The following is a 558492-nucleotide window of genomic DNA, read 5'->3' as shown; positions in this document are numbered from 1 at the left end:
ACTTGTGAACACAACTAGTTTCATAGTTTCTCCAGGCAGCTGTCTGTACCAATACATCTGCACTGTAAAATCTAACTTGTTGTTTCAACTTAAAAATATCAGGTACAGGGCTGCCTTAAAATTTTAAGTTAAGTCAAGAAATAGAGTTTGTTCTTATAACACAACCAATTGTTATCTTAATGAAAAATCACATGTTGTCTAAACTTTTGTCTTAGTTTAGTTGACTGAGATTTGTTAGTCAGTTCAACTCCTTTAATTGTCATCTTTACTTGGGAAAACCTTTTCAGCTAAATTAAAATAATCTATTGTTTAAACTCTTGTCCTAGTTCAGTTGACTTGGGTTTTTTAGTTAATTCAAATACTTTAGTAGTTCTTTTAACTTAGGAATCTATTTTAGCTTAACTAACATAATCTGTTAGCTAAGTTGATTTAAGTTTATTAATTAACTGAGCTCCTTAAGGTGGCTGAGTGAACTTGTAAATCAGTTTCATTTTAATTATCAGAGTTGATTGACTGGATGTAAAGAAAAATGTGTATTAAACATCTTAAGTTTTTTTTTTTTTTTTTTTTTTTTTTTTTTTAGCTTTCTAACATCCATTTCAGCAAAACTACCTGTTAGGTGTATCTTAGATCTCAGGTTTAAATATCTACATTCCTTTAAATTAATTTTCTGTTGTTTACAGAAAAAAATAAAAACCCCACAGATTCCATTAAAGTCTATCTGATCATTTCAGGCAGAAAGTTTGTTTTAAGAACATGACAAGACAATTACTAATGAGCACCCAACATTCACCATTTATTGTGCCATCTTAGTCATCTGAGAAACAGAAAAATCAGTGACGTAGCTCATCAGGCTCACAATCCATCAAAACTCAAAGGCTGCTCCTGTGAAACAATAAATTTGAACTTGGTCTTGAGCCCAGTTTGGGTGAAGATTAAATTCTGACCAATACTCTAGGAGCAGTAGTGATTCTTGTGAAGTAACAACATAAAGTCTGCATTAATGTAATGTATCAACGGGACACTTGCTATTTTAGAAAAGTTATTCTTTACATTTGCAAAATTTTTGAACTTCATTGTGCTCAGTCACACCTGTTAGCATAAAACTTGAAATATTAAAATAGTACAAAACCTTTGATAAGTGACAGTAAAGATCAGTTTATAACAACTAAGACATCAAACTCTTGTATTTGTCTTCGCTTACAATTGCAACAAATTCCACAGAACCAATATCTCTGAAAATGAGCGCATGCTTCTGAAACATTTGATAATATGGATATTTCAGAAACATCAGTTTGAGTCTGCTCAATTGCAAAACAAAGGAAAAACTACTGACTTGCATGAGATAAGCATCTGCAAAGTCCACCATTATATTGTTGTTCACATAAGTTTCTTAAACCATGAACAAATGAGTAATTGTCTAATCTGGAATATAAAGTGCAGTCATTTAGTGACATACAAAAGTGAGAATGAGAACTTGCAAGAATAAAAAACAAACAGTAAAATAAAACTGTCCTTAACACCAAGGCAATTGTATGCTGTGAGCATACAATTACAGTTCTGCATGGCTTTCTGCAAGAGTCTGTTTCTTAGACCATGCACTAGTGAGATGCACTGCCTTCCACCAATGTTCATTAGGATGTTCTGAATGACTTCAAAGATGTCCTTAAGTTCCTTTGGATAGTCTATGTTGAGGGCAAAAAGAAGGCCCATCAGCATGGAAATGGCACTTGAGACATCCCTCAGATTAGACAGGATTACTGCCGCCTCAAGGACAACCAACACATCGATGATGTCTTCTTCTTTCACCATCGCAATGCCAACTTTCATCCTCTTAGAAAACGTGTCTTCAATACCTGTCGGCTATAAAAGACAAAAAAAAAATAATAAAATTACACAATTACACTTACACAATATCCCTTGTGCTTAAGAAATCATGTCTTTCCAAAGAAGAGCCATACTGATGCTTTGGATGATGGAGATTGGCTTTGGGTAACACTTATTAGTTGTTAAAGTTTTTTTCAGAATGAGATATGCACCCCATGTTACAAATCCATTTCTTGCTTTAAACAAAGACCATGTTCATAAATAACTGAGCATGTCTTCAATTGCAGAATTCAAACAAAATTTTCAATTTAAATGGTAAATGGCCTGTATTTGTATAGCGCCTTACTAGTCCCCTAAGGACTCCAAAGCGCTTTACACATTCAGTCATTCACACACATGGGTGGATGACTGAAACTCAAGAGTTGACAGTTCGTCTTATAATCGGAAGGTTGCCGGTTCGAGCCCCGGCTCCGACAGTTTCAGTCGTTGTGTCCTTGGGCAAGACACTTCACCTGTTGCCTACTGGTGGTGGTCAGTGGGCCCGGTGGTGCCAGTGTCCGGCAGCCTCGCCTCTGTCAGTGCCCCCCAGGGCGGCTGTGGCTGCAATGTAGCTTGCCATCACCAGTGTGTGAATTTAAATCTACTTATGCTAAATATTGGCTGTGCTCTAAACCAAATCTGGCTGAGAATACATGATGAAATGTGCAAACTGCAGGATCAGATTATGGCTCCATAGACAATGTTTCTTTAATCAGTTTATTGATTAAAGTTTATTTTTCCCCTATATTAACAGCATGAAAAAGAGCATATAGACATGGCTGAACAGGTTGCATAATTGGCACTGAATATCAACATCCACCTTTACCCAGCTGCCCAATGACTCTCGGCCAGTAACCTTTAATTGCTTACCCAGTCTACACAGTCTCTTTTCCAGGGTCCAGGACATTTCACCAAAGTATTGCCCCCACAGCTGTAGCAGCCACTGCAGCCCCTTAAATATCCTAATATCTCTGCCATTACAATATACAATGTGAGAAATCAAACGTAAAGCTGAAGTGAACAGTACAGCAGCGAAATGTCAAAGACCCTGGTGAAGACATGAATAAACACAAGACACTAATAATATCAACGCTAGCTTGCCAGTTAGTTTCTCTGAAACCTAGACCAACTTCAGTGTCAAAGATCTTGTAATAATACATTTGGTGAGGAAAAAGTACACATATTATCATGTGGCATCTATTGTTTCATAGATGCCACATGTTTCATTTAAAATCCACTGTGGTGCTGTCATTATTAAATTTACTAAAAGAAACAATGCTAACCTTCACAGTCTTGAAAGTGTGTGAGGGATCTTCCTTTAGAAAAGGAAGGTGAGGTCCTCTCTCTCTTCCTTTGTGTAGGGCTCTGGTCAAAGAAGTCAAAAAGAAAACAAAAACACTCTTTAAACAGTGTTTATGAAGCATGTAGACAGCTCCAAATTCACAGCTTTTTGATGCATAATTCCATCAATATATGATTATCATTGGAGATTTTGAATCAGGCTTATCAGGACATTCAAGTAGAATATGATATCCAACCTACCACCAATATACACAGATTCTGTAAAAGTTACCACACTAAATGTCCAGTTGTGAAATATGATGACTGACTTTACTTATCAGCTTTCTTTCAATGAGTTCATCAGTTGAACTGGATAACCTAAAACTTAAACAAAGGAGAACATTTCGCAGTTGAACACTTACATCATCATTGAAGCATTTTATGAGCCTAGTCAGCCCTCCTATGCCGCTCTTGATTTTGTACAGCTCCACGAACCTCTCCATAATGGTCAAGCACAGCAAAAGGAACCCTTTCAGGTCAACAGATGTAAGACGGGCAAATTCTGCTTCAACCTGAGCAATAGAAGAAGAGGGTGGAGAGTACAGGCAGAATGAAAAAAGATTCTTTGAGACCCAAATTTAAGCAAACAGTCATCTGAGGCCCATTAGAGAAAACACAAACACACAAAAGCAAACAAACAAAAAGATGCACTTTACCTGCCGCTCAGCAAACAAGGAAGTTCAGAGAACATTAAGCTCTGTCTTGAAATCTTTTAAAGTAGAATGATTGTGAAAATGACTTATGTGATATAAAACTTTAGTAAACGCGTGCGATTAAAAGAACACTGAGTAAAAGGACAAGTAACAATTTCCTTATTCCTCAGATGTTTACCTTGATGAGCAATACTGTTTTAGTCCAACTGCCTCATTAAAGTTACACAACAGGCTTTTTACATTAAAGCCAGCAAATCCATTACATACTCCTTTTAGATCTGAAATACTGTGCACATTCTGTGTATATGTAGTGGACAGCAATTTACCCAAAAGAGCGCAAAGTTTGCAAGTCCACCTCATTTAAATGACAAAGACAGATGTGATCATCTAGACCTGTGAAAATAAATTAATGACAAACTTGCAGTTATGGATGTTATTACAACCACAAGAACCTAAACAGTCTGCTCCATTGCTTTTGTTAATGAATCATTTGTTGGCAACACGTCTGAATATTTAGTTTATGCCACCTGCATGTGATCATCAATAGTGCCATATTACTTCTTAAGAAGTACCCTGACACTACAATCTTTATATCATTTGTTCTACAGAGCTATTAAGTTACAATATAATCTGTGGTGTTTCCAGTATGACAAAATGCACAAATTGTAACTTACCATTTGACTCCACTGACAAAAATATATCCCCAGCATCAAGTTTGGCTTCACAGACCTAAAATAAGTAAAATAAAAATATGTTATAATTATATTGTTTTTGCCATTTATTCATGTTTGCTAATTTTCTGACATATAAACAATATTAGTTTTGTTACAATACAGAGAATGCAGTTTAATTAAAAGGTAAATTATTCCAAAAAAAAAACAAAAAACTTCTGCAGTATACCATGCCAAAAATCAGTGTCTCTGATGCCAATTATTTTATCACTACAGCTCTTTTAGTATGGAAACTCACACAATCTAGTCATACTGATCACAAGAGTTCAAAAATAAGTCAAAATAGTGAGCTGTTGTTAAGCATAAAGCATTTCAGAGTAACAAATAACTGCACAATAGAATTAAAGCAAAAAAAAAATAAACACACTGGAGGACTATCTGATAAAAACTAATATAATGCTGGTTTGTAGACCATATTTTGTCTCAGTCCTCAGTGCACTCTTGCAGCTTAGCATGCAGCAGTTAATAACAACTTAAGTGATTACATAGGGGTAAACAGATGACAACAAGCATCGGAGTCCTGCCAAAAAGTTCTTTTTGAACCCAGTCAGTTATTGGAAATATTGCCAAAATGAACTTCCACCAAAATACAACAGCCTGTGAACTTGAAAGAAATTTACAAGTACAGAGACAATATGAAATAAGCTTCAAATCAAAATCAAATCAAATCACCTTTATTGTCACATCACATGTGCAGGTACACTGGTACAGTACATGCGAGTGAAATTCTTGTGTGCAAGCTTCACAAGCAACAGAGTTGTGCAAAATACAATAACGTGCAACAAGCAAAATATAAAAATGGTTAATCTAAAAAGTAATAAATATATGTACCATATATAAAGGTATATACATTACTGAATGTGTGTACTAAATATGTTTTTCTACGTGTGTGTGTGTGTGTGTGTGTGTGTGTGTGTGTGTGAGTGTGTATATACATGTTTTACAAATGAAATAGAGTAAACAATAAAATAAGATATATAAAATATAAAATATACAGAGGTAGGTATGTGCAAAACAGTGGCATTAATGTACAGTATGGAGTGCATAATGTTGAAGTTCCAGTAGTGAGGGTGAGGTGTCTATGACGTGTTCAGCAGTCTGATGGCCTGGTGGAAAAAGCTGTCTCTCAGTCTGCTGGTTCGGGACCGGATGCTGCAGAACCTCCTTCCTGATGGAAGTAGTCTGAAGAGTTTATGGCTGGGGTGACTGGAGTCCTTGATGATCCTCCCGCTTTCCTCAGGCACCGCTTCCTGTAGATGTCTTGGAGGAGGGAAGCTCACCTCAATTATCCGTTCAGCACACCGCACTACTCTCTGGAGAGCTTTGCGGTTGTAAGCGGTGGTGTTGCCATACCAGGTGGTGATGCATCCAGTGAGGATGCTCTCAAGGGCACAGCGATAGAAGGTCCTGAGGATGCGGGGCTCATGCCGAATCTTTTCAGTCTCCTGAGAAAGAAGAGGCGCTGCTGCGCCTTCTTCACTGTCTTGTTTATGTGTACTGACCACGTAAGATCCTCAGCCAGATGTACACCAAGGAAGCGGAAGCTGCTCACTCTCTCCACAGCGGCGCCGTTGATGGTGATGGGGTGTGTACTCCTCTGCACCTCCGGAAGTCCACTATCAGCTCCTTTGTCTTTGCGACGTTGAGGGTGAGATGGTTGTCTTGACACCAGTGGGTCAGGGCGCTGACCTCCTCCCTGTAGGCTGTCTCATCACCGTTGGTGATAAGACCCACCACTGTAGTGTCGTCCGCAAACTTCACAATGATGTTGGAGTTGTTAGTGGCCAGGCAGTCGTGAGGTGTAGAGTGAGTACAGGAGAGGGCTCAGTACACACCCCTGTGGAGCACCAGTGTTCAGTGTGATGGGGATGAGGTGGTGCTGCCCAGTCTGACCACTTGGCGTCTGTCAGACAGGAAGTTAAGGATCCAGCTGCAGAGGGAGCTGCTCAGTCCTAGATCCTGCAGTTTCCTGTCCAGCTTCGAGGGAACGATGGTGTTGAATGCTGAGCTGTAATCTACAAACAGCATTCTCACATACGTGTCTCTCTTCTCCAGGTGTGACAGGGCAGCATGGAGTGTCAGGGCTATGGCGTCATCAGTGGACCTGTTGTGGCGGTATGCGAACTGTAGAGGGTCCAGTGAGTCGGGTAGTGCGGAGCAGATGAAGTCCCTGACCAGCTTCTCGAAGCATTTGCTCACGATGGGGGTCAGGGCTACAGGTCGCCAGTCGTTCAATGATGAGATGGTGGAGGATTTGGGTACAGGGACGATGGTGGCCATTTTGAAGCAGGCTGGGACTACAGACAGAGAGAGGGAAAGGTTGAAGATATGTGTAAACACTCCAGCCAGCTGAGCCGCGCATGACTTGAGGACGCGGCCGGGAATCCCGTCCGGACCAGTAGCTTTGCGTGGGTTCACTCTCCTGAAGTACCTCCGCACATCCTCCTCAGACACAGTGTGCGCACTGACGTCATCCGCGGTGCGCACACCGTCCGGTCTCCTGGTGTTCGCTGTGTCGAATCTAGCGTAGAATACGTTTAGATCCTCACACAGAGGGCCGTGGTCTGCGGTGTGCTGGTTTTCCTCTAAAGTCTGTGATCGTGTTTAGTCCCTGCCACATACCCGAGGGTTGTCAAACTGTTGCTCCACCCTGTCCCTGTACTCACGTTTGGCTGCTTTGATCGTCTTCCGGAGTTGGTAATGTGCGTGTTTGTAGTCCGATGTGTTCGCGGAGGCAAAAGCGGTGCTCCGTGCCGCTAGCGCCGTGCGAACATCTCCGTTAATCCAGGGTTTTTGATTTGGGAAGGATTTAACTGTTCCGGATGGGACGACATCTTCCACGCATTTTCTGATAAATCCACAGACTGAGTCTGTGTATTCATCGATGTCTTTAGCAGCCACGTGAAACATTTCCCAGTCCGCGTGATCAAAACAGTCCCGCAGCGTAGACTCCGATTGGTCCGACCAACGATGCACCGCCCTCAGGGTTGGAGCTTCCTGTTTCAGCTTCTGCCTGTAGGCGGGTAGAAGCAGGATGGAGCGGTGATCTGATTGGCCGAATGGGGCGCGGGGAGGGCTTTGTACGCATCCCGGAAAGAGGTGTAGCAGTGGTCAAGAAGCCGGTCTCCACGAGTGTTGAAATGGATGTGTTGGTGGAGTTTTGGTGAGACTTTCTTCAGGTTACCCTTATTAAAGTCCCCGGTCGTGATAAACGCCGCCTCTGGGTGTGCGGTTTCCTCACTGCTGATCGCGCTGTACAGTTCCCTGAGTGCTCGGTCAGTGTCGGCTTGTGGGGAAATGTAAACAGCCGTAATAATCACTGCTGTAAATTCCTCGGTAGCCAGAATGGCCGGCACTTAACCATCAGGTACTCCAGGTCCGGTGAGCAGAAGGATTTGACCGGGTGCACGTTCGCATAATCACACCAGCTGTTGTTGATCATGAAACACACACCACCGCCTCTGCTTTTCCCAGTAAGCTCCTGTGACCTGTCCGCGCGGTGCACAGAGAACCCCGGTAGTTGTACTGCGGAGTCCGGTACCTTGTCCGATAGCCAGGTTTCTGTGAGGCAGATCACGCAGCAGTCCCGCATCTCTCGCTGGAATGAGATCCGTGCCCGAAGCTCGCACAGCTTGTTCTCCAGAGACTGCACATTAGCCAGTAATAAGCTGGGTAACGGTGGTCTGTTAGTGCGCCGTCTCAGTCGAACCAGAACGCCAGATCTTCTCCCTCTGCGTCAGCTTTATTAATTAGCTGAGTTAGCTTGCTAATATCGCAACAGTGGTTGAGTGCACAACCTTAAAGCTAGCGGCACAATACTTGTGATTTGGTCAGTGCCACATTAAACCCATAAAAAAGGCCATGTGTCAGTTTATTAGGTCAAGTTTGGTCATGACACACAAGCTGGACCTTGTCGGCTAAAGTTACATTAGCTAAAGCAAACATTTCGGTAAAAGAGAAAAATACACATCATGCAATAAATTCAAAACATGTTCCAACTTTTGTAGCTCTCTTTCCTTATAGTTATAACCTATGTTACTCACCTTGAAAGCATATTCCAAAGAAGACGATTAGAAAACGTCCAAGTAAAGTGAGCATGTCGTTAACCGCCAATTCCCCATGATGCACCTCGGTAGCAGTCACGTGAGGCAGTTTTGAATCCTGCTGTGCTCAACTTACCCACATTGTCAACTTCACATAAGTTGCTGATTTAGCTGGACATGAGTTTTCAAGTTAGCTTTTTTTGGTGTAATTGGGACGTTTTTAACTTATAATTCTATGTTATAACAACAACTTCAGTCATCTATCGTCAAACTGATATAAAATAATATGTTGAAATAACAAACATCTAGAATTACATTTTACAGTGTGGTTGTGAAAAATATCCTTTGTGTGGCTGCAGTTTATTGTTGCATCCTTGCCCTGTTTTTTCCAAATCATGGATGTCTGGTTGACATCACTCCCATCACCTGTGAGTTTAACAAAAGCAACCTTTTATATGTAGCACAGTTTTACATTGAAACACTCTGAACAAAACAAAACATGAAAATATTGCTAAACCCGTAAATCACCTGAAGTCCACTTTAAAATGAAGCATAATCCGAGGCTGAGCCATTTGATGAAAACAATTTCCATGTTCTACTTGAGAGAAGGTGTCAGCATGTGCAGAGCTGCAGGTGAGACTGTCACTACAGTGTGAAGTGATATCGTGAGCTGTTCTATACATATCTGCACTTTCAGTCTAACTGCAAATGGGAAGCAAGTGGCACTCAGTGTCCCCCTACAGTCCATCAGTGCCATCGGCATTGGCTGTGATTTCAAACTGTAACACTGACAAACTGTTGTCATCTTGTGCATTGACATAATAGATGTTTCTCTACTCAGACTGAAAAGAAGCTTCTAATTTTTATATTTTGTCAGCAGGTATCTACTTCATTGCTTAAACTAGCTGTGGAAAACACTGTTGTCATTTGACAATCTGTGGGTGTGAATATTTCATTTGTTGAGGTCTGTCTCCACCTACTGGAGTAAGGGTACTGTAAATGGAGCACAAGCCATGTGGAGTTAGATTCTGGCACTCATCCTTATATAGAAACTGACTCGGTGTGCCGCTGAAATACTGAATACTCTAAATGTGACCTTAGTCAAACTCACCTCTCATCCATAGCAGAAGCATCAAACAATAGAGGTGAATGTGTTTGATCATGTCTGCGTTGTAGTATTTTTTGAAACACGAATAAATAACGGTATGAATTTATATGCTATGAAGAGTTGCAGGTGGGAGTGTCACTGCTCTGTGTGGAGCTCTGTGATCCTGTTGTCTGTGGTGTCACCATTCACATGATGGATCAACTTTCAGTTGTGAGTATTTGTGATCCTTGACATCCCCCTACAGTTCATGATCTGGAGTTTTTGTACGGGTGTTGAGTGTGGCTGTATCACTGTGCTCACTGACAGCACAGAAATACAAGCCTTGATCTCGTGGCACCAAATTCTTCACTATCAGTGTCCCACTCAGAGCATCAGACTTGGTGGCTGAGAATTTTTCATCCCTGAAGTCTGGTTCAAAGTCAGGTTTGGAGTTTGCAATAGTAAACACCATTTGTTTCATTAGTTCTCCAGGCAGCTGTCTGTACCAGTACATCTGGTAATAGCTACTGCCATAGGTATGACTGCATTCTATAGATACATTATCACCCTGGTTTTTCCACAGCATGGCGGTCTGCCTGACTTCCCCCCCATCAGTTAGACCTGTGTGTAACGATAGAAGCGATCATGATCAGTTGTTCATTTCTACTAAGCATTAAATATTTTTTGTTATCCTAAATCTCTTAAAACAAAATGACAGGGAATTAAAATAAATTGTTTAAAAACATAAAATGGTTTAAGTTGAATTTGTATGATAAAGTTTATTGGGAATTACCTGATACCCACAGCAATAAGAATAAAAATATGAGGAGACGTCGTTTGCTCATGATGAAGATGTCCACGTTCTGTTTGGCATGACCAGTTTGAGACAGTTGTATGAAGAGTTGGAGGTGGGAGTGTTGCTCAATGAACTTTTAAGTATATGTGACGCTGCTGGTCCGCCCACAGGTAATCATTTCCATAACATTTGATGACTGAGGAAGATGGATTTTGGCACATGGTGCATTTTTTTGATTGTTTTTTGAAATTTTCTCTGCCTGCCTGAAATTCTTGACAAGGAAACTGGTCCAGCTTGATTATAGGAATTGCATATCAGTATTTTATCAGTGAATATAATTAATTTGTTGCTGCTTTCACCAATTAAAGGAAATCTTAAGGATTAAATTGAGCCTCAAATGTGACTTCAAAGGGGATCAAACTTGTTCAATTAGTCAGTCATTTTTTCAATGTCTAGATTTAGTTGCAGACTGGCTGCAGGTGTTCAGATATGAATCTGTCAGAGACATTAGGAGAGGTTTTTGTATTGACTTCAGTGGAATCTGTAGTACTGTGCTGACTAGCAGCACAGAAATACACAGCACTGTCAGTCACTGACACATTAGAAATGGTCAGGTTTGAATGTTTTTGGCCATCTCCATCAAAGCTGATTTTCCCTTTCACATCAACCTCAATGTTTGGATATTTCAGATTTAGGTATCCCAGAAGTTGTAGGACTCCTTTTTCATCTTGCTTGTACCAGAGAATGACCTGATAACCTGGTATGCTGTGTGAACATTTGATTTCACTTTGAACAGATTCACCAATTCTCTTAATGATGGATGGAGGTGTTTGGTTGGCACTTTTTGTGTCAGATGCACCTGTGGAAAAGCAAACAAGAGTTTAAATACAGAAACTTTGCATTATATTGTTATCATTATTGTTCATTTTCCTACCTGTAATTTCTGACAAGAGAAGGAAACAAAGTACAGTGAAAACAGCAGTCATGTTAAACAGTGTAAGCCAGCTATCCTTTCAGTATAGTTGGTTCATCACTTGTGGTTAAAGATAGGTTGTGGTTACCAGATGATGAACATGGGAGGTGTCAGCAGTTGTCTACGTCATTGCTTTAAGAGCAGAATCTTCATACTGCAGTCTGTGAAAGTGATTATTGTTGAAGTCTGTCTCCATCTGCTGGAGTAAGGGTACTGCAAATGGTGTGGAGCTGGGTCTCAGCACTTATTCTTTCTAAAGAAAATAACTGTGGTTGTGTGGCTGATTATTAATCAAGCATAACAAATTCCTTTTTTTCAATTTCAGTGTGACTGAATCTAAAACTGTTAACATGACCAGAACACTTTACTATGATACAGCAGAACATTTACAGCAATTTGTGACACTTGCCAATTATTTCTTTATCGTACACTAATGCTGTACAGAGGAGCACAAATATCTCATGCACCTTTCTTTGTACTATACAGTTAAAAGCTCCCAAGGCAGTTTTAATCATCTCTATAAAGTCAGAATATAAAGATAAAAAGCTTCAGCTGCATGTATTGTGTGGTGGGTACCACAGTAGAGGAGATTAGTAGGTAAAACTTTGCACTGACAGTGTACTGGGGTTTTTGTTCAGCTACTGGGTGCATCTGTATCACTGTGTTTGCTCACAGCACAGAAATACAAGCCTTTGTCTGTAGGCACCAGATCCTTCACTGTGAACGTCCCAGTGTAAGCGTCAGGCTTGGTGGCTGCAAATTTCTCCCTGCTGAAATTTCCAAAATCATGATCAGGTTTTGCTGTACTTGTGAAAACAACTAGTTTCATAGTTTCTCCAGGCAGCTGTCTGTACCAATACATCTGGTTGTGAGAGAAATCCTTTGTGTGGCTGCAGTTTATTGTTGCATCTTCGCCCTGTTTTTTCCAAATCATGGAGGTCTGGTTGACATCACTCCCATCACCTGTGAGTTTAACAAAACATGTTACCACACGCCAACTTTTTTAAGTAGCACAGTTTTGCATTGACACACTCACTTGAAGTCCACTTTAAGATGAAGCATAATCCGAGGATGAGCCATTTAATGAAAACAATTTCCATGTTCTACCTTAGAGAAGGTGTCAGCATGTGAAGAGCTGCAGGTGAGACTGTCACTACAGTGTGTGATGTGATCCCATGAGTTGCTCTATACATATCAACACTTTCAGTCTAGCTGCAGGTGGGAACCACGTGGCACTCGGTGTCCCCCTACAGTCCATTAGTGCATTTGCTGTGATTTCAAACTGTAACACTGACAAACTGTTTGTCGTCTTGTGCAGTGACATAATAGATGTTTCTCTACTCAGAATGAAAAAAAGCTTCTAATTTTTATATTTTTCTGTATGTTATCATTGTAGTTTCATGAAAACAAGGTGAATGAAAGCAATTAGTCTTGTAAAAGAATGAAACATGCTCCTTTTTTTGTGCTCTTTAAAGTTTTCTAACTCTAAATTAAATGGTTACACAAAGTAACACAGCTGCAAATGTTTGTATTTCTTTTCTCAGACTACAGTGTCGATCAAGAGTGTGGCGGAAAGTGATGCTTTGTGACAGAAGTTTCAATATATACATTACTAAACAAATGTAGAAGTGCATGAATCTCTATGAACTGTTATCCTATACTGTTTTAGTTTTTTACAGAAAAAACAAGTAATGCAAAAGGTCCTGAAATACTGAATACTCTAAATGGGAACTTAGTCACCTCTCATCCATAGCAGAAGCATCAAACAATAGAGGTGAATGTGTTTGATCATGTCTGCGTTGTAGTAGTTTTTGAAACACGAATAAATAGCTGTATGAATTTATATTGCTATGAAGAGTTGCAGGTGGGAGTGTCACTGCTCTGTGTGGAGCTCTGTCATCCTGTTATCTGTGGTGTCACCTTTCACATGAGTCAACTTTCAGTTGTGAGTATTTGTGGTCCTTGACATCCCCCTACAGTTCATGATCTGAGGTTTTTGTACGGGTGTTGAGTGTGGCTGTATCACTGTGCTCACTGACAGCACAGAAATACAAGCCTTGATCTCCTGGCACCAAATTCTTCACTATCAGTGTCCCACTCAGAGCGTCACGCTTGGTGGCTGAGAATTTGTCATCCCTGAAGTCTGGTTCAAAGTCAGGTTCAGTGCTTGGAGTAGTAAAGACCATTTGTTTCATTAGTTCTCCAGGTAGCTGTCTGTACCAGTACATTTGGAAATAGCCACCACCCATGGTATGACTGCAGTGTATAGTTGCATTATCATTCTGGTTTTTCCAGAGCATGGAGGTCTGGTTGACATCACTCCCGTCAGTTAAACCTGTTTGTATATGTACAAGTTGTCATGTAAATGTATTCATTTCTACTATGTTTTTTTAATGCTGAATCTCTTAAAACAAAATGACAAGCAATTAAAATAAATTATTGTAAAACATGAAATACATTTAGTTGAATTTGTATTATAAATAATTTATTTTGCATTTACCTGACACCCACATCAAATAGTTAAGAAATATGAGGAGGTATAGTTTGTTCATGATGAAGATGTCCACGTTCTGTTGGGCACCACCTGTTTCAGATAGTTGTGTGAAGAGTTGGAGGTGGCGCTAAATTGTCATCCTTAAATGTAGATGTTAGTAAGTCCCCCTGCTGGTCATCATTTTCATTAAAAATAACAGATGTAGCCTGAGAAAGACCAAACTGTGAAACTCTTGACACTTGGCTGCGTTTATGCTCTTATCCTTTGTTATCACTATAGCTTCATGAAAATAAGCTGAGTGGAAGTTCCTATTCTTTGTTTAAAAAAAAAAATACTTGGTTCCTGCTCCTCTGTTTTGTGCTTTTTATGTTTCTAAGACGTTTCTAGCTGTAATTCCAACAGTTACATAAAGTAACACAGCTGTCGATGTTTGTGTCTTTTCTCAGACCACGGTGTGAGTCGAGAGAAAAATGATGCTTCTGTGACAGACATCTAATAAAAACAATTTTCTCTTAAAGATGTGGAACAAGTGCATGAATATGAGTGGACGACTATCCTATCCTGTTTTCATCATTCTTCACAGAAAAAAGCAAGTAATGGGAAATCTTTATCTGCACTTCGTAAACATTGTCATCAGGTTAATCTTGGCCTTTTTATGAAAACGGTGGTATCATGTTCTCAGGACATTTTGTGTTTGTACATTTAGTAAATCAGTCTATCCATAGGCAAATGAGAACATATCGTTTACAGGGTCAACAAGCTTTTGCTCTGTGTTGTCAGTCATTAGAATCTGATTTGAGTGGACGAGTAAAACATTTTTCTGTCTGCCTGGTGTTTTTAAACTCAAACCTTTCCTCTCATCTTCTGGTTCCACAGCCTCTTTTGTATCTTTCCAGTTACATTAAACCATGTTGGATGATGTCTTCATGCTTAGAGCTGTGGTTGCTTTGCAGGTATCTTTCAAGTTTACAGAGTTCAGAGATGAGCAAGATTTCCCACACCAATAATGAACTGTAAGGCTGAACCAGAGGAAAGTCAAATTCAAGGAACCATTGTTTGCTGTTCCAAAGCCACGATCGATATTAGCTATAGATTTGAATGTAACTAGGTTACATTCTAGTTACTAAATATACTAATATTTATTATCCTTAGTGTGGCGGTTGTTTGTTACTTTGTCACCTCATCTTTGTACAGCATAGAGGTTTGTGTGACTTCATTAGTATCATTCTATTTATTATCTTCACTAAAACACATGCATGTAGTATGTATTCATGAGATTAATAATGAAATATCTCATTAGAAGATGTGAAAATCTAACCACATTCATACTAAAATACTAAACGCTCTAAATGAGATGTTAGTCCAAGTCACCTTTCATCCATAGCAGAAGTATCAAACAGCTGAACTGACCATGTCTCATAATGTACATGTTGTAATAGTTATAGACACATGAACAATTAATTTATATGCTGTAAAGAGTTGCAGGTGGGAGTGTTACTGCTCTGTGTGTAGCTCTATGATCCTGTTATCTGTGGTGTCACCATTCACATGTTGAATCAACTTTCAGTTGTGAGTATTTGTGATCCTTGACATCCCCCTACAGTTCATGATCTGAGGTTTTTGTACGGGTGTTGAGTGTGGCTGTATCACTGTGCATACTAACAGCACAGAAATACAAGCCTTGATCTCCTGGCACCAAATTCTTCACTATCAGTGTCCCACTGTCAGTGTCAGGCTTGGTGGCTGAGAATTTTTCATCCCTGAAGTCTGGTTCAAAGTCAGGTTTGGAGCTTGCAGTAGTTAACACCATTTGTTTCATTAGTTCTCCAGGCAGCTGTCTGTACCAGTACATCTGGTAATAGCTACTGCCATAGGTATGACTGCATTCTATAGATACATTATCACCCTGGTTTTTCCACAGCATGGCAGTCTGCCTGACTTCCCCCCCATCAGTTAGACCTGTGTGTAACGATAGAAGCGATCATGATCAGTTGTTCATTTCTACTAAGCATTAAATATTTTTTGTTATCCTAAATCTCTTAAAACAAAATGACAGGCAATTAAAATAAATTGATTCAAAACATAAAATGGTTTAAGTTGAATTTGTATTATAAAGCTTATTGGGAATTACCTGATACCCACAGCAATAAGAATGAAAATATGAGGAGACGTCGTTTGCTCATGATGAAGATGTCCACGTTCTGTTTGGCATGACCAGTTTGAGACAGTTGTATGAAGAGTTGGAGGTGGGAGTGTTGCGCAATGAAACTGTCACTCCAGATGTAGATGCAAGTATATGTGACGCTGCTGGTCCGCCCACAGGTCATCATTTCCATTAACAACAACATATGATGACTGAGGAAGATGGATTTTAGAACATGTTGTATTTTTTTGATTGTTTTTTGAAATTTTCTCTGCCTGCCTGAAATTCTTGACAAGGAAACTGGTCCAGCTTGATTATAGGAATTGCATGTCAGTATTTTATCAGTGAACATAATTAATTTGTTGCTGCTTTCACCAATTAAAGGAAATCTTAAGGATTAAATTGAGCCTCAAATGTGACTTCAAAGGGGATCAAACTTGATCGGTTAGTCAGTCATTTTTTTCAATGTCTAGATTTGGTTGCAGACTGGCTGCAGGTGTTCAGATATGAATCTGTCAGAGACATTAGGAGAGGTTTTTGTATTGACTTCAGTGGAATCTGTAGTACTGTGCTGACTAGCAGCACAGAAATACACAGCACTGTCAGTCACTGACACATTAGAAATGGTCAGGTTTGAATGTTTTTGGCCATCTCCATCAAAGCTGATTTTCCCTTTCACATCAACCTCAATGTTTGGATATTCCAGATTTAGGTATCCCAGAAGTTGTAGGACTCCTTTTTCATCTTGCTTGTACCAGAGAATGACATCATAACTTGGTATGCTGTGTGAACATTTGATTTCACTTTGAACAGATTCACCAATTCTCTTAATGATGGATGGAGGTGTTTGGTTGGCACTTTTTGTGTCAGATGCACCTGTGGAAAAGCAAAATGACATTAAATACAGAAATCTTTAACAATACATTATATTTTTTATCATTAGTATTGTTGTTTTCCCTACCCGTCATTTCTGGCAAGTGAAGAAAACAAAATATAGAGACCACAGCAATCATGTCAAACAATTTAAGCCAACTGTCCTTTCAGGTATTATCAGTTCAACAGCTGTGGATGAGAATAAATCGCTGGTAACAGATAACCTGAGGAGGTGTCTGCAGTTGTTTGTGTCATTGCACGTCATAGCTGAGCAGCAGAATCTTCATAAGACAGTCTGTGAACGTGATGATTTCATTTATTGAACTCTGTCTCCACCTAGTGGAGTAAATGGAGTGTAGGCTATGTGGAGTTGGATGCTGTGGCTCAGACTTTAACAGGCTCACAGTGTGGCTGATTATTAATTTAGCTAAATCGATTCATTTTATTTAGTTACAGTTAGCTGGATCTAAAACGGTAAACATGACTGGAAGTGAGCACTTTAATTATTACACGGTAAAACATTTACAGTAATTCTGAGTACTTTTTATTTTCTCTATCATACATTTCAGTCACAAATGTCATGTGCTGCCAAGAATATTTTTGATCATCTCTATAAAGTCAGAATATAAAACTTAACTGTCACAGATAAAAAGCTGCAGGTGCATGTATTGTGTGGTGGGTACCACAGTAGAGGAGATTAGTAGGTAAGACTTTGCAGACAGTGTACTGGGGTTTTCGTTCAGCTACTGGGTGCATCTGTATCACTGTGTTTGCTCACAGCACAGAAATACAAGCCTTTGTCTGTAGGCTCCAGATCCTTCACTGTGAACGTCCCAGTGTAAGCGTCAGGCTTGGTGGCTGCGAATTTCTCCCTGCTGAAATTTCCAAAATCATGATCAGGTTTTGCTGTACTTGTGAACACAACGAGCTTCATAGTTTCTCCAGGCAGCTGTCTGTACCAATACATCTGAGAATAGTCTACACTCTTGGTATGTCTGCAGTTTATTGTTCCGTCTTCACCCTGTTTTTTCCAGATCGTGGAGTTTTGGGTGACATCACTCCCATCACCTACAAGTTTAACAGAAGATGTTACCACACACAACATTTTATATGTAGCACAGTGTTTCACTCAAACAAAAAAAAACATTCACAAAAACTGCAAAAACAGTAAAAATGTTGGTCAGACTGCAAATTACCTGAATCCCACTTTAAAATGAAGAATAATCCGAGGATGACTTTTTTGAGAACTGTATTCATGTTCTGTTGGACAAAAGGTGTCAGCATCATATATACTGTAGGTACAGAGATATGTAAAGCTGCTGGTGAGACTGTCCCTCTAGAGTATATTGTCCCAGGTTCTGAGGAACTGCTCTATACATAACGAGATTTTCAGTCCGACTGCAGATGTAATATAATTGGTACTCTGGTTCCCCCTACAGTCCATCAAAGCCATCAACATTAACTGTTAACTAAATAAATAAATAGATCTGAGCTCTGGGCTTAATCATTTTACTTATTTTATCATTTGATATTCATAAAAATAAATTAAACTAATGTCTTGTAATTAAAAAATAAATAAATACTGTCTGCTGTTACTTTTTTATGTTGCTATGGGTTTTCTAGCTGTGAAATAAAAGTTTACACAGCAGTCCTTCTGTGTTTTACTCAAATCACAGTGACTAAATAGCATCAGCTGAAAGGGTGGTGAAGGTATTTTTAATAATATCCTCAAGCTAAACAAATGCATGGCTTCATGGATTCATTCTTCCTTTTTTGTTTTTGTCAGGATGGGTTCTCAGAGAAAATTACTTGATATTGTGGTTCTTTTACAAGTTTTTTTTAATACACTCATTTATTATAACAATACAGGATTGTTGTTGTTTTTTTTTATTTACTAAAGCTACACATAGCAGTGTGAAAACTGTTTCCTGTCTCCCTTTCACCGTGCTGTCCACTTGATCAGTTGTCTCCTCTTTGCTGCACCACTAACTAAAGCCACTGAAGTCGTAGATTAATAACTAAAAGAGACTTTTTGGTCCAGTAGATGGCGCTGTTTACATATTTTTACACAAAGTGTTGGAAAATGGAATGAAATCCTGAATGTTGTTTTCTAAACACCCTGCTCACTTGATCTGCCTTTTTTATGAAAAAAAGAAATCATATTCTCTGTGGACTTTGCTTGTGTGTCTAAAAAGAAAAAACAAGCTGTCCATAGACAAATGAGAACATATCCTTTACAAGCTGGCTGAGTTCTGGCTCTGTTTTTGAGTTATTAGAAACTGACTTTGAATAGACAAGTACAGCATTATTCATTTCCATTTTATTCTGACCCCCTGCTGTTTTAAAACCCAAACTTGTCCTCTAATCTCCTGGTCTCACTCCCTCTGCGGTTACTGCGAGTCAAAGTAGATCGTGTTGGATCACATATTTATCCTCAGAGCTGTGGTTGGTTTTCAGGCATATTACAAATATACACAATTCAGAGACATGTGAGATTTCGCACACAAATAATGAATTGTAAGGCTGCACCGCTGAGAATCCAAAGGCTCCATAGGAGATCAGGTACAGATGGTGCCTTAAACTAGGCTGAACATTTAAAAGTACAATTTTTAGATGTGCAAAAACATCTAACTGGATCACCACAAAACCATTTTTAGGAATTACAATAATCTCATTTGCTACCTGATATTGAGTTACGATATAATTAGCATATTTATAGAAATAACAAGAGGACAAGAAGTTACAGGAACTCTGTTAAACATTTTGGACATGCTGGAAGTGTTCTAACTTTCTTGTTTGCCAGGCAGTGTGTCACGGTACGCTTGTGTGTTAAAATTAAAAAAAGAGGCTTGGTTGATGGTGTGGAAATAAATCCAGCGTTTTTACAAGCTATAAACTATGCAAAGAATGTGTTGCAAACTTTTTCCACTATTCCCACAATCTCCCCCTAGTGCTTTTACAAAATAACAACACAATGGCCACAAAATGCCTCATAACATGCAGGATAAATATAAACTATAATCTACTTTTAATATCATCATTTCTTTACTGTCATGTTTTTAGTGTCATTTTGCTGGAGAGCCTAAAGAAGTAAGGTAAAAGTAAGAGTCAGTATATTCTACCTAATGGAATTAAATTTTGGTGCTCTGAGTTTTAATAATTATCATTTTTGAGTATTAAAATGTCGTTGCATAAATAAACAAACAAACAAATTTGTGCGTGCTTTGAATAACAGCAATTGCATTGATAAGATGGTTTGGGGTTTGTGTTTTTTTTCTTGTTTTGTGTTAAAGAGAGTAAGATTTGTTATTTAAAAGTCATTTTTCAATGCTGTGAGCACCAGATTTTTACTCAAAACAGTTTTGTAGCATATTTTTTGTTGCTGTAAATTGAATTGACTCGTTACACGCTGCTTATTGACCAGCATCAATCAAAACTGACACGTTGCTCAGGTGAAAGTGTTGAATCCAGTCTTATTGTGCAACGGGATGCCCTCTGCTCCTCTGAACTCCTCTGCGATGTCATCAAATGTACGACCCTTTGTTTCCGGGAGGTGAATCCAGGTGAAGGTGAAGGCGAGCAGAGCCACGATCATAAAAAGGAGGTAGACATAAGCACCACAGATTTTCTGTGTGAGAGAGACAGACAAGAATCCTTTATTTAAATGTTTTTATTTGACCTCTGCTTACCTAGGAATGGTCACTTAAGATGGGAATCTCATACCACAAGAGCAAAACAATGTTAAAAAGAGAAGGAAAGAAAGCAAACACAAAAGGTATTGATTTGGTTCACTGGTCTTAATTTCAGGTTGGCTGCCATTTCTGCTGCACTATAGGGAACAGATGCTTCCTTTGTTAACTGTAATTTAATTACTTATTACATTATTTCAAGCTGGATTTAAAGGATTTAGCAATAGATTTATATGTTTTTCTATAGATACATATGTGCAGTATAACAGATGGAGCAGATTTATAGCCTGTATTTAACAGCTATTTCTCTGAGGTGTAAGCAAACTCACAAAAGCAAACAAGAAATCCACCTTTAAAGTTTCCCCTGAAGTCTTGCTTGGTCATACAGCATGCAGGCCAACGGTATAAATGTTACGCACCAGTAATGGAGGAAAGAGAAGTGCCAGAACAAACTTCCCTCCCCAGTTGAGCAGGCTACTGAAAGCCATGGCTATAGGTCTGCCAGACTGGTCGAACAGCTCGGCAGCAATGAACCAGGAGATCGGACCTGGGCCCAGCTCATAGGCTGAAGTCAGGCAGAAAACCAGCAGCACTTGTAGGCTTCTGAGTTCTGGAACCAGATGCTGTACAGTAAAATAATAAATTGGAAGGATGGTTGGAGGTTAGACTTTGAGTTTGGGGATTTTGTTATATGTAGAAAATTCTGTTGGGTTAAGATGCAGATGGTTTCTTTCTCTCTAAATTAGACAGTTTTCAGTATAAAATTGTTTAAACTTGAAGCTTCCTTTTTAAACATCCTCCCAGCTCTATGCCACGGTTTGTTTTCATTTTATCCATTTAATCATGTCATAAGATCAGGTTCCACAGTTTGCAGAAGTTGGATATACATTCAAAACCAGCACATAACTTTTTTCTGCACAAATGGAAACAACCACACATAGATGATTTTACCAGGACAGAATCGACTACGGTCATGATTAAGTTGCACACTGCTATGGAGATGAAACCAGTCAGGAGCAACCTCCTCCTCCCTGCCCTCTCCATCAGGAAGAACTGGAGAGGAAAAAACAACACACTGGAATTAAAATGCAACACTATCCCTTTTGTGGTTCATGCTGTTAAACTATTCATGAAGAAATAATGACAAAACTTCATGCTTTCTGTGACAAAATCAACAAAATAGGGCACAGCTGATTTACTGACTATATTGAGCAACCTATTAAATATTGTAAATAATATTGTTTCACATTAAAAAAACACACTGAACTGCAATATAAAGGATCAGCACTTAGTTTGTACTCACTGCTACCAAAGTGAACGTCAGATTGACGGCCCCAACACCCAGTGTGAGATATTTGGCCTGGTCAAACTTGGCCTGAAACATTTTGGTGGAATAGTTGATTATCTGGAAGAAAAGCACAGGAATTTAGTTTAGTTTAGTGAGTAACTGAGAAATATTTCAGTGTTTTTTTAGGAGTTGAGATATTGCCTCAAACTCTTCTCAGGGTTACAGCAAGTGCGCAAAACTGAAAAAGAAATGAAGCCAATGTAGAAATGCCAAGTACTCCTTGAGGCAGCCTCCAAAAGTGAGTAAATCCTGTTAAGCCTCCTTTGTCAAAGTAGCCAACTTTACACAGAAATATGTTTACAACCTGTTACAAAAAACAACATAAATAAATAAATCTTCCAAATAATATGTCCTGCTGTGTGATACATCCTGTCCACATGTGTGCTCAAGCTTTGGTAAGTGAAACTTTAGTGTTATTAGTATGCTCTTGACAGTTTGTAGTTGAGGAGGTGGAATGTATTGTCAACTCGGCTCTTCCAGTTTGAAGTGTCCTTGGGTAAGATGGTTAGTAACTTGCTAGAAATAAGTTCGCACGCCACCGTCTAAATATGATCACTTCACCACGTTCAGGTTCCTTTATTGATACCCTCAGATTTTTTTTTGCAGGCAACCAGACATCTCAAACAGACACTGGACAGTATTCACATACACATGGTAAAAAAAAGAGAGACTGCTCCAGGCTTCACTAAAAACACAGTTTCAATCCCTCAGACTAAAAAATTCTACAAAAAGTCACAAAAAACCCACTATAACTATAATTTAGGGACTGCAAACTTGAATCCAGAGGATGGGTGTCTTCATGTAAGATGGAACTGGTCAGTCTCTGCAGCTGTCAGGTATACAGAGACTGGTAAATCGCAGTTTAACCCCATCAGTTTCCCTGATCAATTCATATTTTGCGTCAGTTTGTTCGTGTCTTTCAGAGTTAGGTTACCATCGCGTGACACCAAGGAAAAAGGTAAAACTAAAGCAAAAGTTGAGGCCAAGAGCTTTTACTTGATCTGTTTCAACACATAGAAAACGAGAAATTTATATCAGAGAAATATTTTTCAGATTAAGAGGATTTTATCACTGACCGCATTGAATCCAGAGAGCTGGCTTCCCAGGCTAACAATCAGGACAATAATGATTGGCTGCCTGTAGCTGCGTTTCTTGAAGAAATCCTGGATGGTGACACGACTCTGTGTGTGAGCAGCTTCCTCTTTCATTTCTTCCAGCTCAGCAAATACCTTTTCTGCTCTGCCTCTCAGCCTCAGCAGGGCTGCAGGATTAAAGAAACAACTTTCAACATATTCTAAGGGGCTATTTAGGTGAAATGAATCGACAAAGCTGGGATACTAAACCGTAGTAAACCATTTTTACATTTTAACTTCTGAAACGAACTTGAGAAATGTCATAAAGATGAATTCATCTCTTTTAATATAGCATAATACAAAACAGTAATCTCTTTAGAGAGATGATGATTTATTAAATTATATGAGCAGTAAGTCCAGTGAGTGGAACCTACCACTTTTTGCCTTGCTTTCTTCTTGCTGGTTGATGAGCAGATAGCGGGGACTCTCAGGACAGAAGGGTAGGATCACATACTGTGTGAGGGCCGGGATGAGAGACAGGGACAGCATCATGGCCCAGTCATGATCTGTGCCCAACACTATCTCCAGACCAGCCACCTGCAACGCACAAGCAGCTAGTTTGATGTCATATCCATGTATCGTATAAATCCTAATTTATGTATTATGGGATTTTGATGAACTTTGCTTCTTAATGCATCTCCTTACACAGACCAGTGAGAAGGAAGTTAAATGTAAATTAAAGCTCAACTCACCATACCCACCAGGATGCCTGCAGCGAGGGACACCTGGTTCAGTGTAGCAAATGCTCCTCTGAGGTTGGTGGGGGAAACTTCCTGGATATAGAGGGGGTTAAGGCTCATCACCAGGCCACAGAACAGACCAAAAACCAGTCGCCCTAGGATGAGGACCTCAAATGACTCGCTGGCTTTGGAGGCAAACATCAAACATGCTCCGACCACAGACAAACCGTTAACTATCAGGATGGAGTTACGCCTGGAGGGGAACAAGTAAATTTATAAGGAGAGGGGGGGGAAAGCAAGCGCTGTTAGAAACTTTACAAAAGTTAGCTTGGTTTTCTTACCTGCCATAAGAATCTGCCAGATATTTGACTCCCAGCGAGCCCAGTAAGGCTCCAAAATCTTTAATGCTGACAGAGAGTGACCACAGAAGAGTAAGACTGTGATCTGAGATTGATTGGTTGTGTCTGGCTCTCCAGGTATTGTTGAAAAACTCTTCGATAATCTAAACAACAATGCCAAAGTGACACAGTTTGTACTGGTAACTCAATTAGATGCAATGACATATTTATTTTTCACACACACACATAAAAAGGGTTTACAAAGACGTATTTTTATTCCTCTTTTTTTCATGGATGACTAATGTAGTGTTCAAAATCATTCATATGTTGCTTCTTTTGTAACAGAAAAACTTCCTCCACAAGAACTATTTCATGAATTATTGTTTTGGGGTTTTTGAGTGGGTAGAACGTCTGCTTCATTTTTGTAAAGAACAGTATACCTGTGAAAATGGAAAACCATTCCAAAAAAGGGAGCCAAATCCAAAGCTGAGACCGAGAGTTACCTTATTTAGTGTTTTATTGAGCCTCTGTAATATTTGTTTGACAGGCAGCATGCTTTCCAGCATTCCCCTCTGCATAACTGTTATATCTGGACAATGTAGGCCTTTTATGGAATATCAGCCAGACTAGAATCTCTACTTTTTGATGTCTGGACTTATGTTTTGTTGCAGTTTTATACTTGCAAAAATAATTCTATTGTTTAATACAGATTGTTTGGTATAGATTTTAATTTACACATCACACTTGTAATATAATTTGAAACATTGTAAATGTGTGTGTGCTGTCCCTCAGATGCTGCTAGCTCTGTTCACCTTTGCTGGAGCGTTGATGTTGCCAGTGTGGTAGCCAATCTGCAGGGAGCCGATCACCGCTCCCAGGATGGACGTCACAAGCGTGGCTGTCAGATGGCTCTGCCGCAGAAACAGAATTGAGGTTAGCACCATTTATTTTTTATCTTATAATTCATAGCTAATAAGAGAATGCTACCTCTTAAAGCAACATAAAAAGCTTTATATGGTTCTTAACTAGGTCATTTTTAACCCTTTACATTCTTATTTGTTTTCTTATTTTTGATTGACTACAATCATCATAAATATCAAAAGTAGTTATGGTTGTCATTAAGCAGATAGAAGACAAATACTCAATCCATTGCTGATTTCTAACCTTATGACCTCAATTCATTGATTAACATTCCTGATCCCTCCCATGATTCCAGCAACCAGGCCAATCATATGACTACTTGTAAAAGTCCAGCTTGGCAAGAACAACAAGGGTTTGGCGCACTGGCAACATGTCCAGAGCTTTAGTCAAGTAAGTGATACTGCCTCGCTATGTTCATTCTGCCTCATTCACTCATTCATAGAAAAGCATTGATTCAAACAAACCTCCTGAGATGCCATTTGATTGTCTGAGATGGTGTATCACTCCCTCGGGATGTATGTGCATTTATTTTTCTTCTGGTTTTATTATCTGTAAAAACCAGATAGTAGAAAAAAAATGTCTAGCAGTTGTACTTTAGGAAGCATTAGTGGTAGTATAGGAGTTTGACATAAAATGATAAGAAAAAGACTTGGCTTACAACCAGAGACACTGACATTTTTTTCTGCAGTGCTAATTTCATATAAATATATCAAATACAGTGTATATCAGTGAGTTAAAGTTTTTAAACCACAGTGCATTTCCCCTATAGCATCACAAAACACAACATTTCATGTTTCATCAGATAAAAATGAAGCAAGTATATGAAACTATATACTTACTGCATACAAATATTTTTGCTTGTCTTTTTGCATGCTTACCTGTGTTACTGCATCAACCAGACTACTTGATTTGTCCCGAAACAAAGTTGGAAGACCATATCTATATTAACACTTTCATCTATATAAGATTGTCCTCACCACTGTTCCTGAGTGTCCTACGTTGATCGCTTCTTCATCCCTGAGTTTTAGATATGACTGTGTATCTAAACCAACTACCAGCTGAAACTACACACACACACACATTGTACCAGTGACCACAGTGACGAAGTCACACCTAGCTGGTGAATTTGAGGTATATCTGATAAAATGGCAGCAGTGGGCCTCCTCTGGTTCTCATGAATCAGCTGATCAACATCCTGAGTTCCCACTGACTCCGGGTCTGCAGCACTCAAACCTCAAATTGCTTTGAAGACAGCAAAACTGCTCCCAGTTAAGGTTTTAAGAGGAACAGTTTGGTGCTTTGAGTAGGCACTAATTAAACCATATGTTTGAGCTGTGTGTGTGTGTTGAACTGTGAATAACTTTGTATATGTCCTTTGTTCAAGTTCACTTAAAATGAAACTTAAAAGTACCTGATGATCATGTGTCTCTAAATGTATTTCAAGCAAGCCTGCCACTGAGATATTTCCCAGAGCCGTCAAAATAAACTCAGTTAAATGTGAAAATTGACTAAACAGTTATAATTACACAAACAGTGAAATGTATTTTGCGACTAATGCCACAGTTTATAATCGCATTTATCAAAGATGGAAAAAGTGAAGTACTTTGTTATAGTGTAGCAAGCTAAAGTTTATCAAAGCCTAAATGTCCGTGTTATCACGAGGTCGTACTGCATTCTTTGCAGGGTTTCCCATGCTTTGGCTGATATGTTCTTCGGGCACCTGGTAGCATTTTCTGTCTTGGAATCCCTCAAGTGACACACATCTGTGCATGGTAGTTTGTTTTTTTCAGGCTGGAGTCTGTTGGAAGTATAAATCTGTATTCTTGTATGGTTTGCCCTTATAAAACAAATTGCTGTAGAGAATTTAATTGAAACAACAAAGATTAACAGCAACGGGAGGATAACTAATTGGAAATTGAGGGTAAAGAACTGCTGCTGCAGAGGTGGCATGTGGATGGAAACAACAACACCCATCACACAATGCTGTCACAATTTAGGGCCTAAGGGCTTTTACTGATAATACTGCAATGAAGTACATGCATGTATGTGTACTTTCACTCCTCTTCCTCCTTCTATCAGAAGAATACTAGCACGGAAATGCAAGTTTAATCTCAAAATGTTAGTATGTTTGCTGACGTGATAACTTTTTCCTGGAGTTTTCCTGTGCTGCCTTTTAATTTTTTGTGTATTTAACAAAGAAACAGCTCTAAAATGGTCCCTATTCATCTACGTGCGCACATTACAGCGTTACCCAAAACTTTAAAGATGGCAGTCAAAGACAGAAACTATGCAAAGGGGGAACCCGTAAAACAATAACACGTTTCTAGTTGATTTTGGTATAATTAGGTGTTGTAGGTGATATGAACTCATCTCCAGTGTTCACCTTTGAAGTTATACTGTTCCTGAAAGCCTAATTTCATTATTCCGTTGCTTTTTTTTTTCAGTCAGTGAATTGCTCAATTCTTTTTGCTACATCCTGTTTCTTTACATGGATCGTTAATGTTTAATCCAATCCAGTTTTATTGAATAACTATTGCACAATCGAGTATGTGCTTATATCTGTGCTCTGCGCTAGAATTCACTAAAGACAGATGTTTGAATATGCTATATGTTTGCTCAGAATGTGGATTAAGTGTATCTTTATGATGAAATCATGTAAGCTAAGCACACACCTGTCTCATAAGAAAATCCACAAGGCCCCTAACTGTATTTCATTGCCGAGATGCACAAGCTAAATTAATATAAATGCTGTAAACATTTCCCACACTCAGTGCAAACCACATCATTTGAAAACTATTTTTATCATTAATTTTAAGTTGAATACGTTCACATAAATATTAAATGGCCCCTGGAGTCTGGAGGTGATGAAAAGCAAATAATCTCAGCTACACTGAGTCATATCGGAAATGCTTTATATTAGAGACGGAGCACAATTAAACACCATACACGAAAACAGATCTAGCTTCATATTTAAAACTAGTTCTTGTAAGCCCTAAACTGCTGACTGACATCATAGCTTTGATGTTAAAGTGTTTGATGTTACATTACATGAGATGGCTCATTTCATACAACAAAATGAAATATGTGCTTTCTTCAGAGTGAATAAGAAATATAATCCTTGCCTATGTCCATTTCTTTCAAACTGAAACTTAAAATAATTGGAACAGTTCCTTAAGGGTGTTCTATTTTCAAAGAAAGCCAGTCACAATATCACAAGACTATATTTATCAGTGATATTTATATTTAGAAGTTTCTGAGCACAAACAAGAAAGAGAAGTGTTTGGGGGCATTTTGGAGAGGGGTCAAATGCGTCATCCACCTGCAAGATCTTTTCTGTTCTGTGCAGCTGAGTTCTTAATCAGCGTGTGGATACGCCCGTCTGGAATATGACCTTTGACCCCTGAGCCCTGGCCTCCTGACAGGCAACCCCTTGACCTTGCAGTCAAGCAGCTGGGCAGGTGCTGCGCAGGCACACAAGGGCACAACTGGTGAGCGGTTTGCGCCATCATCCCCCCACCGCTAATGTTTTGCTATCGCCGAAGCTAATGGCTCGCTCTCTAAATTACCTGTAATGGTGGTTTTGATCTGTTTCTAAGCATTTCAGTGTGCACAGAGTTGGATAAAAATGCGCAAATTTACTCATCACTACTAAAACATGTGGGAAATATTAGATGGTGGCTAATTGTATTGGACAGCTACTTCTTGGACTAATTTCTTCCACACATGATGCCTGTAAATAGACAGCGAGGAAAAAGGTTGAGTCATTAGATGATTACTGAAATTGTTTTAGAATGCATTCCTATCAACTGAATTATCAGCTTTGCTGTAAAACCATCACTTGGGGAAAATGTCAGTAATTCAAGTTGATGTCTTTAACTCCAAGTCCAGAATCAAAAGATTCCATCTATGCACTTTCTGAGCTGCTTATCCTGAATTAGATAAGTGATTAAAAAAAAAGATTCTGTCACTCAATTAGTGTTTAAAGAATTTTAAAAAACTACTTGCTCCTTTAAGGAAGTTAGATAACACAAAGTTGTAAAACTCCTAAACATTATTCTGCTCCTATTCTGCCCACGTCACTTTCAAAAATCCAAATTCCAGCTTTCACCTATGAAACCCCTCCAGCAACCTGCCTCCCCTTCACCCCACTTTCAACAAAGGAGAAAGAACACACACACTAACACACACACGCACATACATCCCTAAGCAGCTGCGTCATTATAAAACTCTTTTGAACTTCACACTGGAAGTCAAATGCCACATGTGTCAGTACAAGACAGATGTACTGCAGCTGCCTCTTGGCTCCAATTTCATCTGTGATACCAGCCCTCTCCACTGCCTGTCTCCCCCTTACCCATTTCCAAACCACTACCACCCCCTCCTTCACCAGCAACCTCACCACAAGCCCTCTTCCTCCCATCATGCACTGATAAAATCACCAGCACCTTTGAAGTATCATCACTAAATCAGCGCACACAAATAATTGTGCATAATAGGTTTCCACATTCAAACATGGGGACAATTAATTTTAGTCCTTTTTTAACATCGACGGGAAATTCCACTACAAATTTCTCATGGGATCTTTTATTTTTTTCAACCATTAAAAACACAAAAACTACACAAGTCTGCAGAGAAATTCAGTAAAAACATTATCTTTATTAAAATATTTCAGTTCATGAAATTCAGTTGGCTTGCTTGATGCAGAATCATAAGTAAAAACTTCTTGTGCAGACACTGGATTTAATTTGTCAAACTCAAACCTGCAGTGAGCAATCTTCACCATTTGGGGTCAATATTGAACTCCTTCGCCCTCCTTTCAGAAAATTTGTCTTCTGTTAACAGCTCTAAATCTGGAGTTTTTCCATTTTTTTTTTAAGAATCATTATCAAGCTTTTTAAAATACCTATGTTTATATTGTAGTAATATTAAAGTGTGTCTAATCAGCTGGATACTTAGAGAGTGTCACACAGTACCTCTACAGTTTCATTTTCTCAACATGACTCTGTAAGAGATAAAACGTGGTTCAAGTTTTCAAGTGTCTTGTTGCTGAATTCAGTCCTGTCTGTCCATACAACAGTGAGATGTTAAATTCTTCCAAATGTTGGGCACCTCAATGGCTGCTTTAAATTTATGACACACTTAAGGTAGGAAACAGCATGAAGTATCCCAAAGAGTGATACAACCCAGGTGGAAGCTGCTACTGTGTCGTAGCTCATAACCTTTATGAAAATTTTCTGAGCTTTACACTTCACTGATTCATTTTAAAATTAAAAGAAAAAAGGCTTTAGCCTCTTTTGTTTTGCTTGTGTCTACTTTGACACAAGTTTGAAAATGTCAATGATTCTGAGCAGCACCCAAATCCACATGAACCACATGAAAAATAACACATTTCAGTGTTTTCTTTTCCATGGATCTAATTTCCTTTGCTATGAATAAGAAACATTATCAAAACACATTTGGATGGTGAAGTGCAAAAACAAGTGAACAAGAAAAAAAGCTGTCTTTTCTCTACCAAACTGACAAGCTACAAGCCTCCTTCACTACATTTTTCCCATCATGATTTGTAGTGATTACTAGCCTTTTGGGTTGTTTTAGATCTTGCATGTGATTTGCAGCTCTGCAGCGTCTGGAAGCACTTCAGCAGACACACATAAGCCCACTGTGTTCAAACCTGGATTGAAACAGGCACTCAGGAGAGACTGCACAGCCCTCAAAGAAAGGCTGGTTTCTTTTCTGGTTTCTTGGCATAACTATCCAATTCAAATTAGATGCAACTGGACTTGTGATTGTAGTATATTAAGCACCAGATACTGCATAAGTATGGTCCTGACTGTGCGTAGTGATGACGACGGGAATCTTAAAACACAAACTGAAATAGTAAAATAACCTCACCATAGTTAAAATAAACAGTCCTCAGAGCTGACAACGTGCAGTCTCGCCTAAGCATTTCCATGTTGTGAATTAGCTACTGTAACAGCCTAATGTTTGACATGATGTAAACAGAGAGAAAACTATATCTTTTTTACAAGAAGCCAGAATGACAGTGAAGTGAGTGAACAATCATACACCCCCACAGTGACATTTAGTAAAACAAAGCTTATTGTACATATTTACAAAAGGAGCCTTTTTTGTCTCATAATTGTGAGCCATTGCAGGGACTATTGGGGAATACAACTCATACAAAGTATTTAAACCACAACAGCAAAGGCACGATTCTCCGATTGTTCCCAAATGTGAGGATCACATTTTTATTTTTTACACTGCAAAACTAAAAGGATTTTTTTCCCCTTCACTGCTCATAAAATGTTAGCATTTATCAGACACCCGGGGGAGTATTTTTAAAAGACTTACTTCAGTGTCTTACATAAAGTGGAAAAGTTCCACTATGAGTAGTTTTAAGTGTTTGAGACAACAAGACTGACATCAGCTGCTTGAGGTGAGACAGTAATTGTGTTTACGTACACAATACATAGTCTGACATTACTGGGAAGGCTCCAATATTTACTGTATGAACTGGCACGCCGTATCTTGTGAGGTAAATGTGAATATGATCGATGAAATGGGCTGAGATTAACAAGATATTGAGCCATGTGAACTTCTTACTCTATTTACTGGTTAGATTAGTCAACTGTGGAGTCGTTTTTCTCTGATACTAATAATATTTAAAACATCTTTATTGTAATGTAATCTATTTAGAAAACTAAAATCTCCACAAGAGGGTCAAAAATTTGTTCAGTTTGGATCAGTAAACACTAGAAGGCAGAATTAAAGAAAGATCATTACTATAGATGACTGTGTAAAGAACGGATACTAACATTATAATAGTGCAGTTTAACAAAACCTGCACAATTACTTTTAACACTATATAAACTTATACACAAAAGAATGGGATGCATGTATTATAAATGAGTGGCCTCCACTGTGGTAAGGACACATTTAAATTGAAGTTGCATTAGTGAATGCGTCCCATTTGTTGTCTATGTAAACACTAATGCAATCGATTCCGATCACATAGTGTCGGACTTGGAAGTTAAGCATCAATTTGCCAGCTCCTCATTAGTATAAAGTTGAGCTCTATGTGACTTTATACAAATCAGAGGTGCCTGGTGCAATTGCAACTCTGGAGGCTTGGGAAAATGTAACCAAATTGGTAACAAATGAAGACAGATTTTGTCGCAGAGCTTGAAATTTGTTTTTTTCCGGGAAAATATTTTGCGGCTCTTTTTGCAAACAGTGTGTTTGTTTTGGTATGAAATCATTTGTACAATTCTACCTGGTTTTAGAAGAGCATCTATCAAATTATCTGTCATTACAAGGTCTAGTAGCTCGCCCATCTAACATGAAGCTTCACAATAACCCAGTTCTAAAAACACCTGTGTGGACATTTATGCTAAAATGCAACCCACAACTTTATAAGCTGTATTTTAGAGTTGTTTGTCTCATGTGGTTGCATTCCTGAAATCTTTCGTTACTTCATATTTAACACTGTTTGTTCATATTCCAACCTTTGTGTAAACATGCTGAAATGTCTTCCACTGGGTGCAACAGTGTAAAGTTGCATGAACATGCTGTGTGAAATCTTTTACTCGCAGTTGTTTTGCATGTTTAATTTGTCATAATCTTTTACTATTTGTTCTATTATTATATTTCTGTTTTTTACAAACCCATTTCCAAAAAAAGTTGGAACACTGTGTAAAATGTAAATTTAAAAAAAATGATTCCACTGATTTGCAAATATCATAAACCCATATTTTATTTAAAATAGAACACTGAAAACATATCATATGTTTAAACTGAGACATCTCATGAAAAATACTGGCTCAAAAGTAAGTGGTACCAAAAAGACAGCTTGTGGAAAATTTCACAACTAATCAGGTATTCTTGGAGTTTCTCAGAAGTAAAGATAGGCAGAGATCCACCAACCTGCAAAAATGTGCATCTCCAAATTATGGAACAATATTAGAATAATGTTCCTTTTAAAAGTGATTGAACGTAAAGATTTTAAATGTCATATCATCTACAGTAGATATGATCTTGTGATAATATCACAAGTTTCACAAAAAGTCTCTGTGCGCAAAGGATAAGACTGAAAATCACTATTGTATGTCCGTGATGGCTGGGACCTCTAGTGGCACTGCATTAAAAACAAACATTAAAAGCAGGCATTATTTTCTTAAATGCATGTTAAAGCTCTATCATGCAATGAAGTAGTTATATGTGAACATGATGCAGAAACAAGCCAAAGCTTATTTAAATTGGACTAAGGCAAAGTGGAAAGCTGTTCTATGGTCAGATGAGTCCAAATTTCAAATTCTGTTTGAGGACCAAGCGCTTAACATTCTCTGAACTAAAGAGGGAAGAGACCATCCGCCTTATTAGTGCTCAGTTCAAAAGCCTGCATCTCTGATGGTATAGGGGTGCATTAGTACCCATGGAACTGGCAGCTTGCACCTCTGGAAAGGCATCATTAGTGTTCAAAGGTAGATGATATCTTTTTCAGGGAAAATCGTGCACATTTCGGCAAAACAATGCTAAACTGCATGATGAATCTTTTATGACAGCATGGCTTCATAGTATAAGAGTCTGGGTGCTGAACTGGCCTGCCTGCAGTCCAGACCTTCCACTAACTGAAAACATTTGGTGCGTTTGGTGAAACAGAAAAAATGACAAAGAAGACCAAAGTCTGCTGAGCAGCTAGAATCCTATATCAGACAAAAATGGGATGGGATTCCTCTCCCAAAAGTCCAACAACTGGATTGGAACAGAGGATTCTACACAGTAGTAAATATGGCCTTGTCTCAATTAATGTGAGATACGTGGCTACCAATAAATTCAAAATGAGCTTTTTCCCAGAAAATGGTACATTTTCATTTGTAAATAAAATATGGGATTATGAGATTTGCAAATCTTTGCATGCTGTTGTATTTACATTTTACACAGCATCCCAACTTTTTGGGATTTGTTGTTGTAAATTCTCTTTTTTGATACTACAGAGTGTTGAAAATAAATTATGAATAGTGAAGAAGAGTGTTTTTGCAATGGTTTGGGGTTGTAGAAAAAGTAATCGGTTAAAAAAAAGTGACATCCATCTAGCTACCACTGTCCGACTCTGGTGCATGCATGACACTTGACAAAAACCAGATATCCAAAATGTTAATGTATTGAGAAGGTTTTGTGCAGGATTCACGCAGCTAATTCTGTGCTGATGAACTGGACTGCATAGACTCAACTCACAGTTTAATTCCAATGCATGCCACTCACATATTTGTTGCTTGTTCACATACACATTTGTTTTAGTTGTTCTAGACTGACTTGTAGAGTGCGTTTTAAATAAGCACCATTCTTTTTTGTATGTGACTCACTGCAAGATCCTCTTTTATAGGTTTCCACTGACCTGTGTGCTGCTTTTTGTAATAAAGGGCCTGTAATTTTAATTCACATGGCAAAAAACGTGTATTAGTACCTTGTGTTATCTGAGGACACACAGAAGGAATTAAAACATCAGACTTAACACAGAGAATTGTGGTAATATACACATACTTGCTCTTCCAGTGGTGAGCCTGTCATCTTTGCAAATATATTCTCATTCTTACCTAGATATTTTCAGTCACTTCAAGAAAGAAAAAAAAACATGTAAAAACAAATAAAATGTCAAACATAGGGAGAAGAAAGTGCAAATATTTTGGCGCCACTTTGTTTTTCTTTTCCATTTTTTTTCTGTTCATTTACAAAACTCAGGAACTTCTTAATTTTTCTGCTCCATCTGTCTATGTCCTGTCAGCAAGCGTGCAGATGCCTTCCCTCTGTGCCCTCTGCTCTCATCTCAGCTTCTTGATCCTTCTCTTCTCACACCAGACGTCCTACTGGAAACATGTGCAGGAGGAAGAAGACAAACGAAATCATTTAATAATGAAAGTGTAGGAAGTAGAAATTTGTTACTACTGATGTGGGCTGTGTTTCTGAGTACAATTAATGCAAACCCTTCAGTGCGCAAACACGTAACAATGCTCTTTGTGCTTTTTTTGTACATGTGAAAGTCTCTGAATGACCATGTGGAAAGCAGATTTGTCCTCAGATTTTTAAAACAAAGCAGATTTTTAGTTTAATTTAATCCGTTATCCATTTTATTTTAATTTGTCAAACTGTAATTGTATCTCTATATTACATCCATCACCAGCATACTGTCTGCTCTCCATCTTTTTGTTTTTTAAGGTAATGTATTAAACTACAAGAGTAATATGTACTGACTCAAAATGTTATCCAGAACGGTAACATCAAATTTCCTGCAATTATGTTAAAGCCAAGCAAAATCTGTAAAGTTGTGCTGTTTTGCAGTTGCATGGGACACTGAACTGAACTGCGCATGCTGCTCACTCATCAATCACATGTGTGGGTGTATATGTTCAGGGGCAAAAAGGGAGTAGAAGAGAAAGATAAAGAAGGAAAGAAAGAAGAACAGGCCTGGGAGAAAAGCAGATGGGTCAAGAGCTTAGATTGCTTGCAGATGGCTGTCAGAATAGAGCCGAGGTCCTCCTGTTAGAGCTCAGGCTGTGTTTCAAGCCGTGTGTCTGGGTGTTCACTTTTATATGCAAGCATTTCTATGCTGAGTTAAGTTTGGTTTAAATTTAGTGCATTAATAATGAAGTTGTATTTCTGTGTATACGTAAATTCTTTCTTTCTGCATATTTTCTGTGCAGTGTTTGCTTGTATGTGTAGACTTTACTGGCCTGCATGAGGTGTTCAAAAGAGCAGCCTGGGGGTGGGGAGCTGCAGGTGCAATATCTGTCAATAAGCTGGATTTCGTTTTTAGCTACGAAAAAGAAGCCCAGCTGATTTCACTCTAGAGGCTTCTGTAGTCTCAGATGATACATTTACAAGCAGTAACTCAGTTCAGACTTTAATGCATCACAATCCTTCCACTGTCCTATAAATCAGCAGTTACATTCCACATGAGCCATCCAGCGGTGGATGTTTTCATCTATACTTTACTATAACTGTACAAAATAAAATATTATAGCCAACTAATCTTGCCATGAGTCTGTTTAATCTAAGTGACTACTGTTTGCAGGTTTAGCTTTGACACTTTTATGTAAATAAATATTGCTTTAGGTCCTGTATGTGACCAGAACAGAATGAATCATCTTATATCCACCCAGGTCGTAAAAAAATAGTTTCTGTGCTTGAAACAGAAATACAAAAAGTCTCTACTGCCTCTTTGCATAGAAGCAATGAGGTTAACGTGATCCCTTGTCAAAAGATAATTGTGATTTCCAATTTGAGCCATTTATATTTGGCAGCATGTTTCTGTTCTGGGACTCCCCCGCCCTTCTATGTGCCTACATAGGAAGCCAGTTGGAGAGAACAGCAATACCCCTGCACAGAACAGGGCATACACCAGTGACAACAGATATGACTGATTAAGTCAGGCACAACATGTAAAAGAGGTTTTGGGGTATAGGGGGTTTCAAAGCTGCTTGCAGATGTGCAACAACTGTGGCTAGACTAAAGCAGTTTAAATGGGGTGCCTAGCATGAGATATTGTCAGTCGCATGTCTAGCTAAGAAATCAGCTATTTTTGGCTGGTAACAAGATCAGATGATCTGCTGGGATTGAAGTTGAGCTTGGCCTTTTTGCCCAGCCTTGAGGAGACTCAGTTCTTAGAGGTTCTGGATGTTGAAGGGCTGTTTTGGTGACACATCTCAGCAACATCACATGAAACTTGAGGACAATGCCTCTGGACTGGCAGACCAGAGTGGTGGTAACCCTTTTTAAGAGGGGGCACCAGAACATGTTCTCTAATTTCAGAGGGTTCCCACAACGCAGCCACCCCAGCAAGGTCTATGCCAATGTACTGCAGAGGAAAATCCATCTCTTAGTAAAAGCTCATATTCAGGAGGAAACATGGTGGTTTGCAATACTGAACCAGCTCTTTACTCTCTCAGAGAGAATGGAAGTTTGCCCAATGAGTCTGCATGTTTTTTGTGAACTTGGACAAGGCATTCGACTGCATCCGTTGGAACATCCTTTGGGTGGTGTTCCGGGAGTAAAGGTTGACTGGCTAGTAGCTACAGTTCATTCAGTCCCTGTATAGTGGTAGCGAGAGCTTAGCTTGCATGGCCTCTACTACAGCTCCCTTTATCACCGATTCCTTATAACTTTAATGGATGGAATTTCTAGGTGGAGCCAAGTGTTGGAGGATCTCTGCTCTGGTAGCCATCTGCAAACCACTTTTTTGCAGATGATGTGGTTCTCCTGGCCTCATCAACCAGCGACCTTCAACTTGCACTAAGGTGGTTTGCCACTAATTATGTAGTGGCTAGGATATGAATCAGGATGTCCAAGTTTCAGACCATTTTTCTTATTCAGAAAAGGGTGGAGTGTTAACTCCAGGTCATCGACAAGTGTGGGGAGAGTGAAGTGGGAGAATGATGGCAGATTGGCGTAGTATCTGTAGTGAGGCGGACACTATTGACTTGAAAAGGGAGCTGAGGGTGAAGCTGTCAGTTTACTGGTCAGTCTATGTTCCTGTCTTTAGGGCCATGGCCATGAGCTCTGGCTAGTAACCAAAAGAATGAGATTGCAAGTACAAGCACCAACAATGAGCTTCCTCATGAGTTATTGGACTCTCCATAAGAGACCTCTGTGATTCAGGTTGGCTCACAGTGGTGCTGCTACATCTCCACATTGAAAAAGAAGCCAAGTAAAGCCTCCTGGATGTTTCCAGGATGCTTCAGGCGTTCTACTGCAAGGAGGCCCTGCGGCAACCCCAGGACACACTCGATAGATTATAGCTTACAGATTATAGCATACAGTTGAGTAAGACGAGGTGGCCTGGGAGAGGGAAGTCTAGTTGTCTCTGCTTTAACTATCGCCGTGACCCAAACATGGATGAATGAATGGGTGGTTTTTCAGACCTAAAATGAAGTATTTGGCTAAAGTTTGGCCTTTCTCACATTAATGGATTTTTAAGTGGTAGTATTCGTTGTCATAAATCCTTTACCTTGGCAACACTAGTGGCATGTTCTACCTGTTGAGGCAGGTCCACAATATTTCCTAAGAGCTTTTTCCACTGAAGTCATGCTGTTCCTCTCTTTAGCTCAGATAAATGTCTCTGTTGTGAGGAGCTGAGCGACAGTTGTACTGATGAATTGGCTTTGCAATTACGAGGCTCCAGAGGAGCGAATGGTCCTCTCCCTCCTCTCTTCCCAGTCACTAAGGACACTGTCTGTGCCATTAACAACACAAAGCTCTCCAGCCTCTCCCTGGACACCTTGGCCCCACTTCTGATAAAGAGCTGAAAGCAGATCCTGTCTAGCAGTGAATCGCCTGGCCTCACCTGGGACTGACCAATAAAGCCACTTGGCTCAAGAGCTGGGAATCATGGTATACCTGTGCATAATGGCAGCAGGGGGGAAATCACTTTGCTAAGACGAGAGATACACTGGCTTGAGTTTACTTTCAGTTAGGTAAAAACAGCCCATTGAATGACTTCTGTAGCACATTCCTGAAGCTAATGATGTAAAGAAGTAATGCTTTCCTGTCAGTATCCTCTCTGATGACCTCTTTAACATCAGTCTAGAAGCCAGAAAGTCAAGCTGATGTCACTGTAATTAAAACACAAGTGGTGTTGGCTCTGAGGGGGCAGGAGTTCTCTAATGGCCCTGTATCCCCAGTGCCAAGGCTGCTCAATAATGCCCTCTTTTCATTCCTGCCAGACGTAGCCAGAACAAACAGGAGAAGAACACAGGAAAGCACTAAGGGAGACAAGAGGAAGAGAGGAGTTTGACAGAAAACAGAAAAAGCATAATTCTGTGTGCTAGACTGTCTCATCTGTTTTTGTTACTCGTCTCGTCTACAAAACAGCACTGAATTATTTATTTGCCTCTGCCAGGTGAAATAAGTTTATGAATACCTCCAGTGATGAGCTCATTAGTTTCCTTCCTAATCTCTGCTTAAAGACTAAAAAAAACATATTTATATGACCACAGGCTTATTTTTAATTAAAAGATTATAATTAATGTAGATGGGATAAAAAAAAAAATCATATTGGTTTTACTTCTGTAAACAAAGTGAAAATAAATCCTTCAGGTTTTGAAACCACCTCCTATCACATTCCCATCATGTGATTCACTCTGGAGTGACTTCAGTTTGCTGTCAATCTGGCAATACATGACGTTCTGCATGATGTACAAACCATCACATTTAGAACTTGTTGATTAGCCTGTTTGTTTTAAGTGTTATAGCAAAAATGAGCAAATCCTCATTCACAAAGCTCGTGCTATTCTTGACAGCAGGTGATGCATACTGCAAACTAAGACCTCTGTAGTCACTCTCACTAGATCCTCAACATCCTTTAACTGTGTATGACCCTGTGAGGTGTTTGTGAGCACTCATACATGCACAAGGCCATGTGTTTGCACTTACTGTAAAATGTGTTTACGTATTTCTAAATGGAATTAAGCCTTTCGGGGGGAAAAAGAACTTTGTTAACCTTGCTCAACTTGTTTAACAGTGAAGCATTCTTGTGTTTTGTTCAGGAGTTATCTGAGCTTCCAGACCTATGGCTTACCAGTTGACTGACTGTAAGAAGAGATTACAGAGAATAAAATCATTGGCCTTGGCTTCATCTGTAATGACGTTTCCACTGTCTTCAGAGGATGGATGCCACTCTTTTCAGGAAATATCTCCCAAGGTATTTAGATATTTTTCCTTTGCTTTTGCCAACATGTCGGGAGGGAGAAACCTCATACAGATGAGCTCCACTCTTCCTCAAATGCTTGAAATCCTTCAGCAAAAAGCACACACTGTAAACGGTAAATATATCAAACAAGAACCCGATGACGATCCGGAGTTGCGACAGTGCCTGATAAGATTTAAGGGCTGACAAAGGCAGCTTCACTTAAAACGATCCAGGCCATTAAGGAACAGCTAGGCATACCTGAACACAATGGCTGTCCCTTAGTCAAGACAGTGAACAATGCCATATGTTCTTACAGACTTCTAGCTTCTCTCTGCAGGCTCTCTGCCCCCTCTTGTCTTTATTTCATACTTCACTTTCTCCACAATCATCAGCAGCTTATAGTGCCTGAGTGGCAGCATTAGGAGCCATATAAAGCTGTCAGGCCATTTACCTTCAGCTCTTAAGCATGAAGGTGATAGATTCAGTGACTGTAGTGAAACAGCTAGACGAGCCTCCTCTGCTCCAGCAGAGGGAGGCTGTTTATCCTGGCAGCCATGCCCAGGGTCCAAGAACCCTGACGTTATGCCCGCTCAGAGCCACTGTTCTGCAGACACCGGAGGGCAGAGCCAGGGTAAACACATGACCTCAGTGTTATGTGGCGTTGAATAGGGCTGGTGGTTAGAGTCAGCAGCACCAGTGGGATCAATCACCACTCACTGAGGGGAATCCCGTTAGAGTGATCAAGAGGAGAAGAAGACAGGAAGATGGAAAAGAGCAGCGAGAAAGATTAAAAGGTCGATTGATGAGTTGGTCATAATTTTTTTTTTGTTGCTGTGACTTACAAAAACATGTAATTAACAACTAGTAGGGCAAAGTAATTGTGTGTTTATAACAAATCACACAGGGAATAGCATGCACTACAACTAGTTTTAACTACGCCAGACTGTCACATTGCACATGTACATATATGTGTTAATGGATTACACAACAAGCCAACTAGAGCTCCTGAAGCAAGAAGCAGAGTTAGTGAAAGCGTATTAGTTTGCCTTACTGAACAAATTTGTCCCTTGCCTTGTCCCTTGGTTGCCACTTGTTGTTGAGCTACCTGCAAAAAAGAGAAACTGTGATTAAACCTAATGGGAGTGGATGTCTTCTTTTTCGGTTTGTTGGGTCCTGTTTTTTTGGTCACACAGGAAATGTTATATTTTAAGTGCATAGGGTAATTTGGCTGTTAATGGTTATTAATGCTTAAAATATAATTTTTTAATATTCAACACCAAGTAAAATTCTACTCTTCACAAATATTTGAACTGCAGCTGCTCTGAGCTCATCATTGTTAGGCTTGTTTGACAAATACTAATAGTCTCTATTAGGAGCAAACTTGTTATTAGTACTTCAGTTTTCCTGCCCAGACTGTGTGTGTCTAGGATTGGTTAATGCATCAGTCTTGTCTAAATATTCATTAGTGGGTGCTGAGTGCATTAGCCTTCTTTGGACTGCGAACTGATTCAACTGTTTGTCACTTGCACTACAGTTACTTCATCTTTTACTTAAAATTACTGTCTTACTGTGACTGACTTCACATTTTTAAGCTATGAAACCATAATTATGTTTATTAAACTATGTAACAATAATGAAATATTAACAACAGATTAAAGCCATAAAACAGTTGCAGATGAGCTCCTAATGCCAACTGGCATCTCTGTCTAGTTGCTGAAGGAGGCCAGTCATGGTCTTACTGCATGACCCTGCTGGCACAGCACTCTCAGCCATTTTGATTTCCTCGTTTTCTCCTCAGCTTCCTTTTTCCTCTCTTACCCTCCTTGCAGACACCCAGGCAGCCTTTCAGCTCCTGCAGGGAAATGGCTCTGTCCTTATTCAGATCACAGTAGTCGGTGAACTTTCGGGCACATTTCTTGGGTTTGGCTTTCTTTTTCAAGTACTTCTTGAAAGGCTTTAGTTCCTTCTTGTTGATGTCTTGACTACCATTGTTATCCAACTGGGCAAAGTACCAGTGCACCACCCTCTCTTCTAAAGTGTGACTGGGGTCAGGCTCCACAAACCTGAGTAGATATAACAGGCAATAGAAACTGAAAAATAAATCTGATGGAAACTCTTCAAAAAGTAATGTGAGGGCAGAAATACTTTTAGGACATTCACCACATCAATAGCCACAACTTGGTCAAATTTACTGTTAAATTACAGTAAAGTACTAGCAGAGAAATTTTCCAGGACTGGGCTCACATTTTGCAGTGTCTACAGTAATCCACAGCTTCTTACTATTAAAAAAAATGATGTACTGTCTGGTTGCTCTTTTATAGTTATGATTATTTTAATGTTTCTATCGTACATTCTATAAAAAGTTTATTAATACAAAATATAACAGGATGTCCTTATCCATGTACCCTGAATTTAATTTCTTGTCTTTGAATTATGGCAAGATAACAACTTTGGTGCACTTTCTCTACTTTTTACTTCTCAAAAGTCCTCTAACAGAAATGCTTCTGTATTCAGCATTTTAACAACCACCCTGAAGATTAAAGCTGGCTGGCCACACAGCAGAAAAACACAGAACACTTATCACCAAAGAAAAATATACTGTGTTATGCCAGAAAAATGTAAAGTAGATAACAGTTGATATTTCCTCAAAGGCATTTACAGTATTTAACGATATGGACACTGTTATTCCAAAATATCGTTCAGATCCATCATACACACATCTTTAGCACCGATGCAAAGTAACTCCTGAAGTTTAGTGTCCAGATCTTCACATTGTGTGTCATAGAAATACTATGCGTTTGCAATTCATGAAACCAGAGGGAAACAAAGTTTTCCACGAACAATCAGTCAATATGTCAGTCTTCTGTGGTATGTGACACTACTTACCTCCCACCACCAGAGGGGGCTGGTGAGTTTATGGCTTGCACCATGTCTGTGGTGAGGGCATCTAACAAGCTTGTAATGAATTCCACTTTCTTGCCCTCAGGGCAGCCTGGTGCAAATAAAAGACAAAAATACACCAAAATTACCTACCACAACTAATTTGAGCCATTAGGCCGCAATGAAGAGCCTCTAAACCTTCAACACCAGTGAACCACTGTGACAGATGTCAAATAGAAAACGTCTGTTACACCGTCAAAGCAAACCTTATATAGAGCTTAGTGACCAAGTAAATCTGTTAAAAGTGACCAGGTGAAAAACATGAACATATGAATATATGCTTTAACAGAGGTGAAATACATTGTTTGGCTGTTTTGTTAGACTTCAAAAACACAGAGCTGAGGCACATGGGTGAGGTGGGGCAGAAGTGTGCTGTGATGAGAGAGCTTTCTTGAGCAGTGCAGACCTGTTAACTTTTATGGCACAATTTTGAACACCTTGGGTAGCTCTTTTTAATTGCCCAGATGTATGGTTTTAAAAGCACGCAAAACCCGTGCAAAATTTTCCTTCCTAATTGTGTCTCTTAAAGGGAAACTTCAAACGCAGCTGCACTGTAAACTAATCTTCCTATTCTGCCTTTTTTTCAGTCTCTTCGTTTTTCTCTCAGGCTTTCTCTGTAGATCCCCTCCTCCCCCTTTCTCTGAGGATTTGTGGCCTCCTCGTCCTATGCGCCATTCACGTCTTTTCTTTCCTTTTGTGTTGGCTCAGGACGGTCTGTGGGAGGCGGGTTGATGCCCCGCCAGGTGAATCCAATTAGCATTTCCTACAGCATGACAAGCTTGAAGAATCTCTACCTCGCTGTGCTTTAATCCAAGTGTTAAATTGGGTGTTATGAAGCGCAAACTGTTATGTTGTATGTAGCTTATGAGGCAAGGTGGTTCAGGATGTCTGCCAGCATAAAAAAAGCTGCGGGCGCATGAAAGCTGCCACAAATATGAATGTTGCAGGTGTAAACATAAAGAAGGGCATTTACCCTTGAGAGACTCCAAATGAGACCCCCCCCCCCAAAAAAAAAAAAAAAAAATCTTTTTGGCTCTTAACACCTTAAATGAAGTTAAATACTAGTGGATGTTGAAAAATATATGCAGCAATACTAGTATATCTGTGACAGGCCAGCTTCAGAAGTCAGGCTTTACCTACAGAGCAGACACTGTAAATACTGCATTGGTGGCATATGTGTGTGGATGTGTTCAACCTTTCAATTTAAAGGCATTTGCTGATTCATGAAAAGTGTCATTTTGCTTTACCGTTTGGTGGTCTTTACCATTATCACATTACAGATTGCGTGGTCCTAAACAATTCAAAGCATAGCCACAGGATTCTAAGGCTTTACTACAGTTGAACTTAATTGATCTCATCCTTTGGTCTTAGAGGAAGAGCTGTTATATGCTCAAAAGGACAGAGGCGATATTGTCACTATGTGTAGTTGGTGAGGCTGAACCTGTAGCCAAATGCTGTTAAGTCTGCCCTCTTAAGCATTCTTTTTTCACCATTGCCTTGATGTGACAGCCATGAAATATCATGCTTTGTTGTGGCGGTTCAGAACATCCCTCTACAGTACATAAAAATATCTACACTCAGCTCCCTGCAGCATCCAACACCACCAGCAGCCCCCCCACATGCCTTGCCACCACACCCCACAACACTAACACCTTCCATAAAACATACCACACATCTGCTGCACAGTCAGGAGTATGCTTGACTCTGTAAACTCACCAGATGGGGAATTAAATAAGAGTTACAATGCAGCCTTAAATGATGGGGAAACAGAGGGGCAACAAAAGTAAGTGAGCAGTAACAAGGGCAAAGGAGTACGAGCCTATGTTACGACCTCTGGCTCAGGGGGCAGTCTGAGTCATACATACTTAAAACTTTCCAGGTTACATTCTTTAACATGGATTTAAAAGCAGAATTCATGTGGATTATTATGTAGGACCTGGGCTTTTTTTCTGCAACAGCCACAAACAGGTATACATTGACAAACCACATCTCTGTATATATAATATTTTTCAGTTGTTATTTGCTTATATCATTCATCTAAATAGCTATAAAGAGCTTTTTTTCCATTACATTTTGGTATAAGTTTCTCTGTTTTAGCAATATTGACTTTAGAAGTTCTCTTGAATATGACGCGCCTTCCTTGTGGTGCTCAAAGTGCCAAAAAATAAATTTAAAAAACTTAAGCAGCAATCTCTCCTTCCAGCAAAGAGACATTGTTGTGAACAGATTCATGTAAAAATCATTTTCTTTCTACCAAACCACACTTGCCAATCCCTTCATGCTACAGAAGCTTCCATTTACCCATGACAAGCGGCCAGTGCCAGTGACAGGGTGAGAGGGTGTAAACATTGATGTTTTCCCCCTCAGCTAAGCTGTGTTGTTGGCTAGAAGCTAGTGTTTTGATATTAAAGTCCACTGACAGTTATTATTTGGAAAGCAAGTTTAATCTCTAAAGCAGCTATAAAAATTCTACAAGATAATAAATGGAAAGTTTCTGTACTCCCACACCCAAATTGGATTGAACTGCAGTGAAAAAGTGAAGTGACCTGGCAGTTCTCTGCCTTGGAATGCTTCTTCTGTGTCCGAGACTCGAGATCGTGCAGCTCCATCGCACTCAGGCGTCTGGTACCTGTTACAAAGAGGCAAGCACATGGCTGCATTAGATAGAAGCCGAAGAGGAAAAGAGTAAATCTGTCTTAGCAAAGTGTGAAAAATTGGAGACATCAAAGGAGTTGATTTCGAAAGATTTGAACAGCTAGAGAAAGAAAAAAAAATCATGACCTGAAACTAAAACCGAACCAAACTAAACAAAAAAAACCACCACAATCCAATTAGTCTTCCATGATCTCATTTGCAACATGTAACAAATGATTCAAATTCTGACTTCTTAAAATTACAACCTCTTGCTTTCTTGTCTTTGATCTGTATGCCCTCTCTTCATCTTAGTTGACCGTGATTAACCTTTCTTTATAGCTTGATAAATAAATTGGATTTGAAGTGCACAGAGCTTTTTTTTCAAAGCCATAACAAACTGTTCAGCATTACGCGTGGCATGACTCGTTTTCTCCTGGCTATTATATCAGTGGTTCATGGATACGATGGAAAATTGAGCACATGTGTTTGATTTGTCTTTTTTTTTTTTTTTTTTTTTAAGCAAAAGCAAGTTATCAACTCTATATTTTTTTACACAGTCTGCACAGCCACTGATCCAAGGTGGGGATATCTGATGGATGACTCTGCACATTGCTGTTTGGAGAAGAGAAACTGGGATGTATGACATGAGTTCTAGTCCAAGTGTATTTTTATGTGAAGGAATAATCACCTCAGGGTTTTCATAAAAGAGCTCTGAAATGCAGATCAGAATTTGCTCTGTCTAAAGTTTCCTGTTGTGCAAGTGATTTATCCTAGGCTGTCAAAAAATAAATAAATAAGTCTTCTGGTATCTTATTGATTTGAAACTAAACTTGAGCTTGTGTATTCAAACAGAAGACCATATCTTTAGATTTGAAAAATGTCTTTACTTCAGCTTGTAAAGCATTAAGCCTCTTGGAGAGAGAGAATGATGATTCCCTTTCAGGAACAAAATCAGTTCATCTCTTCACCAGTGCATGCTTATAGTCCACTCTTTGTCTTTGTCTCGCCACTTGTTTGAAGTTGTAATATTCATCTTCTGATTACAAATCACGAAAACATTTTGCAGAAACAAAACATGAGCAGTGAACAATCATTTTTTTCGAACGTGTTTTTAATTCAGAGATCCCCCAACATGAAGCTTGTGCACAAAAAATACTGTGCTTTCCTCAAAGCAATGTAAACAGTAGCAACTGCACTAAAAACAAAGTCATTCCAGAAACAGAGTGTTTATAGCTAGCTAACCGAAATTCACATCATCTTGGAACTAATTGCTTTGGCAAGTGAACTGGCAAGAGAGCTTGGATCGGAAACTTTTTGGAAAATGTAACTGACCAGTCTGTCAGTGGGTCCACCACTTTAGTCTGACTTACAGCAAAAAGGTGTTATTCTTGAGCTTTTCCTTTGTTGATCCAAGTGAATTATTTTGGGGGATTGATTGCCTCAAATTTTGGAAGCAATATGTGCTTTTCAGGAATGGATTCCAAGATTGGTGATTATGACTCCATAATCATTCATTCTCAGATGCCCTCAAATTAACTACCGTAGAGCACTCCTGTTTAAAATTAGACAGATTATTGTTTTTGACACATTTCACTAGTCCTGTTATTAGCATGTCAGTTATTCATATGACGGCAGACAGACAGACATATCAAATCATTTAAAAAACATCTGTAACTACTATAATAAATGATATTGTTTCTTTACGTGATTTTTCTGATAATATTACCTGGTAGAGGTTCCAGGAATGGGGCGTCCCGTGTCCACCAGAACACACCAACAGTAGCCTGTGGACTGGTGGCACTGGACGGCCTTGTAAAGGCCTCCAGGCCCACATTCGGGGATGAAAATGCCCTCACGTGGATTCTGCAGAGCCTCTTCCAGAGCACTCTGTCTCTCCTGGTCACAAGAGGGAACTTTCTCTAAAAGTATTAGAAAAACACTCAGTACAGGAAAAAAACAGATTTGGGAAACCAAATACAGACAGCACATATACAAAAAATTACTACTACTAAATTAAAATGTGAAATATGTGGAACAGGGTTCTGGAAGTGTTCATTGCAAACCAGATGGTGGCCTCTGGTAACATTTTATGTGGCCTGTGAGCACAAAAAGGGAAAAAATGCATTAATGTGCATTTTATTCTGGACATAAATGACAATTAACAACATAGAGCCTCATGTCCTGACCAGGCAATTTATAAATACCAAACCAGTGAGACTCTGAGTCATGCACTGGCTCTATAAAGAATCAGTCACACAGGCCTAGAGACCTGTAACCATCTCGTAACTACCGGTCATGAGGAAAATTTGTATTCTCCAACCGGTTGCAAATGGTTGCTGAGAATTGCTATGAAATTGATTGCAGTTCTGTTAACTGAGGTCTAGAAACGAGTCAGTGATGCCCATGGTAATCATCAGTCACTAAGGAAAAGTGTGTACTCCATGAGCAGTTGGCAAGGGGTTGCTAGAGTCTGCTGGCAGTCACTAACAGGTTGCTGTGGTTGCTTATAGTTTGCATGGAAAATGCTGACTTGTCTGCAAATATGCAACTTTTACTTTGAAGTCTGTTTCAGGTCTGCATTGCACTTTTTCCAAGTTTCACTACACCTTCAAGAATAAATAACAAGTGTTTCAAGAGAAGTCAACATCTTCCATGTAAACTATAAGCAACCAACTTACCAACCAGTCGCAGACACACTTTTTTTTCGCAACATGTGGCCCTTCCCCTTTCTTGAATTCAGCTGCCATCCGGTTCTCCTGAGAATCAGCCACCTGGTAGTATAAAAGCTAGGGAAGAGCTGCTTGGTCAGTATGTGTTAGGACCAGCCTTGAGAGTATTGAGCTATAGTGGTGTCTTGTCTGAGCTGTGACTGAGAGTTTATCTGGGGGTCATAGCAGCAGATATTACTGGACAGAGGTTTATGTAAGAAAGTAAATGTTCCATTCAGTGATTTGTTCTCCCAGCACCTTTGTGCAAAGTCTGTGTGAGCCCATGTTAAAATACTGCACAGCATGTGGATGCCAGGCATCCTCCCTCCAAGCATGTTCCAGGCAGGCAACTGTCACTGTTTAGTAACAATGTTGTGACTATCTCTCCGTAACCCATTCTTAACTGCAGATTTTTTTTAAATCAAATGGGTCTTCTGTTAAATCGCCAATTTTTGACCACCCCAAAAGTAATGCCATTAGCAGCAAAGTTAAATTAGGGCTTTACCCACCGCAGTCTTACATGTTTCTGCCCAAAAACAGGCCTCAACCCTTGAGAGATGCTCCTGCAGCACCTTGTCTCAGTGCACATCAGTAGATGAAGAATGTATTTATATTCACATCCATTTAATCCATTGCTCACTCTTAAGCCACGTCCAACAGAGCTGCCTGCTGAGATGGTTACCAAGGTGATTAAGTGTGCTTTGGTCGGTGCAAATCCATTCTTCATTTTGCATTCAAGTACGCTATGATGAAGCCTTAAGCAACAATAACAGAGCCACAGTGGCTTTTCTTCAAGGTGGTGACATGTGGTAATGTTTTCACATTAAGGGGCTGACTAGTGCCAAGATAGTGCCTGCAGTCTTAGCTTACTCAGCTTTTGCTACCAAAGAATAACAGCTGTATCACACGGTCCCTGCCTAATTCAGATCAGCATCAGAGGAGTTGAGCAGTGAAAACAGAAATTAGATTTCTGGTCTTTACATAATTTAAGACCATCCAATAAAAAGCGGGTTGTATTCAACCCCTTTACGTTAGCAGCCACAATAGCAAATCACTAGTTGTGAGCACTGCTCTGGGCATTTCAGAATCTGTTGCTGTCGATTTAAACATGTAGACATGGTGAAGTTGACCTGCTTAAGGTCAAACCAAGCATCAGAATGGAGAAGAAAGGTTATGTGAATGTGGCATGATTGTTGGTGCCAGACAGGCTGCTCTGAGCATTTCAGATCTACTGGGATTTTCCCACACAACCATCTCTAGGGTTTGGAGACAATGGTGAGAAAAAGAGAAAATATCCAATGAGCTGCAGTTCTCTGGGAGAAAATGCCTTGTTAATATTAGAGGTTAAAGGTGAATGCCCAACCTGGTTCGAAACGATGGGAAGGAAACAGTAACTCAAATAATGACTTGTTACACCAAAAGTATGGAGAAGAACATCTCTGAACATGCAACACATTGAACATTTTAGTAGATTGGAAGCCACACGGGCTACCCAAAAATCTGACAAAAGAAGACTGAAAAAATATTGCCTGGTCTGATGAGTAATGATTTCTGCTGACCGTCATCTAAAATCCACAGACTTCCTGATTATTGAAGCTAACCATGTCCCTACCTTTGTGAACACTCCAATTATTTCTTGGTTTCTTGTCACCAGAGCTCATTCCAATAGAGAAACCTTGGGGGTTTATTGGATCAGGAGATTCATACCATGGATGTGGTACGAATCATGTCAGTATGGATGAAAATCTCTGAGTAACGTCCCCAGCAACTTGTACAATCTACATTAAAAACAATGAAAGCAGCCCAACCCATTACTAAGAAGTTGTACTTAACAGTATTGACAATAGCTTTGATGTTTTTAAATTACACCTTGTGTAACTCTTTTCTACATGGTAATAGACTCCCTCTCCTCTTCCCTACACCTGTATTTCAAAAGCAAATATAATGATACTATCATGGTCGTTTTTCAAATTCACAATAACACAGAAACCATACAGATAAAGTTGTTTTTTTTCATCTGATGACAGTAAGTGTCCAGATAATATTTGTTAGTGTCTACACAGACCGTTACAATTACCAAAGGTGGACTGCAGTAATAATTCAAGCTAGGGATTTCACTCCATCCAAGGCTGCCCTGCTCCGTAACGCCAAACCAGTATTCTGGAGCCTTAGCAGGAAATAATAATAAAAATCACAGTGCTGATTTAAACGCTGACATTTAAATCATAATGCTGTGCTCAGAGTACAGAATATCATTGTCTGTTACAATGGCTGCCGTGTCCATTTAGTCATAAAGACTTGTCTTTTTATGACTGAGACACATGACAGATCTCCATTGGTCCCTGATCAATCATGGCTGCCATCTTTCACGGGATGCCTGATGTCACTGGATGGAAGTTCAGGAAAAGAGTGTAAACAGCCAATGGTAACCAGATAGTATTACGATACTGGCTGTCTTGTGTTTAATAGTTCCACCTAGCTACTCCAGCATCATTATTCATCTTTTGCTTTGCTTTGTTTCCAGTTTTGCAAAGCTGAGCAGGGGAAAAAGTCTAAACAGCTGGTGGAGCACTCTGTACTCACGTCAGTCAACTTTACAGAAGTGACAGAATTGTTTTGAGTCTTCCACAATTTTTCCAAGATGCAAGTCTTTCTGTGACACTGACTGCTGTACACGATGCTCGCTTTCATCTCCAGCCTAAACAAGTGCCCAGCTTTGTCCACATCAGGCAGTAATCAAGCTGATATCATGAATCTGAACCCAGCAAAACTGAGCTGCTCTTTATAGGTGGCGTTTTGAGAACTGGGTCAAAAACATAGCATATGATTACTTCTGTTTCTTTTTTTAAGGCAGTGACTGTGTGCAAAACGCAATACTCTCTTATCACGATCCACGGTGAAGTTAATAAAGATGGAGATGACGGTGGTGGCAGGTTCAGTAGCAGGCCTGAGACCTAGCTGAGGAGAGTGGGAGGTGGAGAGGTCATATTTCCTGAGCGTGGCTGCCAGCACAGAGCTAAACGTGTCCTTGCACTAAAGAACATTTTTTGTCCTGTAAAGACTCATACTCAAGTGTTCTTAGTGCTGTCCTCGCCAAGGTTCCTTCACATCCAAATTATTTAGCACTGTTTATTATACAGAGGTTATGCTGGCGCCAGGCACTAGGATTCCCAAAAGAAAATTGTTTTTGTACATATAAATGGAAAAAGGCTGAATGCTTGCAATGTAATCCTTTCAGTTTTGTGTGGACATGAAATTCAATCAACGTCGTCCAGGCCTGCCTTGGATATCTGCATTTCTGCTCTATTTATTTTTTGTTTTTGTTTCTTTTTCAATTTTATTTCTCTTCCTTCGACAGGAACTGAAAGACAAGAAACACAAAACCCTCAGAAAACAAATATTGTAGTTTGAAAAAAAAATGAAACCCACACAAGTGGAAGTCAGGAACAGTTGTAACAATGTGATCATTGTTGTCGTGATTTTCTTCAGGGCAAATTGATAATGAACAAAAGATGGCTGTCTGCAGTATCTTTGATAACACGCTTGCCCCATTTTATACGTCTCACTTTGGCCATTGTTACTGAGGCTCCAGCCTTAGCAAAACAATTTTTAATCTCCTTTTTTTCTTTGTTCCTATGCTTGTTGTGACCACCCTCACTTTCTCAGTATTTCCTCCACTCCTCTACATCTTTTTCTTTCTTTTTCTTTTACTCTGCTTCCCTCCATCCTAATTTCTCCCTCTTTAAACCTGCTCTCCCCCCCTCTGATCGCTCTCTTTTTCGCTTCACTTCAATGGCTTTCAGCTGTTGGGTAATCACTGCAACATTGTCTGCCTTCTCTGCAGTTAAGATGGCAGAAATGTTAGTAATAGAGGAACTCTGTGAGGATGTATATAGGTGCATGTGTTTGTCTTTATAACACAACAAAAGGATTGAGATGATAGACCCATTAAAAAGATGGTGTAACTTTTGAACACATCATGGCCGAAACCTGTTGCTGTGCACACTTATTGCCCTTTAAAGTTAAACAAGTGCATCCTGCCCTCATGCATGACATGCAAATGGGATTACAAGAAACAAAAGTCTTTTTAAGACTGCAAATGTTTAATGCTCATTAATGACATGATCGCATTATATCGCTTCAGCATTTTTGTTTTTCTTTTGTTTGCCGCACCACAAGAAGGGAGTGGTGGTTTGTAAGTTTCTGCTTCTCTGCACACTTTTAAAAATGAGCTGCATGACAGAGCGCTTCCCCCTGCTTGCAACATTTGATCAACAGCACGTCAAAGTCTGGCAACACAGCATCTGTTTGAAAAATGGACCTTGCTTTGCTTTGCCTAAGCAAACACATTTCACTAGCACAATCTCCACATCGCTCTAAATCAGAATTATTGAGTGTCCAGAGACAAAGCCTGTAAATGAATAACGCAGTTTATGTGCGTGCGGGAGGTCTGCTCCATGAGGACTCAGGTTATCCCGCTTTGTATTTAAAGACAGGAAGGTTTAAATAAGGATTTTTGTGCCAAATCTTCTCTGCTTAGAAATGATTTTATCCAGAAGTCGATAAAGCAGTTTGTCAGTATAAGGAGCCCTGCCAGCCTCTGCCCTTGTCCTAGAGTCAAGTGGAGAAATCTCCTGGTGGGTAGAGAGATTTATTTGCTGTCTCTTCCCTTTCGCGTGCTGAATTGCCCGAGTGAGTGAGTGTATGTGTATGAATATAATACAACAATATAACACCTTCCTAGTACCCAGTTGGACAGCTTTTGCCTTTAGAACTTCCTTTATTCTTTTTAATTTATTTTTGATCTGTGCTGACTGGACAGCGTCACAAAGTTACTCCAGATTTGTGACCTGCACATCCATGATGTGTATCTCCTGTTCCACCATATGGTGTTGCTCTATTAGAATGACATCTGGTGACCGTGGAGGCCATTTTGAGTACAATAGACTCACTGTCATGTTCAAGAGACCAGTTTGAGATTATTTGAGGTTTGTGACATGGTGTGTTATCCTGCTGGAGGCAGCTTTTGAAGATAGAAGATAGTTTTGAAGATAGATAGATAAAAGTTAGGCTGTGGCATTTAAATGCTCAGTTTGTACTAACGGGCCCCAAGTATCTCAAGAAAACTCCCCCACACCATCACGCCATCACTACCACCCTGAAATGCTGATACAAGCCAGGATGGATCCATACTTTCATGTCTAGCCTCATTACTTGACAGAAATGGCATCCAGTGTGGTCTTTTGCTGCTGTAGTCCATCTGCTTTAAAGACTGATGTATTGTTTGTCCAGAGATGCTCTTTTGCATGCCTTGGTTTTAATGACTGTTTGAGTTACTGTTGCCTTCATATATCAGTTCAAAGCAGCAGGCCAATGTCATTGCTTCGGGTTGTTTTTGCCAGTTCTAAGGGCTAAATACACTAACTTGTTGTTCATTTGATTGGCTGATTAGATATTTGGATTAACAAGCAGTAGAACAGAATGGCCAGTTCGTGTGTATTTGTGCACATTATACAATGTGTGCTTGGTTACGACTTGAATTCTCAAGATTGCAGCCTCGAATGTTAATATTTATAGTATTTTGCATTTTAAAGGTTTACTGGTTATTTTTTTTCTTGGTTAAATGAATATAAAAATTACAAAATTGCTAGAAAATTATAAAGACAGAATGGATCCATGAATGAAGTATGAGAAAGGGCAGTTTTTGCAGTGAAGAAAAATTGGGTTTTAAATCTCTTCAGGATTTTAATGTTTTCGAAACATGTTAAAAAGGAAGAAGGCACAGCATCAAGGATATTAACAAAAGAAAAAGAATGGACTTTTTTTAACTAACCAATCAGAAGAAACACTGTAATTGCGTATGCTGGAGCTAACAAATTACAAATTAGTTATTTAATTTATTGATTTCCTTCTTGAGTTATCACATTCACAAGATTTTCAGAAGACTTGACCTCTGACCTTAACCTTCAGGTTGAGGCTAATGCAATTCAAACTCACCTGAGATTTTTAGTAGATACCCTTATGGGATCAATTTGAAGCCCCTACGTCACCTCATTCTCGAGTTATAGCATTCACAAACTTGGGCGTCCTCGCCACCCACACGTCCAGCTAATGACAACGGCCCGAAAGCCTTTTAAGGCTGACGGGTAAAAGTGATCATTTGTTTTTGTTCCTTTGTTGCCACAAATTCTTGTAGCTAAAAGAATTTGTGACATTGTTCAGGTATTTTTTCCTGTTTCTTTTTTTTTTCTTTTTTTTACCTTACCTTACCTCTACCTTAAAAAGTACCTGCAAACAATGCTACAGCTGCCACTGTTAATGGAAGAGATGCTATCGGTACCAACCTGCTATGCAATGAGGTAAAGTCACTACATTTAGAAGTCCTGCCCTCTCATGTTAAGTTTATTTCAACCCTAAACTGAGTGTAGCTTTTTCACTTATTGTAATATTACTAATACTTAAAGTAAAATATACTTATTTTACTTTATTGTATTTATTTCTGATTAGTTTTTACCTAATTAATTTTTCATACTGTATTATATGTAAGTTAGCCCTTCTACATATTTCATATATGTTTGTTGTGAACTTTGAACTGCTATAACAAAGGAGTTTTCCCACCAAAATAAAGTAAATCTTACATCTTCTTTTCTTTATCTGAAATGTACAGTAAGCTACATGGACAATATAATCAACATGTGCAAAGAATTGTGAATGCTGGTATCTCAAAGTACAAAAGTTATTTTTTTAAATAGGTAACATTGTGACAAGAAATTAATTTATATTGTGGATATTTTGTAACGTAACAAGTATTCTTAAAAGTAACATTACCCAGCACTGGTAACTAGCTCATTAAATTAAAGAATTACAAAAGAGCCAGTGCACTTAAGAATGTAAGCAGAAGAGGTGTACTGGTACAAATTTTCAAGAACAAGGGTGATGTGCAAAGCTGTTGTAGCTATAGAGGGATAACGCTGAAGCTAGGTTAAGATGAGACTTCATGAGTATTGGTGAAAAAGTGTAAAGAAGGTCAAAAGGACGTACAGTGTTCTTGTTGATCTAGAGAAAGCATATGATGCCAAGAGAATGGCAGAGAGGGTGGTGCTGGACATGTACTGCTGGACAGTAAGACAGCGGTGAGGTGTGGGGTGGGAGTGACAGATGGGTTCAGAGTGGGGATGGGATTACACTGGGGATGACACTGCCTGACAGATGAGGTCAGGCAGGAATTTCTTGACTATGATGTTATGATCTGTGGTGAGAGTAGGGAGCAGATGGAAGAGAGCCTGGAGAGGTGGAGGTATTCTCTGGAGAGAAGAGGAATGAAAGAAAGACAGGATACATGTGTGTGACTGAGAGGGAAACGGGTGAAAAAGTGAAGGAGACAATTTTAAATGCCCGGGTTCAACCATCCAAAGCAACGGACGCTGCACAAGAGAGGTGAAGAAGAGAGTGCAGGTGGGGTGGGTGGAGAAGAGTGGAAGGGGTGATTTGTGATAGAAGGATAGCATGAAGTGTAAAAGGGAATTTTTACAAGATGGTAGTGAGACCTGCTATGATGTATTTTTTGGTCGTGGCAAATGACAAAAAGACAGAGGCAGAGCTGGAGAGGGCAGAGCTAAATATACGGGGTGGACAAGATTAGAGAAGACAGACAAACTTAGAGAGGAAAGGTTGAGATGGTTTGGATATGTGCAGACAGGAGGGATGGTGGATATATTGGACAAAGGATGTTTAATATGGAGCTGCTAGGCAGGAGGAAACAAGGAAGACCACAGAGAAGAGATTCATGGATGAAGTGAAGGAGGATATGAAAAGGGCTGGTGTGGCAGAGGAGGATGGTTGGGATAGAATGAGATGGAAGCAGACGATCAGCTGTGGCAACCCCTAAAGGGAGCAGCCAAAAGAAGAGGTTTAAGTACTTTGCTTTCCAACTTTAAATTAGGCACAGGCACACAATCTCCTTTGACAACACACACAAACACACACACGCGGTTTGCAATCACATGCAGATGTAGACACACACACACACATCGCTCATGCCTCAAATGTGATGACATCTCCCCCTCACTCGGCCTTGTCGCTTGTCCTTTGAGGACACCGGATGCTAATTTGAAACAGGAAGCTGGTGTTTCCACAGAAGTTTCAAAGAGCTGTCACAGCGAATACCTCTTAGATAAAATACACCCCTCAATGCTGACCACAGTTTCCCCTTCCACATCACCATCATTCATAATCCCAGGAAACCCCAAGGTACAATCAAGTATTTGTATGCCTCATTGTTTGCAGCGTAGCATGTAAAATAAGATTTTGTGGTAAATGGCAGACAAAAAGGTTTAGGATGAAAGAAGAGTTGTGAGATTACATAGATACATCAACAATATTTAGATGCAAAATACTGTGTGCAAGATGACGGGCAGACAAACTACTGGTGAGATGTGGTGAATTTTTTCTTTTTTCCTTTCAGTATTTTCATGGCAAAAACTACGGGGCTTACAAGTTTGCAAGCTTCCACATCAGTTTTCATGGGTATTTGATTTTCTGAAAGTCTGATTAAATCATAAATGCTTTTTTAAACACTCGTGGAAACATAGCTTAACACACACACAGTAGGTGCCTGATTTGCACGTTTTTCCCACTTTTTCCATCTTTAGGAGATACAGTCTGAATGAAAGATTTATTATTGAAGAAAAACAAGTCTAAACAAAATAGACTGTTTTTAGACTTTCGAAGATTTACGTCAACCCGTATATATCAGCTAACCAATATATCCAACTACTCCTAATACACACATGCTCACACAGGCCACACTTCATTCACTCCTCGACTTGGTACAGCCATCAAACCGCCCAGAGTTTAGTGGACACGTCAAGGCGTAATTAAAAAGGAGACAGAGAAAGCTAAACAAATTACACCAAAGGAATGAAACCACAAAACATAACCCTGGCAGTGTAGGTCTGTCTTCAAGTTAAAACAGATTACATTTCATGGCGAGCTGGTGGTTTTGAAACTGGTTACACCGGAGCCACGTTTATATATACTTTGTGTAGGGTTCTAGCAACGTCTCTGACATAGTTTTCATATCTTCCAAAGGTCAGTATGGCTAATTATTTAGCCTGAGTATGTAAAAAGTGCAGCAGAGAAGAGCTGAATTTATCAGCATCCAACAATGCTATATTTTAAAGGCTTCACGCACACAAACTTCCAAATAATGCATACCCTTAATGCGTTTATTTTAGAGTATATGTGTAGAACAAGCAGAAAAATTTTCTATCACTCACCTGGTTTCCTGGAAGAGGAGCTGTTCTTCTTGTTCTCCTTGTAAACCAGCTGTTTTATCCATAGTGTTGGAGCAGTTATCTCTGCAGCGACAGAATGGCAAGTTCTAGACAAATAGCTTTCACACATTTAGGTGATCTCGAGAAAATTTTACACACAGCTGTGCTTTATTTAACCTCACCAGTAGCTACTTATTTGAAAAGCAACATGCACAGCCAAGCTTTGCCCACAAAACCAAAGCTAAAATTGCATCCAAGATCCCAGTTTTTCCAAAAATATCAAATGTATCATCTGGTATTTTTAACATCTGGCCTTTTCCATTTGATGTAATGGTGCATTCTTAAGACATGGGATGTAAGCACACAAAGGAGCAATGCTGTCAGCTGCCTTTAAACCCATGAGTCATTATAAATATACCGTATGCACACTAATTATCTAAGCGACTGTGGAGGAATTATTGAGGAGGCTTACCATCACCCTCAGGGGGGACATGAGTCTCCATGGTGGGTGTGGGCTTGGAGCCATCATCTGGGTTAAGGGTGAGAAAGAAACGGAAAGAGACTACTATTATTGAGGTTAATACAATCTACTCTCCAGAACTGTTGAATGGTTGGGATTTGCACATGGCCCGGCCAAGACAGACAGACAGACTGAATAATATAGAAAGAAGAGAGAGAGAGAGACAAACACCCACATGTGGTCCTGCTCACATGCATCAATAAATCATCCTCACACCAACATGATCAGCTGCACATTTAGCACACTTACTCACACTCGCAGTGTAAACCACACACCCAGACACTCATACGAGGAGGACACCGCTCCTCAGGACCTGCACAAATGCAGTGCAGATGTAGCATCAGAAAGCTGCATCCACAGTTAATGCAAAGAGGTGAAACTGTGTGTGTCATCATTCTTAATTGTCAAATTATGTTGTAACGTATCGCTAGGATGCCAAGTAGGTCAACTGGTTAGTCCACCCAAAAATGTTTGTTTTTGGTGAGATCTCAAGTTCCTCGAATGCATTAAAATTTGGAAATAATATACTCATGGATGTCCAGGGAATTTACCAAAGTGAATTCGGTGGTCTCATCGTTAGTTTACAATCACGTCACGCTGGAAAATTAGTCCTTCACACCTTGGTTAAGTAGAAGGATATATAACAAAACCAGTTTAAAATGGAATCACACGAGTTTTTACAAAAATAATACGAGGCCATTTATTCTCCCAAGCGGATACGCATCACTCAAGCATCATCCTCGGGGCAAACTTTTATGTGTCTTCAAAGCACATGAAGTACTAGATAATTAACTGTCTCGGACACTAAAATAAAAAAACACTAATAAGCCACAGAAGAATCTTATTGAGCAATATTTTCCTCTTTTTTTTCTTTTTCTTTTCTTTTTAAAACTTTTTTCCTTTTGTAAAATATGCCAGTGTAGAAGGACACTTAAAAAATGTCGTGACTCTCTTGTGTTTGGCACATGCAAAATATGCAGCTCACTTTAACTACTAACCCAAACTACAAGTAATAAAATTGAAGATCACAGTATAAACGTTTATTCTTATTCATTACAGTTAAACACTGGTAAAATATTTGTGTCTCTGCTCGCACACTGAGGGCCAAATAAACTGCTGTCTTTAGTTTTCTTGGTAAATTATTAACTAAATATTTGACTTTCCTCTCTTAAACGCAGTAAATTCTGGCAATGCTAAAGTTCATATGGGTATAACAAAAATACAACACTTTAACTGTTAAGCAAAAACTAGAAACATTTCAAGTCCGTTTTTTTACATTTATAGATGTCATTATAAAGTTTTGCAACTCTGCCTATTAAAGATTCAAGAATGCTTTCTGGAAGTCCCCCTTTGTTATCACCTGAAGACTTTCGAGTTTGCTATTTAGCCCACAATCCCACAAGTGGCAGGTGAGCAAAGCTTTTATTGGTGAAGTGAAAATACTCCTGCATTTCAATTCACTGTGAGCATGTGCACAGTGCACACCTAATCTTTTCCCTCTGCGCAATATAGTAGACCTCCATGCTGTCAGTCAGATCCGATCAGGGCAAATTCAAACCCTGTGAACGATGAGCATGGTCGTGGCTGTCATTTGCTGCCTTTGGATGGAAATTTCTATCAAAAACTGCAGCTTGGTCTCAGGAACCAGAGCCCCAGCTCTCATTCTCCACTATACTCTGCAGTAACATAGAAGTTGATAGTTTGCTCCCTACAAAAGTCTAAAGTCCATGTTTATATACCCCTTGCAGTTAGAGTAGAACTGATTTCTAAAACCCGCAGCTGTATTGAAAGTAATCCAGGGGCACCAAAGAGGGTGACCTTGTAGGGAAAACTGGTAAAATTTAAAGTAGCTAAGTTTTTAGGTAGAGTTGCAAAACTTTAAAGGATCTCATGTAATGCTGTGAATTGAACTGCCTAGAATACTCACCCACATGCGGTATTGTAGCATCTGGAAAATTCCTTGGGAAATAATTCAATCAAAAGCAAACAACAGAGAAACTTTGATTGGAGATAAACACTAATGTTAAGTTCTTAAATCAGATGACATGTCAGTAATGTTAAATAACCTCAGGTCAAACGGACCTATTCGGGTTGAACTGTAAATAAAATGCAGTAGTCATTGGGTCGGTCTCAGTGTAAACCCAGGTGAAACAAAGAATGAGCAGCAGCGTTTTTGTTTTGTTTATTACATATTTCTTGTAATTTACCATATATGAGATGTCTATGTGTAAACCCTGCTAGAGTGTGATAAGCATTTCAAAATAACCTGTAACTTACTGCAATTGTCAAGTGGTGTGAAACAGCATCGGCAGAGAAGCTTTGAGAGACTGCCCACTTTTTCTCAGTTTAAAGAAATTCTTTAAGATCTATTTTCTGTGAGATTTCTGAAGCAAAGCCCGATTTTTAGAGGCTCATTAGAAAGAAGAGAGATGTGCCTAAGCGTCTCCTCAGTGTTTCTTTAATTTCTTGAATTAATTCTATAATGTTTCATATTTTATCATTTCTGAAGGGTGGAAAAAAAGCATAACTGGAGCAAAACCAGTCAAGATTTTGTACAGATTTGTCAAAACTGCTATGGTTAAAGATGAACTGTCACTTGAGGGATGCATTAGACAGTGGTGCATATATTTGAGATCTTATCTGGTTCGTTGAATAAATTCAGCATCATTTGCATCTTATAAAAGGGGGAAAACATCTCTTGGTGTTGTTTTTAGCTTCCCTTTAAATTTAACAGTGAAGGCGAGTGCGTGTAAGTTTGTGTTCTTCACAAATATTGACTTTGCATGGATCACATGGAGTAAAATCAGGTCAAAACACTTTTTGAACTTGTGCTCGTTTACCCTCTGTCATGCACATAGAAACACTAGGGTACATGCACGCATAACAGCAGATCACAACTCACCTTTTCTATCCGTGTTTGGTGGCCCTGGTGGCTTATCAGTTACTGACCCTGTGCAGAGGAAGAAACACAGCGTAAACCAAAGACTAGACAGTAACAGGCAGTAAAGTTACATTTAAAGGATTTGTCTTCAAAACTGTTTTTTGAGCTGGTAAAATTAAAAAAAAATTACCACCTTACAGCAAGTAGATTTGTTTTTATTTCTTTTAAAACAGTTGACACAGGAAACATCAGAAAAACCAGCACTCCTACTGATTACCCTCTGGTGTCTTTTCCTTTGGTTAGGTGGGAGAGTACATATTGTTAGTATTATGCATAATTTTAATACAGACCAACACAAACCTGAATGATCTGCTTCATCTATGGAAATTAAACATGAAAGATTCCAAGTTCTAAATGTCATTCTTGTTTGGTGCATGCAGGTATTTGTTGTCATGCGTGGATGCACGGAGGACCCGGCAAAATTAAACGGTGCAACCAATTACAATAGAAAAGAAAAATGGGAGATTCTTTTTTAAGTTAAAGCAACTAGAAGGAAATTTACTACCTGACAATCCACTTGTCCCAGCATGAGTTCCCATAAATTCACGGAAGTTTCCTGCAAATGTATGCAAGATGATTGATTTGGGTCACAGTAGACAGGGGCATCTGAGCATGTCAAAGGTTATTTGATTGGGAAGGTATAGTAAGGGCAGATGAGCTGGGCGTGTACTGTTAAACTTTAGTATCCGGAGACACCAGTGGGTTTATTGTGCCCAGATTCAGGCGCCGGTGTCATACATACCTTTGCAAGAAACAATGAAGATATCGGATCTTATGCAGGACAGAAAGGAGACAGGTAGAAATTGTGTTGTGCAATAAACTACATTTCAGGATTTTAAAAAGAGTGTATTTAAACACGATTACACAAGAATGCACTTTCCAACCTGTGCTAAGTGTAACTGCTTTTAATTAATCTGGTAATTACACTCAGTGTCAACTTTATTAGTGCATCTTGCTGGTATCTACAGACTGTGAAGCCATTTGAGTGCATTGTCATGTTCAAGAAACCAGTTCAAGATGATTTGAGCTCTGTGACATGTCACATTAATGCTTTGGAAGCAGCCACCAGGAGATGGTTAGACTGTGGCCATAAGGGGATTTATATGGTCAGCAAAAATAATTAAGAGAGGGTGTGGCAGTTAAACTATGCTCAGTTGGTACCAAGGGGCCTGAAGTGAGCCAACAAACTATCCCCAACACCATTACACCACTAGGGAAGAAGGACTCAAGCTTTTATGTTGTTTAGACCAAATTCTGACCCTATTATCTAAATGTCGAAGCAGAAATCAAGCAACACCTTTCCAATCTTCTGTATGAATTACAGTCTGTTTCCTAGCTTTCCAGGCAGACAGGAATGGCACCGAGTGTGGGCTTCTGCTGCTGTGGCACATTTGCTTTAAGGTTTAAGATGTTGTACATTCAGAGATGTTCTTCTGCATACCTTTCCTGTAACAGGAGGTTATCTGAATTACTGCTTTCTTATCAGCTTGAAGCAGTCTGGTCATTCTCTTCTGACCTCTGGCATCAACAAGGCCCAGAGAATTGCCACTGAATGGATATTTGTTCTTTTTCAGACTATTACCTGTAAAGCCGAGAGGTGGTTGTGCCAGCAGTTTCAGAAATCCTCAGACTAGCCCGTCTGCCACAAACAAAATCACCTTTGTGCTTAATTCCGATGCTCCTTTTTAACATCGCCAGTCATTTTGACCATGACTACATGCCTAAATACACTGAATTGCTGCCATGCGAGTACACCGTATGCCTAACAAAATGGCCAATGGGTGTATTTCGTATTTTTGGACTGTCAGAATGTCGTAGTTAAAGATATCATCCAAAGTGACATCTTCACATTGCTTATTTTGTCAAACCAATCATCCAGAACAGATTTATGTCATAAATGAACAGTAAAGCTCCAAATCCTGTAAGTTAAGGAACAGAACAAGCCCATATGATTTGGAGCAAATTCATTTTTTGCACGAAAATAAATTCATTTCAGTCTAATGTCTCTCCCTGAATTGGCTTACAGGGGTGAAGTAAAAAATGTTTTGCAAAAATTGCAAAAGTGATGATGTTTGAGGAAACAGAGCCTCTCGAAAAAAAAGCACAGAATTGTTTGCAGGGTTAAACACAGAAAAGTCACAAAGCTTTCAGGACCACATGTTTTGTGTGGCTGCACAAATTAATTTGCTGTCACTTTCTGTTGTGAAGGGTGAACTGAAAAATGAAGTATATGCGCCATTAAAAAAAACACATCTGGTGCAGAGAACAATAGAGCAAAAAAATTATAATTAGAGCTATTTTGTCATAGCATACCTTCATAATTTGAAAATCAGTAAGGTGAGGTTTTATTGTTGTAACGGATAGATGTAAGTATGATCAATTTGTGAAGTTTTCTTCAAAGGATCAAACAGAAAAATGTGGCACAAGTTAGAGAGACAGAAAAGAGAAAGCACAGCAGATTAGGCAGATAGAGATCGATCAAGGAACTGAAGAGAAAAAGAAAAGAGGAGGTTTGGTTGGGGGTGCTCTGTCTGCTGAGCAGTTTCAGAGGGGCATGCGACCACTTTCACCGCACTTTCCACACAAAATTTGCACCATATGCTCTAGTGGCTTTGCAATCCAGCTCTGGCAAAGATCGCTGTGTATTATCTTCTGAGAGAAAATGATGGTGATTATCATAAAGTGTTCCCATCCAGGATGAGTGTGCAGAGCCCCGTTTGCTCTCTCTCCTCCAGCCTGCTGAGAGCACTTAGAGGAGGGGGGAGAGTTTGAGTGCCGAGAGGCCCCTGCATGTATGGCCATTAGCCTTCTCGTTGACCTTGCACCTGCTGTAAGCCACATGACATTTAATACACATGTGCCCATAGAATGGCTCGACGTTTACAGACAGACCTTTTATAACTGTCATCCAAATGCTGTGTTCACTCTTTATCCTCCATCAGGACTGGCAGGCTTCCTGAACATCATTTATAAGTTTCAATTCTACCTCCGATGTGTCCAGTAGTATCCTAAAATTATATAAAGCCTTTGAAAAAGAATTATTGCCAGATGTTTTTTGAATTATGAAAACTAGTTCACTTCCTAAAATGATTGACTGGCCCCAAACCCCAGTGACTTGGCTTCCAAGCACGCTTGCCTGCAAGATCCAGCAAACATAGCCACCACTATCATGTTAAAAACCTTATTTTTCTGTTTTTCATACCGACAAGGAATTGTTAGGAAACATCCAACCAACTCGGATGTTTTAGTCATGCAAACTGTTAAAAATTACTCAGAAGTAGAGCTGTTCAGGTAACACAAATAATTAACCATCACTCGTATGTGCGGTAATACAGCAGATGTTTTAAGATGATTTGGAAAAACTCCTCATCAACAGGTTACCAGCTTGATTCCTCCCTATTTAGTACCTGAACACACTGGGGTCCTGTTGTGCACAGAGGAGCCACTCACTGGCTTGCCATCACTGGTAACACACCAGCAGTAACCGGTCAGAGTATGGCACTGGACCTGCAGAGGCAAGACACGTGGAAGAGGTAAAACACATGGGAGTGTAAATAAAGAACAGGGGGTGGACCTTTCTGTCCGTGAAGAAAAAGCTAAATTTTGGGGTGATCTGAAGAGGGGGGTACACATGAGACTAATGGAAAGAGAAAGATGAAGCGTGAAAGATTTAAAAGGGAAGGAAAAAGCCACGGATGATCGGATACGGACCTGGGCAAATGTTCCATCTTCATTGCATTCTGGGATGAACATGGACTCTGAAGACTGAGGTCTTCTGGCTTGCTCCAGAGCCTGGTTCCTCTCAACACGACACTTGGACTGTCCTGCATCTGAAACATATTGAAAGGACCTTCTGTTCTCAAACACTGCATACAAACCTCCAGCACTGTTTTTATGTACTGAAGACACATGTTCTGTGTCAGTAACACTCTGCTCACACCTGTAAATACAGACACAGTTTACTGCTGTGCCTTGCTCAGGGGCATGTTTTGACAGGATGGGAAAACAAACATAATTTTTTAACTTTCTTCTCAGTTTTGATTTTTAATCTGACCCTTAAAACACTTCATCAACCTTTCACCGTGTGGTTTTTCACAAATCTGAAAAAAGCTCCATCCATAATAATTTTAAAACCTGCAGGTAGCTCAACTCTAGAGTAGGCAGAGACTTTTTAACAGTCTTCAAAAATACTAAAACAACACATTCCTCAACACTGACCACTGCTAGTGCCAGATGTAGGCTATGGACACTTCATTGTTAGTGCTGAGGAGTGCGTCATGTACTCTACATGGATATTTGGAAATGTCAGTGGAAAATGTTCGTGCAGCACCGATGAGCTTGTCCTGCTCTCAGGGCACAGAGATGGAGGTGGCTTTAAAGGTCAGAGAATGAAGTGGGCTTCACACCAGCTGTTCACTGGTTCAAACTCCCGTCAGCGACTACTGTTTTTATTGCACTCAAAAATCCTGTGGACCTGAGTTCATGTTCAACCGTTCATGTATACACAGTCACACCAGGGAGCTGACCAGTCGACCGCAGTCCTCCACTTTTGACAAATATTTTTCCTGGATAAATAAAAGTTTGAAAAAGTCATCCCTGGACCTGAGTGGAGACAGACATGATGTCTCCTTTAAGTGCAAAAGACTGACAGGGCCAAAATAGGGTGGTGATGTCACTGAGTAGGACAGCCATGCATGAATTCATAAATGAGACTTGTATTGTAGAGAAAATGCAGATAAAATATTGTAGTGAGAGACATGAAAGCAACCCCAAAATCTAACCTGAATACGTCTGATTTATGTAAATGTAAAAAGAAAGTCGAGCCCAGCAGTTGTTTGCAGGTTGTCGTCTCGCGCTTGTCTGTGCTTGTTAGCTGTAACAAAGCCGAAACACAGTGTATGCACACAGACAAATCTCCCTTTGAGAGACTCTGAATGATGACCTCATGCATGATGTGTTGATTTTAAAGTTAAATAATGAATAAGCAGGTCTGCCGGTTGAATCAACCGCAGCTTTGTGCTTGTTGTTGTTTGCGCTTGTTTGTTGTACTTGTTAGCAATTTATAAGCCTCGTATTCAAATTAATCTGTTGTGTTTAATCTGAATCTCACGCACATTTCAACCAGACTTTGCCTGGCTTTGTCGTTGTAAACAAGGATTGGTTCACGAACTGCCTGCCTAAATAAAGCAGCATTTTCATTACAACAGAACAGGCCTGCTGCATCTGCAAAGACTGCGTGAGCTTTGCCCAGCTTTCCTTCCCTTGGCACAACACTGGTATTATGAAACAAAGCCACATATTACCACACAAAGGGAGTCAGATTCACTCCAAAAATGGATTTAGTCGTACTGCTGTTTTTCTAATGGATAGAAGGGGGTCTGGAAAAAAGGGGGCTACAATGCCCGGTTCCAATCTTGACTTTAGACCAATCAATCTCTGCCGTTGCTGGGTGGCTGGCATCCAGGGACTGAGGAAGTGTGTGAGCCTGATCTGTAAAAACTTACACGGCTACACAGAGGCAGAAAATTAAAGACATCTTCTCATTTAGTTCCACTTTTCCCAGACTTTCAGTTGTGGCCACAGGCTGCAGTTACTTAAATATGCTATTTAAGGTTCTAATAAATTGATTTTATGGCTTTTTTTTAGTTTATTTTATTGCTTTTTTTTTAGTGGCCATATTACGTTTTAATGAATTATGAAACTTTTGCATTTTAGGTTGTGTGCAGTGTTTAAAGTGTCACAGTTCTTACCTTTGAGCTCCACATCTCTCCCGTCAGATGTGGCAGTTGGTGCTAGAGCCACTGGCAACACCCAGTTTCTACCTGAATGACAAAAAAGTCACAGAGTCTGTGTGGTTTTGGCTGTTGATGCTCTTTTTTTGTTCTCTTTCAGGTACTATTTAGAGTCGAGTATGATACAAAACCTCTGCACACCTTAATGAGCAATAGGTGTGACAAGGAAAACTTAAACAGAACTCCCACACTCTAGTGAAATTACAATTAATTAAAATATTTCAGTCCGACTTTCTTTGAGCATCAAGTATCAAAAATCTAAAAGTACAAATCCAGCTGTATTGTTTTGACATTCAGACCAATGCAAACTATCTACCATGGCAATGCTATAGTACACCATGTGTTTTTAGGGTGATTTTCATTTTGGTCCATTTCCTCTCCAGCCCTAGATACAGATTAAGAAAATGAGCAATGCATCAGTACAGGTAGGCCAAGTTAACCTCTACTGCAATCCCACAGGTCAGCTAATCTTAGTACAGTGTCAGTTTATCCAACCTACAGTTGCTATGCATCTGCAAGCTGCTTTGCAACCAACCTCCATCCCAGCTCCTCGTCGTCTTTCGATACGGTTGATCACTATATTCTCCTGGCAAGGCTAGAACATGTAGTTGGACTTAAAGGTAATGTCCTTTCATGGTTTAAATCATACTTATCCGAGAGGTCTTTCTCCATCACAATGGGGAAATACTCCTCCTCTTCTGCCCCTTTCCGTTGTGGTGTGCCCCAGGGCTCAATGCCAAGTCCTACGTTATTGTCTTTGTACATGCTGCCCTTGGGACTCATTTTCAAAAAGCATAATATCTCGTTTCACTGCTATGCCGACGACATCCAAATCTACTTCCCCCTGAATCAGGATGTCCAGTCCTCATTAGTGCCTTTGTTCAACTGTCTGCGGGAAGTTAAAGATTGGCTATTACAAAACTCCCTAACTCTAAATGAAAATAAAATGGAAATTATTGTTTTTGATAGTCCCATTCCCCTAGACCAGCTAACTAATACACTGGGGTCCTATGCCAGCCATCTCTCTTATACCGTTAGAAATCTTGGAGTGGTCCTGGACAGCTCACTCAAGTTAGACAAACAAGTTGCCTCAGTTGTGAAAACGAGTTTTTACCAGCTACGTCAAATCTCCAAGGCAAAGCCCTATACAACTTTTACAATACAACTTTATTTGTATAGCACGTTTAAAAGACCAGCGGTAAACCAAAGTGCTTTACAATAAAAACAGGAAAATTAAGACAATAAATAAAAGACTATTAACAAAGTACCACATATGTCATCAGGTTAAGGGCACTAATTTTCAATAGAAGGGAATATAAGAACAAAGTTACTAAGAACAGATATAGCTAAAAGATAAAATACATAAATAAGAAATTGAACCAAATATAAAACAGGGACGCTAACTAGATGGAAAAGCTATGTTGAATAAATGAGTTTTTAAACGGGATTTAAAAGATAAAACGGAGTCTGACGCACAGATAGCGATAGGAAGGTTGTTCCACAGATTCGGCGCAACCAGCACTGGACTATTGCAATTCTCTGTACATGGGCCTCCAATTCTCTCTCCTCCAGGGTTTGCAATTAGTTCAAAATACCGTATCGTTTTTAAAATCCTTTTGTATACTTTTAAAATGTAAAATAACCTGGCGCCAAGTTACCAAACAGACCTTCTCGGCGTGTATAGCCCCAAGAGAGCGCTCAGATCCTCTAACCAACTGCTCTTAGTGCAACAAAGGCCCCGACGAAAGACTAGAGAGGACCGAGCTTTTGCAATTGCCCAAACTCTGGAATAATCTTCCTATCGATGTCCGCATGTCAGATTCCATTATATCGTTTAAATCATGCTTAAAAACTCACCTGTTCCATCTAGCTTTTGAAGCAAATTAGTTTGGACTTCCACCTGGTCTGCAGTTGTGCAATGTAACTGTAACTATAACTGTTTTTAATTGTTTTTAACTGTTTTTGTTGCCTTTGTTGTAATCTGCTTTGCTACCTTGTGTGAAGCACTTTGATGGACACTGTCCCTTTTTAAAATGTGCTATTGAAATAAAATATTGATTGATTAGTGCTGTGTCTGACTTAGTATTGCACTGATGTATGTAAATGCATATAAGACTTTTACTGATAGCTGTGGACTGTTTATGTGTGAGAAATGAATTGTGTAAACAGACATCAGGAAAACATTCATGTAAACATCGTCACTTTTTACATTTATAAAAAACCAGATGAATCCTACATCTCAATTTTCTTGAATGCACCCTGAAAATAGCTCTGTTTATCTGCAAAAAGTTGACCAGAGTTTAGCTCTCACCTCGACACCGGCCTCGATGTGCTAATGTGAGTGTCTTATCTTTGCAGCGCGCCTTCTGCAATTCACAGTTGGTATCATAGCTCCGCCCGTCTGAACCACACACCGGCTTCCCCGTCCGTGAGCAGGTGATCCCACAGTCCCTGTCTCTGTCTCCAATCAGCCACTGCAACGACAAATACAGCAAGATGTTAACGTAACACTAGTGCAATACACATTTAACTCACTTCAGATTTTATATAACGGGACGGTCACATTTTGAGATTAGGGACTTTGGAACTTTTTTGTCATCCCTTGAAAAATTGGTTTGTTCTTACTTTTTGGCTTCTTCTCTTTCTAGCTCCCCTATGTCTGAACAAAGGCAGCATTCAGCTGAATCTGAGGTTATGCCAAACTAACGTACAAATTGGACTCACGGGTCACTTGCCTATTTTGCTCAAAACATTTCTGTGTTTCTCAAACACTTGTCAGCTGCTGCCTTGCTTTTTTTTAGGCCGACGTGACAAGATTGTTTTGCACTGAAGCTTGACCTAGAGGCTAATTTATCTAATTGATCTTTGGCTGAAGACAGGTTCAACCTTGATTAAGTTTCAAAGTAGCCAAACCACACTCTCCAATAGGAATCTGTCTTCCCCTCTCCCAAGATCACTCATGATCTATTAGTGAGTCAATTATACTGTACTGTTGGAACACGGCCTTCTTTCTGACAGCAGTAATGGTCCTTGGCATTACAGCTGCCTCAGATATATTTAAGCTCTAAAGGATTTCAGGGGAGTACAAACTTTGCCAGAAAGATGGAGTTTTGTGTTAGTGAGTGGAGAGAGTAGGTGTGTACTGAGCAGCAACAGAGTCCTCTGCTATGAGAAGTGTCCCAGTTGTGTACCTGAGCCAACTGTTGTTGAAATTATTTTCAGTATTCCAAAATGAAAACACAAGAAGCAACTGTGTCATCTTGCTAGTGATGATTATGCTTTTTTTCATTCTAAACATGTGTTTTATAAAAGGTAAAACAAAAAACAAAAAGAAAAGAAAAATATCCTGCAGATTAAAACTTTTATCAAATGTGTTTCATATCGAAGGTCTCAAAAGTGACTAGAAGAGATCTAGTTGAATCCAACAGAGCATTAAGAGCAGGTACTTTACCAAAAAAAGGACACACTTTTCCAACCTTCACTTGCCAAATCTTATCAGACAATCTGAGGCCATTTTCGAGGTGATCTACATTGAGCTTTCATGCTTCTCTCACTGTAACCCCCCACCCCCTCCTGGCCCCAGTCTCCAACTTCAAAACAAATTTAAAAAAAATATATTTTGAAAAACATTAAAAAATGTTGCTTGGAGACAGATTTTCTCTGAACGTCTAATCAGACAGACATGAGCAAAGTGTAGATTGTAACTAGGCCAAATTTCTGATGTCATGAATGAGCTGGTACACAACTGGATCTCATACACACACCAGACGTTTTCATCAAACATACTCTAAACTCCTCTGTGGCTTTGAATTAGTGTTACTATTGTTATCAAGGAGTGAGAACCCAACACAATCATCATCTCTGAAGACTTTCTGTTATTCTGCCTTTAAAAAAAGAAAAGAAACTGCCAGTACAATCAGACTTGAAATATTTCCTATTGACAACAGCTTCCTAGGAATTTTGACTTATGTATGCCTTAATCTATTCTTGAGGTTGTTTTAGTATACACTAAAGTCTACGCTAAAATAATTTTTCACATGACAATAGCTAGGATGTTCATCTCGTTTCTTTATATTTTGCAAGGGAAATGGGAAATGTGCAGCAATTTATTGACGCATATTGGAAATTCAGTGAACTGCAGATGCATAAACAGATTAACTGTGTAATCTCACTAGTGTTGATGAACACAAAACTAAGGTATGTAGTCATGCCAGCAGCTCTGTAAACCCAAGGTTATATTCACTTTTTTGCCGAAAGTAGTTGTTTTTTAAATTTTATTTTACTTTCTTGTCCACATAGAGTCCTCTCAGGGGATGCATACTTAGCTGGTGCACTTAATGTGTTTTAACTGTGCAGACATGTTTGCCAACTCAAAACACAAAGCAAAGCCTGGAATGCCATTAGGTTTGCATGTCATAAACCACAGTTTGTGACCTAATTGTGGCGCTTGACAAAAAAGGAGTATAAATGAGATATTACAGTAAATCCGGGGGGAATAATTAATGTCCATGCAAATCATTGCAATCAATCAATTTGCTGTGACAGTTAAAAAATAGCCATCCCTTGACACATGCTGGTAAAACCTGAAGCATCACTTCAGCCACAGTGGCAAAATACTCTTGCTACTTGAATTTTATATTCTTTGTCATATTCTGGCTGATATTTCGTTCTCTTTAGTGACCTGGAAAGAAAACAGGATTTTAAACTTGTTATAGCCTGCAGCACAAAGCCAAAACGCGGTGAGTAAAATGAGACGCAGGTCAGAAAATCATCCATTTGCAGTCTCTGTGGTTTTTTTACTTTACAAATACCGAACGATCTTTGCCAGCGCTGACAGCTGTGACAGTCAAAAACATTAATTTTTAAATCTCAGCATTTAAAAAAACACTGAGTCCCAAATTCAAAATGCAAATTATCTGCCAAATGGTGAGTTAATATCACCAGTGTCCAATGCAAATGAACTAGTTTCAAGACTACATGGCTCTTTTTTTATTTATAATAGTGACGACTATTGAGTTTTTCTGGCTTTTTTTTTCTTTTACAACTTTATTTGGAAGATTGGAAAATCATTTTACTCCACTGCAAAATATGCAACTGTGCACAAAAAATCAGCTTTTATTACTAAATGTGACATTAATTAGATTGTTTGGGCATTTTTTTACACTTACTATCATGGAAATAATCCTAAATTTCGATACTTCATTATCTGCAAAGATAATTGGATTTTTCTTGAAATATAAAAAGATACTCGACGTTATTAGCTAGATAAATCAGAAGCCAAAGTAAATGTCCTGAAACTGGAAGGTAACAGATTTAACCCCTTCAAAACACCGTCTTGTATTGAACGTCTGAACGAAGTTTAATGTTGATTCTTCCCATATAGAAGAACCTTAATACAACAAGGTGAAGTAAAATTCAAACAAAGGGATTAATACTTCGGCGAGACACAAGTACAGTTTGCCATGCTGTAAAAATATCCCTAAAACAAGGCAGAGAGTTTAACCTGATTCCAGGCTTGGCACTGAACCGTCACAGAGAAGCTCTTGTCAGATAGTGCAGAGTAAAACTAAATCATGACGTACCTCTTTAGGAGAACGTGCAGACAGGGAGAAAAACGTGGCACATCATTCTAAGTTTTAACTTGCGTGTCTTCCTCTTGGCTTTGGTCAAGGACAGCATTATTCAGTAATTGGGAAAAAAGCATGTATCTGCATTATATCACGTTTTTTTTCCAGACTAACCAGATCATATGACTATTATTCATTATCCAGGTAGAGAGCGACCATGTCAACTTTCTTTTTAAGCATTAGAAGAGGAGAGAGCAGTTACTTGTTTCTTCCACAGGAGAAATGATTAAAAATAGTCAGCTGGCCTGAGCCAAACGACTGTGGATGGAAAGCAGTTTGTCTGTGTGGTGAACTGTTAAACTGGTACATCACCATCCAAAGCAAACCATTTTTAAAAAGTGATTTAGCTCTATCTGACTTCATCTCCAGTGTTATGAGCCAAAGAGTCTGGCCTCTGCCCACAGACTGACCTGTCCTCCCCATCACTGACTCACAAACTTACTCTACCTCCGCTGTCATAATAAAGCATTGAGACGGTATTGTCTGGTAGGTGGAAATAAACACTTCTACCATGTCTCCCACAGTTCTTACTCATACCGTCCCACCCAAACACTCGCCTCTGGTAAAGGTGAAACAGACACTCAAGGAGATCATGAAAAGTTTCCCAATTTATAGTTGAGAGTACTTTTAATAAATGGAAGATTTTTTTTAATAAAGTACTCTAAAAGGGTAGGAAAGCATTACTTAAGCAGTCACTGGAACATTTTACCCATTGTTTAGCTTTCAATGTGACAGCATATAAATTTATCAAGTGTGAGTTATTGTTCTGTATGTTTCAAGTAGTACTCTTGAAATTCTAAGATAAACTAAAAGCACATCACAGAGAGCAATGTTGTGATATGTTCTTTCTCTCTTAGGGCTTTATCTGCATTACAGCGGTGTCTTCACAGTAACCTGTTAAGTAGTTTGTGAAATATATTCCTGGAAAGTTAACGTAAGGTATGTATCAGCACCGATCAGGCCAAACATTTAAATAGCTGACAGGTGATGGTCTCGATGCAGTGTAAGGTCTTGCTCGGAAACCATTAGTCCAGACATTCACTAACCTTAAAAACTCCCCGCATACCGATCTGATCAAGCATCTACTGGATGCACCACAACAGGCCTGCAAACAACGGGACCCAAAGGAAACATCATCAGTTAACTTGCCAGAGTGACTTGAAATGATTGATACCACTCTCTTGTCTCTGTGCCATGAAGCCTCAGCCAGCAGCTGACTCGTTACTGATGAAATCCCTTTGATAAGCTTTGTAATGTGCTTTGCTTCCTTTTAAATTAATATTAATTACCGTTTCACAAAACCCTGAAACACATAACTATATTTGGTAAAGAAATGTTCAAGAGGGCTGTGCAAAAAAAATCTTGACCCAACCCTTATTTTTTTTAATATATTTTGCTAGGAAAATCAGAAATAGGTGCAAAGATTTACTGAAACGTGCAAACTGTTTCAATAAATCTGTACAAAAACAGACATTGAACAACTCTAACAAGCCTCATTTCCTTTTACGCAGTGTTCAGGAATAGTTCTTCAGGCTTCTTGAAGGACATTTCAAAACTCTTCTTTGAATGCTGGCTACCTTTTCTTACATTCTGTCAAGACGTTGAGCTCTGAGCCCTGGAAAAGTCAATCTTCACTGCTAAGTGTTCCACTGTGGTTTTTTTCTATCAAGGTATACTTTTACTGCACTGTCAGTGTGTTTGGGATCATAGTCATGCTGACACTGGTTCATATCATAAAATCTGTGCCTTTTTTATGCTTGAATGATTCACAAGTCAGTTTGTAAGTGGCTTAACAAACTCAAAATACATTATTCTGAAAATTGACTGGACTGGCTGAAAAAGCAGCCAATGTCCAAAGGAAAACTCCAAAAGACTTTCAGACAGCATGGAGCTCTATTGCTCGAGACCACTTTATAAACTTGCAAAAGTGTCTGGCTCCTTGGAAACAAAATATAAAGAAATGAGGGGCAGCTCATTTCTGCAGTACTGCAAATTAAGACAACCACCTGAAAAATATCTAGCTTAAACAGAGAATGATGAGTCAAACCCTTTGGAAAGAAGATCAAATAGTCTGTAGCATGCTGAGCTCTTTCCAATCTAATCTGAATACTCTGCTTTCTTTCACAGTAACATCTCAAACTGAGTCTTAAGGACACTCTGCTTTCGATTCCTCCATATTTGTCTCACTATAAACAATGTGAATGTGCTCCACTGCGAAAAAAAAGCAGTTAATGTTACTTACTTTTTGACTTTAGCACTTGACAAAATTTCAGCCTTCTTAATCTTTCCTTTACTCTCCGGCTTACTATTATCTGAGCTGACCTGAAGTGATAAACCCCACCCATCACACAGCCTAAAGAAGTTAAAAAACAAACATTTAGAGTTATTTTCAGTCACTCCCTGACCCAGGACTGTGTGACAGTGATCAGCTGATACAGTATAAACCATGCTGACAGGACCTGGCACTATCTCCTGAGGAGAAACAGCCCCAACTGTTAGGCCCGTAATGGCTAACACTCCATAATCAAAGCCAAACAAACACATCTACATTAAACAGGCTAACATATAACTGGAGCTGTTAAGGAACAAGCATAAGTCAAAGTAACATTAATTACATAAATCTTAATTACCTAAACATTATAGTGTAACAGGCAACACTCAAGGATTTATAGAGCCACATCCCCAAACAACATAATGGAGTGAAATAATGTAATTTTAACAACCACTCAGGGGCACTTTAATGTCCAAACAGTAGAACTAAAAGAAATGCATATTTTTCCTCTTTGATGGACAGAGAGACAGTTTATAAATCTCATTACATTATGAAGATGCAAGATCCTGCTTTTCCTGATGGACCACCAAAGAGATGAGGTGAAAGATTAGCTGGGGGTAGAACACCAGGGGAGTTACACGATGGTTTGGTACTGATATCTTGACCGGGAAACAATGAGCATTGACATTCTCACATTTAACAAGCCACATTCCGCCAACACACACAAGTACACAAGCTCACACACGCATCGAAGTCAGAATAACACAGATCCCCGAGCCCTCTCTCCACCACTCGTAAAATAAGTGAAATGCAACCCCCATTGTGCAACCATTACTGCATTAGTAAAATGGTCTTTTTTACCATCACTGGCAGCTAGTCTGTTCCACTCCAACCCTCCGCAATGGAAAAAGAAGAAAAATATGATTAGAAAATGATCATTTTTATAAAGAGTAAAAAGTTGGCTATGTGAGACAGAACCAAGGTGGTAGTTAATATGCAGATCACATTTACAGTAAGTGTTTTTAATTTAGTAGAACTAATTTCTTTGGACAGATTAGGAGTATTAAAAAAAGCGATAACACAACATAAACGGTTGATCCCGTTTTCACCTTTATCAGGTAATGCTTTAATGGGGAACAGACTTGCTGAAGTTTTGTTGAACAGCAACTTAGCTGATTTATTTCCCAGATTTATTAGAGCTGGGATGACGTAAATGAACCAAAAGCTGCACAGCACAACATGAGCTGCGTGCTTACTGTATTTTATTTATAGCTCTTATTCTCAGATATGGTATGTGCTTTAGTGAGTGCACCACCAAAATCTTTGGACTCAAAGTGAACAGTTTAAAAACAAAAGATCTAAAAAGAAACAGAGATGTTGTCTTTTTTATTCCTTGGGTTTGTCTTCCTTGTCATAAACTGGCGCCTGCTTTACCCAAATATAACCCAGCTTTCAACAGTTACATCCAGAAATTTGTGGTGTTATGGCTGGAAGCAGCTGGACAGGAAGTTTCACAGATCTTAAACTTCACTTCTTTCTCTACATTTCCATATTGTTTCTCATATTGTTTCATCTTTTTGTAACTTATCAGACCAAGCTGCACTGATTAGTGACCTGAGGACAAAAGACTTTTTTGTTTTTGTTGTTTTTCACAGTACTATCTCCCAAGTATTACAAACCCTCTGAGAGGAAAATATTAACTCATAGATAGCATCATGAAACTTCCCATCTAATTACTCAAATTAAGACAATTATTTCTTGTATAACAAAGTTGTTTTTAAATGCACTATTTCCTAAATATGTGTTAACTTGCACAGATTTTCATTCATAAATATATGTTTATATGTCTTTATATATTTCCTGATATTAATTAGAGAGATTATTTTTCAGTCCAGTTTTTGGGATTTTATTCGGTCACGAATGATTTATGTTTTGCAGGGTCATTATCTTTCTAAATATGTGGTTATCATGTCATGTCATCATGTATGTAGTATTTTTCTAGTCTTACTGACTAGAAAGTACTTCATAGAAGTACTTCATTCACTTTATACAATTTAGTGTCACAAATTAACCTGTTATGCATGTCTTTGGACTACTGGAAGAAAGCTGGAGCACCTGATGGAAACCCAGACCAGGGTTCAAACTCGGGACCTTTCTGGCAATAGTGCTAACCACTGCATTACCATGACACATTATAAGTAAGGCTCAGAATGACACATGATCAAAGGCCTCTGGAAAAACCTTCAGAATTTAAAAAGGTGTAAAACTGGATAGTTTGGTTTATGCAGCCGCTACTAATCTTAAGATTTGTGGTTTCACTTCAGTAAAAGGAAAAAAACAATAGACAACATCTAGTAAGATAAGATACGAAGGCAGTCAAAGCAGAATATGTTCACATTATTTAAAAAAAATAATTAAAACTATTCAAGTTCAACAAATAACAACAAAAAACTGAGTGCTTGTTTTTAAAGGAAAAGAGGTTAAAAATCTAAATGAAATAGTTTATCTTTGAAAACAGACGTCTGCATGACTTGAGGAGCTAATGTTTACCTAGCGAACTTACTGGTATGGCTGCTTGGTTCATCATTATCAGCTGTGGTATCTTTTTAATACCTACTGCAACAATGACTTGTGGTGTTTGTGTGTTATGTGGAAGATTGCATAAAAATTCAGCTTTTTTGTATTTGTTTAACATCCTTAATGAGCTGCCAAGAGAGATAAAGTTTCAAACCTGCAGCCAGGCGTTCCAGTAAGCAAGACGTTGTACTTGAGCCCGATGTTACACTTGGAAGTCACTGCCTGTAATGCTGTTGCTGTTCAAACTGAGAAATATAGCATATCGGTCCATTGAAGACATTTAATACTCATGCGTGCTTTGAAACGTTTACTGCCAACGGTCTGCAGAAAATTTGTAGTGCTGACATTTTTAAAGACATTTCAGTGTGATTAGGCATCATTGACATCAGCTTTCTTATGTGTTTTCCAGAAAATTTCCTGATGTTAATTAAAGATGATATTTTCCAGAGCTGTTTTTGGAGAGCCATTTATTCCGTCACAGAACAGAAGGTGATACGCTGGTTATGTCGCTGTCAAAGCTGCCTTGGTTATTAATACTTGCGAACATAAATATGTTGCAATCATGCACAGAAAACATATTTTGGATGTTTGGCTGTTTAGTCTGTGTAGACCTTGAGCCAGCATAATACAAATACAGCCTCCAATATGGTTGCAATTATACAGCACAGTGGTCCAAATTTCGCCAGCTTCACTGATTCTTTTTCCCTGATTGAAACACACAGTAGTCAATAATCCAAACTCTTTACTTGGAAAAGCCCACGGCCTCTTTTTTTAAACAAAGGATGACCTCAGCTCTTACCCTGATAGCATAAGAGATGTTTAAATCAGATTAACTAACAGCACCGTGCACCTTAACATGAATGACATCACTGCTTATACAGAAAAAGCTTTTGCGTGCACAGATGGATTCATTACAGCCTGGTCCGCATCAGTGCATGTGTGTGAGAGCAAAACAGCGAGAGGGAGATCTGTGTGCCAGCTTCACGCTAACGTGTGATGGGTTCATTATAGCCTCCGGGCATAACAACAACAACAAACAATACAACAACACAGACGCATATATAAAGACATACATGCATGGCCATCTAATGCATCCCTATGTCATTAATCATCAGGTGTTTTGGCATTCCCTCACTGGGAAATAAGTGGATTAGTCAAATGGAGGAAAAGGAGGATGAAAGTGAGCCAACCACAGAGGTAACGAGCCAATGAAAGTTGTCCACCAAAGTCGGAGCTAATTGTGTACGGTTGTGGGCTTTTAACGGGCAGAGGTAATCACTTTTGTCCGATAATTAGCATTTAGTTTTCAGGAAATCTATAAAGTGAATGCCATCTGTCATGCTGTTTGAATTAACACACAGTGTTTTAAAAAAGTGTACAAAATAAAAAGGAATGTATTAAAAGCTACATCATTCTTTTCCCCATTCTTTTTAACTTAACTCTGTCTTGAGAAAGGAAAACCAGCTGACTACATAAAAAGCCTTGAGACACATTAACATTTTCAATTTTTTTTTTCACTTTTTTGGCCTGGAAGCCTCTAAAGAAGGTGGACAATTTTCACACAGGAGGCATCCACAGCAGGAAGAAATGACTGGGCATGAGCTATTATATGCCCTGTTACTGTAGTGGATCTCCATGTTTAGCATGGCCAGAGTTTCATACAATGAGGTCAGTATATGGGCAAAAAATCAGTAAGGTTTCATTGTGGTTAACCTCCTAAGACCCGAACTCTTTCATGGCATTTTTAATTTCTCTTTGCTGTTTTATTTGGTATTTACAATTGAGTAATGATGTGCAAAACTCTTTATTTGGTGTCTGAACACAGCAGCATTTTTCCTGAGTACAAAAACAAAATGAGAAACAACAATTGTGCCCCTTTGAGCAATATGGCTCATTTGAAAGCCATTTGAAAGAGCAAAAGGTAAAGCCACCCTTCACACAGGCCTACAGCGACAATCTGGCAACCACCTGTCACTAGTGGAAAATGTGTATTCCTCGACAAGCTGGCAATAGTTGCTAGAAGTTGCAAAGTGAACTTAGTAGCCAAGATGCATACGGTGCTCCACAGAAAACCTCCTTATAATTGGTTTGGTTGTTAGCAGACATTGATGCCTGAAGGTGAACATGCTCACTTTCTTGTTTTCTATAACACTTAAGTTTGATACACTTAACTTTAAATTTTATTACTGCTTGACTAGTCCTTTCCAAGTGTTCGCATACAAGTGGGTGTCTTCCATGCAAATAAAAGGCTACTGTGGCGACCAAAGTAATCACAAAGTGGGATTTGCACCTTCTTTGCGACCCTTCAGCAACAACTCGCCAACCGGTTACGTACACGTAGTTGCCAAGAATCACCAACTGGTCTCCTAAATGAAACCTAACTGGAAAAGAACTGCAGAGCAATGAGGTAAAGACTGAAAGCAACTTGAATACAAACACTGAATCCAATAACCTTTGCAGGCAGATGAAGTTTCTGCCTCCGCCTAAGAACCAAAACAAAGAAAACCTGCAATTTTACTGTTAACACGTGTTATAAATGGAGAGAGAGTCCTGATTCTCTGTGGGCTCATCATGAGCAACTACGTTCTAATTACTGTTGTTAAGCTATTAATATGAAAATCTAGTTTATCCAGTAAATAAAGAGTTGACGACCACACCATCCTGAAATCAGATTTCCCCTTGATGATGGCCAGGACATAAACACATGATTAATGAATGTTGAAAACATCCTTATTTTTTCTTTTGAAGTGGTATGAAGAAATCCAAATCAAAGTATAAGTAAGGAGGAGGAGGGGGGGACATGTTCTTCCTTTTCGGAAATGGCTCTAAATCTGATTAACAACATTCCTTGTTTGTCACTAATGCTACATCCTGGCTAAAGAACAGTCAGCTGTCTCTGCTGTTCCCAGGAAGTGTGTGTATGTGTGTGTGCCCGTCACCCATTACAATAGGTTCCATGTCGCCATTGCATACTAACGCTGAGACCACACACTCACTTAAATCAAAGGAAACTTAAATATGAGGCAGAGCAGAAGCTAATCTGCTGAACCAGTTTGATAGGGAAGAGGAAGTGTTTCTGCCGTCCTGATAATCAAAAGGATTACAGAGAGCCATAACTCTTTCAACAAGCAGTAGTCCTCTCAAACAAGAGTCTGTGTTTGTCACTATAAGGCCAAATTTACATAGAGCAAGTTCCCATAGTGGGATAGATTGCATAAATGCAAACCAAAATGATCACGAGGATCTGCAAAAGAAAAGCGAGGTTGAATTAAGTAGCAGTGATCCGTGAGTGGAGCACACTGGCCTGATTCTTGGAACAGACTTAAGGCTGCTTTTCATTATGCTGATTAGAACGCCATGAAATTGAGCATGAAATGTATCTGATGATCATGCAGGCATGAGAGGGAATTGACATATGAAAGCAATTTGATTGGTCACTTGTTGAGTCACTATTAAAGCAATCTGTTAGTGTCAGATGGAGCCTAGGTGTGTAGTCACATGAGATCTTGGCTTATGAGTATCGAAATCAGAGGTTTCCATAAAAGTTTGTTTAACCATTTCTAATGGATCATTTTAATCAGGTGGGATTCGTGAATAGTATTACCCAAGGTCATTCTTATGTACGCATGTTTCTAACATAAACATAAAATTTTTTGCTAAACCTTCAAGTGACTGGATAAGATTATTTATATCACCAGAAAAATAATTATTCTCTTGTCTAGCGGTTTATTCTCTTCTGCTAAGACAGCTATCCCAGCTGTCTTTGGGCGAGAGGCAGGGTACGCCCTGGACAGGTAGCCAATCAGAGCTAACAAATAGAGAAGAACAGGTATTCACACTCACACCTATGGGCAATTTAGAATTACCAATTAACTCAACCCCACTAACTATATGTCTTTGGACTGTGGGAGGAAGTCAGAGTACTGTGCAAACATGGTGAGATCATGCAAACTCCACACAGAAAGACCCTGAACTGATGGTGGAATTGAACGCAGAACCTTCTTGTTGTGAGGCTAACCACTGCACCACCGTTTCCCTGCTGTTTTATTTTTATTTTCCTGAAATATTTTTTTCAGGAAAGTTAGATAAGGTCATTTATTTATTTATTTTTTAATCTTAGAGAAAATTATTCGACCATAATTTTCCGCCTCTAATCACTACATTGCAATGTTTTGCAGTGAACTATGGCTAACTCATTCTTGCATAAAAATGATTGAACCTTAATAACTACAACAATATTTTAAAATATCTGTCATTAATAAAGTATGGTAAACATATATACAGCAATTTGGAGTATTCATAAATGTCTTTATGGTGTTGTTTGTTGTTTCACTAAAATATCATATGTCAAAAAAAAATACCTGGCCACCTACACCTTACACCTACAGGAGCTACTCATGCCATGAACCTGCCAGCAAACAGTCTGTGTGCTGATGTTAATTAATTGAGGAGGTTTGGAGGTTGAGTCAGTAGAAGGCTGGAGACTTTTACTTGCTATGCACCTCAGCACTCGGTGACTGCACTCTGTAACTTCACATGATCTGACTCATCATGACTGAGTTGCTGTGGTTAAGAGATATGTGTAAAAATATCACTTAAAGTTGGTTGAAAGTCATAAACTTGTTACGATGGTGGCATAATATTACAGTATAAAAAGTTTGTAAAGGCAGATGGTTAGGTGCTTGATTTTATACTCGTGTGACAATGGGACCAAAAACCCCTGACTTTAAAGAATAAGAAATATGTTCAAGTACTGTTGTCGTTGTAGTGTAGCATGGCTGCTGTGCGACAATACTTGAGAGTTCAAACAACTATAGTTTACAGAAAAGGGACTGATTTGGCCTGGTGCAAGGTAGGTTGAAGTCTCCATGCTCACTGGTAGGTTAGGTAAAGGGTAGCAGGCATCAATTTGAATTTAAGCTGATGCTCTTAAGTATCATTTGCCAAATTCCACTTTTATGGCCCCAGGCTGGAGAGTAACTTTGATGGTATGATACCCCATGTAGCATTTGTTAATAGACTGCAGAATACAGTTAAGTAAATCCACACGAGCCTTAAACCTCAGAGCCAACAAAGAATACGCAATAATTTATTTTAAGGTGAGTTATTTTTCTTTACTCCACCACTAGGGTTCCCCCACCTCCTAGAATCCCCTCTAACCCTTGATTAACACTCGCATAATCATGCAAATGTACTTTACGATACGACAAAAGAACCTCAAACCACAAGCTTCGTCATCAATGACTGTGTGCTGGGATTCTTCCTTTAACTGCCTAATCAGAAACTGCTGTTGAACAGTCAGTACAAAGTTAATCTAAAAGGTTTGTACTTCATGACTTCTCTTCACAGACGACGGTGAAACCAAACTATGACCTTATCACTTTGCCAGGAATCTTTTTTTCCCCTCATAAAGACTAAATGAGGAAATGTGCACTGCACATCTGCGTGATTATGGTCAACAGCTCTTCTTCATATGCATCTCAGTGGTTCATTAAGGAACAGTCCTCACACTCTGGCCTTGATCTCTCTCGCTTATCCATCTGCCACTCATAGCCTTTGTTATGCAGATGTTGTCTCTTCAGTTCTAATTATCACAATGTTTATTTACTATTGACTATTTCTTTAGGCAATTTTCTGTTATTCCCTTTGACATTTTGGGACAATCAAATTCAAATTTTCATTGTTACTAAGCACAGATTTATTATACTCTAAGAGAATAAAAGCAGAAGTAAACAAACTTCTTTTAATCCTGTAAATATTTAAGTTGTGTACATACTAAATTCAATGAATCCACAATTTTGTTTTCACTTTCAGAATGAGATTGGTGTGAATGCATTTTACTGATGAAAAGGCATAGAGATTACAAATGGGCCATAATACAGTCGGAACAATAGATAGTTAAGTTTGCTTTTTGACAACATTTCCCTTATTGGTTGACCCATAAAAGGGCTTTCTTAATAAGGCTTACATGGCTTGTTTGCCTCAGGTATTATCATATTGGCTATTTTGCATTCACCTCACCTCTTTTACCTCTTTATCAGACCTGCTGGGTTTGATAAAGCGAGTGAGTTCTCAGCTGTCCTGAATGATAACAGAATTGCATTTGTTGCCTTTCTTCATCTTTGTTTGATTCTGCTGGTATCCAACCTCTTGCTGACAACTTTGTCGTATATTTATAACCAAATATCTTGTTTGTTAAAGTAGTGAAACAAAAAATGGGCTCTTGACCAGTTTACTTGTCCTGGTATGGGCTGCTCAGCCTACCCACAAAGTTGTAAAAATGTCTCGTTTTATCCCAGGGACTTCGTCTGACTAAATATCTGGATTTGAACTACAGACTCAAAATTGCTGAAAACTAAGTGAGCTTTCCCCAAGAAGGGAGAGTAATCATATTAGCGATTGCATTATAGGAAATATATGATCCAATTTTGAATCTGTTTTTGTAAAATGGTCTCTTGTGAGCTTCACTTATTGTCTTAATGTGTTTAGATTTTATTTCATTATGTTGGTTCTTGTAGATCTCTTCAATTTCCCCATATTCTTTTTTATGTCCTCCAGATAACAGATGTGAACTCATATATATATAAATATAGCATAAACACTGACCAATTTTTAAGTAAATACTGCACTTAAGTTTAGTCACTTCTGTTTTCATGTTTAATTTTTCTTTCACTTAAAACAGGCCCGTTCTTGACCTCCATTCCTTTGTACACTGTAAGCATAATTAAGACTCCACGGCTCACCACACAGGCACCTGCACCCACACGCTGCACGCATCAGCACACTCACACCTGCATGTTTGCTGTGATCTACCTCACACTAATAAAAAGACTTTCCTGCTTTTGAACCAGAGCTCTGCTTTCGCAAGCTGAAGGTATGCAGTGTTCCTGCTTTGCTGCTTAGGCCTGTGTGTTTGTTTTAGTTTTAAGAGTCTTCACTGATGCTGTCACCAAATTATGCAAGCAGACTGCCCATAGCATCCCAAACCTAATCTGAGACTAACAGGTTGATTTGATAAGATGAATTAAAGTTGCATAGCTAAGCCTCTATAAAAGCTAAGCATTTCCTCCCACTGGGAAAACTGATTTCTTAGTTTAAATGTTTTAGGAAATGATCCCTGCAGACCATGTACCTCATGAGACTGATCATTCCTGGTTTTACGGTTTTAAAAACCATGAAATATCTTGTTGCACTCATAAAAAAGGCTAACTCATTGTGAACTTTAATCCTGTCTCTCTATAAAGGAAGCATCGTTTTGTTTTAAGGTTCATAAGAAGCTGTTTTTAAGTCCATTACCATTTTTTTTAATCTAAATAATTCAGACTAATGTTTATTCTACCAAATTTAAGCACTAATTCATTACAACTGATCATCACACATCCTTAGCATCCAGCGGTTTACCACCGACTCACTGTTAAACTATTGAAGGACTCATACAAGAATAAAGAAGCTGTTGGGCTTCCAAACTGCACAGACAGCAGCAACTGCAAAATTAAAAAAAGGCTTTTTAGTCTCTCAATTACTTGTGTTCCTCAGTCTTGAGGATTGTTGTGCTATTGCATCATGGAACCTCAAGAGAAATGAGAAAGGAGCAGGTCTATGCAAGGAAATTAGCTCAGCCGTTCACTCCTGATATCAACGTGGAAAGTGGGGGTGTGAATTATGGTATTACAGCAGCTGTGAGAAATGTTAGAAGTAATCACTGTGGAGTGAGTGGGGGTTTCAGCAGGCTGACTGTTGCTCCTTGGGGCCTAATCCATGCCAGAAGGAGGATGAAGTGGGATGCAGAGGGAGTTTAATTTGATGGGATAAAGCTGATGGAGATGCTCAGATTTTCAGTGTTATCCCTGTTTTTATGAAAAGCTTTTGTCTGTAAAGAATCAAATTTCAGAGGACCAAGAAACCACATTTTCACCCTGGCCACCCTGTATTTTGGAGTTTATTCAATGTGGTTTTGAAGCGATTTACCAAAGCTGAGACTGATAGACTTTCACAGCCTGGCGAGGTACACAAAATCTTTCAGCTAAAGTTACAAAAGGAAGAACTTCATGATAAAAGGGCAGCTCAGATTATCAGCCATCATAATTTCAAAACTCACCTTCGTTTTGATTTTCTGAACACCCTAGCACGTGTAAGTGATGTAGCTAATCAAGGAGGTGCCACCTGAATCAGGCCCAATAATATGCAAAGTAACAAGCACTGCATACAGTTATACTGCAGGAAAGCCACACACTCCACTTTGATCCTCTCATTATTTGAACAGTAGGAAAACAGTTATAAAAGGAGCAACAAAGAAGTGATTAGGCAAAATTCACTGTGGCTCTTTCCAGAGAACAATCTTGACCACAGCATACTGTGTATGGAGGATGGGTGGGGGGGTTCAAAGATGTTGTGAAATAGTTCCAGTATGTGAGAGTATTACATATTCACCCCCTGTGAGTCAGCCCCTCGCCTCTGACCACAAATATTACAGTGCATCTGTGCACTGAAACAATGGTGTTCCCCTTCACTTCGCATCACTTATTTCCCCCTGTGCCAGGACAGGGGGAAATAAGAACCTTGAACAAGCAAAGCAGTGTGTGTGAGAGACTGAAGATAGAAAAAAAGAGAGCGATGGAGAGACATGGCAGTGACAAAAATCTGTTCCAGCTAAAGGAGAGGTCCAGGAGCAGAGATGCTGTGCCCAAGGAAAAGTTGACTAAGCTCAGTGAGTTATCATCGATTTCATGTTTTACAAGTTAGATTTGGCCAAACGCAAAGTTTAAAACCAGCAAATTGGTGGGATTAAGCTTTACAAGCCCAGTTGGAGATTGGGTTTGGAGTGTTCTCCTCTAAACAGTGAATCAGATGAAACTTTAACACCAAAAGCCATATTTCTCGTTTGATTTAAAGTCATCTAATTTCCCCACTCAGCATAAGTTTGAAAAAACCTTGAATCTAACGCCAGCTGTTGAATAAAGGTTGTCTTTCACTCTTCACTCGGGCTCGACAAAAATATATACACTCTCCACAACGCTCTAATGTGATCTGCATCCAGGGCTTCATCTTATCTACTAAAGGCGCATTAAAGAAAGATCTCTGCATATTTCAGGTTTACAAGCAGTCTGTAATTTATCCCATTCATTCTATTAAAGTAGAATCTAATCAGTTTGACACACTTTTACTTTCGTAATTAATGCAAGTATTGTGTTTCAAACTGCTACTTCCATGAAAGTGTGAGGCAGCAGACCCACAGGGATGTACTCACCCGTGACCCAGGCTTCTGTGCCGACACTTGAGGCAGGTAACAGAGGAACAGAGGCGCCATAAAGTAGGAAAAGGTAAAAATGAGGAAACTTGACAATAACATAATTGAGCGTCGGTGAGCGCAGAGCGACGAGCGGCAGGTAGTCTGAGCGCACAGCGTGTCCGTCTGTAACACTGATGATGGACAGGTCCAAACCGAAAAAAATATATAATAGCACGCTCCAAAAAGACTCCTTAACCCTAATTTCCTGTTAATAATTCTCCTGTGTCTACTCCTCCAATAACTATTCACATAGTGCCACGCGTAGGATCGGGAATCAGGACTTGGCGGTCACCATTGTGATTGGTTTTATCCACTGCGGGAGGATCAGCTGTTCATCGCGGCTTCCACAGGTTGAGTCGCGCCTGTATCCATTGCACCTTCATTTAAAAGCAAAGGAGGGAGCAGCCTTCTCTAGCTGGCACTCGGAGGACCCAATAGCAGCGGCCGGTGGCGGGAAAGCCACGCCCACCTCACCCCAAGATTAACTGTTCGCAGAGTAGAAAGATCCGCTCCGGTCAGTTAGGAGAGAGGAGCAGGAGAGGCAGCAGCTGCAGGAACACTCAGTGTATTATCATGAGTCTTTGAGAGCAGAGACAATGGCCGAGCAATTGCGAGGTCAAATTTTAGGTTCTCATCCCCATTCAGAGACATATAATGCTCTATAATAGCCTAGTATCCTGCTGCCGTGACATTTAGCCTGTGTACTTGGGTTTCAATGGAAAACATCTATTGAGTAAAGTCAATAGCTGTCACAAGCACTGCAGGGGGCCAGTCTGTGTTTGTAGATTTGGCTCTGTGTGTGTGTGTGTGTGTGTGTGTGTGTGTGTGTGTGTGTGTGTGTGTGTGTGTGTGTGTGTGTGTGAGTCTTGTTGTGGGTTTTAGTTGGCAGACGATTCATTGTTTGATAGAGCAAAAAAACAACTGTTTGTGTCACTTTATCCTTAATTACATGGTCATAATGTAACACATTTCATAGAATAAATGGGTTTTTTCTGCTGGAGAACGTATTTGGTTTTGGGGGATTTTTTCAAAATAAACTGGTTGTCCTTCTAAGAGCCATTTGGCTAGCATTGGAATTTCTTCATCTTATATGATAATCTGCAAAAACCTCAGTAATTAATGTATATTAACACCATATGTGTTTGCAAGTACTCACAATGTTAAAACTGCAATTTACCAATTTTACAGTAAGACTGAAATTCAGAAGAAAATATAAGGTTAATCAGTATTTTGATAAATAACAAACAATAATCTATGAAAATAAAGAAGTAGTCAATGTCTTAAACTGCAGTGCAAAGCAAAATAACTTCTTACTTCCTAAAAACTAAATGACTTTTGATCTTTTTTATTTTCTGCACTACTTTCCAGACTGACATAATGCATATAATATGTGATGCTGTATAGGTTAACCTAGCTCTGCTTCAACCTTCTACCGCAATCAAACATGAATGCATTAATTCTAATATTGTATTAGTGGCTTGCTGTGCACCACAACATGAATGTAGGGACATTTCTGCATTGTTGCAACCCTTTTGTCACTATATATACATTTGCATTTTTCACATTTAAGTGGAAAGTTTAAGGTTGTTATGAAGCACTTTAATATCGCAGTGTTGTTTCTTTGACAACTATACATGTTCTCAGTACTTTTCCACTTTTCCACCAGCCTGAGCAGGAAAGCACACTTAATGCATTCACAAAACATGCTTCCACACTGTAATCGGCCTCCAACCTCTCAATTTCTGGCTCTCACATCTTCCTCGCCTCCGTGCTGTCCATTTCTCCATCATTTCCTTTCAGATAAATTGTGAGGCCCATTAAGAAGAGAGAAGCAGTGTTTAGTGCAGGTGTCCCGTCACCCTTTACTGGAACGGGTAACCCCACCCCCACCCCAAATCCCCTTCTCTCACTCTTTGTCCCTATAGATATTTTTTAATTGTTGGTTTTGACAGTTCAGCGGCTTTTTGAGTGCCTCAGAGAAGAGCCTTGTAATTAGAGCTATTGAGCTTCTGGAATTGGCACAATTAGGGTCAGCATTAATTATTCCTCTGTGCTCTGGCCAGTTTCTGTAAAGCACTGTTTGCAGAAAGGATGCCAGAGGAGGGTCACTCCAAATGGGAGAGATAAAAATGGATGGGGCAGTTGTACAAAAGGGAGAAAACCCGAGGCCTAAGTGGTCTCAAGATAGTGAATTATCTGGATTCTTGCTTATCGGACCACCATAGAAACTCAGCAAAGCGTCCGTGTAGTATCATTATCAGAGCTGTGAGAGAAGGGATGCGCCTCATTCCAAGCCGTTTCCCACCCCAGAGACTTAACCCAACTACCCCTCCCGCTCTGTGCCAGCCGGTCCACTCATGTCCTTGTGTGGGTGGAGTAATGCTGTGGGAGGTGAGGATGAGGAGCAGAGAGGGTCAACAGGAGTGTCTCTTGGAATGTTAACGAGATCAGTTTATATCTGCTCTTCCCTCTCACTTCAACCCGCCACCCTGAACAATGAAGACAAAGTTTCTGTTGTCATTTGGCCGAACATAAAAGAAAACCTCTGACAACAAAAACAAAAGGAGGAATGAATGGGCATGCTGAAAGAAAATGTACTTCCCAATTACTGCAGTGGCCCTTCCAAAGACGCCCCAGCCGTCGGTCCCCCCACCGGCTTACACCAGCTACATACGGCCGAAAATTAGCGGGTGTGTGCAGACACAGAAACAGACGGAGCAGCACTGAGGCCACCCAGAGATCCGACGGCCTCTGGAGAGGAGCAGGTTTAGCACAGATGTGCAGCAATGATGTCACATTGCCTAAAAGTACAGTTTAGGTGCACACGCAGTTCAGATGTTGTATGATAAATGTTGAGATGAAAACAAGTTGAAGAGAGGCAAAAACTGCTACTTGTCGTTCATTTTTGCATTGCTTTTTTCCAGTTTAATGCTAAATAACTACATTTTTGTCTAAATAAAATCAGCATTTGCATTCGTCGTGTGTTTCAGTAGATTCTCATTGTTCTTCTAATAACAAAATCCATGAAAACCTATTTGTGACTTTCATTCCAGTGTGTAAAAAGTTCCTCCCTTTGTTTATTGTAGCGATATTTCACCCTCACCTGTACAACAATAAAAAGCTGATGTTTAGTTGATTTACCAGTAATTTAGGATAATCTGAGAAGACCTACTATAATTATCGACCAGTCACCCAACAATACAGCAACCAAAACCCGAATCTGTTTCTGGGTTTGGGATTTTTTTCATCCCTGAGGTTCTTCAAGTGCTGAACTTATTCAAATTATTGAAGTATTTGCAACTCCCGTGTTGCTTTGCTACTTGTTTGGGAAGCATTTTTAGTATCTCCTATGTTCCTCTGTGAAGACACGGGGTCTCAGAAGGTTTACTTTACTTCCCACACACCTCCGTACCAATACAATTTTTTTTACGTTAGAGAATATTATTTGACTTTGTTTAGTTTTTAGAAATATATATATATATATATATGTACAGTATTTGCTTTAATAGTACCTTCACTGCAATCAACTTTATAAAAGCTTCCTTGGATGTCACCGTATCAGTAAAAATAAACCAGTTATTTCAAATTTATTAACATGTTAAAAAAGAAAGCATACTTCATGATTAGTATTCTGTGCTTGCTGTTGTAGTTCTATTACTTGTATTTCTGCTCTGAGATGTCGCTACTTTTACACCCACATGTAGTGTCCGAATACTTTTTCTAGCAGTGCATCTGTTTGATGAGTGTGTGATAGCACTTCAAAAGGCAGTACTGTCACACACAACAGAATACAGTTGCAGCACTCAATGAAAGACAGAGAGAATAAGGCGGCTTGTGTGTTGAAGGGAAAAATCGAAGGTCAGATTCAAAGCCTTCTCTTTTTAAAGTGTCATCTGGATTTCATTTCATAAATTCCATATATTTTACATGTACTGGCCGCAATTTTCACTAGCTCCTGAAAACGAGGAGGAGTGTATAGCCCTTGGCTGGCCGGCACTTCTGAACAGCAGAAACCTGGCCTCTTATTACCCTCTTCAAATACACACTTGCACACAAACATACACACACTGAAGCTGATGTAGAAGCATGTCTGGTGATGGAAAAGCATAGCAACAAATAAATAAGCCCACAAAGCCAAATTATCTATGACATTAATCAGAGATGTGAGGGATTTTTACGCAGTGAGAGAGTGAAAGAGAAAGTGGCAGCAGAGAGCCACGGGTGTGAAAAGGCCTATTGAGTCTGGAATGGGGTGTCCCGCACCTGCGCTGTCTATTCACCCCACTGTTTACACACTGTCATCCACAATTAATACCTCCTGGGGACTGGGCTGCTTGCCCTCTACAGGGCCCCCGGACCCATCCAGGGCCCTTATGGATGCCTAATTGAGCATACCGCTCTCCTGATTGAATTAACAGCTATGTCTCTGGGACCTTTTCCCCTTCCACCAAGGAGGGGGACTGTTCCACACCCGCATGAGACCCCTGTACCATCCCACAGAATAGACAGCAGGGAGAGAGGGGGTTGGTGGCTGAATATGGCAAAGGGCTAGAAGCGGGAGTTGAAGCTGTCTAGAAAATGTGGCCCTTTCTGTTGGCAAACCAAGGCTGGAAATGTGAACTGGGGGCAATGAAAGGTCTCAATCTTCACAGGGCCAGTGAGTTCCAGCAGGCATAGAGTACTGTCCATGCACGCACACGCACACACACACACACACACACACACGCACACACACAGACATATTTGAGTGCTTATGCAGCACTAAGTTTCCCAAAATCCATGTAATCAGTTGTGCACTTTGTTTTGCTGTTTGCTGTTATGATCGTTCTTGTTACTTGTATTTTCTTTGCTTGTCTGTCAGTGAGACACAAAAATTTACAATGGCAAGTTTAATGCAAGTTAGTGGTGAGGTAAAGCCCTCCAAAGGAAAACTGGAATTTAAATGTTGGTGCAAATGCTGCTCAGTCAGACAGGGTGCTGTGGTATTGTGTGGCCTTGAGGAATACTGGGGGGAAAAAAAGCTATGTGATTGATATATAAGGTTTTAGTACTGATCTATTATTGCATAAGGAGCAAACCTAATCTACTCTTTGATTGTGTTGATTAAAATACAAAATGTCTTTTTAAAATGATCATTATTATAGGATCCTTATATGATCCTGCAAAACTATGTGAAGAGATTTAAAAAAGAAGAAGAAGAAGAAGAAAAGAAAAATATATTTATAAGTATTAGAATAAGTATATTATGTATTCAATAGCTTCATTGAGCTATGACCTCCAGCTTGCACTGGAGCTCTTTGCAGCTTCCAGACTTAGCGATTCCAAATCTGAGACCTTGTCTCTCAGACAGAAAACAGCAGAGTGTCCACTCTGGGTTGGGAATGAACTGCTTCGCGGCAGACTCTTAACACTCTGGAATGATTATGTCTCTTGGCTGGCTTGGGAACACCTTGGTGCCCCAGCAGGAGAGCTAGAGGAGGTGGCAGGAGAGAGGGAGGTCAGGGCATCTCTGCTTAGACTGTTGACCCAGAAAAGTAGAGGTGGGTGGATGACCAGTATCGGCAGATGAATATATCAGTCATGCTCTAATATGAATCATTTCTAACTGGAAAACTATCTGGGGTTTTACAGGAAAATTGGCAAATAGGAGATCATGACAGAATAACCAGCATTCACTGTGCTTCATTATTGTGGTCATCATTGTGACCCTTCCTGTTTATCTTCTGAAAACATATGAGTTCCCAGGCTGCTAGGTTGGAAAGCACTAAAGTAATCAGTGTAATAATATGTATCCTAAAAATTAAACATTATTGTCCGCATATTACTTTGTTGGCATCAAGCAATAAAAAACAAAAGCAACATACAATCAGAAAGAAACATTTAGTTTAGGATTTGAATTCTAAAATTATCTAAAGCCTTTTAAATATTAGAGCAAGCTTATACGTAAAGTATTTTTAAAAAGAAATCTTTTTTAACGAGTTTAAGAAAAATACATATTACTGCAAGTTTGCCCGATCTAATGTGTTTCTTATTAATTATGTTTGCTGTCTTTGAATAGGAAACACATTAAAATATAAAATGCATCCAAGAAAGCTTAAGTTTGGTTCACTGCACTTGTCTAGACAGCTGTACACACTCACTCCTTGTGTTCAACCCTGAGCAACCACTGGTACAGTAAGCTCCTGGCTCGATGCACTACAATAGTAGTAAAATATAATAATGTGGAAAATCAGAAGCTCTCTGGAGAGGTGGAAATGTACTGAGGCCTTTTTATTTCCAGGTCGGTAAAAGAGTTTGCCATGTCTCTATCCATACTTGTCAAAGTTCTGCACACATGTCCAGCTGAAAATCTGATCTGCCTTTGAAGGGAAATGAAATGGGTGAATTCATTTCAGCTGAGGCTGCTGACTGTCAGAGTCATGTAGCCAAAAGTGTGTAATCTCTCAGTTCCTCTTTCGCTGTAATTTCCTGGCTGGATTTATGTATTGGCTCTGTGTAAAAATAGCCTTCCTTAAGTGGCGTGAACGGGACGTAGATCCTCGTAACGGCACAGATACTGGCTCACCTGTGTTGTTATAACTGAGTTCCTAAATCAATCAGATGCTTTTGAGGATCTGTCTTTCAATAGATCCTCAAAAGCAGAGGAGCTGATACATAATCACTTTCCCAATCAGGATATTTTAAGGAAAATCTTTGAAAAATTCAATATGTTGGTTGTTGCATAGTATTTATGGTATACCACATTAAAGGTCTGGTGGTCTATAAGTTTATTGGTTGCAAAATACTTAAAAATTGATCTAGAATAGGGATTTTGGCATCTCCAGGTCGGATCCTACATGATGTGGTGGAATGCTGGGTTCTCACCACTACATGGGCTGTGTACTGGTCTCCATGACTGCACCAAGCAGCTCACCTCTCGATGAACCCCCCAGTTCAGCTTTGGTGGTGGGGAGCATGCCCTACCAAAAACAAAAACACAAACACAAAATTTCTGCAGAGCATAACCCTGCACCAGTGAACTGTGCAGCAAGCACACCATGCACCGCTCTCCTTTGGCTCCCCTCGCAGACCCCATGCCCCCAGTTAACAAGCCAGCCAGCACGTTCCTTGTTGTCACTTGTTACCCGCTGTCCTCCCGATACAGCTTGCGGGTGGGGCCAATTAAACTCGCACTGTTCCCCACAATGGGTCAGGAGTTTAGTGGGTCATCATCAGAGCTATTTTCACCCAGAGTTATCTAATCCTGAAACTCTGGGCCAAACCAGACCAGTCTATATGCAGAAGAGGGCTTTCAATTAATCAACTGCATTTATTAGTGTGGTTGCATGTGGTGAGTGAAATCAGTCAGACACACACAGAGAAATACTAATTTTTTTCAACTTTGACTATTTGTACTAGATCTGTGAGAACAATAGTTGTTACTACTGATGCCAGTTGTAGTACAGTAAGAAATAATGTTGATCAGTATTAGTATAAAAATGACTTTTATAGGAAGTGAAAGTAGTAGTAAAAAAGGTACAAGCAATAGCAAAATGTAACTGTAGTGGTAGTGTCAAGCAGGGGGGTTACCTGATGCATTAGTTTCCTATTCAACTAAATCTTTACAGTGATGAATATGAGGCTTGTCACTGCATAGTTCACAAATCCCTGCCAGTAATTTATTTCTTCTTCAGTCACAGGCAGAGGCTTTTCATTCATTTGTCAAGATGACAGTGATCTCAAAATCACTGCCATTGCAGTAACCGCTCACTCTTTGCACCTTTGACTCATCTGAAATCTCTTCTATTCAGAGGGTGTTTGGGTGATGTTTTTGTGTTCTGTGTTGTTGTTTTTTTACTGATACCTCTGGAAAGTACTATGTGACTGGTTTCTTGTCTTAAAAAGCACTGTTGTAAACATAATTTACATACTTACCATATTATTAAAGAAGTGAGGGATCATCTTCACACAGGACATAACAAAAGGCTGCCAACGTCCTTCAAGAAGCCTGGAGAACTATTCCTGAAGACTACTTAAATTATGACCTATAACCTGATCACCATTGGTCTTCAACACAGCCTAAAAGAGTTCAGGCTGTAATGTTTATCCAACTGACATTAATGTCTGAGAGTAAACCTTTTCACATCAGACATGATGGCTTCACTGATCAGAACATCAGTGATGGTTCTAAATAATTATCCTATGACACTGTGACACTGAACCAATTCAAGCATACCTCTAGCTGGCACATTAGTTTCATAAGTCAGGTTTTATTTACAATTGTGCTTTTCTTATATGTCTTCTGTAAAAAGAAAAACAAAACATTTAGGCCTAAATTAATTGTGGTCATGCTGTAAACTAGGGTGATTTGTAATTTATTCGATCCAGTGTGTCAGTTTTCAAGTGTAAGTGGCCTAATGGGGTGTTTATTCTGTGATACTAAAATCAAAATCCTCGATAACTCAGTATTACGACTTCTTGAGGTCAGATGACCTCCCTGAGACGCCCCGAGCATAAATCTGCAGTGCTCTTTCGCCCTCTGGTGTCAATTTCGAGTAATTACATGCATTTTGATTTCACACCCAGGAGTGGTGGCAGATGTCAGCTTTAAGAGAAAGTGATGTGACTGGTGATGAGCCAGCCATAGATTAACAAAGACAAATTTTAAAATTCCACGCCTTTTTATTCCATCAGTATTTTGGAAACGTCTCCTACAAAATCACTTCTAGAAATGGAAAATAGACACATTTTGGAAACTGGCTAATATTCTTCTTCAACGGATAAACTGCGTGCGTGGTAGAAAAGCAGGCCTGCAGGAGGATCTTTGCTCGGGGGTAACATTCAGCACCATTACGCCAGCTTAAAAGCTTGTAAGTGGAGTGGACAGGCGCTCGGATAATTGCAGCGTGCACTCAGTATTTTTAGCATATTTGCCACAAGCGGGCGGAGCCAAGGAGGCTGAGATGGAGGGATGCTGAAAAGCAGGTGGCGACCGCTGATGTTTACAGGATGAACTTTAGCGAGGGAAGATGAGAGGAAGCTGGATAGGAGAGCCATCGTAGAGAGCAGATTTCACCGCGGGGACGGTTTTTATCGGTGTTTCTGATTGCGAAGAGTGCACATTTTCAGCGCCCCGGCGCTCAGAGGCTGACCGGCTGGGAAAGGCTCCGTCTGTGTCTGTCGTGTTGCCTGAGATTGCAACGATGTGATGCACCCATCTTCGGGACGACGGCCGAAGCCTTTTGCCTGAAACCTGATATTATGCAGGAGACGAGGCTTTCTGGACGGATTAAAGGGGAACAAAGCACCGGTTTAGAAAACGTTTTGCGACCTGGCAGGTCAGTGCATGCTTGCGCGATGCAATACCGCATTAAATTACAGCCAAATCCACCGGATTTAAACAGCTGTAATGACTGTTGTTGTGCACCAAAGCAATCAGCAATATCTCTTTTGTCATTTATGGATTTTTAACCTTGAACCTGAGCTGTTCGTGTTGACAGTGCGGAGAGGGTTTTTCTGCCAGCATCCTGCTGATATGCAGGAGAAAAGTCTAGGCCTTCACTGTGTGTTACCAGGTGTGATGAGTCCATGTTAGTGAGCATAATAGTGTCCAGTGGTTGTTTACTACTTTCACACTCCATGCTATCCCATTCTTTTTCCAAGTAAGCTTTTACTATCAGGTGCTTAATAATTCATACCCCAGACGTCTGTGCGTTAAAGCATTTGTAGGTTGATTGTGTGATGTAGAGTGAAAAAATATTGCTATGAGTAATCAGATTCTCTCAGCCCAGTAACTCTGCCAAAAATAGATCCCCCGTTAAAGGACTGTGGTGTTTTTCTGTGTTGTGTCTCTTCCCTGAAGGGGGAAAATGTCTCATCTGGTGTAAAATCAGTGAGTGCACGAATATGTGTTCATGCGTGCATGCATGCATCTCTGGACCTGTGTAATGACCCTCCCCCCACAGACTGCATCTCTTAAGCTCTTGTCTCAGTGCTATAATCCTCTAATTGAAACCTCTCCCCACTTTTTCATCTATTTTCTCTCCTGTTTTATTCTCCCCTGCCCCCCCTGCCCTCTCTCTACCTGCAGCCAACTATGGTTGACCCCTCGGAGGCTGAGGAGCAGAATAAGTGTAAAGGCCCGCAATTCGACACGCCAGCTGTGGCCACCGAAGACTCTCGACTGCCAGAAAACACAGATAGCACGACAACAGAGGAAGATGGGGATGCTGGTTTTGAGACGCCACCAACTGGCAGTTCAGAGCCAAGCCCCTGCCACACTGCATCTCCAGCGGCTCCAGAGGTCACCTCTCAGGGCTCAGCACCTCAGCAACCACAGACTGAGACTGACAGAGATGTGTCTCCAAAGCTGCACCTGGATCTGTACAACTTTGACTCACCGGCCGCAGAGGGCAGCCGATACGTTTTAACGAGCCCACGCTCTCTGGAGGCGTGTGCTCGATGCGGGGTCAAGCCTGTGGAGCTGCTGCCTCGCCCGCTCTCTGACTTTGCCCGGGAGGCTCCTGGCCGCTCTATGCGTGTTGCCACAGGCTTGTTTGAAGTCTTTGAGAGGGACAGGCATGCCAAACTCAGGCAGTGCAGGGAAGAGAGGGAAAGGATTGTTAGGGAGGAAAAACGAAGGATTCTTCAGGCAGCGGTCAATAGCAGCAATGGATCTTCTGTGGATAAAATGTCCTCTGGCCTCACCCAGTCTTCTAAGTCTGGGGCAGTGACCTCCAGTTCCACCCTCAATGCTGGAACATCTTCTGGAGCCACAGCATCAGGTCAAGCCTCCAAAACAGGTGCAGCTCTTTTATCCAAAGCACCTGCCTCCACTCTTAGTACCTCCCCTAAATCTTTTCATGCGGCACCAACCACATCCTTAAAATCTGGCTCCACAACCTCTACACCAGCTTCCAAGAGTGGATTTCTAGGATCTGGAAAACATCCTCTGTCCTCATCCCCTGAATTAGTAAAGCCCACACGACCACTTTCATCTGGCCCCCCACCAGTAGTTAGGAAATTGTCTGGTGGCAAATCTTCAAACACTTTTCCTAGACCAACACCGAAACCCCCTTCCTTCCCCAGAGCCAACTCCACCTTGACTTCATCAGTGTCAAAACCTGCAGTTCAGAGCTCTGGGATACCTCTGAACGGTGTGACAGGAGGACCATTTACACAGCACAATGGACATCTTGGATTTCATTCCAAGGTACGAGGAAAAAGCCATTCACTGGAATCTTTACAGCGAAGGATGGATCCCGTCTGCTCTTCAACCTCCACTACTACAACTACGACTACATGCACCTCGTCAGAGTCGGGCGCTTCTTCTTCCTACAGTTGGGATGGTGCACGAGATCACTGGGCTAGAGTCTCCAGTCCTCGAGCTCGCACTATGGCCACTTTCAACTCCCTAATGGGCCGCAGCCTCAGCCTCGGCGACCTGAGCCACTCTCCTCAGACGACACAGAAGGTGGAGCGCATAGTAAAGGAGGTGAAGCGCAGAGGGCTGAAAGCTGTGTCTGAGAGAGACCGCAAGATAGCAGCTTTGATGCTTGCCCGATATCAAGAGGAAGACATCATGAGCCAGACCCGCTATGTGGCTCACCTTCAGTGGGATAGCGAGCGCAGGATGGAGGAGCTGCGTCGCGAGCAGGAGGAGCGAGAGAAACAGCGTGCCGTGCTTCAGTGTCAGAGAGTGTGGCAGACACAGGTGTCGCTGCGTCAGCGAAGACTCAGCCAGCAGGAGCGACAATCAGTAGCAGCCAAAATGCGACAGGTCGAGGAGAGCGAGGAGCGATGGAGGGAGCTTGCAGAACAGCAGGAGCGTAACCGCCTGTTAAAGTTACAGCAGGCAGCACGAGAGGAAAAGCACAAGAAGGCTCTTCAGGAGCAGAACCTGAAGGCTCTGGAGGAGGAGAGGGCTGCCATGCTGGAGCAAGAGAGGCTGCTGCTGAATGAGAAGCTCACCATGGCTGAGCTGAAGAGGCAAGAGAAAGAGCACCAAGCCCAGGAGGAGAGGCGAGGTCTGAACAAAGCAGAGAAGAGACGTCACATCGCCCTGATACAGGAAATCGCCCGTAGAGAGAGAGAGGAGAGGGATGAGGCCAGAAGGGCAGCGGAGGAAAAGCTCAGCCGTTCCCTTGAAAACTACGAACAGATAGTTGAACGTCGAGGGAAGGAGCTGAAAGAGAAGGCCAAGCGCGAGGAGAAGCAGATCCAGAAAGCACGCAAGGCAGCAGAAAAGCGCGAGAGGCAACAGCAGCAGCTGCTGGAGGCTCGCGTAAAGGAAGCAGAGAAACGAGCCCAGCAGGCAGCTTTGGTGGCCGAGGAGAGGGCCAAAGAGAAAGCGCAGCGGGCAGTCCAGAGCCGACAGGAGAAGGAGAGACTCCAGAAGCTCAACAGGCAGCGCGTGGAGGAGGAGGAGAAGCAGAGGCGTCTGGAGCTGCTCCAGTCCATCGAGAGGAAGCTGGAGAAGAGCGAGCAGATCTTCAAGGAGAAGAAGGCAGTGTTAGAGAGCGCCCGATCCGTGGCTAGAGCCTCTTTTCACGTGCGAGACAAAGTGCGGGAGGAGACCAACATGCGTACCTTTGATAAAATGGCCCTGGAAGCTCAGCTCAAAGCTAGTCTTGATGAGAAATAACCATAGCTTTGTTGTGGACTCCTTACTTCTGGTCATGTGCTTGGCTCCTGCCTTCATTATGGCCCCAGTCACTCAACAGCTTTACCTTTCTACCCATAAGCACCTGCAATGTTATTTTTTCCCTCACATATCTTTACCCATCAGCTGATTTTACTACATTTTTCATAATTTTTATTGTCAACGCAAACAAAATAATTTTGTATCGTGGATGTAATGAGACTACAAACTAACAGTAACGCCTGTGAAACACATGCAGTGGACTTCATGAAAGACATGAGAGTTTTAAGACAGCAGCAAACCCCTTCTCTGTCCTTCTCTTTGCCTTCTGCTCCATCGATCTCAGCTACTGGACTGAAAGCTCTGCTGGAATGAAAAGAGTCATTGTTTACCAGTAAGCACAACTCCATGACAACTGCAGAGGCTTTTAAGGGAGCACTCACGTAAGAGAAGAACAAGCATAAGAAAAAGAAAAGGCAGATCGCAGATGATTCTGGACCCTCAGAGCAATTGAGAGATCCTTTTGTACATGCACTGTGACACAGCATGAAAATAAAGCCCTGGGCTGAACACTTAACTGCTGACAATGCAGCAGTGGAGGGTCATGTGCACGATACCCGTGCTGATGAAGCATCGGAGGACATTGAACAAGAGGGAGGAGAAGCAGTGTGCAGTGCATCAGTGTCAGGATTCTCCTGGCCATGCCGATTACAGTAAAATAGTGACGCACTCTGAAAATGCCCTCTCTGCCCACTGATCTGCTCCCACAGCCACCTGGTGACCACGTCAAGGTCAACAGGTACAAGTTTTTATTGCTTCTGCAGCTTATATAATGCCTTCTGTTTTGTTGCAATAAAAAAAAAACACTTGGTCACACTGACTCGACAGCACAGAGGGAAATAAAGACACACGAGTCGACGTGCAAGCCAACAGCAGGTTTTAAAGGCCTTTGGCTGCACTAATCCTGCAATCTCAGATTAAAAAAAGGAGGATGTGCATAGTTTTTGCCCTCAGATGTAGCTGTTGCCATAGTGACAGAAGTCAGGATGAAGCAGCAGGAGGTGAATTACTGAGAAAGGAGAGTGCGTGGGAATTTGAGGGGGCTGTCTGTGGGAAACTGGATCTTTTGGCAGCTCGTTATTTGTGGGGCGTTATAGGAAAACTATTCAGTTCACTTTGTTATGTGTAAAATCTATCTGAGGCAGTGAGAGATTACTGCAGAGTTCCGTCTCTTTATTTATTTAGAAGTCGACCTCTACCTGGAGAGTCAGCTGCTCTCCCTGCACCCAAACTGCAGCCAGGAAGTAGACTGAACTGAGCAATTCAGGCAGTCACATGTTGGATATCTAAAGCCAGAATAAATATGGCCAGCAGAGGACTAACAGGCTTATGGCTGACTGATCCGCAGTGTTCCAAGCATATAATCATAGGGAGGTGATGTGAGGCCGGAGGATGAGACAGCATATCTGTAGGTGCTCATGATGCGATTCAGAAGGTAAAGTTGGCAATCTAAAGTATAGTTACTGTCAAACACAGAGGTTGCTGCAAATCTAGTAATTATTAACAACATAAATGCAGGTATGTCTCATTTCTAAAGAAAAATTAGAAGCCTGCCAGACTTCTCATGGAACACAGAACCTGCACATATGTCAGCCTCTAGTTCAAAGAGATGGCATTAAAAACTGTCTGTTACTGTCCGTGCCAGAGCTGGTGTCGTAACTTGCTGATAAGTGGAGGGAAAAGAATCGGTGGTTAAATGATGTGCATTTATAACTCGCCCTGGAAATATAGGAACTTATGAAAGAGAATATCTGCCCACAGTGCAGTGGTTTACACAGTTGCCTAAAAAGCCAAAGATCCCCAGTTGGATCCCAAGAGGAGACATAAATCCCTTAGGGGTCGTGTCATTTGGTGCATCTGGTATAAAATAACATCTGCCAATTCAAACATGCAGCGTGCCCTGCTGTGACGACCCCTTTTGACTAGAAATAGCTGTTAAAGAGGATATTCATGTTAAGGAGATGGTTCATCACAAAAGTTCAGTTTATTCCTGTAACACCACTTATCTGTCTGGATGGCGTTTATGTGCTATCATATTTTAAATGGTTTGCCCTTTTCTTGAATGTAATAGAACCAGACGGCATTTGCCTTGTGCTGAAAGCACCATAAAAAGCCATTTGAATCAGTGTCTCTTTCCAGAATCACAATACAGTTATTCAGACATTTCCACAACCCTTGTTGTAACCAGTTTCACATAGGCACTATTTTATGTTTGCCGAACTACATTCACCAACCCTATCATTACCTAAATTGTAGTGTGCCTCTAACAGCGAAGAGACGTTCACGCTAATGAGAGGTTTAAAGAATGCAAACATAGCTGACTCCCACCTCAGCTGATCAACTATATGCACACTTTTTTAGTTAGTTTACCTTCTCACAACAACTCTGAGCAACACAAACTGAGTAACATTTATTATATTATTTTTCTATAACATTATCATAGTCAAGAAAAGGCAGGCGCTGCTAAAATCAACCAAGAGTGCATTCTACTGTCCGTCCAGTCAAAATTTCCTTTAGTTGAATCTGTGTTACTTAATGTGAAACGCTCTTTAATTTTACATCTAGCAGCCTGATTCTTCATCAGCAGTGCTGCAGAACCAATGCAGTTTTAAGTAGCTCATTGCTTTTTGTGTTGCTTTGAAGCAACACTTGAACATATATATATCAAATCTATTTAATTGTAACAAGTGAAGATACCATCTTTTCCTATAGACAATTAAATAATCAGTATCTGGTGTGCAAAAGATAACAATACATGTTTTCTTTAAGGTAACACAATGGACTGTCTGAAATGCACATGCATGTTACTAACCAGATTTACTTCATGATACTGAAAACGCAAACAAAATGTCTTTTAAAAAGGTATTTATTACGTGGACTGTGTAGTACAATGCTTGTGTAGACATCCTTGTTTTAGTACAAGTAACGAGTCTTCCTAAATAAAGCAGGGAATAGTATTTCACCATCAATTATATTAAAATAAAGTGCAATAACAACAGAAAAGGACAAATAATCAACCAGTTGCTTGTTGCTGAAGATGGTTCTTTATGGCTGTGTCTTTGGACTCATGTAATTCTGCAAAGTGAATGCAGTCTGAACTAAAATGCCCAAATCTTTCATTGTACTCTGGCTTTAGATTTCTTCCTTATACTTATTTTGAACACTAGCCTTCATTAAACTTCTGTTTTACTGAAGACCAAACTGCACTGCTGATACCCACATTCATCACCGTCTTATTTTTTGTGTTTCAGGTGCTGGTGATGAGCGTGAGCTGGTGATGTAACCCACAAGCCTCCCGACAAAACTGTTCCTCCCACACTGAGCTTTATCAAAGTGTAAAACAAAGCCTCTCCTGGTGGAAATACAGTCTTATCAGATCTTATTTTATAGGTTTTTATTCAGTTTGTACCCGTTAACAGTGCCAACTATTGTGCTGCAGAGAAGAAGAACCTTCCGCCTTTTACCTGCATCAATGAAACAACGTGTGCAAGGTTCAAACACAGCTTTATTAGCATCAAGTCGTGTTTCGTCCAGTATGTTTCCTTCTCATCTTCCCCTTACATGTGGGCTTTGTTTCTGTATCACTTCTGGTGTTGAGTTATTTAACATTTGTACATTATCATAAAATGCTTCCTTTGATGAATTACATTGAGTTGCATTGTCAAGAAAGGATTTTTTCAGATGTAGCAATAATGAAATGGTCGTGGATGATATCGAACACATCTGTCAGTTCATCGTTTCCATCAGTCCTCTAAACTGAAGGTCTGTGCATACAATCAAAAGTGGAAAAATAAAAACAAACATTTTTCAAGTTGGATTTGCGTTGTCTGTGCCATCTGCTTCATTTAGTAACAAGCTTTTTTCAGGAATACAAAATGGTAAAAGTACTAGCAGTTACACAGATACATCTTTAACACAGATATTCATTGGTAGAAGAATCAGAAAAATGTACTTCAAATATTAAACGGTAAGTGTAATTTATATTTTGCATCATTTTTCTTTTGTCTTTTTTTTTTAACCTTTTTAATACGGCAAGGTTTTTTAATTACATATGGTTCCAAAACTAGTGGTCATGTCCCTGCAGGGGGTGGAAAAAATTAATCTGACAGGTCCTGAGAAAACTAATGGTGTGGGAAAGTCTAAGAAATAAGTTCCTACTACATTTTTTTTTTAATTCTGAGCTTTGAACTCAGAGATGTCAGACAATTCTTTCTGTTTGAACCTAAAGCAGTTTTCTCGGTTAAAGTCTCAGTTGAACTCAGGTTAGGTCATTGTCCTACTTTTTTTTCCCCCTCACATGTGCCATACAGACGAAGATCACGTGTGGATTAACAATGATGCTACCTTACTATAGGGTGCAAGAAGCAGGACACAGGACAACAACACACTCCATGTGGATTCCCCTGAGTATCACCCGCAGCTGCTCCCAGATTGGTGCAAACTGCCACGATCAGCGATGACCCAGACTTTGTACTAAGGAGCTGGCGGGGTAAAGACCTTTTAATGTATGTTGTTCGTTAAATGCTTTTCTTCTCACATCCACCTCTTTGGGGAAGTGACTGAAGAAAGATTCAGTGCTATAGTGCATTTGTGGAAATTTACCTATTTGACCTACAACTAAAATTAAACAGCAGGTTTTCTATAAGAGGCCCCAAACCAAAGACACAGGGAACCACTGATTGGCAGTAATTCGTTTTAAAAACTCGTGTTGTTAGTTTAAGCATGAAAAGTAACTAGTTAATACATTGGTTTAAGTTTAGCTTTAAGATACTCACATGTGGCTTAATCAGATCTGAAAGCTTCATGTGGTCATTTTCAGTCAAACGGTTCCAGGAACTGTTGACCATAAGGAACTAAACTCAGCAGCTATTAGGATGTTTCCACTGCAAGAATTCGGAAAATATGGATATTCACACATTCTCTACGTACTTTTTGACATCTATAAAGTGTAGACTGTTTGAAGAAACTAGTGTAGTGACCATGAGTGACTATGACTCTTTTCTGACAGCACTATATAGTAAATAAACTGATCCAATCAACTACACCTAATAAATAGAAATTTCAGACAATAATTAGCCAAGGACCTTTTGGAAATTTAAAATAGGGTTATTACTAATGCTTTCTTGAAGGTTATGCTAAAAATAAATAACAGTAAACCCGAAAAGGAGTAGGAAACGTGGCATTCCTAGTTTAGCTTATGTGATTAGTTCCTTTTGGTCAACAAAAGACATAATTTATGTTAATGAAAAAATTAAAGGTTCTACTCTAAAATAAATCCCCACAGCTCTATACAACAAAACTCTCAGCAGCTGCTTTGGAGTCTCGTTTTTCACCTTGGCGCCTTAGACTCCACAGTCGCTCTTATTTGCCTAATCTTCACAGTTTTCCCTGCTGTAGGAATTTAGTTCCCAGTTTAACTCCACTGGCCCTAGAACTGTTGAGTCAAAAAGACAACAAAGCCATCAGACCATGAGAGAACAGAAAAAGTGCTCTTATATTTACTCTTTTAAATTTTGACTGATCAACTAAAACTTTGTCATGGTTTCAAATAACACCGATTTCTGTGCACATTCATTTACAGTGTCTTAATGGTGGGTTTGGTAACAGCATCTTTGGGTGACTCTGAGACTGAGGTGAAGCTAAGGACCGTTTCTCTTCTTTTACCTCGCTCTATCTCCTCTCAGACGTCTGTTATGTTTGTGGCGTCCTTGCGAGCCATGATCTTGTACACACTCTCTCTGAAGCTGCTGTCCGAGGTCAGGCGTCGGGCGGTCTCCTTCAGCTCCTCGATGCTGCTGCCGTCGGTGTTGGCTACAGCGAACGACTTGGAGTGTTTTACTGTAGCGAGACAATGAAATGTGGAGCTCAGTCAATGCAGTGCTCCATTTGGGACAATGCCATTTCAGAAATGTCTTGCTTTAATCATTTGTCATGAAGACAATGTGTTGCTTCTCTTGATTTTTTATAAATAGTATTAGGCAGAGATCTTGGGTTTTTGGACTGGTAACTGGGGCTCTGAAAAAAGATATTAACTAAACAATTACTCTATGGCAAAACCTAAAATAATTACTATTATTTAACAGTCTGTAACCGTAATACAAGTAGAAACTCCATAAAATGGCATCGGATTTTTGAACACTTTAGAAAGAAAACACTCCATGGAGAGAGCCAAAAGTACCTGAAAGTAGGGACTTGAGAAGCATGTTTCTTTGGTGCGTCATTATGCTATGATGATTATTTCATGATATAACTTACACCAGTGGCGCTTCGAAGCTCGCCTCTGGATTCTGCAGCTCTTAATTCTGCGCGCAGCAGCTTTGTGAAGGTATACTGCATTCTTCATTATGGCTGGGAGCTTTGCCTCAATCTCTGCTGCACAGATACACTCCTCAAAGAACCCTGGATACACACAATCAGATGCATTTGTTATAAAGAGGATGCTCTGCCTTCAAACATGTAACCTCAGACAGGGTCCTGATTTGATGCCTCAGTGGTAGCTTGGAAACTTAACAGAGCCTTTTCCTCTAATGACAGGTTAAAATATGGCATTATGGTACAAAATTACAGAATCATTTCTTGGAGAAAAATCCACTAAATCTTTGTCTACTGGAATATTTATTAAGAAATGATTGATTCCTGTTTTCTGGTGAAAACCAGAAGTGCCAAATTAAATCAGTTTCCATGGCAATAACATGACTATCACTTGTTCTGCGTGTGCATGATCCACCGCCACAGTCAGATTTCTCCAACAACCGACTTAAGCTCTTTGAATTTTTCAGTGCACTTAATGCATCACATATTGACCAGATAACTACACCCAAACGGATAACATCAGTGCATGCACTCACTCCTCAGCTGCGTGACGTCACCCTTCATCTTCTCATCTCTCTCTTTGGTACGCTCCACTGAGTTCAGGCCTTTCTCCAAGTTCTGCAGAGCCTCTTCAGCCTCTTTTAGCCTCCTCTCCAGCTCCATCCGAGACTCTATCTCTGCCTGGGCAAAGGGGGGAATAGAAAGCCAAGTTTATTTAAGACCTATACTGTAGAGGATTATTAGTCCATAGTATCCTGATCAGTTGCTGATGTGTTTTTGATGCGAGTTTGAAAATTGAACTTAAACAGAATAAATATTGATTGATGTTAGCTTTTGTCCAAAAACATCTCTGTAAAACTCAATTATGTAGACATCTATAGTGTTAGGCTATCCCACATGAGGGTATTCTGCATGTGAAACTGCTCATCTGCACTTTACAAATAATCAACTTAAACTGAGGCCTGAGAAAAAGGGATGCAGAAGGAGCCGTCTGTGAGCAGGTGTACTAAGGTGATGAGGCAAAGCAGGCAGAAAACAAATGTAATTTCGTACAGAGAAATTAGACAACAAAGGAGAGTGAGCATCCCCGTCAGTGCAATGCATAACTTAAAGCAGTGGTTCCCAAAGTGTGGGGCCCGCCCCCTAGGGGGGGCGCAGAGCTATTGCAGGGGGGGCGCGGCATGAAAAGGGGAAAAAAACAAAAACAAAAACAACGCTTGGACACTGCTAGCACGGGGCGACCACACAAACGCAAAGCAGGAGATGAAGCATCGCTGAATATGTTTCCAAACCAACTTCATTCTAAGCCAAAGACTAGAAAATATGGTGAAGCATATCTTCCCTTTGGCTTCACCTGCACAAGTGCTGAGGTAGGTCTCCCCTGCAAAATTAGTTTCCCTGCGTCGGGAGCAGCGCTGGGCTGTTCAAATCACGGACAAACAGTATCCCACAGTTGTTTATGTTTTTGAACCCATTTTGTAGAGGGTTTTTTTGAAAAATGTATTGATAGCAATGTTGAACATTATTACACAGGAAAAAAAACAACTACATGTAAAATAATTACACCGTGATGCCTCTGCCTTTCTAAATGCAGGGACAGTAATGGCCTGTATATGTAAGCGTGTAAAACCTGCAGATAGTCAGATTAACAGTAACAGTATTTTCTCTCTATCTGCCATTCTGCAATTCATCTCATGTAAACAATAACGTGGCGCACAGTGTGACGTGAAAAAGGCACATACCTTTGACATTGCGTGACAAACTCTGTATTCCTTGTCCACACGTAAACGCAAAAAAAAGGAGTTTTAAAAATCTCCGTTCTCGGTGATTCGATCGCCGTTTACATCTGCCGAAACAGCTGCGCGTTCAAAAATACCCGTGTAGGTGCGGACGGAGCGTAAAAGAGTTGGTAGTTTATTTTCTTACTACCTGTAATTTATTGCAGATTATTTGTATTTGCTTAATTGTTTAATAAATGTTTGAGGTGTGAAATAAACCGCAATGGAGCAAAATATGGGTGTGTGTGGTTAAAGGATGTGTTTGTGCGTGTGTGTGCGTGTGCGTGCGCGCGTGCAGGCGCGGGGGTGGGGGGGCGCGAACATTTTTCTTGTTAAACAAGGGGGGCCCAGCAAAAAAAGTTTGGGAACCACTGACTTAAAGTCAGGGAGATCAGACTGAGTATGGTGGGTGAGCCAGCTGATTATAGGCAGGATGCAAAAGAAAGAACTGACAGGATGCTGCTATACAGCCACTCGGTAATGTATAATTTGTCAGATGCAAAGCCTTATATTGTGTCATTTCTTTTAGCAACACTTATTTAAAAGTTAGCTTATTTTTCTTATCTTTTTTTTATGTGAATATAAATTTACATTTGCACTTTTGTCTTGTATTTGGATGCAATGTAAAAAAAAAAAAGCATTTGAGTAACTCTGTAGCAGTTCTGATGCAGTTGTTACTCAGCGAGATGCTACACTGTTGTTATAGGTGTTAAAATATGTTATAATATGTTTCCAGCAAGCTATGCTGTAGGGTCTGAAGTGTCACACATCAATACACACAGACTCATCTAAATTCTTTGGAAGTTGTGAGAGAGAAAAAAATTCTACTCAAACTACATTTAAAGACTAAAGTCTGCCGGCGGATTAACGCAGTGATCTTTGAAAAGGTGTTTCATTAACATGCAGGCTGAGAGCTGCTGAGTCACGCTGTGTTACCTTGAGCTCAGCCTCAGTCTGCTGCTTGTCCACACTGAGCTGAGAGAGCGAATGCTGCAGCGTCCGGGCCTGAGACGAGTAGTACTCCCTCTCCTGCTGCAGGACTACAGCCAGCTGCTCATTCTCCCTGAGCCTGAATAAAAGAAACCACACTCAACATTAAACAGGAAGCACACACAAAACCCAACCAACGTAAAGAAAGGGTTTGGTCTGTGGGTTTTTAAACAACACTGCCTGTATGGTGCATGCATCTGTCAGTTTTCTTACTGTCATGCTGTTCACTGAGCTCTACAGGAGACACATGAATGTACACCTCAGGTCATTTCTAGGAAGAACTGGATTTTTTGTTTAAAGAGAATTTTTCCATGAGTATTTAGTATCTGCAATGCTTAAAAATGTATTAACTAGTATTTGAGGTTTTGGATCCCAAAGGTTCAAAATATTCCTTACAGAATAATTATGTTCTATGGTTTCTTTTTGTTTTCTATCTGTGGAATTAAACTGAATTCCTGAATGTCAAATAAAACTGAGAAAATATATACTTTCATCGTGATACGACTATGAAAAGGGCCAGACACTGTATAAATAGACAAGTTTAAATAAGTAAAAATACATCTACAGTTAGCAGACATTGTTGCGAGATCCATTCATGAGCATGCAGGGTTTAAAATCTCACCAGCAGCATCCTTTATACTACTTTTAATGTGATCCAACATATCTGGCGTGATACAACAAGAGAAGCAATGTATGAGAATGTTTTCAGCCTGATTATGTTATATAGTGTTCATATGACAAAAATACTGCTGTCAGTCCAAATATGACCTAGGAAAAATGGCTGAGTAAAGGTCAAGCATTGTAAAAAGCAATGTTATAGGTTGTAGCATTTTGTAACTGAACATTAGTGCTACACAGTCAATAACAGCTGCCTGTAATACTTCACTTACAGCCACCAATCAATCTGCCGGTTCTTTTAGGATCAATACACATTTCCACTAAGAGTTACATCCTGTGTTACATTATTATAGAAGTTCCCTGTCAGACTGTTTTTTGTGATATCCTGGTATGATTCCTCAGTCAAAGAATATCAAAACAGAACATGGTCGTATTGGATGTACCCTCTAAAAAGAATCAGAGAAATAAAAATCCTAAAATATTCCTTGCTGACTTCAACAGTGCTCTGCCAGTAATCGTTTGCTCTTGAGGTTACACTCACTTATCCTCAGCCTGCTCTTTCTCCTTCAGCAGGATCTTCATTTGCTCCTCAATGTGATGCAGGTCCTGCAGCAGGTCACCGTCCTCAGACTCCATGCAGCTTTTTTCTGAGCTCTCCTCCTCCGCCTCCTTCTCCTCCTGCTCCTTTACTCCCAGCAGCTGCAGCGTTCGCTGTTTCTCCTGGGACAGCTCCTGAACAAAAATGAAAAACAGGAGAGATCCAGATTTTGCTTAGTTAAAATGTAGTTGATTTGTGACATATAATTTTTTTTAATTCCCCTATTTAATATTTCATATAAACCAAGTGAAAATCTTTCCATTAAAATCAACTTTGTTTATTGTGTCCAACATACTGTTTTAAACTTGCATGAAGTTATTTTAGCACTAAGAACAACAACAACAAAAACATAACAAGCAGCTGGATAGCGTAGTAGTGAGACTACACGCCTTTGGAGCGGGAGTCGCAAGTTCGAGTCCCGCCTGAGGGTGTCTGTATCCAGTAAAGATCGGTTCGGAAAAAGGGTCTCATGGCCTGCTCTCCCAGTTAGAGATTGATGAGGTACAACACACATGCTACGGCAAGGGGGAGCCAGGACGCCAGGTCAGGGGGGGATATCGTTATCATCCCCCACTTGAGAGTCTTGTTGTTGTTTTAAAGTAGTTAGTTCAGAGTAGAGGTGCTGTAAGTTCAGTGTAAAGTAGCTGAGGCGAAGGTGTAGACCTCTGGACAAGCTGAGGAGAGGGCCCGCTGGGCCCCGGACAAGCAGAATGAATCATGTATGTAGTGTGTCAAGTACATAGGATCAACAGCGATCCAGTCTTCAATTAAATACCTCAAGGGATTTCTGCAGTGTGACCGTTAAGCTGCTCAGCTCTTGTTTTTCACGCTCGACACCTTTCAGGGACTGAGCTGTACCATCCAGATCACTGCAGCCAGCAGAAAACAAACAAACAAACAAACAAACAAACAAACAAATAAACAAATAAATAAATAAAGATAAACCAAACTCCAGACAGACAGTTTAATCAGACACTGCTAGAATATTAGGAGTATGAAAGAAGGCTGAGTGTGTGTGTACAGTTTGATCTGCTCCTGCTCTGCCTTTAGCTCCACGACCACTTCTTCAAACTTCTGTTTCTCTTCCTCCAGGACCTGGTTCAGACGCTCCAGCTCCTAGCGTGGACAAACAAACTGAACTAACTACTAAATCATGAAAAGATAACACTTCTTCTGTGTGATGAAAGTGACTACAAGAATGATATGTATTTTTCATTTTATCGCTTCAACATAAAAATTAAATGATATATAAATCAATACTAATCTCTTTAATCCTTCTAAAGTTCACCTCTCTCTGAGCTCGTTGATGACTAAGCTCCTCAGTCTCTTCCATCAGTTTATCTGGAAGAAAAAATAAATAAATATATTGCTAATACCCTGCCTCCACTTGTAAGACCTTTGAAAGGTAAATTTATTGAGATGACCTTTCTCCTGCTTACCCAGGTATTCTTGCTTCTCTTTGGCCAGCTGCAAGCCCTGAGCCTCCAGACTTTCGATCATCGCTTCCCCCAGCTGTGCATTTTTCCATGTGCTGTTGGGAAGATGCAGTGATTTGAGATAATCAAAGCACTATTAGCAAAATTAAAACATTCAAATGCTTTAAAAAAGCTGCAGAAGACAAAGAAAGCATGTTTTTAACGGCAGAAGAAACGTGTCTTGAAAATAATACTTCTGACGGAAGTAAATGAATTACAGTACTCACACTTTCCCTGACTCCTGGAGCATCTCCATCCACTGGACCTGCTCCTCCTGAGACTCAGCAGCCAGCACTATGGTGCCCTGGGGGCCGGACACACTGTGTTTTACATGTTAGCAGCTAATCAATGATCGTTTCATGCTGTAAAATGAATTTTGGTTGGGCGGTGATGGTAGTGTGTCTCGCTAAAGCTCCAGTCAGTTAACTATGTGCAATTTGTTTGATATGTTTATTTTGTAGAAATTTGTTGTTGCGTGTTGTCTGTGTGCAGCTTTTCTCCGCACGCAGCTTCATAGATGACACGTTTTAGACCTACATGACATTCGTTTGTTAACCACTTGGGGGCAGTAGAAAAAAAACTGTAACCACAACAAAATCTACCTTATTTTAGAGTACTTCATCCTGGCATACGGATTTTTAGCTTAGTTTTTGGTCTCCACCAGCTTATTTTATATTTTGATTTAAACTTGCAATAATTTATAATGTAATGGGAAAAGATTTTTTGTGAAAATGTGAAAGGATCATGTGCTTACAGAGAAATCTTCAAGGTTGATGATGATGGCAAAGGGCATCCCCAAGTCTTCATTTGCCGACACCACACATCCTCCCAGAGGAATGACTCCCTAGGACAGGAAAAGGTTTTGTTCTTTTGGTCATTTGAGTTCATTTGATCTTTCAAAACTAAACTAAAACATCAGAAAACAAGCACATCTTTAACTTCAATTTTGTTATTGTTACCAGAGATGCTGCAGCTGCTCACCTTGGGGTGAATGTTGAAGTACCTGTTGGTCTCAAAGTTTCTCTTCTCACTTTCTGCATAGTAGAGCAAGAAGCTGTCTTTGATGATGAAGAATCTTTGTAACAAGGAAACAATGAAAGCAAGACTGAGTGAGTCCTGTGGGGCTAAAAGGAACCAACGTCTGGCATCGCTAAGTTTTGGTCACTTGATTGACTGAATATGAAAACGTTTTTGCTGATAACCCATTAACACTTTTCTCCACTTGTTTCTCTTTATGCAAGTTTTTCAGTCTTATTGCACACACGTCCATGTTATGTTAACACACTCAGCCTAGGAACTCAATTTTCTTTTACTGCTGCTAGAATATTGTGCAATTCTAACAAGCTTGAAATTAACATGAAAAATATTTGTTGTGATTTATCACTCCAAAAGACCTGTTTCGATTTTCAGTCTGGTTTTCATTTAATTTGGCATGCATCAGCATTTTCTCTTTGTTTTCCTTCCTTAAAAATGGCTTCTTGACAACCACTCTACCACGGAGACCATTTCAGTAAACAGTAGATGGATCAACTGCACGGCAAGAAGCATCTCGCAGGTCCCATGTCAGGTCCTTGCTGGGTTTTTTCCCTATTAAGGATGTGACTGTCAGATAGTACAGATTAAGCTTTAGGCCTACCACGTTCCCTTTTGTCCTCAGTTTGTCCAGTTTTCTCACAGGACATGCTGCGCAACATCTAAACAACATTTCAGGTAGCAGCACTTTGGGAATCGCCTTGTTGCTGTAAAAATAGTTCTTTGCCAGATTGTTTGTCATGTGTAAACTCAGCATTAGTTCATCCTGTGACTTAGGTGTCTTTTTCAATGTTTGAATGATTCATAGGTCAGTGTGAACAAACATCATTTCATCACAATAAAGAAAAACACCCAAAGACCTTCAGAAAGCCTTGTAGTCTCATTCCTTGGAAACAAAATATAAAGAAATTAATAATAACTCAAGACTTTTGCACAATACTGCACTAGTTTAGGGAGTGGCACTCATTGAGGGAAATGACTGACTAAGAGACATATTTATTTTAGAAATTAATCAAAACTGGTCAATAAAATCTTAATGTTTTCTGACATTTAGTTTCTAGTATGAGTACATCCTACTTTTCCAACACTACAAGACCTTCCTGTCGTTAGAAAACTCTTACAACACCTCCAAATGTGTAATACTCGTCCTGACTTTCAGTAGACTATTTAATTTTCACCATAAAAGAAGCTGTGAAATATGCTGGACCATTAACACTTAAGGCGGATAAGTCTTTTACATACATTTCATCCCACTGGTTGGGAGATTTATATTAAACAGCTGGTAATGACAATAAAACCTATTAAACCAAATTTAGCACAGAAATCCAAAGAAGCACTTACTGAAAATTATGGCGACCTTTATGACACAAGCAGCTGGGATAGGTGACAAATAGTGTGCTGCAAATGGACTCCCTGGATCCACCGTATATTGTCGTTTTAACTGTTATGTAAACTAAGAGCATTACCATGACTCAAGATATCAATCCAGGCATTTTGACCAAATTTAAACTGCTCTCAGGATATACTGAAAATGCGGGTGTGCATAAATATTTCCTGTTATTATATAAAGCAATCCTCTAATGGAAAACACGTCAATGGTACAGTTTACAAAATCCTATTGCTGTCTTCTGGGATAAAAAAAAGAAAAGAAGTTTAATCAATAAGCATTCATAAAAGATAATAAATAAAACAATGATTTGTAGGGAAAAATTACTGCAGATGTTTTACCTACAATTTGTAATGCAAATTAAAAGGTTAAATTTCCTCTCAGTATACAAGAATTTTTATTTTACAGCTGTAACAGCCAATAAATGTGTTCTAAATACAACACAGCTAATTCAAACTTTTAGTTCAGACTTTGATACATGACAGAAAATTCGAACCACTTTCTAAACATGATTGTTTTGTCGCTGTCAAGGGGCAGCCGGCAAACTAAAGAAAAAGCTGAGGCATCAAGAGAATTGGTCACATTTAGCTGTAGGATCAAAACAAAACAACAACAACAACCCAGTCACACCTCACCCTCACCTGCGGGACCACTTGGCCGAGGGCCGACCGAACGGCCTCTTCCAGAGCACGCCATGCAGCTGCACTTTGGTGCTGATGTCCAGTAGTTCAGAGTCTGACTGCTCCATTGATGACCAGGGCGAAAACAGAGAGTTCCTGGATGAAGACGAGAACATCCTCTGTGGCTTCCCTCGCCCTGGGAGGTGGGACAAAAATGATCAATAAAATAAAAATAAATAAACAAAGCACAATGCAATCACTCAATAGCAATTAGTCCAACAACACCCGATAAACACACACATACACGCACGCATACACACATAGAGGTGCTGCAGGCACAGCTTCAATACAAAGCAGGAAAAGCAGCAAACAAATCCCAATAACTCAGCAGGGCGGAACGATGCAGCTGCCAATACGCTCATCAGCTGGAGGCAGACTGACTGCACAGCGACGATGAAAACAGGATGAGAGAGGGGGGGGGCAAGAGGAGGGATACTGGAAGGCAATGGGGGAGGGAGAGAAGCTTTAGCAATGAGTTGCTAAATCTGAAGCCGGTCGATATATTCCAGCCAGTAAAAGCTGTTATTCAGATTACAGTATTTGCAGAGAGGAGCGGTTTCCAGTTATTGGCAGGTATGAACTCTCCGGTCTCTCCATCAGTCCATCCTGCACCCCAGCAGCGAGTTAAGAGGAAGGCCATGGCTCCACAACTTTCTACTAAAGAGGATGAAGAGTCAGAGCAGTTGTTGTGTGGCTTTAGTGTCATGGGTATCAGATTAATTTACAGAACATGTGTCCGAGTGGATGGACAGAAGATTATAAAGATACCGATAGTTCAGCCTTGAAATCCAGGACAGAGAAATGCTGTGTAATGTAAGGCAACAGTTGCTGTCTAAACCTCTGTGATTTTGTTCAGGCTCATAAACATGTTACCGACCCATTATGTTTGATAGTTAAATCATCAGACATCAACAATTAAAAAAACTTTAATTTAGTCATCATAAAACACGCTCCTTTACAACTGATTTTTACAATCAAAGTATGGAAATAAGGCAGACTCCTTTAGGAATGATAGGAAAAGAAAAGAAAACCGATTCACACCGACCTCCACCGAAATTAACTATACAACAATCAGCCTGATATCCCCACCCCTTGATTCCAGTCAGCCCCAATCGGAGCCTTTATCTTTAATCATGAAATGCATTTAGATCATTTCAAATCTGAAGGGGATGTGCCTTCAGCCAATTAAACCCCAGTATTTTGGCTGTTCAGGAAAAGATGATGAAGCCTCGTGTTGAAATATTATCACACATTATCATGTGTGAACAAACTACATTCTGAATAAGAAGTTAGAAAGAGATATCTTGCAGCCAACTCTACAGTCTCTCAACTTTTAAGAGGATATTTGTCTATTATAAAGCTTTTTTTCCCCTGTTTTGACTGCAATGTTAATTAAATTCAATCAAGCTACAATAGCAGAACCACAGTTTTTAGTTTTTAACCCCACAAATGATCAAAAACATTTTTAACTTGAGGATAAAAAATAAAAAAAAGAGCCAAATATCTGCTGGATTTAGCTCTTATAAGTAACTGAAGATTGTGCTGAAGTAATCTCGATACATTAGGATATTTTTAACGTTTGACATTTGAAAATATTGAGGCTGCCTACTAGTGTGCCAAGTTGTCAAGCATCACAGTGGAGGGGGACGGTTCCCAGTTCCCTTTAGTACGCACAAACAGTTTCCCAGAAAAAACAAAAGTCATGCAGCTTCTGGTCTGCATGCAATTCCACCCCACCTTCTGTCACAGTCACTCAAAAACAAAACAAACAAAAACAAAGCCTAAAACAACACGGCGTGCTTCTTCTCATACAAGTTAGAATTAATTCACAGGTCATGTGTAAAAGCCTTAAATTTATACATAAATCAAAGACTCCTCAACTCAGTCTGTAGCTTGTTGAGTTGGTACTGTGAAGACGAGTTTGTCGATGTCCAAAAGTTCAACATAGAAAAAAAAGAAACTGTAATTAAGAGTAAGCTCACACGAGAAATCCTGATGATTGTGGAGGGAAGAAGTTGCTTTGTACAGTATACATACATATACAAACACGTGAGCTCTGCTGTGAGCAGGCACAGTGATACAGAAGATATCCAAAATCAGCCTACTTACATTTTATTGATACTGGACAAGAGAAGTAACTGAGGCAGAGCAGCATTCGGGACTCCCTACCTTTCAGATCTTGGTGCGTGAATAACATAATGAGCACCTTTATGATCAAGACAAACCCTCTGTACACATTTCAGACTTGGCTGCACTGCTGGCAAAGAAGTGACCTGGCCTCAAATTCACTTTTTGGTGATTATTGCTATAAGTATAATTACTTAATAGAGAGTTAACCCAAATAAAATGAAACTGTTGGTCATAATTCTCCTCAAACAATCTTTAACAGGTCTGTTCTCCTGTGCCCAAAAAGGTTTTACCCAATTAATGCCCTCGAGCAAGACAAATCCCTCCACCACCTGAAAACACTCTACAACACAGACTTATCCCAAGTTTAAATATAAACTAAAGAAATTTTAAAGAAAAGTTACAGTTGATGTTCAGATGGGAGGCTCGTTGCGTTTGTCGTTATGCAGGACTTAAAGGAAACTGTGTCGCATAAAGAAAGAGTTTGTTACAACTGATTTTTCTAGCGGTGCCAGACTCTCCACTTGCTACACAAACTCACTAGCCACTAGCCACTGTTACAAGGATCTTGCTGGTTAATCTGTCTGATCTACTGTGAAAACATGACCTCCTTTGGCAAGAAGAAAACATCTTGTACAAGCCAGTGTTGTTTTGGGGCCATCCTCAGAGATCTGTTTCAGGCTTGCTAATATGGCACTTAATCAGATCCAGTCCATCAGTATTGTTGCTAATTCATCTACACTCTATACAATTATTTTTAAAAAAGTGAGTTTCACTGCTTTTGAGATATCACAAGTTTAATCAAGACTAAATCTCACTGTGCATCTGCCATCTAGTAAAAGGTCTCTAATGAAATCAGGGCTATTTTTGACTTGGACGAGAACTACAGTATAACGCAACACTGAAAAATCCACAGTGACCTAAATGAACTCATCTAAAAGATCCACCTCTGGCATCTTGGAAAAAAATGATTTCTGGTGGAATTAATGCATACATACAGTAGATGCATTATACTTTGTTGTCAGTGTCAGTAGATAAAATATCATCGTGTGCACTGGTTGTCACTGGAGCAACTCTGATTTTCACTCGTTCCCTGCTTAGAGTTCATTTTCAAGTCATAAGAAGTCCCTGCACAAGATCCATTAATAGACACCAAGCAATAAGACATCTGAATCCACCGTGAATGAAGTCTTTGTTTCAGCTTCTTTCCCCTGTACACCCATCTTAAATCCATCCAGTGCATGGGTCTAATGATGGTGACCGATGGACAGCACCAGCGGAATGAGGCAGCCCAGCACCAGAGCTCCCACCTCCACCTTGCTCAGTCCCTTTCCTCCGTTTCCTCCTGCAGCAGCGTGGCTGTGACCGCCGCCCCCCACCTCAGGCAGAACGTGGACCGTTGCCACGTAGAGAAATGTGCCGGCAGAGAAAAGCATGGCGACACCTGTGGCGTTGACGTCTGACAGTGCTTCTTTGCTGCTCTAAGAGGGGAACAGACAAGAACAGTGTGAACCTTAAAGTTCTCCTTTTCTAGTGACTCCAATGTTGATGAAATAATGTCTTTGTAGTATTTGGGCAGTAGTCTACAAATCACAATACAGACTAGTAAAATGACAGCTGGATATCTCGATCCTCAAAGTACTGTATTGTACCAGACAGTTAACACTGAAAACTAAACATCTAGCAAAATGAAAAAAAGATCAGTGCAAAAATATAATAATTACCTGACTGAGACCTAAAAATGTGAGCATGGCGAGGACTGGCGCTGCCAGGGCAAAGACCAAGAGATGTTTGCGGATACGATTTCTCTCGAGACCGGCATGCATTAGGAAGGATACAAGACCAAATGCTGCTGGCGCCTACAATCAACAAAACAGAAGAGTTCATATAGCAATTTACTGCAGCAACCAACAATCAATTCTTTTACCAATTAATGTGCAAATTAATGCTGAAAAAATCCTCCGTGCATTATAAACTCAGTAGCTGTACTTAAATGTAATTCATTTGCAGGCCTGCAAAAATTAAAGACACCCTTACTGCTTCCTTAGGATTTATGGTGGAGTAGTAATTGATCATCATTAAGTGTAAGCACCTCTATAAATGCAGCTGTTTTGTCAGCGATCAGCAGTGATCTTAAAGAAGCAACTGTTTGTCTGGGAAGGGTTGTAGGTCCATTTTTATACAACAACAAGCAAACATAGTCCATCATCCTTGAGTGACAGTGGTTATTTACAAGAGGAAAACATTCAAGATAGCAGACAATCTTCCTAGATGTAGACATCACAGCAAATTCCTCCCAGGGTCAGACTGTACAATGCCCAGATAGATTGCAAAAAACCCAAGAGCTACATCTGAGACTCTACAGCCCTCAGTTACAATTTTAAATGTTAAACTTTAGTAGAAAAATGGAAGGGTTGCTAACAGAAGGAATCTTCTCTTTAAAAAGAACATGGCAGCCTTGCTTAAGTTACCAAAACTGGATCCGGTCAACCCACAAGACTTCTGGAACAATGTCCTTTAGATAGACAAGACTAAAGTGGAGATGTCTGGCCATAATGCACAGCGCCACGTTGGTTTGGAGAAAACCAAACACAGCATATCAAGAAAAAAAACACAGATCATACAAACTATGAAGAATGGCGGTGGAGAAGTTATGATTTGGGCTTGTTTTGGAGCCACGGGACCTGGATACCTTGCAGTCATTGGTAAACAAATCAAAGTATTCAAGAGTCAAATGTAAGGCCATCTGTCTGACAACTAAAGCTTGGAAGACACTGGAAAATGCAACAGAATGACTGAAAAAAAGAATCAAAGTGTTGCAAAGTCCAGACCTCAACATGGAAAATATCCTCCAAATCTATGAGAGACTGATAAAGTCACACAGAAAATAATTACTTAAGTTATCACATCTAAAGATAGTTCTACAAGCTACTGAATCACTGGGCGTGCTAGTTTTTCACAGGCCTGTGCAAACTTTATTTTTAAGATGCCTGTATACGTATACACACAAACACTGGTACAGTACATGCGAGTGAAATTCTCGCACACAAGAATTTCACTCGCATGTACTGTACCAGTGTACCTGCACATGTGACGTGACAATAAAAGTGATTTGATTTGATTTGAAACAAAAAAAAAATATCAACCACTGACTTTATTATATATGATGTATATTTACCTTATGCAGCATGATAGCTACAAAGACAATGAGCTGAACGCTGGTCTGAGAGGTTGAAGCAGCAGCACCCAATGCAACACCATCAGCTGCAGCCAAAAAAGAAAGGTACAATAACTACTGGAACACTTTTAAAAGCAATGATTCGTCATTAAAACAGCAATAAAATCTGGATTAAACTACTGTAATAAAAAGAAACTATTACTGTTTGAACTGAAAAGTAAACTTTGTGTATAAATTTTCCAAATGAAAACAATTTAAAGCTTAATTAAATTCATTGTATTTTAAAGTAACACAAACTCAGGTACAGAATAAAATTACACCTTTTTCATGAGTTCCACCAAATGTAAATAAATATTTAATATTTATTATTAAATATTAATATAATTAATTGATATAATATAATTTAATATTAAATATTATTTAATATTTATTTTGTGTACAGTAGCATTATCAGAAGATATAAAACCAGACTTACCTGCAGCATGGACCACAAGCCCCAGGGTAGTGGTGATTTTGGAGGAAGCAACTCTTGCTGCCTCTGGATCTAAACCAAACAAACAAACATAAATAAATAAATAAATGAACAAACACAAACACACATACACAACTCAGACAGTTTGTGGCAAGGAAACAATAAAGGGTGAAGAAATTAGTGATCTTGATGGACCACTATCTCCACACTGAGAGCTAAATTGCACCATAACGTTGGCAGACTTTGCTCAAATAAAGAGCTCTAAAATTGTTCAGTGCAGAGTGTGGGTGCATCTGAGAAAACAGAATCGGCAGTTGAGCCATTTGGATGTGTTTTGGGTTTAGTTCAATTTTATTTTTAAAGGAGAATAACACGAGATGAGACTAATGACAAAACTGCTTTTGCATCTTTTCCCTAACCAACTCTGGCTAAGGCTATTTGAATGCTTACCTTCAGTGTTGTGAACATGAGAACTGCCTATCTGGTCCACCAGTAGCATAAAGACAAAGCCTAGAACCAGGGACACTCCAATGTAGGCATGGAGCTGCTCTTGATTGTGCTCATGTTTCCCACTAGCACTAAGAGCTACCTCTGCTTCACCCTTTCCCTCCGACGCTTCTGCAACTGCAGATTGGCCGTGACTGTGGTGCCCACCTGCTGAACGAGAAAATCAGCAGAAAAATGGACTGTTAAAGACACAAATACCTTAATGCATCAGAAACAAAGAGATTTAAAATGAAAATTCCAGAGACCATCACAAATACTGCTGATATGCAAATGACAATAAGTCAGAAACTGATTTCAGAATGTTGTACTTTACTTTCCTCTGTTTAAATAAAATTCATACTGTTACAATCTACACAAGCACATGTACCTATACCATTGGTCTACATGCTCTCTACTTAATTTTCCTCTGGTATATTTTAGTTTAAACTTGTTGCAAGCATGAAGGAATCTGAAGCTTTCATAAACGTCTAACGACTATTTTATAATGCAAAATCTAAAATCTAAAGTGCATAAAATAAGAAGCTGACAGGAAATGAGGAAAAAACAGACACTCAGTAAAGATGCACAGCTTAAAGTTATAATTACCTAGTACTTTCAGTAGAATGATTAACGGGGATGGGGTGGGGGGGATACCCGATGGACAAATCTGGACACCAGTGCATTTGATTGAAAGTGTGTGTGTGTGTGTGTGTGTAACTCTTATTTGTACTTGATGTATGTACCAAGAACTGAAAAGAAGACAATTTGCTTCTCATTTGAAATTTTGATTACTTTTGGAAGTATTTTAACAAATTGTTTTGTCTGACTACCAGCCCATTTCCACAAGAAAGATTACATTTGCATTACACATCAAAGAGAAAAGCAGCAAAATAACATACAGGGAAAACTTTGTGTCCTTTCTCGATAATCAACCAGTTAACTACTTTAACCAATCTACTATTGGATTAGGATAGACGTTTATCACTTATTTAAGTTTATTTGACTATTTCACCAGGGCAGCCTCTGAAACACACTGTACATTAGTGTACAGTGTATTGTAAACCAATAAGACAGTGTATGCCCTGAGCTTTGCAACTCATCCATGTATTGCTCATAGGCTTAAGGAACAAGTATTTCTCAGAGCTGTAGCACATCCCGGCTGATTGTGAAGGGCATTATTACTCGTTTTCTGAGTCATAGACTAAAATAAATAATAAATAAATAATAAGCTTATCGTCAAACGTGCAAAATCCAAAGATATTGCAGCCCGTAAAAAATCATGACTATTTCATTGTCTTACAGTTATTGATACAGTAGTTAATTCTTAATTGTCTGTCCATTCATGATCTGAGCAAACCTTCCACCTCCACCTGTGGAACCCTACCTTCAAGGATTTCTTCGTAAAGTGCGTGGACCCCTTCAGGGATGATCACGGCAAGTGCAGTCCCACAGAGCAGCCCTGCTCCCAGCACAGTGATCAGCTTCAGCTTCTCCTAAACAAAGTCAGAGACCCAGACCTTAAGCACAATACCTCCTTATTGTTTGAAAGTTGAGTCCATTTCATGATAGCTTGGTAGCTAAAGTTAGCTACATGCATACGTATGTCACAAACCTACCTCTGAGAAGTTAACCGCTAAAGGTATCGTCCCGGCCACATAACATCCCACCAGCATCGCAAGGGACAGCAGGCTGATCGAGCTAAAATCGTCCATGACTGCACTTTTCTCTTCGGCTAACGTACTGCTAAGCTATACCATCAAATCCAAACTCCACTCCGCTTTTAGCACGGACTTTTACTCGTTACGGTAAAGTTCAACAACATTAGTTTTTTGCTGTTTAATTCAATACACGTCACGACCCACTTTCGGTACCAGCCCGGTCTGGTGCCAAACATCCACGTTATAACTGGTCAGTGTGTCTCTCTGGCCTCGGTAACGCAGTCAAAGCTAAGCTAACTAGCGTCAGTATTTATATGCCTTTCGATATTAATGAAAAAGGAACCCGGAAACGGTAACGGTCCAGTGCAAACAACTGATACTACGCATATTTTCTGTCAAGTCCAGTTGTCAGAATAATATTGCAACTTCCCGATTCGGTTAGCGTCAACACACCGGCTAATGGAACATCTTCTTGTTTAGAGCCGATCAAAGTGCTTCCGGGTCAGAGTTCAGGCGACCTGCCACGTATCCGTGAGACTCGCTGGAAAAGAGAAGGAAGTAATGTGACAACAAGTCATAAACATAGGAAAAAACAAAAATAAACACCGACAGTAGATTCTGCAAGAGAATTTGCAGCTTTTATTTTTGTGCGATTTTTAAAAATGTATGTATGTATTTATTTTTTGCAAATAATAATACACTAAACCTAAAATATGACTATAAATAAATAATACACTGGAAGAAAATTGTTAATACCTTTTCAGATTTTCAATGTAAAATTTTCAGATTATTTTTATTTTATTTTATTCACTTAATGTATACTTAATATATACATTAAGTTAATTATTTAATTCACTTAATGTATATAATCCTCTATCCATCCTCCTCTATCACATCAGTCCGTCTGCATGTCCTTCTTCACTGCATCCTCGACTCCTCTGTGGTCTTGCTCTTCTCCTGCTGGGTTACTCCATATTCATCATTGTTTTTCCAGTATACCTACTATCCCCCCTCTGTACATGTCCAAACTAACTGCGCCTTGCCTCTCTAACTTTGTAACCATCTCCTTCTCATTGACAGTCCCTTACTTCTGACTTTACATGCTCTTCTCTCCAAACTCACTTCCACCTGCTTCCTGCTTTATACTACAGAGTAGGGAGGATAGGGAACATAATCTGAAAACATCACAGTCCACAGACACTGCTGCTTGACCTAATTTTTTCACCTGCCTATCACTATCGCAAAAAGGACAGGGCTCAATGCTGATCCCTGATGTGACACCTCACTAACGCTCACCCTTTCTCATACATGTCCTACACCACCATCAGGTACTTCTCTGCCACTCCAGTCTTCCTCATGCAATATCACAGTTCCTCTCTGGGAACCCTATCATGTGGTTTGTCTACATAATATGATGATAATAACAGATAACCTATTTGCACCAAAATAAAGTAAAACAAGGTGATGACCAGCAAATATAAGTATGGCTTAATGCCAACAAAGAGCACTGTAGATGTTTCCTTTGAGAAAAGTGATTGAGAAGAATAGAGAAGGTCAGAAGGAGTAAACCAGGTACATACATTTACCACAGTGATCACATCTGTATATGGAAGTGACCCCAATTAAGTTTTTGGTGTTTGAAAAGAATGTCATAATTCAAAAATAACTAATAATAATTATCAACATTCAACAAAAACAGATATTTTGTTTGTTTGTTTTTTTTGTTTTTGTTTTTTTTAAAAAGCATGTTTATTAGTTCACACAATGGAGTAGTGCCTCCAAACAACACCACTAAATTAAAGCAGAATGTGTCCAACACATTGTAGAACAGATGGATGAAATTCCTCCTGAACGGCATTAACAAATAAAAGAATTACAACCAAAGTTTTTTTTCATGCAGCACATTTGTTTCCAAACCCTTTCAGTTCACAATTTTGACTTTCTCACTCACAGTCTCACTCACACACTCACACTCTCACACACACACACACACAAGGCAGCAGCTCATTGCCGATGGAATGGAGTGCCGTGTGGGCATGTTCACAGTCTGCTGGACCGGAAAACTGCAGACAGTAGAACTGAAAGCTCAGGAAGTCAGTCAGAGAGGCGTGTTTACTTATTTGACCAGTCCAATCTTCTTTGCTTCCGTTTCATATATCAGTAACCTCCACATTTTTACTATGAAGACTTCTGCTTCTTCATCAAGAACCTAAAGACAAACAGGTCAGTTAAACATACTATATATTTCAAAGCTGAATGTATTCAATGAGTCAGCATATGTATACAATGTGACTGTCACCAACCATTTTAAAACAGACCAGTCTGGTTCTAAACTGACAGTTTTTCCTTTTTTTGGTTAGTCATCCACTTAATCGACAATGTGTGGTACAGACCATTCAAGGACCGTTCAACTGGGTTTCAGTTTTGGTGAGTGACATTCTAGTATTTATGAACTGAACTTAAGCACTCTGGTTGAAAAATTAGTGCTACTGGTTCTGAGTTTAAAAAGGTAAATACTGTCAACTTAACTTACTCTCTGCTTTTGTTAGCCATGCTAAGTCAACCAACAGATATAAAAAAGGTAACATGCAGATTCAGAGAAAATGGCATTATATTTTAAACTCCTCTACTTTGAAAGAAAAATGACAGCTTCTGTATTTTTGCATAAGGGTAAATTAACAAGAACTAGTTTAACAATAAATATTTTTAGCAATTCTTGTGTAGATGTATTCTGTTATTTAGCATAAGTCTGGGAGGATTGTACAAAGAACCTCAAACAATTAAACCTCTCCCAGAAGATGGATTACATATGTACGATGTTTAAAAACTTAGGATCCAGGCAAAGTTCAACTTACCATAGCAACATCATCAAGAATACCCTGAGGAGTGCTATGCGCCATTACCTGATCAGAAGAGAAAAATATTAACTAGAGTGAACAACAAGCCCAGCATTTCAACACCACAAGCTTAAAGATACAGATAAACTTCAAAGGATAATTACTGACCTTGGAGCAGACAAAATCAACCAACGTAGCTTCCTCCTCTCCAATGTACTCTATAATCTTCTTATTAATCCACGGTCTAATGCGGCGATCCATCAGAGTCTATGGAAAGCAAATCAAAACAAAACATAACCAATAACTAAAATATCAAGCTATGGAAATAAGTGCAATTTCAAAATATGCCGAGCCTTTTACCGAATCAACCATTGCCCAGTCCAAAGGATAGGAGAAGAGCTCTGGCCTGGCAGTGGGGATCTTCTCTATAAGGCTTTTTATGTGTTTCCGTTTCTCCTCTGTGTTAATGCTGCCTTTGGCCCCTGAAATTTCTGCTCCATCGAGCCCCAGACTCTTTTCATCATCACCATAGTCCAGTGGAACCAGTTTCCTTTTGCGAGGCTGCTCATCTGCCTCCTCTTCGTCAAACTTGTTGAAAACACTGTCCACAGTTGCTAATTTCTTTCGCTTTCCTGCGCTGAGCTGACTCGGACTGTTGGTGGCACCTGTAGGAGGAAAAAAAAAAAATCATCAGGAAAGACTATTTACTCTGGGAAAAAGCAGTGCCATTAAACAAACAGATCTGTATGTGTGTTTTGCTTCGTTGCTGTACTCACCTAGCTTGAGGCTGAGGCCAATCTTGGGCCGGTGTTCCTCTGGAGGTTGGACCTCTGGAGTGTTCTCGCCTGGAATGATGATGCCACAGAGAGACTCATTTCCGGGGGTGTTTGGAGTAACGTTTCCACTGGCAGAAGACACAGAGGGAGCAGTGGTGATTGGTCGCATGGCGGGTTTGAGTTGCGGCTTGGCTTCTTGTGAGTCCTCGCCATCGCGGTAATCATCTTCATCTGCCTCTTCCACATCGTCATCTGAATGCTGCGGGGGAACTTGAGGCTCCGGCTCCACAGGCCTTCCGGATCCCCTCTTCTCCCGTTCCTTGTGAGTTTTCTCCTGGTTCACATCCTCCTCAGGTTCAAGTTTCAGAGGTGGCTGTCGTCTGCGCTCTGCTTCCTCCTCCATCTACACAAATATGTAACATATTAAGCAACCTCAGGATATTGTTGTTTACTGGTGGACTGGCATATTATTATTAAATGTACAAAAATCATTACAGAACAAGCGAAAAGAGAAAATGGGGAATTCAGCAGTAATTCTGCAAAACAAACTGAAGCTATCTGTGTCTATCAAATGTCTTTGTCAGAGGTTAGGGAAAGTTCCAGGTGGATTTACTCTCTGTAATTCAGCATCAGGGTCAGGGTGACCCTCAGCGAGAAGTCTTTGTCTAATTTCCTCCAGCTCCTCCTTCTCCCTCTTCCGGTCGCGTTCATCCAACTCGATCTCCTTTTCTCGGTCACGAAGGCGCTTCTGCAATGCGCTGCCCCTAAAAAAAAAAAAAAAAAAAAAATTAGCATTAACGTTAAGTAATGACAAAAAGCATTAAAAGCATTAAAACATTTCAAAATGCAAATTAACATAATCACCTGTAGTATTTTGGGTCGTCCCTGTCATCATCATAGTCTTCAAGGAACTCTTTGAGCCTTTTAGCTTCTTTCATCTGGTTTTATGCACAAAATGAAACAGTAAACAGTAAATCAAACCGTCCGTTTTCACATATCTGAAATAATAAACAGTCTAAAAGTAGTTTTATGCAACGTGGCATGCATTCTGTATACCATTTCACGACGCCTCTCTTCTTCTCGCTCAGCATCTTTGCTATAGTCACGAGCCTTCTTCCTCTCTCGGACCTCCCAGTTTTTCAGGCGCTTTAAGAAGGCACAGAAAAGAAATTCCAATCAGTAATCTGTCAAACATTAACAGTAATTTGCTTATATGCAGTTATTTTAATGTACATTTCATCAGATCAAAATGGGAGAGATGATAAACATACTTCTTGATAAGCTGCTTCCTTATCTCTAAGCCTCCTCTCAAGTCTCCGCCGCTCATACATGTCCTCCTCATCTTCTTCCCGGTCTCGTTTTTTATCGTCTCTAGACCTCTCTCTGTTAAAATAATAATGGGTTACTGATCTGTGAAGTTCAGCTTTATATCAAATTAAGTTAAAATGCGTTCATTTCAAGGGTATTTGCCCATAGCCAGTGCCAACTGCTGAATACATTTCACAACAGTGCTTTCATTAGAGTTATTTGGTAATATGGATATTTTCTACAAATGATTAACTGAACACAACACCCCCCAAAAATCAAAAGTTCCTAAACAGCTTCCAACAAACCTCCTTGGTTTCATTTACAGCTACTAAATGAGTCTTTCATTGTAGCTTAAAAAAAAAAAAAAAAAAATCTTACTAAGCTCTGAAGTGGGGAACAAGATTTCATATCTAGCACATCTTTACATCATGGATAATAAATTATGTTATGCCACATGCATTGATAAGCCAAAACTCATGTGGAGAAACTTATGAGTGGATCTTGAAGTCTATTGTAAGAAACAGCTGGGACCAACAACCTTTTGATTTCTCAAAGTCCAAACAGTTAGAATTAAGAGACGGCCCTTTAGATGAGTCACAACCGTTTGTGTGTGAGCCAGAACAAACCATCTTGCATTAGAACTGACCTCGATCTGCTGCGAGCTTCACTGACATCTCGACTCCTCTCCCTCTCCCGCTCCCGCTCCTTCGTCCTCTCGCGTTCACGATCCCTCTCTCGCTCACGGTCACGATCCCGGTCTCTTTCCCGCTCCTTGTCCCTCTCTCTCTCCCTTTCCTTCTCTTTCTCGCGATCGCGGCGCTCCCTCTCCCGCTCCCGCTCTTTGTCTCTCTCCCTCCTTTCTCTCTCCAGCTCCAGGCGTTCCTTTTCTTTTTTGCCTTTTTCCTCCTCCAATTTCTGCAGGAGCCCACATGGGAAGAGAAAAGGAAACTGCATTACAAGATGCAAAAGATGAAAAAAAGATCATCATACCAAATTACATAAATGTAAACAAGTTATCGGCAAAAAATGGTTTACACTCCCTGTTTCAGAAATGCTCACGTTCTACCATGACTCATTGTTTGGGGAGAGGTTGGCTGCTCCAAGTCAGGAAGTGGTTTCCTCCAGGAAGAGTGGTCCGCAGCTTGAGCAGCTTTAATGTATATACTGCTCATTTCAGGACACACTTATATAAAACCATAAATGACAGTATATTCTTGAAATACCTAACAAACTGGGGATGTCACAGTTTATATGAGGGGTTTCACCAAAGAAATATTTCCAGTGTTATTGTAAACACTTATAGTCTTCTTTACCTGTACAAAGAGATTATTTCTTGTTGTGGCTTCAGTATTTGACCTCCCTTCTTTATCACATTTGTACACAATATATAACAGGCCAACTCAACCTTTGCTGTTACGATGGGCTCTATGGTGATCTGGGATTATTATCTGATATCGAAAGGCAAATAAGTACTGGTCAAACCAGCATCTGGATGTTTTCCAATTCAAAGTGCACTCGTGACTGCAGATAAGGGACAGATTTGACCTTAAATGCATAGGATTTCACTGGAAATGGTGTTTTTCCATATGGCTCATGGTAAGTAAAAAAAAAAAAAACAAAACAAACTGAAGCCAGCTTTAAACCTTTTTTAACTTAAGGTCATGAAGATCTAACTATAAACTTGAGATCTCCACTATATAATGCACTGGTTTTACCTATAGGTGCCAAGTGGATTAAAACAAGCCTAAGCTTAACACGGCAAATGGCGCAACTAAGTAAATTACATAATCGGCCCCCACGTGTTTTCAACATGGTCATCTGAGAAGCATAAAGCAATGCCTGACTGCAGTGTAAGTGATCCCCTAGAGCAGTGTGGGACTTCAGTATGAAGCCAAGCAACTCAATAATAATATGAACACCATTTTATTTATCTGTAAAGGCAATCACAGCTCACTGGTTCTCACAGCCGTCCATTGACAATCTCAGTAAACAAAGTATGACCCGTTTGTCTACATTCTCACTAGGTAACATTTAAATATGTTCCACAGTCTGTTCTGGAGCTACTGGTGCAAAACTTACAGATGATGAACTAGGGTTTCAGCACTTCTCTGCCCCTACACATCCTACAGGCTACATGTGGAAGGAAAAGCAGGTCAAGAGCAAACTCAATATAATCAGGAAAAAAAAAAAAAGTCCAAACGATTCCTGTGAAGCAGTTTCATCTTATTACAACTCATCCACATAAAAAAAACAAAAAAAACATCCACATCAGTTTGTTTTAAAGTCAATGCAAATCAGATACTGCATTTCATTTTGCCACAAAGAAATTAGTGAAGCAGTCTTACCGCCAGGTTGTGGTGTCTGTCTGGTCTCACCAACCCAATAAAAAAAAATTAAAAAATAAACCCTTCAGAGTCAGACCCACAGTTCAAACAGACCTGTGGCTGATTTAAAAAATGTTCCCGCTGGTAGCTTTGTGGATCTGGACTGGTTAACAACATAAACTACCACATGTTAAATGTGGGTCTGACAGCTATTAACTAAAAAAAACAAAAAGCAAAAAAGGACCACAGAGGAGGAAACTACAAAACTGTAATTTAAATAAAGTCCGCTAAAGTCTGTAAAGTCTGCACACCATTTTAGCACGTCTACCTTCGCTCTGAAGGGAGGGCTTTGACAAATACACATTATTTGTTTTGAAACAGTTTTTCCCTAACTACAACTTACCTCCTGTATTAAACTAGTTAGTACTGAGTTTGAAACATACTAGTTGGAAAACAATCTTAAAACATTGCCATGAGCAGGTTCCCAACATACTGTGTGTTTGATGTGGTGTGAGGCTTGTTCCTCTTTGTTGATGGCAGTTTTTTAGCATATAACATCTATTGTCCTCAGTTCCAGTACACAAAGTCACAACTTTTGGGGTTTTGTTAGTAGCCTATAACTTCTTTTAAAAATAGCATACTACTTATAAGAGAACCTTGTTTTAAAAAGCGGCAAAGAAAACAGTTAAATGGTATTCATACTAAAATATCCCTGCAGCTTATTCCTCCTTATTTATGTTTGCATACTTTATTGATGCATTGTCTCATTGTGGCATAAATTTCTATGGGTTAAAAAAAACAAAAACAAAACAGAAACAGCAAAGCAATTACTTACCTTGCAAGTCTTCAGACCGCAGAGTGCTGTGAAGGGGCGCTCCCTGCTTCAGTAATACTACAGGCTGCAGTTCAAACTGCTGCAGTGGTTAGGCTCTTTCAGGCTCTGTGTGTTTTTCAAACACGCTATTTATCATATGAGGACATGCAGAGGTTCACTGAGCTGCCCGACCTTCTTAAACATGACTCACTGTAATCACAACCTGCTAGGAATTTGTCCAGCATCACTTTTTTTTGGACAACCTTAGTGTAAGTCGACTGAGAGCCAGCTGCCCCTCTGCAAACCCTCCAGGAGGGAGCGCCCAAAATGAGTAGAGAAGAAATAAAAGATCATACTTACATCCTATCCTCGCAACTTTTTCCAAAGCTGAGATTCTGAGATTCATCTTGCTCTAGTCACCAAATGAACTCTACCATATTGGTGGGGTTTAATCAATAGATTAGCTTTGGTTGGAATTTCACATTGTGTCCATGCACTCTGTGTGATGAATTTAGCTTGTGAAGAGCGAAATATTTTAGTCTCAATCAGTACTGTGAACAGTGACAACTCATGGCCAGTTTGGAAATACTGACACGTAGTATAAAGTAATCAATCGGTGGCTGAAGTATTAATGGATCATAAATCAACATCAACTATGTTCTGTACCGTTTGAATTCCACTAGCTACTCTAAGAACTTACTGACTACCAAAAGACTTTGTTTGACAGAAAAAGAATAGTCTTAAACTGCAGATCCGTTTTGCGTTAGAGGAATTTCTACTAACAAATGTGGAGGATTTCTTCTTCAAAACCTAAATTACACAGTAACAAGAGCAGTCTGATACATTACCTTGTGTGTGTCCCGGAATTTACTGATCTCTCTGGAAATCAAGTCTCTCTTGTCATCCTCCATCTCCATGGCATTGATATCCTCCTTACACAAAGTGAAGACAGAAAGGAAACAAACACACTAAGCACTCCAAAAAAATTAAAAATACAACAGCTAGAGCCATGCTCCAGCCCCTTCTCCTCCCTGCGTGCATCATGCAAAGACTACCTCCTCTTTCTTCTCTTTCCGCTTCTTGATGCGAGGCTGACTGTCAGGATCCTGTGAGGGAGCATTAAGCTCACTTGCATACTCTCGGATGAGGACATCTATTGCCCCCTTCACAGCCTGGTCTCTGCGCAGGGTTTCTTCATCAAGAACCTCCTCCTCGTCTTCATCCCCGTTTTTCCCGCTGCCACCGACTCCCTGTTGATTAGATCAAGAAAGATTTGGAAACAAGAGAGGTAAGGCTGCCAGCTTGCTAAGTTGCAAGGAAGGAATAAAAGAGGAAGACCTCAGAAGAGGTTTGTGGATTTAATAAAAGAGGAAATGGAGTGGGCTGGTGTGAAAGAGGAGGATGCTAGGAATACGATGAGATGGAGGCAGATGAGCCACTGTGGTGACGTCTAAATGTAGCTTCCAAAAGAAAAGGAATAGTCAAAATAAAAGACAGATGAGCAGCATACCCCATTTGCACTCCTCTTCTTGGCTTTCCACTCATCTAGCTGAGCCTTAGTCTTGGCATCGACCTTCACCAACAGCTTCTTATCACCCAAGAGCAACTCATGCAGGAGTCTGAGGGCTCGCAGTGTGGATTCAGGCTCCTTATACTCACAGAAACCAAAAGCTTGCAGGAGTTAAGATGAAAACAAAGTTAGTTCACAAGGTTTTCAAATTCAGCCACAAAGATATTTGATAACTTTTTTTTCGTTAGAAAAAATGGAGTAAATATATGGGGAAAAACAAGAATCTGACATTCAACTTCAAATGTCCTAATTCTCCAAATCACTGATTGACTGACTTTACCAGAGAAATGACCAAAAACCACATACATAAAATTAACATATGAAAATAGGTCTTTAAGCATGATAAATAAGAGGGTAAGTATGTTTAGCAGGATTTAAAATTCTAGGAGTGTCATCCCGGTGCACCATTCCATGCAAACAACAAAAAAGGTTTAAAATGTACTTTTGTTTTTGTGCTGTTACCTTGAAGTTTCCCAGAGGCACCCTGGACCCTTTTCCAGCTTAGAACAATCCCACATTTCTATATTCAAAGAGAACAGAAAACAGGGATTTTTTTTTTTGTTTAGTAGTCCAGATAATGACAATAATTAACAAGTAAATGATCACATATAAAACACTATTGTTGTATCCCTGTAACAATACTTCCTGGCAATTGGCTATTTGAGAGACTCAAATAATGATCAAATATAATGAAAACCTCACTCCCTTTTACTTTTATTATATGCTGCAGATTTGTATTTGACTAAAACAAGAATAAATGTCTGTCACCTGAAACTCCTGAACCATTGTCATCTTTTAATTATTATGACTGCAATCTCTAAATATTTAAAGTGCTCTCATAAAAAAATAAAGATTTGTCTAGCTGTAGACTGATTTTACACCAAATTGATAATTGTTTCACATGAAAAGATCACTAATGTACATTAACAGGATTATTCCAGTTCAGTAACAGTAAACTTACAGCCAGAAGCTGCCTGACCAACATGTCAGATGCCTTTTCAGAAATGTTCCCCACAAACACAGTGGTGGTGGGACCGCCACCGTCCTCCGTATCCTTGGCTCTGTTCGTGCCAGGCTCTTTCTTCGGAGTCATCGGCTTCTGTGCTACAGCAACTGTGGTTGGAACGAGCACCTGCAAAATAAATTTGAGGTATGCAAATGTCACTCATATTCAGAGAAACACCAAAGAAAACCCCCAAAAAATGCAAATACAACAAGCAAACAATGACAAGCATAGGGGTTTATTCTTTGACAATGTAAGGAGAAAAAAAAAAAGAAGTCCACCAGGCATTATTGTTAATATGTGCAAGCATTGTGTTTTTAATAGTAGGTTATCCAGAATGCTCATGTTTCAAACTCACTGTGGGTGTGGGAGTCACTACACCCATATGAACCGGTATCATAGGAGTCCCTGAAAACAGAAACGAAATACAGCACACTCAGTTAGGTGTTAAGCCAAAAAACAACAGATAACATGCGTAACTGCATGCCAATAACAAAAAAGTGTTCTGCAATTTTAACATTTAATTTTCTGAATATTTAATTTTCTGAATAGTAAATGTTGAGGGAATTTTCCTGTAACATTCCTCTCTCTCTCTGGGGTCTTAAGTTATGTCAGTTTATTGGGCCTTCAGGTATCTTAATTCTCAACAGTTATCTATGTGTACTCATTTTCAAAGATATTCTACTGTCAACCGATGCTTCATCCACATTATGTGGTTGTAGATTTAGATCACCCTGCTGCTTTTCCTTGAATGCAACAGAGCTGCCACTTCACAGTGTGTTCCTTAAAAAGGCTACAGAGCTAGTTTAAAAGCCCACAACTTTTCAATACCTGGTGGGACTGCAGGAGCAAAGCCTGCATACTGTGGAGGGGGGATCCTGGGTGGTAACTGTGGGATACCAATCTGCTGGCGGTTTATCGGAGGAGGATACGACATCCTGAAGACTCCAGAAACCTACAGAGGAAAAAAGATATTTAGCAAATTAGCAAAACATCAGAGGAACATTTCTTTATGTCCTCGGGCTTTTGTTAAGATCATGACAGTAGTATTTTTCACACGGATAGACAAAATGATCGTTAGTATGACCAACTGAACAGATAGGATATCTGCTCAACGTAAAATCAGCCACATTAACTAGCTAAATTAGCTGAGACTGGCTAACGCTACTCTGTGGCCTTGCTGCTAAATATTAGCTGCAGCGGTCAAGCACGGATTTACCTACCTGGTACACCAAGAGTAAAATAAAACCGGAGCCTAATTACGGAGTTAATTGTCCAAATAAAGCCCAGTTAAAGTCAACTAAAAGAAAAGCCGAACGCTAATGATTAGCGTTGTAATTTTCATCGGTGAGCAACGAGAACCACTACGGATACAAATAGCTGGGACCGATTCTTTTCCGAAATGAATCATGGGAAAACATATCCGTCACCCATTTTCTTTGTTGCCCTGTTTTTAGTCTGGCAGGCAGGAAACACACCCACGTGTCCTAAATAAAAAATAACGGGACTTTACAAATGTGCTAAAAAATATGGAGAACAGTTATCTGAACTTTGCCTTCAATGTGGAAAAAAATAGAGAGGGAAAAAATATGACAAAGAGTTCTGAAATATAAAAAGGGGTTGATCGTAGAATTAGAGCCATTAGCGTATAGAACAAATTAAATATACACATTTATTTTATTTTTGTAGTGTTACACTTTGTAAATATTTTCTATGAGAAATGTGGATTACATTGTTACTTACTGAAAATGTAAACTGATACAATCAGAATAACATTTATAATTTGTTGCAAATTACCATACACTATGTGTCTAGTTATATACAGTGCAAAAGCCTTGAGCCATCCTTCATTCCTCTGTATTTTGCTTCTAAGGAGGCAGATTTTATTGTCATTTTTAATAAATAAAAAAGAAAGAAATCCCAAACATAACACAGTTTGACAAGCTTAAACAACAATGATTTACAAAAAAAAAAAATTGGCTGAAAACTTGGCATATCTCTGCATGTTTTGCAGAAAATCTATCTAGAGCAAATGAAACAGATACATAATTCCAGCAAAGACCAGATACAGGACCTGAGAGATGCATCAAGCCCTTCAGTTGATCCATCCACTGTTCACTGAAGCCTCATCAGAAATTATCTCAGTGGAATGGAAGTGGAAGCCGCGTGGGATCAAGAGAACAGAACAAAAGTAGCCGACATCAAAAGAAGAGCTTTGAATGTCTTTCAAGAAACCTGGAGAACTATTCCTGAAGGCAACCTAAAGAAATTACAAGGAATCTTACCTGAGAATGTTCAGCCTGTGTTTAAGAATAAAGGTGGTCATACAACCCCACAAACACGGAAGCACATTAGAATTGTACAAACTCTCTTTTTTTTAACATATATGTTGTATTCCCATGCTTGCACATTTTTCAATAAATTGTTACACTCTTTGTATCATCCAATTATATCTCTTATTACAACCAAATATTATCATTGGTAGAATGTAGTCGTAGATATTTCACCTGCCTTTTTCTCCCCTGCACTGCTAAGGGTTGTAGTCTCTCCCAAACACCTCTCAACTGAAAAAGCAAGTAACCATGGAATTTTTATTTTATTTTATTCAAAATTATCTTTTTAAAAAAGCATTTATTTCTTTTATGAGTGGACACATCATGAATGTGTGCTTTTAGGATGCCCTGTCTGAGTTTCTAAGCTTTAGTTTTGTATACAAGAACAACAAGTCCAACAGATAAAGAGTACAGGAACTCACAAGTGCTGCTGACAACAACAGGCTCCTGTACAGAAGACACAGAAGAAGGAAAAAGCCTGCCCATGAAAATAAGTCGGCAAGGGCCCACCTAGCATTTGTTCCTAATGGTCTGTAACTAATGATACAGTCATTGCTTTACTTACTTCTCATTTTCCTAGTAAAATATGAAGAAACTAGACTTTGGCACAGTACTCAAAGTACAAAGAATTTTCAAGTGCCAGCTTGGGTTTGTCCAATGATTGTCCAAATAGAACCCAGAACACGTTTAAGCTACATCAGGTGAAATACAATACAATCAAAGGTTTTCCCTGGCAAGCCTTACTGAGGGCTAAAAAAAAAAAATCAATATAACTTCTGTATCTCTACTTTTAGACGCTTGGTGGCGCTAAAGTTTTACTTTCGTAAATTTGCAACTACAGGACCCTGTTTTACGAGGACCAGTCTATCTTTGTTATCTAGATTCACTTACCCTGACATCAGGATAAGTGGTCAGCCTAACCAGACACTAGGAAGATGATAAGAGGAGAATCACAGTGGCATGACTGACATGAAACAGCATGTCTCCATGTGATATCACAATAGTACTTTCCCTTTCGTTTCCTTTATCTCCTTTCAAGAGCAAAGTCGTGACTGTAGACTATTTGCTGAGGGAAAACAAACATGTTTCGGTGCCACCCAAGTGTTCATCTTGATCACGAGAAAGTTCCTTTTAATTTGTTTGTGCAATGACAGAGAGGCATTGAACTTTTTTTTATTTCCACTTTCAATTTTACGTTTTACTGAGGATAAGAAAAATATTTAGGATTAGGATTCAACTTTATTGTCATTACACACGTATAAATACAGTTTACATCTAATCAGACGTGCGAGACCAGTAAGTGCAATAGAAGAAGATTATACACAGATACTTTATTTGGTCCCATTTTTAAAAAGTGATAAAAAAGGAGAAGGGGCCCATTCACACTGATTACTGTACCCGCAGCTGAACAGCTGATTTACAAAGGAAGAATAAAGAGTTTTAGAAAAACATGAAGAGGTTACACACGTAATACAAAATGAAAGCAACAAAGCTGCCCCAGATGAACATCCCTGTACAGTACAGTAGCATCAAACTACTACATGAATGCGCTTTGGTCAACAAGACCTGAAAGGAGCTACCGTAATAATAAAATTAAGCTTGTTTAAAACCCATTAAGAAAGCTGTCCATCTATTCGAGATAACAGACAGCGATATTACAACAAGAGAATCTAATGGTTCATAATCGAGTATTTTATTAAATGACAGTTTAGTTTATATTACCCCAGCTCTAGTCTGGGTGTCTACTTCCGCCTACTTCCCAGTCAAGTTTCCAGAGAATTGCCTTGAGCAGGTTCACAGCAGGTTCACAGGTTCACAGCATTAGAGATGAGCAAGAATGAAATCCTCGCCTACTTCCCAGTCAAGTTTCCAGAGAATTGCCTTGGAAGTCCCCCTCAGACATCTGTGTGCGGAAAGTAAAAGGGACTAATAAATTTTTACTAGCGTCTAATTTTATTTGTCGAAAATAGAAAATCACTTGATCCTATGATCCTAAAGCATGTGAACCTGCTCAGGTTCACAGACACCACAGGGTACAGACACCACAGGGTTAATCCCGAACTTACCTTAATATTAACCTCTGTTTCGTAGTACAGTATGTTTATTTTTGTTCACTGCGTCATGCCACAGTCATGCATGTGAGGTGGGCTAATGACGTCAGAAGAAAAACTCGCCTAGAACCGCTCAGTGGGTTAGGATTAGGGTTAGGATTTGCAATTAGGCTTGAAGTTTAGAAATGCACTACTTTGTACCCACAATAGCCCATGTTAATGAATCCGAGCTATCTTTGTGTTGCCTGTGATGTAAATAATTTCACCTGAACGCTGTGCATCGTGCTTGCGAGAAAATCCGAGTACATAAAGATATAGTGGATTCATCTTAGCCTGACAAGACTATAACAACTAATTAACAGTAATAAACCGCAGTTTCACGTTAAGGACAGGAAACAGAGTAAGTCCGCGAAGCATTGTGTCCTCCTTTACTTGTAAAATAAAATTATAATTATAAACTAACTGCAATTCATCAACTAAATAAACATAAATAATAAAACAATCGATCGTTATATTTATTAGAAATCTTTGCTGTTTAAGTCCATTTTACTTTCAGTTAATTCATTGCCTATGATAACTTTTTTTTTGGTTTCGGTAAAACATGAACTTGCACTTGAGATTCTTTTATTGCTTTAGAGTGTGAAATTTCTTGCGCTGGTGAAAGATAAACCCCGTAATTATACACTTACCCAGATAATAACATGTTTTTATGTTGGCCTGAAATCAAGTGGGATATGTTTTGGCCGGAGCTTTAGGACACGCGTGGACAAACACCTCGGTCAAGAGTGTTTAATGTAAACAAGCGGATCATTACACTACGCTGCGTCTGTGGAAATTTCCACTTTGATGACACTGCAGCAGCGCGTCCCAACATTTCACAAAACACCCCTTGGCCCACATTAGTTTGCAGGACACGCCTAAAAGCGAACCCACTTCTTTCCATAGTTGCTATTGGCTACTACGAAGGTGTGTCATTCAACCTGACGTCAGACGCTCTATATATATCAAGACGTGCCTCGGTAAGAAAAGCTCATAACACATTGCAAACGCTTAAAAGAAATTACGCTTTTTTATGGTAGGCGGCAGAGGGTTTTTTTTTTTTATTTTATTTTATGACTGAATTAAGAGGAGTTCTCTTCGTATTCGTTGTCAGAGTCACAGTCTCATAAATATTCAGTAGATTGACGAGTCATAAAGACCGCCTCTCCTGCACCAACGACACATTCAGCATCCTCCGGCGCAACATCTCACTGTGCTTTCGTCAGACTCCGAGTCGGTTTCATTGTGACCGGGGCGACTTTTAATTCCCGAGAATGGCTTTGAGAGGAGCGCTTTCCCGTCTTTTCCACTCTTCCCGTCATTTCAACCATACTTGCCAGCAAAGCAGAGCTCAATCGGTGGCCGTGCTTGGCGCTCCGTTTTCAAAAGGACAAGTAAGATATCGAGGTTTTTTTTTTTTTTTAACATTATCATTAATTTTAAAGAGCCTATCATCTTCAACAGTTTAATAACCCCCATGTTTCCTTCCCTACAGAAGAAGAGAGGTGTGGAGCATGGCCCTAAAGTCATCAGGGATGCGGGGCTCATGGAGAGGCTTTCAAATTTTGGTAAGTGACGAACGAGCGGATAATCGTGGAGCTGCCGGTGGTGCTGCGTTATGTAACTTGTCGGTGGGTGTAACCTGCAGCTTAACCCGGCAGACTTTTAGACAGACATAGCTTCAGCGCTCGGTCGTCAGTCAGTCTGTTACATCACCGGGAGACAGTAAATATAAACAAATGATATGTAACCTAGAAGAGAGATTTGGCGCACATGTTTCGGAGAACAAAGTGATTTACGCGCGAGTCCAGTTTGAGGCTTTCGTCATTAGTTTTACAGGATAAAACGTCGTGTCGGGTGTAAAAGTAAATTTATTTATAGGCTCCCGAATGTATATTTGTGCATGTTTAATGCCATATTAAAGCCAGTCAAAGAGAGAAACCTCGAACATCCTCTCCGATGTTTGATGTTAATCCTCGTCGAAATGTTATTGTATAATGGCTACAAACTCATGCATAGGACGGAAAGACGAGACATTACAGGAGGATATTGTGAAAGCTGTCAACATGGCACGCCGGCGTCTCGCTCTTCTTGTGGGAAATTACACGTATTGCTCAGTCATTCTTGCCCCCAACCCCCCACCGCCGTTCTTGCACATGCTCATAAGAGCCCAGAATGAAGATGACGGTGTTATTTCCATTATGTCGTCACTGCAGAGACAGACATTGTTACTTTTTATGTGGTCCAAATGAAAACTCCTACGCAGTCCGGTGTGAAAAGAAGTAGTACCTTTAACGTGAAAGGGACAGCAGGTGAAAAGAACCCCCTCTGTGCGCATGTCAGCGAGGTGCCATTGTGATTGAAATTCCACTCCAAAGGGGAGGGAATGACCAACAGGAAAGGATTCATGAATAAAGAGAGGAGTGCAGGCCATGATAAGGTCACAGCTATCCCAGGGTACTTAAAGTCTATCTGTGATCCAGACATAGTTAAGTACCTTTGGAGTGATAAGGTTAATGTAGATTAATATTGTGCATGGGACAAACACAATATAAATTATGATGTCCTCCATTAATTATTGTAGTAAAGGTAGTTCAAATTAATCTGTTTTATGCTTAGTAAATATACTGAAAATGCCCAAAGTAATGGCTTGAAATTTCAACTAAAATGAAATGTAAATCTGCTGTTGTGATACTTCTTGGCTCACCAGAATCCCCATTTGCACCACAAACCGCTCCTGCGTCTGTAAATATAACAGAAAAACTAATGAAGGTGTGTGATAATGGCAGCTTAATGCAGGCCTTTAGGTAGTAACTTCCGAACTTCCCTTACCTAACTACCCAGGTAATCCAGTTTGTTCTGTTCCACACATCAGCTCATGAGTCGTAAACATGTTGTGCAAAAGGAAGAGCGCTCCCTTTGTCTCACCCATACATTATACAGTGCGTCACTGGCTTACTTTCATTTTTCTGTATGGCCACTAAGTGGATGTGCACAATTACATATAACCATATCCTCCAAAATACCTTAAACTGTATATACACTCATCAGTTTGTTCTTACTTTGCTGAATCTCAGACTGTTGTAAGTTTGATAGTAAGTTTTTATAAACAACCTTGGTATATATCACAAGGTGGTTTTTAAAAAGTAAAATAAAACCTGAAAATATGTAATCTAATGTAAAATGTTGGCCAGGAATCAATTCCGTGGTGGCCAAATTGGCAGCAATGAAATGAGATCTAGCTGCTATGTCACTAACAGAGGAGGACACTTGAAACCAAACAGTAAGAGAACTAGCTGCCATGTACTCTTACATCTTCACACTCTCTTGGTTTCCTGTCAATTTGTACAAATTGTTTAAATTAAAAATTTATAGATATAATCAAACCAATAATCACTGGCATTTACAAAAATTTAACATGCCTTTACATATGAAAAATAGCGCTAGTAATCTTGCATTTTAAATTTAAAAGCTCATTTCTTTGAAAAATTTATGAATTGTCTTGCAAGAGATGCTCACTGTTGCATCAAACAAGGGCTATTCCTGTCCTGTCTACGAATGGTCATGAACCGCATTGGTCACCCTTGGATCAGCAGAGTAATACTACACTACCATCTAGGCTCATATAGCTGGATGAACCTTAATATGGCGAAACACTTCACTTGTTTACTTCGCAGTCTATATCTAAACTTTTAAGTCTTCTGCAACCACGTAGTTTAAGGCAAACTACAGTCACTGAAACCTGACCCGATGTGGGAAACGAGACTAATGGAAAGTGCTCCGTCACTAGTTCCACTGGCATTGAATGACTCAAACCCATGAGACTGCAAGGTCAGACAAACGCATGTTAAGTCACGGGAGCTACGGATTATGTAGGCTGTCTAACTGACACCTGCACATGGCACGTCTGCTAATTACAAATCCTCAGGTTGTTTGAAACCATCAGGTTACCAGTTCCTTTATTCAGATTTCCTGAGAAAATAGTGTACTCCTGTTCAGTGCGTCATTGTAAACTGTAGCAAGTGTGACAGCGCAAAGTAGTTTAAATGTATGGATGTTTGTTGTTGTGTTTTTAGACTTTTCTGTCCATGACTTTGGGGATCTCAACTTCCAACACCTGGAGGAGGATGAGCCCTACATGGATGTAAAGTTCCCTCGGACTGTGGGTGCAGCAAATAAAAAGCTGTCTGGAGCAGTGAGGAATGCTGTCAGTGCTGGCCACACTCTTCTTATGCTGGGAGGTGATCACAGGTAGGTACAGAACATATTGGCAATACTAGAAGATAGCCTACTCTGTACAACAAGTCCAGTGTTTGGATGTTTTTCCTGTGTATTAATATTATAAATCCATTGCACAGATATCTTTAAAGCTGCTCTACATCTGTTATAGCCTTGCTATTGGATCAGTGAGCGGCCATGCCCAGCATTGTCCTGACCTGTGCCTTATCTGGGTTGATGCTCATGCAGATATCAATACACCCATGACATCCCCTTCAGGAAACCTCCATGGTCAACCTGTGGCATTCATGCTCAAAGAGCTGCAAGACAAGGTGAGGAAAAACATTTAGCTTCACTAAAGATATATTAAAAAAAACACTTATGTACCTACATAAGGGATTCTGTACTTTTAAAAAAAAAAGTATTATTGCTTTTTTTTAGTATCCCGTATGACATATTAAACTACCTCTTTTCACTCACCAGATGCCAGATATCCCTGGGTTCTCCTGGACTAAGCCATTTCTCAGCTCAAGAGATCTGGTGTACATTGGACTGCGGGACGTTGACCCTGGGGAGTAGTAAGTACTTACATTTAAAACGTTTTAGTATACGAAGCTGGGGTGCACTCTGAAAAATAGTTCTTGATGTATTTTAATTTTGTGCATTGCAGCCAATTCCTCAAGAGCCTCGGTATCCAGTATTTCACCATGAGAGATATCGACAGGCTGGGCATCCAAAGGGTCATGGAAGTCACTTTTGACCATCTTCTGGCAAGGTAATATTACCAAATTGTGATTATAATAGATTTTAAAATGATAACGTTTCTAATGTTTTTAATTTTTCAATTTTTAATTGATACAATAAAAATAGTTATAAGTGTTTGAACTGAGATGTTTAATTTTATTACCATCTTGACAGAAAACAACGACCAATACACTTGAGCTTTGACATCGATGCATTCGACCCATCTCTGGCTCCTGCCACAGGAACACCAGTAAATGGAGGTCTGACCTACAGAGAGGGAATCTACATCGCAGAGGAAATTCATAACACAGGTACAGATCACTACAGTTATGGCTTTCATTTCCTTTGGTCTTTTCTAGATTTCTTAAAGGTCTTTGACTGTCTGGTTGTCAAATCTAACTTGTCATCATCTTGGTGTGCAGGTCTGCTGTCAGTCATGGACCTGGTAGAAGTAAATCCTGACCTTGGGGCAAGTCCTGAAGCTGTGGAGGCTACTGCGACGTTAGCAGTTGATGTCATTGCATCATCATTGGGACAAACGAGAGAAGGCGCTCACACATCCATGGACGAAATCCCCCCTGGGAAAAACGACACAGAGCTTCGCCTCTAAAGGCATGAAGCAAAGCTATGGACTTCAACACTGTCATCCCTGACCATTCCACAGATTTAAATACAAGACTGCAAAGACTATATCTATTTGAAAGGTGACAGTTTAAAGCTTTTTTTTTTTTTTTTCAATCTTTTTGCTGCTTGGTCTTTCACTTTGAAAGCTAAATTATGTCGGGATTCATGAAACTACGAAAGGGCTTTGTATAATCTTTGTTCATATTGATAATGCTGAGAAAAGCCTTTGACAGAATTTAGACACCAATACAGCTATTGGGGATACAGCAATACTAACTTATTTTATTATTATTATGTGTAATAACTTATCTGGCTATCTGTGATAGAGCCTCTAGCACTATCAGAGATAGCCTCCACTCCTGCAAACCTCCAATAAGTGGCTAAGAAATGATGGGTAGATGGTTAATCTTAAGTGTACGTTTACACAGCTGCCAAGTATCTATCATGTTTGGTTTATGAGAGAATCAGCTTGCATCAGTGGTACAAAAATATTGAGTATGTATGTACAACTTTGAAGTTCACAGTCTACTGTGGACTGTTTTGTGGCTGTGCCAGTTAGTTAAAACTAGAAGTATCCTATCACTTCTGTGATAGTTGTAGTTACTGTATTTTCTTTAGAGTTTACTTTTGTATTTTTACTGTGAATCAATACATGGACTATAGTGATTTGCACACCACTATTTCAGCATCCCTAGAAAAAGTAATAACTGTTTGTATCATTATGTGTGAACTAAAGTATGGCTTGTTATCTATGTTTAGCTTAATGTGGCCACTGAATGACTATTGTCCTTGTAACAAAGAGCTTCTATTTTGGTCTTCCTTTAATATGATTAAAATTTTTTGTTTGTTTGTACACGTGTCTTATCTCCTCATTATTTTGTGCAAAGTATAACGACACTGTTTCAATCTAACGTGAAACTTTTTAGCTTAGTTTGGTGATCAGAGTAATATATTGCTCAAATTAACTGGTGAATTTACTAAATGAAGAACCAAAGAATAACCCTGAGGAATGTCTACCACATTCATCATCAATTAACCCAAAAGTTGCTGAAATATCACTAAACTCCACAAATATGAACCTCATAATTACTCTTCTATGGTGTACATCCCCCGTATGTGAAATAGAATGATTAAATAGAAATCATTACATTTCCCCATAAAATAGAATGATTTCTGTTATGTTATTAGTTGTATCATGGAAATGAATCATAATTTGAAAACTGTTTTATTTAATTGAATACATTGAAAATGGTTAAAAAAAACTATTTATAACATTCTGAAACTGAGAAATGTTTTTGTTTCTTTAAAAAAAATTTACAGTCATTTTAAACCTCATGCCAGCAACAAATTTCAGAAATGTTTGAAGAGGGAAACAAGACTAGAAAAGCTATTTAATTCTTTAAAAACATAGCACAGGAACAATCAAAACATTTTTTTCAGGTAAGACCTTTCGTATTTCAGCAAGACCATACCCAAACACACCCTGTATGTATCACAGTAACATATGTATCCATACCTACTCGAAAGTGCTAAACGGGCCAGCCTGCAAACCAGATATGTCACACTGAAAATATTTGCCAGCAGCATGTTTTGTTGTTGGAAACATGTGAGCATGGAAAAATTCATTTGCAATGAGCATGAAAATAAAAAAAAATCTAAGTTTTAATATTTTATAAGTTATCTGAGTATTATCTTTCAACTAAATCACTGCATTCTGTTTGCATTTGTATTTTGTGTCCTTTAAATTAGGTTATAAAACCCTAGAATGTTCCGTTTGTGCTTAAGAAGATGGAAAGGATTGAAAGAACTTCAAAGGCGATATTTTAGCACATTAAAATGATATTTCCTTCTTTCTACAATGTTCCTTATCTAACCCTGTCATACACAAGCAGGTCACCAAACTTGTTTGTATACTCTAGAACACACCAGGTGGGCACGATGAAATAGAAAAACATTAAGGCAGGTGTACCGTTTCCCTTAACACCACTGGAAAACACCATATGGTCAGTTATTTGAGAATGAACTCCATGGTAAGAGGTGCTGTTTACCTTTTATTAACCTGATCAGGGCTTCCACAGAGTGTTTTTCTTAACTGTTTTCCTTCCTTAAAAATATCAGATCTGATGCAAACTGAGGTTAAAGATAAACTTTAATGTTGTGAAAGACATCAAATCAGAAACCAAAAACCTATTTATAACAGTGATTTTTGAATTGTACAGTAATTTTGCATGAACTGTATTAAGACATTGCATCAATTTATTTCACTGATATATCTGATTTAAAATTTAAGTCTTTTTTTTAAGCACAAAACCACTTAAACACAGAAAAGAAATTATTTTGTTGTCAGGTGCCGTTTCATCATATTGTAAAAGATGTTCACACATCAGCAGTTGAATTTGAGCAGTTTTGTAACCCAATCTGAGAATTATAGCTTTCTAGAACTGTCAGTCACATTTCACAAGTGCTTTCACCCAGAGAGACATGTGGGCGCAATTAGCTTGTTTTCTGACTCAGCTAAGATGCTACAAAGAATCATCCATGGGATCTGTAACAGCCAGCAGACAAGTCCAGATCATCATCCTGCAGGACATCAATGGCATTGAGTGACAGTGCAAATCTTAGTTCAAAGAGCTTCTGTAGGTTTGGTCCATTAGCAAGTTGGCAAATTGCCATTCACATCAAATAATGGACAGAATCTCCTGTCAGAGTTCACAGATAGCTGAAAACAGCAGGACAGTGTTATTATTGCTACTGGATAGTCAGTAGAGACAGATAGAGTCTGAGTTTGCCCTGGATCCACAACTTAAAGAAGTCTGCTCATTTTCGGAAGAACTTCAGGTAAATCACAGCACCCAGAATGGCCAGTTCCATTAAAATGATGATGCCCAGTAGCAACTTGTTTGTCACCAGCCTGTAAGAAAGAAAATAAGCAACAATAAGATGCTTAAACCCTGCTCAAGTGTTCCAAGAACATTTAAAAGAGACCCTAACCATCAGAATCATGAGACTCACACAAAAAATATTTAATTTGCATTAAAGAAACGAAGGAACTACTGTGGTGTAAGACGTCTTGTAGGGTGCACTTACCGCCTCGACATTGCACGAAGAATTTTTCTACTACGACTCAGATTCTCTCCAGTATTCGCAAGCTACAAAAACAACAAGACAGAAGAGTTTCAACAAACCTACTAATCTCAGATCTCAGGTTTCCTACAGTACTGTGCCAAAGTCTTGAGCAACTGTTCATTTCTTTATAGTTTGGTAGGAAAATAGGAAATATATGCAACGATTTATTGAAATGTGCAAACATGCATGAAAACACAGCACATAAGGTAAAAACAGAGTTTTTATTTAAAATGCTAATGAGCTTGAAAGTTAATATTTAAAGTTTTAGTTAGGTTAAAATTTTTAAGGACTGCACAGGATAGAGAGATATGTCAGGCTGACAGCTAGTAGCTTTTTGGAAATCACATTTTTAGTCCAAAAAATAGTATTTTATGCCTGTTGAACTGTGTTATATTTGGCATTTTTCATATATTTAACTAAAAAATTTGAAACTAATAATGTGTTTTTGTGATAAGTTGTCTGTCACGTGTAGACACATCAATACTGGTTCATCATTTGATTTAGGTGCCTTTTTAAACTTAAACGATTCATAGGTCAGTGACATATAGACATCACAGGTGGCTAAAGACTTTTGCACAGCACAGTACAAGAATACAAGCGTAATAATGATTCTCAGCTCACTCTGTTTCTGGTTCGATCCAGCTGTTCCCTCTGTTCTCCCAACTCCTCGATGATATCTGTGCCAATTTGCTCTGTCTCAGCAGCGATGCGCTGGCTGCGTTCAATACTCTGGCTGGCGTTATTTAGAGCATCCGTACCCTCAAGAAGCAACGCTCTCTGGGACTGCAGGTGCGTCTGCAAAGATGGGGAAAAGCGACAAATGAAACCAAGTTTAAGCAGATTTATTCTGGAAATACACTTACATAGACATTTTGCTGTCATGACAACTTCTGCAATTCCAATGCATGGCTTATAAGATCCACAAGGATCACTAGGAACCAGGGTTGACATTTTTCTCTTACATTTTATTTAATTTAAACAGTTCTTGCTTTTAATTTGTCATTATTTTCTAACTGCAGTATGAATGTTGTTATCCTCTGTCAAATAATACAGTCTGGATATGTAAGTGCTGCTCAAAAATAAGCCCTTATAAGTTGAGAGGATTTCGTGTCAAACTGATGAAGATGTTTTCTTGATTTGTGCGTCTCCTATTTGTATTTTTTTCTTATGTTACAGCACACTGATATTCCTCAGCAAAAAGAGGAAGAAAAAAATACACACCCAGAAAAAGTCTTACCCTACACATGCAGTCTGACATAACAGCAACATCATAAAATAATGTTTTGTGCATCCAAACAGACTAGGGACAGGGCCTGTCACACGTCTGCAACAGCAAACCCAAGCGTCCCAAAGCCCCTCACTCACACTGTGCTGATTTTGTGAAGAGTAGATGCCATGATTTCCTTGCACTGTGTTGTACGAGGAGCCAAAGCCAGGTGCTGAGTTTTTCATGTCCCTCTGAAGCTTGCCGAGGTCTCGCCGGTACATACGCAGTTTTGTGCTCATTGAATTTCGATAGGACAGAGGGGCAATGCGCAGCTCCTCTTCCATTCCTTGTAACTGGAGAAAGACAAGAAAATGTTATTGTTTGAGAAAAAGACAAAAAAGGATCTTACTCCATAGAAACAAGGATATATTATTAATGTATTCACTAGTTTAGGCTTAACCTCCGTAAATCAGAACATTTCAGTGCCGTTTGAATTAATGTACAGTTAAAAATCTATTAAAATAGGGCATACTTACAATACTACAGAGAGCTGTTAACTAAATTTATTGAGAGCTTATTTTATTTTGGTTTTATTCTTATAAACTTGATGGCCAACATATTAGAAACATCCCTTAGATTTTGATAATATAGGTAATAAGGTCGCTTTGGTGAGAGTGACACATTCAATCTAGTCACAAAAGCTTGGAGAAACCCCCCCCAAAAAATGTATAAGCAAATATCCAACCCTGGTGCTAGCACAAGACTCAATCATGTCACTGCATCTTTGTCATGTCACTCACTGTCTCGTTCTTTTCCAGGTTAAACAGGTGTTGGTAACAGGTTTGCACATATGTTGTAGGACACAATTTGGAGTGCATAATTCTAAAATAACTATTTAAAATATGTTGATGTTAAACAATGGAATAACAGTTATAAAAGATTTGTGTCAACAAAATGAAAAAAAAATAAAAGTTTTTTTTTTTTTTTTTTAAACTTCACTGTTTTACTTGAAATGCACTGTGGTTACCAAAAAGACTGGGCAAGAGAAAAATGCCTTTTTGGGGGTAAAATGTACACTAGGTTTCCATTTTGTATTGAACAAGTGTTATTTGCACAACAAATGCATGTATTATTTTGATAATTCACTATTTCTCTGGTGGTAAATTTCTTAAAAAGTTAATTTCAACCTCAATTTAAGAAAAAAAGTGTATTTACATGAAAAAGACATAGCTAGTAGTCAAGTGAACTTTAGCTAGCTGTAATGGGAAAAAGATAAACAGCTCACCACTTCTTCAGCCTCCCCATGTCTCTCATCAAAGGTCCTCACCAGTCTCTTCCTCTCCTCTGCAGGAGTGACAGTACAAGTGTTACTTAAAAAGCACATAACTTATATTCCAAGGCGTAGTTATTTTGCTAATCTCGGCTTTATGAGCAAGTATTTACCTCCGTGAGATTTCTGAGCCTTGTCTGGCATCAGCTTCAGCTCCTCGTACAACGATCGGTACATTTCGTGCAACTTCTCGAATTCCTCCGACGACATTTTGCGTGTCGTTTAAATGTCCTTTCTTGTGATATTAATTTTGTCTTTTATTGTAAAATACAACACTGTTTATGATCACAAGTTTAAGTATGTAGTTTTGCTAGGACTATAATCAGATCCTCGGGATTCTTCCGGATGGTTTTCGACCGACCGTCGTAACTCCGGAACAAAAATCAAACGTACTAAAATGTAATTATTTTTACTGGATATGAAATTTAAAAAACATTTTACAAACACAATTGTGTAGGAATTTAAAACAAAATAGTGAAATGTTGTGGAAAGCGTGTTTTAAAATCACCTGGATAATTATTTAATAATTATTTCATTCAGGCGCTACAGAGACAACGTTAATGGGGCTTTCTGGGAAATGTAGTTTTTAAACCGAGCTACTTGGGAAATGTTTGTTTATTCTGTTATTGAAACTACATGGATTCAGAGTTCCCCTCGTTGAAGATGGAGGAATATCCTCATAGTAAGTGTCTACAACGAATTTTAAAGTACAGATCTATTTTGAATGTATAAATAGCCTGTCTAAATGGGTGATTAATCATGTATTAATGTTTCAGAGAGCAGGGGGAGAGTATTATTTCATGTTTTTTGTTTTGTTTTGTTTTTACCTAAGACATCAAAACATCACTGTCAAAATAATTACAATGTATCTTATTGAAAGTTAAAATGGCACATTATGGACCTGTTGGGATTTATTATATATATTCTTGTATAACAAATACAACTGTTTAACACTGCCCTCACTACTATGTCATAAAAACATCCTCATAAAGGTTTATATGATGGTAGAGACACCTGCTATGGTGTATGGTTTGGAGACAGTCCTGCGAGGTCTGCGAGGCAGGAGGAAACAAAAAAGACCAAAGAACAGGTTCATGCAGAGGGCTGGTGTGACAGAAGAGGAACAGGGGATAGGGTGAGATGGTGGACATCCTCTTCAGGCTGCTGAAGTCATGGACAAAACGGACTCAAGGACAGCTTTTACAACAGGGCAATAGCCCTAAGCAATGCTACCAGCTGACCAAATTTGCTAACAGTGATAATGTGCAATAAACATTCACTCATTCTTTTATTTATTAATTAAGTTATTCATTTTTTTTGCTCATACCTTTCTTCCACTTTTAAAAAACTCCACTTTAAGTTACTGTGTTGTGTTATTACAATGCATCATTGTTTTGCATTTTATTTGAAGGTCCCCTTTAAAGTCCAGCACCACAAAGAGGTAATTACACAAAGATGCCATCTACAGTTGCATAAAACCACAATTTTCCTTGAGCTGACCCAGAGTGGTGAATCTAAAATCGATTTGAATAGATGTGGGTAAAATTTGACCCAGAGCAGCCTCAATTTTTCTGTATTTTAGCAAATTTCATTAAGCTTCCAGCTTAAAAAATGACCTATAGGGGATTTTTACTGCTGTCAAATGGCTAAAATATAATTAAACTGACTTTCTGTGTGTGCTTAAGACGGGGCAGATGAATTACATTTACCAAAAAATTTGAAACATTTGAAACAAGTGACTCTGTCTTTGTCTTTTTGTTGTTAATAATTTCTTAACTAAATTTGGTTAATTTCTTTTTATGACATTTCACTTTAAAACCACTGCGCCCAGCTGCAAACTCGGTGTACCCTGTTACGTAACGTCTCCAGTAGCCGTCTTGTCACGCATCGAACTACAATCCCATGATCCTGTGCGTGGTTCAACCTTCACCCCATCCGTTTGCAGCTCGCACCCCCATTCCTGCTTTGACATCAGCTGTTCCGCCTACACTTCGGTAGCATCCTGCTGGAAGAGGCAGAGGAGCGCAGATCCATAGCATGATGTTCCTTTTATTAATTATCGCGGGCCTCGGAGTGGTGACGCTGCTGGTGATTTTATTTGCACCACAAATAAGGTAAGCGCCCACTTCACGCGCTCAGTCATTAGAATTTAAACGCAGAGTTTAACACTGGATGTCAGGGCAGGTTATTACTTGGTTAACAAGACATTTAGGTGGTGTGTTGTAGTTATTACGATGAGGATCAGTTTGATTAATGAAGCCACATGATCGTTATTTGTGAATGCTTTACGTTAATGGTGATTTCACATGAGGCTGCTGATCAATGAAATAGAAAAATTGAGCTGTGGGAGGGTGTTTTTTTTTCTTGCACAGATGAACCGGGTGTCTTCCGTCTGAGCTGCTCGGGCCTATCAGCAGCCGGAGCGTGGGAGGAGTTATATATGCATGCAACACTCCAAGAGAGCTATTGGTTATGTGGCGGCACTGCTCACTGGCGTGTGTTTCGCACCACTTGCACACTTCACTATCCAAGTTTTTGTGTGAATAATTAACCCGGTTTCACCACAATGCCAGCTTTAACGGGGGCATAGCATGTAGAGACTGCAGAAGGAGCTCCTAGTCATTTAAATGGAGCTGTCTGCTGCATTTGATGATGCAGAATTTGTGTAGTATAAATCAGTCTTGTTTGTGTGCAGAAAATATGCAGCAGGAGGAGTGTGCAAGTCCACAACTCGTCTTGATGGGAAGACGGTCCTCATCACTGGAGCCAACACAGGAATTGGGAAGGAGACTGCCCTGGATCTGGCAATGCGAGGTGCCTCTTTAAATCCATAACCTGCTACTGAGAGAAATCAGCAGTCTCTTAAAGCAATAAGACTGAAATCAGCGTCCTTGTCCCATTTAAAATATACATAATAAAATGGACCATGGTGTGACACAATTAGCTGTTGTGGTCTCAAGGAAATCCTCGCTTTAAATGTAGTCACATAAATACTTGACTTGTTGTATGATTATAATATGGTCAATATGCCATCAGTCTGGGTTTGGAAAAGGTATAAAGTTTTATTTTGGTTTCGTTAAGAAAAAAACAATTCAATCCTATGAGTGGGTCATGACCTCCAACCGTAGCTTCAACCCTAACTTCATGTATTAGGTGCGAGTGAAAGGGATTGATGCATGTCGATTAGAATGATTCGTTTTTTTCTCACCTCATTCCAAATACTCAGGGGAATAAGCTTTACAAAATGTTAAAGAAATACATAAAAAACATTTACATATTCTGAAAGCACAGGATTAGGACTAGGTTTGTCGCTGATGATGACTCACAGTGCCATTAAAATCTTAATAATTTGAGATAGAAGGCAACTGCATTTCTTTAAAGTTTGTGAAGAGGCTTCTTTAGTTCTGAACTGAACAATCATTTTTTTTCACACTGGGTCAGGTCAGTTTAAATTGCTTTTTTCCCCCCTTAATAAATTATATAATAATTTAAAAGCTTTTTTGATGATATTTAAGCGTGACAAATATGCAAAAAAATCTACGGAATCAGGAAGGGGAAAATACTTTTTCCATGGCACTTTATGTTAGAGTGGATTGTTAAATGTTGTCATTTTTATGCTTACCATCTCTACATTGTTTTAACTCTGTGATGAAAGGATTCTTCTGTCCTTCCCCCAGATTCTCGAGGTTCTGAGTGGGGGGCTGTAGTCTTTTATTACAGGCAACATCCTTGTGAAGGTCTTTTTGATGTTTGGTAAAACTTCTTGCCCTTTGTATGGTTTCACTTTGTTATCTATGGTAAACAATACATTGGGTGTGGGGGAGACTACCCTCTTTATGACCAAGGATGTTGCTCCTGCTTTTATGACCCTCTTTGGTCAGGAGGAGGACACGCACGCACACACACACACACACACACACACACACATTCTTATTTACATACAGAAGTTCACACATATACATACAATGCCTTGTCTTAGAACCATGTGGGCGTTGCTTTGCTGGGATGTGTTTTGTGTGAACTGTTTCTCAATAAAAGGCAGCGAGAGGAGGCCATCGTCGGGGTCATTTTCGTGGTGGACACAGACGAGGCCTCCCTCGTCTGTGTAATCGATCGATCGTTGACTGTCTTGTTTTCTTCATGATGAATAAGTCTCTAGAACTAGCAGGGCTTGTGGAAGCACAGACCCAACACTTTATACCTTACAGCATTAAGTTACTCTTTAATGCTTTTTAGTGGATGACATTGTAACAAGTTTAAATCTTTCAACAGTCTCAAATATTTCCTGCGCGTGGGACTTAATAATTACTTGGCCTTTAAAAATAAATTGCATTCTCTAAAAGGTTTTTTGAGTCATCAGTGAAAATGCTTTTCTACATCACTGACTAACAGGTCAGGTCAGCTACATAATTTCCCTAGAGATTAATTCTGATTTTTCCAAACCACACACCAAACCTTTGAGTTCATTTTTTTTGTTAATAGTTTAGTTGCTGCTTCTTTGTCACCTGGTAGGAGCTCGGGTGATCATGGCGTGTCGAGATGTGGAAAAGGGTGAGGAGGCTGCGGCCAGTATACGAGCCAGTTACCCCGAAGCACAAGTGGAGGTCCGGGAGCTCGATTTGGCAGATACGTGCTCTATACGAGCCTTTGCACAGAAATTCCTAAGAGGTGAGCACAGGTTAGCTTTTTAATACTCACATCTACAGAGCCCAAGTGTATGGTTATTAAATAGCTTTTTTGTGTTCTTCTCTTTTTTAGAAGTCAACCAGCTACATATCCTTATAAACAACGCTGGGGTGATGATGTGCCCCTACACGAAAACTGTCGACGGCTTTGAGATGCATATCGGAGTCAATCATTTGGGTACGCCTTTTATCGAACCTTTTATAATCAGTGAATCATTGTAATTATTGTCCAGCATCGCTGTAAATCAATTAGTCTCCAATGTGGGGACAGTTATTTCCAAAATAAAATACACTGAAAGGATGATTGTTACATGTTGCAGGCCACTTCCTGTTGACGTCCCTCCTAATCGGGCTTTTGAAGCGCAGCGCTCCGGCCCGGATTGTGGTGGTCTCCTCTCTGGCACACAACTTCGGCTGGATCCGCTTCCATGACCTTCAGAGCCAGGGCAGCTACAACAGCGGATTAGCATACTGCCAGAGCAAACTGGCAAATGTACTGTTCACCAGAGAGCTGGCTTCCAGACTCAAAGGTACACAAATACAAAACATTGTAACCAGCAACACAAAGTGTGGGAGAAACTATGTGACATTCATATCTGAGAGAGGAATGATGAGCATTTGTGCCAAGGGTGATCACGAGGTGTTCTGAGGCTTCTTAAATGAAAGACTCAACCATAAAATGTGACAACACAGTCTTTCATAAACAAGCTTTTAAAATGGAAGCTTTTAAAGCTTTTAAAGCCAACATGAAAACTTACAGAAGAAATGTTTTTACCTAAAATTTAAGCTGATAAAATTGTGACAAAAAGTTGGTGCATTTCTTTCACAGGAACTAATGTCACAGTGAACTCGGTTCATCCGGGGACGGTAAACTCCGACCTGACCAGACATTCAACTCTGATGACGATATTGTTCACCATCTTCTCCGTGTTCCTGAAAACTCCACGGGAAGGAGCACAGACTAGCATCTACTGTGCCATTGCAGAGGAACTGCACTCTATCTCTGGGAAACACTTCAGGTAGGACACAAAGAAAGACAAAGGAAGTGAAAAATCTGTATAAGCACCAACCTGTAATTTGTTCCTGCTACCAAACTTTCCATCCTGACCACAGAGCATTTGACACCTTAGTCTACACCAGTGACTCCAACATGGTTTGTCATTGTTATTAATTTATCAGCCTGGTTTTACACTTAAAGGAAATGTATTTTTCACTGCTGGGACCTTTTAGATGAATATTATATCACAACATTTGTCAAAGGACCTGAAGCGAGATCGATCAACTGCAGACCAGACAACAAACGACGGAGGCACCAGACAAGTGCAATCAAACGATGAGTTTATTAACACAGGAGAAGAACCATCAGCATATGGCTTCTTTTCCTCTTTTCCTCTGACAAAAATACATTGAATGCTGGTTTTATAGCATAGAAAATTAACGCCCACACATACATGTCAATACAGGTCAAAAATACATTGTTTACAGACAAGAGTACTGATAGGTTTGTAGCTTGAACCCATTCGCTGGAACGTTGAAGACAATTTAATTACACAGCAAGCAAGACACGAGTAGGCAAGTTCTTTATGTTTTACGTGCACGGGAGAGAACCGGACAAACGCCGTTCCTTCGCTTGACCCCAATTGCTCTCGTCCGCTCTCCCGTAACACTGCTCTTTTATTGTGGTTACATGAATATGCATAGGTTCATTAACATATGACATCTTACATGGGTGTACATGTGAACAAAGAATACCCTGTGTGTGTATGTGTGTTTATGTGTGTGTGTGGGGTCAAAGCATGACCCCATAAAGACTTCCCTAAACCTGCTGGCCTATAAGTCCAGCAGTTCATCTAGACCAGGGGTCGGCAACCCGCGGCTCCGGAGCCGCATGCGGCTCTTTAGTCCTTATAGTGCGGCTCCGCGTGGTTTGGGCAAATAAATTAGAAGTATTTAGCTGAAGTGTATTTTATTTATGTTAGTTCTACTGTTGTCTTCCTATCAACTCAGAGCAATTTGGCAGTTCTCCTCTGAGCTTAGTTTGTGACATTTTCACTCGGTGAACCGCTTCTCACTGGATATTCTTTCGTTTTTGGACCATTTACTTTAAACTACAGAGATGGAAAATCCCAGTAGACACCAGTGGTTTCTGAAATATCAACCAGCAACTTTCAGAGTGACTTAAATCACCTGTCTTCCTCATTCTGATGTTCGGTTTAAAATTTATTTCATTTCTGCATCCTTAAATGCATTGAGTTGCTGCCATGTGATTGGACAGCTGTACCTAAAAAATTAGCTGATACTCAAGTTTGCAAAAGTCCACCTGGATAATCCACAACAGTTATAAATTGTTTTGTTGCCTTAGAAAAAATATGTAAAAATGCAAAAATGTTAAGTTTGGAGTAAAAAAGGCAGCAACACCAGAACCTTGTCCGCGCTGTGAAACTGGGTAACGTTGCATAATGGTTTGAAACCTGTACGTCTTGCAACAACTTTTACAAAACTGTAACAAATTTTACAGGGTAGTAGTCTATGATGGGAAGTTTAGAAGACGTTGTCTGATACACAAAACAAGCATGCAAATAAAAAAACAATACCTGGAAGCTGAAAAGGGAAGAAATGGTCAATTCAAACCATGTACCTGAAACCAACTCGGGGGCTGTGGAATGAAATGAAGAAGAAATAACAGTGAACTGAAACAATTTTCCAGAATGTAATATTCACAGTTTCACTTTTAGCAGCCACACAAAACATCTGATGGAAGGCGTTACCGCAAAAGAACATTCCAGAAATTACTTGATTCGTCTGTTAGTTTGTTAGCCTGCTTTGCAAGTGATTGTTCACTGAACATGTGAACACTGAACACGTGAGAAGTACAAATCCTTGTCTGCTATTAGTTTAGTCAGATTGTTTTCGGCTACAATTGTAACATTGATAAGCAGCTAAATGTACTTTATGTAAATTAATGCCAAAACCCTAGTGAATCTAAAGGTTTTCCTTTTTTCCCCTTTGCAGCTTGACTTCTTTTTAAATTTTTTTATTTTAATTATTTATTTTTTTTATTATTCATACCCGATTCAGGGTTGGGGGCTGGGGCCTATTCCGGCTGTCATAAGGCAAGAGTCGGGGTATACCCCTGCCAGGCTGTTGCAGGGCTAACACAGAAAGCCAGACAACCACTCACATTCATACCTACAGGCAATTTAGAGTCACCAATTAGCCTAACTGAACCCTGAAGGCCCCAGTCTGGTGGATTTGAACCCAGTACCTTCTTGCTGTAAGGCACCATTGCGTTGGTTGTGCTTCTTTGCTTTTATTTTTACAACTTTGCACATAAAGATGTTCACTCTCTTTGTAAGCAGACCGAGCACTGGATCCAATGTTTGGATCTGAGTAATTGATACTTCTTATGACTTAAAAAAAAGCTTCTTGGGGAAAAAAAAGATAGTGCTTATACGATTACACAAGGTAAAAGAGATCCTTGTGCCCAGGGTGATGACTCACAGCGTCATAAGTTCTTATGTAATAACCACTCCTCCTCCTTTCATTTCAGTGACTGCGCCCCTGCCTTTGTGGCCCCACAGGGAAGAAGTGCGGAGACGGCGAGGAGACTGTGGGACGTCAGCTGCGAGCTTCTTGGAATCGAGTGGGACTAATTAGGCTTTCGACCGCCATCTATCTCAGCTCTCCAAGGAGTCCTTAACATTAAAGTTTTTCATTGATTTAATTAATTCCATTATTGTTTTGATGTTCTGTACTTTCCTACCTAATAAGCAGTCAGGTAATTTAAGTAAGAGGTACTATAATGTGAAGTTGCTTTTTTGTGTAATAATATATTAATTACATTATAATAACTTGAGTATTTTGGTGCTCTACAACAGCTTCTCAAACCAAAACCACTCAACCATATTATCATGTAAACACAAATACCTTTTTCGACTTTATATTTTTTGTGACACAATGTGAATAGTGTAGGCAAAAAAGCAACTTGATGTGTTGTAGGATACAGTGAGGAGTCAACACAGGGTAAAAGACCAGCATCTTTATCAAGTATTATGTTTTTTCCAAATGATTTTTCCTGAATTCGCAGTTAAATTGCTCGACTTTAGTGCCAGCATTTCTTAACAACTGCAGGGGTTCTTACAGTGTTTCCAGGTTGATTAAAATTTATTAAAGTATCAAACATGCGCGACAGTCTGAGCCAAAATCACTGCTTAAATAGCATAAATGTATTTTGTCATAACTCTACTAGTCGATGTACAAGATAAGATTTTTTTTTTTTTATTATAGACAACGAATAGTTGAGATTACATTCATATTTCCAAAGATTTTTTTGGTTTTGTTTGGTTTTTTTTACCCCCTACTCAGTGCAATCTGCACATTCCTGTAAGAACTAGTTTAAAATTTATAAGGATCTCTTTAATCATGTTTCCTTTGCAGCATTCACATGCAGGTTTGCCAGGAGTTTACATTCTGTGTTTTATACAAGTCAAAACATGCCTTTTACTACACTTACATTCATGTTACCAGTTGAATGTTTACATTTTATGTAAATAAAACTGAAATATTACTAAAAAGTTTGTCATCTTCTTTAGGCTGCTCCCTTTAGGGGTCACCTGCCTCCATCTCACCCTATCCCTAGCATTCCTCATCTGTCGCACCAAGCTTCTCTTCCTTCCATCCAGAAACCATCTCTGTGGTTTTCTTCCAAACTGGGAGGTCCAAGTTCAACATTTGTTGTCCAATCTCCGCAGCCTTGCCTCTCCAGCTTTGTCTTTCATTTTTAATCGTGCGTCTTCGCAATGAAAATTTTCAACTCTGCCACTTCCTTTTAGATCCAAAATTGAGAGAATGAAATGCACGAGTACCTAAGAATTGGTGGACAAAGATGATTTACACAGAACATGCGAGTCAGGTTTCATCACACTGTTACTGTTTAAAAATAAACTAAAAGTGAAAATATAACAGGACTTAATGAAAATGTGGCAACTTTTATAACAAGGCAACTATCCGGGGGCCTCAAATGTCAGAAGTTTTGCAAAACCCCATTCCCCATGTCAGTGCATTCCCCAGAATGCACTGACATGCAAATCATCAAAATCTTATAGCCATTTAAAAATGACTGCAAAGGCAACACACCCAGTTTTGAAACAGAAATGCTCGTTCTTTTTTTAAATAGGCATGCTCACTTTAAATTTGATGTCAGCATAACATAAAAAAAACAAAAAAATCAAAGAGAGTGGAAAAGTTGTGTAACGCTCAAACAAACACACCATTTAAAAACATCCCATAACTGATTTGTTGCAACATGTCATAACACGACTGTGTTTAAAAAGAGGATCTAGGAGCCTCAGACTTTTACCACAGTTTAACAAATTTAGAATAAAGTTTCTCAATATTAAACTATGAATAAATAAATAGCGATTTTATCATATATTGGGCATAATATCACTAGAATTTAAGCGAACTGTGACTTATCTCAGAATTTTATTTAAGAAATCTGTTGTACAAACATGGGTAGGTTGCACATCTGTTGAGGCACTGTTAATGTTGCTATATGCACACACTCCACAGTTGGAGCAACAGTTGCTGGCATCAAATGGCCTGTTTTTAATGCAAAGTATTGCAAGATACTGCCAAATTACAAGTATAAGCTCTGGAGTAAGAGGGTCTGCGTGCGTGGCAAACTGGCATGCCTGCAGCCAAACCCTGCCAACAAACAAATACAACAAAGGAAGCACCAAACCATAAGACACTAAAAAAGCTACAGCATATGATCTCCTCCGTTTTTTTTTTTTTTTTTTGTTTTTTTTTACCTAAGGCGCTTGTTTTTTGTATTTTGATACAGAGTTGCTTTGTTTTTTCTATATTTACATATCCTAATAACTGAAAAATTTTAAATTTAAATTACTGAATGTTGTTCTGTATCATCTATTACATTTATATTTGTTGAACGTTTATTTTTACATGATTTTTAACACATTTTGCTAACTATTTGCCTCAGGAAACAGTGCATAATTCCAGTAAGGCTAAAACCAACAGTGGTTTTCATTATTTATTTATCTCACAATCTTCTTCTTTAATAATAGATTAATTCTTCAGGGAATAACCCAAACTCTAAAATGTCGAAAATAGAAAAAGGCACAGCAGTACAGCGCAGTGTTACATATTTTATTTTATTTGATAAGGGATGGCAAAACAACTTACATTTTTGAACCATTAGTCCCTGCATCATTAAAGCAGTTACATACCTTCAAATTTGTCAAAATATTTGATATTATTATTTATAAAGTGCGGCAGTGATGAGACAACAGTCAGAATTAGGGAGAATGAGAGTGGATCTCAAGTCTAAATTGGCTTGACACACTCACAATAACAGGAAACTGGTTTTAGTCTTCTGACTAGTGCAGCAGAGCGAAGCAAGGCAAACAGACACCACAGTGTCAGATCTAAATGAAGATACACTTCACCACATCACCATGTGATCAGAACAGTTTCAAAGTACACATGAAAGGCAGCTTGAGCAACTTGGGTGATTGTCACATTATCCAAAAATTGCGTTGGTGGTGCTATAAGTACATCACAGTTGCTCTTTTTCTTTCTCCGGGTTGCAGATTTGTGAAATCAGAGGGGGGAAAATGCATATCAAAAGAAAATATCTGGCAACAGTACAATCCCTTTTTCAAACATTGTTCAACTCATCTGTATATGTCAGTCTTTAGGAATTTAAATTGTTGAGACATCTGTCGTTCAGATCTACCGTGAGAGCGAAGCAAAAAGCATAATTTACAATCTGCCGCCCTCGGGATAATTATTACCAAAACACAACACATTAACAAACAAGAGATCTGAATTCAAAGCAAACAAAATGCCCTCCAATATTTCAAAGTAATGTTATTATTATTATTATTATTATTTTTTATCAAAAAGAAACTTACACTGAAAGTTGGCCACAAAATGTGCTTCACATGTACAACACGTAAACATCTTCATTAGGGTTACAAAAACAAGACAGTTTCGAAACATGTAACTTCTTGGCAGATGACACCTCATTATAAGTAAAAAGCTCACTTACACACGGATACCTACAGGTAATAAATTTGTCAGTGGCCTTCTAGTCAATATATTTTCCCTTTAGGCTGAGGTAGGAAACAAATATTAAACATATACAGATTTACTATGAATATGCTTATATTTCAAGGGTGTAACTGTACCTATTAACCACAGTTAGCGGTTCTGTTGTGTAATACTGGTCGCCGCTCAAATGCAGTAACTTTTTTCCCTCACAAATACTGTGCAGATGAACAAAAAAAGCCAGCAAAAATATTTCCAGAGTGGAAATAAAGCACAGTGGTGATCCGTTTGTTTTGCAGTGGCATAAAGGTCACTCAACCAAAGAGTGAAGCTGATATCAGGGTTTTAAAAGGACCCATTTTTTACACGTTTTTCAGATCTGTTCCAGGTTTAACTCGCATTTCCTCTACATTGTGACTCCACTGTCCCATGCCAACTCAATAGCAACACACATTAGAGTGATAGTAAGGGTCTAGTACAATATGAATTCATTGATAATATAAATAATGTCCAACTAAATATGTTGTTTTAGTGTGAAGTATTGATACATTTACACAAAATGCAATGCATCATCTAAAAGTGTATGCTTAAGTCTTAGCAGGGCAAATCTGGAGCCAAAAATCTAATAAGAGGACTCTTTAGTAAAATTGCAAATGTGATAAGCTCTGTATATCAGTTACATAAGTTAATATTTCACCTTCCCAAAAAGTTGAATGCCCTCATTTGTCCTTAATGGGGGCTCATCTGTGTGCTCTCTGTGGAATCCCTTGTTATGCCCACTGTGCCTTTACCTGGTGCGCCCCTGACGCGGTTGAGATGACTTGTTGTGTTCAGCCAGCCACTGGCGGCAGATATTCTGCATTACTGAGTCCTGTGCTCCTTCAGCGGCCTGGAGGACATCCTGGACCAACGGGCCCGCACGGCTTGTCTCCAGCTTCACTGCTAGCAGGTACGCCGGCCTTAGCTTACTGCACATCAGGAAGGCTTTGATCTGTGAAAAAGACCAGCAATGAGATTAGAAGGGAGCTTCCCAAAAAAATTATACTAACTGAGGTCCAAAGATGCTAATAAAGGAGAGAAAAAGCCAAATAACAACAGGCTACAGAGGAAAAAATAAAGCTACATCGATTGTAAGGAAATACAGAGGAATACAGTGAGGGTAGTTTTTTTTTTAAAGCAGCCTCTGGCAAGAAAAGTAATTACAGTGGAAGGCAAAGAAGGGTAGACAAGGCAATTATTACTCTACCTTGCTTTCTGTGTTTTTTATCTCCAGAATGAGACTTTCCAGCTCCTTGGCCTAAACCACATCAGAGAGAATAGTCTTTAGGATGAGTGGACAACATTGTGCCTAAAGTATAGTTAGTATAATGAATATCTCTATCACATGCATCTCCATAGCAATTCTGTCACTGTCACTAACATCAGCTGGTCCTTTCTCTGCACAGGAGATGTAGTTGAGGATGAGGGCGTCACAGTCGTTTTTAGTGGCAGTGCCTGATTCGCCCACACATTTGAGCAGCTGCCGCACGGACGCGTACTGCTTGCGTCGGATGAGCCACTGTCCAGCTCGCACATAGACAGCCTGAGCCTCCAACTGGAAGTCCTGAAGGAGAGGGAGACAACATATATATTTTCAACTTTTAACTGAGAAAAAGACAACATCAGTAATCTAATTCTTCATTTTGCTCAGTTTTTGCTGCTGCTGTACTGTATTTTGTTATTTAAGTTACATTGGAAATCTTACTTCCACCATTTTTGGCTGCCTACACCGAGATAATTAAATTAATTATTGTGCTATCTTAGCTTGACTGGTGATTACTTCCAAAACTTATTTTGGCAAAATATATCAAAGACATCTGCACACAAAAAACTGCTGTGTTTGCAGTCTTGAATTTTGGCCAAAAGCAGTTACTGATCTCAGACATGAACATACCTGTATGACTCTGTAAGCAATGCCAAACCCTTCTTCTATGTTTTTTCCTCCAAGCATCACCTGCAAAAACACATCATAAAACATTGTACTGATTTTATGTAACAAATTATACAAATACATAACATACAAAAACCAGTTCTAACAAAATATTTTGCATTATTTTTAGCTACATACATAGCTATACACACACATTAAGACGCCCTGCGGCAACTGTTGTTGTACAAAAATCTTTTATTAAATATATAATGCTTAATGAGTAACTCAAATATGCTAAATAATGTTTTTTAGATTATTGCTATCAGAAGATTATCACTTTATACATTTCCAAAAAACAACTGCAGCCTAACCTTGCAGGCAACTTCTACTTTCATAGGGCTTCCTCCAAAAAGCGTAGGCAGTGAACTGGGTGCAGAGGGATTGGTCTGCGAGGCCTTGGAGGCTGCTGCATTCTCACAGCGATGGAGAAAACGGGTTACCTCCAGCTGGAGCTCAATCGTATTCATGTGCCTAAAAGAAAAAAAAAAAAAACAGAGGCGAAGATCAAAAGCTTGAAGTAAACATAGTAATAATGAGACATTTTAAATAAAGTTTTCAGTTTTCCTTAATCATTGGTAGTCAAAAGTAGATGTCTATTTCATTAATTGCTATAAAGCTCTTAAATAACCTGGACACATCACTGGATGACATCATCTTCCTGAAAGAATTGGACTGTGACCGTCTCCTCCCAGAACCTCGACCTTGCTGCTCCTGCAGGTATGTCCTTAGGTGCTCTTTGGCTCTGACCAACCAACGCTGTGCAAAATAAAGTTCAAGTTCAGCTTTCCCGTGTAAGAAGAGGAAATAATTTTTTAAAAATATATTCTTATTGCATAACTGTAGAAGAAAAAAATAACAGATACCTGTTTTTCTCCCAGCTGTAGGTATGAACTGGCTCGATGTGTGAAGAATCGAATACAGGTCATGGCTGCACGCACGTGATCCTGTCCAGACAAACACAATTTTAAAGCTTCCCCACCAAGAATCATGAGGACCTAAAGAATAATCCTAAAGAATAAAACGCTTGTGGCCTTCATCAGGGTCATGACCCTTCATCAAGGTCATTACCCTGATGAAGGTCACAAGCCGAAACGTGTTGGTCAGTCAATAAAGGTGTTCCTCTTTCATTTTAAACTCCACCAACACTTAAAATGAAAGAGGAACAACTTTATTGACTGAACAAGGTGTTTCAGCTTGTGGCCTTTACAGTTGTTTATGACCCTGATGAAGGCCACAAGCTGAAATGCTTTGGTCAGTCAATAAAGGTGTTCCTCTTTCATTTTAAGTGTTGCTGGAGTTCCTGCGTTGTGAGTTTTTCATCCTCTCCATGCACCTTGGAAGTAGGTAAAGTGGTCCAGAAATTTTTGCTGTGATTTATAACTTCCAGACTTCTAATTTTTCACCTTTTAATGCAAATTATTGCATCAAAAAGGCTGCAATTCTTTGAGAAGAGAAATGGGCATGTAAACTGTTACTGGAACTGCAGGCCCATTGGGAAAAAAAACTTTACAATTATATAGTACTCATCCTAATCACTAACCTGCTAGGATGACATTTTGAAACATTCATGTGGGAATATAAAGGTTTTTCCCCCCCGTTTGGAATTATAAGTTAGTCAAGTCTCTGACCATCCACCTATCATTTCAGTCTAATTATTATTTTAGTAGTTTATAAGAGATCCTAAAGTGAGCATGAAGAAAAAAGTCCTCGAACCGTCATGAACTGCTGAAACTGGTAGAGAGAGTGATAGTATCCCCGTCGCTGAAGAAACTGGCAGGAAGCAATGAGGTACCGGCTGCATGTCTCCAGGCTGGGGTCCTGCTTTTCCAGTATTCCCTGGAGCTTGCTCAGATGGCCCCGTTCCAGACTGGGCTGCAACACACCCTCTAGAAATACTTCCTCTGGACACTCCTGATCCACAACACAGCAAAAAAAAAAAACAAAAAAAAAAACAAAGAGGAAGAGGAAAAAAAATGACAAACTTGGATAAAACTGAGGCAATGAAACATCCAGCAATAATTTCAGGCAAGTGAAGTCATGTACTAAATGCGATGCTGCTTACTCAAGAAACATTCTATCTTTATGATACAAAGTACTATTACTCAATGTACTTTGTTGACTGTAGGCCAAAATGAAAACGAGCCATCGCTAATAAATCAGTGTCACATAGACCTCATTGCCCACACATTATGGGTAACCTGACATCCCGCATGATATGAGATCTTGGCAACAGATGGATATCAAAGAATAACCGAAGGTGAGTTAGATAATCTCCTGACCACACACAAGCTGCATCACAAAAGAGGACTGAGATTTCTGTTTTTGGCTTGTACCTTGTGCTGTTCACTCCTTTGACTTCTCCAGTAAAGTAAAAATAGCTAAATATTGATCCAAACACGCCAAGGATATGGACACTGTTAATAATTTAAGCCTCACCCTTTTAAGAAGGTATGTCAGAGCCTCCGTTACACAATCATGACGCATATAGAAGCTGATCAGTCCCAGGTGAGTGCCGTATGCATTCAGGTAGTAGAGACACTCCTGGTGGAGAACACTGTTCTGCATCAGCCCCTCCGGTCGCTCCACAGGACTGACCTCACACAGAGCGTCCTCCAGCTCCCGCAGGGATGCCAATATGTCTTCACCATTAGACTGATATATAGAAGAATACAAACAACAACACAAAGGGTTATGCATTTATTGTGTATAAAAGCAGGTACAAAAAACCCAAACTTCTGTGTATTTGTAGTTTGTTCTGATTTAACAAAGGTTTTTTGTGTTTTTTCAGGAAAGGAAAGGAAAGGTGTTCCTGAACTGGGAAAACAGTTTCTTAGGATTACTCAACATTAACATAGGTCTGTCTTTACTTTCTAGATGCAGTAGAATCCGACACGTGTAGTGCTTCACATGCCAGGACTTAGCAGATTCGTCTAGCGTGCAAGAAATGTGCTACATGCCTAAGGTGTTAGGTAGCACAGCTAGTCTAGTCTTTCTGTCTGAGGATAAACTCTGCCTGACACTGGTGTATGCTCTTAAAAATACAGGTTGGTAAAATTATAGTTTATTGCATTATTTTAAAAAGTGAAAAAACTGGAAATGATCAAAAAACGTTTATGGCTATGTTTTTACATTTTTTAATGTTTTCAATTTTCTATTGCTACGTCAGACAGGCATTTGGTGTATCCTAATAAATTTGTGCGTGTGGTAGTGATCTTCCCAAATGACTAGTTTCAAATTCATTTAAAAGGCAGGCACACATAATAGTGTTTATCTTTGTGTGCGCTACTGACTGCAAGAATGTAGCTGCTACTGCATACTTTCTTAACCATGACAGCTTTACAAAAGGACATGTTTAACAAATGTAAAGGTCTTTTAATGCCAGCACAAATTCTTTCTTGTACTTCAGCATTTGCATTCGTGTACAGTTTGACCTTTTAGCTGCATGCAAAGCAATGCACTTATGTTAAAAATGTTAATATGGTTATATATCAAACTTTGAGAAGGAAGTGTTGTGCGATGACCTACTCTATTTGCAGACAGGAAGCATGTTACACATCTGCCCGTTTTTAATATGTTGTGGGCTGGAGGCTAGTGCCACCATGAAAGTATCTACCTACCATAGCCAGAGAGGGCCGCACCATGGTTTCCAGGTGCTGGACAATCTCCTGCAATAATAAGGGACCCGAGTTGAGCTGGTTGCGGTCCACTGGGGGCTTCAGGCAGCGAGCAAACTTCTCCCGTGCCCCTGAAAGATTTCCTGCCTTCAGAGATGCCATTCCCCATGCCTGCCACACACCACCAGGGTCAAGGCCACTCTTGGTTGACACCTGACAACCAAATAATAAAGATGACAAAGGCTTTGTGATTTAATTCTCTGCAACTTGTCATTTCTTTGAAGTTGAACTTTAATTTAACACGAACAAGCCTCTCACCTCCACAGCTAGCTGGTAGTGTTCTGCTTCTAGCAGCTGATTGCGGAGCCGTGTGACAGCAGAGGTCTCCAAAATGTCATCCAGAGAGGGAACATATTTGTAATTGGCTGTCACCAGAATTTTAAGCACATCCACTTTACTGATGTAACTGTTGAAAAAGAGAATAAGAAGCACAGTCAGACACCTGCTTTCATAATATCTTGTATTACTCTTGTGAAATAAAGGGCTATCCACTGAGTGCTGGTAACCATAAACTACTTCAGCATACTTCCTGTGACCTCATCTGTTCTCATTTAATGACAGTGAATCATCTTAAATCCAAACAAATGTGCCTGTACTACTCAATATTTTCAGAGCAAACAAGTCATTGGCCAGGTGTCTTTTATGATGCCAACAATAGCGCTATGGCAACATATCTCACTGTTTTGAAATGGGTGATTAAAAGTTAAGAAAAAGAAAAAAAAAAGAAAAATGCACAGAGCACATGGACACATGTATACATATGCTGTACATGTATAATTCACTTACTATGCTGTTATGCATCTGTGTGTTACTGTGCTGCTCTGCATTAGCTGGTTGGTTTGTTAGCTGTATCAGCTTCATAGGTTTTATCATTTTCTCTGCATGTCTCTGGTTGAGCTGTGGTCATTCTGCCCACACATGCCCTAACCACTAGTCATGAGTTCTTTGGTTTCTGACTTTGCTGCATCTACTTTTGGTTTCTTATTAATCTGAAAGCTAACCAAAGTAAAGTAAAGGCTTAATATATATATATATATATATTATATATATATATATATATCCTCAACTACATTTTGCACAATAACTCACTCTCTTTCTCATCACCCTAATGACTGTACAGTCTGCATAATAACATGCAATTTTCAACTGTTGGTTAATCTAACTTACCCAGGGTTTCATCTTACCTGTCACATAAGGCGAGGTCATGGCTGCGGCCTACTTTAACAAACATTAACTTGGCACTGAACAACAGCCGCCGCATGATGTCAGTGAGCAGGCAGGCATCCACCTCTGGATTGGTCAGTTTACGAGACAAGGAGCGGCAGTGGCTGATGAGCTGATGACCACAGGCGGTTTGGTCACTGTGCAGAGATAAAATGGCCACGCAGAGGTATGCACTGGGAGCCTATGTGTTTTAGGGAAAGAGCATTATTACTTTTAAAGTACTGACTGGGTGAATTCCACTAACTGAAAGCTATTAAAGCAGACAAAGACAGAAATCACACAAAATTGACAGCTAAATTTAGAGCAAAATAAAGCTTTTGCTCTAAAAAAACAAAGTTACCCTCAATACGCTGCTAATGACCAACATGTAAAGTTAAACTGTACACTGGGATGGATGGTGAATATACAAATCCTAACCTGTTCATAGTAGAACTCGCTCCGCAGATTCTGGTTCTGTGCAGGGTTGGTGCTGAGGAGGAACTGTCGATGGACCACTTCAGGCAGATGCAGCATCCCATCGAGGGACTGCTCTGTGACCACAGGGCTACCATCCACTGCTAAAAAAAGAAGAGAATACGTCATCATTAAAGCCTTCATTAATTAGGTATTTAAGAATGGCTGCATGTAAGTGGCTCTGCACTGTTTTAGCAAATTCAACATAATGTAAAACTCTAATATTGCAAAAACTCAGGTGAAAGCACCAAAACACAACATAAAATTATTTAATTTACCTTCAGCAGGTTCCAGCTCATCATCAGTACTGCAAATAGAGACAAATTAATTTTTAAATTATATCCAAACCCTTTCTTTTCCCTGAAGTGCTGATTTTTTTTAATTTCTCGGTTTCTGTAATTCATATGCATTTGGAACTACTAGCTCTGATAAGCGTCTTACTCTGGGTGAAAGTAGGTGTAACACTGATCACAGACTCTGACTTCCTCTCCTGGACACCCGTCAACAGGCATCTTCTTTTCCGAACACGCATTACAAACAAGACGGCCACATCTCCGACAATGATGACGTCTGTTGAACTAAAACCAGAAAAGCAAAGGAAAAATCCCAGCTGAGCATACATGAAAACTGTATTTTTTTAATCTGTTGAGGAGATCCAACATTAACAGTCATGTTTTCTCCATAAAAATGTCATACAGAGGCCAATTATTCTTCACATCAAAGAAATTGAGTGTGAAATGGAAAAGGCAGGATGACAAAGAAATAAAATAATAGAACTGAACTTGAGCAGGTAATTCTCTTTCATTGGTAACTGCATCACTCACCATGGTGAACCTCTCACGCTTGCAAACCATGCACACATGCTGCTGGGTGTCTGGAACCCAGTCTTTGCGGGCTGGGGGTTGATCTGGAGGCTGGAACTGTGCAGGTGAGTGACGTTTTTTCCCTGCTGAACCACGGTCCTTCTCTCTGTCTGTGCTGCTTCCCGAGGCTGTGTGTGTAGGGGTACTGCCTATAATTAAAAGAAACAATCACAATGATTAAAAAACAAAAAAAACTACACTACAGTAATATCATCATTAAACATATCCAAATATCTCACTTCTGGAGGGTGCTGGCGATTCAACTCGACTGGAAGAGAGCGAGCTGTCTTGTGCAGGACACTGTATTAGCGCTTCCTGAAGACTGATTACAGAATCTGGAAAATAAAGTGTCATATATTTAGACACAACCAGTTGGTAAGGTGGATGGTTCTTTACCCATCTAATAAGTTAAATATTTATTACAGGAGTACATAACCAAGACAAGAATACAAACTAGAACTCCACTGAGTCTCACAACAATTCAGTTTAGTTTTCAGCAGTTTATTAAACCTTCGCATTACAAACATTTAACTCAAGTGGCTGCCCATCTCTGATATGTTTGTCTACTTGGCAACCGTATGCTGTAAGATTAGCACTGACCAGACCGAGTCCTCTCTCTGGGGGCGCAGGAGAAGTCGAGAGCCTTGCGGGCGTAGTCTTCCAGAAGCGTATCAATGTCCTCAGTGCTGAAGCCAGCCTCCTGGCCAACCAACAAGCTCCGCAGGGTCCGCACCGCCACATCAGCCCAGTCTACCTTCAGATTCATCAACAGCTGCTCGAGCATGAGCAGGGGATCTGACAGCAAGGGGAAGTAGTCCTGCCTGGCAGCTGGAGGCAGAGTCAGCAACACCTGGAGGAGGATATACACTTACTGAACCCAAAGATAGGAAGCAACTCAATTGGAGAACAATGCAGAACAACTTAAACAGTGTAAAACTAAAACTTTGGGCCAGAGTCATTCAAACCCAGCAATAGTAACATTATTATGATTATTAATAAACAGGCTTAAAACATTTTCAGTGCTACGCAAAAAAATTAATTATTTAATTTTTTAAACAGAATTAAACACAACACCAATCACATGCAGACATCATCTGGTCATTTACAGAATAAACTCAGATTTGGAAAAACAGGACCATCTTTTTAACTGGATTACTTTGTGTTAGAGGAATATTCTCTACATATTAAGATATTTTTCTCATTAATTGAAAGAGCTTATGGTTTCCTGTGAATATATTACAAGTTTAGAATTGAAAAGTTGCAAAACCATTTTCAGTAAACCAAGGTTCACAGAATTACGCAGACTTGTGAAAGTCTCTATTGTAAGAAGGGAAATTTACAAACAGCTAAGGGGAAATTGCAACTGACACAAAGACAATGTGCAGTATTTCAATCATTATTATTATTGTTTTCTGATTATGAATTCAAACACACTATGTGGATACAATATTACTTAAAAGACATTTTTGAAATCAAACAACACATCCAAAAGATGTTTTTTAGAAGATTTTACCCAAGTTATGATTGTTCAATGGTCATTATGCACTTCAAGTCTACTAATTACTAATGCTGTTCATCATTTATTTATCATCTTCATGCTAACATACTAGTGCAAACTTCCCAATTACAAACCTTAGAGCCCAGATGAAGCGCGTGGATGTATTGGCGACGTGCAGGAGACACCTGCCTCTGGAAATGTAGGGTGAGGTAGTCTGCCAGGAAGTGGCATGCATCCAGTCCAGGGCGACGATCGAGGGCACGCTCGCAAACATCTAGACCAGCTGCAAAATCTGAGAGCCCGTCGAGTAACTAAACAAACCATGGGAGGGACAAAGGATATTAAGTGGGAGAGAAGAACACATAGTAATAGAGAACACATAGTAATAGAGGAAAAAGGTTTGAGAGGGTAAATGAGTTCTGAAATGTTAAAAAAAAAATCTTCTAAGATCTTAGAAGACCTTAAAAATAATCATATGCTTTCTCTACTTTATGTTATGTAGAAAAAAAATTGCAAAGCTAATTTGTTTTTTTCCCCATGCAAGAGAGGAGTACACCACAGACACAAGTATATGATGCTGATTTTAAGTTAGTATTACATAAAGAGTTTTCGGGAAAGAAAACTGTGTGTGTTTGAACAGAGCTGAGTTCTGCCAGTTCAAGGATAGATTTGATGACACATGACCACACTCTAACAAATGTTTATACATCTCAAAATGGACTTCAATCTAAATTTCCAAGAAGGTGAACAATCTGGACCTGAAAAGCCTCATTTGTCTGTTCCTTTTCCAGTAGATGAAGCAAATGCTCAGTTTGCAGCTGCAGTCTCAGCTGATCTGATACAGGATACAGCTCTGTCCACTGTGCACAAAGATGAAATTCCTGCAAAAACATAAAAAACAATTATAATTATAAGAATATACATAAACAAGTGCATACTATGGAGAGTAAGGTCTGTGTTAAGTTTTGGTAATAGTAATTTCCTGTCTAATGTTCTGTCAATAAATTGTTCTAACTGAGCTGCACCTACCTTTGCCTCGAGTATCATAGATAACACCCACTCAGAGTTTGTCTTGGATTCATTTCTCAGCTCCTGCCAAGTGCCCCAGGGCAACGAAGGCTGTAAATTCAGCATCTGTGACAAGGACGAGGACCACAAACAGTTGGCAGGATACAATGGAAAGTCAAATAAAGTGCCTGAGTGGTGTATTACATAATACATGCACACCATGCTGAACTCAAGTCATAATATCACTCCAGTAAGAATTTGAGTGACTAAACTACCACCAACTGATTTTCAAAGTTGCACAAGCCTTCTATAAGAAAGTCTACAAGCACACGTCTAAACTGTGTTTCTGCAACTACTTTGTTAGAATATAGATTTTTTTTTCCCAATAACAAAAAAAAAGTAACTAAATTCTGCACTACCTGGTGGTAAAGGTCCAGTTCTTTCTTCTTGAGCTCTAGATCTGTTTTCAGTGAGGTCTCTGTGCTCGGGTCATTAAGGCAAAACTCGAGCAGCTCCAGGCAGGCCAACAGTGGCCACCGCTCCAGAGCCTGGAGGGCAACACGGGCTCGCAGATTAGGGTCCTGTACTCGGAACAGATGACCTATACCTTCATCTCCATCTGAGCAAAAACAACAAGCATTTTAGTTAAAGTTGAAACAAATGGTAGATTAAATTAGTATTTTTTAAAATTTTAAGCTTTTTATGCTACATGATTGTGATTACTAAATTTGACCTCAAGTACTTTATAAAAATTTTTATCGTCTTCGTATTCTGTTGATGCAATTTTAGTTTTGTGTGAGCCACAGATACAAACTTTCTCTACAAGCATAAAAAATACAGAAAATTAATTCCCACCTTCTAAAGCAGCACATGCAAGCAAGCGGTCTCTTAGCGCCCCCTCCTGGCTGCAACTCTGCCCATACAGCTCCAGCAGACTGAGGGCTCGGCTCAGGTCTCTGGAGGCAAGAGCCTTCTGGAAGGCGTCAGCAGCAACACCCTGAGCGGCAACTTCTTGCGGCCCAGACAGCAGGAGACTGATGAGCGGTTTCCCGCAGACAACTGCCCCAAATCCAACGGAGCTTTCCTCATTCTCGCTTAATGACATGCCCAGCACTGGTTCAGCCATGGTGTGAAGGTAAGCCTGGAGAATAGGGAACTCCCTCAGGAGGTTATCAGCTTCACGAGAAATCTGCTCACCATCTAAGACAACTTCTTTACGTCCGCTGCGAAAATATCCAGACCATCCAGAAGATTGTGTCCGGGCAGTTTCTCCTTTACAGGCGCTTAAACATGTCAGTGTGGCCAGTAAAGGGGAGCGTGACTTAAGGAAAGACAGAGCCGATGGTGTGAGAAGAAAAGAATTCAAGGAGGAAGAAGAAGAGGATGATGACGACGAGGGTGGAGATGTGGAGAGGTTAGTGGGTGTAGAAGAATGATCCTCCACTGAGGCGTCAGACTCAGAGCTCACATCAGACTGAGACTCGGCAAGTCCCAGAATTGTCATGTGATCCTGAGCATGGCATTGGAGTAGGTTAGACAACGCAGCAACACCAAACACACCATCTTCTTTCTTGGCCTCATCTGACTCTTTTCCATCATCTGGACAGGAGATCCACAGAGGAAGAGCCTCACAGCATCGCTGAACAATCACTTTTTGGATGCTCAGTCGCAGCCCTTCCTGTTCCAGCAAGGACAGTACTCTGAAAACATAACAGGGTATAAAAAGTCAGCCTGTTGCTGCTAAACCCAAACAATTTCTGTAGTTTTAAGACAAAATTTTCTTACAGGATAATCATATGAGATTTGTTTTTTTGAAAATTTGAAGATGCTTAACTGAAATCTTTATTGTGAGGTAAATAGTTTAGCTGCTCTGTTTACGTTTGTGTATTCTCAAGCAAAGGATAAAGACACTATACAAACTACACACTTATATATATGTGTATATGCTGATGGGGAATAACCACTGTGCATACTTGTCAGGAGATACTTGTCGGTCAAACAGCAGGTGAGAGAGAAGTTGAAATGGGGCTTGAAGCAACACTAGCAGTGGGTTCCCAAGCTTCACTTCAGTGTTCTGGTCTATTAGAAACAGCAAGAGATGCCAAATCAGAGCAAGACCAGGTAGTAGAAGAGAAACACTCTACATTCACAATTTAGACAGGACTTAAAAGCTGTTAACGTCACTCTAAGAATCAGAGATAACAGGTGGTGGAAGTGGGTATCAAGTAGTTATGATTGAGATGTAAAAGTCTTCATTTTACCTTCTGAACTGAGGCTACGCACTAACACAGATGCTAGTGTGTTGATGTAGTCAAAGAAACTGCGGACATAATCTGGTCTGCTAAGGTCTCTATCTGGCTCGAAGGGACAGAGGCTGTCAAGAGAACGAAGTAGCTGCTTCATGCTGGAGCGCACCGGATGAACATCCAGTTCTGACTGCTTCAGACTGGCCTGCTCCACCAGAAGTGCCAGTAGAGCGCTGCCCACACTGCCCTCTGTTATAAGTTAACATGAGAAAACAAAAACAAGAGAATACTTGTTTAGCTTTTTAAAACCAGAGGGGGGTTTAAGTTAAATATTTAAGTTAAACTATTTGATCAAATGTAGCATATGTTAACTGTGCCAACCTGTGTGATCTGTAGCAGCACTCAGATTGTGCAAAGTGTTTTCCAAACGCTGCACCAGACTAAGCCGAGCAGAAATAAATTCTTCACTCAGTGTTGGATAGCAACAGAGCAGTACTTCCTGGATGCAGCAACCAAATGGGCTGGCAAACACCTGGTCTTCCCCAACAGCTTCTACGAAGAAGAGTGAATCAGTAACAAAGACACTATTCTGCACACTCAATTCATTCAGTTAACTCAAGTGTTTAAAAATGTGCATTCACCTGTTTTTATAGAACTTTTATTGGCGGTTGAATGATTTAGGATCTTGTTGATCTGTTGTAATACCATGGGAAATCCACAGATCCCCTCAGAATGAGGCACTTTAAGGTCAACTATTACTCCTGGGGAAGCAGACAGGGATAAACACAAAACACCATTTGCTCTCGTTCCCATCACCATGTCAAAACTAATTCTTCCAGATAGAAATTTGGGCTTCATACCTCGACCCTCCAGGCTGCTGTTGAGTCTGCGTTCAGCTGTGTCCAGCAGCTGTCGAGACGTCTTCCAGAGCTGACAGTGGCAACACGCCAGGTCAAAAGCAGCCATGGCTGCTGGACTGAGCTCCTCCAGCAATGTGTAAAGAAGGCCAGAGGCATCTGAAGAGCAGTGACTTAGCCAGTAGCCTTCCTCCAGTGAGGGCAGTTTGTGAGCAGGGGTGCTGAGGAGACGGTCTGCTATGTCTGAGATGGAGTAGAAAGCCACTCCTGAAGAAAAACATATGCATGAGTCAGTTGTCATGTTGCACAGCTGCCTGTAAGTCTTTGCTGTGCTTTGCTATATTAATCTCTTCTAAAAACCAATATAAAAAGAGGCCAAACTAGAACTGTAAGCAGGTATACCAAGTTAAAATGCACACTGGAACTGAAAAGCAAAATAGGGAGAAAACCTTAGAACAGAAAGTCAAACCTGCAGCAGCAGCACTTCCAATGGCCTGCAGTGTCGATCGGCCACTACTGCCCAGCCGACTCCTCCCTGTGCCTGACCCAGCTGCTGTCCCCAAGCCCTCTGATGAAGATGAGGATGAAGACATGGATTGACTCTCCATCTTTTGCTCCACCTGTGCCAACTCCACCAGGACTTCTTTGTAGCGCTCCATGAACACCAGCTCGCCACAACAGGCAGACGCCTCCAGATCAAACACCACAGACACCTGTCAAGAAGCAAATGTTGTTAACTGGATGGAAAACTCTCTGACAATACTTACAAACGTCGCCAGTAATCAAAAATCAGGTTAATCGAAAAAGTAATTAACTGTAGTTCTGGTAAAGTGTAAATATGGCTAATGACCAACACAAAAGTGAACTTCTAATGTGTTATAAATGATGCTTGTAATCATATAATTAGTATGAGTGAGGTTGGAGTTAATAATAATACAATGCCAATAATTTGAAGAGAGATAACTGCTCTAACAATAAAGAGGAAAATGATTTTTTTTAGCTTTGTTCAAACAAATAAGCAGACTGTTGCATCCAAATTTTATTAGAGACCTGATGAGCTTCCATGAAGTTTCCTCGTCGGACGCAGGACATTAGCAGAGACTCTGGAGGGGACAACATGGCAGGAACCAGCCAACTGTGGGGACCTCCACATGGACAAAACTCCAATTCCACAGAGCCTGTTGTCATTCCTCCTCCACCATCTGACAAAGTATTAATAAATAATAATAAATCAACAACAACAACAGAAAAATTACTTTGAAGACAGAGGCAGACAAACAAAAATACATTTCTCCTACAGCTTTAAGTCTTTAAACAGTGATGTAAAACAGGACTTTAAAGAAGAGCTAGATGTTTTTCCTTACCTGATGTGCTTGTGCTGACTTCTCCATTGTGTTTTTCTGTGGAGGAGTGTCTCTCTATGCTATGCCTTCCTGGTTTCCTTCGCCTCCTCAGGCTTGAACTCTTGTGGGGTCCCAGAGGAGTGACAGTACAGCCTACTGTTGATGTCGTAAGAGGACTTTCTGAACCTGTGGTTAAACCAATGTAACATCAAAGCTCCAAGATTTATGCTGAAGAATTACCTAAGTATTAACATAGTCATATGTACTGTACCCAGTACATATGTCAGTTCCCAGTCAAATATGTTACTTAAACATACAGAAGAATAAAGAAAATAAATTGCTAGCTCACCATTTCCAGTGCCCTGGTTGCTGGTAATAATCTGCAGCCTCCACTGAGCCTCTGCAGTGCGTTTGGTCAACCTCTGCAAGCGTGACCCAAATGACTCAGCAGTCACCGAGCAGCCCAAAGTTGCGGCTGCCTCTGCTTCTCGAGGCAATGCTCTTCCTTCCTCTTGTCCATCCTGCTGACCCACTACACACATTCCCTCCAGTCCTTCCTTCAACAGCTTTAAAAATCCCTCCATGCCAGTCACATCAACCAGAAACCCCTTGCAGCCCTGGATAAAGTGTCCGAGGTCCAGGTGACTAGAGTGGGCTGCTATTGGACTTGAGCATAGCTTCTGCTTCCCCTTTTTTCTCTCCTCAGTGTTATCCATCTGTCCTTTGTTTTCTGAATCTGTATTTTTGTTTCCTGTATTTGGAAAGCAAGTGTCATTCCCTACATTCTGATTTGAGTTTGCATCTTTTTGACTCTGCTGAGCAAAGTCACTGGTGGACAGAAAGAGAAGAGAGAAGATATTTTCCAGGAGCTCCAAGCGGAACATGGCCGGCACTGCCTCCAGATAGAGCTGACACTCAGACAGGTAGTGTTGGAACACCAAATGGCAATCTGAAAAACAACACAACCAAAAAAAGTGAAAACATCAGTAAACGGTAAACCTTGATGGCTTTAATACGTAGGAGTGGAAGTCCTTGTTCTGACTCCCAGCTTGACCTTTAATGTAATTTCCTGGTCTTTCCCCGTGCTTCCTGTCTATATTTCTGTACTTCTAGAAGAAATTTGCCATTAAAACTTGGTTTGTAAACTGTAATGTGACTGATGCACAAGAATGTGTATGTTTTTGCCAAAAGACTGTAATGAGAAAAAAAGAGAGAAGACTTTTCTATCATCTATTATCAAAGTAAAGCTTCACTGTATAAAAACAGCCTTGTTACCTTCTGAGGAAGCTGAGGTTTTATTTTGGTCCTTTTCTGCATCAGAGGGCTGGTACTGCTGCATGGGATCACACTTGGTGCAGTTTGAGTATTTATGTGCATTCACACAGAGTGCATAGATGGCATACTTCATGGCACAGAACCCCTGGAACAAAACTATGTTTCTTTGTACAACAGGGCTGAGAGTGCCAACTGCCCCAGCACCCTCTGCAAGTAACACACATACACACAAATAAAAGAACCACAGACACCTTTAAATGTAAATACTATGCAGCATCAAATTCATTATTTTTTACTCATCTGAACAAAAAAAATGCATAACGCAAACCTGCTTCTGGTAAATTTGGCAGTTGCTGTAATAGATCTAATATCCTGCGTTCTTCAAACTGAGCCAAAGGAGTCAGAGAATGCAAGATATAGAGGGCTGAGTGGTTGTCCAGAGTGTGAAGCTGTGCCAACAATGCCTCCATGGAAATCCCTCTAGAGACACAAAACACAAATATATTAAAAGCTAAAGAGTAACTAGTTAGGAATTAAATGACAGCAAGACTTAAATCTAGAGAAAGCCAGTGCTTACGGATTGTTATTTTTACACCATTCAAGTATTCCAAGCTGAGTTGACAAAAGATTAGAAAACTCTTGTAGAACTGAGTCATTGGCTGCTGCCTGAAAAGGTGAAAACAGAGTATCAGTAAAGTACTTCCACCAAATATCAAAAAGATGGAAAATGTCTTTAGAGGTTGAGGTGCATGTAGATGTCTGGAGAGCTAAATGATTCTGGTTGTGACCTGCTCTTTGTGAAGGATGCTGAGCAGCTTTTGAGCTGAGCTCAGACTGTGACACTGAGTCCATCCCAGCAGCAGCAGCAGACGGGACAAGGGCTGGAACTCCAGCTGCAGCAGGTTTTTCAGCTGACTGAATTCCTCGTGTTTAATGAGGTCAAGTGCAGTAACCTACAGGAAGAACCCAGCTTTATTACATTACTCCATTTTATCACATGCTGTTGGTTTACTAGACCATCAAGATACAGTACGGATTATAATAAAAAAAATACTACCGAAGCAACCCTCTGTGCACTTTTTATTACATCTTGGAGGAATTTATATCTGGTTACTAAACTAGTATTACCAGTTTCCAGTTATTTACATACCAAGACTTGCTCCAGGAAGTGCTTTCCACTACTAAGGCACTCAAAGTAGATGGTCTTCCAAATGGATGGACGGTCTTTGTGGCAACATAAACTGATGGTAAGTTGCTCTGCTTCAGGCAGCTCAACTAACAGGGGAATATAAAAACAGCAAATGAATTCATAACAGAACAAAAATGAATTTTTTTAAGCAAAACATAAAAAATAAAAATAAAAGAAATCCACACAATCCTGACTTTTATAGACTTTAGTAAAATGTTTTTGATTAGATTTAGTGGGTTGAAATACAGCCAATGCAAAAGACAAAAACGATTAAAAACAAAACACCAACACTATTTTAAGTAATAATAAAACCTAAATCACAATAGTCAAAACAGAAACCAACAAAAACAAAGCAAAAAGAAAAGAGGAAATCTTCTTCAGAGCCGGTTAAATCTTCCACAGCTTTACACCCACAGATGCAGAAGTGTGACTGAAAGAGGAAAGAGGTGATGCTAGCATTTCTCTTTGAGCACAATAAAGCAGATGATGTCTGGTTTTTAAACTATAAATATATCATCAGTATCAAAACTATAAAACAAAATGTCAAAGTACCACAAAAACAGCTCATGGGGGAATTGACTTCTAGGAACATGTGCTTGTGCTTCAAAGCTTTTTGTAAAACTAACCATCAAGGAAACTGATTAAAGTTTAATCACATATTCTAGCTAAAACCAGTAGTTTTTTTTGGATTGCATTGGCCATCATACTGATCCTAAGGATCAAGCTAGAATAAGTCTTGATGCATGCTCTATATCAACCCTTAGTGATCCTGTATGTATCAGGAGTATCGAAACAGTTGAGATGCATTTTTTCTAAACACTGCGTCTCCATGGCTTTTAAACCCCCAAAACATGCTGTGCCAAAAAAAATGGTCCACCCCAAGGATAGTTTCAGCTATTGTGCAAATGTACTGTTTATAAGATTGGGGAAACCTGGAGTCAGCTGAGACTGAAGAAGTCACTTGGATGCGTGATGAAACGTTTCTTCCACTTAAAATGCTACGTCCAGATAAACAGAATCAACCTTTTAAGCTAGAATAAGGTTTATAGGACATGGAATGGTTGGCAGAATAATGTAAATTTCCTTAAATGGACTACCTTGTGTGTGAGGTGAGCTCCTCAGCAGATGATCTCTCTGCAGCCTGAGAGCAGTAGAGCAGTATGTCGAGACAAGTGCGTCACATTGAGGGCGAAGCAAGGAGCTGAGGATCCTCTCCTCTTTCAGGGGGCCCACTCTGGCTGCCCACAGTGCTTCACAAAGTGCCTCCAACTGCCCATCGCTTCTACGGGAGCTCCATGGCATCACAGCCAACACAGCGTATATCTCCTCCACCCACTCCTCCACATTCTCTGGCCTTCTCAGTTTCCTTATCAAGTGCTGGATGAATGCATTCTGCAGAGTATGGTCCTCTGTGCATTCCTGGTCAATGGATAAAATTAGGAAAACCGAAATGATTTTTAAAAAATATGATAATTACACTGACACATTTTTCAAGTACTTTTAGTCATACATGGTAACGATATATTTGACTTTACCTGTAAGAAATGTGCTAAAGATTGAGCGAGTCTTGGCTTTTTTTTCTCCAACAGGGTTAACAAACAAGTCTCAACAGTAGCAGCAGTTGTTCTTGAACTCTCCACCACCTTTAGCTCAGACTGTTTATCCAAGAAAGCATGTTGCAACTCCTACAGAAAGATTGTGGTCATATAATTACAGAATAGCAAAAAGTTTTTATTGTCAAATCTAAGCTCAACTCTAGTTGGCAATAAAAAGCAAATTAACCTTGAGAACAGTCTCGGGTATGCCCTCTGACCCCAGTTCCTCCAGAAGTAACAAAAACTCCAGCTCTCTTCTGACATTAGGAGAAACCTAAAGTTAAAGAAAAAGGTTTATATAGGTGTTTTTTCTGCTCTCATACTGTTCAGCTGTGATGTTTTAAATGCCTTTTTACATTACTTACACAAAAAAATATTATCTCTTTTTTTGCAAGAGCAAAAAGGTATTTTTTAATCTTCAATATTAGTTTTTAAAAATATGTCAATAATAAAATAATAACACAACAGAAATTTTTTAAAAAAAATTCACTTTTATTATATATCTTCTGTGACAGTTACCTGTTCTTCTGTCCATTTCTCCAAGACCTGCAGCCAAAACCAAGCCAGTCTATGTGGACTCCCTACTGACTCCCATCTACAAAAAACATTGGCACTCAAACATTTAAAGAAGCTCAAATACAAAATGTCTTCATAGCCTTTATTTCTTATTATAATTCACTTCTGACTCACTTTAAGCTGTAAGGATGGCTGACAATAGCCTTGATTATGTCCCGTAAATTTTCGGAAAGTCCTCCCTCAGAGTTAACCAGCTGTGGCACACAGGCCCTCGCCAGCTCCCATTCTCCATGCTGCAGGCACCTCTTGAAGTACTCAAACAGATCCTGAAGCGATGTCTCGGCTTCACAGCCAAAGGGATGCATGGTCACTTTCCCAGTGACGCTTTCTGCTCAGTAGTCACACCTGAAGACCCAACCTCACTACCAGGTAGCCAAGGAGCACCCTTGAGCTTTCTTTACCTGAAACACACGATGATATTTATTTAAGTTTTTCATAAATATTAATAGTAACAGACTATTTGTTACATAAGCCCCAAAACCCACATCGACTGTTCACTTTTAAAACAGCTTTTGGGTATAATCAGATAATAAACTGTTTATCATAGAGGACTGTGCAAAAGCATTGGGACAACACTCTTATGTATTTCTTCAGATTTTGCTCCCAAGGAGGCAGAATTTCTTGTCATTTTTAACGTGGTCTTGAGGAATAGTTCTCCACGTTTTTTGAAGGTTTTCTAGTGTTTTTTTCTTTGGCTGCCTTTTCACTCATTTTCAGTCCAGTCTTTGTACCTGAATATTTTCACAAGAATGTTTCAGTGTTTGTTTGGTTATAAAGCCACTTCACAAAAGTGGCTGTCAAGAAGCCATTCTTAAGGAAGTGAAACAGAGAGAAAAGGCTGAGGTATGCCAAATTACACACGGACTGGTCTGAAAGTGAGTGGCATCAGGTCTGGTGGAGTGATGAAACCAAATGTGATATTTCTGTTTTAAAATGTGTAATACTACAGAGAAGGCCTGGGGGGAGTTACAAAAGTGAGTGGCTACAGCCATCTGTAAAATGCGCTGCAGCTGCAGCTACTGCTAAAAAGCCAGTGGTTAATTCAGTTAATGCAAAGCCATTATTAATGCAGAAAAATATCATTAGATTTTGAGCCACCATACCACCTGATAAGAAGCAGCTTCATTTTTCAGCATCACAATGATCCCAAACACACTGATAACACACTCTAATGCAGAAAAAGCACACCTGAATAGAAAAAAACAGACCTTGGAAGACCTCCCCTAAGCCCGGAACTTATACATTTTACATACATTTTAAACGGTATCAAAGGAGAAGTGATAACTGTACCGACCCTTTTACATAGCAGATCATGGATGGCAGGACACAAGCAAAAGATAAAAAGAAAGTTTGTTGTGGATCTCGAAATAAGTCTTAAACATTTATGGGGCGCTTACACATTTAATTTCAATAGTAGTCTACTTATCACATTATTACGAAAGTGAATTTATAAGTTCTTCACTGACTCAACCCAAAAGCAGAATTTATACCAAATGTATGAAAAGCTACAAACTGTATTTGAATAAGCTGTACATCTTATTCGCTGTAGAGAGTGAAATGCTTCCCGTCCAAAGTGAAAACTATAACTTCGCTTTACAAAAGTGTTTTCTTCTTTGACAGTTATCCCACTAGTTAGCATTAGCTTTCGTTAGAAATCAATGTGACTGGATGTCGCTTAAAAATGTCGGATAACTTCCGTAACAGTTGGCAGGACCGTATCGTTGCACTCACATTAATTATTAAGAAATAAATTCAGAAAAGTTACTTACTCATTTCTTTGAGCCGTTTTTCGTTCAAACTGGGTGCAAGTTACTCCTACCTACCTACGACTTTCTCTCGGCCTGTTATGCTAGCTGCATACAGGCTGCATAACGACAGTCATGTGATCAAATCAGCTGACTCTCCTACTCCGGTTGAGCAAAGGTTGGTTCGAAGAGGGCGTTACGGATTGTTTTTTAATTGATGCCTTAAAGTGCAGTCGAAAATACAGACTACTTTAAAAAAAAAAAAAAGGGGGGGGTCATAGGGGAGGTATTTGACTTGGAATAATATTTCTAAACCAATCATGTTCTCAGTATTTACGCTTTTTTTCTTTCTTTTTTTTAAAAGAAATAATCCACTTCAAATCTTAGCACTTGTGTGAAATATCAAAAAGCTTTTAACATATGATATGATGCTGTGATTTGGGCCATAAAACACTGCAGTCAAGCAAAAGCCTCAGTGAGTGGAAAAAACTTTGTGATGATTTCTTTTTTCAGTTAATCCCTTTAGGGGTCACCACAGCAGAGCATCTGCCTTCATCTCACTCATATCCATAGCATCCTCCTTTGTCACACCAACCCCCTCCATGTCCTCCCACCCAAAATCCAGGATTTTTTGTTTTCTCTATTTCTAATAATTAGCCTTCTAACGTTCAAATTTCACAATCAGGATGGTATGATTATTATTCTAAATGAAGTGCTTGATTATTGTATCCAAATATAGATTTACTTATCAAAAAGACACAGCAGAGATGATGACAGAGATGTCATCACACCCTTTACAAAACCTGTTTCAGTGCCTTCACACTCTCTGGTACAGACCACTGCAAATCAAAGGGACCTCAGACATCAAAGAGGAAGACAATTTGTGAGATAACAGTCAACACATATAAGAAAAGCTGACTGACCTTTAACCAGATTCCTTCACTATTAAAAAGAGTGAATGTATGAGTGTGCATTCGGCCGCCCCATCCCTTACTCTCTGTCTGCCTCTCCCACTATCATCACTGGGAGCCAGTCTCTATGACAACGTAGTGCAGGCGGGGTTTGCCAGCTGGAGGCAGAGTCAATCCGTCCTCAGTGTGTATCGCCGCTCCAAACCTCCACACTGCATCACGCCCTGAGTGGAATGGAAGAAAAGGACAATAAAGAAAATGTACGTAGCTTCCGTTTTGCTTTTCGTTTTTTTCCGTTCTTTTAAGCAGCTCGTGCATTGTGACATATCTGCATGCAACAATATTATTTCAATTAGAGCACGCGGTAGATATACAAATATAATTTGTGCAGCTGAGTCACTGACTGTTTAAATCCGGGATCAATAAAGCTATTGTTCCGGCCGGCGCAACAGACTGCAACTGACCGCATATTAAGACATCAGCACGGAGCAGGGATTAGGAGACAGCTTTTATACACTTGTATCCTCAGAATAATAAACTCAAAAAAAAAAAAAAAAAAAAAAAAAGGAGAAAAAAGAGCTGTCTTTTGTATCGCTATAGGCCTCATCTGGCTCATCTCTATTGTTTCACAGGGGGAGTATATCGGAGAGATAAAAGGTGGGCTGCGGCCTTCAATGAAACTGGTTGTGATGGGAATTGTTGACAAAAAAGCCAAGAGGTTAGTGCACACCTGTTTTCATTTTAACCGTCTAGGGGGGAAGTGATTACATTACTATTAAGCTACTGTTGCGCACATTTCAGGATTGCCAATGAAATTTTAGAGAGAAAGATGTTCATTTAAAGCAGCTGATGTCTGCAAGTGCTTATGCCAGTCAGCTAGTTCCTGTTTTGGGAAAATGTCTTGGCAGTGCCAATGCATTTCCTAATTAGGGTTAGTCTGTGAAATGTGCGTGGGAGAGGAGCAAATCCCATGAAATCTAAAGAGTCACTGGAATTTCTTTTGGTTGATAACATCGGCTAGCTATTTTTCCTTAGTAATTTAATAGCCTGAGTGCAATAAGAATTAAAATAAATAAATATGACAGCTTTTATAGTAAGATTAAGCACAAAATAAACTGTGACGGACTTTTTTTAATAAGATTTTTCAAAAAAGTTATTTTTGGTTGAAGTATCTTTAAAGAGTTTGAGGCCAAATGCTGTTAAGTTACAGCTTTGTTGTCCATTTAAGGCTATAGATTTTCTTAGCTTCCCTTGGGAATTTATCCAAACAAAGTGCTAATACACTTCATCCTGATAATAAATACCTCATCATCATCGTCATCATTAAAAAAACAAAAACAAAACTGATGCCAAACACACTTACTTTATTGTGCTGGTTCTCAGAGGGTATGGAAATATATTTAAAATGCTTAAATGCTGAAATTTAAATTGTCACTGACGCAAAGTTTTGTTGTTTTTTCCACATGAAAAAACTGATTTGACAGAAATCTATAATTTGGAAAATATACAGTCTCCTGCAGGAACTAACTAGCATGCCTTTTGCCTGTTGTGTAGATAGTCACTATGTTCTGAAATGGTCTAACACTAATCAATACACTATGTAATTCAGGAGTGGGGACTTAATTTTCCCAATGGGTCACATGAAATTGTGACAAGCTAATACTATTTTTTCTCTTTATAAGCTAGTGGTGCCAGTCTCCACAACAATCCCAGTTTCTTATGTGGCCCCTTGGGAAAATGAATCGCCCACTCCAGATGTAATTTGTTATTCAGTTGTCTCCTTCTTACCTCGTTGACTAATACAACTAATTGTAACAGAGACCAGAAGATGTCACTGTTCTGCTGATGACTGAACTACTTCATTTAGAAGAAAATATGACAGAAAATCTGTCACTCCTATCTTTGAACATTGTCTTTGTTTATGTCTGATTTGGCTTTCTGCAGCATTGAGGTGACTCTTTCCACTAAGCCACAGGAAGAGGAAACCGAGGGTGATGTGGGTCTGCAGTTAAAAGTCAACTTTAGAGATAAGGCTGTCCAAAGAAATGCCCGTTTGGACGGAAAATGGGGCTCTTCTGAAAATACCCTCTCCTTCTTTCCCTTTGCACCTGGAGAATCCTTCAAGGTAAAGGTTAAAGAAAAGATTGTTGGGACAAAATTAAGGAAGGTGGTGGACAAAAACAATATTATTGATAACTTTCAATCTGATTTTAGAAAGTTAAACTCCATGGAAACAGCTCTCCTTAAAGTCTTTTGATGGCTACAGATGAAGTGATTGCTCAGTTGTTGTTTTGCTGGACTTTAGTTCAATTGCCTTTGAAACAGCTGATACTAATTCATCAGCTAAGCCACATGGGGAATTCCAGCCCTGCCTTGGAGTGGTTCACATTACTTTGGGTCACAGCGGGAAATTTTTGTTCTGATGTGGCTGCATTTTCATATGGCGTTCCACAAGGATCTTGTTTAAGTCCCTTGTTATTTTCAATTTTTATTAATTGTTTTAACCCCATTTTTTTCATCATCTGTATGAAGATGACATTCAACTGTACCTGTCCTTTAAAGCTTGGATAAGCAATCCATTTGAACTGACCGTCCTAATGCTATGAATAGTTTGATGGCAAGTAATCGTTAGCGAGTTAGCACAGGAAAGAGACAGAGTGTCTAATTCTTGCTTTGGAGAGCATTTTCCCCAAATTATTGAATGTCTGGGTTCATTCCTATCCACTGCAAAGCTAATCCACAAAATCTTGGGTTCAATTTTGAAAAATTGCTAAACTCAGGACCGTTGGCTAAAAATGTAAACTGGAAAATCTTGTTCATGATCTCACCTCCTCCCACTTAGATTATTGTAATGCTCTATTTTCTTGTGTGTCTAAAGCATCTATTAATCACCTCCAATCTGTCCAAAATGCTGCCGCTCACACTCATAAATTCTCGAATATTTCCCTATTCCTAAAGTGTCTACAATGACTTCCGATTAGGTTTAGATATCAGTTTAAAGTTTGATTCTTACTATTATGACTTTACAAAGTGAGACCCCCACTCACATCAATCTACTCCATCCATATTCTCCAAACTGGAGACCCACAGTTGAGGTCTTCCCGTCAGCTGAAAACTAAGGGAGATTGTGCATTCCAAACCTTAGCACCAAAACTGTGGAAAAGCCTATCTTTCTCTGTCCCCACCACTTTGTGGCACCTTTTTTTTTAAAAAAAGCTGAAAATACATCCATTCAGACAGGCAGAGTAATGTTTCTTTGTTTTGTATTGTTTCACTTGATTCAGGCAAGTTTATTTGACCATGTTTTTGATACCCATACGTATAAAGGACTCCATGACAGCTTCTTGTCTTAAAAACCGCTATATAAAGTAACTTTACTTACTAGGTACTTTTATAATCTCTGGATTAAGACTTCAAGAGTTCAATAAGCTTCAACTTCTACAATGTTAAATGTTGTCCAAGTTTAGTCTGTAAAACGGCATCCATGTATTTCATACTGCTGCACCCAAAGGTGAGAGTGAAACATGGTTCACATGTTTACACAGTTTTATCTTCTTTTTTTTTTTTTTAAGTTGTTACCATAACAACATTGAATCTTGGCTGGTAGTAGTGTGTATGATCTGGCAGTTACTTTTACCTTCATTTTGCATAGTCAGCATTTAAAGCTGCATTATAAGCAACTTCTGTTTGTTTTGCTGCCTCAGTAACAAGTTACTGTTTGCCACTGTTTCCCCAGCATGAGAGAGTGCAAGAGGGGATATGACTGATAGAAAGAAATGCCAGTTATGCTTCTGCTCTGAATTTTCTGCATCATAAAACATTTACAAAAGATGTTTGTGCAAGACTTTAAGTCATGATGCATGGTTGTAAAAATGAATGGGAACTGGACGCTAAAGCCAAAAATGGCAACTGTTCACTTGAATAATAATAATAAAAAAAAGTTTTCTAGCTTCCAGGTTTGCTCATGTTGGTGACTTATAAAAAAATACTCCGTGGACCACAGGGCATTTTTCCATTGCAATATTGGATATAGGCTAAATAGGATGGATATTTTAAGAATAACTGGATAGTGGATGTCCTCTAATCTGGTCATGGAGAGGTGTTATATATTTGTAAAAAGCTATATATCTGTAAAAGCTTAAAAACCAAGCATGTTTGCAGTTGAAGGTACTGTAACAACAGTTTTCCACATAGTTTTACAGTGTCTAATGGGATTTTCCCCCCTGTAATATAATGAATGGCAGCTGGGAAAAAATGTCTACAACTGATCCAGCTTTCCAATCCATCAGCGGTTTATACATCCAGGGGTCTTCCTCAGTCCTGCCTTTGCTTACTGTTTCTTGGCACATTACTGCTACCAGCTGTCAGTTAGTATAAAAAGAAGTAACCATCATGTGGCTGCATGCTTGTGCATACAAGATGTACAAAGCAAAATAGGCCCTACTAACAAAAATAATTCTCTGCCTTGCAGATAAAGGCTGATAGCTCTAGTGTGTTTAACTTTTCTGTGAATGTTATTACTCTTATTAGCTTCTCTGATGCAGCATTAGTTTGTGATTCAGGCTCTAGCAATTTGTTTTTTCACATAAACCTACATGCAAAAACTAACTTTGACTGAATCTATATTTTCTTAGATGGAGATCGTTTGTGAACACCAGCAGTTTCGTATTTTGGTGGATGGACAGCCTCTGTGCGGCTTCACTCACCGCCTCTCCCAGCTTGCCTCCCTCACAGCCTTACGAGTTTTTGGCGATCTACAGCTTACCAAGGTGGCCTAACACCAGCGCCTCATACACAGATACCTAACATGAGGATGCCCTGGGACAGTATACTATACAATAAGTAAGATTAGACTAGACTACTACTTTCTAAGTGCATAAATTTCCCCATGAGGGGAATGTTGTGTTTCCATTTTCAGACAAAGTTACACCTGCCTCGTAATCACATGTTAAGACAAAGTGCCTTCACTAAGATTACCTGTCTGGAGACTTGAAGATCTTGACTGAATGTACCAGTCATTGATCTCTCAAATCAAATGAGGGGAAAGTGATTTTAACTAAAGTTAATTAAGTTATAAAAAATGCGATCTGAGCTCTACTATTTTTCCTGAACGAACATTTGTACAAACATGATGTGTTACATCAAAAATGAAGTTTTTGTGATCTAAGAAAAAGAGATTTCAGGCATTTTGTCTTTGATTTCTCTGGGGTTAACCTTTGAAAGCACTTATGTTTACGAGCGCCCGCATCAAGGTGAATGTTTCTGAAACTGAATACCTAACAAAGATTGTCATTCTGTGCAAACGAAGTACTGTAACAGGAATAATAATGTAAAACAAAAAAACCCTCCATTACTGCATGCCAGTGTGACAGTGTGCTTGTGTCCTGATTAAACACAATGGTGGATGGATGTGAGTCTGTCAGACTTTCAGTTTTTACCAACTTTGGCTTTGAAAACACCCGACAGTTTGTGTGCTTCATTTACAACTAGCACTTTTTATGTGAATGTTTCATAATGACTTTAATTCATTGCAATAAATCAAATTTGTTGTTATGTTTTTGATGTCTGGATTTTTTCCAAAACACAGCATCATCTATCCAGCTTCATATATAGTATTCCTGTGGAAACTGCATCATGATTGCTGTGAAAACAAGCATTTAAACGCCGCCACCTCAGCTTGAGTCATTCAAATAAAGGCTTGAGTCAGCTTGCTGAGTGGGAGTGTCTGTCTATGATTCCTGGGAGTGTCTCATGCAGCAAGCCTGAATTAAAGTCATGGCTGTGACAGGTACCTCTTGAGGCTTTTCTAGTCTGTACTTGTATTAAACTTCCCCTTGATGTCATACCCTTTACTTAAGAAAAAGCACCATTGAAAAATAGGCTCACTATTTAGGGATTGCCAGATTAGATTTATGACTTTTTAAGAAAAATTGGCACAACATAGAATGTAATTTAACGCCAATTGCAAGCTCATGTGGGCCAAAGCATGAAGCTATAACTAAAACCAGTTATAATGATGTCCCCTATAACTGTTTCCGAGCAGTATGTGACTATTAAGTTGTGCACCTGGACAAACTGTAAGAATAAAGGACAGGGCTGCCAATGAAAAGGACTGATTAGTCACCTTTTTGATAAAATACACACCTTTGATACAATAAACCTCCACTACACCGGCAGTAACTGTGATTCATACAGGTTTTATGGTCCTGATAGAAAATGATTAAACAGGCTCCGTAAGCACCATGCACTTGCACATGCTTTTAGTTTCTTGTATGTATATAACTCCCTCCAACAGTATGCAATAGGATACATGTGCTCTTTATATGTAGTTTAGTTTATTTCATTAAACGCTGTTTAATAATGTCTAAAGAATTTCTTTAAGGCATCAAAGTCCAAACTTCTTGTTCAGGCAAAAATGTGTTTGTTTTTGACTGATATGTTATCATGTGATGCATGAATAGGTTGTTTTTCAGTGTTGCATCAAGTCTTTTGAAGCCATTCCAGGTGGAGTCAGCGTAATTATTTATTACACAGGTAGTTTAATCCAGTGAATCACAAAGCATGGGGGTTAGGCCTTATTTACTTTAGTCACAAAAGTAAAGCCGAGGCAAACTTGACACTGTTCAAGCAGTTTGTTTTCCTCTTAAAGCCTTGGCTGTTATTCAAATTAAATAATCTGAGATGTTCATGACAGCAAAATGTCTCTCAAAGACCTCTATCAACCTCAAAGTTGATCATGACTTTCACTTTTGTAACTGATTAAATGTCAAAAATGTTCCAAACCCCTCTTTTCATAGTATTTTTTAATTTTAACTTGTATTTAAGATGTTTTAAGAAAGAATCTTCACTTGAAAACCAGTCAAATATAAAAGGACAAAATACAACCCCAGTTTAAAAAAAAAATAGTGGTACTATGTAAGATGTAAATAAAAAACAAAATGTAAAAATGAACAAATCTCATAAACCCATTTTATTCACAATAGAACGGAGAAAACAAATCGAGTCAAATCAAATCAAAATGTAACATCTCAACAAAAATGTTAGCTATTTTCAATTTGATCGCAGCAACAAGTCTCAAAAAACTTTGGACAGGGTCATGTTTACATCTGTGTAGCATCCCTTCTTCATTTAACAACACTTCATAAATGTCTGGTAACTGAGGAGACCAGCTGTTGTTTTCCAGTTTTTCCTCAGTCATTTTAAATGAGCTTTGGCAAGGAAAAGACGATGGGATTTCTGGATCATGTTCACATACGGCTTCTTCTTTACTTGAGTTTTGTTGATTAGTTGCCGCTTCTTTTTAGTACCACTAACTTTTCCAGCCTTTTGTTGCTGCTGTCCAAACTTTTTTGAGACACAATGCTGCCATTTAACACAAAATAAGCTAATATTTGTCATGAAATTGTAGAATGCCTCAGTTTCAACATCTGATATGGTTTGATTTATTGTAAATAAAAGGCGGTTTATTAGATTTGCAGTGCAAAATATTGCATTCTGTTTTTATTTATGTGGCAGAAAATGGAACTGAGAAAAAAAGCCCTGGAAATGTACAGTAAAATTTTTTGTAAATGTACTTTTCACTACTATGTTGTATAAAATTCAGCAAGAGACACAATGTTCATATAATGATTTTTAATTATTTGCATTTTATTAACACGTAAAAAAAGGTTTAACTTAAACCGATACGTGTATCGGTTTAAGCACTGCTACAACTTTCAAAACATTCATATTCATTCATATACTCACAAAGAAAACAATCAAAACAAAAAATATATTTTAGGCACTAATGTACAGAAATGTTATGGAACCAGTAGCTCTGATACTGCTACACATTCTCTGAATATTTAAATTAAATCTTCTTCACCTGCTGAAACGTGTTTTTAACATGAATCAGCACTGTGTTCTTATTGCATCTATCCAGTCCATTTTCTCCTGGTGAGTTGGCGCCTGGATGAAGTAATGTGTGTCTGTCTGAGTTATAATTTTAAACAAGTTGCCTTGAACGTTGCCTTTAACACCTGAATGGGAAGAGAAAATAAAGTTGGTGAAGTGCATCTGCATAGATATATCAAACCTGCTTTGAATGGAGAGACTGGCAAATAAAACAGACAAAAGCTTAAAATGCTTTTTTATTTCACTGAGCTTTTTGATCTTAAATAATATAAAAGATAAGATAAATTTTATTAGGAGAACAGGTCTGTAATTGGATTACACAGAAACTTAGCATTGATATACAGATAGTGGCTAGTAGGAGCATGTTAGCACACTCACGTTTTTAGTCTTCATCTCAAAAAATGACAAAAACTTAAACATAGTCTTATTTAAACTGCATTTCTGATAGTTGTTGGTCCTATTTTGTAATCGTTTGACAAAACTAAACTAGATATTAGAGGGTAACTCACCTGAGGGAACGCCGTTATCCTCTAAAGATGACACAAGGCACCCTCGCAGTGAGAAACCACCAACAGGGCTGATGTCATCCTGCCAAATGACATAAGACAGGAAGTAGATCAGACTGAGTCACTCATGCAGAAGAATTATTGCTAATTATGAGTAGTTACATAGTTTCCAACACATGAAAACAAAACAGTTTGGGCAGTTCAGTTTCTCTTATCAAACATATTAGAATTTTATATCTTTCATTGTTTAGCTGATTTTAATTTTCTATCAGGTATTTTTCTCATTAGCATTGACTTTGCACTCACCTTGGTCGGATCATAATAGTGAAGGAAAGCAGGTTCTGATCGCAAAACAAACAGTCTGACTTTCCAGTTCTTTCTTCTGTGCCCCTGCATTTAAAGATGAATAAAGTTTGACTAATTCGTTCAAACACAGTGCAAACAAATGACCACCTTTAAGTCAAAGTACATGCATATGGTGCAATGCTCATTTTTGAGCTGCTACGACAGTGTTAATAACATTAGTGAATGGTTGATATATTTAGTTTGTTCAGCATATTCTGTGCCCTCTTTCTTAGGAATTATTTAAATGGTCCAGTCACCCAGCGGTGTTTTCACAACCTGACAACTCAAAGTTGTTATTAATGGCTATTAAGTGACCAATAAAGTCACATCAAATTATTTATTAACTATTAAAACTACTATTCATAATTTAGTTTTCTTGTATAAAATTCATAAATATTATTATTTATAGCATCTTAACACATCTTCAATACAGTATTTTTACCTGTTTAAGCAGATATCCTCTTTTTATCACCTTCCCACTTAGCTCCATTGCAGACAGCGATGTCTCTGCTTTCACACTGCCTCTCTTCTTTAAGCTGTCAGGCTGTAATAAATCACAAAACATGTTCTAAACCAAGAAAATGCCAAGTTTTCGTTTACTCTCTCAGATCAATTTGATTCATTAAATAACATTAATAAGCCACACTCAGTGTTTAGAGCCTGCATTATCCAGTGCTACATACAAAGCTGTATAGAGCAGTGGAGTCATCCATGAATTGCTCGCTGAGGCCGGCAGTGCGAAGTGCCTCCACACTCTTCTGACCAACAGTTCGCAGGAAACCCTCCTCCAACAGGGCCGAGGCCAGCGTCACAGCCTCCACACGGGTAAGAACCAGCTGCATGAACACCAGCCAGTCCACCACCGCTGAACCTGTGGGAGGATCACACATGATAGCACATCCATAATATAAGATCAAAACAGCTTTGCAATTAGTGTGAGGCTGAAAAACATTGCAGAAGGTCAAAGGTGCAGCTTGTTTCAAATGCTCACCTGAGAAGCAGTTACTGTAAGTGCTGCCCTGCTCCACATGGTTGCTCAGCTTGATGCCACTGTGCACGTCATACATTGAGTCCAACACCTTGCTTTTAGAAAGAAGACAAAACAAGATTCAGACATTTGGAACAAACTATACTAAATAAACTCAATTAGGAGACAGTGAAAACTCGTTTTTACCTCAGGTTGATGTTGTTCAACTGGGATTCAGCGGGGTCTGGCTGGTCTGTCTTGGACTTGCCATTGGTCGTTTGCAGTTTATTGACTGCAGCAGTGATATCAGCTGCCCACTCATCTCTCTCCTCCCTGGAACAAGCCTCCAAATAGTGATCCACCCCATGTTTTGTCTGGAGCTTCATCACCAACTGTTACAACAACAAAAAGACAGATGTTTGCTTTAATTGGTGCCAAAAAAGAAAAGAAAAAGAAACGAAAACAAACTGTTCTCGGCAGAGGATGGAGATCAGGTCCAGGCAAAAAAGAAACCTGGGGCAATAAATTCTCTCTCTGAGTGTGGCATAAGCCTCACCTGGAGAAACACACCTTCACAGTGGCTTCTAGCTATAAAGAAATGAACAAAGGACTGACTAGAAAATTAAAGAAACAGTACTGGGAACTATGATATAAAAAGTACAATATTATATAAATGAACATTAAACTCTTTGTGCATACCAGAGTAGAAAATCACTCTGCTCTATCTGCACTTAAAGCAGACTTAAATTTACTAAATAACTTCCATGTTTTTAATAGTTCTTATGGTAATTTTATTATTACATTAAAGTTTCCAACTTTATATGATCAATCCACATACATATTATGTCAGAAAGCATATTTTCTAAATCTTTAAATGAAATGTTGCCTTAAAATCTATGTTTATTTTACCTGTTTTGTAATCTTTTGAATTTTTTGCAACTCACTCTTATTTTATTTGTAGAACCCAGTCTACAGTAACCTACCGGCCGATTTTCATACTCCAGGAAAGGACATGTTATCACACAGTCCTTCAGCAGGATTTTCCCTCGCTGGCATGAGTCCTTTTTACCTCCTTCATATTTGTAATACAACAACTTGTCTGGGGTCAACACAAACCAGCGTGCCTTCCAGTTGTGTACAACATGACCCTGTGAAGAGATGATCCAAAGTTGGAGTTAAAGTTATTAATCATGTCTTATGTGACAGAGAGCAACTCAATGAAATCTGTCTTACCCTTTTCACCAGAAATCCTTCTCGAAGAATATTGACTTGCTTGTCTGTATCCATGCTCCTCACTGTGATCTTGACAACTGAGCTTTGCCTGTACACGTAAGCTCAGGCTTTCAATGCAGACGGTAAATGTGTCACCCGGTCTACACCCACATTCACACCCACACACTGAGCTTGCTAAACACAGTGTGAATAATCACATATTCTGCAATTTCTACTCATTACCACATGAGGGTACTCTGACTCACTTAGAAACTGAGAGACGATGTTTTCTAATGACTGTAGTGCAAATGGCATCCACAGATTTCGTTTTCCATCAGTTATAGTATGTGAAAAATTCAGATTTAAGACATGTGACTGTAGGGAACATCCTCCTGACAGACCAGAGAATTTTATCTTATTATGATTTAAAAAAAACACCAGCTGGTGGTCCACCACAGCCCCTCTCCTCTGCCGCAGCTGCGCCCAGTAGGAGTAGAGTTTCATTCAAGTCTCTTTCAGATATTTATTACTGCACAGAGCACATCTACCCAGTTAATGAGACTCCAAGAAACAAGCATTTTTACTCAGACCCCTGCTTTTACAACCATCTGTGGCACTGTCTGCTTCATTTTCCTTTCCTGATTCCTGGTTCTAAGAAAACTGATAGCTTTTGTGGAGCTTTGGAATACATACATTCAAATAAAAATATAGTTTGTGTTTATTTATTTAGACTTCGATGTATTATGGCTGTTGTAGTTCTCTAATGAATCAAAATGCTATATATACACACAATATAATAGACATGAAATACCAGTCACTTTTTAAAAATGATTTATTTAATATTGTATTAACAAGTGAACAAAGTGCCCTTTTCACATTAAACTGGTGAAGATGTTTTAGGAAAGATTTAAGCTAAATATAGACCTGTTTTTTTTTTTTTCCATTGTGACTACTCAAGCTTGTTCTAAACAAGTGGGGACTTTATGAACAGAACATTGGTTTTGAATTGTATTTGTTGTAATAATGCATTTTGTATTAAATGCATTGATATGCAATATTAAACATTTAGTTGAACTTCTGATCATTCTTTGAAAATGTTTTGTTATATTTTACAATTGAACTCAAGCAGTATGAAACCTGTAAAATGCAAACATTTATAACACTTACAGTATTTTAAAGGAATTAAAAGTTAAATATTCGCCATCCATTCACACCAATTGGCAATTTAGAATGACCATGCCTAACCCCATGCCTCTGGACTGAGGGAGGAAGCCAGAGTACCTGGAGAGAAGATGCAAACTCAACACAGAAAGACCCTGGTGTGGTGGAATTAAGCTCAGAAACTTCTTCCTGCGAGGCAACAGTGCTAACTACCATGCTACCACCATGCCACCACATAAACTCAAAGGACTAATAAAAAACTGCCCTAGATCTCTTCTGGCTTGGATAAAGCTTTTTGTAACCCTTCCAGCTGCTCACTTTAGGATTCACCATCATCTTCCTCCATCTTTTACTATCCCTGTCATTCATCTCTGTCACGTTGACTCTCTACATCTCCTCCTTCACCCCATCCATGAATCTCCTCTGTGCTTTTCCTCCTGCCTGGCAGCAACATATTCAACATCTTTGTCCCGTGTATTCACTATCCACTAACCATCTCAGCCTTGACTCGCTAAATTTGTTATCAAAATGCTCAACCTGAGCTGTCCCTCTGATGTTCTCATGTCTAACCTTGTCCATAAACTCCAGCTCCCTTCTTTTTGTCAGTGCAGCCATCTCCACCCACCCCGTCCCGCTTTAACTATCTTCTGTACCTCTCTTATGCACTGCATGCAAGTTATCCCCAGGTGTTAAATCACCAACCTTCACTACCTTGTATCTTCACAATATTTATTAGAATCATAATCAGAATACTTTATTGATCCCTAGGGGAAATTGTTTAAATTAAAAAAAATATATATTTATTATTTATATTATAAATATTTATAAAAAAAAATAATTAAATTACAAGATTTTTGTAATAAAATGAAAAAACTAATAAAAAATAACGTAAATTACGTAATCTACTGTCTTTCTTGCTCAAATCGGTCAGTAGAAGAAGACTGATACCAGAAATCATGATCCTCGCGTACAGATTTTGCACATTCTTATCACATCCATAGTGCGTGTCCAGGGCTTTTATTATGAAAGGTAGGGGCAGGAAATATGTTCTTTTATCGACGAACCGTCATGTTTCCGGTATAGATGCAGGCTCTAGCATCCAGATGTGTTGTTGACACTGTGTGATGGCTCCAGGTGAGTCTTTTAAAGATGTTGGATTAGCTGACTACTAATTACCTAGTTGGTGCATGTGTTGTTAATAAAAATCACACCATACGCTTACTAATAATTACGTCGGGCAGCATTGACCGGTTGTGCTATGCTAATATATAATCAGCTACACGAAATTTGCTGCGAAGGGAGGCGACTTCGGCAGAGATGCAGCTCGGAGAAGCACAACTTTGGTTGAAGTATAATTCTTTTATTGTGAAAAAGATCACGTTTCTATCTAAAACAAATTGAGAAAAACAACAAGGATGAATCCAAAGTTTAAGATAAGTGTGCATAGCATTTGGAATGCCTTTCATATTTATCATAATGCTGATGAGTGTTTTCAGATTTGCCTCTAACACCAAAAACTCCAGTGCAGAAAGTGTTGCAGGGTTTTATATACAAAACTTGAAATTTCCCTCTAGTATAATTCTTGGAATTCACCATGAATCATTAATGGCTCTGCCACACTGGAGTAAGAATGGGCAATGGTGATTGCATTATTATTATTATTATTATTATTATTATTATTATTATTATTATTGTTATTATTATTATTATTATTGTTATTATTATTATTATTATCATTATTATTATTATTTTTAATTACATTCATGGTGGTCGACCAGTTTCGATTAGAAAGTGTTTGGTTTATTGTCTCAGACTATTTGCAATTCCTCCCAGAGAGATTAATGAAGGTCTGCCAATGAATTGCCATCTAATTTGTAACCACAGAAACATTAGCAACATGTTGCAATCAGTCTGAGTCACTCTGCAGTGAAGAGTACGACTCTGTGTGTGGAGGAATTTTATGAATTTCTGTGTCAGATCTATGACTTTCTGGCTTTACTCTTACAGATCATTATTGTGAATTTCTGTGTACACAGACTGCAACAGATTTGCAATTTATGCTTATTTATCACAGCTAATTTTCATATTTTCACAAACAGACTGACGTCATTAAATAGTAAACCGAGTCCGTCAAACTGTCTTTTTTATCAGGGCTGCAGTTATTGATTGAGTGATCAAGCAGATTATTCGATCAAATAAATGTGACATATTAAAATCAAAACAAGAAAACATTTTCTTAATTGCAAAAATAAATAACTAATAATATCAGTTATAGTTATGTCAGTATATCAGTAATTAAAAAAACCAAAAACATACCACATACATACAGCCTAAATTAAATAATAAATTAAAGTAGTGTTTACTCTGTCTTGTTGGAAGGCTTCCTTATATTATTAGGGGGCAAAATTTATAACATATGTTTTTCTGTTTAGATGTGCTAATAAATGAGCCTGTATGTGTCTGTAAACCTTTAAAGGGGCATGTAGTGGCTGCAGTGAAGAAAAGTGAGCATATTAACTTTCTCAGAGCTGAGGTTTTCCCTGTGCAACGTTCTGATGGTGTACATGTTAATAATGAATATTAATAATAAGTTAGAGTCCAGCATCACAGCCCCAGGTCAGTAGCTCACAGTTTTACTGCAGCAGAAATGTTATATTTTGAAATAAAAATATGCTTTAATTAATATAATTCATTGATATTTTATATTATTATATTATATTTTGTAGGGCTGTCTTGGTTGACACGCCTCTGCAATGTTGCGTGGAGATCAGGGGGAGTACCCCTGGATTGGCAGACCAGGGTGGTGGTTACCATCAGAAACGGGACCGGAGGGCGTGTTCCAATTATAGGGGAATCACACTCCTCAGCCTCCCTGGGAAGGTCTATGCCAGGGTGCTGGAAAGGAGAGTCTGTCCATTAGTCGAACCTCAGATACAGGAGGAGCAATGCGGTTTTTGTCCTGGTCGTGGAACACTGGATCAGCTCTTTATCCTCTCAAGGATACTTGAGGGTGCATGGGAGTTTGCCCAACCAGTCTACATGTGTTTTGTGGACTACAACCGTTGCAAGAGTTTGGTTCGCATAGCCGGCAATAAGTCGGACTCGTTCCTGGTGGGTGATGGGCACCGCCAGGGCTGCCCTTTGTCACAGATTCTGTTCGTAATTTTTATGGACAGAATTTCTAGGTGCAGCCAAGCGGCAGGTTTTCACTTGGGTGGTCTCAGAATATCATCTCTGCTTTTCGCGGACGATGTGGTTCTGTTGGCTTCATCGGGTGGCGGCCTCCAGCTCGCTTTGGAACGGTTCTTAGCCAATTGTGAAGCGGTGGGAATGAGAATCAGCACCTCCAAATCTGAGGCCATTGTCCTCAGCCGGAAAAGGGTGGAGTGCCCACTCTGGCTCAGGGATGAGTTCTTGCCCCAAGTGGAAGAGTTTCAGTGTCTCGGGGTCTTGTTCACGAGTGACGGGAGAAGGGAGCGGGAGACCAACAGACGGATTGGTGCTGCGGCTGCAGTGATGCGGACGCTGTACCAGTCTGTTGTGGTGAAGAGAGAGCTGAGTGTAAAAAGCGAAGCTCTCAATTTACTGGTCGATCTACGTCCCTACCCTCACCTATGGGTACGAGCTGTGGGTAGCAACCAAAAGCACGAGATTGCGGATACAAGCGGCAGAAATGGGCTTCCTCTGAAGGGTGGCTGCCCTCTCCCTTAGAGATAGGGTGAGAAGTTCGGCCATCCGGGAGGGGATCAGAGTAGTGCCGCTACTCCTTCACATCGAAAGGAGCCAGTTGAGGTGGTTCGGGCATCTGACAAAGAAACATCCATCCGGTGTTCCCCCGGATGAGCTGGAGGAGGTGGCTGGGAAGAGGGAGGTCTGGGCTTCTCTGCGTGGGCTGCTGCCAGCCCCAGATAAGCGGAAGAGGATGGATGGATGGATGGATGGATGGATGGATGGATGGATATTTTATATTAATTTAAATCTGCAAAATAATGTTATGAAAGCCTTAAAATAAATATGTTAGCAGAATGTGATGCCCCCACTTTAAACTCACCCCTGCTTGCTTCAGGTGTCACTGCGATAGAAAGTTAAATAAATCCTCTTTTTTTTAAAAAAATAAACAAACAAACAAATAAATAAAACTTTCTTTTTTTTATTTTTTTACTTCTGCTGCGTTACTGTATATTTCTTGTAATGTAAAACAAACAGCAGCTGTTGTAGTTTGTTGAACAGGTGGTTTAAATTAAGGTGGCAAATTACAGCATCAAGTCCACCTGAGCTCAGCGTCTCGCTAAAGGCTCCTCTCTTTGCACTGCACCATGTCTTTGTAGACTGTCTCTGGCTCCACGTTAAACTATGACAGGTTACTGCTGCTATTGTGTTATCAGTCTGGGGGGCGACTTTGGCTTAATATTTTAATCTTTTTTATTCACACACATGCTCATAACTGTTTCTGTTGCAGGTTGATGTTTAGTTGTAAATGTGGATGAAATACTTAGATGGTGACAGCTGTGCTATGCAGAGTCATGGATTAAACAAAGCACGGAGCAAAGAATTTGCATTGAGAATTCTTTTGCAATCGAGCTATTTAAATGAGTTATGAATGGTTACAGACTCACATTTCATCGGCATTTTGCACCAAAATCTCTGTGAACATAGCACCTGATTGTGAGTGGTGACCTGAAGCAACCATTTCAAAGACAACAAGATCACAAGTTCACTGCACACGCCACAGTAATTTTGGTGGCGACGCAGTCTCCAACCTCTGCTTCCCCTAATCTGACTGTAGTGTAACCAAGCTATAGTCAGTGTTCATGAAAATGTAACTGTGTCCACTAAAATGTTTATTAACTTCTTTAGCTCAGAACAGGGATTTTGGGGGAAGATCCAAAATGCAATATGTCTCTTCAACAGAAATCTGTGTATTGTTTGCTCTTAGTTCAGGTTATTTTTTTGATCATTTGGCAAGAAGAAGAAGAGTGCATATAATGTCATATAATGTAATGTAAATTAAACGCCAGTTACATCATAACATTTTATTTCATATTGGCTCGGGGTGAATTTTTTATTTTTAGAGATCGAGTCCAGCCGTCTTTGTGCACTTTTCTTTAGTTGAGATGAAAATACAATTCTTTGAAATTAAATTGTTTATTACTTATGAACTAAGGAAATATATAAAAGGCAGCCAGTACAGCCCATATATTTACTACTGTGTGTGAGAGTGCAGGCCAGAGAGAGCTACATGGCATCAAATGAAAGGCAACAACTACATTGTGTTCATTCTTAGGCTAATACGCCTGTATGTCGCAACATACCAAACAGCAAGTTCATTTTTAGCAATAATACTACTGCTATTTTAGTTTGAATATTAGGGTAATCATATTATTGAGAAAGCTTCTGGCAACTCACAGAATTAACTGTAACACGTAATTTCCTTCTTCAGTGCGACACTGAATCCACCTTAATCCACCATGTAAGTGAGCAGGATTACTATTGCATCAAAACACCATCAGTAGGGTAAAACTAACCTGTGTCACAACAGGCCTGTGCTAATCTTATAATTCACTGGTGGAAAACCTTAAGTGGTCAAGTTGCCTTGAAATCATAGTTAGTAAGGAAACATTGTTACGTTATTGGTGGATTTCATTTTAGTATTTTAATAGTTTTTTGTTTTATTGGTTTCTACAAGCAATTTTGTTTAATTTGATCAAATTAAACTCCTTACAAAGTTGTCATTGTTCATTATGAGTGTGTGTGTTTCAGTGTTTCCCGCAGATGTCCAGCAGCTGTTGGTGATAAAAGAAGAGATTCCCTATGAATGCAGCCCTAATCTGGACCATCATGACTCAGAGCTTCTTCACATAAAGGAGGAACAGGAGGAACTCTGGAAAAGTCAAGAGGGAGAACGGCTCAGTGGGCTGGAGGAGAATAACTCTGGGTTTGCATTCACTGCTGTTCACGTAAAGAGTGAAGATGATGATGAGAAACCTCAGTTCTCAATGCTTCATCAAAGCCAAACTGAAAACAGCAGAGAGACAGAGCCTCCAGCTAGCAGCTCAGCTGAACAGATAAAAACAGAAATCAGTGAAGAAGACTGTGGACCATCAGAACCAGAACCACATGCAAACTGTCATTTACAATCTAATACTGATGGAGAGACTTCAGAGTCTTCTGAGACGGAAGTCAGTGAGGATGATGATTGGCAGGAACCTTTGTCAGATTTTGGACCAGAAACTGATGACAGCGACAGCGGGTTAAACAAGAGCAGAGCACCTGTGTCAAGTGTAAATAAGGATGTGGGATTTAAGATTGCAAAACAGTCTTTAAGTTGCTCTGAGTGTGGTAAACAGTTTGTCTGCAAGCAGTCTCTTCGGAAGCATGTGACATGTCACTCAGAAAAAAGGTCTTCCAACTGTTTGGTTAATGAGAAGCATTGTAGAGTGGATCAAAACTGTGATTCTCATGTGACAGTCGACACAGGAGAGAAATCAGTTAGCTGTGACGATTGTGGTAAAAGATTTAATCAAATGAGAGATCTTAGAATACACACGCGAGTCCACACAGGAGAAAAACCGTTTGATTGCAGTGAGTGTGGCAAAAGATTTAGATATCAAGGAAGTTTGTATGTACACATGAGACTCCATGGTGGAGAGAAACCATTTTCTTGTAATAAATGCGGTAAAAGGTTTAACCTCAAGACAAATCTTAACAGACACTTAAGATCCCACACTGAAGAGAAACCGTTTAGCTGTCACATTTGTGGACAAAGATTTAACTATAAAAGAAATCTTAACATGCACATAAGAGTGCACACAGGAGAGAAACCTTTTAGTTGTGACGATTGTGGACAAAAATTTAACCAAAACAGAGATCTTAGGAGACACATGAGAGTTCACACAGAAGAGAAACCGTATGTCTGTGGCGATTGTGGTAAAAAATTTAGTTATCAATGTAATCTGAAGAGACACATGGCACTTCACAAAGGAGAGAAACATTTTGTTTGTGGTGTTTGTGGCAACAGCTTTAACAGAGAGGGGAATCTAAAGATACACATGAGAGTCCACACAGGAGAGAAACCATTTGGCTGTGACACTTGTGGTAAAAGGTTTAACCAAAAGATACATCTTGAGACGCACATCAGAGTTCACACAGGCGAGAAACCTTTTGACTGCGAGTTTTGTGGCAAAAGATTTAGACACCAGTGTAATCTAAAGATACACATGAAAGGTCACACAGAATAGTTAAGTAATAGATACAAATTGAATTTCAGCTGTTCCCTTATTCGCAAGGGGTTGCCACAGTTTTTACACATACCCTTGCTTACACAATCCAGAAAAATATTCACATTGCTTCAGTTGTTCCACATTTTTTTCATGTTACAGTTTTATTTCAAAATGTATTACATTTATTTTTCACCTCAAAATTCTACAAACAATCTTAACCCCAAGATCACAAAGTAAAAAAGCTTGCTTGAAATTCTCACAAATTTATTTAAAATCAAAAAGCAAAATTTAAAATGTTCAAAAATATTCACACCCTGTGCCGTGACAATCAAAACTAAGCTCAGGCAGCTGAGAAATAAGGGTAAAAGGCTTTAGTCAAGGAGGTGACCAAGACCCCAATGGTCACTCTGACAGAGCTCTGGCATTGTTCTGTAGAGAGAGAAGAAACTTCCAGAAGGACAACCATTTCTGCAGTACAGTGGTCCTTCGCTATAATGCGGTTGACCTTTTGCGGCCTCGCTGTTTCGCGGATTTTTTTTTTGTGTGCAATTTTGCATGCTTTCTTTTTTCAGTGCATTGTGTTCTGCATCCTGATCAGCCGTAGACCATTGTCAGTCAATCTCCTCCATGCCGTGTCTGCTGTACAATACAGAATGCATTCAGCTTATCAAATTTACATAAATCTTCGATCGCTAGCAGTGTCACTCTGAAGTGCTGTACTGTATGTTTGTAAGTTTTCACCTCAACAAACACAACAATGTCGATGAAATGTTTTGCACTGTCAAAGGCACTTGCGATAGCACCCAAAAGGTAGAGGAAGATGCTAACCATTGCACAAAAAGTTGGACTTCTGGACATGCTAAAGGACGGTAGAAGTTACCGTATTTTTCAGACCATAAGGCACATTAAGCAAGTCAGATAAGTCAAACTTTACTCAACTCATTCTTCTTGCTTCCTCTACTTCCGTACCATTGATTAATTAATGCTGAATTCTCTTGCAGCTGCTCTATTCCCATGTTCTGGACCTGAAAACAAGGTTTGATCTTTGGTTTCATTCTACAATACTGGACTTATTTTTCTACGAAGGTTTGAACTTTGTTTAAACAAGAGAGAAAATTGTGTAAATGTTCATGCCTGTCTGAGAAAAGTGTATAAAGTGTGTAGTGAGGGGGTTTACAGCCTTAAAATATCTATAATAATTGTAAAAAAACAAAAAACAACTGGCTACTTTGTGGATTTCACCTATCGCGGGTTATTTTTAGAACGTAACTCCCAGGATAAACGAGAGACCACTGTACTCCACCAATCAGGCCTTTATAGTAGTGACCAGTCAGAAGCCACTCCTCAATAAAAAGCAAATGACTGTCCACTTGGAGTTTTTAAAAAACCACTTGAAGGACTCTCAGACCATGAAAACAAAATTCTCTAGTTTGATGGAACAAAGATTAAACTCTAGCCTGAAGGTCATCTCTGGATTAAACCCGCCACCACTCATCAACTGGCCCATACCATCCCTACATTAAAGCTGGCAGTGGGAGCAACATCATGATGTGGTGGTGTTTTCAGCAGCAGGAACTGAGACTAGTCATGGTCAAGGGAAATATGAATGCAGCAATGTTTAGAGATACCTTGAACTGGAGTGAAGACTGATCTTCCAACTGGACAGCAATCCAAAAAAACTTGAGGCTGTAATTGTGTGTAATTGTTTGTAATTGTGCTTCAACAAAGTATTGAAGAAAGGCTGAGAATACTTATGTACATCTTATGGATTTTATTTTTAATTTGCAAGAATTTTGAGCAAGCGTTTTTCACTTTGCCATTATCTGGCAGTGTTTGTAGAGTTTGGGGTTGAAAAATGAGGTTGTAACATAACAAGGAGCAAGGAAACCACTGTGAATACTTTTCAGGTGCTCTGTGTGTCTCTTCCCAGGATCAAATCTGAAAACCACTACACTATGGAGACATTCATAAATTATATGAATAATAGATTAATATATATGAAGCCATTTGGGTCTGTAGCATATTTTGAGAAACTCCTTCAACATTTTTAACCCTATGCTTTTATGTGTGTGTGACACCAGATTATTAAAGCAACTTCAGATGATAACATTCTCTCTGATCTGTCTAGGACTGAGGGTCTAGAGGGTATCAATACGTTTTGTAACAGCCTTTTATCTTAATGGAATGATTTTGAGTATCTTTCAGTCATAATTTCTAGGTATTTTGTTGTTTGTAGCATATAAATAACTCATATGTATATACAGCATGTCACTATTTTGTACATTTATGAGACATTTTGCTTGAATTGGGTTGTATTAATTTTTCATTTTACATGACGTAAAGTTAGATTTTGATAATAAAAGGAGAGATGTGGTAGTAGGTGAAGTGTCAGTAATGTGATCAGTGGCGATGTTACACTGAACAGTAAATAATGTGTTAGTTTTAAACCACAGTGTTGCCATTTTAACGTGTCCTCTGTAAGAGTATTTTTTTGTTGCTGAATTTGAAATATGTATTTTTAAAGTTAATATTTGTATATTATGTTTTGAGAGTCAACATTGAAATTGCACACCAGCAAGCTGCATGTGCATCACCTGGGAGACCTGCTCTTGTCAGATTGGTTATCATGTCCTTTAAGATTAAGGCAGAGGCAAATGATGTGATGAGTGTAAAAAATAGTCAGTGCTCCAAATCCTTTAAAATATTTATATTTCACTGTGAGATAAACAATTTATATTGAAATATAGAAAATCTGGTATTTTCCCCAGGGTGCAGGGTGATTACTAAAAATCCAGTTTACTCCCAGTTAGCCTATACTGGAGTTTTTTTGGATTTATGTTGATACTTACAGATATTACTCACCACATTTTGGAGTGAAATAATGCGCTCTTTACCTCACTACACTTACCCGACAGCTGGGATATTAGGAAAAAGTTATGGCACATTACTATTACTCATTTATTTCTCATACCTAACACCTGTTTATATTATTCATATAATAAGGTATGAATGATGAAATAATATTCATTAATTATTCATATGGTAGAGTTATATGAATATATATGGTGTATGTTCTTTTTGTTTGCGTCAGCAAAGGTATCTTTCTTTAGTGTTAGTGTTGGTTCTGTGGGTGTGCATTTGCACATGTGTTTTGGTAAATCTTTGATTAAAATGACAACATGTCTTTAATACATGTTGAGGAAATCTGCTCATTATAATTTCTCAGTTTAAAACATTTTAGGTGTGAAGTCATTTAATATAACTTAATATTTATTACAGTTTTCATCCATCCATCCATCGATTCGCTTCCGCTTATCCTTTTCAGGGTCGCGGGGGGCGCTGGAGCCTATCCCAGCTGTCATAGGGCGAGAGGCGGGGTACACCCTGGACAGGTCGCCAGTCTGTCGCAGGGCTACAGTTTTCATAATTGAAGAAATTTGTTTTTCATTTTTTTCATTATTTTTTTAACAAAACATAAATAAACAGCTCTGTTTGTACTTCATGCTGGATGATGTTCAATTTATAGTTATTTCACAAGAATAGTTGTGATCATTTTTTTTTTATCGCAGCAATATCTGTAAATTGCTTTAACAAACTGCTTCTTCGTGAGAGTGTCGCTTTGGTAAGCAATCAGTCTGGTACTCTATTACTTCTGCTTAAGTACGAACATGAAACTGCAGAGGCAAAGCTTTAACCCTTTTGCTCTAGCCTGTATCTTCAGATAATGGATAACACATCCAGATTGTTTAAAATACAGATAATTTAGTAGTCACCTATTTCAAGCTTGCATTTTGACCCAATTCATCTCTTTTGCTTCACACAGACTGTTTTTTATGTATGCAGTAAAAACCTACTTAAATGTAACTGGTCGAGAGAATTACAAGTTAACTACAGGAAAGCTTATGGTACAAAAAGTGATGGCATTTTCCCTTAGATTGCATTTTTACTTCAGTCCCTCTTTGCTTTACACACACTGTTTTCCTGTTCATTGTACAGAAGGCGATGGTCTTTGCCATACAGATTCACTGATACAGTTTAAGGATAGTAAAGAACGTATCTAGGGCTTTTATTATGAAAAATAAACCGGAAGTAGGTGCATTATTGCGCAGGAGAAGAACAAGTGGTGTTTCCGGTGCGGGTGGCGCATCATCAGGCAGGAGCATCCAGAGGTATATAATGGCTGCGGGTGAGTGTTTTGAACTTGTTGAACTAATTAGCAGTGATCTGTGAGGTCAGCGGGTTTTTTGTGAATGAAAATCTCCGCATATGGCTCCAAACAGTGCGCAGCTTGTCACGTTTGCATCAGTCTGAGCAAGCGTCCCCCTAACATGTAGTCAGCTACATGAACTGCTACCTTCCAATAGAAGGAGAGAAGGAGCTGAGGGAGGCAGCTAAGCGACACACGGACATTAAGCATGGTCGTGTGGGAGTAGTGAAGGCAGACACTCGTCTGATAGATACAACCCCATTTCCAAACAAGGTTGGGACCCTGTGTAAAATGTAAATAAAGACTGAATGCAGTGGTTTGCAAATCTCATAAACCCATATTTAATTCACAATAGAACACAGAAAGCATACCACATCTATAAATGTGGCGATCGTGGCTCAAGAGTTGGGAGTTCGCCTTGTAATCGGAGGGTTGCCGGTTCGAGCCCCAGCTTGGACAGTCTTGGTCGTTGTGTCCTTGGGCAAGACACTTCACCCGTTGCCTACTGGTGGTGGTCAGAGGGCCCGGTGGCGCCAGTGTCCGGCAGCCTCGCCTCTGTCAGTGCGCCCCAGGGTGGCTTCACATCACCAGTGTGTGAATGTGTGTGTGAATGGGTGGATGTCTGGATATGTAAAGCGCTTTGGGGTCCTTAGGGACTAGTAAAGCGCTATATAAATACAGGCCATTTTATAAATTGGGAAAATGTACCGTTTTAAGAAAAGAAATGAGGTTTTGAATTTGATGTTGGGACAGGGTCATGGGCACGAGAGCATAGGAACAGGACGAGCAACCAACTTTGACTGAGGGGCATTTGGCTCAAGTAAATTTACTATTCCATTTTTTAAAGAAAGATAAAAAAAAGAAAAGGTGCTTGCTCCACATACAGCCTGCATAATTACAGCTATGCATGTACACTCAGAGAGCTGTAGCCACAGTTATAAAAGTGCATACATGTCTGATTGCAGAGGCAAAGAAGGAGACAAACAAAAGAGATATTATCTGTGGGTGCAGAAGCAGATCACTGAACTCACCACACACCAGAACAGCTGACTACGAGCAAAAAGTATCTTCAAAACATTAACATTTGATTTGCAGAATTTTAGACTGATACTTTAAAACTAGCTGCACGAGCTGATGTGTGCCCTCGTTTTTTTGTCTCAAAGAGACGTCTTCATAAAGTCTGACCTGCACGGGTCCATCAGCTCAGTGTCCCCCTCGCTCATGCTCATTAGCTTTATTGCTGTACAAGCACTGAACCACTGTTAACCAAATAAATAATCTAAGCTCGCACTGCACTAACTTATTGACGATATGAGTGTTTAAGGTTTGAATTAGTAGATTTTAGCTAAGGTTAGTAGTAGTAGTGGGTGTAATATTCAGTAATAGGAAATGCTGGGGTGAGAATGAATTTGGAGCATTGTAAAGGTGTATGATACCAGTAGCTGTACATATCAGAGGAGGAGCTGTGTGGCTATTGTTGAGTTGTGTATTTTCGGCAGAGATGAAAACTGAATACTCAGTCGGACACTCAGAATTGTTGAACTGGGAGAATATAAACAAGGCATTTGTTTACCCTTCAGCCGTAAAAGCCTGATAGGGTATTGTTGCCACCCCACCTGGTTGATGGACGATGTGGACACCCAGGTTTGTGCATGTGATAAATCGCGAAACGAGGTGATGTATTGTTTTGAAATTCCTAACGTAGGCACATAAACTGAAAGTCTCAGAGGACCTTAACCTTAAGGTTAAGGTGAGAAGTCAACTTTTCTGAAAATGACTCATGATTTTCAAATTTATAGCATAGATTCATCTGCTATGAGGCTGAGGGGCAGCACTGCTGGCTGAATGGGATTGGATGGGAATGTAATTTTTTATTAGCTTGTTAGTTTAGATTAAGTTAGATTATATTTAATAGCGCTGTGTATCCACAGTCATCTCTGATCTCACTGACATGGAGTATTAATACCAGTGATAAGTTATCTGATTATAGAGTTTTTGTTCTTAATTATGAGTGTGTGTGTTTCAGTCTACCCTGTAGATGTCCAGCAGCTACTGGTGATAAAAGAAGAGGTTTCCCATGAATGTGAATGGACCCCCAGTGTGAACCATCCTGACTCAGAGCTGTGGAAAAATCAAGAGCGAGTTCACTGTAATGGGCTGGAGGAGGATATCAAGAGGTTTCCATTTACTGTTGTTCATGTGAAGAGTGAAGATGAAGAAGAGAAGCCTCAGTCCTTAAAGGTTCATCAAAACCAAAATAAAGACAAGAGAGAAACAGAGACTCAAGCGAGCAACTCCTCTGAACAGAGGAAAATAGAAATTAATAAAGAAGACTGTAGACCTACAGTTTGGGACAGACATCCAAATAATAATTTACAAACAAATACTGATGGCGAGGCACCAGAATCTTCTGAGACTGAAGTCAGTGAGGATGGCTGGCAGGAACCTTTGTCAGATTGTGGACCAGAAACTGATGACAGCGACAGAGGGTTGAACAATGGCAGAACACCTGAGTCAGGTGTAAATAATGCAAAACACCCTTTAAGCTGCTCATTGTGTGGTGAACAGTTTGTCTGCGAGCAGTCTCTTCAGAAACACGTGACATGTCATTCAGAAAAAAGGTCTTCCAACTGTTTGGTGAATGAGAGAAGTTCTAGAGTGGAGCAAAGTGTCGATTCTCAGATGAAGCGATTTGGATGTGATGATTGTGGTAAACGATTTAACCAAAAGAAAGATCTTAGAGTACACATGAGAGTCCACACTGGAGAAAGACCATTCTGTTGTGCAGATTGTGGCAAAAGATTTAGATATCAAGGAAGTCTGAATGTACACATGAGGCTCCATGCTGGAGAGAAACCCTATGCTTGTGATAAATGCGGTAAAAGATTTAGCCTCAAGACAAATCTTAACAGACACATAAGAGTCCACACTGGAGAGAAACCATTTAGCTGTGACATTTGTGGACAAAGATTTAACTATCAAAGAAATCTTAACATGCACATAAGAGTGCACACAGGAGAGAAACCTTTTAGTTGTGACGATTGTGGGCAAAAATTTAACCAAAAGATCGAACTTAGGAGACACATGAGAGTTCACACAGAAGAGAAACCGTATGTCTGTGGCGATTGTGGTAAAACGTTTAGTTACCAGTGTAATCTGAAGACACACATGGCACTCCACAAAGGAGAGAAACAGTTTGTTTGTGGTGTTTGTGGTAACATATTTAACCAAGAGGGAAATCTAAAGATACACATGAGAGTCCACACAGGAGAGAAACCATTTGGTTGCGATTTCTGTGGTAAAAGATTTAATCAAAAGATACATCTTGAGACGCACATCAGAGTTCACACAGGGGAGAAACCTTATCACTGTGGATTTTGTGGCAAAAGATTTAGACATCAGTGTAATCTAAAGATACACACCAAACTCCACAAAGAATAAATAAGTATTGAGAGTCTCAATGGGATTTCTTCCCCTAACTACTAATAGTGATGCCCACCAAAATAATCTCTGCAAACACAATGATGTGCAACAGTGTTCTTATCAGTACTGTTTTTATTTTTGACAAAGCTAGCCACAGTTTCTATTTTTCAAGGGTGGAAAATGTTTGTCATTTTGTTGCCAAAATTCAAAAATGTGTTTGTTTGATTGTTTTTCCTTGACATAACTGTTCTTTTCTTATTCATTAATTTTACTCTGCTGGTCCATAGAAGTTTCTCCAATTCTCGTCTTTACGTAGCAATAAACTGTCCTTGAGAGTTCAGTCAGACTTGTGCCACATATCAAACACACAGTTACCACTATAAGATATCCTTTTCATACTATATATTGTCTTCATCATTCTGGTAAGTGATAGCAGTCTGTCAGTCAGACATGACAAACATTAACACTAATAAAGGCATCATTAATATAAATACTGGTGTTAATAATTTCAGAGTCTCAGCTGAATGTTCACTACTTAGAATAGTTTTCATTTGCTCATTTCTTAACTTACTTATTTGCTTTATCACACAAGATCACTGAAACCCAGATTTCCAAATGAATAAGCGCCAGAAATCTTAGCACCAGTTATCGGCCTTCACATGTATTTTCTAACATGATGGAAAATTCAGATGACGTTGCATTGCAAGTACCTTAAACCACTGACCAATGTAAGGATGGCCTCTGGTATTTTTAAAACTGTTAACAGATTTGCCTAACACCTGAAAAGTCTGAGTCAAGCCTGGGAGGAGACGCAAATCCCAAAGAGGGTTGTGTCATGCAGGACATCTGGTGTAAAAATCATGTAAAATTCAGTATGACTGCAAAACTTCTTTATGATAAGCATATTGTGTATTTGTGGTAGCATATTTTTTTATTTTATTGATTGATTTCTACTCATTTCCAATAGTATATTTAGCTCATTCAGCCAAAGGACCTGTGAGCTTATCGTTACTCATTAGTCCCCCTATAGAAATGGTCAAACATACACGTAATGGTCTTTGGGCTTTACCTTACAATGTAAAGCGTCTCAAGATAGCATAATTTCCTTAGGGATTATTAAAGTATTCTCATTCCGATTCTGAAGATCAAGGTTACGTTTGTCACTTTACAGGCAATAATCTGTGAATTGTGAGAAAACTGAGCTGCTGGGTTATTGACATTATGGTCTTGTTTTTGGTAAATTAAAAATATGTATATAGAGTATATTCCACTTTGACTTTTATTTAGTAAATTTATGAGATATTTTACTTGAATTAACCGTCACTAATTTGCACAAAGATAACTACTTTTGCTTTTTTAATTGTGTTCTTTTACCGTGCTGTAAATAATGTTTAAACCTGGATTATAACAGCACCATTAGGTATGAACAGTGAGATTGATGGTGATGTTAAATTAAACAGTGGTTTTTGTGTTGGTTATTTGTGAGGTGTTATCATTTTTGTTATGTACAATAGTGACAATGTTTTTGTTTTTGATTTGTTAATGAATTAAAAATTTAAAGTCGAGCCAAGTTTATTTATATCACTCATTATATCACAACAGACATCAACCAAAGTGCAGCACAACAATCGGTAAAACAATTAGAAAGACTGATTTACATAACATTAGGAGGAAAGGCTAAAGAGAAATGGTGAGTCCTTAGTTGAGGTTTGTAAGCTGTTATTGAAGCAGGAAGTCTGACCTGGAAGGGGAGATTATGCCAGAGTTTCAGAGGTACGTGTTTATACCCCAGTCTGATAGATACTGGTACTTGTGTATGAGCCGATGCAAACATTTACAAGTGAACAAAGGAATTTTATAGGGAACTCTAAACTACACAGGTAGCTAGTGTAACGATGCCAAGGCTGGTGAAATATGTTCATGTTTTTCTTTACCAGTCAGATAAGGCATCTGGTGTAAAAGATCTCCCAAATCAAACATATGGAGCTACCACTTTGGCAATAAGGGAACAGCCAAAAGTAGCTGCTTCAAATTTTTAAGACCACAAATTTTTTACCAGACAGATGTGTAGCATCGTCTAGAATTAATTCTTGGCGTCTAGCATTACTATTGCATTAAAATCCACTGATAAAATCCTATGATTTGTGCAGACAGACACTTCTAGTCTGTCCAACTCATACATTCTGAAACTGCACGAATGTGTTACATTTTTAGACCAAGACATTTCAGACTGTCTAAAGTTTTGCATAAACATCGCTGTGGATTCAATTCTGGAACATTTTGTGATGTAAGAAACCACAATATAAATTTAGACTAATACCCACTGTTCTATTGATTGTTAAAATACAGATAAATTAACCTGAATGTTTCTCTAAACAAAACTGCATTGAATTTAATTTTGATCTCAATGAATACAGTTTTGCCGCTCATGATCCAGCAGTGTATCTAGGACTTTTATTTTGACAAAACAGAGATCGGAAGTTGTTGAATTATTGCACAGGGGAAGGACGTGAGATATTTCCGGTACTGGCGGCGTATCCAGAGGTAGAGTTGAAGCTGTCTAATGGCTGCGGGTGAGTGTTTTGATCAAAAAATTAATACCGAACTCTGAAGCCAGCGGATTTTCTGTGAATGAAAGTCTCCGTATGTGAATCCACACAGTGCGCAGCTTGTCACGTGTGCATCATGTCAGACAATCTGCACTAGCTTCCCCCCTAATATTTAACCAGCTTCATGAGAAATGCTGCTTTCAAAAGGAGGAGAAAGCTGATGGAGGCAGCTAAGAAAGCGCTGCGGTCAGACAACCAGCAAGTGTTGATCTCTTGTAGTTTATTATTAATTTAATGAGACTATAAGCATGATCACCACTGTTACAATCAGTCTGTATAGCCTTATCTAACAAATCAAACTTGTGCAGCCAAATCTTGTTTTGTTAAAATAATTCCTCCCTGAAAATAGAAAAATTTTGACTAATAATTAAATGCAGAGTGTTGTAAAGGGCACATGGTGAGTGAAAAAATGTGAGATAAGAAGTGCTTCATGAGAATCAGCCCTGCCTGTTGCAGGATTCCCAACAGTGAGGATTTAAGCTGAATCCTAAAGGTAGAGATCACTTCTGTCTCTTGTATCCAAACTGGGAGCTGGTTTGACAGAAGAGGGGCCTGAAAGCTGAAGGCTCTGCTTCTCATTCTACTTTTAAAAAACCTGGGATCTACAAGTAAGCCTGCCGTCTGAGAGCAAAGAGCTCTGTTGGGATGATACGGTGCTATGAGGTCATTAAGGTAAGATGGGGCCTGATTATTCAAGACCTTGTATGTGAGAAGCAGGATTTTAAATTTGATTCTGAATTTAACAGGGAGCCAATAAAGAGAAGCCAATATAGGAGAAATAAGCTCTCTCTTTCTAGTCCCTGTCAGTACTCTGACTGCAGCATTGTGGATCAAATGAAGACTTTTCATGCAGTTTTTAGGACATCTTGATAATAATAAATTACAGACGCAATAAATACATGAACTAGTTTTTCAGCGTCACTCTAAAACAGGATGTTTCTAACTTTCGAGATATGGGACTAATGAAAAAAAACACTAGTTTAATATGCAAATTGAGCTAGCTGTCATTGTTCATTATGAGTGTGTGTGTGTTTCAGTGTTTCCTGCAGATGTCCAGCAGCTTTTGGTGATAAAAGAAGAGGTTCCCCATGAATGCAGTCTCAGTCTGGACCATCATGACTCAGAGCTTCTTCACATAAAGGAGGAACGGGAGGAACTCTGGAAAAGTCAAGAGGGAGAACAGCTCAGTGGGCTGGAGGACAATATCTCTGGGTTCCCATTCACTGCTGTTCATGTGAAGAGTGAAGATGATGATGAGAAACCTCAGTTCTCAACGCTTCATCAAAGCCAAGCTGAAAACAGCAGAGAGACAGAGCCTCCAGCTTGCAGCTCAGCTGAACAGATAAAAATAGGAAATTATTCTTCACCAGATCCAGTCAGACACCCCCATCCAGATACTCCTTTACAATCCAGTACTGAAGGAGAGGCCTCAGAGTCTGAAAAGACTGAAGTCAGTGAGGACGATGATTGGCAGGAACCTTTGTCAGATTGTGGACCTGAAACTGACGCAAGCGACAGCCGGCTGAATGACAGCACAATAACTGAGTCAGGTGTAAATAATGATGTGGGATGTAACGGTGCAAAAAAGTCTTTAAGCTGCTCTGAGAGTGGAGAACAGTTTGTCTGCAAGCAGTCTCTTCAGAAACACGTGGCATGTCATTCAGAAAAAAGGTCTTCCAACTGTTTGGTTAATGAGAAAATTTGTAGAGTGGAGCAAAGTGTCGATTCTCAGGTGAAACGATTTGGATGTGACGATTGTGGTAAACGATTTAACCAAAAGAAAGACCTTAGAATACACATGAGAGTCCACACAGGAGAGAGACCATTTGGTTGTACTGAGTGTGGTAAAAGATTTAGATATCAAGGAAATCTGAAGATGCACACAAAAGTTCACGCAGATGAAAAACCATTCAGGTGTGATGATTGTGGACAAAGGTTTAGCCGAAAGACAAATCTTACCAGACACATGAGAGTCCACACGGGGGAGAAACCATTTGGCTGTGATGAATGTGGACAAAGATTTAACCATAAGGCAAACCTTAAAATACACATAAGAGTGCACACAGGGGAGAAGCCCTTTAGTTGTGAAGACTGTGGACAGAGGTTTTACCACAAGACTGATCTTAAGAGACACATGAGAATTCACACAGAGGAGAAACCGTATGTCTGTGATCACTGTGGTAAACTGTTCAGATATCGATGTAATCTGAGGAGGCACATGTCAGTTCACTCAGGAGAGAAACGGTTTGTTTGCGGCGTTTGTGGTAACATATTTAACCGAGAGGGAAATCTAAAGATACACATGAGGGTCCACACGGGAGAGAAACCATTTAGCTGTTACGTTTGTGGTAACACGTTCAACCGGGAGGGAAATCTAAAGATACACATGAGAGTCCACACTGGAGAAAAACCATTTGACTGTGATTTTTGTGGTAAAAGTTACAGACATCAATACAGTTTTAAAACACACATGAAAGTCCACATAGTATAGATACTGCACTGTTGCACTTCATTAAAACAACACATTTCCTAATATATTTATAATATTCTATTTAAAATATTTTATTCTTTAAAAAAAAAAAAAAATAACAATTGATCAGTGTACTTTGATCTGTGTCACAGATACAACCCAAGAGTACGAGGGCTGCATGTTAGTTAGCATGAAAGGTAGAGGCACTGACAGTCAAAGATGGTGTGGATTTAAAGAAGAAATGTTTTTAAGGTGCTTTTTTACTGTTTTGTGTACAATGTGCACATTCAACACCTGCTCAACAACTTAAAATGTACAGTATTATGTCCATGTCCAGAACTTCTTTACACTTCTTTTACTTGTCTTAGGTATCCCACAATAATTTCATAATGGATCTTGAGATACACACTGCTGTGGTGTCCATAAACGTGGAGTCTATGTGTTTTATATGCGTTGCCAGCAACAAAAGAAAAAGAATGCTGGGACTTCTTCCCCTCCTGTGTCTTTGTTATGCTCATTCTGTCTGTAAACATAGTAGCTCAAAAAGTTTTGGATGAATTCTGATAAAGACTTTGTAGGGGTGTGGAGTCATGTTAACAATCCATTAAAATTTGGTTTACATTCACTGAGGTCTTCAAGGCCAACTTAATAATTTATTGCTTGAAAATTAGTAAAAGTCTTAAAACTTAGAATATGATCCTTAGAAGTGTGGGATGTGTATTGGCAGCATATAGCAAGTATCATATAAAGTATCTAAATCTAAAATATGTCACAATTGACCTCTGACCTCTCCTTCAAGGCCAAAAGATTGATATGAAGTTCAAAGTGATAAAAATGTTAAATAGGTTTTTACCCCTCAGCCGTAAAAAGCTGACGGGATATTTTTACCTTGCAGTTTGGGCGCGCAGTGTGGACACCTAATTTTGTGAATGCGATAACTGGAGAACAAGGCGAGATTTTCAAATTAATTCGAATCTCAGTGACCAGTGATAGGTGCATGTACAAGAAAGCTTAGGGAAAGTTCATCAGCCACCAGTATCTTTGTAAAACTTCTTTCAAAAAATGTCTTTTATCTTTAAAACAGTTCTTAAAATTCGACTCCCTTTGTTTGTATTGGAAGCATTTAGGAAATGATACGGGTATATGGGGATTCTAAATCTCACATTATAGTTTGCATCCCAATATCATGTCATATTTGACCGCTGATCTCAGTTTTACATTTCATGTCTGCCTTTCTGTCAGGTTTACCCCAGAATGTGTTATTTGTACAAACAAAATCTCCTTCCAGGAATTTGCTGACATCTGTGAATCTTTATAATCAGGCAATAATTATTATTGTCTCACTGAGAAAAGTAAATTCAAATAATAAAAAAAAACATGAATGCAAAGTGGTGAATCAACAATACTGAACACAATCACAATAGCTGTGGGCTGCATCAATGCAATGTGGAGTTGCATTCCCATGGAGGTGCACGTGAGGTTACTGCATAGATTACCTTGTAGGTTTTCAGAGCATTTGTGGTTAAAACATACCTAATGTCACGGTGAGCTGAGTGGCAGGCAGTGGTTGGACTCAGGTGCAGGACTCAGAGACGGAATATTTAACTTAAAGGTGGCAGTTTTTATTCACTGGCAGAAAACAAACTTAGAAACACAATACATGAACACGAGAAACAAAACCAAAATTCAAACTAGGAAGGATGATCTAAACTGGGAGTTCATGACGTGGCATGACATAACCTGACAAAACACGACAACTTTGGAACACACAACTAACGCAGAGGGCGCAACAATGGGCCGGGAAAAACACAGGGCTTAAATACATACTGGTGTAATCAGGGAATGGGAGACAGGAGGGAAACACAGCTGGGATAATGCACTCATGATGAGACACGGGGAAGCAGAACTGAAATCATACGCATGGGACAAGGACTACCAAAGTAAAACAGGAAACTGAGACAAAGCACCAAGATGCAGACTAGACACTAAGACGCGGAAACATAGGAAGCTGAAGCACAGAGATGATACAAAACAGAAACCACAATCCAAGGACTAAAGATGTAACCTAAGCAGAAAACCATAAGTCATAATAATAATCAGAACTATCAGTTCACCAATAAACACAAAGCACTGGGTCCGTGACACCCATGGCAATATTAACACAGAAGTGTAAATCCAATGAGCGGCTTTATTCAAAAGCCAGACTTCGCAGCACGGTGCAGGTAGTGCATGGATGTGATCGATTGCTCCAGCAGAGGAAGAAGGCACCTGAAAAATGCTTTCAATAAGAAATGCATCAAACAGCTGACACCAAGGTGGATTTCATTTATTATATTGTGTGTATCTGAGCTTACGTCTAGCAAATAAATCATTTTTACTGATGGCAGTAAACAAAAAAAGCTGCCCAACAAAGTTAAAACTGCACCAGCAAGAGAAAAATGAGAGCTCAGAGAGTTGATTTTCAAATAGGACTGAATGTCAAGATTGTGTTGTAAAAATTCAGTGGACTAGTTAACTCTTTAATTGTATATTTTTGGGAAATAAACCTAAAAATTTAGACAGCAAAGTTCCTCCAGATTCCACTAAATATCCAGGTAGGGCATGTCCCCTGGACCCCTACGTGTCCCCTTCTGGACCAACTGGTACAACTTTTACTGCCTTTTCAGGCTTTTTGGGGAGGATCACTCTCTTATACATAACCTGCTATTCAGTGATAATTTAAAGACTAACAAAAGACCAGAATTAGAGCACAAATTTCTTGGACAGCCTGTACATGGAATGAAATATTCTCATAATTCAATTAACATGATCTAAAGAGCACAAACACAATGGAGAGCTTTAGTTAATGACTCCCAGTTAGTGGAGGTGAAGTCTAGCAGACGCCGATTGGCTACAGCTGCTGGAAAGCTTCATGAAAAGCACCAGGATTTTAGAGGGCCTCTGCTCTTTGCTTCCACACGCCTATAAACTTTCTGCTGTGTCTCCCAGGTGAGAAAACCTGCACAGTTAAGCATGCATTCATGAGAAAATGGGAATGTGCTGTGGACTCGGGATGGCAACCAGCCAAAGGAATCTGTTAAGCACACAGAAGACACAATAACAGCAAATCCTGCTTTTTCAGACACAAGCGCCTTACTTAAGTCAGACTCAAACATACTTATCTAAGATAAAAGCCGAGTGTAAAGCCTGTTAACAGATAAGAAATGTCCGTCTGAATTTCCTTCTGTGTACCATTAACCATAAATCAAACATTATTTTCCATAAAATGACAATGTGTTTTGGCACGCCAGGATGTGAGACGCTCTGACGCAGGTCAGCCCACGTGGTGCACCTAGTTGCCCTGGTCACGCACACTTAAGCACAAACACTCACTGTTTTCTCGGGTCACAGACTCTTTGTTCGTTGGGTGTGTGTTTGCGTGACCACAGCTGGTTACACAGAACACATCGCTGGTCAAGCTCATGCTTTCTGAAACAGAGAAAGGAGTTCCCTTTGGGATGATAAATGGCACCAATTCACATGTCAAAAATCCTACTGATTAGTTCATATGCAAATTAGCATTTCTTGCAAGTAAAGAATTCAAAGAAATTCACATATTTGTATATTTTTCTTTCTTTTTGGGCACATTTACTTGGAGTAAAATTTCAGTGCCACAGGAAATTGTCCTTTTTCCACTAACGACAATTGTTCCTTTCTGTAGTCACTCTAGAGATAAGGATAAAATTGGCCATATACAGCAGTGGCATTAAATTACTTTCCAATAACAGTGAAATCGGGGGGAAAAAAACAGGATGTTCCCTTCCGGGAGGACACTGTGGATAACTATCTTGCTGTTTGCTTTGACAATCTCTCAATCATAGGCTTCTTCAATAAAAAGTGACAATAGTAGCACTGTGGTTTATGGTTGTTGACTTGTCTCATAAATACTGCAGAGTGTGAGTAACGAGTGTAATGTGCAGTACATGCTGTAATCCAGTCTGTTTTTTTATATGTGCCACTTGTATTTAAACCTGTTTTTTCAATCAACACACTTCACATTTTCAAACAATATAAACTTTTTATTACACTCAACTTTTACACTCAACACTTTTTATTTACATTCAGTATATAAAAAGCAGCTTTTATCAAAAGCACAGAGCTAATGTTTGACACAGAAGCTGCTGTTTTCTCCAGTAACATGACACCTTGTAAAGTTAAATTAAGGTAAGGGAAAGCCTTCTAGCTCACATTTAGGGAATTTTAAAGGACGTATATTTTGTTTCTCCAAAAAGATTTTTAAAAAATAAGCAACAAGACAATCCTACTAGTAAGTATTTTATATAACCAAACTCTGATACAGCTTACTCCAAACTAACCTTCATTTTTCAGCGCAGTCTGAACTGTCTTAGGCAAGCTTTCTTGTCATTTCTTTAACTAGTCTTCAGAATTAGTTCTCCAGGTTTTTCTTAAAGGACATTTAAAACTCTTCTTTGGATGTTGGCTGCGTTTTGTTCCGTTCTCTGTCAAGATGATCCCACACTGCTTCAATAACATTGAGGTCCATGGCCAAATCTTTGTTACTGCTAGTAACAAAGTGCCGAGAGATACAACTTAAAATTGGTTTTTCAACAAAACACTTGTTCATTCCTCAAGTTAGGTGCCTTTTCTTATGCCTGATTTATTCATATGTCATTGTTAGAGCCTAACAAAATAAAAAGCTCCTCTGAAATTGGTCAGGTACAAGAATAAAAAGCAGCCAGTGTCCAAAGAAAAGCTGTGAAAGGCTGTCTGAAAGCCTATTAAAATTACAAGTCCATGGAAGCAAAATATAAAGACATGATGAGTGGCTCAAAAGTTTTGCACAGGACTAAAAGAAAAATACTATTTTTCTGTAGCTTTTATAATTATTTGAAATTATCATTTAATATTGCATTTTATGCCTAAGACTATGACATTTCATTCTGCTGTGGTCTTATCATGCTAGCCAGCTTGCTTTAAAAAATATAAATGACACTAAATATTTCTGGCTTTTTTAAAAGAATTTTAAAAGATCTTTAGTTAATAAGTGACTGAATAGCAGAATTTTTATGGTTTTAAAAATACAGAATACCACCAACCTTAAACTATTAGATGAATCTTCTTTACAGTCTGAAACCACTAAAGTAAATATGGTTTTCCTATCACCTTTCTCCAGCTTGTAAACTTTCTTTGCCAAATGAAGCAGACTCATAAAGCAGTGATACTTCCACGTCATGCAACTTGCAGAAAACAGCTTATGTACAGTACAGCTAAATGCTAAGCAATTGAATTGTTAATTTAGCAAATGCTCTACTGTTTTTAAGAAATATCCTTCATTTAGTCTACAGTAAACACACACACAAAAAATAACCTTTCGACCATCTACACTTTGTTCGAAACCCTTATTTATAACTGATCACTGAACACGTGCGCTGTCTCTGTGGAAATTTCCCAGAGCGTTCAGAGCACGTTCAGCAGTTTACAGTCTGGTCAATCAGAGTTGACTATGTCAACGTACAGGACTGTGACTGGCCAACTGGAAAAGTAAGCGGGGACAGCGAGATGTGCTGCACGAGAGCACTATGTCAGTAGTGCATAAAGAAGTAGCTGGGAGAAGAGGTTTAGGAAGAACTCAGCCTGTGCCACGCTGCCACCACTTTCTCTGGATGAGCCATTGTGTCCTTCCACTGCTCCACAGCCTCTGGGATAGGGCTATTGAGTCCCAGCTGAATCTGCCACAGACACAGAGAAGGAGGCAACTCCTCAGTTTGTTGCAAATAACATTTTGATTTTGACTTTTAGGCTAAAATAGATGAAATTTTATTCATTCTATTAGAAGTAATGAAAGAACAAGCTAATAAAATACACCAAGGGACTCATAACTAACTCACCTGTCCGAGATACTGTTTCCTCCTGACTGAGCTGCGACTGTAGAGTTTCACTGACAGTGAGTAGGGGTGGTCTAAGGTGGCCAGATGGAAGTGAAACGTCTCAGCCCACTGACACTGACCTCCCGAGGCTTTGAGCACTCGGGTCTTCTTCTTCATCACCTGCTCCAACTGGGTCATCTCAACTTTGACAAAAAAAGCTTCAGAGAATAGGTGCAAGAGAAGAGAAGTTACCATTAAAGCTGCAAAGCTACTTATTTTAGGGGTTAAATATTGAAAAACACAGATGTGTATTTTACAGATACCTTGAGTGAGCGGTGAGGAGGACGCTGGGAGGTTTTGAGCAGCAAGGACCTGGACCTGGATGCGTCCATTCACCGGCTGAAAGCATGTAGTAAGATGCAGCTCAGAGTGGCACACCTGTAAGAGAATGGCGTCAATGAGCTTTTACATTTTCTTTACTGATATTTAGAAAGAAATAACAAGCCTCTTGCGACCCACTGTACTCATATAAGAACATCACACTTCTGCACCTTATAGTTAAGTAAACATCCATTATCTGGTTTCTAGCGAATTAGACCCAAAGTAGCTACAGTCTTGCGCATTTTGACCTTTAACCACTGTTCTGCCTTTAAAGTAGTCAGTGCAGGTTGTCAGGGCATGTTTTAGTTACACTCATAACATGAAAGCTCCAACAGATTGAGCTTTAATAATGGTAAAGTGGCTACAGTTACAGTATAGAGTATGCTTTTGATCTTTAGACTACAAGGTGCTTTTACTGCTTTTTCTTGTTACAGGACATATTTCAAAGAATTAAAACAATATAAAGGCTGTTTGTCAAAGGAGGCTATGTAGAGTTATTTAATAATCCAAAATAAATAAAACAAGTTAAACACTGTAGCGCATAAGGCGTTTGGTTAGAAAGAACAGCTGTAAAACTAATGCAGTGACATCATACAGGTTCCTGTTGAACAGCTAAAAACAAAGAAGAGATTGACACGGTTACTTTTCTTTCATTACTCAGTGTTGTGTTTTTTTTCCCCTTCACTGCCATCTCCACCATATTGTCAACACAGAGTGCCACACCAGCGCACTGAATCTCATCATGCTTCAGAGGCATCTTTGGAGAGCAAGTCCAGTCTCAATGCCAGCCTGGAACAAAACTTACTTCATGGTCCATGGAGTATGAACCCTAATCACCTGATTTCTTCTACATGAAGTACAATTTTGCTTCATCATCTCCTACAAATATCCTGAAGTGACATCACATCAGCAGCTGTACTTTGTGTTTGGTGCTACAGAAGTTGACTGAAGGCTAGTCTTTTAATAAGCTGAAACTCATAGTCTATAGATGATGAGGTGGCAACATGTCAACATGTTTACATTATCACCAACACTCTTAACAACTTTTAGACATTAATACAGTTTTGACAATGAGATATTTTTGGACGGTGAAGTATTTTTGGTCATTTGGTTTCTGTACAATAGTCAAGATGAAGTGCAGATTTGGGGCTTTGACTTTAGGGGTTCAACAAAACTATTTCAGTAACTAGTCTGTAATTACAGCCATTTTATTTTACTTTTCACAGGCTCAAGAGTAACTGGACAAGCTGAATAATCTGAAATACAAGGGATGTTTTAAATACTTGGTTGAGAAGTCTTTGCAGTCAATGTGTGCCTAAAATCTAGAAACCACAGATCTAACCAATGGCTGCATTTCCTCTTTGCGATGCTCCACCAGGCTTTTACTGGAGCCATCTTTAATTGCTGATTATTTGTGGATCTTTCTGCCTTCAGTTTTGTCTTCAGTAACAGAAAAGCTGCTCTGTTGGGCTGATGTCAGTGGACTGACTAGGCCATTGAAGAACATCCCATTTCTTGGGTTGATTTTACAGGATGTGTCGGGTCATTATCCGTTTGTAATATGAAGTGCTGTGCAATGAGTTTTGCAAAATTTGGCTGTATCAAAGAGCACAGCCATGTACACTTCACAGTTCATCCTAACTCTAACCATCCTGCTTCTATAAGCATTCATGTCATCAATAAACTCTAGTAGCCCTGTTTCATACATCCATACATCACCATGCAATCTTGCCTCCACCATGTTTGGCAGATATTCAGGGCAGTAGGGGAGCTTTGGATCATAAAATGCTAAAGAAAAGTTAATCTAGGTAAGAAATTCCTTCTGTCCTAAGACTTTTCCCCAGATCTTTGCCGGCTCTATTAGGTGTTTTCTGATCTTCCTGTTCTTGAGTGTATCCAGTAGTTTGCAGCTTGCTATAAACACCCGACAATGATAAAACCTACCTCTTAGCTTTGTTAGATGTTGTGAAGATGTGTTTTTCTTAAATGAAGATATGAGGTCTTTCAGGCCCTTTGGTGTTATTTTGATGCCCACTCTTAAAGTTTTTGCTATCTCTAACAGGTTTTGGTTTGCAGAGAAATAAAGGGACAGACCTTACCTGACCAAGAAACTCCTTAATGGTCCATTTTTGATCAGTAGGCAGAAGGGGACTATATAAAAATTGCTGTAATTCCTAAACAGTTGATGCAATTCTTTTACACAAACCCCTTGAATTGAAGCTAAAAATCTGCAATTCAATCACATATTGATTGTTTGAGATAAAATCCATTGCGGTGGTGTACAGAGGCAAAACTACAAAGCACACTTCAGTGTCCAAAAACGTATGGCCCTAACCATGGCCTCTCAGAACTCCTAAACTTGCTGCAAACCAGTTTTCTCACTTAATAATTCTACTTTTTTTTTCTTCATTGGGTTCAGCTGTCTTCAGCCTCCTGTAAATGACAGTGATTTGGACAATTTTGCTCTTTTGTGTCCAGCAGATGGGTAAAATAACCGAGTGAATCAATTTGTCCCTCTGAAATCTAATGATGAGTCACCCTCTGATTTTCCAACTATTCAGACAGTTTGTATTTTACCATCACTGGCCAGACATAAATCCATTTATCAACAAAACCACTCTGCACTGGTAAAGTGGTTTAAGGTCTGACCTACTTTCCATGTCTCACATTTCCAGGACATGCTTTCTGGTTTTTACTCTCTCATTGTTAAAGCCTGTTTCCTTATTCCATGACAAATGAATTCCATTTCTATTTTTCCTGTGATTATGCAACAAATTCAGCCACAGCATTAATATTTTTCTGTTCAGGCCAAGAGGATAGTGTGTGTCAGTGGGCTACCATGCATCATGGGGACAGTTTTACGAGGCACCTTTAGCACTTTCTCCTTATTTTCTATACTTTTAAAAGAAGTGACAAAGGAAAGCAGCCAACACAGGAAATGGTGAAGAATAGGCAGTAAAAATCCAGGGAATTCCCACACAGAGTTTTTCCTCTTGGCCAAAGGAGTTGGAAAGTTGTGGCGAAGTACAAATCACATAGATGGTAGTTGACACTTTTCTTATTCTTTGCTTTCAAATAACTTACAATCTTATCTAAAACTTAGAGCTAACATAAAAGTAAAAACAGCTGCAGCATTCATGAAAAGTACTGATGCAACATTGCCCTAAAACAGCAACAAAACTGGCAGAGATAGATACAGAATAACAACTGACTGTCTCTGTATACGTCTTTCATTGTCATTAAAAAATTGTCCTGTGTTACTATTTAACACATCAGTGACAGAAAGTATCAGAGAAACAGCAAACACTCCATAAACCCAGCTTCAGTGCTACAGGCCCGTCTCATGAACAATGCAGTGAACTCTTACCGAAGATTTAGACGGAGGGTTCAGTTCAAGCCAGTGCTCTGCCTCCTGAGAACCGAGGTGTCGCAGGGAAAGGACACACTCTGCCACCGTACGTTTTTTGGGGTTGTGTGTCTGCAGTCGCAGCACCAAGGCGCTGCAGCGCAACAGCTGGAGATGCAGCGCAAACACAAAGGTCTCCATGAAGGACACATCCTGAAAGCAAAGAAAGGTTAAAGTTGAGATTAGGTAGTTCTGCAATAGCGCTTTAAGGGCCTATAAATACTTAATAAATATAAACAGCATCAATACCTGACAGTACTCTCTAACTGAGCTCTTGAACTGTATAGGTTTGGGGGTGGTAATGATTGCTTTGAAACCAATCATTTGCTGCTCCCCTCCATCCGGATGAAGGTTGAGATCTGAACACTGATAAAAAAAAAAAAAAAAAGAAGATGTGGTTCAATCTATGAGTAGAACAACAAAGGTTTTATCCACAGCGCTCTACTTGGAACAAAAGACCAAAAAAAAACAGTTCGGTTTTTGCTCTTAGAAAGTCTTCAGTTTAGACAACAGTGGCAAGATCAAATGCCACCAATGTGATCTGAGGATGAAAACAAACCCAAACCAACAACAAATCCTAAATCAAAGTTGGCAGAAGAGTACACCTTGTGGAGTAAGAGTGCATCTCTGCAGTAGAAGTTTATTTAGTGTAGGGTTTTGATTTCTGAATAAACATACACTTCCTTAGACGATGTTCACCGTGTTGGAACTATTGTAACGTCAGTTAGGACCGTTCAGTTCCCTTAGAGGAACTTTTCCCTCTGGGTGTCTGAGCCGGAGTTAATAGAGCATTGAGAGGAGCTAAAGGAGAGCTGTATTCTGGACGCACAGAGGGTCCATTGAGAAATGTTACCAGTGACCACAATGGGGCTTTTTGTCCCTGAATCCCCCTCCTCCATACTGCATGTAACCTTACCTGAACCAGGGTGATCCACACCTGCTCCAGAGCCTCCTGATAGTTCAGCCGGACACACACCTTCCCCAACTCGCGCTCATCCCCAGACAAGGTGACAGACTCTGCAACATTTGGAAACAGACAGCAGGATGAGGCGTTAGCATTTAAATACGAGCTTATGTATAATATGATTTGAAGTTTTTAAAGATGATGCTTTTCAATTATTAAACTCAAAACTCAAGGCAGAAAGATTTACAAACATGCAATGAATCAAGATGGCTGCACTAAATGGCGAGAAGAGCATCTCAAGGGAGGAAACACAGTAAATGGTGATGTCCATGAGTTCTAAATTTCAAGCAATTATTGACTGGAAAGTATTTTCATTGACATATTAAAAACAATGCTTATATTTGGGATTTTAATTGTTGTTCCAGTTACTTTTGAACCACTGAAAATTCCTAAACAGTAAATGCTACATTTTGATTAAACCCTTTGAAAGTCTTGACTTCAATCACATCTTGATTGTTTGATTTCAAAAACTGTGCCTTTGTCCAACAAATGATTTGCTTGACTGTATGAAAAACCCAGAAACATTATATATCAGGAACTAAGGTTCAAAGTCTCTTTTTCTCTTAACATTGGAAAACTGCTGGAACAAAAAGGTTTGTTAGTATGATGTTTACCCAGGCTGCTTGTCATGGAGCTCATCTTGGAGGATGCACTGCTGAGGGACTCAAAGTGCTGCAAAGAAAACAGAACAGACAACACATCTGAGACCAGACTTTCTGCAGTTTCCTGTACAACACAGTTTATTCACAGACTGCACACCTCTGTGTCACACTTATCATCAAAGAAATTTTAAGAATACAGTTTCAGTTATTAAGTTATTAAGGGTAAAATAACCAAACCTACCTGGCCCTGTATGGAAATGTAATTCCTTTTAAAACTAATAACTGGTTGTGCCAACCTTGCAGCAAGAACTACAACCAAGTGTTTGTCATAATTCAAAATGAGTCATTCGCATCATTGTGTAGGAATTTTGGCTCATTCTGCTTTCCTGAATTGTTTTAATGAGGCCAAAGTGGAGGAGTTTTTGAGTGTGAACGGCCCATTTAAGGTCAGGGCAAAGCATCTCAATCTGATTTTAGTTGAGATTTTGACAAGGTCAGTCCTTTTTTTTTGGCTTTTTTGTGTGTTTTTCTTTTAACATTCGTAGGTGGACTTGCTGCACTTACTTTCAGATCATTGTGCTGTTACATAACCCACGTGAACTTTAGCAAGTCGTCAGGTCCTGAAGCAGCAATGCATCACACTACCGCCACCATGTTTGACTTGTTTGATGTTCCTTTTATAAAATGCTGTGTTTGTTTTACACCACATGTAAAGGGGCTCAAACCTTCTAAAAAGTTCATCTTTTGTCTCATCAGTCCACAGAATACTTTCCCAAAAGTCTCAGGCATCATTATGTTTTTTGGCAAAAATGAGATGAGCCTTTGTGTTCTCTTAGGTCAGTAGTGGTTTTCGCCTTGGAAATCTGCCATGGATGCCATTGTGGCCCAGTCTCTTTCTTATTATTAAATTATGAACTCTGACCTTAACTGAGGCAAGTGAGGTTTGCAGTGCTTTAAATGTTGTTCTGTGACTACCTGGATGAGTTATCAATGTGCCTACTTCACCCTGTCAGACAGGTGCTATTTAACTGATTTCTTGAGTCCTTGATTTAGGGTACAAACACTTTTTCATAGCACTGTTTGTAAAAGCTTGATGGACTAGTTTTAAGTTTTCTTTTACAAAGCATGCTGTTCATTTTATAAATCGTGGTGCCATTTAGAGTAAGATGGAGAAAAACTTAGTATGATGTGGTGTGTGCCTCCCCTGTGATTGCCCTGCAGTATCCTCAGCTTCTTAGTCGCATTCACACTTTGCTTGTTAAGATCAGTGTTTCTTTGAAGCTGTTGTGTTTACTGTAAGATCTATTGCCAGTAAGGTGGTTTGCATTTCCTGCCTATAAAGCTTTTGTTTGCTCATGATGGTGTCAAACTAAACAGCTAAGCTAAACAGCTATGCTAATTTAACTACAGTTGTGCATGCAATGGATACTGTACTGAGCACATCAAGCCAAAAGAAATGCACAGAAATGTATCTGTGTTAGTTTCCAGGAAGAAACTGCTCTGACGTTTTTCACTGCGAGGGCTCTGAATGACATTTTGTAATGTTTATTGAGGTTTAGGGAGTGACTAGATTGATTGTAAGAGACAGTCAACTATTTATGTAAAGTAACAAGGAGCTGACGACAGGTGCGTCACACCACATCCTTTATTGAACAAAGAAATCCAACTCAACCTGGTCATTTTTTAAATTGGCATTACTGATTAATGTCCACTTTATCATAGGCAATCAGCAGGTATGTTCAATCAGAAAAGCTGGCCACATGTGGCAAACAGAAGTAGATTTTATCATAGCCACTAAAGGGGAAGAATAAGGCCAAAAATGAATCACGACTTTCAAATTCATCGCCATAATGCCCGTCAGATGCATTTTAAAACGAAATTACAGGCTTATCTTAGCTATAGATTATTAGTTGAGACTGAAGGTAACTGAATGCTTTAAATGAAGTCTGAATCCTACCTAAATAAATTACACAGTTACATAACTAAAAGGGACTGTAATAAAGTTAAAGAGAATTTCGTCTTTATTACAACCAGATCAGTTGATTAAAAACTACTTGGCTTAACTAATCTTAGAACACTTATTCTCTCTTCTTTTTTCTACCAAGTGTTATGGGACAGGAGTCATACCAATCTAATGCCTGTATGGTAAATATAGAGGTAGCTGCATTACATAGTACACATTACACTCTTTGCTGCTTAAATCAAAATACCAGCTTTTGAGCCTTGTTTGCAATGCTCCACTATGCTGCTGAGGACAGTGGAAACTATAAAAACTATATTTAGTCTAGGTTGAGACAAGGTGAGAATTCTGTGTGAATACAGATTAGATAGAGGACAGTCTCACCTGCATGTGACCCTGGGGGTTGGACAAATCAAACATGGAGCTGCTCAGTCGCTCCTGGCCACCCAACTTCGTATTCCAACCTGGGAAAAAAGATAAAAAGATGTTTTGAAGCTGTTTCAATCCTGAGATAATTCTGGTTTTCATGCTTCACTCTGCAGCAATCTGTTGACGAGTTCAGGTATAGCTCAGTAAACTACTGAATAAACTACTCAGTACTAAGATGAAACATGTGTTTATGTCCAATTTTGTTATTATGTAATATGTTTACTACAATTTTAGTTAAATCATTCCCAAATTATTGTTTCATATTCCGTTCATCCATCCATTTTCTTCCACTTATCCAAAATAAGATCATGGTGGAGTTGGAGCCTGTCCTACCCTGGACAGGTCATCAGTCTTTTGTGTTTCATATTAAACAACAAAATACCATTTTTTCTGGTATTTGGTACCTGGGCTTTGTGGACCAAAGCTTCTCTTCTTCATTGTGTCTCGGCGGCTCGAGCCGGGGGAGATGTGCTCTGCCATGTGACCCTGATGGAAGAAGGACTCGGGGTAGTAGATGAAGGGAGTGGTGCTGACCAGCTCTGCCTTCCTTGCTGCAAATGTGCACCGGGCTGAACCTGCGAGCAAACAGCACAGCTGGTTGTTATCATGCTTTAAGCACATTATTGTTCTCTGTATCTCTAACAAGTATGAATAGCTATTCATCAAGAAACAAAGTGCCTTGATGCTTTTACTTCAGTGCATTGAAGAGAGCCGATAATATCTTAATAATCCCTGAGATAGGTTTACTGCAGCTTAGATTCTGTTTGTTCGCCGTAGCCTTTGCGTCAAACTAACCCTGGGTTGAGGCATGTTGTGTAACTTTCACTTATCTGTCTTGTGGGGCTTCTTGTTGACTTTAAGAGTGAATTAATTTCAGGACCACTTAAATGAACCATGGGATCTTTTTTGAGGTGTAAACTTCTAAGTCAGTATGTGTTGGTGTGATATTCCCTGGAATCTGAGTGTGGACATGGGCTGAGTCGAGCATAAAGTCAGCTTCATTTAGAAGCAATTCAGCCCAACTCTGAGTCAGATTTGGCAAACAATCACCAACTGCTAAAGTCATTTTTGTTAACTCACATTCCGGTACAGCAAGTCCAAAAAAAAAAGTTAGAAACAGCAGTTTTTAATTTATAGTTTGTCTGTTAGTTTATATGTTTTGCTTTTAGGGTAACTCTTAAGGCATATATTTAAATATTGATATGAAACACAACCAAAACCAACAGTTCAGTCTCATTACTGGAAGTATCATTACATGCTGTGTGCTCATTGGAGACCTTCCAACAATTATGATGGAATCATCATTATTTACCAGCCCATCCTATAAGTCATCACTATCCTCTCACATGCTACTAATTTGGATCATCACTGTTTGACTCTTTAAATCATCATACAAGTACGTACTCTGTGGCTCAGCCTGTAAATTAGGGAAGCTGGGTTGGACATAGGTTGGCACAACAAAGGGAACCTCTCTGCCATCTGGGGGCATCTTGGAAAGTAAGTAATCTTCAGATACATTTTGTCCCGGGGCTGCTGCTGTGTTAGGGGGCATCTTCAGTGCAATCACTTTAAAACAGAAGACATTATTCAGTGAGACACAAGTAGGTCTATTAAAACCTGTCTGATACACATCTGTGCAGGACGGCAGCTTACCTTGGGTCTCCCGCTCCTGCTCGTTCTTCTTTATGAAGTTCTTGCAGCAGTTTTTGATGCACTCCATGGCTGAATCTGGAAATATTTAAATGTTGAAATAGAAAGTGGTAGTTGCAGATTGCATGATAAACAGTAACAAGGTGGCTAACAATGAAAAGCCAAAGCCAAAAATTATTCATGGAACATGCCAAAATGACCCGGGTTTGCTACTTCTAATCTAACTGAACACTCAAAGCACTTTGATCTGTAAGCCTCAGTCATTGAGTTACTCTGACATTCACGCAAGCATGCAGACTCGAGGTGCCCGGGATTAAACCAGTGACCTTCCAATAAGTGGATGACCTGCTCTGCTTCCTGAGCCGCAACCACCACCTTCAAAACAAATAGTCTGCTTGCACAAGTCTCATAAATTTTAGGAAAGTCCCAAAAATTGTTCTGAACTTGTTTACCTGCTCTGCAGTTGCCAGAGTGTGTTAGGCTAGACTGTTCGAAAAGATTTTCTACCTGTTGAATTCCACTCTTTGATATCTTTGAGATCTCAAGGTCCCCTCATATCACCCCAAAATTTAATTTGGTAACATGTCATTTTTTGATAGTCCACCTAAATGTGGTATAAATACCTGTTGCTATGGTGTGACCACACTTTATAAATCGGATACATTAAAAAATATGTTGTTTTAACTGCTCAAATTAGGAGCACATAAAAAAACATAATAAACATAAACATAATACATTTCAGTCATTCCACACCACTTCTATAACTATGCTATAGTCCCCAGAAACAAACAACTACATTCACTGCCATGACTTTCTTCAGGGGGCTCGGATTAACCGGGATTATTGATTAACTCACCGCTTAAAACTGAATAACTAGTTATTTAATAAACCAGTTGGGCTGCTAGTGAATGGAGGAATTTCCGTAGGTGTGACTTTGGCCAGCGCTAAAAATAGCATGTCATCAAACATCACTTTAACTTACCAAACATAGCACACACACAAAAAGTTTATAAAATAAACTTACCGACGCCTTGTTTTCATTTAACGAGGATCCGCTTCGACCACCCAGGCCTGAGGTTCACACTCACCAGCAGGCGGGAGAGAAATGCCACCGAGCTCAGGTTTAAGGCTGACTTTCGTTCCAGGTCTGCCTCCCTCCCTCCCTCTCTTACTCCCGCCCACGCGTCTCTCATCTGTCATTCCCGAACTGACAGTAGCGCTTCCTTCCTTCCCCGAACAGCTGTGATCACAACGCTTTCTATTTTCACCTTTTTGTTTATCACTTATCGCTGTGTGCTTACTGTCAGTTGTTTCTTTTCATCCTCGGTCGATATGTTTGCATTGTGTGCATCATCTCAGCAGAAACTTGGCCATCTCCCCGGATCGGCGCTTACTGAAAGATTTACAGCTCCTTTCTGAGATAACAATGACGCAAATAAGAAATTGAAAGAAGACACATCATAACTTTCTCAGGCTACTGTTATCCTTCTAAGTCGCCTATACTTGACATATTACCCAATTAATTAATGTAGAATGAATTCGCTGATTGCAAAACATTTGCTGATATATAAATATATACATTTTTTCTTTATGTACCTAAAAACTGTCATGTGTACCCAAATCCCGCAAATTTTCTCAGTCACCCCTCAAATCTATTAACTGTTTAGATCCTGAAAAAAATTAGATGAGGTGTTAAAAATGTGGTTCCCCATATTCAAAACAAGTGTTGCTGTAATGTCCATATCAAATAACCCTCACATGGTATAGCATTCAAAGGTTTATGCATATGCCCTTTTTACAAATTCTGATACCCAAATAAGTGCTGCTATAAACCCATACTTATCCCAAACTGACAGTTTTGTATATATGTGTAATCCAGTAATTCAAAATGTATCACAGTCCCACATTATAATCCAAAAATTAGCTGTTGTTTCAGGAGTTTTTGCTAAAGTGACCCCTAAAATGTACTGGCATAATCTCACAATTTTTTATAGTGCCAAAAAAATCCCCATCCAAATTCCCCAGAGTATCCACAGAACCAGGTGATGCGTTAGTCTGGGAGCCGCCTCATGCCAGGGACAGCTGTTTGTGTGGTGAAGAAGTTTATTGGTCAAAAAGAAACTGTGATCAATAATTCAGTTAATGACTTGTTGTTACATCATTTCAAATACTGTCTCTGTAAAATGCACATTTACACTTCTGCTTCGGATAACTGGCTCTCCTCTTCTCAGCTAAGATCAGATGCCACTTGAGAGGAAATGACAACATAAAACTCACAGCTTATGTGAAGGGATGAAGATTCACAGACAAATGGACAAGCTCGTGTGTATATACACTGATTCTCTGTGATGTTGCTGTTTTCAGGTCATCCTCTGAATGGAGGATGTCGGAAATTGTACACCATAAATATCCCTGCATGTCTGTGTGTGCGTGTGTTTGTGTGTTGAAAGTCAATATCGCAGTCATAAAAGCTCAGTGTCTATTAAACAAGGGTGGAGATTCCAGCACGGGATAGTCTTCCCGTCAGCTGATCTCAGCGGAGTCCTGTTGTGTCTCTACCGAAGGTGACATAATGAGGGGGGGGAAAAACAACAACAAGCAAACTATTACATCAGCTGCAGGTGAAAACAGCTGCTTCATGCTTGACTTTTTGTGGTAATGAAGTTCATTTGGGACCCTCAAAACGGATGCTCTGATACAAATATTGTCAGACGGATGATGGAGCTGCCTCTGAAGTTGATGACATTGTTGACCGTGACCATCTCCAAGTCCAGCACCACCTTCTTCGGCCCCTTGATTGGCCGCGATAAGACGAGCGTGGCGCTCACATTACTGGTTTGCTTTAAGAGAAAGAGGACAGAGACAAAAGGGGAATGTGAGGAATGAATTACAGGAAACACTACTGCACACAGCAGAAGAAACACGTGGCTCAGTGCCTGGTTATACAACTTCCAGTAAATAAAACAAGAGCACATTTGTTTAGAAAGTCAACTTAGCAGTTTCCGATCTATTTCTGATCTATCTGTAGAGCAAAATCAGCTTTTCAGATACATTACACACAATTATTGTGCCATCTACTGGGTGCACTCTGCATTGTCAGGTTCTTACAACTCATTAAACATTTGGTACACACACATATATATATTTATAATTTATCCAAAATAAACCGTATTCCTTACATGTGTGTTTTTTCCTCCTGTGATATTTCAAAATGGCTTCAGTGGAAATAGCCACTGTTATATACACACCTGACATTTCTTTGACGAGTATCCAGAATTTGATCATAATCACAACTACAAAGAAAAGGATCTAACCCTAACTTTAGCCCATGATCAAAACTACCATCTTTTTCTTTCTGTCTCTGAGCACAAACTCGAGTCTTTATTTTAAAACGTCAAACCAGTCCTGTGCAAACTGTAAATAAAAACAGAATGCAATGATTCGAGAACCTCATAAACCCACATTTTACTCATAAAACGACATAGAAACCATGTCGAATGCTTAAACTGAGAAAATGTATCACTTATGAGCTCATTTTAAATTTGATGACACCAAAACATCTCAGAAAAGGACAGCGCTATGTTTACCGCTGTGTAGCAGCCCCCCTTCTTTTATCAACAGTCTGTAAACATCTGGGAACCGAGAAGACCAGCTGTTGGACTTTTGAGAGGAATGTTGTCCCATTCTTGTCTCATGGAGGATGTTGGACTGCTCAAAAGTCCTCATATTTTTGGTTTCATGATACTCTAGTGTTTTCAGCCAGTAAGTCAGATGTACTTTTTTGCAGATTTGTCAACCTCTGTCCATCTTTACTTCTGGGTATAAAAAGAACATCAGCTGACTTGTTCCCAATTAACCTCATTAGTTGTGAATTGTTCCTCGAGCTGTTTCTTTTTAGCACCACTTCCTTTTACAGCCTTTTGTTACCCCCATCCCAACTTTTTGAGACATGTTACTGCCACCACAGTCAAAATGAACTCATTTTTTTCTGAAATAGCAAAAGGTCTCAATTTAAAATGTCATGTTTTCAATGTTCTATTATGACTAAAATATGGGCGTATTGGATTTTCAGATCATTGCATTCTGTTTTAATTTACATTTTACACAATGTCCCAATTTTTGGAGGGAATATGGTTTGTATTAGAATGAAGATCAAAAACTTTGTGTAATTATTTGTTGTGTTTTCGGTTACATGTCACAGTAATCGAAGACTCTATTTAAAATAAGCCTACTCCGTGTTGTGGGTGAACAAATCCTGATCATCTCACTGTGTAATGATACGAGGAAGTGCTGATACTATTCACTTAGATAAGTGCCAATACTAGATGGAAATCATACTGCATTACAAGGAAAGGTGCTGCAGGTCAAACGCCTATGTGAGTTTGTTACATTATATCATATTACTGAATCAATAAGATGGATTACATTAAATGTATCTTTTAGATGAAAGTTTTTGTAATGCACTTACATAATTTTTTCAGTTGTTTTCAGTATTTCATTATGAATAAATTTGTATTCATTCATCTTTTTAGATAAATGTCATGTCATTGCATTACTTAACCTTTAAGATAAATCCAATACAATAAAAAGGAGATTTTTTTGCGTCACATGGTATCTTCTTTGCAGTGATTCTAATATGTTTTGCTCACTATTAAGCTGGTGAATTATCATCATCTAGGACAAGTCCAAGACTGATTTTGGAAACATCTTTGGTAACTAAACATTCACAGCTGTGGAGTTTCTGGACTGCATTCTTTAACAACCAAACACTACTGTCATTTCCTTTCCTGCCGAGTTCTGCAGTTTCCTTGAATTTCCCCATCAATAGAGTTTGCGTTTCTGTAGGAGCGGGGGACCACTTTCATTTATTGTGTTACTTTGCATTAATTCAGTGCATTAAAGTCTTCCATCTGCCATATCTTCTGTTGATGGGTCTCTGAAAAACTTACCCTCATGTAAAACTCTCGCCCATCGTTGCCTGACTTTATCTGGAAGATGTAGAAGGCGCCGGGATAGCGCGTGGTGGCCTGCATCTGGAAGATATCTGCAGGCACACTGCGCCCCGACGACATGTCCATGTGTCGGTACAAAATAGTGAAGGGCTTATCCCTGCAGGCAGGGTTCTCAGCTGAACACATACACTGACTGCCAAGGAGGAGACACGGTCAGTTTAAGCTTTAGAGGATATATTAAACAAATAAGCAGTGAAACAGTTTATAATTTGGTGTTAAAAGGAGAAAATGAAGAAGTAAAACTCACTTGTCACTAACTTCGACGTAAGGAGGGTTGCACTGTAAAGTATTCAGGCATGTATAGCTTCCCTGGAAATTGAAACACACTTGTGCTGTTGTACAGGTGTTGTTACCAGTGTCACATTCATTGATATCTTTAAGAATCAAACACACAACAATCAAAGTCAGTTAAAACATCATCATCATGAGAGAAACAAAAAAAGAAGCTTCAACAATGTTGATATTAAAGAAATAGATGCATGTGTCCTGAATCAAGAGAAGTATTTAACTGATAATAATAATAACTTTATCACATAAACTAATGCATTCAGTTAGGAAATGATGTCTCTGTGTGAGAGTTCCTCTTCCTCTTACCCTCACAGCTCCTGCCATCCTCATATATATAATATCCAGGTGGACAGATGCAGGAGTAAGAACCGGGGATGTTGACACATCTGTACTGACACAGAAACTCAGAGAAACTGCACTCATCCAAGTCTGCACGAAGCAAGAAACAGAATTAACACAGAAAAGGACATCAGCACCAACAGTGTTCAGTGTTCAAGCTCAAGCAAGCCCGCCTCAATATGTCTGAGTGAAGTCTGCATGTTTTGCACGGTCTCAGTCATGCAGCTTGCTCTTTCTAAACTGTGTCGACCTAGCCTGTGATAAACTGGAACCAGTCTCATACAGCACACCTGCTCTCTGTGATCCTGCTGCCAATGCAAACATTTTTATTCTGTTCAGTTCACCTCTGTCATACCACTTTTTTTTACAAAAATGCATCTCAGTTTCTGGTTCTTTACCGACTCAATTATTCACACTGCTTCAAAGATAGATTAATATTGATATATCAAAAGAATAAAATCTTCCTCACCGATGCAAGTAGTACCATCAGATGCCAGCTCAAATCCTTCGTCACAGTTGCACATGTAGGACCCGTAGGTATTCAAGCAGCCATGACTGCAAGGTTCATCTGCACACTCATCCACATCTGGAACAACAGAAGCTGGAAGTTAACAACACTGGTATGCGGTATACAAGTGTTTCTCTTCCTGTTGTAAAGCCGTGGCCCGGTGCTTGTGAGTGTGTTTACCTTGACAGGTCCGGCTGTCTGGATTGAGGATGAAGCCAGGATTACAGGAACAAGAATATGAGCCGGGCACGTTGGCACACAGCTGCTGGCAGTAACCATAGCGGCATTCATCAATATCTGGTACCAAAAAAGAAAAACAAAGAAGAAAATTTTGAAAAAAGGTAGAAGGTAGTCACTGACCATAATACATATTGTGCTGTAGGTAAGTTTACTGTAAGTAAATGTACGATTAGTGTTTTGATTTGAACAGACTCTGCTGAGCTGCATTGCACCACAAAGCATGAAGAGGGCGCTGTTCTTCTTTTCTAAATGAGGACAAGTACATGCAGGGACTTTTCTGCATTATCCAACAGTGATCATAAAAATTGACATGATCTCTGATCTATGCTTTTTACAGGATGTAATAGATTGCTGGTTTTGCATGTCCAAGACTACAATTGCATTTATTAGTGCTTGAAGAAGAAAAACAAAGCTTTTGCATCACTTGGTAATACCAGAAAATATTGAATTAAAATGCTCAGTGCTTGTTTTCATAGTTTCCTTTCATTTGATAATTTGCACAGAGTAATTGAGCGATGGCTGAACGATGATAAACCGACTCTGAGTGCATTTTGTAGAGTATTTGCAGTGATGCAATGTGAATTCCATTGGGTAAAGTGCATTGTTAATATATGCTAATGTTTAAAGAAGTTTCAGGGAAAAAGTGACTCACCCTGACACTGTCCACCAAGGAGCCAGTAACCTTCAGTGCAGGAGCATGTGTAGCCACCTGCTGTGTTGATACAGACCTGGGTGGGGTTACAGTGGTGAGAGTTTGTCTCGCATTCATCAATGTCTGCAATAAAAAAGAAAAGAAAAAAAAAAGAGGAGAAAAAATTACCAAAATTCAACAAAATTAAAAAGGACGCTCAAAGAGGCAGAAGCGACATAAAACAAGAAAAGTTTAGCACATTAACCCAAAAAACATGTTTTTCTGTTACATTTTGGCAGCTAGCCTTTCAAATCTACACAAAAGTAACGCCCAGAGAGACACTTTCAAAGTTTGTTGAGAGTTGGGAGAAGAGTATCACGTATCATCTAAAGTATTTCATAAAGTGAGGCATGGGTATTTTAAAAATGACATCAAAGCAAACAGATGAGATAAAAGCACACTGATAATATTGATTTCCATGTGGGAGTTATGCTTTTTGCACTTCTCAGACGTCAGTTGATTTGATTCCAAACATAGGTTTAGCTTTCGCCTCACCTTTTACTGACTAACTCCACTGCGGGATTTGATGCTTATGTGTCTTGCTCAAAAGCACATCAGCTAGTGAAATGTTTCCTGCTGGCTTGGAGATTGCACCAGCAATCTTCTGTTTGAAAATCAGCTTATCCAACACTCAGAGTTTCATCGCCCTGTGCTTAAAACCCCCCCCCAAAAAACTCTTAACCAAACAGTTAACATTTCAGCGCTTATGATCATTTCTACACAGGTTTGCAGATTTCTCAGATTACAGTCTGAATTCCATCAACGCCCCTGGAGCAACTCATACACTAAATTATAATGCCCTTATGAGGATACGACAAATCGCAAATTCCAACTTCTGTTTATGGTTCTCAGACAATGAAGTCACCGATCTCTAGAAAACCGGTGGGGGGAAGTGGGTGGGAGCCTGTTTTTTTGTTTGAACAGGCAGCTATGATAAGCGATAACGTCTGTCTGTGGGACCGTTGCCCTTTATGCCAGCTGGGACCACTGGCCCTTCACAAGGGTGGAGGAGACCCGGTGCATTGGGCCACCGGCCAAAAGCTACACAGCCACGGCACCTGCTTACAGTTTCCAGTGAAAATCTCCCTGAATGCCCCTCATCTGCACCCCATGTGTAGACCTTACTGAAGATCTCCAACATATACACACACAAGCTGCAGGAGCGTTTCAGTTCACCTCCTTATATAGGCTGTTTTATGAGCTGCCCACGAGTTTCGGGGTTGCTGACAGTCCTGATCAGCTTCAGGGAAGACATGACAGGGTCAGATGTAGATGCAAAAAAAAAACCCAAACTCCTGTGCAGAAAGATCTTGACCACATATGGCTGCACAAACTGATTCAAATTAACAGTAAGTGACACATAACCAGCTTGCTTTTCTTTATCAAGATTCCAATGAAATGATTATAAGGATAAGAGTAGCTTCACTACCAGAAAAATGCTTTGTTAAAAGATGAGCTGTTGTGCATTTTTGAGTTTACCCAATGGTTTCAAAAGTCCATAAGGCTGGATACTTTTCTCAAGGCACAACGGAGCATGTAAATCCCTGGACTCCAGTAAAAACCTGCAAATCCCTAAAATTGAGTTATGAGCTGAAATGAATATTATAGTCTCTCGTGGGATGAAAAGCACAGCATCTGAAATTTAAAGGTCTCTTTTTTTTTTACTTGGTAGAGAATAAAAAGTGTGCTTAAGCAATGACAGTTTTGAACAGATTTTTAGCAGGTGTCATTTTTATAATGTTAATTTGATCTATCCTAATCTATCCTAATTATTGTGTGTTTCGTCTAGAAAGTAAACTGTAAGCACTTTTATTACGGTCCATTTATTAGAGATAGTGTGGTTAAATAGAGTGAAAGCTCAACCTTATTCAGCACCTTCAGGATGAAGCTTATCATTTCTATTGTTCCCCCAGACTGGTTCCATTTGAAACACTGACATGCCATTAACTCAGAAACAAAACCATAATTGTTGCAGGTTCAGACGGGAAGTCGCAGTCTGTGTATTTTCTGCCCCACAGCAGCATCAATCAGCAACTAATTACATCACTGCACACACAGTGTGCCAGCCTTCAGGGGTGTGCTGAGTCGTTGCCTCCACAGAGGCATGCCTGTTCTCTTGCCCTGGCCTGGGCACAAATTTGGCAACATATGACCTCATTTTTGGCACTCACATGGTATAGTTTACCCAAACAAGGTTGCGAGCTGATTCCATCACGAACCTTCTCCCCTACAAAGAGGAAAAAAAAGTCCATATTTGTCCATGAGCAAACTTCTAGAGCGCTCTTTGGAGGGGGGAAACTGAACCACATATGTACATTATCCTCCTCCCAGCACAGTCATGGCTAATTTATCCAAAATGACAGAAAAACACCCCAAATGGACCTTAAGGAACCCATTTTTTAACAGCTTGTCCCTGTTAGACCCACCGAGGAAAGTTTGTGAAGTGTTTATCTAACAGCTGGGAACTCTTGAAGTTGTGAAATTCAAATGGCTCAATTAAAAAAGATGACATTTATTCGCTTTGAAAAGTTAAACGGGCCTCTGGGTCGGTGGGGTGACAGCAGACAGGCTGCAGCACAAAACACTAAAAAACATCTGTCCCTGTGATGCGATGGATTCATGTATTCCTCTGGATTTTAACCACACTGAATTCCTATCTATCTTTTTCCACTCATGTTACCTCGTTCATAGTTTCACTCTAATATCTGATAAACAGCAGCAGGTGGCAGATGTCAAAACTATATTCTGCAAAACATTCAAATTTTTCAGCCACTGCTGAAATCCAGTTAAGAGCCTCAAGACCAGAAACAGCTGCAGCCGCGGATAGACACCTTCCACCCTTATATCTCCTGCAAGCAGTGACACAGACTAAAAATGAGCTTTGGCAGAGATGGGTTGCAAAGCAACTTGCAGATGTGCAGTAACTTCACGCCCTATGATGAAATTTGCCAGGTGATTGCTGATCAGCTAATCTGCAGGGATCCTGGTTGAAATTTGACTTCATAACTTGCCTGAAGTAACTTTAAAGATGCATTAGAGTGGCAGCAAAGGGAAAAGCTGCGATTGTGGTAAGAAAAACACTCCAGAAAATCAAATTTGACATTCATATATCAGTTAAGAGGTTAGAATACTCTTTAAGGGTAAGGTAATTTACAAGAGAGGTTACAAGATGACCACACATTTGATGGGGAATTTATGAATAATTACATGTCTTCAGTCCCGAAATAGAGTTGGGGAATTTCAGTGTTTTTCTTTTTTTGTTTGTTTGTTTTTAATAGAAAGGCTGGGATCTAAACCCACTTCCCTGCTTGTGGTTACATTCCCTCACTGTGATGAATGGGCGCAAATGTTGACCCACCGTGAACAATCAAACAAGCATTTTGTCAGACTGATGTAGGCAAATGACTGAAAACAATAAGCAACTTTGAACTTTCGGGGACTTCTGATGAACACGAACAAAAGACTTGGCTCGAGCAATGTTTACTTCATTTTTCAAATTGGCTTGAACAGAAGAATTGTGAAGTTTTCAGCAGAACTTTTTATGAGTCAGTCTCGTATGACTGAACCGCAGCTACGGGAGTTCTCCTGAGCCCAGAGTTAATACTTTCTGCATGCGCAAGTATGCAAGCGTCCAAGTGACATCAATTTCTAATGGATGCAAATTTCGTCATCAGAGGGTGTACATGATGATTTGTACAGACAACCACATACCCTATGATTATCAGGATTTAACCCATTAGCAATTACCAGATCATTTCTAAATAGAGTAGTGACTGCACTGGCTTCCTCCAAATGGACAAAAAAGGTTGTATAATAAGAAAAACTGCAAGTATAATCCTGGCTTCAAGCAGGTGACCAGCCCCATATGGAACAACTGGGGAATGAAATCAGACTGAAAAACATGCAGTACATTTATTCCAGTGCTGTATTAAAGTACAATGTTGAGTTACAGTACTTTGCACAAGTCTTGAGCTGGCTCTCATTCCCTTATATTTTGCTTTCAAAGGACCAGACTTTCTTGCCTTTTTTAAGGGGTCTTGAGCAACTGTTCTCCAGGCTTTCTGAAGGTCATTGGCTGCTTTTTCACTCATTTTCAGTCCAGTCCTTGAACATTTTCAGAGGAATGTGTTTTGTGTTTGTTTGTTAGTCACCTTAACACGGACCTGTGTAATTATTCAAACATAACAAGGCACCTAACTCAAGGGATAAACCAGTGTTTTGTCTACACATAACAGATAACTGAGCAGGCACTTTGTTAATAGCAGTCTGTCACAAAAACACATCATTTGTTCAAACTTCTTTAGTTGAATTAATAGAAATGCCCAAAATAATGCAGTCTGAAGACATAAAGTAGTTTTTTGCACTTTTTACTACTAGCAGCTATTAGTTGAAACCTTGTCACACCTCAGCGTGGTGTGCAGTCTGTCCTTAAAAAAAATTAGCTAACTGCACAAGTGGAGACAGTATTTGAATGTCATGTCCTTAAGAAATGGGGGGTGGGGAAATCAGCAAAGATCTGTCACAGGACTTGCGAGGTGCAGCTAAACCTTCAGCTGATCTATCTACTGTTCACTGAAGCCTCATCAGAAATGTTCTCAGTAGAAGGATGGATTTCAAGAAGTTCATCTTAAAGAAGGGAGGCAGGGAGAAAAGACTGAGGTATGTCAAATTATACAGGAACTGGACTGAAAATCAGTGGGAACAGGTCTTGTTGAGTGATGAATCCAATGTTTTTCCCCCTAAAACTGAAAACAACTTGAGGGAGAAATTTGAGGGAGTTGAGGAGAAAGCTACAACAGTAATTTGTGAGCCATCTGTAAAACACGGTGGAGGCTCTGTCATGGTTTGGAGCTTCGTTTCAACCAGTGGTGTTGGAGATCTCATCAAAGCTGATGGAATTATGAAAACTGAAAAGCACCATCAGATTTAAATCCAACATGAAATACCACCTGGAAAGCTTCTGGTTGACAATAAATTCATTTTTCAGCATGACAATGATCCCAAACACACTGCCAATGCAGGAAAAGCATATCTGGACAGAAGAACACACAGTACTATCAGTCATAAATTGGCCTCCCTAGAGTCCAGACCTCAAAGTTACTGAAGCAGTGTGGGATCATCTGGACAGAGAACAGAACAAAAGGCAGCCAACATCCAAAGAAGAGCTTTGAATGTCCTTCAAGAAGCCGGGAGAACTATTCCTGAAGACTGCTTATAGAAATAACAAGAAATCTTGCCTAAGAGACTTCACACTGTGTAAAGAATAAAGGTTTTCATTTTAAATATTGACTTTCAAGCTTATTCAAATTGTACAAACTGTATTTGTACCTTTATTTCTGTTTTAATAAATTATTGCAATTATTTCTCATTTTCTTCTCAAAATATAAAGAAATCAGGGGTAGCTCAAAAAGTTTACACATTACTATATTCTACTTGTGGTAGTAAATATCTTAGACCAGTGAGAACAAACTGCAGACTCCTACTAACCGTTACAGGTGCCATCCTCTGCAAGAGCGTATCCCAGGATACATTGCGCAGTGCTGATCACTCTTGGGTAGCTGGGCTCCACAGATCTTGGGGGAGATGGGACGAAAGAGTCTCCAGCTGAGGGGTCCGGGTAAACCGGCTCAGGCACTATGGGATCCGGTCTGTAAGGCTGGTTGTACAAGTTCCTCGGGATGCATAGGTAACCTCCGTTCTGGTTCACACAGCGCATGTCTCCTCGGCAAGCATCTGGCATGGTACGGCACTCATCTACATCTGGAATACAGAGCCGTGCACTGATAAGGACATTCTTGCATCCGGAGCATGTGTGAATCTGTGCTACAACCCATCCCGGTCCTTTGGGATTTGATTTTCTTGCGCACACCGTGTTTGCATTCCAGACACGTCTGTTTGTTCTATAAATGTAACTTTTCGATGCAAAAAAAGCCACAGGAGTGATGCCACTCACCTATACACTGTCTTGTCCTGCGTTCATATGCGAAACCTTCTGTGCAGGTCTGAGGAGAAGTGATCAAAATGCGGTTTGAGCATGTTTTTTAACGCATTCATTTGCTGAGATGTCAAACTAGTATGAGAAGAATATATATTTTAATGCATAAATATATTAGCTTGCATCAAAGACGCATTTGCGTCTTTATTGGTTTTGGTAAGTTTCAGAGCAACTTTTTAGTTAAGTGATAAAAGCCTTAGACTAAATGGATGAAGGTGTTGTCTTACCTGTCCGCGCCCAGGCTGGACACAAAGCAGAATAAATACCAGCGCTGTCAGCATCCTGCAAAGAGGAAATTTTACGTTTTTAGGCTCTTCTCGGAAGGAGCTCGCAGAAGAAAACAGGAACTTGATACAGGCATTCTTCTCATATTCATTCAAACATGCAACTTAAAGAGAAAAAAAAAAGAGTCCGTTACGCAAAAGATGCCTGCGGAGAAAATAAAGTGGAGACTACTGACCTTGAAGGAGAGCAAAACCTGAAGCCACGTCCCTCTAAATGCATGGTTTACGACTCCAACTGAGTTCTCTCAAAGGAAAGATTTGAAACGACCCGTAAATTTGAATCCCCTCGCCACTACTCAGCAGGGCTCTCACCACCACCCCCAACTATGCGCCTTTACGCGAAAGCCGACACCAGGTTTTCATTAACCGCTGCCTGGTCGAGCTGAAGCTCCAGTACATTGACCAAGTGTTGGAAGAATGCTTTTTCAAAATGGACTGTTCTGCTTCTTCCCCGCTCTGTCGGCGCTACAGATTATTTAGCAATGCAAATTAATGGGCCCCCTCCGAGCACTTTCCCAACAGCTGGATTCAATCAGGAGAGCCAGCCCCCTCCAGTCAGAGCGCACGGAGACGGCGGCCCCACAGCGGCGCGCTCACTCCGACAAGCGGCTTCTCCTGGGCGGTTAGGAGGCAGAAAAGCATAAAGCTTACACACAGAGCCTGTTTTCCAAAGATATAAACAGCCCACCCCACCCCCTTACCCGAGTTGAATGACACTGCACATCTGTCGCAGGAAACGTACGCTATCCGCGCTGTAGTAGCCACATGTGGTTCAGATGCCTAAAACCTGGCGTTAAATATATATATTATCTATCTCTCTCTCTCTCTCTCTCTCTCTCTCTCTCTCTATCAAAACGGTAAAAATGACAAGATGCACACAAGCATGGGGTCAACAGTGGTACCTTTATTTGATGTTAAAATCCCAATTAATTCACGGGTACTAAACTTAAGTAAAGCCCATCAAAGTCCGAGGCAACCCGACTCCTTTTAGACGCCCAAGTGTTTCAGATTTTACATCTACAAAAATTCTTTTCAAGGAGGATTTACAGTTTGTACATTTAATCATTACACCTGGAGAAGCCCTGTAACATTCCTTCTGCAGCAGCTGACTGATATCTATACAAAAATGTAGAGCAGCTTCTGCTACTGTGGTCCTTCTAAATGTGCAATTTTGTAAATATATATTTTTTATATTATTTTTTACAATCCTGATTATAGAACTATGAAATTAGGGGGAAAAAAACGCAGGCACTTTTTTACTTCCACAACATCCTCAGTGCCTATAAATAGAAAACAAAATAACACCACCCATTTTTACACATATATATAACTATATAATAGTACTTTACTTAAACATAAGAGCAGTCTCAAGCTTCCGATCAACCACAGTCAGCAGTTATAGCCATAATTACAACGCTTATTGCATATCACAGTCTAGCCGTCTGGAAAAGACAAGATTTCTGCAGAAATGTCTTTATGGTTTTAACAGATGTACTGAACCACATAAATCTCTATGCAGGCTGCCGCTGCCAGAGTGTTTCAGGCGAGTCCTGGATAAGAAACAGCTCACTGCATTGCTGAAAAGAAAAACAAAAGTATTCAACAAATAAAAAGTAGTTCCAAGAAGGACGTGTTTCCTCTTGCTAACAGAGGTGATGATTAGATCTAGCCCACTTGTTTTGTACTGCGCAGACGGAGCTGAAAAAGGTCACTTGTGTTCAGATGTGGTGCGATAAATAAAAATCAGAATGTAACTCAGATGACCAGATCTTTGAAAACTCTCCCTCCGAATGCCTCAAAACTTTCAAATGCTCCGATCCTGCATCATTTTTGAAGGTAGAGTCTCATCATTGATCACCTATCAATAATTCTGAGCGGGAAACACTTTCACTGGTGTGTAAAGGGAGAGTCTGTTGCATAGAACAGTAATTGCAAGTGAAACAGAATCTTAAAAAAAACAAAACAAAAAAAAACTAATAACTTCTGTTTTAATCATCTCCCCGAAATGGTGACATTAAGCCTTTGTGAACGCTCTGCTCATTTATTTTTGCAGAAAGTAAAGAAAGCAGCAAAAAGAAGCAGATCTGCTCCAAGATCTCAGTCTTTGTAGTGTAAAACTTGTGTTGGCTAAATTAAGACATCTGTGTTGCACTCCTCACAGGGCTGATCACTGCTTTAACAAGTCTTTGAGCACGGCTCCACCACTGGCCTCAGCTGAGACCGGCACAGGAGTGAAGGTGGGCAGGGTGTCAGAGATGGGCTTCATCAGCAGGTGGCCTCCTGGGCCCCCAGAGCTGGAACCAGCCAGCAGAGGTACCGCTGCAGAGCGAGGGGCCAGGAACGGATTGGAATCACCGGCTCGCTTCAGGGAAACTGAAGCCCCTGAGAAGAAAGAGGCTTAAATTTAAATAAAGCTGGATGTGTGAAAGGAAATAAGAAGCAAGTGTTTTTCTTTTAAGTAGGCCATTTACCTGCGGCCATGCTGGAAGTGCCGCTGCTGGTTCTTCCCGCGGGTGGGGCGCTCAGAGGCTTGATGTCATGAACCGGAAGCTTTGGTGCAGGCAGAGAGGGAGTCGACTCTATCTCCAGGAATTTCACAAACATCTCAGAGAAGGACTGCAACAACAAGGAACATGACAGTGAGTGAATGAGGCATTTTACTGAGCCAAATGAAGAAATTCTTTCTGAAAACCAAAGTAAAGAGCTAGCATCACAGTACCATCCTGGTAAAAAAAAAAATAAGCTGAAATTTTCAAAAAACGTATTCTGTAATTCTTTAAATGTGGATTCTTCACAAGTACTAATATTAAGAAAGCATTTATTTTGCTGAAAAAGCAGCTTTATTTTGTAAAGGGTTTTATATGTAATTGTTGTTATCATCTCAGTCTTTTGCAGATTTCCATTGCACTGTTGTGTTTGCACTGTCTTGTGTCTATATCATTCTGTTCTGTCTGGTGTTGCACTGTCTTTGTGTTTTTTTGCAATTTTTGCACATTGAACTTAATGTAGTCCTGTGTTGATTGTTATATGTCATATGTAGCACCATGGTCGTGGAGGAACGCTGTCTCGTTTCACTGTGTACTCTACCACTGCACTTTCTACATTTTGAGGACATTTTAGAAGTTCAGACCTTGGATCGAGTCTGCCGACTGTTTTCTATTTAAAATAAAGGCTAAAAAGTGATGTAAAAAAAATAGTAGGACTGTGGGTTTGTGTGTTCATGTGTAGGGATGGGTACCGGTGTCCGGTGCCATCATAAAAGGTAGTAACCAGACCGAAAAGCAGCGCACATTTTGGTGCTTTATTTCTGTGCTTTTTTTTCCTGAGATGTCATATACTTCTAGCCAATCATTTTATCTTTCCAAGGATAGTAGGCGGGCCCAGGTACGTACGTTCTTTTAGAGCAGAGCTACAGATTAAAAATGCCCAAGGCGAAGCGGTCAAAAGTCTCGCTACTTCACAGCAAAAGATGCAAACTCAGCAGCCTGCAACAAGTGCTTTAAGGTGATACTGTGCAAAGGAGGTAACACCTCGAATCTGGTGAAACACCTGGCGACGCATAGCGTTTTGTTTTTTTTAAAGCCGAGAAATGCACTGTATTTGATAGCTTGCTGCAAGACCTCACACGGAGCACATCTACTGCTGGTGTGGTGCCTGTTATCGGACCCGGAGTTAGCAACATCCCCCAAGAACCCGAAGAGTAGAGTCCTGGCCCCTAGTGTAGCAGAAATGATGACGGATGATGATGGCAGCAGCAGCCGTTCTTCTCTGCGTGAGTAGCTTAGCCATATAGCTCCAGAGAAGGCTAATATGATCTTTTAGCCAAAAAAAAAAAAAAAGACCAAACAGCTAAACATGAGAGGTTTTAGGACAAAGTTTGTGTTTTCCATTGTTTAAGCACCGGTTCCAACCACAGGAGGTGTGTTGTATCAACAGAAAAGGCCAACTTGGTTATCATTTTGCAGAAAAAAAGAGACTGCTAAAAATAAAAACATAAGAGGTTTTTGGACAAAGTTTATGTTCTCCATTCTTTAAGCACCTGTTCGAGCACCGGCACCGTTTCAAAAGTACCGGTTTGGCACCGGTATCGGATAAAACCTACGCGATACCCATCCCTATTCATGTGTGGTCTTCTGTCAGAATCATGACTTTTCGTTATTGATTTTGTTTGAGCCTAATTGTAATTGCGGCTATTAAGTACAGAATTCTTGTCAGTATTTCTCTTTAATGAATCCTGTGTAAGTGCTGAGCTTCATGGTGATGAAAGACAGTTTAAGGAACTGTTGGGTTGGGTTCCATTCTTCAGGGCAAAATATATACAGTGAGAACTGTGAATCATTTCTTACAGAGTTGAGCCCTTGGCCACTGGTGGGTCTCTGTGGAGTGTTTGGGACACTTTGTGCTCCTCTGCTTCCCAACCAGCTCGATACCCATCCAGTAACACCGTGGCCCCTGTCCTCCTCCAGCATCTGTAGGTAGGAGAAGTGCAGATAAATATTTAGGATATTTAAAACAAATACACCGATTTGCTATGATCAAATACACAAAATAGACTTAATTCTTATTTAAACAAGCACAAGGATGAACAGCGCTGGCAAAGAAAAGGTGACACTGATGATTCAGGCTACTTTTTGGGATTTTCTTTGTCACAAAGTTTTCTTTCCCTTTCAGCGCTTGCCAAAACTTTCTGGAAAGTTAACCCCTGTCACTTACTCCAAGTCCAAACTTTGTAGAAGAAGCTTTACTTGCTATCGCACAGTCCTACCTAATCAGAATCATCAGTTCTCTGGCAGGATTTAACTGGACAGAACCCATATAGACTGTATGGATGACAGCATAAGGCTTAAAAAGGGACAAGAAAGGGGGTTAGCTCCTCTACAGAGACAGATTCTGAAAACTTGCCTGGTTTTGTGGGACACTTGGCTCCCATAAACACGAGTTGAGTGGAAAATTTAATTAGCATTAACAGGAAATGAAGAAGAGACGAGGAAAAAAGTAGAATGATTTCCAACACAATAAAATGGCTCTTCTGAGGAGTTGTAATCGCATTGCCCCTCACTCTGTATCTGTTTTCTTTTAGGAGTGTTGGGTAATATACTTGGAGTACTCTGGCGGGAGCCCTGTGGGAATCGCGCCAGAGTACTTCAAGATCTGGACAAGAAAATGCTTTTTTTTTTTCCAGGGCTGAGCTCCGACAGGATTTTCAGGGACTGCTGGAGTCAAAAGAGACTGTTAGACAACTTTGTAGATCACTGAACGATATCTGAAGGACATCATTCCGCAATTCATCCTGTCAAAAATTTCAAAAAGGCCTGTTGACAGAGTGTCAGCGTGACCTGTGACGGAGAATGCAAACAATGGAATCAGCCACTGAACTAAACAGACGCTAAACTAACAGTGATCAGCCTGACATAAATGTAACATCTTGTGAAGCCAACATAGGTAAATATTTTTGCCAAAAGTGTGCCAACGCAGTGTTAACGGTGGAACATTTAAAAATACTACACAGGTGCAATTTTGCTGCAATTAATATTTGACTCATTTTAAACTCAACTTGCTGGAGTTCCTTCAACAGAAAAAGGTGTCGCTGGAGAAAGCTGTATTTTTAAAATACTGATGGAAAAGGGAGTGCAGAAGGCTTTTTTTCCCCCCATGGCTTGTGTAGAAATTCTCCTTTTTTTTTTTTCCCTACTGCTACATTCGTCTCCCTCTGCAAGTGCTGTCTGGGAGTCCCATCATCCCACGTGGCAGGAGATGCTCACAAACTCAAGCCTGCAGCACTTTGCATATCTAACTTTCCTGTTATCATTATTTCATGTGACAAGATCCCAGACACCACTGCCTGAAACGCAGCCCCAAACCATGACAGAGCCTCCACTGTGTTTCACAGATGGCTGCAGACACTCACTGTTGTTCTGGTCTTCTGACCTTCACTGTACTTATTGTTGATGACTGAGCCAAAAAATTCAAATTTCATCACTCCATAAGACCTGTTGTTACTGATTTTCAGTCCAATTCTTGTGTAATTTGGCAAACCTCATCCTTTTCTCCCCCTTTCCCTTCCTTAAAAAAAACAATTCTTGACATCCACATTTCCACTGAGACTGTGGTGGCGGGTGTGGTTTTGGCTCGGCTGCAGGAGGAGATGTGGAGAGGAAGGTTCAGAGGTTCAGTGTTAAGGAAAAGCCGAGTGGCACAGCTGTCGCCGATCTTTTAATCAACCTCATGTATTTATGCAGTAGCATGTTAGGCATGGACACTCATGGAAGTACAGACAGCAGCTAGCTGATGATTCTGACTGTGAATGCACATAAGAGTGAAACACACCATGCTGGAGTATAAAGCGTAAATATAATAATAATAGTGAAAAGATGAGTCCATGTGTGAGTGTTGGGGAACACAAAGTAGACGAGGCCAATCTGATGAGGCTTCAGTGAACAGTAGATGGATCAACTGAAGGGCCAAATGCATCTCTCATGTCTTGAGGCCTTTGCTCGATTTCTTTTCCCATTTCTTAAAGACATGGCATTCAAATACTGTTCAACTGCTGTACATAATATTTTGGTCCTGGCACTTCTTTTGTTTTCCACATGTTTTTGCAACATGCTGCTAGTATCAAAATGTCTAAAGATAGTGTGTTTTGTTGAATTGCGTATAATGTGTAGACAAAACTAGTTCATCCCTTGAATTAGGTACCTTATAATGCTGTAATGGTTCATAGGTCGTGTGAAGTGGCTAAACAAACAAACACACACAAATACATTCCTCTGAAAATGGACTGAAAATGATTGAAGAAAAAAAAAAAAAAGAAAAAAAAAGGCAGCTGATGTCCAAAGAAAAACTTTGAAAGACCTTCAGATTATTGGAGAATTATTGCCCAAGAGCATTTTAAAATAATTACAACAAACTGACTCCTTGGAAGGAAAATATGAAATGATGAGGGGTGGGTCAAGAATTTTGCACGTATAAATCTTTAAACACTTAATTCATTTGGCAAATAACCAACATTCAACATTACAAACCTTTTAGTGATTATTGCAGGAAGCATAAAGATGTTAAAAAGTGAGTTTTATTTTTTATTAAACAGATTTTCATTTTTTGGTTTTCTACTAATTCAACAGAGTTTTAAGAGAAGCAAACCAGCTGCTAACGGACAGACACTGTCGCACTGTTGTCACTTCTTTGCTAACAATGCTTTTAGGTAATTGGACTTTTTGCAAAAAATCAATGAAACAAAATGATTATTGTCAGTCCAGAAATCTCTCACCTTTTCAACATCTTCTCGGTTTAGACCCAAGACACTTCCCATGAGCCTCAGCACATCGGCACGCTTGGTTTTGGGCGAGTGGAAGTATCCCAAGAACAAGTTACGCATCAGGACCCTGCAGAAAGAACAACATGGGCAGCAACGTTGACTGATGATGTAATTCAAGGTTTAAAAAAAACAACAACAAAAAAAACCAAAGATGTGGCTATGATCCATTTTTATGCAGCTGCATGAACAATACCTAAATTCAAAACGCATCAATCTTCATCAAAGCTTATTTATAGCACTAAACACTATACTGGCTAGAAGGGTACATTTCTTTTCCATAATTGCTGCAATCCTTTTAAGACCACGTATCTCTAAAATAATCCAGTTTCCGTGAACTTAGTACAATTTGGAAGGATTTATGTTGCTAAAGATGGAAAGTATTTTTTTCAACCTAGAAAAAAAAGAATTCAATCACTTCAGTTTAACAGAAAAGGTTTAGTTTGATTCACCTGTTTTTCCCTAAATGGGAACAAACTGCTTCAATCATAAACTTGATCCTCTCAATTTCAAAGTTAAAAAAAAAAGAGAACTTGAAACTGGGAAATCTACCTGAGGATTTAAGAATAATCCATTTAAAAACAATGGAAAAATGTAATCATAATCTAAATAAACTGGAACTAATATTTAACAGAAATGTACTTGAAACTTACTTGTCTATTTTTCCCTCTGTGCTGTTCAAAAGGTTCATGAGTTTCCTCTGTGCCTCTTCCAGCATCTCCTGCCTCACATCCACTGCAACATGGAAACAAACAGAGTGACAACTTTAACAGTAATGTTCATGCCTCTGCTGTACATGGGCCACTTTGTGCCTCTTGTGTTTCAACATCTGCAGTGAAACCACAGTGATACAGTTACAGACTCCTCTAATCCTTCTTGATTAAAAATACAACAGCGATTGCACAAATACAACATTTTTCTATTCCGTTTATTAACAGATGTAACGACAAATGGCAAATGACAAGCAATAAATTGTACTATTTCATAGGAAATTAGGATAACACAACAATAACAAAAAATAAAAATGTGTATGTTTTCTGGCTGCTAAGGTGGAAAATACAGTGCAAAAAAATGTTTGGCAAAGTCTTAAATGAGTCAGAAAAACTTTCAGCAAGCTGTTAGTGTTGCAAAAAGATCTGGATTTACAAAGATTGCAGGCTATTTACTTTTCTGAATCTCAGATATGTTAATCTGTGGTTCAAATGACAGGCACAAACTAGAGCAATGCTCCACAGACATACCAAAGCTAGACTGTTCAGTGTGTTCTCACAGTTAATCAACTATTTTTAGACACAATGTAAATTTTCATATAGGTGACTGATTTGTAAAGAAAATATAGAGCCTCGTATCAGGTCTGGACAAAGTCTGAACAGCCAGAGAGCAGTAAGAAAAAAAACAGTCTGAGAATTTGCCGTGATGTAATGTTCATATCTGATAGGAATGAAATCTGCTGCCGAGTGTGAAACAAATAATGGCTTCCCACTTGAGAGAGTTACAGTTTCACTTATTTGGTCCTTTACTTGGCCTATGCAAGGGAGGTAAGTGTTTCTTCAAAGGCTGGCAGATGCCTTCCATACGATCTTTAGAAAGTGCTGTGATCTTTAAACCGAGCCAGCCAGCCTTAAAGACAGCCGTTTTATTGCAACCTCACGAGGATTCATTTTTCAGTAAAGCTGGAATGCTGAGCTTTATACAGTCTGATAAAGACACCATTAACACAACATTTATAGTTGAGGTTTAAAAAAATAAAAAATTTAAGAAAATAAAGACATGTTGAAGTCAGTAGGTGAAAACGCTTGGCTGAAGCTCACCTTGTTTTTTCAGCTCCTCAATTTGTTCCTCCTTCAGATCGAGCTGATCTGTGAGACGAGATGCTGAATCTAGAGCAGCGTTGGCTTCATCCAGGTTCATCTGACAGAGAAAGTTAGAGCGGTACATAACGTTTGTCTTACTGATTTTTATTAATGTTTGTCTTCAAAAGATAATATGAAATTTTGATATCTATCAACTTTAAAAAAAAAAAAAAAAAAAAAAAAAAAGTAGCTACTGATGCTAATCACTGGTATGATTCTCTGATAGGTGATTGGCTGCTGGTTTACCTGGAGAGCAGAAGCTTGGTCCTCCAGTTTCAGAGCTTTTCTTTTCCACTCCTCTTTCTCCTTCTTGTGCTTCTCAAGTTCTGCTGAGTACATGGCTTTCTCTTCTGTCGGAGAAATGCAGATAAGAGTATTACTAAAAGTAATCCAAAAAGGCATTGCCGGGTACACCAACTGTAAAGTGCTATGAGGAAAACACAGTTTTAAATATTCCAGGATAACAGATACAATTATCCTGCTCGAGTCTTGTCTAAACAGCAAAGATCTCTTTGAAGCCTTCAAACTCGCCTTGTTGGAATTGCTCTAGCACCATCTGCAGGTTGGAGAGTGACACTGCATACTGGTTGACTTGTTCCTGAGAGGTTCTGAGTTGGGCCAGCGCATCGTCTCTCTGCTTCACCACCCCAATTAACTGCTCCTGCAGAGACTCTACCTGCATGCTGGCCTGTTGACTGGAAGAGAGAGGACGGGTAAGTAGAAACACAATAAGAATGACACTAAAATAATTTTAAAACGTTTTCATGCAAAATTATTTTAGTGTCAAACAGCAATGTTGGATCCAAATGAAAGTAACAGTTTTATAATCAGTAAATAATTAGTTGTCAGCTAGTGGGTCAAACAACACTTTAGTTTGACAAAAAAATATTTGATCCTACCAGGTTTAAACCTTTTATGTAAAAAGGTCAAGGGTGAAGAAAGCCTACTGTAGATGTGTTATTTCTATGCATTTCCGCTTCCTTGTCAATGAGAACAAAGTGCAATATACATAAAGAAAATACCTGAACTAATTACAGTAAGTATAGAACAGTTCCTGGTGATTTTATCAGTCTTTAATCAAACCTTTTAAAACACACATTAGTTTTATGCTAACCTGGCACTCTCCACAGCACTTGAGGATGTTGTCAGTCTGTCATCCAGCAGAGCCACCTTCCTGCGGAGCTCTGTCTCTCTGTCCTCTGCAGCGAGGGCTTCTCTCGTGTATGAATCTTCAATCTCCAACAGGTGATTACGCAACCGTTCAAGCTCCAAGTTTAGGCGGTGCTCTTTGTCTCTCACATGTTGGAGCTGTAAACAACCAAACCAAACCAAAAAAAAAAAAAAAAGATAGCTTCAGCAGAGTGCCATTTAACTTGAAGCAGCCATGTCTTATTATCAAACAGACAAGTATTTACTTGACTATACTGTTATAGGGTATATATACAATATATACAAGAGATTCAATACTGCAATAGTCTGAGTATTTAATGAATGAAAACAACAGAGCATGTATAATGATGCCCGATAATTAAACTTGGTAACCTGGATGGTTCCATATGAAGTTACAATACCTCCACAAGTAAAATTAAGGGCGATGGGTGAATATTGTTCTCTTACCTCAGTCTGTAATGCCGTAGTCTCCATTTGCTTCTGCTTGAGTGCCATCATCACCTGATCCCTCTCCTGCTGAAATGCCACAGCTTTGTCCTGCATGGACTTCACTTCGTTCAGGAGCTGATTCAGCTCACCAGATTTACCCTACAAGAGAGCAATAAACAGTAAATCATAAACAAATTTTGAAAGAATAAATGACAAAGTTTCCTGTCTAAAATGACGCTGATCAATGAATTCCATTACTAAAATGCGTCAGTATAAATTCAACCACAAAAAAAAAGTTACTGACCTGCTCTTTGTCTTTGAGCAGTTTCTCCACAGTGGCAGCCTTCTCGCTCATCGCACTCAGTTCAAACTCCTTCTCTCGCAGCAGGAGGGAAACCTGCATGTTAGTTTCCTGCAGAGCTCTAAACTCTGACTCTTTCTCTCGAGAGCGTGCAGCAACCAGCTCGTTCTCCTCCTTTAGCTTCTTCACGTCCATCTCAAGAATGAGCGCACGCTCTTTGAGGTTGGTCACAGCCTGCTTCAGAACCTCGTTGTCATTCTCACGGTTACGTAGTGCTTCACTTACTTGAACTAGTTGGTCTCCTTTGCTTTTGATGAGCAAGTCTTTCTCCCTCACAGACCTCTGCAAGGCCTCCAGTCTCTCTCTGACCTGTCGAGCCTCCTCTGCCTGACTTCGCTGCTCGCTTTCAGAGGCAGACGCGGAGTTGGAGAGTCTGTGGTTGTTTTCTTGAAGAGTCCTGATCGTGTTTTCTTTCTCAGTCAACTGTGCTTTTAGTTGAACAACTTCTTGCTGTATCTTCTCATCTTTTACAGCGGAATCTGGCTGATGGCTTGGAGCATCAGTACTGAGAGAAGAGCCACTACACTGAGTGGCTATGACTTCAGGTGTCTGCGTGACGCTGTCCAGTTTGCCTAACAGGACATCCTTTGTGCTGCTGAGCTGGGTAATGGTTTGTTGAACCTGTGCGAGTTCCAGACTCAGACTTCCCAATCTCCTTTCCTTCTGCTCGTAATTCTGGACCAGTCGAGCGTAGTCCACTGAGAGCTTTGAGCTACAGTCACTGTCGGCAGAAACCTGACTCTGGAGTTTGATCAGCTCCTCGTGCAGCTGAGCCGACTCGTGCTGCATGTTCTTGACTGTTGTGATGACCTGCTGCTTCCACTCCTCCATCTTCTTCACCTGTTGCTTCAGTGTGTCCCTCTCCTGCAGTAGCTCCTCAAACTGGTTGCTGCTGACCCCTCCAGAGCCAGCACCGGGCTCTCCTCCTGAGGACTGCAGGACGGTCACCAGCGTTTGGCACTTCTGGGTCAATGCATCGATCTCTATGTCCTTCTCCCTAATAATTCGAGACAGATTCTGGATGGTCTCCTTGAACATCTCCTGGCTTCCCGAGGGATCGCTCATGTTAGAGAGGCGCTGATTTTCCTGCTGAAGCTTCAACAGGGCTGCTTCCTTTCCGGCCATGATATCCATGAGGCGGTGATAGTCGGACCGAAGCTGGCTGTTTTCTCTGGTCTTCTCGTTAAGCACGGCAATCACTTGCTCTCTCTCCACAGCGTATGCCTGTAGCTGCTGCTGTAAGAACATGACATCCTGGCTGTGTCCGCCTCCCATGGAAACTCTGGCATGAAGTGCCTGAATTTCAAGATCCTTCTGCATGATCATCTGTGAGAGCTTTCCCACTTCGTCACGAGAAACCACCAGCTGATCCAGCTGCCTGGTTAGTGAGAGGTTCTTCTCATTAAGCTGGGTGATCTCAGTCTCTTTCTCCTTGATGCCCCTCACCAGTCTTTCTATATCTACCTTAGACAGGTCGTGTTTCTCATTGCCATTCTCCTGATTTAGGGTCTGAGTCTTTTCCTCCTGCAAGATGACCTCTCCCTGCACAGACGGAGAGTTGGCTCTGCTCTGACTCTCACTAAGCTGCTCTACAGTTTGCTGGAGGCGGGTTATCTCTTCGTCTCTGGCCTGGATGAGTCTGTCGTAGTTTAGTGTTGTCTGCTGATGGTGAGCACGAGCCTGTTCAATCTCGCTCTGCTGAGCCTGCAGAGACTGTTGAGAGAGAAGTAGAGAAGCTTGCTGTTCCTCAGTGGTTCTCCTCAGAGTCTGGACCTCCTCTTCCAGGGCATTACGGGAGGATTTGAGTTGGGTGATCTCTGTCTCCAGCTCTGTGATGATGTCCAGAGTCCTGGGCTCAGCCAGAGGTTGAGGTCTGCTCTGCTGATCCCTGAGGCGGTCAATCTCCTCTTTCAGATGGCTGTTCTCCTCCTTCATACCTCCCAGCTGCTTATCCTTTTCATCTAGCGACTGTTTGAGTGTTTCAACTTCCTTGGTGAAAACTGAAACCTTATTATCCAGCTCTGTCTGTAAATCTGCAGCATTTTGTTTTAAAGTGTCCATAAAGACATCTTTCTCTTGCAGCAAATCCGTCAGCTGCTTCTGCCCTGCAACTGTGATCGATAGCATCTCATTGGTGTCTCTGTGGTCAGCTGCCACCTGCTCCACATCTCTTTTCAGCTGAGCAATCTCCATGTCTTTCTCCTGGTTTAGTTTGATGGCACGTTCATGCTCAGTCTGCAAAGCAGAGGCGTCCATAGATCGAGCTCGAGTTAACTCCTCGATGGTCTGCTGGTACTGTTTTACCTGTTCTTTTAGTTTGTTCTCAGCCTGCGTCAATTCACCTTCGAGCTGATATTTCTCCAGTTTTAAAGCTTCAATACGAGTATCCTTCTCCCTCACAACCCTGTTCAGAACACCCTGGCTTTCCTTCAGCTGTCTGGTTAGTTCTTCCACTTTACCCAAGGTCTGCTCATTGTCCGCCTTGAACCTCCTGTTCTCCACCTTCAACTCATAGTCTTCAGACATCACCTTCTCGTGGGAGCGCCTCATCTCATCCAATTCTCTCCTGAGGTCTGACAACTCTCTCTCCTTCTCTGCTAGCGCCTCATTAGTACCCTGTGCCTCACTTGCTCTTGCCCCTCCTTCATAAAGTTTTGCTTTAGCAGCCGATAACAGCTCCTCTTTCTCCTGCAGGGACTTCTTTAGCTCGCTGACCTCTCTGCGTGCATCCCGGCTCTGCTCCTGTGCGTGTCCCAGTTTGTCTTTTAGCTCTTTCACTGTCCGTTCCAATTGCTGTTTCCCCATATGCAGTTCGTTAAGGGTAAAAGCACTCTGGCTCATTTTCTCTTTTTGGGACTCCAGCTCTTGCTCAAGTGCCCTTTTCTGGTCACTGGATGTGTTGAGCTCTGCAGTCATTCTTTTCAGCTCTGTCTCGGCCTCTTTCAGCTGTCCAGAGAGCTGCTCTTTCACTGAGATCATATGCTAAAGTAGAAAAACAAAGTGTTAATATTGTCTCTACTGTTGGGCTTTGCTGTATCAAGTTGGACGGTATTTTTAGTTTTTTCAAAACAAGACGTTTTATTAGGGTAAACTATACAGACTGCCGAGGAAAAGGCTGAGTTATTTATTGTATGTTTTTCTAATCAAGTTAAACATTTTAAACACTTTGACACTTGATATCAAACATCTCTAAATAAGATGCTGAAATAAACAATAAACAAAGAGATAAAGCACCAAAGTCACGCAGACCTGTGTAGCTTCCTGGTTTTGTCGGTCTAGTTCCTCCAGTTCAGACATCAGTGTGTCCCGCTCCTCCTCAGTAGCTCTCAGGGCCTTTTCTCTCCTCCCCAATTCTGCCTTCAAATCATCCAATGACTCCAAATCAGACTCAGCTTCATTTCTGCTGACTAGTTGTTCTTCTGCCACTTTAAGTCTTTCTTGCAGATTAAGCTGTGGACAGAAAATCAGAAACTCACTTACAGAGACTGAGTACCTTCCGCAACCCATTATTGGCAGGAACCGATCAACAAAACCACCTTTTGTTTTTCTTTGGTGACACTGTGTTGTCTCAGTACAGTTTTTCTTCTTACCACTAACTGACACAATTACACCGAAAACAAAGTCAAATAAACTCACGGGTGACTAAAATAATATTTCTGTGCAATATAAACAAACCTTTTCTTGTTCCAAGTCTTCCTTTTCTTGTCTCAGTGCTCCAATAATGGTGTTCAGTTCTAAGATGTCTGCATGCTCGACTTCTTCCTTTGGTTCTGCCTAAAGTTAAAATAAGTCATTAAATTAATTGGAGAAGCTTATGGAGGTGACTCCGGCCATTAAATGCAAAAACTGTACACCATTTAAATGTATCTGTTATCCCCATTTAGGTCTTCATCTTGTGCAACTCTCTTGAAGGTCTGTCTTTCTTTGGTGTCACATTTGTCATGCACTAGATCTCCTCTTTCTTTTTCAAAGGAATGGTACACAACCTCCTTGAATGTGGCAAGCCTGATCCTGTTTGCACTCCTGACCTGATGTGTTGACTTTGTGCTTAGTCAATGCAAGCTTTCCATTTGAGACTGCTGTTTGATCTGAGTCACAGCTGGAAACAAATCTTATCACGAGTGATGATCTTCAACAAGAAAGCTGAATCAATGTGACTGAAGTCCATCACAAAGTGTTCAGGATTGAAAATCCAGTGTAAACAAAAAGCAGCACAAGCACATGAAACAGTGCAGCACATCACCAGATGACAAGATTAAAAGATAGGTAGCCAAACTTACACACAGGTACAGTTTTTGATTTTATAGCCAGAGTCACACAGTATATACAAACATGTGCATATTGCTGATCTTCATGCTTACCTCATCCAGGTTTTTCAGTCTCTCTATTTCCTTTTCTGCAGCTGGAAAGTGGACATTTTAGTTAATATACAGATGCAATGGCTTAAAAAGTGAAATCTATGACAATTTTCTGCATCTACATGTGATCTATATACAGCTCCTACAATACAAATTAGAATTAGCTATAGCTGCAACATCAATAAAGAATGTTAATTAAGCAGATAACACATCCATATGAATAAGCCATAATTTAACACAATGAATACCTGCAAGGCTATTTCTTAACATTTGGATCTCGTGGTCTAGCTGGGCTTTTTGCAAAGCCTTCCCCTCCTGCTCTTGAACTCGTGTCTGGAGCTCAGCCACGGAGGCCTGCAGCCGCGTGTAGTTCTGCAGGAGCCCGGTATTCTCTTGCTGAGCATCATCCTTCTCAAGCTGCAGTGAGGCTTGTATCTTCTGTGCCTCCTCCAAACTGGCAGACAGTTCGGCCAGCTGCTTCTCACGCTGCTCCGCTGCTTCTTGCAGGGACTGTATGGTTTCATGGAGTTCATGCAGCTTGGAGGTGTCTGACACAGAGGTGGGCTGACCACCACCTGGAGAAAATTATTAAGAGGAGCAAATTTATTTGTGTGTGACACCAGAGTAGTGCAACTAAGATACTTTCTCTAATAGAACTATTCTACGTCAGATGCATTTAAATATGTGCGTAGCTCTAAGACACTGTAAGAATTTAGGTCATAGCAGATCAGTGGAGCAATGAACTCTCAAAAGTCCCTAATTGCCCAAGCTTCCCATCGTTATTCCAAAAAGGAGCTGACCACTCTGAATCTGTTCCTCCAGCTCCTCTATCCTCTCCTCGTACTCTGCCAGCTCCTGCCTGTGCCGCCGGGTGACATCTGCCAGCTTCTGTCGCTGGGCATCCTGCAGAGCTGCAAGTTCATGCTGGTGTTCATCCACCTCACGACTCATCTCATCTCGAAGCTCCTGAAATGAAAAACCCACAGCAGCAAAGTTAGAAAAATGCAGTATCATTTGTACAGACAACAATAAGAGACCATATCATTTACCTTAATAGTCCTTTGAAGCTTGAGAATCTCACTGTGGTCGCCATTACCAGCTCCTGTTGCTGTTGATGCCTGTTACAACAAACAAACAAACAAACAAACAAACAAAAAGTGTGTTCATGTGGTTATTTTAAAAAAATATTCAAAAGGTAAAACTCATCTGTTCCATAATCATCTAATTCTTCTGTAGTCTTACCTGAGACATTCGTCGCCAGTGTGCTACCTCCGACTCCAGACGCATGACTTCTGTCGACAGCCTATTGATCTCTTGCTGCGACCAGATCACATCGCTGAGGTCCATTTCTTCACCATGGAAGCCCTGGTGAGATCCTGGGTGACGTAACAGGAAAGAGGAAGCAGAAGAGGAGGTAGTGGACGATGACGTAGTGGTTACGGGCAGCATCGCAGGGCCAGCTGAAGCAGACTGGGCTGATTGCTGTAGCTTCTGGACTTCTTCTTGAAGCCCACTCTGCCGAGCTTTCAGGTGACTAATCTCCACCTGAAAGGACAAAAATTACAAGACTTTCCCTTAAAAGACTTCCAAATGAAACTGGGTTTGTCTTAGTCTGACAAAGCACAAACGGCGAGTTTGATTTAGGCAAGACATACATGTCTATTTAGAGCTGAAATTCCTTTCTTAAGTAGCTTTTCATTGCAGATAAACTCCTAATGTTACTGCCACATCTGCAAACAGCGTTCACATGTTGGCGCATACAAAACATTTTAATACATCTAAAAATGAAATAATGTGTCTTAACCACTTTTCAATCTTCTCTCACTTAAAGCCAACACTGTTAAATTCATGTGTACATACATCTTTCTGCTGCAGGAGGGTCCTGTATTCTGCAGACTGACGCTTGATTTGGATCTCCGCTGCCTCCAGCTTCTCCTCAAGCTCTGCATGAAGCTTTCGCAATCTCTCATACTGCAACAAAGACAAATCAAGGACAAAAGACCGAAATACAGAAACATTCAGCAAATTAGAATGTATTTACAAATTTTATAGGGATCACAATCAACTACAAGGCAGACATATTGGATCTCAGAGACACTAAAATACTGCATTTTCCCCCAAAACTAAACCAACAATATTAACCCATTTCTGTCTATTTTACAACTTTTCCATCTACTTTTTTTCAGTCGCACTGAGCTCCAAGCTTATTTAATCCTTCCAGAGACTTAAATCTGATTGTGACCATAAAAAGCACATCGCAGAGTACATAGCCTTATGTTTTTATATGGTTAAGTGCTGGCCACAAAACAGCTGGGAACAGCTGTAGCTTTGAGCAACTGTTACTCAGAAAGGAAGATCTAATGTAGTACATTTGTCCAGTGCTATATTTAGCCACAGATTACAACGCATTTGTAAGAGTATTTAAAGCAGCAGGATGGTGTGTGAGGGACTCAAAATCAACAATAGGTTGATTCATGGTAAGAAAGAAGCATACAATGTTTTTCACTAATGCGTTTAATAGTTTTGTGGGAGCTCAATGTCACAGAGGAATAAGCAATATGAAGCAGTGCATGCTAGTAGGTTAAATTCACTGTTGGCTTATTTATCTTAATTGGCAGGAAGACAAAATACAGAATGCTGCTAGTTTTATTCATTAAGGAAGGACCTATTGCCATCTTTAAAACATGATTCTATAGTACTGATAAAGTTCTACTATGATTATGAAAGCTTTGATGAATTGAGGTACAAGCAAAACACACAAACCAAACAAACCCACGGTTAATGATATTAGTTTCACATTTCCTGCTATGACAAGTGAAAAGACTTTAGCCAGAAAAGTTTATAGTACTGCAGAGTGAAAAGACTAACCTCAGATTTCTGAGCACCAAACGCAGACTCGACTTCAGCCAACTTGGAATTGGAAACCTGCAGTTCCGTGGCCGCATCTGTAGTTGCATGGGGGAAAAAATGCATTTAAAAAAAAAATGTAGCAGTTTCAAAATTATTCATGATTCAATGTAAAAATAATGCAGCACATGATTGAAATCTGTTGCGTCATTTTAGTTATACAAATACAATAAACACAATAAAAACACACTTGTGCATTACTTTTATGCAGATTTATATAGACATGTTTTGTTTTTTGTAATGAGAGGGGCTTTTCTGCTTTATCCACCATAGTGCATGTAGCACATTTAAGTGATTCTAACTGGAGCCTAACCTTGCTCACATGATAAACAAACATGCTTGGCTGAGCAGGCTGAACATTCCTCGCCATCTTGTCTGAGTTATGTGATCTAACAGCTGAAGGAATCTCAGCCAACACATAACATTCATTACAAGACACATCAAGCCTCAGTTAAAGATCCAGCAATAAAAGTTTACTTAAAAGTCCTTCCTGCAGTGATATCAATTCATTCTTATTTTTTTTTATCTAGAGCTGTGAGTTGGAAATCTGTGGCCAAAGTTCTCTTTCTGTCAGCGTTTTATCATTCATCGATGTTTGCTTTAGTAGGATGACACTTCAGGGTTTAAGTGGGTAAGGTTGATGAGGCTCTTCTAATCCAAAGTAACTGCATTTTAACACTATGCCCAACACTGGCGAAACAGTCCAGCAATCAGTATTTTCACATTATGCAATATTGAAAATAAATAAATAAATAAATAAATAAATAGACTCTCGGCTCCCTTTTTCATATCTAGCGACCGATGAGTTCAAAACAACACTGACAGGAAAACTGTTAAAGACTAACTAGAGTTTAAGTCTAAGTTAAGTTAAGTCAAATTAGTGATGATGAGTTCAAAAACCAGATATGAACCCAAATATGAGCAATTTTGGAAATCAAACAACGCCTCTCTATCAGTGTTGACAACATGCTGCTAAAACTCAGTTGACAATGAAAAAAGAGGGACCATGTTTGCTTAAAGGCTTGCACCTAAATGAACTCAGAGTTGGAGCTTTGACTTCGCAGATAGCTTCAGACGTGAATCAAGTCGCATATTTGGTAACATGCATTTGTAAAAAAATTAATAAATAAAAAAATTCCAGTTGATAAAATCAAAGGCTGATGGGGAATTAATATGTTTCAACATACAAGAATGTGTCTACATGGAATATAAATAACCAGTGCTGAAGCTGAATAATCCACTAGCGTAACAGGAAAATAACATAATGCATAAGAGGGAAAAATCCACTTTAGGATTCTAAAACAATGTGCTGAATCTACTTTACAGATAGTTTTTGAATACTGAAGATAGTCTGACCATGTTCTGATAGCACGCTGCACAATAGCCATCAGTCTAATCAGGCAACAGTCAGTTTGAAAGAGACACCTTTTTAACTGCACCACACCAAAATCACTGATACAGACTTTTGTGTTACAATAAGCGAACTCTGCTGTATTTCTCCAATCCATATGGCCATATTCAGCTGCTCTCATCTGGAATTTATTTGTCAGTTTACAACTGAATTGTTATTTTTAAATTCAGACATTACTGACTTTAATGTACCATTGAGAAAATTTTGACTGTAATAAACACAAAAGGAAAATTTTATTTTTTCAGGAACTAAGAGTTCTTTCAGTCAACACATGTCTGTCAGAAGCTCAAACTTAAAGATAGTGCTGTGGTGGTGTGGAAATGCAAGTATGCAAGAATGCTACCTACACTGTAAGTCACAGTGGCTGTTTCAGCCCTTCAACAATTTGGAAACTTTTGGAACTTTTAGTTCACTGCTAATGGATGTAAAACTCAAACACTGTTATCATACTAGCTGTCCCACTCATTCAGTGCCAAACAGAGGAGCTCCTTTTAAGACCAAAAAAAGTTGTTTAACTTTTATAGACTAATAGCACATAACTATAATTATATACAGCACAGTATGGATTGTTTTGGGGTTTTGTTTTTTTTGTTTTTTTTACATCTAATGAGGACTCAGACAGTCACAGGTATCTAATTAGATACGCAGATATTTTACTGTAAATACACAAGAATACAGAAATGCTTGCAATTTATTTGAACTTCTAAAGACTTGCATGAAAGGCCTTTTTAAATTTTAACTTTTAAATTGCATTGTACATTGTGCTTGATACTGAACTCAAAATTTTCATAACTCTTAATAAACTTTCAGAACTTTTAATAAACCAATTTGTTTATATTTTATCCTGCATTTTGAATCAATCACCATTTTAAAAGGTATGCATCCCTGTTTAATACATAGCTAGGTAGTTCACTGTCTATATTATGTGCTGCTGTAAAGCACTAATGTTATTATTTACTGGAAATGGCCTATATCTCATTTGAGATTAATTCCAAACACCTAACAAAGTAAACTACATTTACACACTGGTTTGACAATTTATAGCGAAACTCTAAGCTGAAAGTGACAGAGTTTAACACAACAGCGCTACTGTAATCGTGATGTCAGTTAAGTTTAAATCTTTATACAAAGAAGATGATTCAACTTCAGGTTGGAGTTTGTGGTGGCGTTAGAGTGAGCTGTGCTGCAGTGCAACTCGTTTCTGATCCTGATATAAATGTTTGTATAAGCACTGTGCAGTGTGTGAATGTGTGAATGGGTGGATGACTGAATGTAGTGTAAAGCGCTTTGGGGTCCATAGGGACTAATTAAAAGCGCTATACAAATACAGGCCATTTACCATTACTATATTATTTTCTGAATTTCTTTCAACAAAAGTGAGTTGTGTCTGTTATCTGTTGTGTCATATCCGAAATGCTCAGTGAAAGTACAATTCAGAGCTGAGGAGCAACCAAAAAGTTCAGATTTTCTTTGTGATGAAAAGGTCTATTTCGTCAAGTATTATCTTGTGTGGGTCACGCAAAAAAGCAATTGATGTGTTTCTGCTCTTTCTGTCGCATCTGAAAATTAGGAAATGCACTGCAATATAACCCATTAACTGCAATATAACCATAAAGTTAAACAAGTCCATCTTCTACACAAAACTGAACACTGAAAATGCTCTTGAACCTAGGACTGATGTATCAGACAGCACAGGTTTTAATTGTACATCATAATTTGGAACTGAAAAGCATGTCTCATAGAGGTGTAGAAAAAGCCTCACTCAGGTGTGCTCTAAAGGTGATGTGGACATCGCACGGATCAAACCAGGAACACAAACAAACTTACCTCCGACTTCTTCTACACCCTCCAGCAGCATGTCTTTGGTAAAGTTCGATATCTGCCCGGTGAAAGATGACAGACTCCCGCTAACCTGGCCCAGAGACTGGCCGAGGCCGGAGCCGATTCCCCCCAACCACGATGACATCTTCGGAGGAGACAAAAACCAAACAAAAACAAAGCAGGGCCGAGGAGCACAGGGGAGCTAGCCTAGCTTAGACTCGAAAGATAATACAGCTTGCTCGCTCATCAAGCTCAGCTGGAGACTCTCAGCCACGGGGGGGACCCGTAAATTCTAAAGTCCAATTTCTTTCCTGCGTGACAAAGTCGCTTTCCAAACCGACAGAAGCTCATTTAGCAAGCACAGAACCCGGCTAATGACAGCTGGTCGTCCACACGAAGTAGTTCCTGAAAACCGGCGGACATAATATCGAAGTCTGACAGCTAATACCTGAGATGACGACTTTATGTTTGAGTCTGTGTCGTCTGCGGTCAGCCTGAGAGGAATATTCAGCGAATTTTTTGGCAAGTCTAAACACCACAGCGACCCAAAAGTGCCACCTCGACTGCAGCCATTACCGACTCGACCGTGGCGAAGGGTGTCAAGTTTGACGTGGACACCGCACACGACAGCGGTGCATTGTGGGATACTGGAGGACCAACACACTGAAGGCGCGTTCAAGGTCCCGAAGAACACCAAGCGTTGCAGTCTCATTTAAATAGTTTATTATAAATGGTGTAAATTCCACAAAATACACTATACTACTACTATATCTTCTTTTTATAAAATGTAAAATATTATTAAGATAGTTGATTAATTATTGTCAAATAAGCAGTAAGCTACAGTTAGTTTATTACAGTGCTTATTTCTTCCACTCAGTATTTTGAGCTTATGGGAAAGAGCTTTATCGAAATGCATGCAAACATATATCGAAAAACAGTATATAAGGGAAAAGCAGAGCTTGAAACTCAGTATTTGGTCTGATCACCTTTATTCTTCAAAACAGCCTGAAGTGTCTTAGGCAAGCTTTATTATAATTTCTTCAGACAGTCTTCAGTTCTCCAGACTTCTTGAAGGACCGTCAAAACCCTTTTTTGGATGTGGACAGCATTTTGCTCCATTCTGTTTGGAGATGATCCCACACTGCTTCAATAATGTTGATGCCCAGGCTGTGGGGAAGCTAGTCTATGTCTGATAGGGTTCCACTGTCTGTTTTCCTATCCAGGTATGCTCTTACACTGGCAGTGTGTTTGGGATCATTGTCATGCTGAAATATGAAGTCGCTGCTTATCAGATGCTTTCCAGATGGTGGCATGGTGGTTCAAAATGTGGCTGTACTTTTCTGTATTCATAATTCCATCAATTATAACAAGATCCCCAACACCACTGAATGAAGTGGCACTCCAAACCACAACAGAGCCTCCACTCTGTTTACAGATGGCTGTGAATAGGCACTGTTGTACCTCTCTCTTGACCTCTGGTACACATCAATGATGATTTCAACCAAAAATTTCACATCTGGATTTATCACTATTATTAGACCTGTTGCCACCGATTTTTAGTCCAGTTCTTCGTTAAGTTAGCATACCTCAGCCTTTCTCCTTGTTTACCTTTCTCAAAATGACAGCCACACTTTCACTGCAACCATTTCTCTGGTCTTGTGCCAGGTCTTTGCAGTCTTTCCTGTTTCTGAAGGGCATGACCTTCAGATACTGTTTGTCTGCTGTAGACAGGCCCATCACTTATTCTTTTTGTTCTGCAGTTTTGCCTAATTTTTTAAGGATACATTGCTCACCATGTCAGGATATGCTGAGTTTTCAGCTAACAACTCTTTGGGAACCATCTTTTTGGTGTGAAAACCCTTTTTTTTTTGTCTGTCAGACTGTGTTATCACATCATCCTTGCATCCTCGATTCATCCTTTTGTGTTCTTTATAGCCCCCAGAATTTTTATTCAGTTCATCTGGACCTATCGTTTTCACTCCTCAGACTTTTAAACTGAGTGTTGTGCAGAAGATCTGTGAAGGTTCCCTTTCTGTTGCTTTGCGGCTCAAACAATGTGACAGAGAAGAGCCAGTCTCTGTTTTTCCTTCTAATTCATTTATTAAAAGAGTATTTTTTGTACATAGTGTTAAATACAATCTCTCAGAAGTCTGAAACCAACACAATTTTTGATTCATGTCCGTTTAGGACACCACCAACACAATATCACTCTGTAATTACTTTAAAACTCAATGCTACCCATCTTCAGTTGGAAACAATATAGAAGAAATTGGAGGAAATGTCTTTTAATTCATAGCATATTTGTGCAAAACAGGGAGAGGTCCCAGAGCCCATATTCCAGCAGCTTCCTTACATTAAAGGCCAATGAAAACATCTTTTAATACCCAACCATAAAACTCAGGCCTTCTATCTTCCATCAGGACGACCATGCATTTCTGGTGTGTAGGTCAGAAGAACAATCATGACCCACAGGTGCAGTACCGCCTGCAAAGAAAAAGGAAAAAGAAAAACGATCATGAATAAACTCCGGATGTTAAAGACCACTTTACCAGCTACTGAGCACTCTCTCATTTCAATAATAACACTGACCATGTACAGGATGACAAAAACTCTGGCCATTGGGTAGCGCCTCAGAAAGATTCCCAGTCTTATGCTGTTAGAAATAAAAGTATTGGTCACAGTGAACAGTTTTTCACTGGTAAAACAGTGGAACTGTAGCACAGTATAGCGGTGAACAGTGAAAGCTTACCTGAAGCGGTCAATTGTGCTGGCTGCCTTACGTACTTTTCCATACACTCCTGGACTGTCCTGGTCACTGAAGAGCACAGGTGTGTTTCTTTGTCTTGCCCCTGACAGTCCAAAACAGAGAAATGTAAATGCATATATCATATATTAGGTTTTTTAATAAAACAACTGTTCAAAACAGATCTCATTTACCAAAACAAAAAGCAAATGACAGCTTCTCCTACCTGCTCCCTCTAAACCGCTCATGTTGATTGCCGGCCCTCCACTTTGTCCTCCCTGAGTATTCTTCAGCTGCTGCTCCAGGCGCTCCAGCTGAAAGACGAGGGAGTTTTTTTCTGTGCCAAGAGCTTCCAGCATTGTCTGCTTCTGGATCAGTGTCTCCGTCAGCTGGTGGAGCCGGTTCTCCAGCTCTGTTTGGCTGCTACTGAGTGTCTTGTTGGTCAACTGCAAAAAGGAAATTCATCAGACATTATTATTCAGTGGTTTTAATAGACACAAAGCAAATGTTCCCCAAGTCCTGATCCGGGAAGGAGACTCCTCACTTGTTTTGTATAACTTTAAGGTACTGACCTGGTTCCTGAGTTTTTGGATTTCATCTTCTCTGTCTTTGATTCGACTCTGCAGAGTCGTTTTGGCTCGATGGTGCTCTTCCTCAAGGTACTGCAGCTCCTATAGGCACAAAGATTAAATTAGTCTAAACAACAGCTTGTGCACAGCTTTTATCATTTTAAGCTTATTGTTATTATTGTGACTCTCTTTTACCTGTTTGTAGCGCTCCACCTCAGCCTCCACCTCCTGCTTAGCTCTGTTCTGTAAGGCCTGCTGCTCCTGTAACTGCGCCTGCTGCTCCCTCCACGTCTCTGCCTCTGCCAGCGCCTGATTCTCCAAATCCTGTAAGCAAAAATTCAACCTCCACTGATTTACTGGCCTCTCTCGCAAGTAAGTAATTTTGCTTTTTCCAGCTACAAATAGTATCTCACCTGTATTTCAGTCCTCAGAGTGAGAACTTGCCCCTGCAGTTTTTGGATCTCCTCCCTCTGCAGGTCCTTTTCATGACGCAGCTCCTCAAGCTCCAGAGCCATGGTCCCACTGCCGTCCAGTGCGTCTAGACCGGATCCCTCCTTCAGACTGCTGATCAACTTCTCTTTGGACTAAGCAAACATTTAAAAGTATAAAATAAAAGTTCAAACATCTAATGATGAGACAGTTTGTAGCCACACTTTACTCCAGGCTAAAGCTTTCAATGAAATGGTTTTTCTGGAAAGCCTCCACAAGCCTTACTTGTAGGATGCGTGAAGCTTTTTGTTTATAGTCTTGTAACTCTTGCTTGGCAGACTCAGCTGCAGCTTTGGCACTTTTTAGTTGGTGTTGGAAGTCGTCGATCTTGAACTTCTCCTCTGCTGCTCGCCGCTCAGCTGCAGTCACTGTTTCTGCAAGGGTTTGCCTCTCAGCCTCCAATTTAGAGAGCCGGCCAGCATATTCAGTCTACACAAGAACAGAGAGTTAAGTCTCATCATTTCCATATGACTAGTCTATATTTAACAGTTGTAAATACAGAAAATGAATGGCATCATGTGCACCTGCATCTGCCGGTAGTTGTCCTGTTCTCTTCTGAGCGCCAGTTCAGCCTCTCGCAGCCTCTCCTGTAAGGTTTCCAGAGCTTGGGACTGCATGCTGTTCCCTTCTGTGTGGTCTTGCATAATTCTAAAAATCAAACAAGACAAGAAAATGATGTTAAAATCAGCTCTTTATAAGTTTAGTGTAATTTCTATTTCAGACTTTGGCTGCAAAAGCATACTTTGACTTTTCCTTCTGTGCCTCCTCTAATGCAGCACTGCGGGATTTTAGAAGCTGATCGGCTTCATCGAGTCTGATTTTTAGGACTGCAAGTTGACCGTCTTTGGCTGAGAGAGCTTCTGTTAGGTCATCGACTTGTGACCGAAGTTCTCGTAACGTTCGGTCAGTCTGGGACTGCTCCGAGTTCCATTTGTCTGCACGTAGACGGGCCTGGTTTAGCTCTAAGAGAGAAAAAAACAAATAAAATCATAGGAAGAGGTGTAGATATGTGAATGTGTGCCATTTTCGGTTTCAGTTTTGGCTTTTTTGCTAACCATCTTGTAAGTCTTTTGCTCTCTGGATAACTGAAGCCATCTCTTGATTGAGGGAGGCCACCTCACTGCGCAGTAACTGGTTCTCTAGACGCAGGCTGGACAGGATCTGGTTCTGTGGTTCTTCTGTTGGTGGAGGAGGCTCTTGCCTGTTGGACTCCTGAGGGACAGCCAAGCCTGAGTCTGAACTCTCAGGTGTATCTGTGGTGGCCAGGCAAGAGTGAAGAGAGATCAGCATTTACAGGTATAAGTGTGGTAGCTCTTATGTTATACTGCTAAACAGCAACAAACTGGTATAATAAAGCATTAATATAAAATTATCTTATTTCATACCATTGTACTTTAAGGTTCCCTGTCAAGTTTTGGACACTAAGTGGGTTAATTCTTTATTGGGAGGTGGTAAATTTAACATTTTAAAAGGGAGCCCCACAAGGTTCAGTATTAGGTCCCATGTGGTTCATATTAACAATATTGCACCCTCTCTCTATAAGAAAATATACCATCCATCTTTATTCACATGCTACAGTTCTGTACTGTATTAATAATATTCTTTACTCAGCCACTGAAATCCAACAGCAAGTCTTTCTAAATTGAAAGAACGACGTAACCTAAAATTTGCTTTGAAAGCAAGTAAGTTCTCAAGAGCTTATGAGAAATTGTGGAGACGATCTGTGTGTACACCTCTGACTCAATTCTTAAACCCTCTTAATTCATTTCAGCTCTTCAACCAAAGATTTACTAATAAAAACATTGATTCTTGTTTTTACTGGGTTTCATATAAAAAAGCTGAGTTATGACTGTGGCAGAGTAGTCACTGGTTTTCATTCACTTTCTTTATAGACCTTTATTTTCTTGTAAAATAATTTTACCCCTTCAAGCAATTGACTATTTCAATATGTAATTACAAACCAGAATGTTCTTGAAGATAACTGTTATCTTACCAAGTGACCAATTATTAGTTCCTTTTCATGTGTTTATTCACTCCATTTTCACTGTACTCTCTAAATATTTGCAAATTAGTGCATGCTATCACCGATTTATTTAAACAAAGGCTGCTTACATGTGCATGCTCAGGATTCAGCATGCACATAACTGCACATAATTTTTCTCTCATAGTCATGAGAGCCTTTCAGTAGAAGTAATGTGACAAAAATGCATTAATGTGCCAATAAAGGTGAAGAAGAAGCTAAAAAAAACCTGTCTTAACTGTAAGCTGAAATTTTCTTCTCCTGTGAATAAGGTTGATTGTTTATAAAATGTTTGAGTGTTGTTAATTAGTCACAGTGTTCTGCTGGCTTTGCTCATACCTTGGCCTTGCTCTTTAGCAGAGTTCTCCTCTGTTTTGATGCTATGAGCAGATAATGAGCTCATGCTTGAAGCTCTTGATACACCCCGGGTGGACGGGGGTGTGGAGGGGACTGATGGGGTGGTATAAGAAGTGGTGGAAGCAGGAGATGTTGGGTTTTGGGCCTCTACCACTTTTACAAGCTCCTTTCTTGAATCCCTCCGATTGCTGACTTGAGGCTCAGAGCTATTAAGAAAATCGAAGAGCATGTCATCGTCCACGTTCTGCTCACTCTTTTTGGGTCTCACAAACCCAGATGAAGTCTTGCTAGTGTTGGGAGCGCTGCTACCAGAACCCAAGGGTGTACTGGTCACGTTGGCAGACCCAGCCAGCACGGTTGCATTAGATTTCTTGATGTTGCCAGCTGCAGAAGAGATGTAGCTCTGGGCATCATGAGAGGATGCATAGGTATGATGTGTCACAGGTGGGTTGGTCTTGTACCCTGCAGAGTTGTAGTCAGTTTTAGCAGTGGATTCTTCTCCATAGGCTATTGAAAAGGAGGATGATTTTTCCTGGCCTTTGCTCAGGGCAGTAGCAGCTCCCTGGTCCACTTTATTCAGGAAGTCTTCAGCTTTCCCAGCCAAGTCAGTAAACCAAGACATTTTGCAACCTAGCGATAGAGACAAACAGCAACATGTAAAGATTTACTTGACAGATAATATATTTATTTACTTTCCAAGTTCTTGGATTTCTATTTAACAACATAAGGAAGGTCAGTAGGGGAGTAAAGGTCACTATGTCAATGACAGATGCCAAATCTAGACAGGCAGTTTAACTGTAAAATAGCATTTCACCTCCCCTCATCATTATCACCACTGAGATACCATCCAATGAGGCCTTTAGTTTCAAAAGCTCAGGACACTCTGGCTAACTGTACCTGTGCATGACAGAGCTACTTCTGGTGTGGCTACTACCAGCCCAGGTAACCACAGCAGATCTTCTGCCTCTTTCTCTAACAGTCTTCTTGGTCACATCACACCACTGTATGCCCTCCTTCACTAGATCTATAATTCTTCTCTGATGTCTTCCTGTAGACTTCAAGAAGAGCAGCGCAAACCCTGCAAAGGCTCTGTAGAGACGGTTTCTCAGAACCTTTATTGCTGACAACCTCACCTGGTCTGCCAACACAACAGGTGCAGACAAGACAGCTCAGTGGTGCATTTGCTTAATAAGGTTTCTGAAGAAAAACAGGATGAGAAACTACATTTGGTAACACTAAAATATGCCAGCTGCTTTGCAAAATCGTTATATTTTCTAACGCAGTGGCAATAAATGGATTCTGAGGATGGCCTTGAAACTAGACAGGACTGAGCTTGATGGGAAGCAAAACTGCGAATCGATCCATATTAAATAAACAGGATCGCAGCAACAAATTGTAGACAGTTAAAGTTAGGACTCTTCCAGTTTTGTGAGCAGCCTGTCAAGTTCGACTCAGGACTAAAACTCTCCCTGCGACAAATGCTGCACAGCTAGCACGCTATAACAAAAAACTAAGAAGCGAAATTTAATCAGCTATTATTTTTAACCACACCACGCTTTTTTTTTTGTTAAACATAAATGAACAAAGGGGGTTATTGGAGATGTTTTAACTCTAACGTTATCGTAAAACGATGTAAACACAGTTGTTCAGGATCAACTCCATCAGTGCTGCGGCTAACAGGCTAGCTGGCTGTTAAAGGAGACATTTAAACGTACCGTTTGACAAGAGGTATCAGTCTCAGGGTGTCTCCAGTCACCTGACTGCCGCCGAGGTTAAACAGATCAGAGTGAAAGAGTAAAACTGCTTGGAAAACAAAGTCAAATATCATCATCTGTCAAGGAGGATGTTGATGATCCTCTCAATACGTGGACCAGGAAGCGCTGCAAATAAGGACCCGACAACAGAGCGCCTTGGGAACAGCCTGATCGAAAATTAACGGGGTTCCCAAAGCGCAGCACTCACCTCTGTTAAGGACTTTACTTTACTGTTTACTTTACTTTTACTGTTAGTAAAAATAAATTTTTATATATATATATATGTATATATGTATATATATATATATATATCCCAAGCTAGGCGAGTGGCTCCAGCAGATCCCGGGAACAACATCGGAGATCTCTGTCCAGAAGAGCGCGAGTCCTGGGAACAGCTAAGATACTGCAGCAGGACCCTCAAGCTCCCAGGCCTCTGGTAGAGGACCCGAGCTTGAAGGATAAACCGACCCGCAGGGGCGTGCTGGGTGTTATATATATATATATATATATATATATATATATATATATATATATAAGAAGAAGGAGGCGAAGAAGAAGACCTGAACAACTGGTAAGTTATTTACTTTTTTTTAAGGAAATTAAACATAGTTTTGTTTTGTTTTTTTAAGTTTAAGTATGATCCTATTTTAATTAATATCGGATAAACACGTATAAAGTACTCATCTTTGGATAAAAGCTTGCCGTTTGAAACAAATGAAGCTAAACACTGGGAAAACTAATATAAAGTAAAAGATACATTACAGACTAAGGCCAGAGTACTTTATTTTGTTCCGACAATCAAGATATGATTGTAGTATAGACTTTCAGTTTTAATTTAAGGGGTTTACTAATTGTTTTAGCATTTTTGTACATTGTACCTCATTTTCAGAGGACCAAAAGTATTTAAGATATTAAAACATAATTGCTTGTTTGTTTGTTTTAGTCCACTATAGTCTATAACCTTAATTATAGAACCCATGGACGTTATCAAGTACATTATCTGCTAACCCTTTACTACTGTCACCATCCAGTGCTTGTGACTCTTTCTGTATTCAGTTTTTAATTAATTAATTTATTTTTTTGCTGTATTCTTGGTTGTCTGTGAAGGTTCTCTGTCATCCAGTTCATAGCAGTCTAAGGAGCTTAGAAAGAAAAGCCTCTGGACTTCTTTATGTTTCTTGAAGACATTTCACCTCTCATCTGAGACGCTTCTTCAGTTCTAAGAGCAATTGGTGGAGAGTCCCTTTGGGTCATTATCCATTTGCACTATGAAGCACTGTTCAATCAGTTTTGGAGTATGTGACTGAATGTAAGCACAGTATATAGGCTTGTAGAATGTACATTTCATCCTGCTACTTCTATAAGCAGTTACATCATCAGTAAACACTAGTGACCCGGTTCCACTGACAGCCACACAGGCATATGGTGTAATATTATTTCCATTACATTGGATGATGTGGTATGCTTCAGCTATTTCTGTGCTTCTCCATACTTTTCTCCCCCATCATTCAGGTACAAGTTCCTCTTGGTTTCATCTGTTCAAAGATTTTTTTCTCAGGACTGCACACTTGAGGGTTTTCTGGCTAACTCCAATCTGTCCTTCTTATTCCTGAGTGTAATCAATGTTTTGCACCTTGATGTAAACCTTCTGTAGCCATTTAGTGTTGCTGAGCTGCCATTGAATGGTGAATAAGACTTGTCAGTTAATTGCCTTCTTACTTTTGAGTGGGGCACTAGCATAGAATCGAATGAGATTGTCTTCTTTGAGGGCACAATTCATTTGCTCATGTCTTTGCAGTCATCTTCAGACAACTCTCACTAGTTTTGAAATCTCTCTCTTCTTACCTCTGCTGAGCTTGTTCTGTACTGTGAGGTTCTCTTTAAATTTCTTGATGATTACTTCTAACTCCAGTTTCTGAAACTTGGAAACATTGTTCTAACTTTGTATATCCATTTGCCCTCATCTGTAGTCCATGCAGAAGACAGACAAAATGACACAGAAGTTATGAAACAGTGCCCCTTTATTTTTTTCCGCACTCACTCAAAAATGCATATTTACATGGCATGCCACATCAAAACAGGAACTGACTATGGACACAATCGATAACACATAGAATCTGCTCTGGGAGTTCAGGGCATGGGAGCTATCCCATGAACAACCAACCGAGGGAAACTAAAAATGAAGCAACACTTAGAATAAGGTCGGCCATACAAAAGAGTTCCTCTTTATTTAGGTTGATTAAAAAGTGACAGATGTCCAGCTGACCTGTACTGAACGTTTTACATTTGTCATGAAGGGCCAACACTGTGGTTAAGTCAGAGATGATGATAGTGTAAACTCTGCAAATAACCACAATGCTGTTGAAATTTAGGATGGAACTGCAAGTGCAGATGTTCATACATACAGAGGGGGAAAATGGACCATTTTAATTTATTACTGATGAGAACAAGCTGGTCAAATCTGAAGATGTCCATAGACTTTAAAATGGCTAAGCAACCTAAATTGTCTAAGACAGGTTCCTTGTTCAAGGTAATAATCCACAAGTGCCATGTTGTCTTTGTCCTCTTGAAGAAAATTTAAAAAAAAAAAACATTAAAAAAAATTTAAAAAATTTAAAAAAAAAAAAGGGGGGGGGAGTCGACTCCAGACGATCCAGAAGAGTAGGAGAAGTTAAATACATTTAAAAAAAAAAAAAAAAAAAAAACACCACACAAACAAACTCAGTATACAAGTTTGTCTGTAAATGCAAAAGGAACAAAAAAAAAAAAAAAACCCAAACATATCTGGACAAGGTTTTCTTTTTTCTTCTTCCCGAGAAAGATCCTTTGAGAAAAACGTTGTCTCCGTTTAATCAGTATTTCCTTTGTGTTGGATGAACAGTCTCTTTTATCATCATTCGAACACACATCCTTCAGGAGTCATTCACATTCTCTCTCTCGCTCACACACACACAAACACCCAGTCTCTCACTTTCACTCAGACACACACACAAACTCTCGCTTACACATGCAATGTGGGTTCTCGATGAGGTGCTGCCACATCAAATCAGCCCCCTCCTCTTCTTGTAGTCTTCCAGGTTGAGCGACCTGCGGGGAGCGCCGTCCTTCACTGGCAACGCGTTAGAGCTCACAGACAGAGACTTCGCCTCTGCAGACGAAGAGCAAAATTACACAACTTCACTATATCACTGTGAAACACACTAGCATTCACCTTGTGCTCCAAGTAAGTAGAACATCTAGGCCGTACAGCTTCAACAGTACCAAAAAAGGGTCTCACCTGCATTGGGAACCTGTAGGTCAATCTTTACATCAAAGTCGTGAACTTTAAACAAGTCTTCCGAGAGGTCAGTGGTTGGCTTCGGGACATCTTTGTCTTTCTGGTTTGTTTGACCCTAAAAGAGAGAAAGTAAAGAAACCTGTTAGATTTCTTCAGGATAAAGAGCTACAATTCAGGTTGGTGCTCATTTCCAGTCTAATCTTATTTTAATTAGATCTCAACGGAAAAAGAAATTATTTTCTGCTAAATTTTTGCCATATTCTAAAATAATAGTTTTGTTTTCATTATTTTAACTATGAAAGCTTATAAATCATGTATTCACCAAAAAAGAACTACAGTGCTGAACTCAGTTTATTCTTTCAAAAAGTTGAGTTTATCTCAAAATATCTTTGGCTCTGTCCATCAGTGTGTGCAAACTTTAACATCAATTTTGGCATCATTTTTACTTATCAGTATCTACATTATGAGCTATCAGGGAGGGTCCTGCTTACCAGTTTGTTCTTCTCTGGACTTGAATTGTCTGGTGTTGAACCAGAGCCATATTTCTGGTTTAGGTGAGCAAGAATAGCTGCGTGGACTGACGGATCTCTGGCCTGCCAAATGAAAAGAATCACAGTGACAGATCAGATCAACAGAAGTAGAAGTAGTGGTAGTTTAGGGGCATTTTCGACTGCTGTTATGCTGTATGCACATAATTAAGCATGTCTTCAGTCTTATTTATAGCAGTTCAGTAATTTAAACTGTCAATTTCATTATTCAGGTATTGTGTTTGTGAAAATGAGGCATGTGTTATTTCAGTGTGTTTAAACAAGTACAAATATCCAATCTGATAAATTTATTATAGAACACTTACATTAGACACCATGGTGGGTTTGCACTGTCTTCGTGTGAAAGGATCCATTTGTTGGTTTTTGGCATTTTGTCCTTCAGCCTGTTGGAAAATAATTAATAATATACAAATAAATAAACTAAATATTAGTATGTAGAAACCTGCACCATGAAGGGATGTATAATCACGAAAGCTGCATTAAAATTCATAGGTATGTTGTTTTTACTACACATGCAATAGGACGTGATGGTTTTAAGCCTCTGCAGGTCATCTTGGACATACAGGTGCTAAGGTTAGTATAAAACTCTTAGGCTGGGAGTTGGCTGAAGTGAACCACAGTGATACTGAACATGGTCACAGTAAAGCAGCACCAGATTAAGAAAACACCTGACATGAGGAAGCACTTTGAGGAAGATTATAAATGTACCATTTTTGATAAAATGCTGCAAAAACAGACTTTATAGAGATGAAACTCTTCTTTTATATTCCCGATGCTTGCGTCATTGAAGGTTTTCCTATCCATAGATCTATTCATATGGTGTTATGCTGTCAATATTTTAGCATAAAGTTATGAATTCCTAGTTTCTTCAATCAATTCTATTTAAATAGCAGCACATTTGATTGGTAGCGACTTAGTCTCTTAATGCTTATGGAAGCAGTAAGGGTGTGTTTTTTCCAAAACACAATGGCTTAATTTTTGATAAATAATTACATTATGTAATATATCTTTCTTTTTTAACTCATCTGAGGTTGTGATGGCTGTATATGGTGCTGCTGAAGAAGGTGAACACTTACCACAAGAGCTTTTTCAGATTCAACAATGTTCCAGCTTCTGTTCCTCTGATTAATGTAACTGGGTGACAAAAGAACAGTTTAAGATCATTACAGAGTAATGATAAAGGGGCTACCAACAAAACACAATTTAGCTGTTTTTCTGTAGTTAACAATAACTTTATTTAAAGAAACCAGTGTTTTAAACTGTGTATTTTAATTCAGTAACTTTGGATATCTGTTTTATTTAACACAGTAAAATGTTATAAGTGTAGACTGTGTACCTAATAGCAGAGATGTTCTTGGTCCTCTGTCTGTCGAGGGCTTCTGCCCTTTCCTCAAGCTCATTCAGTTCGTCCTGGATCACTTTCACTCGTTCACCATCTCCACTTTCCTCTGCCATGGCCTTCAAACCAAAAACAAACCAAAAAACCAACAAGAAATGAAAAGGTAAGCCTGATGAGCCTTTGTCTCTCATCAAAGTTCAGTTCAATGACATTTGCTGTCAGTGTCCATGTTTTGTTGGTTCAGAGTTACAGGTTAGCAGGGTGACATTTAAAGGGCTTTGATAATTCCACCTTCTCTGGGAGTCTTTACCTCTCTGGGGTTCCAGGGTATAATTGGCTGTTTTTGACTACTTTTGATTTGACCTCTATATATCAACTTTAAAAACTGTTTATCTTGCCTATCAGCACAACCTCACATATCTGAATTTTGAGTGATTTTTTTCATTTTGGCATACCGTATTATCACAATTGATCTAAATTTAGACAAAAAATTAAAAAAACAACAACCATAAAATCTGAGTAGAAAAGTTATATTTCTTACTGTAAAAACCACAAACTAATGAATCGTTTTCATAACTTGAAATGCAAATAGAAATTGTACATTTTTAAAACATTATGCACAAGTTTATAAAAAAACAAAGTAAAATGGTACCATTTACCTAAAAATGCAGCCAAGGCCTCAGGCGTTTTTTATATAGCCATTTAAAACTATTTACAAAACAATCAGGTGTGCTGCATCAAATAAGATGCCACACAAATACAATTTATGCAAGTCCAAAAAATAGTTTCTGTCCACTATAAGACAGAGGAGAACAGCACAGGGATAAACCCTGCAGGTCTCACAGCAGGAGGTGTATCACTCCTTCTGTTTTCTAGCTGGAGACAGCGTTTGCACTGCAGTCTGCCTTTGGTGGCTTTTTGGAGAAACTGTCACATTCATCAGTATAACTGACACACAAATCAAAACAACGACTACACCACACACTAACTACACAATAACTATAGCCTCCAAACACACTAAACGTCACAAATCTCTCACATGTGAAGACTCGCTCTCTCTGTCTTTCAATTACTCGCCTTCTCTCCCCGGCATCACTCCTAAAATTTCCCCTCTTCCTAAACAACCAAATGCCATGTTCCCATATAATTTTTTGATTGGTCGACAACACGATTTAAAAACTGGTATATTGTTTGAAGTTTGGGCTTTCAACACAAGTTGAAATGGAGACTCTGGGTTGCTGCATCTTGTTGCTGTGTTGTCTTAAATGGGTCATGTGATTTTGACCCGCCGGCATGTCTGTCGACCCCACAGGGTTAAAAAAAAAAATAAAATGCTGGTTCTCTTTTACCTTATCTTTGAGTAACTGCGTTTTCTTCATGGCGTAATTTGGTGGTGCTTTCCGGAATCTGTCCTTTTCTTTTACAATCTGCAGAGAGTTTAGACAAAACAGTTTTATGTCCACTCATAATTAATGACATCAGAAAAAAAGAATGAAAACCTAGTAAAAAAAAAAAAAGAAAAGAAAAAAAGACTTACATCCTCAATGTCTTTATCGTTGAACTTGTAGTTGAGAGCTTCTTTGATGGATTGCTCCTTCTTGGTGATTTCATCCAGAGTTGGTACTTGCATTCCAGCAGCAATCATCTGAGAAAAATCAATGAAACACATTTCATCATCACTTTATCGATTATATATTTATTTGTTCAAATATTCTCCTTTAGTTAAAAATCACCTACCGCCTCTTTCCACTTCATGAATTCACTTTCTGTGAACTCTTGATTTGATACAAACTCAAGCCTGAAAACCCGTGTGTCACCACCATGCCTGTAGATGATTTACAACATTAAGAGTTGTGTTTTTGGAAACCAGGTAAAAAAGAAAAAAACAAATATGGACCATAAACTAAATGATCCATGTGTCCATGACAGTATGCCTACCTTAACTGTAATCCCTTGTTTGTTCGTGTTGACCCAAGCTGGTAAACCTTTGCCGTCTCTACTACATCAACAATTTCAGCAACCTTTCAACAACAAGGGAACAAGAAACTCAAACATAAGTAAAAATACTTCCTAAATAAATAAATCCTACATCTTTTCTACCACCAATATATTATCGTAACAACAATATGAGCTCACCCTATAAACTGGTTTACTGCTGCTGTTCCCGATTCCTATCCTTACAAAGCAGCCAGTCACAGTCTTAGCAAAGAAGGGCATGTGGCACCAGCGCTCCAGCTTGTGTCTGGACAGGCGGATCCTGTTGAGTTCATCTGGCAGGGAAACGGGCTGCGACTTTGGTGGAGTCTCCTCTTTTCTGGTAGCAGAACACAGTTTAAAATGTTACTCAGAATCAAGAGAAAAGCATCAAACTTGTCCATTGATCTTCTTGTGATGGAACTCTGGTGAATGCACTGGTTGATACACTTACTCGTCTTCATCGTAAGATGATGAACGGGAACTCCGGTCGCTTTTGACAGATGACTTGTCATCATCCTCCTCTTCTTCTTCCTCATCGTCAGAGTAAACCTCGCTCGTCTTCAGCGGCTGACGCTTAGCCAGCAACTCCGCTGTAAAGAGATGAAACGTCAGCGTTTGAAAGACAATCAGATTGGCACAACAACCTGTCACAAAGGAGTAAAAAGCATGCCAACCTGTTTTGTTTTTCTTCTTCTCACGTTCAGCCTTTAGTTCTTCCATAGCCTGGGATTTTTTGTCAAGTTTTTCATCACGCTTGGATCGTCTCTCCTTGTTGTGTGACATGACCTAGAGAGCATGTAGAGGTTAGAATTAGAAACATGATAAAGACAAGGTGTAATGCCACCCCTTCTCATACCAGGCAGAAATGAGGAGTAAAAGAGGCATCAGATTTCACTTAAATTACTGAGTGAAATTAAAAGTTCAGTTTAAGCTCTTATTTAGGCTTTAGGCACTTGAATTAGACAACCCAAAATACTATAGAAGAGTAATTTGTACTATATACAGATGGTTACTATATACAGTTACTATAGGCACTAAAAGACACACTGATACACACTGTTGTATAGTATGTCTGATATTGTTTTAGATGTATGTGAAACTGGACTCACCACTTGTGTATCTTGAACCTGAGATGCCTTCCTTTTTTCTTGCTCTTCTTCCTGCTTTTTCTTCTTCTCCTCCTTCTCCTTCTTCTTTGCCGTCTTTAGTTTCTTCTTGATTTCAAACCTTTGAAAACGAGCAGAATCTTGAGTGAATAAACGGTGATCTCACGTGATAAGTTAAAAATGCCATGTTTTTTCATTGTATGGCAAGTTTGTTGAAGTAAAATAAGAGTACTCTAGTGTATTTTAATAAATAAATATCTTGTAGGATTTTTTAACAACTTAAAAGTTATTTATGCCAAGTACAACTTTTTTTTAACAATTTTTATTCCCCACTCACCGTCTCTTTAGCACCTCTCTTTTCTCAATTCTGTTGAACAGCTCTTGTTCTCTCTCCTTTTCTGTCATCTGCTCAAGTCGAGCTCTGTCCTCAGCGTCACCCATCAAGTCATCATCATAACCGTCCCTGAACACCTCATCCTCAGAGGAGTCTGAGTCCGAGCTGGAGGACGAACTGTTGCTCTCTGAATCAGACACCTCGCCTAAAAAATTTTTAAGGAACCAGAGACAGGGAAAAAAAGGCTGTTTTCAAATCAATTACAACACAAAACGTTAGAGATGTCATCAGGAAGATTTTAATTCTAGTATATCTGACTTTTCTTTACAAAATGTGTCAAAAACAGCTTTTATGAAGCTTTTAACCATGAAACAGTTATAAATCTTTTTAACATTGCCAATGTAATTAGGTCCCAAAAAAGTAAATAGGCTCTCCCCCCTCAGTTTAGACCGTTTCATGTCAAGCATCCACTATATCAGTGGATTACCAAAACTGAATTGGATTTGTGAACAACCACAAATTCCCAGGATAATTTTTTTCAGGTTTTTCTTAATTGTGTCAGCCAGTTCACACCAGGACAATGTGACAAAAATAAACAACAGCTTAGATGCTTTGCTGTGAGGCACCTGGGATAAACAGGATGAGTGAATGAGTCATGTAATCCTAACATCTTTAAAAAAAAAACCTGTGAATACAGCACTGTAGTGATGTATAATCTACAGTTCATAATATGTCTGGATGTCCCGCTCTACACTTCATGGAACATGTTTTAAACATGAGACCGCATACAAGTCCATTTTGCTCATCAGTTTAGTAGCCTTGAAATGCTACTAAACTGCTATGGACAGATGTGTGACTTAATTTTTTTAAAAAAAAGAAAAAAAAAGTCTTCAAAGAAGCCTTATTTGAGAGCAGGGAAAATCTTTTTCCAATGTGAACACTGAATTAAGAAACCTACCTTCCTCCGGTGCAGAGCTTTCAGCTGAGCTGTCCCCATCTGAGCTACCAGACGCTGTCGCTTTATTAACCTTCTTCTTTGTAGCGTTCTTCTTTTCAGACCCTTTGCCCTGCTTAACCTTCTTTTTGCCTTTGGTGCCACCGACAGTCCACTGGATAATAGGAATGAAAATTTAACTTTTGATTATGTAATTGACAGAGAGTTCAGGTTTAGTCTCTTGTGCCTCATATGTGTCAAACTGTAAGGTCTTTTAGAGTAAATACTAATATTGCTATACCTCGTCATCACTGTCAGATGTCTCAGAGTCTGTGGAAGCTGCTGGTTTGCCAACAGGTTCTTCCTGCTCACCCGAATCAACCCTTTTCCTCTTCGCCAAAGACAGCAGCTCCTGCAAGTGACAAAACAGTGATGTGGTTTAGAAAGGTTCACCTATAGTGAGGGAAATAATTATTTGATGTCCTACTGAATTTGTAAGCTCACTTACAAAGAACTGCACAGTCTGTAATGTAGTTTCATTTTAATGAAGAGACAGAATATCAATCAAAACATCCAGAAATAACACATTACATAAATGTTATAAATGTCACTGAGTGAAATTAGTACTCGTTTAGTACTCGCCCAGCCAGAATTAAGGCTCCCACAGATTAGTACACCTGTCCACAAAATCAATTTCTTCCATTTTGACCTCACCATCACCATACGTGAGACCAAAGAGCTGTCAAAGGACGTCAGACACAAGATTGTACACCTGCACAAGGCTTGAATGGACTACAAGACCATCATCAAGAAGCTTAGCAAGAAGGTGACAAGTGTTGTTGCAATTACTTAGAAATGGAAGAAATATAAAGAGACCATCAGTATTCCTTGGTCTGGAGCTCCATACAAGATTTTGCCTCATGGGGTGAGGATGATGATCATGAAAAAGGTGGTGGCATTAGATTAAAACTCCATGGGAGGAGCTGGTTAATGATCTGAAGACAGATGGGACTGCAGTCACTAGAACACCATTGGTAACAAATTACACATAATGGACTGAAACCTTTCAGTGTCCGCAAGGTCCCCCTGCTCAAGAAGGCACATATACATGCCTGTCTTATGTTTGCCACTGAACATCTAAAATGATTCACAGAAGCTTTGCAGAGAACGTGCTGTGGTCAGACGAAACCAGAAATCAAGCTCTCTGTCATCAACTCAACCTGGCATGCTTGGAGTAAGACAAATGCCAAGTATGATCCAAAAAACACCTTGCCCACAGTCAAGCACGGAGGTGGAAACATTACGCTTTGTGGCTGTTTTTCTGCCAAGGGTAAAGAACATAATTGAAGAGTCATGTACCAGAAGATTTTCTGGTACCTAATATTAGTATTATAATACCTAATATTAGTAATATTAGTATTACCAGAAGATTTTTCTGGTACATGAAGACTTTCTGATAAGAGACCCTTTCCCTCAGCCAGAACACTCCGGAGAGGTCGTGGATGGGTTTTCCAGCATGAATGGCCCAAAGCATACTACCAAGGCATCAGGAGTGTCTAAAGAAGCAGCAGATTAAGATAATGCAGTGGCCTAGCCAGTCTGAAAAGTGTGAAGGGAGCTGAAGCTTTGAGTTGCCAAGGAGCAGCCAAGAAAATTAAAGAACTTCTTTATAAGTGGGCAAACATACAAATTTAGCACAGGGGTCAAAAAAAATTATTTACCCATACTGCAGTACAAATGGACAGAATTTCTCAAGCCACTTCTCTGTAATTCATATAGTGGGACATGGTCAGCAGAAGTAGAACCTTTAAATGTAATGATTAAACCCAACAAAAGCTTATTTTTCTTATTATTTAGCTTCAATCTGTTTCCCAGAAATAAAATTACATGTGCCTTGTATTTCTCAAAACACATTCCAATGCTAGTTTGATGATTAAATTGCCTCAACTACATTTATGTAATGTTGTTATTCAAGACAACTGCTCGAACAGGACCTGATAACACACAAAAAGAAAGTGAACCTACATACTCCATTACTATAAAATGCAGAAAAAGAACAACAAAACTATGCTCTCTCTCTCTTTCTCTCACACACACTTGAGAGCTTTCATTAAATACAATTTCTTTCCCTGTGACTTAATATAATGCAGGGAGGATCATGTCGGGACACTGATCAAAGATGGTTTCTCTCGTGAAGTTTACAACAGCAGCCATTTGGTTTATTCAAGGCTACAGACTATATAGAGCAGCAAGAATGTAAAGCTTGACAAAAGTGCTATATTCTCACATGGATGAAGCAAGACATTATACGGTATTTGTACTAAAGAGCAAGCAGTCTGAAGAGCATTTGCAATTCAGCTTAGAAAAACAATTGCTTTTTCACATACAGCTCCTGCAGTTTATGTCAACAAAGATTCACAGCCACAGAAATGATAGGTCGAACAGTCTTGCGTTTCACGCATGTGCAGTACTGGAACGTAAGTATTTTCGGCCGTTTCAATGTGGACGCACAACTCTGTGAAAACGACTGAAAACGATAGTTTGGACGTGGAGCGTTTTCACACGAAAACGCAGTTTTCAAATCTATCCGGGCTAGTGTGGACGTAGCCTCAGTTATACTACTATAGGTCCTCCAAAACACTGAGGTCATCTCTTTAGCTTATCATGCATTTATTCACCATTGCTGCATATCATTAACAAGTTCTCTCAGTCTTGCAGTTTCTACTTTTTACCTGTACCCAAAGAAATCCATGTACATCTGCAGTTATTGTCCTCACCAATTTGGCCAAACACATATCCATGAACTCCGAGTCTGCTTTTGTTTGAGGTCTCTTCTTGTTACAAGGGAGCTTTCCTCACCACTGTTTTGAAACGTTTGCTTTGGGGCTAATTTGAGGGTTCATCTCTATGTTAAAAGATCTATAAATTCAACTTGTAAAAGTCAAAAACCTTAACTTAAAGTTAGCTAAATTAAATTTTGCAATGAGCTGACTTATTTGGGTTTGGAAACTGCTGGCTCTTCAAATGAAAACTCCAATTTAATCTTTGGGAGACTCAGACCAAGTTTCTTCAGCAGCATTTATAGTCATTGTGAATGAGTTGAGTGCTTAGGGTCCATGGTGAAACTGTTAATATCCACACTGAAGTGCTCAGAAAAGGTGTTCCAGGAACCAATCTCAAAATAGTATCGCAGGAAGGAAGAAGTGGCGCAGACTGGACATGAGAAGAACGACGCCTTGGCTACAAAATAAGGTTGGTGAATTACAGGCTTATTAAATTGCCTTCTCCTACATGTTCTGGCTGTCATCACATTGTGCCACAAATTCACACACGTCTTACACATCTATTTTCTAATGCAATTACAAAACAAATTCAGTTATTTAGACCATCAGGGTAATATTGAGAAATACCAACAACACTACCATGCTGTAGACATGAATTGACGCATGCTGCTCAGATTAATGTCAGGCTTAAACAGCAGCAGAGTTGTCGTCTTTCTCCAAAACTGTGTAAACAGGCATGCATGACAATGGGTAACTATGGTTACAGAGTGACGCTGGGAAGCTCATGATTCCCAAGAAAAGATCTTAAATTATTATGCATATGCAAAATCAAGAATGAACCTCAATGCTCAATGCTAGTAATATGGATATATACTTTGTGGTATATATATACTATATACTGACTGCATTTTTTTTTTTTTTTTTTTTTTTTTAAAGAAAGGCAGGCTAACACACCTGATTGCAACCTTTACAGTGTCTGATATTTCACTATAAAGTCTAATTAACAACTTTAAAAAGTTGCTGTTTTCAACTGAAAATCCAAAAGATTTCTGGATTGGTTTAACCACCCAAAGTTTCAAGATCCTAGCAATGCCTCTGGTAACATTTAACACCTCATTCCTCCAATCTTCTTCTTTCACCTGCTTTCTTTAAGGTTCACCACAGTGGATCATCTGCCTTGAACTCACACTATCCCTAGAATACATGCATCTACTCCTTTACTACATCCATGAACCTCCTCTGTGGTTTCTCTTTGTCACCTGCCTCACAGATCTATATTCAACACCTTTTCTCCAATATATCCACTATCCCTCATCTGCATATTTTCAAACCATCTCTGTCTCCAAACTGCTCAATCTGAATTGTCCCTTTGATGTACTACTTTTTTTTTCTTATCTTGGCATTTTCTGATCACTCCCAGTGAAAATCTCTGCACCAAAGTCCCCCTAACATTCATCTCTACCAACTCCACCCTGCCTGCACGCTCTTCTTCACCTCTCTTCTGCACTGTCTGTTGTTTTGGATGGTTGACATCAGGTATTTAAACGCATGTATCTTCACTACCTCTACTCCTTGCAGCTTTGGTTACACCCATTTAACTCTCGTTCACAAACGTATTCTGCTTTGGTTCTACTGACTTTTATTCCTCATCTCTCCAGACTCGCTTCCATCTCCCAGCTCTCAATACAGATCACTATGTCATCTGCAAACATCAGTCTATTGAGACTCCTGCCTGATCTCACCTGTCAACCTGTCTATCAACACTGAGAAGAAAAAGGGACTCAGAACAGATCTCCAATGTAATCCCACTCCCACCTTAACCCCTTTCTCCTACCACATACCTCACCACTGTCTCTGCACCAGCAACAGCCTCACCTGACTTCCTCCTGTAAGCACATCAGTTCCTCTCTTGGCACCTTATCACGTGCTTTCTCTAAATCCACAAAGACCGTGCAACTACAGAAGATAACTATAATAATCCGCATTTAACAATCGGTCAAAAAACACGCACGATCAAACCTACCTACTGACCGTTTGAGCAACCGAAGAAGCTGATCTTATTGACCCAGTCTGATCTTCTGTGGTCACCGTTTCTGTTTTCTCTGGGAAAGGGTCAAATACACGTGAGTTTAAAGGTGATGTGAACAGCGTTGGCAACTCTTCAGACTGACATGTTTCTCTGCCAGGAGCAGTTTGACAACAACACCACCGAAATAGAACTTCGGCTCATGACGTCATACAGGAGATAATGTTCTGTCTAAAGCAAACGCGACTCCAGAACGGTTTCACTTTGTCAAAAAAAACAAACAAATCCCATTCCAGTTTAGTCTGAACGCTAAATCACCAATTATCCAACAGAGCACGACTGCAGTCACGCAGCTTACGGCTCGAAACCAGTCAAAGGCCCACGGCGCGGCATTTTCATGGCTACATAATACTGCATGATTGCAAGCGTTGGGTACCTTTCATAACTTAACGAGCTGGCTCTGTACAAACTCAAACACTTTCCATTTTATCCAGTACCATACGGAAACTCGTAAACGCTTAGCAGAAACCAAGCTCCATGTTAAGATTTGAGTGTTTTATCACAAAGGAAACAACGGTTGTAAATAAAATAGGCCCACTCAGCGCAATCAGCTAGCACACATTAGCTTCAGCCTCAAACTGTTGTCAACTTCAGAATCCACCGGTGGGGAAAAACGGTAAAAATAACACCTACCTGATCTAAGTTATCGTCACTAGCGCTGTCTTCCGAGTCAGAGTCAATAACGACTCGACCTTTCCGCTTCTTTACATTCACCATGATTAGCTGCAGAGCTAACCCACTTGCTACCACTGTGTCGTCTAATGTAATGCTGTCTACGATAGCCGTCGCTGCTACCTGACTAGCTCTGGAGTCAATCACACAAAGGCGGAACTGCGCATGCGCGCCAGTATAAACAGCTTGATTGACGCAAAGTGTTTAAGTGACATATAAAACCATTTTTTGTTCTTGATCCCTCTACACTAAATAAGGAAATTCAACTAAAGAACATACTACAGAAACGGAATCGGTGGATATAAAAACATATACAGTTAGCAGAGAGAGGGAACCATATATGAGTACAGGAGTCAGGACAGTAATCTTTGATGCACGGAAGCTGTGTTCAGTGATTACCTTGTGGCTCGAGTGACATTTCTGGTCGAAGGTTTGCTGAAGGAATTTCAATTGTTTTGGGTTACCTGTTTATACTGGGACAGCTTTGGGCTAGCATACACCAGCAGTCTGTATTTTTTTTCTTCCCCATATTAGAGATATGTATCATAGTGTATGATAAAACCTAACCCGAACAAGCCCTGATGTATCTACCAGACATTTGCTGCTCCATCGTAGTCAACGTAAGTGTAAACAGTTTACACTGTGTTAAGTTATTAACTGTAATTTAAAATTACTTCATGTAATTTTTTCCGGTTTCAGTAATTCCAGTATGGTTAAGCTTTTATTGATTAATTTGTGTGTTTAGACAAATATCATTCGAAGAAAATGTATCTGACAGTCATTCAAAACCAATAGCACACAATCCGTTTTAATTCTAAGGACTTGGAGGTAAAAGTGTTTATTCACCAACTGTTTAGACAGGGAAAAGAAATCATGACCTCTCCAGAAACTACTTGGAGTCAAGTGATTGAATTAAGAAATGAGAGTGGGAGTGTGGTTATAGAGATGCCCTTCCTTAATCTAGTAATTGTCTTGGTTTGAATTTCTCTGTCTTTTTTTTTTTTTTTTTAGCATTGTAAAATCCTTCCAAGATTGATGGACAGAAACTTCTTTACCATCTTTGCTAAAGTCATTTTTCATCAACATTGTGTTAACACACATCTGAATGCACCAGACCAGTAAACTGCGAAAAACTTCTGCTCAGTTTGGAAATGGACGTGAAGAAAACCCATGAATACATAACTGAAACAAGAAGCTTTTCATTTTTCTTCATAACTATAGTTGTATGAAGTGGGACAGTTTAAATGTCCTCTATTGAATAATTATACAAAACTATATACATATTGTTTAAAGTGTGTCAGGCCATTATTTTCTTTTTGAGAAACATATTCCTGGTTATATTCATTTTGACTGTGTTACTCTGTGTTATGTATGTCAGCAGTGAAACCTGCAGATCAGCGTTGAAATGTCCCTGCCGAGGATCACACACCTACCTTCTGGGAGGCTGCTGAGCGCCATCCTCCACCACCAGAGGCTTCTCCCCTCCATCATTCCTCTCACTGTGCCAAAAAGGGCTGTGATCCAGGGTGAATACAGACGGCCCGGCCAGCCCAGAAAGGCCAAGTTTCCCTGGAAAAAGATTAACTTTAACTTCTCAAAAGGTTTGGAGGGAATAAAGAAGCATTTCACACTCCTGAAAAAGGAGTTTACTGACCGCTGGGTTGGCCCTGAGGGTAAACCGATTGTTGAGCACATGCTGGAGCAGAACAGAGCTGTATGGGAGTTCAGAGGTCCAGAGAGCCTGGGGGAGTGGACGGTGTCCTCTGATCGTGAGATTGGAGGCCATAGTGAAGCTTACCTGAAGCTTGGAAGGAACAATAATACCTGTTTTCTGTATGGGACACTGAGCTCTACTCCCCCACGAGATGGAGAAACACGCTACAGTGGATACTGCACTATGCGCTCAAAGCAGCCTCTGGTTAGTGTTCATTGCTGAATTCCTTGTTTTTTTTGGATGCAGAAGGGTCCTCCCACATTGCAGTTTATGTAAATGCTAATTCCCAAGTCTTTTGTCTCTCCTAGGCTTCCTTTGATAGAAAAAAACACCATGATTGGAGCAGTTTTAACACTCTGCATTTACGTGTACGTGGTGATGGTCGCCCATGGATGATTAACATCTCAGCAGAAACATACTTCTCTCACCAGAAGGATGACATATACTGTTATTTCCTATATACCAGAGGAGGGCCCTACTGGCAGGATGTTAAGGTGAAGTTTATTAAAAAAAAATTATGTAACAAATCTTTATAGGTCTGTCTGAGAGGCATGATAGTATCAAATATGTTGATCAGCCTGAAAATGTTCTTCTGCAGATTCCTTTCTCCAAGTTCTTCCTTACACATCGAGGGAGGATACAAGATGACCAGCATCCTGTCTGGCTGGACAAGGTAGTGCAAAGAAACATTCCTCACAAAGTGATGATAAAACTGATGTATCATTACCTGAGTCCCTTTTTAGCTTGTGGCCTTCATTGTTTTTTTGTATTTGTATTTACAGGTTAACACCATTGGGTTTACTTTGGGAGACAAAGCTGATGGCCCATTCCAGCTTGAAATTGATTTCATTGGTGTCTGTAAAGATTATGCACACACAGAGGAGTTTGCCTACGAAGCATACAAGAGGAACCCAGAAGTCTAAGAACTGTTAATGCTGCAATCAGACTGTTGGGACAAATTTGAACTTATATTGACACCATTTCTGTAGTGTCATTACAAAATTCAAACTATTAATATTTAATGACTCATGCAGATTGTTTATTATTAAATGATGTATTAAATACCACAGGAGAACAAATAAAAAAAGAGAGACAAGATCTTGGGTTAATAACTCCTTTATATGAGTGCCTCAATTCTAGCAAAAGTAATAAAGCAAATGAAATTTTTAATTACAAGCTTCAAAATGCAGCAAAACAGGAAAGACTTCAATCACATCAAAATATTATTTTAAAAAAGGGATTAGAGTTGGAGCTAACTGTTTAAAAGAAATGCACAATTTGAACCTCAAAGACGCTAGAAAGTATATTTAAGCTTCTACTACTTTTCTACAAGGGGCTACAAGATGCTGCTGAAACTGAAGCTGCAGACAATGAAATATTTACACTTCAACAAGCTGTACAAACGGCCACGAGCAGGCACAATATTTTTATGCCATGACAAGGCCTCTTCTTGCCCCAAGGATACTTTCTTTCTTCTGCTTCCGATCTTGTACTTGCTTTGCTCTGCGGCCCTCCCTAAAATAGGATTAAAGACATTCAGAGATGTTGCATGAGCAAACTGCAATGGGAGAATTTTCAGTGTTAATTAAGGACCTACCTTGACTGGACTTTGTGCTGTTTGTAAGCTTCCTGATGTGGATTTGAGATAGACTGGTTCATGGCCATGTTTTCTTTGACATCTCCAAATGGCTTCAGTTTACCTATGTATAAAATAAAAGACTCAATGCTACATCTCATCCATTCAAATAGTGTTTCACACGAACAGGGAAAATGAGAACATTTTTATACCTTTATGAGGCTTGTAGGTGAGGGGACGTGACAGACTCGCCTTCAGATCAAAGCTGGGTTTCTTGTTTGTGCCAGGCGTTGTTGAAGTGCTTGTGTTGCCAGTGAAAACAAATGGTCCTTGCAGAGGGGGGAAAAAAAATAAATATCATCTACGATGTTTAGAGACATATACTTCAGATATCATTCAAAGGGTTGAAAGGTCAAAGTACCTGGAGTTTTTGTGGCCGAGAAAGATGCAGTTTTGACACTGCTGGGCTTTAATCCGTTGGCGGTCTGTTTCTGAGGGGTGCTGGAAGCCACGCAAGGTGACATGCGTGCAGGTGTCTTCACCAGTGACCTTTTATATTCATTGTCATGAGTAGCTTCTGAGAACCTGTATGTAGACAGTTCTCATTAAAGCATTACATTGAATACAAAACTTAAGTTTCAATGTTTTCACTTTGCAATACCACTTAAAGTTTATTTTTGCAGTTCCACTCTTGAATTCAGGTTAATCCTTTAGAATGACCCATTATTTCACAAGTGTTTGTAAACAGAGACTGCATGGCTAAGTCACAACTTTTGTACACCTGTGTGAATGTGATTGATAACTAATGAGAAGATTAAAAGACTGTGTGGCTCAGTACTTTTGTCCATTTAAAAGGCATATTAGATCCCCTAGAAATTCATTAGATTTGTTGTATCAAAAGGCCAGAGGACAAAACGGTGACTCACCGAACATTGATCCTGCGAGTGGAAAGAACAGAAGGCCTGAAGGAGACGACCTCCTTTGCAAGAGGTTTTTTGGTGGCTGAAAGCAAAGTGTGCCTGCGGTTTTCTCCACCTGGTGTCTTGTTCACTGGGGCAGGGCTGAACATTGAAGCACGAGTTGGATTTGCCCTCTGTGGGATTATATACATGTGCCATTAGTGTGCTTTAGAAGTAATCGATATATACATTAAATGTGGGTGACGAGTAGATGGTGATGCTTACCACTTGAGCTTTGCCATCAACTTGCAGCAGCTGAGTTTTGTCTGAAAGACTCTACAGGTAAAAAATAAAATAAAGTTCAAGTAAAAGTTAGACTTAATTTTTCCTGAATAAAAATAAGCCAAGATGATTTGGCACCTTTAGTTCCTTGACTGAATTTCTGTACGTCTCCATCTGTTTCGTCTTCCGCTGAACATAGGAATCAATGGACTCCATCTTGTTGAAATGAGCCTCATGAAGTTTTTTGAAATCTAGATAAACAAATAAAATTTATAACATTATTCAAAGATTTTGAAGTGTGTGGTGGTGGTGGTGGGGTCTGGCACCAGTACTGTAAGTATTGTTTTGTAGTTTTTTAAAATCGATTAAGGTTTTATTTACTAAAGCAAAATAGATGTGCATCATCAACAGGAAAATGTACAGATTTCTCTGAAATAAAGTAAGACAGGCTCTGCTGTACATAGCAGAGACTCCTATAAAACTTTTGCTGAATCAGGCACAAAAACAACAATATCATGGTTAACTTAAATAAAATACTTTGCTGAAAGGGAGACAAAAAAAGGAAAGAAAAAAAAAACTTACTGGGGGTAACAGGCTTCAACAAAGGCTTACTCTTCTGCTGGAGACGAGGAATTCTACCAGCTTTTGCCCCTTTTGGTGCCGTTTCTGGACACAGACATTTAAATTTAAAATTTGTGCGAAAGTCAATGATCTTAAAATCCAATGAAGAAAACTTAAGTATGTATCAGCTTTTATCAACTATTACTAACCTGTTTCAGCAGTCACTGGTGCTTCATTCTTAATGGCAGGCTGTAGCTGCTGCTCCTCACGGTTAGGAGTCTGGATCTTTTTAGGAGGCTCATTTTTTTTTTCATCGATTGTAGACGACAGCTTTCTCTTCTTACCACCCCTGGCATTGCAGGGTGCAGTAGATGCATCAACTTCAGTGTCACCCTTAAAAAGAAAAATAATCATAAAAGGTTTTAGACCTCCAGAATGCAAAGAACTTAAACAGCTGCAAAGCAACCCTATACACAGGGATATAGAGTGCTTCAGATGTATTTATGTTGAATATAGTGTAATGTATAATACCTTTGCAGCAACTGGAGGCATCTTGGCATCGCTTTTAGTCAGTGTGGCAGTAACAGAGATTTTTCTCTTGGTACCCTGTCCTTTACCTCGACGTGTGTTCACAAACCCAGTAGTGCTGGAAACTTCCTCCTTGCAAGATGAATCCAGGACAACCTCAGGTTTCTCCTGAGCTTCATCATTAATACCTTGCCCCTGGAACAGTCATAAACGCATTAGCGCTGTGCACACGAGATGCTGACAACAAAGCCGATACATTACAGAACAGCAGTAAGTTACCTGCTCCTTCGGCTCTTTGTTCTTTTCTTCTTGATAATGCTGCTTTATTGCCTTCAGAAGTTTGTCGGCCTAATGTTGCCGAAAAAAACCGGGAAAAAAAAAATGCATTTGAGTGTAGTTTGCCCAACACACGTTGACGTTAGAGAACAGCCAGCTACCGTTAGCGAATACAAGGTAAGTCTACCAAACCTCGCTAGAAGCTAATTTTAAAAAAGTAAAGCTCCCTTACCTTCATGTTCGCCTTGAGTCCCAGCTCCTTAGCGAGACTTCGCAATTCTGCATATTTCATGGAGTCCAAATCCATGTCGGTGTGACAGTTTATTTCGCCTTTTTTAAAAAAAAAAAATTCGCGCACACGTCCGTCTTTCTCCTCACCACAAACAGCGTCGGTTAAAACTAGCCTCCGATTCAAAACACAGGAGCGCGACACATTTGATTGGCTCTTCACTCTAACCGGATGTGCCTCACAGCCAATCAGAACAACCGTGCATTTTTCGGCATTTTTTTTTATATCCCCCATGGTTATTTTTTCTTTCTAAAACCGCATTTTTATTAGAAATTTCATACATTTAAAATAATTTAATCAGCCACACTTCTTTGTTAAACTTGTAGAAAAGTGTTATTTGGTAGCTTGTACATTTCTTTGTAGGGGCGTGGTTACGCTGAGGGCGTGCTTTCCTCTGTTGTTCAAATTCGCGAGGAGGGCAAGTTGCTGGCTAGGCACCGTGAAACATGGAATTTAACGACAGCTTTTTAATTAAACACACCGACGACTTAAAGCTGCCAGCCACAGGAACAGTGCACAGACAGCAGATGACTCTCCACTGTCACCAGTGCAACGCCGTCCTGGCGGACTCCACAGGCGTCTGTGGGGAGATGAAAAGCATGGACTCTCTTATGTGCATAAGTAAGTACACTTCATTTCTAAAAACTTGTTCGCTGAGGCATTGGGTTTATGTTAAATGTAGTATCAGCTTACAGTGCTTTTAACTAAACTCATAGTAGATGGATTTTGACTTGTTTTTATGGCGACTGTTTACATCACATGACCTAAAATGTTGGAGTAAGATAAGCAATGAGATGATAAATACATTATTCAATAGCAATATGGTAGTATGCCTGGTGGTAGATGCCTCTCCTGTAGCTGCAAAGCTGAATCGGTCTTTTAGAGAGACTGCCTATTCAGCGCAGTGGTGGTCAGGATTATCAATGATAGAGAAGTTTCATCACAATATCCTCAAAGTTTCCAATTTACAGCCAGTTACAGAGTCAGCCTTCATAATCAGTTTATTCAGTCTTCTCCCCCAGCAGACCCCAGTAGAGTTCAGCCTGCTGTTGATGTGGACACCCAGGTACCTGTACTCCACCACCTCAAAAGGAACCTTCTGAAGTAGATCACATTCCCTCTGGTCTTATTCATATTCAGAAGCAGATGAATCCTCCATGCCACATGCCACAAAATCATCCATTAGTGCTCTCTACTCCCCATTCTGCCTCTAAAATCAAACCGTTGCATACTCATCAGAGTATTTCTGTAGATGCCTAAACCCAGAGCTAAACTCTTCAGTGTCTTAGGTGTGCAAGGTGAACAACAAGGGAGATTGCAGAGTCCCCTGCAGAGCTCCTGAACTGAACATCACCAAACAGACAGAGTATTTCCCCAGTCTCATATGCTGTGGACTGCCTGTCAGTGGATGCGTTTCCTGACATTTCCTGTAGATTCTCTCTCAGTAGCAGCAGATGGATTGTGTTAAATGCACTTGCGAAATCAAAGAAGGTAATCCTCACTGTGCAGCCATTACTGTCTAGATGGCAGTAAGCTCCCTGCAGGATGTAGGTGATTGCTTCCACATTTGGTCTGTGTGCAAACTGCTGAGGGTCAAGAGGTGATTTCACCTGTGGTCTCAGCTGGGCAAATGTTTAGTATCTACAGTACCTTTGTCACATGCCGTGAGGGCAGCTGTTTGATAATCGTTAAGCTCTGGCGGTGTTGACTTCTTTGGTACTACTTGGGCCAGCGCACTTGCTCTGGTGTAGTTTCTTCTGCCGTATGTTTGGGAGTGGAGGGGATGGAATAGCCTGCCTGTAGTCCTGTCCTCCACGCCATTGAACACTTGTGGGATCAACTGGGACGTGCTGTTCGTGCCAGAGTGACAAAAACAACCACATTTGCTCCCTAATGCTCTTTTAATGTCTGTTTTTTCAGGGATACTATACTTAAACTCCACTGATGATTTTCAAAAGTTTTATGCCAATATATTATTAAATGGGTTTTCTACCTGTTTTTCTTTAGGAGTAACCAACGATGTAGTCATTAGTGACAAGATGGAGTCAGGACATAAAGGGGAAATGACTAATTGGTGAGTAGGGTAAAGCTGCAGCGTTGTAGAGGGAATTTGTTTTGTACCACAAAGCATTGACATAAGCACAGCTTAGACTTTAGTGGTATAGATAAAATACTGGAGGAATCACAGTCATCCACAGGTTGTTAATGAATGTCTTGGTCACTCCCAGCATCTACAGCTCTTTAAAATGCCGTGGCTGCCGCTGTGCTCTGGGGAAAGTCATTCACTCAGCACCCTCACATTTGGCTCTGATTCGGTCCATCTTTCTCCTCTACAAAGCAAACATCAACTGGTAAGCCCTCCGGCTTCTACTAACCACACAACCATATTGACTACTTGTGTACATGTTTTTCTGGGGAGGGTAGAATAAACATGTGGCTTATGAGCTTTGTTCACTTCATATTGTGAGCTCAGGTCAGAGATGAAACAAACCCTGTATATGTTGTATACTTGATGAGTAGGTTTAAATATTCACTTTATAAATAAGTGGGTGGTAATTATATTTTTCGATCTTTAATGGAAACAGTTTCATTGAAGTTATTTTTTTGCATCCCTCGATTTTCAAGAACTTGCTTAATTCTCTCTGCAGTTACATCCTCAACAGCAGCTCCCTGGTGAAGGCATCCACACTCACATTTGATCAGAAGCCACTCAGAGAAAGCATGAATGAGGTGGGACACTGAAATGATAGTATCATGTCTGAGCAAAAGAACCAATTTTAATTTTTTTCATTGGGTTATATTGTGGTTCATTAGTGCTCACACTCATTTCACAATAGAAGAGATTGGTGCATAAAGCAATCCAGTCAGGAATGAAATAAATTATAATTCCCTCTGCTGAGCAAATAAATGTGTTACTTGCTTTCCATTGCAGGTGAGACAACAGTTTGAAGCACAGCTGGAACAGATGTCACGCATTAAGAACAGACTGGTAGACAGAAGTGTTACCAGTAATATGGTCAACTAGTGTACACAGGACACCCAGCTTGACCTGGGATTAGGGAAAATGTGTTCTTCAGTCTGCTGCGTACTGTATATGGTTTTTGGTGATGGTGGCATTTATGCGCCTCCATATGCTTGTAAAGAAAATTATATCACTAATAATGGATTCTAGCTGAAATGTGTTTGTTCCATTGGAAAATAAAGGGAAGATCAGTGAACGCTAATATGTCAGATTGTTTGTAAACAATGGATGCAGCTCTAACATTCAAGAGTGTGAATACTTAAACCTGCCTCAAACCTGCATTCTTTAGAAGGACCAGCAGAGGGCGCCTCCTCATTGAAAAATCAATTCTTAAGGTAAAGATGGAAAAATCCTCCCGCTTCTTTGATCTGCCACTTTCCTGTTGAGTTTATGGCCTCGGTCACTGTTTTTAAGTCTTACTGAATACGGCATGATTGTTTTATTTTGTAAATTATGGCCCCACTTAGGCTATAAGGATACAAAACAAAACTGTATGCTTTATGATTGGCTAGTTGCTACTGTGTGACCATGAAGTGTCCTTGGTTAATCAGTCAGATTCACCCCTCCCTTCTGATGTGTTGCTTGCTGACCAGAATGCTTCAGAACTGGACCTCACTGTGCCAACATCCAACTTTTATATACAGTCTATGTTGACAGCTACTAAGTGAAATTACTTTTTATTATTCACTTTCTTAATTGTTGCAGGTTAAATCAGGGCATTGTTATGAAAGATAAATGCCATTCCACCTGTATTGTTACTTTGGTTCAAAACATTGTTGCTGGTACCCCTCACAAGGTATTTGTCTGAAATGGCTCAATGCAGATATTAACAATTGTTACAGATGATGGCAAACAGTTGTTGACACGGCTTCTCAGATCCCTTCTCTGCTGCTGATAATGCCATGAAAGCAGTGTGGCATTTGGTCTGGTGACTTCTTGTCAACTTTTGAGATGTATGGTCAATGTTCAGAGTCACCCTCAGTTCAGTTCAATTAAAATGTCAAAGTAATCTTGATTTACTGTAGTTTGTTTGTAATGGATAGCATACACTCAGTGGCCACTTTTTTTAAGTACATCTTGCCAGTACAGTTTTTGCCTTCAGATCTACACTAATTCTTCATGGCACAGATTCAACAAGATGTTTGAAACATTTCTCAGGGATATTGTCCATTTAGAGATGATAGCATCACACAGTTGCTGCTATCCATGTTGTAAATGACCTGTTTCACCACCTTCTGAAGGTGCTGTATTGGATTGAGATCTGGTGACTGTGGAGGCCATTTGAGGCCACCACTACCAGTCTGAACCTTTGATTATGAAAGTGAGATGGATCCATACTTGCATATTGTTTATGCCAAATTCTGACCCTATCATCCTCTTGCTCTCGTAACCTTCTGTTGTCCAGTTTTTGTAGCCTGAGTTTCCCGTTCTTAGCTTTGCCTTAATGTTCTTATGCTTGCATAATAACAATAAGACAATCCTGTCCCCGTTCTGATGCTTGGTTCGAACTTCAGCAGATCATCTCAACCACAAATACAGCCCTCAATGCTTTGAACTGCTGCTATGTGATTGTCTGCTTAGATACTTCCATTAAAAAGTAAATAATAAAGTGGCCAGTGAGTGTATATCTCGTGTATTTGCTGTAAATGCTATTTTGTTAATAAAGTTAGAGCCTAATTGTTCCCACGATTTTAGGATCAGCAGTTCAGTGAGAGCAAAGGTAGTTTTGTCCCTGCTTACAATCTTCTCACCAAGCTAGAATTAGGTTCAAATCTTCCTTCAGTAATAATTTTCTGGTGTATAACCAGCCTCAGAGTGGTATTAAGGACAACAAACCTTTGGTTTGTTGGTTCGTGTTATATGGCACGAACCCTTGGTTCTTGTTATATGGCATTCAAACTGTAGTCGACACCCATCAATTTAATTGGCACCATGCTGCATTTTATTGCTGAACTTCTGATACAGATTCTTTTTTTTTTTTTTTAAGTTAATACAAAACCAGACAAGAGGCTCACACATAACAAGCATGCCCATTTCCTCCCTCTGGAGTGCATAGTTTCTACACAGTCCACGTCCTGTGTGGAAAAGTTGATCAACAAAGTGATGTCGTTAATCTTACCTAAGCTCTTGATACATTTTTTTCCTTTTTTAATGGGAACAAAGGTTGATTTGTTTTTCAGCTGCACTGTGGCTACACTGTCAGGTCATATTTGACACAATGGAGAGCTACTCTGTTCTTTACTGTAACAAACTAGCAGGTAGTCTGTAAAACTGCTGAAGCTTTTTCAACGTGCTCGCCGTTGTGTCAAACAAGTCCTCACAGAACATCCAAAATGAACATTTCAATTTCCTAATTACACTCGTTCACATTACAAAGTTGGATTATTGCATGCAATACAAATCATTCATTATTCTGCTAAGACATGCATATTTTTTAAACCCATATATTAATGTTGCTAGATGTCTACTTGCTTATAAATTGTTGATTACAAATTCCAAGAAAGAGCATTACAGGGTTGTTAGAACAGAGTATCCAAGACAAGGTGGAGATGATGACGGTGCAAGTCAGTACATAGAGAAAGTGCTTTTCAAACAAGTGTCAAGTTCGCTCAGTGAGTCCTTTGCAGCCACAGATCTACTTCATTGTTTATTTCTAAATAACAAGTGGGCTTTGAATGGATGTAAAAATGCTACGATTGAAGTTTAAAGCATCTCTCGTGTACTAATGTAATAACATGATGCTACAGCTGCTCTAGAATACACTTTGTTCTGCAGAAAATATCCTAAGCTTTCAGTGATAAATCCCTAACTCCCTAAAGAAAGAAGTGTCTAATTGACTGCGTGAGCAAATAAAATAAAAATGGGTGGAGATAACCCTTTCCACGTGATGCTACAGAAACCTTTAAACATTTTCACCCGGGCACTAAACTCATGCATTATTGTAGGTTATTGCTGCTAAAACTCTAATCAAATACAATTTTATGGATTAAAATATAACGCTTTGAATCCCATAACTATGAGGTAATATGTACAATGTGATGTCACTGTGAGATCATTATTCTAGGATTAAAAGTCAATGTCGGATCCTTACCAATCAGATCCAAGTCTAGGATTAAATTGAAACTCATTCCTAATAGAACATTTCTTCATCACTGTCACACGTGAGACTTGGGAGATTTTTGGCTTTTGCATATTAACTAATTCTTTTAATGCCTTATAGTGCATAAATAAAAAAGTTACTTATTTTAAGTATATATGCTATAGTAAATGACTTGATAAATACTTAACTTACCCTGATTGTGCCTTAGATTAGTTGTATTTCGATTGCACAAACTAGTCATGTGATGAAAATGAGATTTTGCAGTAGAGTTTAGAGTAAAGCTGTGTCTTTATGCAGTGTATTTAAATGTACCGAAGTCTACCACCCTTCAACTTCACTGAAATGGTTTCCAAAGTTTGGCGCTCCAGCTTAGCCTAAAAATCGATTTCACTATTCCTCATGAAGCAAGCATCACTACTGGTCATGCACGGCTACTATAATGTTGGCACCACAGTCCCGCTAAATAAGCTAATGCACATGAGTCTATACATATCTTAATGGAAGACATTGGTGATTTTGTTGCTTTCAAACAACTTGTCACTTGTTTATACAATATACAGTTTGGTCAACAACATGACAGTTAGGATCAAATATTGCACAAATCCCGGTAAAATGTGATTTTTCTCCTTTGTAAAAATCACAAAAGTGAACAAAAGAAACTGAAAATGTACAGAAGCAGCATGCATTCACTTGAGCAACAATTATGCATTTTGTTAGATTACATTATCATGAGAAGCTCTGACCAGCCTCACTCTTTGCTACTTGTTTATGCTTTCAAATACGTGTCTGAATGCAGTTTAGATGCATCATACATCAACTGAGTTGCGAAGAATTTCTTTGTACGGCTAGTCCTAAAGAAACACCATAATGTTCGACAGACCAAGAGCTGTCTACCTAAAGAAAAAACTACAGATTAAAATAAACAAGCATGACTTTGTTTGATTCCATTAGGTGGATCGCTAAATTAAATGTAAAGCTTCTTCTAGGATTTTCAGTAATTTCACTAATCCTAAAAAAAGCATTTTCTTTTGTAAATGAAATGGATTTCTCTGAAATCTGAGATAATTACCTGCGTAATTCAGGGGGAAACTGGCATTTTCTTCCTCAAGTGACTGCATTATACTTCTGTTAAAATAAAAAAAATAAAGAAAAAGAAAAATGAGACCAGGTTTCTTTTGGGTGAGATAAAGCATATTTGATAAAGCAGATACTTTTGATCTAATTGTGTCTTCTCACAATTCCTTAAAAGAAACCAAAACTGAAAATCTATCTCAACCTGAACGTCCCATTATACACGTCCTACATGCAGGAGGGAAAAACAATCCCAGCAATTTACATGGGAAAAAACTAAATAAAAACATGTTAAAGTGAAAGAGACCAGACGAAGGAAAACTGAATCAGAATGCTTCAGGAGACAAATTTGAAATAATACAAGTTGCCAGATTTCTATCTAAAGGACTCAACATTAAAAGGAAAACTTCCCAATTTTATCTCTATGTGCTATATGTAAAGAAACACCTGCCAACCTGACAAAGGAGAGCACAATACAATGCAAAACAGATGCATAGGAGACCACAGTTTGAGTGGTTCAGTGTTTTTTTTTTGTACCCAAAATGAGTGACAGTGTGCATCGTGTGCTTGTGTGCTGCTCAGTCTTCTCCCATTTACACCCAACCTCACTTTTTGACCCCCAGAAACAAAACTAATCATCCAACATTATACAACTTTCTGTGGCACTTGACAGCCTTTTAGCTAATTCACCACTCTCCTCGTCCATCCTGTTGGACTTCCCATGGCAATGAGGTAGAGCAAAAAAACTAAACATTAACACACCCAATGAGTCTAATGAAAATCACAGGCCTTGATCTTTGCTACAGTATCTTGTGTCTTTTGCTATGTTTCCCAGAAAATTGGGAGCAGGTACTTTGTTCTTTATCAAACTGTTTTGTGTAACTGTGGTGAAAGTAGGTTTTTCCTTTCTTACTATTTGGGAAGTAGAGACTATGTTTACATGCAGCCTGACGAGAATCTCACACGTATTTCTAAAGGACTTTATGGCAGACAAAATAATGCTAGGCTACATGTAGACATAAGCAGAGTGTGCATTATGCAAGTCCGACCGCCCAAAATTTTGGCACATGGTGTGCACTGATGATCCGTGGGATGCTTTGGAGGAGAGGTGGCTAATGTCCCAGCAGGAAGGAGGGCACCGGTGTCCCACATGCCCAAATGAGGTCATCTTGATAGTGGCCGTTTACCTCCAAATGTCTTGGTGGTGGCGGATGTGACATGTTGGTGGTGCTGGGTTTAATTTGAAAAGCAATATCACTTGCCGAGGTTTCATGACTCCATTAAATGACGGTTTATTCCTAAAATAACAATTCACATGTCATTTTCATAGAAGAAATATGACCATTATTCATGATTATACTCAGCACATTCTGTCATTGCATTTGGAACAATTAGATATGCAGTGATGTACAAAAATCTCGAGCCACTCTACATTTCTTTACATTTTATCTCAGCAAATGGTAAATATTCAATATTGATGTACATTTAAAGCTCTTCTTTGGATGTTCACTGCCTTTGTTCTGTTCTCTCCCAAAATGATATCTCAACATTCAATTTAATCTTTTTTTTCTAAGCTGTCTGTTACGTGTAAACAGAAGAACACAGTTCATCCCTTGAGCTAAGTGCCTTTTTTGTGCTTCAATGACTAGGTGATTATTAAGTGATTTAACAAATAAATACATAACATATAATGACTGGATTGAAAATGAGTGAAAAAGCAGCCAATGTAAAAAAAAAAAAAAACAACACAACATTTAAAGACCTTAAGAAAGCCTGAAGCCACTTTGAAAAATAATAATAATTGAGTCTGACTCAGTGGAAAAAATTCATAGAAATGAAGGGTGGCTCAAGAGTTTCACACAGTACTGCAGAATGAATGCATTATATAATGCTGCAATCGATTCTGCTCCTTAAGTTAATTCATTCGAATACGAATCACTTCAGCTTTAAACAGAGATTACAGTAGACTCTTATAGTGCTCAGTGGTGCTTAATGGACACAGTGTCATTTAATGCAGACAAACATAATTTTCGATGGTGTTACTTTCAGTTAATATTCAAACGACTCCTTAAAATAACTCAAATAACACAACGTAGAAGTCCGCTGGCATACAATTGTCGACAGTTTTCAAAAAGTGAAGACAGAGGTTTAAGTAAAAGCTGACCGAAGCACTGACCTTGGTGCGAGTTGGACCGAAAGGATGCAGAGATATTTCCTCTGTGGTCTGAGCTGCAGTTGCACACAATGGTAAACAAAAGCCGTGGGGAGGAGAGGGGGTTTCTTCCGCTACGGCGACACATTTAGGACTCCCAAACGAACGACTGTCTGATTTATCTTACTGAGAGAAACCGCAGCGGCGAAGAAATAAAGTTCTGGACCCTCTTCTTTCCCCGGTTACCGCAAACGAGGAGAGAAGAAGGTCCTGTTGTCCCGTTCTCCCGAACACCCTACGTTCTACGCCATTTTCGCTCCGCTACTACGAGCTAACGGAAGAAGGATTGCGCTGGATAGCTGTCAATCAACATTAAACCCGCCCCGGAAGTTGTTCTTCTTGTGTCCTGAACATGGAACGCTTCACTGCTGCTAACTGGGTCACCCCCAAAAAATGTAAAATAATTCACACACACAATGATAAAAAATATGTTTGTTGTGTGAATTACATTTGCCCCAAACACAAAATACTAAAATTCAAACCTATTTAATATCATAATAATAATTAACACAGAAAGAGGCATATACAGTTAATCTTTGGAAAATACCAAACACAAATTTATTTACTCTAGTTTTTCACAACGTTTAAAAAGGAAACTGCGTATTACATTAAAACCATATCTGAATTCAAAAATAATAAATATCAGTATATATTTTTTATTTATTTTATTTTTGTGTGTTGTCCACTTAATGTTTTTGTTTTGTTTGGGGTTTTTGTTGTCGTTTTGGGGTTTTTTTTGCATAAGATCGTCCCCTGCTTTTTCCGTTGACTCCGTTAATGACTATCAGTGTTTATTGTATTTGCTAATAATTACGATTTTTTAAACTGCTTGAATGCTAGTTTTCATGTCACATCTAACATCTAAAATAGTCACAAATCCACTGTTGATTTTGTTTATACATGTTTTTTTTTCTTTCCTACGATTGTTAAACCACTTTTTCTAGAACAGTAATCATGCACTGCTTGTGGTGTTCCTTCTGACTAGATTGACTGTCACGCTAACCAATGCAACAATATTACACATATTTCCAAAATAAGACAAGGTAAAGTCTAAGTTTCCTTCCTTTATTTACATAATTACACTTGTCCTTGACTTTCACAGTGCATTACACTCCACAACTTGCTTCTGTTTTTGAGAAAACACTAATATTAACACTTATTTGCAACCCTGTTACCGTGCATATTGAAATCAACTTTATAAAAACATGTTAAAAACATATAAAACACCGTTAAGTAATATTTCTTAAAATGTAACCATGTCACCATATCATTTTCAATAAAAGTAAGCAAAAATATTTTTATTAGCTCACAAAAGGGTTTAATCTGTTGCCTTTATGATAGTTTTATTCATTATATTGATAGTGTATCTAAGCATATATTTGAAAATATGTGATTATTAAAAACTTGAGCAAGGATGTCAAAAAGTTGCTTAAATTCATATTAATTAAGGCTTATCTGAAACTGAGTGAAAATTCCCTATGAAGGTGATTTTTCAGGTTCCAGGCTATTGGTAACAGGGTTGAGTGAACCATAGCCCACAGCTTTTTTCTGTCTTTTTCTGAAATACAAAAAAAATATTTTTAAAAAAGGTAAATTTTTTCACAATTTTTGAAATTATCTAAATTATCCTCTAATAGTAGAAATAGTACCGAAAGCACAGTCATATTACTCTTGTTTAAACCTTAGCTGCTTCCCACCAGCCACACAAGAGAAATGGCTGCTTTGTGCTAAATTTAAAGGTACAGCGCTTTTACAAATTACATACAAATTACCATCCAACGTTTTATAATTAGCAGAAAACAATAATAAAGCATGTTATTATGTTTTGATTGAGATGATTCAAATTTCCATATAATCATTTTCTGTCCTATTTAGGGCCTTATGGCACTATAGCAAGTCTAAAACTCAGCAGGTGATTATTATTTATGAATATCTGCTGTGTGCCCGCATCAGTGTAACATGATGATCTGTTTCCTGTGTTAACTGTCGATTGACTTTGTGGGGGCAGGGATCTGATAAAAGTCACCTTTGACATTTCCAGAATCCTCCCATTGATTTTTATGGAAGATTTTTTATATTTCTGGGTCATCCACTTATTCTCCTTTGTCAAAAACAGGCTGCTTTAACTCCTCTCCCTTTGAGGTCCCGCAGTTAATACAATTTTCTTGTTGAAAATGGAGTTTGTTAACATGGGATCACTTTGTACACACACTGACTTCATCATGTAGAAATCTGGATATGCTTAGTATCCACAGTTCTAACAGTATGTTACACAGAAAAAGAAGGAAAACCATGATAGGTCCACTTTATATCCCTATATATACAGTAAGTATATCTACAATATATTATTTAATATGTCAATGTTGTCATTGTTATCAGCCAAATATTCAATTCAAGAAATCATCATCTAACATATGAAGTTGTAGTCTGTTATATTCTAATTTTATCACACTCTACAATGTTTTAATTCCTAAAGAATAAATAAATAAAATTTCCAAGCTGGATGTAAACCGTGTGAGTAGCACAAAAATGTCACAAGAACATCCCAATAAATGAGACAAAGAAGCATGGCACTTATTTTTATTCAAATCAAATTCCTGAATCACTTTGATAATACCTCGACCAACATCACATAACGTGATTCACATCTGACTGATGATCACAGAATGATAAAATGATTGAGCTGTGTTTCCTGCACTGGAGGGTGCTCTAGTAATGACTTCACAGACTCACATTAAAGACTTAAAAGGGGTCATGCACAGTGACATGTCCCAAAAAATAATATGTCCAATGCATCAGGCGCTGGTCAGTAAGGAAAGACATTCTAAGAAATACAGAGCAGAGGAGAAATCAGCATTTTTCCTTAGCTGCAGGGAAACTGATCAAATGAGTAAAAGCACAGTATGTTATCTTTGCCTGCTCTAAGTCTACAGACTAACTGATCCACAGCCCAATTTCCAACACAGTACTCATAGCAAGGCCTTCATTAAGTCTTAAAGCCTTTGAGGGCTGGTCCAGGTGGCAGATACTTTTTGAGGATATCAAAAAACCTGCTGTGAAAGTCTCACATACTGATGAGACACCAGCATTTTTGAAATCTTCATGCCACCGTTCTCACCTCTAATTGAGGCACTCCTTTAAACCAGCAGTGGCTCCAACAGGCCCATAATTTGAGTCTACAGGTAGCAGTTGATCCATGGTGTAGTGGTTTACACGTTCATCTAACAAGTGAGATTCCAGGGTTTGATCCCAGTCACGAAGGGCATCCGGCTTAAAAACTGCCAACATCAAACATGTGGTCCTACCCACTGTAAATACGGGAGCAGCTAAAAGTAGCTTTAGATTCTACTGGCAGAAGCTCTGTTAATTATATGAAACAGTACACAAACATGGCCATGGGTTACTGTTTAGCTAATAACTTACAAAGGGGAACCAGACACTTCAGTGAGTTACACAAGAACCCGAGGAACAGGTCAGTCCGATTTTGCTTCAAGAGACAAACTCGGATTGGCTGGTCTGGCTCGCTCAAAGGAAACAATTCATAATATCATGATGGCATTAAAAACACTGACATTTTGAAGTGGAATCACACAAATTTGAATCTTTGCATATTTATATGGACAAAGATGCAGCATGGGCTAAATATCAGTGGAGCAGCATGATTAAACGTATAAACTTACTCACTGCCATAGCAAAAAGTTAATCTGCCATGCTATAAATATTTATTTTTCCATGTGAAAAATGAACAGAAGTGGTAATAACTATGATCCTCTAAAAAGTTTCCTAATAAATAATGTATCATTACTGGGGGAAAAAAATACATAGTCACATTGCATAAAACAACCCAAGGCACGCAACTTTTCCCTTTGTTTACAGAGCAGTGCAAAGGCCGAAACTCAAGATTTATTATGGTATCCACCCAATGCTTGGCCTAAAGGAATGAATCCATAGCGTGGGCCACAGCAGCTCGTTGAGAAGCCGGATGAGATTGTGTCCTGAAATCAACTGACATGTTCAAGGGCTACTCTAAATAGGATTACAAAAAAAATGATAACAATAATGAAACTTTAATGCAGGAACCGGATGCTCATCTTCTGTTCCACATCCACCTTTTCCAAGACCTGCGAATAAACAAACAAAAACAAGACAAGTTTATACTACAGAAAAATGTGCTGCTCTAAAGTTTACATTTGCAGCTGGGGCTTAAAAGAACATCTGTTTTAAACCAATCCCAAAAAACATGTCTAAGCTCTCCTGCCAATTCAGTTAACCATCACCCCTGTCCTGGGTGCTGGGTCACCCATTACACCACTGCGACATAAGTCCCACACAAACTATTTAAATCTCAATGTTACAACATAGTGTGACATTTTTGTCCAGCGGTGCCATAAAACACCTTTAACTGTCACTATAAGCTGAAAACAGCACATTATATATTAACTAAACCAAGTCTTTGGAAGAGTTAGAGGTTGAGACAGTTTAACTTGCTTGTAAATGTCCACACAAATCAAACTGTGAAAACCAAGGCTTGAATTAACTGGAAGTATTTCATCCTCATCCTCTCTTAATAACTAACAAAGATACACAATCAAATTTTTGTCCACTGGAAAACCATGCTGTGCTATGTAAAATGCATGCTTGATATATATATTTTTCCTTCTTTTCTGTGGTCAGTCCTGGGTTCTAGTTTGTGTACCACTGGGGCCTCAGATGCTAAAAATATACCTGCACATGGTAGTGGTCAGTTTTTAATTAAAAAGAATCCTTCAAACAGCATCTGTTATGTCATTTTATGTTTAGCAGCAATGGTTCAGTGGCTAGCTTAAAAAGGAAAACACAACAGTACAAATATGTATGTTGACCACAAAGCTTGCCTTGATAAACTCATTGAAGGAAATGCAGCTATCTCCGTTTGTGTCAGCCTCCTGGATGGTCCTATCAGCAATGCTGCCGAGTTGTTCATCTGAAATGTTAACTCCAACCATCATCCGCAAGACCTGGAACAAACCAGCAAAATGTATTTTTAACAGTCACCAAATAACAAGGTGACGTATATTTTTGCAATACACAAGATCATTTGTAGCTATTTTGGTTCACTGGCAAAGCCACACTTGACCAGGAAATTCACTATAATAACTGATGGTACACGCATAATGAGTGAAAAACGAGTGCACAAATAGTACTCAGAAATACACATTTAGCCCTACAGGTTCATGCATTACACAAAGCAGGTGACACGGTGAAATGTTTTGCGCAAAACAAGAGATGTGGCTGAGTCATTAACCCTGAGCTTATAGCAATTACAGGTCAGAGAATGTCACTGAGCTTGACCCGCTTTAAAGCGGGACAACAAATAACACAGAGGGAGTGCAAAGGAAGCCAAAATACAGGATATTAGACTGTCTGGAAAGGATCAGCCTGTAGTTAAGGTGAGATATCACGTCATTGTCAGCACAAGGGCAAAGTTTTCTTTGACGGTGAAATCTTCCTCTCTGTAAAACACTTTAAAACAAATGTGGTGCAATAGAACTTGCTCCTTTGTCAAACTTAAAGTCTGTAGAGATACATTCACAGAAATAATAACTGATATTCACAGAAAGGAAAAGTAGCATCTGAAAATGTCTTAGATTCTGTAATATAGGAGCAAGAAGGTAGGTATGAAATCATATCCAGACTTTATGAGGGCTTCCAAGAGGCCTCAGATGCAAACAGCCACCACATTAAAGACATATGAGAATTTGAAGTCAAAATAGTTCTATCTACAGGGGAATAAAAATTACACAAAAAAAATTACACAAATCTCAACCAAAATAATGCTTCACGTACTTGAAGTGGATCCGGTTAGAAAAATGTTAACTTTTATTTTATTACTCCTACCATAAAAGACACCAAAGAGTAGGAACAAAGTGCTGGAGGTTATATAGACCAACAGTAGCTAATCATTACCATTAATTGTGTTCTGTGTTCTGGGAACATTCAAGCACAGAACATTCAAGCTAAAGAAGACAAATACAAATACATGGAAAGCAAAAGCGAAATAAAGATCTGGTTACATTCTGAAGGCTGGCTCAAAATCATTTATGAAATCTACGTAAAGGAAAGAGTCATTTGCTCACATTTACAGCAGGATGAATTTATGGAATTGTGGTTCAAATTGATTGCATTCATCACCTCAATTAGATCAGATTTAGCCTAAGTGGAAGTGACAAATTATCTTTAACCAAGAGAAAAACAAAAAACAACTTAAAACTTGTGCGTGAACCGAAACAAGAATAGAGAAGAGAGGGAAGTGTGACATACTGATCTATTCTAGTGAAATTATACAGAAAAGTTAGTTAATATGACATAGAGGTTTCTTATAAATGTTACAGTTTTTGCTATATTAACAGACGACAATCCCATGCATGTAAAATTTAACCTGTATGCTGATGTTTTTATTTGGGAAATTACAATTTGACCTCGGAAAAATGATACATGACATCTCAACTAAAGAATGACTACACAGGGCTGACTGAACTTCTGATAAATGGGTGTGGAATTACAGATATTAATTTTTTTGTAAGCCTCACAGTTGCCAAAAGATTCTGTAATGTTTAAACACACTAATTATTCACTGTGTGAACCACAAACTACATGATGACTCCAAGCCAATCCACTCACCTGCAGGAGCTCATCTCGGGAGATTTTGTCATCTCTGTCCAGGTCATACAGACGGAAAGCAACTGAAAAGAAAGAAACAGGTAAGTCAGATACTCTTAAACCCACGCTAAGATGATACCAGTTCCACCCCAATACTCACAGAGCAGCTTGTTTGTCCTGCTGTTCAGGGGCTCAGTAGCTGAAGGGTTCTTGTTCTTCTCGTTGTCTTCGATGGGTCTGAAGTGAGCTAGGGTCCGCATGAAACCCCGGAAATTTACCTGGTCCTCTCTAAAAATCACAAGCACGAAATATTTACTATAGCTCTCTGGAAAGTTCAGTCAGATTACCTTTGTGCTCAAATGCGTATTGTGGGCACCACAATGAGCTAGTAACCTAACACCACTGTGCAGATTTGAATGGTTTCTACATCTATTCTCAAGTTTAAAAAAAAAACAAAAAACAAACAGGCCAAAACCAGAGAAACCAGAATCCGTCTGAAACCATTAAAAGACAGAGCTGCAATTACAACGCCTACACATGTGACCTTTTAGGATTTTAATGATATATTTAAAGACATATGTTTTTTTGTTGTTGGTTTTTTCCCCTCCCACAGTGATGAAAACATCCAAATAACTGTCAAGTATACAACTCAAAACCCCATTTGATTTACTTCCACACAGACTTGGCAGTAAGGACTGAGCTTCTCCAGTCTGCAGTCAGGAAACCACAACTGAAAGGCATTACAGCCTGGTCCAGCTTTGTGGCGATGGTGCTGGTGACTCAATTTTATAGTAGTGCAAAAACAAGCTTTCCAAACTACTGCAGAGCATTAACACAGACTACTCACCCCTCAGGAAAGAATGCATTGATGATTCTATCTCCCAGAGGGTTGATGGCCAACTCGGGGATTCTCTGGAAATCTTCTCGACTGTAAAAATAAGGAGACGTGATCACAGTTCAATTCTAAACTCAGTATGTTTTAACTGTTCATTTTAACCTAACAATTCACCACCAGTCTTATACGGAGAGTTGATGAGCTTTACTAAGACATGACACATAGCAAAACGCATGAGGTCATGTGATGAATGCAAAAATCTGACATAAATCAACATTTGTTTATAAAACCAACAAAAAAAAATTGTTAAAAACATTGTACAGATTTGTTACACACTGAAAATGTTTCTTACTCCAGTTGGTTGGACTAGAAACAGATCTGTGAAATCTCACTGTTGTGAAAACTAATGAAACGATAAGGAAGTCACACTGAACAAACGTGACTTCTACTGTGACTGGAAGCACTTGAGCAAGAAAAAAAAAAAGTACAGCCAGGAACTTATTATGTGTAAACACAACATCTTTCATATATCTAAGTTGAATGAAACCAAACAGAGTGTGTGCATGGGGGGTTTCATCTGCCCTTGAGAAACTGACTGCCCTTTCCCCTTCAAGGAATCATTTTCAAATAACGAAAGGGCCGTCAAATTAAAATTTTAGCTGCTTAATGATTACCAGTCTCTTCACCTATCAGTTAACAGAATCTGAACCAGATGAATAGTCAGTGACAGGAGAAAGATTTATTACATGATTTCATCACTGAAATGAGAGACAGATCTCACATTGCCCACCTTTATCTCAGCACAACACTTTGTCTTAGACCTAATTTATTAATATAAATACCACATTCAGAGAAGCCAAATTAGTAAAACACTACACACTGTACGATTTTCTCAATTTAAATACCCTTGGAGGTGTGTTTTTTTTATGACTCACTTTCAAGTCAACCAGAAAACTTAACTGCATAGGTGACCTACGGAGTCCTTGTAGTGTGTACTGGTAAAGGAACAAAACAAATAAGGTGCAGGTTGGGGCTCCTGTTTATGTTTTTGCTCACCTGAGGGTGCCGTTTTCCCCTTTATCCAGGCTGGTGAAACGGCTATACAGGCGAGTGATCTGACTGTGGGAAACTGCGGCGACAAAGATTTTTGACTATCAGATGAGCCAAAGATAGCTGATACACAACTCAATCCACAATAACCCCTCACCGATATAATGCAATCGATTACACTAGCAAAATATAGAGAGTTACAGCCTCAATCAGAAAAAGCAGTCAGCCAAAGACATCTAAATATGAGAGTACAGAAATCAACTAGCTAATTTCCAAGAGGTTTCGTCTTCACACAAGGACTAAACTCTCAACTCTGAGCTCAACTTACAGCCAGTTTCCTTCTTAATTTCTTCAATTTCCTCTTCTCGGAGTAACCTGGACGCTCTGGATCCCATGGTGAGATGTTAACGGCGATTTAAAATTGATTTACTAAGGCGTCTTGCGCAAGCTCTCCAAGAGTCTCTATTAAAGGTAGCAAACAAGCTAACTAACCGAGCTAAAAAGGCTGCTATGTTCGGTTAAAAGCAACGCAGCTGGGGTTCAATCTAGAAATTTGCTTTTTATCTTCCTGTCGATGTAACTCAGCTGGAAGTCTGTCTGCTGCTACTGCTTTTCTCCGGCACACAGGGACGTTTTCACGTTACCAAGACGGGTTTCGGTGAGGTTATCTTCCTGGTTTATGGAGGAGGCGGGGCTAAGGAGGCCGCCTCCCCGTTGGGCCGTTCTCACCGCGGTTAGGTGGCAGACTTGATGCCTGCTTAAAATGTCAAAAACGGCGATGTGTTTATACACAGCGGTGTATAAACAATAATTACAGTTTTAAAGGTTAAAAATTATAATTAAAACTAATAATGGACAGGACAGAGCTGTTAAAAATTGTATAATTTGTGGAAAATGTCCACAGGTTTATTTTCTGGCTGAAAATAAACTAGTAAATAAATAGATAAAAATAAAAATAGTTTCAACTTTTAACAGTTCCAGGTAAACACACACAAAGTGGATTTCACTTCCATTATACATTATACTATAACATTTTTAAACAAAGTTCACTAAGACGCATAAAATTAACATAAACACATACTACTACTACTACTACTACTAATAATAATACTAATACTACTACTAATACTACTACTACTACTACTACTACTAAGAAGAAGAAGAAGAAGAAGAAAATAATTTCAAGTTACGTTTCTCAAAATTTAAACTTTTCAACATTTCCACTTACTTTTTTGTAAGATGAAATTTCGAATACCTTACTTTAAATTTAAAGCTATTAAATCAAAAATTTAAGATGCCTGAAAAGAAGAAGTCAGATTTTTCAGGTCAGTACCCCAAAACCTGGGCATTCTTCATAAATTAAGTTTTGTTTTGTTTTGTTTTTTTATATCTCCCGCAAATAACAAATAAATAAATTAATAGACATGTACATACATACTGATGGTAATTCCATTGCAGAGCTTATACAGAGACATACACTGCTGTTCAAAATGAAGGCCTCAACCACCATTTCTTTCAGTTTTGCTACCAAGGATCCAGATGTTCTTCTAAGTTTTGTGTTACGCATATAACATTGACCTGGGAATCATTCAAGCATAAAAAGAAGAAATGGACCAGTGTTATGTCTACACATAACAGACAACTTAGCAAAGAAACTGTTTTAATTGTATCTTTTGGCACTTTGTAATCATCAGCCTGTCACAAAAAGACATAATTTGTTCCTGTTCCTGGATGAAAAATCCTGAATGAACCAACTGGGGGGAAGGTTTGCACCAAAAAGGCAATTCTAAAAACTTAGCAAATTTCAAGAAATTGGACAACTGGAGTGTGTGTGTGTATTATGTGCAGGTGTTGTCTGTTATGGTTGTATTGAGAGTGTGCATATAAGAAAGGATGACTCACGACTACAGAACAGATCTACCTTTGTGTAAGTAACGTGAACCTGAAGATTTGTCTGCTCATGTCTGGAATGCATTTCATTCAGCGGTCAGGAAGATCTTATCAAAATGGGTGGAATCATCATCTTGACAGAGAATAGAGAGCAAAAGTAGAGGTTTGGATGTCCTTCAAGAGGCCTGGAGAACTAGTCATCCTTAAGACTACTTAATGGATTGGATTTTGGATTGGATTTTATATAGCGCTTGTCAAGGCACCCAAAGCGCTTTACAATGCCACTATTCATTCACTCTCACATTCACACACTGGTGGAGGCAAGCTACGGTTGTAGCCACAGCTGCCCTGGGGCAGACTGACAGAAGCGAGGCTGCCATATCGCGCCATCGGCCCCTCTGGCTTTAAAGAAATTACAAAAAGCTTGCCTAAGATGGTTCAGGCTGTGATGAAGAATAAAGGTGGTCATACCGAATACTGAATTTTAATCTTGTTAAAACTCTGCCTGATATACTGTATTTCCACGAATGTTTGCACATCTTTAAATGAACTGCTGCCCCTTATTTCCAAATTTACACGCAAAATATAAAGAAAACCGTAGGTGACACAAGGGTTTTGCACAAGAGTGTCAATAACAACAAATACGGGGGCTGAGAAATAGTCAGCCAATAATTAAAGAACCCAAACAGAGTATAAATACAGCCGTTTTAATTTTAACATGTAAGTAAAGATTTCACCACTAGATGGAGCAATTTTATAGTTTTTCGTCGCGTTTTAAGGGTTTCGTGTTATGTTCAAAACTCAAAGTATACTTAGAATGACACTATCTTTGATGTGTTATAAATAATATCAATAAATAATAATAAACAGAACTTCCGGATCAGCTAACTGGAAGGTAATTAGCTCTTCCTAATTTGAGGTAATAAAAGCTCACCTCTCCCTGGAATCCATCTCTTTCGTTTTCTAAATTATAATTTTTAAGTTACCACAGTTTACATAAAGAGAAAGAATTCACATTTCCTACATATGTTTTAATATATATACATATGTTTGAAAATTCTTCTCAAAATGAGAACTTGTCAACTAGACTTAAAAAGCATGACCGATATTTATAACAACAGTCTCCACCGAACTCTGGAGAGACAAAAAATAGTTAAGGAAATGTGACTTCATTAGGTTCAAGTGTTTGACTGTTTGTTTGTTTGTTTTTTATGCAAAATCACTAGTCAACCAATCACATGGCAGCAGCTCAGTGCTTTTAGGCATATAGACATGGTCAAGATGACCTGCTCAAACTGTTCAAACTGAGCTTCAAAATGGGGAAGAAGGTAAATTAGGTGAATTTGAAAGTGGCATGGTTGTTGGTACCAGATGGGCTGGTTTGAGTATTTCAGAAACTGCTGATCTGCTGGGATTTTCTCACTCAACCATGTCTGAGGTTTACAGAGAAAAGTCCAAATAACAGAAAATATCCATTGAGTGTCAGCTCTGCATGTGAAAACGCCTTGTTGATGTCAGAGGTCGAAGGAGAATGGCCAAAATGCTACAACTAGAATGGAAAACTTAGACTGAAAGTCCCTCTTTGGGCTCACCAAAACTGGACAGCAAAAGGTTGGAGAAACATTGCCTTGTCTAATGAGAGCGACATTCAGATGGCAAGGTCAAAATTTGGTGTGAACAACATGAAAGCTGATCCATTCTGCCTTGAACTGACAGTTTAGCCTTCTGGTCGTGGTGTGAGAGAGTTTTTCTCAGCAAGCTTTGGCCCTCTTAGTACCAATTCAGCACAGTGTTTACCCATCTTCTGATAGCTGCTTCCAGCAGGCTAACATATCATGAAGCTCAAATCATCTGAAACTGGTTCCTTGAAAATAGTTTACTCAAAAGGCGTCCACAGTCACCATATCTCAATCCAACAGAGAACATTGGGACATTTTAGAACAGATTTGCATTACAGGTGTGCAGCCGACATCTGCAGCAACTATGTGATTTTATCATATCCAAAGTGTCTGAGGTTTGCTTCCAGTACCCTAATAAATCTGTGCCATGAAGAATTAAAACGGCTCTCAAGGCAAAAATGAGTCAAAGCCAGTATTAGCAATGTTTAGTGAGTGCATTTTTACTTTATTTAGATTTCTTTCTGCAGTGGAAAATGAGGAAATTCCATTAAAATATATTTTTAAAGGAATGTACATGAATCAATGATACTAGTATAACCAAGTTTGTTTTTAATTGATCAATCTCAAGCCTTTCACCTGATCTCTGATGACCCCACAGTCTCTGTTCTGTTTCTGTTAATATAGACCTGCTCCCAGGCTCATTGATATCCTGTAATAAACTATCAGCTGTTAAAAATCAAGATCACAGGGAGTCCAAAATCCTGTTAAAGCTCACAGCAGTTCACAGCCAAAGAGGATATGGGTGTATTCATGTGTTTATCACACAGTGGTGTGCTAACTTAAAGGTTTCTGATGATAGGAAATGCAGAATTATCTGGAAAAGAAATCCTTCCGAGGTTAGCTGCTGTTTACTATTTCAGCAGCTATTAGAAATATCATCCAGAAAGCATGTCACCTTTGGTCCATCGGATTTTATTCCCAGCAGTGTCACAAAAAAGTCTCTTGAGGCTTAACATTCATCGTTTAGTGGTCTGCCCTTGACAATACCACAAATAAAGCTTAGCAAACAATTTTATTTGCAGTCCATATTATAATTGTGTATTTTGTTCTAAAAACAAAACGGGTAGCAATAAAAAGTCTTGCACGCTCTTCACTGTGAAGTCATCATAAAAGAAAAATCAGTAAAATCAAAAACGACTTTAAAAAAATTATAGTGTGCTCATAAAACAATAACATCAACTCCACATCAGATTGATTCCCAAGTGGTGCAAAGAGATGCTCAGTTTTCTCAGCTTCTCAAGCGGAAGAACCAGAGGCTTTGATGTTTCACAGAAATCCTTTTAGTGGCCACACACGGTGTCCATGGCCTGCTGGATGCTGTGGAGAGACAACAAAACAAGATTACCTTAGTATTAGATCGCCAAAAAATATATTTCCACAAGAAACAGAGTGTCTTCATCAATTTTCAGTAAGAAATATGACTGATTATAGGCTGCGACTACTGATTATCTGTCAAAAATATTATTTTTAAGGACTGATGTGAAAAATTCACTTCATATGTTCCTAGAAACCAAGATGATTTATTCAAACAGCTTTCCCCTTGACAAAAACGCAGCAAAACCCAAAGATATCTGATGTAAACCAATAAAATATAAAGTAAAAAAAAAAAAAAAAAAAAAAAAAGGTACACCGTTGTGTAGACTAAATGTTACAAAAAGAGGTACATTTTAATAGTAATTAACACACTGACAGGAGAGTCTTAAAAAAACAAAACAAAAAAAGCCACATTTAAATGGTGCAAAGGTTTCGTACTAGTGTATAGCTACTTCTATCTACGAGAAACAAATCCACTAAAATCTGAGATAAAATCAGCTTGAATCCACATACTGTATATATATATAAAAATACCCCAAATCAGATGACTGACAATGAATTAGAGAGAAAAAAAACAAAGAACAGAAACTCAGATGAAAGTGGTTAGATTAAATGAGAAGTGGTCTATACCTCTCTGCAGGATATCCTCCCTCACATAGGTTCACCAGCGCATACAGATGTCTGAGGGCATATTCAAACTGGAAAGAAATCAAATCGTCACACGTCAGAAACGTCACCACAGTCTGTGTTTTACATGAATCTTCAAATGTTCACCAGCTTCCTCTTGTTTTATCTGACGCCCTTAAACGTCAGAAACTTTCCAGAGCAAACAAAAGAAGACTTTCAGATTAAAAGCACACAGCTGCATGAAAGCACCTGGGAAAATACTGAGTTTAAATCATGTGATTAAGGGCTTTCCCAGTCAGTGAGATGAGTAGTGATTAGTGTTACAGAAGTTACCGATTGTAACTTTGTACTATAGTGACGTCTTTACCTTATAATAAGCGCCTCGAGACAAATGCTGTTGTGATTTGGCAATACATAAATAAAACTGAATTGAAGTATTTCTGATCATTCTCTGCCAGATGGTGTGACATGATGAACACAGAAACAACATTTACTGCTCAATTCTGTTTTAAAAATCCAACTAATACTGATTTTTTTATATGTAATTAACATATTTCTCAGTATTATTCAGCAAGTCAATCCAATTTCTTAGTCATGTTATTTTTTTCATTATTTATTACTTTATTGAGTGATATTACTTTTAATTTATTATTTATATAATTTATTATTTATATATTTTTTCCTCCATTTCCCTTTATCCTGAACCTAAATGATCAGAGATCACAGTGGGCAATTTGCTTACTGTGTGAATCTTTTAACATGGCTTTCATAGAACTGTGAGTGGGAATTCAAGCTTATTCTCAGAGTGCCTAGATTAGAGTCAGCTGAATGCAAAAGAGCTGATGAATGCGAGTATGATACCTGCTGATGAATAGCATGTGAAACTGATCTGGCACTTCCCCTTTACAAGGAGAACCAGAGTTTAGGCATGAGAACGAAATTCTACTATAAGCTTGAAATGTGCCCACAATGGTGACTCATTTATTAATGTCTGTATATGAATCACCGACACTCTGTAAACTGCAATGGGATGTCCCGGGTCTGTTAAAAAGGAGGTGAAAGAGTAGTATTGTGTGGCTCTACCTCAGGTTTGCTCCAGTTGAAGCAGTTGTGTTTGAAGTGCTTCACTGCCGCCTTGTAGCACTGATGCTGGGAGAGGTCAGCTCTGCTGTTTAACATGTCATTGGCCTTTAGAGTATTGCCGACGACTCTCTCGACCACTTTGCGCATAGTGTCGGCCATCACCTCCCTGATCTACACACACAAAGGTTCACACACCCTTTAAATTAAAGTAAATTATCATCAAATGGATTTTCAGTGTATTAGCACACTGGCACAAACATTAGAAAGCTTTGTCACTCTTTACCTTGAGGTGGGCGCTGATCTCCATGAGCAGGCCCCGTGCCACACTGATGTCATTGGAGGCCATCATCTTCCTCTTCAGGATGGCAAGAGGAACGTCAGGGCTCGGGGTCAGATCCAGGTTTGTAATAGGTGGCAGGTTCATCGGAGCTGGACTGTCTGCTTTGTGATTACCCTGAAACTGTATAACTTTCATGTGGGCCAAAGTCTGTAGAGAAAGACATACAAGTGTTAAAATAGAAGGAGGAAACAAACTTTTTTTTCCTTCACTCACATAGATAAACACATTCTGCAAGTCATTCCAACTTAAAATAAAACACTACTTCCCCCTCAAATTTCTTTGGTCTAGAACCGACAAGTGCTCATTGATGCATTTCGTTCACAGTTTGCACAGCCTTCTTGCTCTCACCTTGTTTCCGAACTGCTGGACGTGGCTCGTGTCTGTGTGGTTCTTCACAATCTTAAACTGCTGTAGCAATGTTTCTTTTGTCAGATCCTCCTGGATGCACAAAGACAGGAAAAAAAAAAGTGAGCGTGACAAAATGCTTCCAAAATAACAGTCACATGAAGAGTCAGTGAATTTGTTCCGTAAAATAATGTGTGGCAGTTTGACTGTCTCATGGTCAGGTTTCTGTTCTGTCGTTACACACTTATGCAAAGTACTCAGGTCTGGTTAAAAACAAAAGTTCTGCTGCTACGTTTGGAGACGTTTATCACTTCCTTTTCCTGCCAATCTTAAACATTAGCCGTTTCTTCCTTTTTCATTCTTTCAGTGGATTCATGTTTCTGGATTAAATCTACATCAACACCATAATCCGATGTGCACCTCTCTAAAAATGTAACTAAATGTTGCATCCCTGCAGCCTGAAGTCTAAACATTATAAGATGTGTTAAAGCCACCACACAAGATACTCTGAACTTCAGTGTCACAATATATCACAGACAACAATTACATTTTTCTTTTAAAAATATTTTTCAAAAACGAATAAATATTAGAAGCTGTGATTTGGACACAAATGAGGACGATAATCACACACCGCATCAGAGTCCTCCATCCAATTCACGCTGTACCAGTCACCCAGATAGGTGTCCCGTTTCTCATCATAGTAGCAGGCATAAGAGGACTCCTCAGCGTTGGCTGCTGTGGTGGCATACACTGAAGGATACACAGAGATTCTCATGTTAGGAGACTCTAGTTTTACACTAGGCAGATCTAAAGGTCGCTCGCTGATCTGTTTAACAGCCTCAGAAAAATTTGAAGACTGTTACTGAAGATCTAAACACAAATTTCAGTAACTGCTTTACACTTGGACTCATCAAAAACAGACATTCATTGAAAACAATCAAAGAAGAATCTTGATCAATGTCATGTGCAGGTCCAGTTCTGTTTATCACTTGATGTCCAACACAGTAACTGTGCTTAAAGATGAACACAAGCTGGGTTGCTGACCTCAGCATTTAATGGATTCTTACAAAAGACTAAAAGTCAAAAGCAGAAGTCCTCAAACCACGGACCTGACATCTGTCTAGTCAACATAACACGAAGCGTAACACAAGGACGATTTTTTTTAATTAAAACATGAAAAATAAAAATCACATGATCCTAGTCCGATCCCATCAAAAGCATAGACGAGCATCAGTTTCACTCTCATCACTTGATGCTGGGTCATCATCTTTGTACTGGAAAGTAATTCTGCTGATAAAGTTCAACTCACCATCAATGTCAGTAGGCAGGTGGGTCATCATTGACCCAGACTCACATGCTTCAATGTAGAACACCATCTATATGTGTGTGTGTGTGGACCAAACACAAATGTTATGAGCTTACACATCAGCACAGCTACATCATCACTTTATCAGCTGAATTTTAGACTGCGGGACGTGCCCACACTTGTACGGTACATATCAAACATCACATCACCTTTTTGTATTTCTTGTTGTCGTGCATGTATGTAATGGCTGCTTGAAGGTCGTCAACATGGAGCTGCAGACAGAGCGGGGACAAATTTGCATTAACCACAATGATACACTAGTGTTTCTTAGAGCACCGTGATGGCATGCACTGCAAACATAAAAACACGGTTAGTTTACTTGGTGAGGATGTCTCCCTGGTTTGACAGGGTAAACACTAACAATGCTGACTGCAATGATAATGCAATCAGCATGACAATGGTTAATGTGCTGATATTAATCATGAATTGTGTTTACCATCTGTGTTTCACCTCAATGGGGCACTGCTATCTTTTCATAATATTCCATCTAATAATTAGATATTTCACTAAATTAAAAAACAACCCAACCCAGATATGTCAAAGTGATTGTGAAGTAATGAGGCTCTTTATGAATCTGGTGTAACCTGTCTGTGGTTGTTGCAGTGCCAGGAAGTTTAAACTAAAAAAAACAAAAAGGTACTCACCTCATCAGCAGGAAATGCCAGAATACCAGGTGCTCCGTGATCGGTGAAGTAAACAAACACATGATCGTTGGGTCCACTGCCAGGAAAATGAGAACAAAGTTAACGGGGGGAAGAAGGTATATAAACCAGATTTATTGTTGTTCGGCCACGCGCTCATTACTTCCTGTTTTTTTTAGCCACTTACCTCTTCAGCACTTTTCCAGAGCCACCTTTGACTTTTGAGGCATCACCCTTCAGCACTGCCAGGAAGTTTTCTGGGGTCACATCCTGCAATAACAGACACACCAACCCACAAAGTTTGCTTTCAGCAGAGAAGCCTCTTCAAACAATCATCTGGAAAATATTGAAATTAGTTGATTTTTTTATAGAAATGCCCTGAAGCACTCACTTCCCCGATGTAGTCTTTAGGAACTCCCTTGTACACATCACTGCCATTTGGTCTATTGATCAGTATCCCAGGGGTAGGGTTCCTGGAAGAAAAACATGATTCAGACACACAGAAGGAAGTGCAAATAGCTGATAAAACACTTTGTGAGATAAAAGGGAAACAGATGGATAACAATGATTCACTCATCTGGTGACAGAGCCACAAAACAATATGACACCACAGATGTTAAAATAAATCAATGAATAACATTTATAGTGAAATCTTATGGTATACGTATCTGCGCACTGATACGTGCAGTTTGTCTTTCTTGTTTGCATTTCTGTAACTAGGTATTTATTAACCAGATGCTCAGTCTGTGATTACAATGGCAGTGATACAAGAGCGTGACACGGATATTAAAAAGAAAAAAGTCCATATTGCATAATGTCTCTCAAACTCTCAAAAAAAACAAAGGGAGATTGACATTCATGGAACATTTTAAGGTGTGGGAACAGTAAACAATAACAGCATAAAAACATTCCTCAGCTAGAATTGTGTCTGTCAGCTTGAATAAACATGTCTACAGATGGGTTATGATCCCCAAAAAAAAACAGAAACATAAGGAACATATGTCTCCCATTTATCAGAAAGTTCTATCACAAACTATTACTAAATGTCTGAAATGAACCTGAAAGATTGACTCGATTGACTGCCAGGTAAACCTCAAGCAAAACACAGTGAAAAGTGTTTGTTGTAAACAGCTGCTAATATATTAAAGTATCTCTAATTAAAGTAACAGCTAACTACATGTGCAAGTCGGCTGGCACTGAAATTTAAGTAACACAGGCCAACTTTCTCAAATCACTGCTAAAGCTGGGTTTTACATTGCGTCCCACTATGTAACTGCCATTGTGATTCCTGCAACCAGCACATCTCCTTTCATTACCCCTCCTCTGCCAGTAACATAACTCCCAGACCATTTCCATGGAAGCACCAAAAGTGCTTCCTCGTGACTCCTCTCAGCACGACTCATTCACTCAACCTGTTTTTGCTGAGCGATGCGGGACCCTGCTACACGGTGAGTGGAGGAATGCCAGTGCAACTTTTTGATCTGATTGGGAAATTCCTGCAAAAACCCTGAAACCCACCACTATCTCCAAAGATGATGCCAGCAGACTGTTAGTTTTCCATGAGATAGACCAAAGATTCCATCAGCATCACAAAAGACGAAGACAAAAACGTAACGACTGACAATCCAGTTGTTTTTTTTGGAAAAAGTAGTTCCAAGTGTAATTTAATCTCCCGAGCATTTTTAAACATCAAGAATTCATTCAGAATATTAAAAAAAATTAAAAAGAGTATCCTGTTGTTCAGTGTCTACAATGGTTACTCTGATTTGTTTGTTTATGTCCATCAGTCACCAAAGCTGAAGGCCATTTAAGGTCATTCAGCAAACAACGGGATTGTCAGCAGTTACTTTTTTGTCTTTGTCTTGTGTGATGCTGATGGAACAGCGTTAGTCGGTCTTATACAGGGAGGAGATTCACAGTTTGACACCATAGAGAGCTGGGTTAAGTCTCCAGCTTTAGGTTCCTAGGAGTCACCATCACAGAGTGCCTTTCCTGAGCCAAACTCCTCCAAAAACTGCTTAATAACTTCTATAGCTGCATCCTCACAACCTGTATGACTGCCTGTTATGGTAGCTGCACCAAGGTGTGTTGTGAAAACAGCACAAAACCATCTCTGGCTCATCTTTAGCCCACTGACTGTGCAAAGAGTGAAGGGCAAATCCACAAAGGCTCTTCATGCTTCAGAGCCATCCTCACACAGACACTTGAAGATTCTTTCAGGCTTCTTGCTGAACTTCAGCTGTCAAATGACTTCTGTATAACTCTAATGTGATATATTCTCCTGCTCAATTCCACATGTTTATACCCCTCAGGAATATATGGATACATTTATAGGTTATATATTTAGTAACTCATGTAAAGTGCATTATCCTATTGCTCAAATATATACATTACACATTCATATATATACAGTTTATATCTCATGTTCAGTGCTAATGTATAATATTGTTGTGAATGTGTGTACATACACACACAGCAGATACATGTATCAGTATATTTATATGTTATGTAAATGTAATTCAGCATGTGAGGTAGTAAAGCTAGACTTTTGTTATACATGCATAATGACAGCAGAGACTCTTGAATTTGAATCAGATGTAACAGGGCCTACAGAACAGCCTTTTCTGGTTTAAGATTTAGTTTTTGTGAGCTATATCTTACTAATAGTTAATATCCTACTATGGTCAACAGCTACTTAAATTAGGATGAGTTTGTGTCGAACATTTTAAGGAAAGAAGAAGTATGAACAAGTATCTACAACAGAGAAACAAAAGTGCCAACTCACTGTTCATTTTCAGCCAAATCATCGTACATCATAACCACAATCTGCTCGTCGGGGATGCCATTCTTGTGGACAATCTGGTAGGCATGGCAAGCATCGGCCTGAGCGAGCAGGAGAGCAAAAGATTCGGAGGTCAGCTCCACATTATCACAGTATGCAGCCTTTTAAACGGCAGGAGGAGTACTTGGAAAGCATGCATTTGGGAGGTGAAGTAGCTTATCAGAGGTTAAAGCTGTGCTTATCAAAAACCATGAGAGAAAACTAATGAGTCATGCACTGTGGTCGCAGTCTCACCTGGTGCCTGTAGTTGTACCAGCCGTTGGAGCCAGCCACGATAACGACCCAGTGTTTTCCGCCACTGTTTTCCTCCTGGGTGGGAAACCCAATAACGAGCCCGGCTGTCAGGCCGAGCAGTGCGAATAGGACGGACCGACACATCTCCTCGCTTTCTGTGGGATTCCTGGATGGATGACAGTAGGAAAAAATATTCAGATCCTCTTCTAGATTTCAGCTATGTTTACCGAGGTGGCAACAAACACGGAAATATGAAAAAAATAAAAAGACGTAAACGTCTCACCTGATAACTCTGGGAAGCTAACTAGCCATCAGTAGCACAACAAGCTTCGCAAAACATGAACTTTTTTTTTTTAATTCGGAGTGAGTTAAAGGTATTAAGACACACCGCTCAGTCCTAGAAGTTTTAAAGGAAGACAAAAACATATTTTATTACCTTTTCTTTGTGTTGTTAGACGAAGAAGGGAGCAACGAACCGACTACACGCACATCCACAGCGGCACTCCACAGTTATATTTAACGTCGAGGGGAAAAACAGTTGGCATCGTCTTCGACGGGAGCCAATCAGAGTGCTCAGGGGCGGGGCTCACTGTAAATCATGTGAGTAAGGTAACAGCGCTCCGTCATGTGACACTATTATGTTATAAGGCTATAATACAAGCATAAAGGTATTTATGTTTTGGATGTAATTTCAAAACACCATAATCTCCTTGGCCATCGGTTTTTTATTATTATTTTTATTATTTTTTAATTTGACTTTCAGGTAATTTTGCGTTTCCTTTTGAGCGATCACTTCTACTTCTTTGTCCTGTTTTCCCTCTGTGGTTACTATCTCTTTCACTTCATTTTAATCACCCTTTTATATACTACAGCAAAACCATAAATATAAAATTCAATCCACGTGCTGATCACAAGTTTGATTTTATGCTTACTGACGCAAGTATGACTGCTTAGCTTCTGCTTAAAAGTGGGAATTCTACCCCATATTTTCCGTATATGGGGTATAATGTTAGACTCAGGCTTGTTGCAGCCCATCATTAAGGTTTGAAGAGCGGGTAGGTGGGCTTGTTCTCACAGTTAAAGCTGTGCCCTTAAGATGATCAAATTAGTGAAATCACCACTCTTTAACATCAGAGATCTAAATGAAGAAGAAAAAAAATCTTTTTGAAAGAATGTTTTAAAGAAATCTGAGATTTTAACTCATACAATTCTATCAAGCTTCAAATATTTCTTATGACCACCTTTGTTCTTCAACAACCAGAACTCTCTTATTGTAATTTCTTTTAAGTAGTATTCAGGAATAGTTATCCAGGCTACTTGAAGGACATTCAAAGCTCTTTTTTGGATGTTGCTGACTAGAGGACCCCCACGCTGCTCCAGTAATGTTGATGTTTGGACTTTAAGGAGGTCAGTCTATGACATCTCCCCACAAGACCTGTTCCCGCTGATTTTGAGTTTAGTTCTTGTTTACTTTGGCATACCACAGCCTTTTCAGCCTGTTCCTTAAGAATGGCTCCTTGACAGCCATCTTTCTATTGATGAGGCTTCAGTGAACTGGATCAACAGAAGAGCCATCTCTCAGGGCTTGTGTTAGATCCTGGATATTTCCCCCCCATTTATTAAAGACGTGACTTTCTGACACTGTTCATCTGCTGCAAATATTTTTTCAAGACTGTAGGAAAAAGGAAGAATTGGCAATTTTCTTAGATTTTTTTTTTTTTTTAATTAACTGCACACCATAAAATGTGCCAATTGGAAGCAAACAGGTTTTTGGAAATCACCTTGTTGGTGCAAAAACACTATTTTATATTTGTCAAACTCCGTTTTCTTTGGCAATTTTTATAGATTCAGGTAAAGAAATGGGAACAAATTCTGCTTTTGTGACAGGCTGACAGTCTCAAAGTGTACAAAGACAGAATTTAAAATTGGTTCTTTGTCAAGATGTCCGTTATGTGTAGACAAGACTAGTTTCAGCCCTTAAATTAGGTGCCATTTTTATGCTTGAATGATTTATGTAAAATACTGATCTGAACATGGTCAAGAACAAAGACTGGACTGAAAATAATGAGTGAGTTTCACAGAGTGAAAAAGCAGCCGATGTCCAAATGAAAAACTTATATAAGAAAGTCTGTCTACTTGGAAACAAAATATAAAAGATATGATTGGTGGGTTGGAACTTTTGCATGGCACAGAACAATTAGAAAAGCAGAGGACATCTACTTTAATGACAAACTTGTATAGGTTTTTCTTTTTAAAAAAACTCATGAATAAAATCATTCAGAGTATTAAAGACAGCAATAAATCAAACTTTTATTTCTCCATATAGAAAAGAATTAAGTTAAATAGAGAAACAGTCCACTGAAATTGCGGCATCTCATTTTCAAACAATGGTCCTTTGTACATTAATCTTTGTCCCAAAATGAAAAAAAAAGAAAAAAAAGGATGTAACAAAGTGTAAATACCGTATTCACAGTAATAAATATTGAAAACAAAATCTTTTATACATTGACATTATATATATATTTGTGTAAATATATATAGATATAGATATAATCATATACAGTAAAAAGTTATTTTCAAGTTTATCAAACATAAAATATTAAAATAAAAATGGCCAAAAACAGAATAATGATTGCATTTTTTTTCATTCCCAAGGCATCTGTAACCATGGCCATTCAGAATCTGTAATAAATAAAATGTGAATTTATCTAAAGATTGTAGTCCATCACTGTAAATTAAAAAAAAAATAATTATAGTGCAAGTTCCTTTTTTCTTAGGCGTAAATTAATCTTGCAAATTTCAAACTAATCCAAACGGAATGACAACAATGAAACAGAGGGTGTTGAGGACAACATCGAGTCTCTGACTTCTGTCAATTCTGCACCACAACTTTCTTTGTAGTCTTGGCAGCAAAAAACAAATAATAAAAAAAACAAAAAACAAAACATAAGGATTTCACATGTATCAATCCATAGCAAATATTCAATAAACCTATTTGGCAAATAGAGGAAAAACAAGAGAAGAAAGAGCTCCAGAAGCTCCTTACACTCAGCTCTGTCAGGATTTCCAAAACAACAAAGAAAAGAAAATGCATAGAAATCAATTACCAGTAGCAAGAACTAACTTAAGGGTTGTTTACTGTCATGCAGCATTTCTGAGACGCAAAGCAAGGCAGATATTGTGGATGTGAGTGTCGATGAAAGCATTGGATAAATGTATACTCTGCCTGTGCTTGCACATTTCCCTGGCTTCCTTTCCCCCTCAGCAGTAAGGAACGGGGGAGGGGGGAGAGCTCCCATTTCCTGTTTGTCCCCAGCCTCCTGTTAAAAGCCAGAAGAAGGCCTGACTTCATATCCACGCAAGCGCGCAGGGGTATATGTGTGCGTGTAAGTGTCTGTTTGTGTTTGTGTGCTTGCTTATCCTCAAACCTCTGCGCCCAACTCAATGACCCCAGTCTCAATAATGGGCACTAGCTTATCTTCCACCTGTACCAGCAGGATGGTTTTGTCTATATGGGAGCGATTGGCTAGGTCTCGGCTACAAGGCACCCACCGGTGAATCACCTGCAGGGGGCAATAGAAGAAACATCCAATAAAATTTATGAATCATTTATGACAGAACAAGTAGGTCAGAAAGGGTGTTACAGGGCAAAAAACAGGGCATATGCAAGCATGATAATAATTGCTAAATCACATTTATAGCACCAGAGGTGAGTGGGTGTGTAAAGTGAGTGTATGAGGCAAACTACAGCAACATATTTACATGACCTAGAGTTTACTTCGTCTGTGTGTGAAGATGAGTAAAGGGAAACATGGTGCTGATTTAGTAAAGTCTGTGAGAACACACTTACATGCCCTTCCATGCCCTCTAAAGGGCTCCATTCTCTCCAGCAGGTCCTTCCTGCTCTCAGTCTCATGGTTTCATCTGGCCACTGCAGCTCTTTCCGCTTCGATAAGTTAATGTTCTCCAGCACCAGACTCACGTCCACAATCTGAGGTGAAGACACGGACCGACAGTGTGTAAAAACTTATGTAACCACAAAGGGACTAAGGGCTTTTATTAGAAAGAAATCACTGACACTGCACGCACAAACACAAGGAGGATAAAGTGGAGAACAATGAAAAATAAAAACAGTTATATCAGGAATTTTTTTTTTTTTTTTTTTTTTAACAGATTAGTTACAAACCTGCACTCTGTAGGAGATGTCATCTCTCCGTACTGTGGAGACAGTGGGGTTGTGTTGCTGTAGGTGTTGATGATGGTGATGGTGCTGACTGAGGGGATCTGTCACGGTGCTGCAGAGGCCATCGTTGCCCAATAGGCCTACCAGTGTGTGGCGTTTGCAGGGAGGTATGCTGTGGCTGGAGAGGGAGGCCGAAGGGCCAGTGGGGTCAGAGGTGGAGCCCAGCCGGAGCTGCAGGGATGTAGGCAGCGTCCGTAGAGACAGCTGGCTGGTAGAGGAACGTCGGCAGGGCTCCAGGCCGGTGGTGGAGGTGCGAAGTGAGGAGTGGCGGCTGCTGCCATAGCGGTATGATGACGAATGGCTTGCCACGGAGGCCCGGGCGGGAGAGTGGCGCACCAAACCCGACTGAACCGACTGGGAACTTTGACTGGTGCCTGGACACAAAGGGGAGAATTGGTGTTAGTTTTCATGCTGTGCTGTTAAAGGCAAAATGTGACAGAGGAGCAGTAGTTCTCACCCAGAGTGTGTGGCTGGTATGAGTGAGGAGGGGGAGGTCCTGAGGTGCCCCCCTGAGATATTGAGCTCTGTTGAGAGTCGCCACCTGTCCCATTCCCACTGCCGCAGGACAAACCCCCTGCATCCGAATCCTCGATATTCCCGCCACTATTACAGCCTGCACCACAACCTTTCCGTAATCTGACAAGAGAAATCTTCATATTAATCTCAACTCAAACCCAAAATATACATTAGAAATACTCAACAGAGAAGAACAACACAATAGGAAACCTGTGCCAGGTGCTGACAATAAAGTTGCGGATGTTTCCGATGCTGATGGGCCCTCCCAGGATGTGTCCGAGCTGCGGGTGTGAGTTGCAGTAGGAGGTTGTTAGCGGGGATACGTAGATTGGATATCCAATAGGCTGGTCGCAAGAAGAGTTGATCATGTTACGCAGAGCCTGCTTGGCATTCTGGATGCTCCCACGCTCTGGATTTCTATTTCTCAGGAACACCAACTCCTGCTGCTGCCCTGCCCAAAGTCCTCGGACACATTCTTTATTTACCTGCAGCAAAATTCACAAGTTTGCATTAAATAACCCGACTTAGAGTGAGTATCATTAAACCATTCTGTGCAGTCTGTTGACTCTGTTGCAGTCCCACCTTGATAACACGGAAGCTGAGGTATCGCCGATTGAGCATTATAATTTTATACTCGTTGGTTCCTTCGTCCAGGACGTGGCGCAGAGCTAGGAGTGACGGGGCGTTTGACAGCACGGCACTCCTCCAGGCAGGGTCCCCCTCGTGAGCGATGACCAGGTTCTGCTGGTGAGAGGAGATGGCCTCGAAAAGAACTGCTGGCTCATCGTACTCATCGGGGGACGTGAAGTGGTCCTGAGGAACATTAAAAAAAAAAAAAAAAAAAAAAAAAAAAAAAAAAAAAAAAAGGTGAGAAGGTTTGGAGTATAGGGTTTAGGACAGTTTTGTCTCAGTAGATGGGGCCACATTCAGGGTCTCACCTGGTGTAGTTTGAGAGACATTCGGATACCAGGCACCACAACTTTCCTGAGCAGTTCCATGTCTGCAAAGATCCACTCGTCTCGCACTGAAGAGATGCGAAAATCTCCTTTAAAAAGAGCATGAAGTCCATAAAGGAAAGACTCCAGATTGCTGTGATGAAAAGAAGAAGAAGGAGAAGAAGAAGAAAAAAAGATTAGTCGGTACTCTTTATCTGGCTCACACAGACAGGTAGAAAATAAGAACAGACTTTGAGTGCATTCATGCTTAGAAAGACGTGCTTTTGAAAGCTAAACAGGAAAACTACAGGAACGATTGTCACAACAAGTCAACCTCCTGTTGCTGTTTACTCTCAGTACATGACACATTTGAACTTATTCACTCACAATACAATAACAATTACTAAATAACCTGGACATATGATGGGCTGCAGTTCCCAGAGCTCTCCTTCCCAGCACACACAGTCCAAAGCAGAGCAGCACCAGAGGCGAGTCTTTCTCACTGTCCAGTGGCTACAATCCAAGCAAAACATGAAAGATTTTAGAGGTCAGCTTTTATCTCCAAATCTTTACAGAAACTTTCATCATGGCTCTGATCCCCTCACTCAGTTTTTTATTAAAAAAACAAAAAAAACCCCATATCATCTGACAACAACTGACGCAAATACAGGATCCCTTTGGGCAGAAACTAGATGCAGTGACTTTTTAAAGAGTGATTAAAATCAAACTGCTCAAGGGATCTAAAGTCTTTGAAGATCTTAGGTTTCCACTGTCATGCTATTAGAATATTTTTTAATTTATTGTGACAATGCAATGAAATATGCTCTGCTTGTACAGCTGAAAAAAATAGCCTAGACCAATAGCCTGCTGCCTCCTTTATGCCATTTGGGGGACAACAACTGAAGCAGAATTGAAGGCCTCATTACCTTGGCCCTTCGGGAGTTGCAGTACTGAATCCAGCCCAGGTAGACACCACAGAAACTGTCCCTGGAGATGCCCGCAAGCCGGTGGTCATAGTCCTCATCAATGTTGGGATTGAAAGTGGGATCCAGATCGACATAGTTCCTCTCTCCACAGCCCCGCAGGCCATCTTTCATGGTCTCATTAGCCAGCCATTCCTCCAGTTTAGGAGAAGCAACCACATAGTAGATGATACCCTGAGCACAGAAAGGGATGATGCATTTAGAACTTTTAGAAATCCCACACTGCACTAAAACATTCTTCTCTCTTGTCATCCTACAAACCTTGACATAGTAGGTGGTGAGGATGCGGCGTAGATCGAACACCTGCAGCATGGAGGCAGCACTGTTATCAGTGATGCTGTAGCCTTCCAGAACATATTTGGTGACCAGCACCTCCCACGCCAGCCAGCGCTGCCCAAAGGCAGCATTAAAGGACAGGATGTGAGGGAGATGGCCTGGCTCGCAGCAGCAGCAGCCCTCATCTTCCTCCACCCCTTCAGTGATGGCTTCGACTTCCCTCTGCTGGCAGTAGGTTCCTGTGGAGGAAAAGTCAGCATGTTAATGATGCTGTGTGGGACACAGGTCTGTTCCAATTCAGTCCGGTAAAGTGCACCGACTGAGAGAATCGTGATTATCATTAATAGTTCAACCAATTAATTTTCTGTTAACTAACTCGTTGATTAATCACTTTATCACTGGAGCTTTAATCCAATAAACCGGCAGAAGGAAGATGCTCTGTAATAAACAAAAAGCTGCTGACAGAAACTGGTGATGAGTGTCATGCTTCGAGGCGTGCCTCCAATTCTGTCAAATGTTCACTGTGTCACATGCTCTCAGCTAATGTTTCAGCAGGTTTATTTGCAGCACAAAGCTTCAGGCTGAATAAAACAAAGTCACGTTGATGATAAAGCACGACCAGGTGTGTTTGGGAAGGAGATAAAAATGACTAAACAAATACAGTGGAATGCCACTTTGATGAAATATCTCAATAATTCTTAGGGTTTAGTTTAACATTCTTAAAAAAAAAAAAAAAAAAAAAAAAAGACACAAAAAAACAAAACAGGTGTACAAATATGAATGGAGATTGAAACTGGAGATCTATGAAACGCCAAACACACTTGAAAGCCAATACGTGTCACACTTATTTTCCTCTATGGCATGACTACGATGGGAACTGGCTTCACAAGTTTAAAGTTAGCTTTGTGCTGCTACACTACATGGACAAAAATGCTGGGCCACCTACACATTACTCCTACAGGTGTTTGGCCTTGGAAACTCACACTGAAGCTCCTTGTCCACAGTTTTCATGCTGATCTTAATGGCAGAGGAGGTTTGGAGCTCTGCAGTTACTGAGTCAGCACAGAGTTCGCAACATTTACACATTACATGCCTTAGTGACTTTAACATTATGTCATTTATCACGTCATGGCTGAGTTGCTGTGGTTCTTACACACTTCCCCTTTGCAATAATACTCTTATAGTTGATTGTAGAATATCCAGGAGGGAAGAACTCTCATGAAATGATTTGCTACAGCAGTGATGTCCTTCTACAGTACCATGCTTAAAACCAGTGAGCTCTGTAGAAAGACCCACAAACGTTTGTTAAGACATGTGATATGGGTCACAGGTCTGACCTGACACTTGAAAATAATGTTTAATGAGGTACACTAAAAAGTCATAAAATACATTTTCACAAACACTTACAAAACGTTAGACCACATGATCTTGGTTAGGTTGACATGACCCAAATAAGGTTACTTTGGAAGATTGTACTAGCTGTAGCAATAGGGCATGGTAAGACCTCTTCACCGTGAAATACCTGTACAGTTTTCTGAATTCTTTTACCTTCTTTTCTTGCACTACCACACACATTTGTTAATAATTAATTGCCATTAATTAGTGACTGAATTCCTGAAACAGCTGGTTCAACACTTTTTACAAATGGATCTTCTCACCTCTGAACTCCAGCCCTCGAAGCTGAAAAGTAACAAGGCCGTTGCCAATTTCTATGAGGTGCACCAACGCATTCAGGTAGTCAGAAGCCAAAATGAAACAGTCCCCGGTGCTGAAGTTTCCCCAGCGGCCCAAGAGGAGGTCTCCACAGAGGCTGTGCTGCAGGGAGCGGGAAAGGTGCTCATAGAAGATGGAGTTCAAATTGTTGTCGTCAGAGCCTGAGGAAAGATGAAGGAAGGAGTAAAGTACATTAATAAATCACTCGTCACTGCTTTATTGTGTAACCAGTGTGATCACTAGGGCACATTGAGGATTTAAGTCTGCCCCAATTAAATATCAACATTTAAACAAGCAATTCTCTGGTTACAGTTTTAACCAAAAGACATGTCGTCACCTGGATTTCTGTCCAGCTGAGAGGCCAGTCGAGTGTTTGAGTGATCCACTCTTTTAGTGCTACAAAAAAAGGAAAAGAGCAACACATTTTAGAAGTGCAAGAAAGTGTATTTGACATTAAAATGTTTTGTTTTTTTTAAATAAAACTCTTTACTTGTAGTCTCTCTCCCAGAACTTGACAGGGCGGACATAAGAAGTAATGAAGATGGCACTGCCCAGAAAGGGATTGAGGGGGGTGGAGAAGATTGCTGACACTACAGCCTGGACAAACAGCATGGCAGAGTCTGATGAGGCCTCAGGTCAAGGTCATTTAACAACTTGCTACAAGAAAAACTACAGCCTCAAAAAACAAAAAAACAAAACACTTAACATGTTATAACAGGAAGAATTTACTGCAGTGAAAGGATACGAGGCACGGCAAAGGGCTGAGCAAAGGCGTGGAAGGCTGACCCCCATGTGATCTGCCAGGGGGCGATGTAGGTGTAAACAAAGTGCAGCTTATAGAACAGCTCCCACATCTTAAAAAAACCAAAAACCAAAAACAGAAAGAAACAGTCAAGAAACCAGTAATGAATCATCCACCTGTGATATGATAATGTATGCATGTGTCTTGCAGTTAATCAGAATAGTTGTTCAAATAATTTAAATACATTTCTCTCACCTTGCTGAAAATGATAGACATCAGGAAGAGATCAAGCAACAGCGTCTCCGACAGATGACGGTAGTCAAAGGTGAAGAAGAGGACGGTGAAGAGGATCGTCACATACTGGTAGGTAGGACTGCTGTAGCAGGAGCGAAGCAGTTTCAGGCCTGCCACTGTGATCATCAGCGCGCCGATTCTGGAGCAGCAGCAAAGAAAATGTTTTGTTTTGTTAAAGTACCACGCATTCAAACTTGCATCACTCTAAAAAGCTGTTAGAAATTAGAGGAATAGTCACAAAGAGATATTATAGAAAATATCATGAGTCCTCACTCGGTGTCGAGTCTCTTCGGGCTGGCCAGCTCTCTGGCGCTGCCGCTGAGCTCGTTGAGAATAACGAGCGGATAAAGAACGTTCTTTTCCACAAACAGCAGCCACACGTGCAGCTTTTCAAACCACATTACATGGGCCGCATCTGACAAAAGAAAGGAAGAGCATTTGAGATGCTAAAGCAAATGGAAAAAAAACAAGAACAAAGCAGTGCTCCTGAGAGAATTCACTGTACTTACCCCTGACTTCAAACTGGTAGTACTCCTTGGTTTTTAAAAGAGGGTGAGAGAAGCAGTACCAGGGTAGCTGCTTGCGAACTTGAGGCAGCAGGTAGTGGGTGAGCAACCCCACCGTCCCCAGCAGAGCATACAGGACATAACTAAGGAAAGGCTGCAGGAACACAGAGATGCAATAGTGCTTACAGTTTGTGTCTGCTGGTTTTAAGAACAAGAGAGAATAACTGACTAGATCATCATGAGTCTTAAAAGAATATGTAATGTAACAATACAGCACACATTACATTTGATTTTCTGTTTTCAAAACCAAAGAAATTACTGTACCTGCAGCGCTATGAATACTGTGCTAACGTGGATGGCGAAGTAAAGGACAGCAATGACCACACAGACGATCAGGTCTGACTGCAAACGCTCATTCTAAAACATTTGAAAAGAAACACTTAAGGGATCAAAGAAACAAAAAAAACTATTTTAGACTGAAAATTAGAACTGTGCAACAATTTTAATAACTAAAATTGATGTATACTCACCACTGAAGACCGAAGCTTCTCTGGCAGAGGGTCCTGTACCTCTGACAGGGGGTCTTCTGGATTTTTGTCTCTTAAATTGGGTAAAATCTTGGACTGTACCAATGAGCTGTAAATCAAAGACAAGAAAATATTACCGGTTTGAAGGCCATCAACCTGTGCGGGATTATACAATCAGAAGGAATGCAGAGTCATCATCTGTATGAAGCAGTGTTAAGCTATTTGAACTGATTTTAAGAAATCCATATCTAAGATTATACTCAAATATATTCTGTGGATTAAAGGTCACAAATAACTCTTAACGGATGAAGCAGTTAATGGAAAATCCTTTTTTGAACCAGATAAGTGATTTTCACCCATCCAACCATTAGGACCAGTTTTGGTACTATGTGAATTTTGCTCTAATACAAAGCAAAGCTGTGGTGCATGTCTGTAAACTTACAGGAGGACAGAGGGGTCACTGCTCTGCCGGCTCAGGTGGTAAGACACTGCCACCAAGAGGCCACAGAATACAGAAAACAGCACAGGGATGTGATGAGGCTCCCAGGTCTCCTGAAACACAATATCAAGGATTTAACACACTTCTGGGTGTCTGACCTTTTGTTGCTGGTATGTTTACACATACAGTTTATTGTTCATGTAGATGCCTGATGTTTCCAAAACTACTGGATGGACTACCATGAAACATTCTACAGACGAATCCTGACAATGCCTTCTTTTCAATATGCTAAATTATGCTTCTGTGTATCCTCTATCCTGCCATGACCCACAAATCTCTTCCTCCAACATTATGACAGATCTTTTAGGAGATGAAAAGGACAGAGAGAGGAGGTTTCTGGAGGAGCTAGTAGTGAGCAAGAACAAATGTAGCCTATATGTGGCATAGGCTACATCTGCATAATTTTAAATGTCACTCTTCCACATGTGACACAGCTTATTCCCATGAGGCTTACTTTGTAGTGCTATGGATAAAGACCAGCAGCCAGTATAACAGAACACAGCGACATAGGGAGACGCTGTTTAATGTACCTTCTTGTATCATGTGCTAAATCTAACACGTTTGCAATGTGGTTTGGCATCACGGAAAGCAACAGTTAGTCTTGTTTTTATTTTTATATTTAACACCCACACCTTTATGTAGGTAGGTATACTGTACAGTAATGATGCTTTACTTGTACGGTATATGTGAATAAAGGCCTTGTTAGGAAAAAAGATGTTTTATGGACATTTGTACTTGTCAGTTTTAAAGGTAATCCAGATGTGCAAAACATCAATATGACGATTAAAACTGATGCTATACGAGTAAGAATTTCTCAACTATGGTTGTGTCTCTTCATCACATCCTCACCGGGAGGATGAGAAGCAAGTGAGGGAAGCGAGGAGACATGGATAATTAAAGGATAATGAATTAGGACAATAAATAACAAGTAGTGTATCCTGGCAATTCCACAGTAAGTTCTCTACTGCAGACTGAGGTTCACAGATTTTAGTGTCAAGTGATGTTGACAACAACTAGTTGGATTGAAATTAGACACAATCATTCATGTTCTCCTCAAACTGCAAGAACAAGAATCAGGTACTTCTTATTTTTTCCATTTACTGTCACCACCTCAACAAAATACAATTTTTTATTTGTATTTTTAACATTATAGCTCAAGAATACACTCCTCCTTGAGCATCACTTGTACTTTGTGTTTAGCCATTATTAGGCATTGTTTGCGCTCACCTTCAGAGCTCCGTAGCAGAAGCCGTAAAGCAGAGCGACAGTGACGATGCTGCGCAGGATGCTGTACAGTGCTGACAGAAGGCTTGTAGAGGCTGCAAAGGGAACAGGGAGGATGCCAGCAATGAGAGCACTCAAACTGACAGCAACAAGGGCAGGCAGAATGCAAATCAGCACAGTGGCCTCTTATGATGTCTGGTATATCATAATGTATAAGGTAAAGCAACGTGGATAAGTGTCTGACGTCTCATCCTGTAGAGGTCAAAGTCACCCCTGCAGAGAAGTTGTGCATCTAAAAGTTACTCACCATTGCCCCCGAACACATGGATGTCCAGCTGCTCGAAGAGATACATGACAAACGTGTTGACTTGTGGCAGCAGCCCCACAAAGAAGATGATGGGAAAACACAGAGTAAAGACTGCAGGGAGAAGCAAGCAAAGCAAAATTAAACACATTTATCATCCTATAATTCTGTAATTTGCAGGGATCACCTTTCACACATGGGAAACAATGACCTGCGGTTCACTTCAAATATTACTGGTTCATAATAGTGTACAGAAATGTCTCCAAGGACAATGCAATAATTATTGATTATGGGCTGATGAAAGGAGCTTTTAATATCTATATAAACCAAAAGGAAAAATTTGCTTTTAGTAGAGATTTGTTGCTCACACACAGTCTGCACTTTATGACTGTTGCACAAACAGTGGATCAGATCCCAGAAAACCTATTTTATCTATCTTCTTATTAATGGTGGCAAAAGTTAGAACCATTTGGATTGCTTCAGATATTTCTGGACTCGGGCTGTTTTGTCAGTGCTTCCATACTTTGAAACACTTTCAACATCTTATGACAGCTGCTGGGTTGTTTGGTTATTACTGCTCACACCAAGAATTCTACATCAGATGAGTCCTGAAATTTAACTCTTAATATTCTCAATAAATGTTACCAAAAATGCTTTTGACAGCTTTGAAAGTTCCTTATTTAGTCATTAATATTTTATCAGATAAAGTGTTTATGGCCACTTGCAGCATAAGCAAACTTTTTAGGGCCTTTAATATGTTTACTTACAACTTTTAAAGCATTTCCTGGCCTGGATTCAGCCTCCAGCTTTTGCACGCATACACACCCAAACTGTGCTGCTCAAAGTTGTCTTGCTACGTCACCCCCTTTCATTAAATCACTTCTAAAACTTCCAGGATTTAGCATTTTGGCATGTTTCTCTATGACTTTGTGAATAACAATCAGTGTTTAAAACAGAGTACAAAGAAGTAACAATGTAGTATACTCACCTATGACGAGGTCCCTGGCAGAGGTGAGCACCAGGGAGCTGGTGAGTGCGACTCCATACAGGGTGAAGCGGGAGGAAGTGGTCCGCAGGCTGCCGTAGTGGAGCAGCCAAATGAGGCCACAGCACAGGCAGAAATAGACAGGCCGGCTGTACGCTATGATACGATTATGGCCCTGCAGGGACAAGGGTATAAGGATACAAATGGATCATTAAAGAAGCATTTTTTTGTGGTTCAATATAGCTCAAGAAGACATATCCTGTGTATTAAAATAAGCAAAAAAGGACAGAAAACCTAATGTTTTAAATAACAATTGTCTGTTGTCATAGTATTTATTAAGCATGATAAAAAGCCATAATGCTAGTGTGCACATATGTTTTAAAACTTGAACAACAGCAAAAAAACAGTAACTGCCAAGTATAACACAAGGATCATTCTAACAATCGTTGCTTAAAGGCGTCAGTGTTATATCAGCCCCATGGAGAGTGACACAGGTATAAACAGAAATAGCATCAAGTGTAAGGTTTCACAGGAGAAGGAGGATGCATATCTGCAGCGTGCAGGTTGCAACCCAAGAGGCTATAAGATGTCCTGCTTTTCCACTCTGGGAGGCAGCGACAGTTCACGCACCACCAATCAGATAAAAAAGACTTTTTTTTTTTCCCTCCCCACCCCGAAATGTCGAGAAATGGGAAGGAAAAAAGTCCTTGAGGTGAGATGAGAGGACACCCAGGGGGGAGAGAGGGAGAGAGAGAGAGACAGAGACAAAGAGTAAGAGAGTGAGCTGTGGTCTAAACTCTGACCAGCTATTTAAAGCTTGTGCCTGCAGCTGAGTATGAGCTGCATTAATAAAAGACGCCGTTTCAGAGCAGGCCACTGACGCAAGGGAGAGAGGAACACCCAGGCTCACAAGGAAGGGGGGGGTGGAGCAGCATGATTTTTCAGGACCACAACAGAGCAACAAAAAGCTGCTGAATAATAACTACAGAGCTTCAAAGTACTGCTGATTTTCTACTTTTTAATACTTCTTATATAAAATCCATTTAATTTCTTGTTTTGATGTCATTTCTCAATAAGTCGCTCTGTTCTAATGATTTGCAAATGACATACTTACATGACGAGGGGAAGAGGAGTCTGGTTGAACACTCTGTTGATAAAGAAACTCACAATTAAAATGATAACGTCGACATACCTCGTGCAAACATGTTATTACAAACTCTCCTAAGTAATAAATCATTTTTATTTTTGCACCAGCTATTCCCCTAAAAGACATAACAAACCCCTGCAGCCATGCCTAACACATTTTGCAGCTTTTAAACTGCTTCTTTGTAGCAGTGCTCGTCTGTTGCACTTTAAGGTTGAGTCCTGTTCACCCAGCTACTCACCTTTAGTAAGGAATACTGGCAGCTTGCAATGACGAGGCAGAACTGAAAGACCCAGATATCAGTGAAGAAGCCGTGCACCAGCAGCACTGAACCCAGAAAGGCCACAAGGACAGCCAGCACCACTGCCAGCACATTCTCTAAAACCTCACGGTTCCTGTAACAATTGGGAAAAAGTCAATTCACAGGTACATTCAGCCACTTAAGGACTTCAAAATCATTTTTTTCTAATGCTTACTACTGAAAACTCAAGAGAATATTCATCAAGACTTAAAGTCAGCTCTAAAAAAATAAAATAATTATAATTGAAAAATAATTTGGAAGATTTAACAGAGAAGAAAAAAAAACTGTTCCAAAGACTGGGATCAACAAATAAAGAATGTCAACGGCCCTCCATTTAAACTGGCAGCATGTGGTGATGGGTCAGCAAACTGGAGCGACTTAGGAGGATAATATTGACTGAAGAGATCCACGTGGTGCTTTAAAAAAAAAAACAAATCAAAAATCAATTCTTTCACTGCCAACTGTGGTTATTCTTCTTGGTGCTGTTGAGAAGCTTACAGCTAGACAAGTCTGACTGAGTAACTCCCACATAGAGATAATTACAGACAACTGATAGAAAGCAGTGACTCCAAATCCCCAAGCAAGATGGATGATTTTAATTTCAAAGACTTAACAATGTGGCTGATGTTCTTGCTGAATCCAGAAACAGAAACAGAATTGACAACAATGCTGTGCAAAAGTTTTGAGCTATCCCATTTTTTGAAAAGAAAAAAAAAAAAAAAAAAAACTTACTTAGGCACGCTTTCTTAAGGTCTGGGTTCTGGGGCAGCCAGTCCATGACCAAAGGTGTTGCATTGTGTTTTTCCATCCAGGTATGCTTTTAGTGCACTGACAGTGTGTTTGGGATAATTGTCATGATGAAAAATGAAGCAGCGGCCAAAAGCTAATCAAGGTTAACCCTTGCTTCTCTTTTCTGATCAGAGCCATTTCTGTCTGGCCTCCTTCCAGAACATAATGAATGGGTTACTGAGGGTGATCTCTGCCTGTACAGCTTACTACAGCTACACTTGGACAAAAACTTAGAACATTGATAGATATTGAGGTGTCATAACTTGAGATTAAGGAATCGGGGTTGCCGTCAAATATCATCATTATTGGAGGAAGGCCTCTTAGTTTTTATTTCGTCCTCAACTTGTACAACTTGTTTTCTCAAATTTTTCAGGGATACACTGCACACCATGCTGAGACATGCTACTTTTTGGCTGATCACCTTTTTGGTGCAAAAATACTAATTTATGCCTGTAATCTGCGCTGTATTTGACATTTTGCATAGATTTAATTAAAACAATGGGAGGAAATTGAGTGTTTTTGAGACAAACTGCTAATAACAAAGTACCAAAAGACAACTTAAAATGAGTTCTGTGTTATGTAAACACATACACTCCTTCATCGTTTGAATTAAGAGCGTTTTTCATGCTTGAATGATTCAGAGGTCAGTGTTAAATGGCTTTAAAAAAAATAAAAAATAAAAACATGAAGTGAAAAGGAGCCCATGTCCAAAGGAAAACTTTGAACGACCTTCAGAAAGCCTGGAGAACTATTCCTCAATTCAACTTTGGAAACAAAATATAAAGAAGGGGTGAGGGTGGCTCAGGACTTTAGCACAGTACTGTTGATTACCATAACAGCTATTTAGTTTACTATTTGAAGACAGGACTTTTGCAGGAAACGGCTGAACAAAAATGTTTACCACAGAAATTAAATATATAACATCCTAAAATGTTCACAACAAAAGCTGACAGCAGTATAAAAACCAGCAGTTATTTTAAAGCCAATGTGATCAACACAAATTAAAAATTAGGGCAAACAAAACAAACAAAGCGATCCCACTAAGCTGTTGCTACAAAATGTTTCACAATAAAAGCCCTGTTATTAAGTAGGGATGGACTGATCTGATATACAGTATCGGTATCGGTCCGATACTGGCCTAAATTACTGGATCGGATATCGGGGAGAAATAGAAAAAAAACAACAACAAAAAAAGTAACCTGATCCATTAAATATCACAAAAGCGCCTCACAAAACTTGCAACATGGTAAACCCAGGTCATTAGCACATTGGAGTATGCGTCACATGATAGAGTGGTTATCGTGTGCGAGATCTGTCAGCAGTCATGTCAGCGGTGTGGAGTTATTTCAGTCTGAACGAAGAAAAAAGCAACACTGTCGAATGTCACTTATGCAATACAAGTGTTTCGTGAGGTGGTTGCAGTGTTGGGAACTTTAACACCACAAGCATGATTAAACACTTAAGGAAACACCACAGAAAGGAGTACACGGAATTTATCCAGGCCTCCAATGTTAAGAAGTATCAACAAACGCTTTTGGAAAACATTCAGAGGCGTGAAAAACTCGCTCCAGAAAGCAATAAAGCAAAGCTGATAATGGAGAAAATTGTTGAATTTGTTGTGCTTGATGACCAACCAAACTGTGCTGTGGAAATGTCGGTTTTCGACGCTTAATTGAGCATTTGGAGCCTCGCTACGTGCTGCCACATGGCATTTCATCTCCGAGCAAGCTATCTTAGAACAGTACAAGCAGGTGTCTAAGTTCATCTCTGAATGTTTGTAAAGCATTCCCATGTTAAGCTTAACAACAGATATCTGGAGCTTGGACGTTTGTCCGATGTCTTTGCTAAGTCTGACTGTACAATAACAAATGCGTAATTACAAGAATATCGTTTGTTTTTAGTTGGTTTTTTTGAGTTTGCCTATGTCTGCTAATATTGCACTTCATTTGTTTTTCAGAACCAAAAGGTTTTTGAAATTTGCATAAAGTTGCACTTTTAATTACTTGAATATTACTTCAGGATTGGCCAAGTCGAGTCCTCGAGGGCCGGTGTCCTGCAGGTTTTAGATCTCACCCTGAGTCTTCACACCTGAATCAAATGATTAGTTCATTACCAGGCCTCTGGAGAACTACAAGACATGTTGAGGAAGTAATTTAGCCAGCTGTGATGAATCAAGGACACATCTAAAACCTGCAGGACACCGGCCCTCGAGGCCTAGCTTTGTACACCACTGCATTAAATACTTAGATTTAAAGTTCTGCATAAAGTTGCCCACTTTGAGGATGGATGTTTGGATAATGGTGACAGCTAAACGGTGTTCAAGTTTAAAAAGATCAGTATTGCTGAACTGAGCCATATTTTGGGTGCAGTGTATTTCTTGCATACGAGTATAACAGAATAGCTTTAGTGTTTTGTCTTTTTAAATTTCAGTATGAACTTATACAGAATGCAGCAAGACATTAAAAAAAAAAACAGTTAAACACTTAAAAAAATTGACTATATTGGATTCGTATCGGTATCGGAAGACATCCAAATTTATGATATTGGTATTGGACATAAAAAAGTGGTATTGTGCCATCTCTATTAGTAAGTGAAAACTCTGATCTAAAATTGTTACATGAGGTGTAGCATCCTGAAAGGCCATGTCGGTGAGGATCTGGGTGTGCTGTAGTAAAGCTTATGCTCTGACAATAATGATTGACTCCAAGCTCGTTCAGTCATTTTTACAGTTTGTTTGCACATGCTGTGTTTTATTTACCTTTGCATTAAATTAGCAAAGGTCATCCCTGTCTTAGTGGAAACAGGTGTGGTGGGCGCAATACTCTGTTTAACCATAAAACACAAGCTAACCTGTTGATCTCTTTGAGTAGTGACTGTAATGCTGTAATTCTGACTGGGCAATGGAGAGCAGATTGAAACAAACAAACAAAACTACAAATAAAGGCTTCTTGTGTGCTTTAAATAAAGGCCTGTTTTTTTGTATTTTGGACTAGTAAACTTCAGCTAATAACACACAGATTGTGTTTTTGCAAGCTGAGTCAATTTCAGATATACACATATAAAGCAAAGTAACATCAAAATTATTTCTATTAAATTTCACGTTATTCTTCAAAAGCAGGCAAAAAATATCCTGCAAAGGGTGACATTTAAGGACATTTACACATGTATGTGCTTGAAATACAGTTAGGTAGTTCTCAAGGCGCCGATTTCTGTAGGAGAAATGTCAGTCTCAAACTAGGGGATCTCTTTTCGTTCATTAGTCAGACACTGCTGCAACCCACTTGGCCTGCTTTTTAATTTAATTGGAACTGATTAAATAAATGGCTTATGCTGTGATAGGCAGACATTTCATAAAAAGAAATATCAATTTTGTAAATAATCTAATTTATCTGAAAGACAAACTGGTTTTCTAGTAGAAAAGTCCTGGAAAGGTCCTTTAACATTCAGTATTTTTGAGCCTGACTAAATTGTGATCAAGTATGTACATGACACACCGAATTTTAAATTTGCATTGAGGTCATCAATGGTGCTTTGTAAAAATAAAGCTGAAGCAGATGGAAACGACCTGATGTGAAGCCCTACCTGTCGAACAGCGCCAGCAGGGTAAGTCGGTCAAAGTGCAGGCCGACCCACAGGTAGGGGAGAAGCCACAAACGGTAGTACTGCTTCGCTTTCCCAGCTGCAGCAGAGCCTGCAGGATCCTCTTGTCCCAGTGGTGCATCCTGGAGCTCTGGACTCAGATCTCCGTCCTGCTGCTCCAGCAGCTCTGGGTCCATAGTCAGCAGACGGTTCAAACGGATCTGAGGGAGGGAGATCTATCCCACAATCAGAAACATGTCCAAAAACATGATTTGGAAGAAGAAATTGATTATATTACAACACGATAAAGCAAGGAGTAATAATAAAGCTTTAATAGCATTTAATATTTTCTTTTAGTACAATTAAATATTTGATTTTGGCTTTCACTCAGGTTAAAGATTCACCATCACATTCATTCTTCAAACCATATGAGCCCTTATTGCAGACACGGATATATGACTGAAGACATCTTTGTTGCATATTGAAAAAGCAGAGCACATACAGTGCTTTGCAAAAGTCTGAAGCCACTCTTCCCTTGTGTCTTTATGTTTGGCTCTCAAAAAGCCAGACATTTTAAGTCTTCTTTAGCAATAATTTTTTAGGCTTACATAAAAAGGCACCTATCTCAAGGGATAAAGCAGTGTTGTGTCTGCACATAACAGCTTAGCAAAGAACCTTGAGGCACCTGCCTGTCGCAAAAATACAGTTTGTTCCGGTTTCTTTAGTTAAATGTATGAAAAATGCCAAAGACAATAGTTTAACAGACAGAAAATACTTTTTTTTGCATCAACAGGGTGAGTCCTAAAGAGCTATTTGCTGAAAATCTGGTAAGTGTCCTTTAATTTTCTTTTTTTAAATAATGAAAACTGCAAAGGGAATGACAAAGAAAAGAAGTGACAGGGTTAAAAACAACAAACAGAAGATGGACACTATGTGAAAGTCCTTAGGAAATAACAAAAACTCCAGCTGAGACCTGAGAAAAGATTTAACAGATGTATCTGTCCTTTCATTCATGGGCTGTTTGGTGAAACCTTGTCAGATACATACTTGCCTAAGGGTTGTTAGAATTACACAAACTGTTTTTTTCTCTTATGTACTGTATTTGCACACATGTATCAATAAATTGCTTCACCTGTTTCCCCATTTCCTGAGCAAAACAAAGAAACGACAGGTGGCTCGATACTTTTGCACAGTACTGTATAACTATATTAAATCAATTTAAACTGGTCAAGTAGACATTTAAGAGCTGAAAGTCTCCTTTTTTCACAAACATACAAACAGACATGCCAAGAGGAGCTCACTGGTTGGGTACACACCAGGTCATGAGGGTAAAAGCGAACTGAGGTAGAACTGGAGAGGTGGGAATCCGTATCCCTGCGGGGAATTAAAGAAAATGAGAACACTGATGAAAGAAAAGCATCTGCTGCACTTACTGTATTAAACCATGATTCATTTCCTGATGACCTCAAACTAAATAGCCAATAGGCTATTTGCTGTGTTTTTGTACTGTACAGTCATGTTTTCCTTTTAAGGTAGGGATCCATTAAAAGTAACCATTGGAGACATTAGGAACTCACTGCACCGACTAGCAAAACACTACAATCAAGAAAAGGTCAGCTAGCTAACTTGACAAATGATAATAAGTAATGTATTTATTTCAATTTGAATCAAGCTAAATGATCTTATTTCAAAACTCAAAAAATGCTGACCAAGCAAAAATCATCAGGGCATGTGTTATGGTGTTTAAATCCTTCAAAGCTTAATGAGAAGATTAAGACTCCCTTCACTTTCAGTGGCATTTTGTTAAATGTGAAGCTACGGCCATCAGAAAGCTCTTATTTTATGACAATGGAAACCAGGGGAAAAGGTCTAGCATGGTTCAGAACAAAAGGTAACAGAATCCACCCACGAGAAACCTTAGAGGTGCTGGTAGATGCTTTTGTTTAACCAATCATTTCACAGCTCTTTAGAGAAAACTGCTACCTCCTGATTAAAAATACAAACCCTGAGCTTTTTTGTATCCCGTTGTCTAAAAACCCACTACACAAATTAGGTGATCATTTTGACACTAACCATATGTTATTGGAGGCTCGTCTGGTTGCAGGTTCAAAATTGACCAGCGACATATCACATCCGCCAGCCTCGTATAAAGAGGGAGTGAGCTTTCCTGGAGGCACACAACACAAAGAAAGAGATGAACGGTCAGACCATGGAAATCATAAGCACAGAGTGGCGTCGTCTGTGAGAGTAATTTCATTAAATTACATGTTTATATGTGGAGAATTAGATGGATTTGACAATATTGCTGTATTCATCTGAGCTAATGTGATTATGCAGTGAAAGTGCCTCCTCCCAGTGGCTGTAGGCAAGTCACTCATTTCCTGCTCGGGCTTGACAAGTGGTCAGATTTTTCCTAATACATGTCTGTTGCTTCAGAGTAGTTTTACTCCACTTTTTTGTGTTGAGGTACAAAACCCCACCCAAAAGTTACAGATGTACCAAGCCTTTCTATCAAATCCAAACCCTCCAGTATGAATCCAACTACTATAAAAGAAAGCGGACCTAAAATACCTACGATATTGCAGTATTCATTGTTGTTCAGGTATAGACATAATATTACCATGGTAAAGTTGCTGTTCTGCCTCAGTAAGTGAAACCTCACATGCATTCCAAACACTGAATGTAATGGGGATTAAAAGTGTGGGGAAACGCCATAAAAAAATAAAAAAAGCCAAGCTAGTCATTTCAAATATTTTAAGTAGACTTTCTGCTTCTCAGTGATAGAAATTAGGATTCCTGCAAGACAAAAATCACTTTCAGGAATTTGTTACAGCCCTTAAATGCATTTCTATTCAACTCATTTCTGTTAAGAACCTGACCGTTTGTGCAATTCATATCCTCCTGAGAACCGAATTAAAGAAAAATCTTTCAGTTTAACTTTTTTTTTGGTCCACTACAGAGAACATAATGAATAGGCGGGGTCTCAGGAGGACATGGCATGATGAAATTATCTGAAAAATTTCAAAAGTTAATATACTTCATCTAGTTGTTCACAGACGTCCCATAAACCACATCTTCACTTGAGTAGTCTTATAATCACCTTCACATCTAGAGTGCATAAAAACCTGCATCAGGCCACTTTTCGTCTGTCCCATACAGACAGACAAGACAATGGGACAAGCGGACCGACACACACACACACACACACACACACACACACACACACACACACACACACACACACACACACACACACACACACACACACACACACACACACACACACACACACACACACACACACACACACACACACACACACACACACACACACACACACACACACACACACACGTACGTCACAAAAGTAATTTGCTTCTAGTTCAGTTATAAGCAGGAGTAATAATCTACTCATCACTGGTTCTGATGAAGAGTGCATGACAGCCCTTACACAACCCCTCCTTTTCCTTGATGTTTATGTAGACATGCTTACGTATAGACATCTATACCAATCTGTTACACTGCTGTCAGCATTGGGGTATGTGCTATGATGTGACCATAAGGTAACATTAATATCCCAGTGAGGTCAAGTATTAGCTACAGACCACAATATCGCAGACAGAGATAAATGGAGCATGGATAATGGTGCCGGGCTTTGACTGATTACAACAGTCCACCGACTGTGGATAATAGTGCACTGCTATGACTGACGGCCATGGTCATATCTGTGACAACTCTTTGAGCAATTCCAAAATAACAAGCAGCAGCTTTCTAATCAAGCATGAGGAAAATACCACAAAATACAGGTCTTATGACAAAAATGACCAGATCTGTCACCTCTCCGTTAACTACTAATCGAATACTCTCCCCAAGGAAATTCTTTCCTAACAGCTCAGCTCTTTTCATGAACTCCCTACCGAAGTCCTCCTGCAAGCTGGTGGCACCAACAGTTGAGGCCTTGTCCTGAGAACCCTCCAGGTGTGCGCTTCCATTCCTGGCCAGCAGGGACGCGCTAGCGCTCAGCACTGTAACCTGGGATGAGGTTCTGGATGGCTGACTTTTCACCTGGGAAGTAGAAGGCTGGGAGGCCTGGCTGAGAGCCTCCTGAAGACTGTTGGGAGGAGAAGGGAAGAAGGGGAGGAAATGAGTGGTGGAGTCCAAGATGGTTGGGGTTGGTATTGCTGGCACATAACGTCAAAAGGTGAGCGGGATATGACGTGTAGTTTTGAAAATGGTGGGATTTGATCCGGAGGCTACAGACTAATTTTTCCCCCTCACACAATAATCATTTTTTGTGATGGTGTCAGACATGGTTTAGTCTGAATGCAGAAATTATTTCTTGTTTCTCAAGTTACAATCATTTATAAAGCGGTGTACCTAACTCCATTCTTTTAACTCTTCTTAGGAAAATCTACTAAGACGTGAATGTCCTGTCAAACTTTAGACGAAGATTATTCTTAATGAAGCTGATAAATTCAGGCCTCTGATTACAACAACAGAAATCAGACTAATGAACGCAGAAGACTCAGAGGATTTTCATCAAAATACTAAACTCAATTGCTTTCCCTTATAAGGTTGGATTAAGGAAACTACCTGAGAAGGCAAAGGTGTCTAGTGCAGCATAAGTGCATAAAGTAAAAATGTGCTGGAAGTGAAGGGATAGTGAAGGGTGGAGGAATCCGTGAAAGAGGGAATGATTTTGCAAGTTTATTGACCCCTGGCAGGCTGCACGCTTGCTTTTGTTGCTTAAGGCTGAGCATTTAGCAACGTGACCTTGTAAGATAGATGAAAGAAAACAGAGTTTTGCCTAGAGGTGAGTAACTGCTGGCAGTTGCACAAGCAAACGGGAGGGGTTTTAAAGAGACCTCGGAGGAGCTTGATGTGCATCCACAGAAATATATCAGTGGAACATTAACATATTTTTTTTGAGCACCAACACAACTGCTACTTTACATCTCTGAGTGGTTTTCTTCTTTTTAATCATTCTACAAACCGAGGAGTAACAGTTCGTTTGTAGTATTCTGCAGGGAAGCATGGAGCACAGAAAAGATTAATCCACTCCAGACAGTACTCTGACTTTCAAGGTGAGATCTCATTTAAAGGGTACTAGAGACCTGCTCAGTTTGACACTTACTAAACTTGTGTAGAGATGTGATTTGCACATGTAATAAAATGAATAAAATGTTGCATCAGGGATGTGATCGGGACAAGCCACAACATTGGAATTACATTACATAAAGGCATTTAAAAAAAGAGCTAGAATTTAAAAGAAAAAGGTGGGAACATTAAGACATCTGTGTCCAGTGTGCTGAAAACTGTAAAAACTGGGCTCTTCAAATCTAGAGAAGAGCAACTGGGAGTATCACAGATAATAAACAAACAAAATAAAAACATTCTATCATCACATATTATTATTTTATCATGTCAGGAGTGCAGACCTAACCTGTGACTTTTTAATGATCAATATAATCAGTCTCTCTCTGCACAGAAAGTTCTTTCTGAAGGGCAGAGCAATGTGATACAGCGGGGCGCCTGTATTGCTTAACAAATCATGCGCACATCTGAGAGGAGACGGCGTGTCAGCCAAGTAGATTAGTCAGACCTTGTGGCCTTGTGCCTTTGAATTTCTCAGGACTCCAAGTGGAATTTAAAAGATTGGATGGGATGACAACAGGAGGAAGAGAGAAGTCTTGAGAAAAGTAGGACCAAAGAAACCACATGCAGAGTGGAGAAACCAGTCCAGTCATAAATGATGTGCTGTTTGATGTCATGCACAGCAGAAGACCCAAATCATTGGTGGTGATGTGGGACAGGAAAGAGCGCCACCTGGTAACATGCTCATACCAGGCAACACAACAACAGAAACGACCCCCTGCTCCATTCACGGCGTACCTGAGAGGAGATCCAATGAGGGAGGTGGGTGGGGTGGGGTTACTCCCTGCGTTGTGTCGCCGCCGCACAGCCTGCCGACGAAATGTGCTACGTTCGCGGCGAAATATGACCGTCTCCTCACTTCCTGGGGCTGTCGTGATGAGAGACATCATTGGCCAGTTAGACTGGATAAGTTTCCTCTCTTTATGAGAGCTTTATGTGGACACGAGGACATAATTTTTCCGTGTGTTACGGCTGCTTTCAGGTACATATTAAAACAGTTACAGAGCAACACCAAAACACAAATTAATGACATAGTCACTGAAAAATGAACCAGGTATGCATATCCTGCATCTTACTCTCTTAACAAATTGTCTTTCTACGCCTTTACTGTCACAATAAAAGGTACAAGAAAGTATTCCCCGATATATACCAAAATGTGAAATATTTTATGGAGGTGCAGTATTTAAACCTTATCTGATGATTTCTGCTGACAAGCACATGCTCTGGTCATGTGGAACTTGCAGGATTATGGCAGAAACAATGAATTTTGCTATTATGGCACTACTTAATCTGTTATGACCAGCAGCTCCTTTTAGCTAAAGTTAGCACATCTACTAAGTAGGTACAGCTTGTTTAGGTCTTATGCTCATCTTCAGATAAAACACTCCAAAGGTCGATGGGTGAAATGCTAAGAAAGTATGCCAAACAGATAAGGGCCAATAAAAGCAACAAAATGACACAGCAGTTCAGAGCTAAACTTAAGTACCTCCTACTAAATTTAGTTAGCATTAACCCTTGGGTGCAAGTCAACAAGGAGTGCTGCAGCAGCAAAACCCCCCCAGTGTATCAAGATGAGCCGATGTTCCTTTTTGTTTGCATGATAAATAATGCACAACTTATTCACTGAAAAAATACTTAAGCTTGCTGCAGTCACAGAGGTAGCGTTTGAATTCATGGGCTTCTTCCAAATCAGCCAAATCTCCACCAACAACCACTGCTGAAAACTTCAATTGCAGTCACAGACTTATATTATAACAGCAATAAAAATCCCTCGACTGACTGTGATATAACAGTGTATAATGAAGTTATAACGTGTTTCTAGCCAACCAGTCATATGCCCTGGTATGTCCTGCCTCCAATACTGTATCCAATCCCACGAGGTGTACACTCCAGAAGCCAAAAAATAAGAACCCAGAAAGAGGAGGACTCAGTAAAAATGTGATATATCTGCCTGCAAATTTGAAGAATGTGGAGTATGGAATGTCTATTATACTATCTGAGCTTTACACTAATAAGAGAGCTGCTGCTTGTCTAACCTCAATACAAAGCACACACTGTGCCATCATGCTAACTGTGATCTACACAGGGAACACTATGCTTGGGTCAGAAATGCCACTCCATGGTAACTTACCATGACTACACTGAATGAACAAGAGAGACAGCATCTCGTCCACAGTCTTGTCTCACGCACTCACTCCCACACAAACACACACAATTTTCAGGCAGCTGGACGACTACACCTAAACAGATTAAAGTTTATCAACTTTACCAGTGTGCTCCTGTTTCGTGTGCCAGAAACCATGAGTATGACTAAAGGTTTCCAGTGAAGCAGTGTTCAACAGATATCCAAACCATCACCAGCGATTATTATGCAAACAATTTGCAAGACAGATAAAAACAGAACCAGACTAATAACACTGAATTCTGTCTGCCAGCATAAAAAGTAGACTAGTCATCAATCACTAATGCAAACCACACAGAATGCAATGTGTACAGTACGTTGGAGCTCAGTGTGTGGTACATACCCCGCAGGGAAGCAGCATTAGCATCCTGAGGCTCAGCGAAAGCTGCCTGGTTGGGCAGACTGTTTCTGGAGCGGGTCACCGATTCCAGCTGGGAGGCCCGACCCAGCAGGGATGCCGCATCCAGGACTTCCCCTTCTTTGGCTTCCAAATCTGACTTGGAGGTGGTAAGAGGTCGAGGTCCTGCTGGAGCTCCTAGGTGGGTGGGATCATTAAGGCATGCAGCCGTACCGCTGTCTAAGCTCAACACTCTGGCATGCGTTTTGGCACTGCCTGTGCTTGGAGTACGGCGGGAGGTACGCCGCTTCCCTCCATTTCGAACTCCTGTCTCAGGTTTTACTGTGGTGGAAGAGGAGGAGGAGGCATTGGCTGAAATGTGCTTGGCTTTCAGGGCCCTGTAGTGGCTCTCTGGTGAGTGGCAGGAGCGGGAGGTGGTGCTAGATGAACTGTCCGTGCTTAGGTGCTTGGTGGAGCGGAGACTGGAGGCACAGCTGAGTTCACTCTGATCACTGGAATAATCCTCTCCACCACCAGTGAATACAGCACTACAGGGCTTGGCCATAGCACGCATAGAGATGTAATCCCGGTGATGGCTGGCATCAAAGCTGCTTGCTCTTTTCTTTCCAGTCCGCCGGCGTCCACTGCGACCCGCTGACAGAGAAGAAGTCCTCTGAACAATGTTAGCCGAGTTTGGTTGAACGTTGTCTTTCACCTGCTCCTGCTCTGTGACAGCTACACCTGTTGAGCCATCAGCACTGGTCCTGATGCCAGGCTCTTCGGTACACTTGACAGGTTCCACCAGTTCTTGGGTTGCAGATGACTGAGTGTCCGCAGTTTGTTTAGCAGTCAGCTCATTGGCATGTGGGTTTTTATTGGCTTCCCTGGAGGGAAGATTACCAAGACTTCGAGGGCTAATACTAGAAGTCCTGTCGTCTGCAGGAGCAGATACTGTCTCTCCCGTTTCCCGTGCACGTTCATCCCCTGAAAGTGAGAGCAGGCTCTCCACATGTGTAGAGCTGGTCTGTTCACTGTGGAAGCTGCTGACAGTGCTGTTGGTGTCTCTGTCTGTACCACTGCAGTAACTCTCAGTGGAACCACTACTGCGAGTACTCAGACTCCTCAGGCTATCGGCACTTCGCTCCCCTCCTTGGGACTTTGCTCCACCGCCAGAGGCTTTTCCACCACCACTCCCTTCCACCTGGTATAGTCCTGAACTACTCTCCCCTGCTTCCTTAGAGGCTGAGCGAGCAACCCTGCGTTGCTCTTTGTGTCTGTAGCACTCTACTCCAGAAGTCGAGGGCACAGCTTGGTCCTGCTGGTGCAGGCGGTCTGCCCCCTCTCTGTCACACAGCCCTGGCCTGTGTGGTCTGGCAGTCTCCAGCTCACACACAGGGTCAAGGCCACCTCTTCTGGGTGGAGGATACAGAGCAAAGTCTGGCAGACTTGGGTCAGGGAAAGCGGAACCTGCCGAGCTAGAGGTCCGAGGCAGACCTCGAGAACGGAGCTCCTTCCTGAAGGTCTGAGATTGCATGGATGAATGAGAGGTCACCTCCGTGTCACAGGAGGAGTGTGATAGGCTGAAGTGATAAGCAGCAGAGTTACAGAGATCCGCAGGCTCCCTGGACAGCTCTGAAGGACACAAGGAGGTTGACGGCTGCAAGGAGGCGAAGGAATCATTGGGAACGAGGCAGTACATCTTTGTGTCTGAGAGCAGATCTAAACGGATACAAAGAAAATATACATTGAGAAAAACGCTGAGAAGTATTAGTAATAGCATAAGTGACTGTGTGTTTACCATGATCATGACTACAGCTCTCAACAAGAGTCAAACTAATGTCATCTGAGGTCCTTCCACAATCTCCTGAAAATATAGGAAAAACAGCTTTTAAGAAAACCATTATCTCTGAAAACCTACACATAACTGGGCTCTACAGACTACATAACAGAATATTATGAATACAAACTGTGGCTGTGCACTAAGAAATGCTTTTTCTGGGAGCTTTCCCTAATTGTTTATGGGGAAAGGCCACACTTAATGGAGGTATGAGCTAGTCTGAATAGATTCTTTGAATGCTCTGATGGCAGCACAAGATAACAATTGAACAAAGATGTAACTGTTAGGATTTGTCTTGGAAATGAGAGTTAAGGGGTTTTTTTTAGGAGTTGCCATGACTTCCTGGAAGTGTGTGGCAAACCATCTAAGTGTACAGTAAAGGGGAGGGGAGATTAAAAAACTAAATCCCTGCAGAGCCCTTGTCCCACTTCAGACCATTTAGTCTCATCACAAACTGCCAGCTAATTAGAATGGCATCGAACAGACTCACTGAATTATTCAGGCGACGCAGGCGCCTCAGTCAAACACTCAGTACAATGGCCCCCTAGCACAGCTACAAGTTCAGTTGTTGTCTTCGTCTCTGTGTTTCAATAATGTGCTCTCAGAGAATGACTCCCATGCTGGGTCTTACAATGTATACCACCCCCACCCCCACCCACCCCCTTCCCATTTTTTCAAAGCCAGCAGCGCCTGTCGAAAGCTGCCTCATCATGGTGTGACTGTTGAGGTCACAGCAATGCTGAGTCAGGCTGCATGGGGGTCGGGGAAATCATGGTTAAGGATGTGGTTCTTCCACAGTCGGAACATGCATTAGTGTTGCAAAGGAGTTTTTAAACCAACCCTACTTGTAACATGTCACTCCTGTTCTTGCTGGCTTGCACTGGCTTCCAATTAAATACCGTATTCAATTTAAAATATTACTTTTCACCTACAAAACCATTAATAATTTGGTGCCGAGCTACCTCAATGAGCTTCTCAGGTTACACACTCCTGTCAGAGCACTTAGATCTGCTACCCAAATTCTTCTGGAGCAACCTCGTTCTCGGCTGAAGTCTCGCGGTGACCGCGCTTTGCTGTAGCTGCCCGGTCTTATGGAACAACCTTCCTGCGTCTATCCGGGCGCCTGACTCTCTGCCTCTGTTTAAATCACGGCTGAAGACTTATTTCTTTAATCTTGCCTTTCCACCTAGTTAACACTTGGTGTGCGTTGGTACATTTTTATCCGTTATGCTTGTGAACTACTTTTATATCTTATGATTGTCAAGGTTTTATAATTGATACGTGCCAGGTCCTTTCTCTTTTCCCTCCCATCTCCCTTTTCCTATTTTATTTTTGTCAAGCACCTTGGTATACCCTTGGTTTTTTAGTGTGCTTTATAAATAAAGTTTATTATTATTATTATTATTATTTATTACTTCTTTCTCTTTTGCTCTTTTTAAGTTGAATAGGCACAGAAGAAAGCTGTGTGGCATATTACCTTTGGCAACTGTTGCTCTTCGATGTGAAGATGCTATCTGAAATTTGAATGAAAAGATAAGTTAAGCTATTTGTCTTTCAAAAGGAAAGGTGGTCAGGATATCAGAAGCTTATTTCTGCAACAACATTTTCATCAAGCAAACTGACAAGGTGTGATCTTTACAGAATATGACATCTCAAAGAAGATGCCGTTTGTGTTTTACAAATAGCTAACGCCTGTGTACTGTCAAAAAAAAAAGAAAAAGAAAAAAGTTTTTGGTTTCTCTTCCAACTTGCCACACAGCAGCTGAGCAGAATGTGCAGGCTGATTAGAGACAAGGACATACAGTACAAAGACACAGAACACAGCACCCATGGGGATTCAGAGGTTAAATATATCTCACAGAATAAGGGAGCTAAAGAACTTCGAATATTAAAGGAGATATCAGCCTGACAGCAATATGTAAAAATAAATAAAGAAATAAATCATTCCTAATGAAAAAACCCCACGGCATATACACACACACAACCCAACAGTTGCTTCCTCTAGTCCACCAACAACAAAAGTAAAATAACTTAGCATGCTCTGCTAAATAGCTCTGCTTACTAGAAGGACAGTACAGATAACAATAAGACAATCTGTAGAAAAAGTATTTTCATGCAATATCAAAAACAGGGTTTTTCTAAAATTCCTTGTTCAAAATTCACTATTGGGACTGTTAGGAAAGTAGTGCTGCTTCTTCTGTGGTTATTTCTTTTAGCATTCAATGAAATGTAAACAAGCTCAGCTGTGATGCGGTGCACTTATACTGGTACATAAACACATTGCTTTCCCCATGCTGTAAATAGGAAATAAACTGCCTGCTGTCTCCCTTCTCTCCTCTCCTGAATATAACGCCACACAATTCGCGATTCGCTTTATAGCGGTAGACAGTTCTACATGAGTTGAATGCAACATTGCACTGTATTACCTGCTCTGCTTACCTGCTGGTTAGACTCCATCCCAATATAGGAGTTCCTGGAACTGCAGTCCACTGGTGGAGTCTCTTGTCGGATGAAGTCTGCCATCTCAATACCCCCTCCAGGGTCCCTTTGCAGACACACAAACACATGCACATCAATGGAAACTATTGAGTTCACCAAGATTGTTCAGCCCTGTTCAGCCCTGTTACATGTCATTTATCTCCTTCAGTCAAACAGAAAAAAGATGGCAGCAGCCTCAATTTAGGGAAAAAACACCATGTGAACTTCTTAAACAGGCCTCTATTTTAAATATTTTGCACAGGCTTTCAAATTCCACAGAGAGAAAACAGATGAAAGCATCCATGATTTTTTTTTCTGGGTCTATATTTAGCCCAGACGTGCTTATTTAACCAGATGGTATGTAGAAACAAACAACTTGCCAGGGATATAAATCATTTCCATATGCCAAAACTGCATCATAGCAGGTCAGACAACAAAACAATACTTAAAGTAATCAACCACAACATGTAGCACCAAAAAAAGATACTGGAAAAAAACTGGAGCAGGAAGTGGGGAAATTGAGTGGGTGGTGGAAGAGGAAATAAAGAAGAAGAAGGAGAAGAAAAAACACCTTAATGAATGTCATCTGAGCTTGTCGGCTTCACTGCAAACTTAAACAACCTGGAATGCTGTTCCAGATGTGTGGGCAAAGCTATGACTGGTTGAGCGGTCTCACTCTCTCTTTCTTTTTATTTTTTGCCTTTCCCCTGTCCCAGCGTCCTGCTAAGCACTGCTTCTGGAATGTGAGTATGAGTCACTTCTTCAAGTCATTTGCAGTAAAAGGCTGAAACCTCAGTGGCTTTTGTTCACTCTGAATGAGAGCTAAACCTAATGTTAGAAATCTGGCATGTGGCAGCTAAATAACGCTCAACTGGTACTAAGGAGCCCGAAAAATATCCTCCACACCATTACACCATCACCACAAGCCAAAAACCACTGATACAAGTTAGGATGTATCAGTGGTTTTTACACCAAATTCTGACACCATCAGCTGAATCTCACAGGGGAAATCGAGACTAATCAGACTAGGTCAAGTTTTTCAATCTTCTGTTGTCGAATTTTGGTGGGCTTTTGTAAATTCTAGCCTCAGTTTCCTGTTCGTAGCCAAAAGGATTGGGGCTTGGTGTGGTCTTCTGCTGCTGTAGCCTATCCATTTCAAGGCTTAAGGTTGTGTGTGCGGAGATGCTGTTCTGCACAACTTAGTTTCAATTAATGGTTATGTTAGTAGTTCATGTTGCCTTTTTATCTCCTCTTACCTCTGCCATCAACAAGGCATTTTTACCTAGTAACAAAGTGGTCAGTAAGTGTACTGCTACAACGTACTATTGTTTCTTAATGTTAACACTGATGAAACGTATCCCCCCAACAGGTGGGGATTAATTGAAAGCACATATACACCTGTACTGTTAAAGATAAGTGTAGATTTATGTGGCCAATGAGAAATAATGTTAACATCTTTTTAGTTTATGTTAATGTGAACACTGAAATTATATTTAAATAAGATAATGCTTCAAAATAACTAACCAAATAAGTGCCTGAAAGCATTTCAAGACGGCTGCTGAATAATGACGCTTGCTTCAAGAGCTTTGCCAATATGACAGATCCAATAAATTGGGAGGAAAAGAAGTAATAAAACCCAGTGCATGCTGTGTAAAGCACATGGCAATAACTGTAAAACCTCTAGTTTCTGTCAACTGGTAGCCCTCTGGATGTTTTTCTTTTTCCCTTTAAGGAGTACTCTCTCATTTGGTTTGTACTTTAAAGCAAACATGTGGGAGACATGATGAATCTTCCTGCCAACACTTTCACGCCACTTCACTGGCCTACAAGTGTTGGTAGCGTGCCAAAACAAAACCAACATACAAATGAACCAGAAAATGCAGGGGATGAAACAGACCACTAATGTAAGTAACACTAGTTTTACAGACAGAAAAAAAAACAAAAAAACAAAAAATCAGCTTCATAGAATTTTATGGCCCAGAAAATGCATCCAACACATTTGTTAAGCTTTAAAGAAAAACACAATATTTCTGGATGAATCTAAACTTAAGTGTTGTCAATATTAATGAGACGGACAGAAAACTCTGCAATGGTTTTTGGAACAGAGCGTGGTAACAGATGTGTTAGCCGAGGAGAAATTAAATGTCACTTAACAGTTTATTTAAAAGTAACTTCCTGAACTGGTGTCAGCATGTTTGGTTTAATAATTTGAAGTCACCCTAAAGCAGCTACCCAGCTAACCTTTGAGTAACGTGTGTGTCCGGAGTGATCAATGCTCTAGCCCTCCTTCCTCAGCTCCATTAGATAACAGCAGATCACATGATCTTTAAGTGACTTGAAGATCAGTCACACTTTCTGATCACTCATCTGACAGTGCGATTTATTTCTGCTTAATGATCTTGCACATCCTCTACAAAATACTTTATCAGTTGTGCACTACAGTGCTCCATCTCCAGATATTAAATCTGCCACGAGACTATAACATGAACTTACCCTGGGCCATTGCTGTCCTCCCTTCGGGTCACGCCTCCATCATTAGCCCCCTCTGTGCCACCTCTGCTGCCCTGATTCTCCTTAGCCTGATGCTCCACCACCTCCCCCTCATCCAAGGCATAGTGGAGGCGGTAATTCACCGTCTTCAGCAGCAGGAACATGGCAGCAATCACACCACAGTAGATTCCCACTATCACCATGGTTGGCGGTAGGGCCTGGAATTAGAGGAACAAGTAGGGAAAAAGGTTATATAGACAACCCTCTTACGGTTTCATTTTTACCCATGTTACAGCATTTTATATCCATTTTCTTTCCTGTGTTTATCTCAGCAGCCCAGGAGTGATGTTGATTAAATTTGGACATTCAGACACGATGACACATCATTTATAAACCCGTGAACTGGAACCAAGCACTGCCACAGAGAAAATTAGCTCTGCTAAACGCAGCTAAAAGAGATAATTACATTATTGCACCTATTGTCCCAATTATTTATGACACATCTGCAGTGTCTTAAGATTTGATTATGAATTTGTCTGCTTAGTGCAGCTGGCAAGCAGGCTATTACAGAAAGAGGTGACTAGATGGGCTCTAGGCTCTCTCTTGTCCTTGAGATATCCTCCTGCATCTGCTTGTAGCTCTCACAAACAGCAGCAGCACGACTCAAACTTGCGGCTCAATATAAACCACAGAGCTGACCAAAGCATTTCCACTCCAGGAATAGAAAGGAAACCACAAACCTATTTCAAACACCCCAGTTTCTCTATATAGAAGTGAGCACACAGACATTCACAATCATGCCAGCAGTTATAAATGTGCATTTTATGTGTGCAGCACATAAAGTTTGGCAGAATCATTCTGCAAGCAACCTTTTATTGACGTGCCACAGAAAAGAGCACCTTAAGAAAGTAAAGCCGTTTAGGAAACCCGCAAACAAAGACATTTTGAGATGAAAAAACTGAACAAGCAGCTCTCAGCTATATGATTCTGATTCCTGGGCTTTTACACGGGCAAGATCCCTGCTAACACCCTTGTGAACTGTGCTCCTACAGTCACAGCTGGTAGCTTCTGAAAACTGGTGATACCGAAAATCACTGTCGACCGGAGGACAACAAATAGATAAAGATGGGGGAAGGGAAAATAAATTCACTGATTACAGCCTGACACAGTGTAAATTTCCAAGTGGACCTTAACCTAAACACAGAATATGAACAAAAGAGCGTTTCGGTACGATCTAGTTGATGGACAGTAGACTGAAACCTCAAGGAGTTAAAGGCTCTTTTGTTAACGTCTCCACCAGAATAAGGTTTATTTGCTAAGAAATGCTTTTGCTTGATGGATAATTTGGATAATTCCACTACACTTCAAATATCCCGTTGCGTTTCCTTAGTTTAATGTGAGCTTACATTGTCTCCGCTCCAGATAATAGACCGAGACCGACCGTTAGTGAGCTGTGGCTGCTAACCTAACGGACAGTTGGTTTGGTTAACTTAAGCTGTCAACAGTCATGACAAATACATAAAGAAATACCAGTCTATGAGGTAAAAAATAAATAAATAAAATAAAATAAAATAAAATAAAAAGGAGACAAAGCGGCTCACCATGTACAGCGTGAAGGGGAAACATAGTAGAAAGAGCCAGATGTAGAGATGTAAAGCGTTGACGAACGTATTCTGATCGGGGTCGTAGTACCATCCGCCTGTGATTGAAGCCCAGACCCCCTGCCTCAGGATCTGCAAAGTCTGCGACCCCATGTTGTTTTATCCCCTCCGACGAATCCAGGCGGAACCGACCGACACAACAACCGGGGTGACACGCTGGGGCTAGTCGTCGTTCAACATGACAAACAGCGCTCTGTTTTCAGACACTGGCCTGAAAATCCCCTCTGCAGCCATCTTCTCTCTGCAGCTAGCCAGCCAGCTGGGGCACTGTTCAGTCCTCCACTGAGGAAGACTGCTATCCCACCACGCCCTGCGAGGAAGTTCTTCTTCGTGGCATCGGTACTGTTTACACTAAATATAAGACCATACACACAAGCTTTATGCCTTCAACCTTCAGGTATTCACTCGCTCTTATTGGAAAATTATATTTTTTTAGTGAGTAGGCATATTTATTTGATTGCGACTCAACAGGGTGATGGCAGAGAGCATAAACGTATGAAATAAAATGTAAAAAATCAGGCACATATATGGAGCTTTATAGTAAATATGACTAAATGGCGACACCTGTCGGTTAAAAACAATACCTGCTACATTAAGGATGCAAAATGGTACTCGAATCCTATCCCATTAAAAATCCTGGTCCCACATGATGAAATATGGCATGTCTGTTTTTCTGTGGTAACTAGTCAAGGTGGGGTGACCTCCAACCACTTTTGATATATGGTGTTCTAAAAAAGTAAGAAGCCTCTTGTTAAATCATGAATTAACTGCATATTTTATGAATTTAGAAATCACCAAAATAAAACCTATTTGACAAACTGAAATAGGTTAAAAGATCTTAAAAAGCAACATATCATGTCATGATATAAAGAAACAACTGAGAAACAAAGTCACTGATATCTGTCAGCCTGGAAAGGATTACAAAGATATTTCAAAGGCTTAGAAACTCCAGCCAACCACAGTGAGAGCCATTATTCACAAATGGAAAAAACTTGGAATATCGGTGGACCTTCCCAGGAGTGGCCAGCCTGTCAAGGGTTCAATGACTCATCCAGGTCACAAAAGAATCCAGCACAACATCTAAAGAACTGTTTCCTGCTTCGGGACCTGGATGACTTGCTGTAATTGATCGAACTATGAACTCTGCTCTCTACCAGAAAATCCTGAAGGAGAATGCCCAGCCATCAGTTTGTGCCCCAAAGACCTACAACCACCCATATACCCAGATCATAAGAATAATAAGAATCAGGCACAAATACAGTAATGTGCAAAAGTCTTGAGCCACCACTTGTTTCTTTACATTTTGCTTCCAATAAGTAAAAGTGGAAAGTATCACACAAAACACACAACAAAATCCCCAGAAACCAGATGACGCAGTACGAGATAATCTTGACAGAGAACAGAACAAAAGGCAGCCATCATCCAAAGTAGCATGATATAAAGAAATCAGGGTTGACTCAAGACAGGAAAAACGCTACAGTGCAGCTCTGAGTGCGAGTCTTGATTACAGGTTGAAATAAAACAGAAGAAAAATGGATCAAATAAATGTGAAGCCTGTTAAATGTTAAGAATTAAACAGATCAGAACACATTAATCAATACCATTTAATGTATATAAAAAAAACCATACAAAAGCAGGGCATTTCTTCCGAAGGAGATGAAAGTGTCTGAAATGAACAAGCCATGTTCAGGTCAAGAGGCCATTTGCTTTCCAGATGAGATGACACATCATGACACATCATGTTTGTAAAGCAGACAGCGAATTAAACGATCCTCTGAAGTCACTACAACAGAAACATTAAGATGATGTTGACAGTAAGCTGACACTGATGCTGATGTCAGCTTATCAAAAAAAAAAAAATCCTCCCCCACTTCAAATTGCTTGTTTGTGCTACAGCTGCTTGAAGCCTATCAAGGGCACAGGACTAATGCTGCAGCGTAAAAAGAGTCTCAACACTGACATAAACAACTGACTCCTTTTATTTTCAGTATTCTAAAAACTGATCAAATAAGCAGAGAGTTGGGGAGGAATGTCTCAAGTCATTTTCCCAGTGAGTGATGTAGGACTTTGCAGAGCCGTGCGCAACCTTCCCAGTGTCTGACAAATATGGCTGTCACTGTAGTCTTGCTCTTTTCTCAGGAGGTGGTTTGTTAGGTGGAGCTGGAGCAGAGGACTTGGTTGCCTGCTCCCTCTCCTCTTGCTTCACTGTTTCTGCGGGAGGTTCAGGTTCCTTTTTCACCTCAACTGCAAAACAAAAGCCTGTAGTTAAAAGTAAACTCAAGAATTTGGCCTTGAAGGACAGACATTAAAAACTAAACTTAACTGATTTTAAAATTGAAATATTCAGCAGAAAAAATAACTGATGTTCTTTTAGTTTAATCAAACAACATGAATTACATTCTGAAAGTAAAAGCAATGTTTCACACATGAAAATAAATTAATATCTTAGTAATCTGCAGAGTGTTAAGCACTTCCAGACAGACCCTCATAGACTCTTATTATCTATCATAATGATCTATAAACAAAAAACTGTTTTAAATATCATACCTGGAATGGGCTTCTCACCAGGCTTAGGCTAAAAGTTCAGAGAAAAGCAAAACAAAACAAAATCAATACAATTGAATCCTCTTAGACTCAAAATTCAAATGAACAAGCTGGGCAATAGCTGACAGTACCTGATAGAAAGTTGGTGGAAATTTTGACCTAAGGTCCAAAAGGAGTGTGTCAACGCGATGCCTCTGAAACAGAGAGCTAGGCTCCTCTTTCTTCTTAGTCTTTGGTTTGGCTTTTTCTGTACAAGAGATTCATGTTAATCACCTTCTGTCAAAGTCATTATTTTAAACTAAAACAAGGATAACAGGTTCAGACTCCTTCTTTTGTTGCTAGTATTTGTGATCACATCACATGACTGATAATCAGAACTTTAACATCTAAATTGTAAACTGCCAAACCGCTAACCTCTCTCCTCATGGTCCTTGAAGTGCCACCAGTATCCCTTGGATGGGTGATAGCGACAATATGACATGGCCTCATCAAAAGCAGACTGGATTCCATGTACAGCGGAAAGCTAAAAACAGATATAATTCATATAAATAACACTGATTTTTTTTTAATCAGTGTTACACAAACTTATCTTTTACAGAATTACAATGAATGTTTTTTTTTTTTTTTACCACTCTAGAGCTGATAACTGTTCCCAGGTCTGGAGCCTGATACACGACTCCAGCTATGATGTAGTAATCAGCCAAGGGAACCACTGTAGTATGAACAGAGAAGCAGAAATTCAACTGATGTGAAATGAAGACTTTACAAATCTAACAAATAACGGCTTGAGTGTTATCCAGCTGGACTGCTAATTACCATTTTTATGCAGCTGAAATTTTATACAAAAGACTCCAGTGGTAAACAGTATAAGTAAGTAAATAGAAGGACTGAAACAGACTATAGTCAATCAGACTTTGGAACTCACCTTGCGTCGGTGACTGCCTCTGTTGTTTACGGATTATATAAAGAATTGGCTCCTGAGCATGAAGAAGGATGTATTCAACTCCCACCATCTGACTGTAAATGAGACAGAAGCAACGTTTTCACAAATCGGTAGATGTGGCGATATTATAATAGTATTACTTGTGTGTGTGTGTGTGTTTGGGCTCTACTTGACAATATGATTTTGATCAGAATGTCTCCCTTCATACTTAATGTAATATTTTCAAAAATCTTTTCACTGCTCTCTATCCAATTTCCATCTATGAAACAAACTTACTTCAGATGATCCACAGTAAGCCGCTGCATCTTCACTACCTCATTATTGCAGGTACGGTCATAGAAAGGGTTGCTTCTGTCAGAAAAGTACTCCAGCACATTTCCAGGATTAAGACCTGGTACCCAATTGCTGTCCACCCAGGATATCCCGAGAAGGTTATCTGGAAATTAAACAAGCAATCAGTTTATGAAATTATATTATTAACTGATGCTGTCTGAGAAATAACTGTGAGTGCATTTATATGTTAGCGATGAAATGACATCTCAGCTTGACATGGATATTGTCAATACTGAGAGCATTTTATTGATGAAAATGTCTTGTTACACAACTATAGAGATGCCTTCTTTTTGTGTGCATGTGTATGTCTGTCTGTGTGTGTGTGGTGGTGGTGGTGTGGGGGGGTTGGTGTAACATCTACACATGTTTTCAGTCAATCTACACTTTTATTATTTCTGGGTATGAATATAATTGAGGAACTGAGTCTGTATTAACACTATCTATCCAATAATGAAAATGGGTCAAATGGCCCAAAGGAAACATGAGGGTAATTCTGGTTTCCTGATTAACATGATTACGCTCTTGATAATAAAAGGTTTTATTTCAGGTAATAACAAGACACTCTATTAACAGATGACTTATCTCACTGTGAAAGCTGAGTTCTTCAGCAGATCCGAAATAATGCTAAAACAGAGCAGCTATTTGTATTTCTTGATTTTATATCAAATAAAATCAAACTAAATAATATAGCTTCATCTTTTATATGCTTCTCTATTGCCAGTATATTTATCAGATGTTAGGATACATGAATAAAGATAATGAAAAAATATAACTCAGAACAGCTAAACCGGACCAGTGAGCAGCGTCCATTACCAATTACCAATTATGCAGACATCACTTTACCAAAGATGAATAGCCCACTATACTGTAAAACTGAAAGCTGCAATGACTTGAAGTTGTTTTCTGTTGTAACTACCACCAAAAGTCATTCTATGGCTCTGGCAGACAGCATAAGCTATGCTAGCCGATATGCTAATAAAAAGCGAAGGAGACGCTACTCGTTAACAGCGTTAGCTTGCAGCACAAACGAATAAGCTTGAAGCTACAGAAAAAACAATCAAGGCGCTGTTTCGAAGTTATAAATAACATGAGGTTTTTATACTAATTAAACTGCACGTCTAAAAAAAGAATATAACAATTTAGCTACCTCTGAAATCCACCGACGCCATGACATAAACAAATTGTCTCCTAAAGATTACGTCTCCGGCGTACTTTGATTACGTCATTGTACTTTTCGGCTGAGAATGTGATTAAGATGAGAAATGCTTTTGCTACAGCAGCTGAAATGGTGGTAAAATACTGCTGTTACTACTACTACTACTACTACTAATAATAATAAAAATAGCAGTACGAATAACAATACTAATAATACTAATAATAATGATATGACAGATATATATGACAGATATATAATGTTAAAGAGGGTGATGGCATGTGGTATGAAAGACTTTCCTCTATCTGTTTTTGTGGCAGCAGAGCTGAATCAGTCTGTCACAAGAGATGCCTTTTAAAAAATTTATTTACAATTTATTCAGTGACCTTCTCTCCACCAGAGCTTTACTAGTCTCCAATTTACAGCCAGTCACAGGGTTAGCCTTTATCATCAGTTTATTCAGTCTGTGGGTGTGACCAGCTCTAAGGATCTCAGCTTTTTTGGAAAATAGTTTAGCTTGTGGATATAGACACCTAGGTATTTCCTGTCCCAGGATAGACACAGTTCATTTGGTATTCCTCTTCCTTCTGAAGTCTATCTCCACCTCTAGTCTTATTATTCACAAGCAGAACTCCTCCCAGACCACTTAACCAAAAATATCCAGTGGTGCTCAGTAGTCCTCCTCCTGCCCAACACTAATACATTCTGTAATTGGCACGGCCCAGAGTTGTACTGAAATTTTTAGGTGTAAAGCATGAGCAGGACTGGAGGCAGCACGGTCTCAGTGGTACTCCTTTGCTGCCCATCACCAGATCAGTCAGCACCACTGCCCAGTCTCACATGTTGTGGTCCGTACTCAGTAATCCATGAGATGGGAGCACGTTTACCGATGTTCCCTGTAGCTTCTCTCTCAATTACGGCTAAGAATTAAAATAAATAAATAAATTCACTTTAGAATAAATATGATCCTCCCCACCTACCAGTCATTACTATCTAGAGTGTAATAAGCTGTCTACAATATGCAGATGATTGCACCATCCACTCCCAGATTTGGTGTTTATGCAGACTGCAGAGGGTTAAGAGATGTATTTCACCTGAACGTTCAGAAATAATACAGAATAATGAATGTTTATTCATTATGTATTTAAAAAGTGCATGCATGAAGTGGAGTGCAGGACAGAAAATTTTGCAAACGTGTTTTATTATTATTTTTGATCACAGATTGAAAATATGCTATTACTCTAGGATAACATAATAATAATAACTAGCAGAATGTTACCCAGAATCTACATGGTCAATGTGAGACCCCAAGTCAGATGGACAGACCGTATTTTCCATTAGGTTATCCCATTGTATAGACTTTATAGACTTTATATAAAGGTTTATACAAAAGCTTATTACAAGATTTTAATAACTAAAATTATGCTTGGAGGAATATTTTATTGTAAATGTACTTTTTGTAATTATCCCATGCTAATTTTAACGTAAGCTTTCACCACCAGAGGGCAACATTTTGCCAGTAGATGTATTGAAATGTTTTTTGATGCCTGCAATTTTTCTTATAACTTTTCTTTTTAGGCCTACTTCCCTTTCCTTAAACCCTTAGTTATACTCCATTGTGGACGTGTGCACAGACCTCTGGAGACCCGACTGTTATACTTCTTAGAACTCTGGTTGGAGTCCTCTCCCTGGAGCACATTCTACTTGGTTCAGTAAGGTAATCTGTTTAGTTAGTTTGGCAAAATTGTCAACTAGTTTTTAAAAATAATAATAATTTAGAATTACGACCTTTGATCAAGATAAGACTGAAAATAAAATACTCTTTTTGTTCTTCTAATTCCATATTCAGAAGAAAAAATTGACAGGTAACAAGCCACTTTCATAATATTTATGTTACCATTAAGCACCAGTCATAATACATTTAAAAAATATAATACGATATATATATAAAATAGATCCTTAAGTTATTAAAAAAAACATGCAATAACGTTGCATATTTTGGGAGTGTAGATTAAACTGATCTCATTTAGTATTTAGTATTGACTTAAAACACACACACACACACACACACACACACACACACACACACACACACACACACACACAATGTTATAAATGATGTGGTCATTCTTGCGGTTAATTTGTTAAAATTCTACCCTCACTTTCAGTGCATACAAACCCTTATAGTAAGGCTAAGAACTGCAGAGACATTTTTACACGTGTTCGCACTAATTGACAGCAGCATGCTGTAGATCCCAGGCGCGTGATAACGATTTCATGGGTTACATGGTCTTTATTTCTGATCAGCAGCATTTGTTCAACGCTGAAATTCCAGAGACACACCCAGACAGACAGCTGACTTCATTCCCCCAGTGACAGTGACAGGAGAGACACGGTGAACAAACAACCTGACACACGCTCAGTGCTGCCGAGAAAATGCCCAGTCAAAATGAAACCGTATGCCAGAAAATGCTCTTACACATGCACCTCCGTCTTCATAACAGAGACTAATAACACTATCATCCTCCAAAACCCCCATCCGAATGACATCATAGTCTGTAATTAGGAGTCTGTAGTCTGTCAAGAGTAGCTGCGCAATGCTGCTCTGTAGAGATAAAATGAGCTGGATGAGCTTTATCTGATTCATCTGAGTAGAGATGATACATTCCTCTACTTTAAGACAAGCGCGACACCAAAAAAGACATAAAAAGAAGAAGTGAATTCATATTCACTCCGATTAAGTTTTTCCTCGGGGGTGAGATGGCTTAGGAAGGATGAAATACGGCAATTTATTACACGGTTATTTGGCCTTATTTAGAAATACAATACAAGAAATCCACGATAGGGCCACAAATTACTACTGGCGTCTGAAGGGGAAATAACATAATTTCTTCTTTTTAAAAAATGTTAATTCAAATACAGGACTATAACTTCCCTCTCATTTCTCACAGGTTGCAAACGAAATGATAATAAAATTATCTCCAGATAAATTGATAATGATATTAAACCTCTTCTTCCTGGTGTGGGACCCCCATGGGACCACTGGCTCTGTGTGTGTCGACCAATCGGCGCGTTTGAAGAGAAACATACGAGAGCAGGCTACAACAGAGGAGCGCGCATCGCGTAGGGGTGCGCACACAGAAGACGTAGTTGCGACACTGGCGAGGCGAAGACGCGATATAGCCGAGAGGATGCAGTGAATAGCCTCAATTTCCCAGCTAATTTACAGCCGGGCAGGGCAGCTATAATAGAAATAACGTCGAAAATGAGTGTGATCCAGGCTGCGCACGACGGCAGGGTGGATAGTGGCAAAGGCAGCCACACTGACAACGCCTGCGGATCCCCACGGCTCCAGCAGTGCGCTCACCCCCCTAACAGCAGCAGCAGCCGGACCAAAGATGCCAGATATCAGCAGCAGCTCCAGCAGCAGAAGCATCATGGTGGGTCGATGTTGAAACAACCATCCTACAACGAACCAGCGGACGTCGTGAGACGGGCGCTGGACTTTAAGAGCCAAGGCACCCAGTGCTACAAAGATAAGAAGTACCGAGAGGCAATCGGCAAGTATCACCGGGCTCTGCTCGAGATTAAAGGGCTGTGCAGGGTTCTGGGGGATCCGGACACAAGCTCCAAGTCACCCTCCTCCCTGCTGCCGACCATCAGCAAGTCCACCACGCTGACGGATGAGCAGAAGGGGGCAATGGAGAACGCAGAGCTGGAGTGTTACAACAGCCTGGCCGGTAAGAGACGTTTCTCGCATACATTTCCCACAGATGGACACAGATTCCACTTATCAGCTGTCTTTTCAGCAGAGGGAAATTCTGGGAATACTCCAGAGCTCATGAATGATTCATTGCCAGTATGAGTCATTCTCAGGCTTACCCCACAATCCGCCTCACTTTCTTTTTAATTATCACTTTGCTTGAATGGTATATTTATTCACCCCTTGGCAAATTTATAATATTTGCCTTATGTTTAAGATTTAACCAAAGAATCAGCTGTGTTTTAGTCCCTGACAGGACATATTAGTACTTCAGCAAAATAATACAAGTCTAACATTGGGTCCTGCAGTGTGATCAGGAGTTTCGCCCTCTCTCCCCTCTTTTAATCTCTTTCTAGCTTGCCTTTTGCAAATGGAGCTGGTGAACTATGAACGAGTAAAGGAATATTGCCTGAAAGTGCTTAACAAGGAAGGAAAAAACTTCAAAGCTTTGTACCGATCTGGAGTGGCCTATTACCACCTAGGAGACTTCCAGAAAGCCCTGTACTACCTGAAGGAGTCACACAAGCAGGAACCTTCAGGTAAGGATTGCTGGTTCATGGCAAGGAACATTACACCCCGGAATAATATCTGAAATACAAGATACATTATTTATGCAGCTTGCTGACTGTGAAAAACATTTAAGGGTGATGAGATGACTAGTAGAGAAAATAAAATAAAAATAAGTAGGAGTCATCCTTCATCATGCTTCACTGCAATTCAAAATGTGGGTGAGATTCAGTATTTCAGTCTGGACCAAATAGAAGATATCTAAATTAGTTGCTCTGAGCATTTAAAGAAATTGAGTTCTGGGACAAGGTAAAAAGACAGCATTGTAGTGGCTCATTAGTGTTTTGGTTTATACATTTGCCCAAAAAACAAAAGATCCCTGGAGGAGACATAAATCCCTTTGGGGTTGTATCAGGAAAGGCATCTGGTGTAAGAAAAAACAAAAGACATGTGGAGCTCCCTGCTGTGGTGACCGCTGTGAACAAGGGTGTAGCTGACAGTAGCTTGTGTATCATGTAAAAGTGTTTCACATGAACATGAACAGGTGCACTGCAGAGATATTTGTGGACTTCAATAAATAAATAAAATAAAACAGATGACTGTTGTGGTATAGAAATGGAATAGCGGGCTGTTGACTGGCACTAAACTGACTTCATGCAAAAATATCAAGCGCGCATTGCAGACATGACAGTGAAACCACTGAGTGACATGTTTAAAATAGTCCAGAGTGCTTGAGACAAAGGTAGCTGGACTTCTATTGAGTTCCTGAAGATGTTTCATATCTAAAAGCTGACAGGGTGAACCAGGTATTTGATTAATAATATGAAATTTACAAGATTTTTCTTTTGTATATGGAGACTAAAAATTATGACTGTGGGCTTTTGGCCTATTTGTGATTCTGTCCCTAGATGTTATTTATAAAATTGGCAGAAATCTGGTACCTAAGATACGCACAGTGAATCAGATTTTCTAGCACAACCTTGGCCTTTTGAATGTGGGTGCTTCATTCATGTCACCCAACATTAATCAGAGCTACAGAAAATAACACAGGAAGACTAGTCAAGTTAGGTAATATGACAACTTTAGAGGTGTATTTGTTGCTTGAATGGCAGGTGGGAAAACTGTAGATGAAGAGGAATCTGCAAACAGCCTCCTGCACGTGGTTAATATCTATTTGTTATGTGTATGTTCGTTTATTTATGTGCTAAGCTAGTAAGATCATTTAGAAAAACCACTGCAGATACACAAGATCTTCATACGGAGCTTGTTTGTTTTTGCACTTCCAAAAAGCTGTGGTTTAAATGACTTCTAGCTGCTTTACTTTAATTCCATGTACCACAGAGTTGTGTTTAAATGGAAGATTTATGACCATATTGATGCACCGTTTCCTGTCTGAGCAGGAAATAAATCAGCCTTTTCCTGCCTTTGTTTTCCAGACACCAATGTCATCCGCTATATTCAGCTGACAGAGATGAAGATTCGGAGAAATGCCCAAAGGGAGAAGAAAGAGGCCACATAAGCATTCGCTGTCCGATGACTTCTCTCTCGTCATAAATTTCAGCCCTACTGTGTGCCACCCAGACCTTAAACACCACGGCTTGGAGGTTTTGGTGTAAAATGATGTTTGCTCGCTTTTGCCTTGCACAGCATCTGGTTGCCAGTTACGTGATTGAATTTCACTGTTGTGTGCTTGAAATGTTTATTTTTATTTTTTTTTAACTGTACAAGGTATTGTGTTTCAAACCTCCAATCATATCTAGTATGAATTTATCCTGAGTATGTTTTACCCATTCCAATCTGATGCACTGCCAGTCCAAACATCGCACATACAGGCCATAACTTGTGACAGAGACAGGAGCAATAAAGGTGAATCCAGCATGTCTGCAGGCGAGTATAACTGTAAATTAGCACCTGCCCTCGCACAAGATGTCTTTTAAATGCCTTGGAGTAAATGAGTAACAACCACCTACACTTCTGTCACCATACTTTGATTTTGAAAGCACTACAAAACTCACTTTTTTATACTCCCAATTATACCTGAAGTAAAGGTGCTAGTCGTAAGTAGGTTTAAAACTCAAAATGCTTGGGCAAGGACATCAAGAGCACATGGTTGCTAACTGCGGTATGAGACATATGAGACATATCACACAATGTAAATAGGCTACTTTATAAAATCACAAGAAGATATCCTGAAGAGGTGAGCTTTTTGTGTTTATTAATGCCAAAATGAAGCACTTCACTCACAGCATTTACTGTATCTTCAAAAACTGTGTTTACTGTAAAGGTATGGTTGTAATGTGTGTCTATTGATTGCATTATTTTTTGTGGTGCTGCAGCATTGGATTTCTCTTTAGTTTTCCTTTTTTTATTTTCCTAATGAGCTTAAATAAATGAATAGAGAAAACCGGATAAAAGCACACGTGTAAATAAATAAATGAAACAATGCTGGGTGGAAAGAGTTGATGTTTTTGTCTTGGTAGTTGACATTGTGAAGCATAATGTTAATTTTCTAGAGGGACGGTATCAGGATGCAGAAATCCTGACACTGGCAGTTATTTAGGAGTTAATCAATGCTTTTCATTTCCACCATTTTAGTTGATGTGGCTAATTTTTTAGCCCAAGCTTTTAAATCTTTATATATTAACAGTATTATCATTCACACAGATTTTTTTTAACAATACAATAAAGTATAAAACTAACATTCACTCTCTTTTATGGAAAATAAAATTCCTGTGCTAGCTAGTTACTAACTTTTTCTTTCTGATCTTAGATGCTGGATTTCTGTCTTGTATCAACATTAGTTACATGTGAATCAAACCATTTTAATATATCTGTCTAATGTTTGGCGAAGGGATAGCAGCAATAGCCCATCCTGTAGCATTAACTGCAACAAGGGACAATGATAACTTTCCTATTTAAAAAAAGGGTTTGCAAAACTACAGAAACTGTACTAAAAATAATTGCATAATCACTTAGGAGAAATATTCAGTCCAACACTCCACATACAAAGATTCTTTAAATACATTCAAGTTGGTGGCTAATTGGTCACTTGCTAGCAGATGGGCAGCAAAGAGTTAAAAACTCGATTTTCTTTCTTCTTTTTCAAAGTTTTAAATTGAGGATTTATAAATGTTTTTGGTCAGTTGAGACCCCTAGAGGGTTGCAGAATCATGTTTCAAACATTATTGGATATTAAGTTACGTTTTTCTTGTGTTGTAATTTAATGCTAATGCTAATATACATAAAACAAACTGCTGCTCAGTAATTTTTCAGCAGCTTGTACTTAATTTTGTCTGTTGCTTGGATCTGAGAAGAATTATGGTTTATAGTATATATTTTTTAATAGTTTCCACTATTTTCTTAGATTTTTAGAGCAGTAAAGTTACTGGTAGAGGATAATAAGTTTAAGCTGACACAAAGCTGAGGAGACCTGAAGGCTTGGGCTGCCAGGTTTGTGGGACAAAAACACCAGTGGCCACATGGTTGGGGATTATCAGAGTGCTTTGGTTTTCATCTGCAATCTGAACATATTGATACAAGCTTAAATGGTGATTCTAAATGGTCTGTAGGTGTACTTGCAACACATGAAAAAACGTCTGTCTCTGTGTTAGCCCTGTGATTAACTGATGATCTGTTCAGGGTGTATCCTGCATATCCCGTGAAAAGCTCCAGCCCTACCAAGAACCTATATCAGAGGTGGGCAATGAAGTTTCCCATTGGGCCAAATGAGAAACTGGGACAGTTGTAGAGGGCAACACCAATAAGCTGAACTCAATCCTACTCAGTACTATTTTTATCTTATCGGCGCAGCCCTCCACAACAGTCCCAGTTTCTCATGTGGCCCCTTGGGAAAATTAATCACCCATTCCTGCCCTAGAGGGAAAAGTGATTAAGAAGCTGGATGAACATTGTGAGGCATGCCCAAAGGAGGCTGCAAAGAGTATTACAGCACAATGGGTGTGTCATCATGAGTAGCATCAGCGTGTATGTGCTGCTCTGTTGTTGGTTTGGTATGTTTTGGGTATAAATTGAACATTTCACATAAAATCTACATATTTTTACATGCAAAATAGTTCACTGGGATAAGCAACACATTTAACTCTTGAGCTACTCAAACCCTACTGACTGGCCTAGTGAATACACGCTTGTGTTATCATCATGGCTAATAGTCACATAAACAAATGCAGAGGCTTAACGAAGAAATACTGATCCAGTTAAATAGTTTACTATGATTTTACTCAAGTGTGTTCCAGTGCAATACAAATCAGTCATTAACAGTATTGTTCCCAGCATGAGCAACAGTTCAGCTTATTCGTGGTAACGTTTCAGACATGACACCTTAAGTTTGTTTCAACTACTGCCCATAGTTGAAATACCGTGTTTCTACATTGAGCATGAGCACATTCTGAAAAAGCATTCACATACACAAGTACATCGGGTCACACTTAGAATAAAGACAGCTGAAATATAAGAGGCCACTTAACATTTGGAAATAAAATGAGAGAATCAGGCATTGAGACTGAAGTCAGAGAATATTTCTGTTCATTTTTTTCACATAATTGTTGCTCTATTTTAATGTGGTGGATTTACAGTTAATTAACAGGATTAATCTCTGGCAGAGGCACAGTAAATCACTGCCTAAATATCTTTTATTTTGTTATAAACTGCTCTGTCCAGGAAATTAAAACAAATAGAATCTGAAAACACATTATTTACCTCACTCCAGTGAGGAAAATCCCAGTTTAAATGCATTTAGCACCTATTTATTTCAAAGCTGCTAACTTGTTATTTTTTATTTAATAAAATGACTAAAAATTGTCATCAAATTAAAATTTTGATATGTAGCTGTGGTCATGAAATCTGTTGAATAGTGCAACATCAGAACAGACCGAATGTTTATTCGCACAGATGCTGAAAACACTAAAAAAAATTTATGGAAATTATTAATAAGTGTCGAAAACCCACAAGGCAAATAAAACAAATGATATAAAAATAAATCATCAGATAAATTACTTAATAAATACAATGAAATAAACGCAAATATAAAAATAACCCAGGCTAAACTTCCACACGCCACCAGGGCCTGCTTGAAAGTGAAGTCTTTCATCACTGAGGCTCACATAACCTAAATGCCACTTTGTATCCCTCATTACATCATCTATCAACAATTTATGAGGCAGACAATTTACATAGTTACAAACACAAAGTTCCCTTTTTAGTTTGGAGAAATGTTTCTCTTCTGGCTGCTCTTGCAGGATTACACCAAATAGTAGACAGGAAAGGGAATGGTCTCTCTTTTGAACCCAAGCGGTAGTGACATTCTTCTTTATGGTCACCATACAGAGCTCGAGACGACGTCAGACATTAGTTTACGGAGACCGTTTCTAGACTGTAGGTTGCTAATACAAAGAAGTGCACATATTATACTAGAACATCCCCCATCACTGGGATAGTAGAAGTGACTGGTGACAACAGGTGCAAAACAGGAATCCATCTGCCATGAGAACAGGAGTGGGTGATATACATGTACAGAGGATTTCACATAACACAATGCTTTTACAGACAAGCAGAGCCAGAGGTTTTTGACAGTGGGAAAACCTGATGCTTTACATTCATGATGCTTTTCAAAAGTGCACTTTATTAAATGCACAATCTTTAACTCAAGCATAAAATCAAGACAAGTATGCAAAGCTTTATGTAAGTGAAAGCCATTAATGACTTTAGTCTGAAAGAAAAAAATAAATGACACATGAAATCTCTTTCGTCTAATGAATAATCAAGCAGGCTTGGGTCAGATAATATTTTAAAATTCTTTTATTTTTTTGTTTGAGCAGTTTTGGATGCAAGATTTAAAGATTTGCTGCAACAAATGCCAGAAAGGGAGTGTTTTCACAGTAAATATCTTCCTAGCATTTACGACCACTGTGTAGATGGAGAAAGGTGAATAAATTCCAGATTGCTAACTGACCCAAATTTGTGGTCATCCAAAAGCTAACAGCACGTAGAGTCTCCATGTTGTGTAGGGCCAATGAGGGTCAGGGTGGGTTATGACCAGAATCCTGGTTTGTAGCGGTAAGGTGAGTCTTTAGGAACACTCGTCTCCGGTCTGCAGAGCGGGACTGTTCCATCCCGATACTGTCCCTCATCCAGCTGATCCAACAAATTTTCATTCCGGCGTGGGGAGTACGGTGTTGGGGCCTCCATGGGTGTGGGTAGCACTGCTGAGTCTCTCCCGAACTCTACGGTGGGTGGAGTCTCTGTGCTTGAGGTGTGGGCAGGGGAGTCGCCGTTACCTAGGGTCTGTCCGTTTCCCCTGGGCCTCGCTTCTGCCCAAAACACTTCGGAGCGCGCTCGTGGTGAAGGTCGAGGTCGTGCCACAAAGTCCAAGGTTTTGGGGCGTTCGGGAGGACAGCGACGGCGAGGTGTTGGTGGGAAGACAACATTTGGATCGGGCAGCCGAGGGACCTCTGAACAGTCTTCTTTTAAAACTCTGAAGCCACCTGTTGTAGCAGAATAAAAGTTTGCTAATTGGCAAAAATTTAGGATATTATTATTAAATATCAGCTATTTGGAAATGATTCTAAACAACTTCATTCGATTAAGGATGCTTTACCTACAGACTGTATATAAATGATGGACATAGCAGAAATGCTGTGACTCACTCGTCAACTTAGCTTGAACAAGACATTATGAGGTCCGACTGTGAATTCACTTAATCACAGGAAAAGTTTTTACTGAGGTAATAGAGCAATGGCGCAGGTTTTTAGACTTTGCAACAGAAAATCTTTTAGCAGCCAAACGTGTCACCCCCTGGTGGCCATTTTTCAGAATGCAGGCAGTATAAAGCTGCAATCTAGCATCTCTTTGGAGATTTGTAAGCCACATCCACATTTGTCTTTGGTTTTACCTACTCAGAAAACGTTTGATTAAAATAAATATGATTGTTTAAATGTTGTCTTTTCCACACAGAATTTATGTTTTTTTTTTTTTTCAGCTAATGGCTAATGCAATGATTAAAACATAATAATGGCAACATGCTGGTGTTGATGCTTAATTAACACTGTTAATCCTGTTTTCCCAGGCTTCTGTCTTCCTTACATTTATGTTAGACATCATGGGAACCAGAAAAACAAATCCAATTAGTCCACAAAACATCATCCATCCATTTTCTTCTATTTATGTAGTTCATACTTGGGGGAGGCTTGGAGCTTAACCCAGTTACTATAGGGCGAGAGCTGGATTACACCCTGGACAGGTCGCCAGTCTGACACAGGGTTAACATAAAGAGACAGACAACCATTCATGTTTCAGGACTGAAGAAGCTTCTCAGATGAGAAGTGAAACATCTTCAAGAAACTTAAAGAAGTCCAGTCGCTTTTCTTTCCAAGCTCTAACTGAGAACCTGCACAGACCATTCATACTCACAGTCACAACATGGTCAATTTAAAAAATCATCAACTAACCTAACCCCACTAACTGCATGTCTATGGACTGTGGGAGTTCCCCAGAGTACCAGGAGATAACCCACACAGACAAAGGTAGAAGATTCCACTTCGACTTCTAACTGTAAACAAAAAAAACAAAACACAGTCAACACTTTACCTGTGTTTTCTAATGCTGTTTTTTCCGGTAATGGCTCCAGATTATTAGGTGGGCAGCTCTTCTTGATGGCTCCGTCTGATGGTGTTCGACGGAGGCTGCGTGAGGAACTTGTGGTGCAGGGAACATGTGTGGGTGTGAGCGACTGGCGTGGGTTGCGCTTGAAGCTCTCAAGGTGTGTGTTGACCAGTGGGTTGATTGGAGTTTGGATGGCTTGATGCTGTGAGACATGAGAGGGAAGAGGAGGCTGTGTGGGCGGTGAGGCAGGGCGGCAGACCAACAGCTCCTCGCTGTCAGAGCGCAACAGCGAGCGAGTGGAGTTGCAGTCAGACACTGATGATAAAGACAGCAGTGTGTATGAGGAGGGTAAGCCTCGTTCAGGTAGTGAGGGTGCCGACGGTTTGAGCGGGCTTTCCCGCCGGAATAGTCTGCGCGTCGGGGGGCTTGTGCTTCGCCTCTGGCTCCCCGTTCTATGGAAAAAGCCCTCCCAGCGTGGTTTGATATGCTCTTCCGGTTGGGCCAACGTTAGCAAGTTGTAGCCCAGCCCGACGGCTGCAAGCAGAGCCCCGCAGCCCAGCAAAACCAGTTCAGAGCGTCTGCTTCCACCTGGGCTCTTCCTGCATGGTGGTGTTCCTGGCACCTGACTGCTGAGGCAGTACTCATCTCCATCACCATCAGCAGCGGCAGCAGCAGTGTGGGTCTCCTTATGGAAGGGAATGCAGAGGTAGGACTGACCAGGAGCTGCTCCTGGTTCAGTAGTGAAGCAGCAGTCTTCATTTTCTGAAAAAAAGTACCATGTTTGAACTATAAAACGTACTTAATTGGTTAAAAAACATACACATAAAACTTTTTTTCTTGATATATTCACAGAAACAATAGTGAACGTTTAATAGTGTAAATGACCTGAAGTCTATTAGTATTTCAAATTCCATCTTTCTAAATTCAGTTTGCTGAAAGTGGATAATCTTCATACAGCTGCAAACATGCACATCTGCGAGTCTGCCAGGCCAACCACTAAGAACCGCGTGGGAGTGAAACAGCTCACTTCTAGCCAGCCTGCCACCTTTAAGCTACAGCTGTTCCCTCTATTATAATGTGGAGTGTGCATATGTCAGACAAAACAGAACTACTACGCTCTTCCTACTCACCCATCTCCACAAGGCTTGGCACTCCAGGCACTGCTGGGCTGTGTCTAGGGGATCTGCGGAGGTTTGGGGCACTGCAGGATCGTTGTCGGCTGCCCTCATGGGGAGGCTTCACACTGTGAGCAAGAAAGGGTTTTGTATTCCAAATCACGCCTTTTACCTTTAGAAGCAATTTAAATATTGGAATGCAACAAAAAAGTATAAGCCTTACTCCACAAAACCTCCGCAAAAATACAGTCTCCTCACCTTGCATCAGCGCTATGTTCTCTGTATGGGCCACATCCACGAGTTCTGCCCTTCTTTCTTGACCCCTTCCTCTCACTTTCCTCCTCATCAGGTTGAAAACAAGTGTTGCGACCCCAACCTGTACAACCTTCCCCCGGCGTGACTGGAAAATAACATATTGCTAAATCTTCAGAAGGAAAATGCAAAATGGGTTTTAAAGAATAGTAACAAATAAAAAAGGAAACTACATGAGCCAATAACAAGTTTGATCTGCTAAAAGATTTAAATAAGTTATGAAATATAATGATACAAAACTGTATTATGCTTACGCTGGATGGCTCTCAGGCGAGGCAACATCGGTGGACTAGTGGGAGGGCTGGAACCGCTGCTAAGCAAACTCCTCCGTCGATCATGGGAAGGAGATGCCTGCACAGTGATTTTGTGCTGAAAATCTAAAATATTTCATCAGACTTGCATTAGTTTTTCTAATTGTGTATGCGGTACCTTAGTAAATGCAAATCCAAGACAAAAAAAAGACAGACAGTAATATGAATTATAATACATGAATAGCTGGCAGCAGTAATAGAGAACAATTTTGATTAATCTTTATTTCTACAATGTCTGGACTGATAATTGAGTGCGTATTTTATTAAAATAATTGGAAATTGTCAGAGTTGTAGAGCATTATGCACAGATACTGTATAAAAGATGAACATCGCACATTCATTTTAGAGATTCACTGATTTGAGTGATCTTTAGAGGTCCCAGTTGTTTGATTACAAGCCAGTCTGTTTCATGCACATGCACATTCACTCTCTAACAACATGTTAGCGTGTGGCTATGACCATTAGTGAGTTCTTCATTGTGAGTGAAGAAGACACAGTTCATTAAAATAGGGCTGTAGGGCGGGTTGTTAAATATGAGTCCACTTTTAAAACATGTCTTTAAACCCATTTTTATTCTTTGGCTTTTGACCTTAGTGAGACTTAGTTTCTCTTGTAATGAAATTAGTTATTAACTAACTAATTAAATATTTTTCTTTTATTTGGCTTTCTTTTATTTATGTTAGTACAGCACTTTGCGTCAGCTGTGGTTATTTTTTAAATAAAGATGATGATGATGATGATGATGATGATGATGATGATGATGATGATGATGATGATGATGATGATGATGGGCAGAATTGACCTATCAAAGATTCCAATCCAGCACACTGGATGGCATTTGAAATTATGAAGGCATACACAGATTTACAGTTTTACAGATTTTCTATTAATAAATACACCCTCCCCCCATTTGCCATCCATACTGCAATCAAGTAGTTTCACTGGTCCAGCCCACTTATGATCAAAGTCAGTAGTATGTGGCCCACAATATAAAATGCATTTCACATCCCTGTTGTAGGGGCACCACCACGAAAATATTCATACCAACAAACCTAAATCACCGCCAGCTGAGCATAAACATTTCAGAGACACTAACAAAGGAAAAGTGGCTAAATTTCAAGCTATCCAGAGCTCAGAGAGCTCAGAGCCAGCCACACGTCAGCCTTGGTATGAGCCTCGGTATGAGCAATGAAAAGACGATAAATTATGGAGACAAGTAAAGAAGTGAAAAGGATTGATAGCCTGCTGTTTGGTGAAATTAAAAAACATACAAGAAAGTGATCAAAGTCCCTGTCATTTTTTTTTTTTTTTTATACAAATCTGTCAGAAGTGCTTTTGTTTTCAAGGTAATATATGTCATGTAAAGGTAGGTATACCCCAACCCATTTTCTTTTAATTATTTGCAGCATGTTTTCATTTTCAGTTGTTTCAGTGAGAGAACTTCCTGCAACTTACTCCATTTCAGGGGAAAATGTAAGAATTTCTGTTATTATGAAGAAAGGGACTTACTGGGACATACTGCCTTCACTTGTAGGGCTTGGAAGTGACACCTATCTTTTATATACAGTCTGTGATTACCCACGAGGAAACTATTGCTATTATCTGTCATCTGAGTGTGACGCCACACCCCAGCTATGTTGACTCAAGTGACAAAGTTGAAGACAGCTCGAAGCAATGTCTCAGTGTCATCGCAAAGCCATAAAAAAAGCTTTTTATGGGAAAAATTCCAACTAAGAGCAATAAAAGCAGCAATAACCACACATTTGTTAAAGAGCTTGTCAGTATGATTTCCTTTATTGATCATGTGACACTGCTTGTCATGCTGATGGGAATGAGTTTTTATGAACAAACGAAAATATAATTAGTAATAATTACAACTATTTGCATAAACAATGGGACAAAACATACAGGCAAAGTCTATAAATTCATTTCAGCTCGCTATAATCAATCAAGGGTAAAATATTTTATTGTGTAACTATGATTTGTGTTTAAGCACCATATTTGTTTGCATTACCTGAAGGCAAGCTGATCCTGTTCCCATCCTTGAGTTTAAGGCGGTTGCGGCGGAACTTGCCCTGCCTGCTCTCCACGTGAGGTTTTTCCTGGTAGAGCTGGTGAATGATGATATTGAGCTCTCGCTCCAGGATGTGGATCTCACGTTCAGCTAGTTCCTGCTCCCGCCTCCTCAACGCCTCCTCCTGATACTTCTGCTGCAGTGCCGCTCGGGTCAGCTCCTCCTCCCACGATCGCAGCTCCTGGGAAATCCAAATACAAGAGGTGAATTTAAAAAAACAACAACACTAAAACTTACAGTAAAAACAAAGCTGTATTTACAGTGAATGGGAAAAAGAAAAGCTCAGGACATCCCAAAACTGGGGTTGTTTTCGGGAGTTTGGCTCGGCCCCTTAGTGCCAATGAAAGGAACTCTTAATGCATCAGCATACCAAAACATTTTGGACAATTTCATGCTCCCAACTTTGTGGCAGCAGTTTGGGGATGGCCCATTCCTGTTCAAACATGACTGTGCATCAGTGCACAATGCAAAGTCCATGAAGACATGAATGAGCGAGTTTGGTGTGGTAGAACTTGACTGGCCTCCACAGAGTTCTGACCTCAACCCGACAGAACACCTTCTGGATGAATTAGAGGGGAGACTGAGCCAGGCCTTCTCACCCAACGTCAGTGTCTGACCTCACAAATGCACTTTTTTTCCCCCTCAAATGACTCTAAATCCTAACCAGCAATTTTCCGAACTACCTACATCAAAGACCTCTCATCTTTACCTTTTCCTTGGTCCTCAGCTGATCAAACATTTCCTGGATCTCCAGTTTCCAGTCATCTTGGAGAGAGTGGAAGGATTCTGCTGGCATTTCAAAAAAGCCTGACTCCTCAATGGCCGTCAGCTGGTCTAGGATAGCTGTGAACTGTGGCCGAGAGTGAGGGTCTGGGCTCCAGCAGTCTGTGGCACCAGATGAAACACAATCCAAGCAAATTTGCTCTTTAACTGTTTCCAGAAAGTAATAAAATATTCTGTTCAAATTTGATGCTTGTAAGTTATGGTTCACAGGATCTGAACACACAGGAATCTTGTAGTTAACCATCTGATTTTTAATTAAAAAAAAAGAAAAAAGAAAATCTGTGGTATGTTTGGGAAAACAAACTGCCATCTGGTTGACATATTTGCTTCCGAATCTCAAATATATATGTGATTCCTCTCATCAAAGCTGAAGGGCAACACTTCACATGAACATTAAATGATGTTGTTTTCTTACCCTCCATAAGACGTGCAAAGGGCTCAGGACAGGTAGACGGGATTGGCAAGGCCATTTTGTTCATCGCCACTCCATAAGCTACTGCCAGACCATCGATACCACGAAATGGGACTTCTCCAGTCAGCAGCTCCCACAACAGCACACCATAACTTTTAGATTTTAAAAAAAGGAAAACGTAGAAAACAGTTGCTGAAAAAAAACTGAAACTGAAAGATTCATGAATTCAATTTGGATATATAACTGAAAAAAAAACAAAAAAAAAAAACAACTAAACATCAACAGCTTCTCCAGTGTGCTCTCAGGAGAAAGGAGCTTGATGCATATGCAGAAGTACTTGCACAATATCTGTCAGTCTGCCTCTAAAGCTAAAAGTGTGTATGAATATATGAATGTTAAGTAAGATGCTTGCTGAAAGAGACTGTGAGTGTTCACCAAACCCATTTTATTTGAATAAATGTCAAAAAAGATTAGTGTGGCACTGCATTTGTGCACCACTCATTTAAATACCAAGGTGAGATATAAAAAGGTCAAAATGAGAAAATGTCAACAGGACAGAAAAGAAGCTCACAGATCCATGTGACTAATACTGGAGCTAAATAACCAAGAAATCAAATAAATCAGGAATGCGTGAAGATTCGTGTATGACAGGTTAGTCTTGACAGATTTAGATCAGAAGGATTTGGAAATAATGACACAAGTTATGCCCTGACTGTCTACACAGCTATATAGCAATTAAACAGGTCAAAACAAACCACTGTTCTTAGGAATTACTGTATTTGATCTGTGTTTATGCTACATCAGGGTGGAACATTGATTAGGAAGAAGAAATAATTCCCCTTTCTTCTCAGCACCCTTGAGAAAAGAGTTACTTTTATAATGCATACTTCTTGGTCTTGGCTCCCACAATTCTCACACTATATGTGATAACGCAAACAAGTTATTAATCCAATAACGTCAGGGAACTGTGAGAATTAACCACTTTTAAAGTCTATTAATTCATTCCTTTAACTGGTTTTCCAACCAGGGTGACAGAAGGGTTGAGTCTATCCCAGTTTTCATTAGGCGAGAGGTGGGAGACAGCCTGGACAGTACATCACAGGGCTAACACAGACAGACAGCTGTTTACACTTCACCCCTACACCTAATTTAAAAATAACTTTTTATCCTGACATGTTTGTGTGGGAGGAAGCCGGAACACCCTGAGAAAACGTGTGCATCCACAGGGAGATCAAACAAAATCAACACAGAAACGCCCCAGGTGACCGGCAGGCTCAGAGCTGACGGTGCTAAACCCACCACCAATATCCTTCCCACACTGAAATGACATACCTAAATTAGACACTCAAAGTGGAAAAATTGTCATCTCATTTACATACACTGATGCTTGATTTGGTGTGACTTGGCTTCAGACTGCTCTTGGCTCTGTATGATATCTCAGAGTGGGGATATCCTCTTTACTGTCTCTCCAGGAGTACAGCTCTGGCTGAGAGCACAGACTACCCACCCACCCACTGTGTAACCCTTCTGTTAATGAAAGGCAGCCAATCAGAAGAAAGCTGGTTTAAAGGGTTTGTGAAGGAAACTAAAAGGCCTATTTCAGATGCATGAACTGAGAGGATTCACCAAAGGACAGCACAAAAGATAAATTTAAATTACTTTGACCTGTAAATCATGCAGAGTTACTCAAGCACAGTTTAAGAATAAAAGCATGGAGCTGGAAATGAGGATATTAGGCTAAATCATGATATCTAAATTTTCCAAATAAACTGGGCATTGTTATGTATTTTATTAAATATTCTGCTGATTATTTCCAGACAAATATTCCTTTCAGTTTCTCAGAACTCCCACTGATATCTTCAGATTACTAATTTAGTATAACCAATGATCCAGACACCCAGTGATACACCACTGGAGACAAATTATCATGTATTAGAAGCTAAAACCACCACATGCTTGACAGTCTTGCTTAAAACATGACTGCAAAGTAAATCAATCAGCTACATGACCGGCCTTTTCAACTTTTAGCATAATAAATAACACTGAAATGAATGTATGAGATCTCTGCTCTCACACCAAATATGGAAATGAAAACACATGAGCTAAGTATGTGCAGAATATCTTAGCAGTTATGGGTGTGAGGGTTGCAGGTGTTACTCTGTACACATTTCTGTAAATCAGATATGTGATTACAAATATATTTTAAAAATTGATCTTTTTTGCTTCCTGATTATCCATTGGTATGTCAGCTTGCATAAAATATCACAGTGCATAAAGCTACGGTTACATGCACTGCATTTGTGTACCCTTCTCATAAAACTCAACATAATGTTCTTGTTCCCATGTGTCAGTCTGTGCTTTGTCACTATGGCAACTGCTGCCCGGGCTGAACTTTTTTCTAGTGTGTGGTGTTTTAACCATTTCAGACCAGTTCCACAACATGATGCTTTTGTTTTTTTCCCTGCAAAAACACCCTCCCCTGCCCACCTCCAAACGTCGCTACCCTTGGAGAATGTAGATGAGCGGATGACTTCAGGAGCCATCCAGGCGTAGGTGCCGGCAGCGCTCATCTTGGTTGTGCGGTGCCACTCTCGAGCCAGTCCAAAGTCTGTGATCTTCAGAGTCTTGTTGCTGAGATCTTCCATCTCAACCCTCTCAAGGATAAGGACTGGAGCGGGTGGCAATGTTGGAGGGGGAAGTGATGAGGGAATTTCAATTACATGATGGGGGGGGGAGGTTGGAGGATGTGGGAAGGGGAGGTATACGTGCAGATTGGTGGGAGGATTGACGTAAAAATAAAAGGTTTCAGGTAATCATCATCAGAAATGTTGAAATGTTGGGGAAGGCAGCAGCAGAAGTCCCATGATAAAACACAATGTGTGTGGAAATGCAAAAAATTGGACATGTCATGATTCAACAAAACAGGGTGCGGTTGGTGGGAGGCCATGATGAAAGGATTGGAAGGATAAAAGCGGAGAAGAGAAAAGGAGAGAACAAACAGAGAAACCAAGAAATGGTGAGCTACTACAGTAAAGCAGAGATGAAAACCACCACCCTTGATCAGTGACAATCCCTCATTGTGTATTTTAACAGCACAAATCTCAGACAAACACTGATAATATGCTTAAACTACACAAATACCCTGCTGCGACACACCCATTTTCACCATTAGGCATTAAAAAAGAACCCAATCCCAACATGCGCAAGCAAAACAGCACTCCTCCTAACCACATGCTCCTTCTCCCCCATTCAGCTCTGCATTGCCAGACCATCTGCTGTGGCTGTGCCCAGTGGAGGGTGTGTCTGCAGGCTGTGGTGCACATCAAGAACCCCCTTCATCTGGTGCTCATGTGGCTCTAATGCTAGACGGGGAGTTTTCAAAGAAACTGAAACCAAACACACGGCTAAAGTAACTCCTGATAGGGAACTACAACATGAAACAAACACAGCTCATTCCCCTTGAGGCCAAAAATGCTCCACTCACTGTAATGCGCAGTGCTTTAGATAAGAGCATCTACCAAATGGCTATGAAGGAGAGGCCAGAGAGGCAGTGGAAACTGTACAGATATAAAAATGGCATATTGCTGAGTGGGATAGAATGAAAAGCAAAGCTATGTGTCATTAAAGCAGGAGTTGCAGTTAAGCTGGTTGTAAAATTTAGAGTTTCAGGTCAGCAAAAGATGGAATATAAAATAGGATGCGGTGGATTATAATAAAACTGTTTTTTAAAATATGGGTCAAGTTTTGACCATGTTATGTAGAGACAGTCATAGCAAGTTCACTTCAAGCTACATGAGAAGCTTGAGGATGGCCAAAAACACTAAGACTCTGGAGACCAAGAATGTGCAATAGTTCAAGGAACTCCCAACTTTTTTTTGTAAACAGAGTTGTGCAGCTTTAAACCAGACAGTCATCTGGCCAACACTGCAAGTATGACTGAAAATGAGACTTCCACATAGATCAGTTCCTGTCTTACAAAAAGAAATCTTAACTTTTCCGCCTTTTTGGGGGATTAGTTGCATGATGCTGCCTTCAAACCCTTCATTACCATAGCAGCGTGTGACTAGGCGGTGTCTCACTTCTCACTTCTCTAATCACTATAATTAATTTGTCTGGATGTTAAAGAGACCTACTTTATAGAATAAAATGGGGAATTTTTCATTGGGGAATTTCCTAAACTAAACTCAGATACATGTACCTAAATATGCCCTAATTTCTATTTAATTTACTATGCATAAAAAAAGTTCTACGGACGACATATCTAATGTTGAAACAGAGAATAATTGTCTGTATTTTAAGTAAGTGTTCATTCTGAATCTAATAGAAATAAAAGTGGGCTGAGCATCTTTACTGATGAATTGTATCATATTTAATCCTGAAGAAACTGAAGAACCTGACAGGACCATTTGGTGTAGTTTGGAAAATGAAATGTTCTCCCATTCTTGAAAAAGGATTTCAGTTGCTTAACAGCTTAGGAACCCCTTTATTGTATTTTTTGTTTAATAATGTATCCCTTTTCTTTTCAGTGATGCACAGGTCTGTGCTGTAAACCAGTTAGCCTTGCACCTGGAGCCATGATCTCCCAAAATGTGCAGAATATGTTTTTGCATTGTCTTCCTGAAATAAGCAAAGGCCTCCCCTGGAGATGTCGTCTTGATACAGTCATTGCATAAAGAAATTACACCCACTTAACTTTTATAGTTACACATATTTATTTACCGCTTATTATTTCTGAATGTTACATAGTGGTTTTTCAAAAGGACAATATTTGGTTCTTAGCAGCTTTACTAAGCCAAAATGCAGATGCAAACTGAAAAACTCAGTACACCCTTACTGCTTCCAGTAAGTAACAGCCAGTTATGCTAATCAAATGCACGACTTGATTAATTGATCATTAGCATGTGTGATCTCCCCTATAAAAGCATAAGTTTTCAGGTATATATCAATGCAATTCCGAGGAGGAGAGATACCGGGAATGACCTTAAAGAAGCAATTGTTGCTGGCCATTAGTCTGGGAAGGCTAATAAGACCATTTGCAAACAATTTGAGGTTCATCGTTCTGCAGTGAGAAAGATTCACAACTGAAAAACATTCAAGAGATTTGCCAGTCTTCCCAGGAATGTGTGTCCCAGGAAATTCAGCCCAAGGTCAGACAGTGCCATGCTCAGAGAACCCAGTGTCAGACTCTAGCATTTAACATGCTAACCAAGCTTCTAAAGTTCATGGTAATGCAAAGAGAAAAAGAATGAATGAAGTCTGGCTTTAGGTTTTTCCAGCAGAAAGCTTGGCAACACTTCAGTAAGAGAAACAGAAAGCTCTTCTCTCTAAAAAGAATGTGGCTATCATTAGCATTGCATCATAGCTACAGTAAGCTGTGCTGCCATGGAATTATGTCCTTTGGACAAACAAGACCAAAGTGGAGATTTTTGGCCATCATGTATAGCACCAGTTTGGGGAAAACCAGCATTGGCACAAGCACCTCATACCAACTGCAGAGCACTGTGACAGGTTGTTTTTCCTGCCACAGGACCTGAGCACCTTGAAGTCATTGAGTCGACCATGAACACCTCTGTATACCGAAGTATTTGAGAGTCAAATGTGAGGCTGTGAAGCCAAATGTGAGGCTAAAGCTTGGCTGAAAGTGGGTCATGCAACCAGACAAGCACAGGAGCAAATTTACAACAGAATGGCTGAAAAAGACAAAAATCAAGGTGTCACAGTGGTCGGTTCAGAGTCCAGACCTCAACCGGACTAAAATGCTGTGCTAGGACCATCAGAGTGCTGTGCGTAAATGAAGGCTTGCAAACCTCAATAAACTGAAGCATTGTTCTGGAAAAAAAAAAAAAAAAAAAAAAAAAAAAAAAAAAGAGTAGACCAAAATTTCTCCCCCAAAATGTGAGATAATGATAAAGTCAAATGGAAAGTGATTACTTTATGCTAATATTACTGAAGGTGTTTCTACAAGCTTTTGACTTATGGACCACACTTAGTTTAAACACACTGCATCTGCATTTTTGGCTCAGTTTTTGTTAAATAAATAATGTAATATGTTGACATATATCATGTGCATCTTAAGTTATATTTACTTCATTTTAAGACCTGCTAAAGACCAGATATTTTTGTTTTGTCCCGATATGTGAAAGCTTGGAAATGCCAGAGGGTGTACTTTATTTTTAAATGACTGGAGGTTTCTGATAGCAAACTCAAATTTTGATTTGTTAGACAAAAGGACAATTTTCCATTCAGCTCAGTACATCTTAAATGAGCTCAGGTGCAGAGCAGCTGTTTGTGTAGAAACAGTGTATAATATATACAAAATATAACTGAGCATTATAGTATAGGCCTTTAGGCACTCAGTCAGAAACCACAGCACTGAAAGGTGAACAGTTTGATTGTTAAGAATCAAACTAAGAAATTAAGAATTAAAGAATCAGATTAAGGAATCATCAAGGTTTTTACAATTCATGCCAACAGTGATATGACTCAGCAGTGAATTCATTACAGAATTTTTACCTGGGAGCCAGAAGACTGCTGCCAATCAATTATTTTTCAGAGTTCTCCTGTGCATCTAGAGAGTTCTTCAAATTCTGAAGTCCTCCATGTTCTATAGATAATGAACTCCCCTGAATCTTTTTTTTAACACTGTCAAACTATATGACCATTCTGTCTTTTGCAGACTGATGGACCCCCCCCCTCCTTTACTACTAATAAAAAAATGTAGAATCTGTGGGATGTTGGTTTTGTGCTTAAATTCAGTCCTGTAGCAGTCCTAGTATCAAGGTCAATGACTTCACGTGTTGTTTTTGTGGTAGTTTAAACTTAAATATAGGGATTGAAATTATTTTATTTACATTTCAGATAGTACCTTAACTTTTTGGAAGGATTTTGCAGTCTCTAAAGAAAAACAGATAGCTATTCTTTCATGTTATGTATGTCTTTGCTAGGTAAACTAAATTTTGAGTCACAAGAAACAAAGGAGGGGGGAAAATAAATCACTGGCATAACTCTGAAATAGCTAAATGACAACTGCTGTGTCCTGCAGTGCCCCTGTACCATGATGAGGACATGGGTTTTCCCCTAATTTCCCAGGATGGTAACCAGTTAGACTGACTTTAACGCTTTAAAGCACCCTATTGAAGTGCGGCGTCTGAGCTGATCACTGCAGAACAAGCCAATGGCAGGGAAGAGGCTTGGGGTATGTATTGTCAGAGCCTCCAATAGGCAGCCTGGGACAGAGCATTGGGCAAATCCTCACTAATAGGCTTGGGATTTAGGGGATCCAGTCGAGTAAAATGCAAGATTACAACTGCTCCATAAACACATGAAAACTCCTTTTCCTCTCTACTCTCATTCCTAAAGTGAATACAAGCAGTGCAGGTCACAGAATGAGCATTGCTTTCAAAATTCATTTCATGCGGTACTGAAGAGTGCATCACCAGAGCTATTATTGTCCCAGAAAGACTGTAATATAATATATCTTTGGGTGAGGGCTGTTTGGAGGTGTTAAGCACCAGTGATTAATATCAGTGACAAAGTCATGTCAGTCTTTGCAATCGTGGCATTGCTGGGTGTAGATAATAACCTTCTTGGCCTGTATTTTGTTTGGCAATTACATTCCTTATTGTATCTAAACACTGAAAACCAATGCTATCGACTTAAATAAAAGTCCATTTCAGCATATTTCAGGTTTTGCCCACAGATATGGCAAGACATATGACGGATCAAAGACCTTTATTGCTTTGAATGCTATAAATTATGCATGAAAGACATCAAAGGCACAGACAGTTGTTCAATTAATTGAATATTTCACAATAAAATAATAAGCCATGTCTCTAAGAACAAAGCCAGATACTCATTTTTAACATTTTCTCTTCAGGAAACCTGTTTTTTCAGATCAGACAAACAATATGAAAATGGGCTTTTTTCACTATTTTTCAGCATTGGTTCTTAAACCTGTTAATAAAAAGCAAAGTGAGGTGACTCTTACTGTTGCTGGACTTGAGATCCCGGTGAATAATGGGGACAATAGCCTGGCAGTGGAGGTAGTGCATGCCTCGGGCAATCTGCACAGCCCAGTCAACCAGAGTACATGGAGGGATGCGTTTCCCAGCTAGAGCCCGGTTGAGAGGGCCTCCTCGGGCATACTCCATTATCAGGCACAGGTTAGGCTCCTGCAGACACACTCCCAGCAAACCCATAATGTTGGGATGGCTGAGCATGGCAAAGAGCTTGGCCTCCTGACGAACGCTCTCCATTGTCTGCTCCAAATCCTCATCGGGGTCCCGTCGTGCTGCCTTCACTGCCACCTCTGCGCCCTGCCACATTGCACGGTAGACTTTTCCAAAACCACCAACCCCGATAATTTCTTCCAAGGTGAGCTCTGAGAAATCAATCTCAAGAACTGAGAAACAAAGAAGACACATATGAGACAAACATAAACATCAGCTAAGTGTATTTGTACTTACAGCCATCCAGTGACATTAGAAGTCAGGGTCACCCTGTCTGCAGCCTTTAGGATTTCCCCATTTTGCTTTTCAGCAAGGTACATCCTTGCTAGCAAGGATCTTAAAAACAGGTCATTGAGTTGAAGGAGGCCTTCTTAGAGCTCTAAGCCACCCTGCTGCCCCAAATTCAGAAACTATCCCTCTTGCTGTTACACAAGGATAAGCATCTGTCCTAAAATCTGGCTAGAATGTCTGGAGAAGGAATAAAAGCAGGTTATATAGAAAAGAAGGTCTATGTGCTGATGTGAACAGCAGCTTCTGTCTAAGTGTTTGAGGCTGTACATGCTCATGTTGTAGAGTCCTAACAGTAAGCAGACTGACCTTGATGAATATTTCAGGTGTGTGAAAGTAGGCCAGCTGCCTCAGTATGAAGACATGAAAGCCAACAAAGACTGAGACAGCTGCTAACAAAGACAGCTGAGGTGGTTTGGTCTGCCCAAATAGCATGTGATAATTTGTGGTTTTTTACCTTAAAACACCTGCATATGCTCACATGCTGATTTGTAGTCATCAGTCAAAAAACAGTGGCTTTGTACCTGTGTTTGGAGCATCTTTATTGCTTAAAGGCCAATAAGAAGGAAGAGTATTTTCATTTAGGGCTTCACAGTGTAGTACACATAGCTACTTGTAATTATGCTCAGTGTATCTTTCTGAGGCCTTAGCTCTACATTTCCCTCCAGAAGTTACTTTTATTTTTCCCTAAGAGAAGAATTTTACATTTCTTTCCCTCTTGCACTTGCACAAAATTGGTGCAACACCTCTGGACACTTAAGAAAATCATTTCTGAAGCACATAACAACGTTCAAATTTCATCCAAGAACATCCCATCTACAGGATTCCAGTTCTGTAACAGGCTTCCTGCCTTGTATCCTGCACACATTGTGCGTTGTAATTTGAGAACTGAGGTGGGGTGCATCACTGTTTGTTTGACAGGCCGTGTGATGAATAGCGGTCCTGAAGCTGTAAGGATGCTTGGGGCAGCCTGTTTCTAGGCCAACAGGAGTGCACTGCGCCTACCATGACACAGCACTCTACGTGGTTTTCCGCTGGCTTTCCCCCTCTGACAAAAGAAAAGACTGCAGCCCTGTGCTCCTTTTCAGTGATAGTACGCGGATTTCATTAGCAGAAGTATGAAGCACAATGGGATACTCACGGTGCAAAGGAGGCACGGGGTACTGCTGCTCTGAGGTGGCCCGTATTTCCTCCGGTATGCCGGTGCCTTTGCTGACATAATTAGAAGGGAAGATGCCAACCCGGTCTGCTATCATACCGGTCCACCATCCTTCATCTCCTGACACCAGGGAGTCCTTGGACAGGACTTCCACCAGATCCCCCTTCCGAAGGCTGAGCTCGTCGTCCGCAGTCGCTTCATAGTCGAACACGGCCGTCCAGAAGCCCGGCGCGGCTGGTCCCGTATCCGGCGCGGCGCTAATGCCATTCGCCGGTGTGGGCCAGCGAAAAACATCTTCCTCTGCTTCTTCCGTTGAAGAAACGCACGCCTTAGGACTACTACTGTCCAAAGCAGGTTTGAAGACATCCATGGACGCGATCCATAGGGACGACCTGGATCACTGCAGGCGCATCCACCTGGCGCGGCTGGCTGGAGGCTCGATGCGCCCTGCTTCTACAACACACACACGGAGCTAAGTAGCGGCTAATCCGGCACACAAACACTGCAGGAAACCACCATCCTGCTGCATCGCACGCCCCTCAGTCTCAGCTGGCTGCTATCAAACATGCAGCTCCTGCCTGGTTATTTTCAATGCACAATCCTACACCCAATCATCGCTGCAACTTCTCGGACGCAGTGGTCTTTATTCTAAGCCAATTGTGCCAGCGTGGGAATCATCCCCGGCGTCCTATTGGCGCACAGACACGTCAACAACACTTTATTTCCCACCCTTGTCCCAAGACAGTGTCCTTTTATTTAGTCGTTTGCCTCCTTCAGAAAACCAAACAAACCAGAACAAAATACTAAATTTAGGGTTAAATTCCATGCACAATTCCCTGAAATACAAAACAAAAAAACAAAAAAACAACAACAACCCCAAAACAAAACAACACAAAAAGAAAACAGACAACATAACAACCCTCACTATTTTAGTAATGTGATTAAAGAATGAGTTTATATAGATAGCTGAAATCCAATCAGCTGGCATTCTGCAACCCACTTTTATATAGACCTAAATAATTCCAGCCTATTTGCAAAAACTATAACTATCCTTAAATGTTATGTTTTAGAAATTCTCCATAGTGGAGATGCAATAAAGTGATCTACTTATTTTCTCAGCTTGAATGGAAACCATGAGTGAACAAAAGGAAACAAGAGTCCACTATCACTTCAGTCCACTTCCTGGCACGTTTTATAAGAAGCTGCTTGCAGATTTAGTTTGCATCCTGTATTTGTATGGATGCAGTATGGATATAAGTAAATAATGTGAGAACACGATGATTGACATGATGGAAGCCCAACACCCAAACATAAGAAAAAACATTGAAAAAATAAACAGCATTATTCAGTTTCTATTTTTTTTACTTAACATGTCAAAAGCAGGTTAAAATTAACCTATAAGAACAATAGAGTCAAAAGCATGAGTCTAAAACTCAAAATCTGACCTCACAAAATTAACAATATGAGTTAATAGCTGGAAATGTTAAGTAATAAAAATAGCCTAAATAATGTTAAAATTCATCTGCATCCTTTTTTTCCTCCTTTGGCACAAATGAGCTTCCATCTTTTGATTTTGTTGAAGAAAAATATTATGCAGCTTATCTAACAGGCTTATTTTTATTAAGCAGCAAACAAAGACTTCATTTATTTTGTGAGTGTGAAAGAAAATGATGGATTTATTTAACTAAGAATGATACAAAGAAAATAAAAGGGAAAAAGAGTTTTAGATTCTCAAGGAGGCTTTGATCTAATGTTCTCCCAAAAAAAAAAAAAAAAAAGCCAGAGTAATATACAGATATTAACAATAATCCTTGTTAGAAGTTGCTTCTTATCTGCTTATGGTTGTGTTTCCTCAGTGCTGACTTTAAGAAGTGTCAAATATAAATTCGGAAGATTCTGAGGTTTAGAAAAATGCTAACAAAGCAGTTCCTCTGCTGCCGGCTCTTGGTTTCTTTAACTGCATCAGGATAAACATGAAACCATACACAGCAGGCAATTTGAGGTGTGGCTAAACAACCTAATACTCCAAATATGCTTTAAAGCTGCAGTTACATGATATGTACTGAGATTTCTTGTGTTGTCATACCCAACTTAACACAAGAGGCTTGAAATCTTATCAGAATTCTAATGAAATCATTTGGTTTGTTGCTGGATTCCTGGTGATGCAAATTTATATTTAAAACGGTCAGGGTTGATTTAAATGAGTGAAACCAATGTTTGCATATCAACCAGAAAGCATTTTTTTATTTCACAGAAAAAAAGAACAAAACTGTTTAATCTCAAAACACTTTGGAAATTTGCTTTTTTATTTTTGACATCTCATTGCAGGCCAGGAAAACATACCCATCCATTAAAATGTGCCCCTTTTCTGTTACACAAAAACAAAGTTAAAAGAACAGTATTCACCTCATCAATGAAACCTTCCACAGTGTCTTACAACATCATCAACCACTAGTCCAGTTACTGCACGGTGATATTTCAATGCCATCCTATAGACTGAGAAGAAAAAAAAGAGACTGGTGCTTTCAGAAGTGATTTGTATGATGATGTTTAAAAAAAAAAAAATCTTTTACAGAATTAAGACATGTATTTATACGACAAAATGACAGAACCAATTTTGAGTCGCGTCCCTGTGACGACCAACAGCATCATCATCAGTGTGCACATCATCTGTCCACACGGGTGTGAAGAGGATGCGCAGCCTGGCTTCGGCACGGCAACATGCACAGCACACAAACACACACTGGCCAACGTTTCAACTCAACAAGTCCTGGCAGATAAAACCAAAAACACAACCAAATAAACAATATAAACAGCCACTAAAGGCAGAGATAAAATGAAGAACACTGGCACTTCCTTTTGTTCATGAATACCTGCTCAACTGAGGACCAAAATATTTCCTGTTGCAGGATTTTTACAAAGGGACAGATAACAAAGTGACCCTCTGTGACTTAAAAAAAAAGAAAAGAAGAAAAAAAGAAATAAAAGCTTCACACTTCCACTGGCTCAGACGAAGCGACTGCAGATAACCTGTAGATGAGATGTGAGAGTTGTATTGTCATGCTTTTTACCCCCCAGGACACCTAAACTGTGTCTATGTAAACATACACTGAAAGTTATGTACATAATCTGTTTTGTGTTGCATCTGAATTGGGACAGCAAGCCCCTCCAACTGTCCTCCCTATTGTGCAGCAGTGGACCCATCGCTCTTCATTGAATATATGTGTGTGTGTTTATATGTAAGAGAGAGATAGTGTGAGAGAAAGAGAGATAGCGTGAGGTGAGCATGTGTGGTCCAGGGCCAGGAAAAGAGCATCCGATTCAGCCACGAGACGTATTTACAACACTGCTCACCACAAAGGAAGAACACTGAGGAAGAGGAGGAGGAAAGAGTGCTGAGAAATTAAAGAAGGAACAACCACAGGGACTGGAGATTGACATCCCCCTTGTGGAAATACAGTGTCACTGCCATTTACTGTCACCTACTCTAAAAAACTTTTTTTTTTCAATATATTTTTTTATATATTTTAAAACAGATGTTGCATCCCACCTCCTCTTTGGTAATCTCTTGGGTGATTTTAAAATTAGCCAAGAATCAATTCCCACATACACTTTTTTGCAAATTATTCAATAAACATGTTTTCTGACACTTTGGGGAGTTTCTGTATTTTTTAACTCTTGTTCTAAAAACAAAGCACCAGTCATGTGTTAAACGTAGTTCGTTATTAATATCGGGCTACTTTCAAATTCAACCTGGAGCTACCTGCTGCTCTCACGCCCACACCAACAGCTCTCGATGGTGAGCAGTTTCACTCCAAACGGAGCACCGCTGACACTTGCTCTTTACATAATGACTACAGCAAAAGGAGGCCAAAGTTATGCAATACATACAAAACTAATACAGTAATAATAATTCTAAGAAAGGAAACATTTATAGACTTCGGCGAAGAAACATTTCATTACTTTAAAGCTGCACTAATGACCATTTCTTAACTATGAAATAAATTGGAAAGTGTATTGAAATGAATGAAGCATTTATTAGTTTTAGTAACTAAACATTTGTGCTAAATGCCTGCAATAAGTCGGAAATGAAGCAAGCCTTCTGCACATGTCAGGTAAACAAATTTTTCCTTTAAATATTCAACGATAATTCAAAGAAAGTGAAAACTCTAAAGCGTATCACATACTTTATTATTTCAGCCTTCAAGCCATAGACTGTATAAAAGATGGTCAAGTCCATGCATGAACTGGCCAGCAGGGCAGGATAGGTACTTAAATGTTCCACTCTAAATATTAGACTTTGTTTTTGATTAGTTAAGGTAATTTCCAGGGTGTCTGTAGACCTCTGTAAATATATGTAGTTTGAATGCTTGAAGGGTCTAAAGCAGGGATGTCAAACTCATTTTACATCGTAGCCCATTCTGACCTCCAATCTTTAGTTTGACACCTCTGCTCTAAATGACACGGTTGACATGGATGGATTTTAACCCTAATAATAGTCTTTTCTAAACTTATGCTTTAAAATTTTCTGCTTTAACCAAAATGCCACGTAAAAAATCCATGAAACCCCACAAAACCTATTAACTTTGAAGGACCTTTTTTAACATAACCATGTGATGGTGAATGAAGGGCATCTGGTATAGCTAAAAAGCTAAGGGGACAACCAATCCATAGGAGAAAGCTTTCTGTGACTGTACAGATAACTGAAAGAGAGATAAAGGCATCTTAGCCAAATTCAGTGGGTATGTGCTCCTGGCAAGCCCTTAGTTCCATGATTCCAATCAATTAATGCAGCTTTAAAAAAAATAGATAAATAAATAAAAGCTCATGCACCATATAAGGAGGAAACGCTCGTGTTCTTCAGCAGAGCAAAGAGCTGGTGGTTGTGGGCAGCTGCAGCAAACGCCTTTCCCTCCACAGGCACTCTGTTCAGTCCATGACGACACCTTTTTATTGGCCTTTTGCACATGTACAAGTAGAATTCTCCAGAAGTCGAACTATACAGCAAAGTGCATGGAAGGAAAAGTACAAAAATACCTCTGAATTTATCTCTGCAGCAACACGTTTTTGTTTTTTTCCTATTTTCAGATTTCTGATCGAAAAGGTGAAAACTTGAGTGAGACCAAGATATCAGTAAATAAATAAAATACAATGTCATACTTTTACCTAGGCAAGATACATAACTCTTAGAAATGTGAAGACATCGTTCCATTATATAGTTTATCCCCCACCCTCCCCTCCCACTTAGCCACAGCAATCCTCTGTTGTTAGAGCAGAAGGTGACCACATTTAAACAAATATTCAAAATATACAGAAAATATGGAAATATATTATATATAGATACGTTTAGAGTACGGAAGTAATGTTCAGGGCAGTTTGACCATGTTCACGGCGTCCACCTCTTCCCCTCCTGTTTGAATGGTGACTCGTCTGCCAGTATGAACGGCCGCTGTCGCTGCTCATTTTCCTCTTCGTGTAACTTCTGACAACTCTGCAGTGCTCCTTAGGAAACTATGCAAATAAAAATAAATACTATGAATCCATCCCACTGTCACTCAACAACATATTCCCATTTTCACTATAATCATTTGTTACTCCATAGATCTGAAAATAGTTCTTTGATTCCTCTTTGTGTCCTTGTGTGTTCGTTTTTTGTTTCGTTTATTTTTTGCATTTTTATCCCCAAAATACTTTTTTGTTTTTTAAAAAAAGTCATTCTCGTCAGATGTTGAGAAAAATATAGACCTCTGATTAACTCAACCCTCTCCAGATATAAGACTGCAGTCTCTTCCAGTGGAATGCAGGACCACCTATTGGCATCACCATCTTCTGTACTCGGTGGTATCCCAATCCCAACTGTAAGCACACTCACACAGGCTCAGGGTCGCTCCTTTATCAGCCAGGCCTGTCGGCACTAGAGGGCAGGATACACACCTCCAAGCATCCTTACAGAAGGGGTTGAGAGAGGGAGAGGAGTAGGGAGGTGTAAAGGAAAACCCTCTCCTGTCCTTTCCATACAAGATTGACCTAAATTCCACAGTGAGAATTCACTCTTTTACCTCTAAAGTTGTACTTTAAACCCCTGTATGTTTGTATTGTGTCACACCGGAGTCTTTTTTTGTTTGTTTAGAAGCCCTCTATATGACAGTAGGCCTCCAGACTGGAGAAGAGAATGTAAAGAAACCAGAGGCTGAAAAGGAAGGCTGACGTGGCCAGTCTGTGTCCCCGGGGCCCGCCCAGTTCTCCTCCGATGTGGGCCCGGCGCCGGTAAAGCAGCACCGAGATGGCCAGGAAGGCGAAGATGGTGAAGAGAGTGACAGAAAAGGCCAGCGAGCCGGCCTCCACCACAAACGGCTTCCCTTTCATGTGCCAGTATATGGCCGCAACTGACCAGGCCATGCCGATTCCCAGGAAGACATTGACTGCGTTGCTGCCAGTCACATTCCCAATGGAGGCGTCTGCGTAGGTGTCCTGGACTGCTGCTACTTTACTGGCAAAGGTGTCTGTAGAGAGAAACCATCTGTCATGAATATTTTAATTTGGTTTAATTATTTTAAATGTTGTGGATAAATCACAAAATCTGTGATGGTGAAAACAGCTGAATTTAAAGTGTATTTAATAAAGCAAGCAATAGAAACGAACACAAATGGCAAACAGTGCTAAATATACTTATACAGGTATATCTGTTTGCTATATTCATCAGTATTTTGAATAAATGAGCAGAAAGTCAAACTTTTCAAGACAAGTTTCATTATATTCTAACTTTTATGTGAAATTTTGATTAATCCATGAGTACATGTGACCCCACCACAAGTAAAGACACTGTATGCAAGAGACAGTAAAAGAACCACAAATACAAACCTACAGGCCAGTTCTGCAAGAGCAAGGATGGCATTTATGTCAGTAAAAAGCCACATCAGGAAAAACACAAGCTACTTGTGCTGATAAAGGTTCATGTGTGGTGGGCAGCAGATTAATGAAGTAAAGAGGAAGGTAAGTACACTGTACACCAAGTTATTCCTACTGCATATGATAACAATCAGTGCAATATCCTCGCAGTTCTGGCTATGAGTCATTCACACGTTGTTTAGTCTTTTCAGAGGTTTTGGAGGGGCAGCCAATCAGAAGAAGGCTGCCTTAATAGGAAGGAGGAGGGAGCTAAAACTACTTATTCTAGACAGAAGCTGAACTGAGGGGCTGCACTAAGGCTCAGTGTAAGATAAATAAAGAAATGAGAATGAGCACAGGACAATGAATAGGCTTTAGAGTTAATGCTCTCTCCTCATTCATTTATGGTAATGGAAAGGCATTTTCATAGCCCTTTTCTAATCTTACAAACCTTTTGAAGCTCGATACAAAGCTCTACAAATTTGATCCTTTTCACATATAAATTCATACAGCACATTTTCTATGGACTTAAGAATTTTATCTATTTGCACTTTGAATTACTAATTAACCTGAGATGCACGTTGTTTATTTTGGACTGTGGGAGGAAGCTGTGGCAAAGTCACACAATAACAAGGAGAACATGCAAACTCCACAGTGTGAGGCTACAGTGTTGATCACAGCAACAGCTTCAAATAAGCGCAGAAAAAATAAAAGCATTTTATGGCATTTAATTTATGCATTTTCTAGAGCAGTACATATATGAGAATAAAAGAGTTAAAAGAGTCTTAACAAAGCTAATCTTAATTGCTTTGACTCAGTACTGGTAACATTAGGTTTGATGGACAGAACTACATGAAGTCAGCTTTTTAAGGACATCCAAGCATAAACCGAAGGCCCAAAAGTAATGACAATAACAGCAAAACACACAAAAGAAACACCCTCTCAAAGCTGCCGGGATTTCCTGATTATACATAAGGCGTCCTGGGTAATGACACAGTCGGTAAGTGTTACTTTTCAGTTTGCGGAGTTAAGGCTGCAAAAGAGTGTATTTAAACCCAAACCATGATCTTTTCCTAAACCTTAAGTCCTGTCTGACAAACTTCTGACTTACTCCACCGCAACTCTTTCAACCTCTTAAAGCAGACTTTGTAACTCTTCAAAAAAGGCAAAAAAGGACAAAGTAAACCTTGTTAATAACTTCATGTAACAAATCAAAGCATCTGATTTCGATGAAGATTTCTGAGCCTTGTTTAACTGTCATCTAGATTCTTATAGAATAGCAGTTGATATTTTCAAAAATGGAAATTATGTTTCCCACAATGTGAAAATTGTGAAAGGTTCCTCTGTGAGCCAGCCTTGGTTGTTTTAAAAATATTTATATCTATATATCTATATATCTATATATCTTATTAGTGCCACATATAGGACCTTTAATAGCAGAAAATGCTGATGGAGTCAGAGTTTTTGGTGACTTATTGTTCCTGTCAGGGTGGAAAATGTCATTTTGGAGTAAATAAGATCAGCAATCTTGATGACAAAGCATGTTTACTGTTTGTGCCCATGAAGTCACAATTTTCATAACAAAAATATGAACCACATATCCATCAAGCGACATAACAAATAATGAACACAATTTCAGAGCCCAGATTTGTATGTAATAAACATTTGTGTATTGAAAATGACACGTGCTTTTCAAAAACAGTTCCTTCTGCTACTCTTGAACTCACCTGGGACTGAGGTGCCGAGTGCCACAAAAACCACAGCAGTGACTGAGTCCTTTAGGCCAATAGTGCAGCCGAAGTGAGATGCCAGGTCGCCGATGACGGCCGTGAGCAGGCCGATTATAATGATAGAGATGGTGAAACATGCCCAGCCGTTCAGGTAGTCCGTGGGAGGAACACAAGCAAACAGAACCTTCCAGAAGACGGTCAGGAAGTGCATGACGTAGTCAAAACAGGAAGGAAGCCGTTCTTCCCCTGTGTCGTCCTCGTCCTCATCTCCTGGGCAGAAGTGGAGCCGAGCGGGGGGAGACGGAGGGGGAATATAGGATGACAGGAAGGAGCGGAGAGAAGAGGAGAGGATGGAAAAATAGCAGCATATTTGGACAAAGATAAAGAGAGGGCCGTGAAGCAGGAGAGGTAAATATTAAGTGAGGGGACAGGGAGCAATGAAGAAGAGAGAGACAGAAGATGAAGAAGCAAAGGGGAGTATGACACAGAGAGAAGGATGACAGATGATGAAGCAGAAAGTAGAGAGAGAGCGAAGAGGATAAAGAACCAAGGGTTGGGGAAAAAGGGGTGAGATAAAGGATCCATAAAGTAAGTAGATAAGGGATGACAGAGGGGAAAGAAGAGAACAACATTTACTTAAAATGACATCTCAACTTATTTCTCAGTGTGAGACAGTGAGAACCATCTATCTGTCTGTCTGTCTGCACAGCTGTTTACATAACTAATCACATGGAAGAAACTTAATACATTTGGACACTTAGACATAAAGACAACCTGCTGAAGTTGAAAAGGGCAAAAGGACAACAGGAGCAATTACAAATCTAAATTTTAATATTCCGGGGTGATAACGGAGGTCAAGCAAATGCAAACTACTAACACAGGTAGTGCAGAAAACTGGTGGGAAGGGAACAAATTTCAGACGTAAAGCTAACCAGGATGGATGACTGATGATTACAGATCAACAAAAACCTATTGCAACAATATTGTTAAAAAAATTTAAAACTACGTTAAATATTAGAACTCTCCCTAAACCAAACTACGAAGTAATTCTAGGCAGGTTTTGAGAAGGTTTCAGATTTACGCTCGAAATGTATTTACGTTACGGTCTCTGGTTTGAATGACATGTTTCAATCACACTGTGATGTGGGCAACTAGATTTGATGTTTTCCCTTGTTTAGTGAGCGTGTCAGAAGTGTTACCCAGTTAACAGTGATGTGGATGTAAACTCCAGCATATTAAAAAAGCAGTGCACATAATACTGTAAATCAGCTGCCCTTGCAGAAACTCTGGGGTAACATAAGAGGGATTTTCAGGGGATGAACGCAGCCCTTTTGATTTGCAGGATGGCCAAGTGGCCAGAGAATGCTCCTTACGAGCGCATTCGGATAAAAGTTTCATCTCAGCAGCTGAAAATGTCCATGGTTACCCTCCTCAGGTGAAGGAACAGGGTACTCTCTGTGTCTCGGCGCCTCAAAGGAAACTTAGCAGAAAGGCAGGGACACTGTCAGGACTCAAAGTGTCAGACTACGTGAACTGCATGCATTTTTCAGCCAGTGGTGGATCATGAAAAAATAAAGAGCATTGCAGGATTTAATATTTCAGCAGCAAAGTGACAAACCAAGGCCTTCGTGGCGCTCACTGTTGTGGCTTGACGTGATAGATGAGGTATGTGTTATGTACAAGACATTATTCAAGAGCTTTGCTTTCACCGATATGAGTTTTTGCAAACGAATAGTGGCGTCTATATTTTTAGACTGAAGACTGTGGCAAAGCAAACAGTGCTGCCAGAGTCTTCGCCTGATTAGTCTCTTTCTTTATGTTAAATAATTACACAGAAAAACAGATAAAAGATAAATGGCTTGGCTTTGCATTTTGGAAAACATACCTTTTGCCTTTATTGTCATACATAGTCACATATAACATCTCACACTGAAGTAAAGTTTGGGTTTACAGCCTGCTCAGAGCGGATTACATTACCTGCACTGACTGTAATGGCCTCCATGAACTGCTCTCTCCAGGAGTTTGTTCCCACCACCAGAGCCAGGTTGGTCTTCTTGATAAGCTTATCCACTGTGCTCTGCATGACACGACACCAAAACACAAATCAAATCCATCCATTATTTAGCCCCAGAGTTTATACTCTGCATCCATGGAGCCTCCTGAAGAAAAATACACGAGCTTCACCACATGATGGCAGTGCTTTCCAATCCCTGATGACAAAAACCCGTTTAAAGCATGATAAAAACACACACACACCAGAAACAAACATGGAGGGTATATTTGGAGGGCAGAGGATGCATTAAAAGCAAATCACCTCCAGAAATAAATCTATGTGGGATGGGAAGCCTCGGAAGAGGAGCTGAAATTAGAAATATGTGGCTGTTCTTTTATGCAAGGTCGCAGCTGGATAAGTTAGTATGATCTCTCTCTTACTACAACAACCAAACACGTGAAGCTATCTTCACCTTGTTCGAAGAGTAACCTTTCCCACCTTAAACTCGTACGATTCCTCAATAATGACTTCTAGCTTGGAGTGTTCTCCCAGCACCGGCTTCCCCATCTCCGCGATGCGCTTGGCTTCCTCCTCGTCAGAAGTCAGCTTCCTGTCTGGTACATCTGAGCAGACGGTGCAGGAGGGAGCAAAAGACAAAGGAATCAAAGTGAGAAAGATGACAATCAGAATAAGCAGACGCACAGCTGAGCATCGTGTGGTGTTGCACTTTGGAGCGCACAAACAAAAGATCAGAAGGTTGCTTTATTTGGAGCTTTCATATTATGCTCAGAAAACACTTTTTATGTGCGGTGTTCAAGTCACATCTGTGAAAAACTAAAACAGTCATTGTGGCAAAGCATGAAAAGTCTCTCTGCATTGCATTTGGTGGTGAGCCAACTTAGTTGTGTAAAGGTTAGACAAACGCATTCTTTATCGATCACAGCAAAAACTCAACCCAGGCAAATATTGGGTGTAAACATTTTCCATTTTGCTTTTAATGATTCTGTTTTTATCCACTTGTGCTGGACTTTACAGCAAATTTCATACTATAAGTCAGCACTTCATCAGGAAATCTGTCATGCTTTCTTGTTAGTCTTATAGGTATTTACTGTAAATTCCTCCATCTCCAAAAACATTGTAGCTTTGGTGAGCCTTCAGTCTCACTTAAGCTGACTGCTTTATAGACCTATTCGGTTTATTTCTGGCTTTAGCACTCAGTATTTCTTGTATTTCAGAGACACAAGTCTCAAAAGCTCAGCATAATAAACCTGATACACTATAACTCTGCATGTAGCTACTTGATATGAGAGGTGAGAAAGGGCATTCCCTGCTCAGTGTCCACATACTGGCTTTAAATGATATTACATGATCTTTACATGGCAGAGTAGAGCTTGTTCAGTTGTCAGTGAGATGAATGTTGTTGGTCTGCAAATTCAGTGGCTGATATGATTTTTACAGTTGGGAAAAGGTCAGCAGATTCATCTCAGTGACAACAGAGTAGATCCACACACCGACGAAGACAGCTTGATATCGAAGAAAGTTCACGAAAATGAGTGGGTCTTAAGTTAGAATTATTTTATCAACCTTAGGAGGAATAATGAACTTTTAAGGATTTGACAGCTCAAGCTACAGCGCTCTAACAACAAAGTCTAGTAGGACGCTTTTAGAAGTATCTATTCTTATGCCTTGCTGTATTTTCTGTTATCCACACACTATTCCACTGGTGGATGCTACAAACATGGCTGAAGTTCCACAGAAGTGCAAGTAATTGAGAGATAAAAGCTAAAAACAAAACTTTATCTGACACATTGTTTTCCTACTCCTGTCTCTGTGTGATGACAGTGATAGTGGATATGCTTAATACAGTATATGCTCTTAATGCAGCCATGAGAAAAAGAACATACAAGTACACCCTTGCTGCTTAAACAGGAATTGAGGGGGTAAATATAAAATAATCAAATGCACTTGAATAACTGATCATTAGTGACCACCTCTATAAAATCAGTTTGCTGGTCTTCAGGTGTGTGTTAAAGCAATGTCACAAATTTTCTAGCAAATTCACTTCGATATCAAACCCAAAGTCAGACCCTGCAATGCTCAGAGAAAAAACCCAAGATCGACATCTCAGATTCTACAAGTCTCACTTAGTATGTAAAATGTTAAAGTTCATGAAACCACAATCAGAAAAAGGCTGAACAAGTATGGCTTATTTGGAAGGAGGGTGCCTCTTCCTTCTAAAAAGACCATGACAGCACAGCTTAGGATTGCAAAGCTGCGTATGACAAAACTAATGTGGAGATATTTGGACAATATGGACAGCACCACGTTTGATGAAAACCAAACACAGCTTATCAGCACAAACACCTCCTACTAAGGCATGGTGGTGGATGTGTGAGTGTTTGGGATTGCCTTTCAGCCGCAGGTCCTGAACACCTTACAGTCACTGAATCAACCTGAATCAACCTGAATCAACCATGAACTCCTCTGTATACTGAGGTATTCCAGAGTCGGATATGAGGCGGTCTGTCTGACAGCTAAAGCTGGGCTGAAAGTAACAGGACAAAGATCCCAAGCACAAACAGAATGGCTCAAAAAGAAATGAATCAAGCTGCTGCAAGGGCCCAGTCCAGACCTAAATCTGGCTGAAATGCTGTCGTGAGACCTTAAGAGAGCTGTACCTAAATGAATGCCGGGAAACCTCAATGAACTGAAGGAATCTTGTAAAGAAGAATGGGTCAAAATTCCTCCACAACATGAGCGACTGATAAAGTTATGCCAGAAACCATTACTTCCAGTTACTGATGCTAAAGGTGGTTCTGAAAGATACTTAATCATGGGGGTGTACTTTATTGTTTTTCACATGAGTGCATGGAGTTTTTTGAAAACCTTCACATGACTGCACTTTCCAGTTTTTGAAGGACAGTTGGTTTAAAGAATCAGTAGCTAAGAGAGCTTGACTGAAGCAGAGGATAAACTGAGGGGCTCCACCAGGTCCCAGTATAAGATAAATGAAAAGTTTTGCAAGTAAAGCTGAAAGAGCAATAAACATGGAGATGGAAATGACCGTGACAGGTCCCCTTCAACTGTAATGTGGAAGCTCTGATGAATTTGCGTCCAGTCCATGTCTGCCTGCGTGCCTTTGCTTTGTAAAGAAGCAGCAATGCTTTACTGAGCTCCTAAGTACATTCCATCAAGTCCCATAACATCAGTCCTGTGCTGTTCAGCTCTATCAGGAAGGAGCCCTTGTGCATCCAAAGGCCTCTCATCCTACTCTGCGTATGACACCCCCAGTGAGCCACCTGGTGCAGAGACCCTGTCATCTTTTATACGACTCCAGAGTTAGCCCTGCTGCTCTTTGCTGACAACATGCTTACCATTAAATATTAACATTGCCATTAACGATCACAGGCAAGTCCCCTTGATAGGAGGGCGCGTTTGCAAGTGCACACACGCGGGCATGCATAATATACCAGTGCATGAGTGCCTGCACACACACACACACACACACACACAAACACACACTTTTAAGCTAAATCAATTACACATCCAAGACAGTGTGTACCCTCAAGTCCTGACAGCATTTCTTTTGCTCATGTTTAAAATTTGATTATCCAGCCATTCCTTGGCACAGTGCTGCACCACTACATGACACAATTTGCTTGACAAGGATGGGAAATATAATAATAACAGAACCACAAAGAGGTAATTAAATTTCTAATTTCAGGACTGTAGGTTTTTATCTTAATTGTTATCAACTGTTTGTACCTTGCTCTTGACTAGAGAACATAATTTATGGATTTGTGATTAATAATCCTCTGATTAGCATGCAAAACCATCATTAAGTGAAGAAGAGCGCTTCAAAGGAGCCATGTATTGTTTGTAACAATGACAAGAGAAGAGGACACGAGCGTGGGCATGCAGTTTATTTATACCAAACCTCTCAAAGTATCAGTTCAGACTCAACATCTTTGATGGTGACAAAGAAATTGTTGTGATTTGGATTTCAGATCTTTAAGGCCTCATGTTAAGACCACAGCACGCACAAGAGGTGATGTTAGTGGAGATTCTTGTGGAGATAGAGAAGGAACGGACAACTTACCATCCGCTAACAACAGGGCTGTTGATGGAGAGGAGAGAGGGAGGAGGAAGAAGAGGGGAGGGAGGAAGGCATGGAAAAAACAGAAAATGCAATGAGCAATGAAAATGCAACAAAGAAACAAGTAAGAAAAAAAAAGGTTAATAAGAAGGAGAGAAATATGATGGCCTCGGAGAATTACTTTGTATTGACCCCGAGGTGCAACCGAACGTTCGATTGGCTGATGAGGAGGAAGGATTATGGCACTTTGTAGCTTTTTACAAGCATTTATTATGTTCATTAGGGGGGAAGCTGTTAGAAATCAACAAAGCTGTTGAAAGTTTTCCTTTTTTCCCCCCTTTTTTTAAATGTTTTTTACTCTCAGCTTTGGTCAGATAACTGAGAGTAAAGAGATGGCAGTTTCACATGAACACATATTTAACAAGAACACTAATCTCCTAAACTACTAAATATGACACATCCTCCCCTACAAGCCCTTTATTAAACAGAAATAGTACAGTAAATACTAACCCCTGAAACACGTTAATATGTGCATCCATTACAAAAGTGCATTTGCTGTGGACATCTGCAAATCGTGAAAGGTAACACTTCTATAAATACTGTATTATGTAAAAGCTAGATTCACTACTGTCAATATGGTGGAGGGGAGGATGACAAGAATTTATTTGGCAGCTTCTGTTAGGGGGTGTGGGCCGTGAAACAACAACAACAAAACCTGCATCAACCTGTCATGAATAGCTGCCAGCCGGCCTAAAAACCCAATGAGTGTTTTAAAGATTGTGTCACGAAAGCCTGCACGCTGCTTTTAAATTCTGCAGAGATTCATAACTAAACACAAGCAGCTCATGAAAATTCCCTGAATTTAAAGATTTTAGTCATTTTCAGTTTAAACCTGCATTAATTGGTGCTTGGCCCCTCAGCAATGACAAATAATTGTCTTGTAATACACATGTGTGCATCAGCATCAGCATTCATTAATTTCTACCTAGCTGTTTGTGGTCACCACGCACTGCTGAGAACAATCTGTGGTTTTTCAGCTGCTAAATTTTCACCTTTGTGAACAAGCTAATCATAATCCAAAATATGGAGCCAATTATACTCAACTGCCCACATTGTTATTGGGTATTTTCATAATAACATACTTGAAACTATGAGCAAATATCTGTATTTAAATCTCTTTTTGGGACGATCAAAAAATGTCACAGGACCACGAGGCTGTGATTAAAAAAAACATACACTTCTGCAGTATATGTTCACCTAGAATAAGCGAGCAGGCACTTGTGCACTTGCTGAAATATTCTTAGTCAGATGTGGTATTCTGTAACACGATGATGAAAATGTCTCTCGCAGCTGCTCAGAAACATCACTTCCCTTTCCCCACGTTTTGATTTGACTTTTCCTGGTTGTTTATCTGCATCCCGTAGCTGCGGATCACTGACACACTCAGATGCCCTCGGCAAAGTTTAAACCATAACAAAAATGAAATCATAAAGAAAGAAACTGGGGGTTTGTAAAGTAATTTGGCAAGAAAGATAATTGCATGACAAATTATGCCATTAGTGAATGAAAAGCGAGGAGAAAAGCCTCCCTATGGCTTTCAGCCTCTAGAGGTTCACGGTGACAGCTCTACCTTTTGACATCTTCACGGTCAAATTCTCCTTAAACAAACAAATTTTCACATGACTTAAAAAAGGAATCAGATGATGGGCAGGAAGAAACTAAGCTGTCTACATCCAACATGAATGGACCAGCTGCTTACTGAAACCTTTTTCACTGAGACATGATACTAATTAACCTGTTTGTGTTCAGAGGCACCTTATCAACTCCCTAAATCAAATACAGTCCACAGTTAATCATGATTAGAAGCTAAGTGCATTAATTGCTATGGGTGACTTGCTTCATTATCATTAGTGGTAGCCGAGCTGTGTTGATCTTAAGCCAAATGTGGTGGAGTGTCCACACCACACTAAGTAATAATAGGATGACATTTAAAAAAAAAAAAAAAAACGAGAAGGGAGCATCTAGCATTCACACATTCAGGTGCAGAAAATACACTAAAACAACTACATATTGTTAAAGTGGGCTTCTTAAAATCTCTAGCATGTATTAATTCATCAATAACTCTTTTGAACACCAGAATGATATCTACAAAGTACAAATGTTGTCCTTGGTGAACAAAAATTCAATTCAAATCCCTTCAAATTTATTTATATAGCACCAAATGACAACAATAGTCGCCTCAAGGTGTTTTATATTGTAAGATAAAGACCCCATAATAAATAAATAAATGTTTCCAGGTAGGAAAGAAGTGCTTTTGCTCATTATTTTGTTCATAATGATGCTGATAATGCGATCTGGAATGGTACGAGGAAGTTAGCTGCATCTAAATGTTCCACTTTTCGTTACATAAATTTATGTTTTATAAATGCAGAAGAGCCATGTTTTGATTGCAAGGGTCACTGTTCATTTGTGGCTAACATGCACACAGAGATCATTACTAAGTTGGTCTCTTTTTATTAGTTGGTTATAAAAATACATAAAATGAGCTATGTGCATGTAGACATAACTGGGGCCTCCAGTGAATGAAAGGCTATAGTGACATGCATGTTCTTAGGGACCATAAAGCCCTCATGAAGTATGAGCTCGGGGGGTTTAGACAGATTGACAAAATACTGGACTCTGATGCAACAAATTGCTGTTTATTTGTGCAAATGCTCCCTTACCTTAAGAACAAAATGCCCAGAATGTCAACGTGTGTAGGAAGCCTCTATCCCGTATCATTTTTCACTTTCGGTGGATAATTTCTGAGCCATTTTCAGCACAACCATCAGCGTGTGCACCCACAGTCATGCCAAAAAGGGAGAAAACAAACTCACAACTCTATTATCAGACACATAAACAGGAGTGTTTTAAAGGCAGTGGGCTGGCAGCACTGACTGCACTCACAGGCCAGAGTGCTGTCACTTTGCCAGGAATACAACTGCGATAGGGAAGATTAACCTAAGAGATGTAATTGTAGAGGTGGAGGAGTGTGCTTGTGTGTGTGTGTAGACAGTGACTGTGTAAGTGGAGGGCTAGGGTATCTGTGTCTCTGTTTAATTGCCATCATCAGCATGCTCTTTTGTGTGCTCTGCCTCATCAGATCTGTCCGGCTACAAAAGAGTGAGTCCTCCTCTTGATGTCGCACACATCTGGACTCTGAGACCAGCATCAATACGACACTAATGGGGCGCCGTTTCTCTCTTTAGCTCATTACGGAAGAATCATCATTTGACATACCGGGGCTACTCTGGTTGCCAAGGACAAAGTGGCTGTGCTGGGAGTGTTGTATGTGAATACATGAAGGAGTGGATGTATGTACGTATGGATGGGGGAAAGAGATACAAAATGAAGGAGAATTTTGTGCGTGCACAAGCAAAGTATGGGAGATGGCTAAATAGATTTATGAGGCAATAACAAAAGAATAGAAATGAGCGATTGGTGGAAAAAGGAGAGTAGCAGTGGAAGCAGGGATGGAAAAAGAAATTGAGGAAGCTAGGGGTATTAAAGGATAGAATCTGAAGGGATGGATGGATGAACACTGGCAGGAGCTGCTACATACGGATAGACAGATGAAGGGAGTAGTAGATATGATGAGGAAAAGAAAGACAGGGATTATTGAGTGGAATGAAAGGAGTGGGTGGATGGATAAAAAGATGGGATCAAAGATGAACAATCTGCTGGATGCAAGGAAGAATAATAATTTAGTGAGTAGTTTAATGGAGGGATTGGCAGAAATGAGAGGGCAAGAATTTACAGAGCAACCAAAGATGTGAGGTTGAAAAAAGGATAAGGAGTGGAGGAAAGAATACGTAGGCCACAGCCAAAACAAGGACAACTAATATAAGGAATATGAAAGAAAAAATGGGAATCTCAGCGAATGAACTAATGGACAGGAGGACAGATGGATGCTTGCGGGGACTGAAAGGATGGATAAAGGTACTAACAGAGCTAGGATGAGTGATGCATGAGTTGTCTGATGGATAGAAGAGGTACAGAATGAGCACTATTGATCTATATACAGAAAGATGGATGGAAATGGAGAAAGAAGCTGCAAGAACAGGCTATGGAGCAAAGAAGGGATTGCAGATTCTTAATAAGAAAGAGATCACAGCTTAAAGGAAAAGCTGGAGCATACAGTTGGATGTGATGTTAACTTGTCTGCATTTCGCATGTGTGACAGTCATGGTTCAAGTGAATAAGGTCCCAGTCACACAGGCTAACAAACAACATGGCAACCACCAGTCGTGAAGGGAAAAATGTGTTTCATAGCAGTTGCTGGAAAATCGATTGCTAAAGCCCCATACACACAGTGACCACCTGGCAACCACTGGTTGCCATGGAAAAATGTGTATTCCCAAACTGTGAGGCACAAAACCTGCTTAAGATTGCTGTGGTCACCTGTAGCTTGCATGACTCATGCCGACTTGTCTACAAATACTCGTCAGTTGCTCTCTGAGTGGTAGCGAAACTGGAAAAAGTGCGACAAATCAGAAACAGAGACCGCTTGTTTCTAATGCAAAAAGTTGCATCTTTTAAAATGTGTCGGCTGACTTTTACTTTAAATGTAGGCAATCCCAGTCTCCAGTTTGCGTTGCACAAGTTTTTTCTACGACTTTGCTTGGACTTCACGGGTATTTTCAGACAATTCAGAGCTCCTTTAGAGAACTAAGCTATTACAAGTCATCTTAAGGAGAATATGTGCAATCCATGTTATCGTTGTTGCAAAAACCTCACCAATTTTTTCAGTCTCATGGTGCCATTGGAGATCAGGAAAATAATTAGGTTTCATCAACCACACTGTTCAAACAGATAAAAAAAGACTATCTGCAGGATGTAAGCTAGAGACCATATAGCGACATGCTCAGGCAATAAAACCTCAGACTACACCTGCAGTTGAACATATCAGAAACAGGTACAGATACCTTATATAGAGGGCTAGAAGAATGTGAGACAAGGGTGTAAAGTGGCCAATCACCTTCAAACTTAACTTTTATGTGATTTAATGTGAAACTTTTGTGACTGTATGCGACTATGACAGAGCTGTGACATCACTGTATTGGCAAAATCTGTTCAACGCACACACATACACAGAAATGCGATCAGATAGGACAAAAAAGGATAGGTGGAAGGCTGAAGATGTGGACATAGAGGGAAGGAAGGAGGGTTGAGTGATGTTCATCTGTTTCCTGCAATCGTCCAATCATGAAGAGACATTATCTACTGTACTGAGCACAAGTCATCAGTCTTGATAAGGCACACATTTGCATTTGTGAAGATATCGACACCCGTACTGCACATCACATCCACACAGACAGACACACAAAGCGACTGTGAGAGAAAACGTGGTGCACAGGAATCTCAGCAGACAATCTGAGTGTTTCCTGCAGCTCAGAGTGATTCGTTAAATAATAATGGTTCAGGATTGCAGCTGAGTGGCCGCCGTCTCCGGTCTGCACCGCTACTCAGCTTGCACCAAACACACGCACACAATTGTCAGCCTGTGAGAGAAACAAGATGACAAAGACGGATGCTTCAGCTGCCTTTATTATCTTTCAATATGCAGGCTGTGTAACGCGTCCATCATCTTGTTATGCTGTATCCATGTTTCTGACGGTGTGGAATCGGAAGGAGTCAAAATGCTGAGCACACACCATGCTTCATCTTCTCAGGCAACGCTGCTAGACTGAATGAACTGATAATTTAACTGAATGCTGGATGATTTCACTTGAGCATCCTGATGGAGGTCTTTCATGGATGAAAAGTCATGTTTTTAATCTTGCTGCGGTAATTAATGCCGCTATGAGTAACGTTTTGACATAAACAAATCGTCGACACATTAATTTTGAGATATTATAGTGATTACTGTAAACAAATACAATCATTGCCAAGAAGATTGGCACACCCTACCATACACAACACTGTGTTTAAATGACATGCAGCAGGCTGCTGATGGTGGTCTGGTTTACGACAAACGAGGAAGAGTTTTGTGTTCTCCCATCATCCCATTTATTGCGTGTAATCCATCTTACATCATATCAGAGCATATCATATGGTGATTAGAGATGCTGGTAGGTGAGTTCTGTTAACCGTGAATACAACAAAGCCAGCTTCTCCTCTCTGATTCCACTCTTTCTGCTAATATAGGTACAGTAATGACTAAAGTGGTACTCACTTGGTAGAAAACACTAAATATGGGGATGTCCCCAAAAAGCCTAACTGTTTCTTTAAACATTTGTAAGAGGAATTGATTAGTTGTTAGGTTCCATATTTGGTTTAATCTGCATCTCTAGATAACGGCTGCTTGGGAGAGCCCACAAAGCCCCAGACAGTCTGCCTCGGGACACACCAGAGATGCTCCTAATCGGCACATATGCCGCATTTTGCTTGGGACGTTTTTTTTATATTAACAAGAGTCTTGTTCCTCTCGCTATTACCGCCTTATCATCTCTTTGTGGCCTTTCCCTATCTGTCTCTGGATCTTTCCCTTCAATCCTTCAAATGTTTTCTTTAACATCTTCTTTCTGTGGCTCATTCGTACATCTACTTCTGTCTTTATTTTCTTGTTTTCTTTAGCTGTATTAACTTGGTAGGTGAGAGGTTTAAAAGGTAGTGATTTCAACTGATTTAAACTGTCATTTTCTATCTGAATATCATTTATATTTTTATAAGGGTAAAACTGAACTGAAAAATTAGGGTCACCGGGCAGTCTTTCTGTCTTTTTCATTTCCTTTTAAATTAAAACTAGGCTACGTAAAACTCAATGCAGGCTGGATCTTCCTGTTTTAAATAAAAAAGAAATTTCATGTTTTTACATAAGCTACATTCAGCTCTTCCCTTATTCAAAGGGGGTCACCACAGCAGGTAGCTCTGCGTGTTTTGCACAACCCCTTCCCGACGCAACCTCAAAGGGATACGTGTCTCCCCCCGGGACTGAAATGAATCTTTCATTTGTTAGGCAAATGTTTGAACCAGTACACTAATTTCCCGCTTTTATGTATGAAAACAATTATTTCTAAGACTTATTAGAAAGATGTTCTGGTTCTGGATCAGCTACTGGCCAGCTTTACTGATAGTTGGCATCTTCGATATCCTGCAGAGTCCCGGATCACTGATATAATTTTGACTGCTTCGGTTTTCATGACTCTTGAGCATTCTTAAAATAGTTTTTAATATCATGCAGCGGCTAACATTTTGACAGGAAATATCAGAGTAGCAGTTTCTGCCTCTGTAAAGGCACCAGTCTGAGCTTCTGTGGATTGATTGATGTGTGGAGGTCTCTACCCACGCGCAACGTGTGACTTGCTGTGCTGCAGTGGTTTCACATGATCCCTCTGACTGATTGCGCTAAACAAGCAGAAGAGGATGTAATTAATGTGGGTTTAAAAATCAACTTTGAAAAGATGTTCTGGTGAAGCAAATGAAATGAACACAGAGGAAACATGTTAGTTAAACCTCAAAGATGCACAGTGCATCTCCATGTGGAACACTAACACTCTAAACAAACTTTCTTTGCTTGCAAGGAGAAAAAAACTAGTATCTCAATCGACACCTTTCAGCTGATTTTGTATTCTGCAGCTGACTCTAGAACGTTGCTCTGTGTTGTGTATTTGTTGACACCGGACGTTATTTGATTCTTCAATCTGGCTTTGAGGACTAGCTGCCCGTTGTTTGTAGAGATAGCATAATTCACTATTTTAAAAAACAGGTTATATTTTGCCAAATAATGCCACTGTTACAACAGCACCACCTCTTGTCTATGTTCATTCCCTACACATCCTCCTCGCCTTTCTCCATCCTGCCTCCATATTTTATGCATCTCTCATTCCTCGCCTCTGTTTTTCTCTCTCCCCGATTTGTCCGGTCCAAATTTCACGCTGAGCTGCGCGGATCAAGTGGAGACGAGCTCCCTCTACTTGTTAACACTCTGTTTATTCTGCAGCCATATCAGCCTCTCTGCCGTGTCAGCAGCAGGCAATTACAGAGCAGATTACCAGCTCTGATAATGTCATCAGACCAAGGCTTCGACACAAACACGCGCAGTGAATACACACATATGCATGCAAACAACTAAACACTGAAGTTCACCAACATGTAGAGGATAAGCACAAACTTACACCTGCAAGTAAACAAGGATTCCGCAAGCGTGGCAAGAAACCTAGAAGTACTTCAAGTTTATCCCGCTACATTGTAACTGACAGCTGTATGTGATCATTTATAATAAATGAAGTAATTACATAGAGTAACACAGTAGTTTAAAACTAACAGTTCAAAGCTATAAGGTTCCTGGTTCAATCCTGCCACCTGGCTGGGTATTTTCCTGGGTCTACTGCAGCTTTCTACCAAAGCCCAAGGACATGCAAGTTAGTTCATTATTTTAAATTGGTGGTAGCTGTTGATGTGAGAGTGTGTGCTTGTCTGTCTCTCATTGTTAGCCCTGCGACTGGTGATCTGTCCAAGGTGCACCCCAGCTTTCGCCCAAGCTCCAGCAACCCTGGATGGATATTCTTTCGACAAATCATCACTTAAAATGATATCCTTTATAGCCAGTGTTGCAATGGACGCATGCTGAAGTACAATTCAAAAATTATTTTATGCTTCTTTCTACTTTAACTTCACTCTAGTTCGGGGGAAATGTCCACTACTGTGTCTGTCTTAGAATAGTAGTTACGTTACAGCTAAAATATATTATTAATGGTACACAAGAGGAATCATTTATCATACAGCAAACAGGACAGTAAATAATAGAACACTGACAAAGTCCTTTTCTGTAATAATTGTATACTGTATGTTTGCTGATAATAGTTTTACTTCAGGTTTAGATTGCAGCATTTTTACTTTAAAACGAGTTATTTAAAATTGTAGTTTTGCTACTGGTTTGAGAACGTCTTCCGCCATTGCACCAAATGCAATGCTGTGTAGTTAAGATAAGATCAGGTGACTTGGTGTTCAAACTGTGTTGCTGTCACACTCCGATGACTAAGTCACAGACACAGAGAAGTTTTGTTAAACTGAGATGCAACTGCTATGTTGCAGAGAAGCTTGTAATCATGACTCATGTTTTAGCGATGTCCACACTGGATTTTAACCTGTTGCAGTCTGGCAAAAACATCTGCATTGTGTTCTCATCTGTTTAGCGAGGAAAATGTATTGGTCTGCAATCCACCAGAGGGTTCTCTCTCTGGAGACTGTGTGTTGGAGATGTGCTGAGTTCATCGGGAATCGAGGGGTCTCTCAGCTACTCGATTTAATCTATTGTGGCCACTGTGCTTACTGATGTTACCCTGAGAGCTGATTAACTGCCTTGCTTGGCCTTTGCAATCGCACAGGCAAAGCTGCTGCCGCCACTAAGTCGTCTCATCGGCTTTTTAAAGCCCAAGGGGTCCTTCTAAAGCTCTCAATATCCACTTATCATATACAACATTATTATCTGCACCATTATTATGCCTTTTCTACTAAGCACTACACTGGAAGTAACTTTTTTGGTTGTTTTACCCTCTGGATATCAGACAGCCTGCATATGAATATTTCAACATGTGTATTTTGTCCCTAAATGAGACATCTTTCAGAATAGCTGGTACCACACAATTAAAACAAATGATTCAGCAATATTACTCATTTGTTGACACAAAAAAGAACAATTTCTTAGACTAAGGCAACTGAGACTGAATCAAGAAATACTGAATTTTTACAGGCAGGTAATCTTGTCAAGAGAACCCCCCCCCCCCCTCCATTTATGCATCATTTTATGCATTTATGGTACTGCATTCATTCATTCATTCATGCATGTATTGTGCATTTGTTCAGTGTCTATATCTGTATTTGGTGTTAACTATATCTTGCCTTCAGTATTAAGTCCACTCTGGAGAAGAGGATTAGTTGTTATCCAAATACCATCAGATCCCTCAAGGTTTTCCTCTGAACAGAGCTATGAAATCCCACAGCAATCAAAGGAAGCTCCTAAAAGCACAGCTTGCTGTTTGCATATCAAATGGTTATCATGCAGGCCTGGAGATCAGTTGGAGACCTCTCTGACAGCCTCCAGTTGCTAGGGAAAAGGTGTACTCCCCAACCAGTCAGCAAGTTGTTGCTGGCTGTCGTAAAGTACTGGAGAGGGTGCTGCACTACAAACCTCCTTCTGATTGCTCAAAGGAGGAATTTGTAAAACTAACTGCAATTTCGTTCCCAAGTGGAGGAATTTAAGTATAAACCTGCTGTATTGAATGTACAGATACATTAGTTAGGTAAGATCTCCAGTGCTTGTGGCAAGCTAAAATTTGTCACACAGAAACTCACGTTTTGTCAAACTCATGTTTTAACACTCCATTCTGAACCTCTTGATGCATGCTCAATCATCCACGTAAGGGAATCGTAGAAAGTTGTTTTCGGTTTTTCTGGGCGTGGCCTTTTCAGTGGGAGAAATACTTCATTGGTCATCCAAGTGACCTCAGTCTCAGCTGACATCAGGTTTCCCCTCATAAACAATATGTCTGTATAGTGACCAAAACTAGCAGCACTTTCATCCATTCTGAATGCTGATGAAAACCCACTGAGAAATGTTTTCCCATAATTAGATTTATAAAAGTTGTAAAGCTGTTTAGGCTAAAATCAGCTTAAAATTTGCTCTTGATTTTTGCTAACTTCTTCTTCATGTGATTTTAATGGCAACAGATTCAAATGAAAGAAAAATAATTCATTGAATCTAGCAGCAAACAGGAGTCATAGATGTGACCCTCCAGTGCAACACCTAACATACAGAGCTAAACCAAATGTTGTTCAAAAGATACAGAAGTGCTTGCTCATAGGGGGTCATATGATTGTTGGGTTTTTCTCTGTATCTACTGTACAATATAAAGCGCCTTGAGGCGACTGCTGTTCTGATTTGGCGCTATATAAATAAAATTGAATTGAATTGAAAAAAATATGATGACACGGATGACACACTCCTCTTCTTTAACTTCCTGCGGCTGATCGCTACAGTGGATCGTTTGCTTTCATCCTCTTCTGTCACACCAACAATCTGCATGTCCTCCTACAAACATAAAACTCCTGTGTGGTCTTTCTTTTCTCTTCCCAGATAGTAACTTCATTTTCAGCATCATTTGTCCAGTCTATCCACAGTCTCTCCTCTTCACATGTCCAAACCATCTCAGCCTTTTCACCAGACCTTATAACCTGATGTCCATCCTGGTCACTCCCAATGAAAAGCTTCACATGTTCAACTTTGCCACCTCCAGCTCTGCATCCTGTGTTTTTGTCAGTGCCAGCATCTCCAAACCATACATCACAGCAGCTCTCACTGCCTATTAAATAACTATTAAATGGTGATCTAAGTCACCTGTAAAGATTTCAAATAGTTAGCCTAACAGCTTCTGCATACATGTAGACCTACATTTCAGACCCTAACTGTTACTCACTTTTAGACCAATAGGGATCAAATTTTCTATTGTGTGCATTCCTGTAAATTTATGGCTGGTTTGATGATACAATTTTGTAACAGTATTTGGGTTGAAATGAAAATGAATGCTGTATGAAAGCTACAATGTAGCTGCAACATTGAAATCTGGTTTAAGCGCTTCCCTCAGCTGAACTTGGTCAAGGAAAAAGAAATCATTCTTTCTTTTTTTTTCTTTTTTTAGGGAGGGTACTATACATAGCAGCATGGACACACAACCACACATGTGCTCCTCACACCTCCGAGGTGACTGCTGACATGCCCCAAAATAAACTGGTTTAGTCAAAATAAATCAAATCAGAAGTCAAGTGACTACTGGGAGCCATCTAGCATTAAAGGGAGGGACGTTCACTAATGCAAGAAAAAGCACATGAGTTGCACCTCCTGTTAGGTGTGTCAGTGAGGGGTGAGCTTGGTTTTCGGGAGGGTAGGGGCAACATAGGAAGGTCATCAGTGACACCGACTTTAATGAGGGCCCACACAGAAGACCGGTGCCCTTGCCGGTCCCCCCGTGTGTTAAGACAGGCCTGACACTGTAGTGTGCCACTAGCATGGCAGGTAGCAGTGCAGCTCATCCATATCTCTGTGCCGAGAACAGCCCCCCCACACACCTCTCAGGAACAATTACCGCTCTTCCAGCTCCTCATCACAGATGGCGAGGGCTTTCAGAGCGACCCCCGCCCCTCGCCGTCTTTCCTCCGCGTCTCATTGTATCTTTGGTTGACTGTGTCTGTCTCTCTCTACCTCTCTGTCTTTTTTTATTTATGCTTAGACTATTTCTGTCTGCTTCCTCCTCCCTCTGCTTCTATCCCCCTCCTCCTCCGCCTTTCCCCCTTTGCCTCTCCCAGCTCCAAACTCAACAGTTCAATTTAAATCCATTACACCCAAGCCCCTGACAGAGTGTGGCATCCATGGTAACCGTTACTAGACAACATTCTTGCTGTGACTCTGCAGCAAGGCCACCGCTGGCAGGGAGATGCACTGAAGGCATGTGGGGCGTTTTGACGTAAATGCCTGTGTCATTTGCTAAGTGACAGGTCCCGTCCTTCAACCGCAACCCCAATGTGGAAGGGGAAAAGATCACATCATAAATCATATCGTGCTGACGGAATGAAACATATTTGTTTAAAAGCATGACAATTCAAAGCAGAAGGATGAATCTAATTTGATAGCAATATGGCATCCTTCTTTTGTCATTCCCTGTGCATGGCTGCCCCTGTAGCCCTCCTATCTGCTGAGCATGATGCTGCGTAAACATGGGTAGGAATTTAGCAGCAGTGATGGCTGAGGTAAACCTGCTCCAAGCCTCCGTTCTTGAAGAAAGAGTAAAGACGCACTAAATCACCAACACAGCACCTCACATCCTACACTAACTACTGTACAAAACCACAGTAATCACAGCAGAGAAACTCAGCTCTGACCTTTCCACTTGGAAGGCGGTGCTGTAAGCATACACTGCACTTCCACTATTGTCTTGATTCATGCAAAGTTGGGCAAACAATGTACATAAAGATAAAGATTCACAGTGAAAATATGCAAGGTTATAATCACAATCAGAGATAATTAAAGGGACTGCTCATGCAGTGCTTCCCACAATAACACTGCATCAATGAATTACCATTTAATTGCATGTTGATACAATCAATGCTGCTGTGACAGTTAGCTTGGCGCTAGCAGAAGGGGAAAATTATCATGCATTTCTTCACTATAATGGAAGGAAACTGTAAAAGAAGACATCTGCCTTTTAAAATAAGTGGCAACTGTTCTTGGAAAATGATTGCTGCCATCATGCCATTAAAGCTACACACATAATGGCGGTTATAAGCTGTCTGAAAAACTTTTCGTGGACTTGATGCAAATTATGATACTGTTTTTAAATCTTTTTTCTCTGCAATAGTCATTCCGTCATTCTCTAATACCTCCTCTGCTGTTACTGGTGGATTTAGCCATTATTGTGCTGGATTTAGACTAAATATGCCTCAAATCCAAACACAGAAAATGGAGAGGTTAAACTGACTGTGGTGGGACTCTGGTGTGGTGGTTATCAGTGTCACCGCAGAGCATAAAGGTTCTGGGCTGGTACCTGCGAGTCTGCTGGGGCCTCTGAATCTGCATGTTTTGCAGGTGCTCTGGTCCAAAGACAAAGCGCACAAAGGTTTGACAAAAGCGGCGTACGCTAAAGGTTTAGCTTGCTATTGTGCCCTTTTTAAAAAACATATTTTAATAGGTGGCCTTTTCACCACTTTTCTAGCAACGGTGAGCTGCAAGGTGGTCGTTGTCCTCCAGCAGCTTCCTTCTTATTCTTTTCACTAAGCTCCAACATGTACCAGCTCAGTTTAAGTTGTTTTGGATGCCAAATTCTTGCTTTTTTTCTTTATTTTTGGCCAGCAGCCAGTTTCTCTCTTAACAACTTCACAGCTCTCTTTATGGCACTATGCAAATTGTAGATAGCAATCAAAGACCTGTCAGTTCAGAATGGAGGTAAGAACAAACCAAGCTGGTGGACACGTTCATACATTTTATGGTAATGGTGATTTTGTGGGCATTTTATGCACACATTAGGAAACAAGGCACCTTGTGAAGCATCCGAAGAGCCATAGGTGACCATCTCAAGTGAAACTGCTTATTAACTTTCTTTACAAAACTTGAGTTTGCTTGGCTGCACTATAAACAGATGAACCAACTAAATATCTGTTTACATCTGCCAAAGCAGATGTGTTTTTTATGAATCTTTATTGATCTAAACTTTGATAGCTCCAGTTTTCAGCTTTTAATTGACAATTTTCTGTGTCGAGGGTATCCCAGTTATATAGACAGTACATTAACCTCTACATAACCTTCATTATCATGTCACACCCTTCCTCTGACAATCCTCTCAGTGACCCCAGAAAGAAGTGGAGCTTTAATGAAGTCAGGGTCTGCGAATGCATGAATAGCACTGGACTCCCATTTGAATTAAATCTATTCATCCATGCCAGTGTGATTTCTCTGTGGTACTGAGGAAACCGAAGGCCCTCTGAGTCGTGACATTTGCGCCATGGCTGGTGGAGCAGGCTGGGAGGTGAACACCCATCTGCCTATATCCCTGACCACAAATTCCAAACCCATTGCAATACATAGGCTTTGCCTGGAATGAGAAAGATAAGGGGAAAGGAAATCACAATGTAATAGGTTTGTGAGCAGGTGTTTTAGCAGACATGTATACATGTGTCTATTTGAAAGAAAAGCAGGAACACACATTTCTTACATTTTGCAATAAAATGCAAAGCAAAGACTGTTATTCTTCCACTTACACCAACAAAGGAGCATCCAGATTCACTTCCTGCAGTGCACCTGTGACACACAGTCCCTGGGGCGTATTTTATGATTACATAATAATCTTTACTTAAATCCATTTCTTGCATGGGAATTAGTATCAGTGTCACACGATTCTAATTTAAGAAGTCTCTCGACATATTAAAGTAATCCCTCCCAGATTTCAATATTAATTTGTCATGTGTATTCAAAGAGAGCCTTGCACACTTTGAAAATGAGCTGAGAAAAAACCTAGAGACTTTGCTGACAACAGAGAAGGGATTTAAATGATTTTAGACAAGGGGGGGGGGTCAAACTGTTAAACCCCCAGCAGGACTGATGCAAGTTCATAAGGCAGGTGTGCAATGTGCAAAGCAGATCTCCAGCAATTAAGACAAGAGAAAATAGCACATCGGAGATATAAGAGATGTTCTCGAGGCTGATCTCATTGCTCAAATGTCAAGGTACTGATTATGAGAAAGAACTGCAGCACAATGCTGAAAGCACAGTTTTATACACTGTAGTCCATGCGCTATTATTATTATTATTAATAAAGTGGACCTATTCTACTTTTTTCCTATTTTCTGTCAGAACTATGAGCTAAAACTCAAGAGCAAAAATTTATTATAAAACTAGCTTAAAGGGAGAGGTTAAACTCAGCAGCTGCACCAAGTCCCATTGTCAGCTAAATAAGGACTAGTTATTATTGAATCTGCACAATTACTCTAGCAAAGAATAAAAATATGGAGCTGGGAACGAGCTTGATATGCACCTTTTACACTCGTATTAAACATCATTCACACCACAAATCACCAGACTACACAAATCATCAAGTCCAAATTGCAGCTCATTATCATTTGGTTGAAGGACTGCTGTGTTATGTCGTAGTAAATCTGAAATCTGACAGTTTAAGCCAAGATAATGATCAATAGTCAAAGCCTACTGCTGTGCTCCCATACTATTTAATTAATTACTGTGCAATGTTTCAGTGAAGATTGTCTTTATTTTTAATTCAGGGCACAAAAGAGTTATTTAGTAGCTCCATTTCAAAAAAACTGGTCAAATCTATTATCTCACTTTGTTCTTGTGCATTGTTTATTGTGTCAGTGGTCTCTGTGGTAATGCCATTTCTCCAAAGCTGTTGAATACATTGTAACTTAAAGTGAAACACTGATTAACACAGTATGATTTGATAAATATGAAGTCACTTTCACCGGCTGATTAGCTTGGCACAGATGAAAAAAGCAACTATGTTGCAGAAAACCCTGCTCCCAGTCCTAAAAAAGAATCTAAAGACTCCATAAAAAATAACGAATTCTTTTTCATGCACTATAGCTATCACACAGATTAGGTATAAACTTTTATTTTTGTATGTTGCAGTACTTCTTTCCTTAGTCTTTGTGTAAACCCACCCATCATTTCTTTATATTTTTCCAGTAAAACTGGAAATAGGTGAGGCTATTTATCAAAACGTATGCAAAAATAACGGAGTATGTAGAATCTAAAAAACTTGAAGGTGAATCTTTGGTATGATCACTCTTATTCCTCAACACAGCCTGAACTCCCTTAGGAAAGATTTCTGTCATTTCTTTAAGCAGCCTTCAGGACTAGCTCTCTGAGCTTCTTGAAGGACATTCGAAGCTCTTCTTTAGATGTTGGCTACCTTTTGTTTTGTTTTCTTCTTCTAAAGTAGTTTTCAGACAGCACTTCATGGCGAATCAAAATTTGATGGTACATTTGCCAAGACCACGACACCGCTGGCTGAAATGCTGCCTCCACCATATTTACAGCTGGCTGCAGAGTCTAACCTCAGCCTTTTCTCCCTTTTTTTCATTAAGTATGGCTTCTGGACAGTCACCCTTCCACTAAGACCATTTCTGATGAGGCTCCAGTGAACAGGAGGTGGATCAACTGAAGGTCCTGATACATCTCTCAGGTCTTGTGCCAGGCAGATTTGTTCCTATTTCTTCAGGACATGAGTTTCACATATTGTTTATCAGCTGCAGATTTTTAGGCCTGCAACTTCTTTTTTTCTCCTTTGTCCAGTTAACTCAAGTTTTCTTTCGAGATCTGCCTCATGCATTTTCAAACTTTATGTACAGGAACTAAGCTGATCTTTTCAATTAAATTCTTAGTAGGAAAGCAAACAGAAGGTGTTGAGGATCATGTGGTGAGGCAAAACTCACCTTAAATACTTCAATTCAATTTGGAGCCTGAACATTGCTTGATGTTACAGATTTTACTGTAATCTTCAGTGTTCATCCATCTCCGGCATCACTACACCAACTTTTCTTTTTTTCCTAAACTGAGCTGCATTAAGAAAACAGACTCAGGTCCTAGGGTCACATCCCTGAATTGTTTGCCAACAGGTGGTGAGGTTGCTGCTCCTGCAGGGAGTGACAGCTGTTTCCCATCGCTCACTCACCAAGGTCTGTTTCTGCCATCATTCGTGGAAACAAGGGCAGAGCTTGATGAGCCTCTGGAAAACTGATGGCAAACGCACCGGGAGACAGCTAAAATGGCAGGTATTAGCAGATTAGTGGCTCTTGTGTGTCATTAGCTAAGGTAATAATGGAAGGCTTTGTGGGAGGTTATGTTGTGTAATGATGCATATGATAGCATAAGCCCTTATTAAACTACATTTCAGGCCTATACTGACCCACATAAAATGTGTCATTTGATCAGTAAATGGCATCTAATCCATGGATTTTCTGATTACCACTTCCTGTGCGTTCTTGTGCGGACTGCAGCCGCCGGTTCTCTGCACACCTGTTAAAACTGTAGGAATATTTAATCCACCTTTCGCAGAGGATACCATGAAGGGAATGTGTCCTTACATGCTCGTGGTGCCGTGGGAGGTTCCATGGCACAATCACATAAATGGTTGTTCAGTGTAATCCAGCTCACGCACCTATGCAAACCTAACCATGCTGCAGTATAACCATGCTGCTTTTTTTTTTATCTTAAAGAGCTTAACACAAAAACACACAAAAGAGAAAGGAACAGGAAGGCATTTTATGGAAATACCACGCCACAGGCCACCTGTCATCCAGACAAATTCAACTGAGGTAAAAAATAAATAATTTACGCTGAACAACATAATCCAGAGTCTGTTATGCTGTGCTACTATACTTCCTCAACACTTGAAATTAATAAAACACATATTAATTCATAATAAGTTCATAATAAGTTGTCATACAGTGTGTAGTTGTGGTGCACATACAGTACACATACTTTTCCTCAGATTTCCTGGATTACTGTGAGATTGCCAAAAAACATGAACAGCTTCATTCTGACATACTGGCACATCCATTGGGAGATCCCCAGTGCCATCTGTAATGGCTGGTGGGGCTGGTGGTAAGGAAAGTGAGTCTTTATCTCAGCCCAATTAGGCAGCTAATTGATTCAATACCAGTCATTTAGGCCTCCTCCAGGCTCAGGATTGAGCACTTCAAGCCTTTGAAAAGACATGAGGTCCCCGCAGGGGAGCAACCAGGGGAAGATTGTGTTTGACCCTGCAAAGGAGGTAGATTATAATCTAGATTGAAATCATCTAAATAGGAAGAAAAGGGTAAATCTGATGAGAGATTCAACCCTCAATATTAACTGTCACTTTAATCTCTGACTAGTTTGACTGATTAGAAGACAAAAGTGTCTCATTTTAACTTCACAGTGATCAATTGGCATTTTTTTAGGATATTAGAGTATTTTTATGGGTGTTTATTGGAATTATTGACTAATATAATGTTAATAGTAATATATAACATGATATGCTTCAAAATGTGTCTATTTTTGTGTGGGCTGTTGGTTCCCAGCCAAGTGTAAAGTGGATAGAATGAGAGTTAGCGCCTCCAAGTCTGAGTCCATCGTTCTCAGCTGTAAAACGATGGAGTGCCCCACTCCGGGTCAGGAACAAATTGCTCCCCTAAGTGGAGGAGTTTGAGTATCTGCAGTGATGCGGACACTGTACTGGTCTGTTGAGGTACAGAGCGAGCAGAGTGTGAACAGACAGTTGTCAATTTACTGGTGAATCTGCATTCCTACCTTTAACTATTACCATGAGCTGTGGGCAGAGATCATGATTACAAGCAACGGAAACAAGCTTCCTCTGCAGGGTGGCTCAGCTCTGCAAGACAGGATGAATGACCAAACTCCTTCATCCTATCTCCTCCACATTGAATGAACCAGTTGGGTTGGTTCAGGTATCTGATCAGGATGCCTCTTGGGCGCCTCCTAAGTGAAGGGGAGGAAGCCGCAGGAGAGAATAACTCTCTCAGGTGTCCCCCTGGATGAGCTGGAAAAAGTGGCCCGGGAGAGCGAGGTCTGGGTTTCTTTGACCTTGTGACTCAAACATGGATAAATGGAGTGGAGACCAGAAAACATCTGAATGCATAGATTTTGAAAAATGCAAGACATTTCATGTTGTGAAATTGCATACACAGCAATATCGTCCATATCATCCACCTCTGTAACAAGTGCAACCTATCATACATGCTTATTACAAACTGCACAATTACTATAAAACTATTTATAAAAGAGCACTGCAGATTAACACTTTCTCAAATCTAAATATTTAAACGTCTTTTTATCCATTCTATGTTCTATAATACCTGGATTTTCCATGTAATCTATCTACATGTTTCCATAATTTCATTGATGTACGATCAGATTAGGTGCAGATCAGGATCAAACTGCAAAGTAGGACACTGCCCTTGATTGAGAATATGCTCTCTTAGTGTCCTTCTGAAAAAAGGATGAGCCTACTGAGCCTATACTTGCAACATAAGAACAGTGCTATTTACAGAGATGGAGGTGGCCTTTCATTTCCCATGGTGCTAATCCAGCACTGCCTCTGGCTTTCCATTTCACTTTTCTGAGGAGGCAAATAACTCTTTTTCTTGACACACTGAAAGCAGGCGATTCATTTGAGGTCAAATACAGGTTGGCTGCTAACAAAGGGATGATAAGCTTGACTTTTAATGCAAGACAAAGAGCAGGTACATGAAATTCACTGAGTCATAGAGATTTATGCAGCCCATGACCCCAACAAAGGGAACGTAATGAGCTTCAAGTTCATGAGTGGTATGCTCTTGGTTCTATCACGAAGGAAAAAGCAGATATTATTCATAGGATGATGACATGGAGGAGACTGTGTGGAGCATCACGTGGTCTCTAGTGGTTATGGAAGTCTAGCAAACCTCAAAAAGATGCCCTTTTAAAAAATTTAGTCTGGGTATAATATTACAGTATTGTGGTCACATGTAAAGGCCTCATCTACACATACACTTAGTCTTGCTTCTTTAATGAAGACAAACTTTTTCCCTTTACACACAAGACTCGTGAGGAAAACACAACACATGCAACACATGCTACAACGCTCCACACCACCATCTCTCACCTGGAAGTGCAGGGCCGTTACGCCAGGCTGCTCTTTGTTGACTTTAGCTCTGCTTTCAATACGATACTCCCGGACAGACTAATAGTTAAACTGCTGGAAATCGGACTTCCTTCTACCACCTGCCGCTGGATCAGAGACTTCCTGTCAGACCGTGTACAGAGAGTTAGAGTGGGGCCTCATCTTTCCTCAGCCCTCAGCCTCAACACCGGCTCTCCACAAGGCTGTGTACTGAGTCCCCTACTGTACACTCTGTACACACATGACTGTGTTAGTACCCACCCAGACAACGCAGTCATCAAGTTTGCAGATGATACCACCGTGGTGGGGCTCATCTCAGGGGGAGATGAGACGGCGTACAGAGCTGAAGTTCAGAGGCTGTCAGATTGGTGTGTAGATAACAACCTGGACCTCAATACCACCAAGACAAAAGAACTGGTAGTCGACTTCAGAAGGAGGAAGTCTGAGCTGCAGCCTGTCAGCATCAACGGGAGTGCGTGGAAAGGGTCTCCAGTTTCAAGTTTCTGGGTGTGCACATAGACACAGACCTCCAATGGAGCTCTAACACCTCTGCGGTCTTAAAGAAGGCCCAACAGCGTCTCCACTTTCTGAGAATCCTCAGAAAAATGGACCTGAAGAAGGAGCTGCTGACCGTCTTCTACCGCTGCTCCATTGAAAGTGTGCTAACATATTGCATCGGTGTATGGTTCTCCAGCTGCACCACAGCACACAGAAAGGCACTCCAGAGGGTCATCAATATGGCCCAAAAATCATTGGACATCCTCTTCCCTCCCTGAAGGACCTGTACAGCACTCGCTGTCTCAAGAGGGCACGCAGCGTCCTCTGAGACTGTACACACCCAGGACATCGGGTGTTTAAGCTGCTGCCGTCTGGCAGGAGGTTCAGGCTGCTGAGGTCCCGAACAAACAGACTCAAGGACAGCTTTTACAATAGGGCAATAGCCCTAATCAATGCAAATAGCTGACCTGATTGGCTACCTGCCTGGACTTTTTTTAGGGGGAGGTAACAATGTTTAAAACAATAACAATAATAATATTTATATTTATAACAAGGTGCAATAATAATTAATGTGTTATTAATGTGCAATAATAACACTTATTCTTCTTTTTTATTTCTAAGTTAATATACTGTGTTGTGTTGTTTGTGTTGCGTTGTGATGTGTCATATCGTGTCGTGTTGTGTTATATGTAGTGCCGACGTAGGACAGTTTTTCCAATTTCATTGTACTACTGTACTATGTATGACTGTGCAATGACAATAAAGAATTATCTTATCTTATCTTATCTTATCTTCAGAAACCCAGAGTACAGGATTACATAAAGTACAGGAAAACATTGACGGCTGGAAGGCTGGTCACAACAGAAATAATCTGAAATGGTTCCCAAACTTTTTGAATTAGTTTCAAATGGTGTCTCGCTGTAACTCACCTCTCAAGTTAGATGTCTTTAGCTATTTCTGGGTGCAAACTCAAACAAAGACTGTGGCATCACTGAGAGTTAAAAACGGCCCCAATGCTTCCATCTCCAATAAAATGTTCAGCGTGGCTGTTCTCCTGCATGTTAGTTTAGCTACATGGCATCCATGAAAACTTAGCAGGAGGTTAGCTTGTTAGATTTTCTTCAACAAATTGATTGACAATATGAAATTACCTCTACAACTTTTGCATATTCACTGTTAACTACCGTGCCACTCACAGCTAAAACTGCTACCAAAGCCTACAACCATGGCCAATGCTAATGTTACATTTTTCTTCTTTTTACACACACTATTCCTACTGCTAGTTACTCTCCCAAAGGCTAACTGTGTTTGCAAGACATTAATTTAGAAAACACACAGCAGATGTTTCAGATTTGGTTGAGCATCACATTTAATTTCTGGCTCAGTCTGATTGAATGTCAGTATAATTTTGTGCAACGCATAAGTGTCTCATACCACATCAAACACCACCTATATATGTATTTGTATTCAACATGATAATGTTCTACAGCACAAATGTCTTTATATTCTCAGAGGGCGCTTGCAGCAACATTTTAAATTGTCTATTTGAACTTCACGTGTCCTAGCGTTGGTGATCTGGCCTGAGCATCCCGCCACAATATGACTCACCCCTCATTTGGTGGTAATGAATGTGTGTGCGTGTGTCTGTGTGAGATGGAGAGAAATCTGGAAGAAGGACCCGGCCAAGCTCAAAGAACAGCATGTGAAGTGCCCTTAGATGCCACAAGAGCTCACTCTGAGCGAGGCGCCTGACGGGTGGCACATTTCCCAACGATGGGCATGATTTGAATGAAAAGTGGCAGGGTTGGAGATGGATTACCACAGGGAGGAGAAGGGAATTAATCCTATAGCCAGGCATGCACAAACGCATTAACACATGCAACAGATGTAGAGGATAATAATATACTTTCATCACAAACACGCTAAAGCCATGAATACTTTCTCCCTGATTCCGTTTTAAACAAATGCAGGAAACACACTCAAGCGTTTGCTCCTACACAACACACCACAGTACATGAATGATGACACTGCCAGCCAGTGCTTTGTAGCACACTTTTTGCAGTGTCATTTGAAGGTCCCACACTTTCAAGTCTACCCGGGATGCTCCACCCCTCCTCCATCCCCTTTGCTCATATACTGATGTTTTTCATGAAACATTAAAGTAGCTTATTCTTTCCTCTGTCCTTCCTTACTTCCTGAACATATCAATTATTATCATGTCTTGACTCCAGCTGGCCAAGTTTATGATGACTTTAGGTGTCAGGAAACAGATTGTTTGGGTATGATTATTAATTTGCATCAACTTACCGTATTAAAAAGCTAGATTAATTAGCTTGGCCAATTTTATTTGCAACTAGTGCTCAAAAGACTTGTTAATTAGTCTTTAAAAGCAAAAATGCATATATTGTGAAGATGTGACCTTTGTTGTTGTAAATATATATCTTTGTATTTTTGGACTGTCAGAATGAACAAACTTGACATTTGCATTTGACATTTTTGGAACATGTTATGAGTCTGATTGCACAGAAGTCTATGAGAAATTGACTCAGCTGATTTGATGCAATGCAAGAGTAAAACCTTCCCAGCTGGTCTCAGTTGTTACTTTCTAGTCAAATTTTAGTACAACAGGATATTCATTTTGCAGATTAAGCTCCTATTTTGTGCAAAATAGACTATTAATCAGGGTACGAGTTAATGCATGGGTACCCTGAGATTGACAAGTCACTAGTACAAGCAGTATCCATTACTTTTACTTTATCAGAGGCTAAAGGTGAAAATTAGCCTTTGTTGTCTCAGGAGTGTAAAAATAACATAAAAAAGAAAGTTTTCACACACTATGCCGTCCTGTGAAAACTAAGTGCACCCTTGCTGCTTAAACAGGAATTAAGAGGGTAAGTAGCCAAGTACTTCTTGATTAATTGATTATGAGCTAGTCTCACCACTTCTGTAAAAGCAGAGGTGCTAGAATCTTCTCAGGAATGGATGTGCCAGGAAATTCACCCTGAAGTCAGACTGTGCAAAAAAACCCCAAGACCTACATTCCACATTCTACAGGCCTCGGTTAGCATGTTCAGTGTTAAAATTTATGACAGTGCAATTACATAAAAGTCTGAACAGGCTTGTTTTGAAGTATTGCTAAGAAAAAACTCTTCCCTCTAAAACATCTGGCTGCAGGGTTTTGGTTTGCATAGTTGCATCTGAACAAACGCAAAGACCTCTGGAAAAGATGAGACCAAGGTGAGAATGCCACATCTAATAAAAACCAAGCACAGAATATCAACACCTCATATCAAGAGTCAGCACGTTGTTGAAAGAGCTGATCATTTGGCTTGTTTTGTATCCATAGGACCTGGGCACTCAGTTATTGAGTCCACCACAAATTCCTCTGTATAACAAAATATTCTGGGGTCAAATGTGATGCCATCGGTCCAACACCTAGAATTTGGAGCACACTGGGTCATGCAACCGGACAATGATCCCAAGCACGACAGCAAATTTACAACAGAGTGGGTGAAAAAAAAAAGAATCTGGGTATGTAATGGCACAGTCACGAGTCCAGACCCCCAAAGACTGGAATACTGTGGTGATGATGTGATATACTGATAAGCCAAGTTACTGTAAAGCTAATTTCAAGTTAATGCTGCTAAAGATGGTTCTGTAAGTTCTTGAATCATTAGGTGTACTCAGTTTTTCACAAGACTGCATAAAATCTACCTTTGTGGTCTTTCTACCTTGCTGCTAAAGCTTTCATTCCTGTGAAGAATACTTGAAAAACATCTGATTATAAGCAGCACTCCACAACTGAAACCGCGCCAGGTTCAATAGTGATATCTCCAAGCGTGACTTACTGCTTTCTATCAGATATATTTTACTGCTTTGGCCCGGATTCCTGCTAATTTCATTAACGCCAATAATCCAAAGATTTGTTACTTTATATAATTTTAAATAAGATTCCACAATTTTTGAATGTTACAAGGGACATTCATGTGAGTTTCACTTGAGTTTAATAATTTAAAGCTGCACATTTATCTGGTTTACGCACATAAAAAATGGCGGAATTAAAAATTAATACTACTTAGATCAAATGTAACATATACCAAATAAAGGCAAACATTTGTGCCAAATCAACTACAACAACATAGCTTTGTTACATATTATAATATGTGTGTTTTAGGTGAACGTCCAATCTTTATCATTCTACAGATGCCCTGGTCTAATGTCTCCACACATGTCTGACATGAATATCGACATGCCTGAAATAAAACTCAGTGAACTGGGAAGTGATACCTCCTAATTCTGCAGCTTGTGTTGTAGCAGAGTAAGTGGACTGGCTGGACTGGCCACCTCACCAAAGGTGCTAATGGTATTGACCACTTCATTGTGAGTTAGGGAAGGGCATTGCTGGAGCTGGCAGTAAACAACTCCAGACTGACAGGTCAGGGTGACTGTTGGCTTGATTGCTTTCATTACTCAAACACTGTCCAAAGTCTGACCCAGCATCAGCGCCCAGCGCTTGAAAGAATTCGGGAGCTGCAATGAGTGATGTCACTGTGAAGATCAAAAATCTGACAGTTGTTTTTTTGTGCTCCTAGTTTGATCATCATAGGAAGGAAATAATAAAGAACTAAGAGCTAAGTTTGTTGTTTGATGCAAAGGCTGCGAGGAAAATGGAGCAAGGCTGTTGCATATGAAAAAAAAGGCAACAAAACAAAGACACTCATAGAATATTCATCAATTCTGCTCCTACACTATGGCTTTAATAAGGAGAAAAACAAACCCAATCAGCCCCACATCAGCGGTTATGAACAACAATATAATCGCTACATTATATATGAAAACGGAGAAATTATCATATCATTCACATCACTGTGATCCAGCAGCACCAACTATGGCAGCAGGAGAATGGTGTATATGTAACCTCTAAAACACTGGTGTGTGCTTTCCCTAATATCAAATCAAACAGATTTCATCAGCACGGGCACATTCATAAAAGATAATCGTGCACGGGAAATAAATAGAGAAAAGCTTTTTCATTACCTCCTCATCACATATAGATCAAACATTTATTACCCTTGATCAAACATTCATTACCCCGTGCATTTAAAAAAGTAAGTAGACAGAGCTCACATTACTCACTGTCAACACGGTCTGCACTTTCATTGTGTTTTTATCTTTCTAGTATCAGAATTAGTAACACTTTAATCAGTCTGGCAATAAGTATACACGAGTATGTTTAATAGAAAGAAAGTGAAAGAAAAACATGCATTGAATATTTTATCATCTGCATACAGAAACCACTCAAAAGGTTTCACTTTCTTTCCCTTCAGCCTATGGCCCAACAAAGCAGCTGTTCTGATTTCTTTAGACTGAACCTGGCCATTGGCATGGGTCTTCCTCAGCTCCAGCCGTCATTACCCATCTTCATCTCTCCCTCCATCTGAGCAGATAGCTCGCTCTTCCTCCACTTCCTCTACACCTATTCTGTCTGTAACAATCCTCACTCGTGTTCACTGCAGTGAACCCAGTAGTCCCGCAGTAGACCTCGACCGTTGGAAGCAATAAAAAACAAACGCACAAGTGATTTAATTTTTTTTTTTTTTAGCATTAAAGCACCAGGAGGCACCTACTGCAAGGTCTAATCATATTTACAGGAATCTATCAAAATATATTTATTTCACCTGTCGATACAAATGCTTCCAAATGTGTAAACGCTTTACCTTCTTTTAACCACCTATCTCTTTAAAGTTTTTGGCTTTCTGTTTAATTTTACTCAAGTTGGAAGAAATATTATACATTACTATATATATTTTTGTGTTGTTTTATATACTAAATGCTAATTTGTGTGACTAATTAGTGAAATCTTGTTCAGATATGATTTGATACTAATGAATGTATGTGTCACAGTTTTGATTGGCAGCTTACGTGTGCATGTTGAATCTTATTTTGTTAAGAGAAGATTCAAAAAGTAAATTCAGATGCTTCACCAAACTTTTGCACTGTTTGCGAATTACACATTGTTTTATACACAGTCTCTATTTCAGAGTCTTAAAATGAACTTGACAAGCTAACATAATTAACATATAAGGACTGTTTTTAATCATCTTTTGCATTGAAAATCTTTTGCATTCAGTGACTGTCTGACATCTGTGATTCTCTGCCAGGCTTTTACTGCAGCCACTTTCAGCTCCTGTTTGTTTGTGGGTCTCTGTGCCTTCATTTTGTCTTCAGTAAAGCATGACCTTTTGCCATTGAAGAGTATTTCAGGTCCTTGCCTTGAGAAACTCTTGGGTTACTAATACAGTATACTTTGGGTCATTATCCATTTTTACTGTGAAGCCAAATTAGTTTTGCAGCATTTAGCTGAATCTGAGCAGAGATTATATCCCTGTACACTTCAAAATTCATCCTACTGCTTCTATCAGTATTGGTTATTGTGGCGGAGGTGTGGTCCCGGGCGCGGCTGCAGGGGAGGAGTGGTGCAGTGAGCTCAACCGGGCAGTGCTGGAGAGGCAGGTGAGAACAGCTGATGGCGTTTGGGCTGATGACGGTTTCCTTCCCCTTTTTTAGTGAGACGGGAGAGGAGCGGAGGGGAAGCTGGGATCAGCTGAGACCGGAGCTGTCCAGACTACGGACTGTCACAACAAATGAAAACTAAAAATAAACATGGCATCTGGCAATAAAGAACTGTGTGTGTGTGTACTTGTGTGAAGTGCATCTCACAAGTGGTGCCGAAACCCTGTCTGCGGAGGCAGCGAGATGGGTCCGGTGCCACCGTCCCACGAGTCTGGAGGTCGCGGTAACTTTGGCGGAGGACCATCTCGCTGCCAGAGCGGGGGAGCCCGGGGAAGGCGGCCGGAAACCGAGCAAACAAACCCCAGTGCCAGCACCAAGGCGCCGGGTACCTGCGCCGGTGCAGGCAGAGCAGGCGCCGGCGCTGAGCCCCACTAATCCTTTTGCTTCGTTTGTGCCTTCCCAGGGATCAGAAATGAGCAGTGCCACCCCTGAGCCACGGAGAGCGGCACAGACGCCGGGGCAGGAGTGCAGGAAGTGCGGGCAACCGGGACACCTGAGGAGGGACTGTCCTCTGATGGAAGTGGGGCAGGTGTTCCACGTCACCGGTGCCCCAGCACCCTCTCCCGGTCCAGGAGGGACGTACAGCATTCTGGTAAGGACTCGAGGGGGTATACGCCATGCTTTGGTGGACACGGGCTGTACGCAGACCCTCGTGCACCAAAGCTTGGTTCGCCCCGGGCATTGCTGGAGGCAGAATGGGTGGAGGTGAAGTGTGTTCATGGTGATGTTCACAGGTATCCCATAGTGCCGCTGTTATTAAAGTATAAGGGCAAAACGCATAGAGTGACGGCTGCGGTTAGCCCGCGCCTGTCGCATCCCCTAATTCTGGGCACGAATTGGCAGGGGTTTCATCATCTGTTAGGGCAGTATGTGGGGATGCGATCACGACCTTTAGTAGCGTGTAGTGTCCGCTCAACGGTGACGCGGGGTCGTCCGACACTGACTCCAGGGAGGGGGAGCCGGCGGGTCCTTCACGGGGGACCCCGCCGGCTCCGGAAATTCCCCCCACGGGTGATTTCCCACTGGAGCAGTCTCGTGATGACACCCTACGCTCAGCCTTTGACCAGGTGATTGAGATTGATGGTCACGTGGTGCGCCCTGAAGCCGTTCGGACCTACCTGCGCTTCATTTTATTAAAAGATAGGTTATATCGAGTGAGTCATGACACTCGCACGGAGGAGACACATGCCCAGTTGTTGGTGCCGCAGGGCCGCCGGGAAATGATTTTCCAGGCGGCTCATTATAACCCCATGGCAGGGCATATGGGATATGAAAAAACTCTGGAGCGAATAACGGCCCGATTTTATTGGCCGGGCATCCGAGCAGATGTGCGCCGCTGGTGCGCGTCCTTCCCGGACTGCCAACTTGTTAATCAGCCGGCCATACCAAAAGCGCCTTTGCGCCCGCTCCCACTCATGGAGGTCCCGTTTCAGCGCATTGGCATGGACCTCATCGGGCCATTTCACCGGAGTGCACGCGGCTATTGCTTTGTATTAGTCCTGGTGGATTATGCAACGCGATACCCGGAAGCAGTCCCGCTGCGCAACATCTCTGCAAAAAGTGTGGCGCAGGCACTGTTTCAGGTCATCTCCCGAGTCGGAATCCCGAAAGAGATACTGACTGACCAGGGCACTTCGTTCATGTCTCGCACACTGCGGGAACTGTACAAATTACTGGGCATTAAATCTATTCAGACCAGCGTCTACCACCCTCAGACAGACGGGCTGGTGGAGCGGCTGAATAAGACTTTAAAGTCCATGATTCGTAAGTTCATTACCGAGGATGAACGCAATTGGGATTGCTGGCTAGACCCTCTGTTATTTGCAGTGTGGGAGGTGCCCCAGTCCTCCACGGGATTTTCTCCCTTTGAACTGCTGTTCTGCAGGAAGCCACGTGGGGTGCTCGACCTGATTAAAGAAAGCTGGGAGGAAGGTCCGAGCCCCGCCAAGAATGAGATTCAGTACGTGTTGGACCTGAGAGTGAAACCCCACACTTTGGGGAGGTTGTCACGGGAGAATTTGCTCCAGGCTCAGCAGCGTCAGCAACGCCTGTATGACAGAGGGGCTAGACTCTGTCTCCCGGTGAAAATTGCCTAAGTGCTTGTATTACTCCCTTCTTCCAGCTCAAAGTTGCTCGCCAAGTGGCAAGGACCCTTTGTGGTCACACGGCGAATTGGGGACGTTGACTATGAGGTCGCTCGGTCAGACAGGGGAGGAGCGCCGCAGATTTATCACCTCAATCTCCTTAAAGCGTGGAGAGAGGCTGAAACCGCTTCTCTGGTGAGCATGGTTTAGGAGAGAGATGGGTTGGGGCCGGAGGTACCAAATTCCATCATCCCCGCCTCCCTCCTTTGTGACGACCATCTCACACAGGCCCAGAGAGCGGACGTTGTCGCGTTACAACAGCGTTTTGCTGATGTGTTCTCCCACCTGCACGGCCGAACGTCTCTCGTTGAGCATCATTTTGAAACGCAGCCTGGCGTGACGGTGCGTTCACGGCCCTACAGGCTTCCTGAGCATAAACGGCAAATTGTTCAGAGGGAATTGGCTGAAATGCTGAAAAAGGGAGTGATAGAAGAGTCACACAGCACCTGGTGTAGCCCCATAGTTCTTGTGGTGAAGAAGGATGGGTCTATACGGTTCTGTGTCAACTATCGCAAGGTGAGTGAAGTGTCACGCTTTGATGCTTATCCCATGCCCCGGGTCGACGAGCTCCTGGATCGGTTGGACATGGCCCGTTTTTTCACGACAATGGATTTAACCAAGGGCTACTGGCAGATTCCCTTGTCTGCCGAGTCCAAGGAAAAAATGGTCTTCTCCACTCCGTACGGTTTGTACCAATTCGTTAAGCTTCCGTTCGGCTTGTTCGGAGCCCCTGCCACCTTTCAGCGCCTCATGGACCGGGTGCTGTATCCGCACGCTACATATGCTGCCGCCTACCTGGATGACGTGATCATCCACAGCGACACCTGGGCGGAGCATGTGCAGCGGGTGGCCGTGGTCCTGGAGTCCCTGAGGAGGGCGGGGCTCACGGCCAACCCGAAGAAGTGTGCGGTTGGACGGAGGGAGGTACAGTATCTGGGGTACCACCTGGGGGGCGGGCAGGTGCGCCCACAGGTGGAGAAGACGGCACCTATCGCATCCTGCCCGCGCCCCAAGACTAAAAAGGAGGTGAGACGGTTTCTGGGGCTGGCAGGTTACTACCGCCGTTTCGTGCTCGGGTTTGCGCAGCTGACCAGCCCCTTGACCGATCTCACCCGAAAGGGTGCTCCAGATCTGGTTCAGTGGACGGGGCCGTGCCAGGCGGCGTTTGTGCAGTTAAAAAAATCTGCTTCACACTCCTGACTTTTCCCTCCCTTTTGTTCTGCAGACTGATGCCTCGAACAGAGGGCTGGGGGCCGTTTTGTCCCAGCAGGTAAGGGGGGCCGACCGTCCCGTTCTTTACATCAGCCGGAAGCTGACAGAGCGTGAAAGACGGTACAGCACCGTGGAGAAGGAGTGCTTGGCTATCCGGTGTATCTGGCTTTACAGCCCTTTAAGGTCAAGTTGGTCCATAGATCGGGGGCGCAGATGGCTGTGGCTGATTTCCTCTCTCGCTCGCCGAAGAGGTTCGGCCGGACGGCTCCCCGGCCTCAGTCGGGCGGTGGGGGTGTGTGGCGGAGGTGTGGTCCCGGGCGCGGCTGCAGGGGAGGAGTGGTGCAGTGAGCTCAACGGGCGGTGCTGGAGAGGCAGGTGAGAACAGCTGATGGCGTTTGGGCTGATGACGGTTTCCTTCCCCTTTTTTAGTGAGACGGGAGAGGAGCGGAGGGGAAGCTGGGATCAGCTGAGACCGGAGCTGTCCAGACTACGGACTGTCACAACAAATGAAAACTAAAAATAAACGTGGCATCTGGCAATAAAGAACTGTGTGTGTGTGTATGTGTGTGAAGTGCATCTCACAGTTATATTTGTTAATTTGTCCTGGAGACTCTGCCCTTTCCCGTTTTACTAATTTGACACACCTGAGAGGTGACAGCCGGGGGTGATTTAGAGAGAGCGCTCAGAGACGCAGGCAGAGGGCTGGTGAAGGTTGGCGTGCAGAACGTGGGAGAGCATACGACGCCAGCGAGCAGAGAAGCGGAGGGAGCTGTTCTGCTGCTGGAATAACTGGAGGCCAGATCACGCTACGGTGGGGAATCAGTGGCAGTGGGACAGAGCCCTACGTCCCACGGCAAGACAGGCTCCTGCCGATTGGCGTGCTACAGGAAAGCGGCGGGCAGAGTTAAGAGCTCTGCCCATCCGGGGTAAGTCTCGCGACTTATCCCACTATAACAAACCGTAGCCACTATAAAGAATAGTGACTGTCGCTGCCCCTCTCTTCCAGCACCCCGGAGCGGAAACGCTGACAGGACAGCGAGGACGCTGCTGGGTTTTTCCCTTGCCCGCTCCGATTGGCTGGATTTTAACTTTTAGTGACGTTTATACCGTGGTGGACGCCACTGGACTTTTAATGTTTATGTTTTATTGATTTTTATTGTGTGTTTTCCCTGGCCAGGGTTGTTTTAATTCCTTTTATATTTTTAACTGTTTTTGTATAATAAATTACATTTTAGTGATACAGTTTTTAATTCAGTCTATTCCCTTGGCTGCTCCACTGCTCCGTCCATTTATTGGGGAGGGTTTCCCTCCTAGAATAACACCTGTGTTAATTCCATCCGTTACATAAACAGACACCTTGTTGTGTGTTTACAAGGCCAAAGTTCATCTACCAATTGGAAAGTCCATGGTTGGCTCCCTTCCTGCATGTGAGTTTGTGACTGTTACATTAAAAGTGCTTATGCACAGAGAAAAGCACATAAGTAATTGAAGATTGTAGTAAAAAAGTGCTTCAGTTGATCAAATAGAGCAGAAAAAGCCATATAATTATAGTTTATTTTTACTATTACATTCACAATTGGGATAAGCTTAGAGGCAATCGTACAAATTTAAAACAAGATGCTTGACAGACAGCTTGCATGTGTGCGTGTGGGGAAAAAACCTGCAACAACACAGAAATGGAATTTAAAAACAAGAAGCATCACAGAGGAGCGGCAGAGTGATGCGGCCGTCACTCATGGAGACCTGCGTAGTAGCTGCTCTTCATCATGACTCTGAGAACATGGGAAGCCGGCGCACAGACAGTGCTGCCAGACCCAATAACGTAAACATAATGAGCTGTAGTGTTTGGAGGGAACAGCCAAGTGTTAGTTTCTGCACCCTCCGCACCAGCTTGTGAGCTTCTCCCGTTGCCTGGCCTTGAGCATGGTTAGATAACACTGCATTAGATAACGGTGCGCAAAACTTAAGAAAATGCCTGTTGGCTTCTTTCAGCACACATTATCAACAACAAACAGGGCAACAAGGCAACAAACAAAACTTATGATGAAAACTTGCTCTGATTTGGATTCTTCTGTCTTACTTTTATTCTTTTACTCACCTTGTTGCAAAAAAAAAAATATGCTTGTTATACGGGAGAAGAAATATAAGAAGCTAAGAGATGCATATGTCCTCATTATAAGATGCTATGATGAAAAACAATGTTTTAGGTTCATATAGTTTCATGTAAACTATGAAATTCAATGAGTCCTGTGAGTTATTCTGTCTCACAGCAAAACAAAAATCGGTAATGTAATTTCACCAACAACAGCTTGCTTGCATTTTTCACTCAAGCAAGAATATGGTTAAAAATAGCTACTAGACTCTGCATTTAGTAAAACGTGTCTTTGCATAATAATGGCTACTTGCTCCTTTGAGAAGGTAAATGAAAGCAGCTCCTAGACTCCCTGTTCTCTTTTTATGCAGATGATGATGCTGTCTGGGGAGACTGTCATTACAATAGCGATGGTTTGATTTTGTAGCTGTTTTTTTTTTGCATGAAAGAATAGCTGAGAATGGGTGTAAAGTAAAAGAAGGGTGTCGTGAGGTGAATAGGGCACCAATGTCGTAGAGTAGTGTAATGAAAGAGTTGGTGAAGAAAGAGGACAGATAAGCAGGGAGGCTATAAACAGTGAGATATAATACAATGACAATGTAAGAAGATAGCAAGAAGAAGCTGAGGGAAGGAAGGGAAGTGGTAAAAAAATAAATAAATAGAGTCAGTACTGCACCTTTCTGCAGACTCATGTCTACCATGCGAGGTTCGGCCAGCTCCAGGAAGAAGTTCTTGTTTTTCTCATACTCCTCATCGTCAATTATTTTCACGTGAACAAATTTGCTGTAAGAGGGAGGAGGGGAGGAGGAAGGGGGCGTGAGAGAAAAAAGGACAGAGAAGGAGAGAGAGGGGAAAGAGAAGAAGAAAAAGGTTAATTTGTGATGGAGGGACACAGGAAGTGTGCTGTAAGTAGGATTAATAATCAGCATGGAAGAAAGGTTAGGAGGTGGAAGGTCAGCTTGCTTTGGACCAGCCTGTCTGTCAGCAGCTGGACATGACACACACACTGGTTTCAGTGAGCTCATTGGCTACAACGGGTGTCATGACAACCACATTTATCACGTCGCCAGACACAAGTGGAACGAGTAAGAGGGAGGTGGGGGACGTTGAGAAGCACTCCACGGCAGGGCAGATAAAAAGAGCACAATGAACTGAAAACAGCAGCGTGTAATCAATCGGGTTGTAAAATGTGTAAACGAACATTTCGTAAGGGCAAGAAGGTGAATGAAGGATAAATGAAAAAAACTGCCACTACTACCTAAATTGATTTTTGCGGCTCAGTGTTTCAGTCAGAACCCCTTTAAACGAGATGGCCGGCTGGACGCAGCGAGAGCTCGGCCACCTCTCGAGGCACGGACGTGGCAGAGGAAAGAGAGAAGTAGCTCATTGCTGAGTTCACTGCTCCGGTTTGGGGAGAACACCCCTTTAATGAAGTGAAATGTCTAGAGGGCTCAGGCTCCTTCTCTGGAAAAGGACTGCTTGTGACATCATCACACAGAAACAGCTCAATATGGCACCTCAGCCCCAGCAGCGTTCTCACCACTGATCGCCCTAATTGATCTTTACAAAGAGTTATCGACAAGCGCAGGCAGTTAAGTGGTCAGTAGGTACCCAGATGCCTTAGTGCCTTGCCATATCGCAGCAAGAACTCCTCAAGGAACAGGTCTGTTGGATTCAACGGGATTCACGAAAACAGCTCATCGCACGTTGTCTGGTGCTGGAAAATAAAAGCAAATTCAAGTCTTGCTGCATCCACTTTATCAAGGCTTTGAAAGCATTCCCTGCAAGCACAGACAGGTCAACAATACTCAACAGCGACGCTGCCGCCCCTCAGATAGGGATGACATATTTCATTATGCGTCTGACATCTTCACAGGAAGACGCTTTTCGTCTTCATCCGCCAAAAAACACAATTTTCCGCATGTTATTTAGGGAAAGTACTTGGAGAGCAGGGGTTCAGCTAATAAGATAAGTAGCAGGGAAGCATTCATTATGGATAGCTACTCATGTATCATGTATCAAGTCAAAAAGCAGCTCCCTCTCCCAAAATCCTGCTGATGTACTTCCAGCACCATGACACATAGCGCCGCTTGTGTCAGTCAAAGCACTGACACGCACAGAAGTCTGCCGCACAAACCAGCATGCTGCACACATGCCATGCATATAAAACTCCTAATCCGAGCATCTCTAGAGGAATGAAAATGCATAAGTAATCTGGCTGTAATGTATAGCCAAATCCCTGTCTCTGCCCGGGGTATTTTCTAGATCTGAATTTGAATTGCTGAGGGGTGGGAGCCTACAGTTTCAACCTGTTAGCACATAGCACAAAGAAGATCCATCTTTCTCCCCCCCCCCTCTCCTTTCATATTAGATCGGCAGGTTAGATGTCTCCAGTGCTGCCCTGAAAAGCGCCTCGGTTTTCATCAGGACTGAAAGAAGAAAGACCTGGAGTCTAATGAGCAAGTGGAACACGGCAAACACACACACACACACACACACACACACACACACATATGGCCTGGCTGCTGTAGGGAACGGTAATCTGGCCTGACATACACAGCGAAGCTACAAATGCAGCCTCTCAATTAATCTAATCCCACATGCAAAAAATAAAAAAAAACAGCTACATATTTAATGACGCTGGGTAAAAATGAGCTACAGGACCCAGATTCCCAACTTTCTCTACGCACTTACTACAGTTTTCAAGCCAAGATGCTATCCTTGCTCTTAGATCCTTAGGTTAATTTAGAAATAGGCAACAAGTAATTAGACAAGTGAGTTCTGAAAGAGTGAGTGAGTAACCTAAAAGAGTCACATTACACACAATAATCTTAAAGTCATTGGATTTCTGCACAGCTTAAACCTAATATAGTAAAAAAAATCATCATTTTTAATTTTCTATGACAGTTTGACCAACCTGACAAGGGACTGATGCCAATGAAAATGATCTTCTAATAATAAATGACCATGTTAGTGTTATTGAGTAACTTCTCAAAGAATGAGTCACATTCATTAGATTCTCAGGACATTTAGCAGGCAAATGGACCAGAAGATCACATTATGACAAACTGCAGTGAAAAAAATGCTTTATCTTTTTTGTTTGTGTGTTGATAACAGAGTACGCATCATGCTTTTGGAGCCTCTTCAACTGAAGTCAATAATAAACTTTCTGCATATTGGATACTACACTCCCGCACACCCAATAGGCTCTGGTTTTAGGCTTTTAAAAATCTTGGCCAGGGGTCTCCAACTCCAGGCCTCGAGGGCCGGTGTCCTGCAGTTTTTAGTTGTGTCCGTATCCAACACAGCTGATTCAAATGGCTAAATTACCTCCTCAACATGTCTTGAAGTTCTCCAGAGGCCTGGTAATGAACTAATCATTTGATTCAGGTGTGTAGACCCAGGGGGAGATCTAAAACCTGCAGGACACCGGCCCTCGAGGCCTGGAGTTGGAGACCCCTGATCTAGGCAATGAAAGGAGATTTTATCCAATCACAAGCCTGTTTAGACAAGATCAGTACAAACCATAATATATCCGTCAGCATAAATTAGTATAAAGAGGAAAGAACATTAAGAAAGAAAGACTTTGTAATGTGGTGGGTTAAGTAGCGGACCTTCACCTGGAAGAATGGAGTTCATTTCAGAATATGTGAAATGTGTTCATATGCCCAGGCTCGTCCGGTGGGAGCGTTTTTTTTCTATGTTTTTGCCTATAGGATTACTGCAACTTTTAAATGGCAAATGTTGAGGCTCATTGGTTGCCAAGAAATAGCGCCCCCTGTATTATAGTTTGCAGGGATGGCAAAGTTATCCACTTTTCTCACCTGCTGGTTTAAAAAACTAAAAACTACTTATTTTTTTATTGTAAAAGACTGTGGTTTGATTTTAATCACACACCTTCACAGCAGTAATGCTTTATGTTGACAAGTTGGAAGTGACAGCCCTGTCTCACTAATGCCACAACCTAGTGTGTCACGCACCACCGCCAAAGGACACCTTGTGCGTAAGCGCGACACAGTGAGCAAGTGAGAAAAAGAAGAGGAAGGGTGAGAAGATAAGAGACAATAGAAAAGGAGTCCATATAATAAGTCCTTATTATAAGTTTGTATATGACTGGTGGCAAAAAAAGAACAGAAAATATCCTGCAGTGTTCCCTTTTCTAATTTAGAGTAATATTCACACCCATGGCCCACACTTCACAAAGCATCGCAATCATAACTGCCAACAGGCTAAATATAATCACGCACAAACATATACAGTGCTTAACAAATTTATGCGAACATCTGTCATTAAAACAAGAAAACAAATGTTTTGGAAATCTGTCAAAAACTCAGAGTCATGTCCAGAGGGCCGGCTCAAATTTGGTTATAAAAACATTCATTCGGTTTTGTTATTTGCAAAATAAATACCATTATTTTTAGTTTGAGACGAGTCAGAAATGAATCATGCATAACATTCAACCACTAAAATGACTTTTCTGTTCAGGAACGCACACAAACAATTAATTTTGGCAAATAATTTGGCATTATAATAAAAAATAATAATAACACACTCGACTATTTTTTATGCATTTTTTGCAGAATGGTAAATTTGAAAATTCATGGATAGCATTAAAAATATCATTCTGATTAAAAGGCTAGCACACACTAGTAGGTTAAACATTATTTTGGTAATTACCAATACTGTAGGACAGCTGTGGCATTAAGCTTAAAGTGGGTGGGGTCTAATAAATTTGTTAGACAATGTGCATGAGGTGAGATTTGTCTGTGAAAATTGCCAATAATTCGTTCATTGAGGCAGGTTGATACAGTTTGTGTGAGTGCATTGTCAAACATCTGCTGTGCACACTGACGCAAACCAGAGTGTTTAAAGAGAAGTTTTAATATTGCCTTTATCTACAGGGAGTGGTGTAATAGCAAAGCTTTGGATTGATGTGTTGACATAAAACACACAGAGGGTCTGATAAATTGATACAGTATACACAAACACATAAAGTACTGTAAGCTTCTGCTGCTCTGGTTTTATTTGTAGTTTTTTGATACATTTTTTGAGTATGAGCTGCTGTGATATTAGTTTTTCGGAGGTGTAACAGGTATTTTCATGAACCAGATGAGATGTGATTATCTAAACACTTATCTTTAGTCATTCTTTATGCAATTAGCTTGACACGCGCATTACAAAGGAGGAAAAAAGCAGCAGAGGTACAAAGACAAATGCATAGTGCCATCCATCCATTCGCTTCCACTTATCCTTTTCAGGGTCGCAAGGGGTGCTGGAGCCTATCCCAGCTGTCATAGGGCGAGAGGCCCTATGACCCTGGACAGGTCGCCAGTCTGTCACAGGGCTAACACATAGAGACAGACAACCATTCGCGCTCACATTCACACCTATGGGCAATTTTGGATTAATCAATGAACCTATCCCCACAAGCTGCATGTCTTTGGACGGTGGAAGGAAGCCTAACCACCGTGCTACTGTGCTGCCACAAATGGATAGTGTTGATATGCAATTTCATATTAGTAATTTACTATATTTATTGACATGTAACAGAAAAATATGTGTGCAAAATACCAAGAAATAACAATTCCATCTATTAAATATATTAAATGACATGTGAAAATGGTACATGGCTTCAAATGAAGCTGCGTGACATGGAAATTGTAAATAGTAAATAGTGGATGTTATTCTACCTTTAGTTATAAAAACAAGCTAATAGTGATAACGCAGGGACAAAGGTGGCAGATGGTGGCTTTCCACATTAGCACAGGATGCCGTAGTGTGTAACAGTCTTGAGCCACCCCTCATTTCTTTATATTATGCTGCTAAGGAGCCAGACTTTTTAATGTGATCTTGAGCAGTTCTTCTTCAGGCTTTCTGAAGCATTTTTTCTTTCGACATTGTCGGCCTTTGCACTCATTTTCATTCCAGTCCTTGTACATTATCATTTTCAGAGGAATGTTTTTTTTGTTAAGCCACTCAATACTGACCTATGAATCATTCAAGCATAAAAAAGGCACCTAACTCAAGGGATGAACCAGTATTGTGCCTGTATATTACAGTCAAAGAAAAATTTTTAAATTGTATCTTTTGGCACTTTGTTACCAGCAGCCTGCTGCAAAAATGTATAATTTGGTCCCTTTTGTTTAGCTGAATCAATGAAAAATGACAAAGGTAACACAGCTTGACAGGGATAAACAAATATTTTTGCACCAACAAGGTGATTCTTAAAGAGCTAACAGCCAAAAACCTGGTATATCTCTGCATGGTGTGTAGTGTGTGCTTCAAAAATATTAGGAAACTGGTCAAGTGGAGGACAAAAAACAGTGGCAGTCCTGAAAAAAAGAAAAAAAAACTATCTAGAGCAGATGACTTTCAGAACAGTATCTGAAAGGTATGTCCTTGATGGGAAAAAATCCAGCAAAGACCTGACACAGGACCTGACAGTTGCATCTGGCCCTTCAGTTGATCCATATACTGTTCACTGAAATGGTCTCAGTGGAAGCGTGGCTGTCAAGAAGCCTTTTTAAGGAAGGAGAAAAGGGAGAAAAGGCTGAGGAGTGCCAAATTACACAAGAACTGGGCCGAAACTCACAGGCAACGGGACTTATGGAGTGATGAATCTGAATGTGAAATTCAAATTGTCAATATGCAGGAGAGAGATACAACTGAGGTACAACTGTGTACAGCCATCTATAAAACACGGTGGAGGTTCTGCCATAATTCGTGGCTGCTTTTCAGCCAGTGCTGTTGGAGATCATGAGAACACAGAAACATACCATCAGATATATTAATCCACCATCTAGAAAGCATCCGATTGGCATTTTCATACTGGCAGAGCACTTAAATATTATAGAGAAGGCAAATTTACTGATGAGAAGGATTTGAAGTGTTTATGTATATGGTGGGAAAAAAATTAAGTAAATATTAATAAGTAGTTTAATGTCAGTCAGAAAGGCTCTACTTTTGGTACGTGACTGCAGCAAGGTGTGAGGTTAAAGCAGGATAGAGCTTATGACTCAGGAAACAAAGTTTCTGTACCTCCTGTAACTCTCAACAGATTGTAGTTCTGCACTTGACTTACAGTAGAAAGGCAAGTAAGCAAGACAGTCATTAAGTATATTACCCATAATGCCAAATTAATCCTTCAATGATGCTATCTGTAGCAAGTCCCATTAATCCCTGTACCCCCTTACTGCATCCCTTTACTGTTCTACTTCTATGGAAATTGTGTTTGCTCTAAAATGTGGAATAAGTAATAAGTCATAAAGCTCAAGTATGAAATTCAGCAAAAATAACTTAAAGTTGAATCTGCACCGTTCTGTGTCATTGAATATGCATTCTTTGTTATGAAATAAGAAACACATCATGCAGGAAAGTACAGCAGCGTAAAAACGATGTCAGTCTTCGCACCAGTGTTCTCATTTGTTAAAGTGAATTACCCTAATGTGTCAGAATTAATGTGATAATGATTTATTGATGCTAACATACTAGACATGACGCCCTTAAGTTGAGTATTAGTGTGGGAAGTGCCAGTGGGTAATGACAGACGATTAGAGGGTTCACACCTCCGCTGCACTGGGCTGCCGGGCGGCCAGCGGTCTCTGTGTTCCCCAAGTCCAAAGCAGATGGAGGAGAGGAAAAAAGAGAGATGGAGGGGGGGAGAAAAAAGTAAAGGGAATGAGACATGAAAGTGGAGGTGGTGCAGGAAGCCAAAAAGAGAGAGGGAGAAGAGATGGAGAGGCTGATACAGAGTGTCTCTTTCTCCCTCTGTTCTGTGGCCAAAATCCACACTGCGGCTGAAATTTGCTTTAGCTGCCACCTCCTCTCCATTTTCAGATGCCTCTTCTTCGACAGCAGATTTACTGTTTTGGTCTCCTCGCTGGCTTCCGTTCCACAAACACTAAATAATACAACCGCTCAGAGTGTGAAGCCACTGTGGTGGAGTAACACATCAGAGGAGGTGATATGTGAGATGTGTGATATCCAATCTCCAGTTTGACTTTTTGCTTGTCTGTTGGTGCAGACTGACCCTCAGATTATTGCTCAGCTTTCCAGCAAAGTTCTTTCTTTTTGAGAAAATCTTTGGAAAGACTCGGGTACTCAGGCAGCTGAAAGCACTGCAATTAAATGTGACCTTTTTTTTTTTCCAGGGTCGTCCTTCTCTATAAAACACCTGCTAACACCAACCTGCTGTCTTTCTGGTTTAAACTAAAGACAATGTGTCCAAAATGTCTTTCCTCTGCTTCCATCGACTGAGTTGCTTTTTCACCCTCACGCAAGGATGCTTTTACACAGCATGCACGAAGGGACTTGAGCAGGGTTTTTAAACAGAACCCATTACTTCTACTTCAATGGAGTCTGCAGCCCTTGTTGGTTGTAGGATTGTGAGAAGTTCACTTCCTAAAAAGTTTTTGTAGTAAACATCATCTGAATATTGCTAGAGGTAAAAGCAAACATGTCATAAAAGATCAGTAAAAACCAAATATTCCAAAACCAATCTTGGAGACATCTCCGCGAAAAAATACCAAATAAAGCGAAGCCTATAAAGTCAGGGCGAGGACAAGGGGGGTGAAAAAAAGGCCCCGGTGCCCTGTGGGAAATCAGTGCCTTAATTAAGCAGGCCTGGTTTCTGTCACCAAGCACAGGGATTATGGGCCTTGCTCATTATAGTCCTGATTATTGCTTTTCCCCAGCAATCACAGAAAAAAAGCCAGTAAACACATTTGTCAATGATTTCTTGCCAATCTGACAACCTCACATCAGATTTAATATTCCACACCCAGCAGGCCTACATGACTGGTCTTCCCTCTTACCCTCATCTTACTTTCATTCTTTTCATCCCTAAAAAGAAATCAAACTATACTTGACCTACTAGTAATGATCCCGAAGAGCAAAAGCCTTCATAAACAAAGAAATTGTGACTGAACTGCTTGAGTCGAACATCAATATTATACAAAATCAAACAAAACTGAGGCACGCAACCCTAAGAAAGTCTCCACTTGGCCGCTTGCAAATTTGCTGGACAAACTTTAGCCAGATGAGCTCTGATTGGGAGTTGTTTAAGGGAAAACGCATCAGAGCTCGTGCAGTGGTGCCAGATGTTGTTTGAATAATACATGTGTCAAAGTGACTCCCAGTTTAAACAGTGCACAGTCGATTCAGGAGGAGGGAGAAAGCAATTTGGCCAAATTTACCAATACTGAAGATGTGATGTATTCCCTGTTATGTTCACTCAGTGTGAGGCGAAGGGTTGGCCTTGTATGTGAGAGACAGTCATTCATCCTGAGAACCCAAAGTCGAGCCCCCGCTCTGGCAAACACCCTCCTTCTTAAGTGTCCTTGAGCAGTTCATGAAGGGTGTGATCACACTAGAGGCAGCGGTTGTTTGTAGAGAGAAATTGATTTGAGTGTTTATACAGCTAATGTTTTAAAAAGGGCACAACATTCACACACAAATACACACTCTGTATCTACAGTACTGCCAAGGGACTGCGTGGTGATTTAGAAATAATACAATAATCTTTAATGAAAAAAAGCAAATGTTTTCGACTTTCTAGTTTAATAATGCATTGCAGATTTAGTTCAGTCATTTGGACCTCTGGTGGAACTTAGCCCTGTAAAGCCAGTTCAGTTTAGTTCAGTTCATTCTATTTTAAATCAGTTCAATTCAGTTCCCATTCTATTTAAGTCCATTGTATTTATAAAGCACCAAGTCACCAACAAGAGTTGCCTCAAGGCACTTTATACTGTAAGATAAAGAGCCTACAGTGATAGAGAGAAAAACCCCTATGAGCAAGCACTTGGCGACAGTGGGAAGGAAAAACTCTCTTATAACAGGAAGAAAAAAGGGGCAGCCAGCACCCGTTGGGATGAGAAAAGAATGAACCTCCTTACAAAGAAAAAAAGTATCAATACTGTTTTTTCATCCTAAACAAAAACAACAACAAAACATCAGAGAGTTCGAGTTAAAAACATCCCACTGATGATGTCGAGGTCTCGAAAACTCATGCATCAAATATGACACACTTGGTGCTATGGGTTTAAATTGATCAGTAACCAATAAATCAGTGCAGATGATTTGAAAAAATCCTGAACTTTGTTTTAATCACTGCTTTTAAAACTCATCAGTTTCACTCAGTGGGAATCCCGTCTGACTCACCTCTGTTACATTTTTACTGTTACAACAAAAACACTTTATATCCAAATTCTGAGATGTTAAGCTTGAACCTAAGAACATCCTGGTGTACAATGATGTGTGGAAGAGATTTTGCATCATCATCCACACATCTGAAGTAAGTACAGAATGGGAACATCACCAAACTGCCCCAATAGTAAAGCTCATGTAGACCATAAGGTTGCAAGATCTGTGGGAATGAAAGAATCTGGTTGGGAAGATTCCCCTGATCCAGTCTCCTTCTATTTCCACATGGAAATTTCTGATCTCAGAGTGTGTGAATATGGAAAACCTGGACACTATTATTCTTTTTCAGCAATGGAACTTCTACTGGAACTTCTAGGGTTGATTATAATCTAGATTTAAACAAATGATATGAACAATTGCCACATTTGGGGACTAAAGTACATGGATTCATATGCTACTTGTTGTATTTGTGCAGGATACTGTCACATTGCATTGCTGATGTTAAAGCCTCTTTCACCTCATGTATCAGTTTAACAGCATCTCTGTAGTACTGTTTGCTTTTTTGTGAACTTACTTTTAAAAAATTAATAAACAGAATTAAGATAAAGCCAAAGTTATCAATATCTCAGAATTAACATATGAACAGACTTGTTAGCGTTGGAGATGTGAGGCATACTTTGCTTTGTGGGTCAGTATTTTGGATTATTGCTATGATTGCTCTTCTAACAGTTATTTTTGAATTGCTCATGTCAAAGCACGCCTGTGCATTCCTTCCTGCTTTGTTCTTTTTCCCACCAGCTTTATCTATCATCTGTATTTAATTAATCACTCATTGCTCCTATAATAAATACCCCTTGCTGGTCACATTACAGTTTTGCTTTTGCATTGCATCCATACTCGAGGTTGTGTTTCTCATCTTACCGTGTTTCTAATTTTGACCTCTGCCTTATGTTTGTAGTAGTTTTCCTTGTGTATCTTATATTTCTGATCCAGGATATTGTGTAGATTGACTCACTTCCCATGATTTCAATTTTGGACTACACACTTTACCCCTTGAGAAAAAAACTTAATAATAACTTAATAACACACATTGTCTTCACTGTCTGAATAATTTTTATAATATAATCTGTATAATTTCTTCCAAGATAAGACAAATTTATATTTGCAGAAAGCACCATTGCTTCTACAACACTGTAGCCTAAAAAGAAAAAGCATTTTTGCTAATAACGTATTTGGCATATAACAAACATGTTGTTTACTGTTTCCTTCTCCGGAGAACTTTGATTATTTTGTCTTGTACCATATTCAGTTGTATGGTTACACAACACTTATTTACATAAAATTGAAATCCTTCTCCAAGCCAAAGATTGTAGTTTGAATGGACCACCAGTCTCTGATGTATTAAAGTTGTGCTTATCATTGACCCCAACGCCCTCCTGCGGATGCAGGTCATAAATATGGAGCTTCATTCACTGCAGTTGAAATCCATCCATCCATCCATCCATCCATCCATCCATCCATCCATCCATCCATCCATCCATCCATCCATCCATCCATCCATCCATCCAACCAACCATCCATCTTCCACTTATTCAGGGCCTGCAGCCTACATGAAGAATCCCAGACTTCCCTCTCCCCAGCCACCTCCTCCATCATATCCAGGGGAACACAGAGGCGTTCCCAGGTCAGTCAAGAGATGTAATCTCTCCAGCATGTCCTGGGTCTGCCCTGGGGCCTCCTTCCGGTGGGACATGCAATAGAGGAGTAGTAGCTCCTCAAATGACTGAACTCCTTTCTACATTCTTTAAAGCAAACTCATTTCTGCCGCTTGTATCCACAATTTCATACTTTCGGTCTCTACCCAGAGCTCGTGATCACACATAAGAAGGTGAAAAAAATCCAGCCAGTGATTACGATGCCACAAAAACTGTGTTTGAGAAAATAATTTAGTTATGTAGGAATGTAATTTTTTCTGTGACAGGGCTGCTCAATAACACAGCAATTCTTTACATAATGTGTAAGAGGTGACCTTGGGCTCTGTAGTCCCTCAGATTGGTATTTTGGACAACTATCTGATACCTTGACTAATAAATGAAATAATAAATCATTCCAAGCCTCCAAACTAAGCTCTACTTTGAATTTACTCACTCCACTTTTCTTCTGATGCCTTTAAAACGACCACTTAGAAACCAGCGGTAGATGTCACTTTCACCTCGTCCACTATTATTTATTGTCTGTGGCTTCAAAAAAAAAGAAATGCATTGTGCCCAGCCTTCACCCTGAGCAATCACGGCAAGCTCAGGGGACGCAGAGCTGCAGTTAACTCTGGGGGAAGTGTCATGGGTCATGGCAACAGACTGATCAATAAAGTATTACATGACTTCACAATATCAGGTAGAGGACGTAGGGGAGGGAACGTTTTATCAGTTGCAGACGCATATGCAAACACGCACGTATACAGAAGCAGATGGAAAGGTGACGCCTCGCAGTGAGGTACACGCTCCTGCAACTCACTGGGGTGTAACTCATGTCGAGAGCTTGCAGCGAGAACGCAGCCAGGTTTATTAATACTGCTGCAAAGAGGAATCATGGGTAGTCACGATGCTGGACGAGGTGTCAGATTTTATGGATTCCATGGCAGGACTGCAGCTGTCCCTTCTCAGCCCTCTCGCTTTCTTCAGCATAGCCTCACACACCTGCATCCATCTTTGTGGGAACATTATATCTCTCATTTATCTTGCCTGGTGGGCAGCTGGTCAGGTTAGAGAGTGTGTTACATTTAAGAGAGGGGTGATCGTATGTGCCCTCACAGACAAGACACCTATGAAATTCTCCAGCCGAGGATGTAAAGAACCCGCTCCCATTTGCTGCTCTTGCTTTTCCTTGTTGTCATGGATACAAAACCCCTTCGCCAGCCCGACTCTTCTCTAAATGCGACGCATGACACACGAGCACTTTCTGCAAAACTTTTCCATTCATTTTCTTTTCATGTGGCTGCATCGAGCTAAGCCACACAATGAACCTGTCCCTGGAGGGAATAAAGAGCCCTAACAGGTTTACCTCTGTCTGCTGACACACACTCCATTACTTCATCTCCGACCTGCACACACATTAACCTCAGCAGCTGTTGCAGGTGGCAGGAGGAAGGACCAGGAGTTCACACAGTGGCAGCTTGCTTCCTGTGCCCTATTGGATAGTTACTCCGGCACTTAAACCTCTTGTCCACATTAGTAACAGCTCAGATTTCATAGTCCTCTTGGCCCTACAGAGGGCACAAACAGCACATACCCTACTCTTGACATGCTCCTTAACCATTACCTGTTCAAACTGAATCTAACAGTCAGGGCCCATGGTTCTGAGAAACTGGGATGAGCTTTTTACTATTTCATGTCTTTTTATATCACATATCTGATCAACAGGTGGTGGTAGCACGGCATTTGGCAGCAAAGATGATGACTGAGAGTGAGTAAGCATTAATGTAAACAATGCAGGCTTTCAAATTCAAAAATGAAGAAGGAAATCCGCTTCACAAAAATTACAAGAGGAAGGATAAAGTATCCATTGTCTATCTTTAATTTAGATTTCTGCATTATCAATTAAAAAAATGTGTGAAAAATAATTGCAATCCTTCAGTATGTTTGGCAATTAGGTATTAACTTCTTTTTTTGTCATTTATTTGCTTTGGAAATTTAAATTTGTGCAAATTATACAATTATGTTTGGGCTACAATGATCATGATCACTCTAGTTTAATAATAGAAAATAGAATTGCTTCATTATTATTGTCTGAATAAACAATTTTACTTTTTTTTTTACCATTAACCTTGATTTATAGGAAAGCTATGAAACTGGGTACTAAACAATAGATCAATAATGCAAATAATAATTAACTGGACCTCAATCAAATCTTTAATCCTAAGTCTTAATGCTTTGCGCAAAAAAATAGCTCTAATCATGCATTCGCTAGCTTAAGTCATAGAAAAGGGAAGATTTTTCCTAATAAGATTTGAAGAGAAAGGCCAGGGTACGGATTTTGGACAGAAAGCAGGGAAACAGAGAGCTCTGATAAACCAGGAATACTAAAGACATGAGGGACATGGCTGAGAATGAAATGTACTTTCTGGAGAGGCAAGAGACTGTCACTGATCTAAAGAGAGAGGCCTGGATTGGGAGGAGGAGGAAGAGTGGAGCTGGTCGGCTTCACTTGTCATGCACCCTTGCAACACTGTCTCCATAAAAACATGATGACTGCCAGCACTGAAGGAGAAAAAGACAAAAGAAGAAGATTAAAAAAGGGAGAGGACACTCAAAGGTGAGCGAGAGAACGGGGGAGCAAGTGAAAAAGCAGATAGCCATGCTCCATTCTGAGCAGAGAGCAAGGCGAGCATCGGGTGTGGGATTTGGGGGGGTGCACGCTCTATATTTTTTATTTTTTTGCGGGGGGAGGAATGTCTGGAGCGGGCCCAAAGGTCCTCCTCAACAAGGACACAACGCAATAAAACACTCAGAGATGAAGTGTCTGATAGGGGGCGACAAGGGAAGGAGAAGAGAAAGAGGGAAGTAATAGAGGATGGAGTCAGGCCTCCACAAAGAAAGAAAGAGCACCAGCCTGGTGGGGATGAAGGAGATGGTCGGGCTGAGGGCAAGAAATGCACGAGTGCTATTCTGGGTGTCTGGTGTGGGTCCGTGACAGCCCAGAGAGCCGGAGCAGGCCAAGTTAAACTGCCGGCAGCCAAATGACAAACACCATCATATATGAATGACTTGGGAGAATGAAAAGCTCCCATTGCATCAGGGACGAGTAAATCTTAGAAATGCAGTGCACTGACATAATAAAGCATAACCTTTCTTGTCATGTGCAGAAACAAGGCAAATTGTTACAGTTTCGGAAATACAAAGCTGGTCTTCGCTGTTGCTCTACTTGCTCGTCCGTAGCCTGGGTCAAGACTCTAAGGCCATTAGATTCTTCTTTTAAACTTGCAGGTTTCTTTTTTGGGTAACACTTTAAACCTATATGTAGTATATAAACAGTCAAAATATGTAGGTTTGCAAATAATTATAAATTGCCTACTTTAAAAAGTGTTAAATTTGCTTAACATACACAGTAGACTAGGTTTTACTCCATTAAAGAAGTGCATGGTGAGAATACTGGTAAAATACTACTGCCGAGGAGGAGAGCCACCATCAGCTTCAAAGCAAGAATCTGATGAAGATGCATTAGTAACACAGAATTGGCAACTTGCTAGCGCTAATCGACGTACAAAGGTGCTGGAGCAATACAGCATGATGCCATTCCGATAATATCATTTTCAGGAAAGGCTTTGCTTATTTTCAGCAAGACAGCAATGTGCAGGATTCTGTAGAAAGAGTTCAGGTGCTAAACTGGCCTGTCTGCAGTTCAGAAATCAAGTGGAAAAACAAAAGAGGAAGTGAAGTGTATCAAAAACTTACAAAAACTTACAAAGACCCATTAATCAAAAATGATACACTAGGCGTTATCATAAAAGTAGAGCTGACAATAAACAGCATTAATATGTAGGTCCAAACTTATATAATGCATCAACATTTGAACCATTTCTTCATAGATATATCGCTCAAATTCTGCAAGTCATTTTACGTCAATTAAAAAAAAATAGGATTACATAAGTGAAAATTGAATTTTTTTCCAACATATGTAAGTAATAGTATCCTGTTGCTCTACTGATTAAAGTGTACACGCTGTATTTTTTCCTTAACTTTATTTCTTCCTAATTTCTATCAGAAAAGGGAAATAAAATTGTGGCTTCGAGTCTTTCTCTACTTCTTGTCGCACTGTCCCACATCACTATCTGAACGGTAATAACCTTAACATATTCTTATTATTCATTAGCCCAACAGCCTTATCAGTTGGTTTTTCGAATTTAATTTAGACTTGGGATACGAGGCTATTGAGCCTCACTTCCACATGACTGAGAATAATTTCCCCACACTGTTGCGGCCAGTGTCAAAGTTGTCAGCAAAGATAAAAAGGTAACTTAGCCTACTGTCTAATTTATTTCTGCCTGCCGGTTTTTCTTTCAGCGTGACCACAGTGGTTCGCAGAACATGACTGTTCCAAGATATCTGACTCCCACTGAACAAAAAATAATTTAGCTAGAAAGCAAACATAAAAGTCATGTTAATGTCCACAGGGACTAAATGTCATACATCATTGATGGCTGTGCACAAATTCTCTACTCCCCTGCTCTCAAGGAGGACACAGCACAGAGGACCTATTTTAGAAGAAAATGTGCAGCTGTTTAAATATTTTCCCTCAAACTCTCTGTACCTAAAAAGTACAGTGATCCTGCTCATGAAGAAATACGAAGAAGAAATCTTAAACAAATTGTTAGAGTTGATTTATATCATGTCATATATATGTGATATATATATGATATGATATATCATATATACATATCATTATTCATCTAGCAAGACTAATGAGTCCAAGTCCGCGAACGCTGTCAGAACTTAGGGCTCAGTCACAAAAGCCTATAGACCAGTCGGTGACCACCTAGCATCGCGTAATTCTGGAGTAGTCACCAAAAAAGAGGGTGCAAGGAGATCTGAAAGTATGAAACAAAGAACTCTTTGGCCTGAATGCCAAGTGTCATATCTGGAGGAAACCAGGCACTGCTCATCACCTGGCCAATACTATGCCCACAGCGAAGCAGCATCATGCTCTGGGATGTTTTTCGGGTTTATCTTCTAATAGGACAACGACCCTAAGCACACTGCCAAGATAACAAAGGAGTGGCTTTGGGACCACTCTGTGAATGTCCTTGAGTGGCCAGAGCCAGAGCCGTGCTCCATCCAAACTGATGGAGCTTGAGAGGTTCTGCAAAGAAGAAGAACGGGAGAAAGTGCACAAAAATATTTTGTCAATTTTTCACCAATAAATCCTTAAGCTGACCTTGAAGTGAAATCCACTCTACGCTCCTACAAAGTTTTATCAGAATTCCTTTAAAAGTTTTCAAGCATTCACATTTACAAATACATGCGAATGCTACCAAAACCTCTTTGGCAGAGCTAATGTAGCACAAACTAACAGTTGTGTTATTTTTGGACTATAAGTGATAATTGTCAGTATAACAGTTAACACAAACAGGCCTGTACACTATAAATAAAGCCTAAAATAAAATCTAGTGTGCCCTCTTTGTTATGCACAGTATGTACCAAATAGAGGTATCGTCACGTATCGAATGGTGGTTTTCGAACAGTAATTTAGACGCCTACTAAATGATGATCCCTAAAGCTGGGTCATCACAATGAAATCCTTCTCTGTAATTACTAGGGCACGCTGTCACTACCTGTAATGTCTGAATTAGAGCTCACAACCACACCTGTCCGTCATGTTGGCTTTTCTGTGTGTTACGCTCTAGAGGAGCTGGGCAGCGGACCAACCCCCAGCACACGTTTCACACGTAAGGCAGCACTTCCTCTGCTCCCGTTCTGCACATTAGTGTTATGTTCTGCTTTCTTTTTTTTTCCTGTAACAGGAACAGAGGAGACCAATAAAAAAATAAGAAAAACACAGTGTCACACCTCAGCAAATCTCTAATCAAGCAAAAGAAAGCACATTTATGAGTGTGAATATGTCAGTTGGTGCAAATGTTCTTGAGCATTATGTCAATTTGTGCATTCTGTGGATGTCACCATTTTTACAGCTACAGTGGAAGGAACAGATGTGGGAGAGGGATTGAAGTTTATTGCATATGTCCAAATGTTGCTTTTCTTAGCAGGATAAATGGTGCTTTAAATATTGAGAATGAGGACGAATGTAAGACGAGAGTATTTTTCTAGAGAGTGAACTGTTTGAAGAATAAATCAGTATTTCAAAATGACAACAGCTTAGTTATACTTGTGACTACAAAACTGATTTGAAAACAACTTGCTGCAAACCTACAGTATATTTGGCTGCCACAGTGTTACACTGTTAACACATAACCATTATTGTATGAATGCAACATGAGGTAAGGGTGCTGTTGTGATATTTATTCTGCTCGTCCACTGAAACCTCCAAATTTATTTAATTCGAGGGAACATCAGCGGTCCTGACAGATGAACTCCTCCAGAAAAAAACGTCGAACCTGGCTCAAAACTTGGCTCAGTTGCACTGCGTTAGCCAATGAAATACGGGTGCCACTGAGTGTCATTCTACTGCTTACAATTGGTAAGACAGAGAAGAAAGGAACTGCAGCAGTGATGATAAAATCCTGTGTCTTTGAAGGCGGGCTCTCATGGCTAGGGGTTATGGCCACAACCATGAATGTCACCCTGCATCTCTCTCATATTATTTCTTATTTGCTGAGATTTGGAAGCATTACACGATCAGACAGGAGCTCAAACGGTCAGAAGATCATAGAGAGCACACAGTTTCAGCTGTGTTTTTCAGTCACCCAGCTACTACATTAACCAATCCCAGCTGTTCAGGTGCACATTATGGGTTGCCTTTTTTGTGACCTGAAGTTTCTGGGTTTTTTTCACCTTTTGAGTACATAATTTGGGATATGGCCACTGTGAACTGGGCTTTGAGTGCTCCCAAAATGCAGATGACCTACAGATCAATATTGTTTTCGAATTCCCATTGTTTGGACATACACTGGTGATAATGTGCTGCTCACATTATGTAGACACAGAGTAAACAAACCCACAGTTTACCCAAAGAGAGTCAGAGGTGTGAACGGTAAAATTTTCAGCTATCTCTTGTAAACAATTATTACTGCTGACTTCCTGCTTTTATTAGAGTAGCATGCAGACAATTCTTGTGTGCAATGATGGGTTATTAGTAATGTTTGGGCAGCCTCGCTCACAGAATTATCTCTAAATAGAGATGTTAAGAACAGTGGTCTCCTGCCTCGAGGTTAAGATGATCACATTTCTAAAATCCGATTTTGTTCTTGTTAAATACAGTGTCCTTTGGTTTACCCCCTATATAACGTAAAGTAAGACAGGCTGAAAAGACAAAAATCATGTTTTGATTGTACAACAAATAGATACACACCTTTAGATCACTCTTTAAGTAGATGTGACGTGTCTTTGATTTGAGGCATTATAAGCAAAAACAGGGTGAATGAGAGTCCTAACAAGAACTACAATCGAGTGTGTGTGTGTGTATTTGTGTGTGACTGGTTTGGTTTCAGTGGGGGGCTCATTTGATTCGATGCAGACATTGAAAGACATCACTGATTGGGAAGCGGATCGCACAGGGAAGATGCACACATTTCTAAAAATAGTCAGGGACATGGATTCTTTCTGGCGGGGTGTGTGTGTCAGTCAAATACCTCTGCGTCTCTGACATTTAATGACTACACGCATACACCCTATAATACAGCAACGCACTTTAACTCACATGAACACAAACTCTTGAAAACACCATGAAATTGTGATCACTATTCAGAGCCTGGGGTCCTGCACGCACAGTGTTGCCATACAAACTCCACATACGCATACATAACATGCCCATAGTTAGGTTTTGCTCTGCAATTCTCTACAGTACATCACAGCTTTCTAACCTTAGGGCTGGCAACCAATGCAGTGTCTTCTGATGTTGAAATGGGTCCCTTGATAAATTCCTAATTATACAGAAATGACTGTGGAATGTCTTCAAATGGCCTTTGGGCTGCATAGAACAAGTATAAAACGTCACACGGCTTGCCAATGAATTTCCATTGACCGGCTTATGAGAGCAGCTTTATTTCTGCCCTCTGGAGCGTTAAAACACTCCTCTACTGTATGTAGTCTAAACATTTCCTTCAGTAGTTACTGGGGTCAATGTGTATTTTGGCCTCAACACAAGGCTGAATAGCAAAAACTAAGATTCTGAACCTTACATAAATTCATGCCCCTGCTGTTCACGTCTTCAAATGTAGTGCTGTGAGGCGAGCAGGTGCAAGGTTTCTTCAGCTGTCATGAGGGTTTGGGTGGAGGAATGGGTTGTTAACAGCAAGGTTAACCTCTAAATCAATCCTCCCCTATTATAATATACAGTATCTATCCTTGTCTTCTAGGTGCTGAGAGATGAACCCACAGGAAAAAAAAATGAAATCAGCTTAGGAGCTGAGCACAAAGGGTAGAGAAGACTGCTGGCTTTGTCCCTGAGAGGGGATGTGCTGCATTATGCATTGTATGTTAGTTTAACCTCTTAAACTCACCTGCCAATAAATGTGCTTGGAAGTCTGTTTTTCCAGCTCCAGTTTTTGCAACAAATCCATGCATTTTTATTTTTTTTATAAGTCACCATTAAATTAAACTTATATTAGAATATTGTTCAGATGTGCATTAAACATTTGCACAATTTAAAATGAAGTTTGGTAGCTTCCAGATGTGAGTTAAGAAAGATGAAACTTTAGCAGGAACTGCAAAGACATTAGTAGTATGCTAGTGCTTTTACTGCCAGTTTAACTGTGTATTAAATTCAATCTTATATAGTGTCACTTCCCAGAAGTTATCTTATATTAAAGGCAATCCAATCACAGAGCTCAACCTCTTGGCCACCTTTGTGTTTCTGGAGCCTCTTGGAATATTTTTAAAGGGCTTTATCACACGGATACTATGGCCTGTTGGAAGATAAAACTTATCTGAAAGCTGTACTCCAGTTTTGATGAATGAAATTCACATATTATTTTATTAGTCTCTAGAACTAATGCATGACTACCAGTCCGGGCTTCAAACCAAAGCGTATTATCGTGTGTATGTTCCTGACAGTCTCTGGCTGGCCACCCTATTGTGCATACAATATAAGTAGACTTTAGGGAGATTTCTTTGACAGTAAAACAGTACAACAAATGATAAAATAACTTGTACTTTACTACCTTTGCTTAGAGCGGTGGTGAAGGCTTGCACATCTCCCATTAAGAAAGAGAAGTTAAGGGATTTCATGTAGCATAAGAATCATAATCTGACACTATATACTGTGCATATACACTCACTAGCGTCTTCATGAGTTGCACCATGCTAGTACTGGATTGAACTCAGTTTTGCCTTCTTAATTCTTCATGGCATGGATTCAACAAAGTGCTGGAAACATTCCTCCCAGAGATCCGTGAGATTTTGGTCCATGATGAAATGATAGCATCACACAGCTGCTGCTGATATTTGTCTTCTACATACCCTGGTTCTAACAACTGATTATTTGCAGTGGGGAGGTAGAGCGTACAGCCCGATCCGGCGGGGAACTGTGGGAAGCCAGCTCGGGCGCCCCCCTTCCGGCTCTCCTCTCTGCTCTCTCCTATCTTGTCCCTTTTGTCTTACTTCTCTCTATCACCTTTTCTATCCCTTTGAAGAAGTGAGGCTCCATAAATGCTAAAGAGGTAAGTATTATTTCTCAGTTGCAGTGAATAGATAGGAGAAAATAAACTGTAGAAAACTAAACAGAAGAAAGAAGATACACTCTAGGGCCTGATCAACCCTGGCAGGGCCTCCTTGGATGAGGGTGTCTAGTGATAATGGCCGAAACACCCGATGAATCCAAGGTCCACTACTGACGATGTGTCCCAAACTGGTAAAGTGTCTGGGCTGCCTTTCCCCATAACAGCCATCCCTCAAGATGTTAAAGCAATGCATTATCAGGGACTGTAACATCTAGTCCTTTTTACTGAATGAGTTATTGAAACAGTCTGGCCATTCTCCTCTGACCTCCGACATCAACAGGCTGTTGTCTTCCAGAGAACTGCTGCTCATTAGATATTTTCTGTTTTTATACCATTCTTTCTAAACCCTACAGATGGTTGTGTGGGGAAATCCCAGTAGATGAGTGTGGCTGGCACCAACAATCACATTCAAAGTCATTTACATCACCTTTTCTTTTCCCATTCTGATGCTTAGTTTGAAGTTCAGCAGGTCGTTTTCACCACGTCTACATGCCTAAATGCATTGAGACACGACCATGTGTTTGGCTGATTAGAGAATTTGCGTTAATGAGCTGTTGAACAGGTTTAACAAATGAAGTGAATAAAGCATTACCAACTTCCAACAGGTATCACAGTGCTGTGATTAAAACTAATGTTAGAAAAGCCTAACTGGATTACTTACTTTCAAGCGTTAAAGTGTTAAAAAAAAAATCTGTTTGTCATATTGTGTGTTTTGGACAATAAAAGACTCGATTATAGTGAACATAATTTCTTCGAAGACTGTCAAGGTTAATGTGCACTCTGTATTCAAAGACTTGTAAATGCATAATTTCACAGTATTAGGGGTATTAGTGTTATTTTAAATATGCATAGAAATCTGAAAACAAATGTCCAGAAATGCAGTGCGATCACTGTGTGTTTACCAGTTACTGAGAAGATGTTTGTCCTGGCAGCGTGCTGTTTACTGTCTTCACTTCAAAGCACAGCTGACAGTTTGTTACAAAAAAAAAAAAAAAAATCTTGAATTTCCCTCACACTTTCACCTTACATGTACTCGGTACAACTGATAGCTCCCTTGCCACATTACACCTTTCTATAATGCAGACAAGGATGCTTGCATACACACACATACACACACACGGAAGATGAATGGCTGCATGGCGTATTCCCATCTCGCGCACACACATAGCGACAGGGAAAATAGGGGTGGAGGAGTAACAGGAGAGGAAAGCATTGAGATGAGCCAGGAGAGGAGGATGATTCAACATGTAAGGGAGGAACTCGCCTCCATCGCAGTGTATGTCCTCTGGTCTCTGATGAGATTATTGGGTGGCTCCTCCCTCCCTCCTGGCCCTCAGCTGTGTTGTCTTAAAAAGATTAACCACACCATTGTCTCTGCCAATAATGACGGGATAACAGGGCCTCTGCCTCACAGGGAAAGTTGAAATGCTCGGCGCTAATTCCATCCCATGGAGCGTGTTACCATCATCCGTCCTCATGAATCCTGATTACCATTAGCTAACAGCGCAAGAGATCGGATTGGATGCCCGAGTCACGCAATCTGTCCCACTAAGCACAGCCCAGTGCTGGGGAGGTATTCTACCTGTTTGGAAAAGACTGAGGCCTCTTTCCCCAAATTTACTGGCAGCAGCAAACAGTTAACAGGCCGACAGACCACAGTGTTACCGGTGAAGCCAGCAGATTATAAATAACGAGCTGTGTGGGCTGATGAGCTGCTGATATGAACCTTCTCACATCTTATCATAATGCCATGTCAAATCATTATCGTTTCACAACTGAGATCCAACAGCCTCTGGGCAAAACTAATTACGTCTACCTGAGTTGGAACACTGAGTACAACATCATCTTAAAAACAGCAATCACATCTTCAGAAATGACTCCTTTACGATATTTTATACTCCACAGAGGTATAATTATAATTATCCATTTACACTCGAAATGTAATTTATAATAAAGCATAAAATATGAAAACACTTAATGTATTTTTATTTGTCATGAAAATGGCCTGAGAGACACTTCTTTCAAGGTATTGACTTTCCGATCAGAATTCGACAAATGTCTCTAGACTGAGGTATGCGTCTAGTACACCCTGGTCATGCAGTTTTAAAATTAACTGAGAGGCTAATCATTTTTTTAAAATAAAGTTATTACCCATAAAGTCTACAGATCCAATAAATCCAGGGGCGCGAATCAAGTTAAACCCAAATCCTGGCTTACCTTTGCGGTCTGAAGCTACCTACAGATCCTTCCATAATCTGGGAATGCAACAGACCTTCAAGTTTGCCGTCTGTTTGGATAAATTTAAAACAAGGCTTTTGAAGCCTTGCCATGAACACTAGATCTCTGATCTTGAGTGGTTGTTATTAACTTTAATTGTTTTGCAGTGCATAACAAAGAAAAATAGAGGCACAAGCTACCGAGTCATCCAAGCTGTAAGAACGTTCAACATACTTCGGAGGTCTATCTGCACTATCACTCGTAAGATTAGATCCAGCATCCTTTGCTGCATTTATGATGATGATGAGCTGGTGAGCAGCAGGACATCAACCAGGTAGAAGGAACATGCAAATGGAAAGAACCAACAGTAGAGGAAGTGGGGGGTGGTGAAGTGCTGGTGCGCTGTATGCCTCGGGGAAGAGGGGAAATGAAGAGCATGTAGCCAGTCAGTGGAAGCATTTAGGTTCTCTGAGGCAGAGATGGGAATGCACAAATAGCAGGAGAAGTGGGGGCAAGGGAAGAACCAGCAGGAACTAAACGATCAATACCGTCCTCCGTCACTCACCTCATTCACTATGACATTTGTTGAAAACCTCTCGAGGACAAGCTCTACAGCTGTACATGCCTATTCGATTAAGATGCCTGCCTGATGTTTTGCTCGCATTCCCCTCTGTGCCTCCTTTGGCATGCCCTATCTTCATCTCTGTGTCCCCACATTATCCCTGTTTATCTCTCTTGGCTCTTATGTTTTTTCGCCAAAGTTAGTTCAGGGACTAAACTCAGGAACTTAAAGCTTCTTTTTTGTATTCGGTGAATTCAACTTAACATGCCACATAGCCCCTGAAGTTTTTGTGACATTGCACACAAGTTATTATCTCACAAGCACAAATCATTTATTATTTGTGCAATGTTAGATGTACAAATGCATACACAGAAAGCCTAGCTTTAGGTGTATGCATTTGTAGTTTTAAGCTCAGCACTTTGCTCTAGCTCTGTATTCCCAAAAACGTCGAGTCCATTCTTTTAAACATCAGTTGCATCTCCAGTTCCTTCTGTTGGCAACACATTAAAGACATTTCATGTTTGCTTACAGTGTGAATGATTGTTGATTTGTCTTTGAACACTAAGCAGCGTGCAGTGCTGCTAACTTGGCCTGCATTTCAGGGCCCACAGGGCCTAAGCTGCTCGTTTTTGGGGGTTTAGAAGTTAAATTTAAGAACCTATCTCAGGTGAAATGCAGACATAGTCCCTAAGTTGATAAAAAAGGTTGTGTTCTGGAAAACTTCTGGGGTTGAAAAGAGTGTTTTGTTGCCTGTCACGACAGAACATTCTGTTGAAATTTATTTAAATCTTCATTGTACTTGAGCAGCCTCCATCAATCATGTCAAAGCAAACACTAAGAAGTTATTGCAAATCCCATCTGACCCTGGTATGACTCGGTTTCATATTCATCCCCCTTCCCGTACTGTGTGAGCTAATCCCTCTTTACAGTATGTGTCTTCTTTCTTTCTCTCTTGTTCGCCGACTTTCTCCTTTGCCCACCCTGCGTGACCGTGTAATTCAGCCTGAACAATACAGCAATGCCTCCTGCAGCCACTGTTCCTTAGGAGCTCTGGTTTTTTTCTCATGTCCCCCCTGCTGTGTTTGTCAGGAACACAGTGTGTCAGCACCTAAGGACACAGGAGGGGTCATGGGGGAGCACAGCAGGACACCTTAACAAGGTGTGGCAGGGGCAATCATGGAGATATGGTTTGCCCCATTCAGCCACCTTTTCCTTTTTCCATCCTCATCGCCTCTCTCATTTTCCCCACTGTCTTCTCCTCTCCTATACGCTCCTTCTCTCACTCTATGTATATCTTCTACCTACCTCTACATTTGTTTCTCTCCGGGCCACCCTTGCGCTCATCATATCCTCCACTTCAGCAAATGCTTCTGCTTTCATTTACTTTATTTTCCTGCCCACCCCCCCGTCGGTGACAGCATTATTTTTAGACACTCTTGGCAGTGTGCAGCAATGTTTGTGTGTGCAAGTTCAGGAAACTGACCCGATTTCCCAGTCATCTCAATGCCAACTTCATTCCTAACATCTCCTTCAAGTGTGGCCCCCGACAGGGAAATAACACCTGTTCACGGCACCCTAGGTGTGCCAGCTGGGCCAAATACAGAAGAGAAGCGGGGAGGAGGTGAAATACAGGGATAGAAGGAAGGAGTGAGATATTTGGGAGGGGAAGTGAATGTCCAGCAGCTACCCATACCATGAGGGAGCATACCTGGGGTATTAACCTCCATCAAAAACAGGTCAGAGTCCCTGAAACACTGTGACAAGCTGGGATTAAAAGCGTGGATTTGGTAATAGTTATGACTGATAGCCACTGAAACAGGCTTAACTTTAAGATCTAACATTGATGCTCACTGCATGTCATCAATGTCCAGATCTGAAGAAGTTCTGCCTTTCGCCCTGGCTCTCTTTTTTCATTTATATGATTTTTTTGTGCTAATGTTCAATACAGGGAGTGCAGAATTATTAGGCAAATGAGTATTTTGTCCACATCATCCTCTTCATGCATGTTGTCTTACTCCAAGCTGTATAGGCTCGAAGGCCTACTACCAATTAAGCATATTAGGTGATGTGCATCTCTGTAATGAGAAGGGGTGTGGTCTAATGACATCAACACCCTATATCAGGTGTGCATAATTATTAGGCAACTTCCTTTCCTTTGGCAAAATGGGTCAAAAGAAGGACTTGACAGGCTCAGAAAAGTCAAAAATAGTGAGATATCTTGCAGAGGGATGCAGCAGTCTTAAAATTGCAAAGCTTCTGAAGCGTGATCATCGAACAACCAAGCGTTTCATTCAAAATAGTCAACAGGGTCGCAAGAAGCGTGTGGAAAAACCAAGGCGCAAAATAACTGCCCATGAACTGAGAAAAGTCAAGCGTGCAGCTGCCAAGATGCCACTTGCCACCAGTTTGGCCATATTTCAGAGCTGCAACATCACTGGGTGCCCAAAAGCACAAGGTGTGCAATACTCAGAGACATGGCCAAGGTAAGAAAGGCTGAAAGACGACCACCACTGAACAAGACACACAAGTTGAAACGTCAAGACTGGGCCAAGAAATATCTCAAGACTGATTTTTCTAAGGTTTTATGGACTGATGAAATGAGAGTGAGTCTTGATGGGCCAGATGGATGGGCCCGTGGCTGGATTGGTAAAGGGCAGAGAGCTCCAGTCCGACTCAGACGCCAGCAAGGTGGAGGTGGAGTACTGGTTTGGGCTGGTATCATCAAAGATGAGCTTGTGGGGCCTTTTCGGGTTGAGGATGGAGTCAAGCTCAACTCCCAGTCCTACTGCCAGTTTCTGGAAGACACCTTCTTCAAGCAGTGGTACAGGAAGAAGTCTGCATCCTTCAAGAAAAACATGATTTTCATGCAGGACAATGCTCCATCACACGCGTCCAAGTACTCCACAGCGTGGCTGGCAAGAAAGGGTATAAAAGAAGAAAAAAACTAATGACATGGCCTCCTTGTTCACCTGATCTGAACCCCATTGAGAACCTGTGGTCCATCATCAAATGTGAGATTTACAAGGAGGGGAAAACAGTACACCTCTCTGAACAGTGTCTGGGAGGCTGTGGTTGCTGCTGCACGCAATGTTGATGGTGAACAGATCAAAACACTGACAGAATCCATGGATGGCAGGCTTTTGAGTGTCCTTGCAAAGAAAGGTGGCTATATTGGTCGCTGATTTGTTTTTGTTTTGTTTTTGAATGTCAGAAATGTATATTTGTGAATGTGGAGATGTTATATTGGTTTCACTGGTAAAAATAAATAATTGAAATGGGTATATATTTGTTTTTTGTTAAGTTGCCTAATAATTATGCACAGTAATAGTCACCTGCACACACAGATATCCCCCTAAAATAGCTCAAACCAAAAACAAACTTAAAAACTACTTCCAAAAACATTCAGCTTTGATATTAATGAGTTTTTTGGGTTCATTGAGAACATGGTTGTTGTTCAATAATAAAATTATTCCTCAAAAATACAACTTGCCTAATAATTCTGCACTCCCTGTATGTACAGCTGCGCTCAATACTCGCAGTGCTAGATTGGTCAAAACATGTGTGCTGTTATTGCAGTTTCTAAACAATATCCCATCTCAAGCCACCATCTATGATAGCCACCTCTTTACTTTCCAGCATATGTGTTGGCATTTGCTGCGAAGAACATTCGACTTCTAAGGAGGTCATAGAACAACTGTCCAACTTACGATGAATATTTGAGGTTTCAGAGGAAGTCTCGGAAACATGCAATGTGATCCACAGGTGAACAACATCTGAACAACTATTTAAATTATTGGAATGTAGCTTTTCTAACCTTTTAAATCCATTAAATTTGCATCTAGAACAAAAAATGTAATTTGTCCAGGGTAGCCCGTTTGAGTCATGACTAAATACCTTGTACACCTTTTATTAATACCTTCATAATAAATAAATTCTTGCAGTAGTCAAACAATATCATTGTCATGGTTGAGGTATGCTGAAGGTCAGAGCTAGTCTGTTAGATGTGAAAAAACTCAGTTGTAACAAGTGCAATTCATTAATTGTCTCTGTATGCTTGATCCTTTTCAGTCTTAAAAGATTTTGGGAATCTTGGGCTGGGATTACCAGTCCACTGCAGAAATAACACAGACAGGAATTTGCAATTTAAAATCTCAATCCTTTCTGACCTGCACGTCTGTCTTCAGAGTCTGTAATGAAATCCGTCTTGAAGAAGCCCAAACGGCACAGGAATAATGCAGGCCTGCATTAAACCCAATTAAATTATCCATTTATTTTTTTATTTGCTTCAACTGGTATCCTTAAAATGCATTGAAGCTGGAAAGTAACAGTAAAGCTGATGACAAAGGAAACACAAAATGACCGGCCTAATCCACAAGGACCTCTCAGCCGTATCAGGGGACCTTGTGGAGGGAAGTAATGACTATTTGATCATTAGAAGATTAAAACAATACAACACCACAATAAACTTAGATTCACATCCAAGAGAGAATAGGTCAGGATCATTCAAGTCTTGCATTAACTCCTGCTCTGCTGATGTCCCTGATCTCACATCCTGTGTTTTCTACACTGCTTCCTTCCCATCATCCCAAACTCCTCTCTGTTCAGTCACCAGCTGTTCACACATCCAAACCTACGCCTCTTTCCCTCCCAGTCTGCTGGGGAGGTGCACAGATCGTCTGCCTGCTATGTCCTTCTGGCATGCAGCAACCACTTGGATTCTCTGCTTCTCGCTTGCACACAGCCCTCATTCATTCAATTTGAGTCCACTCCACAGCCAGGCATCATTAGTTGGTAACCATGAGATTTATCTGTCTGTCTGTGTGCAGGAAGGCCGCAAGACATAGACTGATGTAAATCAATGCAAACAGGGATGACATATGACAAGGTAAGGAAAAAAATGACATAGGAACATGGTAGACAAAGCGTGGCCCACAGGGAAGAGCTGGCTGACATGCTTTAAATGAGTGTCATCTGATCAGGGCAGAAAGTTTGTCCTTCAACACGCTTTCCCCTTTGGACACAACAGCACTATGGATAGTGAGCAAACATGTTTAGGCTACTGAGTAAACAGTTCTTCCAAGTATTCCACTTCTTAGCCAGCACTGCTAGGAATCAGGGTTTAGAAACTGGCAGGCATTTTAGGACATACAGTAAAAGACACGTAAATTATATAAGAAAAGAAAACACTATTTTATTATATTACAAATGTGCAACTGAATTATGTCTTAAATTTTAATTTATATAAATATCCATTTAAAAAGTCGTAGACTGCTCCACAGCATTTTTTCTCCCTCCCACAGGAACTGAAGTCAGCTGAGTATGCAAAAAACTAAAACACATGATGGATGTTTCTTTCTGCCTATCGTCCAGGTGATTAAGTAAAAAAATGTAACAACATAGTTGTTTAATTTGAATTTAGCACAACAAAGATTTAAAGAAAAATGTATTTAAAGTAATGTGCCACTGTGGGATGTGTTACACCCAGCCGATTTAGACCTACAGTTGGAATACACGACTATCTGCAGCCCTGTGAAAAACTATGTGCATCACACGATTTAGTAACTTGGAGAAGCACATTCAGCAGCAATGACAGCTTCATCAGTCTCTCACATAGTTGTGGAGGTGTTTTGTCCCACTCTTTTCATTGAGGTTTGCAGAGATTCATTTGTGCACAGCTCTCTGAAGGTCCCGCCACAGCATTCAGTCCAGCTGAGGTCTGAACTTTGGCTGGACCATTGCGTCATCTTGATTCTTTTTTTTTTTCAGTCATTCTGTTGTAGATTTGCTGCTGTGCTTGGGATCATTGTCATGTTGCATGACCCAGTTTTGGCCAAGGTGTTGGATAAATGGCCGTACATTTGACTCCAGAATACTTTGGTATACAGAGGATTTCACGGTCGACTTAACGACCAAAAGGTGCCCAGGTTCTGTGGCTGCAAAACAAGCCCAAAACAGTAACCCTCCACCGCCATGCTTGGCAGTTGGTATAATATGTTTGTGCTGATGAGCTCTGTTTGATTTTGTGCATTATGGCCAAACATCTCCACTTTGGTCTTGCCTGTCCAAAGGACATTGTTCCAGAAGGCTTCGCAAGCCATTTTCTTGGCAACCCTTCAACAAGTCACACATGCTCAGTCTTTTTCTAATTGTACTGTTGTGAACTTTGATATTTAACATGCTAAAATGCACAGCTAGTCTGAGGCTACAACTCAGACCAGCTGTTGCTCTTACGTTTTGTGCTATCTCTCTAAACATTGCACAGTTGAAAGACGTCCACTCTGGAAAAGATTGTGGATTTGCATTAAGACACACCTGAATAGTCCAATCTAGCAAAATTTCTGCTTTTATAGAAGTGCTCACATGATCAGTTAATCAAGTATATTAATTAGCAGCAAGTGGCTGCTACTTACCCTTTTAATTCCTATGGAAGCTGCAAAGGTGTATGCAGGTTTCACAGAACTGCATAGAGTCCTGTGGAAACTTTCTTTTTCACATGACTGTAGGTCAATTTTATATTACTCATGACTTCATAAATAAAATATTCTTATTATTTAATGCAAAAAGATTCAGTTCAGCCTTGTAATATATTAAAGTGACACCAAAATGAAATAGTAAGATCACATTCAAGTTTTACAACAAGACAAGAGAGCTCATACAGAGAAGTTAACACTTTCAGATGCTGTAAGATTATTGGAAGTGCAGCCTTAAAGCAGCTTAAGGAGTTTAGACTTTCCTACACAGTTATATGCTACTATAATAAGTAATTTCTGGTTTGTTTAAAAACTGGATCATGCATACATGCTTTTAACATCTTGTCCAGGGCTCATGTCGTCCATTAAGAACTCTCCCAAGATATATAAGACATGCAATCAGGTATCTTTTGTTTACACCTCATGATTCAGCTTTTACCACACAAGCATGCAACACACCACATCTCTTTCTTTATAAAAAAAAATAATAAGAAAAGTTCATTTAATTTGCATAGAAGATTGATGAGTCATCCAGAGCACCCGTGTGTTTAGTTGTCAGGTGTGGGAGGCGTTCACTAAGTTTGACTGTGCCTTGCCTCTCTTCTCACCAGCGAACACTCAAAACTGCAGATCAACACACGTTTCAAAAGGACACGCCTTTTCATTCATGTCAACCTTTTTCATCCTGAGAAATCGAGAAAAAAAACACTCTGGCATGAATAATTTATATTACCAAAGAGATATGAATGAACTTTGACTGGGAGCCTCTGTCTCACAGCTGAACAAACAGCGCTGCTCACGTGACCAATACCTGAGCAAACCACCATAGCCACATGGACTCTATCTCTCTTGACTCTGCCCTCAGTGAAAGTACTGTAGCAACAGAGCAGCACATGGTGAACCATCAACATGCAGAAGCACTTTAATGAAAATTGGATGAAAACTGGGTTTAAATGTGGGTAAAAAGCAAATAAATTCTGACGGTTTTTTCAGTGCCAGACGCACTGTCATTGTGAATGCGAAATGTAAACTGTGTGCCAACACTACATCTTATATTGCTCTCAATATTTCTCATCAAAACTACTTGTTTTTGAGGCTAAGCAAGTGCATCCATTCTAATAGAGAGCTTTGAGAGCAGCCTTATTTTTAACCAATTTGAAACGGCCAGTTCACCTCACTTTCCTCCTAATCACTGCTAACTCTTTCTGGCCTGAGGAGGATGAGGAGATCCGTGCCTATCAGTTGCACCAGCTGCTTCTTTTCACGCAACAATGAGATGCTTTCACCGCTGGGATGTGACTGGCTGCACGTGGTCATGCTATCCTACCATCCCGACCATCCTAGGTAAGTAAATGTTGAAGCAACATGGCATCGGGAAATGTGGATAATACACTCTGAAACACTAAACCTCTGTCTTTGTTGTTTTGCTTGTGCTTCCTCTTCTCTGAATACGTGGACACACATTGATACAAAGAATGAAAACTTACAACTATTGTATGTACTAGACAATAAAAAGATAATAATAAGCAAATAAAAATAAATGGAAACTTATATTATAGATATGGAAAATCATTTAGGGAAAATTACTGAAGGTCATTCAGCAGAATATTTAAAAAAAAAACATCACTAACTGATGAGAGAACAATGCAAATCACAGCCATTAACCTGTTCTACAGTGGGAAATTATCATTTTTTGATGTGTGCTGAATAATTTCCAGGTAAGTGGACTGTGAGAACAATAATCTTTTTTTTCTCTGCCTCTGACCAGTGACAAATCTGGCTCTGGACTACACATCCTGACTCAGAGAGTGACACAACGTCATGTGACCAACAGCAAAATGGTAAAGAAGAGGAGGGAGAGCGAGGAAGAGAGGAGGAGGAGGTGGATGATGTCACCCTTAGTGACTTTTCTATTAACAAACATGAGCAATAGACTACATATCTGATCATCAGAAGTGCAGCCATTCCTAAAAAACAAAGTTAGAAAGAAGCTGAGGAGGCGGAGGTAGGGGGGCGGACAGTTGTTTCTTTTGACCAAAGTCTGTGCAGCCATGCAAAAGGTGTGCATGCATGATTATATAAGAACGTCTGCTAAACCTTTTGCACATGTATGTATGCAGGTACACAGACATGCACACACCTAGACCTTGTTTTATGTTTGTGTGCATACTTAAGATACATTTGGTGAGCTCAGAGAGGAAGAGTAGCAGCATTAGAAGGCTCATTAGCATAATGCAGGATGCAGGGAGAGATGCCATGTACTTAATTTGCTTTTGCCTGATCCTGTCTGATGGTATGTGTCACATACACCCTGAGCAACTACCCAAGCCCCACCGCCACACATACACGTCTGCCCAGTCTGTCCTCCCTACGGTCCCGTCTCTCCCTCTCCTCTTTTCATTTCTCATCTGTCTTACTATCCAATAACACCATCCTCCTTCCTCTTTCTCTCTCTGCTATCCTCCCATCACTTCTTCCCTCGTGACTCTTCTCTTATTCAATTCCTCCTTTCTCTTATTTGCTCCTTTGTTCTGCTTCCAACACTGCACTTCAGATTTTGGACAGTTTGATAAAAATGCACTAATTGTGACACATTTTATTTAGATCACATTATATTTAAAAGTGCTAATTGGAGGTTTATAACAGGTTGTTGACTTTTGTTGCATGCCACTTCCCTCTGTCTGAAATTATTAGCAGCAAAATGCAAAGTTTTAAAATAAGAGCAGACAATTAGAAGTCTTTTAGTGTTATATTAAAGAATAAGATATGTTTTTATACAATGCTTTATCAGGCTTTAATATTATGTTACTGTTAAGGCATAAATGTTTTACATATACATATTCATGGTTAGACTCAACTAAGGTTGAGCAAAAGTAGTTCTCTTTTAAATGTAGAAATGTGGAGTAGAGTTTAAGTACTAATAAATGGAAATGATTAAGTAAACTACTACAAATACCTCAAAATTTTAGTGCAGAAGCTTAAATGTACTTAATCACAGAAGGTGGCAGATAAATCAAATCATCTAAATAATCTTTAGCGTTATATCAGCTTTAATGTTCCCTCCTCATGCTCTTCATGCATCAAACTTCTCTTCTTTACCTCCTGCCTTATCCAGGGACTCCTCCCCCCATTTAATTTCCACGCTTCCTCCGCCGCCTGTCATGGCTCATCTTTGTCATTAAAAATTAAAATGTTGTCTGCCTTTTTGCTCTCATTAGAGATCACGCAGTCGGGGGGGTAAAAAAAAAAGACAAAAGGAACGTGAGAGATGCAGGATGACAAACCTACATGAGCCTGATTTAAACCTGCAACACTACAAATTCACGGCACACCCCTCACTCGGGTGAACTATGAAGACACCCCGTCTAATTTCTATGGCTTCCTCCGTTGCCTCTCGTGGCCCCTCTTCGTTATTAATCTGACACTTTCCTTCCCCCTGAGTCAACACTTTCCCGGCTTGATATTGCCTTGCCTCGCAGCCAGATGAGGGGAGGGGGGGGGAAAAACGCGCAAACATGCGCTTTGAATTTTGACAAAGAATGGCATCCCAGACTAATCATGTCCAGAATATTAGGTCAGTCTCGCTTGAATGGAAGAATGAAAATTTTTATAAAAGATACTAAAAGCCCTGGTGTGACAGGAAAGAGATGTGGTAAACGGCATCTTCCACACCTGTCATCGGCTTTGGTTTGCGGTATTTTAAATCAACATCACTCTGCTTGGTCCTGACAGTACAACCAGCAGCTTCATAACACAGATGAGCGCAAAGCATCGAAAAGGAGAAAAACAGCAAGTAAAGCTCTGTCTTAAGGGAACTAAATCCTCCTACCAGCACTTCTAAATCCCTAAATCTCAATAATAACTAAGGTATATCGATGTATACCTGTACAAAGAATTTTCTTTAGCATTTTCTATTTCTGTTGTTTGAGTGAAAGATACAGTGCTTTGTGGGGAGAACATCTGTCCATACTTCTTTTTAACTGTGTATCCCACAAAGGTTGCAGAGGCTATCAAAATATATCCTTATATGTACAGCTATGTATCCATGCAGCTGTGTTTGTATAGTAGTGTGAAGTGAATATAAATGTATAAAAGGTCAGATCCAGTCACCAGAAAATTCACAGTGAATCAAACTCCTTGCTGGAAAACCCAGCGAATGGATTCCAGAGGAGGTGTGAACCCAGAAAGTTAATTAAAGAGTAGACAGTACAAACACGACAGGCATACAATCCTAAACATGCATCCACATATAGAGAAGAACATAGGTGCAGGGAACTCAAAAGCAGCATAAAAGGTCACTGTTGCTCGCACTGCCTTGAGCAAGATGTAATGATGTGTCACTGAGCTGTCAGGCAGAAAACTACAGCCAGTGGAAAACCCTCTCTGCGGCTGCCTGTCAGTCAGCCCAAAAAGCCACGTCTGAGCTGCACAACACCTGCACACACAGACGTAAACGCTCCTGCATTTCACATATGGGGTTTTCGAAACGTAAACCTGACTCACTCATGCATATTGCCTCAAAATCCTTTTCATACATACAAACGCAACCCCCATCTGCAGCCGACTGTGACCAAACATCACTGTGGAGCAGCAGAGCAGTCCCTCCGTGACGCTCACGGCTGTTTCTTTCGACTCAGCTGCAGCAGTGAACATCAGACCCGGCTTCGTACAATGACTGAGCCGGATGAAATGACTGAGTGCAACAGAAGCCAGTGCGGGACTGTCGTTACCAAAAAGCTGTATCAACAACAGTGTGATAGGTCATCGCTTTGCTGCCTCGCTCTGTAATCCAAGATCAACAATAATACTACACTGCTTTGTCCACATCTGCCATCATAATGCCTGGACAGGGGCCAGATGTAATTTCCTGATTGACCCGAGAAGGTTTTCTCATATTATCAGATTTGAGAGCTCGGGGTGAGCATCCAAGGTTTTTACACCGGATAAGGTCAAGATAACAATGTGGAAAGGGGCAGGTTTCCTAGCAAGCAGTGCACACATTTGGCAAAGACATAATCACTACTAGCTGAATTTACTCAAGTCAGGAAAAACAGGAAAAGTTGAAACATCATTCAAAGCATAGCACATGTTGTTAATGACCTTCTTTAAAGAACCAATTTACGACACTACGTCACCGTGAACTTGGATTTGGTGAGTTGCATCTTGTGTTGTTGTTTTACATTATGATTTAAAAAATGAGGTAGAGTGAAGCAGTTATGCCCCCATCAAACTCCAGAAATAGGTAAATTATATCTAAATTATAGTTCTAAATTATATCAGCATACATTTAAAAGTGTTATTTTCACAGAAGAACTACAAATGCACCAAGTTAAATATAATATTATGACATGTGATATATGATAATATTCTATTGCTGACTACTAAACAGCCCTAGACCTGTCATTTGGGACATAACAACAGTTATACTGCGTTTAATGTATATCATTATTATTTTCTAGTTTGTGTCAGGTTTTTTTTTTACTGAACATGTTCAAATGTTAAGATGCAGGTAATTGTTCTCTATTGCTCTTTTTTATATTATATAGCCCAGTATATGCCAACACTACAGTAATGACTGGCTGTTTGTGCTGTGGGCAAATTGATACACTTAATCATACTGAGAAAACAAAAAAATAGCGGTAAATGCTATATATGTGATAAAAGTGGGTCATTTTAGCTGGTTGCTAGGTGGTTACTAGGCATGTATAATTCAGTGTGGATACAAATGATGTTATTGTAATGAAATTAAAATGAAAGCATGCTTTCATAAGGTTCTGTAGGTGCATAAAGGCTAAAAACAGATCATTTTAGCCCCTTGTTAAGTGGTTGCCAGGCAGCATAATGCCGTCATAATATATCATGCATAACTCGGTTTTTGTAGATGCAAATGAAATGTTATTGTTGTGAAATTAAAATGATAAGATGGTTTCTTGAGGTGCTGTAGGTGGATAAATGCTAAACACAGGCCATTTTAGCCTGTTGTAAGGCGGGAATGAGGCAACATGGTGACATCATAATCTCTGAAATACATGTACCGATGTGGCTGCCCAGTTCCTGATGGTCTAGGAGAAGCTTGAGGCCGATGAAACAGACACAGGTTTTGTGTATTATAAGATGAAGGAATTCTGTGAGTTTTTATCTCTTTTTACAAAATGTAAACAAAACACAAAAACTGGGTGGTCTTACACGTGGTACCAGTCACTGTGCCCAAGAGAATGGCACAACTGACTGTGACTTCCTGTGAGAGCAGAAAACACCTTTATGAAAATATGAATATTAATCAATATTAAACAATACTTTTAAACATATAAGAAAGCCAGGCCAAAACCATTCACCCAAGATCTCTATTCTTCAGGTATAAATGATATTTATTTCGACCGTCTTATTTATCATGTCTAAATCAATCAATCAATCAATAAATAAATAAAGCCATGAGCTGTTCATTTTTATCGATCTTTACAGGTTTTGTCTGTCTGGATGCAGATAGATGGTGAAGGAGGTAAACAAGAAACTCATCATTTAATTAAATAATCAATCACAGACTATATTTAATAAAGTATCTTCCTTAAAAATCAAAACTATTATGTTACAATGGATGTGAATAAAAGGAACTCTACTATAAACTATAACAATGCATATTACTGCAGAACACATACGAGCATATCTATACCCGTAAATTACTACAAGTGCGATAGTTTCCACTTAAAGTAAAGTGAAACAGTGTATATTAAGAATTAAGTGGGTGGTTTAGCTGACATAATAAACACAAATGACTTTTGACCGGTGACTAAATTTAAGTCTTGTCTTGTCACCTCAAGCTTAGCTGACCTGAATGAGTTAAAATATTTACAGGTTACTGACATTGATTTTAGATCGATTTTAATGCCTCCTCTAACTCTGGTTGGGGGTGAAATGCCTGACTGTCTGTACTGGATCCAAAAGTGTAACCGGCTGAGGTCCAGCAGATAAACCATATGGTTGTGTGCAGTCCATTAAAACTCCTTGGTTAGGGTGAGGGTTAGGAAAAGGTGGAGTGAAAAGGAAAAGGTCAGTAACTCCTGAAATCAGCAGTGCAATCCTCAGTCTATGCCCCCAATCATAGCTGCTTATAGCGCCTCCCTAACTACAGTACAGTTACTGCTTGAGATGCTGGCACGACCAAGTGTCAAGCAAAAGTAATTAGAGATGATAGTGTAAGCATTTTTCCACAGCTGTACAGAAGTAGGATGCTGTGCATACATGCAGTAGCTGCTGTTAGATTTTGATGACTCCTCGGATGTGGCATTCATCCACTCATTCGCATCAAATACACCTCGCTGTACAGCAAAGACCAGCAAACATGTAAATCCACAGAGAGGTTGTTTACGGGTAAAGCTGTGATTTGCTGAATGTTACAGGAGTAAGGCAGAATGGGTTATTCCCACCAGCTTGGCTGCTGGCCTCCATGAGCCCACTCTGCCACTGATCCCACTAACTAATCCTGAAATGTCATCTATTTTCAAATTACCTTAAGGAATGAGCTCACGCAGACGGAGAGGAGGGGGGAAAAGGGCTAAACAAGAGTGTGGATAACAGCCCACTTGGGGATATGAGTCTTTAAAAGCAGCAAGCAAGACTGTCAGAGAGGATCTCTGGTCTTTTAGAAGTCTTTGTGCACTCTGCACCACCCTCTTCTAATTCTGTTGTGTTACAATCTGTTTAGTCACCCATTTCTCTTATTTCTCTCTGTGTTCTCGTCATGTCTCTATCTCTTTTGCCTTACCACATTTTCTCTAATTCTTTCTCCTGCTACATTGCTCTTTTGCATCCCCCGTTAACAAGACTATAGAGTGCCATAGCAAAGGTAGAGATGTCTGTGTGGCGAAGAGAAAGAAAGGAAAGAGAGGAGGGGCGAACAGATACAGATGACAGTTGTGGGAAACTGACAGAAATGCACGAGGAGAGGAAAAGAAAAAGGAGAAGATGTTGAGTGAAATATATAATGAGGCAGGGAGCATGGGGGGACTAGAGACTGAGGCCAGAGAGATGGAAAGAGGAGTGGAGAAACAAGAAAATACCAGGAAAGGAAAAAAAGCAAGAGAGGGAACACATAGGAGGAAAAGCAGAGCAAATTTGGCAGATAGGGGGTAAAGGAAATACAGGAGATGTTTTCCCCTTCCTTTTATTTCCCCCCAGTGTCACCCTGATTATATAAGCGCCACGTGCTAAAAATAAAGCCTGCAGTACAAACTGTGAATGTGAGGCTCTGTGTGCGCGTACCAGTGTGTATCTCCCTCTTGTGCACACATGCCTGCACTTGATGCTCACAGAAAAACACACACACACACACACACACACACACACACACACACACACACACACACACACACACACACAAACCAATTGAACGACAGTTACACTTCAGTCGGAGGCACACATGCAGCGGCGATGAGCCGATGTGTTTGCGCACCACACATTCATGCATGCGCACGTACAGCCCAGCCCGGTGAGCCGGGAGACGGGTGCAGATTCTCGCTCGTTGCCATGGCGACGTAGCCTCCTTCAAATGGAGAGGAGAAGTGCTATGACTTCCTGGAGGGACAGAGCAGAGCAGAGCAGAGGCGCTCCCACAACCAGCATGCATCACATCATCCTCCTTGGCCTTCTCCCTTTCCTTTCGCTTCTGCGCCTCTCCTCTCTTTCTCTTCTCTCTTTGTCTAATTTCCTCCTCTCAAGTCCTCGCTAGTGTTTCGTTTGTCTTATTTTCCTCTGTGTGTTTACTTGACCCCTCCAGCCAACCCCCGCGTATTCATAAATCCCATCATCAGCACTCCAGAGAGCCCTCACTGACTTGGGGCCAGGAGCCAGAGGGCTGGGGCTGCTGTGCCTCTGGAGAGTCAAGGATGAGGCTGCCACTCATCCCCTCCACACCTTCATCAGTAATCTCCTCATGTGCTGCTTGTGATGCGCTCCCCTCCATCCATCTCTATCAGCGCCTGGCAGGGGTGAGACAAGGGCCTCTTAGAGCCGCTTTCATCTGTTTTAGCAGCGCCACTCCTGCAGCCGAGGACCACATCACATCAGCTTCCATCAGGAGGACGCCCGGGGAAAACGAGGGTGTCCAGAGATAGAGTGGGAAGGGTACAGTTACTGGAAACATGTGATCCATCCAGCTGACACTTATAACTGTGGCAAAAGAGCAGCGACCCAAACACTATCTGGGGCTCGAGAGATTTTTTTACCCCTCACAGTGAGAGCACGTGCATTCACACAAATAGCAACACTCCTGTCAGTAAAGCACTAGCAGTGCATTCCCCAAAATAATGATGACACAGGTACAATTTGCACACACACAGAGTCACACATACGCATGCACTTTGTAGAGGTTTTGCAGTTTCATCACAGATTCCCTAGCAACAACGGCTGGGCTGCTGCCATCACGGAGGACCATGAGAGAATTGGCTGTGCTAAAAAGAACATCTAAATGTAGCAAAAGTGAAAACCTGTAAAATACTTTTGTGTTGTCAGCTCCATGTTTCCACCTTATCACCTGCCAGGCAGAACCTATTTGGTAAGGAAATCACATCCCAATATTTCAATCCACTGACTTTTTAAAAATTCATTACTGATATCTAGTAGTAGTGGTTTACACATTTGGCTAACAACAGAAGATCCCTGCTTGAACTCGAAAGCAGACACAGATCCCTTTTGGACTTGCATCAGGAAGGGCATGCGGCCTGAAAGATCCGCCAAATCAAACATGCAAAGCTACTCCTTGTGAATAAGGGAAAAGCCAAAAGCAGTACGTCTGAACCTTCCCTTAATTAATTACCCTGCAACAGGTCCAGGCTGCTCAGGGCTTCCCATGAACTGAATTGAATTTGGTGTTGTGTGTGAATACAAGGACTTAAATATAGTCGGTTACTCCTCTGTACCACAGAACAATAAACGCCAAACATGTTCTTTATCACAATGAGCACAGGCGTCACAGTTTATTTTGAGCCAATCTCCCATAGATTAGAATCACCAGTACATCAGAACTGGTCCATCAAGAACATCATGCTTGTCCATAAACATGTCATTTGCAATAACTAAATTAAGAGAATACCCCCCATCCTACAAAACTCTATCTTTGATATCTTAGATAATCATCCTTTAAATGTTCAGTATGTAAAATATCTAGCTTTTTAAGCTCTTTAAGGCAAAGTTGCTGTTTTTTAATATCCTGGCTTAAATTTCTGTGGATCATTGAGCAACCACTGTTAGTTTCTACCGTCACCAATGTGCCCTGAGGGCTGACTGAATGTAACACAGATTCAGTTTCTCACCGTGAGATACAAAGTTGCATTATGTGAGGATACAAGTGAGTGCAAGCTGGTTAGCATGCTAAATTCAGCAGAGATTTCTGCAACACAGTACATACATATGAAAGTCAGCATTTGAAATGACTGCCGTTATTCATCAAAACAACCTGAATTATCTCTGAAAAACTTTCTTTTTACTTGTATTTGATCATTCTGAAAATGTTGAGAAGGATTGCACAGAAAATGAGTGACAAAGCAGCCAATATCCAAAGAAAAGTGTTGACAGACCTTCCAAAGGCCTGCAGAAATATTGCCAGATACCTCTTTAAAAAGACTTTCAAGACTTTCAAGACTTTTGGACAACCCAGTACATGTCACTCTTAATAATTTTAATTTTAAACTGAATGTCTAAATATTGGACCTTTAAGTGCTTGCTAATAACGTGTAGTCAGCTTGCACTCATCCTGGCTTTACACATCTGCTTCTCTTGTTTTGACCTGCACATTCAGTGCATTTACCGAAACTTATTGCTTCTTAGTTTTGAGGAGGTATGCGACACAGTGAGCACTAAGCTCGGCTGCAGAGAAAGTAGCGTTAATGACTGAAAAGCAGATTATAGAGCGGCCTACAAACTCTAAGAGCCACCTTTCAGTGCTATTCCCACTCCAAAAACAAAATTCTTTTAAGCTTTTGGGGTTCCCGTGTTTGGCACAGGAATGAGAATAGTTCTATAAAAACTTTTTTTTAGTTAACCAGCTAGTTAGAAAAATTTGCTAACATGCTACGATGATCAAATCAAAGCTGATAAGATGTGTCAGAAGCAAAGTGATCAGCTCCCAGCTAAATCAGTGCAGAAATTAGTCATGTCAAACACAATTTTCACTCCAGACAGCCACGACTTTCATGTCTTCACTTGAGAAACCCAGTGTGACATTCGCAGTCATTGTTGCCCATGACCTCAGGACCTCTGTCACGACTCCCAGAGGGGACATTACATCATCTGAAAGCTTCCTATGAGCATGTGTACTTATGTACAACTCACAGAAACAAGCTAGTGTGATATAGTCTTTGTGGCGGAGTGTGGTTTGTGGCTCAGCTACAGGGCTACAGGGGAGGGGTGGAGCGGTGGGTTTGGGGGACAGTGCCAGAGAAGATGGGCCGGCACAACTGAGGTACATCACGTTAACCACGCTTTCCCTATTTCAGTAGCTGCCAAGGCCCGGAAGAGGTGTGTGAGGTTTGGAGAGGAGAGCAGTGGACTGGAGCACGCTGGAAAGCGTACAGCTGCACAGGTGGATACCTGTGAGAGCAAAATAAAAATGAGTTTGCTAAAACAACCTGCAGAATCTTTGGGTCCTTGTGTCACAGTCTTACTTACAGTTTATGCTTTTTTTTAAAAGCATCATTCCTCACTGCACCCTCACTGCTAATCTCCTCATTGCATACCACATGTATAATGTATCCTTGGGATATGACCAAGGCTTGGTATAAATTCAGACAGAGATCTAATCCACATTTGGTCTCAGGGTAACTTTAGATGGATTGTAATCCTATAGCCTCCAACGAGGCCCCTGAAATTCATGGACATTAGAGGAATGTGCTGGGTCTCTTTGGCAGATAGACATATACGAATAGCGTATTGACATAAACGCATTTGGAGGCATTCACACACGTATCAACTTCTTACAAGGTTGCACCAGCTAACTAACCATGTAGCTCATCTTGCAAAAGTCCCCTTCATCTCTTGTCACAAATAAAAACCTGGACGGCATCCCAAGGGCCTTGTCACATGGGCAGCCATCTACACGTTTTATTGCTCATCCCAAAGTGCCTTCTACAGCCCGTAAAACGTGGTCACACCATCAGGCAAAGACACGTACTCACAGGCCACATTGGTACGTGTAGGATACAGCAACTGATCGCTTTCTGTGTTGTTCTGTTAGTATTACTAAGCTATTCATTCAGAGTGTTTCACAGCATGTGAACAATACAGACAGCCTGTTATGCTTAAGCTGACATTGCTTGGCTGACATTATGACAGTCTGACAAAAATAAAGAAAATAGATGCTTAGATTAGACGGTCTAAAAATACCTGATTTAGCATGGAAACTTCAAGCTGAGGGGGAAACTTGTACCCCACCGGCAGGTCTTATTTTTCCTATTTCCATGTCTCAGCGTGCAGCTTTCACATCACAGATTTGCTTTCTCTTTCTCTCTGGCTGGGTTTCTCAGTCAGTCACAAGCCTGCCTCCAAACCAAATCAAGAGTCCCACTAGCTCTCCCTTGTCGTCCCGTTGCTTTTGTCAGGCTCTCCAATTATTGCTGCGTTCAAAGAACGGACTCTCACCCAAACAGCACAGTTCCACTTTCCATTCGTTTTCATTCAAAACCACTTTAAGGCCTTTGAGAATTGACTGAGGGACCCATGTAGTTGTTGTGCTTCCTTTTTTTTCACGAGACAGATCATCTAATAAATTTTAATAATATAATTGCTCTAAATGGTCGTCCAAATTTTTGTAATATAGGTGTAGACACCCTCACTGTTCCATGATATTTACCCTTTTGTAGTAAAGCCATACCTCTAAAGTATGGAATATTTTACAATAAATGTTTACAGTTTTCTGTCCAAGAGTACAAGGAGACAAAAATTTGATTTGATTGTCATTGTGAAAAACATCCGAGCTGTACCTGAACTCACGACGTTCAACACACAAGTGAGAGGTGAGAGAGAGGACTGGCAATTCCTTCAAAGTCGACTTCATCACCGGAAAATAGTAAAATATTTCAGAAACAGTACAAAATTTAGAAAATCTGATTCAAAGCACGCAGTGCAATGGTCATTTTCAGGTATGAATGATCTGAAGAAAAAGAGAAAACATGGCAGACGACAACAATCCCACCAATCAGTAGTATTAGTATACTGATTGTTTTCCTAAAGTAATGATTTGTTCATATACACAATTTGCGTGCAGATGTGTGCATATACACTGTTAGTGAATGAGTGCTATTAAATGGATAACAATATAATATGCAAGCAGGGAAATAAATATCAGTGATATGGTATCATCCTGCATACCAGTGGTTCAGCCACTTTTAGGAGCAGGCAACAAAAGGTCATGTGCAGTAACAATAACCTATGCAGACTACACCGGTCACCAAGTGTTCTCTTTTTGTATCATTAGTCCCCTGTATACAGGAAATGACCACAGCATCTGCATTTATTTTTGCTAGTGCCAGTATGTTGTTGCTTAGTAACTTTAACCATTATATAAAAGTGAAGACAGCAGGTGTTAATTTACCATTATTACACAAACTTACATTGCCCTTGGTCCACAAACTGAAACCACAAGAAAATCTCACCATCTTCTCTTGTCTTTGCCTCCCACAGCCCGACACTACATGGGCGCTGCAGGTAAACTGAGTACATTTAGCAGCACATTTCCTCTGCAAATGGACCACAAACATTATGCATTCGGTGTTTTTTGAGTGTATCAGTGACTCTCAGCACAGATATTGCATCAGAAGAACTAACAATGTAGTTTTAAGCTTTAAGTGTTTATACATATGAAAGAAAAATGACTTTTCAGTTCAAAATGAATCAGTGGTAATCAATTACTTATGTAAAATATTGAGAATTGAGAGTAGCAAAGCAAGAAGAAGCTGTCTGTGCAGGCTTTCGGACTGTAATGCCTATTAATTTCTATTTCTTTTTTAACATTTTTGAACTAACAATGAATCAGCTGAGCAACAAATTATTTGTAAGACTAATCAGCAATGAGAAAAATCATTAGTTGCAGCCTTGGAAACAGCAGACCAAAGGACAATGTAAATCATGAGCCAAGTGCATGAGTCAAACTCAAATGAACACTTGAGCTAATTCTTATGCATCTACTGCTGGAGATGAATCGTTGACTCTTCAAAAATAACTTGTGTTTCAGTTCACAGTGAAGATTAAACCACACCATCACTTCCAGCGCTGACAATGAGATTCATCAGCCTGAGTATTCTTGGGGTGGCAAACACCTGCACTAATCCGAGCCTGAATGATGTCCTCCATCCATTATACGATGATTAAATCATTACCACCCCCCACCCCCCTTTCCCCCAGTCACATCACTGTTATGAACCAGACATTCATCAAGGTCCTGTCTCGGCTTTTTTGGCAAGAAGGTGAGCACTGGGAGACTGAGGATGTAGAGGAGCATCTCTGCTAGGCAGCCAAGCAACTCCCAGAAAATGGGGCATGATGGGTAAAGACCCAGTGACCCGTTAGGCCTGCGGTCACGCACACTGGCACTGCTGCTGAGAAGCCAAAATGAGATTTAAACAAAGCAAGCCTACTACTGCTTCAGATATCACAGCTTCAGATTAGAGGATGATGTGAGTATTTCAAAACGTAGGTCAGCCAAATAAACACAAAAATCATACAATGACCATCTTTTTCTAGAAATACATGAAAACAGCTGGAGACTTTAGGATGTTCAACATGCTTAGCTTCCTCCGTAGAGTCTTAATTTTACATATCATTACTTCCAAAACCAAGGGAATCCTTTTCCTACATGCTACACAGTAAGATTAATGGTTACGGAGGTTTTTTAATGCCATGAAGTTGGCTGGATCATCATGGTAAGTTATGGCGCATACCTGACCTGCTCCAGAGGAAGTTATATTCAGTTTCTGTTTAAAATCGGCTGTAGGGTCATATTTTTAGTTTCCATTTAATATTCTCTCAGAGTAAAAATAGATTCTCAGCTGAGATGCGAAATGTAAAATTAGTAATGGCACCAAATTAAACTGTATTGTTGGCTATATTGAGGGCGATCGTGGCTCAAGAGTTAGGAGTTCGCCTTGTAATTGGAAGGTTGCCGGTTCGAGCCCCGCTTCGGACAGTCTCGGTCGTTGTGTGTCGTTGGGTAAGACACTTCACCCGTTACCTACTGGTGGTGGTCAGAGGGCCCGGTGGCGCCAGTGTCCGGCAGCCTCGCCTCTGTCAGTGCGCCCCAGGGTGGCTGTGGCTACAATGTAGCTTGCCATCACCAGTGTGTGAATGTGTGTGTGAATGGGTGAATGACTGGATATGTAAAGCGCTTTGGGGTCCTTAGGGACTAGTAAAGTGCTATACAAATACAGGCCATTTACCATGTATATTTACAGGAGTGTACTGTGTGATAACTGCATGTTGCCATGGAAATTCACATGAATTCAGTTAGTGATACTGGAAAGTTATAGTTTAGTCTGTTTTATATGGTACTAATTATTTGATAAGTCCATTTTATTGTGTTACTGTTTTTATATTACTAACAGCTTAATATAAGAAAAAGAAGTGTAATTTCAACAGCATGTCTCAGTTTTTCTACATGATGAAGAAATGTGCCAGAACAGTATTTTGGGCTTAGATTAATAGATTTATAGATTCATTTTAACTGTGGAGACATAAAGCAAAACAAACAAACAAACAAAACAATAAACAAACAAAAAAGAAAACAGAAATTTGTACAGTAGATCATTTAACTGTTTATCTGTTACTTAATAATTTTGGCCATGGGGGAGGTCTTTATCAGCAGAAAAAGCTGTAAAACTTAAAAAGAACAAAAAACAAACTGCCAAGTCGAAAGTTTGAGACATATTTTCCAAAGCCCTCTAGTGGGCCAAATTGAAGTCTTTTTCTGGCCAATTCTGATCCCTGGGCCTTATATTTGACACCCCTAGTATAAGAGCTGAATGTAATCCTTGGTTATGATATAAATAAACAGCAGGAGGTGTCAAAGGAGGTCTCAGCTGTAAAATATATTTAATTACATATATACAAGATTACAGTTTTTCTATTGCCTTATTTGTGTTGCACTTTTCAACCATGTTTTTTTTTATATATATATTTCTGTGACTCAGGGGACAAGACTTAAACTCAAAAACAGCTTTAAAGTAAAAAAAAAACAAAAAAAAAAAACGAACAAAATAATGGCAATGCTGGAGCCAGGAATTCAAACACTAAGAATCCAGGGGAAACCACAGAACAAGGGAGCACACAACCGAGAGGGAGGATATGACAAAGGGCAAGAAGAGAACTGAAGTATAAATTCACACAAGATAATGAGGCAGAGGGCAAACCGGTGGGAGACACAGTGGGAACAAATCACGGATAACGAGACACAAGAAGAAAACCGAATGCGAAGCACAAAAGACACAGGGCTATCAAAATAAAACAGGAAGTAACTACACACAGAGACAAGACTAATATACAAGTTGACACAGAAGGACTCCAGGGAAAAGTTAGGAAAATACAGAGGCTATACCTGATGAGCCCAAAGTGGAATACTAATGAAAATAGCCATTTACAGAAACCAAAGAGCTGAGATTTAGGATACCAAGGAACTACAAATTAACCATGATTGAAATAAGAACCAGAAAAAGCCTGGTTATGTTGCACTTGCTATGCACATAACACACTACTATAAACTTCATTTACTTCATTAGCTAATCAGCTAGCTTGGATGCTGACATATAATCAATGAACCTCTTATAAAATATCAGATATTTACACTTAAAGTTATATTTAAAATGCCTTTTACACTTGGTGTAACAGACTTATAGAGCACATAACTAATTGGCAAGGTGAAAAACAGCATTGTAATATATATACATAATATTCTTTGAAATGGTACTCTTGTGCTGCTACGTTTCAGGTGGACTTTTTTCACCAAACAGCTTTGCCGTGTTTTGAAATGAAACCTTTCAGCTGTTCCATCTTCCTGCCACTCCCATCTTGCCTCTGACAGCAATTAAAGCAACCGAGTCTCCTGTTCAATACTGGCTCTTCCACAAGGCACTCCTTTGAAACTGTCACTTTTCTGTGCGCGCGTCTCTCTGTCTGCATGTAACTGACAAAGACTGAGACAGACCAAAAAGAAGAAGAAAAAAAAAGATCCAGGAAAAGACATAAAGACGGGCAGAGTGAGACGTAAAGAGGAGATGAAGAGGAGGAAGAGAGTCTAGCCAAAAAAGAGAAGAGAGAAAGATCTCAGACAGGTTGCGTTTGTTCGGCCCGTGCTCTGCGAAAGGTGAATCCATATTTATGGGCTGCAATTATCATCACATAAGACCTCAATTATTCAGCTGCAGTTCTTTTAAGCTTTCATCTGTCACACATAGGCAAAAAAAAAGTTCCAATCAACTTTCAAACTCACAACAAGTAAATGTCTGAGTTTCCACTCTGGCCAAACACGATCGTCACTGTAGCTCAATGATGAACAGTGTGTGTGTGGGTGGGGGGCTGTATTGCTGCTTTTGTGACACAACTCTGTTTCATACCTGCAGCTCGAGGGAGAAAATCTACAGCTTCTCATGAAATCTCATTCCCAGCGAACAATCCCTCATCAATCTATATCTCCCCCAAGTCGGAGTCGGCCTTCCCTCCCCTTTGGGCGCCACATTTGTTCTGTTCTCCTTTTGCTTCAGCCATTGCTGCATTCATCAGTAGGCAACAGAAATTCTATACTACTCTTTTTTCCCCTTATTGACATTCTGATGAAATGGCCTGGCCAAAGATGACAGGCAACAGATTCCCATTAGCCGGGGCTGCCACGCAGCGCGCTGCCTTCCGAAGACACGATGTCCCATGTTTAACCACGACCCATCAACAGAGGAACACCTCCACCTCAGCTGTCTCCTGCACTCTTTTTCTCTCTCTCACACACACACACACACACACACTTCCTATCCACAGACTTTTACTCCATCTTTAATCTAGGCTGACTCAGAAACAGGCCAAACTTCAAACAATCAAAGATTAAAAGTGTCTGCTACTGCCTTTATCTTGACGCCAAATTACCTTGTCAGAGATGGCTGGGTTGTTCGCGCAAATGAGCTAGCGGATCACTTTAAACTTAGGGTGTTTAAAAAAACCAGCATAGCATTACAACTGGTAATTTTGACAGATCGACACTGCAGTAATTGCTCAATTAACAGTTTCATAAATTGTGGCAAAAGGAATTAAAGCAATTTTGAGGATGTCAAAACATCAAAGGATGGATTTCCAAAAGAGAACACATGGAAAACAACAGAGGCTTCAGAATGAGCCGTTTTAAACATCTCAGGATTGATGCCTGCGACGTGAAAACAGGAGGGAACAAGAAGACCAGAGATGACCCTTCCCGACACGTTAGGAATCAGAGATGCATTTCTGCCCACTTCGATGTTGACGTCTGTCAAGCTAAGTCAGACAGAAACGGCACTTTGAAACAGCTATTAGCGTTTCTGTAATTTAATTCTTAAATAATAACCATGTTAGTTTTTTGGTTAATATGTTTAATGTATTTTTCAAGCCTATTATGTAAAGTTTGGAGTCTAATTACCAAAGCAGTTTTAGAGAGTCCGATGTGCACGGGAGAAAGGATTAGCATCATTACTACAGTGTAAAGCAGGGTTGGGTTCAGTTCACTTTGCAGTTTAGGGAGTAAATTATAATCTACTCTGAAATCCCTAATGTTTTTGCAAAGTTTTAATTATTGTAATTTATCTAGGAAGAAATTATTGAAAATGAAGGCATTATATTATTTAAAACCTAGAACTCTGCTTTTATTGCAAAACCGTAGAAAAACAAATTAATATCATAAAAGCTCCATTTTAGAAAACACTCTTATGTGCTTTCAGACAAGAAGATAGATGATGGAATTAGGAGATTAATACCATCTCATGTTTATGAACTACCTGCAAATTTACAGCCCAGCCTGGCTAGCGCAGTGAAAAGACTTGAAACCTTCAAAATGGCCTTCAAAGTTTGATTGTAATTTACTCTACCTTAACTGACAGCCAGTATTAGTTTTACTCCGCCTGAAAAGCTGAATTAATTTCAAACTAAAGTAGCATCAGCACAGCAGAGAACAAACTAACCGAACAAAAACCCTGGATACAGATGCTTGCTGCACAGAGGCCTTGTGTATGGAGAATTCAATTTAAAGAGCAAAACATACACTCACTATTAGGTACACCCATTCAGCTGCTCATTAATGCAAATATTTAATTAGCCAATCACATGGCAGCAACTCAATACATTTAGGCACGTGAACAAGGCAAACTGCTTAAGTTTAAACTGAGCATCCGAATGGGGAAGAAAGGTGATTTAAGTGCCAGATAGGCTCATCTGAATACTTCAGAAACTGCTGATCTACTAGGACAGGGGTTGGGAACTCCAGGCCTCGAGAGCTGGTGTCCTGCAGGTTTTAGATCTCACCCTGGGTCAACACACCTGAATCAAATCATTAGTTCATTACCAGGCCTCTGGACAACTTCCACACATGTTGAGGAGGTAATTTAGCCATTTAAATCAGCTGTGCTGGATCAAGGACACATCTAAAACCTGTAGGACACCAGCTATCGAGGCCTGGAGTTCCCCACTCCTGTACTAGGATCTTCCCACAAAACCGTCTGTAGGGTTTACAGAGAATGGTCTGAAAAAGAGAAAATATACAATGGGCAGTGGTCGTATGGGTGAAAATGCCTTGTTAATTCTGGTGGTTTAGAGGAGGATGGCCAGACTGTTAATAGGACAGCAAAAGTAACTCGAATAACCACTCATTACAGCAAAGTTATACAGAGGACCATCTTTGAAGGTACAACACTTTGAACCTTAAAGTAAATGGCAGCAGAAGACCACACCATGTACCACTCCTGTCAGCCAAGAACAGAACACGTAGACTACAAATCACACAAGATCACCAAAATTGGACAACAGAAGATTGGAAAACATTGCTAGTCTATGAGTTTTAATTTCTGTCTTAAAATTTAGTGGTAAGGTCAGAATTTGGCGTAAAACAACATGATCCATTTCCATTTCATGGATCCATTCTGGTTTGAATCAACTGTTCAGGCTGGTGGTCACGGTGCAGTGATGCCCCCCACATCACTGATACTTTCTTGGGAAACTTTAGTACGATCTGAGCATCTAAGCCTACATGAGTATTATTGCTGACCGTGTCCAATCCTTGACCACAATGTACCCGTCTGCTGCCCGGTTTCTGAGTCACTGCACTCAAATGGCCTACACAGTCACCAGATTATATTCGAATAAAGCAACTTTGTTATATGGTGGAATGGGAGATGCACATCATGGATGTGCAGCTGACAAATCTGCAGCAACTGTGTGACACTATCATGTCAATATGGACCACAATCTCTGAGGAATGTTTCTAGGACCTTGTTGAATCTGTGCTATGAAGAATTACAGCAGTTCTGAAGGCAAAAGTGGCTTTTTAAGCAGTTTATTTCTCACTTGCTAGCTATTAATAGATAACATAATAATCAAAGCTTAGCCCTACCCACATTCTGCTGGCTGACTTAGAAACAGTTAGCTTGGCTCATTCCAAGCTAAGCTAAGCAGCTGCTGGGGTAAACCTCATATATAAAATTGGTACCAATCTTCTCATCTGACCCTCTGCCAGAGAGCAAACTTCAAAGCATTTCTTAACTTATATTAAGAGATTCAAAGTATCCCTGGGGTCTTTCTTAAACTCGCAGTACATTTTGATCCAGTTCTGCTACAATGCACTTGCAAAATACTAAAAAATGTCTCATCTGAATGCACACATATGTACATCATACCGGCACTTGGAAACCTGCTTCTGTGATTAACTCAGAGAACTAAAACATCAAGAGAGTTATCAATTAGCCACAAAAACAGCAAAGTGACCATTATTCTGATGAAAATAACAATAGAGGAACAATAAAGAGACTCAAACAAGAGGAAATGGTGGGTTATAGGACAGAAGTACAGAGGGGAACTGCGACATTGAAGCCCATCCACTGGGACTCTATAGAGAGATCAAAGAGAATTCATAGCATTGGAAGTTTTAATTAGGCTTGTCTAAAGCCTCGCTGCCTTTCTCTTTATGAGGTCTCTGACAATGAGAAGAAGAAATACGTGCTTCCTGTCTATTTCTGGTTTCAAAGACCTGGCTCTTCGCTGACACCCACTTTGCTACAGTTCTGTGTAGTTCAATTGCAAGTGTAGAGTATTCATTTCCCACTGGAGCCACTTGTACAAATTAATACACTCATATTACAACAAGCTGTGGTGTCAACGTAATAACATCTGTTATAGGTGTCACAGCCATATGATCTGCCAGAATTCCACCACCTGACTGTTTGATACAAAAAGTTTGTACATCTACATACAGCCAACTATCAGCACTAAGAGCAGTCACCTGGCCTTCCTTTATCAGTACAGATGTTTTTATACATGAATGTCTGGAGAGACAAAGTCCCAAGGTTTTAATGAACTGAAAAGATCTTGGTGGATATGATTTAATGACTGAAATAGCATAAAAACCAGTCCTGTTACATCACCCAGGTGGATGCTGTTTTTTCTCTTGCTATATAATCCCTCATGTTCTGTCCAGGCTCCACCTCCTCTGTCCTGATTGGATGCTGCTCACAGAATCTGCTTAATTGCCAATCAGCAGAGCACTATATAATGCCTGGGGAGCTGTGTTTCTGGGTCCTCCGGCCATTCTCACTGCCATACTTGTGCAGGCTTGCATGCCTTTTCACGTTTGTGTACATTTTGTGTTTCCATGTTCAGACTGCTTTTGTTTTGATCCCCTATTTTCTCCTGTTTATGTGTTGTTAGGTAGGTTATGGTTATAGGTTGTATATTTTGTTTCCTTTGGAGTTAGGTAAGTTTCTTTTATTTTCGTATCAGCGATGTTTTGTTTGTTATGTTGGCCTTGGCTCTCCCTGAAGTTAATCCTCAGTCTAAATCAGAACTTTAATGGTATCAGAAAATAAACCTTTTAAAACTACCATCTTGACTCTTCCTTCACTATTTTACCTTTATGTTAGTCTCTTCTAACCCCTAGAACAGCCTGGGGGTGTAACAGTTCTAAAAAGGATCCTCAACAAAATCAAACTATGCTAAAAAAAACAGTTTCATTCCTGACCCCAGCCTGTCACATATCTGGTGTTTGGCATACAAGTTTAATGGATGGCAAATCCAAGATAAATATTTTTCCTACAGACAGTTAAGCATGCTTCTGACATTCATTTGCTCCCAAAAACCACAATAAAAATTGTCAGTTTGATCAAATGCCACTAACTCTTAACAATATCTAAGTCGCTATAAATTCAAAGTCCTGTTGTTCAGACGTTCTAATTTTACAGTCAGTATTTGGTTCATGGCCAAGTTTGAAATGGCGCTGAAAAAACAACAAAGAGAGCATCGATGTGCTGAGCAGGAAAGTGTGTTGTAACTTTTCAAGTTTGTGATTGGCTCAACCAAATAATCTCGCTCAGATTATCGCGCTGATCTCACTCAGAGATCTGGCTGGACTTCTCTCCTTTATCTCCTAACGAAGGAGGATTTTCAAAGAGTCAGGTTCAATAATCAATGTTGATCGTGAGGAAATTCAATCCCCTCCGTAGTGACCAAGACGCTGCTTTCCTCCTCCTCCCGTTTCCTCAGGCCTGGTCAAAGAACATCTGCGGGTTCCTGTCTCTTTGCTTCTGTCTGTCACAGATAGTGTTTCACTCTCCTTCTCAAACAAACTCCACACTTTTGTCTCTGCCCCTCATTCCTTCTTCTTCTCTCTCCCTCCCTCCTTTTTCGTCTCCATTTCTTCTGGCTGCCTGCATGTTTCATTTCACCGTCACAACCTCCTCCACCCCGCTGTCCTCTTGTTGCTGCAGTTGGTGGCATGTTAAAGAGCGCTGCTAGACCGAGTTGGATGAAATCCAACATGACAGTTGCCTTGACTATTGCAGGAAGGCAATGTAGTTTTTGGAGTTTACATCAGTAAATGACAACCTCTCATTTCCTTTGACACTGGTCTGAATGTTTTAAAGGCTTCATTTCCTATAAATAACCACTGTGTACATAGGCTGGGAACACCCTGAACTAGATTCTAGTACATCACAAGTTAACAGCAATATTTTCTGAGACTGCAATACACTTCCACGCAACCCTCTTCCCCAAAAAACGCCAAAGCTGATACATCATTTTAAATGTAAAGAAAAACAGCATTAAAAGGGTTTCACAACAACTAAACATTAGAATTAACAAAAAATAATAAAACTACAAGACATCAAACGATGAAAGTGAAACGTTTGAATCTGATGTCAAAAAAATGTCAGCGGCATGTTTACCCCTGCATTGCATCACCTCTTCTTTTAATAACACTCTGTAAGCTTTTGGAAACTGAAGGAACCCACTGTTATAGACTTGAAAGAAAAATGTTTTTCCATTGTTGTTCGATAAAAGATTCCAGCTGGGAGAGAGATCCGAACAGAGCCGGAGGCCAGTTTAGCGCCCATACTCTCTTTTAAAGAGCAGTGCTGCTGTAACACATACAGAATGTGGTTTGACATTGTTTTGCTGAAATAAGCAATTCTTTTACTATATATGTAGCTTTACCCATGTCATGTGCACTACTATACCTCACATCTAATGAAGGCCAGTATTAAATTTAAACATTGAAACAAATAAATGAATACAATTTATCTCTTTGTCTTTCATAGAGTCCTTAAATAGGACTTTATTTGCTGATGACAACAATTTTTTTGTATAGAGGGAAATTTCAAGCATCTTTTGGAGACTGTGGGAAGTGAAATACTAATTGCAGAAATGTTTTGACTCTAAATCTAATTCGAATTATCTTCACCTTTGACAAACAAAATGTATAACATTTGGAAATCTTACATTAATTAACCAAAGAAATGTTCAAATGAATGAAATTCGCAGGTTTATGTTTATGTTGATAATAAATTAAATTGGAAATTGTGAATAAACTAGTGCAAAGCAAAATGTTTAAATCTGTGGCAATATTGTACAATGTATTTTAGATTATTAACTTATTGTTCGATATATCACTTACTATGTAAATCTGTGGAGAAACATAAAGATAAAAATAAAAATCATAATAATGAGCTCAAATGTTAGTCAAAAAATCTTGTATGCATCATACCACACAAACAGCGCCTATGGGCATCATGGAAATTCAACAATTTTGCAAATTATAAGATATTTCAGTCTTATAATGGCTCTCTTTCACAGCATGTTTCTGTCCTGTCTTCATCCGCCCCTCCCTGAGCCTGGTTCTGTTGGAGGTTTCTTCCTGTTAAAAGGGAGTTTTTCCTCCCCACTGTCACCAAAGTGCTTGCTCATAGGGGGTCATATGATTGTCGGGGTTTTCTCTGTTTTTTACCCTACAATATAAAGCACCTTGAGGCATCTGTTGTTGTGATTTGGTGCTACATAAATAAAACTAAATTAAATTGAAATAATATGCAAATATATACAGATTATTTATAATACCACTTAATATCCAGAAACTGTTCGAAATGAGGGATAACAAATAGAAATTAAGAGGAAATTATATTTTTGAAAAACTCAATGACCAGTATGAAATATCAATGTGTATCTGTTACAGGGGTTCAATGTTGGAAGTGTTGTGATACTCACTGAAGCTGTTTGAAAATTGTGCAGAAAAAGCATTTTGATAAAGGTTTAGTGTAAAAATGCTTTAGAAATTGGGAATCAAATCCAAGGTTAAAGTTGTAGCTAATTTCATTTTCCTTAGGTGATGACTGTTGTATTAGAAATTGATGTTATTTAACTTTTATGTTAAATCCTTTGTTATGGTTTGACTTCTTGTGGTGTAAATGAATCGAATAAAGTAAACCTGCTATTACTACTAAATTATTTGCTTTTGATTACATATGTTGTTTTTTTACACAGTGTACATTTTTATTTTTTATCTATTCTTATCATTACCTAAAATGATAAATTACAGTTAAAATCTTTTTAAAAACCTAATTATCTTCTTGAACATTGGATTTCACTGCTGTTACATTTTTAGCTTTGGATAATTCTCTCCTTGGCGCTAGCTGGTTTTGGATACCTTCTTCAGCAAACATTTACCAAAACTTTACAGTTCTTTCTTTAAACGGATACAAAGGCAAAGTAAATATAAAATCTAAGTCTTGCCTAACCATTTTTTATAAATAGGTATTAACTGAATTTTGGCTTGTGGCATTTGGGAAGCAATTATTCAAATCTGAAACCGAGGAACGTTAAACACTGTAACGTGATTAATACAAAATAAATGATCCAGTTCATCAAAAGAAAACCAGTGAAGTTTACTTTCAGACTGAATTTTTAATGCTTTCTAGAACAAAAAAGCTACAGTATGTTGTATCTTAGAAAGACCTCATTAATCAGTTAATATCTTCATAATTTATAGAGAACAAATCCTTTCATTTCCGCTTTTAAAATGTGACACTTGTATATGTATATAAAGGCATATTATAAAGACTTTCTGGTCACATGGTTACCTTGTGCTAAGGGACACTGATATTAGCATTTTTGTAGCTAAATAATTGATGTAATAACTCAAGAAAGGGGGGAAAAAAGAAAGAAAATGATTTATCAGTTGCAGCTTAACATCATGGTCTTTACACCCAGTGGGACAATGTACTAATTCACACATCTCAGTTCACCAGAAATGATCTATTCTATTAAAATGTGCGTGACCAGTTTGCCCACAAGTTTAACACCTCAGCCCTGACGCTGTGACACTCTAAGGGACATTGGTGTGAGCAGCTCTCAGTCCAAAGCACAATTACAGGTTGAGACAGAAGTAGGCCAACATCTATAAAGAGGAAACGGCACATACGGAGGCACTGCTGAGGGCTTAAATAATAAATATGAGCAGTGGGAGGGTGAGAAGAAATAAGATGGAATTAGAACGATTCAAATGAAAAGAAATTAAGGCGATATAAAGAGGAGGAGGATGGAGAGAAAATAGAAACCTGGGTAAAAATGTGAGAAAGGTTGTTTGAAAATAGGCTTGCGGGGATAAAACCGAGAGCAGCATACAGGGGAGGGGGGTGTCGGGGAGGGGGCATAAGTGAGCCAGGAACAAGGGTCCCCAACACGATAAGGGACAGAGGAACTTGAGGAGAAGAAAAGGAGAGGGTAATGAAAGGGGCGATAGTAAAGGAGATTAGGCTGAGTGTTGTAAAGGGAAAGAAGTCCCGCAGGCTTTGGCAGAGCTGTGATCCAAACAGCGTAACCTCTTCATCTTTCGCCAGCTCCCTCAACATGACAGCTCTACCCATCTTTGGACCCCAGAGGGGCAGCGCAGGCACGTTTGTTTGCCAAACTGACCCTCCTACCGACCATGCAGTCCCATTACCAAGCCTCTGGCAGGTCTGGCCTTTCGACATACAAGTGGCCAAAATGTAAGCGTCTCAGTTTAAAATTATTGTACAGATACTATGCATCACAGGCATCTGAATTTGTCATTCATTAGCCAACTTTGTTTGCAAACCTGTAAAACAATGCCAGTGAAATTCCATCACCTCATAAAGCTGCTGTGAAGAATGTGCAAGCAAACAGCAGCAACAGGAGCATTTATTTGGAGTAATTTATGGCCAGCTCATGAATGTAAATCTGCATCCACACAAGGAACGACTCGATAGTCGCTAGCCGATGTTGCAGTCTTCGGTTGCCTCAGTAACCCTCTAATATATTTGCTACCCTGCCATATCACAGTATCCTGCACTCTCACTGGCTTCAATCGCTTGCATCGAAATTGACAGAGGTTTCTCTCGGGATCCGCCTACTTTGCATCGCCATCCATAGTCATTGGCTTTCTGTGGTCTCTGGTTGCCATGTCGCTCCAAGGCGGTTAAAACCTTTTTTTGTCTTCGGCAGCTACAAAATGCTGCACTTTCCAATAATCCCAATGTACAGATAGGCAGCCATTTACCCAGCTGCAGGTGCACCAGGTGCATTATAGTTTTATGTTTTCTAATTAGTTTCTATTTTTACTTCATTTTGGATTTTTGTTTTTAATTCAGTTTCGTTTCAGTTTAGTGGATTTTCTGGTTTTAGACGAGTTTTTATAGTTTGAAAATGTTTCGTTTTAGTTTAGCTTGTATTAATTTTAGTGTCAGATTTAGTCTTTTTGATTATTATTATATAGAGGTGACATGTCAGAGGTAAGACTTTGGAAACTCAGTACATGTATTACAATAAATACACACCATGTTTTGAAAGTAGTAACTCAAAGTCTTGTAAACACCCAATCTCAATACGCACACCCAACAATCAGGCAAGTTGTAATAAAATTTTTTACCAAACTAACAAATACTAAGATGATATTTTTGTTTTATTTTAGTTTTCCAAGTTTACAAAATCATTTCAGTTCGTTTTACCTCTTTTTTTAAAGTCACATGTTATGGTAATTTTAGTCAATACACAACTGGTAACAGGTTCAGTGGGGAAAACAGATAAAACACTCTTTTATTATACAATGAAGTCATCCCGCCCCTAAAATGATGTCATATTGTTAACGCACACTGGTTGGTCAATTAGGCGATCACAAGAGGACGTACTCACTAAGGTTCAAACCTTTAGAAGCATAGTTAAATCACATACATGGAGCAGTGCATTGTGGTGGTTGATGATGACAGTTATCAGCTGGCAGCGCCTAGAAATTCTCTGCTGGTGATTTAATTCTTGTCCTTAGCTTATGCAAATGTAGTTTACAATCTAAAGAAATAAAAAAGTGGACTAAACCTTATGTCTGGCTACTGCTATAATGAAAATTTACAGAAGAGCTCCACAGGGCCTCATTCATTCCAGACCATCCAGTGGGAGTTCTTTGTAGTTATCCACAGTTAAGTCAGATCAAACAAACAGAAATCAGTCAATTTCAGAAAGAAACCTCAAATAAGTTTTTCCTAAAAGTTCAGCAAACAAGTAAACAAGTGGGTTTTTTTTCCCTTTTTAAAAAAAAGGCCCTATAAGTAAATTGTGATTTTTTTTGGGGGGGGGGGGGGCAAATGTAGACCCTATACATGGGAGGCAGCTTGTAATGCTGCTGTTTTGACATTGTGTTAAAAATAAAACACAACTGAGGAAAAAAATTCAAACTCCAAAGGTAAACAGAACTGACAGAGTACAAACAAGCAAGAAAAGAGTGAAAAACAGCACCCCACAAACACACGGACTAAAAAAAGAGATGGCAAGCAAATGACAAAAACATCAGACGTCAAGAAGCACAACAGACAGGGGAACAAACAGAGTTTATCTCTATAGACAAAACGCAAGTTCTGTTGAATGTGGACCTGAAGACGTCTGCATTCACCAAAGCACATAAAAATGTGATGTCTGATTCCTGGGGCGGGCAAAGCAGACGCAACTTCTTAGAACTAAGAATGTACAGGCTTTTTAGAATGAAGGCTAAAAACACATAAAACAAAAGAGGAATATAAATATAACTCCACAGGTAGAGCCATAAAAACCCAGTGGGAATTACAAAAAGGAGCTCACCCGGAAAGAAGACAAAACAGAAATGCTGAAAAAAACTACACGACAGAAACAGACGCCAGAGAAATGTACTGATAAAAGATAAGGGACTGAAACAAAAGACTAGACCAGAGGTTTCCTGGATTCGGGATATCTTTCTGCTGTTCTGCAAAGTTCATCGGATCACCCGCAACCTTAGCCGACCCGTGGCCTGTGCTTCCTGTTCCCTGTCGTGATTCATATTGTGCCATCCAGTAAATCCTTGAGGAATATAGTTATCAGGCAACTTTCCCCCTGTTGTGAGCCTAAGTGGGAGGGATTGCTGCGCTATTACCACATTCAATTCTCAACCTCTTAAGGGATGTGGCACACTCTGCATAAAGGACCCTTTATTTTGCACCTACTGTTGTGGGTTTGAAGCACGTGGAAAGCCCTGAGAGCAAACCTTCCCTTGGTGCAAAGCGTACGTTGTCTAATAAGTCTGCCACTCGAGTATCAACAGGGAGGATTAGGAGGAACACAAGATCTATTTCCTCTCCCTCTCTCCCACCAGCACAGACGCATCAGGGAGAAATTTCACGCACACAAACACACACACACTCAGTCTCACAAACGCACCCCGACAAGCATTCAATATGTGTCGAGCATGCAGTCTGTCTTCAGCTCTGTCCTCGAGGCACCAGGGAGAGTGTTTGGCTAGCTTTTGCCTCAGGGACCGGATTGTTTTTTTCCTCAAGGGGGAAGAAGGAAAGTTGAGATAGACGGGGGGGGAAAGGGAATTGGACAGAGAAGAGATGCATAAAAAGAGAAAGAAAAAAGATTTTCCACTGATTACAAGTCTGTCTGAGCTCAGATTTATCTGTCACAAACGAGCACTAAGGCGCACTGCCTCTCATCAAAGTGATTCCAATCAAAAGCTGGCATTTTTTCCCCGTCTTTTTACACACAGTGTTGCTCACCAAACACAATGAATCTATGATAGGACTGTCTGAACCACACTGCCAATGTTTTTTCACCAACTTGGAAAAATAGAAGCACTCATTATGCAGCAGGATAGTCACAGGCTGTCAGTATAGATATTTTTGGAGCATAATTATGGCTGGGCGATATATCGGTCTATATTTTGGGAATATCTTCACCTGAGATTTAGCTGCACTGTTTTAACTAAAGTATCCTAGCACAACTTTAGCATGACTGCTCCACTGAAATCCAAAATTAGACTATTTCTTATTATGATGAGGTAAGCTGAACATTCATCTGTGTTATTCATTGAATTAACTGGATTAACTGATTTTCTGATGTAACAGTTTTATCTGCAGATGGTTTCCTAATTTAAACTCAGATGAATGATTTACTCTACTGCGATACATCATAGCACAAGTCGTGATACAGTACTGTGCAAAGGTATTGAGCCACCCCTCATTTCTTTATATTTTTGTGAGGAAAATGAGCAATCAGAAATAAGAAAAATGGAAATTTAATATAAAAGACAAAAACAGAGTTTGTAAAATTCTAATAAGCTTGAAAGCTAATATTTGGTATTGGCCAAAGACTGCAAACACCACTGACTAAATTGTGTTGTTTTCTCCTTGTTTCCCTTCCTTAAGACTGGCTTCTTGACAGCCACCCTTCCACTGAGACAAAGCATCTCTCAGGTCCTTTGTCATCCTTGCTGAATTTTCCCTCCTGTTTTGTAAGGACATAACTTTCACATACTGTTCATCTGCTGTAGATTTTTAAACCTGTAACTTCTTTTTTCTCAACTTGTCCAGTTTCCTCAGATTTTTTAACGCCACACTACACGCCATGCTGTCTGTTAAACTGCCTTCTTTTCTATTTTTGATAGACTGAGCTAAAGAAATGGGATCAAATGATGTATTTTTGCAAAAGGCTGCTAAAAAGTGCCTAAACATACAATTTAAAATTGATTTTTTATCAAATGACCTGTTATGTGTAGCCATAACACTGGTTCATCCCTTAAGTGAAGTTCCTTTTTTTATACTTGAAGGTACAAAACTTGAGTAATAATGAGTGTAAAAGCAGCCAACGTCCAAAGAGGAACTTTAAACAACTTTCAGGAAGCATAGATATCTATTATTGAAGACCACTTTTTTTTTTAAAAATCAAGAAAGCAAAAGTAAAATATAAATAAGAAGTGGCTCAAAACTTTGAAGGACACTGTATAAAACAACTATAAAAATTGATTTGATCCTTGTGACCCTCCTTTACTGATGGATAAAAGTGTAATATAAACAGGTGAAATGATTTTATTATGTGGAATATTGTAAAATAGCCAGAATTGACCATATATATGTTAAATGACTCTCTGCAAAGTAAGGAGGAACTATTGCAGTCATTTAAATGAAATACAAAGTTTCCTTCTGAAAGGCAGTGAAGTAGAAGTTTAAAGTACTGTAAAATGATAATGTCTAAGTAAAGCACATGTCCTTAAGTGCAGGAGCTCAGTAAATGCACTCTCTGACTCTCCACCTCTGCTGTTTGTAAAAATGATCTGACAAATACAGCTGCATAAGTAAGTCGAAAACAAGAAAAGGCAGACGAAATGCTAAATAATACAAAGCATGTAGATAATAAGAGCGGATGGATTCATGATAACAAAGTGCATTTATGACACAACATTCACTTTTTCTTGTTCTGCATTCTCACTGAGTTGGTGTCCAGCTATGCAGTTCCTCACAGACACCAAAAAATATTTAAGAATCGATGTCTCCAGTCTTTTAAGCTAAATATAGAAAAGTCCTGCTGGCTCTGCAAAGCAAGATTCACTGCCTACCCTAATTTAGCCTCGAAACACAAATCAAGCAATTCTTTTAAAACAGCTGATACGTGAATGTTGAGGTCACTCCTGCTTTTGCACCAAAGAGCTGCTGCCCCAACAGGAAAAGGATGAAAAAGGAAAGAGGAGAAATGGGAGGCAGCATGGGAAAGAGATGAAGGGTGAGGGTTGACATGCAGGAACAGGATAGGAAAGAGGAGCGAGGAACTACTGATGCATTCTGGCGTATTTTCTGCTGCAGCATCCAGGGAATATTATGGAGAAATGAGTTCCCCCCCAAAGAAGGTCCCCTGAGCTGCTCACAGAGCATGCTGGTCCAGCCTGAGAGGAGAGGAGAGGAGAGGAGAGGAGAGGAGAGGAGAGGAGAGGAGAGGAGAGGAGAGCTAGGGGACTGTGGACAGTCTACATGGTAAAACTGGAAAGAGATCACAACAAAAATCTGTTCGGGGTGTTTCAAGAGAACGAAAACCCCACTGCAGGGACGGAGGACTGTGGCAAGAGAGGACTGCTACAAGTTGGATAATCAAAGATGAAAGAAAGAAACACACACACACAGCTGAATGTGAGCTTCCTTGAATGCTCTGCATGGATCACTACATTGTGGCAGGACAGCTGTCTGAGTTCAGGGAGTGAATGATGGAGCTGAGGCTGATGCATTTCACTGACTGACCTGACCAGAAGATAACAGAGATCGACTGGAAATATTAGCAAAAAGAGAGCTACCAAAGTCAGTTACATGTAATACAATTACATTTTAATATTTTAGCACCAAGTTGCAGTTCCTCTACTGGCCACTTGAGGCCGGCTTCAAAAGTAAGCGCACAGGGGGTGATTTTATTTATAATTCACAGTTCAAATTTGAATAAGCCTTAAGTTTATGTAATATTGTGGCAGCTTTAAGTGACGTGTCAGCTAGGCCACTAGCTCATCCATACACTTCCATCCATCCATGCAGCTCCAAAAAAGTAAGATGATGGACCAAGATGATGACAGTCAGATTGCTAAATTTGAGGTTTCCTACCAGATGTAGACAAACCATCGGGTGAAGTTACAGTGATCTAAAAATGGTAATTTATAAATTTCCATTCAAAAAGAAATCATGCCTCAGTTACACGGGCCTAGAAAGATCAGCAACCCCCTGCTGACCTCGAGTCAGGGGAATAACCTTGTATGGTTGCTGAAGGTTGCGCTGGTCGCAAGACACACACTTGTCCGCAAATATTCGCCGTTTAATCTCAGAGCTGTACTGAAATTCGAAAAAGTGCAATACAAACTAAAGTGAAATAAAGCTGTGTCTGCAGAGCTGCAGGAACATGTTTCAAAAGGCACAACTTTTATTTTGAAGGTCAGTGTTTTCTGTTTCCAGTTCAGGTTGCACTTTTCACAGTTTTACTACTGCTTGATGAGTAGTTTGTGACAATTTGCAGACAAGTGGGCATCTTCCATGCAAACTACAGATCACCACAACCACCTGCTAGCGAACAGAGCAATAGCAGGGAGGTTATTGAAGCAGCATATGGCTATTTTCAACCAATTTCATGCCGGCAACCAATCAATAACCACTCTACAAGCTGTTGCAGAATACAATATTGGACTATAAATTACCAGTTAACTGACATGTAAATTCAGCACTTAATAGAAAAAGAAAGGAAACACAAATAATAACTTAAAAACAGAAAAATGAAAGATGTCAAATTATTCTGCAGGACTGACAGGTGATCTCTGGGAAATGAAGTGCTAAAAACCCACAGCAATTAACAGTCAACACCAAAGACACCTCCGCAATAAGTAAAAAGGATGATCCAAATTCCCTTCTTCTTTTCTTTTGGCAGAAGGAAGGGAGATATACGTGAGAAATGTTTACAAAAAAGACCTAATTCAGATTCATTCATTCAGCTTTACTGATTCTCATCTGCCTCCGGGGTTGCTCAGTGAAGCACTTTGTACATTGGTCAGACATCAAACGCCAGTAGCCAAATACACACATTCACCGTAGTACATTTGAACATTTGCAAACACATCCCACTCTCTCATATGCTTTTCTATTGTTCTTTAAGGGACTACAAAAATAAGACAAGAGCAGGGGAAAAAAAAAAAAGCTGACATCTTCTCTCATCTCCTTCAGCCTTTTGCAACCTTAGCTCCTCTCTCTGTGAGCCGTATCGATTTCTAGTCCTAATGCTGCTGCGCTGTGCATGGAGGAAGATGCTGTGAAGCGAGACTGACCTTTATCAAAGCATGCAGATGCTGGATGTAGGTGCAGGGGCAGCAAGGGCACCTCCACTGGCACCACAGACCGCCGCCCTGGCAGGTAGGGACCAAAATGGGAGCAGTGACCTGTATTGAACAACACTACTCTCCGTCCCCTTTTTTCAAGTTCAAATCTACATCCAGACTTACACAAAAAAAGACATCAACAGCAGTGTAAAACTAAAGAGGGGATGAACACAGTCCCATTTAGAGATGAAGTAACTGGCAGAAAAATGAATTAGTATTACTATAGTCTCTTAAAAAGCTTTTTTCCAAGACCATTCAATGAGAAGATTGCTCCTTATGAGTTTCAATATGAAGCATTAACCTGATTAAATGCAAACTGGCATTTCTGATAATGTCACTGCAATTGATTATTAGGAGAATAATTCATTAGGTGCAGACATATAGCCCTTTGTTATCTTAAAGATCTTAAAACGTTTGCCTGTATGCAGGCTTGTTGTATTTGTTTATTCTTCCAGTAGGTAAAGTGTGAGAACACATGGCTCCGTCTTTGTCAACATTTTTGAAAAGTGCTCTATAAATAACTAAAAGGTAAGAGCTAGCACAGCCTCCACAAGTCAAAATTGAAGCAGTAACGGTCAAAGTGTCCTGACTTTTACAGTCCCTGTGGATAAAGTATCGTCCTATGTGCTTAATGGTAAACAGCCTTCAAGTTTACCAATTCAAATAAAAATGTGCAGCTTCCAAATCGAAGCATAAAACAAGTTGGAAACATTTTTTTTCTTTTACAGACTTTAGAAAAGTAAAACTTCTCTAAAAACTTTACTAGATCATCATGGACGTGTTTTTAATATTCGCTCTTTCTTTTTTGGCTTGCCATTTCTGCTGACATACTTCCACATGTTTTTATGTCAAGCTGTGGATATCACAGCCAATGAAGAATTCCCACATATCCTACTTGTCACCTCTAGGAGGCCAACATCAAATGTTTTTCCCAGCAGGCAGTTCCTATTTACAGCACATGTGATATGACTGAAGGCAGCCTCGGAGTGCTTGAATAGTCGACTCACAAACAAGCTCGCACTAATTAAAGACACATATCTAATACCGCAGCACGCTCAGGTTTCAGGGTGCATATGATCATAACATCAGCTATGATGTTGCTGTGCTGAACAGGACGCGTTTAAGGAGGATCTGCGTTGTATTTCCCTGCAAATACTACAAAATCATTAGTATTTTGTAGTATTTGGCAATAAATAAATGTACTGGACACTTTTTCACTCAGTAACTCGTGGGATTATCTGTTATTAAAGCCTAACCTGCCATCAAGAGTGCACAGTGTTTTTTGGATTTCTCAATAGAGAAAGTGATATCAGTATAACTAGTAAATCTGATGCCACGGACTTCTGGCAGTGTATGCAAAAATCTTCATTGAGCAAATTTTTGAGCTACCAGCGTGTCCTGGAACCTGGACATGCTTAAAGTGCAGGTTGTGCACTTTAAGCATTTGATAGCATAGGTTACCCAAACCACCGTGACTATACTTGCAATCACTGGTTGCTGGACTGACAATGACCAGTTGGAGATTATTAACATATTGGCAAACCCATTACAGCTGTTTAATTAGCCATGGGGCTAAACACAGATCTCTGTATGAACTAAATTTAATAAAAATCAGCTTCTTCAGTATTTTATGGAGTCTGTAGAGGAGACGATCATCAATCTGGACCAATGAACCTAAAGACTGATACTGCACTCCACAGCAGCCATTTTCAGTCCTATAATTCTCAGAAATTAACACTTTTTAATGAGCATTTTACTGTAGTATGCATAATAGAAAATGTTCACATGGCTACACAACAATAGCGTTCATCTTTTTTTTTTTTTTTAAACTGCTCGCTTATTAGTGCAATCTCTGTTAATTTTAGCCTCTAACATTAGCTGATGAGAGTCATTTTCAAGTGTGTGACACTTTAGGGTAAACACATATTCTTGGGGTTAATTAAAGGAGGCATTTTGCTGAATTATTTAAACATTTTATTATTGCTTTGAATACCTGCAGATTTAAGGTGAAATAGCCCTACAATACAATGCTGATCCAGTCTCTGAAAGAATCACTGTTCTGTTGAATGAGCACTTAAAATTATAACTTTACACTATTAAATCACCATGTATGAATAGATCTCTATAGCTATGAATAGTCATCTGTTATAGAACGAAAGCAAATTGTAAATTAGTGCAGGGTGCCTTTGTTAAAACATCTGCAGCTAAATGTTCTGACAGTCACATGGGTCAAACTGATGCACTTACTTCCATCCTAACTCCATTAGGCTGGAGAAGCTGTCAAAAGTTTGGGGAGCCTGAATATACGATCCCAGTCAGATTTAAACACATACACTCTGGGGGTGCGGAGGGGTGGGGGGGGGGCTCAGAGCTGGCAACACGCCCTGCACTGAACTGGGTTATAAATAAGCTTTAACTTAATTGCATTCCCCCAACTGAGAGAAACAAACGCACAGGCAGCATATTTAATACCACTAAACCTGTACGTGATTTAGTGTGTTGGTGTGTGTTTGTATGTGCGGGTTCCTCTACGGTATTTGTAAGTAGGACCAAAGTGTAAAAGGTACACTAAGTTGGCAGAGGAAATGTTTTCATGAATCCTCTGCTACTGTACGTCTGTGGTTAGAGCCTGTGTGAAACATTTGTTTGGCTCTCATTTTACTATTTTATACTTTTTTGTAATGTTATCCAATTGTTCTGATTATTTTTTCTTTACAACTCAGACTCTCATCTGACCTCCAGTAGGCTGTTTCCAGAAGCTATTTATATCATATCTTTATTATTTATGACCTTTCATGACTGTGACTGGTTGGAGGTGTAGCCCTGTATTTACCTCCAGCCAACTGGAATACACCCTAATAAATAATGCAAAACCTATGTAAAGAGCGCTCCTTTCAACTTAAACTCATACAGCTTCTATGAAGCAAAAACTGACCCTTGATGGTAAGAGGAAACATCTAGCTGCACCAATTACCCCTCAAAAAGACACATTTTCTGCATTGCAGCCACAGGTAGGTTAGCTTTAGCATATACTCTAAGTATTGCTGAGCAACACAACCACTTGGAAGGAACTGAAGGAAAGACTGCTTCCAAAAATTAATTTCAGCCATTCCAGATGTAATTTTTCATCCTCTTGAAAGCTCTTTACAGACTATTTAGCTGCTGAAAAACAGGCAAAAACATCCTTCAGTGCATCACTTGTCATCTTAGCACACTGCAAAGCAAACTCTAGCTATAGAAGTTATGTGCATACTCACTGTGGCACTCGTCACAACAGACCACTTCAAAATTGCTTCATCTTTCTAGGAAGATGGATGTTTAACAGTTTGTCATCATAATCTAGCCTAAAGCTTCTTGCTCTTCTACAAAGAACTGCTACAAGCACTGAGGGCTCAAGCACAGCAATTCGTGTTGTGTGATTCCCAGATTATTTCCCTAGTGTCACAATTAGGTAAAAAATCTTTGTCTCCTGCAGAAGTTTCTTGGCTGGATTGGCATGAAACTTACAGCAAACACTTGTGATTTGCAGAGGACGCTTCACTGACTTAATCCTTCAGGTGAATATTCATTTAATGGGAGAAATATTTCTTTATCTGCAAAAAGAAATGAAAACATGGAATGGAAAAACCCATGGTCCCCAAGAGGATGAACTCTAATAGTATTGGTGACCTGTGACCTTTCAAAGGCCCGCCCATAACTACTGATTTATCGATCTGGTGACATGCAGGTCAAGACTTAGATACACAGGTTAAAATTGGACTTAATTCGGGAGCAAAGATGGCTGATGTATTATCAACATTCAAATTTCTATATTTAGAGCAAGCTTCACTATGAAATACAGCTATAATATAAATACCTTTTAAAAAATATCACCTTTCAAACCAAAATCTGACTGATGTTAACCTACACGTGAGGAGAATTTTCCCTGCAAGACCCGTTTCCCTTTTAACTTGATGTAAATTGCAATGAAGGAAAAAACAAAAATGCCCAAAACAACTTCAACACTTTAACCAAGAAAACAAAGTCTGCCTGCACCCTGAGGTGGCATAAAAACACAAAGACACATTCCAATTATTGAAAGAACACACACTATGTGGCTAGCATGAATAAAACAACAGAAGCACAGTGTAAAATATGATTAGCTGAGCTGGAGAGGATCCTGGCTGTGTGAGAGGGCTGGCTGCAAGGTGGTAAGGTAAACCTCATGGGCCTATTCCAGGATGTCTGGAAAAGTGCTAGCAGGAGGAAAAGCTGAGTGGTCAGCAGGATGAGGATCAGTGTGGACATGTGTTCTGTCAGTCATGACACCCAGAGGGGGTTACAGCTACACATTGCTTAGATATTAAGGAAAAATGTTGCGTGAGGGGATTTAGAGGAGGTGGGCGTTCATCTCCTTATGAGCACAACACAACCCCCAATGCAATGTTTTTCATATAAAAATATAAGGCGAGTTTACAAGCACAGAGGCGTGCTCGCAGAGGCGTAACTACTGTGGCAATTACTGTAGGTGATTCAGGTCTGTCTGCTGCACACCACTCATTTGTTTATGAATCTTTCAGTGCCTGGTTAAACAGCCGTCTCTCCGGAGGGATGGAGCATCTCCACTTCACAGCTGTGTTATCTTTAATGGGTCAAAGGAAACGGAGGCCTACATTTATTATTCTCAGCAGCTTAATACCAATGGCTCCTCAGCTAAAGATAAGAACAGCCACCCCTCAAACCCCAAGACACAAGTGAGGGGTCACAAAGGTCACAAAGGGAAATAATACTTAACCTGACAGTTAAAGTTTCTGCAGTCCCCTTCAGCCTGTTACCCACTACTCTCTACCTCACCTTTGGACTATTTCAGTAATTTTCTTGATTATTCATCTTGTCAAAACAAAAATTCAGTCGGAGACTAAGAAGTCTGAGGTGTCTTCTTCAACACACATGGATATTCAGGTCAGGGAAGCAGCCAATAGTCATTTTTCTTTAGTAATTATTCAAACTCAAGGACTTGGCTTTGAGGATAGCTGCTGAAACAGGAGATGATCAACCAATGTGAGGTTTTGCAAATACGTGAGCATATGATAGTAACCTGTCCATCATTTTGTGACAGTTAGGCTGACAGTCCAGGATCAAGTGCATAAGGTCTCATGTATATAGGTCTAGAGACTGGACTGTGACCATCAGTATTCCCCAACCGGTTGTGAGTGATTGGTGGAGGTTGGTGACTGTTGAATGGTAGCGATTGCTGGAACCACAGTACTGCAGGTTTACAGACTGATCAGAGAACCATCTGTCGCTAAAGAAAAAATTTATATTTCCCAACCAGTTGCCAAAAAACTCCTTATGATTGCTTGGTTTGCTTGCATATGGCTGCAGTCATAGTTTGAATTGAAGTGACTTATTTCTCTACAAACACTGCCCAGCTGCTCTCTAAGCTGTGGTGAGACTGTGTGACATAAATTGGAAATGGAAACCATGTGCATTAAAAGCAAAAGTTGTGACTTTTGAAACATGTTAGCTGCACCTCTTTACTTTAACAAGCAACTTTCTTTATTTCTGATTATATTGCACTTTTTCAAGTTTTACTATAAATGCCGGCAATTGTTGGGAAGTTATTGGTGCAGCACTTTTTTTTGCCAATCCACCGTCAGCCAGAAACCTCCAGGAAGCTGAGGGTATTTTTTGTTCTTGTTGTCTTTGGTAAAGTGGTGATAGCCTGAAAGTCAAATTTACCAAAGACGCTGCAGCTAATGTTAGCACATCTGTCACTAACCTATAAGAAGCTATGGATTATGGATTATGACAATGTCATGAGATCTGAGTGAGACACTGACAGCTTCATCAACATCTTCTCTAAGTAAATAATCAGATAGCTGAATAAATTGTTTTCAGAAAAATCTGTCTTTTTCCATAATTTATTGTTTGGATTTATTTTTTGACAATGAGTAAAGCCTTTAGCGTGGTACCATTCAAAAAGTTACCCAACCCTACTACTAAGCTGCACAACTGTAACAATAGGATCTGTTTTTTCCTGTAAAATACTGGCTATGTTAATCCTTCTTGCTTTTTAAAATGTGTAAGAGGGGAAAAGAAATTAGTTGGTTTAGTACGGCTGCACTGAACTTAGAATATCACAGTCATATCTACTTATTGGTAAATAAGATGAGCTTTATCTATGAAAGATGCTGGTTTTGTGACACATTAGGGCTCCCAAATTTCTTATTATGTTCATCCTAATCAATTAATTAATGAGTATAAACTGCAGCAATCGTAATCATTGCTTAATAATTATTGATAAATAATATTTAATCATATAATAATCATATTTCTAACATTTATAATTAAGCATAATATAATTAAATAATATAATTAATTAAATTACATTACTATCAATTTAAATGAAATTAATAATTTAATAAATAAATTGTTGTAACATTGTAAATCAAATACATCTGGATTGTATTTGGGGTCTGAGGGTTGATTAGGAAAGATTTTTCACTGTTTTTATTCGGATTTTGTAATCAATTAATTGATTAGGAAAAAAACAAAGTGATACAAATCAATATATGGTAACGGTTAGCTGCAATTATAAATGAGGGATGTAGCTACCCACTGGTCTGTGAATTCCTTTTATGAATTTTTGAAATGTGCACCAGTTAAATTAGCCAAAATTAATAATTTATTAGGAAGCAATCTTGGAGTCAAAAGTTACTGTGCAGCTTTGACCACCAATTTTAGAGGTATAATATAAGACGCTTATGTTATCTTGATGAGATTCATACCAGTTGGCTTGGACCATAATTACTGGCACCAATAACTGAACTATGAGAGTAATTGTCCAGCTAAGAAGTGAAGTGATGTATTCCAGAGCTCCAGATTAGGACTCTAATACATTTCCAGTCTGGTTGTTAACAATGGGACCAAAGTATGTCAAAAGAGATTGAAAGTCAATGCCTCATAAAACATGGGGAGAACAAAAGGAAGAGTGAAAGAGTGGAAGCACTATGTGGTCTCATTGCCCTATAGGGCATCAAAAATGCCCTGCTCTTCAGACTCTGCCCTCACTCAGCTGTCACAGTTACCAATGAATTAGCGTCAGGAGCATTTTTATATGTATGCCAAACAGGGAATCCTCCTGCAAAGTGGAAATAAACAGAAGATTCCCATTTTCAAATATAAATGTGAACGCAAAGGAGGGAAATAAATTCAGTATTTTTTCATGTAAAGAGCATGAAAACGACCCCGAGGAGAGCTTTCAAGGCAGTGGAAGAAACATCGTTGTAATTATGCCTTTAGTGAATATTCTACACATTCATCCCTTTTGTTTTGTACATGGAAATGTTCTCATGAATCTTCTGGTATGCTTCTGGATGAAGCTGTCACTTCCACTGCTCCTCTCTGTCTTTTTTATGGATGCACACCGAATCTAATTCATCACTATCCAAGTGTAATTATGGAAATTTCTGGAGATTTGTTGGGAGTTCTGAAACAGCAGTCTGCCATTCTACAAAAGATCCAGTAGTCTCTGCAGAGAGAAGCAAAGACTTTCATATTAATACCGGAGCGTGTTGATGCTCTTTGACAATTTTCATTATTTTAACTGTTTAACTGAAAATTCATTCAACATTTGTCATTACTGCATACAAGTACATTCATCAACACTGACGGTGTTCAATACCTACAATGTTTCAGGATGTGCTTTCACAACAAAAGTCTTATTTTGTAGCCTTTGCTTCTGTACAGACTGACACACGTTATGTCTATATAACTGCAGGAAAAATAAATCCTTTGCTCATTTACTGACTTTTTATTTGCATACCATATAATTCCTTCCTTAAAGTGCACAGCCTTTTCTTTCCACTGCCAGTGAAAATCTCAGAGTTGATATTTATCGCTGATTTAAAAGCCAGACTATGATTTTAGAGCTCACTAAAAGAATCAAAGGTTGACTTTTTTCACCGTCCTTAACCTTTGCCTCATAATTCATTGCAAAATGTTGACACAAATTTTCACATCCTTGGTGCATGTATAATAGAGTAAGGCTATGTTTCAGGAGGTGTTTTGGAAATTCATTTAGCTCCTTCTTAGTTTAAAATGAGTTTGAAAGAGAGGGTGCCAAACATAAGGCCCATTTGCCAAAAGCAGCATGCCAAAAAGGTGCTGTTCTGCCAAACTGAGGGGCTTTGCAAAGTAAAAGAAACTGCAAAGAATCCATTATCAATTCAAATAAAAAAGAAAATGTACTGAGATTTCTGATGTGGTAACATCAGCACAGGAATGGAAATGCATGGAAAGGCGGAAGCGTTTCAAGATCACAACAAGTTGTTTGAATCATAGAGACGTAAAGTACAAGTGCTGATGAGTAAGGAAGTGCCGATCTGATATCTGGATCAGATATCGGACCGATACTGACCCAAAAAGCTGGATTGGCTATTGGTGACAATGAGCCGATCTATTCAGTTCAGTTTTACGCTGTTCTGAGTTTACTTCATCACTGGATGGCGGGAGCTATCGGCAGAGTTAATGTAGCATGGAGGAAGCTAACAGCAGAGGGACAGCAGTTTGGAGGTATCTCATGCTGCTACACCAACAGCTTCTATCTGTATGTTTGCAAAGATTTTTCACTTCACTGCAAACTGTGGTCAAAGTGAGCTGACAAGAATGAAAAGCTCCAACAACGGGATGCTGTCTCTCTCTCTCTCTCTGTCTCTCCCTCGCTTGTTTATTTTACTACTTACATTCAGTCAGAGAAGAGAGTTGGGTGAGTGCAATACTTGTTGTTGAGCTTTTATTATGCTATTTATGGTGTTGTCAACTGGATTAAATATTATTTCACTTCAGTTGTCTCCTGAGGAGAAAGTGCACTGGTGTCACTTCAAATGACAGCAGGTTGAAATGACACCAGTGCACAATAATGTAAATAAATTACTGTATGTATCCTGGGCCTGTTTTCATTTATTATTTCATCAATAAATACAAAAGAAAAAAGTTCTAAATTTATATGCTTGGATATATTTATATTTGTTACATTCAAGTTGTTTAAGAATGGTTCCTAATCTCTTCCTGACAGCCAGATTATTAATATGATATAATAATTAATAGTGATACTCGGTACACAGTACAGGTATTGGTATCAGATCAGAACCGGAAACAGCTGGATGGGGCCAGGTCGACCCTTGGATATGTCCTTTTTTAGAGTGAGAGTGTTCTGTGAATTGCATTGCATATATAATACCAGGAGAGTAATAATTAAGTGGCATAACTAAGACCTAATGGTTAATTATTGATAAATGATTTTTTAAAGGCCATTTTTTGTTAAATATACAAGTTATTACATATTGGTTTTAACTGCCAAGCCAACTTGACCTTAAATTGGTCTGCATGTGACATAAGAACTAAAATGACTTTAAATTAACAAAGCATGAAAAGTGTTTGCATTTTTCAAATACAGCCTTTCATTCTGTTACACGGGACTGATAATTTATAATTTAGCTACAACTAAAACACTAAGACAGAAACAGTTAAAAATCCACCATCATGTTAATCCAGATTGTTCACCCCATTCAATACAAAGATAGATGCTATAAAGAGTATTAGTGAGCTTTACAAATGCTTGTTAGGAGGATTTAGTTACCATTACAGAGAGCCTGGCTCGCTTATCACCCCCTTTTCCAGTGTTTATGCTAAGCTAGGCTTGCAGGCTGTGGCTTGAAGCTACGTGTTTAGATTAAGGGTAAAAATTAAAAATTAATAAAAGCATTCCTTTAATTATTTCAACATGGATTCTCATTTTTTTCCCGGGCTTGTTTATATTGTGAGATTGAACGCATCGAATATGCAATAACGAAAATAGTTTGTACCGTTTTAAAGAAATGTTTGCTAATTCTGCTTCTAACACATGATTGGTCTTTATCAATTTACAGTGTTGTGCACTCATATTGAAGCTGTGCCGCACTGTAAGAAGCTCGCAGCATGATGCTCAACACAATGAACAGATCGATACGCTAACATTCCCTCACAATGCCGACAGCATCACAGCAGTCTCTCTCCGCATCTCTCCCTTCTAACTCCCTCAGCAGCCTTCAAGCCCAGCTCCAAAAAAGCATCTCTCACATAAATCAAGCAAAAGCCTGAAAGCTCAACGGGCCCCGAGAGCATGCTGATCACCCCGACACCCCCCCCCCCGTTCCCCTGGGCTGCCTCAGCCCTCAGGAACCCACACCCTGGAGCACAGTCCCTGCCAGTCAGCCACGGCACACTGAGAGGGTCCTGATTGGCGGCGGAAGGGAATGTCACAGATGTATGTCACTTTGATTCAGTGCCTGCAGACCAATATGTGAGAGGCAAACGGATGCAAGCTGTGAAATAAACAAATCAATATTTTTTAAGAGCCACACTTTTGTGTACAAGCCAGTATCCTGGAGACTGCTTTGTATACATCTTTTTTTTTAATGCAGCAGTGTCATACAATATATGGCCCTGATAAAATTTCTGCTACAGTATGGTATGTTGGTGTTATTGCAAAAACCGCCAAAAATGCCCACTCATTTGTAAGCCTATGTGGGTTTTTTTTTTTTTTTTTCATTGTTGTTGTTGTTGGGCAATATTGTACACAGATGGTACAGCTGACAAGGCTACACAACACACACAATTTACATAAGTGTACTATTTAGATTAAATTCAGGGTTTTTTTAAATTTGGGCTGCCTCATGGAGGAATCGCACCAACATGTCTCACCATGTCACAGTCCACCTGCTAACCTAAAACAATGCCATGTAAGAAGATTTAATTTTCTCTTTTATTATCTGTTTCCATTCGTGCTTGCTGAAGTGGAGAGACACGGAAACAAAACCAAAAAAAAAAAGGAAGCGAGCAAAATCCCAGAGTTTGACAAAACAAAAGCAGCAAGGATTAGAGAAGCTTGGGGGGAGTAGGGCTAGGGGGGTTACTTAAGGACTTCCTGTTTCCACGGTCGTGTAACGAATCCAAAAGTTGAATCCCTATTGCATGCGACACACACACAGGATTGCTACCAAAGCACAGCAAAATCTCCTGACGGGAAAACAAGGGGATATAGAGTGCACGCTCAGATGAGAGGATACATCACCCAACCATGTAAAGAAAAAAAGGCATTTAAAGTTCACAGCGTGATGAGTGCACGCTGCACATGAACAGGTTATCAAAGTATGCTCCAAACTAAATGATGTCAACAGGCAAAGAAGACAATATCTTTTTTCAAAGCAAATGCTGAATGTGACGAGATTCTCACAGCTTTCTCGCAGACTGCTGAATATCTTTGAAGCTATCAAATAGTATATTATTTCTAGAAAGGTATACCGGCATCAAACTGCAATTCAAAATCAAGACATAAATCAGTGAGTTTAAACTAACCCAAAATTATCAATGACTCCTGGGTGCATTTCATTTTGAGTAAGCTTGATACATAAAAATACCAAGAACACAATAAGAAAAAGCAACTCCTCTCCAACCACACAAAGAAAATGTTGCTGCCTTACCAGGTTTCATCATTTTTGAACTCGAGCTCTCCGTATGTATCTTCAAAGTCCTCTCCTCCTCCTTTGGCAAGTCCCTCCACAGTGCGATAAGGCACGATGACCGTCCCCCTTGCCCCAGAAGTCCTCAACACTTTGACTTCCATGATACCGATGCTCTCACTGACATGGGCTGAGTTACTCTCAAAGGTGAAGATGCCTGAATGATCGTCGTCCAGAATGGTCACAGTGGCCACAGTGGGGAACCCCAACACCGCCTTTGGATATGGGAGACTGTTGGCGGACAACACCTCATCCTCAGTTTCCAAGACGCGCAGATTACTGAGACGTACAAAGAAGTGCTCGTCCTCTTCGAAGATGTCATCATCTATGATGCCAATGCTTATTTCCTTGATCATCTCTCCGGGTTTGAATACTACCGTACCCTCCGTGAACTCATAGTCTGCCCCGGCATTAGCCGAGCCATCCTCCGTCTTATAATCCACGTAGATAGTCTTATTGATGTCGCCTCCTTTTCTGGTGATGGTCAGAATAACGGCCCCGCAGTTCTCGAGGCACTGGTAGACAGCAGGCTCGAAAGCGATCCGGGAAACATACTCTTCTGGTTCCTCCACGTGCACCTCCTGCACGCTGGCGCTCTTTTTCGCCTGTTCTGCTACGTGTTTTTTCAGGATATTTCCAGCTCCGGTCATCATGCGCGTAGCTTGAATGCGGTAAAAGGCACGGCTCTTTTGCTGGTGCGAGAGAGCGTAATAGTTGGCCATCTCAACAAGCTGATCCAACTCTTTCTCCGGGTGCTTCTGCTTCAGGTCTTTCAAGATGCGAATCATATCACGTCGGGACTCATCTACCTCTTTGCTCTCGATCAGACCAATCAGATTGCTGGTCGCACCTCCATCCATGAAGTGAGAGTTTACCATCTTTCCGTCCATTTCAATCCCCTTGGAGCGTTCGGTCTCGGTCTCAATGATGACACCCCTGTGTTTTTCAGTGCGGTACTTCTTGTGCATGAACTTATAGAAGAGCAGTCGTCTGTCTGCCACCCATGCGAGGACTACACATATGGGGAAGAAGGCCAGTGTGACTAGACCCTCCCAGACTTGGACTTCATTGGGAGAAAACACAGCCAGGATCATGTAGAGCCAGATGTAGGCAAAGATACTCCAGCCTGCAGTGACAAAGAACACTCTGAGGTGCTTGACCTTTCGTACCTCGCCTTGGGGGATGACAGACACGCAGAGGCCAATGATGACAAACATATTGAAAGCTGCACTGCCAACGATTGTGGAGGGCCCAAGCTCACCCGATTTGAATTCATGTCCACAAACTTCGATTACAGAAAGCATGATCTCAGGAGCGGATGAGCCCAAGGCCATGAGGGTAAGATTGGAGACCGTTTCATTCCACACACGGATCGTGGTGGTGGTTGTTTCCCCATTGGGCCTTTTGATAACAATTTCTCTCTCTTGGGAGGTGATGACCTCAATGGCAGCCATAAAACGGTCAGCAATGATGGATACTCCGAGGAACATGTAGATCAGTGCCACGAAATAGACAATGACCCGTGCAATCTTGTCTCCCATGGAAGGATCCTCAGGATACCAGATGGGCAGGATAATCCCTGTATGACACTTTGTGTTCCCTTTGCAGGTGCCATTGCTGGGGCTGAGCAGAGGGCTCGGAGTGGTCCGGGCCTCTGTACAAAGGAAGGCTACAGCCACAGAGACCAGCCCCAACCAGAGGCAGGCTGAAGACCCTGGTTTTACAGGCTTTGAACCCTCCATGCACCCTCCTTCGTCTCAAGGGTCCTTACCACACTGACGGTCCCTCTGGGATCCAGCACTGGGCTGTGTCTTTCCTCCGCCCACCACCTAAACACACCAGACAGAAACAACAGATATTATATAGTTTATTACAAGAATGAAAGACTTTATTTTCAGCCTTACAAAGCAACTGCCCCACATCGCTTTGTAGGCTTTTTTTTTTTTTGCCTTGAATATTTTTAGTACCAGATAAATATTATTGTACTAGAGTACAGTGCATTCTCAATAGTTACATAATAATTTAATATTTAATGTAATGACATAATGGAAGGAGTATCCAACCTCAGGGTATTTTCACATCATTTTAAACTTCAAGTGATACAAGTCTGCAAGACTGTGTTTGCATTTCACGGGGAGAAACAAACACGGACTGAAGCAAGAAAAGAATTTCTTAATTTTAAATGAGCGCAAGAATTCAAATTATCCAACCATCCTTCTGTGCGGCTTAATTGGGTTTCTGCTTTCTACTTCACAAACACCATTTTCATGAGATCTTTATGTTATCTCCGAAAATGCTCAGCGATTCAGGTCGGTAAATGAATATGTGAGCAATGCAGACAACATTAGTTTAATAAAATTACAGCCTGCGGGCTCATTTCCAATCATAAACTTTATTTTGATTTGAGATGTGGATACGTGCAACAAATAATGTGGGTTTGAGCGTGATTGTCTGAAATCTCTCGGGTAATACACAGCTCTGAACCGAACAGCTCGCTCAGCAGGCATGCAATGTTGCCAAACTAAGCACTGTCCAAAATGTCGCATTGGCAAAAAAAACAGCAGCAGGGAGGCAGGAGATTGTCAAGAGGCAAAGTGAAACAAAGGCTACAGATGTCCCGTCCAAATTCATTATACACTGAGCCCTAAACGCGCACTTACCACTTCTGCAAGAGAGAGCAGCATTACGATAGCAATGCAGACACTGTCCAAATTCATAAAAGCCCTAGCTAAGCATTTTACGCACCTCTTCAGCTCTTATGAGATACGACTCGACCATCCTTTTGATGCTAACAGCTGGGGCCTAAGGCAGCAGGAGCATAATGAACAGTTGACCACCCCAAAACTTAGATGATATAACACAGGGGGGAATTATTATAAAGGCTCTCTCCTTGGTGTTACCCGATTGTTTAGCGGTTCAGTGAGTTGGATGGGACCCTCTATGCAGCCTCCACAACACCTCTGGACCTCCTGAGGCTCACAGGCAGTTTAGTCTGAATTAAAATGATCTCTTTAGAGAGATACATGCAGGGTAAGTTATTAACGCTACCCAAAATTCACCAGGGGATTACATTTTTATATTACCGTCACACTTCCCTTTGCGTTTGTCGAGCTAAATCTAGTTCAAGTCTTTTTTCAATTTGTACGTAAAAAGTGCATTCTTATGTTCTGATTCCTGCTTAAAGGGTTGATTACCTCTGGGGCCACCCTGCACTAAAAGGTGTACAATACAAACCCATGGCAATTTAAAGCACTCTCAGAAAAAAAGAGATCCATTAAAGGACATATTTTATGCAATGTAATGCACCTTTCTTATTTGATTTAGCTCATTCAATCTGAAAGCCTCTTACAATAACACCAACTACTTGAACTCCCAGGTGATGTTTTTGGATATGATATCATCCGCGTGGACCGCTGGCTAATTTGGATAGCTGAAAAAACTTTTATTGGAGGTGTGCAGAGCAAACAGTTGGTGGCATATTGTTTTAAAAAGCACACCAATTCAAAAGCTAAATATTGGATAGGACCATGGTAACGCACACCTTCTGTGAAATCTGCAAAAAAAACGGGAAAATCTCTGTCAAGGTCTTGTGTGCAAGGGTTGATAAAATCAGTTCATCTATTCTGGAATAAATTATCCTTAATATCTCTAATTTAATGGTTCACAGGTATAAATAATTGCGTCACTTGCAGAACTATAATGATGTCTTTTTGAGAGATCATAACCTCAATAACATCCACAGAGATGAGTCTTTTTAGAGGTGATACAGAGGCGATCTCAGCTCGATATAACAATCCTCTGATGTTAAAAAAAAAAAAAAGACGTTGATTGCAGCACAGCACACTGATCTGGAGGATAGAAAATGGGATGACAGCAAACGGCAGCAGAAGCTGGAGACAAGGAACTGAAATTTAACTGACTCAGCAGAGCCATTTATATGGACTGGAGCCAGCTATGCAATCCCTGTGAGAACCAACAGCGCTGAGCACAAACAAAACCAACCGGGGAATAATTGAGTGACAAAGTTGTAACTTGAATTTAAAAACTCAAGTTTTTGCCTTTGTTTGGACCTGGACACTGACGAGAGTAAACTTTGGGGGAATTAAATAAAAAATGCGTGCATTCCCCTTGTTAGTGCTATAAATCTTTAATAACACATACTAGCCGTTTAATTTAAAAATGTGAAAATGGTCAAACTGACAAGCAGGTATTAAAGAGTTGCTGAAGCTACTGAGAAAGGCTTAAGTAGGTGCTTCTTCCTGTTTTAAAATCAAGAGCAGTACTGCTGAGCTGCTAGCTTCTCCTTGTCTGTTTTATTGCATGGTGACAAGCTGGGGTGGAGGGGTAAAAACTGCAATGAGGCACAAAGGATTTAAGACTACAGGGTCAGCCTCTCTGCATGATACATGTTGGGAATGGCAATAATTAATTCACACTGCTGTTTCCAAAAAGAAATAAAAGCTGATTTGAATTAACAATTATAAAAATTTAAAAAAATTTTAAGAGGCATATTCATTATGTCGCATTACCTCTACTGTTAATAAAACTATGTATGCTTTAGGAACAGGCACAGCAGTTGTAGCACTTTAGAAAGACAAATGTTTACCATTCATGGATGATAAAGGTTTAAGTTGTTCAACAGTCACTTTTTTGCCGCATAATGCATGAAACATTTTCAGTGGGTGACAGGCCAGGTGAGTTTCACACCTGGCCTCTTACAGTGGGGCCATGCTGTTGTAATACATGCACAGTGTGCTTTTGCATAGTTAAAATAGTCAAAGCTTCCCCTGATAAAGATGTCAATTTCAAAATCTCTCTGGTCAGACCATACTTAACCTTTGCCACCATAAATGAGACACAGCGGAAGCATTTCTGGATAATGTTTATGCATGTTTTTCTCTTTCAGTGGAAGAGTTTTAACTTGTATTTGTGATGCAGTGATGAACTGTGTTCATTGGCGCTGCTTTTTGGTGATTTCCACAACAGAAGGTTGGCTGTTTTTAAAGACGTGCCATCTGAAATCCCAAAAATCAAGTCCAATTTGTTTTGCAATGGAAATTTTTAAGAATTCTCTGAGTTTTGTTAAATTAAATGATTCTGTACTTGTTAAACTGTCATTCTTTGTCAAATACAACGAAGACTGGCAGCTGCTATACCCTGTCCTGCTATTCAACCCCTTTGCAAATGCAAATTCAAACCTTACAAAGACAACTTGTTTCAGATTCCCAAAACAGTTTTCAGCTTTTTAGATGTCACCAGATTTCCTGTTTTTTTATGATTTGATATACTTTCTGAGATTAAACCCCCAAAAAGTCCTTTCCATTTGACTATGCAGTCTTTCACAGAGAGGTGAACCCCACTCATCTTTACTTCTTAAACGCTCAGCCTCTCTGGGATGCTTTTTATACCTTGTCTTGTTACCTATTAACCTGCTTTGCTGTGAAATGTTCCACCAGGTGTGACAGTCTTTTGTTGCACTTCTGCAGTCTATTTTTTAAATGTGCTGCTTGCTCAAATTTGCCCTAAGCACATATTTTTAAAGAAATAACGATACAGTTTCAGCATTTGATGCTCCGTCTTTGTATTATTTTCATTTAACAGACTTAGTTAAATTTATTTATTTTCATTTAACACACTGTTTTTCCTGTGTATCATCTTCTATTGTGTCAACTCAAAATCAGGTCATGAATTTAAAAAGTACATTGCCTGTCCAACTTATTACTGTAATAACTCCTGTGGGAAATATATTAGCTGCTAAATGCTGCATTATATATTATCGCTGTTTATCTCCAGTGTTGTGCTGAACAGGTAGAGCGCAGCTGGTTCTCAGAGCTTTTTCGCTCAAATCAGCTGAAAATTACACTGCAAGAGCTGTGCAGATTACACCGCTCTTATGGGGTAATTTTCACCACTTTCAAAACGATAAAACCAGATCACGACCAACAAAAAAGGGGTAAAACGCTGGTGTGATGATTAGCACTGTCGCCTCACAGCAAGAACGTCCCTGCCTTTCTGTGTGCAGTTTGAATGTTCTAGCCAGGCCTGTCTGGGTTCTCACCGGGTACTCTGGCTTCTTTGCAAGGCCAGAGGTTAACTGGTGATTCTAAATTGGCCGTAGTTATGAGTGTGAATGGTTGTTGGCCCCACGACAAACTGGCGACCTGTCCAGGGTGTACCCGACCTCTCAGCATGTGACAGCTGGTGTGAGGCTCCAGCCTCACTATGACCTTGAATTGGATAAGCAGAAGAAGACGGATGGACGGACCAAAGCGAGAACAGACGGGCCCTGCAGAGTTAACTGATAATTTGCTGTTGGTTTATCGCTACAAACGACGCCTTTTATTCATTGCAGTTAATATAAAATTATTGATTGAAGCTGCTTCCAATGAGCTGCGATCCCCTATGATTTTAACACTTTGCTGTCATTTCCTGCAGCTTTAATTGAGGCAGCAGCACTCTTGTGCCTCCAAGTGTAATGTGTGTGGAAGGGGAGTGATGAAAAAAACTCAAATGTGTTCAGTCACTCTGCCTTGGATAAACAGAGGTAAAACAAAATGGCAAACAAGCCAAATACCCATGAATCCAAGAGCAAACTACCAGGCTGACAGAGAGGTTTTAAAGATATAATGCCATACAGTGACACTGGACACAGAGAGTCAATTGCTTGGTAACTGCTTCCTGTCTTATCCCATTAGACTTATAAGTTTCACAAGCTGAATAAAATCATGCTTGGAAAAAATCTTTTAGCTGTAAACCATAGTCGTGCTCATTTTCATGCCTCCCAAAAGACAAATAATAAACACTTGTACTTTTCTAAGCTGTAGATTTTGCCATTTTAAGGGCACAGTCATTCCTTATGCATGTAAAAATTCCTTCCTCGCATTTGCAGCCCTAAAAGCGAGGAGCTGATTGATTGACTCACTGACTGACTAACCGAAGACACAAAAGTACATAATCTTAAGGAATAAAGTAAAGTTCATTACAGTAATTACATTAAGCACTCAGAGAGACTGTTCAGGTGTATGACCCCGCGAGGATTTTGTTTTTGAAATATTGATTTTCTATCTTCACACAAATTGCATTCGGGGGCTGTTAGGCAGTGGAGATTTAACCATCCCATTACTCTACGTGCATCACCATTAGAACCGTGACCCCTAAATTAGGAGCTACACAGAACAATTTGCATACTAATTACTGTTTTAAGGATTGTATTTTGCATTGTGAATGCAGGGGCATTTAATCGAGGCCGTTCAGCAGCTCCCGAAAATGTGCTAAAAATGAACAGATAAGACCAAGTTATTAACATATGCCGGACATTAGCATAGGAACCACATCACAAGTGACATTTCTAAATTAAGGCTAAAGATCAGATTTGACGTTTTCCAATTAAATCCAACAGTGACCTCTTCAACCACAAACAGTTAGGAGTGAAAACATTTGAAACACTTTTTACTTCAGAAAATGAAGTTCAAGAGATATTCTGAATATGCAGAGTTCTTTGTGTATTTATATAATTTAACTTGGGGAAGTGATGGGGGAAAGTCAAAATGTCTGATCTACATATGCCAAACACATTTAATAGATGACTAATCTAGATAATTAACAACAAATATTGAGTCTGTTGTTGCTACTGCAGATTAAATGCAAACAGATTGTTGGCTTCATTTTTGAGGAGATTTTAAGATGAAGCCTACAGGCCTGAAAACCAAACAGAGACAATTATCAAAGGACAACAACAGCATAGCCTAACACTGATTTCATTTTGCTGAGATTAGACAGTCCTGTCAACTTTTAGCTACAACCTTTAGCAAAAGTTGCCTAAAACAAGAACTGTTAAGCGTTACAGACATTTATCATTAATGTGGAGCCTCCAGTTAATCAGCACAAAGGCCAGTGTTGCACAAAATCATCATTTCAGTGATTTTTCGTTCTTCTTGTTAAAGGTGCTAAAAATGTCAATTTGCTGTTTTTCTTAAATTGAACAGAAAATATTTTTGGTTTTATTTTGAGCTTTTTCTTAGATGTCAAATCCTTTTTTAGTAAACAATTTGTGGATTAGAAAACAGTCAAACAAGTATGCAAGTATACCATGCAGGGTTTAACAGAAGAATGCACATTTTCTTATCATGTGCATCATATAGTAATCACTGTACACAGCGTTCTATATGTCCTGACAGATGCAGATAGCATTATGGACGAGACAGTTGCTCTTTCTCTATTTTGGGAAGAGGGGTCTTGTTTAAGGAGGCTATCTGAGATCCGTGAAACATGGACTCAGCAGACAGGGAGCCTCAGCTGTTGCTGATTAATCATCAGAAGGCCGTTTCGCTCTCCGTACCAGTGTCAGTACTACCTGAGGGGGGAATCCCTGCTGGAGAGACTATAGGTCCGCAGTTTAACTTATAGTGTGCATGCAGGCCTGGGCTGCACATGTCTAGGAGACACTCGTCTTCAGATATTAACTCCCAATTGAGACACAGCGTGATATAAACGTAAACATAAAAGCACATACGTGAAACTGGAAATCCAGGTGTTCAGCCAATCACCAGCAATGATGAGCTCGGCAAGCTGTAACAACCGGTATCCTTCAGTTGCGTTGCCAGACGCCAATTATTTTAATGGCACACCCATTAGAGTGTATCACGAATCCATTTCAGTCCGTTGCAATGGATCATATCTGCACAATCATGAGGAGCAGTGTGAGCGGACAGACAGGTTAAAGCCTGGGCAGAATGAAGCGCTCCGGAGTGACAGACCGCATCCAGCTATCGCCTGTTTTTGCATCTTAAAACGCATCTAATGTGATTCGTGTTCAGCAACATATTATATTTCAAATTCTGTCTTTGTGCCATACCAAGTTGCCCTCCATGTCACGAAGACTAGGTTCTATATACATACCTGCGAGTTTGAATCATGCGTTATTCATTGTAACCTACCTGGATTTGTATTCCGGGGAGTTTATGTAGAGACTGCGAAATAGCTCCTGTCCGCCCCCTTTATTATTGTTTTACCGCGCAGCTCAGCCTGCCAACAGTCTCAAAATAACCTCGCTGTTTGGATCTCTTTAGTCTAACGTGCTCCTCGGACCAAAATCCCCCAGTGATGCCGCTGTCTCGGTCTCCAGCCTGCTCGATATTGGCGATTGGATCAAACTGGCCAGAGGTGATCGCCTTTGGTCTTCTCCTGCCTTGGCGCCCTCCTGCCCGGATCCTCCCAGTCTGACGGATTGACCGGGTCGCAAAGCTGTCAGTGACAAGGGAGGAGGAGGAGGAGGAGGGGGGTGGTCAGTATTTTAAGGTTGCAGCCTTGGTGGAGATGGATCCTCTGAGCCCGTCCGCACGGCTCTCCCTCCTCCTGCAAGCCGTGAATCAGCGCTCTCCTCCTCCTCCTCTCTCGGCTGCGATAGCGCAAGAAATCTGTGATGTGGCTGTTAGAGACACTGGCGTAAAGCTCCCCTCCTGCTGTCTTCGCTACAGATGTGACACACACCGGTTCATCTGAAACATCGTGTGTTCATGGAAAGCTCAGCTGTGCATCCAGCTCTCTGAGTTGCCAGGGCTGTCTGCTGGACTTTGCGCACCATCGGAATGACCGCGATGTGTCTCCTGTGCGCTCCCCTCAAAGTCAGTTTCTGCAGCTTGCAGTAAACGCTGGAGATGAGTGTGCCGTCCTCGCGTGAGTAATATTTAAAATATGTATAGATATCAATATTAGAACCACTGTCACGCGATGATGGTGTGAAATGGTTGCGCCCTACAGCCCTCCGCCCCCCATTTCTAAAAGTCACACAGACAGACTCGGTTAGGCGCGCAACTACGTCACCATCAGCTGAGAGAAGAAACCTGCAACACAAACCATGAATCTCTTCCAGACCCACAGCCCGCTGCTGCTAAGAATGAGAGGAAGGGGATAATCGAGAGGTAGGAGATCACAAAGGTTTTGACATAAAAACTAATCGCTGTTTTTTCTGGTTTGTTTTTATTTTTATTTTGTAGTTCTTTGGACCATTTGTTAATTTTAGCAAATACAATATGCCCCAGAAGTAAGATGAAAAATTACTCTGGCTGGCCACATCTTACAGTAGAACCAACGCGCGAGGCTTTCTGGATACGTGTATATGATATAATGAACTAATCTTAACAATTTCTTTCCATCTTATGAGCATTATTATATAACCTACAATGGCTGTAGGCATGCACTTGAAGAGCCAACTTAAAATACCAGCAAGCATTAAAGGCCCAACACATCAGCACACGTGTTTTATTCACACAAACATGGACTCTTAACCCACTACTTTGTTATGTCATGATGGCTGATCTCAGAGACGAAGTTATCAGCCAGTGCTTCCCAGCTTGGTTAGTAGAAGCTACAGCTGAATCCAAGCAGGGCAAGTGACAAAAATTGCAGTTCCCCTAGGTGCCACTAGAGGCTGCCTGCAAAAGGGAGTCAATCCTCCCGGATTATCGTGTTAAAATGGCTACCTCTACATCATTCAGAACAGTTGTGGGGTGAGGGGAATTAGTTTTATAACTCTTCCACCAGAAGGACTGAGTCAGTCAGATGTCTGTGTTGAGTGACAGGTGTCCTTACGCAGGCAAGTCGAACCATTTCTTAGAGCCATGGCAGCAAGAACAGCAATCAAGTGTTTTGCATAACTGCCACAGACTATTTCACATTGCTGTGGAGGAATTTTGGCCCACTATTATTAGTATTATTATCATTAAATAACAATTATTCCATAATTGTTTTAAATCAGCCACACTGGAGGGCCTTTTTAGTATGAACAGTTTTTTTAAGGTCATTCCAAAGCAGCTCAATATGATTTAAGTCCAGACTTTGACCAGGCCACTTCAAAACCTTAATTCTGTTGTTTTGGAGTCACTCAGAGGTGGACGTGGAGTGGTGGACATCCATCCACCTTCTACCAACTACCAAGTCCGGGTCGTGCAGGCAGCAGCTTACGCAGAGACGCCAAGACCTCCTTCTCCTTGACCACCTCCTCTTGCTCTCTTAGTACAGTTAATTATTATTTGTGAAATAATGACATTAAAATTTGCTCCAAAAGTAACCAACACCTTAATCTCTGTCAAGAGGTCCAATTCAGTGACGCAGATTAGCAGCCATCTGTTGCCTACAGACACCTGTGTTCAAAGTGGCAAATATTCATTAACACAAATAAAACGTGTGAGATCTAAAATACAATACTTTTTTGAAGCTGTCTGCATGTACTCTTAATTTTCGTGGGCGTTTTAGCGTGGGTATCTATAAGAAACAAGCCTCAAGTGGCCATTAGAAGAACTGCATGTTCAGTGATGTCTTTGGTGCTTGTTGTTTTTATTTATTATGTTTGATGTCAGGCGACAGAAGCTTTTTCATAAGAGTCTTTGTTGGACGTTTATAACACAGAAGTCCCTGAAAAATAAACAATAAATTGATGGCGCCACAATCTGTCGTTCCTGCTAGTTAAACCCACATTTGATGCATTATATTGTCATCAGGCAGCGGTACAATCAATCACACAACAAGAACACTTGCAAGTTGTCAACATACAAATTATATCCAGGTGGCTGTGGCTCAGGAGGCAGAGCAGGTCATTCACTAAGCAGAAAGCACTTTGAGTGCTCAGTAAGAGTAGAAAATAGTATGATATAATTACTATTCCATTTCCATTTACCATCCTAATTAGTATCAGCATTAGGGATAAAGGCTGCCTTTAGAGGTGTAACATTAGTAATAGGAGATATTCTATTAATGATCCTGAGAAAATCAGATGGAGTACATGAAAACATACTGAATGTGTCAGGGCACAAAAGGTGTAAGTCAACTATAAGTAACAAATTAACTGGGCAACAAAAGCTTTTATAGCATGTTTGTACTTATATTGAGTGCATGTGGTTATAAATGTATCAAATCACCAAGGAATTAGAAAACTGAAAACATATATAACATCAAAAAAGAGTGTTAATTCATATAATTCTTTCATAAAAGGAAACTCATTCAAGTTATTTGAATGTGGTTACCATCGACAAGGGATCACTTGGTGGTCCTGCTGAGCACATTCTCAATAATCTCTCATCTGCTCTTCTGTGTTGTTGTGCCCATTGTTCAGTTGCACTGCACAACCCGATGATCTCCATCTCCAGTTATATGCATTACTAGTCAATAAGAGCTTTGCTGGGCACACAGTCCTTGATGCAGCACAATCACCCTGCTGACGAGACAGACGAAGCCCCAGAGACGGGAGCAAAGCAGGAGGATGTTGACACCGCCACCACCTCTAATTATAGCATCATACAGGCCTGAGGCACTGTGAGGGAGGGGGGGAAATCCTTAAACTCCCAGAGCAAACCAAACTGTATGTAAAATTAATTCCAGTATTTAAAAGTCTTTTAAAATAATTAGCAGTTAATCAATAATGAATAATTATTCCTCTGTCTAGAAACAACAAGGAGAGACTCTTACTGCAGCATGCCGAGTCCCTCTCTGTTGGGACGGAGCCTGTATGCAAAGCAGGAAAAATCAATTGGATCCGATTTTAATTACATAGTCCGGCACTGTGGTACAGAATCTTATTAGCCTGTGCAGATTTCCATGCTTGTTGAATTCAAATCTGAGATTCAAAAACAATCACTCCCCAAATGGACAGACTGTGTGTTTTTGTGTGTGTGTGTGTCTGTGTGTGAGGAGTGCAGGGCTGCTATGATGAGCCAATCTGACCAGGTAGTCCTAAACGCCAGCACTCCCTCATCCTCCACTCCTCTACATGCAATGCTGTAATTAGTATGGAGACTACAGTTGGATTTTTAATGAAGTTTTCTTATCTGCAGGAAAAAGGGTGGAGGCCGAGAATACACTGGACATACTGGTGCTGCTTAAGTGTACCTGCACCCAGCATGCATCACATGATTGGAATTCAATGCCTGCTCTTGCCTCTCTCATCAAAGTCCTCTATGCATTTAGTGATGATTAATGGATTATACTTGTAATCAACACACCAGGCCTGCTTGTGCTACCCACTGAGAGGAGCAGCACTTACAAGGGGGAGGGTGGCTTGATGGTCTTAGCTCTGAAAACTGACTGCTGACATTGATTTTCAGAATAAGGCAACTTTTCTCCAGCTCCTCCTTGCTAATTTCTTTCTTCACTGTTTTTACCACAGAAGCTTGATAACGGCATGCCACACCACGCAGGAGCACCAGCAGCAGCAGCAGCAGCAGTGGGGAATAAAACAGCATAGCAGGAGAGAATAGTGCTGCACTTGCATTTTCTGATTTGTAATTTCACTCTCTCTCTCTGTGCTGCACTCGGCACTCTGCACATGCTGATAATTTGTAGGATTGAGATGCAACAACTTTGCCCACCCAGGCAAAGGCACTGTGGGAGCGGCCAGTGGGAGAAACGGGAGGGAGGGGTCATCGGGAAAGTTAACATCAACATCACCCCCTGGGCGACGTCCACTTACAACAGGCAGTAATGAACAGTGAAGCTGTGAAACAAGAAAGGTAGAGAGTCACCTTGCATCAGGATCTCAGGGATGGCGGTCACTCTGAAGACTTAAAAGATGCTTGGAGTGTGAGTTAAATCAAAATATGGCTTTGGTCTTCACTGCTTAGCTAAATGGCTGTCTGGCATTATACATTAGTTTTAGTGTTATCTACCATGTAGACATTTGATTATAGCATTTGTAATGTCCTGAGAAACCTGTAACCACATCTGGTAGCCCCTTCTATCCTTGAGATGAGCTGACACACACTACTACCACCCACGATGCATCAGAAGAAGATCTATCATCTAATTTTCAAGAATTAGAGAAAAATAAATACAGTTTAAAGGCAAAATCTTGGTTTTACTTGTCTCTTATGGCCTCATCAAAAAGGAAAATTTTACAGCAAATTCAATTTGGCGTTGAAGCTCAGATGCACATTGTAGCCTGAAACAGAAAAATTATCATTCAATCATCGCTCATTATTTTGTCAAGACACAGTGAACTCAGGAGAGGCTGCTTTTATTTTAGAGGCAGTTTATACTCCCAGCAAAGGAGACTCACATAGAGAACCGTGCAAAAGTCTTGTGCCACCACTTTTCTTTTGTGCAATTAAAATGAGAAGCAAGGGCAGTGAAACACAGAAATATGCATGGGAATGCAGTATATAAGGCAAAAACAGTTGTTACAATTGTAACAAGACTGAAAGTGGTATGACTTTGGTATCACAGCCTGAACTCTCTTAGGAAAGCTTTTACTAGACTTTAACTAGTCTTCGGGAATAGTTTTCCAGGCTTCTTAAAGTAAATTCAAAGCTCTCATGCTTCAATAATCTAGTCCAGGCTCTGGGGAGGCCAATCAAGGACTGATCGTCTTCTATTGTGTGTTTTTTCTATTCAGGCATACTTTTACTGCGTTGGCAGTTTGTTTGGGATCATTCTCATGCTGAAAAATTAGGTCAGTTGACAGTTAGTTAATTTCCAGATAGTATTGCATGGTGAATTAAAATCTGATTGTACTACTCTGTGTTCATAATTCCATCAATTTTGACCTCCTTCAAACATACTGACGATGAGTTGAACAAAAAATTCAGAATTTGGATTCATCAAATTCTAAATTTGATGAATCCATAAGACCTGCTGTCAGAGGTTTTCAGTCAAGTTCTTGTGTAATTTGGCATACCTCAGCTTTTCTCCACACTTGGTTTCTTGAGAGCTACCACCATCCACTGAGACCTCTGAGGTCCAGCATTCAGATGAGGCTTCAGTGAACAGTAGATGGATCAACCAAAGGGCGAGATCAACCTCTCCTATGTCCTTTGTCAGTTTTTTGTTTGATTGATTTGTTTTTCTTAAGGACGTGACTTTCAGACATAGTTCATCTGCTGTAGATCATTTTTAGGCCTGGCACTTCTTTGTCCTCCACTTTTCAAGTTCCCTGGACCCTGCTGAGATATGCCGAGTTTTCAGCTAATAGCTGTCTGGGGAAACCCAAAATACTATTTTATGCCCAGTAAAGTGTTATCTTTGGCATTTCTCATAGATTCAGCTCAAGAAATGGGAACAAATTACACCGTAGGGGGACCAGCATTTTTATTCTGCATCTATGCTTACAAATAACAGTAGATTGCTGTACAAAATGTCCTGCATTTTTAAAAGAATTTGCTCAAATGTTTGAATATGTTTGCCATATAAATATCCTCACAATGTCATAGTCCCAGAAGGAAAAATCCTAATATGGTAGAACAGCTCACACCTCCACTGCACTAGAAATCTTTTCTTCTTTTTGTGGCATCTAGCCAAACCCCATCACCGTTATCCCATCATCCAGACATACATGCTTTGGCTTGATTAGGTGGGGATGCACATAATCAAATTGAGAGGAAGAGCTGGTTATTTTTTCTATAATGCAATAAAAGCTTTACCACTGTGCACCAATAAATCCTCTCCTCAAATAAAAACCTGACAGTCCATAAATTTGTACTGAGTGCAGTGCAGATAGAGAGGAAGCACTAAGCTTTCCCAAATATATGATGAATGTACTTTTACTTCAGTATTTGCTCACATAGTGTTGCCTGTCTATGAAGAGTGCCACTTCTGCAGCTGCAGCTATTGGAGCTCAGCATTCAGTGGTTCACTGGTCCGGAATATATTTGCAGGGGAAGATGGGTGAGTGAGGGATACCCGCACCGACTCCATTACATCAGAGGGACGGTGCACAGAAGACGAGTGTAGGACACTGGACTCCACATTCATCTACTCATCTCCCTTGTGCCTTATGGTGCTGAATGAAAGACAGAAAGAAGGACAGGATGGAGGGTGGAGCATCAAAAGTACGGGATGGCGATATGAAGGAAGACCGGATGAGACACAGATCGAGGCGGAGAGGTCAGTTCGACTGAGGGACTTAGCGTCACATCGCCCGGGCCCCTGTGCCCCGCGGCCACATCTCCATGGCAACGTGTGGCCCCTGCCTCGGTCGCGGGGAGAGTGGAAGTGACGGCGGCGATCTGTGCGTGTTCCGTCTGGCTCATTATGTGGCGAATGAAGTGAAACAGCCAGGGGGTGCATTTGTTCTGCGTGGACTACCCCTCAGCTGCCAAGCGTCTGTCTATTTATAGAAATGAAAGAAAAAGAGAGAAAGCGGACCTAAATAAAATAAGCACAAGGGCCATTTCTCGACTCACTTTTCCTCCTCTCTTCCCCCTCCTCCAGGTGGTAAAAGTCTCTATTTTCTGCATCTCTCTGAGACTCAGAAGGGTAATGAAGACCCTCCCTGACTAAAGACCGTTTTCATATTTGATAAAAACTCTGTTATTTTCCTTTAATGTATAAAATTTCACAGATATATCATAAAAAATCCTGAAACTACAAACTGATACTGACTGAATGGAGTCTAATACCAGGCATCATCATGAAACAAAGTTTAATATTAAGTTTAATAATTGAGTTATTAACATTTTAACTCACAAATGACTGAATTTAGACAGAAAAATCAATGTTTCTTTAAAATATATAACTCCATATTGATATATTACAGAGAAAGCCCTGTATTTGTAATGATATGCAGAAGTTATTCTTCCATGATGTTAATTATTTTGCCCCCAGCCAGGAAGAATATTCAAATCCTCAGTCAATTATAACACAGAGGACAATAGACAGTCAGGGAGTGACTACCCTACTAAAAGGGACACAGGCATGCAGGAGGGGTTTCCACAAGTACTAACTAAACTGGCCTTTTTGAACTTATTGCACAGAAAATGGTGCCGGCATCAGATGAGTGCAATACAGATGTGTGCAGTTCTTTGTTTGTTTTGCATCAACACATTTCTGCAAATCTCAAAGAACTGAAATAACAAGAGTGAAGCAAAATTCCTCCACACTGATGTGAGAGTGATAAAATCAAACAGAAACTTATTACTGCAAGTTATTGGTGCTAAAAGTGGATCATGGTGTGTACTTAGCTTTTTTTTTTTAAACTAAATAACGACACTGTGTAATATGTGTTGTTGTTTATAATATTGAGAGATTAATACCTGGTAAGAACTAGATATAGTTTTTATTATGTCCAGATATGTAAAATCTGGACATAGTGGGCGTACGTTCTTTTTCTTTTTTTTTTTACCATGCCTGTAAATCATAGTTAGAGTTCTCTAAAAAGCACATTCATCAAAACGTCGAAGATCACAATAAATACAGTTCCTGGAAAGAATCAAATTTCCAGTGTTTACTTTGCGTCATCAAAGTGACACGGTATTTCTTTTTAATTTTCTGGTGATGATTTTTAATCAAACTACCATTCCCTATATAAGTGACAGTCTGCTGGTTAAGCTGTCACTGATTAGCATTAAGTAACAAATATCAAAACGTTGCGATTTGAGTCTGGTGTGAGAATTAACCCGATGATGACAAATGAGATATTATATTCTGCATTTCTCTCACTGAAGTGAATAGTCATGTCTGCAATCCTTGTGAAAAATGTCTTCTCATGAGATAATACCAGTGGTAATTAATCATCATCTGGGGTATGTGTGAGTGAATCTGCGGAGAGGGAATTTTTCATTCATCAAGGGCCAAAAGGACAGAGCAGAACGCTTTTTCTGCAGCGTTTCCACATCAGAGCTGTGTTGATCTGGCAGATTAAAAACCAGACTCGCAGGGCTGCTAATTAAAGGGGGAAACGACTGATGGAGGGGCCCCAGAGCAGAATAGGACCACTGGAAGATGCTCAAGATTATTTCGAGAGCCCCAGTTGTCACATTGCCCTGAATCTCAACCGACTCCACAACTCTTGTTTCTCAAATTTCATTAGTTCTCATCAAACTACATGGTAAATATTGAATTTCATTTCCCCTTGTTTAGCCTCGTCCGCTTAATATTTAATTGCATTTTCTTGCATTCTCTAATAAAAAATTGAAGTGCATGTGAATGGGCGTATGTTTTTCAAATATGGGCTCCATCTCATAACACATCTTGGCAGCTCACTTACGATAGCAAGGCCTTCCAGGCTGACCTATTTTGGCCTCTGATGACTACACCCCCGCTTTATCTCCTCATCGTAGAACTGTAGAGCTGTAACATGTCTTTTGCTTCAGCGCTCTTAAGTCTTCTTCACGTGACTCACTTGAAGTAGGCTCTGTGGAAAAGCTGCGAGGCTGTAGAGCCGTACACAATTAACAAGGTTACACGGTTCACCAAACACTGAGCTAAATAACTTCCATATAATGTACAGTGAAGTAGGACGCTGTGGAGGAAATAAAGAAATGGCTAAATGAGTGGGATGTTTAGCTGAAAGCAAAGCCACCTCACCTAATTTCACACATCATTTTGTCTTCTAGAGATTTCCTTGTTAGCAAGAGAAGGGCCCACTTTCCTAGACATGTTACTCTTCGTCCAAGAATCTTCTTTCTTTTTGTTTTTCTTTTTTTTTCCAGGACATGGTGCAATCTGTGTTTAGGAGACCGACGCCAAAAGTCTGCAGTGATGAAAGCACGTCTGTGAGGAAGCTAACTGCTAATACTATCATGCTGTGATCCATTTATTACCATGTTAATATCAACAACGTTCATGCTGACAAATATTTATCATGTCCAAGTATAGTTAGTAGGTTACAGAAAAATCTTCAGCTTATTTCTTTATATCTTTGCTTCCAAGGAGCCAGATTTTCTCGTTATTTTTTGTAAAAATGATCATGAGTAATAGTTTTCTAGGTTCTCTTAATGTCTTTAAAAGTTTTTCTTTGGACACTGGCTGCTTTTTCACTCATTTTTTAGGGTTTTTGGCTGCATTTCATCCAGTGATGTTGATGATCTTGTCAAAATTGTTGGAACACACTTTTCCACATCACGAAAAAACACACTGCCAGTTCCCTTTCTACCACAACTGTTTGATTTGTTTGTTAGAGCCTGACTGTAGTGCTTCTTTTACTTTATTTTCCAGTAAAACCTTGTACTTTGAATGTGTCACTTTTTATTGTATCACATTTTCAAATGTTCCTGTTATTTAATAAAAAAATAAATAAATACATTTTTCCACCACCACAGCTAACCCTTCAGTATATTGAGGCCAAGCTTAATGAGCATCATCAAACTCAATATCTTTTCTGTCCCAAAGAAACAGCAGCATCCTCGCTGTAGTTCTTATTTCTAGACAGTATTCATCTAATCAAAAACAGCCTTGGGGCCACCCGGTGGAGCATCCAGCGCGAGTGTGTGATTCACCTCTAAGATTACAAATGCACCAACATGTGGCTATTCTAATTTTAGAAGCCTCTTCGCAAAACACCAGACATTTTTATCAACCCTCCGCCTGACGCGAGAGCTTTGATGTGATCCGCTAATCCTGTTACAAACACTTGATTACTCCGCTTTGTTATTCAGAGGTGTTTGGCGGATAAGAGGCGATTGCTACTTCATGGCGGCTTTGCCACACATTCAAACAGCCTATGACAAAACAGCACTCTGAGCAAGATGTATTTTTGTACAACCTGTGCGAGGGAAAAAAAAAATAACCCTCACATATGATCTGCTGTTTGTTTCCTGAGCCCAAGAACACTCTGTATTAAAACAGCTCAAAAGTCAGGAACGTAAAAAAGGGATTGCGGAAAATGCATCCCAAGACATTTTCATGCACCTGAAGAATATTCATTACATCTCATTTCACAGCTGAATGAGATGAGGCAGCACATGCATTATCTGTCACTCACCCACACATTACCTAAACGTACAAATCTGGAGCCATTGTTGCATACAGAAAATATCATGTTCTTTTGTTTTTAGGACCAAAAAAGCAAAAAGGTAATACTATTTCTATTATAAGCACAATAAATCCACCGCAGTGCAAAGTAATAACTGTCAGAAAAACAGATTACTGTCGAGAAGTATAAAGCCCGAGGAAAGGCTGGACTGTTCTCTTATTTATTCCTTTATGCTTCCAACTGGTAAATCAATGCAATACCATTGTAAACAAAGACCCACCACATCCACCGGCTTTTGTCAAAAACAAAATGAAAGTGAAGGCAACACTGTGGATAAACAACAATAATTTATTGAGTCATGTAAATCATACATGGATGTATAATCCTTTCCTTGCGGAAGATGCAGCAGGACACAGTTGGGCCACCTGCTGGCTGAGACAGGTGACACCTGACCTATATTTGTGCATAAAATTATAAGTATCAACTTTTTTTAATTACAACACCAGTTTTGCTTCTATGGCATAATAATAGTAGTAATGGAAAGCTTGAGCCAATCATAATGCAGGTATTTAGGGAGTAAAAAAAATTATGATTGTTTATCAACTTTCCAGCAAATCAGAAAACACCGCTCGACTCTGCAGCACCAACTATTCAGGTGGGAAGCCTACTCTGCTCCACGTGCTGAAAACAGTGGAGACAGGATGTGTATTATGACTGCATTATGTCTGAAAATTAATAATAATAATAATGATAACATTATTTAATATTGGACACCACATGAATTTATCTGTGAACAGCAAAAATCGTCCTGATGATACATCAGTCTGACTAGTAGCTGTGAACGTGTTACAACCAGAAGAAACCATTACCGCCTATTAATGTATATTCCCCAAGTCTGAATTCCTGCACAAGCAAAGACAAAAGAGTCCAGGTCCTGAAGCTGCAGAGACTACGATAACTGAATCTCAGGTCTCTCCACAGTTCATTCTTGTAAAATTCACAGTGTGTATGTGTGTGTCTATGTTCAGCCTGCTCAGTCTGATGTCCTCCAGTCTCAGTCTTTATTGCTCAGCTTCCTGCGCTGCTGCTCCTGGTACTCCCTGGAGTCCTCCCAGGGACGAGGGCCACGGATGTTCTTCCATTCGTCCAAATTCGTCTCCTTTAGCTTCTGCAGAGCAAAAAAACCCATAAGTGGAGGCAGAGTTAAACTCCAAGATGCCTTGAATGAAAAAACAAACAAAAAAATATAAAAGAGGATCATCTGCCTCCATCTCATCCTATCCTAACATCCTCCGCTGTCACACAAACTCTCCTCTTCCTTTATTGAGCTCCATATTTAACATTTTTGTCCAATACATCCACCATCCCCAAACCATCTCAGCGTTGTCTCCAAGCCACTCAATCTGAGCTTCCTCTCCGATGTACTCATTTCCAGTCTTGTCCACATCCAAATCTTCACTTTCTGCATCTCCACCACTCCCACACCTCCAGCTCCTGTCTTACTGTCTGTGCCACTTTCTCCAAACAATACATCACAGCAGGTCTCACAATCTTGTGAATCTTTCCTGTAAATTAACCTGGTACCTAAAATTTTTAACAATGCACCAAAAATTCTGTCAGTGAGGCATTTTGAAACGTAAAAGTATGATTTTTGCTCTCCCAGCTTTTTTGCAGACACACTACACAAGTCAGTCTTTGATCTACTCCACTGCTAGTCTCACAGCCTTGTTCCCCTTACCTCGTACTCTTCTTCCAGTATGACCGGCTGCCTCTGGATGTTCACTTTAGCCTCCAGTGAAGGATCCAACTGCAGGATGGGGGGGAAAAAGCGAGGAAATGAAATGTTTACTTAGCTGTCACAGCGTCACAAAATTAAATTCCAACAGTAAGAAATAAAGAGATTATGCAAAGGCTCCCCTTGCTTGAATGACTGATTTGGTGATAGTTTGTTAAGAGGAAATTAAAAGTACTAAAATGAGGTAAGAGAAGGTTTGTATAGTTGCAACTTGCAAATGAGGTCACCATTTTGTCTCCCACAATGTTATTAAATATTATGTATTATGCTATTTAAAAGATGACATATGCAGAAGAAGTGAACTACTTTTCTTGTGACTATAAATAGAAGTAAGAAACACTCTACACTTTGTCTCACTGGTGTAGAACTCTAAACGCTGAGGGAGGATCCAGTTTACCCTGTTTTACTCTACAAATTGTTCTCCTTGAATTGCCATCAACATTACCCAGTTCAGTTACATATACACACACATGCACACACACATATATATAAGAAGGTTATCGGAGAGAGAGTTGAGTCCAGTCGAGCCATGAGGACTTTGCAATTCAAATTGATTTTGCCTGAGAATAGGGCTGAAATGAATCCCATTCTGAATCATTACTTTTAATGAGTTCTAATATTTCACAGCAATAATGCTGCAGTTACACAGCTGACTGATGAATTTCATAACACCATGATTGATTTACAATTAGACCTACATTACTACAGCCTATTAATAATATATAGAATATTCTGGAGCCTTCAGACCAGGGAATTAATAGCCTATGTATTCAGTCAGGTACCTGCTGTGGAGGTGTTAGCAGCTGAAACTGGGTACAAACTGGGTATGTCAGAAATAAAGGAAGTTCACGAAAATCTGAACAGGGAATACAAAAGGCATTCAGGTTCATCTCTGCCACCAGGCTAAATCAAATCATTGAAGGGAAGATGCAAATTTGATCACACAGTGACTTACTCTGAGTGGTTTCACTGACTTAAGTGAGCACTTATCTACGAGAACAAAATAATGAAACTGGCCGATAACAGGCTAGCTAAAAACGGTAAGAGTGGTTTTAATCATGTGCATACAACTTTTTAGATATGCAATGCATTAAATTATCCATGCAAACACGCACACAGCAGAGTTCAACCTTTACTCCACAGTGTCAGAGAGAGAGGAACAAGACTCTCTTTGCTGCAGGCCCAATCAAAAGAGAGGGATAAGTGTGGAGGCTGCTGCACAGGCACAGTGCCACAGGGCCCTCCTCCTCCTACTCCACCATGATGATGATGATGATCATCATCATCATCATCTGTCTAGTACGGCTTCACATGGACAGTAATAAGAAAAGATGTCCCTGCTATCTGGCTCCCACCCAGGTATCACGCATCAACATATGCACAAAACAGTTACTTCCCCTCACAGCCAGCTTATCAGATTGTAATGCCTTCTAATAAATGACCAGCCTTTCGTCATTTTAATGAATTGATTGTCATTTAATGAATTATTAGAGCTTGTTCTCCCAGCTTGCTCTTCTACCGACTCTACCGCTTGTCTGAAAAGATGGGTAAACTAAGTATTCAATTCAGATGTCTTAAACATTGACCACAATGTACTGATCTGTAACAATCCAGGACTCTTAACAATGAGGCATAAAGTGTGTTTTGTTTTGACACTTTACACTTGGGAGGAAATCTGCTGCAATTACAGTTCCAACCACTAGGTGGAGAACTTGCACACTGTCTACTGCAGGGGTGCCCAATCCTAGTCCTCGAGAGCTACTGTCCTGCAGCTTTTAGATGCATCCCTACTCCAACACAGCTGAATCAAATGGTTTGATGACCTCTTCAGCATGCCATCAAGTTTGGCAAAGGCCTGATAACAAGACATTCATTTGATTCAGGTGTGTTGGAACAAGGATGAATCTAAAAGCTGCAGGACGGTAGCTCTCGAGGACTAGGATTGGGCACCCCTGGTCTACTGTATTGTACAGAGAGAAATTATTTTACCCGCTAACTGTACACTTAATTACATTGTATAGGAAGGGGTTTTCCCACTTAACAGTTTATGTAACCATAAAGATCTGGGAGTTTAAATGTAACTGACAATTAACTGACTTTGAATAAATCTTGACCAAACCTTTTTTTTCTTCTTAAAATACAAAAGGAATCAAACTACAAACCCTTTTTCTGATCTTCTGGGAATCATACCGAATTTGTGTGAACTCCCGCAAGCCAAAGGAACCACCAACTACCAGCAACTGAAATAAGAAATATAAGAGAATGGAACCATAAGCATTGTCACAGTGCAAAAGTCTGGAACCACTCCTCACTTTGTTATATTTTGCTAGGTAAATCAGTAAATATCAGCAAGCAATTTATTGAAATAAACACACATGTAAATACAGTATATCAAGCAGAAAAATTAAGCTGTTGACAATCACATGCTTTCTCATGGTGGATCAAATCTCATGGTACTTTTCTGTGTTCATAATTCAAACCATGACAGACCTCTACAATGTTGTTTAACAGTCAAGTCAAGTCAAGTTTATTTATAAAGCACATTTAAAAACAACCGAGGCTGACCAAAGTGCTGTACAATAAAATACAAATATAAAATACTATGAAACACAGATTATTGTATCTGTCTCCTGAGATCCTCTGCACATGTTGGTGACAGTTTGAACCAAAAATTTCATAAAATATCTATTCTTTACTGCATCAGACCTGTTGTCACTGATTTTCAGCCTGGCTCCTGTGTAATTTCGTATACCTTAGGCTTTTCTCTTTGTTTCCCTTCCTTAGAATGGCTTCCTGACAGCCAGTGACACGATTTGTGATAAGGTGAACAGTAGATGGATCTGAAGGGTGAAATGTATCTGTGAGGTCATCTGTCATGTCCTTGACTGATTATTTCCCTTATTTCGTAAGGATATGACTTTCTGACACTGTTTATCTGCTGTAGAGTGTTTTCAGATCTGAGAATTCTTTTGTCTTCCAATTTTCTAGTTTACTGGACCTTTGACATTTTTCATAGATTCAACTAAAGAAACAGGGAAAAACTATGTTTTCGTGACATGGTACTAGTAAAAAAAATTTTAAAAAGCCTCTTTTTTAGTTTGTTACTTTGTTTTCTGTTATGTATAGACGCAACACTGGATCATATTTTCGATTAGATGGCTTTTTTTATGCTTGAATGATTAATAGGTGAGTGTTAAGGGGCTTAAAAAAAACAAAATTCCTCTTAAAATGATCAAGTACAAGGACTGGACTGAAAATGAGTGGGAACAAGGCAGTCAATCTCCAAAGAAAAACTTTGACAGACCTTCAGAAAATCTGAAGACCACTTTCAAGAAAAACAAGAAGTCTGGCTCCTTGGAGGCAAAATATAAAGAATCCAGGAATGGTTCGAGACCTTTGCACAGTACTCTGTGGTATGACTAAGCGATATCAAAGAAGCTTTGTATTTCTGGTTAAAGTGTATGTAAATAAACAAGAAAATAAATGATACAGTCACTGTAGCTTCCAAGACTTTCAAAACAGAACAAGAATTGTTAACCATCTAAAACCTTAATGATTTAGTCCACTGTATAGGCCTGTAGGCCTATCAGACGAACAAATACAGCTTCCTTCCTAAAACTGTCACCAAAACCAAGCACTACAACCTTTAAGATGCTTCGACTCACATTTGTAAACCTAATAAAGTGAAACTATAGAAGCCTGGGATTCGGTTTGAAATACTGTTAAACAGTCACGATTGAAGATAAATATCCTTACAGCAAAGAAAGAAAATGCCCAAATTGGGCTATAACACGCAATTAAACTATAACTAAGACAAAACGAAAAACAACTAATACTATTATGAAGTTCCAGATACAAGATCTTACTTCAATATTAGGAGTGAAATTGTAAAAGAAGTCATTTAAACGCACCACGGTGGGGTTATGCATTCATAAAACAGCTAAGCTGCTAGCAAATATTAGCTTAAACTGCTTTGTCTCCGTAAATATCGTCGCATAAAAGTTACTTACAAGCATAGGGACTCCATATTTCAGTGTTTTGTTTTTCTGCAGCAACTTTAAATTGAACATGACTCCTCCTTAGACTATAAGCCCATGTTACAGGTTCAAACAACAAACAGGTGACTTCTGAGATGCATTTCCTGAAAAGGTCCCACACTCAAACTGGTCCGTATAGTTTTGAGGGCACGCTAAATTGTTCCGATGACTGTTCGTATAAAATGAGTTTGTCACATTTTTTCTCGTTGGTCGCTCAACCAGGGGCTCTATAAATGTTCCCAGCAGAATATTTTGAGCACCACTCACTTTATGTCCTGTGAATTTGTAGCATGAAACAGTTGTTGAAATGTCTTTATTTATAAAAACATACAGAATAGATGTCTTTCTCTATTACGCACCCTCTAATTTCTAACTAGGCAACTAGCCAAATTCTTTAAACAGATACAACTGCAACAAATTTGAGACCGATGATGTTGACGATTAGTACAGATGATCCAAATTCAATAGAATAAAAAATTATTCACAGAAAGCTTTGGAGAGTAGTGGAAAGGGCTGCTGTCAAAATTGAGTTCTATCCAAAATATCCAAAGTAGATCTGAAGTAGTTTATATCCCACAAAACCAGATGAAAATGAATTTTTAAAGAAACACCAACTGAAGTTTATTCTGCACTGAAATAGTTTCATTTAAGCAATTTACTGATAAAACTTTTTTTTTTCTAATTCCTCTCATGAGTGTTTGGCAAACATGCTTTATTCTGTACCAGCACCAAGGTTGTGATGCAAAGATTTGCTATTAAATACTGACATAATATACTTCGAACAAGTTATCCAGTTACTGTTTTGAAATGGAAGAAAAGTTTAATTTAAGATAATGATTTCTTACACAATAATGAAAAAACATCTTTGAGAATTTCACAAAGTGACCTTCAAATGTTTTCAGTTCAAATGTATGGATGCTGTCATATTTTAGTATAGTGCCCGAGTGGAGGAGAATAAAAGAATATTTAACATTAATTGTTGTGTACTAAGCACAGATGAATTTGAAAAGTTATAATTTACGAATTTTTGAGCAAATGGTGTATTAGGTTGTAATTGTATGTTTAAGGATATAAAGAAGTACATTTAACGAGTTACAGTAAAAAGAAGTGCTTGGAAATGGTAATATAAACAGAACTTTCAATTTTTCTGTTACCTGAAAATATCAGTTAATGATACAGAAAATATACTGTGAATAAACTGAATTTTCCGTTTCTTTCATATTTTGGGGTCGATAAAACCCAATTTTTTTCATTAAACACCAGCGTCCTCTATGCCTCCCTGACAGTATTTTTTAAGTCATATTTAATCAAAGAGTTATTGAGTTCATGTGTGAAGCGCTTGACTCACATGTTATATGTTGACCCCAACATGCTGTGCACAACAACTGCTGTTTTCTTGTTGTCAGGGACCTGGTTTGTGTTGGCATCAGTCCAACACTTTGCAGGTCTGTTAGTGTAAATCTGCTGTGCAATGGCTGCGTGTCTGAGAATTATACCAGGGAGTCAAGTACTTCTGATTTGAGGCTCTATTTTTCCCAGGAGCTACAGCATCCAGTGTTATACATAGTGAGGAGGCAAAATTATTAACAAGATAATCGACTTCTGTGGGAGTACTGTTCAGGTAGCTGCTCTGCTCTGTGTTGGTACAGGGCATTGAAGATGATAACAGTGACTGGATTATATTCTTAAACTTAGTTACAGCACTTTCAGAAAGACATCTACTTTGATGAAATCGACTCCTCACTGCTGTGTAATCAAGTATTGATAATTAAAATGTTATCAGGAAATGATCAGACAGGAGAGGGTTTTCAGGAAACACTGTTTCATGCATGAATTATGACAACCTCAATCAGTATTTTTATTCATCTTTAGGCATGAAAAAAGATTTTTGAACTTCATTTTTTTAAACGTACTTTTCAAAAAACTTTTCACATGTCCACCGAGGTGGACAACCACTCAGGTGGACAACTGATGTGTATGGAGTGACAAATTTGAGTCCAATGTAGTGGTTTATGTGCAAATATACCATCAACACTGACACAAACACAAGAAAACAGCCTTTGAATAGCTGTCCACTGTAGTGACCACTATGCGTGAAAGGGTTAAATGTTCAGTTTCTATACCATATGTAGATATACAAATACAAGATCTAGAGTTTGATTAAAGCGGTGGGTGGGTTCTTTTACATTTTGAGAGAAGCCAATTGAGTCTAATAACAGATGCAATGCTGTGTCGAGGGTGTCATTTTTAGCATCTACATGAATGTTAAAATCACCCACAATAATTATTTTATCTGAGCTGAGCACTAAATCAGATAAAAGTCTGTCTTAGTCTTTGGTGCAGATGTGGATACTGTATTGTTCTTTGTCATTTTTTATGTTTAACTCATAAGAGAGAAAAACAAAGTCTTCCCTCTGAGAAAGCTGCTGGGTCCTGTTTGATTCCTACAATGAACTTCAGTCTTCCTGATTTTTCTGACATGATGTCTGCCTCATCCAGCACAGGATGGCTGTGATGAAAAAAAAGGGAGGAAGTTTCTACAAACCACTGGACCAATCAGTCCAGACCCAGCTAGCCCCTGATGGTTGCCTTTGCTCGAGTTCCCCAGGGCGACTGTAGCTGTTGCATTGTAAGATCTAATTCGTTTTTTTAAGTGCACAGAACTTAAAAGTCTATGCAAAATTGTTGCCTCAAAAAAAAAAAAAAAAAAAAAAAAAAAAAAAAAAAAATGCTGAAGGTTAAGTTAGAAAGGTTGAATGAGCTGAAAATGAGAATTTTCCACTTGAAAACAAAAGTACAGAACACTGTTAGACATTTTATTGTATTTTTACAGTAACTTACTGGCAACACTATTACTAAGTTACTGTAAGTACTGATCTACAGTATCTTTACTGTTGTGATCTTTTACAGTTCAACCACTTTACTGTAAACATATATTACAGTATAACAGCTTTACTGTAAATGTTGTTTGTGGTAATGCAGCTTTACTGTAAACGTGGTTTACAGTTAGAAAGACTTACCGTGATTAAGTTTTGTAGTATCACTGTACTGCAAATGTGGTTTATGGTATAACACTGTAATTGTGTACAGTATAATTTGTTTAGACTGTAATTGTGTTTTACAGCATATAAAATAATATTAACATTCATATTCAATATAAGAACATTTACAAAAAACAATATAATTCAATAAAGTAGTCTCAGAATAGTGAATTAAACCAACATTTATTGTTGATAATTTTTTTTTAACAAGAAAAACATTTTTCAACTGAATAAAAACAATGTCAATAACCAAAATAAATAGAAGTGTATATGAAAACTACACAGTCCTTCACCTTTCTGTGTCTGATTTTTTTAAGGAAAACAGTTTTTCATTCCACTAAAAACAGGACAAACCCACCAGCATGAACATTAAATAAACTATTACAATTGTAAAACAAAAATCATTTACAAAATGTAATAATTATCAGTGGGTCCCAGGAAATAGAATGTGACATGGGATTTAGATTTCCGTTACCAGGATGGTCGGGTTCAGCGTAGTCTTTATCACCACCTGTCAAAGACACATCATCAATATTCATGTTTGCTCAGGTTATTCACTTGTTCACATCTATCTGAGATCATCATCTGTTGTATGGATGTGTGTACAGTATGTATATAATTATCAGCTATGTAAAAGATATTATCATCTCTGTATTCTTACCTAGTTGGAAGTCCTCCATTCAAACTCAGAGAGCCGCTGGAGGAAGGTGGTGATCCGAGGGCTGATGCTTGTAACCTTCCTCTTTACGACACGACCTGTCTTGCAGCTTGTACCAAGTTTTGCAGGGCATTTTGTTCCCATGTCTGGATTGATCCTCACAAAGAACCTTTTAACGGAAAAAAGGCTGCTTTAATTTCAAAATTAAAACATAGAGCAATCACCTATATGTTTCTGCAACTGTAGTCAAGCTATCACATATATTTCATTCTTAAATGGTGTAAGCTTTAATGGTGTAAAGTATTTACCTCTGTATCATCTCCAGTGTGATGGACGCCGACTCCTGATACTCAAGGTTGAAAACGTAGTATGACGAAAAGAAGACAGCAAGGGTGCTGGCAAAGTCATGCATCTGCTCAGGCTCATAAAATACCTTGCCCTCCAAACTGATCATCCAGCGGCTTGCAGACATGAAATTATTCCCTAAAAACAGACAAGAGTCCAATAAGACAATGTGCTCACCCTTACAAATAAGGTTTCCACAAGAATGCTGGATAGCAGGCCTCACACTGTACAAAAATAGAATCCACACGGTTTGCTGCTATTTCTCTTATTATTTATTATGTAATGAAAATTATGATCAATTACAGGAAAAAACTGCCTAATGTTTTGGCATTTTGGCCTGTGCTGAAATGTTAGGCTGTTTTTTCCTGTTGGTCATTGTGTATAATAAATAATAAGAGAAACAGCAGCAAACTGCGTGTATTCTATTTTTATACAATATAAAACAGACAAACCCCTGTTAAGTAAGTTGTTGTGGGTACAAATACCACAATAATTACATAGATTTTTTACAAAAATATTACAAGAGGATTGAAACTATTTACTTACCAAGCGCTATTACCCTTGGTACCCTATCCCCTATTATTAAAGAAGGGAGCTACATTGCTTGGGTTGTATCAAAAAATGGGAAAAAGTTAAAAGAAAAACTATCTATAGATCAATGTTATTAACTTAAACCATGCAGAGCCTAAAACACTGGAGGAAAAATTTTGGAGGGTCTGTCAAGCTGACGTTAAACCCCTTAACAATGGCACTGCAACTAACTGCGACTAATTTACAAACCACTACACTGTCTTGCTTTTTAAATGGAACCTATGAAACAATAAACCACAGTTGAGATTAGAGCAGGCTAACCTGCATGAGAAACTTCAAAACTGGGTTAGATTGTTTTAGCAGTCTTTAAATTTCCCCAAAAAATGTTGTCTACCTTTATTCTCACTAAATATATCTTTTTACCTGCTGTTTTGTCTTGTCTCTCAAAGAACTGAGGCTACATCACACTGTCAGCGTGGCCAGCAAGGGCAAGAGGACAGCAATGCACCACACTGGGCGGGAAAAGACAGAGAGAGAATTGTTAATTTAATGTTGCATTTATTTAACCCTTGAAAAATATATTTACATAAGTAAACAAAAGAAAAACAAACAAACAAACAAACAAACAAACAACACAACCCATCTTTTCCAGAATAATTCAACTAATTGCTCTTTTGACCAACCTAACACAGACGTTACATGGTTTTCCTATGAAAAAGACCCTGGAAGACTATTAAAGGAAAAAAAAACATGCTCACCTTCCCACTTAAAAAAAATAATAAATATTAAACTTAGGTTGGAGTTCCTCGCACCACCAACCTAATGTTATATTAACTTTTTAATGTTGTGTACTGCAGCTCACACAAAATTAAATAAAGCAGGCTAACCTACATGAGCAAGCTCAAAACTGGATAAGATTGTTTTAGCAGTCTCTAAATTTCCAAAAAAAGGAGTTGTCTTTCTTTATTCTCATTAAATGCGTATTTTTACCTGCTGCTTTGTCTTGTCTTTCAAAGAGCTGAAGCTAAATGTCCCACTGTTAGCGTGGCCAGCTTCTCAATAGTCATAGAACAGAACCGCAGGAGGACAATGCACCACACTCGGCGGGAAAAAGACAAAGACTGTCGTTGAGCCTGTGTTCCTCGCCCCTCCCCTTGGAAAATATATATCTAAATATATATATTTAAATAAGAAAAGAAAAAAAAACACAACCTATTTTTTCAAGAATAATTCAGCTAATGTGCTATTTCGACCAAGCTAACACCGATTTTAAGCCATCAGATGTCACTCTGAACATAAACACAAGCTACATGTGATATCTCTGATGGATACCTGTTTCTACCTGTGCTGATGCTGGCATGACTAAAGCTAGCAGAGCAGCAGTAAATATGTGAGGCAAGGCAGAAGGATATACTCATAAAATGAACAGAATTATAAGAATATAAGACCACGAGCACTGCAAATGTAACAAATATGTTGACATCAAATGGTATGCTATTTGAAATTATATGAAATAATGAGACATCTGTTTTTTTCCAATATTCTTTAAAAGAAATTTATTTGAAATCTTAAGAAATCATAATTATATACAACTAAATGTGACTCGCAAATATGTAAATGGATGATTCCTCATTTGGAATCATCCATTTAAAACATATTTGCTGAGTCCTAATTTTGATGCCAGTGAACTTTTTTAAAAGCCCCAAATCCCCTATGAGCAAGCACTTGGCGACAGCGGGAGGAAAAACCCCCTTTAATGGGAGGAAACCTCCGACAGAACCGGGCCCAGGAAGGGGTGGCCATCTGTCGCGACCAGGTGGCGTTTAAATGTTCACTGACAATTTAGTTGTATTGTAAGGAAGAGGACTCCCTTACCTAGTATTATTTCTTTTTAACTATAACTTACCGTTGTTCCAGGTCCTGTCACCTGTTGCAAACTTCCATCAGCAGCTGTGACCTGTTGTCAGAGGAGGATTGCCAGCAAAAGAAAGGTACAGATAATTCCAGCAGCAAATATTAGGAATTTGATGGTATCGTCACGCCAAAAACTCCTTGGCTTCCTTGCAACCTGCTCCAGGACTTCCTTCATACAGAACTGCAAAGCCTTCACAATTATTATGTCCACAGCTGGATCTGGTGTAGTAAGTATGTTTTTCAGCATCTCAGCAGTCAGTGCCTTTTGAAGGTCACTGAGGACAGCCCTGCTGATCTGTTTGACGAGCGTTTTTGACACATCTGCGCTCTTTGGGATGATGAGGCCCTCCATTGTCTGGTCTAGCAGCACTTTAGTGTGGGTGGCATGCTCGTCTTTAGTGGAGCTTTGGAGAGCTTTACATTTCCTCAGGACTCTGACCAATACAATGCAAGCCAACAGCCGGTGCCGCTCTTCCTTGGCTGTTGTTTCATCAGCTGGCTGTGATCGGTCAAATATATCGCTTGCCGATGGTTTCATAATTTAAATATAAAGGGTTTCTTGTTTTTCCTTGTTCTCCAACCAATCTAAAAAGTCGCCGGACGTTCACTCACAATCCTAGTGAGTTTAGGGTCCCTATATGCCCTCTGCGAATTATCTTATCTGTGACGCATCAAAGAGAACTCATGACGCGTCAAAGGTTCACATTCGCACATGCGCACACCCGCTAAGGGGAAAACATAATTTAAATGAAAACTCATTAAGGACCTGAGTATAAATAATATATATATATATATATTTTTGTTTTTATTTCCAGGTGAATTTCTCAATGGTTTTATTTACTTATGTAAATGCAGCGTCCCAAACGTGTGTGTGGAAAATACATTCTTAAAGTTTAAGGAATGCCTGCAGTATCGCATTCAGTCCAGAAATACGATAATGCAGAAATGCGTAATGAATCGAGGGAACAACGGTTGAGTTGCCAGGATCATCTGACGGTAAATAATGTGTTAGTATCACATCCGATAGGTCAGCTGCTATACACAGTGTGTGTGTGTGTGTGTGTGTGTGTGTGTGTGTGTGTGTGTGTGTGTGTGTGTGTGTGTGTGTTTCATTTCTAACTAAAGAATACACTCGATCTTCAAGCGTTATTTTCTTTACAGTGTTTTCATTGTTTTTGTCTAGAAATTATTAATAAAATTACACGTCCATAATGTTTTCTTCGAAATACTAAAGTGGAAAATAACAATAAATCCCCGTGCTCTCCCTTCACTCCCGTGTGGTGTCTTTCCCTAAAGAGTCCGTGGCTTTGTGCTCTCCGCTCCCGTGTCCCAGCACTCCTCGTGCTGGCTGCTGTCTGGTGCTCCACACTTCTCCTGGGGAAACAACAGAAGCAGCCGTCAGGATACTTTACAACTGCGGGCATACACACACTAACTTTACTAAGCGGAAGACTAACGTGGAGTCTCACGCAATGATCCCGCGTCGGTGGACGCTTCACCACACCATTAAGTAGCTCCCTCCGCCGATGCTGATCCGCTGCAGGTGTGTGGCATCCTCCTTGGGCGCGGCCAGTCATCCACAGGCCTGACGGTGCCTGTAGCCCGGCCTCCTGGCCACAGCCACACGCACGCACGCACACACACACACACACACACACACACACACACACACACCCCCCCTATACATAGACACATAGAACAAAACCCCCAGACAGCGGAACAGTGCACACACATACACCAAATGATAATAGTAATAATGATAATAATAATAATAATAATAATAATAATAATAACAGTCCACACTGCTCACAGACCCCGAGTCCTCCAGAGCTGGGTCCGTGACACCAGTAGTCATAAACCATGAACCAAAAGAAAAAACAGACTAACAAACAACAATACAAAATCAAGACACTGGGCCACCGGCCCAGGACTGTAATACTCTGAACATAAACACAAGCTACATGTGATATCTCTGATGGATACCTGTTTCTGTGCTGATGCTGGCATGACTAAAGCTAGCCAAGCAGCAGTAAATATGTGAAGCAAGGCAGAAGGATATACTCATAAAATGAACAGAATCATAAGAATATAAGACCACGAGCACTGCAAATGTAACAAATATATGTTGACATCACATGGTATGTTATTTGAAATTATATGAAATAATGAGACATGTTTTTTCCAATATTCTTTTTTTTAAAACTTAATTGAAATCTTAAGAAATCATAATTATATACACAACTAAATGTGACTCGCAAATGTTTTAAATGGATGATTCCTCATTTGATGAGGAATCATCCATTTACATATTTGCTGAGTCCTAAATTTGATGCCAGTGAACTTTTTTTTTTAAAAGCCCCCAAATCCCCTATGAGCAAGCACTTGGCGACAGCGGGAAGGGAAAATCCCCCTTTAATGGGAGGAAACCTCTGACAGAACCGGGCCCAGGAAGGGGTGGCCATCTGTCGCGACCAGGTGGCGTTTAAATGTTCACTGACTGTTGTGGCTCCTCCAACCTACGGCGGCAGGCTAAACATGAGGACACAGATGACACGCAACAATAAACGCATAAAATACACTTCTGTACCATTTGCTCCTTTTATTCCACATGCAACTGTCCAATATACAACTCAGCACATGGGATTAACTATTAAACAAATGCACAGACTGCACAAACAAATAACTGCAACTCACCACCAATTACCAATTGGCACCAATCCGTACAGCAGTGATCTGTACAGCAGAACGCTGCTGCAGGATTGCTCTCCCCCCACTTCAGGACACTACACCAGGAGATGCCGGACTAGAGCAACGCAGATACTGAAGGACCCGTCCCATCCTGGCAACAAACTGTTCCAACTTCTACAATCTGGTAGAAGGTTCCGCATCATCCGGGCAAGGACAGAGAGACTCAAGAAGAGCTTTTATCCTCAAGCCATCCGGGCCCTAAACCAACACCCCCCCCCCCCCCCCCCCCCACACACACACACACACACACACACACACACACACACACACACACACACACACACACACGCGCCATCTCACATCATCTATAATTGACTGAGACTCTCCTCCAGACACTCAATTCCTTTAACTTCCTTTAACTTTAAATATGTTTATATTGTCCATTCTGTAAAATAGTCAGATGTCTATTCATATTAATGTACAGAATTCACCTGCTGCTGCTTCTACTGCACATTCACCCAATGTATATACTATATATATATATATATTTATAATGTTATCCCTCTACCCCCACCCCATGTTTTTGCACATGTCGAGGAGCGTGTCAGGATACATTTCACTGTGTGTTATACTTGTATAACTATGCATGTGACAAATAAAGAACCTTGAACCTTGAACCAATTACTATGCCAAATAACAACTTGGCCTATGGCATCAATTAGTGCATAAATATACAAAAACCATGAAGTTACAGTCAAAATACATCAAAATCATTCAATCTGCGCTCAAGCTGCGTTTAACGGAAGGGTTTTGCCTCATGCTCAACCTACCTTTCTGCTCATCAACATCAGATGCGGTGAACAGGTGAGTGCAACGACATTTATCAACACACCCATGAGACACGCCCCACACCCGTGCACCAATACAGTGAGTCCATTTAAACCAACCCACTTAATCAAAAAAGAGCAACTCATATGGCTCCTACACTGACAATTTAGTTGTATTTATTTCATCATGTCCTATTTATTTATTTATTTAATTTTGAACACTTTGGAGTTCCATACACTAGGGGGGGGTTGCCCTACTATTGTAATAGCTTTGGGAGTCTCCTAGTGGGTGTGTTGTTAGCGGCAGCCATTCTATGCTGCTCATGTTCTTTTCTCTCAAAAGAAACCATACTATTGTGACCAGCTGGCGCCGGCGATACCAACCTCCGCGCATGTATGCACGGATGAGTACAGCCGTGGAGACCTGGCTTATGAGGTGTAATGTTGCTGACACCAAATAAAGGTCTGTTATTGGATTTAACCGACTGGCTTCGGGTTATTCGGCTAACCCCCACACCACGCGCTCGCTGGACCTGCTAGCCGCTCCTTCCTCGCCAGACTGCTGTTACAAAGTGGCGCCCGAACATTGTTCTCTGGATCTTCATCGTCTTCCGGACCGTCTGACGATGGGCTCGGATATTTTTCCCGTGTTTTTCAACGGTCGACACTTCGGCTGAGGTGGCGTGTTTTTTTTTTTCCTCTTCGTCTGGCTGCATTGGCCGGCCGATAGGACGCCGTGACGGAGCCGACTCCCCGCGATTTCAACTATTTGCAGGCACGGAAGAGCACCGACTGATCGCTTGACACGCTCGCTCGCCGAGGGAGAGTACTCCGTGAGTAACTGTACGGTCCGTCGGACCGCCAGCTCAGTGCTATTGGACCGTTACGACATCGGCGGCGCTAAAGCTAAGGCTAAAGCTACAGTGACTTTGACTCAGTGTTCATTCAGAGGGACGTGTTGTTTCGTGTGAAGCATTGAAGTATCAGAGTGTGCACGGACGCTCTCTGTCTGACTGATATTAACGCTTAGGTTCTGTGTGTGAACGCTCTTTTTACTTTGCCATAACTTTTGTGGGAGAGAGTGGTTTCGGCCACACTTTAAAAATGGCGTCCCACGCAGACACGGGGAGTGAGGAAGATGGCTGCGACCCGGGTGCTGCAGCGCGACAGAGTACATCATCCCTCGCTCTACATCTCTTGACCTCAACCTTGAAGTGGAAAACTTGCGAGGAGAGGTCGAGAATCTACGAGTTTGCTTACGAGATTTGCGGGAGCTACAAAAGAGCCTGCTGAAGGGTTTGGATCATGGAGCTACGGGAGAGCCGAGAGAGGGGCCATCTCCCCAACGAATCCCGCCGGTGCCCCGTAATGACCGCTGGTTGGACGGGTACCAGGTGGATTAACCGTTATTATACGGACAAACTTGAGGTTGACTGAGGGTTGGTTTCATGCAAGATGTATGTAATGTAATTATTCTGTTCATAAGGGATGATTACTTGTTCTGTTCCACTGAACCCTCGTCACCACGGCCGTGAGAGGCTTTTGGTTTGGTTTTCTATCGTACTGATTTAAGCGACGGGATGTGTTGTGTTTTTGACTGTTTTTCCCTTGTCTAGGACCATCTCCAGAGGATGACTAGCCAGTAATACTGCATGTTCTATCTTGTTTGCTTCAAGCACTAATTTTGTTTATTGATTGTACCAATGCTGTAAGGTAAGGGTGTCTAACAATTCCTCCACAACCTGCTTACTACCTAAAGTAGCTATGTATAGTGAAAGGGGGTAGCGGGAGGAGGGTCACCTGGGGTCCAGCTGAGGACTGCCTTCTAATTGCTGGGGGGGGGTGTAACAACCCTTGTGTAGAGAAAAGAGTTGGTATTGGGAGCAAATAAGCTCTACCATTAAGGAGAAGGTAGACGAGAAGAAAAGGAAGAAAAAAAACAAAACAAAGGCACCTGTTGCAAACTTCCATCAGCAGCTGTGACCTGTTGTCAGAGGAGGATTGCCAGCAAAAGAAAGGTACAGACAATTCCAGCAGCAAATATTAGGAATTTGATGGTATCGTCACGCCAAAAACTCCTTGGCTTCCTTGCAACCTGCTCCAGGACTTCCTTCATACAGAACTGCAAAGCCTTCACAATTATTATGTCCACAGCTGGATCTGGTGTAGTAAGTATGTTTTTCAGCTTCTCAGCAGTCAGTGCCTTTTGAAGGTCACTGAGGACAGCCCTGCTGATCTGTTTGACGAGCGTTTTTGACACATCTGCGCTCTTTGGGATGCTGAGGCCCTCCATTGTCTGGTCTAGCAGCACTTTAGTGTGGGTGGCATGCTCGTCTTTAGTGCAGCTTTGGAGAGCTTTACATTTCCTCAGGACTCTGACCAATACAATGCAAGCCAGCAGCCGGTGCCGCTCTTCCTTGGCTGTTGTTTCATCAGCTGGCTGTGATCGGTCAAATATATCTCTTGCCGATGGTTTCATAATTTAAATATAAAGGGTTTCTTGTTTTTCCTTGTTCTCCAACCAATCTCAAAAGTCGCCGGACGTTCACTCACAATCCTAGTGAGTTTAGGGTCCCTATATGCCCTCTGCGAATTATCTTATCTGTGACGCATCAAAGAGAACTCATGACGCGTCAAAGGTTCACATTCGCACATGCGCACACCCGCACACTCGCTAAGGGGGAAAACGTAATTTAAATGAAAACTCATTAAGGAACTGAGTATAAATAATACATATATTTTTGTTTTTATTTCCAGGTGAATTTATCTCAATGGTTTTATTTACTTATGTAAATGCAGCGTCCCAAACGTGTGTGTGGAAAATACATTCTTAAAGTTTAAGAAATGCCTGCAGTATCGCATTCAGTCCAGAAATGCGTAATGAATCGAGGGAACAACGGTTGAGTTGCCAGGATCATCTGACGGTAAATAATGTGTTAGTATCACATCCGATAGGTCAGCTGCTATACACAGTGTGTGTGTGTGTGTGTTTCATTTCTAACTAAAGAATACACTCGATCTTCAAGCGTTATTTTCTTTACAGTGTTTTCATTGTTTTTGTCTAGAAATTATTAATAAAATTACACGTCCATAATGTTTTCTTGAAATACTAAAGTGGAAAATAACAATAAATCCCGTGCTCTCCCTTCACTCCCGTGTGGTGTCTTTCCCTAAAGAGTCCGTGGCTTTGTGCTCTCCGCTCCCGTGTCCCAGCACTCCTCGTGCTGGCTGCTGTCTGGTGCTCCACACTTCTCCTGGGGAAACAACAGAAGCAGCCGTCAGGATACTTTACAACTGCGGGCATACACACACTAACTTTACTAAGCGGAAGACTAACGTGGAGTCTCACGCAATGATCCTGCGTCGGTGGACGCTTCACCACACCATTAAGTAGCTCCCTCTGCCAACGCTGATCCGCTGCAGGTGTGTGGCATCCTCCTTGGGCGTGGCCAGTCATCCACAGGCCTGACGGTGCCTGTAGCCCGGCCTCCTGGCCACAGCCACAACCACGCACACACACACACCTCCCTATACATCAGGGGTGGGCAATTCCAGGCCCCAAGGGCCTGTGTCCCTGCAGGTTTTAGATCTCACCTTGGGTCAACACACCTGAATCACATGATTAGTTCATTACCAGGCCTGTGGAGAACTTCAGGACATGTTGAGGAGCTAATTTAGCCATTTAAATCAGCTGTGTTGGTTCAAGGACACATGTAAAACCTGCAGGGACACCGGCCCTCGGGGCCTGGAATTGCCCACCCCTGCTATACTTAGACACATGGAACAAAACCCCCAGACAGCGGAACAGTGCACACACATACACCAAATGATAATAATAGTAATAATGATAATAATAACAATAATAATAATAATAATAATAACAGTCCACACTGCTCACGGACCCCGAGTCCTCCAGAGCTGGGTCCGTGACACCAGTAGTCATAAACCATGAACCAAAAGAAAAAACAGACTAACAAACAACAATACAAAATCAAGACACTGGGCCACCGGCCCAGGACTGTAATACTCTGAACATAAACACAAGCTACATGTGATATCTCTGATGGATACCTGTTTCTACCTGTGCTGATGCTGGCATGACTAAAGCTAGCCAAGCAGCAGTAAATATGTGAAGCAAGGCAGAAGGATATACTCATAAAATGAACAGAATCATAAGAATATAAGACCACGAGCACTGCAAATGTAACAAATATATGTTGACATCACATGGTATGTTATTTGAAATTATATGAAATAATGAGACATTGTTTTTTCCAATATTCTTTAAAAAGAAATTTATTATTTGAAATCTTAAGAAATCATAATTATATACAACTAAATGTGACTCGCAAATATGTAAATGGATGATTCCTCATTTGGAATCATCCATTTAAAACATATTTGCTGAGTCCTAATTTTGATGCCAGTGAACTTTTTTTTTTAAAAGCCCCCAAATCCCCTATGAGCAAGCACTTGGCGACAGCGGGGAGGAAAAACCCCCCTTTAATGGGAGGAAACCTCCGACAGAACCGGGCCCAGGAAGGGGTGGCCATCTGTCGCGACCAGGTGGCGTTTAAATGTTCACTGACAATTTAGTTGTATTGTAAGGAAGAGGACTCCCTTACCTAGTATTATTTCTTTTTAACTATAACTTACCGTTGTTCCAGGTCCTGTCACCTGTTGCAAACTTCCATCAGCAGCTGTGACCTGTTGTCAGAGGAGGATTGCCAGCAAAAGAAAGGTACAGATAATTCCAGCAGCAAATATTAGGAATTTGATGGTATCGTCACGCCAAAAACTCCTTGGCTTCCTTGCAACCTGCTCCAGGACTTCCTTCATACAGAACTGCAAAGCCTTCACAATTATTATGTCCACAGCTGGATCTGGTGTAGTAAGTATGTTTTTCAGCTTCTCAGCAGTCAGTGCCTTTTGAAGGTCACTGAGGACAGCCCTGCTGATCTGTTTGACGAGCGTTTTTGACACATCTGCGCTCTTTGGGATGATGAGGCCCTCCATTGTCTGGTCTAGCAGCACTTTAGTGTGGGTGGCATGCTCGTCTTTAGTGGAGCTTTGGAGAGCTTTACATTTCCTCAGGACTCTGACCAATACAATGCAAGCCAACAGCCGGTGCCGCTCTTCCTTGGCTGTTGTTTCATCAGCTGGCTGTGATCGGTCAAATATATCTCTTGCCGATGGTTTCATAATTTAAATATAAAGGGTTTCTTGTTTTTCTTGTTCTCCAACTAATCTCAAAAGTCACCGGACGTTCACTCACAATCCTAGTGAGTTTAGGGTCCCTATATGCCCTCTGCGAATTATCTTATCTGTGACGCATCAAAGAGAACTCATGACGCGTCAAAGGTTCACATTCGCACATGCGCACACCGGCACACTCGCTAAGGGGAAAACATAATTTAAATGAAAACTCATTAAGGACCTGAGTATAAATAATATATATATTTTTGTTTTTATTTCCAGGTGAATTTATCTCAATGGTTTTATTTACTTATGTAAATGCAGCGTCCCAAACGTGTGTGTGGAAAATACATTCTTAAAGTTTAAGGAATGCCTGCAGTATCGCATTCAGTCCAGAAATGCGATAATGCAGAAATGCGTAATGAATCGAGGGAACAACGGTTGAGTTGCCAGGATCATCTGACGGTAAATAATGTGTTAGTATCACATCCGATAGGTCAGCTGCTATACACAGTGTGTGTGTGTTTCATTTCTAACTAAAGAATACACTCGATCTTCAAGCGTTATTTTCTTTACAGTGTTTTCATTGTTTTTGTCTAGAAATTATTAATAAAATTACACGTCCATAATGTTTTCTTCGAAATACTAATACTAAAATCGGCGGCATTCACGCAGTCATTAAATAATGCTACCATTAATGTACTTTTATCATTAATATTGTACCGTAAGAACAATAAACTGGACTCTTCTTCAGCTCCGGTGCAGAGCTTATTTTCTGTAAACAGTGGTATGTTCCCGTCTCTCGCCACTTCTGTGAAGGCAGTAACACAAAAATAAGAAAAAGTATGTATTTGAACAGTCCCTCATTAACTGAAAATTTAACGCTGTATTGTGAAAATGTTTTCACAGTATTCGTGGCCGAAACCAACTGTCTATACCATCAGTTTCATTCTATAGCAGGTATCTCAGTTGGTTGATGGCATAGCTGATGTCCATAACATAAAAGAGACCTGCTAAATTAAAAAACAACAATAATAATAGTAAAGTATTATTTATGTGTTTAAACCAAATGATGACATTTTAGCAAATTAAGTTGTTTTTTTCTGGAGACTCTTTTTTGGGGGTTCTTTTGTGTGTTTTTTTCATATATCAATTCTAAAAATCTGTCTCCATCATTCTTAATAAGGCATTATTCATTAAGTTACATGTGGCTGCACCTCAGATGGCTGTCCCTCCTTGAGTCTGGTTCTGTGGGAAGTTTCTTTCTGTGAAAAGAGTGTTTCTTTATTACTGTCACCAAATGCTTGTTCATTGGGTGTTGTTTGATTGTTGGGGTTTCCTCTGTATTATTGTAGTGTCTTTACTTACAACATAAAGCGCCTTGATGTAGCTGCTGTTGTGATTTGGCGTTAAATAAATAAAACAGAATTGAATTGAATGTGCACCTATATAGCTTATGTCCTCCAAGAGGAATAATATGAAACATTAATACATGTCAATGTTAAGACAGCTTATCAGAACACTGGTGATAATACCTCTATATATTTGTCTCTGTTTTCCTGCAGAATGACTGAAGCAGGACAGGAAACCTGGTCCATCATCTCATCTTTGCAGATCTCTGTTAAAAAGCACCGAAGACTCAAATGTAAAGTTTTATTATACTGTATAATCTGTTGAAATATAAAGCTTTGTCTTTTGTAAAAAAAAAAAAGACAAAGCTGCAAGACAAAGCTTGCAAATGCTGCAATCGCAACTTTCATAAAGGGCTGGATTTGTCCATCTCCTGGGGCAGGTCTATGGTGGAGGTATGAAGAAGACTTCCCTCTGAGGGAGCTGCTGGGTCCTGTTTGATCCCTGCAATGAACTTCAGTCTTCCTGGTGTTTCCGACATGATGTCTGCCTCATCCAGTACAGGACAGCTGTGATGAAAGAAAGACAGGAAGTTTCTACAAACCACTGGACCAGTCAGTCCAGACCCAGCTAGGCCCTGATGGTTGCCTTTTGCTCGATTTCCCCAGGGCAACTGTAGCTGTTATATTGTAAAATCTAATTAGATTTTTTAAGTTCCCAGAACTTAAAAAACCATCCAAAATTGTTGACTCAAAAAAAAAATTGCTGAAGGTTAAGTTAAAAATGTTGAATGAGCTGAAAAAGAGAATTTCTCACTTGAAAACAAAAGTGCAGAACTGTTGAAAGCTGACATTCACACAGAAGTTTCAAAGCTGAAAAGCAGCTGAACATCCTTAAAATGTAAAAAAGCTGAGTAATGACAAAAGAAAAAAATTTAGAGTGAACTAAACACAGTGAACTAAAAGAGGCAGCTTTATTGCGCTGTGGCAGAAACTCCCAACATAAACTCGCAAAAACAGACCTAAACTGAAAACGCAAAGCTAATAACAAAACAATAGGAAAACCTAAAGACAAGCGAGTGGGAGCACGGAAGAAAAACACATAGCAAGTTAAAGGTACAACGTGACTATGAACACTGGAGGACACACAATATAAATACTCATGAGGGAATGAGGAACAGGTGGGAACACAGCCGGGAGAAATTAGACCTAACGAGACAGAGGAAGCGAAACTAGAACACTGACATAAGACATAAACCTGAAACTTTCATTGCTTCATTGCTTTTTTGATACATCTGTGCTCTTTGGGATGCTGAGGCCCTCCATTGTCTGGTCTAGCAACACTTTAGTGTCTGTGACATGCTTGTCTTTAGTGTAGCTTTGGAGAGCATTACATTTCCTCAGGACTCTGACCAATACAATGCAAGCAAACAGCCAGTGCCGCTCTTCCTCAGCTGTTGTTTCATCAGCTGGCTGTGATCGGTCAAATATATCTCTTTCCGATGGTTCCATGATGTAAATATAAAGGGTTTCTTGTTTTTGTTGTTCTCCAACTAATCTCTAAAGTCGCCGAACGTTCACTCACAATCCTGATGAAAATAAGGTCCCTCATAGGGACAACATTTATTAAAGCTTTCGGGGCGTGGAGCATGTGTTATATTGATGCTGCTGAGAGTTACTTTATTGACAGCTCATGCATAATCACTACAGGTGAACGACTTGCAGCTCAGTGCCAAGAGTTTGGGTTATCCTGCAGGTTATCACCGAGTCCAAACAACCTATGTTTAGAGCAGAACCTGGAATGCT

At 40.0% G+C, this 558492-nt stretch overlaps 31 protein-coding genes, 5 long non-coding RNA genes and 1 gene segment (V, D, J or C); 11 read left to right on the top strand and 26 right to left on the bottom strand.

Moving 5' to 3' along the window:
* Positions 1-15581: 15581 nt before the first annotated feature.
* LOC120434960 lies at positions 15582-16313 on the bottom strand. The segment is given in 2 exon segments: positions 15582-15943; positions 16116-16313. Coding segments are annotated over 2 exon segments (558 nt in total).
* Positions 16314-18827: 2514 nt separating this feature from the next.
* LOC116315251 (solute carrier family 2, facilitated glucose transporter member 1) lies at positions 18828-25763 on the bottom strand. Of its 2 annotated transcripts, none has more exons than XM_031733498.2 (10): positions 25574-25763; positions 25001-25099; positions 24192-24352; positions 23863-24103; positions 23545-23707; positions 23114-23298; positions 21993-22094; positions 21641-21742; positions 21109-21312; positions 18828-20628 (listed from the first exon to the last, which is right to left on the bottom strand). In XM_031733498.2, the coding sequence occupies exons 1-10, from the start codon at positions 25586-25588 to the stop codon at positions 20449-20451; spliced, it is 1452 nt and encodes a 483-aa protein (XP_031589358.1). In that variant the 5' UTR covers positions 25589-25763; the 3' UTR covers positions 18828-20448. The 2 variants fall into 2 exon arrangements, with proteins under 2 accessions (XP_031589358.1, XP_031589359.1); XM_031733499.2 differs by having other exon boundaries at positions 23872-24103.
* Positions 24986-104031, top strand: ccdc177 (coiled-coil domain containing 177). 5 transcript variants are annotated; one of them, XM_039603575.1, is made up of 5 exons: positions 24986-25121; positions 25405-25499; positions 39647-39801; positions 96434-99782; positions 102295-104031. In XM_039603575.1, exons 3-4 carry the CDS (start codon positions 39670-39672, stop codon positions 98984-98986), a joined length of 2685 nt encoding a protein of 894 aa, XP_039459509.1. In that variant the 5' UTR covers positions 24986-25121; positions 25405-25499; positions 39647-39669; the 3' UTR covers positions 98987-99782; positions 102295-104031. The 5 variants fall into 5 exon arrangements, with proteins under 5 accessions (XP_039459509.1, XP_039459511.1, XP_039459510.1 ...); XM_039603577.1 differs by lacking the exon at positions 39647-39801; XM_039603576.1 differs by lacking the exons at positions 24986-25121; positions 25405-25499 and having other exon boundaries at positions 34979-39801.
* Positions 29742-86716, bottom strand: smoc1 (SPARC related modular calcium binding 1). Of its 7 annotated transcripts, none has more exons than XM_031733490.2 (15): positions 86323-86716; positions 68911-69073; positions 66558-66629; positions 64519-64637; positions 64215-64314; positions 61313-61363; positions 60769-60816; positions 57819-57911; positions 57350-57430; positions 47090-47282; positions 45276-45358; positions 42676-42781; positions 41608-41852; positions 40841-40894; positions 29742-34972 (listed from the first exon to the last, which is right to left on the bottom strand). In XM_031733490.2, exons 1-15 carry the CDS (start codon positions 86422-86424, stop codon positions 34956-34958), a joined length of 1527 nt encoding a protein of 508 aa, XP_031589350.1. In that variant the 5' UTR covers positions 86425-86716; the 3' UTR covers positions 29742-34955. The 7 variants fall into 7 exon arrangements, with proteins under 7 accessions (XP_031589350.1, XP_031589353.1, XP_031589349.1 ...); XM_031733493.2 differs by having other exon boundaries at positions 29742-34969; XM_031733489.2 differs by having other exon boundaries at positions 40861-40894.
* Positions 103216-114255, bottom strand: plekhd1 (pleckstrin homology domain containing, family D (with coiled-coil domains) member 1). Of its 2 annotated transcripts, XM_031733502.2 has the most exons (15): positions 114174-114255; positions 113875-114049; positions 111796-111889; positions 111569-111658; positions 111042-111118; positions 110779-110870; positions 110628-110680; positions 110361-110455; positions 110115-110208; positions 109283-109473; positions 108070-108202; positions 105892-106036; positions 105299-105442; positions 104708-104881; positions 103216-104477 (listed from the first exon to the last, which is right to left on the bottom strand). In XM_031733502.2, exons 2-14 carry the CDS (start codon positions 114027-114029, stop codon positions 104724-104726), a joined length of 1521 nt encoding a protein of 506 aa, XP_031589362.1. In that variant the 5' UTR covers positions 114030-114049; positions 114174-114255; the 3' UTR covers positions 103216-104477; positions 104708-104723. The 2 variants fall into 2 exon arrangements, with proteins under 2 accessions (XP_031589362.1, XP_039459514.1); XM_039603580.1 differs by lacking the exon at positions 114174-114255 and having other exon boundaries at positions 103216-104881; positions 113875-114029.
* A 568-nt stretch (positions 114256-114823) lies between these two features.
* Positions 114824-122373, bottom strand: slc39a9 (solute carrier family 39 member 9). Of its 2 annotated transcripts, none has more exons than XM_031733487.2 (7): positions 121793-122373; positions 121561-121669; positions 120141-120347; positions 119694-119762; positions 119219-119304; positions 117765-117899; positions 114824-117521 (listed from the first exon to the last, which is right to left on the bottom strand). In XM_031733487.2, exons 1-7 carry the CDS (start codon positions 121886-121888, stop codon positions 117288-117290), a joined length of 936 nt encoding a protein of 311 aa, XP_031589347.1. In that variant the 5' UTR covers positions 121889-122373; the 3' UTR covers positions 114824-117287. The 2 variants fall into 2 exon arrangements, with proteins under 2 accessions (XP_031589347.1, XP_031589348.1); XM_031733488.2 differs by having other exon boundaries at positions 120141-120344.
* Positions 122374-123534: 1161 nt separating this feature from the next.
* On the bottom strand, positions 123535-133881 carry rbm25a (RNA binding motif protein 25a). 2 transcript variants are annotated; one of them, XM_031733485.2, is made up of 18 exons: positions 133690-133881; positions 133298-133421; positions 132825-132874; positions 132425-132595; positions 131926-131983; positions 131404-131564; positions 130949-131143; positions 130742-130825; positions 127402-127670; positions 126719-126830; positions 126504-126593; positions 126312-126385; positions 126061-126211; positions 125448-125850; positions 125032-125336; positions 124840-124938; positions 124690-124737; positions 123535-124043 (listed from the first exon to the last, which is right to left on the bottom strand). In XM_031733485.2, exons 2-18 carry the CDS (start codon positions 133401-133403, stop codon positions 123951-123953), a joined length of 2469 nt encoding a protein of 822 aa, XP_031589345.1. In that variant the 5' UTR covers positions 133404-133421; positions 133690-133881; the 3' UTR covers positions 123535-123950. The 2 variants fall into 2 exon arrangements, with proteins under 2 accessions (XP_031589345.1, XP_031589346.1); XM_031733486.2 differs by having other exon boundaries at positions 130742-130822.
* A 4011-nt stretch (positions 133882-137892) lies between these two features.
* arg2 (arginase 2) lies at positions 137893-143322 on the top strand. Its single transcript, XM_031733484.2, has 8 exons — positions 137893-138283; positions 138385-138457; positions 140966-141140; positions 141280-141439; positions 141591-141685; positions 141778-141882; positions 142026-142162; positions 142274-143322. Exons 1-8 carry the CDS (start codon positions 138164-138166, stop codon positions 142459-142461), a joined length of 1053 nt encoding a protein of 350 aa, XP_031589344.1. The 5' UTR covers positions 137893-138163; the 3' UTR covers positions 142462-143322.
* Positions 143323-144606: 1284 nt separating this feature from the next.
* On the bottom strand, positions 144607-148490 carry vti1b (vesicle transport through interaction with t-SNAREs 1B). The gene is made up of 6 exons (XM_031733483.2): positions 148252-148490; positions 148094-148152; positions 146967-147161; positions 146223-146396; positions 145563-145624; positions 144607-145386 (listed from the first exon to the last, which is right to left on the bottom strand). The coding sequence occupies exons 1-6, from the start codon at positions 148346-148348 to the stop codon at positions 145293-145295; spliced, it is 681 nt and encodes a 226-aa protein (XP_031589343.1). The 5' UTR covers positions 148349-148490; the 3' UTR covers positions 144607-145292.
* Positions 148491-150048: 1558 nt separating this feature from the next.
* rdh12 (retinol dehydrogenase 12) lies at positions 150049-157397 on the top strand. Its single transcript, XM_031733481.2, has 7 exons — positions 150049-150252; positions 150834-150952; positions 152651-152806; positions 152897-153001; positions 153144-153353; positions 153653-153842; positions 156374-157397. The coding sequence occupies exons 1-7, from the start codon at positions 150176-150178 to the stop codon at positions 156474-156476; spliced, it is 960 nt and encodes a 319-aa protein (XP_031589341.1). The 5' UTR covers positions 150049-150175; the 3' UTR covers positions 156477-157397.
* A 1580-nt stretch (positions 157398-158977) lies between these two features.
* Positions 158978-181540, bottom strand: zfyve26 (zinc finger, FYVE domain containing 26). Of its 3 annotated transcripts, none has more exons than XM_031733479.2 (43): positions 181434-181540; positions 179779-180065; positions 179608-179683; positions 179276-179362; positions 179029-179178; positions 178591-178912; positions 177455-177579; positions 177093-177257; positions 176882-176970; positions 176633-176784; positions 176305-176511; positions 175379-175978; positions 175051-175215; positions 174737-174888; positions 174156-174399; positions 173690-173953; positions 173471-173590; positions 173211-173381; positions 172845-173078; positions 172557-172662; positions 171439-172283; positions 171003-171202; positions 170605-170709; positions 170334-170456; positions 169710-169886; positions 168678-168927; positions 168317-168412; positions 168039-168226; positions 167656-167792; positions 167493-167521; positions 167179-167318; positions 166722-166942; positions 165796-165943; positions 165481-165690; positions 164300-164515; positions 163577-163774; positions 162727-162807; positions 162492-162619; positions 162175-162334; positions 161828-161887; positions 161315-161497; positions 161141-161191; positions 158978-160885 (listed from the first exon to the last, which is right to left on the bottom strand). In XM_031733479.2, exons 2-43 carry the CDS (start codon positions 179967-179969, stop codon positions 160682-160684), a joined length of 7770 nt encoding a protein of 2589 aa, XP_031589339.2. In that variant the 5' UTR covers positions 179970-180065; positions 181434-181540; the 3' UTR covers positions 158978-160681. The 3 variants fall into 3 exon arrangements, with proteins under 3 accessions (XP_031589339.2, XP_031589340.2, XP_039459268.1); XM_031733480.2 differs by having other exon boundaries at positions 167179-167315; XM_039603334.1 differs by having other exon boundaries at positions 173211-173378.
* A 952-nt stretch (positions 181541-182492) lies between these two features.
* Positions 182493-187873, top strand: si:ch211-10a23.2 (uncharacterized protein LOC567812 homolog). Its single transcript, XM_031733405.2, has 4 exons — positions 182493-182580; positions 182953-183038; positions 184265-184445; positions 186955-187873. Exons 1-4 carry the CDS (start codon positions 182554-182556, stop codon positions 187096-187098), a joined length of 438 nt encoding a protein of 145 aa, XP_031589265.1. The 5' UTR covers positions 182493-182553; the 3' UTR covers positions 187099-187873.
* A 1582-nt stretch (positions 187874-189455) lies between these two features.
* On the bottom strand, positions 189456-193475 carry plek2 (pleckstrin 2). The gene is made up of 9 exons (XM_031733411.2): positions 193265-193475; positions 193015-193179; positions 192239-192423; positions 192056-192147; positions 191748-191935; positions 191507-191608; positions 191026-191109; positions 190723-190801; positions 189456-190338 (listed from the first exon to the last, which is right to left on the bottom strand). The coding sequence occupies exons 1-9, from the start codon at positions 193316-193318 to the stop codon at positions 190211-190213; spliced, it is 1077 nt and encodes a 358-aa protein (XP_031589271.1). The 5' UTR covers positions 193319-193475; the 3' UTR covers positions 189456-190210.
* Positions 193476-195445: 1970 nt separating this feature from the next.
* LOC116315241 (zinc finger protein 501-like) lies at positions 195446-202544 on the top strand. Of its 2 annotated transcripts, none has more exons than XM_031733478.2 (2): positions 195446-195538; positions 200165-202544. In XM_031733478.2, the coding sequence occupies exons 1-2, from the start codon at positions 195529-195531 to the stop codon at positions 201640-201642; spliced, it is 1488 nt and encodes a 495-aa protein (XP_031589338.2). In that variant the 5' UTR covers positions 195446-195528; the 3' UTR covers positions 201643-202544. The 2 variants fall into 2 exon arrangements, with proteins under 2 accessions (XP_031589338.2, XP_039458981.1); XM_039603047.1 differs by having other exon boundaries at positions 195475-195538; positions 200177-202544.
* Positions 202545-205740: 3196 nt separating this feature from the next.
* LOC120434719 (oocyte zinc finger protein XlCOF20-like) lies at positions 205741-210807 on the top strand. Its single transcript, XM_039603025.1, has 2 exons — positions 205741-205810; positions 207858-210807. Exons 1-2 carry the CDS (start codon positions 205801-205803, stop codon positions 209270-209272), a joined length of 1425 nt encoding a protein of 474 aa, XP_039458959.1. The 5' UTR covers positions 205741-205800; the 3' UTR covers positions 209273-210807.
* Positions 210808-211753: 946 nt separating this feature from the next.
* Positions 211754-215125, top strand: LOC116315188 (zinc finger protein OZF-like). Its single transcript, XM_031733393.2, has 2 exons — positions 211754-211827; positions 212901-215125. The coding sequence occupies exons 1-2, from the start codon at positions 211818-211820 to the stop codon at positions 214352-214354; spliced, it is 1464 nt and encodes a 487-aa protein (XP_031589253.2). The 5' UTR covers positions 211754-211817; the 3' UTR covers positions 214355-215125.
* Positions 215126-218382: 3257 nt separating this feature from the next.
* LOC116315197 (tandem C2 domains nuclear protein) lies at positions 218383-230748 on the bottom strand. The gene is made up of 12 exons (XM_031733407.2): positions 230617-230748; positions 229596-229670; positions 229347-229508; positions 228347-228517; positions 227898-227977; positions 225566-225623; positions 224904-225004; positions 224237-224353; positions 223949-224140; positions 220524-220638; positions 220222-220418; positions 218383-220062 (listed from the first exon to the last, which is right to left on the bottom strand). Exons 2-12 carry the CDS (start codon positions 229660-229662, stop codon positions 219952-219954), a joined length of 1371 nt encoding a protein of 456 aa, XP_031589267.1. The 5' UTR covers positions 229663-229670; positions 230617-230748; the 3' UTR covers positions 218383-219951.
* A 929-nt stretch (positions 230749-231677) lies between these two features.
* fbln5 (fibulin 5) lies at positions 231678-243590 on the bottom strand. Its single transcript, XM_031733477.2, has 11 exons — positions 243126-243590; positions 242893-242947; positions 242624-242672; positions 242158-242430; positions 236632-236754; positions 235920-236036; positions 235701-235817; positions 235199-235321; positions 234852-234978; positions 234542-234737; positions 231678-232432 (listed from the first exon to the last, which is right to left on the bottom strand). The coding sequence occupies exons 1-11, from the start codon at positions 243167-243169 to the stop codon at positions 232271-232273; spliced, it is 1386 nt and encodes a 461-aa protein (XP_031589337.1). The 5' UTR covers positions 243170-243590; the 3' UTR covers positions 231678-232270.
* Positions 243591-243832: 242 nt separating this feature from the next.
* On the bottom strand, positions 243833-265199 carry trip11 (thyroid hormone receptor interactor 11). The gene is made up of 21 exons (XM_031733476.1): positions 264578-265199; positions 261301-261377; positions 260293-260403; positions 259675-259977; positions 259482-259550; positions 259233-259398; positions 258681-259007; positions 258436-258476; positions 257750-257848; positions 257324-257524; positions 254018-257056; positions 253732-253872; positions 253229-253422; positions 252646-252809; positions 252361-252464; positions 252073-252172; positions 250915-250996; positions 250217-250331; positions 247296-247418; positions 245421-245565; positions 243833-245331 (listed from the first exon to the last, which is right to left on the bottom strand). Exons 1-21 carry the CDS (start codon positions 264714-264716, stop codon positions 245117-245119), a joined length of 5955 nt encoding a protein of 1984 aa, XP_031589336.1. The 5' UTR covers positions 264717-265199; the 3' UTR covers positions 243833-245116.
* Positions 265200-266649: 1450 nt separating this feature from the next.
* Positions 266650-272688, bottom strand: golga5 (golgin A5). The gene is made up of 13 exons (XM_031733475.2): positions 272465-272688; positions 270732-271379; positions 269428-269625; positions 269115-269334; positions 268897-269020; positions 268598-268801; positions 268297-268467; positions 268079-268207; positions 267887-267985; positions 267541-267760; positions 267321-267420; positions 267161-267224; positions 266650-267055 (listed from the first exon to the last, which is right to left on the bottom strand). Exons 2-13 carry the CDS (start codon positions 271369-271371, stop codon positions 266978-266980), a joined length of 2247 nt encoding a protein of 748 aa, XP_031589335.1. The 5' UTR covers positions 271372-271379; positions 272465-272688; the 3' UTR covers positions 266650-266977.
* Positions 272689-274506: 1818 nt separating this feature from the next.
* On the bottom strand, positions 274507-287688 carry rtf1 (RTF1 homolog, Paf1/RNA polymerase II complex component). The gene is made up of 18 exons (XM_031733468.2): positions 287521-287688; positions 282320-282430; positions 282043-282193; positions 281088-281289; positions 280754-280871; positions 280319-280430; positions 280096-280234; positions 279804-279981; positions 279606-279688; positions 279405-279492; positions 279205-279312; positions 279017-279094; positions 277665-277786; positions 277405-277462; positions 276634-276711; positions 276272-276373; positions 275781-275895; positions 274507-275651 (listed from the first exon to the last, which is right to left on the bottom strand). Exons 1-18 carry the CDS (start codon positions 287602-287604, stop codon positions 275545-275547), a joined length of 2034 nt encoding a protein of 677 aa, XP_031589328.1. The 5' UTR covers positions 287605-287688; the 3' UTR covers positions 274507-275544.
* A 115-nt stretch (positions 287689-287803) lies between these two features.
* On the top strand, positions 287804-290369 carry ndufaf1 (NADH:ubiquinone oxidoreductase complex assembly factor 1). 2 transcript variants are annotated; one of them, XM_039603415.1, is made up of 6 exons: positions 287805-287989; positions 288094-288179; positions 288938-289477; positions 289582-289767; positions 289872-289946; positions 290056-290369. In XM_039603415.1, the coding sequence occupies exons 3-6, from the start codon at positions 288965-288967 to the stop codon at positions 290194-290196; spliced, it is 915 nt and encodes a 304-aa protein (XP_039459349.1). In that variant the 5' UTR covers positions 287805-287989; positions 288094-288179; positions 288938-288964; the 3' UTR covers positions 290197-290369. The 2 variants fall into 2 exon arrangements, with proteins under 2 accessions (XP_031589332.1, XP_039459349.1); XM_031733472.2 differs by having other exon boundaries at positions 287804-288179; positions 288941-289477.
* Positions 290370-290373: 4 nt separating this feature from the next.
* Positions 290374-293821, bottom strand: nusap1 (nucleolar and spindle associated protein 1). Its single transcript, XM_031733469.2, has 12 exons — positions 293628-293821; positions 293399-293467; positions 293123-293314; positions 292801-292984; positions 292613-292696; positions 292169-292281; positions 292034-292084; positions 291776-291942; positions 291271-291434; positions 291062-291178; positions 290871-290973; positions 290374-290788 (listed from the first exon to the last, which is right to left on the bottom strand). The coding sequence occupies exons 1-12, from the start codon at positions 293700-293702 to the stop codon at positions 290701-290703; spliced, it is 1407 nt and encodes a 468-aa protein (XP_031589329.1). The 5' UTR covers positions 293703-293821; the 3' UTR covers positions 290374-290700.
* Positions 293822-293963: 142 nt separating this feature from the next.
* Positions 293964-297715, top strand: oip5 (opa interacting protein 5). Its single transcript, XM_031733408.2, has 5 exons — positions 293964-294305; positions 295692-295758; positions 295913-296035; positions 296333-296414; positions 296617-297715. Exons 1-5 carry the CDS (start codon positions 294131-294133, stop codon positions 296707-296709), a joined length of 540 nt encoding a protein of 179 aa, XP_031589268.1. The 5' UTR covers positions 293964-294130; the 3' UTR covers positions 296710-297715.
* Positions 297716-298625: 910 nt separating this feature from the next.
* Positions 298626-303372, bottom strand: LOC116315233. The gene is made up of 2 exons (XR_004199085.2): positions 303054-303372; positions 298626-302175 (listed from the first exon to the last, which is right to left on the bottom strand). It is a non-coding gene; the product is annotated as an uncharacterized LOC116315233 (long non-coding RNA).
* A 2280-nt stretch (positions 303373-305652) lies between these two features.
* Positions 305653-312316, bottom strand: chp1 (calcineurin-like EF-hand protein 1). Its single transcript, XM_031733467.2, has 7 exons — positions 311942-312316; positions 311620-311692; positions 310576-310656; positions 309889-310016; positions 309750-309811; positions 307964-308086; positions 305653-307210 (listed from the first exon to the last, which is right to left on the bottom strand). Exons 1-7 carry the CDS (start codon positions 312006-312008, stop codon positions 307157-307159), a joined length of 588 nt encoding a protein of 195 aa, XP_031589327.1. The 5' UTR covers positions 312009-312316; the 3' UTR covers positions 305653-307156.
* A 3286-nt stretch (positions 312317-315602) lies between these two features.
* Positions 315603-324555, bottom strand: lgmn (legumain). The gene is made up of 14 exons (XM_031733466.2): positions 324411-324555; positions 323975-324140; positions 323684-323781; positions 321290-321371; positions 321086-321168; positions 320902-320977; positions 320407-320469; positions 320201-320267; positions 319523-319641; positions 318895-318984; positions 318490-318693; positions 318207-318377; positions 317127-317194; positions 315603-316499 (listed from the first exon to the last, which is right to left on the bottom strand). The coding sequence occupies exons 2-14, from the start codon at positions 324116-324118 to the stop codon at positions 316463-316465; spliced, it is 1302 nt and encodes a 433-aa protein (XP_031589326.1). The 5' UTR covers positions 324119-324140; positions 324411-324555; the 3' UTR covers positions 315603-316462.
* Positions 324556-326264: 1709 nt separating this feature from the next.
* Positions 326265-359978, bottom strand: pcnx1 (pecanex 1). 3 transcript variants are annotated; one of them, XM_031733464.2, is made up of 36 exons: positions 359614-359973; positions 358016-358230; positions 355484-355589; positions 354522-354558; positions 353006-353071; positions 351214-352926; positions 349427-349556; positions 347452-347645; positions 345608-345701; positions 344851-344908; positions 343538-343770; positions 339107-339260; positions 338836-338868; positions 337725-337896; positions 336740-336850; positions 336436-336527; positions 335152-335261; positions 334713-334818; positions 334507-334599; positions 334186-334336; positions 333950-334091; positions 333638-333815; positions 333386-333494; positions 333131-333260; positions 332978-333036; positions 332586-332801; positions 330913-331166; positions 330595-330825; positions 330081-330181; positions 329672-329822; positions 329316-329546; positions 328944-329218; positions 328675-328853; positions 328161-328591; positions 327825-327965; positions 326265-327537 (listed from the first exon to the last, which is right to left on the bottom strand). In XM_031733464.2, exons 1-36 carry the CDS (start codon positions 359764-359766, stop codon positions 327397-327399), a joined length of 6990 nt encoding a protein of 2329 aa, XP_031589324.1. In that variant the 5' UTR covers positions 359767-359973; the 3' UTR covers positions 326265-327396. The 3 variants fall into 3 exon arrangements, with proteins under 3 accessions (XP_031589324.1, XP_031589325.1, XP_039459391.1); XM_031733465.2 differs by having other exon boundaries at positions 343538-343755; XM_039603457.1 differs by lacking the exons at positions 326265-327537; positions 327825-327965; positions 328161-328591 and having other exon boundaries at positions 328682-328853; positions 328961-329218; positions 359614-359978.
* A 1285-nt stretch (positions 359979-361263) lies between these two features.
* med6 (mediator complex subunit 6) lies at positions 361264-364705 on the bottom strand. Its single transcript, XM_031733395.2, has 8 exons — positions 364641-364705; positions 363437-363596; positions 363143-363234; positions 362847-362929; positions 362632-362740; positions 362349-362464; positions 362221-362248; positions 361264-361917 (listed from the first exon to the last, which is right to left on the bottom strand). Exons 1-8 carry the CDS (start codon positions 364660-364662, stop codon positions 361787-361789), a joined length of 741 nt encoding a protein of 246 aa, XP_031589255.1. The 5' UTR covers positions 364663-364705; the 3' UTR covers positions 361264-361786.
* Positions 364706-367754: 3049 nt separating this feature from the next.
* Positions 367755-371359, top strand: LOC116315199 (tetratricopeptide repeat protein 9A). Its single transcript, XM_031733409.2, has 3 exons — positions 367755-368386; positions 368766-368948; positions 370353-371359. Exons 1-3 carry the CDS (start codon positions 367912-367914, stop codon positions 370433-370435), a joined length of 741 nt encoding a protein of 246 aa, XP_031589269.1. The 5' UTR covers positions 367755-367911; the 3' UTR covers positions 370436-371359.
* Positions 371360-373188: 1829 nt separating this feature from the next.
* On the bottom strand, positions 373189-391979 carry map3k9 (mitogen-activated protein kinase kinase kinase 9). The gene is made up of 11 exons (XM_031733392.2): positions 391198-391979; positions 389528-389941; positions 384028-384208; positions 381544-381692; positions 381055-381230; positions 380286-380526; positions 378215-378337; positions 377907-378048; positions 377664-377776; positions 376519-377295; positions 373189-375416 (listed from the first exon to the last, which is right to left on the bottom strand). Exons 1-11 carry the CDS (start codon positions 391583-391585, stop codon positions 374962-374964), a joined length of 3159 nt encoding a protein of 1052 aa, XP_031589252.1. The 5' UTR covers positions 391586-391979; the 3' UTR covers positions 373189-374961.
* Positions 391980-396472: 4493 nt separating this feature from the next.
* Positions 396473-523682, bottom strand: slc8a3 (solute carrier family 8 member 3). Of its 3 annotated transcripts, XM_039602909.1 has the most exons (8): positions 523564-523682; positions 514589-516456; positions 439322-439428; positions 405926-405943; positions 402325-402449; positions 401811-401910; positions 399831-400100; positions 396473-397718 (listed from the first exon to the last, which is right to left on the bottom strand). In XM_039602909.1, the coding sequence occupies exons 2-8, from the start codon at positions 516367-516369 to the stop codon at positions 397342-397344; spliced, it is 2778 nt and encodes a 925-aa protein (XP_039458843.1). In that variant the 5' UTR covers positions 516370-516456; positions 523564-523682; the 3' UTR covers positions 396473-397341. The 3 variants fall into 3 exon arrangements, with proteins under 3 accessions (XP_039458843.1, XP_039458844.1, XP_039458845.1); XM_039602910.1 differs by lacking the exon at positions 405926-405943; XM_039602911.1 differs by lacking the exons at positions 405926-405943; positions 439322-439428; positions 523564-523682 and having other exon boundaries at positions 514589-514735.
* A 492-nt stretch (positions 523683-524174) lies between these two features.
* Positions 524175-529201, top strand: LOC120434669. Its single transcript, XR_005609266.1, has 3 exons — positions 524175-524302; positions 524387-524547; positions 527787-529201. It is a non-coding gene; the product is annotated as an uncharacterized LOC120434669 (long non-coding RNA).
* Positions 529202-529685: 484 nt separating this feature from the next.
* LOC120434670 lies at positions 529686-533638 on the bottom strand. Its single transcript, XR_005609267.1, has 2 exons — positions 532599-533638; positions 529686-530720 (listed from the first exon to the last, which is right to left on the bottom strand). It is a non-coding gene; the product is annotated as an uncharacterized LOC120434670 (long non-coding RNA).
* A 995-nt stretch (positions 533639-534633) lies between these two features.
* LOC116315229 (cytochrome c oxidase assembly protein COX16 homolog, mitochondrial) lies at positions 534634-540258 on the bottom strand. The gene is made up of 4 exons (XM_031733462.2): positions 540111-540258; positions 538263-538340; positions 536044-536112; positions 534634-535473 (listed from the first exon to the last, which is right to left on the bottom strand). The coding sequence occupies exons 1-4, from the start codon at positions 540168-540170 to the stop codon at positions 535360-535362; spliced, it is 321 nt and encodes a 106-aa protein (XP_031589322.1). The 5' UTR covers positions 540171-540258; the 3' UTR covers positions 534634-535359.
* Positions 540259-543454: 3196 nt separating this feature from the next.
* On the bottom strand, positions 543455-545206 carry LOC120434966. The gene is made up of 4 exons (XR_005609446.1): positions 545136-545206; positions 544145-544319; positions 543840-544005; positions 543455-543689 (listed from the first exon to the last, which is right to left on the bottom strand). It is a non-coding gene; the product is annotated as an uncharacterized LOC120434966 (long non-coding RNA).
* Positions 545207-547705: 2499 nt separating this feature from the next.
* Positions 547706-549460, bottom strand: LOC120434967. Its single transcript, XR_005609447.1, has 3 exons — positions 549321-549460; positions 548084-549155; positions 547706-548000 (listed from the first exon to the last, which is right to left on the bottom strand). It is a non-coding gene; the product is annotated as an uncharacterized LOC120434967 (long non-coding RNA).
* Positions 549461-558492: the final 9032 nt, after the last annotated feature.

Source organism: Oreochromis aureus, linkage group 19 (genome assembly GCF_013358895.1).
Source record: "Oreochromis aureus strain Israel breed Guangdong linkage group 19, ZZ_aureus, whole genome shotgun sequence".
In the NCBI taxonomy this organism is placed as follows: domain Eukaryota; kingdom Metazoa; phylum Chordata; class Actinopteri; order Cichliformes; family Cichlidae; genus Oreochromis; species Oreochromis aureus.
Note: the sequence above shows the minus strand (reverse complement) of the source record. Positions and strands in the feature narration are given on the sequence as shown.

Coding starts and splice junctions, on each gene's coding strand:
- LOC116315251 (XM_031733498.2), bottom strand. Junction 23,299..23,544: donor AGAAAGCAAGGCAAAAAGTG/GTAGGTTCCACT, acceptor TTAATCCTGCAG/CCCTGCTGAGGCTGAGAGGC. Junction 21,743..21,992: donor TGACGTTCACTTTGGTAGCA/GTGAGTACAAAC, acceptor TTTCCTCTCCAG/TTCTTCCTGATGGAGAGGGC.
- ccdc177 (XM_039603575.1), top strand. CDS start 39,670: ATGGCTTACCAGTTGACTGACTGTAAGAAGAGATTACAGAGAATAAAA. Junction 39,802..96,433: donor TTCAGGAAATATCTCCCAAG/GTATTTAGATAT, acceptor CTCTACCTGCAG/CCAACTATGGTTGACCCCTC.
- smoc1 (XM_031733489.2), bottom strand. CDS start 86,424: ATGTTATTGTCAAGTTTCCTCATTTTTACCTTTTCCTACTTTATGGCG. Junction 41,853..42,675: donor GCCCCCTCTGGTGGTGGGAG/GTAAGTAGTGTC, acceptor ATATCTACTCAG/GTTTGTGGAGCCTGACCCCA. Junction 40,895..41,607: donor CCTGGGTGTCTGCAAGGAGG/GTAAGAGAGGAA, acceptor TCTTTTTTGCAG/GTAGCTCAACAACAAGTGGC.
- plekhd1 (XM_031733502.2), bottom strand. CDS start 114,029: ATGTTCTCGTCTTCATCCAGGAACTCTCTGTTTTCGCCCTGGTCATCA. Junction 111,119..111,568: donor TCAACCTTGAAGATTTCTCT/GTAAGCACATGA, acceptor TCCGGCCCCCAG/GGCACCATAGTGCTGGCTGC. Junction 110,681..110,778: donor AGAGAAGCAAGAATACCTGG/GTAAGCAGGAGA, acceptor TTTTTCTTCCAG/ATAAACTGATGGAAGAGACT.
- slc39a9 (XM_031733487.2), bottom strand. CDS start 121,888: ATGGACGATTTTAGCTCGATCAGCCTGCTGTCCCTTGCGATGCTGGTG. Junction 119,305..119,693: donor GCTTGTGGTCCATGCTGCAG/GTAAGTCTGGTT, acceptor TTTTGGCTGCAG/CTGATGGTGTTGCATTGGGT. Junction 117,900..119,218: donor TAGCTATCATGCTGCATAAG/GTAAATATACAT, acceptor TGTTGATTGTAG/GCGCCAGCAGCATTTGGTCT.
- rbm25a (XM_031733485.2), bottom strand. CDS start 133,403: ATGTCGTATCCTCCTCCGATAAACCGCCAGCAGATTGGTATCCCACAG. Junction 132,875..133,297: donor TGCTCCTGCAGTCCCACCAG/GTATTGAAAAGT, acceptor TTCTGTTTTCAG/GGACTCCTATGATACCGGTT. Junction 132,596..132,824: donor TAGTGACTCCCACACCCACA/GTGAGTTTGAAA, acceptor TTTATTTTGCAG/GTGCTCGTTCCAACCACAGT.
- arg2 (XM_031733484.2), top strand. CDS start 138,164: ATGGCTTTGAGAGGAGCGCTTTCCCGTCTTTTCCACTCTTCCCGTCAT. Junction 141,440..141,590: donor TCAAAGAGCTGCAAGACAAG/GTGAGGAAAAAC, acceptor TTCACTCACCAG/ATGCCAGATATCCCTGGGTT. Junction 141,686..141,777: donor GACGTTGACCCTGGGGAGTA/GTAAGTACTTAC, acceptor TGTGCATTGCAG/CCAATTCCTCAAGAGCCTCG.
- vti1b (XM_031733483.2), bottom strand. CDS start 148,348: ATGTCGTCGGAGGAATTCGAGAAGTTGCACGAAATGTACCGATCGTTG. Junction 145,625..146,222: donor TGGATCGAACCAGAAACAGA/GTGAGCTGAGAA, acceptor TTGTTTTTGTAG/CTTGCGAATACTGGAGAGAA. Junction 145,387..145,562: donor CTTCGTGCAATGTCGAGGCG/GTAAGTGCACCC, acceptor TCTTTCTTACAG/GCTGGTGACAAACAAGTTGC.
- rdh12 (XM_031733481.2), top strand. CDS start 150,176: ATGATGTTCCTTTTATTAATTATCGCGGGCCTCGGAGTGGTGACGCTG. Junction 150,953..152,650: donor CCTGGATCTGGCAATGCGAG/GTGCCTCTTTAA, acceptor GTCACCTGGTAG/GAGCTCGGGTGATCATGGCG. Junction 152,807..152,896: donor TGCACAGAAATTCCTAAGAG/GTGAGCACAGGT, acceptor TCTCTTTTTTAG/AAGTCAACCAGCTACATATC.
- zfyve26 (XM_031733479.2), bottom strand. CDS start 179,969: ATGCATCCCTTTGGCTGTGAAGCCGAGACATCGCTTCAGGATCTGTTT. Junction 173,591..173,689: donor CAGCAGCCTGGAGGGTCGAG/GTATGAAGCCCA, acceptor CTGCTTCCCCAG/GAGTAATAGTTGACCTTAAA. Junction 165,691..165,795: donor ACTACCAGCTAGCTGTGGAG/GTGAGAGGCTTG, acceptor TTTGGTTGTCAG/GTGTCAACCAAGAGTGGCCT.
- si:ch211-10a23.2 (XM_031733405.2), top strand. CDS start 182,554: ATGGAAGAAAAGGACAATAAAGAAAAT. Junction 182,581..182,952: donor AAAAGGACAATAAAGAAAAT/GTACGTAGCTTC, acceptor ATTGTTTCACAG/GGGGAGTATATCGGAGAGAT. Junction 184,446..186,954: donor CACCTGGAGAATCCTTCAAG/GTAAAGGTTAAA, acceptor ATATTTTCTTAG/ATGGAGATCGTTTGTGAACA.
- plek2 (XM_031733411.2), bottom strand. CDS start 193,318: ATGGATACAGACAAGCAAGTCAATATTCTTCGAGAAGGATTTCTGGTG. Junction 193,180..193,264: donor AAGGATTTCTGGTGAAAAGG/GTAAGACAGATT, acceptor ATCTCTTCACAG/GGTCATGTTGTACACAACTG. Junction 192,424..193,014: donor TGGAGTATGAAAATCGGCCG/GTAGGTTACTGT, acceptor TTGTTGTAACAG/TTGGTGATGAAGCTCCAGAC.
- LOC116315197 (XM_031733407.2), bottom strand. CDS start 229,662: ATGGAGTGCATCAAAAACTGCTGCAAGAACTTCATAAAGAAGAACGAG. Junction 227,978..228,346: donor CTTTGGTCCACAAAGCCCAG/GTACCAAATACC, acceptor CTTTTTTCCCAG/GTTGGAATACGAAGTTGGGT. Junction 220,063..220,221: donor GGAAACAGTATCTCGGACAG/GTGAGTTAGTTA, acceptor TGTCTGTGGCAG/ATTCAGCTGGGACTCAATAG.
- fbln5 (XM_031733477.2), bottom strand. CDS start 243,169: ATGCATTTAGAGGGACGTGGCTTCAGGTTTTGCTCTCCTTCAAG. Junction 242,431..242,623: donor CAGGACAAGACAGTGTATAG/GTGAGTGGCATC, acceptor TCTGTATTCCAG/ATGTAGATGAGTGCCGTACC. Junction 235,818..235,919: donor AGACAGCCGGACCTGTCAAG/GTAAACACACTC, acceptor CTGTTGTTCCAG/ATGTGGATGAGTGTGCAGAT.
- trip11 (XM_031733476.1), bottom strand. CDS start 264,716: ATGTCATCGTGGTTGGGGGGAATCGGCTCCGGCCTCGGCCAGTCTCTG. Junction 259,978..260,292: donor CCCTCCTGCAGCAGAAAGAT/GTATGTACACAT, acceptor TTGTCCTTTCAG/GTGGAGATTAGTCACCTGAA. Junction 245,332..245,420: donor CACTTCCAGCATGGCCGCAG/GTAAATGGCCTA, acceptor CTTTCTTCTCAG/GGGCTTCAGTTTCCCTGAAG.
- golga5 (XM_031733475.2), bottom strand. CDS start 271,371: ATGTCTTGGTTTACTGACTTGGCTGGGAAAGCTGAAGACTTCCTGAAT. Junction 269,021..269,114: donor GCACAGAAGGAAAAGTCAAA/GTATGCTTTTGC, acceptor TTTGATTTTTAG/AATTATGCAAGACCACACAG. Junction 267,986..268,078: donor AGGTGGAGCGCTACAAACAG/GTAAAAGAGAGT, acceptor TTGTGCCTATAG/GAGCTGCAGTACCTTGAGGA.
- rtf1 (XM_031733468.2), bottom strand. CDS start 287,604: ATGGTGAATGTAAAGAAGCGGAAAGGTCGAGTCGTTATTGACTCTGAC. Junction 276,374..276,633: donor AACCCACCATGGTGTCTAAT/GTAAGTGTTCTA, acceptor TTCATTTGGCAG/GCCAGAGATCCGTCAGTCCA. Junction 275,652..275,780: donor CCTACAGGTTCCCAATGCAG/GTGAGACCCTTT, acceptor CTTCGTCTGCAG/AGGCGAAGTCTCTGTCTGTG.
- ndufaf1 (XM_031733472.2), top strand. CDS start 288,965: ATGTCCCTGCCGAGGATCACACACCTACCTTCTGGGAGGCTGCTGAGC. Junction 289,478..289,581: donor TGCGCTCAAAGCAGCCTCTG/GTTAGTGTTCAT, acceptor TGTCTCTCCTAG/GCTTCCTTTGATAGAAAAAA. Junction 289,947..290,055: donor ATCCTGTCTGGCTGGACAAG/GTAGTGCAAAGA, acceptor TTGTATTTACAG/GTTAACACCATTGGGTTTAC.
- nusap1 (XM_031733469.2), bottom strand. CDS start 293,702: ATGGATTTGGACTCCATGAAATATGCAGAATTGCGAAGTCTCGCTAAG. Junction 293,468..293,627: donor GACTCAAGGCGAACATGAAG/GTAAGGGAGCTT, acceptor CGGCAACATTAG/GCCGACAAACTTCTGAAGGC. Junction 291,435..291,775: donor ACTCGCAGGATCAATGTTCG/GTGAGTCACCGT, acceptor GTCTACATACAG/GTTCTCAGAAGCTACTCATG.
- oip5 (XM_031733408.2), top strand. CDS start 294,131: ATGGAATTTAACGACAGCTTTTTAATTAAACACACCGACGACTTAAAG. Junction 295,759..295,912: donor AAAGGGGAAATGACTAATTG/GTGAGTAGGGTA, acceptor GGTCACTCCCAG/CATCTACAGCTCTTTAAAAT. Junction 296,415..296,616: donor TCAGAGAAAGCATGAATGAG/GTGGGACACTGA, acceptor TTTCCATTGCAG/GTGAGACAACAGTTTGAAGC.
- chp1 (XM_031733467.2), bottom strand. CDS start 312,008: ATGGGATCCAGAGCGTCCAGGTTACTCCGAGAAGAGGAAATTGAAGAA. Junction 308,087..309,749: donor CCCGAGATGAGCTCCTGCAG/GTGAGTGGATTG, acceptor GGTTTGTTCCAG/GTCTTGCGGATGATGGTTGG. Junction 307,211..307,963: donor CCTTCAATGAGTTTATCAAG/GCAAGCTTTGTG, acceptor GTTTATTCGCAG/GTCTTGGAAAAGGTGGATGT.
- lgmn (XM_031733466.2), bottom strand. CDS start 324,118: ATGTGTCGGTCCGTCCTATTCGCACTGCTCGGCCTGACAGCCGGGCTC. Junction 321,169..321,289: donor CTAAAGACTACATCGGGGAA/GTGAGTGCTTCA, acceptor CTGTTATTGCAG/GATGTGACCCCAGAAAACTT. Junction 320,978..321,085: donor TCTGGAAAAGTGCTGAAGAG/GTAAGTGGCTAA, acceptor TTTTCCTGGCAG/TGGACCCAACGATCATGTGT.
- pcnx1 (XM_031733464.2), bottom strand. CDS start 359,766: ATGGGGTCGCAGACTTTGCAGATCCTGAGGCAGGGGGTCTGGGCTTCA. Junction 331,167..332,585: donor TCGAGGGCTGGAGTTCAGAG/GTGAGAAGATCC, acceptor TTTCCTCCACAG/GAACCTACTGCCAGCAGAGG. Junction 329,823..330,080: donor GCAGCCCATCATATGTCCAG/GTTATTTAGTAA, acceptor TTTTCATCACAG/CAATCTGGAGTCTTTCCTTT.
- med6 (XM_031733395.2), bottom strand. CDS start 364,662: ATGGCGTCGGTGGATTTCAGAG. Junction 363,235..363,436: donor CTTACTGTGGATCATCTGAA/GTAAGTTTGTTT, acceptor TCTCATTTACAG/TCAGATGGTGGGAGTTGAAT. Junction 362,249..362,348: donor TTCCACCAACTTTCTATCAG/GTACTGTCAGCT, acceptor CTGAACTTTTAG/CCTAAGCCTGGTGAGAAGCC.
- LOC116315199 (XM_031733409.2), top strand. CDS start 367,912: ATGAGTGTGATCCAGGCTGCGCACGACGGCAGGGTGGATAGTGGCAAA. Junction 368,387..368,765: donor GTGTTACAACAGCCTGGCCG/GTAAGAGACGTT, acceptor ATCTCTTTCTAG/CTTGCCTTTTGCAAATGGAG. Junction 368,949..370,352: donor ACACAAGCAGGAACCTTCAG/GTAAGGATTGCT, acceptor TTTGTTTTCCAG/ACACCAATGTCATCCGCTAT.
- map3k9 (XM_031733392.2), bottom strand. CDS start 391,585: ATGGATGTCTTCAAACCTGCTTTGGACAGTAGTAGTCCTAAGGCGTGC. Junction 380,527..381,054: donor AGCTGAGGACCAAGGAAAAG/GTAAAGATGAGA, acceptor TGGATTTCCCAG/GAGCTGCGATCGTGGGAGGA. Junction 377,777..377,906: donor GAACATAGCGCTGATGCAAG/GTGAGGAGACTG, acceptor TCTTGCTCACAG/TGTGAAGCCTCCCCATGAGG.
- slc8a3 (XM_039602909.1), bottom strand. CDS start 516,369: ATGGAGGGTTCAAAGCCTGTAAAACCAGGGTCTTCAGCCTGCCTCTGG. Junction 439,429..514,588: donor TTCAAAAATGATGAAACCTG/GTAAGGCAGCAA, acceptor TCCCTCTTACAG/CAAATTTGTTCACGTGAAAA. Junction 400,101..401,810: donor GGCCATTACAGTCAGTGCAG/GTAATGTAATCC, acceptor TCTGCCCAGGAG/ATGAGGACGAGGACGACACA.
- LOC116315229 (XM_031733462.2), bottom strand. CDS start 540,170: ATGTTCAATTTAAAGTTGCTGCAGAAAAACAAAACACTGAAATATGGA. Junction 538,341..540,110: donor AATATGGAGTCCCTATGCTT/GTAAGTAACTTT, acceptor TTCTTATTTCAG/TTGCTGGTAGTTGGTGGTTC. Junction 536,113..538,262: donor CCCAGAAGATCAGAAAAAGG/GTTTGTAGTTTG, acceptor CCCATCCTGCAG/TTGGATCCTTCACTGGAGGC.